At 41.1% G+C, this 512,856-nt stretch overlaps 15 protein-coding genes and 2 long non-coding RNA genes across 22 annotated transcripts; 7 read left to right on the top strand and 10 right to left on the bottom strand.

The window, feature by feature from the left end:
• Nucleotides 1-2,172: 2,172 nt before the first annotated feature.
• LOC105692199 (protein Wnt-10a-like) lies at nt 2,173-14,200 on the bottom strand. The gene is made up of 4 exons (XM_048652138.1): nt 12,671-14,200; nt 8,695-8,948; nt 3,433-3,716; nt 2,173-2,773 (listed from the first exon to the last, which is right to left on the bottom strand). The coding sequence occupies exons 1-4, from the start codon at nt 12,778-12,780 to the stop codon at nt 2,240-2,242; spliced, it is 1,182 nt and encodes a 393-aa protein (XP_048508095.1). The 5' UTR covers nt 12,781-14,200; the 3' UTR covers nt 2,173-2,239.
• Nucleotides 14,201-34,915: 20,715 nt separating this feature from the next.
• On the top strand, nt 34,916-54,732 carry LOC105683337 (protein Wnt-6). The gene is made up of 5 exons (XM_048651854.1): nt 34,916-36,246; nt 42,904-43,124; nt 53,586-53,711; nt 53,824-54,086; nt 54,201-54,732. The coding sequence occupies exons 1-5, from the start codon at nt 36,179-36,181 to the stop codon at nt 54,660-54,662; spliced, it is 1,140 nt and encodes a 379-aa protein (XP_048507811.1). The 5' UTR covers nt 34,916-36,178; the 3' UTR covers nt 54,663-54,732.
• Nucleotides 54,733-73,546: 18,814 nt separating this feature from the next.
• LOC105683335 (protein Wnt-1) lies at nt 73,547-88,402 on the bottom strand. Its single transcript, XM_012395869.4, has 4 exons — nt 86,879-88,402; nt 84,482-84,744; nt 76,439-76,713; nt 73,547-76,125 (listed from the first exon to the last, which is right to left on the bottom strand). The coding sequence occupies exons 1-4, from the start codon at nt 86,977-86,979 to the stop codon at nt 75,568-75,570; spliced, it is 1,197 nt and encodes a 398-aa protein (XP_012251292.1). The 5' UTR covers nt 86,980-88,402; the 3' UTR covers nt 73,547-75,567.
• A 13,605-nt stretch (nt 88,403-102,007) lies between these two features.
• On the bottom strand, nt 102,008-106,880 carry LOC112694822 (protein Wnt-4-like). The gene is made up of 5 exons (XM_048651949.1): nt 106,039-106,880; nt 105,031-105,257; nt 104,593-104,927; nt 103,179-103,297; nt 102,008-103,097 (listed from the first exon to the last, which is right to left on the bottom strand). The coding sequence occupies exons 1-5, from the start codon at nt 106,113-106,115 to the stop codon at nt 102,770-102,772; spliced, it is 1,086 nt and encodes a 361-aa protein (XP_048507906.1). The 5' UTR covers nt 106,116-106,880; the 3' UTR covers nt 102,008-102,769.
• An 802-nt stretch (nt 106,881-107,682) lies between these two features.
• On the bottom strand, nt 107,683-110,285 carry LOC105683332. Of its 3 annotated transcripts, none has more exons than XM_012395868.3 (3): nt 110,038-110,285; nt 108,358-109,760; nt 107,683-107,960 (listed from the first exon to the last, which is right to left on the bottom strand). In XM_012395868.3, the coding sequence occupies exons 2-3, from the start codon at nt 109,462-109,464 to the stop codon at nt 107,769-107,771; spliced, it is 1,299 nt and encodes a 432-aa protein (XP_012251291.2). In that variant the 5' UTR covers nt 109,465-109,760; nt 110,038-110,285; the 3' UTR covers nt 107,683-107,768. The 3 variants fall into 3 exon arrangements, with proteins under 3 accessions (XP_012251291.2, XP_048507905.1, XP_048507904.1); XM_048651948.1 differs by having other exon boundaries at nt 108,358-109,718; XM_048651947.1 differs by having other exon boundaries at nt 108,358-110,285.
• Nucleotides 110,286-112,682: 2,397 nt separating this feature from the next.
• Nucleotides 112,683-160,305, top strand: LOC105683342. 2 transcript variants are annotated; one of them, XM_012395877.3, is made up of 8 exons: nt 112,683-113,565; nt 141,414-141,637; nt 145,767-145,911; nt 146,629-146,751; nt 146,889-147,077; nt 153,593-153,805; nt 154,102-154,141; nt 154,257-160,305. In XM_012395877.3, exons 1-6 carry the CDS (start codon nt 113,415-113,417, stop codon nt 153,784-153,786), a joined length of 1,026 nt encoding a protein of 341 aa, XP_012251300.1. In that variant the 5' UTR covers nt 112,683-113,414; the 3' UTR covers nt 153,787-153,805; nt 154,102-154,141; nt 154,257-160,305. The 2 variants fall into 2 exon arrangements, with proteins under 2 accessions (XP_012251300.1, XP_012251301.2); XM_012395878.3 differs by lacking the exon at nt 112,683-113,565 and adding an exon at nt 139,389-139,979.
• LOC105683340 (integrin beta-PS-like) lies at nt 122,693-126,660 on the bottom strand. Its single transcript, XM_012395875.3, has 15 exons — nt 126,439-126,660; nt 126,168-126,348; nt 125,842-126,070; nt 125,714-125,780; nt 125,476-125,646; nt 125,305-125,403; nt 125,075-125,239; nt 124,832-124,993; nt 124,610-124,741; nt 124,195-124,500; nt 123,913-124,125; nt 123,719-123,841; nt 123,479-123,659; nt 123,267-123,406; nt 122,693-123,194 (listed from the first exon to the last, which is right to left on the bottom strand). The coding sequence occupies exons 1-15, from the start codon at nt 126,613-126,615 to the stop codon at nt 123,108-123,110; spliced, it is 2,433 nt and encodes an 810-aa protein (XP_012251298.2). The 5' UTR covers nt 126,616-126,660; the 3' UTR covers nt 122,693-123,107.
• LOC105683341 (lipase member H) lies at nt 148,927-151,334 on the top strand. The gene has a single exon (XM_012395876.3). It carries the CDS (start codon nt 150,112-150,114, stop codon nt 151,174-151,176), a length of 1,065 nt encoding a protein of 354 aa, XP_012251299.2. The 5' UTR covers nt 148,927-150,111; the 3' UTR covers nt 151,177-151,334.
• A 1,215-nt stretch (nt 160,306-161,520) lies between the features above and the next one.
• LOC105683338 (laminin subunit alpha-1) lies at nt 161,521-225,023 on the top strand. The gene is made up of 43 exons (XM_048653018.1): nt 161,521-166,076; nt 176,098-176,405; nt 184,665-184,907; nt 186,656-186,886; nt 188,332-188,568; nt 188,661-188,822; nt 188,911-189,207; nt 189,300-189,560; nt 189,670-189,914; nt 190,000-190,255; nt 190,568-190,794; nt 190,912-191,099; nt 191,172-191,453; nt 215,020-215,126; nt 215,240-215,423; nt 215,519-215,874; nt 215,964-216,161; nt 216,233-216,403; nt 216,493-216,656; nt 216,753-216,887; nt 216,973-217,228; nt 217,306-217,477; nt 217,572-217,793; nt 217,878-218,131; nt 218,209-218,320; nt 218,382-218,526; nt 218,612-218,924; nt 218,997-219,157; nt 219,246-219,384; nt 219,467-219,707; nt 219,776-219,949; nt 220,042-220,208; nt 220,296-220,454; nt 220,655-220,803; nt 220,898-221,185; nt 221,280-221,448; nt 221,528-221,950; nt 222,016-222,201; nt 222,271-222,602; nt 222,674-222,980; nt 223,051-223,489; nt 223,571-223,942; nt 224,023-225,023. Exons 1-43 carry the CDS (start codon nt 165,929-165,931, stop codon nt 224,166-224,168), a joined length of 9,726 nt encoding a protein of 3,241 aa, XP_048508975.1. The 5' UTR covers nt 161,521-165,928; the 3' UTR covers nt 224,169-225,023.
• LOC105683339 (alpha-glucosidase-like) lies at nt 209,730-212,158 on the bottom strand. Its single transcript, XM_012395872.3, has 6 exons — nt 211,968-212,158; nt 211,421-211,884; nt 210,888-211,334; nt 210,556-210,811; nt 210,115-210,454; nt 209,730-209,939 (listed from the first exon to the last, which is right to left on the bottom strand). Exons 1-6 carry the CDS (start codon nt 212,137-212,139, stop codon nt 209,768-209,770), a joined length of 1,851 nt encoding a protein of 616 aa, XP_012251295.2. The 5' UTR covers nt 212,140-212,158; the 3' UTR covers nt 209,730-209,767.
• On the bottom strand, nt 224,805-227,435 carry LOC105683343 (maltase 2-like). Its single transcript, XM_012395879.3, has 6 exons — nt 227,171-227,435; nt 226,496-226,959; nt 225,962-226,408; nt 225,606-225,861; nt 225,178-225,517; nt 224,805-225,099 (listed from the first exon to the last, which is right to left on the bottom strand). Exons 1-6 carry the CDS (start codon nt 227,427-227,429, stop codon nt 224,904-224,906), a joined length of 1,962 nt encoding a protein of 653 aa, XP_012251302.2. The 5' UTR covers nt 227,430-227,435; the 3' UTR covers nt 224,805-224,903.
• A 171-nt stretch (nt 227,436-227,606) lies between these two features.
• Nucleotides 227,607-236,838, top strand: LOC105683333. The gene is made up of 5 exons (XR_007277694.1): nt 227,607-227,747; nt 230,144-230,410; nt 230,888-231,049; nt 233,645-233,741; nt 236,320-236,838. It is a non-coding gene; the product is annotated as an uncharacterized LOC105683333 (long non-coding RNA).
• Nucleotides 229,657-232,268, bottom strand: LOC105683344 (venom allergen 3-like). The gene is made up of 5 exons (XM_012395881.3): nt 231,201-232,268; nt 230,922-231,092; nt 230,741-230,825; nt 230,461-230,593; nt 229,657-230,368 (listed from the first exon to the last, which is right to left on the bottom strand). The coding sequence occupies exons 1-5, from the start codon at nt 231,345-231,347 to the stop codon at nt 230,134-230,136; spliced, it is 771 nt and encodes a 256-aa protein (XP_012251304.2). The 5' UTR covers nt 231,348-232,268; the 3' UTR covers nt 229,657-230,133.
• A 2,088-nt stretch (nt 236,839-238,926) lies between the features above and the next one.
• LOC125500137 lies at nt 238,927-239,777 on the bottom strand. The gene is made up of 2 exons (XR_007277342.1): nt 239,563-239,777; nt 238,927-239,018 (listed from the first exon to the last, which is right to left on the bottom strand). It is a non-coding gene; the product is annotated as an uncharacterized LOC125500137 (long non-coding RNA).
• A 1,172-nt stretch (nt 239,778-240,949) lies between these two features.
• LOC105683331 (lysosomal acid phosphatase) lies at nt 240,950-244,761 on the top strand. Of its 2 annotated transcripts, none has more exons than XM_012395867.3 (8): nt 240,950-241,153; nt 242,304-242,478; nt 242,555-242,650; nt 242,771-243,010; nt 243,091-243,273; nt 243,796-243,919; nt 243,983-244,194; nt 244,335-244,761. In XM_012395867.3, exons 2-8 carry the CDS (start codon nt 242,311-242,313, stop codon nt 244,476-244,478), a joined length of 1,167 nt encoding a protein of 388 aa, XP_012251290.2. In that variant the 5' UTR covers nt 240,950-241,153; nt 242,304-242,310; the 3' UTR covers nt 244,479-244,761. The 2 variants fall into 2 exon arrangements, with proteins under 2 accessions (XP_012251290.2, XP_048507505.1); XM_048651548.1 differs by lacking the exon at nt 240,950-241,153 and adding an exon at nt 241,784-241,857.
• A 3,254-nt stretch (nt 244,762-248,015) lies between these two features.
• On the bottom strand, nt 248,016-459,860 carry LOC105683330 (neuroligin-4, Y-linked-like). The gene is made up of 11 exons (XM_048651547.1): nt 456,686-459,860; nt 286,290-286,448; nt 278,576-278,773; nt 275,849-275,964; nt 273,677-273,909; nt 270,231-270,443; nt 269,540-269,678; nt 253,864-254,015; nt 251,840-251,958; nt 251,611-251,741; nt 248,016-250,996 (listed from the first exon to the last, which is right to left on the bottom strand). Exons 1-11 carry the CDS (start codon nt 457,122-457,124, stop codon nt 250,430-250,432), a joined length of 2,466 nt encoding a protein of 821 aa, XP_048507504.1. The 5' UTR covers nt 457,125-459,860; the 3' UTR covers nt 248,016-250,429.
• A 10,456-nt stretch (nt 459,861-470,316) lies between these two features.
• On the top strand, nt 470,317-511,883 carry LOC105694000. Of its 2 annotated transcripts, none has more exons than XM_012414293.2 (12): nt 470,317-471,795; nt 474,092-474,334; nt 497,575-497,724; nt 500,614-500,805; nt 501,922-502,013; nt 502,475-502,671; nt 502,963-503,080; nt 503,243-503,482; nt 504,048-504,205; nt 506,983-507,098; nt 507,198-507,948; nt 509,138-511,883. In XM_012414293.2, exons 1-12 carry the CDS (start codon nt 471,555-471,557, stop codon nt 511,575-511,577), a joined length of 4,938 nt encoding a protein of 1,645 aa, XP_012269716.2. In that variant the 5' UTR covers nt 470,317-471,554; the 3' UTR covers nt 511,578-511,883. The 2 variants fall into 2 exon arrangements, with proteins under 2 accessions (XP_012269716.2, XP_048507637.1); XM_048651680.1 differs by having other exon boundaries at nt 504,045-504,205.
• Nucleotides 511,884-512,856: the final 973 nt, after the last annotated feature.

Raw genomic sequence — 512,856 nt, 5'->3', positions numbered from 1 at the left:
AAAAAAAAAAAAAAACTTCAGTAGGTATATATGGCTTATATTTTATACTGTTGCGTTGTAACCGCTAGGAATCGGATAATATTAGTCTCAATAAATTAACGTGTTTTACTGTGGAAAAGTTGCGTCTCGGATAGCTATGCGCATTAACCGAGAGCAAGTAAGGAGGCGACTCTTTTGCGACTCGAGCTGAGTCTTGCGGTCAAAGGTACCGACAATATAGGGACTTCGCTATGACCGACTATAAGAGCTACTTGCGATTGGATAACGCGCGAGGATCGCAAGATTTTTCCTTTTCTTATTCTTTCCCGCGGCGGTCGCCATTTTATCTTTTTTTTTCATTCATTTATTTTTTTATTCGTTCCCAGCTTTCCTTCTTTTTCACGTATCGTCTCTGCGACGCGCTCGCTCAAGTCACACAAAATCTGCAGTTTTCGGTTTTGAAATAGGAACGGAGTAAAATTTGCAGAAAAGGTAAAATAAAGGGAAAGAATTTGTGATATTTTGCCGGTGTCTGGATACCCGTGGACCGCGGGTTTGAGGTATGCATTACGCTTATATTCGCTGGTTTATTTCCAACTTCCGCATCAGTTATGTTCCGCGTCAGGATGGAATTTAATCCGCTATTTATTGGCTCATACAAAATCAATAAGGAGGAACAACTCGCCCTTGCAGGGTTTACTTTTACGAAGATACCTCATGCGGCAGCTCCTACTCAAGAAACAGAAACAGAAACACGAGAGATTCGCTTGAGTTGTGCGCCGAGTATAGAGCTTCTGTATATCGAGTACAAGACGGATCACTGATCGTACGATAAGACTTGTACCGGTCACACTTCGATTATAAGCGGTGCGAATCAAAGGCATTCGAAAGATAAAACAGAACCTAATGAATAAACATCATGGGAGCTCATCTCTCTTTATACATTATAAATTTACATGGAGATAAATCTTTCATCTATTCAATCTCCGGTGCGATGCCCAATGTGATCTGATTATATTGAAAAACGACGTGATATTCGTAAAATCGCCATCCAAAAAATTTGCTGAAATTATCACTTCGGGTCCGAGCATTTCTTTTTTTTTTTTTTTTCCCCTCTTCGCAGGAAATGGGCCCACGTACCGAACAAGAACATTCTGTTTGAGAATCGTATTCGCTCGAAGTAACTTTTAAAATTCATACGAAGCGTGTTTAACGAGACGATTCTCGTGGCGTTATATGTATGTAGCTTTGTAGCAGAAAAATCTGGTACAAGGGCGGGGGGGAGAAACGGAGAAATTAACTGCATGAATACGTGAAAAACTGTTTTCTGGAGAAAAAAAAATTCCGCAGATCAATGAGAGGCTTAAATACGTTACAGTATAGGAAGATCCTTGAAAAACAGGATAATGGTACATAGATACTTACAGGAAAGTATTATCCCCGTTCACCGAGCTTATGCAGGGATTCTTCTTTTGGATTGTCATTTTGGTTATTTTTTTTTTTTTTTCAAAAGCTCCGCGCGATTTGTGGTTCGAGTGAAAAAGTTCCCAACCGTGTAACGGAGTTTTTCGTCTTCTTTTTCTTTCTTATAAAGGAACTCTTTTTATTGTACGTTTCAGTATACAGTCGTCAGTGCCTTATTCGCGTTTTACTTAAATACAATATACTTAATAGTTAAATATAGCGTAAAGGTAAACAATTCATTCGTTCAATATTTTCATATACATATGTATAGGGGCTAATAATACTGCACGGAGTGTATAATATAGTATATAATATATAATATTCGGTTACTACGCAATTAGTCATTATAATTGTTATTATTTTTTCGTTTTTATATACGTGTATACATCGCCAGTTTTATATATAATTTAAATATTAAATAGTCGTCTAATAAATAAATTAGAAAATGATGAATAAAATATAATAATACTACCTAAATACAAGCATCTATATATATATGGGTATACTTCTATTGCATATACCGGAAATTATTATGTACTATCTTACAGAAATGATTTTATTCAATATATCAAATTTTTATTTATTTTCTTAATTAATTATTCTATATGATTTCATTCAGTTTACAGTCATTTCAATATTCACCGTACAGGAAACTGATTGTTTTTTTTTTCTTTACGCTTCTTTTCTAATACGTTAAAAAATATCGTTACCGCAGTCTCTCTATTTTTCCGATGATGATACCGACAGAATGATCTTTTTTTTTTCATCTTCTCGTCTTATCGTTAGTTTTCAAATCTCACTTGCACACGGTTACCCATTCTTCGACGGTGCAATTCTGACATTGGACGAAACAACACCAATGGAATTTGCAGTTACATCTTTCAGTTCTACGTTGTCTGACGATATTGTAACCCCTTCCGCAACACAAGGAAGCGCATCCGTCTCCACCGGCGCTCGTTCTGTTACAACGTCTGCCCGTTGTCCCGGGAATATCGGCAGCTTGATCCCTTTCGCAGAAATTTGGTGATTTTTGGTAGAAGAATAGTTGCTTGGCTAGGTCCTTTGGCTTTCGTTTTCTACCGCCACCTCTGTGATGCTTTTTCTGCCTCTGTCTGTGTTCCGGTCTCCGTCTACGAGAACCTCTTACTCTATTCAGGGGCGTTACGTTTCCCAAATTACTTTGGGCTACCAATATCGCGCTTCGGAAACGATCTTTCAACGTTTTACCGATTATTCGAAAATCCGGTACGGCCTTCCAACAGGTTTTCAACTCGCAGGAACCAGACATACCGTGGCACTTGCAGCGAACCTGCATGTTGCTCGCTAACGCCTGGAAAAAATGGGTGAGAAAACCGTGACTTTAGAATTTCGATCGGGAACAAATTGGAAAAATTTTCATTCACAGTCGTTCGGTGGGATCTGTTTTCCTCGCAAGGGTGTACTCGCGGGACGGGATACGAAGGGAACGGGGATGGCGCGATGGGGGATGAGGTTTTTAGACAAAGAGGTGTCGCGTACAAAACAGTTAATGAGTCTACGGCTGGGTGGTCCAGCCTCGGGGCCCGCGTCTTAATAACGTGAAGCGCGAGGCGCAGGGCTGAAAAGCATGGAGGAAGAGACGCATGGACCCGAAGAGACGCGGTGGGCAGGTACGAAGGCCGCGAGCGGGCCGTTAAAAAGTAAAAAGTTAGGGAACAGAACACAAACAAAGAAAGTACGAGGGAAAAAAAAAAGAGACCGAGAACACTCGGTTAAAAAATTATTCAACGCTGAATAAGAAAGTGCGTGGACGTGACGCGTGAACGTGCAGTGTTTGAAAATTGAGGGGTTAATTCCGGCCTTTTTGCGAATACAATTTGCCCTCCGTTTCCGGACACTTTGAGAATCGAGGGAAATAAAAAACGAAGTGTTGTACACGTGTAGTTTTCTTTGCGCCTCCTTTCTTTTACAATTTTTTTATTTATTTATTTTTTTTATTCACAGACTTACCAAACGTCCAGCTTGGTTGTTGTGCAAGTTCACGGTCGACTGGATATCGCCGGCCTTTTCGCGCGAGTCTAAAAATTGTTTAGAAAATTCTATCCCGTAGTCAAGATTGTGGGAGCAACCACCCCACTTCCATTGAGCGCCGCGAGCTTTCGCCGGAGGTCGACCTTTGTAACTCGAAGGATCACATCCGCAAGATACCAGACGACCCATGCTGCAAGCTCTGGCCACGCTGTGAGCAACACCTGCCGCCGATATTGCGTAGGCAAAAGCTGTTTCTCTGTAACCTGGAAAAAGAAAACGAAACAACGGAGCGTCAAGAGATTGCGCGCGTAGAGGAGATTGACTGGGGGGTTGTTCGATATCCAGTTTTTGTTTGTTCGTGATAAAAGCGACGGTAGCGGCGAAGAGATATCGGTGTATCGTTAGCAGTATACTTTGAACGGGTTTTAAGGAGTTTCCCAAGAGCGAACGGCTGCCGCAGAAATCAGCAAGCTTGTGGCTCTTGAGTTACGAATGAGAGTTTCTGTCCGTAACAGTTCTCTGACTCGCGAGGTCCAAACAAAGTGACGGCGTAGCAAATTGCAACTAAATTGCACCACGCGGCTTCAAGAGTTCTGTAGACAGTCACAAGTTACGAGACGTAGTCCTTAGAAGGAAATCTGCCCGACTGTCCCTCGTCGCTCGGTTTCCGAACGACGACAGTCCTTCGTACTATGGAGCTCGGATGGACAGCCATCAGCGGACCAGACCGTCCGCAGAAGTATTACTTAAGTCGGATATGTCAAAAGATGACCGTTTCCTCGCGGGGTGGGCCAGCTATCTCTTCTCTGTTTCGTTTCGTTTTTTTTTTTTTTTTTGTTTTTATTGAATTTTTTTCATCCGTTTTCGTGTTTTTTTACTCGCATAATATTCACCGATGCAACCGGGCATCCGGACAACATTTGGAAACGTGACTGCGGGAGACTTTGTAAATAACGTAACTACGTCAGACGTTAAAGTTTTTCTCTTGGCAAAGGAGAATATGTCCTGAAGGAGAAGAAGAAGAAGAAGACGAAGAAGAGGAAGGGAATTAAGAAGAAAGAGAAGGAGGGACCGATCGAATGGCAGAGGGCTACGAGACGCGACGACGTTTCGACGTGAATTGACGGACAACCCGGGATCGAATGGCAGCAGTGGTGGCTGTCAACTTACAAACGATACGACACAAGCCCCAACCTTCTGTATCCCTGAACGCGGTGGAATACACAATGCGGTCGTAGAGGAGAATCAGAAGCAGAAGCAGAGGCAGAAGCAGAAGCAGAAGCAGAAGCAGAAACAGAAACAGAAACAACAGCAGCAGCGGGAGCTCGCTGCGGTGGCACTTCACCATCGGAGTTTTGCACTATTCATGAGATCCCGGCAAAAGCGCCAAGAAGCTGACTTCTCCAGTCGCTTCTTCCCGTCCATTCGGTGCAGAGTACACGTCGCCTGTAGCTTTCATGCTGAGGAGTGAACCACCGAGGATTTGTTACCTCCGTTACACGTCCCGAGGTAATCGCGGCGTCGTCTTTAACAGTGGAATTAATACCTGAAGTGTGACACAAATCACCGAGTATCTTATCCTCATTTAAAAGAAAGTTGTTTTGATAATTCATCGGCGTTAATTATTTGCCAATAATATGACGCGGTTCGATGAATTTTCCATCACCCTATACGATCCTTGTCATAGTTCTGTCCGGGGAGAAAACTCGCCCAACTATAATACTTCAATGCCCACGCGTTGTACAGTCTCCAGGAATTTGATCGATAAAAAACTGAAACAGGAATTATCATCTCCCGCCTTATGGTAGCTGGTTACGGGTGGTGGTATCATCTTTTTCGCGGTAGTGCGTTGCCGTCGTATACTCTTCGGAGATATCTTCGTTCTTCTTTTCTCGAGTCTTTTACTGTTGATACGTTCAACGGAGTTTCAACTCTTGCCGATCGAGCTACTCATCCAGCAACAGAAACAGAAACAGAAACAGAAACCACCACCAGTAGAGGCAAAAGCAGAAGCAGAAAGCAACGTTCGTTCGTTCGTTCGCTCGTTCGTTCGTTCGTTCGTTCGTTCGTTCGTCCGGTCTGCGTATAAGGATCTCCATGGGTGGGAGGGGTTTCGTACGTCTTCTCCTATATACGGGTATTGGCAGCAACTGTTTTTTAATGCAGATAGCTACCAGGGCTGGTGGACAGCAGCGGTACCCGTCGACGTAGCAATAAATCCTCCCCAGGGAGTTGTACGTCTCTCCGGGACCCTCTCCAGCACCACCACCAACATCACCACCACCACCACCACCACCACCACCACCACCGGCAACATCAGCATCGGTATCAGCATCAGCTCTCTTCTTCTCAACGATTCAACGCTTCGAAACCTCTACAACTATACCTATGTGCCATTATTACATCCTCTCGGCGATCGTTCCGATCGGGTATTTTAGCGCGCATCACGTTAGAAGACAGCGTTGGGGATATTAATTAATCAATTTCTGATTATATCGGCGCATTAATTGATGTAATACTCTGGAATCTCTGCAGGGTGACTAAATTCGAGCGATAAAAAACGATTATTAGGCTTCTCGTTCATCATTATTTTATTTGATTTAATAGTTTTTTTCTTTTTCTTTCAGGGATGGTCCGCATCGGTTGATGGGCTATGAGACTCTATCTTGATTTTCATCTTGATCCGAATCTTCATCTTATACATCCACTACTTCAGGAGCAGCGCGCGCTTCGTAAAAATTTTTTCTTCTTTCTTGTTGTTGTTTTTTTTTTTCCATTTTTTTTTTTTTTTCTTTCAATTCTTCTTTCTTACTCTTTATCGTCGATGATCAACTGTCACCGGATTTTCCACCGCTTTAGACACACCGAGAATCTTCGTTTTTTTTTTTTTCTCTCACTCTTCCGCTCCCCTTTTTATTTTCGTCTCGTTTCAAACCCTATCCATTATAAACGCGCTAACCGAGTGACACGCTTCGAATCTTTTTTTGGTCGTAGTCCGTTTCTACGGGCGCGTGCTTTATGGTCGTAAATGTAGAATGTGGTGGAAAATAAGTTTGAAACCGAATTCGCAAAAAGATGGAAGTAGGGAAGTGATCTGGAGTCTATCAAAAAACCTGTTTATTTGTATAATGTTTCAATGAATGCTGAAACCGGTCGTTTAGTTTGGTCGGTTCGATTTTAGGTTTTCGTCCAAGTTATACGGTACTAGAAGTAACTTCAAGACGGCATAGTGCACGTGTGTGGCCCTGACGTAAGTGAGGTGAGGTGCCCGTGTATTTTCGTAATATATTAAGTTGTTTACCGACTCTTCGTGCTTGAGTTATGAAAGCACCGGGGATTTAACGACTCACGGGAGCCGACGCGGTGATGCCGCGACGTTCGTGGCTCACCGTCACTACGCACGACGGTGAACGCCTTTTCTGAGTCCTCGAAAACCTATGTAAAATAAGGTCTTCCCTCTTTTTTAGAGTCAGTCTTAGTGTCTTTGTGCAGCTCCTCCTCCTCCTCCTCCAACTCCTACTCTACTTGTTCTTCGGCGTCTTCTTCTTCTTCTTCTTCTTCTTCTTCTCCTCGGTTCAGAGGGGAACAAGATGGACCCTGTCGAATTTGACACGGTGGATTTGTGGACGTGGGGAACGTGGAACGTTAAGCAGTAAAGCTGAATTCGAATTTTCTTGGCTGGCTAAAACGCGTTTAGATGGTAGTATAACAAAATCTATACGACCGTTTCTCGCGCGGTGGTTATTGAGAGATTTTTATATAAAGGAACTGTACTGACAATGAAAAGGAAGAGGCGTTGCTTCCTGGAAAGCCAAGTAGAGCTCCACTCCGCAGTCCCTTAGATCCCCGATTCACTATAACGACTCAATAATCGGCAAATCGGTCGATCCTTTCTACACTACAATCAGCTCTACTCCTATGCCTTAGGATCCACTGCGTCGCGAACGGTTAAATCTTATTGTCAGAAATAGGAACGATTAGCCACACTTTTTCATGAACCGTTACGGAAAAATCATCCCCTGCGGCAGATATACAGCCGGTATACCTAAAAACCTAAAAACCGAACCGTCCACACCTAATTCTCTCTCACTCGGTTTTTATTTTCTCCTTTTTCTCTCCCGTACCTTCTCGCACCTTTACAACTCTGTATAGTACATCGAGCCGCACACTGAGGCACCTTTTGGTCGTCGGGTGCCCCGCAACTAGGTGCGCGACATCGGTGGAACAATCGCTTGGCTTTGTCACTTCTTCGAACACTTTCTCTGCAATATATCCCCATTTCCAGACTCCCGGCCTTTCATTTTTCGAATACTCATGATACGACCGAAACTGTCGACCAACCTGCGACGTGTCAATTAGAACTCGAGAGAAGTGTGTCACTTTTTTCTTCCAAATTCAAACTTGTTCATTATCTCTTCGTTCGGTAACAACGTCATCGTTTTTGAAGAGAATTTTTTCCACATGACTTTTTACGCGTCCAGGATACGGAGCCAAGGGTCAGGAAGTAAGGGACTCACGTAGGGTAGTAAAAACCTCGCGATAGAGACAATCAACACCTCCGTATAAAACAACCGAGCGACGAAGTAAAAGAGAATAGAAAAAACCAGATGATAAAGTAGGAGTAGAATATAAGAAGGAGGAGAATCAGGATCACGAGTGCGATCATTCTCGGGATAAGGATACGTGGCCCCCGCTTTTCTTTTCCTTTTCTTTACGTTGATGTCTTTTATTCCCGGCAATTCTGTCCCCGTTCTAGAAGTTTCTTATACATATTATTAAGCTTTCAGGTCATGTGCGCTCGTTGTCCGGCGTGTCGGAGCGTTCAGTTTTAAATCTGGAGGACTTTGCAGCAGCAGCAACACAGGATTCGTGGACATTCAAAAATATCTGGTGTGTGTTTTGTTTTTTTTTTTGTTTTTTTTTTTTGTTATTTATTTAGGTTTTTTTTGTTATTTTTTTTTTTTTGTTATTTTTTTTACTTCAAGACGTCCCAGACTACCACAGTTTTAGAGAGCATAACGAAATATATGTTTCCTTCAACGCGTCACGTACAACGAGGACAAATTTATCTGTCACACCGTAACGCGTTCTTCTATCTCATTATGGAATTGGGTCAGGTTTTCGACGTCGGATATGGTTGTGCGATGACAAACTCATAACGGAGCCACTAAATCAACCCCGAAATAAAATGTGAATACAAAGGGAACGGTGGTTACACCGTGTACATATATGTGCGCTCACCTCTTTGCAGAAGTATGCTGCTCTGTTGATTCCTGCTGTTCGTCGTAAGGGATGAACAATTCCATCTGTGCCAAGCGAACTGGTGTTGACATTCCGAAACTGCTATTTGAAGTCCTTTAAGGGCCGCTACCGTTACGTCACTGTTTCTGTTACATAATTCACGTTGTTCTTTTGTCAGTCCAGGAATACCATTGCAGACAATTGCGTTTCCACCTGCCCAATCGTCGACTGAATTGCTCATGAGGCAGGCCGCTCTGTAATTATAAAAAGTGGCACAGGTATTTAGTTATTTGTATGTATAAATTTTTTGCAACAGAAATGATAACCCGTAAGCTCCGGAGTAACGATACCAGCGCGCATTCTTTATAAGGCAACCCTTTAGCGACACCAGGAGCTAATTTTCCCACGCGAAGGCGCGCACGATCCGTTTGAGTGATTTTAGGGTTCGGGAATTCGACTGGGGGACATTCCTCCTCTGTATGGTATGCGATGATCTCCCCCCAAAATCTCGGACTATCGGATTCCTGATCGGGAACACGAACACAGCTTCTCCGGGGTGTCCGTTCCACTGTATTCGATTATTCAGAGCCCCGCAAATGGGCTAAAATAATACCATACCATTTAAAAATGTGTTATACCATCATAAAAAAAACGTGAAAAAAAAAAAACAAACTCTCCGATACAAGACTTTATTTTCGTCGTCGTCGTCGTCGTCGTTTTGTTTGTTTTTTTTTTCTTTTTTGTTTTCAACGAATTTTCATTTTCAAAGACGATTCATCTCCTTTTTTTTTTCTTCTCCTCTCCGATCGGCATTGCTTTCCCCCTCATATCCCCCTCCCTTGCACTCGAGGTATTCCTCGTTAGAGAAGCGAAATTCCGTGTTTCTCGCATCTCTATAGCAGCACGGTATAAAGAGGTGGAGAACCAAACCGAACAGAAACTCGAGTGAATAAAATATCTCCGCCATATTGGATTCTTGGTGTACGTTTCTCCTTCGGCAGGACACTGCACTGAACTGTTAACTGGACGGAACCCGAAGGACGTCAGTCCGGTGTGTGCAAGTTGCGCGCAGGTCGTTCCAAAAACATATAACAACGAAGAAGACGAATACGAGGACGTATTTCTATACAACGTGGACCGACGTCGCTAACCCGATCTTCGTCTCTCCTCCCGCCGGACGAGTTTCCAGGCCTTTGAATGACGCAAAAAAACTTATAGGGAAACACGTCTATATGCTCATGCCCGGTCATGCCTCGAAGTTGCAGAAGTGAAGTGAGGCGAGGTGGTAGTTATCGTTTAAGTTATCGTTCACCAAATCGGTAACCGTCGCGCCTCGGGTGTTACGAAAAACATTTCTCTCGCTCAATAAACATTAAATTCTATCGCCGCTATAACTAGTAGCACTCCCCCCTGTTACCGATCGCGGCCTCGCGACGATCATCGGTATTCGATTACCGTCCGCGTCGGGGTTTCGAAAGAGGAAAAGAAAAGAAAAAGTGCGATGAAAAATGAATCCAGCGAAGATTAAAAAAAATCTCAATTTTCGTGTAATTATACGTTATTTTATTTTTTTTTTTGTCCGCAGAGCTTCTTCCTTTTCATTCGGCTGATATTGAAACTAGAAATCACGAGGATAAAGAGCCGAAGTTATTTCATGGTTATGGTGTGGAATTATGTATAATGGTGTCGGGCAATTTGTTGGACGAGTTAAAATCATTAATCTACTTTACCCGGATCATTAATAGCTGCGAAAGATAGCGGGGACTTAGCGGTGTAGCCGTAATGGGGTCCTCAATAACTCGAAGACGTTCGACCGTTCGAACGTCTTCGAAATATTCGAATGCTCCGCGTTATATTCTCCTCATTCCCGCGATTTTCGTTTCATTTCCTTCTCTCTCTTTCTCTCGCGAATGGAAAATCAAATTGCGATTCGACGAGTCTATCGGATCATAGAGATGTATAATCGAACGTTGGATGTGGTAAGGAAAATTCGAAAAATCGTCTTCGTTTCTCGGAGCACATTTTATAACTTTCTTATACCCACGACTACCGACGGATGGACGAAGACTGTCTGTTTTTCCTCCGAATGTTTTATGAGGCGAAGGTCGAAAGGTGCGAATATTCAAAGAGACGATAAGTTGGGTACGGTCCAAGAGGCTCTTAAGGTTTATCTTAAGCGTTGCCAGGAGCAGCAGCAGCGGCACACGCTGTTTTTCGACTCTAATGCTTGGTAGCTGCACAGCGCACGCACCGATTATTAATAATAATTTATTAAAACAACGCAAAGATTAGGCGACGAAAATAAAATGAGAATCCACACCGTTGGAGAAAGTGGATAATATTCTATTCGGCATCATCTGTATAACGCGCGATCGCAATCTTGACCATAATTATTCTTCCGTCTAATTATTAATTAGTCGTTTTAATTTACCCGTAAATCTGTCAGAAAATAAACCACTTTCCTCATCTGATATGCAACATTTTAACGACACATAATTAGGAGCAGCCGGTCGGTCTCCAAGTTAGGTTGGTTAACGTGCTATCCACCTCGCGAGTCCAAACCCGATACACATAGGTATACATATACCTGTGAGTGTAAAGATTCTAACCGAGCGAAGCGGAATTATTAGAGTTCGAACCAGTTATCGCATTATCCGCGTAATGATGATGATGATGATGCACGCGTGCGGGGTAAAACGATTTCCAATTAGGCTAATTTACAAGCTACGTACGATACAAATATATCGTCGGTTAGAAAAAGTTCGAACAACATCCGCGTAAGTACGGAACGATCGTAAGTACGGATGTTACGGTTCCGTTTTCATGCGGTTTTCGTATATTTAGCGGTCCTCGAGATCTCCGAGGTACGTGAAAAATCCCTCGCTCTTTGAAAAATAATTGAGAGTAGCGTCGGTACGTGATACGTCATAAGAATGATCTCACGTCGGTGGTACAGCACTGTACGTGACGTTCGATTCGTCGTTAGTCGGGGGATATGGAGAACCGCGCGCGGTGCATCACGGTTCGTAAAAGAGTCGGTGGTGATCGTGTGGCTCGTGAACTATACTTTATTGAGTGTTATATCGCCCCCTACCCCTTTGCCCCCCTCCTCCTTCCTCCTTCCCCCCTCGCACACGTCGGTAATTCAATGCCGCGTCGTCTTGTCAACTTGTCGTGGTGAAGGATTATTTATTATCGAAGTAGAAGCTGTTTGTCACTACCGTGTACAGTTTGTATGTATACGTACGTCGGACAGTATTTATACATCCATAAACATTTTACGGTGTGTATAGTCGTGTTTTCTATACCCTGATGTATACGGATTTTTTTACCGGTACACTTCGACATCGCAATGGTAATACTTTGAACCCTTAATTTTTCCATTTTCAATTCCAAGTCACATGGAGATACTGCGATTTTTTCCGGATCGAGACTTGGAGTTGAAAATTTCACCCGCACCCCGATCAACGCGCAGCGGTGTTGTTCGGCGATCGCCGTGGATACGAATTATTTCGTGAATTGCGTTAATTTTTCGCGTTATTCCGTTGTTCGGATTCTTGGGTGAAAAGAGCTATCGCTGTTTACGGGGTGACGGAAGGACGGACCGATGGCTTTAGGCATAACGGAAGTTAAAGGAATCAGAAACGCCTCTATTGACAAATTCTTTCCGCAAGGCGCTACCAGGTCGTCAATTTCTTCACCTAAGGAAAATTAGTCACACGTCAAGGCAGTCCAACCCTCCGTTTCATTCTGCAGTCAGTGGTATAATGATGTCTTTGCCCGGTACACCTATTCTTGTGTAAACGTTACAAGAATCTTTGGCTCAGGTAAAGTTTTCTTTTTTCTCTTTTCTTTTCATTTTCATTTTTTTTTTTTTTTTTTCATATACTTTCAAAGATTTTCTTGAGATTTTTTTCGTACGAAATATAACACGGGAAAAAAGATGAATCCGTATATATTGATTCTGTGCGCTCACCTATAATTCGATAAAAATATCGCCAGGTTGACGAACACCAGCTTATAAAATCTGGCAAATATATAGGTATTTGATCCTTTCGGTAGACATCGTCGTGGAGGCGTAGGCATCCTGTCATCTCCTCAGTATGTCATCAAAAATTTTGCAATACTTCTTGCGGCCACCTTCTGTTCCTGCCGCTGCTGGTTGCACTCGATACGTTCCGCACTTTAACGAGATGACGTATATAACCGCCTCTCTTTTCTTTTTTTGTCTTCGGCTTCGCTGCTCTCTTTCTATTTAGCTTCTCACCTCTCGCTCTCTTCTCTCTTTTCTCTTTCTCTATCTCTCCTCTCCTGTCTCTTCGCCGGGAATCAACCCTTCCGGGTCGCGGAGCGGCTTCTCTGATCAGCACGTGGCACGCGTCAAGGACTAGCCTCGGGGACCGGCGTAGCTTTGACAGCCCTCAAGAGCTCGTCACTGATTCACTGGATGCTGGGCGATGCAATCTCGGTGCATCCGAAGGGACTTGAAAGACCCCGCGAGAGGAGTAGCGGTAGCCTCTATACCGAGTTTTATTATTATCCGCGCCACGGCACGGATATAAAACGAAAAAAACAACAACAAAAATGAGGTAATATATATTATTGTTCGTTACTTGTTTTTTCGCCACTCAATTACGCACAATCCACCCACGTTTTTATTGCCGTCATTGTATCGAAGCTTCAACTGATTCGAGATTCACTGATTACGTTTCGTCCTTCGATGGATTCTTCTTAGTTTTACATCTCCTCGGGGTATTTGAAATTGTCAAATATTCGGTTTTATGTTCACTTGTTTCAATCACTTCGACGGGTTTCACAATTTGCCATAATCGGTGCAAAACACGAACCGTGGACATTCATTTCCTTTTCGCTAAGAAAACAAATGAGACAAACTACGATGTACCGATTGACGAATTGCGATGAATAATCTCACCGGTTTAACATTCGAGATAAAGGGGGTAAAAAAATTTTCCACCCTCGTAAGATTATTTTTCTTTTTTCGTTCGCTTTTTACTTATAGTTCCTTTTTCATCGGAGTTGTTTTCGCGTTACGTTTACGGCTAGGCGGTTCGTTCTCGAATAAGGTATGAAAATTGTAAAATTTCGGTCCACGCACGACGGTGGACGGTTGAGCGCAAATAGTCTGTTCGTGAGTATATTGGATAGTGGCTAAGGACAAACTTCCCGTCTGGGTCATAGATAGAGAGTGAATGAATGGTTTGTTGGTTGACTGGGTTGTCGGTTGGTTGGCTTCACGAACGGATGGCTGGATGGATGGATGGATGGATGGATGGCTGGATGGATGGATGGATGGTTTGGTCGGTCGGGTTGGTGGGATGGAAATTTGAATGGATGAGACGACGACGACGACGACAAGTAGGACGAACGAGGAGGAAAACGTGGCGGCTGCTAGGTTTGGCAAATGCGTATTGAGGGAAGCTGATTTTCTGTTATAACACGGAGCTGTCAAGTCTCTGTCGGTGTGTCTATGATGGACTCGCGCAGTGCGCGGGGACCTTCCTTCCTAACCTTCTGCCTTCGGGGGAGAGTCGTGCAGGCGGAGGCTGCGAAGAACCAACCCCCACCACGGTCATCATCTTCTCTCCACCACCATCCGCATCCGACATCACCACCATCGCTTGCACACATACCCAGCAGGTACTTGTACACGTATATATACACACGTATTTACACAACAAAAACACCGATACAAATACCGAGGGATATGTACACATAGATATGTGTACAATCACAATGTATATAACGTAACCGAGACCACATTTCCATCGCCATCTCCTCCGCCTTCTCATCCTACTTTTTCTCCTCCACCTTCTTCTTTTCCACCTCCACATTCCCACCCCGTTTCAAGATATCTAACATCCTCAACGGAGATCTCGGGACCTCCGTGTTGTTGTGCATTCTATCTTCTCTGTTCGCTATTCTCTCTCCTTTAACCAGTATTATATACATACGCGCGTCCGTTAGATGTATATATACAGCCGATGATCTTCTCGCGTGTAGTGGTCTCTTCGAGATTCCCCGCCACTGACGCCAATTATCATGATCGCGACTGCGCGAAAGCTTGTGCATTTCACGATGCTAAATTTTGAAAGGACAACGCTATCTAGTGCGACTCATACTTTACCTCTTCGGGTACTCTGAAATTCCCTAACTTTGATGATTTTTCATCTTACCCCGCGGTAGATCCGAATCTCTTTCTTCAGATCTCATCGCAAGGGGTTGCGAGTAAAGTTTCTCCATCCGGACGACGAGCTTCTTCTTAACGTCGAACGGTCGGGACGAGACGACGTTCTCTGGGTCACGGTATTTTTGCCGTTTAGACGTGTCCGGCTACAAGACTGGAAGCAATTCCATCGATCAATCATTCGAGCGAGCAACCAATCAATCAATCAATCAATCAATCAATCGGTTCCGGAGTGTTTCCTGCGTACACACTGCAAAGCGTGGCGGAGCGTTTCTTCCCGCGTATCCGAGGAACTCGGTAGGGAAGTTGCGAGGTTCGGTAAGTCGGTCCTTAGGGTACGAGGGAAGTCTGGTTAGTGCACCCTTCTTCGGTGGTGGCCCTTTCTTCGGTGGCTCGAAGCAAAACGGCGAGAGAGGAGGCCGGACTCTATAGGGTCACGTGACGGGGCGGTGGGCGGGATTTAATCTCCCCTACTTCTCTCGTTCCCCTCAGGGGTCTCGATATCCCTCCACCACTTCCGTCCCTCTGCACCCTTCGCGAAGAGTCAATCAAAGTAATTGAAGCTTATCTCTTTTTCTCCCTCCCTTACGTACCGAGAAACCGACCCCCCTGGTACACTCACCTTTATTATCGCAACGGCGGAAAAGAATCCACGCGTCACACGTACAAATAAAATTTGACGTTAGCCGAGAAGAGGAACTTAATTTTCGACGGGGTTGAAAGAACTCTTCCCTAACACTCTCGCAACACCTTTTCATCCCCTAAGAGTTTCGTGTGTTCGATTTTCTAACGAAATTCGAACAAACCACGTAACTACTTTCTTCGATTCGGAGTTCTGGTAAATATCCAATTAATTCAAGGGCGGTTTCACCAGATCGAGAACTTACGCTCCGTATTTTACAATACATCAATCACGTTACATCTCCGACGAAAAAATACCAAATAAACCGTGCGGTTTCGTTGAGAATAAAATCATTCGTCAAACCGATTTCAAGTTTCATCATATTGAATTCTTCTCGTACGGATGACAACCCTGGCGACGTCACGTGACTGTTTTTCGACAAGTTCAAAAAAGAAATAAAAAAACGTTGCAATTACACATCTATCGATAAAACACCCCCGAACTCTCCTAAGCTTTTTATATGCCTATTTTTTTATCTCTTTCTTTTTGTTCTTTTTGTTTTCGGCTGGTTTCCAGCAGTCGCCTGTACCGTATGGTCCGAGTTCATGGGGAGCCTTTTTCAAAGCGTCGCGTCAGGTATCTCGATGATATTATCGGTCGACTCGTCCCCTCGCGGACAGGATTTCTTATACTTTCTGGATCTCGCATCGTCAGAGTTTTCGGCCGTTGAAACCTTCATATATATATATGTGTGTGTGTGTGTATGCATTGCGGTGTATTATATTATACAAGCTATACGTATACCACCGACCAGTTAGCTACCTATCGGAAGACATTACTTATCAAACTCAGGGCGACACTGGCACGCGAGCTACGATACAATCTCATCGTTCGATCATCCTATCACCGAGCAATGCAGCAGCAGCAGCCGCATCAGCAGCAGAAGCGGAGAAAGAAAATATACCCCGACGATTCAACGATGTACACGATTCGTCGCTAAGAATCGTTCCCTAATTCCTACCGTAGGACCTCATACCGATATTTTTTATACTCGACAATGCTAATTGGCATCCACTCGTTATAAATACTGTCCAACTGTACGCACACGTGTCGGAAACATTATACGTGGTGGTATTTTATTTATTCTTCACTTTTTTTTTTCCGTGCAATCCGAAAAAGAAATCGAATGTTTGAAAATCCCCGAGGATTCAGAGGACCACCGACCTGCATACGGAAATAATTAAAGATCTGTATTACAACAATAAAAAAAAAAAACAACTAAGAAAAGGACAGCGATGAAAGAAAGGAAAAATAGAGCATCGTATTACAACGCATCGCGTACGTCTTGCGTGGGCTGCATAACGAGCGATGAATATTTATGTCCTTCGGGGTCCCTATCTCCTTGCTCTTTAAAGATCTCGGCCCGAGGGCAGCCACAGCTCTACCCTGCGTATCCCTTATATCGTATACTTAAGTCAGGATTTGATTAACAATCGATTTGTAAACTGTATAGTTTCATTGTTAGACGCTCGTCGGCGTAGTTGTACCGGTGATGATCTTGTGGACGAAGAAGAAAAAAAAAAACAAAAGGAGACCAACGCGTAGAGCAGAATACTCTTCATTCTTCGATCGTGACCTTGCGGAAGATCGCGACGACACGTCGAACGTGTGAACGAACATAAATTATTAATCGCGATGTAAGACGCGGCGCGAGATCGCGATTAGATCATTTTTAAACGCGCGTTGATCGATCGTAGACATAATACGTTATATACGTGTACGACGCATATTCCAAGCGATGTATACCGTGGTAATTTATCCGCGAGACGTGATATTTGTTGGGGTTGTTTTGTTTTGTTTTGTTCTGTTTTTTTTCTTTTCTTTTTTTTCTTCCTCTCATTTGACGATGGTTTTTTTTTTTGTATACGATGTCCCGAATACGCGGCGTCCTGATCGCGTACCCTTTTATACCAGGAATTTGAGCATCGCGGGGCCGCTCTTCCGATCCATCGAGGATTATCTACACGTTTCAGGTTCTTAGGGCGTAAAAACGTAGCGCGAACGGAGTGTGATAATCGATTGCACTCGGACAGGCTCCCGATATATTTTGCTGGTCGATCATCACGGAGCTACCGAAGACTTTCTATATATATTTATTTTATGTATACCGACCAATACCCGACGCCGCGCCGACGATCCGTTTCCGCGAAATACTACCAGTTTATAACCGCACGATTTTTATACCGTAAAGAAACTGCTGTGAAAATCGTTAATTGTTAAATGAACTTCTATATATATATTATATATACACACTACGCTATGCAGCTGCTGCTCCGAGTCCCGATCCCGCAGGTCCTTTGGGAGTTTTAATTGAGACGTGACTTTGACTCGGAACAGGGATCATTTAATACACCGCACTGACTCGATCGGATACAGTTTTTTTTCTGACAATTTCACGCCCTGGTATTCTCCATGAGGTATTCACCGTTGAAGTTGGATGAAATTATTTCTAGTCTATACGTTATGCGAGTAATGGATTGCTTTTTAATTCAATATCCGCGCGATAGAATGTACGTAGAAAATGGGGAAATCGATTTCAAGGTTGTTCAATTCTAATGGAAAGATAAAAAAAAAAATTTGAAAAAAATCTTTCAAAGAATATTACGTGAAATAACGTTGTAGCCGTTCAACGTTCGAGCTTGCTCCGGGGGAAAACCTCGAACTCCGCTGGAAAAGTTTTGTGGGAAAAATTTCAATATTAAAGCGAAACAATTTCAAGGATTTTCGTATATGAAAAATTTTTCGCGTTACTCTCGAATGAGTTGGTACAACCTGGAATGCTTGTAATACACGTATATCGTAATATCGTGAATTTTTATATGAAAAATTATACGTTATCTCCAGGTATATCAGGGGCTATGCAAATTTAGCTTATCTTAAAATCTCTCCGTGCGTTTAAAACTTCTTTCATTTTTCGACAGCGACATTTGTGCGTTTTAAAATTCGATAATTAATATGAAATATCGATCACTAATTATTACCAGTAGTTAGTGATATTATAAAATTTTTTTTCTGTCTCTTCAGAACATCAGTTTTATTTTTTTTTTTGCATCCGGATTTTAGATCCTTCTTTGATCACCATTTATGAAAAGAATTAATGAATTTTCAGCCCTACGAAAGGGCATGTTTCAATACTTTCAATTTCCGACTAGAATTAATTACTCCTTTATGGGTTTTGTACTGGATATATTTCCCTGTAGATTATACGCAATGAAAGAAAAAAAAAAAGAATCAAATGAAGATGAAAATACTTGATCAAGGGCCGAACAGAAAATGGGCTAAGAGAAAAACCCTTTCAATTTCATTTCATCCACACCAAAGCTGCACCGGCGACGTTGCAGAGTAGGAGGAATACATAGCTAGCTGGTACCGTCAGATAATCGGTTCGCTTACGTACACACATGCGTATAAAGTTCATTTCACCTATATAGATATATAATACATATAAAAAGGTATGCATTTCCCATATCGAAACGATGGTGTTCAGGTCCCTTGAATAGACTGGGCGTGCCTGCGACATCTGGGTATTTTTTACTAAGTTTTTTCTTTTTTTCTTTTCCATTTTTTTTTTGAGGCACCCATTCGGACTTCGCATGGGACAACATAATGGCTAATGATGGGGTGTTCTCATCGCATTAGCGATCTTTTATACCGTACGGCAGTACCGAATTTATATATATACATATATATGTATTATGTGTAACCCATTCATTCGTTCTCCACCCACCGCATGTTGCACCAAAATTCGATACCCCCGTATACGTGGGTACGTAGGTATATATCTGCTGCACTCTGCATATGATATGCAGCGGGTTTGGTAAATACTAATATAGAATAACGAATTACATTCATCTCCTAATTCTATATAAAACATTCGTTTATAACAATACAACGGTTTCTTCCACCCACTTCCTTTCTTTGACGGCGAACGCCGGAAATGATCGTTTCTCATTTTTTCCGAAATTCATTCTCGATCGTTTCGAGTTCCAGAAGGATTTCAGTGAAAGATGGCATTTTGCTTTCATTCCTTTTCTTTCCTCTTTTTTTTTTTTTTTTTTTTTTTTTCAATACGATCACGGAGCACGTTCTCCGTATATCTCGAGAGATCGCACCGTAATTGATCCGAAAATGTTGTAAATCTCACCGTAGAGGTCAAAAGGCCGATCTTTCAGAACAAGACGTCCCTATATTATGGAAATCGTTCAAAACGTTTAAAGCGGTCCCTGAAAACATACGACACTTGAACGCCGCGGTACACGGTACGTACTATTATCCCGATACGCCCCCCAGATTTACTCCACACATAACTACAACCCTTGTACGCGTACATGGTAAACGTATCTGTAATATCCAACGGGAAATGACAGCCCGCCTTCTGTTCGCCACCCTAAAACTTTCAGCGGCGGGATGTTTCCACTCTTCAAAGCCATGTAATTCCATAATACCCCCAATGTTGTTTGGGACTCCCAGTTATCGAACTTCACTTGTAAAGACGGGTAGGTACACGCGTGCGTGTACCGCGTGTACGTGTAGGCACCGATACAAATACTGCGGAGAAAAGTAGGAAAAAAAACATAAAAAATATTCACTCCGTGCGCAGGTATCCGTTTTGTTACCGATACATTAAACATCGCGCAGGCATTGAAATTGAGCCGATCGCGCGCGGGCCCGCGTAGGCTGGTTGTTTGCAACCGATCGTCTCTCTGCTTTTATTACTGTTGCAGGTGAAAAGAGAGAGAGAGGGGGGCGCGGGGGGGGGGGGGAGGGAGAGAAAGATGGATTCAGTTTCTGCTCTCAGCTCTCATAGTTCAGTCTCTAAAAGGCAAGCCTTGTTCGGTTTCGGTGAGGCGTGATCAATTTGTTGAGCAAAGTACCCGGTACCCACGTATACGTGTATATATATACATAAGGGAGAGGGATGAGGATGATCTGCTTCCGAAGATCAGAGCGGCTTCTTTTTTTTTTTTCTTCTTTTTTTTTTCGTTGTTATTTCTTTGCAACACGCACAAAACTACGTTTGTACCTCGCTTAAGTAGAAAATCTGTTAGAGATAAAGGGAGATCAATAACCGTATCCATATCCGGATCATAGCAGCTCGTTATTGTTGTTTCTCTCGTTGTTATTATTATTGCCATTTTTCATTGTATCGAACATCGCTATTACCAGCTTACAGCTCCGGGGATAAAGAAACTGTAGAATCGGTAAAATCAAGCTGAAAATTATCATCCCTTACATGCACGGGCGGATACTTCTTTTTTTTATCCTCTACGATTTTTCGAGTTTCACACCGTAAATCAATGCTGACTGCCGAAAGTAACTTGGAGAATTCTTTTTTTCCCCCTGCAGATTCGTAGATTGTACTCAAAATTTGACGACGGTTCCGCAGGATGTTTGAAATGTTCGTTTGTTCGGGAAAAATCGTCGGCAGCTTGTCTTCATTTTATCGGTCTCCGAATTATTCGAAGAAAAGTTATTCAAGATTATTGGGACGAGGGACAACTTGGGCTAGATTTCTAACTTTTTCTCTTCGCTTTCGTCGCGATCGGGTATCGATTTTTGGGGGTGTAGACTCGACACCGTTGACCAAAAGTCGAGAACATATCGCAACCCTCGTGTAAATATACGTAAAATATTTGTCGGACGAAATTCTTTCCCACAATCTATCCTAGATATTAGGCGTGTACGAGAGTTGCCTTTCTACAAATGGAAGGGATGAGTGGAATAACGAAAGGAAGAGAAGTTGCGTGGACCACCATAACCACCGTCCATCGGGCATCGTCGTGTGGAGTCGCGTCCTCCATGAGCGGGTATTACGACAAAAGGTTTCCTCCAACGGGATTTGGAATAAATAAAATGAGAAAATAAGATAAATGTTCATGGGTGGAGCGGAGTGGCGAGCCAAGGCGGTTCCCTGCTCATTGCCACCTCCTGACGTCTTCGGTCGACCAACACCATCATCGCGTGGGCGCCCGGGCCTCTTCGGCTCTCCGTCAACTATATTCTTTTTTCTCTATTCCTACGCTATGAAATAGTTTCATCTCTCTCCTCGCTCCTCTTCTATTTGTATTCTTATTTTTATTTTCACTCTTCTTTTTCTCGTTCCTCTTCTTCGGGGGTGGAGGGCGACGTATTATACAGCGCGTACCTCAGACTCCGTCCGAGGTTCTTTCAACTCTATCTCACTCTCGAAGGCCCGAGGGTCCTGAACCGATTAAAATCTTGCCACCTACGAACACGACGCCCTTCTTCGGGGTGGGGATGTGGACCCCAGTATGGCTAATCGGCGATGTTTTACACGCTCCGTACACACATGATTAGGATCTTAACACCCACGCAATTCGGTGTATAGCGTCCAATTTAAATCCACTCAGCCTTTGATTTTTTTTGTTTTCTATTTTTTTTTTTTTTTTTTACCTTTCTCGGTAAAAACGCATCGCCGATTATTTGCTAAATCGAACGCTATAGCGAGTCCAATCGGTGTGACGAGTTAATATTTGACGAAACCATCGAGTGAAAGTTAACCTTAGAGAAAAGAAAAAAGAAAAAAAAAAAACAAAACAGTCGCAAAGAATTATCAAAACTCGCCAGCCTTTTCTCACACCTTCTTTTATAATTGCGAGAGTCTCTTATAATTACGGACGTACATTCGCATACCGTTAATACGCACCCAATTGATCTTCGCATCCGTACGTTTTTTTTTTCTTTTTTAGTTTTCTTGTTTTCGTTTCTATCATTCTCTTTGCTCCCAGCTGCACGGTGGTCTCTTTATTCGACTATATCTTCGATGTAACGTACATACCTACGCCTCCAGGATAAGAACTTTATCTTATAATCGATCAGAGATCGGTGATCGGGAACAAGGATCTCCGAAGCTCGGGATCGAGCATCGGGCATCGGATTGGTTGTTCGATCACCGACGTCTTCTCTTCTCCGTGTCCTCCTCTTCGTCCTCCCGCTCGCCACCCCCGTGACGCTTTTATATGTACATATAAATATACGTATATCTATATCCATTATATATAACCGTCTAAGAATTACGTCTGCAGCGTGCGTTTAAAGATTGACTTTACGATCAACGATCAACGATCAACAGATCGACGTCTCAATACAGCCGCATCATTGCATATAATAATCCGACAATACATTTTATACATACACGTACACGTCTGTACATTTTTTTATCTACATCTCCGCATTGTAATGCCCGTATAATAACGCAATTAACACTTCTTTGACGATTCGAAATTTTGTTTGGACTAGGCGAAACGTGGGCAGGTAATATTCAAATCGCCTTTCAAACTCGGCTCAAGTTTTTCTTTCGATTTGATTATTTTCAATTTTTATCTCTGATTCGCGTTACGCTCTGTACACAATTTTTACGAAGCACCCGATATTTCGCCGTTTCGTTATCGCACGTACGAAATATTCCGACGATAAATTTTTCGACCAATAAATTTCAACTGTGCTACAGAAAATTGATATTTAGCTAATCACCTGGATCAAGGAGCGGTTGAAATAGAGCCAAGCATTGTCATAAACATTCATTATACCGAAACCGCTTCGTTATTCACATTACGCGCTTTTATAATCATTAATTAATTTTATTTTATTTCCTTTTCGATTCGTTTGCTTTTATTTCTAACCCTAAAGCGTTCTAGAATTTATTACCTCAGGTTTCCACGTAAAATATCCGTCCCGCACGCGGTCCTTTCAAAGCTGTATATCTCGTGCTTTGACGATCTACTTTTTTTTTTTTTTATATCTCTCGTTTCGTATTTTGGTTTTGCGAATCGCACGTGAACATCGTTTTTTGGTGAAAAATAGAAATATGGTAGATAAAAATCGAGTGTTGGCAGGTATATTACCCATACGCAGCAGTGAGACATTATAGATATATCGTATGTTATTGTTTCGCCCTGTGGGAACCAATTTTAGGAGATTTCCGGGAGATAAAGGATTTCATGAATGAAGCCGATCCTCTCTACGGGATCCTTTCTGCGGCCTTCACTTCGATGTATAAATTTTCCGTCTTTCTCTCCCTTTTTCTTTCTTTCTCATATTTTCATTTAGGTAGTTTTATTTCGCCACAAATGAAAGAAAAAAAAAAAGAAAAAAAAGCTAAGAGGAAAAAAACGCCCACCTCATGATCCTGTAATATAGTGTATCTAGGACGCTACAATTTTAACAACTTTACCGCTTTCGATCTTTCATAATCGAGGTGAATAGAGACGTTCAGAATTTTTTTTTTTTTTCTTTCTCTTCTTCCTCCTCTTTCCTTTCTCCTTTTTTTGCCCTTGTACCCTCTAAACCCAATACACTCTTCGAATTAACCAATCACTCAAGTCACTTTGCAGAACAACTGTTCGATTATAAAAGTTAAAGGAGATTTTCCGCCCTCCTGCCATTCTTGTAACCTGTATAATCAATTTATTTCTTACTTTTTTTCCACTCGTTTTATTTCTCTACCGAATTTGTTTCCCCCACTATTCTTTTTCACTTCTCGGTTTCGTGTACATATAAATTGGCGATATATTCTCGTGATTTTACAGTGGGCTTTTTCGTGCTTTTGGCTACAGCCAATTTGCGTAGACGGAATAATTTTCGAAGGGTAGGTCGGTAGGTATAGGTACGAACTATAAACCGCCTTTTTCGTCTCCCGTTGGGCATCTAACCGTAATTAACAATCTGTTTTGTATTCGGCTCACCTTGGGCGCGACGTGTGCGGTCTACGTGACGTCATAATTTGGGTCTCTTCTTCGACCGGCGAAGACCCGCCCCCTTAATACAGAGACCGACACCTCGAAGAATCGCCTCAGCTAGCGCCTTCGCATACTTTGAACTCGAAGAAAGAAAGAAGAAAAAAAAAAAATGACGACGAAATCAATTGAAATTCCGCTTTTACCGGAGTCGCACGAAAAATACGCAGTCATAATTCAATTGTCTTCGATCGTCGTCGTTCTGGAAACAGGATTCGAATTGTTTCATCGTCTAGAAATAATATTTGAATGGAGGTAAGGGCGATTTATTTAGCGTGTTAGGAAGGCATTACACGTATTATTACATGAACCTGAAGTCGGTGGTCGGTATACCCACCACTTCTGACCAGTTTCCGTTACCATACACCGCGTAGGGTGAAGAAGTAAAAGGTGTGCTGCACTGCACTGCACTGGTCGGGTAGATCAGCGGGGATAATAGCTTTGCTCGGACTTCACACGAAGCCGCTTGAAACCGCGGAGGTCCAGAATTGATGCTGCTGCTGCTGCTGCTGCTGCTGCTTTTACTGTTCCAAACAACGTCAAAGATGACACATATAATTCGATGAAAAAAGGGTTTCGAAAATATATCTGATTTGAAATCAGTCTGATGATTTTATTCGAGCTAAAAAGTTTCCTCAAAATCGACAAAAATGGAATAGAAATTCATGAAAAATTTTGAGCTCATCGTTCGCTAATTTTTTTTTTTTCAAACAGTCCACCACTCCGTCCAACGACTGATCTCGAAAACGCGGAATATTGGAATTTCTGCGGGTGAGGAATAAGAAAAATCAGTGGAACAGGAGAAGAGATGAGGATATCGGACTTATGTGTGCGCAGGAGTTAGCCGGGTATAGTTTGAGTTGGATATATAGGAGGTTAGGGAAAGGGGGGAGAATGGGGGGAGAATGGGGGGGGGGGGGGGGTCGGTGGGCCCGTTCCGGCTTTGTATGGTCCGCTGTCAGGCCGCAGGGGCCTTATTTCAGAACCGTGTCGAATCAGGCACGACAATTGCCCTAATATCCACACGAATGGTGGGGCCCCAGTGCCGCTCAAAGGCACGAGATGAGTTACAGAGATCAGTTCTTATGGCGTATAATATAACCAACTCAGATATACCTATATACTTATATCTACATCCTAATACCACCACCACTACTACCAACTACTACCAACTACTACCAATACCGACGTGAGGACCAACGGCAGGAGCAGCATTATCGCAGGAATAGCTTCTATGAAGGATCAAGAGCAAACGCGGCATGTGGCTTCGACAATTGCGACTTGTGTCTGTGTTTCCGGATTTTTCAATTCTCCAGCTGCTCCTCCAGCAGTCTCGAATTCACGTATACCCACACACAAAGCACCTATATTATAGTCCCGTGTCTCGGAAATATAAATGAAACTGTAAGAAGTGAGCACCATTAATTTCAAAATGTTTTAACGCTAGTCAGGGGTACAAAAATCCGGTAATAAAAAATACGAGAAAAAAAAGAAGGTATACATGTGTATCACTCGGGGGGAAATAATAGAGGATTTTTTTTTTATACTACAACTTGTTCGTAATTTTTTATTATCTCACTCGAAGATTGTACGCCATAATTCAAAACTGTCGTTATTCTCATCATCGCCGTGATGATCGTCGTCGTGCAATTGATGAAAAATTATTACCGTTCGTGAAAAATTCCCTCCTTATTTTTTTTTTTTGTATCTTATTTTATTTTTTTTTTTTCAAGTTACTCATTACATTCACCTGTAGAGAAGTATTGTACGTAGGAAGAAGATTTTAGGGGTTGTATAATAAAAATAGCTTCTGGATGATAATAAAGTAATACCTTGCGGGACGTTAAATAGAATGGGAATTTCGAGATTTTTTTCTATTCAACGTTGTATCTATCCCGCGCTGCAGGTTTTATTGCGAAGTAAAGAGAATTAAGAAAAATAGAGAGGGTATTTTTAATCCCGAGGGAAAAAAAAAGGATTTTCACGAAAAAGAAAGACGGCTATAAGGTAAGAGCGAGAGGTTGAGGAGGGAAAAGGTCTTTCGATTTTTTGTGTATTTTTATTTTTTTGATCTTTCGGTATTTTGAGTACGGCTCCCACGCGCCGCATCGCTATAGCTTGTACGCACAGTAAAATCGTCGATTCCTTTGGGATTTCCTTTGAGATTTCGTTTCCTGGGAAGCTGATAAACGGATTAAGAACTTTTAGCCTCTTTCGTCGTAAAAATAATATCCTGGTTTTTATTGCGGTGATTCAAACGTGCGGGGACTGTCAGTGTTCTGTAGGAAACATACACGTTTGCCTGTACGTATTACATAGGTACGCGTGTGTATACTATATCGTTGGCTGACGACGAGGATAAGAGGAATATAACTATAGTTCGACTAAAAACCTTCGGAGTTTGCGTTCGGCTTCGACTGGGCAAATATTTGCATACATATTTTCAGGGTCTCTCGTTTTCCGGACTGATCACTTCGTTTCACCTGACAAACAGAGATTAACAAACCCACCTCGTCGTCCACGCGGCAAGGTGCACGTCAAACATCGCACGTTTTCACCTCACTCCGTCCGTATGTTGTACCTACGTAGGTGAGCGTATCGCTGCGCCATGCGTCGCGTATCCTGCAAATGGGATTATTCCGGAAGGAGGACAGCCGATGTTCCTTCGGTTTTTCTAATACGAATTGTGCCGCCATCGAGGATATTTATCGTACGTCAGAATTAGAAGTTCGGTTTCGTTATAAAGCGGTTCGAAAACTGAAAATTTTGCATACGTAATGAGACGAAGAGTCCGCGAAACGTTTATGGGTTTTAAACGTTTTCTGAATACCCGCCCGTTCCCGAAAATTGCAATATATCCCGTCTCTGACATCCCGCGGGTCTCGCTGCACGCGGTTTCGTTGTATTTTCGCCTCGTCTCTTCGGCTCTCTTCCCCTACTTCTCTTTTCTATCTTATTCTTCTTCTGCACGGGTCCAGATTTCGTCGGTGTTATAATTTGAGGCTCTTTCAGGGAGGTCCAGCCCGAGGGCCGGGCGCCAAGAAGTTCAAATGAAGTCATCAGCTAGGTTGGGGAGGCTCTCCTGTTATTACGACCTGGTACCGCGTCACCGTCGCTCATTCGAACGTGTACCGGCTATAGTACAATCGGGGGGGAAAAAAAAAGAAAGAAAAATGAAAAGAAGAAAGAAAGAGAGAAAAAAAATAAAGGAAGGATCAGGTGAGAGAGGATGAGGACCGGAGGATCACCCGGCCGTGCACCATCTTCTCACCAAAATTCGGTCCAGCCTCTTCCTCGCCTCCTATTTAAACCTCCCATCAGTTTCCCCACCACGTGAAAAACCGTCGGATGAATTCCCACTCTCTACCTCTTCATGTTTAATACGAGTTTGTCAATTTAATTATTACATGTACCCAGCCTCCTCACTCGCCTGCCATCTCGATCTCTGAAGAATCAAAACTGGAAGCATTCGCTTCGGGGAGGTGAGCAATCACTAAAACATGTCGAGGTGTAGATTGCAAAACTGGAAAGGAGCGATCCGCGAAAAAGTCAAAAAAAAAAAAATCGAACGAAAGTAAAAAATCGAATCTGGTTTTTCAGAACATCGCCTTTCCAGTAGCGAGGAAGACTCGAAGGTTCCAGTAAAATCCGGAGGGATGTATTTCTGGAAAATCGAAACACTCGACAAGACCGATGTGCGATCGGACCACATGCGAGACTCGACCGCGAGCCACTTTTCAAATTTTTCAATAAATCCGTTCACTTTTGAGGGGTATAGGTCCTAATTATGTCAGGACAAAAATTGAATAGCGCGTTAAGCCCTTGTGGTTTTTTTTTTTTTTCTTTCTTTTTTTCTTAGCCCTCGATATAAATCTTATATGTCCTGACGAATTCAGACCTGGGTTATGCACCTCCCATCCTTGTGGTCCAAAGTAGTACTTCTCGGGCGCCAACAATTTAGAACAATACCAGGTTAGAGATAGAAGCTTAAAGTTAACCGTCATTTTGACATTAGCCTAACCCGTAATTTACTCCCGGATAGACACTGGGCGAAGAAAACCTTTAGCTCGCTACCCTTCTCTAAATGCCATCTCGTCGCTGGACGATTCATTTTCGGAATACAGAGTCACTGTACCGTGAATTGTAAATTCCTGAGAACCTGTATCTCAGCAACTCAGGCCCGTTCCTCTTTCAGTTTTATTTTTTCAGTCTTCGCTATTCGGTATTCGTCCTTTACTCGTTCCATTTTCTTTTTTCTCCCTCCTTCGTTCTGTGTCCGATCTTTTTTCTTTATTGCCTCGGTTTGTTCTACCGCCGATCATCTCCGCGGAATTATTTGGTATACGGTGTAGAAAATTTGCGCGGGCGGATATCATCTTCGCTCGTGTTATCCTTGTTGCTGCCGATCCCGCTGCAGGTTTAGCTCGCTATTCAACGTCTCCGACTATACACGTGACCTTGCACAGATCGATGCAAAAACTATAAGATCCGAAAGTTCCCGTCTCTTATTTTCTCTTTATTGTCTGCCGGACATCTCATGCGAGATCCGAGTTTGTCAGGTCAAGGTTACGGGCAAGCGTGTTTCAGTCTTCGCCGCGATTCTCGAACGTCGTTATAAATCAATCCCACCTCGGATCCACTCTGCATCGCTACCGAAATTCAAATGCCTCTTTTTTTTTGTTTGTTTGTTTGTTTTTTTTTTTTCTTCTAAGCAGGAATAGAGAATAGCGGATCCGCGCATCGTCTGTGAATAATTTATACGTCGAGTCGAAAAACTAAAGGATTCGAGCGTTGTACCAGAAATTTCACAATATCGCTCAGATGTCACCGGAAGCAATTCCGCAGAACGGACGGTGTTTAATTTAATCTATAGTCCTCGTTAGCGGAGAAATTGCGCAGGTACTCCGGCTTCAAAGGGCTGGTGTACACGGAGAACCGGGTAATTTGAAAAGTGTTATACGCTATTATATATTGTCATTATTATTTTTTATTATATTCGTTATTATTATTATTATTATAAGCCCGTAGGATCGGGGCGGGCTTATTGTGCTCGGATTTTGCTTCAGTTTCACGGTGATCGTTGCTCGGGATTAACTTGGGGTGTGTTTTTAAAATAAATATATCGCGCTTTAGTAGCAATTACACGGTTAGTTGGTCCCCATATCACGGTGTTCGCCAACTTTTAACAATGGTAAGTACGCATTTGACTCCAGAAGCTCGTAAATTTTCATTTTACTTATATGGCACTGCTGCTGCTGCTGCGGCTGCTGCTGCTGTTGCATGCACAATAACGTGGTCGTTCCATGCACAGCTTACCCTGGACCAACGAAGAGTATCGGTAATAGAATATAGCCCTAAAGCTATGATGTTGTTCCATCGTCTTTATTTTCTCGTTTTTCGATTCCAAATTTTATTTTTCTTCGTTTGCTTATTTACCCCGCTGGTACGACACGATCTCGATCTTTTTGCTTACTCTACTCCTATTCGAGGCTAGACGACGTCGAGGTGGATCCAGATCGTCGTTCGCTATAGGAGGGAAACGACGCGGGGTGAAAGAGGACGGGAAACTGATCGCGAGGATCGCCGCTATGACCTCGGGGTCATTTGGCCGTGTCACACAAGCCACGGGGACATGTTGCGGCCGATTTTATTACCGGGGAACCCCGCGCCTCCCTGCAAAATCTATGGAGATCGCCGATCTCAGAGGAAAAGAATACTGCCCACCGCGGGTAACGAACGATTGAGATAAATCGATATCGCAGAAGGGTTTCCGTCTGGTAAACGTGAGAATACGGAACACTGGAGATTATAAATTCATGTATCCATAGGGCTGTATGATGTGATGGATGAAAAAATTCGTACGGATTTATAGAATCTATCTTCGACTGTCATGCGATTTAACGTTTGCTTTATTTTTCATTTCGCGTACAAAAGTCGATCGTTTTTCAAAGTTTTAGATTCCCAACAAATATAGTTGCGTTTTTAGATACCCAAAATATTTTTCTCCCATTTCCCCAAAATCGATCCATTTTTTTCATCCACCCGAGCATCGATTTCCGGTACGATACTTCAGATGAAGAAGAAGAAAAAAAACAAAAAAGAGAGAAGAAAAACTCCACGCTCTAAAGTACGGCCGTCGTAATAAAAACTTTGGTGAAAAAAAAAAAAAAAAAAAAAACTTTGGTGAAAAAAAAACAACACGTGTATAATCTATCTCCCCATACTATTTCTATTAAAAGGGGTTGCGCGGGCGGCGTGTTCCGGGAGGGATATTCAATTAGGTATTGGCGTGTATAGGGGGATGGGGGTGGGAGCTGAACAGTTCCCCGGCGCACTTCAGGGTTATTAAATTCTCAGGTGGATAAGCCGTGGCGAGGTTCCCCGCTGCAGAGTGCGCGGTAGAGAGATCGAAAGGGTGCAAGGGAGAGAGAATTAAGAGAGAGGGGAAAAAATGGTGAAAAAACAAAAAAATAAATATAAAAATAAAGCAAAGCAACAAAAACGAATGTAGCTGAAGGTCCGGCAGAGGGGGAGTGGGGGGCGGGAGGGGGGGGGGGAGGAGGAGAATCTCGCTAGACGCTGCGGGTGGAGTGGAGGCTGCATTCTCTGGTAATTAGTCTCACCCATAAATTACCCTGCACCATTCCTCCTCTGTGTTGGTTGAGTTGGTAACACTGGTGCACTTATGCCCGGGCGTATAAAGCTACCCAACATCTCCTTGTGTATAATCTAAATGTATAAGAGCGAGGGGGATGAGGAACCGGAGAAGAAGACGAAAAAGAAGAGGACGGAGCGGGAGGAGGAGGAGGAGGAGGAGGAGGAGGAGGAGGAGGACCATTGTGCTCACCACGGACGAAGCGCGACTCGGATCGCGGCTCGGAAACAGCTCACCTGTACAGAGGCAGAGAACCCGGCGACCTGCACCTGGTGCAGCGAGTATCTCATATTATACATACATACATACACCCGTGTACAATATCTATATGGGTATGTAATAGAAACATGTATATTATTATACATATAATGCGTCGAGCTTGCGTCAGGATTCAACATCTCTGCACTGCGAAGGGGCCCTTATAATAATAGTCGCGCACGACCTTTATTTTTGTCACGCGCATCATCACCGCATCTCACCCAGAGTTCGGTATACCTGTATACAGATAAAATGTACAATGTACAATGTATTTATATATATATGTACACACGAATGTACACATGTAACTACATGAGACGAAAGATTACCCCGGCGAACCGTGAGAGAAGTTGAAACTGTACCTACCTGTAACGTATCGCGCCTGTCGCCCCTCACATGCGAAATTCTCTAATCGCGGACAATTTTGGAATTTCTTCATTTTTCATCACCGTGAATCACGAAATCGATCATTCTTTCCATCGTTCGATCGTAGTCGGATACGAGATTTCGAGAAATTTATTCGTCAGGTCCGACGAGAATCGCCATTTTTTTAGTATTCCAGGCGAAAATTTTCGAAAGAAGAAACAAAAGTCCACAGAACCTGATCGAGTTGAGATGGAATGCCCCGTGTTATATATATATACCCAATTTTTCGAAGGTGCGCTAGGTATACTGTATTCGAATCTGTGGGAACGTCCCCCGTTCCATATATAATATTTTTTTCATCCTCCCCCTCCCTTTTTTCTTCTTACTTTTCTGCTTTTTACTTCTTCTTCTTCTTCTTCTTCTCCTTCTTCTTCTTCTCTTCCTTCTAAAAATCTTCACTCGCCTCTCCTCGCTGTAGGTCCAGAAAAGCACATGGGAGACCTGTTCGATCCCCCCCACTAGGTCCAGGTCCAGGTCCAGGTTCGGATGTTCGGAACGCCGAAGAAAGAGCATCTCTCGCATTTCTTCGCGTTCGTTCTTTCGTACGTACAATTCTCGAGTTCGTATGGGTGTATATGTTACGGGGAGGGGGGGGGGGAAGGACCCCGCTGCTAAATGAGCTGTAATAGGGACCCCCGCTGACCCCTCGGGCTGAAGGTCCCGCCGCCACTCATTCTGGGCCCTACGGGCATGATAGGGGTATTCAAAATCTCCTCGCATCTTTTTTTTTTCTCTCCTTTTTTTTCTCCCTTTCTCTTTCTCTTTTTCTTTCTTTCACTTCTCTTCCTTATATCGAGCCAGCGCGCTCATACTTATTATACGCTAAGCTTAACTATCGGAACATGCGGTCAGATCGAGATCCTCTCCCTATGTATAACATACACGTGTGTCTATATACCGTGTATCGTATATTATATACAACGTCCTAGTGCTACACGAAAGACAATTTAGTCAATTAAATAATTAATATATCAATTAACTCCACGGAATACCGTCTCTCTTTCACCGATTTATTTTTCTTTTTTTTTCTCTCTCTCTCTCTCTCTCTCTTTATCCATTCCTCCGGACGATGGTCAGTCAGACTTCACATACACGCGTACACGTTCGTACGATAGAGACACGCATGTATAGTGCTATTAACGAGCTGCGATGATAAGTTGGATTCCTCGATCCTTTTTATATACGATAATAAATTCCTTCTTCTCCTTGAATTATTTCTTCACAATACCGTTACGATCTTATTCATTCAAAATTAATTACTCCCATAATTTATTGAACATTATATTGTTTCAGACGCTCATCCGACTGTGTCATTCCAATGAAAATCAACCCTCGAACGATTCGAAAGCACTTCGATAAGAAGAAGAAGGTGATTTTGAATAATGTAAGAGACATCGACAGCGGGGGCAGGCCCCCCCCCCCCCCTGAAACCTTCCACGACTTCATTGAATTTTATCAGGGGATCCTGTAGCGTGTAATGGAAAACCTTATTTCATTGAAATTTGGAATTTCGGGCGTACGAAACCCGAGGTGTCCGAAATTCCCCCATATAATTATATACGGCCGTGCGCGGGTCGCGTGGATCCGTGGGGTAGTTTGATGATTTTTGGCGTGTGTAGTAGATATATATATATATATATATATATATATATATATATATCGAACACGCGGATACATCGGCGGGTACACGTATCTCGTGGATGTGTGGCACAGTTCTATGTATTTTTATATACCTGCCCGGGTGCCCCGCGTGCATCTCGTGGACGCGGTGCCGCGCAGCGTTCCGGGTGAGTCGTGGCGATGCGGTATTCACGGCTTTGTCGTGTCGGCATAGATGAAAGAACGTACGGTTCAAGCCACACGCCGCACGGCGAGCTTTTTCAATAGCCCACTACGCCGTGGACCGGAGAAAAAGAGAGAGAGGGAGAGAGAGAGAGACGCGGGTACCACAAGTTCGACGGAAGAGAAGCTGCAAAGCTCTACGGAAATCGTGGCGATGCGGAGAGCGAAGAGCACAGAAAGTAGAGAGAGAAGGTTAGATAGAAAGAAATAAAGAGAGACGGAAAAGAGACCGAGAGAACCTCCAGCGGGATGCTGTGAGCGCGCGAGTGGGCTACTGAGTGGCTCTCCAACAAAGGCTGACAATGGGACTTACTCGCCCATTATTGAGCCCTTACTTACAGATCCAGGGGCGCATCACCTCTTGGCGTTTCGGATAATGATAAAAACAGGGGGAAAAAAGTATAGAAAAAGACCGAGAAAACAGGTCTCCCTATATCCTCCTTCTTCTTCTCCGCTCTCTTTCTGCCTCACCATATACTATATACCTATCTACGCGTATATATAATCTACCTTTTTGTAATGTATACCCAAGGATTTTATTCGTATTTCAACAGCTCCTTTTACTCTGTATTTCTGTATTTCTCGTGTCTTCTTTTATTTACATTTCGTTTACCGATCGGTATCGGCGAGGTGTTTTGATTTTAATCTCGTTATTATGTACACAGACATCCGTTTGTGATTGACTCGCTCTCCCATTGTGAGAGAATGTCAAAATTTCACTCGGCCATTAGTTTTCACCATTTTTCAAAACCGAAAAAACCGAATTCCAACTTCACGCGTCAGATGAGTCGGGATCCTTTTTGTCTCCCTTATTTCTGGTATCGACTGAAAGGAATACCTGAACTCTTCCTATTTTTCTTCGCCTTCGTTATCGACAGATAAAATGACGCTCCGGAATGACAGCTTAGATAATATACGAATCTCAGCTGCTCATAGGTGTACGTGACCGTCTGAATATTTTTTGGGGCAATAAACCCGAAAATGATCTATAGATCTTCATAATCTGTCGGGGAGTACGAAGTAACGGAAAATTTTTCCGATTTTCTTTACAAAGCAAAAAAAATTGAGGAACGAAACCACCCATCGGTAGCGTGATCACTTTTCGACGGTCTTCGTCCAATAGAAGTTCCGTTGATTCAATTGGAAGGGAGGGGAGGGAATATTTTCAGTGATCGATTATATTTTCGGAAATATATATTCTCTCGGGGTTTACATTTCCGTACGTTTCTTCGTACGTGTATCGAGCATATATCGGCGTTTGTAGCAGATGTAACGCCTCTTCGCAGCATCTCATAGCCCGATCATCGAGAAATCCGGCGTCCGCAGCATCCCGCCGCTTCTCGTGGACCATAAGAGGGGTCTGGTGCCGTATTTTGCCGCGCCGTGGCGCTTACCTGCTTCACGGCAGTCTTAAGGTGGACGGTTGCTCAGCAAGAATCAGCCGCTTACTTCTGCCGGTCCTTTCCATATAGTCTTCCCTTTCGATACAATAATCAAAGCTCCGTTTAATTCGGCCCATAATATCCGATAAAAAAACATCGTCATATTTCACAAGCGCAATTTTACACCGAAACCGGGTGAAAAAAAGATATCGAAATAGCCGATTTTTCTTCCAATACACTCGATCTCGTACGTCCACCATCCCCCGTTCGCGATCATCCCTTCGAACGTGGGTACCAAAGATCGGACGATCGCCGAACAGTTTATCGTTCCAAGTTGATTGATTGAAAAACAATCGAAATCGTCACGCGGAAGCGGAGAAGAGGGTAATAAATCGGTGATTGTGTGCGCGCGGGGGTTGAAAGAAGTTTTAGTAGTGATCGCCGGTAACCGGCTGCTTCTGCTGTTGCTGCTGTTGCTGTTTCTGTTGCTGCAGCCCCAGACGATTTCATCGAAGTGGTGGGGATCGTCTTACCGATTTTTCGTGGTGGGGGTAAACTAAGACTCAAAGATCCGGGTGACACAGTTTTGCGGGCAGCTGATCTGTGCGACAAGTTTGGCAATTTTTTTTCCCCACCGGTACCTATTTCTTCGCCTTTTTTGCCAACGATTTTTCCGGCGATACCGATCCATCGATAGCGGCGCATCATTTCGAACGAACGATGTTTCCTATTTTGTAACGAGAGGGACGAAATAAGAGCTCATACAGTGCGGCGTTGCTTGTAACTTCGTCGTCATCTACGACACGTTTCGCCGTCGTAAGACTGTAAATAAAAAATCGCCATCGCAATCGCATTCGATTCGGGTGATCGGTCCGTTAAAATGAGGAAAAAGTAATCGCCTCAAAGCCCTGCAGAATTGAAGTAAGAACTCGGATATCGTGAGCATCAAAATAATTCGAATAAAAATATCCCCGTAAAACCGATCTCCCACCGATCGAAGATGACATCGAATGATGAACTTTTTTGCGCATTGCTGTCGCTGCAGTTGCGAGAGATTGAAAATTAAATTTTTCCAATAACAATAATCCCACGAACAACCAGTGACATTCATGAAGTAAAAATAATAAAGAATCATCGTTAATTCCAATAATAAGATTACAAAAAATTAACGAATCAAGACACGTGTAATAAATATCGTTGACGAAAATTTTGAGCCTCGGAGAAGATCAACGGGACTAAGAGAAAAAAAGAAAAGAGAAGAACAAATCTCATTCGGGAATGGAGATGCGTACTTTTCTCGTGGCGATTTGCCTTTTACTGGTCACTCCGATCACCGGATCACTTTGGTAAGTTTTTTGAATTAATTGATAAACCGATTGGATGATTAATATTTTCTCAGCTCTCCTTCGTATGTTTTTCTTACCCGCAGCCGGTTATCGGGCGGAAGTAAATCAGTGTCACCTGCTCGTTAATGATTAAGTAATATAGAGCAACTTGATAACCGAATTTGAAAAATGAAAACAAAAAAATAAAAAAAAACAAAACAAAATGGGTGAAAAGAGAAAGAGTTTGTAAATGTAAAAAGATTAGTCAAGTGGCGTTGCATGGGCCTGGTAACACATGATAGCCATAAAGAGAGGGTGAAAACAAACAGAAAGTCATCTGTACGTAATGTATAGCTTTAAGTTTCAACTCAACTCAACTTCTCGCCAGTTCAACAGCAGCTATAGGGCTATCTATTCGTAAACAGGCCTAGGTGCGAGGAAATGACTGACTCAAATTACGTTTAGGTAGAACGGAATCACTATCCCCGTTTAATTACGAAGCATTAACCCCGTAACGATTTGCTGTAAGATACTGAGCTGCTTCCGTTCGGAGAGCTCATTTGCAGCCTTTATTTTTAAACGCACACTTTCATGCCAACGGTCGATCCTATTCCTTTCCGTTCTCTCTTCCCTTCTCGATTCTACAGGTAGTTCATTTGTCGAGGATTTTTCCATTGTAAAAGTGCCCCTCGAAGGACGGAATGAAGCCGAATACTGTAAAACAGAGGGAGAAAAATGTATGAAAATAAGAGAAGAATCTCAGCTTGTAGAAAATTGTATAATATAGGCTTCGTTATTATCTTCCTGTCATAAATAATAGAGTGTTCTTGAGAGCTCCCTGCTCTGGTTAGGTTGTTAAATATTTGCAGAATGAGATATACCTGTGTCCTTCTTTTTCTTTCCTTTCCTTTTTTTTTTTTTTGTTTTTTTTTTCTCTCTTTCGACGCACGAAAACGCGTTTCTTATCACTACGTGTGCGGATAATGTCACGAGATTCGAGTTCCGTCGGACGGGAAAAAAATATCCGACTCGAAGATTCGTTGATAAAAAAAAAAAAAAAAGACGCACGCCGGCGAAGAAGTTTCCGAGCAGAATAATCCATGGAATCGAAGCCCTGATTGCCCACGGCGCTGTCCGTACGGTTGGAAAACGATGGGGACGTTAGAGCGGTCACAGATGAAATCGTACATAATATGATAAATGGAAGAATGCGTTTTATTGAAATTTATACGGGTAAGCGGTGGACGGACGGGATTTCGGATGAGTATATATCGGACAGCTCGCGATTACCTCTGGAGAAGCGACCGGATTCTTTTCTCTCCGCGGTTGGCATTCTCCGCAGTTTTTTCTCGAAAATCGCTTCGCCTCGCGTCTGTCCTCCGAAGATTCAACGTTTACCGGTGGTGCGGCTCCACCGATTCAGCACTCGAGGGCTGCCGATGTATACCCGCTCGTACGTATGCGTACGAAATACACGAGATGTGCGTATATACATATAGGTTGAAAAGCCCGAACCACCGGGAGCAGCTCGCGGTTGCAGCATTTCACGGTAAGGAATCGGGGGAATAAAGAGAGAGAGACACGCGGAAAAAGAAGGGGAAGGAAGACGGGGCGGACAATGGTCTCTCCGTCGCGTCACCAAGTGTCCCGTAAATCTCTGGCATCGCGTATAATTTGTTCCACCGACACACGCCGGCCGCTGGATTCGAAGGCATCGGAGCAAAGGTATATCTCGCAGAGCGGCGAATTGCAACCGTTCGAAACGCGGAGATTATGGATCGAAGACGCGTACGGTGTACATCGGCGGGCTGGAGAGTTCCCCGGCATCTCCTGAAATCGTCGAGAAATTGAAATTGGCTTTGTTTCTTCTCCGGATCGATGTGATCCGTTTTAACAGCCGGTGAGATATGTCGCGGTTTCGATATCGCGAGGTGACCGATATAGGTAAGATTTCTCGGTGGGGCCCGAAGAGAGTGAAGTTAACCAATGAGCCGCACGGTGGGCAGTCCACAGGGTCCCGGACGATCGGAGTTTTCTCTCTGTGAGCCACCGTTGGTTGGTATAGTCCGCGAGGAGTGGAGGTCCTCTCTACTCCCACCTCCCACGGGAATCGACGCAGCTTGTTTGCTCACCTGAATACCTTATTTCCCCCCTGAGACTAGTCGTCCGATCCTCGTCGTTATCATCGTCATCGTCGATGCATCATCATCGTCGTCGTCGTCGTCGTCGTCGTTTCGTCGGAGAAACCTCGTGAGCCAGAATGTCACCGGACTCATCCCGACACGCATTCCCTGATCCTCATTTCCAACGTCGTAATCGCAGGGTGGTAAAATTTAGGGTGTCGTTTAACAATTTTCAAGATCACGATTAGCGAAATAACGACACGTACAGAGGTATGAGTCGGTAAACAAGATTGTCGCTGATATTTCACATGTCTGCTTCAAGTATAATTGATTCATATGTGCTCGAATTTTTTAAGAGTAACGCGCCAAAAATATGTAATCCCGAGATATCTTCATTCGCGAACCAGATGCAGCACGATAATTTTCGAATGCGAACTGTAAAATTTGAACGGTTGGTCAGCTTCCCGAATGAAGAGTCCACACCAGCAGCTCAACCGAGCGCACCACTCCGCAGTTTGGCTTGAGTCGCGATGCGACGTTTTTTTGGTTTTCTTTAATTTTTTGTTAACTTTTTTTCCTCATCCTTAACGTGTGGTATTAAATATAGGCGCGGGCGTCGCGATGCACTCGATCATTGTCGCTCGTTTACGCGACGGATTTAAACCCTTGCGAGACTGCACTTTACACTCGAGAGGTAAACGACGACGACGTCGACCTCAGAATTCGCGATATACTTTTAAATTCATAGGTCCATTTATAATTCGCATGCTCCTCCGCGACCAGTCTGCAGATTTCGAATAATCGGCACCAATAAAATCATCCGTGAAAAGTAGCTGCTGATTGTCTTCGGAGGATTTTCGTTTCTTCAGCTCGACCTTGTTTGCATAATTTCGCGAACGATCCGCGCTATGCGGATAAAGAGAAAAGAAAAAAAAAAGAAAAAACAATTCTCGGATCGTGTAAAACGCGGTTTCACTTGTGCCGCAGTTTAGCTGTAGGTTAGATGATTACCCTGCATAACGTTATAATGTTTTCGGGAAAATATTCGCCTTTAAATTCTACCGTATACCAGAAAGACTCGCGACAGCATTCTACCGACTTGTTAGCAACCGTAAGGAACAACCTCCTTACACAACATAATACCCACCGCGAATTTAGCAATTTCGTCGCCGAAAATTCCCCTCTCGTGTTAACGCTTAGCATATCAAGTTCACCACGTTGCAATCGTATTTTGTTCGTGTACTTTTTTTCACTTCTTTCTTCTCCTGAGAATCGTCTATACGACTTTGTAATTTTCTCATTCATTCTTTCCCCCCCCCCCTCCCATCATACTCCGTCGCGTTGTCATATTTACGGGCTTCTGAGTGAAATTTTGTTGTTTCGCATCGAGACGAAGACAAAAGAGAAAATAAAAGTAAAATCTCTCCGATATCCGCGGCTGAGTGAGAATAGAGTTGCTGAAGAGTATAGAGAGAGCGTCGAGATCGTTCCAGACAGCGTGGGGCTCCGTGCACCTCGAGAAAAGAATGCCGTGTGCTTCTAATGACGTAATAAATCTAAACCACCTTGAGACCGCGAAAGATAGAGGAAGAGAGTCCCTGATCCTGATCCTGATCCAAAGGGTTCTCATCGTTGGGACCCCAGTCATCTTTTCCTTTCCCTTTTTCGTCACTTTTTTCCTCAAGTTATAACATCGTGACTCCTGCGGGATCGACGCGATGTGGAAATAGAAAGAGCAAAAAAAAGTAAATCAAGTCTGATGGGGTGTGAAATTTTTTTATTTTTCGTTTCCCCCCGGCTTTATGTTTGCGAATTTCGTGGTGCTAATAGCCGGGTTATATAGATACACAACAAGTTCAATAAGTTGTTGTTTCGGATCTGTTGAATGGGATTAGTGGGATTTTTAGTTTATAGTTGGAGCGTGCAGTATATTCGTTGTTTGTACGAGGACGGTCATAATTTCGTAACTTTATTATCTCTCGCCATTGTATCGGTGGCTTCTCGAGTTTATTTGATCTTAGAGGGTTGCCTATGTAAGTGGAAAAGCTAGGGGCGTCGAGGTGGAGGGAAAAAACTGAACTGTGAGCTTTGCGGGGCAAACACAGTCGTGAAATATACGCGCACCGCGGCAGCGCCTCAACGAAACCAACTTCACTTCGATTCTTGTTTTCTTTCTTTCTTTCATTTTTTTCTTCTTTTTCCTTTTCATTTTTTTTTTTGTTTTTTTCTTTCTCATTTTTTTCACTTCTTTCTTCCCCACATCTCTCTCTGCGCACCCTCCTGCTCGCGCTCCGCCAACAGCTTAACATAATATACACTGGTGCCCGTAACTTTAACGCAAACGTGACTGTTATGTCAGTCGTGTTACATGTTCTTGGAACCTGTGAGTGGCGCTGATGCATTCCTAAATACTAATCTGCCAAAGAGGAGTAAAAACCGAAAGAAAATCGACAAAAAAAAAAAACAAACAGTTTTTTTTTTACATTACAGATAGAAAACAACAACGAAGCATGTATGTTTGAATCGACGGATCGAGACAATTTTATTTATCTAATTTTTTCAAAATTCATTCTCCTTTGGCTCTTTCTGCTCAAAATTAGTCGAAGCTTTTATACGAACGCGCACAGGGGGGTATGAGTATCCGTGTGCGGTCACGGAGTGTAAATAACTGTTTCGATTTCATAACAAACTATCAAACTGTATTTTGGGTTACGGTTATGATCGCGTATTCCGACTTTTACTCCATTTTATTTTATTTTTTCTTTCATTTTTTACTTTTTCTTCCCTTTCTTCCTCCTCTTCATATCGCAGATGCAGTGAAAAAGAGGGGCTGACGACGTCAGTCAGCATCTCAAACACTGTGGTAACCGCAGTAACACCTACCCTACTATCCTTAGTACATACAAACAAATTTTATGACGTCTAATTTTGATCGCTAGAAAAACCACGCACAGTTTTCTGTGTTTATTATACTCTATCCAGTTTCTCGAAGAAAAATTTCTCTCGCTATCAGATATGTTGTACTTATACCTTTTCTTTTTTTTTTTCTTATTTTTTATTTTTCTCACAAAGAGACGAAGGGACAAGAGGGATGAGATTTTTAATTTTATTTCGATCCGGCAACATGTCCAACTATACTTGTGACAAAAAATTTTGTCCGGCATACGAGATTTGATGCATTCGATTATACGTCTGAATTATTTCCGGTTGTACGGCAGCATCTAAGTTTTAAAGAAGTTTTCGTTTTTACAAGCGTTCGCGCGTATATAGGTATACGTATAAATATATAGTGTATATAATGTACTTATATAAGAAAAACGTTACGGTGAATGAAGATAAATCACATTGCTGGGGATCAGACAGTTTCCCCCTTGGGAGTACAGAGACACAACATCTTGCGAATCCTTGGCGACCGCTTAATCTTTCTCTTTTTAGTTTCTTCTCTCCATCTTTTTGTTTTACTATCTTTCTCTCTTCTCCGCAGGTCGAGGAAGGGTTTTGTTTCCACTTATTTTTCTCTCATTTCATTCATTTTCTTCAGTTTTCATTTACCCTGACGTTGCGACATACTGGGAGGAAAAATAGAAACATGAAAAAATTATGACTTCAAATTAAAATAGAAGAAAAAAAAAAAAAAATAGAAGTTGAATAATGTCAGAGGTGAGAAGCATCGCGTTATAACAGTACATCGTAGTGTATAGCGTCACACTTTGCAGATTTGTGGCTTCCCTAAATTATATTTTAAGACTACTCATGTGCCAGAGGTTTCATTCGGTTTATTATTTATAATGTGTGTTGGGTATTTAATTTTTTTGTTCTATGCCAGTCTATGGCCAAAAATTGAAATATCTCTGCTCGGTGTTTCGCACGTACTTTGAACTCTGCTAACCAAATTGAGCCGTCTATCGATGAGATGGAGCTCCAGCGCCAGTTTTTCACTTTTACAAACAGAAAAATTGAGATATCTTGATAAAAAAAAAAAACCGTACCCTTTGGGGTTAACTGCGATCGATATTTTTTTTTTTCCAAGTTTTCCTCTAGTATTATGATGGATTTTGATCTTAGGAATCCGAATCTGGAAGCCAAATTGATCTATAAAATAAAATTGATTCGCGTTATCGACAATTTTTTGCTCAACTCGACGAATTCGCATGTTTTACTACCCTCGGTCTCAGAAAATGTATTCGCGCAATCTATCATTTCGTGATTTTGCTGGCGCGGCTAATGGAAACGCACGAAACGGTAGGCACAATTGAAATGTTAAAAAAAAAGGCGACGTCGCTAAGTCGGCAAGCGAATGGTCCCAGAAGTACGTGAAATTGCAGAAATGAGTGGAAAATCTTGTCGGAATAGGATTACATCGATAGATGTATCTTGCCCTAACCGCAAGTACATGACGCGAGGACAAAAACAAAATTCATTCTGGCTACCGCTGCACCTGCAGCTCCGATTTATCATTTCTGCGTTCGAGAGAGCTGCTCGAATAATTTATGTTATCCCAGTTGAGTTGGACATCATTCTTTCAAATTTACGATTCATTTCATCTGTTTTCCAGGGTCGCCGGAAGCCAGGTTGTGATGGATCCTATGTTGGTCTGTAAAAAAACTCGACGATTGAAGGGAAAACTTGCGGATATCTGCCGTAAGGAACCGGCGTTGCTGAAGGAAATCGTAAAGGGTGTTCAAGTCGGCACAAAGGAGTGTCAACATCAGTTCAGAAATCGTCGTTGGAATTGTACAACCGTCAGAAGATCGCTGAGAAAAATTTTACTGAGAGGTATTTTCCATTTTCTTATTCTCCTCTTCTTCTGATTCTACGTCATTTTTCTTTTTTCCTTCTCTTCTCCTAACAAATATAGAAAGAAGAAATCGGATCTCCGATCGGTTATATGTTAGGTATTCCTAATTTCAAAAAGAAAGTCGGACGTCGCGACGCGGAATTCACGGTTCCCCGAATTTTTGAGGGCCCGATATTTGAGACTGCCCGCTATCTATCTATATCAACCAAATAAAAACTAAAAAGAAAAAAAAAAAAAAAAATGAAAAAAAAAAGAAAAACAAAAAGAAGAACTACTGAGGTCTGGTATCGCAAGAATCGTTCAGATAACGGTCGTGTCCTACTGTCGAGCTGGTAGGTAATCCGTAGCGATCAGCCATAAAATCCCTGGGGACTGATTTTTTTTTTTTTTCTGTCGTTTTTCCTTTTTCTTGGACTTCAGCGTAGGTAGCACTTCGGGGTTTAACGCCCGTGTTCACCTTATCGATACATGAAGCCCCTCAATTAGGGGATGCTGCAACAGCGTGCCGAAACCTTCTGAAATATTTTATTTATTTATTCTTTTTTCTCTCAACTATATTATGTAGAAAACGAAGCTAGGCTACGCACGATTTCGATATATCTATAGCCGATCCTGAAACGGATGCGAATGTAGAAAGATAAAACAAGGAAAAAAGAAAAAAAAAGAACAAGAAAAAATGTATAGATATATATGAGTATAGAATTGTCGAGTAGTTTTTAGTTTAGACCTTCTTTAAGGACCACACAGCGGGAGGCTACCTGACCCTATCGGTAGATCGGCTCCATAAAAATTAAATGCCGCCAGATAAATAAACGTCAATTGGGAATTGAGATAGGCGTCAAGAACCGAACTTGCTTAAGAGAAAAAGAGAGGAAAGGAGGAAGAGAAACTGAAAAAAGATGGAAAAAGAGAAAGGGGCCTGCGCCTAAATTTTTTTGGTAGGAATTTCTACTTCAGCTTTATGCGTACGTATTTATTATTGGGTATACACTGCGGTATAATACTACACGCGAGATAGATTTGACGTACATTCGAACCGAATGGTCGTAAATTTATTTTTCGTATCTTCGGGTACACGAAAGACGTTCACTTGAAATTAGTCGAATTAATTTTCATCGGACCGTTCGCTGTATTTTATAGCTGCTAGATTTTCTTCCATCAACTTGCGAGCGAAAAAATGAAAAAAAAAAAATAGACCACGATTTGAGGTACAGGACGTCTGCAATATTTTGGAAGACCTTTACGACGTGACAGCGTTGACAGCGCGCTGTTGGAAGTCGATGCCCCCAAAAAAGAAAATATATCATCCTCGGTGAAAATTAGTCGCAGAATATCACGAAGGGCGTCATTGACGAGTCGACTCGTCGTTAAGAAATAGAAAGAGAAATATCAGTCCGAACGACACATAATTTGACAAATTTCTTTCCTTCCTTCATCTTCTGCGTGGTCATATAATTCAACTTGCCAGTAGTGAAACTGAAAGATTCTTTCAATAATGTCTCTCCCTTTTTTTCCTCCTCTTGCAATGGAGATTAGGGGAGGATGACGCGTGACAAATTTCTAATTATTTCGTCTCCTAGTTTTATGGCGTCGCGGGCGACGCGCGTCAAGGTCGTTCGAATAAAGAGCGCGCGAGCTGCAGGTGGATTTGGTTATGGTACAAGAATTGACCCTGGCAAGCTCCTGTCTGGGTCGTCTATATAATATACATATAAGTTTCAAAGCCGCCCCACTGAGGGTCGTATTTTAACGCTAACGTTTCAAGGGTGCCTTAAAATTGGTCATAATGTTGACAGCTACCCGTGGAGCGTCTCCGGAAACCCCCACATTAAACTACGGCTACCGTTCAACGAAAAAAAAAAAAAAAAAAAGAAGAAAAAACTTCAAGAAAACACCCCATCCTAAATGCGGAAGGAATTAGTCGATACAATTTTTATACATTTTTTTTTCTATTATGGATAGTCCGTAGCTGTCGTGGAGATATTTTTTGTTCTTTTTTTGTTTTCTACCTCTGGCGAAGGAGAACGATGATTGTGATCCGAATTTAGGGGTTGGATCAGGAATCCCTGTAATTTTATTTTACTTTTTTCTCGAGCGTCCTATTATCAGGACATCTTTAGGACTTTAATTAGGAGAACACATGGCCACTAATATCTGACGGACAATGTCAATCTGTCAGCAGCTGTAACTAAAAGAGATAAAGAAATGAAACTAAAGGAAGACGAATAAAAGAAGATAAAATAAAGTAAGACCAAAAAAAACAAAACAAAAAAACAAAAAAAAAAAAAAAAAGGATCCGATAGGGACACGCGATCAGAGATTTAGATGTTGAGTTTGATGAGCCGGAATAAAGCCCGCTTATAGAGAAGAACCGAGTAAGGCAGCTAAAGTTATTCAAGGAATTGGTAGGAATTCCAAGTCTCTAAATTAAAATTTATTCTTCTTCCCTCTTAATCCTTAGATAAGGACTAATAGAGCCTCGGACTGCACACTCTTGAGCTGGTAACGATCTTTTCAACCTTCCATTCCCCCCTTCGGAGCTCTGAAATAATAAAGAGAAAAATTGTAATAATTCCAAACTCTACCTTGGATTGAGAAAAAAATAAATTCGTAATCGATTATCATCGGAATCAGCGAATGAAATCTCGATGATTCCGTAATTCGAATGTATTAGAATGACACGGATGACCGTTGTAATATTATCTTGCGTTTCGCCGCAACGTTCACCGTATATATATATATATATATATATATATATATATATATATATATATATAAACATACCTATAAGCATCATGCGTTGAATGCATACAAACGTATTAGTTAACACCCGTCGAGGGAAAACACTTAGCACTAGTTCGCTAACGGTTGGATGGAGTTCGCGTCCGGCCATAAGTTCTTATTACCACACGTCACCTGGCCCGCGTTTCACGTGTAACACATGCAACATATATCTATGTGTGTGTAATATATATATGTATATATATATGTTTGTAAATATAAAACTACTTTTTATATTATATCCTATGGACATGTATGTTATGCTGCAGATGCGCGCATATAAGGAGGGAATATTATAGCCAGCGCGATACAGCGAGTAATTTGTATTTCTGCCGCTTATTTAAATTCCCGCGAAGTATATCGTCGGAAATTAATTGTCCTTTTATTTTTATTCTTTCAACGGCCTAGAAAAATGAAAAAAAAGGTTACAATGCCCGAGTAACCTAAATTTTTTAAGTTGGAACTAGTTTTCACGACGATATTTTCTGCCGTCTGTTTTTCCCCTGCCCTGATGGTCTTTCGAGTGCTTTCGAGAAATTCACGCACATAAAATTGTGAGAGAAAAAAAAACAAAATTATATTATCACTCGTTTTAACATCGGGCTTCGAGTTTTTAACCGCAGATTAATATCAAACTCTCCCCGGCCAGATGGAATTGAAGCAGTTTTTATACGATCTGCATCTTCAAAACTCGACGAAGTTGACTTAATTCGTCCCCCCGAACTCCGTCTTATTTTCATTAGAGATATTATAAAGAAGGAGTGCTGCTTCTGCAGGTTATTTTACTTTAAACTAATTTGCAAGGACCACCGGGATTCGCCACCGGCATTTATTACGCTTAAACTTCAATTTTTATGTACACTGATACCACAAAACTGCACCATCTACCCGTTTACATAAAAACTCCACTAATTTTATTCAACGCTCCCTTCCGCCTACCGCTCCGCCGATGAGCGAAAAGAAATTATGCGAAACGACAAGAATTGGGGGAATCAACCTTGAACTGTGCGTAAAAATTTTCCTTCCTTGACAGTGACCTCAAATCGTTACTTTTTTCTCCATTTCGAGAAACTTGGTTGAGAATTTCATTTGAGGCAGTTATTCGAGGTGCTTTGGAACCGAGGAACACATATTCGCGCATACAGAGTGGCCTGAGAACAGCGGCCAATCTGAAAAAAAAAAAACATATAAAAGCTCAACTACGTGTGGACGAAATTTCCGTTACTCGGTATTTACTCGGACCAGAGGAACGAAGATTTCGTTTCGTTTTTAAAATTTTCTCCATTTTGACAGATCTTTTTCAAATTTTCGAAACCGGAGCGAAAGCTCGGAACTTGCGGTTCGTGGCGAACGTAAATCCTACCTATAATCCCGTTTTAGCGTTCATCTCCGAATGACGTTTAAAAATCGTGGATTTTTTTCGTTGTTATTTTTTGAACATTTTTCGGGCCACCTTGTATATTACGCGAGAGGTTGCCGGTCCTGTAAAGTTGCGGGGGTGGGAAAGGGAAATGGAAAGGGAAAAAGGAGAGGAAAGGGGGGGCGCCTCTTCGGATCTGTCGGGGCGATGCATTCAAATGTCAAGAAGCCCAGACCGGACTCGACGCCGAAGAGTAACAGATCTGTCCACCGCCTCCGCTGTAGAAGTTAAGTTAAAGTACGGTAGCCCCGATACAATAAACGTAAGGGACACTAAACTGTTTGCTGTTGTCAATCCTTTGTGGTTGGGGAACGCGCGGCGATGTACCGGCAATGTATCTCCAATGTTACCTTATTCCCCCCGTACTTCTTCTTCTTCTTCTTCTCTTACCATTTACCAAAGGCAAAACTTTATTCCCTTTATTTTATAACGTACAATCCTATTCAAAATGAGAAGATTCGTCGCTATCTCTCTCTCTCTCTCTCTCTCTCTCTCTCTCTCTCTCTCTCTCTCTCTCTCTCTCTCTCTCTCTTCTTTTTCTCCATCATTCACGTTACTCTCAGTTATTTTTTTTTTTTTTTTTTTTTTCTACTTATTCTTTTTTACTTTCCGACCACGAATTCTGACAACCCCAAAGGTCGCGTTCCACGTCGACGCGGTGACAGGCGTTTGCGTATTTGAGGAGATAATGACGGAGAAAAATCAAGTAAATAAATAAAATTTGCGGAGGAATTTAACGCCAGAAATTGTTTGTTGCCGTGCTTGAAAGATTATTACAGTGGAAGTTGGATTTCAAATATGTCGGATAGAATGCTTAGAATTGCGAACATTTACAATATTCTATCTGAGTAGTAATTACTGAGGTATTTCCGTAGCGTAGAAACAACGTTTTATCTTTTCTTATTGCTCTACGCATTAAAGCGTAAATTCTGTGTATCTACACGGAGAGTATATAGCCTTATGTACTGTATTATATACCCGGATGAGAAATTCCATCGCAATCCGCGAATCATTGCAGGTATTATAGCGAAACGTACTTTGCGATGCGTTTTATAGTTTAGCGAAAAAATATATCGGTATTTTAGCGTTAAAACGGAGGCGAGGGTAGGCGGAAAAGAGAAAAGAAAAATAAATTTTACAAACCAAAAAATAAAATGAAGCAATGCAGAAAATGATAAAAAAAATTCAGAACAAGCTACACTTGGTCAGTTGGGTGATTTTTAGTATCGTTCTATACTATAGGTTTTCAGCAGAACTCGCACCAAACAACTACGTTATAAGCGGGCACCGAGCTCTTATATAGGTATTCATACGTCCAGATAGTATTTATTGGAAATGTTCAGAGAGACCGACTTATAACCAATGGACGGAAATAGCCACAAGTTCTCTTCGCGCACGTACATCGAACGTTATTCTCTTTTAACTTTACCTACTTCATTGAATATTCTACCACAAACTTATACCCCTCCCCACCCCCCCGTCATCCCGAAGAATCTCGAAATCATATTGTATATCTCGCGGAAACGTACGTTAATATCTCCAATAGATAAGCTCGGATGGAAGACGACCACGTTCGAAAAGTGGAGAGTCGTTGGTTTCGCACCTCGAAAAAAAAGAGAGAGAAAGAGAGAGAAAAAAAAATGGAGCAGAGCGCACGAAGAACGCAATTTTCGGTAGAAATTCCACCTTATTGCGACGTAAAAATGAAACAAGTTTTATCGGGTAATACTCTCAATACCATTTACGACGTGAGTTGTAACTCTGGGGATTGAAAGCAGCTACTTTACCTTCGCTGACGTTTAAAGTAGCCTTCTACTTTGCTACATCGCAAGTCCAGTTTAGCTGCGGTGCGGTTAAACTACAAGCCGCAATAAAACCGTACATTACGTTGCGTAATACTACAAACTATCCGCAGTTTATATACCTATATATATAGTTATACTTGATCGATTAATTGCTGATAGATTAACGAATACGAGATGAGAAGGACGAGATCTCTGATGATGATTATTATTCAATTCAATAAATCAGGAATACCGATACGGCGTACAGCTATAACAGTCCAGTCCGACGCGATACGTTGTGGGAAAATTTACGCAATATCTCATAGCTGAAATGATCATGTATACGGACCAATTTCGTTATCCTTGAGATCATTCCTTATTCGATTTCATATCTCTCCTTCGAAAAAACTAATGGATTTTCAGGAATGGTTACGGACAATTAACGCGAACGCACCGATGACATTTCCCAACTCTCAATTATTATCTGAACAAAAAAAAATTTATAAACGATTCCCAAAGCCTGCTCGAGTCAAATCTTTCACGTGAGACATTCTCAACTTTATACCGTAAAAATCTCGTTTTCCGGCAACGAGATTGAAAATTTTCCGACATTTTCTAACTTACGGTCAAACGAATAACATGGCAAAGCTCGAGACATCTCGAGATACCAAAGTTCTTAGGGAGTTGAGAGAGAGAGAGAGAGAGAGAGAGAGAGAGATATAAAGTGAAAAAAAAGGAAAGGGATAAGTTGTTTTACGTATGCCTTTCGTGGGTAGGTATATATATATATATATATAGCTGACATACGCGAATCTGGTAGAATGTTGATAATTGGCTGAAAGTATCAGAAACGCTGCACCTGGCAACCAATGTTGAGATAACGATCCTCGCCTGTCTAATTGATCCGAAGTGATTCGAAGCCGGTGATAATGTTCTTGTAATAGATATAGTGTACATGGTGTACACACATGAACGGTAAATATGTATACGGTGATCGTACGAATTTTTGAATGTTATCATTTATTCGTGTAGATAACGAGGTGGAATAATTTCGTCGATCGCTTCCGTTTGCGGATGAATTGTGAAGCTAAGGGTTGGTTATGCGATGTTCGGCGGTGATATCCTGGCGCGGTGTTGCCTCGAGTTCGCTGCTTTTGGTTTTCTTATATCTGCTTTCTGATGTTGCCTTCCTTTGGACCTTTCGCTTTCCATATCAGATCAACTCGAATATAAGAGTATCGTATCGTATCGTATCGCTTAAATACACACTGAAAGGTGAGTTGATGCATCAGAAGATACGCGGGCGGTGGCAGGCAGCAGCCCAAGGTCCAGTCGCTACGTCGCTCCGTCGATTCGTGGTGAAGATACCCGCTTGGAATCCATGGGAACCACGTTGAACCATGCTTTAACGTGTATAACCCCTTCCACCTTTTTCACCCCCTTTCCCCCTTTTTACAGCCTTTTTAACCCCCCTCCCCCCTCCCCCCTCCTCCTCCTCCTTCACAACTATTCCACAACTTACACACATCACTTTGCTATCGAGGATTATAAGTTTGTCCGGCGTGGTGTTCGGTGCTCGCTGACGTTTGCCGATTATTTTTTACTAGGTACTTAAGCAGTAGTTTCTACCCTAAAATCAATTTCGGGAGTGACAAGGATCTGATCGTTTAAATTGGCCGGTACGGGGGAGCATTGAGAGTGACGTAAAACCGTGATCAGTAGCCATACTACTCGTTCCTGTTGTAAGGGAATACTGTAGTTGGGATGGATCTTCCTGTGAGATTTATGCCCTGCGGAGTAGAAGACGTTGCTGCAGGTTGCGAGTCGATTCCAATGGAACGGAGTGGAGTGGTGGAGATGCACAGTCTCCTCGTCGTCGTTTCAGACACAAGGTGGATCCCGTAATTGGAGAAACATTCCACCTTGTATGAGTTAATTCCATCGATCGCACTGAGATATCCTATAGAAGCGAGCATCAGTTCTCTTAGTTCCAGAACTCCTTCGCTGCTGATGCTGCAGGTTCTCTTTGGTAAGGCGAGGAGGAACTGCCGCTGGATCGGGATCGGGATCAGCGCTTCTGGATGAATAAAGAAGGGGAAGAAGGATCTCCTCTTTACTTTAACATGCCAACATCTCTTCGCCTCCTTCTCCACCTCCTCCTCCTCCTCCTCCTTCTCTCTCTCCTCTCTCCTTTACCTCAACCGAATGAGAAAAGCAACAAAAATTTTTTGGGTGCCGCAAGATTTGCAAAGCCCGGATGTACGCGGGTTTTATGTGTACACCGAAAGGTACCTCGCGGTGGTAACCGAACTACCGATGCGTTGATGGGTCGGTAATTTAAGTGTGTAATCTGGTGAACTAGCTGAAAGGGTAGAGAACTTAACTCATTGTTCGCTAATGATGGAGTGGAAACGTGACAGGTGAAATCCAATACGTACCGTAGATTTCGTTCGGTCCCACCCTACGGTGCAACCATTTGGGCACGCTGACTGTATGGGTAGTGAGACGCCCGAGGAACGACCCGAGGCAGGTTTTCGTTTGGGTTTGGGTTCCGCGCGTCTCGTCCTCATTGCCGTTGCTGCTGCTGCCGTTGCTGCTGCCGCTGCTGCTGCTGCTGCTTTTGCTTCTGATGTTGCCCAGGCCATCAAGTTCGCCACTGCACTGTGAGACCCGCGGTCGTTCCACAGCTCCCAAGACCTTCCGTTTGAATTGTTTCGGATTGGTCGTTTATTTTCGAACGACTGCAGGACGTCGCTTACCGCCCATCATTCTCTCTCCTTCCGTCGCGTTGCAAACTTCTCATCTCACAAATACTCAACCACCACCACTACTGTTATATTATAGCCGAGTGTCGGTATTTCGAAGCAACAAAAGTACTCATATCTTACCCACGTTGGTTAGCGCAATTAAATACACCATAGCTTTATCCGACGTCGTCCTACCGCTAGAGTTATGGTACCAATGGTTGGAAAAAGACTCGCGAGTCCACCGAAAGACCGTCTCTCCCGGCATTCCGCGCAAATGACGCCCACGGTTCGGTTTCGGGGACTCGGGGACAAATTCTGCTTCGCCAAACTTCTTCGAGATGAATTTCATTAACAATTTCTTTTTTGCCGCGTCGAGCTCCGCGGTTCGGTGAAACGGCAGCGCTGGTCGAGCGGTCGTAAGCACTTTACGGTGGTCGGGATACTCGTTAATCGAGGCTTTATTACGCATGCGGTTTATCGCGAAGCGTCAAATACCTTGTTGCGCGTAAAGATATTAGAGTACAAGATAGACATTAAATTACCCCTCGATGTTCCGCTACAGCTGAGCCCCAATAAAATTACCTTTACAAACTGCTGGCTGCGCTTTTGCCCCCGATGCTGCCTACTGCCCGCGAGACTCGACGTATAGCGGGACATAAAACGCCGTACCGTTGTACATAGTAATTCACGACAAACTATACCATTTCCGTAATTAGTATTATTCAGAGATACCGCGCCACATCTCATCGAAGCACGTGCCCATTGTGCGAGACGACGAGCCAAAAAAAAAAAAAAAAAAAGGAAAACTTCAACATCCATCGAACACTGCATGCGGCAACATTCTGTTTTTTCGATATTCCTTCCAAATTTCTTTTTCATCAAGCGATATCCCAAGCTTTGTGAATCGATCGATAAGTGGAACCGTGTTCCACGGTACTCCGTAAATAGAATCCGCCGGACCCCCGTGAATCGGTTAACGTGCAGCTAATTCTTCTTGTTGCGTTCACAATATACGAATTGAATCGATCGGCTGGTAATTATGTCTGTAAGTTATTATTATGATCACAGATTTATCATATCGTACATGTTTGTACTTTCTCAAGCTCCGAGCTTGAGGGCATCAATTAATTAATATCCCCTTCATCGGTTCTCACAAGCTCTAATTGTCTTATCCGGTCTAACGATGTGTAATCCGATTTGTTCTCGATCTACTCAATCTGATCATTTAATCTCGCCACATTTATTTGTTTAATTCCATCGACGTACACATACCTGGTATACACGGCCGATGTACCGATCGATTTAACGCACCAATATACACGAGATAACGGAAAGGAACAAATAAAGTACTACCGTTATATACCCATCAAGGGTATACGAGGAACCAAAACCCACCAACAAATCCGGTTCCCACTGTCAGATCGCCCAATAATATACCTATATACGTGCATATATATACAAAACTTCAACCGCAAGATCTCATGATCAAAATCTCAGAGACTCATCTAACCGCATTTAATTAATCATTTACCGGCCCCAAGCTTTGGGTCTCGCTACGTATATAAATACACACATGCGTGTACGCGCACGTCGATTCATTACAACTCGCTTAACTCTTCACTAAAAATTTTCTATGTTCTTTACTCATGTATTGTAATATATCACACTGTTTCGAAGATATTTTTTTTATCGATCAATTTCTTTCAGACACGAGAGAGACGGGTTTTATAAACGCCATAACAGCAGCCGGGATAACTCACGCGGTTACTAGAGCATGTACCATGGGTAATTTGGTCGAATGTTCCTGCGACAAAACCGTTAACAAAGGTGGTAGTAAGTATACGATCGATATGCATGTTATTCTTTCGTCCGTGGATTCTGTTGTCCCGATGAATCCGGTGGTTCGAATTGAGAGAGAGCCAAAAAAAAAAAAATCTGCGCGCAGGAAATCGTGCGAGAAAATCGAACGCAGCTGGAAGATCGTCGTCGTCGTCGTCGTCGTCGTCGTCGTCGTCTTCGTCGGCGGTAGCGGGAGCGGACAGAAGTATGAAAGGTCCTTTGGCGGAGGGCGAATGGGAGTGGGGAGGATGCGGAGACAACGTTAATTTCGGTTTTAAAAAATCGCGAGATTTTATGGACGCTCCTTACCGAAAACGTAGCGATATTAAAACTTTAGTGAAACTCCACAACAACGACGCCGGGCGTTTGGTGAGTAACTTTACGATATTTCCGTTTTCCTCGTATCTCTCTCTCCTTTGCTCCGTCCGGTGGTAACGTTCCTCCGTCTCATTTTCATTTTTATCTCCGTATTCGATTGTTCAGGCGGTGAAGAACTACATGCGTACGGAATGCAAGTGTCACGGTTTGTCCGGCTCTTGTACGGTTCGTACGTGTTGGCGTAAAATGCCTCCGTTTAGAGAGGTCGGTAACCGTCTTAAGGATTCGTTCGACGGCGCTGCCAAAGTGATACCAAGTAACGACGGACACAGTTTCATAACGGAGGGTCCGACGATCAAACCTCCCGGTCGTTTCGACCTAGTTTACAGCGAGGATTCTCCCGACTTTTGTAAATTGAATCGGAAAACCGGATCTCTGGGCACTCAGGGCAGACAATGCAACGCCACGAGTCCCGGAGTCGAGGGTTGCGAACTTCTCTGTTGCGGTCGTGGCTACGACACTAAAGTTGTCAAGGAAAAGGTCAACTGTCACTGTAGGTTCAAATGGTGCTGCGAAGTCACTTGTAGCACCTGCGTCGTCAAAATGTCCGTGAACACCTGTCGTTGAATAATAAGAAATTTTTAGTCGTCGCCACCTACAGATAAAGCACCGTCGTTTTTTTTTTTTTTTTTTTTTTTAAATACATATGACTCATATTTGCTCCCTAATCGTCAATGCTATTCCGAATATTCTCAGGAAACCATTTCAGTTCTTTTTCTCATTTTTTTTTTTTTCTTAATCTTTGTCAGCTACTAAAATTCACCCCTCAATCAATTTAACTCCTGTATCGACTGTGTTTTTGTATCCTACACTTTTTAGGTAACGTTATTATTATAATTATTGTTATTTTTATTATTAACGTATATCCCGTGCAGATACGTACGACATTAGACGGAATGTGATTAATCATTGATCTATTTTAATGACATTTTTATACACTTTTTTCCCTATTGTATTCTGTGTAAAATGTATATCAATTATATTTTTAATTAGTTCGATATGTCCGTCAGTTTATCGTCTCGATCGTTATATATATGTGATGTACTATGTTAAATGTTGTCTATTTACTTACATACGTTATAATAATTTTTTTTACCTCCTATCGTTTCGTTTATAAAACGAGCTTTTCCTCTGCTATACATATATTTACAAAATATCATCAAGCTTGCGGATAATTTTTTCAATAACGTATTTAATTTATGTATAACGTCACACTTCGCAGCTTTATTTTATTTTTTATTGTTTTTTATTTTTTCCTCTTTTCTTTCAAACCGATAGAAATAACAATTATACTGTTATACCAACCGTCAGCTGTGCCTTGTAATGAGAAGAGAAAAAATCAATTATCTTGATAAATGCATGTATACATATGTTTTGTACATATATAAGACTGATAACGTGTTACTCTGAGAAATCAAAAAAAAAAAAAAAAAATTAATAAATAAATTTACTGAATACTAATTGTTCGTATCGTAATGAAAAAATGAAGAAATACATGCGGAAAAACCGAGAATAAAATATTCATCTACCCCCTTCCTAAGTTTACATGAATACCAATTATCGTACTCATTTTTATCATATGTGGAGTTATTATTCGGGGTGGAAAAGGCAAAGATTTTATACCTCGAGCCGCAGAGTCCAGCTGTAATATTGCGCCGTGTTGGAAGCTGATAATTGGTATGATTTTTGACGTTCAATAAAATGTGAAAGAAAAAAAGAAGAGGATATAAAGATCGAAAGTGAAGGGATGGAGAATTGAAGAGAGAAAAAGTAAACGGAGGATCGTTGATTGGCGTTGAGGCGTAGTGGTGATGTTCGAAGAAAAATATGTGTATAGATATATATATATGTTTTTTATGACACCTATCTCGTCCAAAGGTTGGTACAAGTATACAATTATATCCCGCACCGGGATCGACACTACCGGCTTTATACGAGGATGCGAAATTCCTTTGTTGTAAAACTATTTTACCGGACGATATATGTATTACATGGATAGAGCGACGAGATGAGGTGGTAGGTATAGATCCCTCCGATTTTATCATCGTTATTATACTTGTTATTTTCTCTCAATTTTTCATGCGTAGAGTCGTTGATTCGGACTGTTAAAAAGGAAAGAGAAAAAAAAAAAAAAAAAAAAAAAAACGAAAAACCTGGCCCGAGGTATAACTTACTCTTTTATATAAAAGTTAAATTACAGCTAAAAGCTGTGTTTTACACGGGCTATAAAATAAAAATTATAACCCTAACCCCCCCCCCCCCCCCCCCCCCCCCCCCCCCCCCCCCCTCCGCACTCCTCCCATCCCATCCCCTAATTTGAAAAGGAATTTTACAACGAGATGCAACAAAAAAAAGTAACACTATCATCCTCATATTTCCTTCTTTTTACATACCAATTTACACGTATGTATAACGTACGTCGCATCGCTCAATGGAACTTAGTTTTCCTTCACCTACATCGCGCGGGCACGTTGTTTACGAAATTCCCCGCAAATCCTGTCGGTGTTTACAATTCGATCGGAGATCGTTCTAGGCACGGATGTAAACATGGGGTCAAATTGTATCGCTCTCTGTCGTCTTTCTCGGTGATTTTTGTTAGTTGTCCCTCGGCTTTCCAGTATTACGGACATCGCTACGAATAATCTTATCGGTTCATGAGATTCGGAACGTGACGATGGCCACATCGCGCGGTACTACATCATAGTGCAGGTGTATTCCGCGCAGCGATGAAATTAAATTAATCAGTTATTAGCGATTCGCTAAATTAAGTGAAGCGCTAATTATTATAACCGTGGGGCAGGTAAAAGTCCCTCTCGGAGTGCAACAATTTTACAATCATTGGCTGCAAATTCCACCGATATTCCTGCATCGTCGTGGGCGGCAGACCGACCGGGGGATACGACGCGTATTCACGAGAAAATGGAGGTAATTATCATCCGAATTTACATATCGAACTTCGATATATTAAATTAAAAAATTCTTGCGCACCGTCAATTTTTCCGCTTACACACATGATCGTCTCGATTCGACGATCATGTGTGAAGGTAATCCGTGATTATATTCCACCGAATTCTCGTCTCTCGAGGGACAAAATAATAGAGAGAGAAAGAGAAAAAAAAACGAACTTCACGAAAAGCGAGGGAGGGGGTTGGGATTTTTCGGGATAGGAAGACGTGGACGGAGATAACTGGAGTTTTTGGGTTCTCCGTGGAGTTGGCTCGATTACGGGACATGCGATGCAATTAACCCCACTGCTTTTAGGATTGTACATATATATATAATATATACGTACGTACATACGGATACTATATCTATATACATACAGCATCTCCTTTCGCCCGGCACCCCGACACGATTAGCCTCCGAGGCAAGAGATTGGCCGGTTCTTTGGCAGCTGGGTGGTCCTCTCGTAATTTGGGGCTGCTGCATTTTGACGGGGCAAAATGGCCCCTGCGATCATCACCTGGGCGCGTGACTTCATCACGCTAAGAAAAATTCCTTTCAACTCGTACGTACGATACACGGCTATCGCATAGCTGTACGGATGCGTCTGATCACGGGTCAATATCTTTCATATTTCGATACTCACCCCGAAAATGGGCATCGATTCTTTCGTCTCTTCAATTCGGGTATGAAAGAAAAGTAGCCACCTAACTGAAACTCCACATCATATCATTGCGTACAGGCACGTCATTGAAATAATTTATTTCTTTCGTTCTAAAAAATTTTCACCCGCTCAAATAATATGCAAAAAATAGGCAAAACTCAGGACAGGTTGTAGTTTTTCCTTTTTCTCATTCCTTCATTTTCATGAGTGCCAGTTTTGCATGACTATACCAATCGCGTTTACGATGACTCCCACATGCGGTAAGCTCTCTTGGCTATGATAACGACGGTAATCTTGATGACGATGATGATGATAATAATATTAATAATAAGAAGGAAGATTTGAATAATCAGTAATTCACATTCTTTATACGTTCGCGGTGAAAGTGGGGCTCGTTCGGTAAGCTCTGGTTTACCGATATACCCGTACGCGTATACGTGTGTAAGGTTGAGTATTGTATCGTCATCAGAGGTGGTCGCGCATCTCTACCTGTGTATGAAAATATACATATATATATATATACGTGTATACCTGTAATACACATGTATACGGCCGCGGAGTGCCCGCTGCTGCTGACGGTGCTTCTGCGGCGGACAGTAATATTAATTAAACAATCTCATAAGCTTAACAAACGACCCATACTTTAGAGAGTTTATTGGCCCTCTGAGAATGTTAAAATGTTCCAATCTTAATTAGCTAGGTGTTTACAGGAAGATAATTTTCTAAATTTAATACCCTCTGAAGCAGCAGCAGAAGCACAGCAACAGCAGCAACAACGACTCGCAGCACGATCGCTATATAACCTATACTCTTCTATTACCATTACCATTATTATTATTATATTCCATATAAACGTTTGTACATTATTATTTCATTATCCACATCCGCTGTTGAAAAATCAACTTCACTCCACGTTTATAAATGTACGTCGAATACGAACCTTATTTATCGATATTTTTTTTCTAACAAGTAATTTTATTCATTCGATTCTTAATTTGCGATACCTCTGATGTGATCGCTTGCCTAATTCTGTCTGCGTAATTTCATTAGCACCGCAATAATCAATGTACTTTGCTCGTTGATTATTTTCAATTAATTCTTTCTGCTCGCCATTGGCACATCTATTTGAATCTTCTTTCGGGTAAATTATTTCTTTCTTTTTTTTTTCCAATTCGTCTCCTCGAATTAAGGGAGGAAAATCACGTGTTCTCACAGCCGAGTAACAAATGCGTCGTATGTCGAAGGAGAACAAAAAAAACGAAACAAAAATAAGCCGAAAAAATTTTCCCTCTTTTTTTTTTTGAAAATTGTGAAAGTAAGCGGTTCACAAATCGATGACGACACGGATGTTTTAGTACGGGCTATATATTCTGTGGATATAGAAGTACGATTTTTGACTGTTTAAATATATCCTCATTACCACCTAGTTGATCTCTCGGTAAACACGTGCAATTTAGAATGGTTAGAACCGTATTAGGTACGTTTAACACTTTGCGCGTACTTGTTTTCTTCCTTAAACGGATGTATAGGTACCATAAACATAGAATAATACTGCACCTACCTGCCTACGCGCAACCAACTATATATGGAGTTTAAATTGAGCAAGATATATATTCTTTGTTACGCGGCGTACACGTATTTATACAACCCGTGCACTCCGCACCCCGGAGACCTCAATTTTTTATTTCCAAAGTAAGCGCGGAGCTGCGCTCCTATGCTTCTTTTAAAAAAAATTTTTTCACTTCATTTATTCATCAGTTTCAATTCGTCTTTGCTCATATTCTGCATTTTTAGATGTTGCTCGAAGTTGCCCACCATTTGAAAGATCGAAATATTTTTCTTCTTTGTTTCTACTATAGTCCGATCTAATCATTTTTCGACGGTTACTCCCTTCTGTTTTTCAATACGTACATACGAAGTTACGATTAGGTGAGATGAGACGAGATGATGGTTGGTTATTATACATTCCGACAACTAGATGATATATTATTCTCGCATCTTCGTATCATCCCCGATGTATTCCATTTTTTTTTTCATTTTTTTCCGGTTTAAGAAAATGCTTTTTCTGTCCCTTCCCTTTTATTCCCGCATGTCGGACTTTACGCTCCATTCCGAAATCGTTGATTAGAGCTTACGTCGTTTCTGTGGAGTGCAGTGCGCAAGAACACGTTGTAGGGATTCCGGGTGATGATCACCACCTAGACCGGAGATTATTCCTCACTACCTTCACTTTTCTCTTCACTCTTGAAAAATTTTTCTTACTTTCCACCGCACCTGCGCGCTATAATATATAATAAAATGCAACGTAACAAATGCAAACGGCTACGTTTGTCGTGCGGTGCAGTAGGTATAATATAAAATACCTCCGCACAAACCGCTTCTCGATTTGTTACGGAATTCCATAAGTTACACTTTACGACGATCCTACGCTCCCGATGCTTCTGCACCTTTGTACCCATCCAGGCTACTCCCGCTGCTGCCGTTGCCGCTGCCGCTGCCGCCGCTGCTGCACTTCACGATGTTCGAATCGAGATAATATACATACATAATTTTCTCTACTGTTTTACTCGCGTGCACGACGACCGAGGCACGAGAAAAGAAAAGAATACAATTCTCCGTAACATCCTACTTACCTCGCTATACTTTACGCTCATTTATTCATTCCCGAGCGAGAAATTCTCCCCCGTGAACGGAATAAAATCTCCCGTACACTCGTGTCGTAGTTTTCAGGCCCCCCCTTCCCCCTCCCCCTGCCCCCCGAGGATTAATCGAGTGTTCGGTTTGGCGAAATCGTCGTTAATTTTGACGAGCGAGGACGTTTCTAGGTTCGGTCGCGGTGCGATTCGGGCCACGTTTGCAAGTAGCGTCGCAAAATTGTTAATCACGACGCGGATCCGAGGTAACGTGGAGAGAAAAACGCATCCCCTGAAAATAAAAGTATAAAAAAAAAAAAAAAAAAAAAGGGAAACATAAAAACGGAGATAGTGGGGATGGTATAAGGCGTCGTAAAGCGAGCCCGTTTATTCCTCCGGTATATTAAGTTGTGCAGCCCGTTGCACCGTTGAGCAACTGCAACTTGAAACAACTTGAAACAACTTGAAACAACTTAATCGGCAGGGTGCCAACCGTGGTACGTGCAGTTGCTGCCGCCGCTGCCGCTGATGCCCGCGCTGCCGCTGCCGTTGGTTCATTCGGGTTGCAGTTCGGAGTGTTGTACTGAAAAGAACATATAATACACTAGCGGTTGAAAACCGACGTGTCCGCGGACTCGTTTGATTTATCCTTATTAATAAAACTTTAAAGTCGTGTTAACATGCGGCGGGATCATCTACTTTTTTCTTCTCTTTTTCCTCCTCCTTTTATTTTTCCCACACAACATTTCTTTTTCTCTTTTCGCGCGTCGGCTGAATTTAAAACCCCCGCGGATCATATCGTTCATCGGGAACATGTAACGTATACGATTGTCCCCCGTTAATACTGTATACGTCGCCACGCAATTTTTCTTACCGATGTGGTTGAATTTCTCGGTAAATATCCGCGCGCACACGCGTTACGAAGGAGGTGCGGATTTTGGTCAAAACTCAAACGACGTAATTTATGCCCGTCTCTAGGTATTTTATGTATAAGTGTGATACATGTGTACGTGTAAAACTGACCGCAACTCGATTACCTACTTTTATCATGTTTTATATGGGAACTAAACGTGGTTTAGTGCAACGGTGATCTCCGTCGTGTGCTGTTTCAGGACTCGTTTCATTCCGTTTCGTTTCGTTGGATCTTTTTTTTTTTTTAAATCTTTTTTTAGTTTTTTCTCTTGTCTTCTGATACAAAATCCTGCAGCATCATCATGCGGCGGCAGTCGCACAGCGGGAGGGCAGAGTTTGTTCACGGGATCGCTATACGAGATATCAAGGATTATTAAGACTACATAAACACCGTAGTAAAATCAGAGTTATGACTTAGGGGAGTTGTGAGTTAAGGGCGAGTTACAGGATAACTCAGATAAAGAGAATACGTATTATACGCGTGTGTATACATATAATACGTATGAATTATAAAGCGGAGCTGATCCGCAGGACACCGTAATATGCAAAGGACTCTCTCTTGTTGTACCTGCTGAGATATAACACGCACGCAATTTTGTTTCGAATAGTTTCTCTCTCGTCTTCGGGGGGTTGATTTCTTCGACCGCAATGTCTTGGGTTGTGTTGGGGGAATCCCCTCTCGTTCGAAGGATTGAAAAATTTAGAAATAGCAAAATTGGAAATATACCAAATTCAGGTGTCTTGGGACGACGTGTAAAGTTGACGCCAATATAATTAGCGATTTCAAACAAATTCCTCCCCCACCCCCCCTTTTTTTTTTTTAAATTTTTTCTGAAATTCCTCAATAACCGATGGATTTTCTCGTACGTACAATTTTGTCGTAAATTAGTATGTGTTTATTTTCGTTCGGTCGATCCACGCGCGATACATTAAAGTGCAAAGCGAGCGTCGGAGGTAACAGAGCTACGAATTGTCCGAAGGTGTTAACGGAGGAATCGAATATTGATTCAACACAGTCATCAGCTGTGGTGATCTTTTCAATATTTTCCTTCCTTTCCTTTTTTCATCTCCTTCGTTTATTTGGCTTCTTATATTACGCGCAATGCCTCGATGAAGGAGGAAGAGACCTCCGCGACACGGAGGAGTTTCGTATGTAATATCCGTTTTTAACCGAAATTAGAGAAAACTGACGATTCAAAGACCAAAGTATTAATTCTAAAATTTTCCTTTTCGTTATCTCCTTTTTGATTGCATTGTTTTCGGGTCTGTAGAAAAAAAATTCAAGTGCAACTACGAACGATACAGATTACGACGTAGAAATGATTTTTGGATCGATTGATCGTTGACGCAAAGTTTTCATTTTTGGAATCGTATTTAGCCGAATTACCGGAGTCGTAGGATTTCGAGCTTGCAGGAAACACGTTCATAAAATTTATTTCTCCGTTGACGGCAGCTGCCGCAGCGGTTACCGATATGCTAATTGTTGTAGCTAACTAACGCCTTGGTTAGCGCCCGTTCATTCATTCATTCCACGCTCTTTCTTTTATTTCCTTGAATTTTTTTTTTTCTATATCATTCATTCGTTCGCCTGTACGCTGCGATAGCGAGTCATAAAACCGACCGGAGATCGCCGAACTCCGTATTCCTTTGAATTTATGGGCCCCAGAAAAATTTCCGCGATTAAAATCGAGGGAATCGATTAGTGGATATCGCCGGTTCCCGTCACGTGTTAATCACAACGGATTCAATATTCTCAGGATCATTAGACGGAGCGTCGGTATTACTCACGTGTTACAGTTGAATAAATCGCGTGGCAGCCGTGAATTTTCAATTAGCCGCTACTCGTGATTGAGTCAGCCTTATGGCAAATTTTACTCGTGTTACAGCAGTATTCGCGGGTATACGTATACGAGCGTGTAGCTGCGCATAATATAGGTCGTTGGCTACGTATTGTCGGGATGGTAAAAGTCAATTCATTGATCAAGACCTTGTACTCACTCCGTGAAGACAGGCGACTCTCTATCGACCACCACATTACGGGCGTCCCGCAACGGTGTAATTAGATGCAACGTAATGAAGCCATCAAGCAAAACAGATGGAAACATGATCTGCCTACAGATCATCGGACCTGGAGGAATTCATTGAACCTCAAGGAATTACCTAGCCACAGTGGATACGATTGAGTTTTTCACTCGAAATCACGTGCGACAGATTTTTATTCGTCGCATCTGGGATCAATTTTATAGGTAGTTAAATTCATTTTTCAGATTCGGATTTCTGAAGTCAGATTATATGAAAAAAAAACTCTAGGAACCCCGATGAAAAAGAATCGTAGTTTTTCAATTTTGGGGGGAAAAATGAAAAAAAATTTTTTCACTCGTACAGATATGATAAAAGGCAGACGGAGTTGAGCGATTATCGTGGCAATAAAATCCCCGAAGGCGAGATCGTGTCCCGCACTTGTCTCCCTTATTTCCTCGAGTACCTTCTTACCATGTCGCATGTCCGCCCACAAGCTCCGTTAAATAAATGCTATCGTTTAAACGGTATGGACGCTCTCCACCGACGGCTATATTCTCTCCTCGGAAACAACTCATATATGTTCCTCTTAACACAACCGGCTACAGCTATTATGCTCTCTACACCATAAATATAATAATGTAACGTAATCCAACAACCGCATGCCTTTCTGCACCCACAACATCTGCTAAGCGTGATCCGCAATCATTTATCAAACACTCGGAAGAAATACGAAAAAGGATTGAAAAGATTTCTCTTTCAATGCTATCTTTTTCTTTTTACCCACCTATGTATATCGCAATTGCCGGATGATTTTCGAAAACTTCAAATAATCGAAATTTAGAGGAAGTGAAAAAGAAAAGAAGGATCGCTGGAATAAACGGAGTGAAAGTGACATAAATTCTCCGAGTTTATCGATCTCCGGTGTTGATTAGATAATCATCATCCGAATTCGTATACCCGTACATGTGACTCGATGTGATTACGTCATGACGTACGTAGGAATTCTGAAAGCCCTCGCGTTGTGTTCTGGGTGGTTAAAAGAATCATGAATTACGCTTCGTTTGATCCTTCGAACCGGCCGAAGATCGAAGCTTTCGATAAGGGCGCGAAGGAGGAGGATCTCCCACCCATGAAAACAATGCCCCATGGGACCCCCTGACTCGATGCGATACACGAAACCGAATCGAACCAAACTAAATGAAACTGAACGGCTGCTTCGTCAACTACGCGCGCGTTTTATCCAACATTTCACTTTCGCTTCAAATATGAAATTTTCGCTTTGTAATTTCTTACTTAATTTTTTTTTCTCTACAATTTTTCTTCCCTCGGTGGAACGTAGTCGTCATAAGTGACTCGACTCCGACCTGTAAGGTTCGAGTCGTTCCACGCACGTGAGAATAAGAAAAGAAAAGAAAAAGTTAAAGAGATAAAAAGCAGGAAAGTATATATATATCGGTATATTTTGAGGTGGCATAATGCACGTATACAATATATATATACACTTGTTGAATTATTGTTATTGATTCGTAATTATATCCGCAAATAACTCAATATACAGAAGATTATGGTGTTGCAGGGTTCTGGGAGCGATGATACAGGTGTACCCACACAGAGAAAGACTCGATAAAATATCAACTTCGATAATGGCTTTTACCAATACTTGTTCAACGAAACACTGTGTGCGGAGAATATGAAATAAAGAGAAGTAAAATGAAAAAAAAAGAAGGAGAGGACGAGAAGAAGATACGTATAACGTGTGCAGCAGATCGGACCGCATTTTATGCTATAGTGTGTACGGTATGGCCGATGATGACCGTATGCCGTACCACGAGATGAGAAGGAGGAAAAGAAGATAAAGATAAAGGTGGAAAAGAAAAAGAAATAGAAAAAGAGAAAAAGAAAGAAAAAAAGAAAAAAAGAAAAAGATCTATAGAAAATCCGGAGGGTTCGGAGGGGTAGAGGAAGAAGGTGAGTGCCGGGGGCAATTTTGACGCCTCCCAGCGACCTTGGGGTGTAATTACCTCGGTCGCGGAACACGGCGGTGGGTCTGAAGGGATCGACCGGACTTCGTAACTTCTCCGACTTTGCACCACGCTCGTATAATATAAATATATATATATATATATACAGATATGCGGCGAATACGTATGTATGTAACATGGATGGATATTCCGCACGGTCGAAATACCAGAAAAAAGCCCCGGATGTTAAGTACGTCGATGTCGACCTTCTGCTCATCCTCGATTTTCAATTAATGCGGCGACGAAGCGCGGTATACGAAAAATGCGGAATGCGGCTCGTTACCGCGGTGAAAAAAATAACTCATCGATCCGAAATCGGAATTCTCTTTTTCTTTTATCCTCGAATATCGCTCGCTATTCGGCGTATTACCCCGGTGTATATATATGTGAATCGAAAAAAAGGTGGCACGCCTCTAATTATCGTATAGGAAAAATAATCGATTGAAATATTCGAAAAATCAGAATTAAAAATTTCAATTCGAATGGAAGAGATGTAGTGTATTTTATACCGATATATTACAATCGAATTTTTTACCTCGGTTCTCACACTACGCGGGATATTATAACTGCAGGATACCCAACTCACGCATTGGTTGGTTTTATTGTACCTGCGTTTATATATACGCTATATACGTATATATGTATATATATATATACGGATATAGTGTATGTGCTCGCGTGTTGTATAACGCGATATTAAAAATATATGAGAGAGTGAGATGAAATAAAAGTGCGGGGTGAAGGGGGACCACCGTAGCAGAGATACAAATTAATGTTGTCTGATCCTACCGGACCACCCAACCAAGTTATCATTTTGACCCCCTGCGAGAAGAATCTCTTTAGTATTTCCCCTCCATTTTATACACGGATATGTATAAACGGATGTGTATGTGTACGGTGTACGTTATATCGTTCATTTGTAAAGATTAGAAATAAGGCTATCTCACAAAAAGAAAGACGAGCTTTTTCCAAAAACACGTCTTTGGGGTAGTCTTAATTTTCAAAGGACAAAATGAAACGAAAAATCGGGCAACTTTTTCAACCGGTCTCGAAACAGATGCACTGCACGAATCAGCATATTTCGTTGTAATAATCGTTGCAAATGAGAGGAAAATTTTTTGCAAAGCTTAGAACAACTCGGGATGATGTTCATTGAGCGAGTAACGATAGGGGGGAGAATAAGGAAGAACAAAAAAAAAACCAGAAACGGTGGTAACAAGAGACGATAATCAAATAGACGGTCGATATTATTCACAGCCATCCAGTCCGAGCGACTTCATTAAGAAATAGGACGATGATCACTTGCTTTTGCCGGATCGGTTGAGGGCTATGTTCAAAAAACTACGACACCCCGTCCTCCTGTCTGCCACCGAGGGCGTTGATCACCGTGTTAATTATCAACACAATCTCCACTTCGGTACCGCGCGATATGGGTGTTCCGACTAACGTATAATACGTGTGTGTGTGTATGTGCTTACTCGCACATCGCACGAGTAAGCACCTATGTATAAATAACGAATATATACACCCTGTATATAATCGGAATCCGCTGGTTCATGCGGTGTAATTCGGTTGAGTGATGTAATCACAGTTGCTGTACGGGGTTGTATTTATTATAAAGCCGCTCGATCATATTTAGCTTAACCCTTTACACGTATACGGGGTGGCCTGGAAAGAGAAATGTCCGTCGATTCGCGAAAACCGTCAAATAAAAACCGAAGGAAATCCGTCAAATTTTCGGAGGGTGAATCGTTCGCAGGAATTATCACGAGTTTCACGTTTCTAGGTTTCGATTACGGGAGTTTTTTTCGATTTTTCAAAAAACTCAACAGAAGTTTCCTTCTTTCAATCCTCGCGCGGGTGAGACGAACAATAATTGCTCGCGTGTTAATACATCCGGGTCTCGATATTGGCCGCATTCATTTATTTTTCCGGTCACCCTGTACGTCTGAAATAAGTTGAGGTGTGTAACTTACACCTGTAAAAGTTGAACGTATACAGGTATATGTATCTATCGTGTACATCGCGATCATCTTCACCCACCACATAGAGAGGAGATGAGAGAGAGAGAGAGAGAGAGAGAGAGAGAGAGAGAGAGAGAGAGAGAGAGAGAAAGATGACCGGAGATTCATCTCTGGGAATTAATGTTGCGTGTACGTAACATTTTAAGTGTGCGTAATTCTTACGGACAAATTTATAATGTACACTCCGATGGGTTTGATCGATTTCAACATTTTAAACAGGCTTTAAAATATTCAAATAAGTCGCTTTTAATTTTCACCAAACGATTATCGGCGCTGATAATGATTGATTTTTTTTTTTTTTTTTTTTGGTTTTTTGTGCTTTTTAATTTTTATTTGGGTGAGATTATTGAGAGAGGGGAAGGGGGTTCGCGTTGACACGCGATTCGCGGGAGGGAGTAAAAATCGACGTGTCGCGATGAGTTCTTTAGCTTCATTCGCGGTGTACGCGTTCTAGTTATTTATTTATTTATTTATTTATTTATTTGTATTATTTTCCGTATCCGTTTTTTCTCATTCTTCATTCTGGGTGGTCAATTTGTATATTATGCGATGCTTGGCTGATCGGAGCTAAGGTATTTCTAATATCATAAAATCATTAATTATCCGACAAAGTTACGACGCCGTCGTCAGCTACCCGTTGCTACCTAGGTGGCCGCTCTGATCCTCCGTGGCTACCTCGATGACCATCAGCTTCTGTAAATCTTCTATCTCACGTTCTTTTGTTCACGGTTTAATCAGTTTTGTGGTTTTCAAACTGGCGCGATGAACTGATTATTATTCTTAATATTCAGTTCATACAACGTCGAATATTTCCTTACTGCAACAAAAAATACCGACAAAATTCCTTTCAATATTATTTGAGTTGGTCCGACCGGAATTGTTCTTCTTTAAAATCTCATCGAGTTCTTATCTTATTTCATTCGATGGGAATGAGAAGAAAAAGATGAGAGAAATTCGGATGCAGAATCTGGAGTAAATTTTTCTCCTGTGTATAATGTACGTAAACGTGTTCGAATAGGTATATAAATGCCTTGTAAATACGTGCGCAGCGTATGCATTCGAAAGAACTTATATTTTAGACCACCAACGGAAAGATTTTCAATTTCTTTTTTTTAAATTTTTTTGTTCCTATTTTTTCACTCACGTATGTAGAGTTGATTTTACTTATACGGATTATCCCTAACGTTTTCGTATACAAATATCCTGTTTGCTACGCCCAGTTCTATTGGTATAGTTTGGTTTACGTTGTAGCGCGCGCCATGTTAATGTTACTTGAGTTACAACACAGGTATGCATCGCCTAGAAAACTGACTTACTGGTTTAGTTTTGAACACATATTTTATAACCATACAAGCAATCATTCTACATACTTACTTCGTTATTCAATTTTCTTATTTATTTTCGTTTTTTTTTTTTTTCTTCTAACTTCACCTCACATTAGCTGAACTTAATGACTCAATTCCAAATGACTGGACGACTTGGCACGCCGCGCGCGATGTGGTTTATATTACCTATATACGTATACAGAGTTTTGTATTTTTGAGTTCGGAGAGAGGAAAAAAGGAAGCGGAGAAACGAAAAAGGTAAAAAATGAGAGTGAGAAGATAGTCGACTTTCTCAAATCCCTTTTCTCTTCTTCCTATTTTTTAGTCCTTTTTTTTTCCTCTTTTTTTCTCAGCGATGTGTGTGTGTGTGTGACTTGTGGGATTTGGTTGTTTTTTTTTTTTTTTTATATATACGTGTCTCGTGGTTCTTGAGTGGCGTAGCGAATCACTGACGAACCGCGCTCTGGAAAGTAACAATTGGATTCCACTTAATTCGAAAAACATACAACGGACGCGACTATAACGGAGGAGGAGATTTTCGGCTGCAGCATTGCGTTATAGGTATACATGTATAAGAGTATAAGACTCGAAGCGAGCGACGGAATAAGGAGGAACCGCTTATTCAATTATCTTACAAACAGTCCGTGAACCGCGCCGGCCGCCACCGTCTTTTCTGATACCTTTAACTCAGCATCGAAACAACCGCGACAGACCGTCACGAATTTCAATCCATCCCGATACCCCGAGACCCCCACGTTTTTCCTTACCTATTTTTATTCATTCTGAACTTGGCTTCGTAGAAAAAATCGGATATTTCCAAGAAAAGGGTCAACAGATAGGCTAATCGAATTAGGCTTCTCGCGCGGGGGTGGTTATAAAGAAACGGGGAAAAAACGAAAATGGTTGAACGGTTGGAGGGAAAAAAATTAAAATTGTAGATTTTTCACGTTCCGGTTTAATTGAAACATTTTTTTTTTTGTGGGCAATAACGCGATGCAGGATGTACAGATGAAGAGGAATTAGTCGAGTTTACACGTACGTAGCGCAGAGGGAGGATATAATTTTCTTATTTTCCTCTTTTTCTGTTTTTCATTTCTTTCGGTGGGGGTGATGTGGAGTAGGATATACATATACGAGAAGCATAATAATATGGGTTTTTGAGATGGGGATATTTTGTAAATCTTTTGTCTCTTTGGTCATAGTCTGTTCCCACAGTCCTGGTATGGGATTCCTGGCGATCCTTTGCAATGCGAATTCGCGGGAATCTTATAACACATGCCAAAACACCGTAATTCGAAGGTCCTGGACACGGTGGTCTTATAGATCGTAGGTAGCTTACTTATTTTGAAGACGCGACGCGATTCTTATTATTCTCGTTTTTTTTTTTTTTTCTTCCTCTACCTCTTCTTTTCTCATCTCTTCTTTTATCTTATAAAACGTTGACGACGACGACGACGACGACGATGGACTATATGCCGTATACGTATATATATACATATCACAATATAAAGTGCATGAGGCGAGGCTACCGTCGTTCCCACGCCCTGCAGGACGTTCCGTCCTTCCAAAGATTCCTACCATTCCGTTTATATACACGAAGCTCTCCTCTTCTTTAACCCCTTGCTGCACCAGAAGCTGATGCTGAAGCTGAAGCTGAAGCTGAAGCAGAAACAGCAGCTGAAGAAGAGCCCATATACCGTGTATATTACATATACATATACCTATAACCACCTCTATACAATTCTTTCAATTCTTCTTGTACCGCTGAAAATTTCATCCTGGCACGCGGCACGCCGAAACTTTCGTCCTTCGAACGTCGCAAAAAACGGAAATTGTTTGATTCATATATCAAACCATATGTATATACAATACACCGCGCTCTGATATGCCGCCTTTTATCATTCCCTTTCTTTCTTACTCTAATTTTTTTTTTTTTTTTTTCTGTTCGTTTTGTCTTTATATCCGCGCGAGCCAACCAATTACCAAAACTTTCTTTCCATAATCTCACACAAGAGCCTGACGACAAATTTTTTAATTTTACCACTCTTTTTTCCAACACATGTGGCTCTCCGATTTGCTTCTGATTTGAAGAAAAAATAAAAAATTTCGTCCAATTTTCCCTCGTTTGTAAAAAGGGATGATTACAACGAAGCGGACTTCGTAACAAAAATCGTCGGAATTGTTGAATTTTTATCCGCAACCTTTGATTTCATTTTCTTCATCGAAATCATGAAAATTTTCAGTATCAGGTGATAACGGTGTATGTAAGAAAATACGCGCGTAAAAAAACGAAGAAAAAAAAAGAAGATGAAAAAGAAAAGAAAAGAAAAATTTGTCTCCAGTTTTGAATGTAAAAGCGTATACGTAGCGTGTATCACGACGCATAATATGATGATATGAATAACTTGGTTGGCCATAAAAAGGGCCAGGGCTAGCCAACGGTCACATCATCTGATAGAGGCGATGAAAACATTTAGAGGTTACGAGGGTCCTTGCTCGATAAGATCTGAACACAGCGGGCCGCGACACGCCACGTGTTGTGGGCGATCGTACCGCAGGTCCCATGCACTGCATCCCTGATGTGTTGCGTTGTGTTGCTCGCTGCTCCTCCTGCTACGCGCCCCACCTGATGATACCGGTGCAACTTTATAAAGTACAACTTTATAAATTGTATGTAGCTACACGTGCTTTATTCGACCGGTTCGAAAAAATTAATCGAAACGAAGGAGAAAAAAAAAAGGTTGGAAAGGCTGAAAAGTTTTGGATTTTCTACACGCTCGTATCGAAACTCTTGTTACATTTTTGTAAAGTTTAGAGAGCAAGAGAAGAAAAAATCACACCGGATTTTGGCAGGAGGCACCGCGTGTTGCGGTGAAATGAGAAAATTTAGAAAAGATCCGTTCGAATCTCATGGGAATTTTACGAAAGCTATTTTAAATTTTTCGAAAAATTTTCAACCCCATGCGCGGTTTCTCTAAAACTACATTTCGTACATTCTCAACATGTATATCTGTATTGCGTCTCGTTGAAAAGCTCGCGAGATAAGTTGTGCCAAAAATAGGGAACGAAAAAGTAGAGCAAAAAAAAAGAAGTGAAAACTTTAAGGAAAAAAAAAACACCAAGTACGATGGCATAATACCCCATCGATTTCGAATGGGGTTGTATCCGTGTACCCATATACCGTACCGACAAAAGATTATCGTTCGCGAGGTATTATAAGCATAATATACTTACCATAGCGCGTGGGGTGTAGTCATCGAACAACTTCATAACTCGCGCGAAGCACGGGACCATCCGTACAGGTATACGTGTACGTTAGAAACGTATGTAACGTGTGTACATAATCGTACATATATCTGTATACATATACACGTGTACATGTTCGCCGGTTGGAGGAATATATCGTGGGAGGGCCCCTCCGCAGGCGGGATTTTATGTAGTTCATAATAATCCTGCAGATTTCAAACCCGGAGGACCCCGCGGCTCGAAGTTGCAATATTGTGGTTCCGTCTTCTTCTTCTTCTTCTTCTTTCTCTTCGTTTTTCTCGTTCTTTTTTCTTTCCCCCGCTCTCCTCCTGCCATGCATGGTTTACTGTAGCAGGTGAAGATTACTTCTGTTTATGCGACGATAAGCTCCGCGAAAGAATCCCGAAGGAATCCAACGTTGAAAAAAAATTATAGATATCATCGGAGTCCTAATGGTTTGTTTTTTTTTTTTTCTCTTTTTTCATTTAATACACTTCCGTTCGGGAACATCCTTCATTGTTCGGTATAATTCCATGATCTGGTCACGTTGAACGATGCGTGAAAAATCTATTAGTCGACTGTCACCGATCAATCAATTCTCACTCTAATTCAATCGAGCTTTTTATAAATTCATTTGCCATTTCGCAATAATATGTATTTTCCCTAACCATCGAGACCGCCCAAAGAAAATAAAATAGGAGAAGAATGCAAATAAACAAATTTAATATAATAAGAATGTACGAAAGTTTTGGAAAGCTTTTATCTTTTATTTTTCAAAGAGGGGGTTGGGAATTGTGGGATGCGGGAGGGGGGGGGGAGGGACTGAAAGCGTCGTGACGGTATGCGTAATAATAGTAAAACTGAATGAACCTGCAAGACGGACAGACCGAGCAACGTCCGGGGGTTGAAACGGCGGTCAAAAACTTGGGCGGTGAAGAAGAGGCGGGGGGCGGGGGCGGGGGGGGGGAGAAAGATAGGGGCACGATGCTCCACACAGAGGATGCAAGAATGAGATGAAGAGTAAGAAGAAGAAGAACAAGACGACGAAAGGAGAGGAGAGGACGACGAAGATGAAGAAGAAGGAGGAGGCGGAGGAGGAGGAGATCAAAGGGACCGCCGTGAGAAGTGCCCGGCTGCCGGAGATTCTTGTCTTAGGAGGATGCTGGGAGCCTCCCGAACGAAGAATTTCTTTTACGATCATAGGCGGGCGGAGAGTAGGTATATACTATACATATAGCACGTAGAAATATATATATATATATATACGTATACATACGGTGTATATACACGTGTGCGTATGTGATACGTTACATACTCTGCACCTTCGTGGTTCGATACTTCAGGTAAATTGAATAAGAAAAAATTAAAAAAATAATCGACCTCTTCAAAACACCCCGTAAAAATCGAGCTCTTACCCGAAAAAAGCGACTGAAATTTTACCTGTTTGAAAATAATTGATCATGTGTCTATTTTATTACGATTACATTTTTTTCTGATCTGCACTTACCTTTTTTTTACGTCGTGTTTCTTTCTTCTCTCAGCTTCAAGTTTGTTTGTTTTTTTTCGTGTTTTTTTTCCAAATCAGTGCAGAGAAATTTCTTTCTTTACGTTTTTATAACAATAATAATAATGATCATTATGTATAGGTAGTACACGTGAAATATTTTATTTATAAATAATGATTAATATTATCAATAATATACTAATTATGTCATATACGATCAATATTAAAACCGATATTACATATATGTATAAATAATTGTATATTATATACTCGCTCGTCAAAGTCTTATGTAATGATACATACATATAGCACCTATATGTGCGTATGGAAAAATAATTTAATAATACGTTGGCGATTCTTTTTTTTTTTTAGTTCATTTATTTGTTTAATTGTTTCTCTTTATTTCTCTCTCGCATTATGTGCGTATGCTATTTAATGTAAGTACGTGATACTGGGAGTGAAGTTACGAAGGAAAAAAAATAAAATAAAATAAGATTAATGATAATTATCGTAATAACGATCCTAACTAAAATGGCCGCTGCAGCTTTACGTATATCATACACATATATTCGATCGTTTCATATAACGTGCTGAGCATGTGTAAAAGAAATTTTATAATGATGAGAAAATTATATCACCACCAACTGTTTGATATTTTATACAACGTCGAATGATGATGTCTAGAGTTGTATGATAGAGGAAAAAAGAAATTTCTCAATTTAATTATATATTTACAGAGAATTCATTTCTTATGTCCAAGCATCGCTTCGCACGTTATGTATTAACGATAGTGATTAATTACAATTGATAACTTTACATACCTCTACAATCAATTAGATACTTTTCGAGTATCGCGTAGTTTTATGTGGAATATAAAAAAATTCGTAAGTATCTTGCACCGTCGTCGAGCACCGTCGAAATATTTCATTAATTACATTTAATCTTGATATATAGTATTTATAGTATGTGTCTATAAAATTAGAAAATTTTAGATATGTATTTAGATATCCAAGATTATTATACTCGTATCGATAAAATTAATTATCTCATCGCGCTAATTAAATATATATTATCATTATGTCATTATATTTACAATTATTAAATTACAAATATACGATAATTTCATATCGTTTACATCATAGAGTACCTACTTAGATTCTGTAACACCTGATTCGTTATTTCTTTTTCAACTGCACTGCTGCTTCTCAGATTTTTTTCCTTATTATTTATTATCAATGTTACAATAAATTAGATTCGAATACGGAGATAAAGTGGGATTAAAAATATGCGGGAATTTTTTATCAAAATTTATATCTTCGACTTTTTCTATTTATAAAAGTTAAATATTTCAATACGTCGCCTTTTTTTCTCGTTATTCACTATTTACATTATTGTCTCATTTCTGAATACGAATGATAACATTATTATTAATAATATACATTAAATTATGATCGAGAATAATTAAATAACCTACCTAAATTTTTATATCGACATTCAAATAAACACGTACATTTCACTGCAGCAGTTCAGTCTTTAAAATAATCGTGTAGTAATAGCAATAATGATAATGACGATAGTTATCGCTGTCGTCATCAAAAAATCATTATCGTCGTAATAATAAATTAATGTGCTTAAATTAGGTTATTCAAATCGATTAAAATATTTATAATACTGGGCATTGAAAAATAACTGTCGTTACTTAGAATACGTATATATATTTTTCTTCTTTTTTTTCTTTCGGTGGATCGACGAAATAATAGAAAATAGTGAAAGAATTTTTTTCAGTTAATTAAGAACGATAAGAATAGTCCGCATTACTCGATTTTCCGTTAAAGAATTAACTTCACGAGTACGTATAAAGAATTCTTCCTTCAAATTGTTTCAACAATATTCGTCAAAAAGTATCGTAAATTTGTCGCGCGTAGGTAAATAAAAACGATATAGAGAAGAAGAGAAAAGAAAAGGAGGAAATCAGTCCTTCGCCAGGAAGGTTATTTGTCAGCGTAATATATATAGTTCGTCTTTTTTTTTTGTTCTGTTTTTTTTTTTTTTTTTTCATTTTGTATTTCGATACTAGTCTATCTTGATTTTTGTTTCAATTAAATATTTTATTTTATCACTATTATTACTATTAGGTATTATTATTTTATTTCTCTTTTTGTTTTTAATTTGTTCGGCCTAGAGGCAAGTGTGTATAGTTTTTTTAGTCTTGCATAATTTACATTTGACTTTGCAACACCAGTGAAAAGTGCAAGCGCACCTTTCGACGACGACGACTTCCTGAGTTTTGTAACCGCGTCCGCAGCACATCAAATCGCAACCGTCAACCCCTATGCTAGTGTCGTTGCACTGTCTACCGTGTGTCCCTAAGATACCGAGTTTGGGATTTTTCTCGCAAAACGCAGGCGAGGGCTCCAGATAAACCAAGTCTTTCGCCCCGGGCGATTTATGGTCGGGGTTGTAGGGTTTCAATTGAAAATTGTAACGGTGCTTTCTCCCGGGACCCTCGCGGTGACCGTGAACCGAGTTACTCGCTGAATTACTCGTTATCATGTTACTGTTCCCTCGGATTCGGTCGGAATTGCTCACCATCACCCTAGACGCACCGTCGAAACGATCCTTCAAGTTATCACCGACTACTCGGAAATTTGGCAAACGCATCCAACAGGTTTTTACTGTACACGAACCCGACATACCGTGACATTTACACTCTTTTCTCATCTCGGACGATACGTGCTGAAAATAAAAAATTGAAAATAAAACCAAATTTTTCAATATAGTACATGTATTCTTTTTTGTTTCATCCTTCTCGCGTTACTTGTTCGCCATTCTTCGAGAAGACTAAGATTTTTATTCTATTATTTTTCAATTGCAATCCTTCAGTTTTACGATTTCTTTGAAATTACCACCCTTGGTGGAAAACTGATTTGGGGTTTCTCATTTTGTTTTGTTTTGTTTTTTTTTTTTTTTTTTTTTCCAGATCGATTTCTCTTTCGCCTCTTCACATAATTATGGGGGATGATAATTTTCGTGACAAATATTTGCTTACCGCTCTTCCGGCCTCGTTGTTGTGTAGATTCATTTTTTCACGTAAATTTCTTCCCCGCTCTCCAGTGTCGACGAATTCTCTGGAGAATTTGAAACCGTAACCGATATTATCGGAACATCCGCCCCATTCCCAGTCGCGAACGTCCGAAGGTGCTCGAGATTGATGCGTGTAATCGCACGAACACGATTGTATGCTACCTTCGCTGCAAGCTCGCGCTATACTGTGGGTCACCGCTGCACTCGTTATCGCGTAAATGAAAGCAGTCTCTCTGCAGCCTGAAACAAACGGAAATCCGGGAATGACGATTAAAATTTGATACGCCGTGTGTCGGAAAATATTTTAATAGAAAAAAAAAAAAACGAATCGCTTCGATATGCCTTCTGGGATTCGGATTCATTCGAACAAGGCGAAACTCTCTGGAAAGGTACGAGAGAAAAAAAATGTTGAACGGTGTGATGAACCGACTTTCTCTCCTTCTATTTTTTCCTTTCCGAATTCTTTCCGTTTTTTTTGTGGGTAAAACTATTAAAAATCCGTTAATTACGGAAGATTATATAGTTCGAGATTTCCGGAGCGGTTAGATCCTTTGTGTATATCCAAACCGCGTTGACTCAAATCCTATTGACTTATGTGGTTCTGCGATTTTTCAAACCCCGAATTATCGGATGGAGAAAGAAGAAAAAAGATTTGGAGAATGCTCGTGAAACGGGAAAGTCAAATTGAATCAAAGAGCAAGACTCAAATTATGAAATTAGAACAGGGAAGGAAAAATTAAAATGAAAGGGGATGACTGGTGTTCAAAAATAAATAAATCAATGAATGAACGAACGAACGAACGAACGAATGAATGAATGACCGTGAAGAGGATGAGTTTTTTGACAAAACTTAACCTGTCCGCTTTCTCTACCGAGTGCGGGCGGGCGCAGGACACGTGGGGGGTGACGTCAGAACGTCTCAATTCCTTTGACTACCTGAACGAATATGCTGTATATGTATGTATAGAGAGGGAGACCGATGTAAAACGGTACAAGAGAGAAGTTTCAAGAGCACATAGGGAAATTACCTATCAGGGGGTGGAAATTATACATCATGAGGACGCGGCAACTCATGAGATAGAATCGGGAAACTGAAAAATGTTTTTCAGAGTGAGAATAGAAAAGAGAAATGAAAAAAAGAATAACCGTAAAAATTTAATAAAAAAAAAATCAATTCGTAGTTATTATTTGGTCAGTTATAACAGCTAAGCTAGTTCCAACTGTGGGTATACGCCAGCTCAGAGTCGTTCGAATATTTAAACATCGATAAGACAAGCTATTTATTGTCCCGAGAACGAGATGAAAGAATTTCAACTGCAAACACGCGACCAGAATTGTATAAACTCGCATGTGTCTTTACTGTATGTACGTAAGAAATATAATGGGTAGGTTTTATCTGGAGTGGATTCATGCAACGTGACGCGTGAAGCGGGGTAATCGGTGAAGAAATTGGAAAAAAAACAATTTGAAAAACTCCAATTCTTCCAGGGGACGAACGATCGGTATCGGTTTCGCCCCTTCGCGGAGGGAAATGAAAATTGAAATGCAACAAGGAATTAAGTAAAATGAAATTCCCACGAAAATGAAGAATAAAAAAAGATGAAACATAAATTCTGCGTCATCGACGATAGGATGGCGGGGTTAGTAACTCTGTATATATATCTTATGTTTGAAAATCATAAAACGGTTCCGCTTTAACACCATATTTTTTATATATACAGGTTACTATTTTACCACGACTCGCGTTCGCTTATCGATGTAATAATATTTGCCGATCGACGGGTTTAGTTGGCTCTGGTGTATGAGATATTCCCATGTACAACATGTATACCTACCTGTACCTGCGGTGTAATATCGGGTACAAATTCCGGGCACGAAATTTCCCCATGTACACAGTTGCGTTTCGAGAATTGAAAGAAAAAAAAAAAAAACAAAAAAACTAGAGGTAAACATAAAATATCGAAAAATCTGAGTCGCCCAGGATACGCCCCGACCGCATGACTGATTGTCCTGATTATCGTTATTGTTATGATGATATTATTTTCTTTGTGATATCCTGATTAGTCACGAAGCTTCTCGAAATTTTAAGGGTTGAAGAGACGTCCGCTCTGCTGCATTAGGATTTTCCTAATCCCATCCCGACTCGTGATGGCTGTTTCAGCTATTGAATTCAGTTATATGTAAGGGACAAACCTAAGCCAACAGAAGCTGAAGCTGAAGCTGAAGCTAAAGGAGCAATAACGGTCAAAATTTGAAGGCCTTATAACTTGGGGGTAACGAAATCCCTCCGTCGATCTTTTTTCTCTTTTACTTGTTCTTCTTCTCGATCGTCCTTTTCTTCTTCTTCTTCTGCTTCTTCTTCTTCTTCTTCGTCGTCGTCGTCGTCGTCTACTCCGCAAGAAATGGCTGTACAAAGATTTATACCGTTCCACTGTGTTATAAGCGAAAGACACCAGGAGACTTTCGGTAAATCTCACGGGGGGCCTCTTTCTTTCAGCGGACGAAGACGAAGACGAAGAGTAAGAAGACCGCGTGCCTTAAAACCAGTCAACTTGTAACCTGCACTCTTGCGATAGTCGTCTTCTAAATTTCATTTGTTCCAGTTATTATTATCGACATCATCGACCCCCCCTATTTTGCAAAAGTGTCGAGTTGGGTCAGCTGTGTTCCTCTCTTCGACCCCCAAAGTTTCAACCGGCATCGACCGAACGTCGAACTTTCTTCGTTGACGAAGAAAAGGAAAGATGATTTTTTCCCCACTCTATGTCGTTTAAAAGCTGCTTCTGCCGATGTACTTTTCGAAGTAGAGAATAAGAAATCGTCCTGAGCTACGTGAGGGCACCGTCGACCAGTTCAGGAGTCGCGTTTTCGTCGGCATGAAATTCCAGAAAGATAAAAATCACTGGAAATCATTACCCTATAGAAATAGACGTCGGCGTAACAACCGAAACGTAGACATCGGTTCGGTAGTACGTTTTTCAATTTTCAAAAAAGCATTCGAGACTAGAGAAAAAAAACAAATGGACTGACAATGAGCCACGATTTTTTAAAGCTCCGTGTTGTTCTATAAGCTTCAAGAACAATTGGTTCAACCTTTTTTAAATTTTTGAGAAAAATCAGCAGAAATAAGCGTCAGAAAATCGATGAAAATTTTGATTTTCCAAAAATTTGATCCTTTATAGATTCGTGAAAAAAAAAAAATCAGAAGAAAAATAAAATCGTCCGATCAGACGATATGCTTCAATAGGATGAGTTACGTATTAGTAGTTTTTTTTTTCATCGACGAACTGTTGAAATTTCCTATAGTAAGAAAATGTAGAATTCGATCACTGGTTTGATTTATTTATTTATTTATTTTTTTGAACCGGTCCAATAAATAATCCTCTCTATGAGTTATCGCGTTGAGTTTTCTACGGTGGATGATTTTAATGATCTCGTTCCCACTTCTAATCACGTCTTCATTAGAGGTTGTGTGTGTATATCGTATGGCGTGCAGTGTGTGCGGCGTAGGTACGTACGGTATACGGTATACCTAACGCAAAGGCTGGCGCTCCGGATATTTTCGAAGCGCTTTAGCTCATAGCGAGCAGCGGATCGAGTGTATCGCGTTCCAGACATAATCATCCGTTTATAGGATAAATTGAATCAATACTGGTCTTGCCGCAGTCGTCGTACCCCATCGAGTTGAAACGACGAGTTAAAAGTAAGAGATGGGCCCTATAAGGGGGGTTCCTGTTTTTGCAATGGCGTTGCGCCGCGATAAATCCCAGCCTATGATCGGCTACATGTGTCGACTGCACGCCACGATTTCTTGCAAAACGTGCACCGCAATCCAACTATATTATACTCGACGTATTTCCTTCATTTTTACATCTTATTTGGTTTCCGACTCGACGAGTTTCAGAATACACACGTACTATTACTTATGGGTAGATACGTACGGACGATCCCCGTATACTTGTGTCTCTCCCCATCACCCGTATCGTATAATTTAACGTGTATACGTATATGTATAAACGCATACACGCTCTACGTGGTTCTATGTACTAGGCGCGGTGCGTTTTTCACACCCACCCACCCCCCCCCACCCAGTGATACCTATATATTTATTTATCCCTTTCTCCCCGACGTATTTTAGAAATACGCGAAAATTAGAGCGAAAATGATATTTTTTCCAAATTTTTTACCCCGACTGTACAAAATATTATAGCGTGGTACGTATACCGAGTGGGTTGGTAGTCTATAATCATTTTGCCGCCAACCGCGCTGCCGACCGTACCTGTTACCACACACATTGCACTATAACACGAGATACAGGAGTGCGCGGTGGTGCATCATGAGCATCATATGTCTGTAAAGGTCCTTCGGGTGTATATCGTGGAGTCCCGCAGGACCGACCCGCGGGGCATCCTCCTGAAACATTGCAGGAATAAAACCGCAAACTATACCAACACTCCATCTCGCAATTTCGTTATAGGTGTTTTATAATACGGTATTCGTCCTTTATAGGGTGCGTTTTGCTCTGTTTTTTTTTTTTTTTTCCTTTGCTTCTCTTTTCTTTTTTTATCCACTGACATACGTGTCGAGATCTCATCATTGGATCAAAATCTCGCGAATAGAAAAGAGAGAAGGATTAGAAAAAAAAAAAAAAAAAAGGAAACTACCGCTAATCCATATCTGATTACGATCTTCGTATATGGCGAATGAAGATTTTTATCGATCGTAAATATGATACCGCCTATTTTTTTTCTCCCCTCTAATGCACTTTTTTCTAAGGTGCTCATTTTTCCCACCATCCATTATCTGCGGTAACGATTGAAATTTTTGGTATCGTTGTACCGATATATGTAGATACCGATTTGGTCAAGGTTTTTTTTACTTTTTTTTTTTAGGCTTGCGAGCACGATCAAGTCATCGGGTTGCGCCTATTTACTTATAATATTAAAACGTGGCAAAGAAAAATCTATCGGAGCTATGTTGAGTGTACCTACCGAGTGAGCTGTTTAGGGAAGAACAAATGAATGACAACCCTTAAAACCTGTAGAGCATTAGGAGGGGGTTGGTACGAGCTAACAACGAGTTTAGTAGGGATTATTTTGTCGCGCTTGCTTTCATTGTCCGCATTTGTACAATCTCCATTATCATTGAAATGAGGATTAAACGAGGGTTGTTGCTCCACGAGGAAAACGCAAGCACGTACCTCCTATGATATAAAAACAACTCAACTTTTCTCTCCGAACACAGATTACTTATACCTGCTTCGCAGATCACCAGGTTTATACGCAGTAAACGTGTTTATGAGTTATTAAGTTTTAGATGAAATTCATAGGGAATAATTTTCATGGAGAAAAAAGTGGGACGAAAAATACATCGTGTTGTGATATTTCGAAATTTCGGAAGAGAGATTTCTTTCGAATAATTCAAAGGGTATGGAAATTTTTCCTTTTCATCCACGACGTGCCAAATCACAAGAACAATTTTTTTCACGCGGTTTTCAGAGGATGTCGTAAGGAAAATTTTCTCTGACAGATGTCGAGTGTAGAATTTATAGTTCATACCGCACCCTTCACATCCACGAGGGAAGTTTTGAGATGGATATCTCATTTTATCGATTCCGCGTTCCACGTCCATCCACAATAGAATTTATACACCTATACATATGTCTTCCGACGTAATTGAATATTTCAATTTGTATTTCGATTCACTTTGATAGCAGCGGTGGATCCCCCTAACGAAGTTCATTTTGACCCATTACGTATTTATGCGAATGTTTAAAAAATGATCATCATCATCATCATCGTCATCATCTTCGTCATTATTGCGTACGATATGCACCAGACCCCACGTCTACGTACCGTCTACTACCCCCTTGAAAATGGCCCGCTACCATTTTCACCCCTATTAATTCACCCTCGGGCACCCCATATGGCCATTTAGTGAACGAATGAAAAAAAGAAGAGAAAAAGTTCTCGGTGATCCTTGTATACATGTATACGTATACATTACATAATATACTTCGCATTACACGATCCTCTCTCGTGCCCTGTTGCATGTACCTATTATTACATCGACGCACGAAAAGTAAAAAAAGAATGACAAAAATTGGTTTTTTATAACCTGCGCAGCAGCTTGCGTTAGGACCGTACTGGATCAAATTCTATACTCGGTGCCGTTCGCATTGTACGTTGACGAGTTGACAAATCACTTCAGGTATATGTCATATAGTAAATACATATACACGTATATATATATGTGCGCGTATCTATGTATAATAATGACAACTATACACAGTCATTAACAAAATTGGATTCCCCTGTTATTTTGTCAGTTGCCCAACCAATTAGCGGTCCATTCATCCATTAATAATTTGTCCGGCTGTATCGATTTGTCAAACTCACATCCCCGTGCCTCCTCCCCCCGTACCCTACCGCTTTCCATCCCCTTTCGTCGCCACTCGAATATATATATATTTTTTTTTTCTTTCGACTACTCTTTATATTGTATTCCCCTAGCACGGTATGTGTGTAGCGGGCACATAATATATCATGCGCTATACCCGTCGCAGATATTGAGAAGGAAAAAAGGGCAATGGGAAAAAACAAAAAAAGAAAAGAAAATGAACGAAAAAACAGAAAGTCGAGCAATTTCGTCGAAACGATCGTATAAGATGTGATGGGAAATAAATTTTTTCGTCTCAACTCGACTGATCGTATTAATAATTCGACTCGGCATTTAGGTACCGTACAACATAATGTATAAAAATCTCTCCTTTTCTCTCTTTTTCAGCCGGTAAGTAAGAGAGGGAGAGAGGAAGGGGGATATTTGTAGTGTACATATAGCTGTAGGCAGGTATACGTATGTGAGTGCGTGCGTACGATATACTATATGTATACATATACATATATATTTATATAAACGGACGAATGGACGACGGGACGATCCTTTCCCAGCTTACGTATACGTAACCTGGGTCCGGTCCCGCACTTCTTACTCGAGTTGCCTTTAAAGAGTCCCGGGAGCAACAGCAGCAGCTACTGCAGCCCCGATGCCTTCGTTACCGCTGCTGTTGCTGTTGTGGCTTTGCCTCCCCGGTTGAAATAAGATAAAATAAATTGAGATAAAATGAAACAAAAAAAAAAGCAAGATAAATGAAAATAAAACAATTCGAACAGCGAGAATCGCTTCTCGACAAATTGTCGATTGAAACGCTTCCTCTCCTGAGAGAAGAGAAAGAAAGAGAGAGAGAGAGAGAGCGAGGGAGAGAGAGAGAGAGAGAGAGAGAAAAGTGAGTAAAGAGAATACAAATCCGTTCGTTTGAGATGCGACGCATATAATTCTATGTATGTATGTATAAGCTTTCGCGAGCTTTCTCCGTTTTTTTCGTTTTTTTTTTTTTTTTTTTTTTCACTCGTTTCTCGACTTTTTCTTCTCTTTCTTTTACCTTTCATCCTCCGGGATTACTTTGCTGTACGATTGGTATGGATATGTACAGTGGAAGTATATAAAATCGAATCGCATCGCATCGTATTGGACCTCTCTTAGGTATATAATAACATCTTATCCCGTACACAAGTATACATACGTACATATGTACACACACTTATGTACTTACAGTGCAAGAGGATATTAAAAGGTCGTAAATATAATCGCGAAGACTGTAATAAAAATGAAAAATAAAGAATAAGAGAATATAACCCGTCATCGTACCCTATACGTATATATATTCACCATATGTACCCGACCCTATATTACATACCCTACCCTATAACAAATGTATAAACTTTGATTTATTTACTCGTTTTAAAGTTCTCTCGGTTGTTGTTTTTTTGCTCTCTCTTTTTATTCGTCTCTTATTTACAGGATTTCTTCTTTTTTTTTTATCTTCAGTTACATGTAAACGAAAAAATTATGAGCACCTATATATACGTACCTACATGTATATTTATAGATACATTACCCTGGCAATGAAAAGAGCGTATTGTATAATGCATGTAACGCATGTACTCACCCTTGTCGACTATTTTTCCGAATAGATTTTTTCCCCTGAGAAAATTTTTCGTCGAGCAATTCCATCTTCTGTTTCTGAACTGATGCTGGCACTCGACTATAGCTTGATTCGCACCCCTTGCAACCGCATTTAACACACCTGGATTTTCTCTGGCTAATCTTCTCTGTTTTCTTCTTAAAGTTGCGTGAACCGCTGGGTCCATATGTGGTGCCGCCGGAGATACTGGCGGAAGATTATTTGGCTCTCCAGCTTTTGCGATTCCCCTGTTGAGGCAAAAAAAAAAAAAAAATAAAGAGGAGATGAAAGGACGACTGAGAAAAAAAAAAGTCGGTGAGCGTTGAATTTCTGGTGGAATGGATATTTTCGGATTATTATTACAGTATTTCTCACGTGGTACTTTCGTACATTTGAAAATGAGCTTTTGACGGGGCGGGCGGGGGGGGGGGGCGTTTTTGAAAAAATCTAAATTTATACTAATACGTATAAATATATACATTGAAATTGTACGGTGTTAAATGACTCCTTCGTCTTTGACTTCTAAATTCTTGGGTGCGCGACCTCGACCGCCACGATGCGAAGTTTATATACCATGTACTTCGTATACGTATACATATATGTATGGAAGGTTGTGACGAGAGATGAGAGCTTGACACACTAATAAACAGTCGAGGATCGCACATCGGTGTCACGTCTCCGTCATCATAACTCAAAAAAGAGGTAGAAAAAAAAAAAAAAGGAATAAGATATAGAAATGAAAAACGAGTGAAGTAGAGAGAAAAGAGAGAAAAAAAAGAAAATTCCTCGCGCTAGATCATTGCAGCTTACCTACCACGAGCGTTTCGAGTAAAAAAAAAAGAAAAAGAAATCAACTTCATGTATCCGTACGTGTACACAATATTTGATTGATCTTGATTAATGATCTCGACGACGACGCGATCGGTTTATTTCCGAAGGTATTTCAAATCGGTCGTACCGTTTGAGTTTCGGCCTTCGTTGCGTTCGTTAATTTTGTTTTTTTTTTTTCTATTTTCTTTTTCTTCAATTTTAATTTTCCATTTTACGTATACGTACACATAATTATCTATCGATTCGAAATAACCGTTGTTCACGGAGATTCTGAATATACACACGCGCGTATAATTTATTTCTCTTCAAGATATAAATGTATTTAAGTATAGTAATATTGGTTATATACGGGTGACACGAATAATTTGCCATTGTGGAATGAATTATTCATTAGTTTTGCTGCTGCTGCTGCTGCTGCAGCTATGCGCCATGCGGTTATAGAGTCCTGAAGTAAAGAGCGTGCGTTGCGTAGTGTTGGATATTTATTATACATAGGTACGTCCGATGAATGTATGCGTTGTATTATATCACGGTTGAATTGCATTAGAATGAAAGAAGTGCATAGAAATAAATAACTAACCCCGTGCGCGTGCACATGGTAATACAATACCGCTGCGATTATACCTATTCCTAATAGGGAGTTAGAATGATCTATTAGTATATAAACGATAAACTCACAACCGTGATATAACGTAACCATGAAATATCGCTATAGACCCGTAGTGCAAAAAACGGTAGCCAACTATTACAAACTTTCAATCACTAAATCGATCGCTTGATTAATTATCCTCCCTTCCGTCTGATTATATGTATGGTCATGCGGTGATTGAAAATCAATTTTTATTGTACGAGAAAAACGAGTTATTCACACGCGAGTGAATTGTGAATAGTTTTCTGTACGATCGATAAGATCGAGGCGATCGGTGGATTTTCGAAATCGTTCTCGATAGTTTTTGATGTTTCTTTTTTTTTTTTTTTTCTACCGTACGCACGGTTTCCAAAATCATGAAATTCCGCGGTTGAGCGTCGCTGAGGCGTACGCGCACGCGGTTTAAGAGGATTATTGCTGCAGTTCGACGTAAATTACAAGCAATATCGTAACCGGTCTCGGACACATTTATTTATGGACATCACTTATTGAATGTTGTGTGCACTCGCGAGGTTTATGTATACCGATATATAACGTATATTTATATAACTATCGGCGAATCGTCTGCATCGGTTCGATAAAACGTCACCGTAAACCACCAGATCCAAATTTACGAATATATATACTTTTCTTTATTCGAATGAATTATTATCGTTCATTGGTTTCTCTAGATTCATTTTCCAACGTTGCAGATCGTGTTCTACCGATTCCCCTGCTCGCAACGCGTCAGATATAAAACACTTGTTGCTTCGACGTGATGAATTATGTCACGTTTTTGCCGCCAGATCGAACCGTCGAGTTAAAAACGGTGAAACAAACGAACCAAAAAATGCAAAACCAAAATTATGGGCACTCGAAGAGCTTGTGAGATGTTTTTGAAAAAAATTTGTTCTCTGACTTACCACCACATCGACCCTCGTCCTCTGTTTTTATTTCTGTTGATTTCCGCTGGTAGTGTGGGGAAAGCTACCGCTAAAGCTCCGAATAACATCCAAAGTTTCATTTTGACGTTTGTTAATGAGGGTTGAAATTTTTCCACCCTTAATTTTCCGTTCCCTCTCCCGTCTATTTGTTCAATTGCATAAATATATCGCGCGTAATTACGTGCTGCTGACAATGGTTGTACTGTCGTATAAGTGTGATAATTTATTTAAAAAAAATTAGATATATATTCATTCATTTATTTATTTACACTATAAAAATATCAATCACTCGCGCACCTCGGATTATATTTATAATATATTTCACAGACGATCGTGTTGATTTAATATACAACTGTCAAACTAACATCACAGCTGTCAACTGTCAGTTTCTTTAAAATCTTGTTTTCCGATTCGTTTGGTTTAAGTTCACTGATTTCGATGATTCACCGATTTTATTTTTTCAAAAATATCTTCGAAATAAAATCAATAAAAAACGTCGTCAATTATTTGCAAACAGTTTACCAAATCGTGCGCCGCAGCAGTTCATTTTCACATCGATTCAAGCAGAGGGGTAGTTTTGTTTTATTTCGATCGTCCCCGTCGAGGTATTCGTGCCCTTCTCTTTTTGACTAATTATGAAGACAAAGAAACAAAACAACTGGGATGACGTTTATTGAAAAATTTACTCTCGGTTCAACCCTGAATTCCCTTGGGCACTAAATAATGATACGGAAGGAGCTGAGCTTGGCTGCAGTTCAACTCTCGGTGTGAACGGTTGTAGTTTGACTGTGACGGGTTCGGGCTTTGCGGCGTTTCAACGCGCCCCTGATGTTCACCACCCGGTCAGCTAGAGCTATAGCTGCCTACCTCAGAAATATTTTAAGGGGTGGTAACGGTAGTAGCTTTACTCAACGCCCTGTCTTTGTAACCGCCACAGAAGAGGGAGGGCGACTCCCCCTTCCCAAAAATCTCTCCCGCGTATTAAACACAGCGTAGAACCCCCTCTCGAAAAAAAGGAAAAATCGAAAAAAAAAATATATATATTTATATATGTGTGTGTGTGTGTGTGTGTGTGTATATTTATGTATAGTCTCCGTGTGTACGTGAGTGTAAAATGTGTTACTCAGGTAAAATCCCGAAGAGGCGGGGCGGATCGAATTTTTTTTTCCCCCCTTCGGAAAGATGAATGAACGAATCCAGGAATGAATGAATGAATTCAGTTTCCCGAAATCCCACTTTTTTCACCCCTTTGTTCCCGATTTAGGCGGGGGCCGTGCAGATTATATACAGTTGTGATTTTGTGTTTTTTTTGTTTTGCTCGTTATCGGGCTTGACTCTATTTTTATTTTTCTCTCTTTTCTGATTTGTTTTTTTTTTTTTTTTTTTTAAGCGTTTAAATCGATCTTTGTTTAATTATATGCGACCTCTGCACCACCAGATTATATATTTATGTTATATCGTCCTCCGTTAGTAGGATATCACTCTGGGTTGCAACTGCACGCGGTCGTCTGTGGAAACCAAGAGTAGATCTCTGAGGTCGGAGAGGTTCTCTCTGCCGGCAGGACCCCCCCAAGACCGATTAAATCTTGCCCCGCCTCCGGTCCAGCCCTCCCATATAACCTACCGGGGGCTACCAACACAAACTTGATCTTTAACGCTCTCATTGTCAGTTTTACCTCAATGATTTCATCAACCTCATGGAAAAGTAGCTATACCTGTGCTAAAAAATTTTTTTTTTCAGTTGTCAATAATGTTATCCGTTCAGACGAAATCGTTTTTTCTCTTTTATTGTAGACAATATTTTTTGAAAGCCAACGGAACCGAATGATTTTTCTTCCTCTTCTTTTGACCGTCTCATCGGGAGATTTTGGGAACTTTGACAGGGTGGTTTTTTCTTCGATTTCGTTGATTTTTCGCGTCGGGGAAAAGTTGAAAAAAAAAATCAGGGAGGGAGTAGTTTTTTTCAGGGGTGAGATTTCTTTTTTATTCCAAGGGGATTTCGCCGGGGGTTGCATTCGCTGCAGTCGTAGGAGATACTGACGTTTGGAGCACGTGGTCCTCAGAGGTACTTGGAGGGCGTCACCTCAGATGACTCCACCTCCAACTCAACTCTCCTCCGCCTCTCGTTGTCCCCGATGTTGTCTGGTTGGTTAATACATAGTTTTTGATACGAGGTTACACCAACCGATTACCAGCTTTCTAAACTATTAACTATACGAAGCATTTGATACTGGATTGTTATTTTATTAGCTAAAACATATTTTTTACTCAGGTAATGGGGCGAATATTGGACAATGAGACTCTCTTCGATCTCGGCGAAGGGTTGATAATCAAAAAGATTTAATCCATGAATTTTTGCTCTGTAGGTAGGACTGTGATAGAATTACGGAATGACAATTTCACTTTGAACTCTCTTTAGAGTTATTTATATTTTTTCCACGCGCGCATTCTGGCTGAACTGTTCGTATTTTGAAAAATGAATTTAGAGCCATTCGTCCGGGGAACATATTCCAAAAATTTGCAAACGGTCTGCGAGAGCTTGAACTTTCACGGCAAAGTTCAATCCACTTTACAAAATATACTTTCCTCCGATTCTTATCCGTGTGTGAAAGTGATGTCCGTGTTTGTTGTTCTTCTTTTAATCGATCGGAATCGGAGATGTTGACTATTTTAATATGAATTGCAAACTGTTTGCGGAACCGATTCACGACAATACGACGAGTAATTGAATTGCCTTTCTTATTATATCTTTTATTGTTTTATGTGGCTTACCAATTATTCGAGAACACTTTGCACGATTTCACGAAGCGTCAGGTGGTGTGGCATGAGTAGACTGTAGATTGCTGAGACGTGTAATCTACCTTGAACATCTGATCCTCATATAGCATATATTTGTCGCGTGTTAACTGTATGCTGTTTTGTTGTCCGATTTATGATCAGCAAATAACATTTTAAATGCAATTACTTGTGGTATGCGAACAACCCTAACGCGTATACATATATGTTTGTATACCGTTCGATCACCTGTATCATCGACACATACACGAATATGAGCGTATCGCGGTAAATTGGAATTGAAGAGTTGTGTTTGTTTTTTTTTTTTTCTCTTTTTCTAACTGTGATTTAAATTTTCAGCTGCTTTTCTAAATGGGATAAGAAATATTCGGACACATCGTGCGGAAGAGGGAAAATTAGGGACAAGATTAGAAGAGGATTTTTCTCCCCGTTTTTCAAGTGCCCAAAAGTGGCCGTGCCTTTCTGTTTTGACTGAAATCGTCCAAATCTTGAGTATCCATACCGCGTGAAGTTGCAGCTGCCGATTCAAGTGGACTATAACTATAAGTTGCGCACACTTTTCATCCATGGAAACAAACGAAGTTGATTTTATTGTCCTATTCGCCGGATGCTAATCTGACCGAGCGTGCATGAATTGCTCGCGAGCAGCTACCTGCGAGGTCGGCTGAACTTGGAAAATCGGAAAAAAGTGCCGTCAGATTGAATACTTAATAAAAATTGCCAGGTGGTGGTGTTCTCCGGAGGAAGTTACGGGTAAAAATAGCGGAACAGATGTTACAGCGACTGCATGTAGCGGCAGCAGAAGCAGCAGATTTCAGGGTGCGGGAGAAGGGCACGTGGCTTTTAGCGGCGATGCCCAGAAAGATGACCCTCGCAAACGTTAATTCACTGGCTGTCAAAATTCTTACTTCTCTCTTATACGTTTATCCAGACCGTGCATACGATGCTGCCGTTGATATTCCGAAGTGAGAAAGAAACACTCGTACGAGAAAGAAAAGGAAGAGGAAGTATGGAAGCGCCGATAGGAACATCATCGCAGACTAAAATATACATGTATAATGCTCAAGTTAGTTATACCGGCTTACTTATAAGACCGCACTTTATGTGCATGAAGATATTTTTACATGATTTAATGACTCGGACAAATTCCTGTCGGAGCTCCTTCGTGGAGTTTTTGAACTCCTTTTTTGAACAGCGTGCGCCTTTTCATTTTGTTTTCTTCTTCTCTTCTCTTTTCTTTTCTTTTCTTTTCTTTTCTTTTCTTTTTTTTCTTACCGAAGGATCGCGACCGCATTTCATCGTCAGTCGGTTAATTTGAGCTACTTGATGGTTAGTTTTTCTTCGTTTGTGGTCCACTAGGTACCTAAGACTCGATAGCAAATAGCTCGTCGAGAAGTATAGAACAAGATGAAAGAAGAACCACCACCCCCAGCAACTACTCGGCTCATAAATTGACCGGCAGCTCCACCCGTTGAATAGGTGCAAACGAACGTATACCCATCACCTTGAAAGAAGCAGAAAAAAAAAGTAGGCGGAGGAACGAACCGCCAAAGAACGGACCACCATCGTGACGTTCTTCTGCACCATCGGCAACACTATAATAGAGTACATATAACGTACCTACAAAAAAAAATGGAGACGGAAAATATGTACCCTCCACTACCGGGCAGAGCTTTGAAAACAATCTCCCCGCAAGCACCGTATCGCCAATGCCAGCTGACGGTGAGCTTTGTGTTCAGTTTTTTCTTTTCTTTTCTAATTTTTTTTTTTTTTTTGCAAACAGTTAAATCGCGTACTTTGCACTCGATAACGATGAAATCCCCGAGGATAATCTCTGTCTCGAAATAGACAGTAGCTGAAAGCAGTAGCAGCAGGTGTTTGCAAAATCTGGGTCCCTCCTTTGGTATAAGAACATTATGATCCCGATGTGACAGGATATAGCCGATTACATTTCCCCGCAGGAGATAAGTTTAATGTAGGTTAATATTTATCCTCATTAGTCAAGGGTATAAAAATCCACCCTTTGAACATCCGAACGAAGAATGCCTCGCGGGTCGAGGTGGTTGAAACGAACAATTGAAAAATTTTTCATTTTCAAATGTCGGAAGAGCGCACCCCCGGTGTAAGAGTATGTACCGTGTCGTACATGGTGTGCGTGCGTATATATATATACATATATATATATATATATATATATATATATATAATAAAAATATTTTCTGAGAATATAATATCACGTTAGGTGAAGCGCGCATGATTCGGCGCGACGTCCTTGGAATTCCTGAGTGGCGTGTGACCAATCCTTCGTCCTTGTCTTCGACCTGCAGTCGTCGTGAGAGGATCTTCGCAACGCCGTTCCAAATATCCTGTGGTCCCGACCGGGTTCCTGATGGGACCTGCACAGCCGTGGTACCGAACGCCTGCTTCTTTCTCTTCTTTTCTTCTTCTTTCTTCCTTTCTTTCTTTCTTTCTTTCTTTCCTTACCTTTTATTTTTATTTTTTTCCTTCCTTCTGCCTCTTCTATCCTCTTTCTCTTTCACGGGGAGCGCAAGATCTTTAGGGCGGGGTGCGAACAAGGCGGAGACATCAAAGCTGAGAGGTAATTATTGCTCGACGGTGCCACTCGGGACGATTCAACCGTACAGGCGCCAGGACGCCTCCGACTCACAGGGTCTTCCTTCAGCTCGTGATCCCGATGTTTCCGATGCTCCCGATGCTGCTGCTGCCGAAGAATCTTCGGTGACGACTTTCACCCTCGGATACTCCCTCCCGCCCCTGTGTATCTCGTCGGGAGACGTCGTTCTCTACCCCAGATTCCCCTCATCCTTTTTGTTTTTATCCTCTCCCTTAATCAAAAAGAGAAAGACGAAAGAGAAGGAGGCGTTCATCCGTTATACCTTTTGGACATTCCTATATATATATATATATACTCAATTAACTGACCGCAATATCACCCGATCATCACCGTTTCGTTTCACCTGCTCTCATAAATTATGCTCACATCGACTCTCGCCTTCTATGACCGCCTACCATGTGCGGCGTGAAAATTTGCCATCCGCCAAATTCGGGGGAACGATCGCAACCTTTTTTCTCTCTGGTGCCAATGATTTTACCCTGATGTCATTTCGCACATTCGAACTTGTACGTGTTACAGCAACGGATGTCGAAGAAGAGGGCCTGATTTTACAACGCGTTCAATTCCAAAGATCCACAATGAGAAGATAAGGAGGCAATCGCGAATGAATGGAAGAGGAAAAAAAGGATGACCCGCAGCGGCAATGAGTACCTGTTGCTGTCGTTTCGAGCGGAGCTGTTCAAGGCATCGTAAACTTGACAATCTGTTGCTGTATAACACGTAAAAGTTTAGTGCAACGGATGATGTCCTTATGAAAAAATCCTGTTCTATACCTGCAATGATTCGACGATGACGATGATGGACATGCGACGTACGACCTGTACACGCTTCACGACATATATTCGCGTAGCCACCTTTTTCCCGCAGGTAATTTTTGGGATAACAAAAACGGCGTATTTGGTTCCGGTATCTGCTTTCGCACGGTAAAATAGATTAACACCGTAGTTTCGAAGGGTACAAACGCGGTTTTCAACGTTATATGCTAACGCCGTAGAGTCCAGTTGGAAATTAGAAGCAAGAAGGGATAATAACTGGTTAGTTTCAGCCGATAGACTTTGGGGCTGAAATAACGCTCTACGTACCGTCACCATTTTCCTCATTTACTATGCGCTACCATCACCTTCTCTCTTTTGACCATAATGCATATTGATCACGGTTCAATGCCATTGTGTTAGACATTTGTACAGTAATAAATACATAAATGTTTAGCCATAACAGAGAGGATAATTTGGCGTGCAGCCCCGTGGGTGGTGGTTGTCGGGTTCTTTCAGGTATGCGTCCGCGGACCTGCAGCGAAAAGGTGCTTCAGGCCCTCCAGCGGAACGTTCTTTTTTTCCCAATCTTTTTTCCATTCTTTTTCATTCTTTTTTATTTTTTTTTTTTTCTCTCTCTCAATTTTGTTCTTTTTTTTCCATAATGTTTCGCTGCCGTTGTTCCCTCATACGCGCTTTTACGTATCACGTCCCACGCGAATCGACCGAAGACAGTGTGTAAAAATTCAAATTAAGATCCGTAACAGTTTTCTCTTACGTTCGGCAGCGATTTTGAAACGCGTTCGTCAAACTTTAGAGCGACTCCGCTGTGCACCGGTGAGAACGGAGCAAAAATCTGTTGGCGAAAATTTAACGGCCTAAAAATATCGCTAAATGATATTCGCGTTTCCGTATCTAATCGCGCCCGCGCCCTCCCAGGAGGTAAATGAGAAAGGAAACTACATGGGCGTTCGGTTCTGAAAAATTCTGCGGTTTTCTCGATTAAAATCTCTCACCGTATACATGGCAGCAAAAATCCTGATGATTTCTTTTGGTTTTTTTTTTGAATGAATGAATTGTCCCGAAAAACTCTCGGTCTCCCAGTTTCTGGTAGGGAATATTAATACACGCTTCACATTCTGGACTCTCTTCTTTTTTTTTTTTTTTTATATGCGGTTTCAGGTATGGGTAACGCCTCATTTTTTCACCGCCTTTGTCGAATGCGAAGCAGATCCGGGCCAATGATTCTTATAATACGATGATCCCTAGAAGTCGGGGCAGACAGCGGTAATAATAATTAAAGAAACACCTCGAGCGGCGAAATAGACAGGTTTTTTTTTTCTTTTCCTTCCAACTTTTGCCTACTTTGTGCTGTTAGAGTCTGTACGAATGCTAGCTTAATACAGTGACGTGAAGTTGGACCGAATTATGATTAATGTTGTTGGCTAACCGCAAATTTAAAATCATTTGGAATATACTCGTGTATATATGTATGTATATCTTATTCCTCGCCACCCACTTGGTTCAGAATTATTTCACTCGTGATCCAAATTTTTTAACGTGTGAAAAATTCTACGCTGCACGCGTTGCGAACAATGTAGAATTGCAAAAAAATGAATACAGCATAAAAGCAAAAAAAAAAAAAAAAAAAACCTCAATGTTTCAATTATGTTTGTTCAGGCGCGTTTAGTTTTGACGACCAAGTGTGTTATGCATGTAACATATATACATACGTATAAGTATGTAATTCAATCTACGTACATATACGTGTATTTATCTATGTACAACGTGTACGAAACGCGCTCTGCCGTGTGTGGTAGGTATGAGTAGCGGGTTAAGATGAATGACTTTATACCGAGGTAATTAATTACATCTCCAGTGTTACAAATATTAATTAATAGTCCTCGCGTAGCTCAAGTCCACCTCTTTCATCTTCGTTCAAACCGTAGAGCTTACGTTCGAACTGTATCTGTCTCGTTCTTTCTCACGATGCACATTTGATGCTGCCGTGATAGGATCGACTTTGTGTGAACACCTGTTATATAATATCATACACACGTGTGTATGTATACGGATGTGAAACGATTTCTACAGGGCAGATTTATTCTCACACAGCCGCGAAGCGTATTATGAATTTAGTCGAGAATCATGATGAATGTACATACTTAAGATTTACAAATATCATTTTTATACCTAGATATGTGTAGCGTCGATCGCGATCGATCTATCAATCCGCAGCGACCGATGCTAAAAATAAATCTCGCACGGTCGCGCGTGCTTCATTTATACACATATATACACACAACGTAAAGTCATGATGCACGAATTGTACAACCATCGAACCGCGACTAATTAGCGATAAAAAAACAAAAAATAAAAAAATAAAAAAAAAACTCTTAATCAGCCATCGCGTTAATTGATTTGATTATAAAATATGTTCGAATTGGGCACGAGCTATATCTTATATTTCTCCTCTCTTATTTTTTCGATTCATTCCAATTCATCGCTAATTATCATACAACTTCACGACACGATCGATTCCGAAGAATTTTTTTCTTTTCTCCTCTTTTTTTGTTTTTTTTTTTGTTTTTTGGATTGATATATCTTTTATTTATTCGATTCTTTTATTTCCAGCCGCGACGCCACCAACGACGTTTCATAAGAATAATCAATATGGATACGATTCCTTCGCATAGAAGTTTTGACGCAAACTTTTCTCCAATGTGTAAGGCGTACCCTATAATCGTATGTGTAACGCACTACGTATATATACTTAATATATATTTTACACGTAGCCTACGTACGTACGTACCTCCTATTAATAAATTGTGGCTAAGCTTCGCGTAGATCATCGTGTCGCTCGGGCACCAGATACGCCCGGGCCTTGGGGCCCCCCTTAATTGCTCCGATTCATTAACCACTTTCGACTACCAAAGCTAATGGGCTACATGTTTCTTTCGCCCTGAGACGTTCCGTGCACAGCAGTCCAAGATCATCGTCTACTTTCGTCCGTTTCCACTCGTACTTTTTCATATCTACTCCTTTTTTTTTTTTTTTTGATTTTGATTTTTCTTCAGATCGCTTTCGTACTTTTACTTCTTGCGTAACTGAAATTTCATAATTTCGCTATCGGAGACAATGGAATCGTGGAGGGGGTACCAATCAATTTGTACGCATACATATATATGCATCGGGAAAAGTCGGTTTTTTGATTGCCTCTATTTTTCATGTGAAGAAAAAAAATTTTGGAGAGACAAAAAACCAAAAGAGCGAAACTCATCGCGCGAGCGTACATCCCTCGATACGCGGATATATCGGTGGAATTTATTATCTCGATGTTGATTTTATCGCAGGTAATAAGTTTCCGTGCAGGTAATAAGAAAACGAAGAGAAAGAAATGAAGCACAAGAAGCGTACAACGTAATGCGGTACAGTGTCTCGTTAATTACTAAATTGTACGTCATGATCAGGGTGATTGTTGATGATGCCGATTGTCGTTTGAATCGAACAAGTCGATCAAACGTTCGGTATGTGGTTTAATGAAATCAATTGCGCGTCGTCTCGTCTCTTGTCTAGAAAAAGGATCTAAAGGAAGAAGAACACGTGAAATAAAAGTGATAAATAATGGATAGGAAATAAGAAAAAATACCCCGCCAATTTGGTATGTCCGTTCCGTTGTTGTAGCACAATGCCCGGTATACATGTATAGCTTTGAAAAAGAAGAAAAATGAAAAGGTTGAGGGGAAAAAAAATGGAAAAACATCAATTAGTGACATTGCTCGAGGAGGTATTCGATATGTGGTACATGTATATAACGTGCAGTTGGTACATACGCTACTGCAGACCGACATTCTTCTTCGACTATAACCTTACTTGAAATTACCCGCAGCATCATAAGGTCGCGGTAAGAAAGACGCGACTGAAGACTTCAAACTCGATAATGATCATTATGCTTCATATATATGTGTATACATACGATATTGTTATGTGCGCAACTCTCTGGATACATTACAAACCCTCCGGGTACATCGTGTAGACATTGTAAACCGTTCGCATAACTTTATTATTTTCATCTCCCTCCGCGAGGACGTCGTGCAATTATTCACTTACATAATATGCACCTCAGAATTTCGCCATTTTAAAAGGAACGAAGAAATTCTTCGATGATTTTTCTTTTTTTTTTTTTTTTTTTTTGCACGGAAGGAATATCACCGAACTGTCAGCTGCAGAATTTTTCGAACTTTCTATAGCGGCAAGATTTGTTAGAGTCAAAGATGAAAATTGTCGATAACTCGATTCCTGCATGAGATCAAAATCACTTTTGTACTATTCACGTTGAGTTTATTGTTGGATTTTCTGGTTTGTACAACACTGTGTACCCGATCTGATCGAATCGGATTTTTGTAAGTTATGCAACCCAGAGTATGCCGGGGATTCATTGTATAAAGAAAGAATGAAAGAATGAGGAGAGAAGAAGGAGGAAAAGGGTAAGGAAAAGATTAGCTACCAACGAAGCAGAACCGGATTTTTAAGTAATTAGTAGCGGTGATATCCAGCGATGAATCAAACGGCGTAACCCTTGAGATCCCAACCATTTCGTTCCTCGACCTCTCCGTCTTGATTCTTTTTTATTTCTTCTTCTTGTACCGCAGTATGTATATCGAGCCAACACTGATGATGAAGAAATAGGTATTAAATCGTCTACGAGAATATAGGAAGTTCATTGGCCGATATACATTATTTCTTCATAATTACGAATTTAGATTAGTGAGATTTCCAAGTGATATCAAGTAGTAATACGTGGTGAACTTTACGCGAATTCTGTGGTGTTAAAATCGAAAAAACGTTCGCTAATATCAATACGGTAGCTTACCGTTGACTCCGACTTTTTCTCCGTACAAACTATTTCTAATGAAAAGTTACAAAAATTTCCCAGCCTTCTGTCCCGGAATATCCGAGGTCGAGGACGTTGAACTGACGCGTTTTCAAATTCCAATTCAGTACCTACATCGATATCCGTGCCTGATCATCAATTAAAGAAAATTTATTTCATCTATCTGCGGTTTGTACATTTTTTATACGACATCGTACCGGGGTGAATTTTAATCGTGTCGTCCTTGCGAGCTTCGATATCGTGTACGTTACATTACCAAGATGAAGGGAACAAACCACGAAAAAAGTAAGAATAAAAAATAAAAACAAAAACACGACGAATAAAAAAAAAGAGGGCCCACCAAACGCCCCGCTGAGCGCTAATGGACCGATCGTGGGTGGTTCGATCGAACGATTCACCCGCGATCGCGATCGGGCATCGATTTTATTATCGGAAACGCGATTAAATATATGTACAATACACCGAGCATGCGAGCGTTACATTATTACATTTATCAACCGCGACGAAATATCTGACTCAAAAAATTAGTGTAGGTATCTGCTAAACCGATTGCGAAGTTGAAAAGTCACGGTATAAAGCGAATACATAGGTGAACGCTAATACTTTGTATATATACATACACGTGTACCATGTATGTATCTGTGTGGTTTTTCTGTGTAACATACCCACGGATTTTCGCGAGACTGGGTGCAGCATTCCTGAGAACGCGAGAGGGATTTCACTGACTTGACACAAAGAATTAGGTTCGGTTCCGCAAATTATTTGACCGTTGCCCACCCGCACGGTTGTGTAGTTGCCGCGGTACACGGTATAGAGATGTATAGGTGAACGTGTACACATTTATATATCCATGGAAATAACTACCCCCGCGCGCAAATGAAATCCGTGAAAAATTAGAAATTCTTAAACCCAACTCACGGATTGGTTTTCAGAAGCGGGAGAGGGACGAACAGGGTGAGCAAACTAGGTGTGTGGGTATTATTCGAAATGCGTGTAAGGTATAGGCGAACAGCTGAAGGTGAGAGAAGGTAGTTACATACATAATAGGTAGATTGCAAATACATACACACGGCTGTGGGACGACTTCTTTCGACCACCCTGCAACTGACAGCTCTTTTCTTCTCTCCTTCGTTCTTTTTTTTTTTTTTCCCTCACCATTTTTTCTTACTTTCAACACGCGAAACTAAACGCGAAATATTGTGTGTAAATCACTAACGTCATTCTGACACGATTCGAACGGTTTCGCGAGCGAAAAAACGAAATCTATTCATCGATTCCCACGTATTATTCCATCGAGTTTACTTTATTTTAACGTCATATACATAATTTCGCACTGTTCATAAATCGTTTCTTCATATTTCTAAAGTATATCCGTCGACCTATCCGAACGAGTCACGATGACTCTTTCTCGTGTTCGATTCTTGAACAAAAAAAAAAAAAAAAAAGAATCTTCCGAATATCGACGAATTTGTCATAGCCAGGTGACGGAAAAAGTTTAAACCGATCCCACCTTGCATAAAAAGGCAAAAAAAAACAAAATCAAGAGGGAGGGGATAAGAAAAACGTCGGAAAGATATATAAATATATATAAAAGCCGGATATATGCTCGTTGGCACCGGGGCCAGCTGTGACATTGTCGAAGACTATATGGGACATTATGGGACACCGTAGAATGGGACCCCCCGTGATCGCTACCTGAATCATCAATGGGAAGATGGTGGTAGAATGAAGACATCTTGTTTTCTTATAAAGTGACACGTTTCATTCATCCCTTCTAGATGCGTCTCAATATAATAACCGCTGCTCGAACTCCTCCGACATTTATCCTCAAGCGATTTCTCGTCTTCGTTTTTTGTTATTTATTTATTTTTTTTCTTTTTCTCAACTATCGGGGAGATGCCGCAAAAAGCGAAAAGAAAAAAAAAAAAAAAAAGATCGTCGTTCGATCGGTGGGTACATTATGTACACATATATATTTTCATATAATTAGCCACAGAATGCGGACTGCAGGCTATATTTGATGTAACCAATTTGTTGGTGTAAGTACGGTGACAAATACACAATATTGCCATAACATATAGCAGGGATTTTAGAACTATCGATCGAATTAATAGTCACCGGTTCTGACTAATAGCCTCATTAATTAACGATCTTTCGGACTGATTAGACTAATCCGGCTTAATTTAGTGATCGGAAACCCCGGAGATCGAGAAATAGGTATATAGGTATAGCTACCAACGTGTATAGATATACATGCACGTGTATAGTGGGCGTGTGTATAGGTATACCTTGTGTATATTACACAGGTATAGCTATACGGGCGAGGAACTCTCGCCAGTCGGTCAGAAAGGATAGATTTTAAGATCCGAGATAGGAAACTGGTGAGAGCAAACTATATGGTAGCTTAGTCAACTAAAATGATTCGACATCCCCAAATTGACTATATATTATATGACGTCATCGGACTCTGGGAGATCGCATTTAATAGATGTAATTCGTCGTTATATATGTATACCTCCGAAACGACTCGCGCGAGGTCGGCCGAATTCGGAACGAGGAAAATTGAAAAAATCAGACGTCCGGCCAAAGATGATTGAGAATTTTCCGATTGATCGAACAATTGTAAATGTCCTTCGCAACTGGAAGCGAAGGCGAAAAATGTGTGAGAAATTTCTGTGGATCGCGAGATGAAACGAACCCGAATACCTGTGGGACATAGGATAATGCGGGAACCGGTGGAGACTGACGGAAAGTTCGAAAATCGAAGCATTGCAGTTTCGGATGTTTATATATATATATATATATATATATATATATATCGAGAAACATTGGAGTCGTATTGGTGATGTGGACGGGTGGTCAAGAATGGTCCAGGAGTGGCATCCTTGACGTGACTCGAGCTTATATTATATTTCCTCTCGAGTGTTTAAGCGGTTGTATAAACAGAATACAACGCCGCTCAAACAGTCAGCTAAAAGGTTTGAGTTGTAACGCGTTCTCGAACGGTCTACGTACTGTATACATCTATATTATATACGTAGATATATACACGTAAAACAAAATATACATATATCTACCGTATATATCTATTTACGTACCCGCAAAACATATCAAGACAATCACGCAGCAGATGATGCTTGACAGCTCCTCCGGATCATCGTCTTTCTTCGTCGTAATATGGATATTATAATAACAATTATTATTCTTACCGCAGCCATTTTGATTTGTCACGCACGTGTCGTTATTATCTATTTTATTCACGTGCGCTGCGTGAAATAGAAAAAAAAAAAAAAGGAAACGCTGCAACGATAACATTTCGATTCACGGATAACATTATCAAATTTCCAATATCATAGATACGTACGTGTAGAAGTTTTTTCGCATATGAAATATATTTTCATTGTACGGAAGGCAAAAGATTTTAGCTGCATTTGGATCGCTATGAATCGATCCGTCGCCGAGTGCGAGCTGGGAAAGAATGCAACTTTTGAAATGGTGGGGGAGAAAAGAACTTGAAAAAGAAAAAACAAAGGAACGAGTTGTACGACAGTTGAGGACTCATGATTCTCCCAAGTAGTGATTAGTTCTTTACTAATATATTGAAAGATACGTTTCTCAGCTCCTCCCCGTATGCTCTTTATGCGTTGCTCGTGGTATTCGTATAACGCTTGTCCGTGGTGCACTCACAATCAGTTTCAAAAGCTGATGAGCCAATCTTCTCTACAACAATGGCCATGGCAGCCACTCTCCAAACTTATATACACATTATACCGCCAATCAAATAGCACAGCTTTCAAAAAGTTACTAATTATATACATATACCCCATATACATCGCTTGGAAAAAAAAGAGAAAAAAGGAAGAAAAAAAAATTTATTAGACGAGATACAGCACACAATACAATCTTTTGAAGCGAGGAACTTTTTGTTGATTTTTTCCATGGTTTTTTTATTCTTAAAATTTTTCATTATAAAATTATTGAATTCATTATCATTATGTAGCTGAATTTCATCAAATATAAATTTCACCTACTATACCTATACGCGTACGCACCATTTTCGAAGTGGAACGCATTAATATATTTCGGGATGCAACTGGGTATAAAATTCGAACTGATGTACGCGGTCATTTCTGACTAATCGTTAATGAAAAAAAATAGAAAAAAAAAAAAATCTGAAAACAAAAAAAAAAAAAGAACGAGTGATCATCCGAAAGTTTTTTTCATTTTTCTTTTTCTTCTTTTCTCAGACCTTGATCGGTTGCTGCTGATGATGCAGGTTTCTGATCTCACGCTCTCAACTCGTATATATATATATATATGTATACATAGCTTATGTACGTACGTATACATATATATGTATTCATCAGCTTCTAAGACTATTTCTTATAGGTAGAGTATAATATACAGGTATATATAATATGCATATAAGTATTTATATATGAACTATATAATATTATATAAATTCCTTTTATATTGATTACAAAACGTTGTCATAACACGGGAGACCGTCCTAACTAAATTCGACAGGGTGCCACCAGATTCATCTCTTCATATACGCGGAGGACGTATACTATATTATATGTGTAGAAAAAAGGATGAAGAAAAAAAAAAAAATCCATAGGAAAGTCGCAACGGGCTAAACTTAATAAATTGATTCGTTATGACAGGGATTTTGAGCCTCGGATTTCATCCTTCAATATTAAAATCAAAAATTTCTACACCAAGAAATATCGAGGGTATAAAAATTCCTCCTCTTCGTTCTTTCACTCTTTATTATTTTTTCATATTACGTTTTATTTACAGGTGTGAATTTTCATCAATGTGGAACAAGTTTTACATTTATTTTTTTTGCCACAATTGCATTTCGACGGCGTTTGAATTTCATTAGTTTTAAATCCTCTGCCGCAGCAAAGTGTCGAGCAATTGATTTCGTTAAAACATTTTCTGTCGTGGGTATCTTTGCAGAAATTTGGGGAAGGTTTTATGTAATACAATTGCAGTTGGTTAATCTTCTCTCCGTGATAATTCAACGGCAGACGACGTCGATGTTTTTTGGAGATCCTAAACTTCAAATATTTCGCTTCGTCGGATTCGTCTCTGATCAGCAACGCTTTCGGGTACCTGATTTGGGAGAATGAATGTATAAATTTTTTTCATTCTACTGAAAAAAGTTTCAAATTAACACAAATATGATTTCCTTACCTATCGCGTATATTCTTAGCAGATTCCTTGAAATCGTTTAAAAGTCTTCTGCAAATTTTAATCGTGCAACTCGATGAGAATCCTTGACACTGACAATCGTCTTTCGATTTACCTACAGTCTGTAATGAGATTGTTCAAAATTCATTTCTGACGTGAATTCTAATTCCATAATACACATCGAGGAAAAATAAAACCATTTCTAATCGTAAATTTTATCTAACCTTCCTCTAGAATCTCCGAAGGACTTAATTACTCTAATTATAGGTACATCTATACCGAACGTGCCTGAGTGAATTCGTTTTCTCCCGTTTTTCCCTTCTACATATAGGAACAAACAAAAGGGTTATAAAGTTACACTCGTATGGGTATTATATACCGTACGCGTCATCCTCACATATCTCTATACATAATACACGTATATGTACCTGTGTAATAGATATATACCTGTGTATATAATATAAAAGGTCCGAGAAGGATTTCGTGAGTGGGCCGCAGCCACCCCGCATTAGCATCGCTATCAAAAGGCATCGTAAGCGCGTGATTGCTTAATCTTGTAACTTTTAAGAGTGCACAGCTCACCGTGGGAACGTATAACATAACCAGCACCTTAATTCTTATAGGTTGAACGGCTTCCGATATCCGAAAAATTTATTCCCACTCTTTTTCTTTATTACTCATTCGAGCATTCGTTTGGGTTTTCGGAAAGGCGTTATCGCGCGGCCGCGGAACACCCCGTCCCTCACTATACGATATTGCCGGACAGAGGAAAGAAAAAAAAAAAGACAATTTGCACCGCGCTGAGATTTTTGGCGAATACAATTTTTGAAGAAACTGTAACGGAGATAGTTTTTCTTTTTCCACTATCGTCGCTACTTCTGCGGTATTTTATGGGATGATAATTTTAAACAGGGGGATGGAAGGGGTCCTGGTAAATATTTGGGTCGAACGGTCGTTTATTTTGGTTATGGGGTATTTGCGGTTTGCGCGAACGGTTTTTTTTTTTATTTTTTTTTTTTGCTTTCTTTTCCCCCTTACACAGCTGTCAACTTTGAGAGAAACAAGTGGACCGCAAATAGATGTGAACGTGTTGTCGAACTATGTGTGGCTCTATGGGGTGTTTAATTGGGAAAAGAAAAACTATGGGATATTCCACGGAAAGGAAAAGTGGTCAGGTCGAGGCATACGTGAAAATATATAACCGCGTCAGGCTGGAAAATAAGGTCGCACCCCCTCCCTTCTCTCTCCTTTTCAAAGAATATGTACGTAAATAGAACCTCAAATCTTCGCCCTTACTTAAATAATAACCCAATAAAACAAAGAAATACTGCATTGCGAGTTAATATTCTTCGACAGCGAAAAGGGTCTCTCATTTTTAGGAAAGATATAATATCTCTGTTGATCGAATATTACTTACCATTAAACCGATTTCGATGTTGTGCCATGAAACTATGTCCTTGAAATTATTCATCATTCCCCGTTTTTTCGAACTGCGTTGATTGCCGCCGATCAAAATTTTACGCGCCATTTGTCGTCCGAACTTCACGTTATCACTGGGGCCTCTGAGCTTCAATTTTTTATCCGTCCAAGCCGAACTATGATTTTTGTAGAGATAGGATGCCCTCGATATCTCGTTGGTCTTAGTCCTCCCGCTGTCGCATTTGCTTAATTTATTTTCGCCGCAACTCCGAGCGAATGCGTGGGTCAGAGACGCGGCGAAAATCGAAGTCACGATCGACGTTTCCCTCGTTACTTGAGAAAGAAAAAGAAACAAAAAAAAAAAAATAATCCAATTCTGCTTGATTTCTCCGTCATTTTATCAGAAATAATTCACGGCGACGTCGTTTCGACTTACCGTCGTTGAAGAGCCTTTTATTCAACGTACAATTCCATCTCGTGTACTTGAACTGTTCGTGACAATTTTCAACAGTTAGGATCAAAGCTTCTTGCAAAACGTCCGTGAAATTTTTCTCCCTTCTGCAAAGTCTCATCAATTTTTTCGGACAGTTCGTTTTCGTACCGTTCAATGAAATCAGAAGATTTCGCATCGTCCTCATGACCTTCGAGCCACCACCGATCGTCCTGAGAAACAATTCGTCATGAGCGGTTTTGCTTTATTTCTTCAGTTTTCTACTTTCCTTCTTTGAGAAAAAAAGAGAAAAAGGTCGTAGGTAACAAATCTCATGCAAGTAATATACGTGTTATCAATTGTATCTCTGTGGTTTTTAGCTTCCTCCGACCGTTTTATTTAAACAACGCGATTTTATATTTGACTTCACATCCTGTGCAGTACGACAGGGTGCGTCGGGTTTGTTCCTGAGTTTTAGTCGACCTGCACAACTCAAACAAAACTTATTGTCAGTACTATGAATTCAAAGCTTGTCTTCTTAACTGGAATTTTTATTCTTTCGTTTTTAAACAAAAGGGTTTTTTTTTATCTGCGATCGCGTATCCCCTGGATTTTGGGGCTCTTCGTCGTCAGATTTTCGAAAAAGGATAGATCTATCGTACATTTTTTTCTTCCGCAATGTTTTCTTAACGTTCAACATTACGGGGTCTATAATAAGTGTCAAAAAATTTTGAAGGGCTCCGGTTAGATGATTTTGTAGAAAAAAAATGTGAACAAAAAAAATTGAGGACTTAGTACCGATTTTCCTATTCTTCTTATATCCTCCCTTCTTTCGGAATGAGATAAAGATCGAAGAAGTATGAGAAGATGTGGTTGTCGGATAGCGAACGGGATATATTCCGGACGATTTTTATCTGGATAATTGACTTGCTGGTGTGACGATTTAATCTTCGGTAAAAGTATTGGAATGAAAACAGATAGAAATAGTTTAAGAAAAAGGTTCACCTGACTTACCCGACCGGTAAACCGATGGTCCACGTTGTCCAGAATATTGAGATCGCGATCAAGGAGATCCACGAGACTTTTAACATCGTTACACCGCGCGCACCGGATATCCCAGAGGTTTCAAATATGTTCGGTCACCTATTTACAATCACGGAAAACGCCGGCTTTTCGTTGGAATTCGACGGTCTTATGTTCGTTAATCGCACGTCGATTATCCGTTCTTGAGGTGTGGATGAAGTTTCGGACTGTGAGGAGGTTTACTAGCGACTGATGAGGAGGCGAGCTGTTGTAAGAACTTTTGCGACAATTCGGTCATCAACGGTTCTGCACTCATCCGCAATCTTTATTACGTACATACATTTGTACATACATTGTATATACCCACCTATGTACTATAAACTAGTCACCGTCTAACCGTCCTACCTACAGGAAAAACGGTGCGTCCCGTCCGTTTGTTTTACAGATGAAATTAATTCGCGTATCAACGCCTCGCGATTGAAATATTCATTCGCACTCGCCTTTTTTTTCTTCTTCTTTTTCTAGTCCTTTCTCTGAACTGACTTATAAATTCGTCCATCATCATCGCGATATATCGAACTGCGTGGTGTGAGTGCTAATTTTCATCGTGCGTGCGGTTAGTTTCATTCGCGAAATTTATGTCACGTGTATATTATAACATGCACCTACTCATTCGATTTTTACATTTATAGATCGTGTGCCCCAGTGCCCTCCAGAGATCTTGTGTCTTTCGTTTGACCATTTTTAATTTTTTTTTTTATTTTCAATTTTAGAACGTCGTCTGTCGATCTTTATGCGAAAGAAGTAAATATTTATCGAACGAATGAATCAAATGTCATGTATGTGTATATCCGTGATACGAACTCACTCGATGTAATATATATTTTATATATACATACATCAATACATGGATCAGTTAATCGTTCGTGAATAAACTTAAAGAACTACCAGGGAGGTCCTCAAGAATAATAATGTCAAATTATCATGTTGATTATTATTGTATCTGATCGAGTCTGAAGAACGCATTCGCTGATCATTTATTTTCAATTTTTTTTCTCTCTAAATGTAATTGGTAACCTGATACAATTTGCAAAATTATAATTATATACCCTATGCGAATAAAGAACAACCGAGGATTTTAAACCAGGTCGATATACATGAGTATACATGCTGCATCGGCAAACCAGTCTTTTATTTTTCATGTCATTTCGACGGAGGTCTTCGTGTCATTCATTAAAAAAAAAAATAATTTTTTTTTTTTCTCAATTTTTGTAATCCCCTCCTCCAAATTTGGAAAATATCGAAAGCGCCTGTTGGCAGATTACTTGACACGCTCCGGCATCCTCCTACTCGACAGATAATTCTTCGAGAGATGAAATCTTGTACCTTCGCAAAAGAGACCGCCACCTTCCGATGCCGAAGGTGCGGAAGGTGATTGTGATTTGGGTTGCCTGACGTAAGGGAATCCATATTACAACGCTCTGCTGCAGTGGGAGTAATTCAAACTCTTGCTTCGGAAGGTGACGAAAAATTGGAAATCAGTACCTTACGCAACGTACGGTAATTTTTAGATCGATGAATTTCGTATTCTTAAAATATTGGATGATAATTAAGAATAACGCGTTAAACGAGTAATTGACAATGTAATTGCTATCTTTTTATTTCCAGTCTGTTGCGATGGGAAATTTTCTTTTCGGAAGACACTGAAATTTTTATTCGGTTTAGACCACCAAGTTAACTTCTTCGGCACGATGGTCTACGTGGCCGAGATTGAACGGCCAATTTCTTTGAGAAATATTTTCCAATTCACCTCGCAGTAGATTTACTAGGTCATCCAAGTATCGCAAATCGCGAATTTCACTCCTCAGTCTAGTCGTTGCCGTTGTCAGGTTTCCAGTCTTCTTCTCCGCCCACTGCGTAAGACAGAAAAAAACAAAAAGAAAGTATAGTAGCATCTTTCTTTCATCGGACCGTCGGCTTTTTCGAATAAAATATAGCGTTCTTTTTCGTCCCATCGGATTTTGAAAGAGGAGATGCAGTATTTGCTTTTTTTTCCCCCCTAAAGAAATAAGAGGGGAAACAAAATGACTGCGATATTATCAGCCGTCGCCGACAAATACCCTTAATAGGTCAACGACGCCTCAGCATCTCGTTGAGGTCAAGTGGCGATCGATCGGTAACTCCACGTTCTATACATCGAACACACTACGAATTCATTTGTCGCGCTTAATATCCGTTGACGGTATTAAAATTAGTGACCAAATTGAGATCGACTTCGTTAAACATAAAACCAAAAATTTCATAGTTCACCTGAAAGTTTTTTCTCAACGAAGAAATGTCCCCGAATATATCTTTATTGGTGTTTCTAAGGTGTTCGATTCTTCCTCTCAAATGGCGTACCACAGTCTCCGGGTCCTCGTCCACAATTTCGTAACCAAAATCCTGCTCCCAGGATTCTTCTTCCCTGAGGATATTTTCCCCGCATCCGGAACCGTCCCATAAATCCATATTGGAATTCTTCTCGTTTTTTAATACCTCTTCGACGACTTCATCGAAGAAATTAAGTCTCTCGCAGCTCGATCCACTGCTCATTAAATCGGGGGTCAAAAGTCTTTTGGGGCTTTCGAAATTAGCGATCGCCAAAAGGTCTCTGTACGAGGACTCTAAAGAATTGTTCGACAATTTTTCCGCCGTTCGCCTCTCTCTGTACGTCGTCTCTTTGAAATTTCTCGTCTCTTGCATCGGAAGTTTTATATCCAAAGCGTCTGGGTCAAGAATAGCCTCGAGTTGAGAAGCGCCGACCAGTTGCCGGTCGATTAGACGTTTGAGTTGTCTGTGACGTTTGTCGGTTCGTTTCTTCGTAGGAGTGCTCGTCGGCGTCGATGGTTCGGTTTTCGGCGTGATTGAAAACGTCGGGGACGGCGAAAGAATCACGTAATTTTGCGTCCTCACTATTCTTTCGGGCGTGTAAGAACGGGACGACGTCTCGCACGGCGGTTCCTCCGCGTAGCAAATTTCCTCCTCGTCGGCGTCTTGATTTTTTACAGATCCGTTTCGATATCTCATCGGAAAATCATCCAGCTTTGACGAATGGTTTCCATTCGTATTCTCGGTGGAAAATTTCACCCCCGTTAGCTCCTCCGGATTTATCGATGAATTCAATTCGGCCGGGGGGTTTTCGGCAAGGGCGCGGTTGTCAGTTCCAATTGTCTCGTCGTTTTCCACGATAGTTTCTTCGTCGGAAGACGATATCGTCGATCGATCGGTCGAACCCGTTGAAACATCGTTTGCGGCGTTCGTTAACGCGCTTGTTGAATTGGGTTTCGATCCCGTCAACCACCAGCCAAATTCGTCGCAGTCGACGAGGGCACCGCTCAGACTTCCGTTGTTACCGGGGTGATTTTTCAACAGAAACATCGTCGCGTATATTCCTACCGTTTTATAAATTCACCTCATAATCGTACCCGATGTACCGAAGATAGAAATTTCTGCAGCTATGTTTCCGAGTATACGGATCCAAATATAATCTGAAATACGAAGGAACTTGCAGCCGGGATTTTGTGCTTTCATAGAAAAGCTTTTCACTTCGGTGTCGGTGTTAATCCTTCCTGGCAAGAACGGCTTGACACATTTGATACCCGCGGAAACGGGACTGTGCAGTTACCAGGCTTCTGTTCCGATATAAACTCCGTTACATATTACTGTCATTTATTCTGCGAACGATATTGAATATGGAAAAATTAAGTATTGGGTATATCTACACCGAAACGCGTATCTGTGAATAACCGATACGTAAATGATAAAAAAATCAAGTTGAAAAAAAACAAATAAATGAAACCGATACAGAAAAAACTCTTGGAAAAAATTGAGATTATCCAAAAATATTTAATCGGTATACAATCGTCGAGGTGGTTGCGAGCGGATAAATTTTAATCACGACCGATTTTTATGTTCGATTTTTGCGCGGTTGAAGAATCGGTCATTAGTTACCTTCGCACGTTGACGGAAATGCTTACATAAAATATAACATATTACAGTTAAGACTACACTGTTCCGAAGAACGAACCGTCACTGAGCTCCTACCGCTCGTAGAACTTTGGTTATTGTCATTTCCGCTGATATACATATAGCGGAATACGTTGCCACGACAACGCTAATTAAATAAATAGACGCCTGCTGTGTCGGGTCACGTTCAACGGTCGCATAAATTGTCGCGATGATGATGATGATGATGATGATGATGAAAAAAAGAGATGTGTAAAAATGAACATCAATGAACAGACACCGATTGAAGAAAAAATGATCGAGAAAACGCCGCGCGCGTTTCGCCGCTTGCGTTCATTCTTATACTCCGATCATCGACCCGCCGCGCCGCTTCGCGCGATTATACTTCTGCACCTTGCGGACTTAATTCAATACACGAAGAGGAAGGGGAATGAAAAAATAGATAGGTCGCGTACATGTGAGCTCTCGCCTCGCGAAGTTCATCGTCATCGAAATAAAAAGAAGGGTACGATATCGCCTGAGTATACGGAGGCTGCGGATGATAAGAACGAGGCAGATGTACGTAAAACGATAAGAAAATGAAAAGTTCGCACTCGATATGGATTGGCATTACAATGTGAGTGCATAATAAGCGAGATGTATGTTTGCGCTCGCAACGAGTATCGTTTATTGAATTTTAAAAAAACTTGAGAGAGTTCAACGATACTCGGTGGGTTCAGAGGTCAAGATGACGTTCGTGTGACGGTCTTGTAATATTAGCACAGTGGCGCTACATCGCGGATAGTTATCCCTCAAATAATGATATACTGTATACATAATGTATCTGTACGCATAGCGTGTGAAGTTACATCAATTTATTTGCGACCGACTATAGGTAGAATATCGGTGAAATAATTAGGTACTATACAGACAGGAAATCTAGTTGTAAGACGCATGGAAATGACGTTATTTATCAGCCGAAATTATTCATATCGTCCCATGGATTCTAATGTTTTACACTATAGTAAATACCGATATCTCATTGTCTGTTTTCAACAGTTCTCATCATCATCATCATCATCATCATCATCATCATCATCATCATCATCATCGTCGTCGTCGTTGTTGACGTCGTCGATTCAAATTGCTAATACATGCTAATAGACTGTGACCTAGATAACACCGCATTTACAGATATGCAAGAATAGATTATAATCCTCTAGAGATAAAAAGTAATGAACAAAAACAAAAGTAAAAAAAAAAAACAAAAAAAAAACGTTGAGTAGCTTCTTTGAAAATCTGCAAAGAAAAACGCCAAAAATTTGCCACGGAGCTTGTGACCCTGATTTGTCGAAAATGAATGATACAATTTTTCGATAATCTTTTAATCTTTCTAAAATTAGAGCAGCACCCTCTTCAGCGGTTCCAGACGAGAACGATCTACTTACTCCGCCTGATTTCTGGATCGGCTAGAATTCAACGTACGAAGTTTCGATAACTGCAGCGAGTACGAGGTGTGTGATACTTGTTCGGTTCGATCGCGATATCGATAAGTGCAGAATTAAATTGCTCAGCTTCGTTATTTAACTGATTGTAAGAAGCCAGCGCGTAGTCTATGGGTACGACATCTTGAAAATGATCGTATGATGGCTAATCTTCTAGTATTCGAGACTACTCGCTGACTTTCGAATTTTTCGATAATATTTTTTTACGACAACGAATCGAAAATGCTCGCAAACATTTCACGGGTGATGAATTTTTTTTACACCAAAAAATTCCACCAGATTACAATTCAATTGACAAAATTCATCGATGACGATCGTGCAATTCGATATCGCACGAATCTAGTGACGTGTGTCTTCCGAGAGTTCATCTTATCTGTAATGTTATCAATTGAAAATGCAACTCTATCATATACGATTACGCATCACACGTGACTTATACTCTTCATTTGTAGACTCCAAACGATCTTTTTTTACATCGGAATGAATTCACGCAAACCGTATAGTCTTGAGGTAAGAAACGTTCTTCTTTTCAGTTCGCATATTGATTTCATAACGATCATTAATGAGATTTTTATGCAACTAGATTTTTAGGAACGAAAAAGCAAACGATATTCGAAACACTCTTCAGTTTTGATCGGGATTTTTGGAATGCAAAAGAATGACGGAATAGCTAGCGGTAAGGTGAACACATGCCCCCATTTTGACGGTCTTGCCGTAGATTTGTAAAATCTATTCACGATAGGACCGAATATTTTGTGTTTCGTGAACTTTAATCCAGTGAATTTTAATCATCTGCAAAACGTGGGGCGAGAAATGAATTTTTTTTCCAAAATTTCGCCGACCAATAAAGTGTAACTTTGAAGTTATGAAAAAATTGAACGAAAGCGTACTTTTTGCACGGACAATCCGTTGGCCACAAAATCCCGGCGCTATAGCCTGTAGGTTTTTTTTGTCAAAAACCTCGTGAATTTGATTGAAAATTCGGCGGGGAACGCCTGCGCTTTATCGCCAACGGTTTTACCCCGGAGCACAGTGACAGTGGCGCCTTCTTCGTTGGTTCACCACCCTCGAAGAATTATCCTGTGGGGTAGTTGCAGTATAGATGAGAAGGGAAGTGGGGTCGGTCGGGGTAGAACGATGCAGGGGATGGTGCGGAGATTGTAAAACTGTGTGCGTTTGTACGTGCGGATGGATCGATAGTACACGCGGCCTCTTTACTGAAAACGGTGTAAACTCTACTCGCCGATGCCAATAGCGTACGCACGTCGTACACGAAAACACCTTCCGGTACACATTCAACACCGTACTGCAACAGTGGCATGTTTTAAAATGTTAATTGAAAATGTTTTTAAAAACGAGACATTGCTTGTATTCCGCTCCTTGGTTTCAACCCTTGATTTACCGCGCGTGAATGAATAGTTCGTGAAGAGATAGCATGAATTAAAAAGGAAACTAAATTGGGCGGTTCTCGAGTTTCTTCATCTTCATCTTATTCTTGTTCACCTCGTTCTTCGTTTTCTCGATCGTCTGACTCTGCGGTTCGGTTGAGGTAATAAGAAGAAGAAAAAAAAATTTACGTCAAGAGAAAAAAAAACAATTTCCGTTGAATCTGATGATTTTAATAAACCGAGGAATAAAGTACGTGTCTGAAGGGGGTGAGAAAAATATCATTTGTTGAGAAGGTTATGGAGCGACTCGGTGCCGACGACTTATCGAGCGTTTTTGAGGGGCGACGGCGTCTACCGGAGTCGCTGTTACTTCGGTCATCGGAACTGCGGGAGGCTTTTAAATTTGATATTATTTTCGTCGTGTCCGTGAAAGAATGCGAATATTCACGTAAATGTTGAGAAAAAGAAAAAAAGATAAATTTAATACAAAATGGCTGCTACATCGTGGGGGATGATGACCCCGAAGAGTGGAGGACGATGCTCTTCGAATATGGGTGCCATCATTTTTATCATCCTACATATATTATGCACAATACTTTTTCTACTACCATCCCACGCCGTCGCAGAAAAGAGCAAAGAATGTGAGTAAAACGAGAAAAACAAAAAAAAAAAAAAGAAACAACCAATTACCACCTTTTTTTTTCTTTTTATTCATTCTACTTTTTTCCATTCATACTCTACATGTATATATGTATATACGTCTGATTGTAAAGGTCATTTAAAGCTGCGTATCTGCGCACAATTATATTGTATAATTATTGTGTACAGTCACGAAGGACAAGATTACAGAATTCATCTTTTTACGGTATTTTCTTTGTAATATTTTATGCAGGACACTAAATTAAAGAAAGTGGTGTACACAGGTAAATGTTAACCTGTCCATCAATTACTCGCTACCATTTGCTTTTTTATCTTTCTCCAACTGCTCGAAATGTACACGCGACATTGGGTCGTAGATGTGTATACCTGTCACGTGATTCTATTCCAGGTAAATTTATTATGTCCAGTGTACAATAAAATGCGATAAAAACGATAACTGGGGTTGAAAATCATCGCTCGGGTTTGCTTCATTTCTCTTCTCAAACTAATCACTATTTGTATGAAAATTTTCAACCCTCTGAATTCAAGCCGATACCTGTGATACGCCAGAACCAAGTACGAATTCGTTTTATTTTAGCTTTCTCGTCACGACTAAACGATTTCTCGAGTCTCGTTCGTTTCTGTGAAACATCTGCGCGTTCTCAGCACGATTACACGCGTATAGGTATACGTATAGGTCTTTCACTAATTGTAAGTTGACGTTTGAGGCCGGGAATCGGTTCTAAGTACTCGGTTTCTTCTTCGTTTCATTTCTCTTTTCACCCTTCGCTATTTCTGTGACAGTAACATAGTCATGGGATCATCGAATTAGACGGAATTGAGAAACGTGGAATTTTTTATTGTTCCCCATCGTCTGATTACTGATGAAAAAAAAAACAAATTACAAAAAATAAAAGTACAGAGCCTTTTTGTTGTACAAAGAAAAAAGCAAAAACGCATGCGGTTACGGTGTATAATACCTGGGCGGTTATCAAAGCAGTAGAATTCTTTTGTTTGTTATCATATAATTATTATCTCGTCCAACATCAGGAGCAGACATTCTTTGGTTGAACTCTCGAAGAAAAAGGAAATAATCGTACAAAGAAAAAGAGAAATCCTCCTAGATCTAGATCGTTTCTCTGACTTTGACTATTATTATACTTATAATTATGGTATGGTGTATGAATGCGATGCACTCTAGATTGTTTCATATCAAAGTTACGATCGCATCTGCAGAGTTTTCAGTATAATATTCAACTCCTTCGTTGCAGAATAGCGCGAACCACGTAGCAAGATATTGCAGAAGCTTTTGAGTCCGTCCAAATGACGATATACATGTACGCGTTCCTTTTCATTTTCTTTATTTTCGATTCGTTCTCTTCTCTTCGCGTTCACGAAATAATGACGATGTTAATAATAATACTGAAAAAAATCCCTAGCAATTTTCTGAAATCATCTGCTCGTGAACCGCAACACAGATTGTACATAGGAAGTATTAAAATTTTTAATTAAAAAAACAAAACAAAACAAAACAAACTAAGGAATGACGTTGATCGATGAAACCTTTTTTTCCTACTTTTTCGGGTCTTCTTTTTCGCGAATTTGGAATGTATGATTTTAATTTTTTAGCGGGCGCAATCAGGATATTCGAAAAATCGTTTTATTTGGAGCGGTTAAATTCCGCGGACCGATAAGCTTCTCGTGTATATGTGTACCTACGTAAGCTCGAAAGCCGTGTACGTAGGGTATATATACGGAATAACATAGACACCGATATTCGAAGTATTTCGGTATAAAGCTCTCTCGGCCCTTTTGAGCGGCAAAAGTGGACTCGCCAACTCTAACTGTTTAAGCGTACTAATATCAACTCGTTGAAACAGTAATAACTGTAATATCTCTCATTAATTCCCGCACGTATAACATACATTATTTTTGAGGGGTCCGAAAACGCCCGCACCGCTTCTGTCGGACAAACGAAACAGAAAACGCCAACGGCCGGCCCCTTTACGAATTTTACTCTCGCAGTCGAGTCGAGTGAACAGCAAAATTAGCCCGAAGCCCGAAGGTACGAAAATGAGTAAAGGGAGAATATAAGAGAGAATAATTTTTTAACGAGTTGAATTTCGACGATGTGTACGACAAACGCCCGATTCGACGAATCCTGCGGCGTTACACTTGTAACTTCACTTGTAGAGATTCTTTTTCGGTGTTTTTCAAAATTAAATTCTAGGACGATGAAAAAGTTCGGGAATTCTTTTTTGCCCTATGCCGATATTTTCCAACGTTATATGTGTTCGGAACTATAATAATCTGTGCGACGTGCGGGTGCGATCCCCGGCTACTAATTGAGACGAAGGAGTCGGACGTTTGCGGTGTTTTTTGATCCTTAAAGTTTAAACTTGTTAATCCGGGTCTCACGAACTCATAACAGTTACTTCAGATTATAACTTTTCTCTGCGATACATAAAGCCTGCCTGAGGTTTTAGTCCCCTGATGGCCCTGATGTTATACTCTAATATTCCTATACACATTGCACTGTACGCATACTGCGATAATAATTCATTTTCATTCAAAATTTCACAAATTTTTTGGATTATATACGACACAGTTATCATATCACGACTATTTTCGATCTGCTCTGTCTGGGGGGACTCCAAAAATAAAGTCAGACACGATTCTCAGAACCAAAAATTATACGAGGAATTCTCATCTTACTTCTGTCGGATAATTGATCATCTCCTCGAATTATTGATCAATCAATCAATTCATTGGATTAATTGAGAAAATCGAATGGCATCACTCGAGTGAATTCGTATAATGTAATTTTTTTTCCGCTTTATACCAACACGCCCAGACGAACGAAATTGCGAGGTGCAATTAGTATATTCTGTTATCCATTCGTATAAAAAAAAAAGATAGGTATACGAAAGATCGCATCCGTTAGAGTTCTTGCTGCAAATTCTCTTTAAAAACCCTCGTCAGGCGCCATTTGACAGGTTCGTGCGCGATCACTTCTTGCGAGGAAACTCTACCCAAGATTATACATATAATATAGAAGAAATACACCCGAACATCTGGGGCGCGAAAAACGCCATCCAGTTCGTCTTCCATCTTCTTTACCACCTTTTTTACCCCACTCTCTTTCGTTTTTTGTTTTTTTGTTTTTTTATTTTTTTTGTGCTGTGGGGCAGTTTTCGCCACTGCACTCCTAACTTCGTTTCACACATCCATACCTACGTTAAATAATGCAGCTGTTGAATTATTTCACCTTTACCAAATATTCCGAGGCATATAAGTCACGAAAAACTTTCGTGCATTTCTTCGGGGAAAAGAAATGAAGAAAAAAAAAAAAAAAAACAAGAAGAGAAAGTTTTTTTTCATCCCCGGATTGTAAGATCCACGGGCTATAACATTCGCCCGATGATATTACTCCCCGTGGGATGATAAAATAATCTTTATAATCAGCAATTAATTAACGAACTTTCTTATAATATACGTACGAATTAATATTGTGTTTGCGTAGTTACCGTGGTACAGAGAAACGGCTCGTTATGTGCGCAATTGAAACTATATCTCTATTGTGAAATTAAACATGGCAGCTGCACCGTAAGACATCATACCTACACGGCCGTATCTGTCTACGTTACTATGTACGTGTATACTATGTGTACTACACAACCTGGAACGCACCCCCCGGCGTCCATTTTCCCTTGAAGACCTCAGGGATTTTGCGGCTAAAGTTTCTCTAGCGAGCAGCGTCCGCGCGATGATGCTGGGGGCATTAAAAATCATGCGCATGTACTATACACGTACATACATATATCATACACGTACTACATCCCACGTTTATATGCAAAGGTATATAACAGGTGGACGTGTATGTATGTACCGTAACGTGGTATATGTTTACACCTAAATCGTTGAAATCGGGTTAAGCCGGTCGAAGGACCAAAGCAGCTTTTTTGACCGGCGTTTGTCGGACGGACGGTCTTTTATTTCTCGCTGGCCGCGGCGAAAGTTCGCGTAGATCGGTCGCGAGAAAAAAATAAAAAAAAAATCTTTTGCGAATGGAGAAGAAAAAATGAACGAGGATGAAAAAAAGATTACCGCGACAGTTTTGCGACGTATATGGTGAATCACTTGGCAATATTAATTGGATTGAAGGAAAAAAAATAAATGGAAGGACGTGATATTATTCGTTTAAAACGGTCCTTAAATGCGTTGACGGATGGTCAGAAACTACCGGTTACTTAACAACTCGACAAACTAATTGCTGTCCAAGAATTTGCATAACTACCTCGCTGCTATATACGTATACGGTATAGAGACACATGTGTGCGTAGGTAGGTATATATATATGTGCGCAATATGTATAGTAACTCTGGCCGAGCAATGCGGCGCTTCATGACTCGGCAGCTGTTAATTACCCCCCCCCCCCCCCCCCCCGCAATCCCTTTTCCCTGCAGCGCAGCCCCAACTTTTTATACCCTTCTCTTTTCTTGGCTAAACTCGACGTCCACGCGCAATGCTTCTTATTGCCGCCGCGCGTTAAATATGATGTGTAGGTATACGACGTAAGGGATGCTGCTTCTGTTCTTACCGCTGCTACAGATGCCGAGCCGCGCGTTTGTGAGGAGAAGAAAATTTTGTGCACGGAAAAAATCGAATAAAAAATTAGATAAGAATTCATTTACAGTCAGAGATGACACCACGAAATCCCTTTTATTCTCTCTTCTATTTTTTTTTCATCGTTCCGATGTACTCTGTCGAGAAACGAGGAAAGAATGATTTTTATTACAGAGAGAATTTACTTCTTTTTCCTTTTTTTTCGTTCGGTATTATATTATTCATTCATTCGTATTATTTATTTATTTTTTATTTGAAAAAAATTTTTCGGAAGAATTTATGATAGTTCCATAACGTGAAGGCTGAAAAGTCGAATAACACGTGTCATTATACGCATATAATGCCCTGGGGATATTCGCGCAACGCGATGAACGTTCGTACAAATGTTTGTTCTGTATTTTTCGGTTCTCTGGCCATTTATTTTCACCTTTTTTTATTCGTTTTCATTCTTTTATCTATATTTTGATTGTCTTTTTCCCCATTTGTTTCTTGTTTTTTACTTTTCCGAAATTCAGGTCAGCCGTCCCATCGCGAATATAATATTTTCATCAACGATATATCGTGTGTTCATCTTCTTTTTTTTTTTCACCTTTTTATTTTCATTTTTCACATTTTTATTCACATTTTTTCTTTATTTTCATATCATTTCGGGCACTGCACATTCGCGTGATTTCACACACTGCGGTGCATGGTATTATTTATTTTTACCTGTCCAAAAAAATACACAACGCGTATTATGATCGATAACTATCACGATTCACCGGGCAAAGGATAACGAACGAAAAAATGAGAGAGAGAAAAAACGAAGCTTTTTTATGCTTTTTACGGATACCCGGGCGCAATCCGTTTGTCCGTGTTCTTTGTGCGCAGTCAAATAAAATGAATCGTCTCTAAAAATTTGCCCATTTTTCAACGCTGATTGAAAATTGTATAATTATCGTTATACGTATATCCAGTTGGACAAATGAGGGGTGCGGGTGAAATTCATCGCGATTAATTTCCTTTTTTATTATTTCTTCATCCTCTCGCGCTCTCATGCTTCAACTGTGCGAATATATTTTTACACGTGTGATGCCGAGAATTTCCGCAATAAGTCATGTACGGCTAAGCTAGTTTAGAATTTTCAAAGGGGAGCTATATATATATATATATATATACATGTATACGTGGAGAAAACTTTGGCGTGCAGTAACAACGTGAAAATATTTCAAGCTTTATCTTACATAAACTGTTGTTACAACTTGTCAGACGCAATTTGGTAAACTTTGCCTGTTTATCACATGCATGCACTGCTGCTGATGCTAAATGATAACACGTAATAAAAATGTTAATAACGACGCTGTAGACGGACGTGTTTTTATGAAATTTTGAAAACTGTAAGACGAAAAAAATTTATTCAACAAATCGGAAAAATTAAGCATTTGTGGCGTTACGACGTGTTACGAAAGGCCATCATCTGGCGACCATCGAACATAGCGAGCAAGGCCATTACTTAATATCCCACATTTAATTTAGAACGCCTCCGTGTACGATGAATAACATATCACGAGGAGCTGGGTCTGTGGTTAAAGACTCATATTTGAAGAAATCGTAGCATGCGTAACTGCGTTGGATCTTACTAACATTTAAAAACCGTACCGGGCATGGGATTCGAACCGTCGAACGTCAGGACGCTGGGCGCCGCGACCAGACGCTTAGAACCGCGCGGCAAGCAATACCACCAGTTCAAAAGCTCCTAAAATAATTTTTGTCAATGGCTAGGAACAGCAGACGCGACTTCGAGCGCTATTTAAATATGACCTCGTGTTTTTTTCTTAGTTTTTCTGTATTTAGTTGCAATTTTCCTCGGAAACTTCATGTTTCATTTGTATTTCAGTTTTAGAATTCTTACTCTGTTATTCTAGAAGATGATAAATTGAAGATACCAGACGCCGCGCGCGGTATTGCACAAAGGTGGGCGTTGAGCTGTTTGTGGTATACATAAATTTCCTTCCTCATTATTGTTATACCATATCCTACCTCTTACGTATAATACGGTAGATCTGGTATACGTATGGGGCACAATACGTAAGACTATAGAGTCTTTGCGATCGAACAAGCTTCGAGCTTCGGCACCTTTTGTCTAAAGAGTTTCCGCATTGAACGGTATGCGTAGAACTTTACTGCGCTGCACATTCGGTGTGATAAAGGGCGCGAGCTAATTGAGAACGAGGGTTTTTTTTTTCGACAAATATCGTTTGTCGTATTTCAGGCGAATTACACGTGAATTGCATTTTCGGAAAAATCAAAAAATTTCAAACTACTTTTACTCTGTACTCGTTTGATAAAATTATTATTTATGTGTTCCATTTTCATTCTATTCTGACCTCCTTTTTCACAGTTGTTTGTGGGATTTGGAAAGGAATATTTTTGCAGAAACATATTCCAGCGTACATTTTTCTTATAAATTCTGCAGCGGTTTGTTCTCCCTTCTCCTTCTATTTTTATTCCAGAGCTGTAGCTGCTGCCGCACCGTTACGTATCGTGAAAAGCTTTAGCTTTACATTTAGTCAGTTTCCAATGCAAGGGATACGCTCGCTGCATTACAAACCCGATGTCTTCACTCCGTGTATATACTTTATGGATATACTTACATATCCCCGAGGTGTAGGGTGAAGAAACAAAACGCCAAGTTTCCCGCAGGCGAATATATTATACATGTATACCTATATACTCTAGACGATAGACACATACATAAATAGCTATGTACATGTATTTATGTGTGTGTACGTAAAACGGGGATTCTAAGGATTTGAAGGACTTAAAGAGAAGCTCTGGATGCACCTGCGTTGTTTGCCAAATCGCGGGTCATCCTGAGATTGCTACTTGTATATATACATATTTGAATTTCGGCAAAATATGATATGCCTATATGGAGTACGTACGAATTTTAGCTGTCGATATTCGCTGCGACGTATATGATTCGAAAAATTTTTCACCCCCACAAAAGTCACAATATATCGCTTATCGGCTCGACGCGACAGTCGCATCGCAACTTTGTGCATATGTGATATGAGGAAAATCTGCAGCGCGGTCTGAGATGGAAACGTGAAAAAGAAATCGAAGGAACTCGCCGAAAATCAAATCACGCCGTACAGGTTCCGATACGATCCCCGACAAATCTACCAAACCGAGAGAAACTAGCTGGTCCAATTTTTCCAAGCTGATGATTTTCGAAGCAGACAAATAAATGCGAAAATTTCGAATATTGTCCTATCTCATGGAAAACGCTTGGCAAAAAAAAAAAAACGATTTGAAATACGCGTGAGCTTTCAATAAATCTGCAGGAAAAACGGAATCTTACGACTCGATTAACTAACTGTACAAATTACCGTGTTTCCTCCGTAATTTTTTTCATACTTTCTTCCGCAATTACGTTATCCAACTGCAATTTAACCTGCAGTTGATACAATTGAACGCCGGATAAATTGTTGAAATTTTTTCCGAGTGATTTCTCTTTCCTTTTCTCACAGCTCGCAGAATCGCCACGAGAGAATGAGGAAAAAAAAAAAAATAAAGAAAATAAAGAAAATAATAAAGAAAACGCGAAACATTAGCTTCGACATAAAAGAAAAGTAATTCTGTACATAATAGTTTTGTGTCAGTTTATATCCGAAGAAGAAACTTTTTCCGGTAACCGTTAATTGCCAATTAACACACCAATCGATTCGAATATATATACCGTTCTCCAATAACTAATACACACACACACGCTTATACATAAGCACACGGTTTGCTGATAGTATCCTTTTTTTGAAAATCGTTTTGCTTTTCCTGTATCGATAGCAATAAGAAAAAAAAAAAATAATTTTTTCGTCGTCCGGGTAGTTATAGATAAATGTTTTTATTGCTCGATGTGAACAATTAATTCGGATCAATCGGGAGATATTTCGCGCAGTTGTAATTTTACTTTTGTCTACTAATTGATTGGAATAATTATACATACTATATGGGGGTAGAGAATTTTCCGTAAAGGAGTACCTACCTACTTTTCTCGTGTATTTTTTCTTTTATTATAAAATTCAGCGAATTGTGCAGCAGTTTTGATAAACGAATATAATTAGCTTCTGGTGCATTGCACTGCGAGAAGAAAACCGGTGGTAATATAAGCTCACCTTCTACCTGCGGTACCGGCAGTAACGGCTATAAGCTTCTCTGCACGCGCTATGAAAGTACTCGACTCGCCTCGTACCCCTGGATCTGCATAATTAAGATACTACTACGTGAATTACTCGGCGTATACCATACCTATAGAGTATATACTGCGTGCACCACTTTTCTACGTAACGTATCTAAATAGCTGCGTTGAAATGTTTTTTCATTTTTTTTATTTATTATTATTATTATTTCTTTTTACTTGTTCAAAGGAAACTAATTAAAATAAACGTTCCTAATTCCGCCCGTCTGTCGTAACGCGGTAGAGAAATAAAACGAAGAAAAAAAAAAGAAATTGTAGTCACTGTGACGAGTGTCGAAAATATTTATTTCCATATCTTGATACACTATTTTGTTATCACAATGGTTATGACTAACAACGGATTTAACAAAATTATAATAATTGACAGAAAGTGAAAGAAAAAAAAAATAACGAACCTGCTAAAAGCCACACGGCTGCTCGGAGCAGCGTGGTTTTTATTAATTCATTTCGTTAAATTGTGGCGTGTTATTTCGTTAAGAGATGGAAAGGAAAAAAAAGAAATAATAAAAAATTCGGAGTGAAAATTTCACTCCTTTTGGCGAGAGTGACGCAGTTTTTGGAATCAAAAGAGTTAGTAGGACTCTTCGGGAGTAAGAGGTGCGTCACTTGTACAGTAAAAAGTAAAAGCTTCAATTCGAAAGGTCTGAAACTTTAGCGCGACGCGTTTTTTTTTTTAGGAGGCTAAAGGTCGTCGTTGCTACTCCCGGCCGAACTGAATGTGGGGTTTGCGAAGGTCGTTACTGCGTCGACGTAGAGTGGATTTTGACCCTGTAAATTTATGGGAATTAATCAAGGATCGATTTTATCCGAGTTAACGATATCGACGAATCGACGAATTACCTGTCCCCATTTCGAAATCGATGTTTCTTTCATGAATTTCTGGTATTCTTGTTTGTCGTGGAAGAAGGTGACGAGCTTCCATATCAGGAGGGTCAGGAGCCCCAGCAAAAGAGTGAGCAGCATAACGCCGATTGATACCGCTGCGGGAAAATCAATCATTCAATTATTGTGATCGTCAACTGCAGGAGACTGCGTAAAAGCATAAATCTCACCGAGGAAGTCACTGATTACAGGAAAGTCTTTTTGCTTCTTCGCTATGATCTTGGGAACATGATCGCCGTTGCCTTCCTCGTACGCGTAAATAAAGACGAAAGTCGAACCGTCGTCACCCGGAACGCGACAAACGTGAGTCCCGGAGTCCGTTTTGGCCTGGTCTCCGTCGATATCGTCCACCTGAGAAACGTGAAAAGAAAACAGGTCGCCAGAATTCACCAATTCCGGAAAACACTTACCAACTGAACGTCGCCGATGTTGCATTGAAGACAATTGCGATCCCCTTCGTAAATCTTTCCCGAATGATGAACGTGACATTCGACGCAGTCCTTGAACTCGTCGCACCGTTGGCTCGGGCACGACTAAAAGCAATCGAACTTTAAGGGACTCCGGGTGATGACGGGCGCGTTATTTAATAAGAAATTCTCCTAACCGGACAGTCCTCGCAAAATCGACCGTTTCGCTTCTTATCCTTGTCACATTCGCACATTCCGCAGATGCATTTTCCCGCATTGCTGCAAACCTGGGCGTTGTCACCCGGTGGAAGACAGAGTGAAATGTCGTTCCGGCAATCGCAGGCCGTCCCTCCCCATCCGGGATTGCACTTGCATTCTCCGCATTCACAGCGCCCGTTACCGCCGCACAGCTGTAATGGAATTCCAAAATTTTTCAACTATACCCAGGTAATCGGGATCGGGCGAGGTTTGATCCGAACCTTTCGATCCCTCGAGTAACTGCAGTGGATATCGTCGCACTGGCAATATTTTCCGTAGTAATTTTCACCGGGCATCGATCCCGAGCCGCAATTGCACACGCCGCACACGCAGCTTCCGCGACCGCTGCACAATTCCATGGTCGAGTTGTCCTTCATGCAGAACGCCAACAGCTCGTCGCTGTTCTCGAGACTTTTGTCACCGTGACATTGACACCACTTTCCGAATGACCCGTGATCGCAGGAACACACGCCGCACTCGAGAACACCCCGTTCGTGACACTCCGGTGCCCGGGGGCTAGTTTCTCTCTGCGATTGAGAGAGAAAAAAAAAAAGAGAAATAATTACCAAAAATTAGTCTACAACAAGCGTATTTTGAATTGGAGAATACAGAGTCGGCATCGCGAGAGTCAGATACCTCGTCCTGTGTCTTCGCGCAATCGCATTCGCAGATCACATCGACGTCGACGATTACTTTTTCGTTTATTCCCTGCGGTTTGATCTCGACGGTCTGACGCCAGTCCTTTTTTTGATTCGGGCAATCTGTGGCCTGTACGACAATAAAGTTCACACCGGGTTGCGTGTTCGCTGTTTGATTTTTTATATGTATTTAACGTAGATCGGTCCGATCATATCCTACCTTGATGACGACCTCGAATTCGACTTTCAATCCAACGCGCAATCCGTCGCAAACGTTCCTCTGCAGTAAGCCCCCGTTCTTGTTGAGACATTTTGAAAAAAATTTGACGTCCAAAAAATCCGTCGTTGAGTTGCTGGTCATTGTGACGGACCTTACAAGTTTCTAAAGACAGTCAAACCACGTTATCACCCTTCGATTCGTATCGGAGAAATATCGCATGTTAAAAAAAATATTTTTTCCAACCGCGTACTCCGCGCTGATTAACTTGATCACGCCATCCGACGTACTGTCGAAAACTCCGGTCGACGAACCCTGTACGACCGTCCCTATCCCTTGGTGAACTGTTCTGAGGTAGTCACGTACGGCGAAGATGATGTTCACGTTGTTTTTTTCCGCTTGCCTGTTTATCTATTTCGAGCAACAATTCAATAATTAGGAGAACCGTCTTCGAGTGGAATTTACGTTGACCTCACCTGGCCAAGTGACGGGTAATCCTGAAGTTCCGCGTGAGTGTAATAACCCGTAGAATTCAGGTGGCACTTCTCGTCGTTCGGTTCGGGCAGCCCTGCAAGCTGAGGGAAGATATTCGGAATTTAGATATTCAGAAATGACGGGTCGTTCGTTGATTCGAAAAATTCACTCACCCTTCCATCCCCTGCTATATGGGGCATCGCGTCACTAGCGTAGACGAGAAGATGGCGGGCAGCCGATCGCCAACCAATTTCTTCTTGGCATACCATAGCTTGCATAACTCCGTCAAAACCTCCTTCCGGCGAATCATAATTCCCGGTCAGCGGAGAGCCTCTTACCTTACTCTGCAGAAAATGAAAATGTGACAATCGTATGGGTTTTATTTGAACGACTTTTTGCTTCGCGACTCACCTTAAAAAGTTCGTAGTTATCCGTTAACGGCATTGCGTTGTGAAACGAATAGTGATGATCTCCGTCCCTGAAAAACGATGTAATTAAACGTTTAAAAAATCAAAACGGGTCTCCGATTAAAAATTTACCAGTATTCGGTGGGTATAACCATGGGGGCTAAGTTCTTGTCGACAAAACTACCGAATCCCAAACGAAAATTTTTCGTAAGTTTTGTCATCTCTTCGCCCAGCCGGATTCCCAGCTGTGAAAGGTTATCGCGGAATTGTCGCATCGAATTCGAGAGGTCAACGATGAAATACATATCAACGGGGTAATCTACCGTCTGCTTGAATACGATTTTCAAGCGATGTTCCTCGCCTGGAAACAAATGAACCATTTCGAAACTGACGGGGAACACCGTTTCCGAGACACCAACTTCGGGGGGTTAAACTTTTGAACAGAAAGTCAAACTTACCGATACGAAGTCGCAACTTAACTCGGTTCTTGACCGATTCCGACGAAAGCGTGATACTGTTGGGTAAACTCTTCGTACTTCTTGGATCGACGATGCTCCCTTTCCGGCACCACGAATTTTTCGAATCACTGTACCGCCGATCGACGCAACGCAATGGGTTCTCGGTAGAATTTTCAGAGGTCTGGGCGAAACGAAAAATTTTTGAAAAGAATCGATTGCGCTCGAAAACGTGAGAAAATCGATCGGTATTTTCATCGGGGAAATGTCTCACCACAACGTTACACCAGCGGCAATTCGGGGTTGTGATGCAAGCGGTGCAGGTCTGCTGTAGGGAGCAATCGTTACCCATAGTATCCACCCGTTGTCCATCGATGACGCTCAAGGTAAAAAAAAGTAGGATCGAAGAAAAGATGAAACAAAAAGAACGATCTCTCGAGCAAACCCGCATTTTCACGACGACGTTCCAACGCTTAGTGTCTGATGAAAAATGATGCAGTGCGATCGGAAATGTATTGCGGTTCAGGAGTGAATCGCTGGTTGTGTAATACGGAAGACCAGCCACAATATAAGATAAGGTCGACCGCACGCTCACATTTCTTTCTTACGAATCTCATTTTGATCACTCCTTTTGCCTGTTCACGATCTGCAGCTGGGTCATTTGACGGTTATTTTTTTTTATCGAACGTTAAAAGGAAAAAACAAGTGAGGAATCTACTCTTTCGAAGAGAGCGACAAGCAATCGAAACGACGGTGGTTATCAATTTGATGTGCGAAAGACGGATTTTCGTATAAAATTTCTTTTGAAATTTTCCTTCAAGACGGTCCAATTCTGAGGCAGAGCTTCGGGCGTCCTTTAGATTTTCGGTTTTGGCGGTCGGACGAAATCGTCGAACAATGGTCTACCCGGGTTTCTCCGGGTGCTCGAACCTCTCAAATCGTGAATAATATACCATTCTCATTTCGTATTCCGTACATATCAATAGATATTGGTAAGGAACACGATTTCTCCATCTTGTTTACATAATCTGTAATACAACTATCACTCGCCAACCGCAATCTCCGTCACGTTCAACGTGATTTTTTATCAATAGTTCTTAAAAAAGGAACGTTCGCCCTCCTTTTTTCTTCATTCGTAGATAAAAGATAATCCAGCTTATTATTCGTCGAAAGGAAAGGTGTCTTTTTTCAAGGTTATTTCCTTCGCAATTTAGCAAAGACTTGAACGCACTTCATGTATATTGGTTATCGCTGGTTCGGAATTAATTCAGCCGTTTCTGACGATCCTGTGTAGTTGGGGTTGAAATTCGCAGCTGTGAATACAAACTAGACTTAGAAAATCTTAGCTGTATTACTTATCTATATTATACAATCTATGTACATACGGCATGTATTTCCTTCGCCGCTCCGTACATATATATATATATATCGTTTAATAATGTAAATTGCGGAACCTCCTTGAACACGAACTTCCTGATTGCTTTAGACAATAATTGATCCTCCATTCGAAGATCGAAAGGATCGAGTCATTTGGTCTTCTTACGCCGTACGTATTTCCAATGGAAAGAAGATTTCAAAGCGAGTAAGGGTGCGCAAAATTGACGTCGCGCGAATTCGCGGCAATACCTTGTACATATATATATATATATATATATATATATATATATATATATATATATATATATATATATATATATATATATATATATATACCGAGCGTATATATATATGTACACAACTTAAAGACGAAAGAGCGGAAACCTGAAAGACGGAATCAATAGTTTCCAAAGATACTGCTGCTGCACCAGCCTTTACATACGTATAGGTACGGCTTCTTCTTCCTCTACAAGAATTTCCCCCTATAAAACCGAGAATTTCTATGTGCATTTGCCTCGCGGCTTCGGACGAATATTTGCCATTACTTTTTTTTTTTTTTTATCGCGACGATGAATTCTGGCGAAAGAAATAATAATAATAATAATAATAATAATAATAATAATAATTCCCCCCACAGCTAATTGAATAATTTAATGTCCATGCAGATTTCGGTCCTTCAGATTCAATCCGCCAAAAAATTGTGCTTCTTCGCTCGTGACGACGCTCAAAGCTCGCGAGATAAAACAGATTGTGTCGCGCGGGTTATCATTGTTCAGGATGACAGCGAATGTAAGACAAGTGGCATCGTTATGTTCCTTCCCCAAAGTAATGCAACGTCGCGTCACTACAAAGTAGCTTTTTCACAAGCAAATAGCTGCCGCGACAGCTGTCGCGATCTGCGTGAGAAAAAAATAAAATAGCATCGGTTGTTCGCTGTTATTTCAAGCGCCTGATTTTTGAACAAGTGAAAGGAAAAAATTCAGCAGCGAAAGATTTTGAATCGCATTTCGAGGATCCGGAGTCGTTTCGTTCCACTCGTCGAGACGATACGATTTTTCCTCGATTGTTTCGTCGCAGTTGCTCAGAATAAAAAATACAATAATTTATAGAGCGCCAATCTTTCGACTTATAGGGTTACATTTTACGGGGAAAACTCATAATACCTATAACAATACTCATTCCGCGCTATAAGCGCGACGTTTATTACACCCGGGGTTCACGTTGGTCGCGACGCGTAGATCATTTGCAGAATTTCGTTTGCAGCAGCTTATTGAATTCTTGCGTGTCAAATTAAATTTTACCCACCTATTTCACCCTCTTTTTTCTCGTTATTCTTACTCTCTCGATTTTTCTTACCACCTTTTTTCCTTCCCATTTTTTATTCGTTTTCAAACTTTTCTTCATTCCTCTGTTTTACGGCTTTGGAGTAACAGGCGGATGGCGTGTCTGAAGGATATTTGCAGGATAACGTCAGCGGCGTATTGGCTAGTTCGAACGACCGTATCTAACTGACAAGCTCTAAACGGGAGCTTTTTCCTTGTAACGGTAGGGAAAAAGGGGTGATTCTTGTTCCTGAGTAATTTCAGGTCTTTCTTCATTTCGGAATCAGGTGTCGATGTTCCGCAGGAACTCGCCCCTCGCTTTGTAAAATCGATACGCACTGTTGCAATTCAATCGGGACGGGACTGGGGATCTCGCGTTTCAAAAAACTGATTGAAAAAACAAACGATTTTTTTTTCTTCTTCTCCTCCTCTTTCACCTCCGAGGTTCGCGGGAAAATCGTCGATGGTAGGATAAAAAGTGAGAGAAAAATAGATAGAAGATGATGGGGAGGGATTACGTTAGCCTCGTACTACTATAATCCTCTCCAGTATGAGGATCCTGAGTTTCGCAAAGGATATGGTATACCTATATTACTGTACGGATCCTTCGGGATAGGCTCGCTTAGACTCTTGAGTCAGGTTAGGGTAGGTATCAACCAAACGTAAGAGAGAAGGAGAGACGGAGGAAGAAGACTCGACTTTACGAGCTCAACTACGAGTTTTATGGGATCAGACAGGCGCGGGCTGCGTTACCAACATCGCCTTATTTCCTTCAACCTTTTCCGCTTACAATCAACCACAAATGATGCTCGGAAAGAATCACCCTCGAAAAAAAAATACCCTCCGCACCGCTCTGGAAAATGTCTCGACAACTTATTCGAAATGTAACGATGTTTTTTATTTTATTTTTGTTTTTTTTTCCCTCTCCTCGTCATCGATCGTTTTTGCGCGTGAATTTTCTCAAGTACTCGGGAATTGACCGGTTGTCCAGGATAACGTACTCGTCACCCCTGCGACGCGCGGTGTTCCAACGAATTCGACTGCTCGGCAACTTTTCGAGTACCAGCTGCCACGAAAGCAAAGGTTATACAATATTACTATACGTTGTAAGACTACATTGGCAATGAGTTCCGTGTACCGAGTTATATATCTCGGCAAAGTATTGCAGTATAAGCGTCACGGTCGAAGCTAACTCCGGACTTACACCCTGCAGTCTGAAGTACACCCCGCATATCAAATAGCTCCCATACAGGTATATGAACTTCGATATCATAGGAGGCTGCTAACGTATAGAATTGAGAATTTTCAAGGGATATTACAATTTTTTCTTCTTCTTCTTCTTCTTCTTTCTCTTCTTCTGTTCTCAAGTTTTATAGACTTTTTTCACCTCCCGTCCCGATGTACTCCCTCCCCCCTCCTCCCCTCCGACGGTAGGGTAATATTTTTTCAAAATGCGAACGGTAGAAATTCAAAACGATTTCGAGGATCCGTTGTTCGTTTCTTTTTCGAGGTATACCACCGAATCGGCGATGAAAAATATCCTCGCCATTACCGGCGGAGTGGTTAGAAGCGTACAGTATTAGGGAAAAGAAATAGGGAAAATGGTGGGGATGAGGTGATGAAGAAAAAAAGGGAATAAGAGGGAAAAAGCATTGGGCGGTCCTCGCGCGTTGTACTATCCCGTGCAGTTCTCCTGCTACGAGTAAGCCTTCGTGATTGCCTCCCGATGAAAGAGATCAAGATGGTTTTTCTTTACTTTTGCTTTTCCCGCATGCGGCTATACATGCTGATGCTGAAATTGACGGAGCTGTTACGTTACATATGTACACGTATGTACACATACATACCCGGTCACATAGGTACTATAAATATTAAGAGAACGATCGATGGAATACCAATATCTTATGATGCATAACAATTAAAATTGGAACGGACAAAACGAAATAATATCGAATAACTCAAACGTGGCAGTGCAAGAATGGCGATTTCTTTCCGTTAAATAATCCGTACAATTTTCTTCGTCTCGAGGGGGTGGACGGAATAAATTAAAATCGAATACCGCGGGTAAGGGGAAATATTTTTCAAATATATAACCGAGTTAGTTTTATTCTCGAATTACTGTAAACGACTCGTAAAAACTCTGTACCGATACGGTGAAAGAATGACGGTATTCTCCGCGTACGGTATTTAATTGAAACTATGAACTGCGGCGTTGCAGCATCGCGGCAGCCGGGATATACGACGGATAATAATGATAACAATTGTGATACGCAGGTGGTGCAGTTTATTGGTCGGTAATGCATTGTGTGCAAATATTAGCGCCGCATTCAACGATGCAGCTAGCTACAATGCTTCATTTCATGTATTAATCATTGTCCGACGTTGTACAGGATGTCAAGCGCCTACTGGCGTCGTCCTTGTCCTCGACGTCGTTGTCACCCTCACTCACTTTGTCAATTGTTTGTTATGTAACTCCCTTGACAAATACCTCTTTACTATCTCAATATCCCCATTTCCATTTTACCCCCCTCCGTACCCCCCTCGCAGAATTCTACCGTCCGCCTTTCTACTTCTTAATAAACTTATTTTTCACCCAATTAAACAAAGCAAACGGGCGCTCTTCTTTTTTCTTTTATTTCATTCTTCATTTTCAATTAGGCGAGGTTCTCGTTACACGAGACAATTTATTCTCGGTATAACTATATGTCACGTAAGTTTATCGATTGGGAAAAATCGAAGTATGATTTCTTTTCTGTTTTTTTTTTTTTTTTCATCTCGTTCTCGTATCACCGCCTATGTACATGTATAAATAATGATTTATTCATTGCAGGGATCATCACCTCGTTGGGTTTTTACGAGTGTATGAAATTTCTCGAACGAATAAAAGCGACCGTTTTCTTTTTCCTCTTTTTCGGTTTTTTTTTTTTCTTCGCTCACATTTCCTGAAGGAACGATCAAATCCCGATACGAGTGGGTACTCGAATAAAAAATAATATCGTATCCATACGATTGCCTCATTTCAGGGAAACGATTATTTGTATCACCCCTACATATTTATATATGTTTTACATACCTACCTCCGTACTTACTCTGCCAAATTCGATAACAAAAATCGAAGTAAAGCTGGAGTTCTGAGACCCTTCGCGACAGAAGTATTATGGGCTTGAAATCTAATTTGTGAAAATAATTAATTGACTTGTATGAATTTGATTGAAAAATTTGTTTGAAAAATCCCACGAGAAGAATGAATATTGAATAAAGTTTATTGTTGAAACGAAAGTGATTCGATGTTTCGAATTTTCGTTATTGGCTGTAGCTATATAATAGCGTTCGTATACGAACAAAAATTCACTAATAAACGATGAAAATTTTATTGGTACATCATTTGACGAGATTAATTCAAGTTACGGCGTTACAATCACAATGTCGTTACGACCAAGAGGAGCGCGTGTTAGAGTAAAACTACGTTAAACTTATCTCTCCTTCTCTCTCTAACTTTGTCGTATATAATGAAAGTTCGCAGATTGATGCTTTCGCAAAGCTTTTCTATGTAATCCACCCCGTATTCGGCACAGCACCGCACGGAACTTTCTTTTCTCTTTTTTTCTTTTTTTTTTCATTCCCTCTTCGTTTATTTTTTGGTTTTCTTTCACTCTACCTTTTTTAGTTGGAACACTAACTCGAAATTAAGTTTTTTTAACGTCATGGCGCATCGATCAACGTTTGAAAAATGAACGAACAAATGAAATGTAAAAAAAAAAAAGAAAATTTCAAAAACAAGGAACAAGTGCGAAAAATATATCATTACCTGGAGCGTACGTCGCGATTATTGAACACGCATGATGATACATATATGTATATGTGTACACTATACTTCACACGTATGCGCATATGTCCCGTGTGTACGTACCTATACTCGTACACGCAATATTCTATGGTTGGTGAACTTTATCAGAATTTCTGCACTCCTGCAGCAATGATGATGTATTTTCCGGAAACGCTGACATGCTTCCTGCAGACCGGAAGTTAACGTAGGTGGTCGTTATCTACCCGCATTTCACCCGGATGCAAACTGCACCAACAACAACTACCCTCATTTCAATAAATCTGTATCTAGGTGTATATTATATGTTCGGTATTTAGAATCGTATTTTCTCACCCTACACAGATGTATAATAAATACCGAAAAATTCCGCTCGAGAATCCGAGAAATAGTTCGTAGACGAAGGAGGAAGTTTTGTCTTTCGCGACCTGAATCTTGTAACAGGTTTACTTCTTCGGGAAACATTCGGGACTACGTAAGCCTCGGGGTGTTTCATATGGTGTTAACAACTCACGTCGTGTTCGTCTAACGTCCCATCGGAACGATCTCGACGACTTTCCCCGTAGAAGAAAAAAAAAAGGAAGGAAAAGTAGAAGGGATACGGAATAAAAAAATCGCACGAAACACGTCGATGCAAAGTATGTACATCGTTATTCATTTTTCATCATTTCGTTCGTCAGTTTTCGCGTTGCGTGATTTTTCTCGTGGATGTAAAATTAAATGAAATAAAGTAAAGTAAAATAATACGAAGGGGGATTAATTTTCAAGGGGGTTGAGTTCAACGGCAGCGCGGAAACATTTTTTTTTTTCTTTTTTTTTTCAACTTTTTTTCCACACATGCTACAGAGACGAACGAACACATGTATAAAAATAGGTATACGTATAGATATCATATACGCACCATATATGGCGGGGAATATTGCAGCGAGAGATACGTGGAGAAGCGCCTGAGCTGTGAAATAGTGCCGACATAACAATGGCCGTGATTTATTTTTGTAATTTAACTATAAAGCAGCCACCGCCCATTTCCCCCTATAACCCCCCCTCACTCTTACCCATGGATATCCCATGCCATGCGGGAAAACCTGTGAATATTAAAACGAGGTTGGCGCGAATTAAAACTGTATTTCACGACCACTCTGTATATATATATATATATATATATTTTGCATATAAAACTCACGAGTCCCCCTGCACGACGACCTGCCATAAAGCATATTATAACTAGACGCGTTTAGTTTTATCCGAGGAGAAAAAAATTCATACATTTCAGCAATTATAAAGAACGTCGGAGAAAAAAAATCACGAAGCATCGAGAGATGGAAGAGGAAGTAAGAAAAGCTCTTCGATATTTGCGATGAGTAAGTTTCCGAAACTAGCCTGGTTATTTCGTTTTCACTGGAAAATAAGATTTGTAAATAACTCGCTAAACTCCAGTCGTAAAAGTTATTGGATTATTCGAACAAAAAAGGACATGACCACCCGGGCGCGAAAACTAACTCGCGATCAAATTCTCACGGGTCACCGCTTCGATTTTTCAGATCGGCAATTGATATTTGAACGGATAATACCTGCAGACAGCCCTTTGGAAGTTGGTCGGTAACAGAAATTTCTTTTGCGGCATCTGAACCGGTGACCTATGCGGATGAGACCGCGACATATACCCTCTCCTTATGATGATTGAAAGGATAATTAAAGATTCACGTCTTTCGCTTCGCAGAACTTCTCGGGAGAATGATTTTTTTAATAAAAGAAAAGCACAAATACAACAGCCTGTGTATATGCTATTTATACGTAACGTTCGGGAAGCGGGGTTATTGCCTGCAGGGGTTTAAAAAAGTTTGAAAATTAAATAGCTCGGAGGGGTAAGGAATGAAAAAATTGAAATTAGAAAAAAACAAAATTTCAAAGTTTTAGGTTTGATCTGCGTTACGTGTACGTGTATAACATGTACACCGATACATCCACACAACTGTATACCTCGTTTGAATATTTTTTTTTTCCTTACTTCCATGCAAAGTCTTTTGGGTAAATTCTACTCCCGCGTAAAATGCTAAGCGCGCATGGCCCCGCGAAACTCGTTCTCTCTCTCTTATTCCCAGTCCTCGTTTGTTGGGAGGGTGATTTTTCCTCTCTTTTAGTTCTGAATTTTTCTTCTCTTTTTCCTCGGGCATCTAGTTTCTTCTACGTCGTTGATCTCTTCACCAGACAACCCGCCTGAAAAATATGCGATGCGGTGAAAGGAACCTCTTCCAGAAATTTTTCATACATTACACCCTGCAGAATTACTTTTGCAATATAAGTGTTACGTGTGAATATTTTCTGCGATAATATGTAAATGTTACAATAGGTAATTCGCGCGTCGCGTATAACGATTTCATATAAATCTTCTCCCTTATTTTTCTCTTCTTTTTTTTCTTCTCCTCATCCACGTTTGGAAGGAAGTTTTCTCAATTCCGTGCAGAGTGTCCGTACAAACGTGTACACCGAGCAAATTTCTTTTAATGAAAAAAAGTCATTGAAATGTACAACGAAGCTGTTACCTTCGTTTTGATCTTATGTTACATGTACATGAAATGTGTAAAACTGCACAAAAGTATACGTTTAAATTGGATGTAATATACACGTGACGTAATAAAGTTTGACAGTTTTATTTTATAATAAAACGCCCCGTTCGCGTTACGATATGTACACAGGTATTCACTCAACTTTATAGTATATAGGCAACTTAAATTGCTGCGGATTTCTTTATCTTCAATTGACAGACACGCCCCACCCTCTGCCCCCGTATGCTGATTATTTTTCCCACTCTCATCCCCCCAATTCAACCCCATTTGAATATTGCTCGTTCAATCTTATAAATTCGATAGGGATTCAAACGGGGGCGGGAAATGAGTAAAAGTATAAAGATAATAATAACGAACGTAATAATAATAATAATAATAATAATAATAACATGTTCAAAATAATAATGATCATAGCAAAGGTATCTGGAATCACACTTCATAAATTCAAAGTCCGCGTTGAAAGAAAAAAAAAAGCAGATAATTATCAGTTCAATTAATCAAGTCGAGTTGAATTTTGCGTTGACACGACGGAAAGTCTATCTGAGGTGGCATGGAAATAAGAAAAGTAAGAAAAAATTAAAGGAAACCATATTAGCTTCAATGCGTAGGCGAGATAACCGCGCTCGTTACGAAAATCGGAGAGGAGATAATTAAATGAATGGCGTCGACGATCAAGATCGGAAAAAACGCGTGAAGCTTTTCTTGCTATATTCACTCGATCGATCGATTCTTTTTTCATCCGACGGTTTTTCTTTCCATTTTTTCTCCCTCCCTTTCGGCTCGTCGTGATATCTAGGCAACGAGTTAATTTTATTCCACATAATATCATGTACAATTTAGAAGGTGGGAGAGAATGAGAGGGAGTAAAAAATGCAAATAGTACTATTCAACTCGTGAAGTTGAGAAAATGAAAAAATAAAAGAACGAACACAAAAAGAGGGAAAATGTGAGACGCAATGAAGATTCTAACGAAAAGGTGATGCGGGGCGAGAATAAAAAAAAAAAGAAACTAAAACGAACCTGCGAGAATTGGTTGATAAAAATTGTCTGAAAGTACATAGGCACAAAAAATAAGAATAATCAGTTCAAAGTGAAAACTCTGCTGCAGGAGTTTGAAAAGCGAAAAACATAACATGAAAAACAAAGAAAAAAAGAAAAAAAAAGTAAGCAACAAAGTTTTGTTCTTCATGTTTTATGCATGTACCTATGTATAAATATATTTTGTACATACCCATATCCCTACGGACGATAATTATGTCTCTGAAACTCTGACCACCCGTTGTTATGTAAATTTTAATGTAAAACTTAGCCGATTCCATAATGTATATGATACGTATTGTACCTGTAGCATGCTTGCGCGGGGTTGAAATATTATCATTAATTACAGGGAAGAGAAAAAATAATCTCAGGAGATGTATCGGGCCTAAATAAATTAACAAATTAGTAAAATAAGAGAAGTAAATCGAAGTAATCTCAGTTTCGCGATAATGATTTGACAAAAAATTATTTTTATTTCACGATTTTCACTGAGTTTTACATTTTAGTCTGACCAAAATGGCGTCGCGTCGTGTAAACTATAAACCTCTGAAATCGAACGAGAGAGCCGTAATTCAGTTGGCCCTAGGAAGTTAATCATCTTCACGATGATACCAATTTTGGATGGAAAAGCGAAAGAGAAGTAATAACTTTATATATATGATACAGTATATGTACGATGTTTTATATACCTACCCTTATTCATACATACGTATACGTATAACGCAAGTATATCACGGGGCACAATCAAATTACCGACTCACTTTCAGAGACATTATCGAACCGCCTGTCCTCGTTGGTTTCCCTTAACTCCCTTAACTCCCATATGCTATTATACATATATACGTACGTATATATATATAGATATATGTTTATACGCACGGGGTGGTACCTGTAACTCCAGTTTTCCCGATCTCGCTCCTTTATAGTATATATATATATATATATACATATGTACATGTGTATTCTACTTCAACGTTTGCCTTTCGCAAGGATTTAGCCCGCGGGAAGTTCCTTCCTCGGAAAATCCAAAAGCAAAGATTTTCAACGCTGCATATTTGCCGTAACAATATTATTCTCGATATTTTTCTACCGGCCTTCCTTTCCTCCACTGGTTAGCCTCCTGAGCCCGGATTTTCCCGCTTGGTAAGAACGTGGGTGGGGAAAATGATGGGGAAAAAATTAATTTCGCGATCTTAACTAAAAGATCTTCCCGACAAACGATAAGATCTAATAAAATTTGGAGTCCTCGAGAATCCTTGTATAATGTATCCAAAGGTACGCACACGTAAGGATATTTAGAGAAAATTACTTGTGGCACTCGATGAAAAAAAAATAATAACAAAATAGGAGAAAATGAGATCGAGGAATACAGAATAGTGGGACGAATGGTGGGGGTAGATTTCATCTTTCAATGTCCATTCCGAATTACACATTACATGGGCGTGATTAAAAAATTAAAAATTCAAATTCCTTCCACTTTCAATAAATCATCGGGATTATTTTCTCTTTTCCTCCTTATATATTTTTTGGATCCTCCGAGCTGAAAACCAGAGTAGAAAAAAGGCATCGAAAAACAGAAAAAAAAAAAACCAACGCTTTGAAGACAGAATAAGCCAATGTCATTGTCGATTATTCGGACCGCTACCTCTCCACCTTTTGATGCCTTTAGGGCTGCGGAGGACATGTATAAGGTATTTTCGAGGCAGCTCCTTTGATGGGCTTTGATTACAGTTTTCTACATGGTTCTACGCGTGCATCCAGAAAGGATAGATAAAAAAAAAAAAAAAAAAAAGTATTCAATGAAAAAATAACAAAGAAACGCGAAACGCGAAATTTCGAACGATCTTCGCTCACCCCTATATCTACGTGATCGGCGAGTATTTTCTTTTTGGATTTTATTTTACGTTCTTTAGATGTACGAAAATCGCAGGGGTTTTTACAAACTCCGCAGCTCAATGATACGATATTATCGGTTCTGTAGGGACGAGACGACTCTATTGGAATTATCGAATTGACCCTATAGATGCTCACATGTATTACATAATTAATATCCGTTTATAAAATCGCACCGAGACCGCACGTCGTTCGAAATGAAAAAGTTTTGAATTCATACAACATGCATGAAAATATAAGATGAAGATTCGAAAAAGTAATATACATATAGTCGTGTCATTCTTACAGTAATTATTAATGCGTAATTTCTTACCACCGTCTTCACTTATACACGCGCTGCAGAAATGATAGCCGTTCGCGCCCTTCATATAATTATACAACCACACTCCGTAATATACGTGTACAATGTATACACGAATAGGTATTGTGCGTGCATACGTGTGCGACGTACACCCATATATTGTACAGTGTACAATAGAATCGCGCACGCTTAATTGTAGTGAAAAAGGGAGTGTGAAATGGCGACCTAATTACGCGTCACGAATACAATATCAACGCCGATAAGTTTGTTGCCTTCATATTTCCTGCAAGCGTACGCGTACAGGGGTAATATACGTTCGCGTACATGCATACCTGTACGTATGTACAGTGTGTGCGAGCAGCGAGTCAAAAGCTTTATTATAATACGTAGAGAAAAAAAGAAGAGGAAAAAAATCGAATAGGGTGGCCGCAACCCTAACTAGAATATGCATCGATTTTCTCACATTGTCAATATCGTTTTTTTTTTCTGCTTCTACGTAGAAAAGTATAGCATCGCGCCCGATGTAATTGCAAATCTTTCCTCCGCAAGCACAAAAATCCAAAATCAAGGCAAACCAATGACAGTCATTTTGGAATTACGGAAATTAATCTTCGCCCGTAGGGTGGGATGACGTTACGTTTTTTTTACTACTTCTAGCCCCACACCGCGAATAAGAGTTTGCGTCAAGTTTTCGCGCGCAGTTTTTTATTCCAAGAGTGGAATTTTCTTGTTGTATAAAGTGCGTTTGAAACCGGGCAATGTTCCTTAGCGTTTAGAGGGTTGGCAATGCTATGGTATACCTCGGTTTTCGATGGGGTTTTGCGCTTGCGTATATCGCGTGTAATTCAAGTCCGCGTCTTTTCCACCCTCCGAAATCGGTTAGTTAGTCGCGCGTAGATACGCCAGACTTTAGTGATACACGAGACTCGACGGTGTGCGTGGGAGATCTGAAGAGTAAAATTTCAAACGCTACTCTTTATACGCAGAAATAGTATAAATTACTCAATTAACGCTCCGCTCCGAAATTGTTATCTTCTCATCTCCCGAATTAGATCGTGACCGGCATAGTTTAATGAATTGGTTCTCTGGTGTTTGTTGTGAATCGTCGATCGTTCGTATTTCTTCCATTTCGATTTCATTAACGCCGAATTTTTAATCATTGAATTAGCAGACGGTAACTCTGCGGTGAAACGAAAAATATCAGACGTGATGCGATGAAAATTTTTATTCCAATAAACGATCCAACCACCCTACCTACCGGGTGGGGTTTATTAAATCGTACTCGACTTAATTTGGCGCGAATTTAAATAATTAAGAAAATTTACATCGTTTCGAACAAAAATTTTCACGGTGGAGGTCAATAGCCGATTAGCACCTCTCTGGCGATGAGATCGGTGACACCGAGGGGAACCACCGCGTGGGTTCTTCTCGGTCAGCTAATAATCTGGATGCAAATTTTTCACATCACGAGCGTCGAAGGGAAAGGAGAGAGCTGTGAGTAGCTGAGCCAATTCTCATTCCCTCGATGTTTTTTTTTCCCTTCTTATCCCCGATTTTTTAGCGAAATTATGATTTAGTTTTTTTCCTTTTTTTTTCCAATAATTTGTGTCCCTTCTTCGCTAGCGAAACGAAATTGAATCTAACCACATTTTATCAGCATCCGCAACACAAATGGGAGAAGAGAAATTTGGATGTTATTCTTGGGTTTGCAAAAAATTATATCGTCGGATCGTTTCAATATATAATTTATATAACATCGGTATAGTTTTATCGTTGTTCGTGAGAAAACAAAAAAAAAATAAATAATAATAATTATTACAAATAATCGAAATAATGCGAAAAAATATTACCGAGAAAATTATGCACATATATAGAGAGGGGGGGGGGAGGGGAAAGACAGAGAGAGAGAGAGGGAGATGGAGAGAGGGAGAGAGAAGAGTTAAAGAGAACGTGGCTAGCGGGTTGTGAAGGCACTGTTTGAAGAGAGTAATATTGATCGTGGGGGGGCTTACAACGGCCCGCGTAGGAGAGACAGAACGACCAAGAGACGAAGAGGAGAAGAGAAGAGAAGAGAAGCGAAGAGAAGAGAAGAGACGAGAAGAGGAGGGATGGGAATAGGAACGGGAATGGGAATGGAATGGGAATGGGAATGGGGGTTGAACAGAAGGGGAAGCACACGGGGTTGTGAACCTCCCCGCGAACGACCCCTATTTTCTATGAAGGGTGAACGCAACGTATGTACGTACGTACGTTCAACTATTTCCTAGCGCACGAGGCCACGCGTTTTATGTACACATCCGTATCGTACATTATACATACATATGTATACAGTATGCATAAACTCACCGTGAAAATACTAATCGTAGAATGGATCAAACAGAAATGCGTGACCATTTCTAATTGTTCAATTGATCTACAAATGTATCTAGTCCTAATTAAACCCAAGATGGAACAAATCAGTCACTTGTGTCTTGTTAAAGAAAAAAAAGTATTCAATTTGAGCACTGATTCATTTATTTTTGGATGTTTTAACAATAAGTCGATCGTCAATTTTTCCCTAGACTCTGCGCTACTAGGAACCGATTCCATCGAGATTTAATGATATTTATAATTTTTCATTCATGTAGCGTAAAGATTTTTTTTTCATCGAGGGGTAGCTTTTAGGTCGATTCACTACTTATGTTTATTATGTGTGATTTCTTTTTCTCATGATTCACCGCGTCTCCCACGTGGAATTCCGACGTTGGAATGATCTATTCGGCGAGAAACGAAATTTCTAACAGCCCTGATTAACGAGGTGCTTTGCGAAACTTTTTTCGAAACAAATATACGCTATATATCGTTGAGAAAAAAAATGTACGGAGCACACATTCTCTTCTAACCAGCATCAAATTTCTAATCCTACTTTTTTTTTTCTCTGTATTTCAGACAAGATGATCCACGTGTGCAAAAATCATTTCCTGCAACAGTTGTACCGTAAAATAGACGGGGCGGTGTTAACGTCGCAGAATGAGAGGAATTTAGACTGTGCTATAACATTTCAAACCCACAGTATATTACAACGTTTTATGCTAAGATTCGATAGACTTCAATTGGACTGCAACGATCATCTCTACATTTACGACGGCGCACACGCGGTCGGTAATTACAAGGTAATTGTCACCTTCATATTTCTAAAAATCGTCATCGGATATCCAGTGATTTAGTTTCACGATTAATTCTTATCTAGCAAAAAGTACATCGTCAGGGGCGTTGTTTTGTTATTGTTATTGATACTGAATGCATCTGAAAAAAAAACGTGAAACAAGAAAAAGAAGAAATTGGGATTTCGATGTGTCTCAAGCTTCCAAGTTGAAAGCTTGAGAATATGATAAAACGAGTCGGAGGGTGGGGTGAATAAAAAATAATTTTCAAATCGGATTATCGACGTGTTTGAAATAGATAAAAGCCTCGCAGCTATAGATGGCTCGCTTCAGGCTTTACTCGATAGCAATTTGCGCTCCTGAATGTACTGACAAATTCTATTCCATTCTGTTCCATTCCATTCTATTCTCTCTAGCATCCCTTATACCTTTTCCTTTCCCTTTTTTTGTTCTCTTCCACACTGCAGCAGCAGCAGCAACAGCAACAGCAGCAGTAGTATCAACTGTAACAGTCAGACTGCAATTTCTCGTTCCTTAGCTGCGCCGAGTCGTTTCCTCATATTATTTCTCATTCGAATTTTCGACGGCCTTTGGATTTCATATATTTCCATTGCTTTTCGCTTGGCACACGCCCGAATATCTTCGATCTCATTCCTCCTTTGAATAAAAACCGATTAAGAAAGGAGAGGAAAAATTTTCTTACAATTAGTTGAATTCTTTTTTCTTACGTATATATCTCTTGCATACGCGGGAATTTTTCGAGCGCAGCACGCGCTGATGTTATATACACGTGTATACCGGACCTGAGGAAGAGAAAAAAAAAAAAAAAAAACGAAAGGGAAAAGTGGAAGAAAAAAAAAACTGTGTAGGAAAAGAAAAAAAAAGGATCGAAGAACCGAATCCTGATTAATGATGCAAGTTTTCAAACCAAACTCTCTCGAATTCCTCGCGCCTTGTACACACGATATGGCACCGCGCGCGCCCTCTCCCCTCCCCCGTTTTCTTCCCTTGGACTACTCCGGCTGTTCAGAATTTTTAATGGAGGAATACATTAAAACTCAACCATCCTCCCTTCGTCTCTTTTAATCACCCCCCTTCATCGTCGTCTCAATGTTACGTATAGCGTGGGTGCTGTATAAGCTCTGTTTGCAGCATCACTGCAGGTGTGGGTACGGGTAGTGCGTTCGATCAAACTCAGAATAAAAAATGAGAAAAAACATTACAGTGAGAGAAAAAATTCAGGGGGGGGGGGGGTGGAGGTGGGGGGCAAAGAACTGTGTACTATGACACTTCTAATTAACGATTTACTCTTGATTAACGACCCAGTAAGACAGAATTTAGTATGGTAATCCGATGTCGACGTCGACGTCGTCTACTAGGATCCTTATTAGATTTCAGTTTATACAAAGGTAAAAACAATTATCCAATTCGATTCGACCGACAGGAATTGATTTATAAATCCTCGTTTTAATCCGAGGAAAATTATTTTCCCCAATTCCTTTGACGCTGATGGATCTGTAACAAGTGGTAAGAAAATGAGGGAGGAAAGAATTTTTTTCAAGGATATGGATCTTCTAGCAATCCGATTCCCGACGTTTTCGTTCTCCGCCTCTACGATTCATTTCAGATCAATCGTGACAAAAACTCAGAAGCGTATGTCATAAACTATCAATTTTTCATCCGTAAATCTTTGTAACTTCGAATGAGATTTTCTTCTTTTTTTTTCTTCTGATTTCGCTCTGCGACGACAACGAGTTTTGTCGCTCGAATTGTTCACGGGATTCTTTCGCGAGATCCGTGTTTTTTTTTTTTTTTTTTTTTTCTCCGTCGATTCGAAAGCGTTGGGTGTACTAATAAATTATAACTGCTCGACAGCTGTTTTGGAATTGGCGGCATTTTGTATCCCATTTTGTTTTCGGGGTTGTTCAAGCGACGTTACCGAAGACGTTCGAAGGGGGATGAGAAAGAGGGTCGGTGGAACGGGGTAGGGGGTAGGGGTTAAGGGTTGGTTGTTGGCATCGCGAAATGACAGATAAAAGAGAAAGGTAAAAGAAAAGAACAGAGCGACGGATTTGAAGGAGAGAGACGAAGGGCTTGTGTATGTATGTGTACATATACAGCTGTACATACGCGTATACAATGGGGGCGGGAGTTTATCGAAGGAGAAAAAGTGGCGGGTGTCGCGTCGCCCCCAATCGAGGGTGGCATCGGTCCTGAGGAGAAGGGAAGATTGATGCGGTGAAACCAGTGACACTTTCAGTCGTTGTGCACCCCTAAATAGAGATGAAACGGTCAGGGAACAGAAGGATCGGAAGAAGAAGAAAACAAAATTCGAAACAATCCTTAGCCAGAATGAATAAGCTCCGTATACTATAATACTATAGTGGGCCACAAACAAACTATTTTTTTTTTTTTTCTGCGATACCGTGAAAATATCGTTCAAGATGGCGAAAGACATATTTATAGAGAAACACTTATTTTAATACCCATCCAAACCCCTTTGAATTTTTTTAGATTTTTGGCATAAAAATTGAGTATCGTCGAAATCGATTGTACGACACTTTATCAACGTATTTTGACCTCGGGAACACGAATTCGTTGAGTATGAATCTCGAATTATCTCAACTTTTCCGCTCCAAAAAGCGAAAAATTGGCGACAACACGATCAATTTTGTAGATAGTTTAATTTCACTCGAAGATACGAATTCCTGCGCTCAAATGACTTTAGAATACGGCGTAAAAAGATTTGATTTCGGATCGAAGAACTAACCATAAGTACGTTTAAAATTGTTCGAACAACTTTGGAATTCTTTCTTATAAACATCGTTGGACGGTGTACCTACATAGGTACACGTAAACGTAAATATATATTTCGTTTCTTGCTACCCCCTCGGAGTCTGCAAATTGCATGGGATATAAAACTACCGAAGTTCTTTCCTCTAAGTTCGTGAGGCAATCCAAGAACTAGCTTTTACCTCTGCTTTCTGCTCCATCTTCTGCTTCTGCTTCTAGTTTTATCGTAATTGCATCGGCTGCATCAACGAACTTTCACTCCCCCCCATCATTTCTCTATACATATATGTATATCGTACTCGCGTACGATATTACGTACCCCGTGACGGTGGTGGTGCAGCGGTGGTCGTAAAGACTACAGCTTCAAACTTGGCGGTTGGTTTTTTTTTCGATTTTTTTTTACCCCCGGTTTATAATTTTGTAGTTACGCAATCCAAAGAAAATACTACCGATGTAATCAACCCTTGTCGTATTTATCTGATGTCCGAAACCATCGGTTTCGAGTTATTGTTAATTGCAAAGAAAATGAATTATCTCTTCTCCATTCGGTTTTCTTTCGATCATTCGGTGAAAAGACCATTTCATAACCCGTCAATTCACGTATTCCTCAGAATAGGGGCGCTAAGAAGTAATTAACATAAATTCAATTATGTAACTAATGATGATGACGGACAGGGAAATCAAGATGGCCGATACTCATTCCTGATTAATAAATCTCACGGTGTTAGTAAATGTGAAACGGCAGTTATTAGATCGGAGTAAGAAACAAAAAAAAAAGATGAGAAAATGAAAATTACATATTTCAAATATATTCTTGAGGAATTCCGAAACGAGCAATCACGTGGCTACAGATGTATATCTGTGTTATAATTAAGTACGAGTGGTAGTGAGCGTGCAGATGGTGATCATTACACGTAATTTGACAATGTTATTACCCGCAATTTACGTCGTCGTCAAGCAGAATATGCAAAGTAATATAAGAAATTAAGGCTTATCTTAACTACCCTTTACACATACTTGTACATGTTTCATCAATCTCCACCAGCAGCGTACACAGCCCCACCTATTCGACCATGAAATTCTTTAACCAACCTCACCAACCCGCTCGTTAACTTTTCCAAATATCCAAATATTCCGTTGTTGATAACTACGAGAAAAGAAAACCAAGAGAAAGAGGATTCCATTTTAAATCTTTCGATAATCTTTTCGAAAGTGATCGTACATCACCCGCTGAGGTGAGAAAAAATCGCGTTTGTTGGATTGCCTCCTGACAGGCGTAAATTTATTTCACTCTCACCAACGCAAATTAATTTCCTTTTCTTCCCTTCTAATTCCTTGCTTTCAGGCTGATCTCTCATGTAGAAATACGAAGCAAAGTGTGGGTGCTATTTTTACGAGGACGAATTTTGTAACTCTCAAATACGTTACCGACGGTTGGGGAACGGATTCCAACGGTTTCCGTCTCGTCATCACGGCAGTAAAGGATCCCAGTAAGTATTAACGAAGATTTTTTCAATCCCTTTAGGACGACACAAAAAAGAATACAATAAAAAAAACACCCTTCGGGACTTCTTTCGCTGTTTTGAAATAATACAGGAACTCGTGGAAAAAGTCTCTGCATTCACCTTTCTTCTGTTGTTTTTTTTTTTCCAATTTTTTTTTTCAATTTTTTTTTTCCCCCGCTTTCTTCAATTTTTCTTTTCTCCTCGTCGCTAATTACCCCCGGTGAATTATTAATCGCCCCAACCTATATATATGTACATAGGTATAAAATAGCATATATGTATAACTCGATGGAACGAAGGTCTTTGGCAGTCTGCGGGATACTTATACGTGTATATACTATACATAGGTAATGCTATAGATGTAATACCTACCCAGCTATCAAGAAAACAATACTAAGTCACGCCCAAGCGGAGACGGGCGCGTGTAAGTCGACCAAAATTCCACCAAACCAACGCGATGAATTATACGAGCACTTAATCTGATCACCGGGTAAAGTGAGACGACCATTGTCTCGAGAATCTTAATGTATAATCGAATTTCGCCGAACCTTCGCAACGGGGGGAAAAACAAAAAAAAAACAAAAACATAAGACGTAATCGACCGCGGGCCGTCTCAAAATTCGGATCCACGGAAACTGGTTTCTCGTCATCGTCATCTTATGTTTGGGTTTTGAAAACGATCCTTTGTTCTTCTCCTTACAGAGCATACCTGCAAGGATTTCAAGTGCAATTCGAGAGAGTTTTGCATAGACACCGATTTGGTTTGCGACGGTGTCAACCACTGCGGAGATGGGTCCGACGAAGCAACGTCCACGCTTTGCACCAGTGAGTTCGATCAGAATTTTTCTTTTCTTCTTATACTTCAAAGCGCAGGCGAGATTTTCGCGAAGAAAACGAGTGCTCGCATTCCTCAATAACGGCGTTGGAACTTTATCGTGACGATTTTCCACTTCCTCATTCAGATACGGAGGCGTCGACCATCTTTGGTATGGAAAGAACATGGTTCGCGGTCGCGATTGTTTCTACTCTGATAAGCCTAGCGGGTATAGTGGCGGGAATGTTCATGTGTCTTTGTAAAAGGAGAACATTAACACCGGGACACGTGCACAGTACTAACAACGCTCAAAATCATCCACCTGTCAGCTTTCAATGTGAGTATACACAACGGATAAATCGCCATGATTTTTTCTCTTTATTTTATCGTACTCAAATAGATGTATACCTATGTATATTATATACATAACACAATTACCTATACCAATAACTGACGATAATTACATATACATTACATTACATATACATAAAAAATCCCATATCAATTTCACACGCAACTCACTACCAATTTCGCAGTCAGATTCCTTTTTTTTTTTTTTCCTCTTTTCTTTCGATCGTTCGCAGTGCTATCTGGATCGTCGAAAATACGTACCGATTCGCAGACGTCTCGTGGCTATAATGTTAGGTGCGGGATGATTATTTTTCATTATCGCAGATCGCGTTTCCAAAATTACCCATTCTATCAGCTGCGGGGTTCGCATTCGTTTAACGCGTTACGCACACATATTTTTTCTATTAAAAAATTTTCATGTCCTCAAGGAGTGTACGCGTATTGTACTTATATATATACGAACATCATCAAGCGCCGTATACTATACACGCTTATCGTTTGTATCTTTCTTTTTAATATTATTTTTTTCCTCTCTTCTTTTTCTTCGTATTAAACACGAACGCTTACCCTACTTATAAAAACCGCGAGCAGCTCGTGTTGCACGAAATTATGTTATAACGGGTGTGTAATTACGTGGAAAACTTTTAGTACACCCTATACGTACGTGCGTACATAATTTTTCCCCCAAACTTGCGTGCTGTAATCAAATATCAAAACAGAGCTGCCGCACGATTCGAAGAGCTTTCTTTATTCGGTTAACAATTTTTGATTTTCTTACAACATCTCACGCTTTTGTGCGTACGTACGTACGTACCTCGAAACTGAAGCTACAAGCGGAGGAAACGTCGTCGATGTTTTCTATATACGATGGAGTATAGGTATATAGGTGTATACGCTATAAATACCGATGCGAAAATCAGAATAAAAAGCGATCGTTATGTGCTGCACAATATCGACTTATCTCCACATACCTCATATACACGTGAAATACATAAATATATGATATATGTATACGTACATATAATCGCGGCGGTGGAGTACGTGATTCGCATTTATATTATATCGTCGATCTATAATCTGCGACGTACTTCTCTACACATGTATGTAACATATTACAATGGGTCCACGTATATCGTACATATTATACGTATAACGATACGTTTGTAGTGTTTTACACACACTGGTGACATTTCTTCTGTAGTTACTTTTGATTTATTTCCGAGGCAAATTCAAAAACGAGATATATTTTAACCATCGCGAGTTACGCGCCGCGCCGCGCCGCGCGACACATTCTCGCCGTGTACTTGTACGAATAATAATCGCTACTTTTGCTGACTTTCTTTTGCATTAATTAACAACATGCCCTGAAACACCTTCTTTTGGGTAGCGAAGATAATTAGTAATCATTCTTGTCCCAGCTACCGGCAATCACGTCCCATACTTTCACAGAACGAATATATATACTATAGATACGTATACCTGTTGTGTGTCATTATGCCGCAGTTATAGAGGTACGAGGATTTTTTTATGCTCTCTTTTAACGATTAGTTTTTATTTCGGTTTGATAACGATGTAGGGGAATCAATTGTTTTGGCGACACTGCGCATTACTTTGTTAAAGTCTCGTGATCTTTACGGTTCCACTTCACGAAACCACATTTTCTTGTTTACGGATGTACGGACGACAAGAGTATTTATTTTTATTATTGTTACTTTACTTATCAAACGCAATGATAAACGAATCGCATGAGATTATGATATTGTGAAGCGTTGTCTAAAACCACGAGTTTTACAGATAAGGATAAAATCAAAAGCTAAACAACAAAAATTAAGTAAAGAATAATGGAAATCAAATCGAACGGCGATACTTCAATAGCGAATCGTATCGTTTATGGGATTCCCGATAACTGGGAGATCGGAATCGAAAAATTTCAAAAAAAATGAATCATTCGAATTCCTTCGGTATTAGTGAAATGGTACAATTCATCGGAATCCGTGATTTTTGTTTGGAATGTTTTCAATTCTTTTTATACTCGTCTACGGACGATTGAAATCTTTACTGCATTCGGCGAGTTGTTTTTTTCAGACAGAAATTTCTTATCGCAATAAACAAAAAAGAAAGGCAATAAAAATCGGACTTCATGAAAAATTCAGTTATCAAAACGAACGAATTGGCAAGCCAATCAGGCGCCGAAAATTCAACTTCGTACATCACGTACGATTCGCACGTCTTATTTTTTTGCGTACGCTTGAAATGAGAAATAGAGTCCGCAGCGGGTATACAGCGTAGGTATTCAATAGGCCGACACTTATCAAATTAAACGTGTAACGTGCGACTACTTTTTTTCAAGTCTTCCACTTGACTGGCCTACTGACCCCACCAGCCGCCATTGACTGACTCTATGGACTCTCAAACGTTGACTCACGTATGCACGAATAAAGCTGAGAAAGTGACGTGCGTCCCCCGCCAGAATTTTTTTTTACTATTTGTTTTTTTTTGTTTTTTTCTTCTCTCGTTTTCATATATTTTTCTTTTTCCTTCCTTTATTGGCATTTCCGATTCATAACTCATTCGGACTCGCGACGTTCAAGAGCTCGGTACTTTTTATTATGTTTTAAACAAATATTACCACACCGAGTGCTGAAGTTAACGTGGTGCAGTGACATCCGGAAACTTATCAGAAGTTATTACGTGTGCTTCGAGTGAAAATTAAATAAATATAACTCGGTGAAGTTTTCTCCCGATCGTAATTCATTCGTTTCTTGAAAAAAAAAAGAAAAAGAGAACGCACACAATTTTCAGGTATAAATACTTGGATCTATGACAAAAAAAAGGAAATTTAAAACACGTCGCGAAACGCTATGAGGAGGACAGCGTGCAGGTGACGCGCGGATAAAAAAAATCAACGTGAAAAGGTGGAAAAAAAAAAAACAAATATTTTCTCCGACAGAGTGAAAGTGCAGTTTTGAAATATTTTCGATAACATCGGGGGGTCGATCACCCTCGTCGTCGCTGACAGGATGGGCGTTAATTTTTTCGCGTTATTCGTAACTCTGACAATATCGTTTTCGAACGGGGCACGTGTGATAAACTTCGTTCCCACGACAACTTCCTCCGCTCGTTCATCTCAGGTAGCCGTCGACCTCCCGCTGACAACTCGAGACTTTTTTATCGGTCCGTGTCTAGTGAAAACAAACAACACCTGCCCGGATGACGAAGTGACATTCTTCCTTTACACGCGTAAAAACATGAACGACAGCCAACAGATCAATATATCAAAATTTGGATCGTCGAACATCCGGCAGACCGATTTCAACGCTAATAATCCGACGAAAATCATCATCCACGGTTACAATTCGGACATGTTTCTCGACACGCTGGTCAGTATAAGGACGGAATATCTGACCAGAGGGGAGTATAACGCCATAGCGGTCGATTGGCACAGATTAGCCGTTGCTCCTTGTTATCCCGTTGCCGTTCACAACGTACCTCACGTGGGTAATTGCGTTGCTCAGTTGATTGATATCATAAAAAAGGAAACCGGTGCCAAGGACATTCACGTGATCGGTTTTTCACTGGGCGCACACGTACCGGCGTTCTCGGCTAGGGCTCTCAGACCCTATAAAATACCGAGGATAACAGGACTCGATCCCGCGATGCCGTTGTTCATAACAGTGAGTAAAGATGAGAAACTCGATTCGGAAGACGCCGATTTCGTCGACGTGTTTCACACGAACGCATTCATACAAGGGAAGGTCGAGGCCAGTGGACACATTGATTTTTATATGAACGGCGGGATTAATCAACCGGGATGCTGGGAGAAAAGGAATCCTTTCGGGTGTAATCATCATCGTGCCGCGGTTTATTTCGCCGAATCGATAAACTCAGATATCGGTTTTTGGGGCTGGCCGTGCCCCGGACTTCTTTCATATTTACTGGGGTTATGTCCACCTAGATTTCCAGCCGTTTTGGCAGGAGATCGATGCAATTTTCAATACAGAGGTTTTCATCTCGTCAAAACCAGAGCCGAGGAACCCTTCGCCCAAGGACCGTTCACGGAAAATCCTCGAGACACTCACAAATAATTTCTCCACTCATTTCTGTCCGTAGAAAAAAAGTTAACATTATTGAAATTAGTTAAATTAAGATTTTTAGACGTACGAAAAAAATGATGCAACTATACGTGTATATAAATTGTTTGTTATTTATATAATCTAAGAATATAATACTAAGTGTTATTGTTTTTTTTTGTTTATCAGAAATCTATTTATCTCTCTCTCTCTCTCTCTCTCGTGAGTTGTTTACTCCGTATCAGAGTGAAAAAGTACCGTTTGTAGATTAAGATTTGAAAAAAAAAAAAAAAATACGCCAATCGAAAACATGTTGGTCAACTTTCTCCAATCACTGTATAATATTTCTAATCGTTTCAGCTGGGACGAGTTTTAAATGAATGTTTGATACTGTACAGTTATCACTGATTATTATTCAACGACGAGGAAACGGAAATTTCTGTTACGGGAAGAGAAAAAAACAAGTAGCGTTACGCATCGAGAAAAGCAAATGGAAAAAACTGGCTAACTAACTAGAAAATAGCGTTCGAACGGTGCCTAAAATCTTCCGATCAAATTCATTTCGTTCGTTGAACCTTCTGCATAATAGTTATATTTTATCGTCTGGTTAGGTTACATATCGCTGCGGTATATAGGAATAGAAAGAGGAATAGGAATAGGAAGAGGAATAGGAAGAGGAAGAGGATCATGAGGAAAGATGGGCGTTAAGTGCCCGTTAATTCTTATCAAGTAAATCGCTTCGCCGCTTATCATCTACCTGCGAAAATGTTACCCGGCACGCAGCAGCTGCTGCAGAAGCGTCGCGTCGCTTTTGATATACTATATATAGATATGTAACGCTGCAATATTGAAGCTGCTTCAGGAACGAGGACGATCGAGGAACGCTCAATTTAACACCTCACCTCGCACCTCACTCGAATTATAATTTTCGGTCTGCCGTATTATCGGGGGTTGACGTAACTCGCTGCAAGATTCGTATGATGGATGAATTTTATAAAACATCAAAATAAAAAAAAAAAAAGAAGCAATCGTACTTTAGTGCATACAAAATGAGGGAACAACTCAGCGGATCGATTCATATCGTTTCGATGTTGTACATGGTCGGTGAAATAATTGTCTTCGTAACTCGAGGAAGAAAGTGTACCACGAACCCTGCGGTCGATTTACTTTATTTTGTTATGCATGCATAAATATAAAAAAAAAGAAAAAAAAAAAAAATGAACAAATTGCATTTCGTCTGCTCCGGTTTCCATTCCGTATGTCGATGTATTATGTACCTTGTGATACATTTCTTCTGCATATAAATGAGTTTTATTTGTAGTTGTAGGGATATATATATTTATGCTGTACCACGCGTACCCGCCAAGATGCGCATATCCCGTTCCTCGCATTACGGCATATGACATAGAAATGGAAGAAAATATCTCATAAATAGCAGACTGGAACCCGATAAGAAATACGGAAAAGAAAATAGCGAAATAGCAAAATAAATAATAAAAAAATAAAATCACCGTGCACTTCGGCGTGCATTGTGCAGTACGTATAGGTAGAGACGTACGTTTCATGCTTTGTATAGAAATTCATCGATCGGATTTCAAATAAGATTTCCATTCTGTTCCCTTTATTCATATTTCTTCCTCTTTTTTTTTTGAATACTTTTTATTTTTACACGAGTACAAGGTGCACGGTTTAATAATGTATAACATTCCCGTGTACGTTATAATCCGTCTCATCGCGAACACCCGATTGGTTATCGATTTCTCGAAGACATATCTATACAGAATCGCTGCCCGGTTAAGTATTACGCATAATTTTATTTTCAACCCTTCAATTATTTTCTCTCATTAATTATGCCGATGAGAATCCGAAGGACCGCCGACAGACGGGTTTTAACGCACGTAATCTGCGTACGATTTCTCAGTTATATAAAATCGTCAAATTCTTGAGCGGTAAATAGATTTCCCGTACACGGATATCACCAGCGACGAAAATCCGTATAAATCAGACCCACGGCGAACATCGCGGATATTATAAACGTCACGTGAAATTTATTTGTCGTATAAAAAAAAGAGACTAAAAAGCAACCGAAACGAAATTAATTCTTGAGCTTCGCCGCGCGAGGATCGGATCGAGACATAAATTTGTACCGTAATATCCTACACAGGGGAAATCGAGCATATGGTCATTCCCCGTATAGCGGTCTTCAAAAATCAATAATTGAATTCCATTTCCCGTGTAGGTATTCCCATTATCATCCGATTTCTCTCCCCATACCCACGATATAATAATCGCGACACCACGTTTAACACGAAATATCTGCATACCATGAAATTTTCATCTCTCATCCATTTTTCTCCATCGTCTCCGCAGCAGGGGAGGTTTCGAGTCGTCGACGACGACCTTTTAGTTTTTACCTCCTAAATTGTTTCAGTGCAACAAATGTACGGATCGAACGGTGCAAGTGTGGGAATGCCCCTCGGTATGACGACCTTAAAGGGACATCCGCTACAGGGTGGAATGCTGGGCGCAACTACCCTTCCGCGGCCGGGAAACTGGCTGCGCCCTGCGGGCCTCAGGCTCGGGCACAGCGCGGCCCGGGTCCGCCTCTACTGCCAGGCAAAGTGAGGAGCCACGGTTCGGACAGGTACGAATCTCGAGGGGGAAAAAAAAAAAGAAAATTCAAAAAACCGTCGTCACGTTTTAGTGAACGACGCGTGCAATTCTACGAGCATAGGCCCCTTCTAACTTCGAGCGCGACTAATCTGCACTCCGAGTCGATTAGATCCGAAAACCAGTTCTTGCGTTCAGCTTCCATTCATTCTGCTCGCTGTTAATAAAGTTGGAAAATCGAACCATCGAGAATTGGATTAGATTGCGGTGTCTGTGACGGACGGACGGAGTCTGTTCATTACGATTAAATTATTCACTTTTCATTTACAGTGACATCTCCTCCAGCCAAAAAGACGAGTGGTTCGTGTAGGTGAGTCGTTTATGCGTTTATCGTTCTGCGATTATAAGATCTTTTTTTGTTCTTTGAAATTTCGATCGAATATCGATGATTGATCGAAGACGTGCGTCGTCGTTTCTGTTTTCAGAGGCGGGCCTGGACCAGAGCCCGCAGGGTGATCGGACGGTGGTGCCCACACCGTTCGAGACGGGAATTTTAGATCCCGTCGATCTTCCCCATCAATGTATCGTGATCATCATCGTTATCATCAACATCGTCACCGCATATATTCGTGGAGATCGAGTAAACGATTTTCGTATTATAGATAGCAATCGCATCATGATATCATCATCATCATCATCATCATTATCATCATCATCGTTATTGTCATTCATACAAAATAATTATCGAAAGCATCGAGAATTTCTGATGTTCAATTTCGAATTTTCAAATTTCGACAACAGCTCTTTTGGGACAAAATTGATATAGAACAATAATTGAAATATCTAAAAGGAGCTTATACAATAAAATATCAATACGACATCTGCATATCCTAAAATAATAATAATAATAATAATAATAATAGTAATGATAATCAAACCAAAGAAAAAAGATAATAAACATAAAAAAAAGGAAAAGATCATTAATAATAAATAAGCAATCGCGTTTTCAACTCCCGACGACATTATAATAAAAGCGACCAACTTTTACAACCGTTATAAAAAAAGAATAAAATAAAAACTAAATAAATAAATAAGAATGAAAGGGAGAAAAAAAACGACAAAGATTCGCACTATTCCGACAATATTCAAACAAACTGCAGCGGTTCGTTTATTCGTTAAACGAACTTTATACACGTAAATGATATATGGTCATTCTTATATAAAATGAAGAAACAAACAATATAATTGTCCCTCTATACATACGTACATATTATTATACAAATAATTATTATACCTAATCTATATTATACTTCAACGAATATCGCAGACTGGAGCAGAAGATGTTTTTATTATAAAACTTACTAAAGCTATACACCACATATCTATATACCTAATCTATATACATATACCTACTTCTACATAAATAGATGTATCGAGAAATGCGCAATTAACATATCGATGACAGGATTAAGAACATCATCAGCAGCCGATTATTATACATATATATATAAGTATGTATGTATACCACATACGCATATCCTATAGTATACACACGTCACGAATACGCAGATGAATTCACGTTCATGAATTTGAAAAAAAAAAATAAAGATGGATGAATGCAGCGATGAATGTTCACAAATCACGATCATGCGGTAGAATTGCGGTAGAAGTATGTCATTTTCGACTCTGTTGCTTGCGAGGTAATGATAAAAGAAACATAAAATTGAAGAAACCGAAATGGCGATAAAAGTCGCCATTTTATTCTGTGTATACTACGAAAGTATACCATGCGAAGAACTCTTGGAACAAATATCGATGGCCGCTTGCGTTGCGTTAAGAAAAATGATACACGTACACCTAACTGTGCAAACCTATCACATTTCCATACGGTTCTTCTATTCGTAATTTTTCCCTCATCATAGTTGAACATGAAATCAGAGTGACGATTATCTAATAACCATACGCATTCCATTAATCCTGTTAATCATTGATTCGTTTTTTTTTTTTTAGGTGATATGTATAGTACAATAACTGACGATGATGACGATAATAATCGGTATGTATGAAATACCTAAATGATAACAATAATAATAGTAATAATATCAATGATAATATCGACAATTACGTTAATAATTATTGTTGAAATTTCCGAATGAATGATCACGTGAAACCTTTGGATGCGATTGAGAATAATAATAAGATAATAAATGAGGAAAAAAAAAAAACAGAAGTAAAATAAAAATAATTACAAGTTTGAAGAGTGCAAAGGCAGCAGCAGCTGATTAAGCTAAGATAAAATTTGGAAAATAAAGAAAAATGTCGTCTGATTCGATGGTATGTGTCGCGCTAATTAGCGATCATAATAACGATAACAATAATAATAATAACAATATTAATTCTAATGATAATAGTAATAATAGTAATAATAGTTATAATTATAACAATTATACAACAACAATAATGTTAGTGATAATAATAGTAATAATAATAATACTATCTAATAATAGCCGGAAGTAAATGACAACGTGAATTTGAATAGTATAATTAAGGTAAAAAGAGAAGGGAAAAAACACAAATTAGACGGGGATAACGACGCCATAGTGGTGTATTGTGCCTAAGTGGCCGGCATGGTTGGAATAATAAAAATGGCGCATGATAAGTATAATAATAATCTTACGGTGTAATAGAAATGTTTAATTATAGGAATCAACGAGTAGGAAGAGAAGATTGATTGTTCGTTTTTCTCGGTTTTGGAATCACATACACGGTTGAAAGGGAAAAAAAGCAAATCATGAAATCATAATTAGGTGAAACAGATATTACCGTATCGAACTGTTATATATTTGTGTCACGGTCGAAGAAAACAGAAATTTTTCAAAATGATTTCGTTCGCTTTTTCTACTCATCTCCCACAATATCAATTATTAAGTTTATTCGTACATTCATTTCTTGCCTTTTTCCATCATGTAATTATTCACATGTGGTGTGACAATTGATATATCGATTATTACATGTAGAAATTATCTGTGCATGAGTATCATATCATCGTTATTGTTATTATTACTACTATTATTATCATTATCATTACCATATCTTATTAGAAAGAAAAGGACAAAAAACATATCTAGAATATTTATATCATTCTTATAATATGAATAAATACACTACAATATATACGATGTAAAAAATTGGTAAAAGAAACCAAGAAATCTTGTTTTGAAAGACATGCAATAAAGAATTCATCGTTATAGTTGAAAAGTAAAACTTACGTATTACATTCATTTTTTTCACATTATACATATCATGAAGTTAATTTACAAATAAAATCAATGGAAATAGAAATAGTAATTGCAAAATACTCATGGCATATAGACGTGAACAGAGGAAGAGAAGGAATTCACGAGAACACGTTGATTATTCATGCGAAGAAAAAAAAATGAAGAATTATTAATCGTCATGGCGCAAAGCATATAACATTATGACAAAACACTACTAATAATAATATGTATTTAATAACTACGGTACGTGATCAAATAACGATAAGAATAAAAATATAATATTTAATAAAATCAATAAATGATTGCATAAAAATGATAAGCTAACAATAATTCTAATTCTAATTATCTGATAATAATAATAATAATTATTATTATAATAAGGTACATAATTATGATTCTGATTATTAAATCTATTGCAGAGTAAGGCTTCGAGTTGGAACTTGGACTTATATGATTAATACTATATCCAGATTAATCCGATTATTGTTAGTCGGTCACGAAATCTAGCTGTTGTACTGCCATAATAATTTTGATGAAGAAAAAGGAAGAAAAATACATTGTGAAAATAAGGATACCCGAAAAGAGGATCACATAGTGTAGAATTTGCAAGTGAAAAAAAAAAAAAGAAAATGAAAAAAAAAAAGAAGAAGTAAGAGTAATATTTTGACTCGTTGATGAGGAAAGATTTATGAACTATTTAAGAATTAGACGTAGGAATAGGAGACAGACGTGTTAAGGGTTGTTTCAACATACATGGGGTCTGATCATATATGGGTAGTTCATAGGTAATGACGACGAGGTCGGGGCAGAGATCGATATACGCATTATCTATATCGCACTGTATTTATTAGGGTGGTCTTTGATTGGCTTGCGAAATTTGGAATCTCATGTAATATTCAGAGTTTGAACGAGGCGAGCGAGAAAAAATTCTGGGTAGACGTCACTCGTGAAAACCTTCAGCTTGTTAATCGTATATACTGCATGGGTTTTGAGGTGAAGATGAATCGGAAGAGAAAAGAAAATCAAAAACTCATCCACCCCGTTGTTCGAGAAGCTGAAAGTTTGGGTCTGAAGCTCCTGTGCGAATACGATCGAATGAAAATTTCGTCTTTCGCTAAATCATTGAAATTCTGCCCAATAAACGCATCGCATATCATTGGGATATATTTAATGTGTACATATCACGTATTATTAGAAATAATTTGCCACTCAGCGCGTGCAGAGGAATAAAAAATATTGTTGAGGAAAAAAATGAACAAATAAATAATAGAAAACAGAAAAAAAAAGAAATAGCATGTGCATACCAGGTTCAACAAAACGAAAAAAAAAAAAAAACAATGACAAAGAAACGCGTGCAATTAATTTATGGCAGTATCAGATTATTTCACTTTTCACACCGTGCGATAAATGTATAAGTATACATAAACATAATTCATCATCGTGTACATAATGAGCTACACGCAGTCTGTGTATAGGTGTATATTACATTACCGTTTCATTATTCAATGTGCAGTAGACTAAAATTAATTTAATGTCCATACACGCTGATGAATAATTGTCTATGTATGTTCTATGATGTTTGTATGATACAGAAAAAAAAAAACTTAAAAAAAAATCATATTCACGCATCATTTACAATTCACAGTAAACACATACGGTGCACACGTATACATGCTAAACACATATGTACTTATAATACACATACTATACCCTTCCCTGTATGTTAAATGTACAAAGGATTTTACACGTGACTATGTATATTAATAATAATAATAAAAATAATAGTAGTAACGATAATAACGTTATCGCTAAAACCGTCTGACGATAAAGAAAATCCCTTCACAAATCTGTTCAACCGAGTAAAACTCACTCGTATTACAGAATATACCTGTATCGGTGCATCGGGCCCCTCACGATTATTATGCGACTACGTGAAAATCACTAAATACGTAACATGAAAAAAGTAAAAAGAAAAGGATCAAAGAGAAAACAAAAAACTCATAATTGACAAACTAATTTCACAAGTATCGAGCACTTGCTGTTAGTTGTTTTTTATTCTCTTCCCATAGCCGACATTTTCAGGTTTTTTTTTTCATCTATCCGAGAGAGTAACGAGATAGGTAGATCGTTATTGAAAAAGTTATGATGAATAATGATAATGATGATAATTCCAACCTCTCTTAAGATTTGCCTGGTGTATGATTGAGAAATTTTCTTGTATTTGCAAACTCATAGTATCGAGGAATTCAAAAGGTATGAATGCTCGACAAATATGTAGAATCTGGTACAATTTCTTTCTTTTTTCTCTGACGCACGATAAATGTGAAAAATGTAATTATCATTATCCTCGTTATTACTTCATGGAAAAAAGGTCGTTATAATTTAATCATAACTCACGTTTAATGTAATAGAATTTCATCTCGGACATTATGTATAGTTGTGCATACCTAATAATATTAAAATATATCTGTAAATAATTAGGAAAATCTATAAATTTGCCTTTGCAAATAATATACAACATATGTATATATTATATTATATATAACGCGTATATATAATATAATGGCAAAAAACAATATATCTATACCACATAGAAATGAAGATGAAATATATCCACGTCGTAATAATAATGCGAATGAAGATAATAATAAGATGATTAATAATAACAATACTAATAATACTAATAATACTAGTAATAATAATGATAATAATAACAATATGAGATGAAAAAGATAATATTAACGCATATGTGTATCGTTATGTCGCATCATTATACCATATAATTAAAGCAGAGCGGTGAGAAAAGTTGTGGAGAAAAAAAATAACGTGGTAGAATTTGAAAACAAAATATAACATATTAGCTGAATAATCGTGTATGATGTATTATACACTAGAGTGCCGTCTATCGATTAGTATAATACGTTCACTAGAGCTAGAAACAAATTATCATCGATTTATAATACACAAATATAATATAAAAATTGCACCATCGAACGATGATCGTGTACGATATTAATGTGTTGTAAAAAAAATAAAAAGATTAAATAAATAAAATGATAATCTGTGTCAAAAGTTCCATTGTTATAATTATATGTATACATAATACATGTACACATACAGTATGCATATACATTATACGTAAAAAATGAATTCATTAAATTATCGTCTGAGAAATTTAATGGGCACATAAATGGCGACTCTTAAGACCAAGAAAAAAACCGGAATTAAGGAAATCAAATAAATAATTCCCACAATATATTCATCTTGTTGTTTCGTTCAATTCTCAATCTTTTTTTTCCAATTTCCATTCAATCTGAACGCAATCGTCGTAATAAGAGAAGCGAGCGAAAAAAAAACGTAGCTAAATATCATCTAATTGAAATGTATAATCACGATTTAGGTATTAGTATGTTGTTGCCGTTATTGAGGGAAATATTTCCGATGTAATAGACAAGAATTGAAAATGAAAGAGAAAACAGAATACAACAACCTAATTCAAAGAACGAATTAAAACTCATCACACTGTTGAATTAAATTACATAAATGGTCCAAGAGATACACTGATTGTGAGCTATAAATTATGATAATGTAATTTTTTATAATTACGTGAGGATATCACTGATATATTATATAAACCTTGAAACAAAAAAATGAATAAAAAAATAATTGAATAATCAATAAATTCAAAAAAAGTACCAAACAAATAACGAATTCAAACAAATTATTCATCCAAATAGTGAATGAATAAATATATGATCGTTTCAATTGTCTAATAATATTATAACGCAGCCCATTACGAATGGCTTGTAAAAATTTCAATCCATCCCTAAAACAATAGGTATCATGTAAAAGAAATGAATTCAGCATTCTAATTCGCGACACAGAAACCATCTTATTCAATGTGAGATAGTAAATTTTTATTTTTCAAACGATCATTTTATACGGATTTTTACAAGCTATTCGTTTGTCGGGTGGACGTCCCGTGTGTAACAATAACTAATGGGAAACAAAACAATAATTTTCATACCGTTTTTACTTTTACTATATATTTAATATCAAATATTATATATCATGATAATATCTACGGTGTCATCTACTTTTCATTATTATCGTTAGCACACTACTATTATCATTATCATTATTATTATTACCATCATTGCATTCACGCGATAATTATAGTATGTTATATATACAATGATCTAGACGTGTGTTTGTAATATCTGTGCGCAACGAAGAGCAAAAAAAAAAAAAACCCAAAAATTTTTGGCGTTTAATTGAAACCGTTAAAATCCCCTCCGTGTTGAGCGAAGTATATCCATTATCAAGGGAAAGGGAAAGAATGAATCAATAACTTAGAAAAAATGTTCATGTATGTATACAACACACACATACTTATGCATACATATATACTTTTAAGTGCGTACTTAACGAACAAGTGAATAAATAAATGAATACATAGAGAGATAATATATATGAAAAAAAATTATATGTATAATATAGCGACACGTGATCTGTTGAAGAAAAAGATAAAATTAAAAAAAAATTGACATTAAGTGAACAAATGGATGAAAAAGAAAATAAAAAATGATGAATAATAAAGATAACAGAGTCAATTATAATAACGTTGTTGTAATTATCTCTTGTATTTCGTTTACGTGAATATTATTAATTGGGACGAAAGAGATAAGGTGAAAATTCTGTTAAAATCGATGGATTGATCAACAAAAAGACTCGTATGTATACATATGTAATAATATGTATAATACACGTGTATGGAATATTGTTCTGTCTTACTCGTAGTAAGTCAACAGATTGCAATATTATTTGCAAAGAAAAAGAAAGAGAACATGATATATGATAACGAAAATAATTAGAACGATGAAGATTCCTAACCATACATGCATTGAAATCTCTTATTTCTCAGGAGGCAGGAAGCAATTGTCGTATGCTGGCAAAAAGGGAAAAAATGAAAATGAAAACCAAAGCAAACTGATAGGGAAAGAAAAAAATACTTTTCTTCTTATGTAATACATATAATAACTATATAAATTGTAGATGCATGTATGCAAATTTTGTTGTTTGTATAGGTAAAATAAAAATTAAAAAGTATGAAAAAACATGAAAATTGGAATATGTACTTGCGAAATTCAAATAACAAGTTTCTTAATATACGATTGGTTACGTGCTTTCGATGTATTTCATTTTTTTTTTTTTTCATATACATCTGTGTAGGTACTTGGCATATAACTACATCGAGTACATAACTAATACGCTTCATCAATATCATTAGATTATACATCATTGGATAATTAGTGATTGTTATTTTTTTAGGCTACCAAAGCTCATCATCCTTATCGTATTACCACCCATTACGCATATCACACGATCGAATAACGATAAATAACTTGGCGTATCGAATGATAATAAAGACTATGAATTGATGAATGAAGAAAAAATATTGGATTTTGTCGACTCCGAAATCTTATCGACTTCCATTATCCATAGTTTTCACGAACAGATTGTTCTGATTCCTTCTGATATGCGAAATGATCATTTTCTGAATTACGTATAATTTTGTCCCAATCGAAAAGCCTCGCTCTCGTTTCTTTCTCTTCTTTCTTCTATTCATTAATGCGTCGCCTGCCACCAAGCAACCTGCAATGAGTCAACGCATCGGAGTTTACCATTGCTCAGGCAACGTGAGCGTTTCTCTTTCAAAATTTTTTATATCAATAACGATCAATGAGGCAAACTAACTACGCAACGCAGTTCAGCGCCTGATTCGCAAATAACTCGAATACATAATCATTGCTCATTCTCGTCTAGTATACATTACTTATACTAGTAAAATGAACGCTTTTAAATTCGGTTACTCATTATTTATGTCAATCTGCCTAATGATCACTTGTTCGCAAACCTGTTGAAAAAAATCCTATTATTCAGTGGATTTTATTCGTCAGCTGGGCGTTCGGTGCCTCCGTTGCCTGCCTCGTGATGTTAATCCAACTTCGATCCGCTGATGAAGAAAATGCAAAAAGTAATGGTGTTGAATGAAAACTGGCATAGCAGCTTGCTTGCGAATCGATCAATCCTAATCTTTCAATCCCATTCAAAGGTGTCGCGTTACAAAACGTGATAAGATTTATAGTTGATTTGCATGATATACGCTGCAGTTTTTATTATTTAATTCATGTACTTCATCACACAGATTGTCACGATTTTTTTTTGCGTCATGGTGAACTTCCAGGTCAAAAGATAACGAGAGCGAGAATAACGGCTCCTCCTCATTTTTTGCAACTCAAATAAATGGGAGATTCGATCCACAATGTAATTCATGGAGGTGCTTGAAATTCCGAAGTGGTTTTTCTGCCATTAAGTCTCAACCCCCCATTGACTGAAATAATGTATACTACTCGGAACAGAATAAGCGGACTATTTGAAGGGTGTAAAGTAGGTAAAACCCCCTGAAATTTTCTTTTATTATATCGCAGTCCTTGTTCCCTAGCTTTAGATTTTGGAAATACAACTTTGCAGGTATAGAAAATAGTATAGGGTGGGTACGTCAGGTATAGAGAAAATAACCCCGAAAGATGTATAGCTAACAAGACTATAGAAACCATTGAAAATCAACACTTGAACATTAGCTCATTTGCTCTATTGTGGGCAAAGACTTGCGTTTTGACTTGACCAAAATTTCTTTTTTTTTCCTCAATTATTCGTTCAATGAAGATCGCTTGTTCATAGAAGATCGTCTAATTGGCAGGTCGATCGGCTTCCGCTTCCTCGGATGCTTTGACGCGAACTGTTACCTCCGCTTCTTTCAGGGGTTCGTTGAACGGCCATTTGCAATTTAACCTGGGTGATGCTAGATACATTCGATTTACTGGAATTTCTATTGGTTTAGGGAAACAGTAAAATGTCTGACCACTTTTTGCCAAAGTACTGAGTCAATTTTGAGAATTTCTTAGAAATTCACCGAGTAATTGGCCAAAATTAAGGATTCTAGTTTTCGAGGTGGCTTCCATTTCTTTCAGACATGGACTGCAGTGGCATGGTGGCATCAATTCAAAAAAATTTAGGTGTTCGTCGTGTTGATGCGAATCATTCGATACGGCGATTTGTAGTTGTTTCTATCCTCTAGTCAACTGTATACTGGAACAACAACTCTTGACATGGTCTAGTAGGTATACCAGTACATCTTGAGTCTGCGGTCTGAACACCGCGAGACCCGCGTGGATTTGATTCGTATAGGGACAGGGACGTTGGAGGAGGATGAAGCTTAGCAGTGTTAAGTCTGAACTGAACTCGACTGAACTGCCGTAACTATAGAGGGAGTGTGCAGAGTGAGTTTCAAATTCAGAGTTCACCAGACTTCAGTCTGCTCCAGGCTTTACACCGGTGTTGTCGACGTTCGGATAAACGCTAAGCTCGATCCTTTGGTCTTGGGATTTAAATTTCCTTCTTTCGAATATCGATGACTAATTTATCGCACAGCTTAGGACATTTTCTGTTGTCTTATTTATTCACATTCTCCCTACCTTTATTTATCCATCGTTGCACCAGTTCGATTTATTTATTTGTTAATTCGTTCTTCATGCAGGTGTAATAAAATGAATGTCTCAAAAATGTGCTGATTTTATCTTAAATGAATCAAAGTGCGGGAAAAATTTTTACCTAATATTGTTTAAATACCCTGTACGTGGATAGTGTAGTGTAACAATGAGAAAGCTAAATTAAATTGAATCGATATCAACGAGAAAAAAAATTAAAGCGAATATGGTAATTGGTATAGTTTGATTACTCCGAAAGATGAAATAAGAGATAATTTTCGAGATGACGGATAATCGATCTAGTTGATTATGGTATAGTTTTGAATATAGTATTGCCATATAGATTTTATTTTGACAGAACTCGGGTAACGGATTTCTAGTAAATTTATGTTATTTTCATTTTGTGTATCATAAGGCGGTTTGAGAATTTATTAAAATCAATAATTAACGGCGCGCAACAAGTTTTTACTATATCCTGAGTATTATATAGTTTAGTTTATTCGACCACGTGGGGATCTCCGCCATATTGTTTCGCGTATATTCGACAATTTTCAAATAGATACAATAACTAGAATTCTTAACGCTAATTCTCCTGAATTATTACGTATATATATTATAATTCTTTCATAAATATCTTTATCTAGTAACATATGAAACTCGTTTTCAAAAAATCTAATTAATAAACATAGATCGTTGATTTATCGATCATTCGATATGATCGGATATTAAATTTAAGGGTCCGAACTATCCGTGTTATTATACAGTAGGTATAAATTAGCTTATAAATAGTTGAGCGTAATTACCGGTTGCTGCTTACGATTAAAATCAGATTTTCTGATCACCTCATAGCTCTTCCCTCGTATCGAGTTAATTAACAATATGTTTAGATAGTTAAGTGAAGAAAAAAGAAATCAGAAATCCTTCCCAAACTCCAGGGTTTCAATCGTCGACACAACGGACGTTTAAATTAAAAAAAATCTCACGCGCCCATTTGAAAATGAAACAGTTCGGGAAAATGGTCGATCCTCCTTCAAATGATTTATAAATGATATTTGATGAAAAAAAAAACGCCAAACAATGAAAAAATAAACGAATAGATAAATAATCTAAAAGAAATTTTTCAAAAAATCGACGACGAATCAAAATGACCGGTGTTTGTTTTCAACTCCGCGTCGAGTGCATAAATTGAATAGTGTGGGTGAGAATAATATACATGTGTATGTATAAGTGAAGCGAGAATTAAAACGAGTATTTTTGTGAACGAGGTGCAGTGTGAGAAAGAGAGAATTATTGAGGAGAGATTCTAAGAGGGACGGGGACGGGTTGGCCATGGCCAACCAAAAGTGCTTCGGTGATCTCCCACGGGCAACGATCCTCGCCCTCCACGCCGCACTGTTCGTGGTCGTTTTGATCCTCTTTTCGGAATTAAGTACCGTTCACGCTGCGAGGAACTCCTTGAAGCACAATCTCAAAAATGGTCAGTATTTAGAACCCATTCTTTACATGAACACTGCATCGCGTATCCCCTCGCCATCGTAAGTAGAAAATCACCGCTACTTATCGAACACGTTTACGCCGCTTATGCCTCTGCACCACGAAGAATTATGACGTTACAACATTCTGAAGCGAATGAGAAAAAATCAAACGGCGTATCGCAGTCACAATGGCAAACTGGAAATTAAAGAAAATACAAAACCGCATAATGCGGGGATAAAATAAAACTATCGAAGAAAGAAAAACACACAGGTGATTTCAATGCGTGGGCGTTGGTTCATATTCCTTCTACGCGTATCACGAAACGCGTGGGCCCCGAACAGTATGAGAAAAAAAAAAAGGAAAGAAAGAAGAAAGAAAAAATTAATAAAAATCAACCGTTTCATTCAGTTGTTTATTATTTTTATTAGTCGTTTTCTTCCTTTCATACACCGAGAGCAGGATCCTTTTTTCTTTTTTTTCTTCCCTTGGCTCTGATAATTCATTTTATTCTACGTTCTTCCTCGTTTTCTCTCTTATATCACAGACATATATGCGGGGATAATATGTGGAAACTGGCCACCCCCGTACGCCTGACTAGCGGCAATTCAACGTTCGCTCACCAATACGCGAAATTCTACGTGCGCGGACCTCTGCATTCAGGATCAACGAAGGTTCACGCACGTGTAATTTCGCGTATTGGTGAGCGAACGTTGAGTTGCCGCTAGTCAGGCGTACGGGGTGGCCAGTTTCCACATATCCCTGTAGAGACATATGAGCACACAATACGACCGATAAATACCAATGCCCGGTTGTTCGGCTTATTTGTACTCGTTTTACTTTGAACCTTTGCTTGTACGCAGAGAGAGACTTCGTTTATGCACGTAAATACGATTTACTCCAATGCATATGGTAGTTAATATACGTATGTATTTATACGCGCAGTGTACCGCACTCGGCACTGACTGTACAGCGGAGATACACACGTGTTTCAAACTTTCTTTCTCTCTGTTTACGTTTACGTTTCGTTTACGTTCACGTTCACGTTCACGTTTACGATTACGTTCGCATTCCCCAGTAAATCCTAATGCGATGCATTAAAAAATAGGATATGTACGTTAGCACGTATGCGGGTATTTACACGCTGCAGTCCCTACATCCTTACCGCGGCTTATGAGGCAGACCCACGATTCACAAGATCCTTCGGATCCCTTTTCGATGGAATTGGTGTTCCTGTACATTTGCGGCATCAGAATTCAGAATGATCCTCGACGATTTTGTTGATTGTAAAAAAGTTGCTCCCGAATTCTCACACTCCGCAAATTAAAATTCGTGATCGCGCCCCTGTACCTTGTTAAAAAAAAAATTTAAAAAAAAAAAAAAAAAGAATTACAGATTTCGTGAAGATTTTTCAGTTCACTGATCGAACAATTTTGGTAACGATATTTGTTCGTCGACTTTCATTTCAACGTCGTATTAAAATTTCACATCGTTTTTTTGAGAAATTCGCAATGCTCCGAAAACACAACGGCACAACGAAAGTTACGGTCTTTCATCTGGAATTATTATTGCTTCCGAGTTTCTCCGACCTTCGGTGCGCGAGCAGATCGTTGACGTTCATTTTGTGTGTATGCAACGTACGTATGAAAATATATATACATATCGCGACGGTGCAGCGGAAGGAGCACTTTGCGATGCAGTCTCTGCGCCGTTGCAGCAGCAGCAGCAGCAGCAGCAGCAGCAGCAGCAGCTTTCTGGCGCGAGTTGTATTGAAATAATCTTGCAATCAGTGTCGTTTTGCACTCCTCCAGTTCTCCTGGCTGTCATCTTGTTCTTGTTTAAATGCCATACCGGCTACGCGAAGTCTCCCGATCCTCCTTCTCTCCTTTTACTTTTCCTTTTTCTTCTCAAAAACCCATATTTTTTTTTTCCCCCACCCCGCTTTTTCTTTTTCCTTTTCCCGCAACTGCTGCACTCATAAATTCTCCACAGTCGACCGTTCATGCTCGATCTCGTTGCATCGGATCCGTCCCGTCATGCGGTCATTTTTATTATCCATTTATTTTTTCTTATTCTTATATTTCTTTATTCCAACTCGATTTACATTCGTAGAGTATTGCAACTGAACTAATTTTACATACGAGCATAATTTTAAGTCCGCTATCGATTATTTCTGTGTTTGATCTAGGGGACATCGGGGAGAGCGAGGGGGGTATAATTGATGAAATTTATAATGCATAGTTACCAAAATGAATGGTAATTTAACAGGAAATTTTTCTTCCATTTGTACACATGGTAAAAAAATGAACCACACAAGACTGTTTTTCATTTTTATTTTTCCCCGCGACTCGAACGTGTTAGTTAACAGGTTACTACGTACAAAAATTGGTTGTTCATTCACACATGGCTGTTTCACCTTTTTCTTTTTGGGTTTTGCTTGGTTGTTTATTTTTTTCTCTCTTACAGAACGTAAGGTACACGTATATATATAATATAGGCTACGGTTCGACGATGATCATCGGTCGTCTGATTCATTACAATCTTTTTCTTCAATCTATATACTGTGTCTGGTTACACCGTGAATCTCAAACGCCTTATTATTGCGATGCACACGGGCAGCGATAGCGCCCAATTAAAATTACAAGTTACGAAACCCTATATACACTTATAATATTATGTACAGCGTGTATAACCATCCCCAGTAATACATGATATGTATTTACATATTCCCCAATACACCGAGTGCAACGTTCGGTGGAAATCCGTCTTCCTTTTTTATTTCAATAAAATTCTAATCACACGTACGAATTATCTTATGAAAGAAAATTTCGAACGAACGAAGGTTGATTTATGTTGCGATGCAAGGGGTAACTGGGCATTTTCATACGCCGTGTCATCCGCAACGAGGAATAAATTCTGCGATATACTTTGCCAGCTGTGGGTATGGGTATTTTGCCTATTACGCGTTGAGAAATCGACGTTGTAATATACGTTCGCTGTACCTAGGCGTACGTTATTTGTTTTGTTATATGTAATTCCTTACGGGTATCTTCTATACACGTGTAGAATGTTGTATATAACCTTATAAGGGTGGTCAGTCAGTCGGGGTAAACGTATAACGACGTCGTGTGGGGCCCCGAGAAAAAGAAGAAGAATAAGTAGAAGTAGAAGTAAAGGAAGAAGCTGCGAGTGGACGACCGCGCGAAGCCCTTGGAAAAATGTATAATACGCATATATAGGATTTTGAATGTAGATAGTCCCCCCCCCTTTCCCTGATAAATAAACTTGGAAGAAAAAGCATAATAAATAACGCATGAAAAAAGAATGGAGAATCAGAGGAATTTAATAACGGCGCACGTAAAATTCAGAGGTAAAAAATGAAACGAAAATTTTCTCTCTTCATTTTTACATTCGTTCTCCTTCCAACTAACTATATCGATACTCCCGATCGCGTAATTTATCGATTGTGTAAAGAAATATATATCATAGGCATATTGTACTACACGAGAAATCGATCGATGTTATACGTGTATATATAGGTATACCTTCGGGTACGCGGATAAGCGCACGTGTATGTGCGTACATAGATTTGTACGTATGTATGTAGAATAGGGTGTAATAACTTGTCCGAAACACGATCCGAAAGTCGTTTACAAGTTATATACAAGGCATAATATGGACCCTTAAGTCATATTATATGCACGTACATACAGCCATGCGAATACACATATATATATATATGTATAGGTATATACACAGTCCGATAAATAAATGCTTTATCGAGCCGGGCAACGTACATGCAGTTATTATGCATGTACGTATATATGTATATAAAATCGTTGCACCGATAGCTGCACCGAGGAGATCGACGCGTACGTGGAGAAATATGATATATGATCTTACGTAAAATGTACGTACGTAACCGTCAGTCCGAAAGAAAGAGGCTAAGGGATTCGTTATACGATCTCAAGTTCAAGTGATCTCGAAAATATCATATGTACGTACATATACCTGTGATACACGCATCTACGCACGTCGTATGCGCGGCGAATGACCTATATATTTACTCATCTGACACTTTATGTATTACATAGATACCTACGCGACGTAATGTGGATAGGTATAATGACCGTGGACATTATTCGCATCGTTGATTATTACGGGTATTTTTATTCTTTTAAATTAATTATTATTATACCCGCGTGTATGGGCAATGTAATAATACGTTACATGTCGGAAGTGATACGTAACATATAATATTCACGTGTTGCTCGATGCCCGCGTATCGGTGTAACGTACAATATGCACGGCATTTATTTATTCACATATATATATATGTTACATACGAGACTAACGTAATTTATATATGGGCCTACGTTATCGATCATCTCTTCACCGAAGATTAATCGAGTTATTTATTCTGCTAACAGATCGATGATTATTTATGTATACACTCATTGCTCGTTGGGAAGATCAATTATAGATTCGAAGAACATACGTAATGTAATATGCGTAGGGTTACTTGGTACGTGTTTGGTAAATAGCTTCCGAACTTTTAATTATTCATTGTAGGTTGTACGTACGATGCGTGCAACATTTTTCAAACACGTTTTCCGTCGTTAACAAAAAATCGAATCAGAGTATCTTTGACACCGCGTGTTCAGCGTCACCTGCGGCTTTTTTTTTTTTTTTTTTCATCTACTCGTGAAAGCCCACAATCGAGGCATCTGATTTACGCGAATTATACTTCCTCTGCTCCGAAGGTATGTAAATCCAGACATACGGAATTTCACACATGACCGTAAATTAAACATTTGCAACGCAAACTGCGGCACGTGCGAGTTGCTTTTATTTGCAACTGCCGCAGCTTTCTCTGACGATTTCGAAAAAAGATCGATGAGTCGAATTTTCGAAAGATTGATTTTCAGCTTTATTTCATCGCCCTCTCGATATGCTCCATATTTGATCGGTACGACGACGTGATCTTTGAAAATTTCTTTTCCACGTAAATTGAAACTAATGTAAATGAATTGGACGGGAGAGTAAAATCGCGGCGAGGAGAAGAGAAAACGAAAAACAAAAAACGAAAATGGAAAATCGAAAGGACCGCTGGGTCCGAATTCTTCCAACCGTTTCGGTATAGGTCTTCTCTTCCGATATTTTATGGTACAGGGACCACCTGCGGCCAGCTATAGTGCCGCAGCGCAGGTAAAAATCTTTGAGGATATATAGCGCGAGTAGAAATTACGAGAAAAAGGGCAGAAGAGTGAAAAACAGGAAAAAAAAAAGAAAACTGAGAAAAAAAAGAAGAAGAAGGAGGAGGAGGAAGAAAGCCCTGTCGGCAATGCGTGGGGTTGATTGCATTCTTTAGATAAGACTACGAAGTTCACCACCGCCGGTATATATGCCTATAAGTATATGGGTACATGTATATAATCCGTTGCACGTACATACGCGGTGTCGAACTGGTACGTACATTTACCATGTACAATGCACGTATACATAGCGGAAAATGTTACTGCGCAACTAGCATAAACGTATAATATGCGTAACGTGTAACGAGTAACGAGCGGTTCTCATGCCGATAAGAGGACGGAGGGAAAGAAGAGGAACGAAACTGAACGCAGTTAAAATTCATTTTTTACTCTTTTTGTTTTTTTGATTCCATCCCCTTACTTATTTATTTTATTTGTTTTTTTTTTTTTTCTGCAACTCGGTCGTCTCCTTCTATTTAAGTCTTTGACGCCGCGGCGTAACGATCCGATCGGCTTAATGTAAACTGAAACGCGAAGAATTCTAGAGCAATTGAGACTGGAAATAATTAATTAGTGGCGGAAATTATCCATGTCCAGATACTTTTTGCTTCCAAAGGACACCAAAGGAGCTAGAGAACCTTCCTATCTGCATGAGGTTGTAATAGACGGCACTTAAACATAATTTAAGGTCTTTGGGACTTCCTATCCCCAATGGGTATCGTTTATCATTTTTTTTTTTTTGTGTGAATGTCCTTTTTTTTTCTTACTTCTTAGGCACGACTTTACGATCATTTTTGTCGTATATAGTTGCAGCGGAACACTGGAATTTTTTACCGGTTATCTTTTTTCTCTTCTTCGTCTGTATGACCGCATTTTAACGTCATTATGAGGGCATATTTTTTTTTTTTGATTCTTTGGACCGCTTTTTTTTCGAACTTTCATTTCCTTGTTCTACAGCAGCTATATATGTGGATCGTTGAAACGATTTTGAAAAATCGAGATGGCTACCAAAATTTATACAAATAATCCGAACGAAAAAATCCGTAAGTTTTGTGGACAAATAAATCCCGAGTGGATCATAAATGTTTGAAAAATTAGTGTTTCTAGATGCGATTATAATTTCACGAAGGGTCGACTCGAGCCGTTAATATACCGCAGCGTAATAATTCTCGGAGGTACATTTTAGCTATTTTTAAATAGGTTTAGCTCGACTTTTAGACTAAGCAAAGCAGGACGACGCTGATAATCGCTTTGTAACGACTCTCGGAGTTTCTTCCATATATACATGTGTGTAATGGGGCCTTTTTTTCGTTCGAAGAGCGTGAGGATCTTTCTCTTTCAAGAACGATGTTCCGCGGAGTGAAAAGTTTTCCAACCGAAATAAATTTCCGTTCCCCGAAGTCGACCGGAAAACCAAAGATTAGATTAAATGAAGAAAAAAAAAAAAAAAAACAAAAAAAAAAAAAAATGAAAACCATTTCCAAATCTGTAGCGGTCACGAAAAAATACAAAGAAGAGGGGTCGAGGTGGTATCTACATTTTTCTAAAACGAAAGAATTTCGGTGAACAAACTACGGGATAATTTGCAGATATTGTTTGATCACGTTGCACGAATGCAGGGGCGACCCCTGTACCGCGCGAATACGTCGCTCCTCGATCATTGCATTTATACCGCATCTCGTTTAGATCCTTGATTCGATGTGGGATAACTAGTCCGTGTATATATACATGTATAGTTATCGGGGTCGGGTCGTCTCAGGGAAAATTTAACCCCCCCCCACCCCCCTGATGCGGAACGGGAACCTTGTAATCAGCTGACCGCCGATAATCACCGGTCACATGCTGCAGGACGACGTACTACGTATACCTATACGCTCGATCGCGCTTCTCCTTTTCCACCTGATCCTCCTCGATCCTTATCCCCTTTTTTTTTTTATTCCCTTCTTCATTTTTTTCTTTTCTCCTCTCCAGTTTCTCTTCTTTCTCCTTTTGCTTCTCTTGTTCTTCTTCGCCCCGAGATGCGAAGAGAGTTCCACAAGAGAGGCGCGATAACCTGTTAAATGATGATTGACGATTACGTGCAGCCCGCAGCTCACATGCTGCTGCTGCTGCGAAATGAAAGAATAAAAAACAAAAAAAAAAAAACCTCAAATCCTGGCGAACGTGAAAAAAAAACGAACGCTCGGAGGAATTGAATTAGGATTTTCGCTTCCCCTTCGCAATTTAGTGCTCGAATTATGAATTTCGGTCGCTCATCAAGATCTTATAGTTGTGAGGTAATTTTTGTTGCCACTATTTTTTTTTTGTTGTTGTTGTTTTTTTTTTTTTTCTTTTTTTGAACCGGTCTAATAATCGTTAAAAGCGTGTATTGCGACGGGTGCGTGCAGCATGAAATTGTCGGTGCAGCATCATCAGCAGCAACATCAACATCGACACTGGCATCTGTACGATTTTAACGAGAAGTTTCGATCGCCCATCGCAGCACGCGAGAGGAGGTATCGTGCGACGGTGAACTTCGGGATCGAAACGGAGGGGAAAAAAAAGGACGAAAGAAAAATCGATAGAAATGAGTTAACACGTAACGAAGTGGGGAAGACGTTACGAAGTGAAACGAGAACGGAAGCAAAATCTACATAATATTTCATGCGTAATGTCTACACGCTCGCTGGCATATCGGGGTGCAGCGAAAATCAAATAAACCGATCGGAACAAATTTCGGTAATGAGGATAGAACGAAAAAATTTAAACGGCTATATCATAATACCCGAGTCGGTTGTAATATAGAGTCGTATTCCTCGCGTACGGATCATTAATTTTCATACCCTGGGGGCCCGTGTGTGGAGAGGAATAAAAAAAAAAAAAAAAAATTGAAAAAAGTAAAGGAAGCAAAGCGAAGAAAAAATCAACCGCAGCTACACTCGGGCGTCTGCGTGTCCCGTGTATTAATATTTCATTTTTTCAATTCATCGATGTCGTAGCGTATTTCGTGTACCTATTGTATAAATTACGTTGCACGAGCAAGAGCGCGCTGATTAATTATCTACTTCGAAATGTTTTAATTTCGAAATTTATTTTCTTTCCACTTGACTTTAATTTTTTCCAACGTCAACTCGTTGTCACGATTCTGGTGGGCGTGACATTTCGGGTTGACAACGGAAGTTTTGTACGACGACGGGTGCGAGAAAATCGTAAATTCCTTGTACCTTGAAATTTTTACATAAAAACCAACACTTTATAGACAGCTCGCACGTATACATATACAACCGCTGATGATTCACGCGACGCGAGCTTTTTCGGCGTCGCGACGCCTCGAGCGATGCGTCGCGCAGTCGGAGGGCCGCGCTCTCGCACTTTGCAAAGTTTTTGCTATATTTATACCGGAATACTTAAATACTTCTCACTCTCAACTTCTCGCATGCACAGTCTGTATCATAAGATTCAATCCTCGTATCGTACTCGTAAATATTTTTCCGAACATCGCGACGACGAATTTTTTTATTTTATCTCGCCCTGGCCGAGTCGCCCAAAAAAAAACTACGCGATTTCCGCCGATTCCACTTCGATAATGGCGGGGGGGAGGAAAAGAATAAAACAAAATTCAATCACGATCAAACGAGGGGATGTCGAATGGGAGAAGGGTACGAGAGAGAAAAGAAAAAAAAAAAAATCAATAAATCTGGCCGTACTGATCGGAAGAACTTCCCGTATAGCATTTTATTCCGAACGTTCGGACTGTATAGTGCCGTATAAGGCTGTGGTGGCGGGTATTACGAATCGGACGATATATTCTATTCACCAGCTAGAGCTGCGGCTAGAACTCGAAAATGGATGTGATAAAAAAGGCCACAAATCTGTTTAAAAAACATTTGTCATCGTTTACGTGTTCAGTTTCCTTTACAAATGAGCTGCACCGTTCGTTTTATCCAATTTCTGATTTCGTTGCCGTATAATATAGTTGGTACCTCGAATTCGAAATTCATTAAAATTAGGTAACACATAATTATTCAAATTTGAGGAATCCACATAGAATTTTAATCGGTCTTATTAGGTACGCTGCGGTACACTCCGTATACGCTTTCGTTTTCGTTTTTTCTTCATTCGCTTTTTTTTTTTTTATGACACATACCGCTGTAGTTCATTTTTGAAAAATATGTTAACGCGTACGTGCCCGCCCGATTCAAGCTGATAAATCTTCAGTCACGATATCTATTTCTATCCGTCGACGCGTAATGTATCTTTGAAAGACGACCGGTTGTACACCTATTTCACGATTGAAATGATAATTATTTTTTTGTGTTTTCTTTTTTTTTTTTTTATTTTTGTTCGATAACGACGTAGCAAATGTGTAGTTATTTCGCTTCAGGTTTCATGACCCCGTGCCTCCGGTTATTTTTAACCGTGAAAAAAAGAAAGCTCCCAGAGAGGAGAAATAGCCGATACCTACTTGGCGCGTGCCTAATTTGCCAAACTTTGAACTAAGCCGCCCCCAAGTCGGTTACTTCCGGCTTATACTTAAACTGCGTTCGCATCTGCATAGGAGCTGGGGAGTCTGAAACGATGAATTTGACTGATGGCTGTTGAAATAACAAAACGGTTTCACTGAAAATATGAGTTACGGATATTTCGAGAGACATTAATTATACGAAATTCCACGTGTACTAGGCGCACACGTACTCGGGAGGCGTAGAGGGTTGAAAAAAAGGAATTCTTTTTTTTTTTCTTGTTTACTTCCCACTCGACGTTTCTCATGTTTTCCTTTACTTGTTTCAGGTCATATGGGTCAGTACGGCATGAGTAGAAGTTTGAAAAACGGTGGTTTGTTCCCATCGGTTTTCAACGTAGCTACCAAGGCTGAAATCTACGTGAACGCGACCTGTGGCGAGGAGGGTCCCGAGACGTTCTGCAAACCTTCGGAATCAACGAGGTGCGCCGTTTGTGATCCGAACAGTCCGGATCCGGGGAAGAGACACAACATTTCTCACGCCCTCGACTCGAACCCCGCAAGATGGTGGCAAAGTCCTACGCTCGCCAGGGGAGATCGATACGAATACGTCACCGTCACCCTCGACCTAAAACAGGTGAGTGGTGGCAAACGAATTGATAAAAAACTCCCGACAATCGGCGATGAAATCGATCGATTCAGAGCAAGAGAAACTGACAACGAGTCAGACGGATCCTCCGCATATTCCAGCCACTTCGTGTCATCCGCATGGATAATTGAAAATTGTTTCACACCCCGTTAATGATTTCCGACGCACATTGTACGATTTTCCTCTTTTTGCCGTCATAAAAGAGTTTACATTTTTTTTATCTTATTCTGTTTCTAAATTTTATATACGCCCATGTAATTCCTACATCGAAATTGTACGGTATGAAGTGGGAACAATGGGGTCCGTCCGATTTCCCCACGTGCCCAAAGAGCCACCGTAAAGGCTTAGCGTGATTCTATAATCTGAGATTCCATGTGAAGAAAGGGGAACGAAAGAACGAACAAATATGCGGGGGTGAAGAATATACGTAGTATATACACGTATAAGCGCTTACATGTAGTGTATACATATATACACCACATGGTTATACGTCCATTGTTGAATGAAATATCCCGTCAAAAGAGAGGGCGGAAGGGACGAGGGGTGGCTGGCAAACCCAGACTTATGGTCCCGGTTTTCCGCCCCTCCCTTTTTCCACCCTTTTTTTTATTTTACCAGTTTAATACCGCTTGACAGCTAGCTGCCAAGTGAATCTTCCATTGTTAGGTGCCCGCCAGATTAAGAAGTCAAGAACACCTACTTCTGACCCTAAAGGCCCCCTTCTTTCCTCCCATTGATGCGCGCGACTCACGAGATGTTGAGAAGGAATCTCCAAATGGTGTGAAGTCGGGAGACCGATTGTTCTCTTTTTTAGTTTTTGTTTCATCGTTTTTGTGGGGATAATTAATTTTTTTCCCAAATTATCTAATTTATTTGATGTTGAAAGATTTTCTAGTCGTGCCCAACTTCACGAAGATGAGAGCGGATGAAATAATGCACAAATGAAGAAACAAGCAAAGAAAGATCTGCAGAAAAGTACAGGGAAAAGAAAATTAGAAGTGAAGAAAAGGGTGGGATTCGGGGGAACTGTGCAATTTTTAGTGATAGATGTAAAAACAACCCTCGTGGTGAGAGGGAAATGAAAAAATAAAGTAAAGTAGGTAGAAATAAAAAATGTTTCGGAGGTACGAGAGGAACTTGGAACTCGGATCCCCCGCGGCGTGGTCGAGAGCTCGCTCAGACCTTCGCGGTATAACAACCAACTCCACTAATTGCGTCTCCTAAAACCCGCAGTCTACTTCAAGAATGTAGTCATTACCGTATTTTATTACCTTCATTATTATAGTCATGAACATCATTATTTTATTTATTATATAAAGCACGGTTTTTGTTTTATCTGATTAATTATTTATTTTTTTTTTTCTACATTACGTAGGATTATTATAGTTGTTTTTTTTTTTTTTTCATTCAATTCAATTTTTTTCCCGCACACGATTATTTCTTAAATTGTGAAGGAAAGAAGAAATTACATGGAATATCGTAGTTTCACAGTCATGAATCTTTTACTCGAAATTGTTGAATCCTCTTTTCGACAATTCTTACTATTTTTTCAACTTACTACCACTACGCGCTTACGCTACACAGCAATGTGACGTTATTATACTTACGGAGATTTCAAAGGCCATTTATTGACTCATTGTCAGATTTTATTTCGATTTCAAGATCAAAAATCGGATAATATTTTTTGGTGTTAAATTGATCTATCTGTAAAATTGATCGAACTATCGCCTATTTTTCACTTTTCGGAGCAGAAATATCGACTCGTTCGTTTCTCAATCCTCCTTGACTGCGTAAGATCGCATTTTTTATCAACCTCGATGCGTGGATCAGAAATTTGATTGTCCTAAAATTCGAACAGAATAAATTCAGGGTGATATACGGACCAGACAAATTTTACCCCGCGGGAATTCACGGATTTAATGGTTTTCCCGGCGTTTTTCTCTCATCCGATGTCAGCGATCGGTATGGTATGAAAATATTTACGTACCTGCGCGTAAAAAGATGACAGAAGCACAGCGATAGATTTGATGTCACAATCGTTTACGGACAATCTTGTGCACGGAATTCTTCTACCCGGCAGAAAGTTAACTCGTTTAAATTCTTCACTTCTCGAATTACCTACTTATATACTCCGATGTTCGTTATTATCCAGAAGGTATTACCTTTTATGGAATATTAGAACGCCGCATCTCGCGGCCGTACGTTTTACTGCAAATAAGCAAGGATTCTCGACTTCATGCACACGTATGTATGTATGTATAATATCTTTCGCGTTCATCTGCAGCTGCAGGTGATTTGTATAAAAGTCTTATTCCAATCCGATTTCACGATCGTATAAAGATCGTTCACCTTTCCTTGGGTAATATTAACAGAAAAACCGTTAAAGTTCACTCATTTTTCATCGATGTATCATTGATCACCGATCGTCGATCGACGTGCGCGATCTGGTTATCCGTTATCTCCATCGTACGTTTTATCTTCGCATGAAGATCCGAGCCAGCTTTCCAGAGAATAATAAGAACGAATGTGAGAAAAAAGTGAAAACGAAGGAAACAAAAAAAAACACGTAATGATTACGACGATGATAATGATGATAAACTGTCATGGTTTAATGCAACGCGTTTTATTATTCACGCGTACTCATATTCAACGTATTATAAAGTATGGTATAACCCATAAGGGTAATCATCCATTTACACGCATGTGAACGCGCAAGACTTTCATCCTCTTCATCCTCCTTTTTTTTATTCTCATTCTCTTTTTCTTATTCTCCGTCTTCGGATTCAGCCTCTGAAGACGCGCGCTGATACCCGACCACACCATACAGAGTCACCGTATTTTCTTCTAGGTATGAAAGTACCTACTTTTATACTTATATGCACCTCGCACGTACATACCTTTACACTTGAGAGATAACTTGACGAGTGGAGTCTAGAGTCGCGTCCTTTGGAATAGATGAAGAAAAGAGAGAGAGAGAGAAAAAAAAGAAAAAAGAAAGGAAAAATTTTTTTTCTACACCGAAGAGCCTTCTGCCGCTGACGCTGCCCTGCTCAGATGTAATTATTATTACCAGTTACCGTGGGAATTCTACCGCCGTATCCCTTATCAAGGTTTCAATTTTTTTTACCCCTAGTTCTCTTCGTCCTTCTTTGTACAGGCGCGTGTAATTGACGTTGGAAAGAATCGAAGACGAATGGCGAGATGATATTGAATTAAGGAGAACGAATTTTCGAGAGTGCATTTGTTTTTCGGTTATGGCGGTCACGAAAGAAAGAAGAACTGAAAACCTCGACGAGCGATATTATGAGAGGATGAAAAAAATTTTTGTACCGCTTTTTCTTCAACCGGTCTATACAACGTAATCTAGACTAATAAAATCCTCTTGAATTTCACCGCGGCTGTGCAACCCAGCTACGAAGGAGATGCTTCCGTACGTACATTATTTGAGAGCGTCGGCGTAGATTTTTATGGTCCATATCGCGTCCGTATAGATATATATATACATATATATATCTACGTACACGTATGTAACCTACGTCTTCCCGCGAGAGACCTGGAACAATGGAACTTTGAGCGCGACTCAGGGAGGTCAACAAAAAATCGTATTACAAAGTGCCCACGCCATACTCTCCGCGGTCTCTATCTCTCTCTCTCTCTCTCTTTCTTATTCGATGCACATAGACACTCGCGAATCCATGTACGAATATATATATATACCTGTATATATACTTTTATTTTACGAACCATTTCCTCTTTTTCCCTGACAGCACGAGCACTGCAGTCAGGCAATTACTTTACCGCAATGATATGTTCACCTGAACACACACACGAATGCAAGGCGCGTTTAATGTAAGAGGTGCAGATTTTGCGGGTCCTCAAATACCGCAAGAATGATAGCCTCGTTAAATTTCTCTTTCGTAATAATTTTTCGTTGTACGTGTCGCGTGCAAAAAGGCGGGCAATTTTTTTCCTCGGCCACAACGTGCAAGTTCAGATTATGTATTTTGGGTGGTCGAATTATTATTCGCCGCGAGAGACTCCGAGACTTTGCTTTTTTTTGCATAGAAAACTAATCTCATCCAATGAGGTTTTCATTCATGTAGTAAGTTTGATCTCGTATTGCTTTTGTTTTTTGTTTTTGTTTTTTTTTTTTACTTCACGCTCGCAAAGAGTGCACAGTATCCGCTTTCGGGGAATACGCGCGGTGGAACACCAACGGGTTATCCGGTTCTATCTATTATAACGTTGGCCGGAGTTCAAAACGCTCAGTCAGTCACAGTCTTTAAAACTTTCAGTTTCATGGCACCGTGCAAAGCAGACTTCGCGGCGGTTCTAAATCCAACTCCAGTTTAGACGGTTCGTGTCCACATCGCATACAGTCGCACGAATCTCCTGTCCTTACGTTTGTCTGTCTGGAAACGCAGCCTCGGTTAAACTGCCTCTGTAATTCACGATTTTCGATCTCTGCTACGAAAAAGGACGAGAAAAAGAAATGAAGGAAAAAGTCTAAAAATTTCACCCAACTAGTTGAAATCGTTTCTACAAATTTTTTCGACGACCTTCAAAAATTGCGGGATCATTCCCTGGGGTCGTCGAGATGAAATACTTGGTGACGAAATATTTTTGAAAAAGAAACAAAACTGGGTGGTGATTAAAAAGTTGACGCGGTCCAACGTCGACTTCTGTAATTATGGAATCGTCTGTTTGGGACCTCCGCAACGTAATATACCGCGTTGCAGTTTTTGGAGGAAAAGATGAGACACGAAATGAATAAAAAGAAACGAGTTAATCCATCCGACGTTGCTGAAGAAGAAGCATTTGCTTGTCTTTCTTTACACTCCCCGTTGTGCAGCGGCTATAGCCATGTTACACTGTACCGTACATATAACCGGCAGTTATACGTATATAAACGTACACTATATACAACGTGTACTATAGTGACTTGAGAAAGTCTATAAATACGAGGTAGTCATGTACACCGCGCTATACCTAGCAGATGCAGCATCATCATCATCTCCGATGCTACCTACTCGAAGTATCCGGTCATCCAGACTTAGGTGGTATACCGCTAATTCATTCAGGATTTTACTCTACACGACTATCTGCGATTATACGTATAATCGTTCGCTGACATTTTTTGGCGTCCGGTGGGGAGAAGTAAAAAATATCCCCCTCACCGCCGAGTGAAATTCCGCGTGATTCTTTGGGAAACTTCGATATTCACGCGTACGAAAAATGTCGGGGGATTGAGAGAAAAAAAAAACAACGAAAATTGAAATTCGTACGAAACGAAAATCAAAGTGATGCGTCGTGTGTATATGCGTGTACTTTCAGATTATGTTACAAGAGAGTGTACACGCACGTGTTCGACATATATGTATATATATATTTACGTGTAGGTGTAATACGTAAAATGTTAATCCGATTATCGAGCTCCGATAAACTCCGGTTATTTTCATCGTCGCGTGACTCGTCGTCCGTCGTTACACAGATACAAACGATGATACGAAGTCTTGATGTGATCATGCGGCGTGTCAAACATTCGGTATTAAGATTAAAACGACGCGATATTGTAGATTGGTTTATTCCTGCACCGAAAAGTTGAAGAATAACGAGAAGAGCCTATCGCGCACTCACCTTCTCCCTTCGGATACCGAAATGTATTCCCAAATATATCTGGTCAACGAATTATTTTTTCCAGTTTCACTCCACCTTGCTCTATATGTATATTATCAAAGTTCTCACGAGCGATATCTCCCGTTAAGGTAATACCTGCTTTAGTTCACCTACGTACGTACGTACGTACGGTACGTACCGCGTGTTCCAGTGAACACTCGAGAACGAGCAAAATCACGAACGTGTGTATATATATATGTGTGTGTAAAAGCTTCTGCATGAGGATTTTACTACACATGGAAACCGCAACGAGAGTATGTATAAAAGCGGTGCGATCTCCACCAAGGTAGACCGCCGCTAAGGGTGGCTACTAATAAATTACCATCGTCGTATACATCGCTATCTTTTGATACCGTAAAAGGAAACGCGCCGATCCACCGCACTGAAACCAGAAAGAAGCAGCGAACTATAAAGGTCTTTTTTTGTCAACTTCGCTTTTCCTTCTTTTTTTTTTTTTTTTTATTTTTTTTTTTCAATTTCTTTTTGGTTCACCCTGTTCGAGCATCGAGTATAGTATGTACCTACATACACCATTCGCTGTACAGTTGAACGGAATGAAGAGCAACAACAACAACAACAAACATGAAATACATATTTGACGTTTCGATTCAGCCGCAGTTATGAAACTTCGATTCGTAGGGGCGGTTGAATTTGTACGATCAATATTCGCGTCTCATGTACGTCACCGTGACTATCATTTGTCCGTCAAAACGACATGGATCCGATGCTTCTTCCGATCCTTTTAGGGTAGAGACGGTGGTCAGCTATTAAATGCTACGGAGAGAAATATATCTTGTCTCGATGGTATATATGTATATATATATATATGTACACATCGTACTCGTGAAGTTATGCGATGAACAGCACATGATCGGAATGCCACAAGGGATATAATATATGAAACTTACTTATAGTTATGGTGTTTCAGAGGAATCAATTCTCGGGTTACTCGTGTATCCCGAGAACTCGATGGGGAAAAGATCGATTTCGGGACAGAAGAACCGTCGCGATAAGTCGCTCGTTTCTGCGGACGAATTATTACCAGCTGAAAACGATGCTCTGTTTTTCATTTTAATTACTTTTGTTTTGTTTTTTTTTCTCTTTTTCTTCTTCTTCACTCGGTTTCGGAACGGAAGGGTTACTCGGCGACTCGAATTATCCTTGATTTTTGGTGTCGGATACGTTCCAGTTGGAGGACCTTCTCAAATCGTGTGACAGGCCATGTAAGATCGGCTCGATCCAGAGTAAAGGAAACACTCCGTATTTAGAATGGAATGATGATTGCCACGGTCCCATGGAACTCGCTAAAGTAACCGCTCGCTCGCTCGCTCGCTCACGATCCGATGCGAAACGAAACGCGAACGAATCCTAACCGGAGAAATGAAATAAAGATAAAAAAAAAACGAAAAAAAAACAAAACAAACAAAAAAAAATAACAATGGAAGAAGAAGAACGATGGGCGAGAGAATACATAAAAGATTTTTTGTTTTTCTTCCTTCTTTTTTTTTTCTTATATCCCCGACGAAACCGCAAATAATCCATTCTCAACGGGGAAAAATGTCCCGTGGGATTTTATTAGACCTCAATTGTTTATGCGTTCGTTAAAAATGGCGGCTGTACCTGTAAAAGATCACCCCGTCGTTTTCTGTACGTTGTACACTGTAATTTTATTTCTGTAGTACGATGAACGAAAAGAGGAAAAAAAAAAAAAAAAAACAAAGAGAAGAGGATGTAGAAAAAAATGAGATGAAATCACAAGGGTGTTTTCAAAATCCACGTGCTTCCTACCAGTTTAAATATTTACACAGGACGCACGTGCTAGCCGACTGTGACTTTTTTTTTTTTTTTTTTGGTCAGGCAAAACGTTTGAACGTTCTGCACCCCCTGCAGTACATCCGAGAGCGATATTGTTTTGGCTCGTTTTATTCTTAGTCCAACTACCCCGCGAAGTGTATTTTATTTTATTTTCATTTTTATTTCTCTTATTTCGGAGTAGGGGAACGGCAGACTTCGGATCGAGTCGACTCCGAGACTGCATGACAACTCGCATTAAACATTGTCGGAGGTTAGTGCAGCGAAAGCGACGAAATCTCACGATGCACGCACACGTACATACATGTATAGTATAGTATAGTACATACGAGGGACTGCCGTTCTCAAATCTCTCGAATATCACAGTCGGTCTTAAGAGTCGGGAGAACTATTTTTCACCGCATTCAATGTCGAGGGGGGTTCACTCGACCGACTCACCGTGGCACATAATCGCCGTGAACAACGCGCGTCATCCGAACCATGTAAGGATCGAGCCACCAAAAGTCATTTTATATACCGCATCCCATATCTCGATTAGGAACCGCTCGGATGTAGCTCCAATTATTTACCGATTCTTCCTCCTTCTTACGTATTCAGTTTTTTTTTTCTTTCCTTCACGTACTCTCCTTCCTCATTACAATATACTTCGTATATATACCTATACCTATCGTTAGATTTTGTCGGGGTCTCTCTCCCCCCCGCATTTCAACGAACAACCCCCTTCATCTTCCGTTCATTGTTTTTTTTTTTTCCCACCAGGTCTACCAAATCGCCTACGTTATCATAAAGTCGGCGAATTCGCCGCGACCGGCCGCCTGGATACTGGAGCGATCATTGGATGGCAACAATTTTTCACCCTGGCAATATTACGCGCCTACGGACGAGGAGTGTTGGACCCGATACTCCGTACCTCCGGTACGAGGAAAACCGACGTACATTAGCGACGACGAAGTCGTCTGCACCAGCATGTACTCTCGAGCTACACCGATGGAAAATGGCGAGGTAATTGATAAAAATAGATAAATTACATTCATTCGGTGGAGAGAAAAAATAATAAATATATTTTTGAAGTACAACTTGTTTTTTTTTTCTGTTTGTTTTTTTTTGTTTGTTTTCCGCTCGACCGGGTTGACTGACCGCGTGTAAATTGCATCCAGCAGGTCGAGCGCCGAGCGAGTGACAAGTCCAGCGATTATGTAGCCTATTTACGTCGGGATTTTCTATGTACTTTTATTATACCTGGATCCTAATCGCTCGGTTCTTTTGGTGCTGGAAACTGACCATACTTGGTCAGTCCTCTCTAAGTTCTTGATAATTGCCTTTGCTATACGCACCGCGTGAGTCGCTCGTATGAAATAAACTTACAACGTCGTCGTCGTAGTAATTTCAATTACCTAAATTACCCTTCCGCACGCTCTATCCGTATAACTATCCGCGATACGAGTTATTATTAAAACTGTAGGAAACTTTTCTCAACCGAAATACGCTAATTGGATCTGTAATAATAACGGCGAAAACGAACACAACGCGGGGTGTGGCGAGATCTAATGGAATTAGATCCGCGATGAAGGAGCAGCTAATTGCCAACTTGCATTTTCTCCTGCATTTCGATCAAAGGACAAAGACGGGAACAAATTGCGACTGAAACTTGGCGGAAAGTTGAGAAACAGTCTGAAGCCGATTGTGCAGAGGTCTGCAGAAATCGGAGGTAGAGGTGCCCTTAGAAGGGAATCTCCGTAAATGGTTGCAAAACTTGCGGATCGAGCGTTTGTTTTGCCGTATAAATTTCTTCGTGTTGGTTTACCTCGTGAACGTTCACCTACACCTACGCGCACCGCAGCGGCTACGCTTCGATCTCGCGGTTCGGTGGAGTGTTCGTTTTATTATTTTATTTATCAAAAAATAAAGTACATTATACATAAATACGTACATGTAAGAGAGACTAGAGCAATAGGAGCGGCGCGGCGCGGCGATATAATTTCAGTGCCTCGTACACACGTACGTACATGTATCCAGTTGGCGAACTCGGTTATTTTTTTATTTTTATAATCGCGAACAAATTGAGCGAACGGTTTCCGATGTAGTCGGATGAGTCGGAGGATTTCTCGGGACGTTCGCGGGTATTACACGGGAACACGGACGCAACACATTTTCATTATTTAATTACCGGGGTGTTGGTGAAGTTGAGATCACGGTTCTTAAGAGAGGCTATGGGAAAACGAACAATTATTGTCGGGGAGTTTCTTATTCGGTATCTTCTGCACTGCTGGATTCCTGATGCTCTCTTGCTCCTGCTCCTCCTCCCGTTGCTGCTGCCGCTGCCGCTGCAGCCGCCGCGGCCGCTGGATCCCGCGCCACCACCACTACACGAGCGTTTGGTAAAATGTTACGGGGCAATTCTCGAATACAAATACGATTTAAACCTGCCGCACACTTTGACATATATTTCCAGAGGTACATCACGAGATACTTGGATTCTCTTACGGCGCACATGGGGCGCGGTAAACGATCCGAAAAACAAGACATTCGCGGTCGCTTCGCTACTGTTACTGACTTCAACTTCCGTAAATGGTTCTTCTTCGCGATTCCTATACCCCATTGGTTCTCTTTACCATCGGCTAACCTTATTCACTCGAGATATACACGTGCATTCGCAACGCGCATACCTTCGAAATTGAATTTCTTTTTAATTCGTTTTACTTTTTATTTTTCTCCTTTACTTTTTTTTTTACTTTCAATTCATTTTTCAGATCCATACTTATCTGACGAACGGGAGACCAGGTGCTTTGAACCACACGCACGAACTGGAGGAATTCACTCAGGCAAGATTTGTGAGATTTAGATTTCAAGGTTTGAGATCTATGGGGGAAACGATCGTAGATAAAAGGAGAGCTTTTTATTCCATTAAAGAAATAAACATCGGCGGACATTGTCTTTGCTCCGGACACGCGTCCCACTGTCGTCACAGTGTCCAGCATGGAGTAAGTATCGTTATATTATCATTGTTATTTTTCTTTCCGCAGAGAAAAAAAAATTTACGAACGACGCTCAGCTACTGTTTCTCCCGAGAGGAGGAGATGATTCCCGTCCGCAGGTTGCGGTATAATAAAGCAATTAGTTAGTCGCGCATTTTTCGATGACACCGTAGAACCTTTTATGCAGGTACGCGGCCGGAATAAGACACTAAAGTTCCATCGATAGGATGTTCGGACACCACGAATCGCTTCTAATTCCGACCAGTTCTTTCGGCAATTTTTATTTCATTCTTTTATCATACCCGCGAATTTGTTCTCGTGTTAAACTTTCGTACGAATTTAAGAAATACATACAAAACGTTGCTTGGAAGAAAAACAAGAAAAAAAATAAAATAAATAAATAAATAAATAAAAGGTTCAACCGCATCTGCCACTTCACAGATCTGCCATATAAGATCCGAACCGGAGCAACGAATGCAAGGAATGTGAGAAAACTAAAAAGCTACTCGCGTTCTTTCTTAATTCCTAAGACTCGCCGGTCGAAACGTTGCAAAGTCTCGACGGTATAATATTTCGAGATGAATCGTACTCGAAACTGCACCGCGGTGATACGGATTGTAAAATAATATTATCAAACAAATTGAATAAATCGGAGAACGAAACGACGCGTACGGAAACTCGGCAGAGTTATTTCCCGGCTATTTGTTTGTACAGTTTGCGCCGATTGAGTCGTAATACCGAAATGTTCGAAATACCTCGTCGACACGCTCTAAAGATTCACGTCTCATAGCGTCACAGTTGGGATCGCGATGCGACGAGCTATGCACATCAAAGAGACGATAAAAGGGGAGATTCCGCTCGGAAGATACGCTCGACTCCCCTCCGACCCTCCGCCAAAAACTAATTCGATTCACTTTTGTTCACCATTCGTTCGACTCCGATTATCAGACTCGAGATTACGAAAGTAGAAAAATGAAATCGACCGTTTCCGAATCTGAAATCGAAGAGACGCTAAAAATCTTTTCGCTACCGGAACTCGCACATCGCGCTATGATCCGCGGTACACCTTGTCCGGTAACAAGGATTTCTCCAGGCTCAGCGTTCTCTCTTGGAATGAATATTTTCAGGGGTTTTTTTTTGTTTTTTTTTTCATCTCTAACGTGCGGCATCTCGAACTTCATCCCCGAACGAACTTTGAAACCGCAAACGTAACCGCGAACGCAAATGTAAATGTAAATTTCAACCACAGACGAGACGCTTCGAAGACTGTGCATGGTGAACAGAGGAATTCTAAGCTTTTCTGATACTCGCTATCTTCGTGTTTACTCTAACAGATAAAGTAAACTCGTAAGCGAGTACAGCGCTTCCAAATTTTTTTCCAACACATTCAATTCGAAATCTAAGTGAAACTTTTCGTGGCGTAGCTTCAACCTAATTTCCATATCTCATAGCATCAGGAATGCGAATGCGAACGTCACACCTGCGGAGAACGGTGCAACAAGTGTTGTCCGATGTTCAATCAAGTCCCTTGGCGACCTGGAACGAGTGGAAGAGGCTTTCATTGCGAAAAATGTAACTGCCACGGTCACGCAACGGCGTGCCGGTATGACCCCGAAATCGCCGTTCGCGGTGCCTCTCTGGACATACGTGACAAATACCGAGGCGGTGGTGTGTGCCTAAATTGCACGGTGAATACAGACGACAATTATCAATTATCATGAATCATTTTCTCGATATCACGTCGGCATTGAAATCGTTTCCCAATTTTTCCAAACCGCAGGAAAACACTACGGGTATAAACTGCGAGAGGTGTCAGGTTGGTTTCTTCCGACCGAACGGAGTTTTGCCGAACGCGTCCGAACCGTGTCTTCCGTGTGTTTGCAATCCCCATGGAAGCACGGGATCTTGTATCCCCGACGATTCGTCGACTCATTTGGGAAAGGTGAGAATCGAGGCTTGCCGCCCGTTTTTCCATTATCTCCGAAATCGGGGAGCGATTTTTTTCACGATCCTTGTTTCTCGTTCATCAGGTAGCAGGTGCGTGCAAATGCAAACCCGGATATTCTGGTTACAAATGCGATCAGTGCGCAGCCGGTTACAGACAATTTCCGGACTGCTTGCCCTGCCCCTGCGATTCCCGGGGGATTCTTCCCTCCCACGATTGCGAGGGGGACTGTCTATGCAAGGCCAACGTAGGCGGTGAACTTTGCGACGAATGTAAACCCGGATATTTCGCGCTCACCAGAGAAAATCAGGACGGTTGTATCCCTTGCGTTTGCTCCGGAATCACCAAGGAATGTCACGGCGCCAGACTGACCTTCGGAATGGTGAGGAGACGAATCGGTTTCTTTTCGAATTTCGCCGGATACTCGAAACGCTGAGAACCCGAGAGCCTATTCCATGACATTTATTCTTTCAGTTATCGACTTGCGAAGGTTGGTTGGTAAGCGACATGAACGCATCTAGGGCAGTCGTACCGGAAGTCGACGCCGAAACCGGGTCGTTATCCATAGAATTATCGAGTCTCGAATACGAAAGTCCTTATTGGCTTGCCCCAAAAGTTTACGGAGGTAACAGGCTTACTTCCTACGATAGTAATTTAACTTTTTTCGTCGTCTGGGACGTCATGCGAGGCGATAGCAGCGGAAGACCCACCACCGATCCCGACGTCATCATAGTTGTGAGTAAAAAAAAAAAAAGAAAAAAAAGAAATCCGACAAACGGCGGAGTACCGTGTACTTCAAAGAATTTTTCATTTACCAGATTTAATTAATTTTCATATCTCGCAGGGGAGCGGCATGCGAATCGCTTACGGTGAAGAGCGATACTCCGGTCCAGATGCCGTAATATCTGTACCACTCAGCGAGAGAGGCTGGTACCATTTGACGGACTACGTAAAAGATATTCCCACGAGATTCAGGCGAACAGAACTCCGCGGCGATCCTGTTACCAGATTTCAAATGCTTCGCATTCTTGCCGATGTAAAATATCTCATGATCCGGGCTCAGTATCACTCGGAACAAATCGAAGGGAAGTGAGTAAAAAGTGAATGGTTTTTATCACCCGCTTTCGTTCGATCCGTCGGATTATTTCATTTGACAAACTCTTTCGATTCGCAGATTTTTGGAAGCTACTCTTCCGGCCGGCGAATTGAGCGATTTGAACGACGACCAATCGGAAACTTTGGTGGAGCGTTGTAACTGTCCTCCGGGTTACGCTGGTCTGTCGTGTGAAAAATGCGCATGGGGCTACGTCCGAATGACCACGAATGTCACGGATCATCGACATATTTATCGCGATAAAAGTTCCGTATGCGTTAAATGCGACTGTAACATGCATTCTGCCTCCTGTGATCTAGTTATGGGCGAATGCCAGGTGATTGACTTGTTCATAAATAAAATTTTTCGTTATCACTGGGTGCAGGAAGTCAGCAGGTTTCTTTTTATAACGATACAGGGTACACCGTAGAAAAGCGAAAAAAATGAATCGTTAGGGAACTGTTTTACCGCCAGTCGGGCTCACCGCTCGACCGACTGACGGTCAAGCATCCCTCGCGGTACATGATCCCAAGATCGCTCCGATATTTTCGAGTCAAGGAATCTGTTCGATCTTCTAATCTCGATTTCTTCGGCCCCTAAACTTTGATTTTTCTATTTTTGTCTAATTATGATTTTTCAATTTCTCTAGGTATGCGAGCACAACACCATAGGTCCGAAATGCGACCGTTGCATATTGGGTCACTACGGTGACCCATCTCAAGGTACTCCGTACGATTGCAAGAGATGTGCTTGTCCTTTGAGTATAGAATCGAACAATTTTAGTCCAAGTTGCCAGTTGGAGGATCCCAACAAATGGGACGGTGGCTACGTCTGTACTCAATGTCCGAAGGGTTACATCGGCGATCATTGCGAAAGGTATGAGATTTTCACTCGTTTTTCCCTTCCACTTCGTCGCGTGGCGCCGATCGTTTCGATTTCATGTAAGTTCGTTTTGTTTTTTTTTTTTTTTTTTTTTTGTTTTCATTCGCCCAGTTGCGACGTTGGTTTTTTCGGTGACCCTAAAACACCGGGTAAAACCTGCGAACCTTGTTCCTGTAACGGAGGTTCTTGCGATCAAGAGTCCGGAAGGTGTCTGGAATGTCGCGGTAACACCGAAGGCTGGAAATGCGACCGTTGCAAAGAATTTCACTTCGGGAATCCTCTCGAACTCGACTGCACGCGTGAGTGTTTTCTTCCATTTTCCATTGAAAAACGTTCGAAACGATTATCGAATAAATCCGTATCTTCTTCAGCCTGTGACTGTGATCCGATCGGGAGTTCGTCGTCGTTGTGCGACTCCGAGAGCGGTCAGTGCGACTGCAAACCGATGTTCGGAGGCAGGAGATGTGCGAGTTGCGTAAAAGGATTTGGAAATGTGACCGCCGGTTGTTTGAAATGCAATTGCGGCGAGGGTGCAGCCAACTTCGATTGCGACGTCGTTACCGGAACATGCGAATGCCTGCCGGGTGTCACTGGAAGTAATTGCGACCGATGCGACGATCATCACTACGGACTATCCAACCAAGGATGCCTCGGTGAGCGATGTTTTCCTCTTTTCTTATTCTCTGTCTACAATTTGTTTGTTCCTAATTTTGACGACCTTCGTGATATCGATAATTGGTTTTTAGCGAAACTCTGTTATTCTCGTTTCCTTGACTTCTTATCGCAATGTGCAAGCGCACAGGTACCTTATACAGAGCAATATTTCTAGAAGCGGGTGCGCCCGCCTTCGTTAACCCGACATCCTCACTATTTATCGCGTGTGTTTTTAAAGGTTTATTGCTTTCGATTGTCACGAGAAGTTCCTATCGGATTATCGTCATCGACAATCCCCTATGTACTCCGTACAGAGTAACGTAATATACGAACACCTTTAGCGATGTGTTACCCTGCCGTAAACTCGGCGCACGTTGCAATTCAAACGATCCGCAATGTTACCGCTAACGACTGTCTTATATATCACGAAGACAAGTTCGAAGGTAAAAAGATACCGGGCGTTACGTACGGGAATTCAATTTCGAAGAATGTTATTAACAATTCATCGCTGTGATCTTTAATCGGTTATTTGAAACGATTGAAATTCCGTTATAACATCGATAGCGCGTACACGAGGTAGTAATAAGACATTAAACGTCGGCGATGATTACTTTGATGGCGTTATTCCATTAGCTGAAACTCTATTAACTTTTCATCCTAACGTATTTCAATTAATTCATAAAACTCGTAATTTAGCATCTTCGCAACACGCCGTAGCCGCTAAGCGAGTAGGAAGTAGTTTGTTTCGGTATTTTATGCCCACCCACGCCACATCTCAACTTCAAATACCTGGGGTATAACTTTACAAGGAGATTAAATCTCGATGGCCGCCAACACTCGTTGCGCGTACCGCGCGTTTTTTCGGTGTATCTCCTATGATTATTACCGTTCGTCGACATCGAACAAAGAAAATTAAATTCTTAAATTGACGAGTTCAGGCTAAATCAATTTATCGGAGAGAATATGAGTCAAAGAATGTCAAAGACGCGTCGGTTGTGCAACGGGCGTTTTCGGTTCTTTTTTTTTTTTCGAATCTTTCTTGGGATACGTTGAACGTAATCTTTAGGGGCGTAGCGTTGTGTCCGAAGTATCGATCATTCCGGTGATGCGTTCATCCGACTTGACAAGGACCGAACTCGCGTTGAAGGATGTGATATTCTATTTAAAGATTAAACCCTACTATGTATTGTCGGGGCAATGAATTATGCGGATGTAATACAAAACTGACGTGACCAGGCCACGCGTTATTTTATTAGTTTTGACAGCCCGACGTTCTCGATATAGCGTCATAACGCGCTCCGTGATATTCGACTTCCATAGCTTTTTCCGTCAATAAAATTACCACGATGTCCCTCGCGGAGTCCAACCTCCCGCTGAATACGTTCCGATGATCCAAGTATTTCGTTTTACTTCGTCTCGTCACAACTCCAGAAAAAAAGCAATTTATTCCTCGATTATTTGATTATTTATCGTTTCTCGTATCGCGTCCGCTATCAAACGCTAATGGGGCATATCTTACGACGGAAAATCATATCGTCGAAATTTATAACACCGTTTGCTCTAGTTTAATAATTTTTCGCCGAACTTTGACCGTGATAACCGTGTTAACCGTTCCCCATGTGTAACGAAACCAAGTCCACATTTTTTCTTCGGTATTTCGAAATTTGTATGCAACGGTATTCGTCGATCGTCCGAATTACGTTGGAGAAGAAACAGCCATCATTCTGTTTTCATAAAAAATGAGAAAACGATGTATTTTTTTTTCTTTTTTCTTTTTCTTTTTAACGTCGGTCGGCATCGACGCGCGTAACTTCGCACCCTCGTGACCAGAGAGGCACGTACTCGAGCGTTTTACTCGTCAAGTGTTGGTGGTGGATGGATGTATTTGCATTGTAAAATCGGTTTTGAGCACGATCGAACACCTTGCTTTCTTAGAATGAATTAATGCAGTTCACGGCGCACACATTGCACTGTTACAGTGCGACGATAGTTGCACGTCCGATGTGCTCACGTGTGCGCGGTATTTTGTATCATATATAGTATATATAAATATCTATACGCGGATCGCGGTTAGTATTTACCTTGCTAAACAGGAAGTGACTGCAGGCAGCGACGAACCTTTCATATACGCCTATTTACGATCACGTAGGTCAGCACCGGGAAATTTATCATCCGATTTATCTAATTATAGACCTACTTTATCGTCTACTTACTCATGGCATATATAGGATCATATATATATACGTATAAGATCGTTAATAACGACATCGCACTCAATTAATTTTCTATGGATGACAATTACGGAAAAGAAAAAAAAAAAAATTCTCCCGACTTGGGACATGGGACCTCCCGACGATAAAAAAGGCGCGGGGTCACGTTATTCCAGCTGTTTCATCGCCCGTATGCTTGCCGATTTGTATAGTATAGGTAATTACGCGGTCGCAGTTTCATCTGCCAAAGTAGCAAAAACGTGAAGTCACAAAAATTATGAAAATTATTGAAAAAACTATCAAATTATCGCACGTGTTACCGGAATCCGTATATATGTATAAGGATATTATCTCGTTGAAAGATCGATTTTCAAGATATATTATATCCTCGGTAATCGGGATAAGTAACGTACGATTTTATTTACTTCCGCGATGTACGTATATATACACACACATGGGTTTGTATGCGTACTTAGTTATACGTACGTGAATACATACCTCCAGATAATACACGGTTCCGTGCCAATCGAGCGATATGATTTACCGATCGATCGATGATAATCTGATATGCAAATCGCCTTATAGCATCGTAAAAATAATTCGTTACCTTGTTTGATCGCCGGCGGTAAAACTCGCGACCTACCGATGATCGCGGTAATCGGTCGATCGCTTTGCACAAACAAACTGCACACAATACGCTTATAAGCGTGTTACGTTCAGACGAAAAGAAAAAAAAGAGGAAAAAGTTCAAAGTTTCAGTCAGCATCCACATGTAGTACGCGTATGTACGACGTACATACGTATTATTGCGCGTTCCATTTCATTTGAAAATATATCATTGAGCGATGATCTGGTTCACGAGCATCCACATCGCAGCTCACGTATTCAGCTACGCAAGCTTCATTAAATAACAACTTCCATCTTACTTGACGTGCACTAATTAATTAGCGGCTATTTAATTTCTCTAATATACAACAGCTGTGCGTAGATTTTCATTAAACTGCATCACACACACACACGTCGTATACATTAAATTTACGCATCGTATGATTTGAAAAATCCCAGAGCCAAAATTTCAAACAAAAATTGAAGAAAATAGAAAAAAGTATCGTCGAATTTTCGAGTTCCGCAGGTAATAATATTACGGCACGTAAACTTGCACCAGGTCGCGGTTTTCTTCGCGGTATATAACGCGATCACGTACCACCTATGTACCTACATAGGTATGTAGAGTTTTATGTACAGCTAACTGTATAGGTTATACATATATATACGTCACGTACCATCTCCACGGCAATCACATCCTGGGTGGTCCACACAGAACGCCACCGGGCATCTTCAGCGGACGCCGCAAGCTCTTTCGGTATCATGAACGTTCCGCGACGTAGGTATATACATACCGTATGCGCGTTGCAGTACTCGATTCCTCGAGTATTAAGCAATTTTACCTTTTTTTTTTTTTTTTCATTCTTTCTTTTCACGATACCTTTTCTTCCTCAACCTTTTCCATTCTTCTTCTTCGTCTTCTCTATATATACGTAAAGTAGGAAAAAATACTCACCCAAAGTGCACAAAGAAATCGATGTGTACGAAATCGCGTGGAGCGATCGGAAATTCCTGGTGTTTAGAATAGGCGGATTCGAATCGATGATGGGCCCAAAGTACAGGGCGGCAAAATATCTCGCGGGATAGTAACGTGTATACGTACACGTGTAACGCATCTCACTCCGATATACATATATATGCACGTACTAGCTGTGAGCGTATGTACGCAATCGTGTCTCACGTACACTAAAGAAAAGAAAATCGGTATTATATGTTTACGTATATTTGTAGGCAGCGTTTTTTATAGATCTGTCTTCACACTTCTCGCGACTCGCGGTTGTGCAAATTTAAAATATCGGAGATGCGATTTTTTTTTTTTCTCACACCGCCATTCGACTTTTTTCTTATTTCTTAAAAGCTTTTTTATATACAACATGTATATATATATACGTACACGACGATCTGCAGATGGCGAACTTGTACCCCACAAGCGTCGTCTCGCTCTCGTATCAAACGACGAATTCTTAATCGCACCCTCGTAAAACGCGCCGTATGCAAAACATTTCCGATCGTTTAACGAAACACATCGTACGGAAAATAATTCAATTAATTTATGACACTGCGGTGTACGGCGACGCGATTTTTCTCGTGCACTTTTAAACTTCGTACCCATACCATATGCCGAAGTCATTTTTCTGCCCCGTTTTTATACACCACGTTATATACATATACCTACATATATCGGGCTCAAAAGTTTGGACACAAACAAGAGATTCTTTGATCGTATCTTTCGCTCTGTGAGCTGCACTCGCGTCCCCGCGTCTTCAAACATATTATATGGTCGCAGTCGATCGAATATCGAAGACACATCTTTCAATGCGTGCAGCTTTTTCACCACGTGCCTGATGTATACCGAAACTGTAATTTGATCTGCAAAAATTTGACGAAAAACATTTTCTCAGCAGGTGCGTACAGCTGAGATGAATTTTTCAACGCTATCTCCGAGTCGCACATATCAACACAGATTTTTATTTTACTTTATGAATTTTCACCGCGCAGACTGAGAAGAATGCGACTCTCTGTGCAGTCTTCACATATTGTGCACTATGTAGATTGTGCAGAGAAAGGTGAAATTGTTTTCGTCTTATCAGCTGCTGAGCTGCATATGCCGGAAATACTGACCCTAATTCGAATCTGTTTTTTCTTTTTTGTTTCATTTTATTCTCACTTTGTACATAGAAAAATATCGCAAGTTCCGATAATATAATCTTGATGGAAATTTGATTCTGTGAAAATAAAAAAAAAAAAAAGAAGAAGCATCGATCGATGTACGTCCGATCGATAAAGATGAAAAATCTCTGAAACTTTGGAACTTTGGTTTGTCAATGGTCAGTTTTTCTAAATAATTCATACACACGAATACTCTCCGCATTGATCAGCGGCAGAAGAAAAAAAAGAAGAGGGATAGTAAGAAGAATTAAGTCGGACGTCGGTTATAATGTTTGCGTAAGACGGTAAAGCGTTGGATAAAATTTCTTCTGATGATACCGACCTTAATAATTTAATCTAGCCCATAGTGTTTGAAAAATAAAAGAGAAGAATAAAAACAAAATGAATAATGAAACGAGGTAATAAGAAGAAAAAGAAAATCTCTCTCTAGCAGCAGCCTCGTGCCAGGGGGTTACGTAATTTTTCTTCGCTATCCCCGTGCACAGATTTATTCGAGTCCTCTTCTCTTACAATTTTTGATACCCTGCACAGCTATGACTCCGTGACGCATTTCTTCGTTGAAATATTTTCACTACGTCATCCTCCGAGTATAATATTCCGTATGTATTAGATATAGTTGTATGCGCACGTTGTAAACTTATATAATGTATAAGAAGTCGGAGCAGGCGTTAAAAAATTTAATCCTTCTTAACACCTGTAATAACGTCTCGTATTATTGTGTCCACGATAAAGGTATACAAAATGATTTTCAAATGGCGGTAAAACAAAAAGATAAATCAAGCTTTCGCGATCACGTTCGTTCGAAGTAGGTGCACGAATCGATGAAAGAAAGGGCGATGAATTTTACCCCAAAATTATTTGACTGCCTATTCGTAGTAATGAAGATTGATAGTGACGAAAAAGGCAAAAAGATAGGAGGAGAAGATTGAAAAAAGCTGAGGAGTTTTCTAATTAAGAGCGAGGACGGTATTAACAGTTTCTCGCTTCCGGATTTCCTGTTAAATATATATATATATATGTTGTGTAGGAACTCACATGCCACTGACTTTATAGGGTCTATGGTATTTAGTATTCCAAATGGTACAAACACGAAGTCGTAAAACTAAACTTAATAGCCAGCTGCTGCTGCTGCACACTTTGACCATTTGTATCGCGGATGATGGATAAATAAATCTCATAAAGGCGATCTAGCGGAATTATATATCCTACCAGCGGTATTTTACCAACGTTAATTCACGTATCATGCTCATTTCGTATTCCATACGCAGATGGAAGAAAAACGGTAAATTGAAAAAATAAAATAGAGCAGTTACAGCGGGAGGAAGGCGAGAAAAAATGTGCGCTCATTACGTGTACGTATGTATTCTTCATTTTTCATGAAAATTGTTGTTTTTTTTTTATCTCATTTAAATTGGCGCACGAATCGGAGTAAAAATTATTCTCGTATCATTCGTATCGAGGACGATCGTTTTCAATCTCTAACTGTAATTTTTACACAAATTGTGTTGAATTTTTTGTTTTTTTTCTCTTATTCACAGAAATAGGGAATTAATTTTCGTTGCATACCTACGTTGAACGTGATCGTTGGTTAATAACCATGGTTTTAATACGTTGTTGTACGATGAAAAAAAAAAAAAAAAAAAAAGAAAGTTCTAAACGTACTTTAAAAGTCTCTAAGAATCGTGCCTTAGCTTAATCTCCCGATGAATTAGCAATTAAAACCTTTTCACAAGCGAACTGCGTTGCCTCGCTCGGCCATTTTGTTCTCCACTACGGAAACTTGGCGATTTCATTCCATTGCAGGGTTTAGTTTATCAAAATCTCTTGCAATTCAATTATTTTTCACAGTAATGTTATCGATTTCGTTGAAGTCTCCGTGATCTAATTCTTTCCATAGTTACTCCTCCAGGCGTATGTATAAAATACGGAAATATTTCCAAGAGTATGCACGTTAGAAATTGCAACTACACCAGGAGCGGCTAGTTTATTCACAAATTATTTATCCCTGGTTGACATTTTATGGGGTTTTTAGCCCCGCTCGACGTTCGATACATAACTTTGATGTTATATCACTGTACATAATATCGCAATGTATTTCCTCGTGAAAGACGACTAAAACGCCTCAATTTATATTCTTAATACGAGCTCGAGTATAAACTTCTTATCCTTCGAAATCAGACAACCAAAACACAAGAGAATGACAGCTTGACGTTTTAATCGACCGTACTTAATTTTATATGCACATTGTGCGTATAATATATATATTTATACATATGTGTAGGAGATTAAGTGACGTGTGGACGTTGTATTAAGTTATATTAAGTTATACTTCAAAGCTACGTTACCTGACATGATGAGAAAGTCATATTTTCACAAATACACGCATACCATACATATTCTCGCTTAAGTTGTGTGAGTTAAATGAAACGTTATCATATCGTTCGTTCGTGATGTGTACCTCATCTCGGTGGAGTAAAAGATTACATGGATGCAGCTGCAACAGCGAGAGAACGTATACATATATATACATATATTTATTCTCTCTTTTTTTTTTTTCTTTCCTCCACGGTGCGAAACACGACCGGATGTCCTCCACCTTCCTCTTTCTCTTCTTTATTTTCTCCCCTTCCCTTCCAGCGAATATATGAATATGTATTTATCGGTTCTTATTCTTTCGTCTGGACTTTAGAACCAGAGTCCGAAATTGAGGTGACTTGAAACAGCACCAACCCTTATGACACCGTGCATCCCATTTTTGGGGGTGAGAAAAATTCATCCGTCACCCCGCGTTACACGTTCTCGTAGAAGTTGAGTTTCCTCGAAACCAACCGCACTTCGTATATATATATATATCAGCGCGAAACCGCCGAGATCGACATTTTTCACCGATTATACGTTATTTTAGTTTATTTTTCATCTTGTATCGGCAGACGTCGTTCGGCCTTAAAAACAGTATTAAAAGTGAGAGGAGTGTGCGTTCGGAGATCTTGAATGAAACTCGATTTTACACAGCACACATGTACTCGTAGTAGCACCTGTGGCGCGTGGGCGTTGTATGTTTAAGGAATAAAAGTGATGCTATCGATTCACGACCACGTTTCTCATTTCACCTTTTTCTTTCTTTTTTTTTCATTATATTTGAAAAATATATCCAACTTCCGGCGTATTTTATCGTTGATGTATAGCCAGGCAAATTAAATACCGCGACGGGTGCTCAACTCCGTCATGTTCGATCGATGGGTGATCTGAAAACTGTATCCGATAAAGGAGACTTCGGTTTTTGGAAACATCGTTCTGCGGATCAATATTCTTTGCGAATATTCATCGATTGAGAATTGAATTTTTTGCAAAAATTTTCACACCGTAAGATATGAGCGATAAAAAGCGAGTGATTATTTCGTTTCGTCCGCGAGAGAAACGCCCCTGTGACTCTGTTACGAATGCAGGTTTCAATCCGGGGTAGGAGGACGATGTCAGCGGCGGTTCTCGCTCTCTTTTCGAAGACCGACGACGACGACGACGACAAACGAGAAAATGGCAAACGGCAAACGGCAACGGGCAGTACTTCTCTTTACGTATACACGTATACGTATGTATAAAAGAAGAGAAGTCTTCTTCTCCGATTCTCGCGTAGCTTCGTGCAACTTGACTCCGTGAACGTCGACGAGACTCCCCGGCGATATCTTCGCCCGGTGCACCCACGTGCACGGCATAGTAAACACCGAGGAGAACTCTGATGCCGATCCCGATCCCGATCCCGATTCCGATCCCGATTCCGATCCCGATGCCGATGCCGATGCCGATGCCGCTGCCGCTGCGGATGCTGGAGACGACGCGATGCAGCGAGAGATGAAAAGAGAATGAGATGAAGATGAAGTTGGAGAAGAATAAGAAGAGGAAGAATCTTGAGAAAAAAGAGAGAGAAAAAGAGCTGATGATACTCCTCGAATTGGGCGAGAGTATTCGGAGTATATATACGAAGAGGGGGGTATAACGTTATACAGGAATCACGGGACGTGAAGAAGAAGGAAGGAAAGATAAAAGATGGAAGGAGAGAGAAGGAGAAAGGGAGATGCTGATAAAAAGAAGAGAGGCTAATGGTACCGCTCTCTGCAAGAAGTAAGAACAGTGTTACGCGGGCTACGCGACTCGAAGCACCACGAGAGGAACGACGCGATCTCTAATTTAAAATAAAAAAAAAAAAAATTTCAAATAAAAATCCGATACGATAGAAATTTCATAAATCTACGAATTCGTCCTCAAAACGTGAATATTTCATCATTCTTCGATACGATTACCGCTTAGTCTCGTCAAATCGAAGGTGCCATTAATCAAAAAAAAAAAGAAGAAATCTTTTTTTTTTTCTGCGAATGTAAAATCAAAATACGTATTACCAAAATAGAAGAAAAAAAATTCGGGTCAATCAAAGGAACATGTAAAATAAAATGAAAAATTCATCATTCAATCTCAGATTTGTGAATACCTCAATATGATCTTTATCTTTTCACACGTACCTGATCGGAATAAAAGTTTTCTGTAAATTAAGAAATAAAATAAAATAAAAAACCAAAAAAAGAATTATTATGGGGTAGTTCTGCGCGATGATTGGATACAATTATTTATCACGTTATCAGGGCAACGGATCGTTCCTAGCCCTGATATCATTATTATTATTTATAACTTTAATATCTCAAATGTGTGACGAAACTCTAGCCGAAGATGATGATATAAAGGATTTAAGTATAATTCATGAAAGTCATCGTCATCGGGAGAGGAGAGAAGATAAAAAACCATACGGTTACCGTGACAAAATTTTCTGGACCAATAACGCCAAAGACGACATTAAATTAAGACGAGAAATCCCCCATGGGAATTTCAGGGTGAGAAATAATCCTGTCGAAAGAAAAAGGAGATTAAACACCGCGGGATATAAATACTTATCTCATCCTGCCGCCACTTCTTATTATTCTGCACGCCGGAAACCCGTGGCCTACGTACACATTCAACCCTCTAATTCAAGGGTTCAAGTTTCGAAACCACATCGTGGCAACGCCATCCGTATCACCGCTACGAAATGCACTTCCAGATGTACCGTGTATTACAAACCGTGCCCACCGATCAAAAAACAACCCGTCAAGATCTGGCCGACGTACAAGTACAAGGGTCCTGCGACCAATTGGCAAGGATTAAAATATGGTGAGAAATTTGCCGTTAATTTTCTTATTCGCACAGGTGCGTTGAAATATATATATATATATATATATATATATATATATATGGGCAGGAAAGAGAGATATGACGTATGGACAATTTATTGCGAATACCTGCGGGAAAAAAAAAGAAAGAAAACGAATGAAGAAACGAAATGAAAAATTGAAGCACGTGATACGATTGGTCGTCGTATCCGGTTCGTTCCTCGCGCGCACGCGGTTTTTTTTCTTTTTCTTCTCGTTTTTAGTTTCACTTTTTTTTTTTCTCTCTCTTTTTTCATAATACTACTTGTCAATGAAATAGAAGAGGCGCGGGTTAATCCTCGGCGCGTTTTCCGTCTCTCGATTCATTGCTAATCCGACAGCGGATCGTATCAGTCAATGAAAATCTTGGATTTGTGATCATCTTAGATTCCATTCGACACGCGTTGTCTACGTAGGGGAGACCGGGGCAAGTTGGAGACGTTAAGCTTCAAGTGCGGTTTTTTAATCGATTGTAAGCGAATTTCAAAATCTTTTGGTATTTTTCAAAAGTATGAGATGTTAGCTATTAAAAAAAAAATTGACATTGAATTCGATCATTCACAAACTACGTAATTTCCATTTTTCCGAAATTCTGCAAATTCGTCAACTTGCCCCGACCACGGGGCAAGATGGCGAATATTAGATTTTGGTTTAATGGGCCTAAAAAAATACTTTTTTCGTCAAAATATACTTCAGTTTATTCAAATCCATAAAAGATATGAAAATACAAATACGCATAGTTTATGTAGTTTAGCTTAGATATACAATTAACACTGGTCGCAAACGAACTGAGCTGCTCCTTCGACATTAGAACATGCCAACATTGAATCGTGAATAAATTTATTCATTTATTTATTTATCAATTTATTCAATGAGCTGCACAATCGTATGTAGCCTAAATATCAATTAACTAAACAACATGCAAAGATCTCGATAAGGACGATCCGTCAACTTGCCCCCACCATCTTGCCCCATTTGCCACTATTTGCAAAAAAAGAACCCCACAAAAAGTACATTGGTGAAAATTCGGAGATTCTATGATCTCTAGGATCTATATGCGTATAGATATAAAGTATTAATTCACAAGTCCGATCTTGCTTATCTGTAGTTGTGTACAACTATTTTCTTGAGCTCCAGATATTACTTCGCACACGTCTGAAACCACAATGCCTCCGTAAAAAAGCCGGATGACCTTGCCACGCTAGCTATATCGCAAATATTATTGCGTAGAAGAGTGTTTAACACTTTTTGATAACTTACCCGGCGCTATCTGTCAAAATATTCTAAAAACAATCAATTCGTCATCTTGCCCCAGCCTCCAACTTGCCCCGGTCTCCCCTACATTATATACCTACACGCGCATAAAATATAATAATGAGACTTGTTCGTACCCCGTGTACGTACGATTATCTTGATTTCATAGATTGCACCGTAATCCCGAGTGGGATGCGATAATCGTTCCAATTAGTTTTGCCAATTATCGGGTTGTTTGTGTAATTTATATCGCAGCCACGAAAATCAGTATCGCATGCGCATTCGATTCTTTCATTTCTCTCAAATTTCCTTTCATGCGTACGTTTGATTTAATTTCTATATTCCTCCTGACGTCGGGAATTATACAGCGACGCGCGTGTATAGGTGATTGAAATTTACCGATGCGACGGATATCGAACGTCCGACAGATACATAATGTATGGATACGTGTGATTGCGAATAAAAAAAAGAAAAAAAAAATATAGTAAAAAAGGAGAAAGAAATTTACTTCATATCTCCGTGGTCAGCAGCGGTATGATATTCAGTCGACATCTGGATCATTTTAAATCGCATTAATTGAATACAAGATCTCCGTACCCAAATGAAATTATTTTATTTTACCGTACACTGCAGAAGTATACCGCGCGGCTCACACCCGCTGCACAGCTCTCGTTCAATTACATCTTCGATCTCGAATACCTCCTTGAACAATTATTAAGTGGACGCTTCAATTAAATACAGATAAAATGAAAAAAAGTATCGAGACTTTTTACGCACTTGTGCGTCGTTACTTCGCGCTATGTACTCGCCGTTGCACACTCCTGTGAATGATGAGAGCGTATAACAACGTAAAATTTATTCGGATCTGCGAGAAAAAATTTAAAAACAACGAGATTCGTTTGGAAGAAAGACATTTCGAACGGTATGTACTTCGTATTTGACAAAGAGGTAATCTCCGAGGTTGATTGAGTGGCTAAATCACTTTTTCGTGCGTGCATGTTTCCTCTCTTCTTTTTCAGTTTGTTAACTTCACACACTGCAGCAGCGACTATTATCCTTGATCTGGTGCAGCACGTGATGTATGTAAAATTACAAGCCAACCGTGCAAGTGTGTGGTACATATAGCGTACCTATATTCCGTATATAGTGATTATCAGGTGATTTTTGGAGTACGTTTTGGAATGCGGTTTTTTTCAAATTGCTTTCTCATCGTCAGCGTTACAGTGCGACGCGAGACGCGGAGTATAATAAACGTATAATGCGTTACGCTGTACGAAACTTTTGCGAAATTATGTTGGAAAATTTATTATAATCATATTTTTTACAAGCATGTTCACAATGTCGTTCGTTTATCTTGTAGGTAATTGTTAAAAAATTATGATAATCATTTTCACGTTATTATCGGAACGATTGTCGTTAAATAAAATACCTTAATTAGTACATCGGACTTACGAGCTCATATTAAAACGTCAATACGTATTAATTTGAATTTCATAATGATTTTATCTTGAAACTTTGTTGCCGTCGTTTCGATTGTAACGTGTAATTTTAATTCAATATAAAATTGATGATGTTTTTTTTCTTCTGCAATTAGTCAATGATGGACTCGATTTTTTTATGAGCTGAGTTCTTCGTTCTCTTTCTTGAGGAATGCAAAAAACGTTTCGATCGATAATTGTTATGGATTACCCTCTAGAATATAATAGCGAAAATTTCGCCATGACAATTACTAGGAGAAATAGTGGCGGCGTGCTTTTGTACTTTCTTCGTATCTCGCAATATCTCGTCCGTTCCACGCCAACTTCCTTCCTCTCCCATTCATTCATCATCATCATCATCATCGGCGACATCGTCATCGTCGTCATCATCGCGAAGAGTAGTACCGCTTCTGCCGAACTCCCACGCGTTTATTTCAGATAAAATGTTCAGGAATAAAGAATAACAAATAATAAAAATGTATAATAACGTTAATAATATATAATATAAAACACTCATCGCTTATGCGATTAATATTCGTATATTATAAAAGTATATCGTACCGCATATGCGGGCATATTTTTAGAACATTATCTCCAAAGCAAGCAAAAATTTATCTTTTTACAATTAGTCAGACGTTAATTTTTCGTATAAATGTATCCGGCGTGTACGTGGGTAACAGCTATGTACCTACGTGTATGTAATATATAGAATAGGGTACATATTTTCCCGCAAAAGTGGAACGCGGTAGTTACAACTCGGGAGAGACATGCAGTGGACTCGCGGTTGCGGCGAATGCCACATTTTACTTTCTTTTCTTTTTTTTTTTATAATCATTCGTTTTTTATTTCTTTTTATTATTGTTACTTTAACTTCGCTTCTTTTTTTTTTCTTTTCTTTTTTTGTTTCATTTTTCACTGTATAATACAAGTAGTCTCAGGTAACGATCGCGTATATTCACCGTTCTTGATTGATTCGTATTGATCTATATTATGTACAAACGGATTATATAACACGTTATCGATTATATCGCGCTGTAGAATCGAAAGGCGGACGATTTCTCTTTGATTTTTCTTATTTTTCCTTTATTCCCATCAGATCATCGCTACACTTACGTGTCTTACGTCGGTACAGATTTGATTTTTCCTCTCCAAAGCAAGATGAAAAAATATGGAAGAATACAGATCGCGTTTCTTTAATTATTATTAATGGCTTGTACGATGAGCGTCGCTGTGAGGACGATTGAAAAATATAATGACCGAGGAACAATGAAATACATAAGTATCCGTACAGTTATCCAGAGGAGTAATTGATCGTCGGTTAATCCTGATGTGTTACACCTACACGCAACACTTTTTTTCTCGGCTTATTCTCTGTTTTTTTTGTTGTTTTTTTTTTATCTAGATTCATTAATTGAAAAAAATTCTCACTCAATTACGCATATGTTGTAATGTCCGGTGACGATGTGAAAGAAAGAAAAAAAACAAAAAAATAAAATAGAAAAATAAAACAACAAAAAGGAATGGAAGAAAAAAGACGGATGAATGACCTTACGTACTATAATAACGACGAATTATAGTTCAACACTTTGAAAATTGATAAATAATTATAAACGAGTCATCCACGATTATGATTATTATTTTTAAGCAAACATTTCAACTCACGAATATTAAATCTTCCTTCTCTTCGTGTCCGTATGTATTGTGGTATAATTACCGATGACTTGCGGAAGACAAAAAAACTAAGAGAAAAAAATTTACAGGTATTTTTTCTACCTCTGTCGATCATTCATTCGAATTCGAACTCAAAAACCGACTGATAAGCATTTTTATTTCTTGTTTTTTTCCGTCACGTACACGTAGGTGCGTAATCGTGAAAAGATCGTCTTTCGATTCTCCAATTATTTCTACGATAAAAATTATTCGAAGCAATCGATTCACGATTGTCATCGAGCTAGGAATTTTCCGAGTGTGACGAGCGGCTCGATAAAAGAACTTGAAGTGATCGGCGCGGTCATCGGTATATTATATGCACCTTGACCAGCTCGAATCGCTATAAGAATCAACCCTCGTTTTCATCTATCATATAACACATGTTACATGCACATTCGACTTCTCATTTTTCTCGTTAATAATTACAAAAGTTCCGTCGTCTATTTTACGATTTTCACACTGCGATCCGGAAATGTCTTTTTTTTTTTTTCTTTTTATAAACTGACATTTGGATACATCTCGTACTTACCGCCGAAAGGGTGTAACTCCGAAAAATGAGAAGAAGGATTCAAGTATATCAGTTCTCCTCGAGCCAACCTGACCATCTCCGATATTACGTCACACCTTTCCTCGTCTCCATTTCATATACGTATAATAAATCCGATAAAAAAGTTCGGAAAAAAAGTAGAAAAAACGCCGCGATGATGCGCTAGATTTCCTGGAAGTAAATAGAAACCTGATGATGTGCGGTCATTATAATGTAGTGTATATATACTATGTGTGACGTATGATAACAGCAGCTACTGTACAATTTAATATCACATCTATAGATATAGTTTTATGATGCATAAACTGAGTTTGTAAGGTGCCAACGCTCGAGGCAAATGTATGATGATTCTCTGAAACTACAACACGATTCACATACTTTACGTATATGTACGTACGGATATAAGCGAGCAAATCCGCAGATAAATTGGAGTAAGGTATATTTGAAATTATTAAAATAATCATGATCGCGTGTAGCGATTGCAGATAATCGTGATAAACCTGCAACGAGCAAATCGCGTGTATGAGGTGCGAGTGTGCGACACAGTAAGACCAATGAAAGGGTGAATGAATGTAACATCTAGAATCCCCTGGTATTTTTTTATTTTTTTCTGAAGTGAGTTATCGATAGAAACGTATAGAAATGATTGTCTACCCAGGGCGCGGCGTAAAAAACTTAAAATTCACGCAGGTATACCTAGTAACAGCTATTTTTTCACCTGCCACTTCGCCGGCTGTATAACGGTTCACGTTTGTACGTAATATAGATCCGAAATTCGAGTTCGATGTTTAGTTTTTTTTTTATTTTTTTTTCGTTTTTTTTAACTCTTCACACCTCGTACGGATGTACAATGATCGGGATCGTTATACCTAATAACATGAACACCGCACGCTCTTACACAGGGGTAATAAATATAGATCGTTATAAAGGGCGTCCGGTAACGTGTAGATTTCTTAGAGATTACACAGTTTTCAATCACCCAACACTTGACTCTGTAGTATTTATGAAACTGTATGTATCAATGATTTATTATAGAGGCACGTTGTATAATATCGTTTAACTATCTCGATACCATTTGAAAACATTTCGAGTAGTGGAGAATTTTACATTTCAAACGATCTGTAATCGCACAGATTTCTTACGCGTATGTGATTATAAAATCTCCGCGATCGTTTATAGAATTGAAAAATTATAATTTCAAAGTTTTTTCTCTTTCCACGTTGAACGTATAATTGATTCGAAGAAACTATATGTATAATGCCATGAGGTCAGGCACACTTCGTAGGTCAAATATAAGACTCTAGTCAATATAAATTTGATCTATGAGCCCTTCTCCACATCTATGACAGCATTTACACTTGATCTATGGATGCCCAGAATTTTAGGATACGGTCTACCGTGAATACGAGTACGGTGAGAGAAAAAAAATACACGCTTTTTATTTCGGAGGATTTTAAATTAAAAATAAAAAAAATAAAAAAAGATGTATGGGCAAAAATTAAAAAAACAACGAGCATCTGAGCTTGAGAATAGAAAAAAACGATTCCATCTGTTTTTTTTTTTTTTTTTTTTACACATTCTCAATTGTTACTCACGGCCCTGATCTTTCTCATCTCGTTTCACACGTTGTGTCATATATTTTGAACGAGTAAAAAAAAGATTAAAGAAAAAATTCTAGTACTACTTATTAGTTTTCATCGATCATTTTTTCTTTCTTCTTTCTTTTCTCTGTCTAGTTGACATTACTGAACATATCATTACAGATATAGTATAAAGTACATACTTATGCATATGACGTGTACTAAAAAAACGGCTCGTATATAAACTGAAAATTGAGACTATCGGTGGGCCGTATTTGACATGACCGTTGTATAATTTTTATACAGGAATATGTAGATCATCGCAAAGCAGAATTCTTTCGAAATTATTTTTGATATCATTAGATATTTCGATAACTATTGATCAACGATTGATTTGGAGAGTGGAAAAGAATTTGACGTTGAAAAGTTTTTTTCTTCTTGAATAATTTTGAAGTTTTTCTTTCGGCATATTGTTATTGTATGCCAAGGCTTTTTTTTCTATCCTCTTCCTTCCTGTCTTTCGTTTATCAAGATCCATTTATATTCTTTAAAACCAAACGGCTACGATGCTACGGCGGCTGGTGCGCTGCTCACGTCATCTTGCTCTTAAAAACTCTCGAGATTCAATTTGCGCTGAGGAATTACTTATCTTCTTCGTCGTCGTTTATAAGGAGCTTATAATTCTCCCTCCTTCTCCTTCTTCTAACTCTCCTCCGTCTTCTTCTTCCTCGTTAGATCATCGCGCATATTTCTTCGGCATGATTCTCGATCCTGTTCGTATACACTGATATATGCTTATGCTTTTTTAATTCTTCCTTTTTTTCATCTGTATTTCTATATACCTACGTATCGAACGCGTTTTATTATACACACAGTTATTACCAGTAATGGTGTAAAGTGTTACAGACAGCACGTCCTGTAATACCTACTTGAACTTTAATAGAATTATTTATTTATTCAATGCAAATCTTCCACCATTTCGTTTTATACATTAAGCCAATTTGGTTTACTTGAGTGGATCAATTGAAGCGCTTTTTACGGTCAAATAGGCCTGTTTGGGAATTCATCGTCATCGCCGTCGCCGTATTTACAATTAGATTTATTGATCAATTAGATATTAATTTTCATCAAATTTCGTTCCCAATTAATTAAAACATCCGGAAACCGCACGTACCTCCAAACCGCGCGTGTACCTAATCGGGGAAAAACTTTTTTCTTCGATATCTTTCTGTTGCGTAAAAACTCGCCGCTGATCGTGTTTTGATATAAAATATAATTTTATGAACAATCACTTTATTGCCAAATAGAATCATACATCCATATCTTGATATAGTGCGGCAAATATGAAGATATCAGGCGTCAAGAATTTCGTAGATAAAGTAAACTTATTTCCTCTGATATTTTTCTCCATCTTCTTTCTTTTCTAAAACTTCAAAACCTCGGACGTAAGTGCATGACATTTAGGTGTATAAATCTGATCCAACGCATTATTAATTAAAAAATTTATTTAATAAGTTATTCAACATTAATGACAATTGAAAAATCGATTTACAATAAGGGTTATGAATAATATGGAGAGCAATGGAAGCAAATGATGATCGCTAGATCCGATGGCACCAGATCCGGAAGTTTGATCACGTCTGAGAACGATCGCAGCGTTAGGTGGGAGTGAAATTTCGTTCTTCACGTATTTTGTTCTGTGAAAAAAGTGAGGATAAAAAAACTAAAGAAATCAATTGAAACAAGTGAAATAACAACGAGTGGTGATGTCAGAGCGATAGGTGTCAACGATTACAGATTAGATACAATATGTGCGTATCTCTTCGTAAACTTACAACATTCGATTATAGTGTTATTGTTCTCATTGCTTACCCCACATCGATTCCGGAATGTATATCAGCTATCAAAACTTCCAAGTTATCGGGAACGTTCTCGAATACTTCAAGGTTGACGGTCGATGAAGTTTCGTTGTCCCAATTAATCAACACTATTATTGGTTCCTCGTTTTTCAGTTCTCTCGAAAAAGATATAATGCTATCGTTCAGCACTTTGACGTCCAAACTTCCCTCTCTAATTACGTTCGTCCTTCTCAATTTAATCAAAGCTTCTACATTTTTATAATGACTCACATCGGACGATTGTTGGGCAGCGAGATTCACTTCAAGATAATTCGAATTAACTGGCAACATGGTGACGTTATTTGTGGAAAATCCTAGAAAATAGACGAAGCAAAATAACGTCAGTTGGAGAGGAGATGAAATTGGTCATTTTTTTTTTTTTTTTTTTTTTCTCGTTATCCAATGGGATACCAACCCGCGGACGTTGTATTGTCCCATTGATACGGCGTTCTTTCTGGATCTCTCGAAAAATATTCGTAACGAGAAGGATCCGTGTTACAAGCTTGAGGATCTTCCGTTTGTTGCCAAGTGAGATAAGTGTCGGTCATACCGAGTTCGTCGCCGTTGTAAATCGTCGCTACTCCGGGCAGTAAAAATAATAAAATATTCACAGCGTCTACGCGACCCTCGCCGAGTTTGGTAGCTATCCGACTGTTGTCGTGATTTCCAAACTGCGAATAAGAAATTCTCGATAACAGTCCCGTCGTCATCCGTCCGATATATTCTTGCCGACGTTCGATTACTCACCACCCAATTCGCCGTTCCTCCTTCGGGCATGTTGGTCATCCATTGAGTTATGATCTGGACAACGTCGTCAGCGGTGTCTAGAATCGCGTTGTTCACACCCTCGCTGTCTTTGATGAAAAAGAAATTGAAGGGTACGTGGGATCCGTACTCGTAGTATTTCATGATGTTCGTTAAGTTGGCGTAAGCTTCGGTGAACGTAACTCTGGTACTCGTGACGTTCGATGATTTCGAGTAGTCGTCGACGTGATTTCTCCACGTTCTCACGATTTCATAATTTTCCGGTTGATCTTTCACGTAGATGTGATCCAGGTAGTAAAAATCGGTTTCCGTGTACCCTTCCAATCCGGATTCGGGCTCGTCCAGCAAATCTATATTTTCCACCATGTAGGGAAGCGAGTCTATGCGGAAACCATCGATACCACGGTCCAACCAAAATGTTAAAATATTCTGAAAATTGTTCTCGTTATCAAAAATATGGACGATGAGGATAAAAAGATTCGTCAAATGAATCCACTTCATTCATTTCACCGTACCTTGGTTTCGTTGATAACTTTTTCATTTCTAAAATTCAGATCCGGCTGTTTCACGTGAAACTGATGAAGGTAATACTGTTGCCTAGTTTCGTCCCATTGCCAAGCACTACCGCTGTTAAAAACACTCAACCAATTATTCGGCGGTTGTCGAGTTCCGTTTACCGAAATACCGTCATTCCAAACGTAATAATCCGTGTAAGGATCCACGCTATGTCTGGATAAATTGAACCATGCATGTTCGTCGCTTGTATGATTCGGTACGTAATCGAGGACCACTTTTAGCCCGAGTTTTTTCGCTCTGGCAACCAACGCGTCGAAATCATCCAACGTACCGTAAGCAGGGTTTACACTCAGGTAGTCGGAAACGTCGTAACCGCTGTCGATCAATGGACTAGCGAAAAATGGCGAAAGCCAGACTACTTCGATCCCCAATTCCGCCAGGTAATCCAGCTTGCTGGTGATACCTGCGAAATCAAAAAAAAAAAACAAGGTTCGAATCGAAAATTTTTGAATCCAATTTCCATTATTCACTATTCCAATAACTCACCGTTCAAATCGCCGACTCCATCGCCGTCGCTGTCCTTGAAAGATCTCGGCCATATTTGGTAAAGGGTTGCGGTCTGCCACCATTCCGTTGGTCTACGAACACTGATGGTTTCGGTATTACTTGGAATAGCGGCCAAAGCCACCGTAAGAAGGAGCACCCTCAGAGTGCACATGATTGTATCCACTGAAATTCTGTGTGCGATCCGCCGCTTTAAGTACACCTATATATATACACAGTGGAAGTCGATATTACATTTTCTAATCTAAAGCGCCTCGTATACAAAGATAAAACAAACGTGAATCATATATTGATCGCGTCAGTAAGTTGTTCTTGAAATTATTACATATGGATTAAAAATTGCGGTCGATTGAGTTTACTTTGAAAATATGAATTATTATTTTTTTTCTTCATCGAAAGAATACACTTTTTTCACTCTGAAAATTCTCGGGATGAAAATCGAGTTCGCATTTTTTTTGGTAAAAACCTGAAATCTACAATTCGAACCGCAGGCTGAGCATGATAAAATTCATGCAGGCGCGTATGAACTCGAACTTCGTCGACGTTTTTTCTAGACATGAAAAAGAATCATCTATTCAACTCTACTATTTCGTACACGCTAATCTTGACGATTGCCACATTGTCTCTCTTCTACTGTGAACACGTTTTTTTTTTTTTTCTTTCTTGTTATCTAGAAAAATCGTCGATAGGATTAGAAACTAAGTAGTCATCTATAGATCAAGACATGATTTTTTGCAATCTCTTCATTTTTATCAAGGATCGCTCGAAATATCTTCCAAGTCGGCATCTGTGTCCATATGAAACACAGAAGAAATCTCACAAGTTAAAAAACACACGTGACGATACGCATATTAAATTGTACATAGCGACTGCGATAATATCGTTATAAAATTTATATCTTCGAAGTCAAACATGTATATAAACCTTATCGCCGGATCAATGATTGTTTTTTTTTTTTTTTTTTCCATGACACGCGTCAATGATACGCGGCAAATCTTTACTATGGAATAAAGCAGTTCTCGTATGCATATATTCGAAATGATGAATATCCGTCGTGCGCTCAAAATTGGAGAAATTTCGAGAGAAATCATTTACCTCGTACAGAGTTGCGGGTGATAAATTACGCGATGATTATACGGAAGTAGAAAGAGAGAGAGGCGATGAAAACGAACAATGTAAATGAGTCAAAATTACACCGCACTTATCTAAGTTAATGGCCCCTCCTCTGCATAGTCTGAGGTCTTGATTCGCGCGTTTTTGTTACACTCTTGTTGGCGGTATAAACTACAATGAGGAATGACGATCTGCGACCGAAAGCCCCCAGCATTGTTTGTAAAGCTAATCATAAAACTACGACCTTCGTTAAAAATTATTTCCCGCAATGTCATTACCGTACATAAAATCATATATGCGAGTATTATTTTCTTTTTTTTTTGTCACACGCATCATTTTATTCTTCAATGTATAATTGTAATTCATACATAACGCTCGAGAGTATTCACAATTACGATGATATAATTGAATGCATTTGCACGAAGCCATGTGAATACAAAATCGGTTTTATATTCCTGACGATTTTATTCATTTTTTATCGAATTTTTTTTTCTCGCTTTAACCGCTAGAATTTATGATAGACATAATTTGACGCATAGTTTTTCGTTACGCTTCATTACGGGTCAAAACATTTTCATATCAATGAAACGATTCATATTTAATTCAGCTCATGACCATCCGCACTATCCGCGAGTATTTCTTATCTCGCGAAATCGCGTACATTCCATAGTTTCTGCGAGAAACGATTTCAAAGAAATTGAAAAATTATAACCATCAACTGATCTGATTCTTTACCGCGTTCGGTCAAAAATTCCTTCTGATTCGACTCAGACTTTTTTTCGTGAACGAATAACGTGCTCCAACATGAATAGATGGAATGCAGTTATAAAAATAGACAAATTGCATTTATACTACGAACGTCTAGTTTACTGTAATCAAATTGACTCTGTAATTTTCATCCCCGATTCTGTTTAATACAGTTCACAGTTGGGGAGAAAAAAGAAAGAAAAAAAAACGCGTTTGACAGAATAATAAACGAAGTTCTGTAAACGAATCAAAAAGTGTGAATATTTCTCAGATCACTCTCGATCAGTTACATAGGTAACGCGTATAAACTTTCGAATATTTAGCCGAAAGATCTACGAGTGAAGTTGGTTAAGAAAATGAAATGAAAAAATAAAAACTGAAAACTGAAGAAGAACAAAAAATATGTTCCCTCCTCGATACGCGGGTAGTAAAACTGAAAGGTTTGTTATCGCGGGAGAAGTAGGTCCAAAAAACCAAAACACAGGTTTCTCACTAAATACTCTCCGCTCTGAAGTGCCCCAGAAATCCTTGGCGGGCGAGCATATATTTATCCAAGGCATTTCCATATACGCTGCATAATCCAGAACTACTTCTTTTTTTCCAACACACATTCTACTCTGAGGCTTTATTTTTATTCACGAGATAATTATATCGTACGATATAAACTGAAGAAGATTTTTAACGACCTGGTGTGAAAAGTGAAAATACCTTTAATCTCAAATTGCCAGACTTTTCTTTTATTTTCGTATGGGAATACATTGGGTATACATCTATATAACGTACACCTTGATATGGCTATACTTGTTACAGTATTAACATAATTGTAAGATGTTCGAGAAACAGAACAGAGTTCGTCATACCCAAAAGATTATTACTTCACACGTGGGTGTATAAAATGAGTTGGAAAAAGTTGAAAGAAATTACCTGTGCCCCGCGAATCTACGAAGCTTATCTCAGAAGGGAAAAAAAGAAAAAGTAGAAGGGGGAGAAGGAGTAAAAAAATATCTTCAGGGCCTAAACAAACTTACTCATATTTATGAATGAAATTCCTCAGTTATAAACTCACAATTTGAAAATTTCCACTTAGACTTTCTGCAGTTATAGTTTCTCCAAAAATTTAAGTTTTTTTTTTTTGTTCCTCTGGTATTTAATTATTTTTTTTTCCATGGAACAGGGTGTCGTTGTAACGCCATCGGCTCAACATCTCAGACCTGCGATATCGTTACCGGTCAATGTCAATGTAAATCTCGAGTGACCGGAAGAGAGTGCGATCGATGTCAGGTATTGATTAATTATTATTAACGTCACAATCACATAATCATTTCGATCGTTACGACATAAATGTAATGAATAATTGTCTTACGTAATAAATATTGAGAACGGAATATTTCTAGAACGGATTTTGGGGTATGGCAAGCGGGGCTGGTTGTACATCCTGTGAATGCGATAGAATGGGCGCTGTGAATTCTTCCTGCGATGAAATCACTGGAAATTGTTTCTGCCATCCGGGAATCGGGGGTTCGAAATGCGATTCATGTTTACAGGGATACTTTGGATTCTCCGACAAGGGATGCCAGCGTAAGAAAACCACTGTATTCAAACTTCTAAGACTACGAAATCCATTTTTCGATTCGACAGCAACGTCATTTTCGTGATAAAAATCAATTTTTCAGCCTGTGAACCTTGTCACAAACCTGGTCACGTTTGCGACCCTGACACCGGACGATGCGTATGTCCAATATTAACACTTGGGGAAAATTGCGATCGATGTAGATCCGGAGCCTACGGATTCGTTCCTGGAATCGGGTGTAAGTCTTGCGCTTGTACTCCAGGTGCAACCAGAGCTCAGTGTGATGCCGACGGCCAATGCTCCTGCAGAGATGGTTTCGTAGGTTTGAGGTGCGACAGATGCGCCATAGGATATTATGGATATCCTAGATGTAGACCTTGCGGATGTCACACTTCCGGCACGATTTTATGCGCCGATAAAGTATGCCCGTGCAACGAAACCGGACAATGTCCTTGCAAGGTAATCACCGCTGGCTACAGCTACGATGTGAAAAAAAATAATTCGCAATTCCAACTGTATTCCACACATCCCTTTTACTTTCCATCCAGGAAAACGTTATTGGAAGACAATGCAATGAATGCAAAGCGGGCACTTTCGGCCTTACTTTTGACAATCCAAAGGGATGCACGGAATGTTTTTGTTTCGGTCGATCAACCTCGTGTCATGAAGCAGGTTTGAGTTGGGGACAGAGAAGACTTCCTCGCCCAAGGACTTTGTACATAAACGATACGGTCAACGATATAACGGTGGGTTTCGAGAAACTGGGAGAATATGATTTGATTGTTAATTTTTTTTTTTTTATGTTAATTTTGATCAGATAACTAATTTCGGTGTATCGAATACCTACCCGTCAATAAACGGAGGTTTGAATATCACGAATGGTCATTCGATCATACCCGGAGTGGAAGGAGACGTGACCTTGCCATCGATACTCTATTATAATTATCCTCTTTACTGGATGCTGCCGAAATCATTTTTGGGAGACAAAGTAAGCGCGATGAATTTTTGTGGGTGATTTACTGTTTTCTTTCTTTCATCCCAAATTGGAATAACCGCTGACGAGTGTTCCGATTACAGGTTGTATCTTACGGTGGTTTCATTCAATTCAAAATCGAAACGGAATCTGGAGAACCGCTGCCTTCGAACGTCAGATATCCGGTAGTGCTCATACAAGGCAATGATAAAATCGTTTTGGAACATTATCCACATTCACCAGTTGAAAATAATCATTACAAGATCAGGTATCAGCACTCGATGAAATCGATTTCAATTTTTTTATTCTGTATCCACATCTCCGACTTTACAAAATTAAAATTGAACGCTCCAATTTTTTTCAGACTTCATGAATCTCTCTGGCAGTTACAGTACAAACCGAACATCGAAGTATCAAGGGAGACTTTGATGATCGCTCTGCAAAATTTACAACACATTTTGATCAAAGCTTCCGATCATTCGCTTTTTACAAAAGTAGTGTAAGCACTGAGAGTTTTCTATTTTTCGATCTAAATGGGATTCAAATATTTCACAGCTTTTGTGTTTGATTTTTAATATTTTTAGACTATTGGATGCAACACTTGATGCTGCGGTTTTGACACCCACCCGTTCACCACCGTTCGCAAGTGACGTCGAAATTTGTGAATGTCCACCAGAGTACAATGGCACTTCTTGTCAAGATCCCAGCATAGGATATTATCGTTGGTACAACAACAAAAAAGCCATTTCAACTATCGTCATTGATCTCATCGGTCAGGCTCGACCTTGCCAGTGTAACGGAAGATCGGAGATCTGTGAAATCGAAACCGGATATTGTCTGGTTGGTTGTTAATTTAATCATCGAAATTATTGGAATGTTAAAATTTAATTGGTAATCGTCATCCGTTCCTAAAATAGAATTGCACCGAAAACACCAACGGGGAACGATGTGAGTTATGCACAGACAGTTTTTACGGTCATCCCGACATCGGAGGTTGCAAATCCTGCCCTTGTCCTCATGCGGACAAACGGTTTTCGAGTACCTGTGAAATTCATTCCGATACCGACGTTGTCTGTCATTGTAAACCAGGTTGGAATTAGAATTCTTTCGAATATCTCGCATCAAGTTTTACGCTTGATCAAAAAAGCGGAGAGTATCTAAATTTTATTTCTCATCCTGACAGGATATACTGGCAACAAATGCGAAAAATGTTCGTACGGTTATTTCGGAGCACCTGCAGTTCCCGGTGGAAGTTGCGTGCCTTGCAATTGCAATGAAGCTGGTAGTTCAGGTGACGAATGTGATGAAGTAACTGGACAATGTAACTGCAGACCTGGATCAACTGGAAGAGATTGTTCTCAGTGTACTAGACCACGACATGTGTTCATCGATCACGTTTGTACATGTGAGTGATTTCTTTTTCACGAACTAAACATGGATAGACGTAAAGTGGCGATGGGAGCATTATATGAATTGAGTTTTCTTTCAGCTTGTAACGACAATTGCACCGGGATATTGTTGGATTATTTGGACGATATGTCGGAGAAATTGATCGAGGAAACGGTCCATATATCAAATGGATATATTCCACCCCCATGGGAGGACCTGTCGTATGTGAATGATAACGTCACGCGATTATCCGAAGAACTTAAGCTCGAGAAACAGTTGATGCACAGAATAAAAAATTTACCATGGCGAGAATATAAAAAATTCAAGAAACAAACTCATGGGCTGCTTGAAAGGGTGATTTGATATTTATAATTCAGCGTTCGGGGACTGGAAATATTAATTCTCAAGACATGTACTCCTTCTCATTCTAGGCATTGAAATCTTTGAATCAAGCCGGCATTCAAAAATCGAAAAGTGACGATATCAGAAACAACGTTTACACTGCGCAGCTAGAGATCGGAAATATCGAGAAACAGTTGAAAGGTGATAAAATTTTTCATACGTTTTTCCATAAATCACAAGCTTCGAATTTTCGAAATTTCAGGTATAACTATCGAGTTGTCCGGATACGGTGACGCGGACAGGAAGATTGAAGTTGAGAATGCTTTGAGACAGGCTATCGAGCTTCTCGAAAAAATCAAACTCGTCAATTTATCTGGACGAACGAAAGAAATCGAATCAATCGTTAAGTTAGTGTACAGTTTTCACGTTTTAAGAAGTAACTCACCTGTCGCATAATGTCATATTAATCACGAGACTCAATTATTTCGACAGTAATGCGACTGACTACATCAATTGGCTGAGCTCCATTGACAACGGGGAGAACAACGTTGCCGAAATGAAAAAATACACGAATCGTTACAACGAAAAGGTCACAGACGCGAAATTGATAATAGAAAATTTGATGGAAACTTTGTTCACCTACGATGGACTGTACGGAGAAAATGAAATTGGATTCAACGAAGCTAAAAATCAATATCTTCATATAAACGCCATGCATAGAGAAACCGCACAGTCTATCGACGAAAGTAAAACACTCGTTGACGAAGGAAAAGGATTTTTGATCGATAGTCAAAACAATTTTCAGGTAAATTCAATGAATCATCGAAGTTTCATCAGTTTAGAAAATTATTTCACCCGCCGTCTACTGAAATTTCAGGATCTGCCGGACTTGAAATCCAAATTAGTAAATTATACGGATTTGTTAACAAACAAAGAAGGAATTTTATACAGATTGAACTATGAGTACGAAGACTTGTACGTTTTACCCGCGAAACGACACGCTCAAAATTTGTCGGACTATGCAGATCATTGCGTGAGGTTTGTACACCCCATTATCTTCTGTTAACAGAAGCGACCGATCATTCAAAATTTTATGATAATTTTTTTTTTTTTTCTCGTGTCGCAGTTTATTCGCCCAGACGCGAAACGAGGCGGTGAATCCATTGAAGGCTAGCCAAGCGTATAAAAATATAGCCGATGCTTTAAACGCGGCGAAAATGAGTGGGCTGGAGGCAAAAGTTATCGCCGATGAAACTAATGGAAAAGTAAAAATGACGATTGCTACGATTCTTGCACGTATTTAATCGGTATTTATTATTTATAATACGGTGGCAATTATTTTCGAAGGTTTTTTCCGGAGGAGTCAAACTAGATTCTTTACTGGGCTTGACCGAGGTGATGGTGGAAAAATCATCGGATTTATGGAACCAGGCCAAGAAATCAGAGAAACCAGCGATATCATTGAGAAACCAGTTGGAAGCTCAGAAGCAGGGAATCGCCGATCTCAAAGACACTTTGAACAGTACCGGGATTAAGGATAATAAAATAAACGTTAAGTTGCGAGAGTTGAAGAGCAGTAGTATCGAATGTAAGTAAATCTACGTCTATAGCAGATAATGGAGCGTTTGGAAATCCCAACTTGAGTTTAATCCACAGCTCAAGATCGGCTTCGTTCGCTACTAGAAGATAATGATTTTATGATGAGATCTTTTGAAAAATCCATCAAAGATATCGACGAGTACAACGAACTCATTACAAATCAACTTAGGCCCAAGTTACACGAGTTGAAACGTGAGGGGGATTCAAAAATCAGTCTTGCCAGCGAAAAACGTAAATATTTCAACCGATCATCCGATGTTCATTGATTGTTACGGATTCTTTTTCGTATCAGAAATTGTAGTATATATCACGATAATTTTCAGTTACCGAAGCGCAGAGTAATATCAAGAGAGCGGATGCCAAGCTGATAAGTCTGACGAATGCTTCGGTGAAGCGAAAAAATGAATTTGATAAATGGAACGATACCTTGGCCGCGAAACTTCGATATTTAAAAGACAAAATTGCGGAAGCCAGGAATACGGCGGATGGGGTGAGTCTGATATTTTCTTTTTCGATCGAAGATAAATATTCTCCCTACACACGGAGGATCGTTATGTATGAAAATGAAAAATTCCAGATACGGATTTCTTTGAAAAGTGTGGATACCAAGAAATGTGTGCGGTCGTACAGACCGTCTACTTTGCAGCCTGGAACTACCACCACGATCGTAATCACGATAGCAATTGAAAACAAGCACAAGCAAGGATCGTTATTCTATTTACCGAGTAGTGTTAGCGTGAGTAACAATGCACATCATCGTCTCGAGTACTTTGTTTGTTATGTCAGTGAATAATTTATTGAAATCATAAGCGCACTGATAAAATCTGAATCAGTGCCGTGATTCAGCTCCGCAATGTTTCTCACTCAAGAGAATTGGAAGATTTTCTGTGCGCATAGAATCCCGGGTAGTTTAACAGAAGTCGTGAATTTTTTCAGGACGATTTCGTTGCGTTGGAAATGGTTAACAGGAGAATAAGATTTGTTTGGAATGTCGGAGGCGGTACGGGTGTAGTAATACATCCGGAAGTTATTGAACCCGGCGATATTCAATCTGACAATTATTGGTACAGAATTGAGGCTGAAAGGTAGGTGCGGCTTGTCTCAATAGCCCACAAGTTTTTATTTCTATGAAAATCCGTCCGGTAGAGTTACGTAAAAATAATGAATTTATAATTGTAGAATAAGGAATGTTGGTAAGCTGAGTGTGAGAAAACAAACATCGACGTCGGGTAGATATCTTCCTGTACTCAATGCAACAAATCCGGAATACGGACGTTTTTATGTAACATCCAGTGACAGAGTATGGCTCGGTGGTATTCCTGAATCACAAACACGTCCGTCGGAACTCATTGCTTCCAACGGTCTACCGGGTTGCATTCACCAAGTTATTTTAGATGGAAAACCGATTGGCTTGTGGAATTTTATTACCACCGCTCCAGACATGGCCTGTGAAGCCTGCGTTGAAGGGTAAAGAATAGAACAATTCATTTCACAATGAAAATTAACTTGTGATATGATTCAAGAGTTCCTACCGGAGATTTATGAATATTTTAATTTTCAGAGTTGAAGACGCTCGTGACGATATAGCGTATAGTTTCAATGGCGAAGGTTACGCAATGAGGAACAGAGTTCCTTCCGGCCCCTACAGCAAATACACCTTTGGAGTTTCTATTACTTTCAGAACGTTCGATGAAAATGCATTATTGTTCCTAGCTATCAATCCAAAAAATGTAAGACAATTATCTTCATTGCACAATTTTCACGCCATGCAATGATAATTATAGCTGATTAATTATCTTGATCGAACAGAGCCAACACATAATGATTTACCTCCGTGATGGAAGGGTGGTGCTGCATATCGGATACGGTGGTAATAACAGTATGGACATGTTGTCAACGCACAAATACAATACAGGGAATTGGACGAAAATTGATGCCTTCCGACAGTATCACCTTCGAAATGGCATCGAACAGTGTAGCTTGAGCGTAGGAGGTAATACCGATAAAAAAATTGTCGCTCCAACACCTCAGCCGAAAAAAGAAGATATCCCGGATTTACTGCAAGCTAAATACTACATCGGAGGAGTTCCGCCAAGTTTTAAAACTGAAGCGAATATTATGCTTCCGAATCCAGTGTCGTTTCTTGGATGCATGTCCGATATATTTATTCAAGAAGGATACGATCCCATGGCGGAACAATATTATGGCGTAGAGCCAAGCTGCGGTAATAAGGTAGGTGTTATAATAAACCAGGAACTGAAAACAGGGAAACTTCATCGATTACTTTTTTACCGTAGCATATTAAAATTGTTGGCTTTTACGGAAATGGGTATCTGGAACACCACGCACACACGTTGAAAAAGAAATTATCGTCGTTCAGCTTCTCGTTTAGAAGTCTGCAAGAAACGGCTATTCTGTTGTTGTCGACATTCCATAGACCGGATCAAGAACGTCAAACAGACATCATTGATCCAGAAAATAGCGTAAGTTTTAATTGTTGACTTTTTCACGCTGAATCAAACCAAAAAAATCTGTAAATTTCGTTATTTTAGGATAGCTACTATTCAGTGGCCATTATCAACGGACAAATTCAGGTCCGTATGAATGCCGGAAAAGGAGAAGTCGTCTTACAGTCCAACGATACCTTTAATGATGGAAAATATCATTCAGTCTGTGTAACGAAAAATAGAAAGGACGTTGAACTCAGAGTGGATGATGCTTATCAGAGCAGCGCTCGTTTGCCAACAGGCGCAGCAGTTAGAGCACCAGAATTGGGCGGAGGACTTTATTTCGGAGGATTACCTGGTGCCATCAACGATACAAGTTTAGTGACCACGAACATCCCATTGATCGGAGCGATAAAGGACATCATCTTCGATGAGGAGTGAGTCGTGAATAAGTCAGTGACTCATAAAGTGCAAGTGTTTCATATATTTTTGCTTTTTTCCTTATCAGAGTTCTACGCCTTGACGAACCTGTTTCGTTCGAACGAGCGGCGATCGGGAGAGCAGGTCCCAGTATGGGAAAAGATCAATTGACACACACACCTTCTGCTTCGTTATCACGTGGCATGTCAACGCAGCCAGAAGGATGCCAAAAGGTTCCGTACTACTCATTGGAACCAGGAGCTTTAAAATTTGGAGACAAGCCGCACAGTCACACGCAGCTCTATTTGAATTTTAAAAAATTTTGGGAAAAGAAATACGCGATAGAGTTTGATTTTCGTACCTACTATCCGAACGGATTGCTGTTCATCACTCCGGTGAGTTGTTGGCTGTTGAACGTAATCACGCGATTTGCCCAAGATATCGAATCAATAATCGTATTTTCAGGGCATAAGATTCAAGCATTATTTAATGATGGTGGTAAGAAATGGGCAGCTTCTCCTGCTCATAAAAACTCGACAGAAAAAAGAGATACTGTTTAAAAGCACATTCAACGACGGTAACTGGCATCACGTGGTAGTCAGACACGATGAGAGAAGATTAACACTGTCTGTGGATGGTCAAACACCTGAAACGGTGAAGATTCAGAAAAAAATCGGTCTAGTTCCTATGATGTATATCGGGGGGTTACCAGAGAGTGGTACTCCTATACCAGAACAAGTGGTAGTTAAATTAGAGACTCTGAAAGGTTGCATCAGGGGCTTGATGGTAAATGGGAAAATTCAAGACATGGTCGGATCTACCAGTACAGCCTACAATGTAGGACAATGTTTTCCAAGTGTGGAAAGCGGCGCATATTTCCAAGACGACGCCTACGCAATTTACAGTCAGTACTTGATTCGTTAATTTTCTAATTGTCCGATCAAATGCAAGGATTTGTGTGTAATGAGCCGAAATTGAATTGCAGAGAAAAATTTCGAACTGGGTGCGGTACTCGAACTTCAACTCGAATTCAGAACATCGGAATACTCAGGTGTATTGCTCTCCATAACGGCGGCTGGTGGATCTCCGTCGCTTTCTTTAGAATTGTTTAACGGCAAAGTGATAATGTCGGGCGATCTTGGGGATAATAATTCACTGTATGTCGAGCAACGTTTCCCCAGTCAGTATACTGTTTGCGATAACAGGTGGCACAGAATACAAGCACTTTATAACGACGAACAGCTTGCGCTTAAGGTCGATGAATTGGACCAAAAATATGGTCTTCCCAACAATGGGAATTACCATTTTATGAGAGAAGGAGTCGTATCGAGTCCCCTGTATATCGGAGGTTTACCAGGTGACAGTTGCTTTGTGTAAAAATCAGCCGTCGGTTTCATTTTATGATTATCATGTTGATGTTATTCCATTATTTCTCAGAATCTGCATCTAAGGGTACGCTGACGACTCGAGAGAATTTCAACGGATGTATACGAAATGTGATGATCGGTGGTGAAAGAAGGGATTGGACGGACATGACGGAGCTTCACAACATCCATTTGAGCTCTTGTCCGATTCAGCAATGAGTGGGGTATGAAAAAAAAACTTAAAAACTGACGATCGCGAATGTGATTTAATAGAAATGAATGAAAAAGACAAAAAAAAAACAAAAAAACAAAAAAGAATAAACAGTTCCAAAGACAGCCTAGTGCCGCAAGTAGATTGATAATAAATTAAACACTCTCGCGACTATAGTGTCGTATTAATTGTATACATTCATATCGCGTGAGAGTGCGCATAACGTGCCATAGAAAATGATGGAGAATAATAATCTTGTAATTCATCTATGTGTTAAGTTAGGTAATATCTTAATCGACGTATCAATTGAACATAAAAGAATTGCCAAATTTGAAGTGTTTGTATAAAGTATAAATTCTACACGCTATGATAATTAACAAATGAAAATAATAAATATAGTAGGTATATACTGCATCACATCATACTACCGATAAAATTGTACAAGTTCACTGCCATTTAGATTATTTATTACTGCAAATTAGCAAAAACGGACAAAACAGATGATAAAAAAAATATATTGTACATCAGTATTTAATGATAATATTTATTTTTAAACATAAATAAATGTGCGTTTATAGAATTTAAGTAATTCATATTAAGTTGTAAATGATGCTAGAATGTAGGAATCTCAATCACTGGAAACATCAGTTGGATAATATTTTTTATTCATGTAAATGTCACAGTTACACGTGAAAGATTTACAATTTTTTCCATAAAGTGCCACCAGATTTGTAGTATTCGATTTACGCCCACTTCCATTTGGACGATCTGTTACCTAATTTCTTCAAAATTTTCAAAATTGGTTTCTCGAACCAAAGATTTAAAGGAGACCACGTAGATTTTTCGTCAGCAGGAACAGTTTTTTCACAAGCAGCTACTCCTTGCAGAACCACAGCAGCCTCACTTGGGAGTTCTATGTTGTTCTTATCGAACTTGTCCCTAGAAAATTAATTTTGATGAGCTGTTCGAATATTATTCGAATTGTCGTGATTATTATACAAGTGAACTGCAGCTTACCCAACGGATATACCGGAGTTTACATCCGCTAATAAAACGACTAAGTTATCGGGCATATCTTCGAAAACATCGAGACTAATGCCAGAGACGGCCGCGTCACTCCAGTTAATCAGAACCACGATTGGCTGTTGACCATCTAGTTGCCTGGTGAAAGCAATTATACTATTGCTAATAACTTTGATAGTTAAACTTCCTTCGCGGATTACTGGTTCGTTTCGTAGTTTAATTAATGCTTGCACATTTTTGTAGTAACTTTTATCAGCTTTTTTTTGTGCTGCTAAGTTTAGAGTGCGGTAATTTTCATTGACTGGAAGCATTGTCATTGAATTTGTTGAAAAACCTGAAGAAGAAGGACAAGATGATGTGAAAATCAACAAATTATTCGTCGAAACTAAAAATCTTAAATTTTGAATAAAGTTTAATCATACCGGCAGACGTCGAGTCATCCCATTGATAAGGAGTTCGTTCAGGATCTCTTGAAAAGGTCGCGAAGCGAGTCGGATCCGTGCTACAAGCTTGTGGGTCCTCGGTTTGTTGCCACGTCAGACTGGTATCTGTCATTCCTATTTCATCACCATTGAAAGTAATTGCGACGCCAGGAAGCAAGTACAGGCAAAAATTGATAGAGTCCGTACGCCCCTCTCCAAATCTAGTTGCCACGCGGCTGTTGTCGTGATTTCCAAACTGAAAATATCATGATAAGCTCATAAAATTCGAAGCATATTTAAAAAATCTTTGGTTGTCATTTTTGTTCTTTTGCCATCTCGTTGTCATAAACGGTTACCACCCAATTAGCTGTTCCATCAACTGGCATATTGCTCATCCAGAGATTTATAATGTCAGCGAAATCTTGGGCCGTTTCCAACTTTGCCAGATCGATTCCTTCTCCATCTTTGATGAAGAAGAAGTTGAAAGGTACTTGGGATCCGAAATCATAGTACTTTACGACGCTTGAGATATTTGCGTAAGCTTCGGTGAACATTATTCTCGTAAGTCCATCCGCGGCATTTCGACTGTACTCATCGATATGATCTCTCCAGATTTGGACGATGCCGTAATTTTCGGGTTGATCTTTGACGTAGATATGATCGAGGTAGTAAAAATCAGTTTCTTCGTACCCCGCTAAACCAGATTTTGGTTCATCTCTGAGCAATGCGTCTTCTATCAGATAAGGAAGCGAATCGATTCTATAACCAGCGATGCCGCGGTTTAGCCAAAAGCTTAAAATATCCTGAAAATAATCAATTCATTCTTAGAATCGATGGATAATTTTTACTACGGGTTTCAAACAAATGATCCCTGTTACTGTGAAACGCACCTTCGTTTCCTGGATTACATCAGGATTGGTGAAGTTAAGATCTGGTTGTTTGACGTGAAATTGATGGAGATAAAATTGTTGCCTTTCCTCAACCCATTCCCAGGCGCTGCCGCTGTTGAAAACGCTCAACCAATTATTTGGCGGTTGTCGAGTTCCGTTTACCAAAATACCGTCATTCCACACGTAATAATTTTTGTATGGTTCGATGCCGGCTTTGGATTTGATAAACCACTCGTGTTCGTCACTAGTGTGATTCGGAACGTAATCGAGAATTACTCTCAGGCCTAGTTCGGCCGCTCTAGCAACGAGCCGGTCTAAATCGTCCACAGTACCATAAACTGGATTCACATCACGGTAATCGGAAATATCGTAACCACTGTCCACTAATGGACTCTTGAAAAAGGGCGACAGCCAGACGACGTCTACTCCCATATCTGCGAGGTGTTCTAATCGGCTGGTGACGCCTACAAATCAATTTTATATTTTGTAAACCAAATCACGAAGAAATTCAAAAATCAATGGTATCGGATATCGAACGTTGCGATTCGTCATATTTTCTCCTAAAACTATTTTCGATTTTATACCGCGAATTACGATATTACTGCAAATAGCAATGGTCCGTTATCCATTCTTTACTGATGATAATAATAAAATGTGTTCTGTCATATTTTTCACCATTCAAATCTCCGATTCCATCGCCGTTGCTGTCCTGGAACGATCTCGGCCATACTTGATAAAGGGTTGCTGTCTGCCACCATACAGTCGGGGTGTTAACCGCATAGGAATTAGCGTTGATCTGTCGCAGCCCCGTTGACAGAAAGAGAAAAAAAATTATTTTCGAGGCACACATGGTGTGCCTTGTAAATTCAACGATCTCAATATGACTATTGCTTCCGAAAAATTCCGGTGGTTTATATATACTCATATCTGGCATAGAATTATTAAGGTCGATAAGCTAATAAGTACATGAACATGTGGGGGAAGTAAATATTAAAACGTTATTACGTCTGTCATGCGAAGACTTCACCAAGCGATACACGACTTGCTGTATATCTGAAGAACGGAGCTTAATTATGCTTAATTCGAACGCTCTATCGTCCGAACCGTGATTTAAAAACGAGGTGTTATTACAGACAAAAAAAGGATGCTGCTTCTTCTTTCTACAAATGGAGACTCGACCAGCAAAAACGAGCAAGATTCATCCAACGCTAAGAAAAGTCCCGGCAGTTCCCACAATCACGATGAAACGAAGGTAATTATGGCCCTGTATGTAGAGGTGGTGAATGTTCATGAATTCTCATGAGCGTAAACATATTTCTGTCAATGCCTAAAATTTAGTTTTGTTTTGATCGACATTATTATTTCATTATCCGAACCATCTTTCGCTAGTTCGAAGTAAGACAGGTTCTGATCGATTCGCATAAAGCAGCTTCTGATTTGTGATAACTACCAGCACCAGCTCTACCGTAATTTGAGGTAAATCAAAACGAGCGGTCCGGAGTTTTTGTCAATAAGAAATTTTGAGCGCAAAAAAATATTATAAAAGAAAATTACGCGAAAAGAATCGGGCTGCAATTATTCCTCTGTGGGAATTTCCTCATTGTCAGGTGAATTATATTCGGTTTTTATATCAATCTTGATTCAATGCCACGCGTGAACGTAATAGGTTGGAAAAAAATTTGTATTTGCAGATAAATTACCAGCAGTTGTACACACTGTATGTTTCTTTACTTTGTTCTCATTAAACTGCTCTTTTTTTCTAATAAATTGACAGCAGTTAACACATGCATCGAAATTAATAACGTCGTTATAAAATTAAACTGGATAAAAAGTATCACTCAATTATTACGTCACTAGTATTTCGTCAAATTATTAGATTATAATACAGAGGCGTCACAGCTACGATCAATAATAACCAAGGAGATACTAGCTCCCTTTATCATCCGTGTGTATGTCATTGAAAATCCAAATAAAAATAAATAGATACTAATAAATTTATGGAACCATTTCATTTTCATTTTCATTTCTCGATTATTTTCCGTTTCATTTAATCATAGTTTGATATATCTATCATTAAATCTTTCATCATACTCATCGGATGTTTATTGTATTATTTATTCCAACTCGTTCAACTGTGTAAATTACTTATCAATATCATTCGACTAACACTCAGAGTAAATATGATTGATGAATTTCGAAAATCATCTTTATGAAAATATCTTCGACGCTAGTCTCGAATCAATATTCGCTCAGAATTCATCAGCTACTTATACATACCTATTTTATGCTCGGATATTACGGGTGTATAATTACTGAGCCGATGATGCACGATTATAAACCACAGTGTAAAGTATTCCAAAATATGACTACGGATGATACTCTTTACGAGAGAGAAGTGATCTCTCAATTTAACACGGTATTCATTCATCGTTGAGCGTCTGTATTTATTACTGATACGAGTACACTTTCTTATCACAAAATCAATGATTCAGTGGTCATTTCGTTATTGTATTTTCTCAAAACTGCGTCATTTTGGGCCACCGCTATAAATCTATCTCGGGATCAGGACCGAATGCGATGAAATATTCGTAAAAATTAGAGTAGAAGTCGCTGATTTGAGTTTGTCTTCCTGCATGAAGTCGAGACTAAATTTAGACCATGGATATGCATGTGATGTGAATGATTGAACGAGCCTAGAGGAAATATATGCGACATTCTAACGATATTCGGGTTACCTACCATCAGGCGCTATAACAATTTGTAATGAATCAAATAACTAGATTTTTTTCCTCAGTTTTCAATTTATTTGGAAAACTTTTGATGGCAGCAAAAATTTCATCGTTCAGGGCTCACGGGTGCTAGTATTTTCTGCTTCTATATCATTGAATTACATTGTACTCATGAAAACAAATTTCGACGTAAATTTCGCTTGAAGTTTTTCGTGTAATTGATCACATCACTGTGCATATAACTGTATAGTTTACAATTCAATTTTTTTATTTGATCGATTGTTCCTGTATTCGTTCAAATTTCAAATCCATACCTCACGAAACCATACATTATTCGGTTCATTTAACTCAGCATCTGGTAACCATATGTGAAATTGAATATACATGTATACGCATAGTATACAATATCTAATTATAATTCATATTTTGCAGTTTTTGTTCTGCGTGACATTAAAATTATAATTAATAATCCATTATTTCTCCAGCTTCACCAGAATTATAAGTTATCACACAGATTTCGATATATTTATGGTTATATTATATTAGTATAGATATGTGATATCGGCTAACATTATGCATGTAAATTACTAATCAAAAACTCTCTTCAGGGATAAATCAAGAAAAATATACACATTTTAATATGAACATTGAATGGTCGTCATTCAAAAATTTCAACTGTACACCTTTACATCCCTTTCGTCAATAGAAATTCTGCATAACTACTCTATAGATATTCCAATTCATCAAAACTTATCATACAATGAGTTTCTGCGATTGAAATAAGTCAATTATGCGATTATATTTTTTATCCTAATCACTACGAAAATTAATTTCGATTTTACATCACACGTGTGTCCCAAACACTTTTATCCTGAATATTGACCGAATGTGATTATTTTCGATTGGGCATTAATTGCAGAATCTAAACCACGCCTTGACGCGGATGCTTCTGCTGCAGCGGAAGCTGGGTGTTCTGACATTATAAATAGGAAGACCAATGACGTTACCCGCGGGTCCATAATTACAGATTAATCTCAAGGTGTTCATCTGACGTCCAGTGTCCCAAAATCTAACTCTTCCGCATCCGATCAAGGACGTGTTCGCCCAAACTAATTGAGTGTAGTGACCCGTCTCGTGCGCAAACCTGCAAAAACGTAATTCAGATTTAGGAGAAAAAATTTATCAGGTGAGTAAAAGTGATACAAAAACTTTTATTCATTCAATATACTCATTTACCGAAACCGCGATATTTCCTGATTGTTGAACATCGCCACCTCGTCATACCAACCATTTATTAGATTTACAACCGGCTCAGTTATTTCCTCGCTATTCCAAAGCGTCGCTACGTTTTGACCAACGGGAAAACGATCTGTGACAGTTTAGGAAATATTGCTTTAATTTTTATTTTTGATCATACAGAAGCTGATCGTTGTAACGTCGAATCAAAATCTAATTGAAAAAAAAAACGTTATCTCCGTCCTTTTGATTGTGAAATACAAGAAAGTCAAAATCCTACCTATGTCTCGACAATCATCGTGTGGATTCGCGGCACACTGATCAGCCCATCTTTGAGCAACGGTCGCAAGTTCATTGTCCCAACTCTGCGGAATTGAATGTGATGATCAGAACGATTTAATATGCACTCTATTTTTTGCTTTTACAGATTTTGAGAAAGCAAAAAATACTGCGAGACTTTCCAGTGTCTTCATGTCGGTAGCCGCAGGCTGAGGTCCAGGATTTCCTCGGGTTTCTCTGCCCTCCGCGACATTCGTCCTCAACTCATTATGTTTGTCGACGAGGGACTGGATTTCGCTGCTCGTCAAAGGTGCGTTGATGTATTTATCGCAATTCGCGGACGGAGTATCGCTCTGAAATTACGGTTGAATAGGAATTATGATTTTCAACATTTCGAGATTACTTCACGCGATGAAATTCGGATCTTTTTGCGTTTCTAGCTAGATATTTCAATCACTCACGGGAAATCGGCAAATCGTTTGCGCACCGTTGCAAATCGAACAATAATCCATCGCTTGTGTTGATGAAAATTTATCGGCGATGCAAATGAATATGCAGCTCAGAACCACAAGATCTGAATTTGAGGAAATTCTCGACGCGTCAAACATTTTGCTTTCACGATGAATTACGTGACTATCTATCGCTTTACGAATTTTAGACTGGTATTCTTATGCTATTATCCGAGTCGTGCTGCTGAATCAAAACGTTCTCTTCAACTATCACGACACATTTCAATGACAACTGCGGTAAATTTTGGATTCTTGACTAATGGGATGACCGGCCATCAAACATCCAATCACCTGATACTCGAATTTTCATAACACAAATTCAAACGAAGGAAAAAAATCAACCGTTGAAGAGATAAGCGTGAGCAAGATGTGAAAAGTATAATACGTATAACGATAATCGCTTTATTCTTATGAATATTGACTATGCGAAGTAGTGATCGATGTGTGTACGTACGTTCAATATTATAAATGAGAATCGGCAAAACCAAATGGAAAGAGATGACGCAATGTGTTCACCCCTGCGGAAGTTAAAGTCAAGCAATGGGTCGAATATTTCGATGAATGCGTGAATTTAATTATCAGATACAGATTGCTGGACTTGAAACGTATGAAGAAACCCTATGAATCTTCAGAAAATAAAGGTTGACATCTGGCCTCCTAAATTCTGGAGACATTCATTCATGGAGACTTGACATTCTTTTATAACAGAACGTAAAGTATTTTTGGAATTAATTACGAAACACTTTTCTGAGGATGAATTACAATTCAAGGAACACGATCTAATCGATGTCGTCCAAGGATTTGGTCGTAAACGATCAAAAACATTTCTTTTTATGAATAAATTCAAGATATACCACGTAAACTGGAAATATTTATTGCATATCGTTTAATTACATCATATGAGTAATTCATTCAATCCCATGTATTCGATCCCACTAATTTGCCGTATGATCCAGAAACCACCTAGTTGCTTGCGAGCCTCAGCATATGCCTGCATTTACGTTCGATTATGCAATCATCCTTATGCAGGAACCCGAGATGATGGGGTAGAACTCTGGAATAGCGGCCCTGAAAATGCAAAATTTGCCCGAAAGTGGAAATTTTTATCAGGACATGAAACCCGAGGAGGTGGTCCGAGAGCCCATGTATCATCATGTGCATGCCTTCGATCCGGTATATTCATTCATAGTATGATAAAGAAAGCGACTAATACCTTCCATGACTAACTGTATGCCTGTCTGTGCATGCAATCATTCGATCATGTTTCGATACAATGTAGAATGTGCAAAGTCTATAGTCTCTGGTGTTTCTCACCACGAAATCCCGAAGAATAGCCCCGAAAATTAGCAGAGACTTTGAAAAATGCAGCTCTCACACCGACGTTTACTTTTTCATGAAGAAAGTTCACGGCAAATTCCGAGTAATCTCAAAACAGTCAATTGCGAACGTGCAATTCGGTGTTCGATCATTGCAGCGTCTCGTACGTAGATCCTCCTTTTCCAAAACAACGGCAGTATGGCCGCAGCAGCCGAAGCGACGTCGTCATCAGGAGCGACATTGATGGTAGCGCGTACATCCTTTGAAAAGAGATAGAAGATGCTAGCGAGGAGAAAGAGACGTATTTTGGGGTAAGGATTAGCAATGGATTAGTACACGGTCACTACAGCGCCATATACTTGGTTGACAATGAATCCAGTGCCCAGTTTTGATTGAGCAGTGACTCGGGAAGTAGTGTTCCGTTTGTTCTACATATTTTGAAAAAGTGCTTGACAATCGGTAGCTACTGAAAGACCTATATCATTGGAAATTTCGTGAATTCCGTAACTCGCAGATTTTTCCATCAGCACTGGTGAGCATAATGTTTTTACGGTGACCATCGTAGGTATGTCCGGGCTCCCGATCGGTCAGCAATTCGTTTCAAAAAATTTGAGCTGGAGGTAATGCGACACGAACGTGGAATTTTGATGGATTTTGAGTAACGATTGAACTCGATGGTGGGAGGGATTGAGATCTTCGCGCAATAACGGAATACTTTGATTATTCACAATTATATTCCCTGTATTTTATGTTGGGGGAGTATGAGGGTCACGATTTTGCGCTGCAGAAATATCTTTTATCGTTCGAATTCTGAATAACTATACCTAGTTCTTCACACAGTATTATATTCCTATATTCATGAACTTAACTAACAATAATCTGATTGATTTCGGAATAGTATTGACGAAAGTTTAAAAAATTTGAATTTTTTTTTTTAACATTACGGAAGGTACTAATCATCGGGATTTTGGTTTAAAATTATGCTTCGTTGCCATTTCATGAACGAATTCATTGGTATACTTGAGGTTTGCGATGTTACGATTTCACTTGGTTTCTGACATAATATTTTCGCATTTCAGATTCGTACTTGACAGAGGTCGAAGATGCCTAGTTCTCCGCAATACGGTTCGACTTTCAACTACTTTACCTACGTTGTGCTGAAGAATTCGTAAACAAGTAAGATATGATTGTAGTGTGTATTATAAAAGAGTGAATGAGCGTAATAGAATTGACATTCTACAAAACTTTACCTTTTGCCTAAAAAAAATGCCCAGCCTTAGATATTCCTCGGAATTCGATATCAAAATTAGGATTTTTTTTCAAACAGTTTTCCATACTATTCCCACGTATTTTGATCTCAGGAATCCGAATCCGCAAACTCAATAATTCTATATAGAAAATTGAACGCCTGCATAATTGATAATATTCTTATTCATCGCGAATTTATGGATTGCAATTGTGAAAAATCAAGGATATTCCAGTAGGCCGCGCTTGAGCGCTCTCGATCTCGTTCGTACTCCTACCGCTGTGCGGCGTAACGCCTCACGCCCTGTGCTCGCGCGACGCTTAGCTTTCTCGCACCAAACGAAGTATCAGTAAAATATTAGGCAAATGCGCTCTGATCTTAGGTCGGCAGCCAGCTCTGGCTCGCCCATCAATGGGAAATCTACGACACGTTTTCCACTACCCAATTTTTACACGTGCGTCAGCCATTGTGACGGCCGGCACGTGCAGGAATTTAAACATAATTTATAGCTTTTCAATTGATGAGTAGGTGCGAAATCACCGTCCCTGTTCTTTTCTTGCTTCTATTGTTAACAGGTGTTAGACGAGCTGTCAACACCTGATAAAGATCTTGATCGCACGTCGTAAATCACTCTTTTGTCCACCTAGTTAGCGGCATCCCTTTGCGGTAATTCTGCGAATTCTACGTAACCGCAAACCGTTTAAGATAGTAAATATGTAAAAATTCAGTACATTCAGAGTACACTTGGAAAGTTCAATTCTGTCGCGTTGTGCCGTACTGAAGCATAGGTCTGTAGTGCAGAATCAGAGTCACCAAGTGTACAAAATACAAAAAAAAAAATCAGATTTTTTTTGTTCATACATTGCGATATGATACATTATAAGAGGGGGTGACAGGCATTATTAGTTAATTTTCGAGCTCGAGATACTTCCTAACCCAACTATTATGCTTTAAAATTGTTGATATTTGAATTACATCTTTGTCTTGAAACGGCAGGTCACAAGCAACAGTTTTTCTTTCACAACGAAAAAATTGAGATATCCTGATTGGTTCTGATCTCAGCTCGATTCAGTCAATTGCTTCGAGTTTCTGAGATCAAAATACCTGAGATTTGCCGGTATACCCCTATAACAAAAAAAGTCGAATTTCGACCCCTAAATTAGGAAAAAATCCAAGGGTGACCCCTATGGATTCTTTCAATTTTGGGGCCCAAAATGAAGTACATATTCTCGAAATCGTTTGCAGGAAACTTTTCCAATGTATTTTCACTCCAAGAATACGAATTTGTTGAGTAAGTTCAGCTCAGAATAAAAATAATCGTGAAAAATCAAGGATATCTCGTCTGTAGCCTAATTTGAACGATATCTTCGTGTTTGTTGTACACTCCAACGTATAAAAAGCGTTCCGAAACAATTAGATCGATTACTTTACCTTTTGGCCCGAAGAAACGGCAAGCCTATGGCCTTATTGTTAGATATATTACACGATGCCGGGGGAAAAATCTTCGACTGATGAGAGTTTTCATAGAATGCTTCATTTGCTCATAACATGACACAGAGATTAGTAAACTGATCGGAGTTCTCTCTTTTTCGTTTTTCTGTTGTTGTCGTCATTTCAATTGATATCACTCAAATCTTATACAAGCTAATCGGACAACAATTATGCGATTGATGATAATTAATCGACGAGTACAATAATTCAGACACAAAGCGGTATACATATGTACATTATATAGTAATCGAATGAATTGCAGCCAATCACGAAACATGCGATTGGAGGCGTGTAATTTGGTGTATGGTTAACAGAGTACATTCATGTCGCAGGTTTTCAGTCTTGGATGAAACGGCAGTTCAGCTCCGGCGACATCAGGAGCGACATCAGTAGTAACGTAGGTTCCTCAGAGCGACGATGGAGAGAGAGAACGGTAAGCAGAACTTGCATAAAATATAGTTGAATATTGCTTAAATCGGTTGCGCAAACGTTTCTATATGTATGTTGATCACTCGCTCTCGACTATTCATACTAAAAACAGTTGTAAGAAATACACTAGTGCGGGTTCTGAACAATCTTTTAAAATTCTGAGAGATGACTTTTCAATTGAATTACGCGTCTCATTCTGTTTTCCAGAATTCGGAGATAATCAATTGATCTATCTAACTAATACAAATTAGATATAGCCATTATTCTTAATCAACTTTTGTATACAAAATTATTCTGTTTTTTTGGTCCGTCCATGAAATAGTTTTCAAATTACTCGAGCGTCTGTTTTCCATTGTAGTTTGATTACGTTATTATGAGCTTCGCTGAAGGATGTATTGAAAATGCACTGAATGCAGCTCCAGAAAAATTTGTAGGGATGAATTTACAATGATTCGCTCAATTTATTTTCGCAATGAGATACGGGATAATTTATTGAAATTTTTCGTGGATACAAATAGAGTATAAATATAAGCGATTGTTGTATCGGGATTTGAATTGTACAAGTGATATTTTTTTTCTTTCGGGTAGATGACCATTATTGCGTGACGGAACCAAATCAGTACATCAACGAGTCTTTCTAAAGATCGACTCCTCTCCATCCTGTTCCGGTAGAGATGGATCTGCAACACATGAGACGTACTATTCCTTTTTTTGCGGAGGTATGTTTCGTTTAATGTATCCCTTTCTAGAGTCCCTAGCATATTTCAACATTCAGAGTCCGCGTATATAAATTGCACCCCCTTGGAAAAAATTATCAAAATCCTCCTCATAAAATCAGATCACCCAGCATTGCCCAATAGACTGGGTAAATTCATACTCCCTCATAATAAAATTCATCAGACACGCCAATAAGGCAAGACAATAATTTATTATCATATAACTTAGTACAATTTATTATAATTCGAACGTCTTATACTTATATACTGACCATAAAATAAGTCATACATTAGGTAAGTTTTGTAATCAGTTGACTAATTGTTTATTTGTTATTTATGTTACAGGTCGCAGTTTCTCCAACGTCGTTGCCCGGACTCCCCCTGTTCATCGGGGGGAGTCCAGGGACCCGTCCCCTGGGACAGCGCGGCCTCCCACCGCCCCCGGGGTCCCAGGGGACCCAGTCCCCGAGGACTTGTCTCCGGGGATTCGGTATCCCCGCTGGAGGGGATGCCATATCCCGAGGGACATGTCCTCGGGACTGGTCTTCGGGGACGCAAGTTCCCCCAGGGACACGTCCTCGGAGATGCGGTATCCCCGCTGGAGGGGATGCCGTGCCTTTGGGGGCGTGGCCTTGGGGGAATACGCGTCCTCGAAAATCCCGGGAAAAGGAGGCCTCAAGCGGACACTTTGTTTTTCGTTTCTCTAGAGAAATCAAGAAAACGAGTGACCGCTTGGGACCTCCTTTTCCCGGGATTTTCGAGGACGCGTATTCCCCCAAGGCCACGCCCCAAAAGACACGGCATCCCCTCCAGCGGGGATACCGCATCTCCGGGGACGTGTCCCTGGGGGAACTTGCGTCCCCGAAGACCAGTCCCGAGGACATGTCCCTCGGGATATGGCATCCCCTCCAGCGGGGATACCGAATCCCCGGAGACAAGTCCTCGGTGACTGGGTCCCCTGGGACCCCGGGGGCGGTGGGAGGCCGCGCTGTCCCAGGGGACGGGTCCCTGGACTCCCCCCGATGAACAGGGGAAGTCCAGGGGGTCAAAACTGCGGCGACAGCATCTCGGAGTACCTGAAATATACGAAAAGTGCATTAATAATGACGTAATATAAAAATATATTATTACCAATATGATATTCTATGTCTATGTATTAGCTAAATGTTATATTACTGCCAATATGATGTTATAATATATTACATTGGATATATTTTCATAATATACTCTAACTTATATCATACTGATACATATTTCATACCTGTAAACGAATTGTGCGATGCCACGTAACTAACTCATGCCCTTCGTGGTTGGAAGTTGAATACGGACTGCGATGAACTAGGCACCGTGATGATTGATTGAAAGTCTGAAAAAAAAAATCATATGTATAAGAAATAAAGTGAAATTGTAAACCTGAACCTAAGATACGTGAATAAATTTGTTGACGATATAACGGCGAAGATTATTTCTAAACCTTTGATAAATTCCCAAATCCTATGGATAGACCTATTAAAGTGTTTGAACGCGAGGACCACTATCCCGCACTTGAGAGCATTATGATGGAATAAGTACTAATATAAGAGTTCATTAACGTGTAATTAATTATACCTGATTGTTCGAAATTTCAACGACAAAGAATATTCTTAGCATAAAGTTACAGCGCCAACTTTCTTTATTCTGTATACGAGTGAATTTGGACACCAGATCCAGATTCCCAAGATTGCAAAATATGAATAATCTTTCTCACCTCAAAAAAACGGTAAGCCTATAGCCTTAGGATTTTCTCAAAATTTGAGACGATTTTCGATAATTTTTTCCATGAAGTTTCCTATGCTTTTTTCATGTAGTTTTATCTCAGGAATCCAAATTTGCAAGTTGAAGTGATCTATCTTCAAAATTCACCATACCATGAAATTGTACAGTGACAAAAGCTTCCGGAATACTAATTGTTTAAGTAACTGGTAGTAATACTATTGTTATTAATTAATTGTTTGATTACGAAAGCAGTTTGCAATCATAGACGCGACGATTGCTTTACATCGAGAGTAGATAGGCATCACGTATGAATTTATAATTCAATAAATAAATAAACATTTAACTACCTAAATGAAGGAATAAATAAATAAATGAACACATTATTATTATTAATAATTATTAATTGTCATGTCGTGATCTCCGCGATTCGTCGAGTGAAGCTAGTAATAAATCTCATAGAGATATCCTTGATTCTGAACTCTTCAGATCCATGAACTTTTCGACTCTATGAAAAACTCTTTGAAAAAAATCCAAATTCTGATCTCATATTTTGAGAAATATCTAAGGTTTGACGTTTTATTGAGGCAAAAGGCAGAGTTTTATAGAATGTCAATTCTAGTACGCTCATTGAATGTATTCTGACTCCAGAAATGCAAATCAGACAAACTACTTCTCATCTCATTACAAGTCAACAAATACTCGATAACAATCATTTCTTACCTTATACGAATTCTTCAGCACAACGTAGGTATAGTAGTTGAAAGTCGAACCGTATTGCGGAGAACTAGGCATCTTCGACCTCTGTCAAGTACGAATCTGAAATGCGAAAATATTATGTCAGAAACCAAGTGAAATCGTAACATCGCAAACCTCAAGTATATCAATGAATTCGTTCATGAAACGGCAATGAAGCATAATTTTAAACCAAAATCCCGATGATAGGTACTTTCCGTAATGTTAGACAAAAAAATTCAAACTTTTTAAACTTTTGTCAATACTATTCCGAAATCAATCAGATTATTGTTAGTTAAGTTTATGAATACAGGAATATAATAATGTGCAACGAACTAGGCGTTATTCAGGATTCGAACGATAAAAGATATTTCTGCAGCGCAAAATCGTGACCCTCATACTCCCCCAACATAAAATACAGGGAATATAATTGTGAATAATTAAAGTATTCCGTTTTTGCGCAACGATCTCAATCCCTCCCACCATCGAGTTCAATCGCTACTCAAAATCTATCAAAATTCCACGTTCGTGTCGCATTACCACCAGCTCGAATTTTTTAAAACGAATTGCTGACCGATCGGGAGCCCAGACATACCTACGATGGTCACCGTAAAAACATTATGCTCACCAGTGCTGATGGAAAAATCTCCGAGTTACGGAATCCACGAAATTTCCAATGATATAGGTCTTTCAGTAGCTACCGTTTGTCAAGCACTTTTTCAAAATATGTAGATCAAACGGAACACTACTTCCCGAGTCACTGCTCAATCAAAACTGGGCACTGGATTCATTGTCAACCAAGTATATGGCGCTGTAGTGACCGCGTACTAATCCATTGCTATTCCTTACCCCAAAATACGTCTCTCTCTCTCCTCGCTAGCATCTTCTATCTCTTCTCAAAGGATGTACGCGCTACCATCGATGTCGCTCCTGATGACGACGTCGCTTCGGCTGCTGCGGCCGTACTGCCATTGTTTTGGTAAAGGAGGATCTACGTACGAGACGCTGCAATGATCGAACACCGAATTGCACGTTCGCAATTGACTGTTTCGAGATTACTCGGAATTTTCCGTGAACTTTTTTCATGATTTCGGGGTGACAAACACCAAAGACTATAGTGAATTTGAAAACTGATAATGTACAGCTCTAGAATACCGGCCCTGAAAATGCAAAGTTTGCCCAGAAGTGGAAATTTTCATCAGAAGAACATGAAACCTTAAGGGGTGGTCCGAGAGCCCATGTGCCTCATCATATGCATGCCTTTAATCCTGTATATTTATTCTTATTGTTAGTAAGACAGAGAGCGACTGATTCCTTGCTGGACTAACTATATGCCTGCCTGTATATTCTTTTATTCAATAAATTTGCAAATTTTCGATTCAAATAGAGAGGAATAATTTTCAGCTCTGAAAGAGTTGTCCTCAAGTTTGTTGATTTGCCGTATCTCCCAGATAAATGTGAATTGTTCCATCATTTTTGTCTGACATGGGCCGCCTCGGTGAAACAGGTTCTGCGGAGAAAAAGTTTCGCGTTTTTTCATCAATATACTTCAACAGAGTTTTCGGGATTCCTGATACAGTTATCGTTTCTCATTCTGCAATGCATTATCTGAAAGTTGAAGCTAAAGGATTACTTATAATTTCAAATATTCATGCTTTAGCTCTACGTGGGAAAAGAAAATCAATCGTGTTAAACGAGTCTCCTGCCGTCAGGCGCTCGGTGCTATTACGTAGCATGTTTTTGTATAATTTGTCCAACGGAGTGATGAAAAAGTAAAAAAACAGAGTGAACAAAATGAAAGAATTCACAGAAAAAGGAACAAACGAAAGTTGCCATCTTCAAGTATAACCATGTACATCTACATTTCGCTATTTTTATATCAGAGGAAGATATAAAAAAGAAGTCGAACAGTCGATTGCATTCGCCCTGCCTCGAACTGTTGAAACGCAGTTTTATCTCTCCCACTGCGTCATAGTAATCGTCTGTGTACGTTCAGGCCTTTCACGCTCTCTCTACTATGCTAGAACCGCAGTCTGGTCGTGAAGACGCCACGCCATCATGTCCGTTACCGTGGCGGTGATAGGCGTGCGTTCGACCAGCGATTATTGATGTTAGCGATGCGCACAAGTGTCTCAGATAAGTGTGATTGACGAGTCGCAGATCCTTCGTTGATATTGGAATAAACGAAAAATTGAATTCGAACCCTGGAATAAATACACGTGAGTAGTAGAAATAATCGTAGCGTGCATCGGTAGAGAAGTTATAACGATCACCATTTTTTCATCGTTTCATCGTTCAATGACGATTACATCACGAGTTTTGATTGTCCGCTACAACGGTTGCCATTCAAAATACAGCAACGTTCGAGGCGGTTGAATTCAAAAAATAATTCGTCTCGGGAACGTTATTCACGTACAGCTGCTCTTTTTTTCCGATAAATCACCGGTTGGATCAATGTTTTATTCGCTGTTGGCGATGTCATTTTAAAAACCATTCGTTTGTCGAATAAAAAATATGTGTACATCACGACTGTTCATCGGGTGCTTATATTCTGAATGGAAAAGATTTCGGAATAATTTCCAAGAATCTCAGATAACTCTCAACGTAATAATATAAGATATTCGTTTCGATATCGACCTTACGCCGATGTTTCAAATTTGCAACCCTCGCCATCGAGCACGCTTCGTTCAAAATATGAAATGGGTGCGCGCGGTTGCATAGGTTGCGCGCGTTGAATTGCGACGCACGTGAATAAGTGGTGAAATTGGGGGTGAAATATTCTGCGGAGAAGCGATGCTATTTATTCTGCTATGAAACTGAATCCTAACGTGCTGCACTGTGCATGAAAAAAAAAAAACAACAACATGCAGGATAATGAGAAAAAAGTCGAAGAGTATTTGGCTATTCCAATTGAAGTAGAAAGGTCGTAAGATAACTAAATCAATTAACAAGTTTGTGTTACAGAAATAAACTATCCATCTTATAAATAAAGTCCCGCTCTAATTATGAGAAGAATAGTCTCGTTCAAATTTTTTGTTTCATATCAAACATATCTTTTTTTTTCTTCTATTCGATTTTTCTAACGGAATAAGGTATATCAGTTAGTGAAATTTGTACTGGAAAAGTTCGGATTTAATCCAAGTCAATTGCAGCAGAGAGAAAATAAGGAAACCCCAGTGAAACGTGCGACGTGTATATTCGTAGACTATAGGCTTATCTTCTTCTAATTGGCGTCAAACAAACAAACGAAGATTCAGATCTGATTTCAAATTATACGAACCTTAGACTTATTTTCTCTGCCATATAAGTACACGACTTCTTTTGTTTCTTCTGGTTTCAAAGTGATTACACGAAGTTCGTTGTTTCCAGCGAAGAGATGGAGAGCCGCGGAGGATTTTTGAGGAACAGTTGCAGATCGGGACGTCGAGGGATCTGCGTATCGGTTGCCATTACCGCGGCAATTATAGGATGCGTTTTATTGGCTTACACCGCATTCGCTAATTCTGCAGCCGAAACAGTGAACAATTTACAGCAAGTAGCGATTGTGAGTAAAGTTTTGAATGAGCTTGACTCCTTGATTATTTTATATCCCTGGCAGTACACGGTGAATCATTTTTCAGATTTTTCGACACGGCGATAAAAATCCCACGGAAACTTACCCAAATGATCCATGGGCAGATTATGATTGGCCGGATGGTTGGGGTGCTTTGACTAAGGTTCGATTTTGGTAATTTATCATATCATACGTACGAACGCGAATATAAACCTTAATTTTTTTTAACATTTTTTGAAAGAAAATTTATGCGACTCAAAACTGTGTTTTTATCTTGTGCCAGAAAGGAATGCTCCAGATGTACACCTTGGGTGAAAGATTACGCGCGATGTATGGACCGTTTTTAGGAAATAAGTATAAAAGTACAGATCTTTTGGTGCGCAGCAGTTACGCAGACAGATGTATCATGTCGGCCCAAGTACTTTTGGCAGCACTTTATCAACCTACGGAAGAAGATCTTTTCATACCTGGTCTACCTTGGCGTCCGATTCCCGTTCACAGTATACCAAGAAACATCGACAAGGTGAACGATGTATTGTAATTTTTTCGAAAAAAGTTTCCCTCGAAATCGGTCAGATTACCTTATTTTTTATTTTCGCGTAGCTGATCGTTTCCAAGGCACCATGTCCAAAACTTGACAAAGAGCTCGCGCAGGCCTACCTGAATTTTTCAAAAACTGTCGACGATTCGTTTGTTTCTATGTGCAAGGAATTGACTACTTACACCGGACATAAGATTGAGACGATATTGGACGTCGAGCTTCTTTTTAATACTTTGGAAATTGAGGTGAGAGAGTTTTACATTTTTAATAATCGATAAAATACCCATCAGAGTTTAAAGATTCGCTTTTGTTTTACGGTGCGCATAATTTAGAGCATCAAACTAAACGGAATAAAGTGTTAATTACGTAGATTACTTGCGAGGGTAATTAGACAGGAACAGTTAAATTAGAACGATATCGTGAAGCTATGAATTTCCGTGGGGGGTATGCAGGTTATTTAAGCCCTATAGAAAATGATAAATTAGTCTATAAAACGGACCGTTTAATCCCAGTTTCCCTGATCATTAAATACACAATGTAAAATAATTATTCGACTCGACAACATAAATGTATATAAATAATAAATTATTTCTCATTTATCAAACGAACTGTGTCAATTAATCCAATGGGCGAATTAATCAATTATTCGACGATATCAACAGGTGATTTAGGAAGGCTCACTCTAATTAAACCCCAATTAAGTGTGAATTGAAATTTTTTATTCATGCATCGATCATTTATTCACGCGATGAAATTTGATCTTTCAGTCCGAACATGGCCTAGAGCTGCCTAAATGGGCATTGAAGTATTACGACGAAAAAATGAGAGGACTAGCAGCAAAAAGTTTGGCGTTATTCACCAGCAATTTGACGCAAAGACGTCTCAGAGGAGGTAAGAGTATTTCATATTTGAATTGCCATATTTTTATCGTTCATTATTTCATTATTTTCACAGGAAACTTACTAAAAGAGATTTTGGAAAAGATGGTGATGCGTCGCAACGGAACGGACACGCACAAAATGTATCTTTACTCCGCCCATGATACAACGCTGGTCAATACTTTGAGGGCGATGGGTTTTACCGAGGAATTATTAAAGCCAGAACACGGCGCATCTCTCATATTTGAATTGCACGTGGCCGAAGGTGGACAAAATCACGAGATCAAGGTATTGCGGTCTCAAGTTTAAAAATCTCGTACAAATATTCAATTTTTTTACAGAATCAATCGGACACTCGATTGTATCTGCATACTTTTACGACTGGTTCCGAAAATTCGTTTTTGCAAATTTGGCCTCTCAAATTTCAGATACTGTATTTGAACAACACGGAGATAACTGAGCCCCACAGTATGAATGTACCCGGTTGTCCAGGACCATGCATGATAGACACGTTGTTCAAAATTTGGGAACCAGTACTGCCACGGAATTGGGAACGCGAGTGTTCGGTTTAGAAGATAAAAAATGAAACAAGAAATAACAATAAGTGGAGAACCTCATATTCGAATAGTATAAATCTCTAGGATTACAATTAGTTCTTATTGTTAGTTTTACACGGTGATTGACGAAGCAATTCAATATCTAGACATAGGGACAGATTTATATACCATATTGTATTATGTGAAAAATATTTTTGAGATACCTTTATCTTTGATAACAGTGAGATCGTATCAGGTCAAACTGTGGTATGTAAAAACCTGATGATCATGATGTGACCAATAAATTATTGTGATAGAATGTCGACGTCACTTCATGCTCCCAATATTTGCTTTCGAACGAGAAAAAAAATTTCGATTTGGACTCATCGCCTGAGACATCGTTTCCGTTTGAAGAGTTTTTAAGTTTTTTTCTCAAATGCATAGTCCGATATTTCGCATGCCAGACTCAAAAATTGAAAGATTTTAAAATGAAGAACGTTACTTGCGGCGTTGTAGATTCGCCGAACGTTATATTCATCAGTTTCATAAAAATGATGTACGTACAAATCTGGAGGATTCTCTCTCTTTCTTTTTTATTCATTCATTTCGTTCTTTTATCTCGTGGTTACGTTCCCGCAAAAAAATAATTGTATTTTTCTTTGAAATTGGATTTTCTTACCTCCCTCTTATAACGTCTTTGCTCAATCTAGTCGCCATCTCTCGCTGCTAACTTTTCCAATTGACAGGGTGGAATACATTTATGAACTAGATGGAGAATCTGGAAAAGCTTCTGTCTCTTGTAGCTGCTGTCCTCAGATATTCCGTCTACAAATGGTTGCAATGGAAGAGTATTATAATACAGGTATACTTACGTATGCATGACGTGTAAGCAGATTTTTTGAATAAATATTTATCATTTTTCAAAATCACGAATTATTTTTTTTTGAAATTTATGAACTATTATGAGGTGAACATGTAGAAGAGGGTTCATAAGAGTTTTATAAATTTTCTTGTGGTCGGAGTAGTTTATAGTTCAAATTAGATCGTACGAACGAGTAATGGGAGCTTGAAGACTATTCCATTTATACGGTTTTTCATTTGACTTACAAAGACGTGACGATCCCGAGATTCAAAGAAAGGAGGAGAAAAAATGAAACAATAAAACAATAAAAGCAAATAAAAAGAAACCAAACAGAATCCTGTTTGACGAAGCTGGTAACGTTAACAAAGCAAAAAAAAAATAAAATAAAATAAAATAAAATAAACGAATGAATAAATCAAATAAAAGGAAAATAAAAAGGAAAACCTTGCGATACTCAAATCAAACAATCCGGCAGGAGGTTATTTACAAAGGCTTAGAGCTCGCGGGAGAGCCGCAGGGACGAATTTGTAATCCCCGAAGGCGAGAATCAATCTTACTTAACGAAACTTAAAATTCTTCTCCTTCCCCGAGACCGCTTCGCCAGTTGGCAACGAGGATGACTTTGAAAAGTTTCTAAAGAGAAATGATTTTACACGATTAACCGTACCCATGGGTGCCCTCCGCCCTACACTACTTTATTCCGTGGCTATCTACCTCTCGTACATTTCACCTCGAAAACAGCTTTGGCTCAAGAAAATTGCTAATCGTCGTTCAAGTTATTTCTTCAGCTGAAAACTTTGAGCTCGCTGCCGAAAGCGACTTTGAGCCAAGTAGAGCTCATCAATCGTTCACCTCCATATCGACCGAAAGATTATTTATTCATTTTTTCCAATGTATCATACCGAATGAAATACTTGATTGCGCAACCCTCTGGAACTGTGTAACATGTAACGTCGACGATATTCCGGTTCACTGTGGAAAACGAAGGGTTTCTAAAGTAAATCGAACGGAGATCGTCGATAAAATTCTCTGACCGCTGCCGATTGTAATCATCCAGGAAATTTGAAAACGGGAAAAAGATTGCGGTATCCTTTTTTTTTTCTAACAACTGATTTTGACAGAGAATTTATTCTATATGGGAAATCGGTATACGTTTTCGATACGCGATGTGAAACAATCGGTGAAACGTGGGCGCTATCCCGTGCGACAGTTTTACCTAACGTATACAAGCATACGTATATACTATATTCGCAGTGTTTAGACTAGAAAATGAAGAAAGGATCTACTTGAATCTAGTTTCAAATTCGCAAGCGATGCTATTCAGAGTTACATGAGCATGCCTAAGAAAAATAACCCCTTGCTGACGCGCGAGTGCAACCCTCTCAATTGCATTCGCAGTGCTTGCACCTTTTGCGATGCAAAATCTATTTTATTCAACTCTCGTCGCCTAGACGTAATTTCCCTATATTTTATACAGGGTATACATATACCTATATAGACATACCGAACAATTGAAAACCGCCTCGCAGGCTGACGATTAGCATCTCTTCAAAATACGGTGTGCAGACGTCTTCCGAGCTCTCTATGGAAAATCAATTCTCGCGCTGGACGAAAAAATAAAATTGGGGCAGAAACGAAAAAAAGAATTACGAAGAAGAATTGAATGGGGCTTCGTGATATTCGAAATTAGACGCACGTCACTTTTAGCGATCGAGATGAAAGAGATGAAGAAACGAAAGCAGAATTGCGCGTACGGTGGCGGACGATATTATACGAAAAAAAAAAATAAAAAAAATCTCTTTTACATCCTTCTAAAAGCGGTTGCTGACATTCATATGAATCAAGTGCCGCGACAATTATATGTATGCATACGAGTGTTACAAAAGTATACAGGTGGCGTGTACATGGAAAGGTTCGCGTGAAAATTTACATTTTCAAAACCTCGCCCTTCCGAATCAGCCTGAATTCATTTTCACATAATGTTTTTTTGTGGAAAAATAAATCGACAGATATTTCTGGGTTCTCCAGTTTTTATATGGGAATAATAAAAACCTCGTCCCGCTCGAGATGATATTTTCACATCGGATCCGCAGCTTAAATTTCGAATAGATGTTTCGTTTCACGATTAATCTTTTGTTCTGGATGGTTTGAAACCGGAAACATGAATTTAATATTCAGTTTTCTTTTCATTCGCAGAAACGTCATCATCCGCCGGCGGTTATGATGTGTTGTGTATATCGAGATATAGTAGGCGTAGGCTTACCGGAAATGCGCGGCAGTCCGGATGTTCTAGACACCGGAAATGACCCCCTAGCTGGCAAACAAACGATGAGCTAGTTAATCTCGTTTATTCCAAACCCTCTGCAGTAATATAGAAAAGCTACGGCAAATAAAAAATAGATATACGTAAATACATGCATAACTTGAACAAATAAAAATCATGCTGGCACTCAATTTGTTCGATTTGAACAAAATATTTACATACCTTTCACGGGTAAACGGACAATTTTTTGTCCATTTTTTATGCAGCTCATTGATTTCTTCATAGGTTTTTCTTTTCCATTCCTACGCACTCTCCACGATGTACGTATAATTTTCATGATGAATTATAATCAACTGAAAAGCAGAGTAGTCGATTTTGAGTTGGTCAGTTGGTTTCGAATTTCGAATCGGCTCACTGTGCGGAAAATACTTTCATGCATCTATAAATATATATAATAATCGGATATATTTTATTATTATTATATTCTCCCATACAGATGAGCTGTTTGATTTCTGCAGGTGATTCATAATATAATATACATAATTAATATTCCAAAATTAACATTTCAAATTTCTTATTTAATTTATTTCAGATCATTTATTTATTTATTTATTTATCATTATTATTATTATTATTTTGCTTGTTTCATTTCACCATTGATAATAATAATAATATAATATACTTTTATTACGATATCAGTTATTTACAATGTTTTTTTTTCTTGTTTTTTTTTTTTTCTCTCAAGTTCATACTCATTAAATATATATGTATTACAATATTTACGCCTATCGTTTATTCAATTTTTGGTTTTCAAATAACAATCCATCGAATGCGTAGTTCTCGAAGTAGAGCACAACACATGAAAGGGACTGCCAATAATGGCGGACCCCGTTGCTCTTCGAAACACTCCCATTCTCTGTTTTTCTTATCCCTACTGATTTTACTACCCGAGAATACAGATCGACAACATCGATCTATACATCATATCTGTCAATTTCTACATCTCTCTCACATATTTCACAAATCTCGTTACATATAATTTTTATCTTTTTCCAGTGGCAATTATATTTACATAACTTTTTTCTTCTTCGATTTTATTTCATCTCCCTTTTTCATTATTAAAAATTTTTTTCATCGTCAATCTACAATGTCACTATATCAACAGTTCTGATTAAAATCATGTTGGTAACAATTATAACTTTTAATTTTTCACTTATTTTTTTTTTTTGTTTCTCGCATCGCGCAATATGTTATTATTATTTTTTTACTATTAATATTATTTTACGTACGTAATAGAACTATACATGTATATATGTATATGTTAATTCACTAGGCGCTCATTAAAACCGATTCGGTATCTCGTACTTGATTAATGTTCGTCATTGCAATTTACACTCGGATATCTTTTTTCTTCATTTTGCGTCCACTCAGGAAGTTTCGTTTTTGGTTTTAGTCTTTTTTCATCGCAACGTTCCAAGATTTTTAGTTCGTTTATTCATTTCGAATAACGACTAATAAGTATGTTGAATTTATATTATACATAGTATTTTATTATGCCCACAACTATTTTTAATGAAAATAGTTAGTACAGCGATTTATAATTATACAAATAATCCATGTTAATTAATAATATAGAATGATTATTTTTTCTTTTTTTTTTTCTCCTCTCATTCATATACATTCAATTGATATTATAAAAATGTTGGTGAATCGACCGTCTAGCTAATGAACTTTTATTCTTCTCATAATTATTTGTATAATAATAGAAATAGACGTAATTGAAGTCACACGCCATGTGGACAGTATAATATACATATACATTTGTTTATAATCGAATTTATATATTTGGCAGTAGTTGGAAAGATATTTATCGATTTTTTTTTTTTTCGAAAGAAAGAAGAAAAAAATGCTATTTCATTGTCTGTAAAATTTTTGAAACACAGAATATGATCGCGGAAAAATGTTCAGAACCAATTTGTTTTTCTTTTCCTATAAAAAAGAGTAAAACAGAATGAAATACGTGAACATTTTCACTAATCAAGTCAGTCCTCGTTTTAGTTATTTTATCTTCATTTTATTTTATCCTTTTATTTTATTTTATTTTATTTTATGTATTATCACAGATCAATACGAAAAATCCGACTGCCATAAATTGTGTCGATATCAAATTAGTAACGATCAACGTCGTGTCCTTGACGTATCGATGATTAATCAATCAGTGATCATTAGAATTGCGATATATATTGCACTCGTTTTATGTGATTATTTGAAAAATTGTGAAAAACAAACTCACTATACTCTAAAAATCCGGTAATCATTATTGCAATATGATAAAATACTCAGTTCGGGACACGACGAAAATGACCACGTACCACGCATTGCGAGTCCTTACTTCAAAGTGAATTTTGGCAGAGGGCGAGCAAAACGTATCAACTGCAATCGTAAAGTTGCGATTAATTTTATTCATATCAATCAAAATTATATGTATAGTTCTTCATTATTTTCAATTTTTCGAAAAGAGTTTTTTTTTTTGTTGGTTTTCATCGTTTTATATCGTCGAGGAAAAATACGTATTTTTATTAGATTTGGAAGGACGTTTTGTGGACAGAATGGAGTTAGGCGTCGTTATTTTATTTCATCTTTTCTTTCACTGCTCAGAAACAAGGAAGGACATTGAAGAAAAAGCAAATCTCACAGCGGACGGGATAAACTCCTTTCCTATCCTGGTTAATGTCCCGTTCCCTGAAAAACGGACTCAAAAATCTCACAAGTGTTCTCACATAAATTTCATTTTGGATCAAAAAAATAATTCTCTTTTCGTCGCCTAACCCTGGCCGCCTCGCACTCTCCCTCCTCCTAAAGTCAGACCCTCAATTCTTCCATGATCTGTTGGTGATTGTGACCTTTTTTGAGCGTTCCGCCACTCCCTACCATGGCCATACTTTCTTGTTGCAATTGATTCGGACTAATTATTAAATTTGGTCCTTGTTTACCGGGTTTTGTGTTTTTAGGCGGCGGTGGCGGCATCGGTACGTGACACGAGTTATTTTGAAGGTCGGCGAACTCCGGGGGAGGTATGTGCTGAATGTGATGTCGTTCGGTTTTAGTTTCGAGCTCACCGCAAATATTATTCGGCATTTGACCGTTCTCCTGACGTTTCTTTGGACAATTGTGCTGATTTTTATCACGTTTGTAGTAAACACCGGCGAAGATTAAAACGTTCAGAATTAGGAGACTACAACCGATCGCTATCGTCACACTCAATGCTGTCGAATACGCAGCGAAACCGTCTTCGGGCTGGGATGTGGTTTCTTCGAAAGCTAGCTCGCTGGGACTAGTGGTCGATGAATTGTGCGGCTTCTCCGTCGTCACTTCCTGCGTTGTCGGTCTAACCGTTGTTGGTAATCGCTGGATTATCCGAGGGGGCACCTGAAAGAGAAAACATTAGAATAAATCGATTTCAATAGCCACATGACGATGACTTTCCATTTTTCCGAACTAATGATCCTCGAGCGCGCTTTTCGTTATCACGTGCGAAAATTCATCTAAAAAAAAGTCTGTAGCAATTCCTATCTCGTTGACAAGAGAAATGAATAAATGACGGTAGATTCGGGGTGCGAAGAGCCCCTGACTCTCATCGTAACGGAGATAAAGCGAAGGAGCGGCGGCTATTTGGTTTCGTGTGCGAGGTAATTGGAGCTTAGGGTGTCTCGATCAATGCGGATGTACATTGCCCGTGTGCACGTGGTAGATGGCAGGGTCAATTCGTGTACAGAGAGAACAATTGGCTCTAATCAAGTGACAGTTATATTGCATTAACTAGCTTCTGGACGACCAATTTCACGCGAGTTAAATTGTACCGTTGTATCAACAACCATAAATTAACCCAGGATCCAAACGATGCGGGATAAGGAAATAAGTTCCATATCACTCCTTTGTTTTTCCACCCGTTTCGCTGTACAAAAATTTGCAGTTCCTATTTACCCCGGATCATTGCAATCCGTAATTTCACGAGTATAATTATTTCCAGGCGATATCCTCACCTGTTCCGCATCGAGTAGATGATGAGAACGAGGCACGTCGTCCGATCCCGGTTTGTGCAGATCAGGAACCAGGTTCAACCAAAAAGACAGTCTGTGAGCTCTGTAGTGGTTTTTCAGCTTTGATTTTATCTCTGCAATGTGAAACAATGGCGAGATAATCGACCGATCCAACTTGAGATAATCCGTAGTAATCTTTGATTAGCTCAATCGGACGGGATTCGCGACTCACCGATACTGAGGTATTTTTTATGGACAGCTTCGTAGGCGGTCCATTCGATATTTTTCAATTTCGTGCGCTCCGGTCTCGACCCAGAGGATCCAGGTTCCGGTGTCCCTTCGTTGGGGTTTCTGACACACGAAATGAATAAATCAGATTGCTATAATAAAATCCAGAAAAAAGTTCGCGGTATAGGATTACAATTCGGTGTAGAATAAGCCGATGATCTTCGGCTTATCGACCACTCGTCGACTCCTATCGGTCTGTACATCTCATATTTTTCGACCCTAAACTCCGCTGTGCGTTGATTTTTCATTTTTTCTCATCTTCATTTTTTACTAGATCTCCCAGCAATACTCAACTTTCAAAAAATCTACTCGAGAAAATTTCTCCTCTAGTCCGTTCTCATCTACATAGAAAGTACCTGATCCCAGCACACGGGGCCCCAGAGATAAAAAGATTAGTATATACCTATTCCGTTGTGCATGGATAAGGAGGGTCATACAATAAATCGCGTGATGAGAAAAGTTGCAAAAAAAAATTAAAAAAAAAAAAAAGAAAAGAGGCGGAAAAAAATTAAATGAAAAACTATGTAGAAACTCGTAAGTGGAAAGTCAATCGTATAAACGAGCGTTTACATCGACGAAGAAAAACCCTGGTATGGTATATGCTGTAAGTTGTGTTTGTCGCATTCGGAAAAGTGGAAGTTTCGAACCGAAAGAGAAAAAAAATTTTCGACTCCGTTGATTGAGAAATTTCTTTTTTCCGCTAATTGTAAGTAGAGTGGAGTATAAAATTTGAGAATCACATGTATGTAGTTACCTGATAAATACGGAAAGGTGCAGTACAGTAATGGGTATAAATCGGAAGCTTCGGGCCATGACTCTCTAAGTTGCGAATTGTAATTAAAGTAAACTGGGAATTGGCGAGCACTTCTGACGCCGCAATGCAGCTTTTACGTTGTGCATATAATCTGTATACATGTAACGTATCTGTCCATGTGTTCGTTTATGCAAAACTACACGTATAATATGTTCGTACCGTTCACGTAGCATTGCATTATTGTTTGGACTTTAAGTACACGGGGACATTTCGATTACGAAACATTGAACGTAAGCTAATTTTATGGGCTGCCGTACGGCCGGAATCAAAGTATCAGGGCGCATACCCGCCTTTCTCTCCTATTACTGCATATTCAAGTTCCCGACGAGTCGGAAGAACGTACGGAAAAACGAATCAACGACTCCATTAATTCATGAATATCGAAAAGAGGCGGAAAAATAATTACCCGCCTCTTCGTTTTCTTGTATAAATTAATGCGGTCGATGTACAATCGTAGCGGATCGAACGACTGAGGAAGCTATATACATATGTGTATAGGTATTGTTGAGCGAGTGAAATATTGACTTGAAAATTGCGAGTTTAAAATAGTTCGTGAAATAAGTTCCCCGGTAGTGATAAGAATCATCGGAGAACGAAGATCTCCATCAACAATCGAAAGGTTTCAGAGTCGTATACATATTTATAATGTACATTATATCGATATATATATGTATGTTACATTCACCTCGCATAAAATATACCCGAATAGATTGAAAGGGTTTGCTTTTGCCGCAGGTGAATTTAGTCCCGTGGGACGCTGTGTTCGCTCTACGTTTTACATTTTGCATTTGCATTTCAGGAGGATCGACGTCGCGCTCACTGATTTCTCGATATCAATATGCATGTGATACGGTATAAAATATTACGGTAGGCGCTTCACGGTTATAAGCGAAGCACAATAATGCGCTGGTTTTCACGAGGAATCGAAGAAAGTCAAATCGTTCACGAATTCGTAAACTAATCGGGTTCAGCGAAATTCACGCTCAATTTCCAACTACCGTTGTAGAGAGTTTGACATTATATCGCTGCAATGATGTGCTGAAAATTTCAACTCCTAGAAAAACCGAAAACAGAATGGGAGAAGTGAAAATGGAATGGGACAGAGAAAAAACAAGACGAAGGGTTTTTTTTTTTTTTGTGGATATTCAGCTTACCCGGTTCGTGCGAAATTCGTGAAATATAGAATGACGCTTTCTGAAAGTGTCAGTTCCCCCCTTGTCCAATTTCTCGGCCAGTGAGCGAGACCTCCGACGAGCGGAGCGCCGAAGACGTAGGGTAGTTCTTCTCCGTGGATGCAGCCTTGTCTCTGCGAAAAAAAAAAAAAACGATGGATATCAAAAATATAATCTATGTGTAAAATACGCTGAAACGGAAATACAGTCTGCTCCAATCAAAAAGTTATACACCTATACTTATACAAAATCGCGAGCACGTAAGATGAAATTCGACTTTGTAAGCGGGTTTCGCAATTTAAGAAAAAAAAGGGACCAATTTTTTTCACGTTAAAATAAAAATAAACCAAAATATTTAGTAATACCGAACAAGAGAATACAGAAAAAAAGGGAAACGGGACGTGAAAAATAAATAATTCGATCGTATTTTATTTCAAAATAACAGGGGTGACTTGAATTTGACGTAACGCGGGTTCATTACCACATGTATCTTTGCAGAGCATAAAATTTTTCCTGTTGGGTAACACACACCCACACGTAATAAAAAAATACTCCCTATAATTCCAGTCTGATACGACAAAATTTTGGGTGAAAAAACTGGTGATTTGAAATATCTGTGATACACCGACGAGTTTTGTGGGGATGAAAAAAAAATATTCAGCAACTTATTTGAGTGACCTCCGAGTATTTTTCATCCGGAGGAAAGTTTTAACGTACAAGTCTACGATTATCGATTTCCGGGGTGAGCCTTCAGGCTGAATAAGGATTATAAAAATAAAAAATCTAGAATAAAAATAAAATTGCTTTGATCTATCGTCCTATTGATATCAACAATGACGATATATTCATATTCATGCGCTAGATTCAATTTTTATTCTTCCCATTTCGATTGTTCGTGGATTTCTTTTTGCACCGTTTTTTTTTTTCCTCTCTAGACGAGATACGGTATAGGGAAATATACGCGTAATCATATCCTCACATATTACGGCGTATTAAACGGCGGGCTTGCTCAGAAGTAACTACAGATAGATAGGTATGGAATGGCGATCGATGATTACAGTTAGGAGGTGTATTCGCGGTATATTAATATCGAGGTCTTTTACCGCTGCGCCGTACAGTCTGCATGAGCTATTGTTTCCATCTATTCAGAGTTTTCAATTACAAGTCAATGGAATCGCTCAAATGGTTCCGATCCACCGGCAACTCTAGTAGGAGCAGCCGTAACAGAAGCGGACGGTGGCAGCAGCTGGTTAATAAGCATTTGCATGGAGATTGTGTCTCGCGACAAGTGATATACGTACCATACGTGTCTCTACGTACACTGTACAAATATATATTTACTCCGTGTGTTTACAATATTTATACGCATACATTCGCGTAACCGAGGGTTAATATACCAGCGTATATCGGACACACCGTGCATACGCCAAACTTTCTCGTTACAAATTGCAATCCGTGCAAGAAATTGGCAAACGTTTAGCGCAAAGTTCAAAAGTTTTTTTCCGCGAGCAACGGAAACGGACGAAATTGTATCCCTCGATATTCGTCGCCGTATAATACGGTATGGACATATCGTTGCGCTCTTATTGGATGCAATTGATAGGTAGACAGAGCGTATCCCGCGGGGTGAATAACCGATTCAATATAACCGGGGTTTACTGCTAATTACCAATTCACCACTGCTAATAACGGGTGACCGAGATACGGTTCGTAGAAGTTACTGGTGCGAATACCGCGCATATATCGTCGGGAATATCTCAATTGTTTCAGGATACACCGACTCGCGTCCATCCGAGTGTGTGATACTGGAATCGACGAACGCGAGAGAATGAAAAATTGATTTTTCAAAATGCGATTCCCCTGTCCAACGGTAGCTAAGACACATCCAGAGGCTGCCCGGGACTCCTCTCTCTATAAAAAGTCGAAAAAAAAATTCACGCGGGGTGAATTGTGGAAGCTCGAAACGCAAAGTCAGCTGGATCGAAATAATACGATATGAAAAATGACGCGCGACAACAGCGACAACCTCAGCAGACGCGCGTGTACGGGCGAGGATACTTCCCTCGGTATCATGTTGATTGTAGATTGTATAGATTGTACATTCGGTAACTACGCTAAATATACTTATACAGCGTTTCGCCGGTGGTCTTGTCGACGTACACCAGAGCGGCCGGCCATAGATATACAGAGAAACTATCCGTATAGTTTCCCTCTCGTATAGGCTGTAGACTGCAGAGTTTGCGGTGGTGCTAGTTGCAGTCACTTGCAGTTACGTCTACCCTGGATCTATCCAGTGCCTCGAGGCGAGCCGCCCCTATCCGGTGTGTCGGATGTAGCTCACCCTTGTCCCTTCCCATTCCTTCCATTCCATTCCGTTCAACCACCCGTTTTACCTCTATACCAGCAGCCGGCAGCCGGCAGCTACCCTGCCCTCCCAGTAATCACTGCAGACGTTTGGCCCCAAGGCAGACAGAAGCTGTGGAAGCTGAATCTAAGAGCTACCGGCTGCTGCTCTTTACACGCGGTTGCATACCCTCTACCCTCGGCTTCGACGTGTACGTACCGCGGGGTACGTAAAGGGTGTACCGTTCGAAATTCTGCTGTATTGAATATTCGCAGACGACAACCGATTCACATTTTTTCCACGAGGATCGTCCGTATAGCGCGGAAACGAGAGAATCGAGAAATGAAGAACATCGCGAAGTCGCGAATATTGTCTTTCTACGTCGATAAAATTCATTGAGTAATTTTTTAATCGACACACGATTCTCGTCGTTCGACAATTTCGCTTACTTCGTTCGATCAGAAGAAAAAAAATCACGGATTTGAAATTGATGAAATTGAACAGTGTAAAAAAATCGTCGATCTGCACGGAACGGAAGTAATATACCAGCGTGCAGCAGAATATAGACAGACGCCAAAAAAGAAGAAAAAATGATTCTCATAATTTTCAAATTCTCTGTTCCGACAAATGGTGGATGAAAATGTTGTCGAGTAAGTGATTGAATCCGATTTTATTGGAGTGAAAAAAAAAAAAAAAAAAGAAGAGACGAGCGTTCACGCTCCGGCGATTTCGGATTTAAAATTCAATCGCTGTCGGAATAACGGCGAAATTTCATCATCTTTTCACTCTTAGCAAATCTTGTATGAAAATAATTTCCATATCGTTCCCATTGTACAAACATTAATTCTCGATTCACTCGATGTTACATTTCAAAACGGTTCACCGTGTATTATGCATACACTATCTATGTCTATATGAATGGATTTACATACATACCTGGGGGGCAATGTTAATTTACTGTAATACTATGTATCACGTTGATCTATTTAATAACGTTTTGATGACACCAGAGCTAGGTGAGGTTTACACCTCTTTCTCAGAGGTATTACGTCAGGCGTATTTGCGATATAAGAGAAATGTACAAATAATAAATAAATGCAAATAAATTTCATCTACCAGATAGAAATTCGTATATTATGTATAATGTACAATATACATATAGGCATGTGGATGTTAAACTGATTAGGTCGTATTTGCCGGTGAAAAAATGTCAGTGCAGGTATAGAGGCATAGCACAGTCGGTAGAAGTGACCTGGCAAAAGCAATTGGTCGAATTGGTTCAGAAGTACGCGCCGAGCTTGCAAATGGTCTTTGAAAGACGCGCTCTATTCAAGGCAGAGGAAAGAAGGATAAAGGGCGCGGGGTATATTGAGGAAAAAGAAAATGGAAGACGGGGCGCGTTCAACGTTAACGCGGTTGGTATGTGATAACGTAATAGAAGAATTACCTTATATTGCGGTCTGCGGAGAAGAGAAAAAAAAAAAATTAATCATAGGTCTAGATTTTGTTGTTTCAAGAGAGCTTTTTAGGTTCGACCGATTATAACGAGTTGAGGAGAATTCGTTAATTTCACCAATGTACAATACCGAATTGCCCTCAAATCGAGAGGGCTAGTTTGTTATTCGATGTGATTTACCGTTTCGGGAATTTGAAAAAAAAAAAAAGAAAATTTTCTCTTCTAAGCAGAAGAGAAGCAAGTGGATAATTGTTTCTTTTTTTCTCTTTTTTCTTTCCGCTCGTTTTTTTGTTCAACGCCAAATTTTAATGAACAGTCGTTGCGGGACGAAAATGAAACCAAAAGCGGGGCGTAGCGAGAGAGTTTCGAAAGGGGGTGGGGTGGGGGTGGAGAAGTGGCGGTGCGACCCTGGGAAAATGACACCTGGAATAAAAAGTGATATTTGAAATTCAACGAAGCTCTAAAACCCGGCCCGACCACCGAGGTGGGAGGGGAATATAACTGTATAAAATTAAAAATTCTCGACAAGTACAGGTATAGGAAAGTTTTGACGTTCCGCGTCATTCATATATCGGTATTATACGTATCCTTATTTCGTATTTACGTATTTATAGAATCTTCGAATCTCAACTCGCACTCTGAGAATTGAAACTAACAATACGGCGAACAAAAATTTTTTTGGCCAAAATTCTATCGTGCAGCCGCAATGAAAAATATTTGAAAATTGTTCAAGCGAATGCTCAAAGATTTTCTTTTTTTTTGTTGCACGCGATGTCGTGGGGATTTGATTTTTCCATTAAGCTGGATCCAGCAATATTTCTGAGTGCTTTTTCGATGGGGAAATTATATTTCACACCGCAAGCAATCCCTGCATTACATCCTCAGCGTATTTTTCAATAGTAGATATTCCGATGACCGTGGATATCAGGGTTTTTTTTCTTCGCTTCGTGAAGAACGTAGAATTTTATGCGGGAAGAAATTCTATGTCGGTATTAAACCATACGGAGTTGAAAAATGGAGGAACGTGGTGGGTATGTAACAGAGGACAATACTTGTACCATCAGCAAATCAAGATTAAGCATATTTTTAACGAAGTAAAAAATGAAATATTCATGGCCCCCATCTGCATTCTGATACAGTCTTTCCAGCACTTTCTGTATATGCCACTTCGCTCCCACCACTTTCAGAAATTTCACCCTTAGGCTGTAACCACCATACCGTCGCCTCGTCGCGAACGAAAAACGCGGCAGCTGAATACCGGGTGAGATTTATTTTCGTCAGACCCGAAAATCACGAAGATCAAAAACAACTAAGTTCATGGTTTTCTTTTTAAATATTCAAAAATTCAAAAAGCGGCTGGACGAATAATCGACATGAAAGGTCCTATGCATGCAGATGATGAAAAAACAAAAATGAAAAGCCAAGTCCATTAAATCCCAGGTAGGCAAAGAGTCTTTGTGAGACTTTTAGACAATCCTATACGTACAGGTGTCGAACGATGGGAACGATTGCTGATGTGATGAAAAAGTGGTGCAAAGTTCACGCGGAAGGGAATTGTTCGTAATATTCGCGTTCTATACTCGCGTAACACACCATACGCGAAACGAGCGTTCCAAGCAAAATGAAACCAATTTCATTTTCACACTCTGAATTGTAAGTATCATGTAACTGCGAGGCCATGGTATTGGAAGACAAATAGAATCACGTGACGTCGTTAACGGCTGCTGAAACGGTAGTAACGGCCTGGCCCAGATCTTAAAGCGTCTAATAAAGCAGTCAATGAAATTTTTAGGATTTCTCCACTGCATGCTCGGATTTCAACTCGCAGCCCGCACATCGCGTCGGGAAACCATCAACTGCGATAATACACCGAACGGGAAGGAAAAAGGACAATGAGATCGCTGCTCTCTGCTTCTTTTCTCGCTACCGTTATAACCGGACCGCGGAGAGATTATTCTATAGTGGAAACGAGAATTTGTCGCAACGTGGTAGTCTCAATTTAAAAAAAACGTTTCATCAGAAAATGTTACGGTGGCGAGTGCTTTGTTACCGAGGTATATAAAGAGACGCTTGTTGTGTCATTGAGCGAAATGACTTTTTTTCATTGTCCTGTTTTATACCAACCGATCTCAACTTCTCTCATCGGTTTCCATTTTCACGCGGAGTCGGATCTCCGCTATGCTGTTTCGAATGTAAAAACACTCCAGGTTTTTGAGCTTGGAACACGTTCAGAATTTTTCAGAATCGGCAGATCTGATGAATATTTCACGGTGTTTTTTCGTCCCTCTATTCGGTATGCCTCGAAAGTGGGTTCAATTAGGCCAGTCGTCTCTTTTGAATTGCCAAGAGTTCTTACTTTCGCCCCCTCACTTCGTTACATCGCTAGTTTTCCTTCACCCTACGTACAAACAAGCTCCCGGAGCTGTTGGATTCCATCAGGGCGAAGACATTAAAGCTAACTTTACCAAAACTTGGTCAAAAACTGCCCCATAAATATACAATCTCTGGTGATACTGCTGCAGAGGAGCTCTTCCGGTTCCTGTAGAAACTCGAGTTCAAAGGCAACTTTCTTGGAGAATGATAAAAAGCGAATGGGGGAAGGGCAAAAAAAAAAAAACAAAAATAACAAAATAAGAAATTTCGCAAGAAAAAGTGTCAAAGTATTCGAAAGGGGCAGAGATAATACCCTTTTAATCGCGAGTATGGGTAACCGAGGAACCATGGAAAAGTTCAAAGTGAGTCGATCTAGCCCGTTAAAAAGTTATCACGAGAAAGAAGAATTTCCTACTTTTTTTTTTTTTATCATTCCTCATGAACCGTGCCTTACTTTGCGGGGGCCAATAATTGGCTTTATTTTTTTAAGATAGTCTTCAAAATTTGGGAAAAGGTTTACAAAATCGTTTGCAACATCTCGAACTCATTGCTCGATAAAAACTGAATCGAATACATTTTTTATAAAAATCCGTGTGGTTTTGAAAAAAGAGGATTCTCTACACCCGCGTATAGACGTTCTTCTTCGCGGGAATCGCAAGAGTTGGCTACATTTTGAAGATAATCTTAAGAATATTGGTTCGTAAAATTGCTTGCAATATCTGCGACATATTGCGTAATATAAGAACCGCTTCGAATATATTTTTCAAAAGTATGCGTTCGATTCACTGAAAAAGAGAGGAAAAATCTGTTTCTCGAATTACAGTCGCACGCTCCTCTGCGGACCTTGTGATGCTGAGCTCAGTTTTTGAACGATACTAGAAAAAAAAATTTTCAATCGATTCTCAAAAATTTCTCACGCGATGTAATCTACACAGAGCATTGCTGGACAAAAAAAAAATGAAAATTTTCATATACTTATTTTGCAAACTACTCTCGAGATTTGAATAAGATAAGGATAATTGTTAGAGAAAAAAGTTTTGTGCATGAAATTTTACGTGAGATTCGAAGATAAAAATACAAAATTATCCCAAAACTCACGCCGACGAGGACAAAAATATTTCTCCTTTCAATAAAACGTTGTTATTCGAACGTTACGATTATCGAAAAAATAAATACTCGTCAAAATCCGTATGGAATCAGGTTCGAACGTGGATGACAGAGATCTTGCTGCGGGATTTTTCGGTATTTGAGGTACAGGATTACCTCTCAAATGACTTATGGGATTTGCTCTGAATCGGCGGGATATTCGCGGCGGACTCGGTGTATCCATTCAGATGAAAAAATATCTAAGAATCCCTGAAAATAGGACGATCAAGGGTTATCCTCGCGAAAAAACCGGAAAAAGAGTACGACAAAAAAATCGATCAATTTTTTCTCATACGTTTAGGTATCGAACACTCGTAAACGATATACGTTTGTGTGCCGACGTAATCGATGAATTCTGTCATCAGCGACTCGTTCGATTTCTTTTCTCTCTTATTTTCCGCTGTTACAAATATACATATATAGAGCTTGGATTCAAGCGCTGCCATCGATAATCCTGAGCCGATGATTCTCAAAAAGTATATTTTTACAAAGTTCAAATCTACGGTACAAAAGGGAACGCGGATTGCGCTGTCAGATATTGTGACTGTCGGTGAGATTGCGGTAGATATTTCCATATGCCTGTCGTGCACGAAGGGATGAAAATGGGAGAGGTAAAAATACACGCGTCACGTACCTATACATAAAAGCATTTCTGATCATTTCGATGGATTTTGCACGTATATATATATATATATATATATATATATATATATATATATATACAATATACGAACTGGGTGCATTCGTGTGGTTTTCAGACGCAGAAGCAATCGATGAAGTGCAGCAACAGCTACACCGCTGTATAATAATTTACGAAACCGTGGCGCGCGTATTTCTTGGAATAATAATTACGAGAATGCATTTTGGGGTTGTACAGAAATTCCTGTACGTCGGTATAAATAGTGCCGAGTTTCAGGGTTGAAAAGAAATACGAAAACGTCGCGGCGTCGCACCCTCTACCCTTCTTTCTTATTTCCATTCTTTCTCTTTTTCATCTTCGTCTCGCATACACGCATTCTTTTTCTCCATCCCGTCTTTCCCTTCCCTTCTTTCTTCTCCCTCCCCCTCCGCTGCGCCGAGCCCTTGGGCGGGTATTTATTATTCCGTGTTCCATCACACGGAGGGGTTTCGGACAAAGTATATCTCTTCGACTGTTATACCCAACCCTTTCAATACATCATTTCTACACACATCTAGCAACAGCGCGTATATCGTACGTCAATCCGGTAATCAAAAAGCTTTTAAAAAAATATTACCATCTCGCTATGATCTTTGCCCCTCTTTATTCTTATTAAACAGATTACACGTTTGATAGGATTTTTATTTGTCAAATAAATTTGTTCCCTCGAACCGGAAGATTCGTAGAAAGGGAGACTGGCGGCCGGCAGTTATAACGGGAAATAGTTACTCAAAAATCTATGCCATGGAGTAAAAAATTGGCCTCATATGCTCGTACGTTGGATGAAAAAAAATTTTTTTTTGCGAATGGGACAAAGGTGTTATAAATTGAAAATAACGCCGTCAATTATTTTTCGTAAATACTAGCCGCTCTTGCCCGGGTGGGTGATTGCGAATAATGAAAAAAAAATATATATGTATACGTACATATATCTATGTACAATGCTCACGTGATTCGGTCTCCGATGCCATAAGAGTATCGAGTGTACATTGTATACCGCGTAATAAAAGGAATAAAAAAATGTACGTATAAAAGAGGGTCCGGAATACATCCCGTCACTCTTTTACGCTGGGTACCGAGCGAATGAGGTACGCTACGTGCGATACACGTATATATGTCGTATGGTACATTGCACATACACGGACGAGGAAAAACGAAATCGAAAAATCCTCGCCCCTTTGATCACACGTCCGTCAGGATTTAATACCATCTTCTTCGCATCTGGGGTATATTATTAGCCGAAAACCTCTGCACGAAATCATGCTAAAAATTCACACAGGCGTCACACCGTCCGCACGCGAACTACATTGTATATATGTATACGTAACTTTTCCACATGAGTGACACTTGTTTCAATTTTTTTTTTATTCTTCCCCGTCCAAAATCTATGTCACCCACACCCGAATAACGACCGAGCGTACACGCACGCCGCACGATACGCTACTCTTTGCGAACCGGCGCGGCGGTGAAAAAAAAAAAAAATTGAAAAAATTATACATACCATGGTACGAATGACCACGTCTGGTCCCTTACTCATACACCATGTGTACGGGGTAGGTATATACGTGCATTTATTTTTCACGAACGATTGACAGGTTGCAGGCGTATGAGGAGGGCGGTAGCGTTTCGCATGCGGGTTTGATCATTGTGCGGAGTAGGTTTAATATACCTTCGCGGTAATACGTGATACCAAATGAAAGAGCGAAGGTGAACCGTAATATTGGGGTACTTTGATTGTCCGAGTAGAAACGGACGGAGCGAGCGATTCTTCAAAGATTCCCCGCTCAACTTAATATCAAACGGATCAACGTGTGTGCACGGTAGAGGTCCGTACACGTCTGTACCAACGTACATGCGATACGTATGAACACTTTGCTCATATTTCTTGTAAAGTTTCGGCCGATTCCGGGATATGCGACGAGGGGAAAAAAGATCACGTCTTGGGTCAAAGGAGAGGAGAAACGCGCGCTGAGTGAAGTAGACGAAGCGCGTCGTCTTTCGCGATCAGGACGCTACACGGTCAACGCGAGGGGATGCTGAAAAACGAAAATAACGACCGCGCGACGTCCAGTCAAACGCTACGCTCAACCGTTTTCCACGGTCCCGAGATAGAACTGGGAAACGAAAGATTGGTTGGCCGAGGTATGGGAGCGGAAAAGCGCTGGCAAAGAACTGAAATAAGAATAAAAAGGGAATGGTATAGGGAGACACATATCACGCCTGCAGTCTCAATATCTACGGTAAGGAATGAAAGAGGGAGAAAAAAAAAAAAAAACATACGTAAAATACGAGGGGAATCAGGCCTCAAATCGTTTAGCCAAAGTGTCGAAATCTACGCGACGACGCAAACGTCGAACATACCTGGAAATTCTAATTCTTTTTGGTCATTCTTTTTCTTTTTCTTTTTCTTTTTTTTTTTTTTTCCCCCCACCAACTTGTGAAAAATTAAAACGACGAGATGAAAATTTGTAACGGGCGTCGACAAATGCGACTTTTTTACTTTGTCACCCGGTAACGTCGATATCGAACGTCCGGATTATACAAATACCAAAGTTTATTTTTTTGTCATCATAGTTTCGCACGTGAAACATCGCATTTTGGTATTGTGAATAGGGTCGATAGGAATTGTATGTATATCCGTTAATTTTGATCGAAATATGTTGACAATTTATATGTGAATAATTAATCATATTTAATCTATAATTCTGTGTTGATCATGTTCGTGTAAATGCAGTAGTGAGTTAGTTAACATCGTGTATATAGGTAATAAAATTATGACGATAAATATAATTGAAACAGACAACATATGTACGTACGTACAATGTGCGTATGTACATACGATATTTATTCATTTTCACGTGTGTCCATTTGATATGAATTAATTGACAGTTTTGTGAATAAACTTCATCAATTGCGCAATATATTTTTTGTCAATTTCAAATCTATTTTCAAATTCACTCCACGTCTGAAACGTGATTCGTGATTATAGTTTTCGCCGGATAAAATTTCCCGGACACGTGGGTCAAAAAATTAGAAACGGAGCTTTTTTTAATCTTTCAAATTAACGTCGAATATCCATCATTCGGTAGTAGATCCGTAAAAATTATCCAGAAGTTCACGTGTTGTAAAATTTAGAACCTCAATTGAATCACTTCGTTAGTTTGTGTCCTCTCTGAACACGTCGATCGAAAAACGGCAAATATCAAAAATATTTCATATTCAATACGAACGTTTATTCGAATCGAATATAACAAAGCTAAAAAATTGAAGAGACGTAGAATAAAAAGGAAAGAAAAAATATATTCAAACGAAAATAAAAAATAATAATAGAAAAGAGATGCGCGGCGAGGGTTCGTCAAATTAAATCAAGCCCCTCGGGTGACGTGCGTTGGATTTCTCTGTGCGCGGATGTGAATTCTAAAAGTTTGTAAAACCTCGCTATAAAAACGCCCACAAACCGGTTGCAAATTGGTAGCATATCAACTCTTGCATTATTTATCGGAGCGAACGTTTACGTTCGAATTTTTAGATCATGTACTGAAATTTTTAAACACTTTTTTATCACTAACCCCGCGCAAGCTGGAATCCAACGGATCTTTTGCAGGAGTTTTATATGTACTTTCCATACACATCTCGTCCGGTGGAAAATAGGTTGAAATTTGATTTATTTATTCAATGGAATTTATTTTCAATAAAATTATGTTGGTCATGCTTATTGTTAGTTTCTCTTTTCGTTAAAAAGTGACTCAGATTTCGTCGAGAAATTAGTAAAATTCTCACCAAAAGACAGACTTTAGATTTTCCGTGTGTATGGAATGTTCCCTTCCCCGTACTTCTCTGTCTCGGAAAGCTTTGGGTTATTAAGAAAAAAAGTAACGAGAAGATCACCTTCGATCACAACCTCGAGTCTCGTGATTAAAGTTCTTTTTTTTTTTTATTTCGTTCCCTACAGTTCAGATTCGGTAGCAGTTTCGCCTCTCTTTTCTCTGTAATTGAGAGCAAAAACTAATGTGACCGTGTACAACGCGTACCGTGTACGCCGTAAAATCGTCGCGTCTATTTATTTGAAAATAGCAAACACTTGAGTAAAGCGAAGGGGTCACATACTATACGTGGAAGTATCCGAGATACGCGTTCGGAGAATATATGACGTCTTTTATGACAGTAGAATCGTTTCCATCCGCTATATTGCACCTACTTCTGATGCGAAAGAGCTGCTTCTGCTGGAAACTCCACTATGTACCGTGAAAAGCAGGGCAGAAGCTGAAGCAATGGTGTTTATCTGTACTACAAGCTAGTGTAGTAAAGACGACCTGCACTTTAGCTTTTCAAAATAAATTGGCTATGTTCCGTTCCGAGCGAAAAATCAGTCGCACATTTTTCATATGATAAAATTTCAGTCAGTTCGTTCGCGCGACCACTACGAGTGATGCCTGGATACAGTAACGTGATCATATCCGATAAAGAACATCGGATATACACGAGAACTAAAAAAAAGGTACGTGGATCGAATTGGTGGATGGAAAAAATAAAAAGAGGGAGATTAATCGAACTGGGTCATAAACGAATAGCCGACGAAGTTCGAAAAACTGGAACAGTTGTTGGGAAATTTTCAAAATTTACTATTCCACCGGGATTTAATTTTTATCCAACGATTTCAATAACGCGATATTTGATCGTTCGGGGGGTTTAATATCTTCATTCGAGACACTAAAATCTTAGTTCGGAGGGTGCGAAGGACGTGGAGGCCATGCAGGGAAGAAAATTTACATTCGATTTCCGTCACGAGCAGAATGGCCGGAGTATAGGTATGATGACGAAAAGCGAAAATGGATGGTTGAATGAAACACATCGCGATCTCCATCTAAACTGGAGCCGCTGTACGTGTTTACGGTGGCTCGTGAATCCGATTTTTTGGGTATTTCGAAAAATTTACAACTTTACTTTTCTTCATACGCGTAATGCGACTTGGGGAAAAAGGCTTCGAAACGGACTAAAATATACGGGGGTGTAAAGTCAGTTTCGACTGCCTAACGTTTCTTGAGTCGTTTAACGTTTTTCCGACTTTATTATCCGACACCCACTTAAATTCTCTCCTCAGAGTCAGTTTTATATACACAGGGGGAGGGTGCAGCGTGTACACATCTATATGTAAAACCTATAAATACGCTGTTTGATATACACATAGCAAGTTTCCAGATCGCGTGTGAAATTTTACAACCAATTTCGAACGACCGACTTCATTTATTGATGGCGCGGAGGGTGTTTCGTTTTGAAGTTTGAAAGAGAGAACCGTTATACCTTCGATTCGAAATGATTTCTTGAAATTGAAAAGATTTGGAAATTAAACTGACACCAGAATCCTACGAAAAATGGCGGGGAAAAAAAAAATGAATGAATTTACGGAACAGACCGCGTTATAGCCGATAATGTAAATCGATTAAAACTGAGTGCCGTGGGGCGCAAAAACCAATTTTTAGCACCAATTCATATAAGTGACATCTCAGCATTACATCGCTGCGCACGTATAGACAAAAATTTGAAATTTGATTCATTCTATTAGGCACGAAATGTCGCATTTGTCTAGGTGACTAGAAATTAAATCAAAAGCGACTGTTATCGGTAGACTTCACCGCACCTGTAACAGTCCTATATGGTTATCATACCATGAGCGATTAGCGTCAGGTTGGAGCAGTGAAATAACTAGGATGACGTAAAATCGATTATCATGGCTGAAACTCGAAGGTGTTTAACGATCCTCTGAGGTCTATAAGGCACTCTAGCTATTCGCACGCGGTACATGTATAGTAGTACGTTAACGATAAAAAGAAAACTGAAATAAGAAAAACCGAAGAGAAAATCTGACGCGACAACGGAAGGACGCAAGCTGGTTATAACTTTGAGCGAGGAAAACGAGGGAGCGGGTATGAGGTGTAAAAAAAGAGGGAAAAAGAAATTGGAAGCAGTAACGAAGGGAAGAAAGGAAGGAAGGAAGGAAGGAAAGAAAGAAAAAACGAAGGAACGAGCGAACGAGTCTTCGTAATTGGGGGTTGACACACTACCGGTGCAAGACCTTCCCCTTGTTTCGGTGATTCAGCTTTTTAAGGTAGCTGTTTTCGAGCCCTCTTAAAATTCTCGAGTATCTTCTCTCTTATTTCCTCGCGTTATACCTAACGTGGGCGGCAGAGAAAAGCGAAAGCGAAAAAGAGGAGAAAACAAAATTTAAGATCTTTATAAAAGCATGTCGTCACGAGTAAATTCATTTGCTCCCACGATGCCGCTGCTGCTGCTGCTGCTGCAGCTTTTGGCGCCTGATTTATTACGAAATTCCGCCAGATCCCTCGCGGTATAGGAGAGTGGAAAAAAAAAGAGGCAAGAAATGGTAAAATAACGTTAACTCAGGGGATAAGAAGAATAGGATGAGAGACAAAATTTCCAGAATCCCATCTCAATTCGTTGCTCGAGAATTAAAATAACGTATTACATTCAATTGCTTTCGAGTTACGCGCGTATAACTTATTACGTCAGTTGAAAAATGAAAATCACTCGCAATTATAATCCTCCGAAGATTTACGGGGTGGCTGAGAAAAAAAAATATTCCGTCTGCTCGTCTCTCACACAGAAAAAAAAAGGAGAAAGACAAATGGTCGATTTGAAAAAAATGAATAACTTGTGATCTGTAAAGCTTTTCCTTCGAAAACTGGAATAATAAAATTCAGGCTTGGAGAGAAAAAAAATCTAAGATGTCGAAATTATTGAATTTCAGATGAGAGAAATATTTCTCACCCTAAAAATCCCAGCTATCTTCCATCAATTTACCCCATTGATTTTTTTCTCTTCAATTCTACCGCTCCCATCTGGTATTACACCTTTGAATTTTCTGAGAAAAGTTTATTCGTGCAAAAAGCTCAGTTTAGATGGCGTGTATATCATCAGCAGGGCATTTTTGCTTCCGCCATGCTGCATCTCCCGCTACCTTCTTTTGCACCCCCGGATCCCGCAACCCTCCGAAACCACCCCGAGCCTTGGGGATCCCTCATTCCGGATGCTCGGAAATTAGGCGGGAAATAGCCGTGGCGTCGGATATGCGCGCATGGGAAGGAAAAAAAAATGAAACCCCGGGAACTCCCGTCCCCTCCGCCCCTCCGCCCCCTCGCCCTTATTCCTCCGCCTCCCCACCGCCCCCGGAAACAGAGAAATTCCAACTAGCTTGAATTTATGATATTAGTTTTACGCGACGTGGTAATTATCATATTGGGTTTCCTGAGAGATACTGTGCAGGTTCCGGAAAAGCTCTTATATAGCTATACATGTATCAGGTAAAATATATAAGGCATAACGTTCTATAAATAACGCACGATACATAACATAACAATGTACATATAGAGGCCATGTATATATATATATATATATGTACACCTATAACGCGGTTTTTGTCGTCATCTCCCCCTTATCTTCCTTCACCGCCGAGCGCGCACGGCGGACATTAATTGCCTTGTATATGGTTTATTCCGCCTATCGCTGTATCGCGAAAATATAAAAATAAAAATAAAAAAAACAAACAAACAACGAAAAAACCTGTTCGGAAGATAAAACATACGGAACAAGGGAAGATATACCGGTGCGGAAGTGAATATGAATGAATAAAATTTGTACTCACTTGAGGGTAGTCGCCGAATTTTGTTTGGTAGTCAAATACGTAGAGATACGAATTACGGTGCGATTGGCTGTGAAGATCTGCCGTTCTCGTTGCCGGCGCTACCGTGTTCGCATCCCCCAAAGCTTCTACGGTCTCGTCTCTGTGAATTCGAGAAAAAAAAAAAAAAAACCGAGAAAATTATTGAAATATTATTGGCGAAAAATGCAGCTATCGTTTGACGAAGATCGGGTTCGTCGATAGTTTGAAATTTTTCAACTTCTCCCATCGTAAATGGGAGAATCAATCGACAGTCATGATTTCGATTGTATCGATTTTTCGATCTGGTTGTAGAAAAAGGTAGATGAAAAAAATGTGGGGCAAAATTTTTGTGTCTCATGAATATCCGAAGCGTGTTATAATCTTGGTTTTTCATTAGGAGGATTATAAATTTTCAAAATGAATATCTGGTCGACTAAATTTTTCTTAATTGCCAAATTTTATCATCGTTACTTTCAGCGGAGCGGAAGTGAAATTAAAAGCCCAAAAAATAATTGCCCATTAATGAACTCTAATTTCAATTTAGTGTATAGGAGATGTCGCATAAATCAGTTTAATGAATCCACGTCGCGTGTACAACAGATTCGTTTTTTTTTTTTTTCTGTCCACAATTACATATTTGTACCTGTATGAAAAAAATGCTCCTCGCAAATACCTTATATTCACAGGATGTTGAACCGGTCGCTCCCAATCGGTGTACTCGTTTATAATGGTCGCCAAAATTTCTGGCTGATGATAAGTGTAAGTATTCCGTACGAATTCCCTCAATATTTCTGTTCTTCTGTCCGCTTCGATACCGTACTGTGCGTTTTCAGCGGTCAGGGAAAAATAAGCTTCCGATCTGACGACTCCAACCATCAAATCGTACCTGCGGTTAAACAAATGAAATTCTTTCTATTGAGCTATGTATTCGACAATTTCAGCATTATAACTAGAAGCCGATCAGGATCTCTCGTTTATCCTGGTTCAAAAATTGGAAAAATGAACGGCAACAGTTTTCGAAAAATGTCAAAGTGACGTAGCGATGCATTCTCATGGGTTACATGTTTCATTATATTTTTATCATTCTTCAAACAGAAAAGTGAAATAGAAAATAATCAAGTAAACAGAATAAAAAGAAGGGGGTGTAGGTGAAGTTTGAAGAGAAGGTTGAGCCGTTATAACCGTTGTACGTATGGGAGTAGAAGTGGGAAGGCAAGTGCAATACTTTCTGTACTCGTCGATATGCACGAACGAGTAAATATAACGAACTTTGTGAAGAACTACTAGCTTTTAACTCGAGTATATCGGCGTAGTTCCAGCTGCACAGCTGTATATTCATGTAGATATATATATACATATATTTCGTGGAGTATATGTCTACGTACAGAGCACACAGTAGCACCGGCTTGCGAGGGACGTCAAATGAAAAATCTATGCGAAGTTTTACGCCCTTTTCGACAAGGTAGGTATATATACCCGATATTCGATCCATACGTATATTGCAGTTCGGTTCAATGAAATCTTGGCTCAAAAAAAAAAAAAAAAAAAATTATTAGTGATTGAAGAGCCATTTTTCTGAATCGTCTTTTTGAAACATCCTAATTTGACAGGAAAAAATAATCCTGGAATAAGTGAAAATGGAAGATTAAATTAATCGAACCTCTCAGGGTGTGACTTTTCTTCAATTTCGTTTGATTTCCGTTCGATTTTTTCTCCTCACCTTTTCTTCTACCCCTAGCAAATATACGTAACCATGACAACCTACTCGGGGGTGATTTAACAACGTGAATCGAATGTGGCTCAGGTATAAGTATTTTCACGTAGGTATATACGAGACATTTTACACACACACGCATACAGCGTACGCCTTAATACATACACAGGTATGTCGCACGGTTTACTTCGATTGCCCGTAGAATTTCGCGAGTAATGTGAATTTCCTACTCATACACGTCGGGTATGAAGAAAAACCAGGTGAGTTTCGGTAGCCGACGAACGGGTGAAATTTCTAAGTAGAATTTTACTACGTCGAATCGATTCGATCTTTCGTCCCGGTCGCGTTATAATACGTTGAAAATCTAGGAAAAAGTTTCAGAGATTTCCAAGTGAAGGCATCTCCAAAGCTCGAGCGAGGTCAGTTACGAGCTTTTTAGTTTGGAAAATTTATATTCACGCCACGAGTTCCCGCGCCACCAAAGCGAATAAAAAAAATTACAAAGTACAAAAAAAAAAGGGGGGCTGGGGGGGGGGGGGGGAGAAGAACACACAGGATGACCTGAGCGCGCTTTTCTACTGCTATGCACGCTATGACAAAGTTGGTGTTTTTTGTTCTACGTGACGAAGGCTACAAGTACCAGCTAGGGTGATGCAGAAAAAATTTTCACCGTACATATTTATTTTTCTTATTAATTTTTCTCGTTTCAGAGAGAAAGTTCAACGGCGTGACTGACGGGTGCTGATTAAGAATGTTAACACATTTAACGATCGCTTGACACGTTTTTATTCCTTCACTCTCTCTTTTCTTTTTCATAATTTTTTTCCACCCTTCTTGGAAAATTCACTGTCTCTGGATTCCAATTTTTCCTTTTTCCGATCAATCATTCCGGTAATCGGACGGCGAATCGCCGTATCAAAGTGAACAAGAAATAAGGGTCGTGAAGTTGAAGATTTTGACTTGAAGATTCGTTTGTCTTTGATTTTTTTGTGCAATTTTTCAGAGAAAATAACGTACCCGTAGTGCAGTTAATTTTTAAAGGTACTCCTTATCTTTCTTCAACGATATCTCTCTAGTGTAATCACGCCTCTTTAAATTTAACGAGATAGTCACTTTTCTAGGGTTATTGTCATGGTCGAAATGCTCTTCTGACCTGTACTTGGATGTATAGTCATGGGGTGAATCGCTTTTCTTTTTTTTTTTCATCACCGTGTGTCCCACCTCAGATAGGTGTGCTTTCGTTGCGTCAATGTTAAAAAAATGGCAAACTTTTTTTCATTCTTCATACACACATATATATTCGCTGTCAATGTGGCATGTAACGTGACAAATATCGCGAACTGCGTCGTTTCGTAAAACCGCGTCGAACTTCTCGTTACTCCGTTTTGATCCGATACATGAAATTACATTTTGCCAATAATAACGCGCACCAACTGTCCTAAATATTTCTCTCTCGTTTTAAACGACAGTTATTCGCGTGCACGCTTTTTGCACTAGCACCATTGATCTTTTGATTATATGTATGTAACAGTCGCGTGATATTCGGTACGGATATCATGCCCGTGACCCAGATCATCAAAGTTTTCTTATGCAGGTGACACACAAAAAATTCAACGGGTATTTGGTACGTTGCAACGAGAATCCGTCCATGTCGAGGTAATTCTTTTTTTTCTGTTATTTTTTTTTTTTTTTTTTTTTTTTTCGCGTACCGTTATCGGACAGGTACGAGTTTTCGTGGAAAAAAAAGTAGGCATACGCGTACGTACTAATTTATACATGTAACACAGAGCTTTCGGCTCGTACCGTTCAAAGAAAAATTGATTGCAATTTTCGCTGAGCCGTAACATTGTTAATTAATTATTTAATTATTTCCGTCATTTTCTTCTTGACTCTTATTGTGTTTTGCAATCAAACGCCACATACACCTGGGGAATCGGCGATTGGGGTAGGTGGTGGGATTTTACTGCGCTGTATGTGGCTATATATTCAAAAGTATCGAGTTTGATTGCCAATTTCACGTTAATAGAAATTCTCTTTTGTGTACTTTGAAATGATATTTTTTAGTTGAAAACGTTTGTACGAATAGTAATAATTGCAAAGAGTGCCTATACATAGGACCAAAATTTAATGACACGCGTTTCTGCACGCAAGGAATTCGATATTCAAATTTTTGAAACTTTTTCATTCTCTTTATTTCAATCTGTCGCTAGGTATTTCCAATCAAATCGTTATTTCGGCCGCATCACATTTTCGCTACAAATTGCATTTTTTCGTGAAAACCGATTCTTCTCGTTTGTTTGTTCTTTCTTCCTATTTTTATCACATGTGGGTTGAAAAGGGAATAAAAATGTGCCGGCTAACTATTGCACTAATTTATTGTTCTCTTTTCGGAATATAATTCTTACCTGGACAATTTTGCCACGACGTCTTTCCGCAGTAGAATATTGTTCAGGGTGTTTATTGTGTCGACTTGTAGGGTGAAATCCTGGTCATCGGGATCACCAGGATCGATCACGACGCCGTCAATAGTTGGGCCGAAGGCAGGAGCGAACGCGAGTCCTTGAACCGGTGCCGATAGGAGGGCGTTCAGCGGAACGTATCGCAGACATTTCAATAAATCTTGGGGTTCGCCAGCCGCCTAAAAGAATCGCAAAACAATTATTAATAAGCATCGTGATATAATAATTGACATTTGAATTTTAATAGCCCAGGGAAGTGATGATTTTTTCGGATGTCGAATAATTGCGATCAATGATTATCTTTTTTATTTCTCTAGAATAGTGATATGGTTGTCATTTGATTGGCCATGACATTTCGACGTCGCATGAAAAAATTGAAATTCTTTCCACGAGTTAGGTAGAATAATTACCCATTCAATAAAGTTCAAAAAACTCTCAAATCAAAAGTACAAATAAAGCTCTCTCCCAGTTCAAGGGATTTAGATGCATTTCCATTCATTTCTTTAGAAATTCCTTTCCTTTAATTTTTCAGTAGGTTTTTCTTTTCATCTTTCATAATCTTGCAAAGAATGAGAAAAATTTAAGAAAGAAATTCGCTCGAGACGATTCTTGTTGATACTATTTTGTTTTTTTTTTTTTCTTCTGTTTTCATAATAAAAAAAGCACCTCTTCGATGAAGGAAAAAATTTCAGAAAGATAAATGAAGAAAATCTACCAATCGAATGATTCATAATGAGAATAGTATTTGGACGAAGTAACGTAAAAATCATCACCATTTCAAATCATATTTTCTACCGAACATCGGAATTTAGGTTTTTCCAAATTGGAAAAATTCCTCGATCTCGTAATTTTCGAACCGCATCAAATAACTGATTAGCTGATGAAGCAATCGGCTAATCTATTTATAACGCGATTCACCACCATGCAGTTATATTCAATGATCAAAACATAAAGGATCGAGAATAATAGCCGGAAACCAAACTAAACGGAACTGAATCATTTACACAATCTCTATGATTGATCTCTAATCGATCGATTGTTCGGGATCTCTATGCATTGTTCGAATCGATCGCGAACCGCAAGGTTAAATTATTTGATGGCGTGATTATCCGGGCGTGATTTCCAGATCGGGTACTTGTCAAGTTGGCAGAGTACCAATAGGCGAAATTAAGTCCGAGGACGCGTAGCCCAGTTTTTTCTATCCGATTTTTTTCCCACGTCAAATTTAATGCGTCGATAAATCCTGGACGGGTCCGTACCGCGGCACCTCCACCGGTAGGAGCGTCGTAAAAATTTTGATATCATGCCAATGAAAATGGTACTTATACCGGGTATCTTATTTTAAATGAATTAGGGTTTGGTTACCTCGAAAGCGCTTCGCCGCGTACGGAAAATTACACTTCGGGCCAAGGTTGTTCGGTGTACTTTTCGGAATCCATCGACCTTCAATTTTGATCCGAACTATTTTTCCAGATAATGATCGAACGTTTCATTTGAAATGCGTCATCCCGTGTATTAATATAACCCGTTTGTATAAAATACAGCTTCAGCTTAATAATTCGCGGATCATTCCCAGATTTTTAATATTGTTTTTTTTTTTCTCTTATTTCTCAACCCGAGTCGGTCCCGCGTATAAAAATGTGAAGAGTTTTAATTATCGTCGTCGAGAGGACTTCCAGACGATTTCTTTCGTAATTAGAACTCGCCTCAAGTCTCTCCGAGAGCCAGAGGCTTCGGATCACGGACAAATAACGTGGAGAGAAAATAAACGAGATTGAATTAATACATACCTATATATATACCTATATATATATACATATAATATATATTCTCACTTCTCATTTCGGCGAAAAGTAAAATGTCGCTTTTCAAATGAATTGTACGCGACGAAAAAACAGAAAGAGAAAAGAAAAAACATCGATTCAGCTTTATGTCTCATACCCGCGGTAGTAGATGCAATTAATTCAGATTTCCAGAATATCATTTGATAATTTTTCTCTTTCAATTTCTGGTTTCTGAAAAAAGACCGAGCACCCCGAGGTCCGGTGTAGAATTTATATCGTATGTTGCACGGAGGCGGATGTGGGCGATAAATCGATACGTTTGAAAAGAACTTACCGCCGAACAGTTGAGATGTCTGGCGACTTGCATCGCGTACCCTGCGGCCCCTCTGATTAGAGCCCACGGGGACAAAGCACTTCCGGACATGAGAATACCTCGATGAAACAGTTGCCCTGAAACGATAAATTACAGAATTTCGGTTCATCTTTTTTCGTTCATTCTTATTCGGAACAATCGGCATTTCGCGTCGCGGATAAAACAGGGCGTCGTGCGATGATATATACATATATGTATAACAAATTCAAATTCACACTTTTCAACTAAATTCTCACAGCGAGTACGAACGATACTTCGAACGTTTACGGAAGTTTCAGGAGGATATTAAGCGCGTCGAAAGGGGTTTTCTATCAATGTACCACGTATATATAGTTCCGTTACAGTTGGATACTGATTGTGTTTGGTTTGCCACTTGATCGAGAGCCCTTGGTTTGGCCGAGAGCGTTGAATGTTGCATTGCAGCACCGGTTTCTACCTATCCATCCATCTACTCTGCAACGTTCGACCAGTTCAAATAGCCCTTCGCTTCGAATGCACCACCACACGCGTGGGATTCTCGATCAAAGGACTTTTTCTATACGCTCGAGATTATTGCCGACCAACTAAACGCCATAGTTTCGCACATCTTCGTTCTACGTCGGAAAATTGTTTTTTTTTGTTTTTGTCATTTTTTCTCAAATAAAACAAATAAAACTCACGCTTCGAAAATTGGGCGTCGAGATTGTCTCGATCGTTGGAAACGAAAATTCGATCGATATTATTTACGTTATCGCGACGAGCTTTTCATCGAGCGATCTCTTTTGTCCGCGTATCAACTATACCTATATACACCTACATGCCTGTATATACATATATCGTGTGTATGCTTACGAATACACGTCGTTGTAGACAAACTTCTATACGTACATCAGGGATACAGGTATGTTGCATTAGCCTTGCAACGGTATAGAATGAGAAACTGTGGATAACAATGAGCCATTATCCGCCCTGTAGGTTGAATTATGGGGTGAGTGAACTGCCCTAAGCCGTATTGACAACCTGTATCCCTTCCTGGGTCCCGAATCCCGGTTCCCAAAATCGGAGAATGGGTAGATCCGCGCGTCGTGTTTCCATCGCGATCGTCGTCTCCTTCCCTCGAACGTATGTATTCAGAAATCTCCTTTAGGTTGAAATACCACGCCCCGATTCGCTCCACATTACACGCGCGTTATACGTGTACGTATATATATAGATATATATATTGACAACATCCCCGTATCATTCACGCTGGATGTATGGGGTTCCGAGGGAAGGAGGAAAATTGAAATATATAAATCTCCGAAAAAATATCGCCAACACACCCCGAAAATTCGTCGTCAAATACAACCTCGAACGTGGAATTACATGTACGAAGGAGAGAAAAAGGACGAGACGCAAGTATAACAAAAAACTGAGATCACTAACATTTGTCAACTATTATACTCACGTATACTTGGAAAATTGGAAGAATTATTAGCCGTACATGCGGACGGCGTAAAAGTTTCGCTATTGAAGAAGTAAATTTTTCTCATCGTTTTTCTTCATATATGTATATATATCCACGCGATGACGATACATAGTATAACGTGATACGCGGTGTTCCTACAAAGCTGAGTCATTTCCGTAACGCGGGGGAAACCAAAAAAAAGAGAATAAGCAGTCGGGGAACGAAACAAAAAAAAAAAGAAATTGACAAAAGCCTTTCACTAAACGATATTGGCGTAACGGCGAAATTTTTCTCTTCTGCAAAAAGATAGACGCAATAGAGAAAAAATTAGAAAAAAAAAACAGCGGAGAGCGAAAACAGACAATGAAAAAAACAACGACGCGAGATGTCGAAAAATGTCGGGAGGGTAGCTTGCGGGGAAAAAGCGATACCGAGAGGTGGTACAGCGATGTATACATACATATATATACGTAGTAGAGGTATAATACAATAGTGTGGAGATAAGACGAGCGAAAAGAAATCTTAGCGCTTCAAAATGGTGGCGATGAAAAACTTGACGTTGATAATTTTTACTTTTTTTTTTGTTTCTTTTTCTTTCCCCTCAAGCTTACGTGTCATTACAATATACTCGGCGTTGTTCTTCCGAGTTGTCTATCTCTCGTCGATTCATCACATTTTTCATCCCTAACATGAATGAGCACAATTTGCAGCAGGAACAAAAATGACTATCCCGACACCACCGAGAGTTATATTTTGTGCGTGGAATGATTTTTCCTCTAGTTTTTTTTAGATGAAATCAAGTAATTGAAAGAGTCAAAAGTACGTTCTTTCTCGGCTCCAAAAAGAATCACCGGCAAGAAATAATTACGGAGCGTCGTAATGTTATAAATTCTTCGGAGAATCGGGTTACGAAAATATTAGCCGGATTTCGGAGAGAATTTGATTTTTTCTCATTCGATACACATCCGATATTCAGCGACTCCTCGACAAATCGGAAAATTATGTAAGCATGTGTAACTCAGACGTACGTTGACGGTTTCCAATTTTTCGATTACATAAAAATAGTAAATCTTGTTTTCTCGTCATCTGGTAGAGCGGACAGGTCGAGGGATCGTTTTTATACCCTCAGGAAACGAGTTCCAAAAAGGGAACAAAAAAATAAAAAAAGAAGAAGAAGAAAAATAAGGTAAAATGGAAAGGAGGGAAAAAAGAGAGAATCGAATAAAAAAAAAAAATATATGCTGCGATCTTAGGCGACTCACCATCGGGGACCGCGGGACTCGTCATCAAAAAGTTGACGCAGGCAGCTCCCGTCCCGTGACCAACAAGAGTTACGTTTTCAGGATCACCGCCGAAATATGCGATATTTTCCTGGATCCAATGAAGCGCTGCGATTTGGTCCATAAGTCCATAATTCGCCGGCGATCTAAGGTGGGCATCTGTGTTGGCGTTGAGAAATCCTGTAATAAGTAATTCAAAATTTTCAACGAGAATTCGATCAGTAATCCGCGAGCGATAAATAAATTCGGTCATCTGAAAAAAAGCAGTATACAAAATCCGATGAATAGATCATTTCTCATCCAAATTCTTTTCTAATCGTCGATAAAACATCTCTCGTAAGCATATCTATACATATCTATGTTTCACAAATTATTCGTTCGTGATTATTATTGATTTTTTTTTTTCCACAAAGCACAACGACAGACGTGATTAAATGTTTCGTTGAATCTCAAACGTGCGCTCAAGCTGAATTCGAAACAAACAAAACAAATTCAATTTAGAAGCTGCCCCCGTGCCGTGGCTACTGATGAAAAGGGTTTGTTTTAAGGGAAACAGCTGCTGCTGCTGCTATACCGCCCGACACGTGCCACTTAAAAAAAATCCACGCTTGCCGTTTGTTTCGTTGGTTTTATTTTTTTTTTGCAGTTCAATTCGTTTCGGTTTTTTTTTTTTTTTTTTCGTTTTTTTCGGTCGTTTCACTCTTTTCTGTACGACGGCAAGACGAGCGAAATTTTTTATAGTTACCGTTCTACGTGTCACGGAATATAAAGCACTGGAACTTGGATGTAGTTAAAAAAAAAAAAAAACGACAGAAAAAACGAGACTCGAAATGGCCGAAATTGAAGACCGAATTCGGAAGTTGACTTATAGAAATCTAGTCGTAAGTTTGAGCTTTCTAACAATAAGATCATCCGAAAGCGTGTGAAAAGCTCAGGCCCGTTTTTTTGCTGCGGGTCAAGCGTGGGAATTTTATTTGAATTTGACGAAATTTGATAAGCACATCGTGTAGGGTCGAGGGGTAGGAAAACTGAGGATCGATCGACCGAATAAAAATAAAAAGGAAAACGATACAGTAATCGTATCAGGTTAGATATAAAATGGAATCGTTGGTGAGGCGCAGAGAAAATTCTGGTGTATGAGAAAAAAGTATAGATAAAAAACGAAAGACGAAGACGAGGGAAGACGAAGAAGAGGAAAAAAGAAAGGAGGAGGAGGAAAAAATGCTACACAATGGCCGCAAGGCAAAATGTAATTTCTGTAAAAGCTTATAGGGTTTCAAATACGTCTCACGCAAAGTGTACGCGTATGATAATAGAATTATTAGCGACATCTTGCATGCCTGAAGGTCGTTTTACAATCTCGAATTATAATATAACAAGCTACACCTGCTTCCTTATTTTGTCCCAAAAAAACTCTGCCGCATATATGTACATTTTTTGAACGCGTTAAAAAATCTTCAAGCGATAGAAAAAATTCGGATCGCAGTATAAAAAGTTCGGCCGCAGGGTCTGGTGAATTTCCGCAACGATATAACGGTAAACTGTCCGCATCGGTTGTTCTTCTTGTTTTTCCTCATCTCATCCAACTGAAATCCCGGAACAATTTTTCAAACGATTCCGAAATCTCGAACGTTCCGGAATAGAAAAGAAGAAAAGAAATGAAAAAAAAAGCAAATCGTTTCTCAAGCCGAAAATCAATGATCTGATGGAAACGAGGGATTGAAAACGTCGAGCACCGTGAGATTCCGACGCAGGATTTGGTGACGTATGAATTTTCGTACCGTCATAATCTATATAGTGAATTTCTTTCAGCCTACTTTCCATACCCCCGTTAATATTTATCGAGGGTCGTACGCATATGAGGGATTCGACGTGTTGCGAGGGATGGGTGCAGATCGGGGAAAGGGAAAAGCAAAAGGGAAAAAATGCAAAAAAAAAAATGCAAAAAAAAAAACAAAAAGAACAAAACGCTGGACCTTTCCCATGATGCTGTACGAGCGGCGTACGTTCTTCGTGGCGCGAAGCGAAGCATTGGCAACAAAAGCCGCCCGCTGGCAGCTCACGGGTGTAGCATGAGAACGAGCTTGTAATATATCGTTTGTAATATTGACGACAGGGGGATCTGAATTCCGCCAAGAGAAACAGCCCAACGGCTTAACTAGGATCTTGGATATTTATTATCTTCCTTCCGTCTTTCCTCATGCTCTCTTTTTCCGCTTCTTTTCGTATTTTCTTTAGTTTCCTATGCGGAAAGCGAATGTATATAATGGGTAACGTACGGGTACGTGTTCTAATGTTGTACGTCCCTCGAAATAAAGAGAGCAGAAAAAGTTTATAATTTACAGGGATTCCCCGCATGCCAACTGGATGACCGTCGGCCGACGGAGTTGAGCGTACACATAACTGCAACGCGCCCAACGTAAATTATAGAGCGTTGCGTTTCGCATCGGTTCAGTTTCAGGATATGATGTGGCGACGAGAGGCGGAATTCGCGGTGTTTTGGAAAGTCGTTTATTAATTCAAACGAAGCTTTTACCGGAACCTAATTACGCGAGGTGCAGAGGTCTTCGATCGTTCGTTACTCGCGAGCGCCGCGGTCTTCCGCGCCACTTACGTCGTTGAGTGCAAAACACTTGGTAACGCTCGAGCGGCACTCCGCACGCACTATGTCTGATCTCCTCGTCCTCGCGCCGTTGTTTTTTTTTTTTTTCCCCCTTCACGTTCTCTTTTACGAAAGCAAAATTATACGACGAAAACTGAATTTCGCTAAATACGCGTAGGCCGGAAGTCGTAGGAAAAGGATCATGCAAATTTTTACGATACGTCGTCTTTGTTTCCATTTAATACCCCGGTTTTCATTTTTTTTTTTTTTTTTTCTTTGATTCGCAAAGAAATTTCATCATATCGATGTCGAAAAATGCTGAAGAAGAAAACGAGTGTGGCACGAACGAATATAAGCAAAGGTGGCGGATAGGAGAATGTGAAAAAAAAAAAACAAAAAAAAAAAGAGAAAAAAATATCTCAAAAAGAGAGAAAGAAAAAAGAAGCATCAATATGGCGCGAGGAAATGGAACGAATAAGAGAAGGTGGGAATCGGGAGAAGCTGGCATGCCCGTAGGGAATCAAGCGAGCGAATTACACTTGCACTCCCGTCTTCTTTTCGTTTTAAATTATTTCCCGGATTGAATTCCCCGCGCAAACCACGTTCTTTCCCTCTATATACTTATATTCATGTATTTTCTATGTATATATAGATGCCTTGGAATTTTCTTTTATTTATTCATTCATTTTTTTCACCTTTTTTTCCGCACGCGAGTCACTTCGGAGTGTTACCATATTATTATCACTTTGTATACATGCGGAAAATTTATAGGGACGGAGAGTTCGGAAACAATATAATTGTATACGACCAGCTATTCCACGTGAAAATATCATCTATCGCCTAAAGTTCACAACTTTTATACAATTTTCGAAATTCTTTTTCAAACAACAATCCCGAAATCTCAGAAATTGCGGGAAACTGGTGCGTGTAGGGGTAACCTTATCTTTCCCCGTTCGAAAGAAACTCCCCAAAATTTCTCCAATAAAAAATTACGATTTCGATGTACCAAAATGTGCGGGATGAGATTTTGTAATTGTGTATTACCTAAATGTGCATATGTTTCGAAGGAATTGACACTATTTTAACACATGGGGGAAAAATCAACGTTTTTTGAAATATCTCGAGCGATTTGTAATAAAAATCAGGTGATCAGGTAGAATATTTTTGATAATATTTGGTCAACGTGTGTAAAAATCATCGTTCGCGTGTCACGTACATTTGTTCAATTGTAAATTTCTAGGGTTGGAATTCTCTTATTCACATGCAGACGGTAAAAATAAAAGTAGCTACAGTGAGTTGTTTCAGAAATGAATAAAAGGAGGTCGTGGTATTTCAATTCCGCTACTTATACTCCGTGGGGTATTGTATAAGAGGAGTACAGTAAGGGGTGAGGGGATGACGGCGAGGGTAGGTGAAGAGAGGAGGGAAAAAGAGTGGGAAGTGGTAACCATTTGTCAAAATGTTGTAGAAAGAAAACAAAAGATATATAAAAACCCTGCGCTATACCTTTCGGGGGTAACCCCACTTGGAAAGAAGTGGAAATTCTAATAGTGAAAAATCAGCACCTACCAGTTGCCCATCAATATCGCTGAAGTACCACGGTCGCTGAACGGCGCGCTATGTGTATAGCGTCGTACCTTCGCAACGACCTCGTACCGCTGCAACAACCTCCGGAAAAATGGAAAGAGGAAGAAAAATTTCAACGCCCGGAACGAGAACCGTGAAAATTCTTCCGAGCGGAAACAGAAACAAACAAGGCTCCGTTCGGTGTGAGGGTGATCTTAACTACATACCCTCACGGTTCTACGGGTATACAGGGTGTCGCGGTAGGAAAGGTCGGATTTTTATTTTGCGTAGCGATAACTCGTCGGGGGGTGAACGATGTGTCCTAATTCTGTCACGTGGGGTGAAATTTGTCTCGTGGTAGCGTAGTACCTCTTCGCCCGCAGCGAAGAAAAAAATAAAAATGGTTACCGTTTACGATCGTCGTGATCTTCCCGGTTCGTCTTCAGAATTTCGAAAATATATTCCTTCGTTTCAGCGATCTTTGTTTCATGCTTTTGTTTTTCAATTTTTTTAGAAAAAATGAATCTTGGGCAAAAAATAAAAACTCGAAAACGTTTGAGAGAATTCGAAACACCTGATCTGAAATTCTGAGATCTGCTCGGTACGCGATTATTTTTCACTTACCAGGGCCAAGCGAATTTCGCAATTTGCGAATTCTCGTGATCCGAAGTTCGTCCGTATATTATGTATATATCTATCTCAGGGGTTGATCACGTTTAAATTATTCACAAACATCCAAAGATCCTATGATCGAGCTAGTTATAACTTTCAAGTTACTCGAAGATACGTAACAAACTTTTGCAGTCCATATACGGTGTCCAACTCGAACATACGCCATACCGTACCATCAGACATATCGTATTCGAAAACTACGGACACCTCGTACGGCTGGAATCCCATATGGATAAGGAATACAGTCGGGAATGTACAAGTTGTATGAACGGAATCGAAGATGAGTAAGTATCAGTTTGGGTTACATATAATCGTAACTTAGATATATATATATATCTGGATCATACCAATTAACGTTAGATTTTAGTCGACCTTACCAAGGTAACACCGGCCGAGTTAATTCGATTTACAAACTTTACGAGAATTGATTAGAACTTTTGCCCGCACCAGCGTAGAGTTAACGTATACCCAGATGTACATGGATAAATTATATAATTACTGCTGGCTGTGAGTTATCAGTTGAAATCCTAGTAACCGACACAATAGACCTGGTTGCCCCGATGAATTTATACCGCAGAGTATAACGCACCTACATCCTTATACCATAGATGTATCGAACGATATGTCCTATGCTAATGCTTTCGAATACGTTTAACGAATTCCGCAGGTTGAAAAAGTAAGTTTGAATTCACTTCGGAACTTCGAACTACTTGAATTTTACTCCACGTAATGCGTCACCGTCACTTGGTCGAATATAATTATTACATTAGTGGAGGGAAAAAATGATCTCTTTTGATTACTTGCAAACGCGGACTTCGGCGGAAAGGGAAGGAAAAGAATAGAATTCAAATATGGTTTCCGGATGAAAATTCCAATGAACCATAAATTACGAACTTGGTACAGCTGGTATATACGTATATATATACATACGTACGTACGTGTACGTATATAAAGATATTACGATAGAAATGTGTAGCGATGGAGTGTTAAATTGAATCGAATTGAATAGAGCTGTAGGTGCCATATACCGTACGTCCGTCCGTCCCGTTCGTTGTAATATTGAGATTAATTTCTAGAATTTCAATTACAGCTTACAAAGAGATTTGCGAGGGGGGGTAAAGGCGAATGAACACGCGATGTGGACATATCCTGAAATCCAAAATTCATCAGAGATGTAAATTGCGTTGCATGCCACGTAAATGGATACAGATTGAGCAAGAAACGGGAGGAAAAAAAAAAAAAAATTACGGCCAATTTCAGAGCACGAATTGAAGCCGAACGCATGCCGGATTTTCGCTTTTTATCAAATCCGATCGGATCTGATTAGAGATCTATATTTTGAGAATTTAAGACCCGATTGGATCCGACCGGGTCAGAATTTTTTTTTTTGCTACACTACCATTTGAAATATCCGGCATGAAAAAAAGATTCCGGCTTCCTATTTTTCGTTCCGAATAAACACTGTACGGTATCTGTCGATGACTTTATAACGGTATAGAACACGAGAGACAGAAATTTCCATTGTAATCGCGTTCGATTTTCGGCTTACACACGTGTACGTACATTTTTTACATCAAAGATTACGAAACTAATTAATCGCTAATTAAAAATCCGTTTCATTATCCCTGTCTTACCGGTGGTCGTGCATGTAGGCAGCGAAAGACTTGAAACGAAAAGGTAAAATGGCGAGGCACGTGGAGCTAGGCGGAATTCGTCGAAGGAGAAAAAAGGGTTGGCGAATAAAAGCGCAGGTGACATCGTGACTCGACAGGGATGAAAAGAAAGAGGGAAAAAAATAAATAGAATAAAGTAATCTTCTTACCGGCAAATCCGCGGCTTTTCTAAATTTACAGATAAATCCAAAGCCCGAATAACTTTCAATAGCGCCCTATAAATTCTTATTATTATTGTTATTATTCCTAGTTTTTTTCCCTTTTTTTTTCTCACGGAAATTGACACAGATCGATGACACTCAAGCCCAGCTTTTCAACGCCAACGAAAGCTCGTTTTTTATCTTTTTTTTTTTTTCCTCGTACGGAGTTAGGCAATGTACACATACACGAGCCTAGTCTCTGTAATTTTCTTTCGTTGAACCGTTTTTTTTTCGGAAATTTACAAAAAATGAAAAAAGATAACGACAGTAATTATTCATTCGAACGAATAATTAACGATTGGTTACGCGATTTCGAAATTTCAAATGTGCCCCGGAACCGCGTCATTTACAGCAGGACTCTATTAACTTCCGATGACAGGAGCCATATGATTAACAAGATTACCTGGGGCTCAACTGGATCGTGTGGTTAATACTCACATGTTATTCCATTGAGTGACACATTAAACTCGGGACAATACTCGCCTATATTCCAATCACAATTGATACCTCAATACACTCGTTGTAGAGAATGGAAACTTCGTTATATATATATATATCGAACTATACGGGTACCTCAAATAGTGGTAATTCAATGATCACGTGAAACGTGCATTATAATACAATCGAGAATGATGGAATAGAATTCTGCAATTTCGAATGAAGCAGGTACTCGTATGACACGTCCGTGTAAAGCTTACGTGAAATGCCCTCATCGAATAACACTATCGCGAGCAAAAAAGTCTCGTTTCGACGAGGATTTTCGTTCGCGAAGCGACTCGCGAAACCTGCAAGAAAGAAACAACGTCGGCAATGCTTTCCGGAATGCCCGCTATTCGTTATCGAATGCCTCGCCAATTTTTTCTTACATTTCGTTTTATCGGTCGGTGGCACGTGCGCGGCGTTGCGCCTCCAACTCGAATATCCATCCCGTAATAACATGTGACTCGGGTTTGCTATAGAATAAGGGTATGCATGATGTTCACCTAAAATCCCAAGCCTGTAGTTTATGGTGACGACGACGACCCCGCCGTAACTGGCCAGTACGCTACCGTCGTATGGGTTCCCGCTGCTCCATTCGTAGCTTTCCCCGTGGACGAATACAATCACCGGATATCTCCTACCTCCGGCGTCCCTCGAACCCGCTGAAACGAAGAGAAAAAATTTGACAAATTATTCTCCTGTTCTCATTTCTTCTTCTTCTTTTTTGTCGTCACATACGATACATACATTCGATAAAATAAAATAATCAGCGTTCGGATAACATTTTTTTCTTTGTTTCATCGATCGTCCCCAATTTCTGTATTCTTTTTTTCCTTTTCGTTCGTCAAATTTCCATACTCTTTTTTCCACCGATGGAATATTTACGTTTTCTTTTCTCTTCGCTGTTTCATGAGCACACGTGACACAAGTAATAAATGAACAAGTCCAGCTGCGTCTCTCTATATAAACACGTACATCGGAGTCAGAGAAACGTTTAAGAAAGTTTAATGGAAAAATAAAATATTATAACGCTTTTCAACGAAACGGTTTAAAATCGCCGGGTCGTTTCACCTCGTTCTCACCGCGTGCACCGTAGTTGCGCAGGTATAGGTGTAGGTATAAAACTCCCGATCCCATAAACGAGTGAACGAACCCAAATGACGCTCAACTAGAACACCCTTGGGTGTCGTGGGGGTTGAAACTTACTGCATAAATTTCTGGTGCAGTAAACATGCGGAGCCGGCGATATAGTTATAGGTACATATACAACGGTGGCGGAATTGTACGCGCAGTACGTATATAATACGAGGTATGCATGTACCTGACTGGAAACTGCGGTACAGTTAAGATTCGACCGAGATTTATCACGTGATGTCGAACTACGAGAAACGATAGACCCGATATACCAGCGGTGTGTAGAGGGAAAACTTTAACACGCGACGTGTGAAATGTGACGTTCGACGAGAAAAAAAAAAATGATCTTTCTTCGCACCTGAAGGAATTCGATATGGAGACGTCGCAGCGGTACCCCGTCACCTCGTCGTGTACGTACAGCCGTACACACGTGCATTTATTTTACGTGCAAGTCCGACGAATTTTCTAGTCGAACTTTGGTGGAAAACGAATGAATATTTGCCCGCATCGCATCGTGCGACATGCGCGACGCGATGCAGCATTTCGCACAGAAATTTTCGTATACATGTATATATGTTTTTACATATATACGTGTTACGAATATTTTGCGGCTGCAAATAAAACGGAGGTCAATCGCAAATTGGATTTTCGTATTTTACCGCGCTATCTGCCGTACGCAAGTACGTGTGTGTAGAGGTATCTTGCCTATTCATCGATTTTGTAATGACGTATGGAAATAATTTGCTTGATGTCAATGAATATCATCGTTCGTTGCTGATTCACGCGTGAAACGCTTAGCATTTTAATATCAATCAACGTGTACCTGCGATATTCATCCGTCTGTGAATGATGATGTTCCATAAATTTGTATCAAATAAAATTAATTTACATCGTTAGTGATTTTCTTCTGATAAAATTTGTATACAGTGATCGCCATTTTTTTTCGCTGCAGAGTAGGCAGAGGACGAATGAAGAGGACGAGTTGAAAAATCCTGCGTTAAATATTGAAATCGTTCGACTTGCGGCTTGGAGTCGATATTCATCGTGTCTCTACGTCGATTTTAGATTATTTTTCAACGTATTGATTGAAAAAAATGTAAATCAAGAGATGAAAACTTATTTCCGTAAGCCAGATTCTTCGAAAGACGATTTTTTTTTCATTTTTTCATTCTCAAACAGCGTTTCAACCCACTTTCGCAACAGTTGGAAGAGAAAATTTTCTCGAGTGACAAAAATCTGTCAAATTTGAACAATGAATTCGCCACGATCGAAGCCCCGTAAACATGTAGATAAACGCGCAATGTTGGAAAATAAAAAAGCTACGCAGTCGTCCTTTTAGAATCTGATCGTTTTTTTTTTTTTTTCCTCGTTTTCTATGGATTTCAGTGATTGGTTCCGATTGAATTTGTCGGAAACTAATGGGATGTGGCCCCGGGGGCATTTTTACCCTCTTTTGACGACCTGTCTCGCCCAGGAACTCGTCGGGGATACTCGAAAATTAACCGAGCCTCCTTCCCCTCCCCGACGTCCTTGCCGCCCTTAATCCTACGCCGGTCGCTCAAATTTTCCCCTCGTTATTATAACGAAACCAAAAAATCTCGAGTCTCTTTTTTTTCATCGGAACCTCACGAAATTTCGAATCATTCTGAAAACGTCACTTTTTCATGAAATTCCCATGCTGGCGCGGTGGAAGAATCGAGTGAAAATTGGAGCTAAAGAAAAAAAATTAAGACTGCAGACTACGGATATTACCTTTTTTCTTCTATTCAAGAATAGAACAATCTAGAAATGCTCGAGATTTTTTTTTTGTCCCTTTTTTCTTTCAGACTTTGCATGTATTACGGGGGGGGGGGGGGGGGGGGGGGTGAAATTGAGGCGTTTTTTTGCTCAGCTTCCCTCATTTCTTAGCGAGCCTGATCGTCTTAGCTCGAAACGTTTCAGGAGTTGCAATGCAGGAGAAGTGTTAACGCTTCGTGTATACGCATACATATATACATCGTCGCATTATGTGAAAGTAAAGTGGGAATTAAGAAGACTGCGAAGGATTTTCACGGCTGTCTTTCGTGACGGGTGAAGCGAGGAATAAAAGAAAGGAAGCTTTTGTAGCCAGAGGGGGAAGAAACCAGGGAACGGAGGATCAGTCGGCGAAGTCTTCGATATCGGCTCCAGGACGGGGAAAATGTTAAAGCTCAGGAATATCAACGTGGCGTATACGTTTTGCACGAGAATTCACCGACTTTCATTGTGAATTTTGTTCAAAATTTGTTCATTCTTTTCGTAGTTGAATACACGATTTTCAGTCACCGGCCATCACGAAGATTCCCCAATTTACTCAACCGTACGTATGTCTATAATTTGGTAGAAACTACATCGATATCGGAATCGGGGAATACCGTGGCAAAATCGAAGTGCTGCGGGGATGGCTGCGGTCGGTAATATACAACGCCGATAATATGCGATATCCACGTATACTGACAGGTAACAAGTTGCGAACATCGCGAGATCAGCATACGCGGGTGTGAGATTGACGTGTACCGTCAAGAACCGAAAAACATTTGAGTGAAGGTAACCGATCAAAAAGAGCCATAGACACCGTAACTCACGAGCGCGTCGCGACATCGACAAGTGTTTGTTGAGACGAGAGGGGCGGTTAAGGCCTCGCCACGACACGATAGGAAAAGAAGGAAGAGGAAAAAAAAAAAAAAGAATAGAAAAGGAAGGAAAATGGAAACAAAAAAAAAGTTGCCCATGTCCGCGGACGGCACGAGTTCGAGGTAGTATACCTGAGGGTGAACGCGAGGAGTCCGGGATGACGATACATTATTTTTCCTCGTTGAATAAATTTTCGACATCGCGCGCATCCGAGGCGATAAACGCCGTTATGGTTCTTCGAAAGTATGCCGGAGGTGTAGCGTTGCAGGTTGTCAATATCTGAAGCGATGCGCAAACAATTTTACCTAAGGCGTGCGGAGAGGCTTAACGGATTTTCCGTATTCATGACGCCCGCTCTCAAGTTTACCCACAGATCGTCGCACCTCGCGGTACCGATACGATCATCTGCACATTCTATGCTTCACTTTTTTCGATCAAACAGGGTGAGATGCCTGCAAATCCCCTGCAATCAGCGCGCCGAGATTGATAAAAAAAATAAGGAAAAATTGACGGGGAAACGTAGCGAACGAATTGGGAAAAACAAAGATTTTGCCGAATCGGGGTGAACCCCGTTCGGGAAATCATACGTACGAAGACCGTCCTGTTTAAATACCCTTTGAAACGGGACGTACGATAGGAATAGTTGGAAGTTTTATCGTGGATGGACGAATATCTTCGCCATGCGATGTGTACAGAGAACGAAAATTCCTGGAATCACTTCAAAACGAACCCCGTCGATTTGACGGTAAATTTGGACGAAGGAGAACCAATTAATATACTTACGTACAAATTTACATTTCAACGCAAATTCAAACTCACGAACGATTAATCGACCGTCACGGGGACTCTAATCGACCGGAATGACGCCCCGAGCGTAAATTGATGCTCTTCGTATATGTTTCCGATGGGTATACCTACGGTCTCATCCACACGCATACGGTTCGAGAGGTGTGAATGAATACTGTACACTTTGCCGAATCGAAAATTTGGATTTTCGATTTGACGCGGTGTTTCGGGAGGACTGGAAGATCGATTGACACAAAAATACGATCGGTAGAACATGGAAGAGATCCGAAAATACGCATTTTAAATTCTTAGGCAAGTTACCGTAAATGTTTTTATCTAGCGTTGGTGTATTACAAGCTGGAAAAATTCTTCTAGAATATGTTTATCCTCAGGTACGGTACCGAATGAAAAAAATTTCGTCTAACGTTGGCAAAAAAATTGCGTTTACATTTACATGAATCACCATACAAAGTAGCTACCTTACATTTCAGGTGAGGTGTTAAGCTCGCTAAGATTCTCTGGATGCATACGACATTTTGCGTAAAAAACCCATAGACGTAGGTACCTAGTGAAGCAGAATTTACGAAATAAAAAGGCACTCACAGACCTATATATACGTATATTCTTTACTTCCGTCTTTTCTTTGTCGCGTCGAGCTAAGCCCTTTCAGAATAAATGCAAGGTGAAAGTCAACGCGAGTATTTTTCCAGATGGAAGGAATATTGCAAGAAGTAAAACCGTAAGAAATGAGTATTCAGAACGAAAGCCAATTTCAAAAAACTTCCTTCTCTTTAATTGTACGATTTACTTCTTGGAATTTGGAAAAATTGTCACCTCCTGCCAAGAAATTGAAGAGAATTGTTCGGAGGAGAGAAACAAAAAAAATAAATAAATAAATAAAATCCGAACGGGCGTTTAAAATGGAATTGCATTATTTTCAGAAATATCGCCAAGAAAATTTGTTTTTTGGAGATACGCTGTAGATACAGTTGATGAAAAAAAAAAAAAAGAAAAAAGAAAACCTTTCAGAAGCAATATGTTCCTTATGGTGGATATGTAATAACCATCGCGAGAGCAAAAATGTCGTTCGCAAAAGTACCGGCGTACACATATACGAAGGGATGACTTTTTCAAGGGTTGCGTTATAGACTCTTCCCTATATTCAGGTAGGTACGTCAATTCGTCGAAAAGAAAATCACTTTAGTTTATACAACGTCAGAGAGGGTACGGCGTCTCCTTCCGGCTACTGCGGGATTCTTTGATTTTATAAACATATTGTCACTGAAAACTTTGGGAAATCTTTGCCGATGGATGCCGTTTTAGAAAATTTTCTCGAATTTCGTCCGGCGAGAAAAGACAACAAGCCAGATAAACTTCGTAACGAGGGAAATGCCGCAAACTTTTATAACTTTCGAATTGAATTTCATAAATTCTCAGATTCCTATGCATCCCGTACCCCAAAATTTTTATGCGCTGTTCTCGTGTATTACGTATATATACACTCAATTCTGTATTTTCTTTCGTTCTTTTTTTTCCAACCATACAAATTTAATCATATTTCGAAAATTTACCCAATCAAAATTTTATGCTCAAAGAATTCAGAGAAGGAAAGGATCGGAAGTAATGGAAAATCGTCACTCTTCGCGTCCGATATTTGAGAAGTCAATAAATTTTGCCAATCTAGAACTCGATTTCCGAATTTTCCTGAAATCTTTATTTACCCTGCTTTGTAGGAGCCTCCCGAAAAGGCTCTTGTATTCACGTCGCTCTTCGCAGTGTAGGCGTTGATAATTATTTGTAAAATCGGCATCGTCGTACGCCCGAAAAGTGGGGTGGTACCTGACGAGGAGATAGTGCGGGATTTAAACTCAAATAACACCGCTTAATCCTGCTTACCATGCTAACTACGTGTTTGGTTGTAAGTCCGTCTGGCGTAGGAGCGGAGGAGAGAAAGGCTTTCCAGCTTGTTATCTTGGCAAGAATCTGAAACTGCTGTATAACCATCCTAAAATGCTCCCCCCCCCACTATTTCTAACGAGCAACTTACTCAAAATTCTAACCGAAACCTAAGCTGAAACCGTAGTCGTCGGATACAATTCGTACCGACGAACCCTCGAGCGTGGTAAGGATGAATTGGGTTGGGAAAAAAGGTGGGCACGAGGACGAGGACGAGGAGCCAGCGAACAGCGAGGCGCGAGTTGCAGGGAAACTGTGTAAGAGCGATGAGTAATTCGAAACTTTTATACCCAGTCAGATGCAAATTCGAGTGAAACGTTAATCACAGATGAAAATCCGGCGCGAAATGTTATTATAATACCCAAAGGAAGAGGAAAAGGTACGAACTAAAAGTCAAAGGTTTTATTAAGGGTTTTGAATATGTAAAAGCCAACTCCACATCTCGGGGTTTTGTTGTTCTCAAACAATGACGCGAATATCATAACATTTCGTCGGGGGTTAACGTGGCAAGTTTGTAAGAAGAAGATTTTAGTCAAGACGCTCGTTGTTCGGCCGAACGTCGCTTGGCCCCGGAGATCATCGTGTCTTCTCAACCGTACACGTTATAATTTCATCGACGCCATTCCCTCGATTCGACGAACTGACGGAGCTCGCAGGTATTTTGGCGATATATTCGGTATATTCGCACTAACCGTACCTACGTACTCGACGATCATTTTTTTTCATCCGTTAATTGCACTTCGCAAAGCGTCATAAATACGTCGTTGGAAGTGCCAAAATCGTTTCGCTAAGTCGTGTGAGCTTTTTAGACAGCCATGTCGGCGCGGCGCGGCGCGGGCGGTACACCGATTATAACCGCAACAACGGGGCGAGGAGCCAACATGGCTCCACTATCTAAAGTACCACATTGAAAGCACGAGGTGTATATATATATATATCCCGTATAATACCTCCTCGTGCCAAATCACCGAACCTTTGACCCTGACGGTGTAATACGCATGCATTTTTTGTGGTTTAGTTCCCTTTTTCCCAAATCGTTGATTACGCGATCACGAGACAGGGGCGTACCCGGACCCTCGAGATCCTCCATTGAATATATACGAATCCCTCTGGGGTGAATACAGCGAAATCGGAAGAAATCAACTCCCGTTTAAGTCCCGAAAGTAATCGTTTTTTGCTCCTCGTAAAATATGTAAGAATTCATCCGAAATCAAACGCTCCTAAGCGTTTTCCTTTCGTAGGGGAAAAAAAAACCCTGGGCGTTTACCCTCGAACTCACATCCGAGACAACTTTGATATCTTCAAGGGATGCATTGTAGCCGCTGATTGGAGATTTGCTTCTCAACGAAAGAAGGCTTATGCACTACAACGTTATTCCTTGTGAGAAAAAATAAAGAAAGTGTGAAAATTTTTGAGTCGTACTTTTCTTTTTCAGAGCACCCCTTCAGCGTGCGAAATCATGTTCCAAGCCACGTTTGAGCCCTCTATCGATTTTCACATCGCAGATCCCTCAGCTGTGGGTAAACCTTCGTTAATTTGGACCATTTCGATGATTCACGCACCGTATGCTTGGGATCGAAATACCCAATCGTCCGCCAATTTCATTGATCTGGTCTAGAAATGGAGGGACGGAAAAGGTCGCTTCATGGGTCCTAAGGGGCTGAATTCTCTGTCATCTAGTCCCCATGATTAGCACGTACCGTACTACATATCTTCGACTGTTACATTATACCGACTATGATATTCATCCTCTTTTTTGTCTTCTTTGGCTAGGTAATTGCTAAAATTACGTATTCGATAGGATTTCTTCTCTACTTTCACGTGAAGTCATCCATTTTGTTGTAACGTTTTGAATTTTTCAATTAAATTTTTCTCAAAACTCTGCATATCTGAAAAATTTAACATTATTTTTAAGGGTTCATATGATATTCTCATATCCTTGATCTCAGGAATCTAAATTCCCAAGCTATCGATCAAATTGATCGAGTTATTATCGATTTATTGCTCCGAAGTATGAAAAATCAGGGATAGCCGGATGTGATTCATACTCAACCAACTGAAATGATTTTGCGAAAATACACATTTTACCCCTAAAAAACGCTGAGCTTACGGTCTTAGATTTTTCTGAATTCAATAATTTTTTTTCCTGTCAATCGAGGAGAAAAGTTCATCCGAAGTGACAATCCCACGTTATAAAATTTGTAAAATATCCACCACAATATGGCTGACATTTATAACTAGATTTCAAACAATGCATCCTGTACAATTATTCCGATTTCCTTTTTGACATGTCCCATAGGTAATACCTATAACCGTACCACGTAATTCAGTTGTTTGGAGCGGACGTAACCATTATTCTTGAATACGAACGTCAATTTCACTTTGTTCCTTTGTTTAGTTAATTTTCTTTTACGCACAGAAGCGTGTAATTTTGTTAGAATTAGTTGTACGCTTTTGTTGTCTCTTTCAGATGTACTCGTTACGAAACGAGAAATAAACAAATTGTTGAACAAATATACGATCAAACAACATGAACGGTACAGGCATATGGCGGGGATGAAATGAGCGCGAGAGGATGAGGGAGAGATTTATTAACTTTTTTTTTGTCCATCGAATATTCAAGCGCCGCGCACTCGGTATTCCGACATAACGAAACCATGTTTTTCACCGCATAAACAAACTCGTAAACACGAAACTCGGTAATTTTCCGTCAGGATTCGATGTGGAAAACCAGTTTCGGGACTCTACACACACGTTGACGCAAAACCAACAAGTTTTCAACCTTCGATAATTCTTGAATTCCGATTAAAATTTCTTTTCATCGCAAAAACCTACACTGTGGTCGTACGTTGTTCCATTCGGCATAATATTGTTTCGCCTGATTTTATTTTATCCTTTTTTTGGGGGGAGGGGGAACGGGAAGGTGGGGTTTGGGAACGAACTAAAATTAGGAACGGGAGTATCGCGGGGTAGGGATAAGAAAAAAAAAAAAAAAAAAAACAACGATGATACGAAGCAATACGTAGAGATGGAAAAAAAAAGAAATTCAGATATCGTTTCGATTCGTTTGGTTTTCGTTTCGGTTTCTGCGATCTGTTCATCCAATCATAAAGGCTTTCCCCCGGATTTTCTCGTCTGCTTATTATATACATGTATAGAGCACAGGCGACATAAGCGCGCAGTTTTCGGTTCCCCGTGGGTACATATTTTCGACACAGCTCTACCATATACCATGTGTCCCGGGGTTTTACGCTACAGTACGCCTAGTTGTTCGCCGTCAGGCGTCAGGTTTACGCTGTGTCGGTAAGTCAAACTTGTAAGGTCCGCGAATGAACGTGGCGTTATAGGTGAGGTAGCCGCCTGACGCCAGTCAACCAGACATATTATAGTGTAAACTCTGGAACACATGGTATACACACATATATTTAGGTATCCAACAATCTTTCCTTCTCTCTCTCTCCTCAACTTTTGGCAGTCTTTTTTCTCCTTTCCCTCTGTAACTCGTACACCTACCTACAAACCCTTATAGGTACAAGGTTTCCCGCTGTTCACACTCGTGGTATTTACTTTTCATTCGCGAGTAAAACGTTCGCAGAATCGTCGAGACAAAATACGTGGGCTCCGTACCCCTCAGCTTCTACTGCCGCTGTTACGAGTACACCGAGTCCGTTTCGTTTTAGCCTCGACGTCGTTAATCCGCTCGACGAAGCGGAAACGGGCTAAAGGCGAGTGAAAATGAAAGTGAGAATGTTTGTAGTGGCCGTTGGCGGTTATTTGAGGTTTCGAAAGAACACCCGATCTAGGTATTATGGCTTGTGGAAAAGAATTGACTTGGTCGTTTTTTTTTTTTTGTTCCCTTGATATCCTTCTTTTTTTTTGTTTTTTGATCCGACACCCTCGTAGTCCGTACTCCGTAGAAAAAGAACCCCCGAAAGGTGAATTCGAACGATTTTTACGTTCGCCACGTTTGATGCGATCATCGCGTGAGTCAGTTGAGCTTAAAAAGTAATGTGAATTTGTTGATGAATCGAAAATTCATGTCAACTAATATAAATTGAGATCGAATTTGCTTCGAGGTGTACGCGGAGGAAGAGAAAAGCTAGATTCTCAACGCACTACACTCTACACTCGTACTCGCTGCCACGGGTTACAACAGAGTCAAAGGCAAGGGGTAGACTTAATCCAGTTCCCGGTTCAAGTTCGAGAAGGATGAAAAAGGGCGGGAAATAAGTAAGTAAAAGGCTGGGAGAACTCGGGGCTGTCGCCCGATATGCGATATATTATTTAATTTAATACTCCCGCTGCAGGGCGCACAGGAGGCAAACGCGGACGGTCTTCGGATCTTCTATTCCCAGCTTCGGGATACCGGAGGCTTAAGGGGGTCGGATGCTCGGATCCTCCCTTGGCGTGTACCACAAAATTTATGCCACTCATGCCTCGCTGCCCCCGTTCGGCGTGGCCCACTTCTAGCTGCTTCGTTCGTTCTTGCATCCGCGCCTAATTCCAACCTTATCATACTTTTACCTCGTTTGTTACGTCCTTCGGATATTTTCGAGGATTTCGTTCCTCGTTTTCCGCGAGCTCGATTCTCGAATCGACGACAATTGGGGTCGATTTTTTTTTTTCCACCTTCCGAATATCTCTCTACACGCGGAACGAAATTCTTCGGCAGCAATCAATCCGTCCATCGCGCGATTACTTTTTTTTTCATTCCTCACGTCCCGAATACGCGCGGGTTCGGATCGTCGGTGATTTTTATATTTCAGTAAAATCCGTTCCTTTGTTTTTGGCTTAGCTAGGCACCGGGTTCGGCTAAGCCCGTTTCCCCCGCTATTTTCCGAATCTAGAGAAGCGACGGTTTAATTAGCATAAGTTTCCACCCTTACCCCTCCCTTTTTCATCCTCTCCGGAGGGGAACATCGTGTAGTTGTACCGAAAGCGGCACCGCCGGCAGCCTATCCTGAGGGAAATTATCAAGATGGCTGTAAAAGTTTTGTCCTCGCTCGCCTCTCACCCCGAGTCTCGGCGTCAAGTTGCCGTCTGTACGTTATAGGTGTACATGCACCCCCCCGATGATGATGATAATGATGATGATGACGACGACGACGATGATGGCGCATGGATTATTATTCGTACAGTCCATTTGGTGAGCCTCTTCTTCTCATTACCACCACCGTCACATTGCCTTACCCCGACAACACCGAAATTCATTCAGCTTCGCAATGCTCGCTCTCTTTACGCTTTTATCGTCACCGCAGGTGACCGAACATATATGTATAATTCGTTACACCGAAAAGAATTGACGAGTTTTCTACCGACCGTCAGAACCGCGTTCTGTTCTACTTTCGTGTTTCTGTCGGTGAACTAGTTGGCGAAGAACTCGACTATTGCGGTACTTTTTGGTAGGTTCAAATAAAAATAAATGACAGCTTAAGATCGTCGAAGAATGGAATTGTATCGGGAGAAGGAGGTAGAGGAAGAGGATTTTTTTGGGTTCCGGAGATGTTTTAGGGGTGCGGAAAATTCCTGACATTTCCTTGCCGGGGAAGGTTGGCTTTTGAAAATGTTTCGGTCGCGTGTTTGTAAGAGAAAAGCGAGGAGTTTCCGAATAATATCCTATCGCAGGCAAACGGAACTGGTGCGAATATTGCTGCCTTCGTTTTTCCCCTTTTCGGTATCAGATACTGCAGACATTTTCTTTGCCCCGGAGAACGGTGAACGGCGGCTCCGGAGTAACGAGGATCCAGGTGAAAGAGAAGAAAGTAAAACGAGAAAAAAAAAAAAAAACAGGTGCCCTCCGCGTTGCCCTACTCGACGTTACCCGAACCAACGCTGATAAAACTGGCGCGCGGGCGGTCGGAAGACAAAAGAAAGAAAACGCTGCGGAAAGGCAAAGGGAGGACTGAGATAAAGAGTAAACTGTTTTTCCAAAAAGAGAAATCGCGTCACGCTTGATTCGCTGGTCGCCAACCACCCGGACTCCGCGTCTCTTTCAAACATCAAAGGAACTTCGTTCTTTCGACCTGCATAATCTTCCGGTCGCTACCAATATTGGTGTGCGAAGTTCTTAACGCTTCTCCGGGTTTCCACGTTCGCGTACACCTGTATGCACGTCGATAATAAAATCCAACGAATATCGCAAAAATTACGGATCGGAAGAAAAAAAAACAAAAAAAACAACCAATTCAAACAACAATTCCGGCACACCCGCGCATAACTTCCGGTGAGCGGGGAAAATTTCTGTGATGCCGATAGACGCGTTTTCGGTCGGACGACCGAAGATGCCGAGAATTTCTCCAATTTCATTGTCCTACTGGTTTTATTTTATTTTGTATTTTTTATTCCATTTCATCTCCTCGAGGATATCCCCGGTGGTGGGACAAATTCTCCGAGGCGAGAGATTTTCGTCGGGGTATTATTTCCCGACGCCAGCGTATTATATCTTAAAGATATGTAAATTGGGGCAACGACGTCATAAATCGTAGCGGGGTACGAGAGAATAAGAATGGAAGGATCGATCGATGCCCGGCAGAAGCCCACGGGCTATGGGAGTGACGTCATATCCGGCATCGTTAATTCTACGTCTTATCCGGCCATACAGGGCGACCTGCGAGGACTCAAAAACTGCACCTCATCTTCTCACTTTATACCAGCGATTACGACATTCTCAGGAAGTCACTTAAAATAAGACGCTGGGCGTTTGTCAAAAAATTTTTCACCAAAATTCAGGAAGATCGAGTCACCGTTCCAATCTCATTGTCAACCGAATCTCGTCGCTGGATATTCAAAGCTTCGAATTATGGTAAGCAGAAAATTATGGAGAGCAGATTTTTTCCTCAGCGCAGCTTGCGCTTCAATTTTCATTTCATGCGTTTTATTTCATCTTCTGACACCATCGGCCTGCACATTCAAACTCGACGTTTTTATAACCCCGATGTGCTTAATTATGGGAAATATTCGCCTAGGAAATTTTCGTTGCTCTCTGAGAAGGGTGAATTGTTATAGTTCACCCTTATATGCCGTTAATAACCGTTATTCTCCGGTTCGTTGTATATTTTCATTTTGATCGTTCCTGCTTCTCTATTTACTTCCGTTTCCTTTGTAACGGTGCACGCGTAACACGTAGCGTTCTCAACACAAACAAAAGCTAAAGTGCATTTAAATACGTATATTAAAACTGTAACGAGTAATTGCAAGCGAACGTACGAGCCGTACCAAGGCGAAAATTCTCGACTCTCCGTGACTCACGTTTAATCAGAAACATCCGGTCAAATTGGTAAAATAGAGGATAGAACTTTTTCAAGCGTCTGGATTGGGAAGAGAAGTGAAAATATATCGAAGATAAACAGATGAGTAGAACGGGCAGGGTCGCTCGATCAATTTCGGTCTTCTCTCGGAGGCTTCGATTTTTTTTTCCATCGTTAGATTTCATCCCTTAATGTCCGAGGTCGAAAAGACGAGAAAAAGAGAAGGAGAGTTCTGGAGTTCGGGATTAGTGTAGGGTACTGTATATACATGTATACCGGTCATCCCCGAGTTTCTTTCCGAGCGGGACTAGTTTCCGAAGGCTGTCAGAGCGTCCGGGGTAATTTGTTGCATTTTTTATCTCTCTCCGCAAACAGTCGAACTGTATAAATAATCAGCCTTTAATTTATCCGATTCATGTAACATTTATGCCACGTCAATTTCACTTCCAACGAACGAACGCGGTGGTCAGCTGACCGCGGCATTTTTATTTTATAGAAAAATCTTACCGCCGCTTCCGGTGACCCTCTCACCCAGCGCGCGTCGCCATCGAGATACCTCGATCGATTTCACTCCGAGTCAGATTTTGCACCACGGATTTGTGTTCCGCGAAGTCAAAGTACAGTGGGTAGAGAATTTGATTTTTTTGCGATTCGGGGGCTGAATTCCTAAGATCTTCGTTCCAAACACCTTGATAATTTCATTCTTGACTTTTTATAATCCGAGGAATTTACGGAGAAGAAGACGACGCGCAGGATCATGAATAAAGTTGACAACGGAATGAAGCATAAAATGATAAAATAAATAAATGGGCTCGCGCCGTATGTAATCCCGCATACGGTGTAGAGACCGGGTATATGTATATAAATCGCTAGTGATTTTCTTCGAGCTATAGATTTCTACAACTACCGTAGATCGTACGAAATATTTTCTCACGAAAGAGGATTACCGTAACTCCAGAAGATGCAGACAGGAGCGGACGGAGATTTGTCATTTGAATTTTATCATTAAATATAAGTAAGTACGCGGACTCGTTTCAACGTGAATAAGTGATCAGTGCGATGATCGTCTTATACAAATCGGAAAATCAATCCCCGGCTGAAGTTGAACGGCTTTTGTGTATAACGTAATACATGGATCGATTTGGCGTGAAATACCCTCATTCGCGTACATATATATGTGCACACGTAACGTTCGGCGACTAGCGACTGCAGCTGCATCAGAATCCGTCGCGTTATGAATTTGTCCTGTCACGTGTGGAACGCGCATCTTCCGTTCTGGGTGGATTGATATAATATACTGCTACATCAATCTGTAATAATTCAAAGCTGATTGGAATTCTAGAAGATAGCCGAGCGCGTTCTGCGTTTCTCTGCAACTATACTGCAAAATTTGCACCAACTATGCGGGCGCCGTAGTTACGTTATCTAATGATATAGCGTCTATCTATTCCGATGCAAATTTTGAAGCTCGTGATTCACGGCTATTAATACAACGTGACAATAGATGTACCAGAGTCTCGCGATAAATTGGCTGGACAAAAACCCCGAGCTTTCCCTCTGTTTTTTCCTTCACAGAGAACTTCGGAGGACTCATTTTTGGTCTCAACGTACGCGAGAAATTACTATGCGAAGTAACAACGGGCGAGATAATTTGTACTTTGTACGGTTAGTTTATTTTTCTCAGTGGAATAAAAAACGAAATCTCGCCGGTGTTCAACGTGGCCGGTATAACAGTGTAGAAACGAAATGTTAAGGGGTAATTTTACGGAAAGGCTGGCTAGGCATCGGGCCTGGATAAACAAGATGATTAAAAGATAATTAACAGATAACGCCTCGTACGTGACTCGGAGACTGCGGGGCAGATGATCTCAAAGCTTTACAGGGAGATAAAGCAGATGATATCGCCATGGGGACGGGAATAAGGGGACGGTATAAAATAGAAAAAGAAATGAATAAACAGAAAAAAGTAGAGGAAGAACAAGACTATGCATCCGAGGGGTGAAAAAAGAGCTCGAGTATATATTTTTATAATGCACCTCAGAACTGAGTTATCGAATAAAGAACCTCTCCGTAGAATGTTCTCCGTATTAATAGGGAATTATGCACCGAAGCACCCCCCTCTAAAAATCTAGCGAAACTCGTTTAAATTATCTACTAATCGCGAGGTTCGCATCCCAGGAGAAGAAACACCGTGAGACTACCCACTCATCTACCTCCGCGCAGCTTATGCTCTGTAACTTATCAACTTAGGTCAAAAATCCTGGAGAATTCTCGGAGCGAGGTTAATTGGATTACCCAATTACAGCTCTGGTATTTACACGAGACACGCTACTCCCCCCTCCCTTGCCCCCCCCCCCTGGCCCCGACCTCCGCACCCCTTTTCCGTTCACCTTTCCATTCCACCCATTTCTACTCTTGTATATATATATCCTCCCATTCCATTCGTCCCTTACCTTTCTCGAAGCCCGCTTCTCCTTTTGCTTCGCCTCTCGCCTTCGTTTTCATTACTTCCTTACACTTGAGCGTGCGCGGTCTGAGATTCGCGTACAATCTTTACTTTATCCTCGAAGGGTGTGCGTTTCTGCAGCACGAGCTATATGCACGTATGCGGGTGTAGCTGATCACCTCTTGACTCTTTATCTTTTCTTTTTCTTTCTCTGTTCTTCTTCTTATTCTTTTTATACGGTTGTCCCTCTTGTTTCCTCTTACGCGAGAAGAGACAATCATCTTCGAATACTTCCTCGAGGGTGAATTCGACGACCTTAAGAAAGCACCTGAGTGAATTTTCGCGGCTCCTTATACCGTTATAATCTCATCGGTATAACCGTATACACGAGCTTTATCTCTGAACGTTCTTTGATTCGTTTAAGTGGTAAATTATAAACAACGAGTATGAATACCAACGAGTTCGGCCGAGAATATATTACGTAATACCTCGGATTCGTGCAACCTTTGATACATCGTAACGTCGATAAGCCTAAGTTTTTTTTCCTCCAATTTTTCGCGCATTTCTGAAAATTTTTCAATAACGCAAAATCCTCTACGATGTATAATATATTCATAGGCAATTCATTCGCGCGTCGTCGTCACACTTTGAATATACCGTACGTACGTACATACGTATTACCAATCGATGAGTTCTTCCTGCGATTAATGAACAGTTGCCAGTCAAGCCTCTTTCCCTCTTCTGTTTTTTCTTCCTCCACCTCTCCCTCCCGTGATCTCAAAGGTCGCGGTCCATTTCCGGAAGAACAATGTTACAGTCTTGACCTAGCGAGAACCAAAGCCGTCCCTCAGACGCCCACCGAGCCAAGTATCACGAGGACAGGTATATATCCCTTAGCTTTCGCGGTGACAGCTTTCCGCCAGCTGCCTCCTAGCCCTTGCAAGACCAAATCTGAACTCTTGGCGGCGCCATTTGCTCCGCGAGAGAGAGAGAGAGTGGAATGACGAAAAGGAAGAAATAGAGTAGAAAATATAGGAAGAGAAAAGGAAAAATTCTGCCGGAGATTTCTTAGGGATAACTGACAGCCCGAAAGATTTCCCTGAGCGTTTCGTATACGTCTTCGAGCTTAGAAACGTCGCCGCTGCTGCATTTCTTCCGCAAATCGAATAAAAAAAAAACAAGAAAAAAAAAAGAAGAGAAGAGAAAAAAAAGAAGTAAAATGGAAAAAACACGAAATGACCCGAAACGGGGATTACTTCCGGTTAAGAGAAAAACGAACCGCCTTGCAAACAACGCGAATCAGTTGGTTGCGAAAAAATGAAAAAAATGGATTCAAGCAGAGGTGATGAGAAGAAAAAATTCCAACATCGCAGAACCGATTTTGAAATGATTTTGAGAACTCTAGATGAGCTTGGTTTGTGGAACGCAACTTTTCCCAGCAAATCTTCAGCGGGGCAAATATCCATTTTGTTATCAGTCTTATAACATTACACCTTCGTCGAACGGCGTATTAGATTATTTCTGACGTTGTCTCCCACGTGTAAAATAGAAGAAACATAAGAAACCACGCAGTCAAGGGTTTCACGGTAGCTGGGGTGTAACGGCTACACCACAATCCTATACATATCCATGTTGCATATAGTAGGCAACTGTAGCAGCTAGAGGTACCAAGAAAAGAGATAACGAAAAGGGGGTGAAAAACTAACTATCTTTCTCATCCTATCCAGCTATGGGTGTATACCTGTATAACCGTATCCAGCGGAAAACTAGAGATAAAGGTTATACAGCCGCTTTTCAACCTTCTACTTCATCCGTTTCTTCTCCCCTATCCTCTCTATCCTTTTGTACACATTCCTTCGTCTGCATCTTCTTCTATTTCGCCGTAGTTTTCATCCCCTTGTTTTTCGTCGCGCGGCGTGGAAAGAGCAGAATAAAGAATTTGGTAGGACGAGGTGGAAGAGGAGAGGAAGAGGTCGTCCTGGGCGTTCCGTTCCCATTCAAGTTCCCGTTCTCGTTCCCAGCCATACCGACCGTCGACGGAAACGCCGATATTATTCAATTGAATAATCTTTCTTGGTTGATGGAAATACGTATGTACCTATAGATTGCCGCGGGGGGCCGGGGGGGTGTGACAAGAAGGGGGGGGGGGGGGCGGGGGGAGGAAGTGGAACCGAGGAAACGATCAATTTTACTACCGAGGTGTGGAACAACGCTTGAAATGGTCTTTCCATTCTGAAATTGTTACATTTCATATTTGCCGCAGAGATGGATGAGATTAAGAGGATACGCACACCTCGAAATTGGCCGGAATTCGAAGAAATGGAATAACTTTTCTTTTTTTGTTTTTTTTTCGTTTTTTGGAAATTAGCATTTTGGCGATTATTTCTTTACTCCCGAAATAACAAGTGATACGTAATATGAAATGTGGAGGTTCAACCCTCTGAAAATCTCCTTGAATTTAAGATGAATTGACGAGACAATTTATATATATATATATATATATCATATTGAAAGGGATACTGTATTTGATTGCGTTAGGCATGATATTACGCGAGGGTAAAACTGATTTCGTTATGTACCTGTACCCTTTGAAATATGGTCGTATTTGGTATGCAGAAACGACGAGGCAATTATATTTGGTCGGATACGATGGGCATAACATCGAGGAACCTGACACTCATTGTCAACCTTATACTACCCATACTTCATCAAAGGGTTTCGAACAATCGATTACACGTTTAATGACGTATAGTTACACTCGCTGTACCTAATTGAATTGACGTGAAAATTTCCGCGCCAAAGACTGCAGCGTGAAATCCGTAACGTTCCAACGAAAATTGTCCGAAAAACACGAGAATATCTTGAGAATTTTTTCAATATTTCCGACCAGAATCAGCGCGACAATGTTTTTTTCTTTCTAATTTTTGAAAATACAGTGGAAATATTCGTCCACGCGACGACGCGTAGTTTTCGCTTGCTTGTCGTCAATTTTAAATTTGCACGTGAAAGAATAGAGAAATCGCATGTATTCCGACTCGGTCGTTGGTAAGTTGGCCAGTGTTGAAAACTCCACCCTCACTTTAACCGGATATAATGATTGTGGAGAGTCGCTGCTTCGGTATAGGAGGTGAGGAATTCCGACCACCATCTTTATACCTATATCGACCCCCATAGCTCTTGACTGCATTAAGCACGGCGTTACCTTATACCTCGCAGCCTCTGTACGAGCTCCTTGTTGGTCCTTTGGCGAATTAGGGATTTGTAACACGCCCTCTCCTTGAATTATGGTTAACTTTAGCTGTCCCGGAGAAGTATATAGCCACGTAACCAAATTGCTCCTAGACCACCGATCTCCAAATCCACTGGGAGAACTACTTTACACGGCTTATTTTCGAAAAACAATCGCGACTCGAAGAAAATCATCGTTATGTCGCTCTGTTATTCTTTATTTTCGGTTTCGGCGAGGCCGTTCTCGTTCCAACTTCATCATCTCACGTATTTTTGCTTTCCGGTAGGTATATTTTCGACGCCGAATTTCGCGCATCTTCTCGGCGAAAATCTCACGCGAAGTTTAAGTGAAGTGATCCCCGATGGAGGATGAAAATCTCGAGTCGTTCGCCTCGGAATTCCTCGACCCTTTTGTTGCGCGAAAAAGGTGATGAAGAAAGAAGAGGGGTGACTGGGAAGGGGGGAAAGAAGGAAGGAACAGAGATAGGCAATAATTTCATTTCGGTGTACCGTTAATTTCCGCTTGGAGGGCATTCGGCCAATTCGGTTGATTGAATCGAGCGATTGTAATCGGTTTAATTCAGAAAACGTCTGCCTACGGAACAACGTCTTTGTGCGGAGAGCTGGATAGAAGGACGTTGAAGATGGGGGGAGAAGAAAAAAAACACCTCAAGCTATAATAATTCCGAAAGCCTCGCCGCTTGCGGTTGTCGCTTGTATGTATATATACATATATATACCTATGTACCTAAGTTATGTAATAGATATGTACGTGTATATAACGTATCAAAGGAGGAGAAAAAAATGGGCATTATATAAGTATAAGAATCCGGAGCACCGGCTCAGAGGTTTTCTGGAATATGAAGCTAGCCATTCAGAGATATCGTCAAACAAAACGAGCGGCGAAGATAAAACCTATACACGTATACGTATATACCCATTCGAAACGGTAATCTGACACAACGCCGAAATTAATTTAGCAGGAGTAGGTAATGCGAGAGAAATGAAGTAAAAAAAAAAAAAAAAAAAAAAAAAAAAAAAGGAGACGACGATAAGGTTGCGACGAAGAAGGGAAAGCGGGAGAAATGAGCATTGTTGAAAATATCCCGTAATAATGAGTCGTTGCGACAGCATCTGTTTTGTCGATGAAAAACTCCGAGGATGACGATAATTATCGTCGCACACAATACACACCGAATCTGATGATCGCAGAAATTCTTGGCGAACGATAAATTATTCGACAAGGAAATTGACCCCTTCAAGAATTTCAGGAACTAAAATAATGATGACGTACAAGGCGTAGGGTAATTGCGTTACACGGTGTATGATGTCGTCGTGCGAGTAATGTCACCTGAATTCCTCCGAAATAGGGGTGAATGAAATTTGGTAATCGATCATGTTTGAAATCCGGAAATATAATAACGCGATGTACGTATGATGTTTTCGGATATATGTCGTCGCCAATTTTTCTCCCATCGTTTCTTTATTCGCCTACCGAATCAATCCAGATTCGAGAATTTCGATTTTGCAATGAAACTTTTTTTTCTCAACGCCGTACGTGCGCATCTATCGTAAGTCGGAACAGTTTTCGTGCATGACGCCTATCGCACTCTCTGAATAGACAAGAAATAGAAATAGATTACTACCAAAAAAAGAAAATCGCGAAAAAACCGTTTCGAAAAATAAAGAAGTGTACGGTCGAATCGCAAGCTCCGAGAGCTTTTCGATGATTGCATATTATACACCTACACGTGATTTTCTATAACATACATGAATGGCAAGTTGATTTGACGGATTTATTTTACCTCATCGACGACGTCACGTGAGCTTTTCCGATAAAAAAAAAAGACGAAAAAAAAAAAGAAACACACGTGGACTTGGCTTACTATGCACACACGTATAGGTATATATTCTTGCTCACATACGCACTGGCATACATGCACGTGTTTATTGCACTCAGTTATATTCTCTTCGATCCGATGACCACCGGCGCACTTTCTCTGCGTTATTCACGTACCCGCCATTTCGCCGATTCTATCATTTTTCTACTCTAATGATTTTTTTTCAGTCTCTTTCTGATTTGTCTTTGGAGGGGGCGATGACGATGACTTTTCAAATCCGTACCATGTTTCAATTTTGAACCCTAACAATCGAATTTTTGAAAATTCGTCAATGGAATCAGGTATGACATTATCGATTCACCGACGACAAATATTCTTGAATCAAAATCGATCGAGCCAGAAAATATTCAGAGGTCATTTTTCATTTCCAAATTTCGTTGTTTTTATTTTTGCATTTCTTCTCGTTATTTCTGACGCAGAACTCATTTCTCGTGTGGTAATGAAATATTGTTCTTGATTCAATCATTAAGTTGTTTTTTTTTTCTCGTTCCTCTTAATTCTCTTTCTCGGGATGAACTTTTAGCGGACGAGAATATCGCTTAAATTTTAATTTATGGGCTGATTACATTATGTCGGTAATAAAGTGGAAGCTGCCCCGGAGAAGTTCCGTGTAAGCGGCTTAATTTACTCGCTTGAAGCTCCTTATTCTTTTAAAACTAGGTCACGAATGACCAAGTTTGTGCAGGACAATGTTACCAACCCGTTTTCGCATCGCTTACATCAGTCGTTTGTTTACTCATCCCGATAACAAGAAATAAAGAAACCGGAAATCAACGACCGGAAGAAATATCAAAACTATTTCAAACATTCCACTGTACACGATACAGAAGCTTACTTTCGTCATTAATTATCGACTACCGCCGTTCGTACGTCCAACGAAAAGTTTTTCGACAACGCGACGTTGAAATTCGTGAAATTTTTCGGTACAAACAATCGTGATTATTAATTGAGTTGGAGTGAAAAAAATTCGGGTACCTATGAAAAATTTGTTTTCGTTCATTCGAGAAGATGGAAAGTTTTGTAAAATTTTCTCGGAATCAGAATCAGTCACGTGATACGAAGAAAAAATACCAAAGACTCCCGATTTTTTTCATTCCTTCGTATTTGAATTTTTTTTTCAAAGTATCTTTTTGATCCCTCCCTAATAAGGGATGAAAATAAGTTGACCGGTAGGTATGTACGTACGTACGTAGATAACCTTCGGAAAGATTTTCTTGGTTCTGAGCTTGTTTTATAACCTTTACCAAGCATCCCGGATTCCATAGGATTCTACCGGGGTACGTCCGTCGTGTATATCTTCAAGGCGATTACTAAAATTCGTAGTTCACCCTGTGCATTTCGGAGAAAGAATACGGGGTGGACGTAGACCGCAGATTATGGAAGTTCGAAAAAGGAAATGAGGGGAAGAAGGAGGTCGATAGTTTCGATTGAGGTTCGACTATACGTTGGGTAAATATCGAGAGTTCTTCAGAAACATCCTCCGGCGTATCTAGACCTCCTCTTTTTCTCGGAAACTGTACTTGCCACATGCACGGGGATATATACATAAATAGGTACACGTACGTACTCATACGTGTCTGTGCATCACTTCATGCACACATAGCTACACGTACGCGGTGGCGAATCCGAAGAGTCGGATATCAGATCTGACTGAGAAACCGTTTTCAAATTTATAAGAAGTAGCTGAGTCGGCTGCGGTAGGTTTCCGTTCGAAAGAAACCCCGCTGCACTTGCTACTGTGAAGAACAACCCCGGTAAATCGCGAGCGTCCAAGCCAGGTGAATAACAGTTGAGGAAACCTCGAACGACACTTATCAACTTCGCGCGAGATTCAACACCCATACCCACGGCAATTTTATTCCGAATTTTCCGCAGATTCCAGGGTCGCTCAGTTCCATACAGGTAGGTGACGGGGTAAAAATTTCAAGCTCCGCGGTGGAACTCGACACAATTAGGATAGCTTCGTTTTTCGACGTCGATCTCATCGACGACAAAAATCAACGTTTGCTTTCAATCTTACGATAATAACCAATGAATATCGTCGGTCGCCGTCGTTTGTGACTCTAAAATAGGCGAAGTTTCAGTTCGAAAGGTTATTTTTACTTCAACTCTAACTTTAATTGCAAATTTTTATATCAGTTTCGCGTGACCGAGAATGAGCCAGCGGACGTACGTATACCTACGAATGTATTTACGATATCGTTCCGGCATCGGTAACCGTTCCATAGCCTATAAAATCCAAATCACGTATCGCGAGATTCGCCCTTTAGGCTCCCTGAGGGTTCATCATAGCCTTTGCTAATCCGTTTTCGAGATACTTTTTCTCCGATCCTTCTTTCTCCTATCGATAAACCAGAGTTGTTTCGGAACTTGCCGTTACATAATTTTTCTACTTTTTCATTTCAATCATTTTTTTTTCATTCATGTTCGAGTGTGAAATCCCAACGGTGATCAACTGATACAAGAATTTGAAAATTCCATCATTCGAAATTCAAAAAGGAAAAAACCAATATCGGCTGATTGAAAATGGCGCCCTAAGATCATTTCATCCGCTCGAAATCGTATACGTTATTACGCTTGTACGTACCGTGAACACATTTCCTCTGAAGACATATTACAGTTGACACATGAACTATACTCGGTCTTCACCGGCCGAGCCTCTCATAGGACGCCTCTAGAAACGGGCACAATAAACCATTGTAATCCCTTCGCGGTACTTCGGATAAAGATCTCTCAGCCTGGACATAACTCAAATTTCTCCTCTCAACGTTGGATAGAAAACAAAAACAAAAGGAAAGAGTAAAAAGAATAATGAAAGAAGGAGAAATGCAAGCAAAAAAACAAAAAGGAAAAAAAAAAAAAGAAAAAATCCGAAGGGGGATGAAAAAAGAATGTAGAAAACCAACCCTGTCGCCCGTGGAATATCCGGACAATGGAAATTCCTGGGGGTGCAGCAGCCAGCGTCGTATAGTCCTGTGCGGCGGAGGTGCGAGAAGAGGGGAAAGGGGGGAAAGAGAATGAAAAAACGTCGGCGAGGGGACGTGGGGCGGATGAGGCGGTGGCTGGGTTGGGTCGGGGGATGAAGAGGTGGCAGTCGAGGAGTACCTACGTGCCCGGATTTTGAATAGCCGGGAGGGATAAACGCCTTGACATATTAGCCAGTAGTTCAGCCCAGAGTGTGGTCGGCCATGTCAAGTAGTCCGTGGGCAAGCTCTGCGCTTACTCTATCGCCACGATTTCTCCTACCTGCCGCTCCTGCAGGACTCTCGAGTGGAGTATAGAGTATATAAGGCGTACCGACCAAGAAGCCTCCTGGATATATATACAGTTACACGTAGCATTACCAACACCAGCAATGGATTACCCCTTACGTTCTCGAGCTGATGGTACGCGATGGGAAATACAAACTTCCCGTACTTCTCGCCGCCAGAAATTGGTTGTTTTTTTTTTTCTTTTCTTCTCATTTACCTCCAAATTTCATCGATTGTTCTTCCGTATTATCCCGATAAATCGAAATCGTGAAAACCAATATCGACAATTTTCCACGTTTCATCCAAACGGACGTCTCTCGGCGTTTAATCGAGACATTTTCAATTTCAACAATCGAAACGGAAGCTCCATTTTCCTAGTTTCCATTGAATAGCAAGTCTATACGCGTGTAGCTCTTCTGACGTCTCAAGAGAAGCAAATTTTTGCTGCGAGTCGCAGAGTAACGCTGAGAGAAAATATTTTTTTCCCGCAGGCGTCTCGGCAATAGTATCTACAAACGGCAATTCTGCACCGCAAAGTATAAGCCGGGCGCGTACCTAGCGGCCATAACGACGCGTATAGATTTTGGGGAGAAATTCCGGCGAAATTGGTTAAAAGGCGGATATTACTTCGGAAAAGAGAGCGAGAGCGAGAGGTGTACAAGGGACGAACGGGGGTGGGAGAAAGGGAAACCCAACGCGTATTGGAACTGCTCAATTTAGAGAGACCTATCCGCGTGTTTTTGGGTTTCGATATTTTCCGTATATAGACACGTGTACATAGGCGTATGTGCGGGTACCTATGTGGTACGTAGAATCCGAGGCAAGAGGACCTAAGTTTCTCCGTCTCGTCTGACGTCCTCAGTTTTCTCTTTCTCTTCGTACTTTTCCATCCTTCTCGTTCGCCTCGGATGATCCATGGTTGCGTTCCTTCTTCGTCCTCGGCGATCCTCCGCGCAGCTCGCTCGTCTTCGAATCATCCCGCAGGACCCTAGGCCTAGGGGCGTTGGTTTTCGCGTGACATTTTACGGGGATTGGTCGAACCGTGCCGTTTGAATATAAGGGTGCAAATATTGTGCCCCTCACCTATTACAACGTAGGCTGTGGAATGTCACGAAATTTTCCCTCCAGATGGCGCGGAAATATTTTGAAAATATAAATATTTTGATTTGTTTCGGCTGAGAGACGCCTTGTTTTGGGAAAACGACCGGTTGAAAGTATAAGAATGAATTTTGCAATTGCCACGAAATCAGAAATTTCGCGCGAGTGGCGATCGATCGAATCCGGGCATCGGTGAGGTTTTGCACGGGTAAATTGTTGGTCAAGCAGTTACGCTTATTCGAGGATCTTGAGTGTACGCGAGACAATGGAAGGACACAAACTCCATCGGGTGAGGAGAAATTAATGAATACGACGTCGTAGTGACCTCAGGATTCTCCGGTTAACGAGGGGCCTGGTTATCCCGAGTATCGTTCTCCCCCCCCCCCCCCCCCCCCCCCCCCTTCATCCTGAAGGTATTATACAATAATACACGGAGGCCGCGACGACGGTGGGTACGTTATACGTGTGTATATATATACGTATATCCATTTCCGGGACAAATAATTCCGCGAACTCGGAAGAGAGACAAACGGATAAATTAATCCTCGTTAAATCACGGAATACCTTCGTGTATACATCCGTGTGTATAAAGGTATATAAGCGTACGTCCCCCGCGGGGCGAAAAAACCAGAAAAATAATACGCGGCAGAATCTACGCACGCGGTATTCGCCGCGTGTACTCGAGAGAGAGACGCGCGGAGGAGAGGGAATCGGATAAATTCATGAGAATATGGTTGGTTTGTATTTGCAACAGGAGATAACATCTTTCTCGTTTATGTATTTCAAATGAAATTTTCCGCTCATTATATTACAACGGCTAACTGGATGTACAAATAATCCCGAGTCGGGTGTGGCGAGGTAATTTTTTTCACCAAAATTTCGTTCTCGGATAAAAGAATTTGCAGGGAAAAAAAAAAATCAGAAAAAGAAAGAGCTCGCGCGCTTAAATATACCCGCAGGATTCGAAGGAAGTGAAAATTAATTATTGCTTCGACGCGATACCACGTTATCGTACATTTCTAATATCTTATTTTTCACGGCGAATCTCCCAGGATGATCACTCAGCGGATACGACATTTCGGACCATTGGAAAACGCGGGTCTTACTACGTTCAATTAATTATCAAATTCCGACTCGTTTGAAAATATTTTCATGTTATTCGGGTTCCTCGTATACAATAGAATTAAAAAAAAAAAACAAACATCCATCAAATCGCGCATCTTTTTACCAGCAGAATCGTATTTTCGTCATCCATCTTGACGAGAGACGCGACGTGTAATTTTCGGAAATTTTCAAATAACCAATCGTCCCGCGAACCGAGAAGTATTCCGCCTTTCGAATTTTCATCCCTTTAATGAGGTGATAACGTTCATCCGAGTGGCTTACAGGTATAACAGTTGACGATTCGAAAATTCAAAGTTTGCTTCAATCACGGACCGGGGGATAAAAGGGCGAGTGGGGGCGGGGGGGGGGGGGGGGGGGGGGAAGAGGGTGGTTAATTACTGCCGCTCCGAAGACATTGAGCGAGTGAGTGATGTGAGCGAGCGAGCGAGCGAGAGACTCGAAACTGGTGGGAAGTCGATGGTGATTTTGCCTGGGTAGTTTCGGCAGAAGCCATCAAACTCTGAAGACAAGTCTCCCGGGATATTCAAAGGAGCTTGCCGCGCGCAGTAGAGAAACCGCGAGTCGATACTCTGACATATATACCTCTCACACACACACACACATATATGTATATACGCTCTATATGTACAGGCATTCCATGTATATAATACATGGCTTACGAACAAGAAATTGGCACAGTATTAGGCTGAAGTGAAATTTCCACGGATCGGGGATAATCTCGGAAGCTAAATTGGAAATGCATATTATATACCTGTAACTAGCGAACGTGCGGCCACGTGTATCGATACTCATCAAAAGTACACCTTGCATCGTATAGATATGTATACTCGATGCCGAGCTGCAAGTTCGAATTCCCCGAGTAGCGTATCCGTCGGAATGTGAACTTTGTCGAACGAAAAGGTAACCGGCGACCGAATGCATTTTCAGAACATCGTTCAAACGAATGCAGACCTTAAAAATCCCTTCGAAATTCGAACGTCCACCATTTTCGAAACGGAATCAGTTTTGAAGATCGCATGAATTCGATCGAAATTCAAAAATACATTTCCAATAAAATCCTACGCCATGGCGCGAGGTCGCGATCGAACGGAACGTACAGTCGGTTCATTTTATTTCTCGTACACGCGATGCGGTGATCTAATCTGAAAATTCATCGGGTACACGTGAAGAAAGATCAGCACAAAATTGTCGGATAACCTCGATACGAGTATTTCCCCGGAAGTCAATCAGCCGACGAGATACAGCTGTATCAACGTCGCACTTTATTTACGACGGCGTTACACAAGTAGGCGTGATCTAGAATGGGGCGAGAGGATGAAAGATAAAGAGTGAAGTATGCACCCGTAATACCATGAACGCATCTATGTATGTATACATATATGTATATTTGTAGGGTACCGGGGAGGTCGAACGATGGAGAGTAGAGGAGAAGTAATGGTTGAGGGGTCGGTTTCGTATTATATAAGGGACGAGACGGGGTTGATTGCTCATCTGACCGTAGCTGGCGCGTTGAATGTTCGCCACTTATTTTATTGTCGCGAGTAACGAAAAGGCCCGTCGGATTTTCGGGAGGGTGGCAGAAGAGGGGGGGGGGGGGGGCGGGGGAGAGGAAGGGAAGAAAAAGGGACAGCAAGGGCAAGATGAACCGATCCCGCCAGACTCCCTCTCGAAGCTAGATAGATTGAATGAAAAGATATACCCGACGACTCATCCGGTTATATCCATATTTTCCGAGAGCCGGTAATCCTTGCTTTTCTATAATCGTAAGGATATATAGCTCGGCTATATCGCGAGACACGGAACTTATAGCGTCTTTTGCCTCGGCAAAGCTACCGATCACTCGCCACTGCACTCAACGAGAACAAATTACTGGCCGAGATATAAATTTCTGACACGGCGTATAGAGCTGGTAGAAGAGTATCGAACGAACTTCAAATTTATTCTACTATATTCCCAAGAAGGAAGAACGCGCGCCAGGTTCTGAACCGATCGTAAGATTACCCTCACAAACGTGCTTAATGAGAAAAAAAAAATCCAAGGAAAAATGCCGTATAATTCATCTACAAATAATCAGCGATTCGCGTTTCCATAATTATACGATACTCGAGAGGTGTGGCGTAATCGAATAATCCCGGCGCACTTGGAGGACGATAGTTGAATATTCGTTGGGAGATGGTAGAGCGGGACGTAGCGACGGAATTACGAAAGTCTTTGACACAGGGCTCTTCGTCGGAAGTCGAATCGTCAGCGGTTCGACGTTGTTAGCTACAAACGTCGTAGCTGACAACGTCGTACACCGAGTAAAATAATGAATCGAGTTCATACGAAAGATAATCCAAAGAGAGAGAGAGAGAGTCGCGCAACTCGTCGCCCCACGATCGTAACGGATAATAATTTACAAACACCGCGAAATTTCTACATCAACGCGGTAAAACGTAGACCGCCAACGGTGTACAGGTATATAGGTATACTACGTGTATCCGGTGCGAAGCGAGCGCAGGGTGAGCGCGAATGAGGGAATTATAAATTATATTTCTATGAATTTCTGACACCGAATGGCAAAAGCTCCGCAACGCGATGTGCAACGTGCGACGTCGCGACCCGACGCGTCGCGACGCGACGCTAGAAACAGACGGATACGTAACGTTATGTTTTGCAGTATTCAGACGCAAATAGAGTATAATGCACGTAGCACGCGTCGTACACGTACGTAGGTAGGTAGGTATGTACGAGTACCTACTGCCAAGTGCTACGTACTACGTTAGATGTATATTCGTTGGAATGTCCTTCCGAAGCCCTTCCGTGCCTCGGCAAGGGTGGATGTATGTACGCGCCGCACGTATATATATATATATATATATATATATATATATATACCTATTTACATCTATGTAAGTGCCTCCGCAGCGCAAACTCGCTCACACTACATAATATGGCTAAGGTATACCTTTATACGTGCGAATTTCTCAAGGCTGGCAGCTCTGCGTTTGACTGAAGTGTTGAGGGATTTCCTACGCTGAACTAATAAGATATGCGCGTCTACCGCGCGCCTGCAACGATTATTCATTCAGGAATTTCTCGTCCGCCGAGCTACCGTTTCAAACTCTCGGGCCCGACGAAACCTCTATATTTATAATGGCGTATGAGAAATCCAAAGACGCAGCCAATGTTCGCCCAAACCAGTCGTGTATCCAACGTATTATAGAGGGTGTTCCATTTTAAACGAAGGGTTTAGTTATCGCGAGAACGATTTGGGATTGTAAAATCATTTTCAAACTGTGCGGGCGCAGGTGTCGCGCAATTGAAAAATTTATATCACATTCCATTTTGTGGGAATAGATTCTCACTTTTTTTCACCGAACGAAAACGACAGGAAGAAAAAAAAAAAAATGAGGAACTGTCTCCAGTTATCTGGTTTGGGTCGTTTCGAAATGATCGACGTTTATTATTTCGCAGGATACGAAAAATCAAAGTTCATCGGAAAACGACCTCGAAATTCTGATTGTTTGAAAATGGCGTTACTGGCCAGTTGTGAATTAATTTCAATATTCGTACCCATGAAACTTTTGAATAGAACCACTTTTCGATACGAAACCAATTCAGCCATATTCAGAAATGAACCGAACCCTCATTTGAAATTAGACACCCGGTACATATCTACACCTCCTTTCCCTACATCTCCCTTAGAACAGACTAATTGTGAGTAACTATCCTGGAAGTCAGGTTACGCGGATTTCTCCCATACAGCTCGTTCATTAGGTAATGAATTATATGAGATAAAAGCCAATCGTGAAATCCTTAGATCTCATTTCAGAAGAATCGTATCTATTCCGAGTAAATTATCATCAAAGTGAAAATATCCATTTTTTTTCTTCCCTTTTTCATCAAAACAGACCCAAAGAACTTTCTTCGTTTGGTTATCCTCCGATTTTTCTGACAATCGGTTTGATTTGTGCGAGCGTCGCACGATTTTCGGTATAAATTGTTGGCCAGAGTGAAAAACGTCACGAATTTTTGAAGTCACGGAATAATGGATAATGGCCGAAGTGCGCGATATCCGTAATGCCGGAAAAGTTCCTCTACCTCTGGAAATTGCAGTGTGTATAAGTACGAGGAAAGTTTTCCGTCATCGCCAGACAGGCCGTTCGGAATCGTAGTACCGGTAACCCTACAGTAGAAAACACACTAATCACGAGCTAGTTTACTGCAGTAGCCGACAGGTTTAAATAACGGCTAGATGATAATACTTGTTATTCGCGTTTATTTCGAGAAAACTTTTCAGCCGGCTGAAACTCCTTGATTCAGTTACGAACTGACAACCTGCAGTTCACAATGAGAACACCTGAGTTAAAGAACCGATCAATCTTCGGAGTGGAATTGACATTATTTTTCAGCCGGGATGAATTTTTTTCTCTCCGTAAAAAATCGAAAGGACTCGTTCGCGTTAACGAATGAAAAAAAAAAAAAAAAAAATGGGGAGAGACGAATATTCGGGTGAGATAATCTGCGAAAGTGTAATTGGTGGAAACTTTGAGCATCATGCAAATTTGCCCACTAGAAACGCAACAATTTTCAAACTAATTGCATAGATTCCCGCTCGCAGACGTGACCCGTCGTCTTTCGGTATCTGGTCACGTGCAATGAGAATTTGCTACTATTACGCAACAAAACCATACAGCGGTTTTCGGTGTACTACGGAAACCTCGAATTTCCGGAAAATCTGTCAAGCTCTCACACGATTACTTGGGAAATGCCGGAATCAAATTGATTATACCGATATACATATATGTACCATTCGTGAGGAAATTCGCAGTGACCGCCGTGAGTTTTCTCGTTCAATTCGCAATTCTTATGGAATGAGATTTTCACCGTTGTAGGTCCTAGCGAGTAATCGCTCAATTTTCACCTTGACAATGACGACGGCGATACCTTTTTGTTTTTCAATCTGTTCACCCGATGCATCGATCTCGCGGGAACTTGATGCGGCCGAAGAGAATACCGAATAATCCATGGAAAATTAACAGCTGCGAGTGCAACGAATTGTATAGCTGCATAACAGTTACGCTTTGGCGAAGGATTGACTTCGGTTGTAGGTTTTCCGGGCAATTAACTTAATCCAGGAAATCCGTTACTGCAATTTAAGGGATGGGAGTAAATCTATCTATATATATGTACGTATGTATTCGAGTAACATATTTGGTTGCGTGCAGAATTATGGGAAACCCTGCGCGAATCATTAACGTTCTCGTGGGAATAGGACGGTTCGATTCGTGCGTGTTATTCACAGGTCGCATGTGAGAGGCTTCGTTAAATTGTTCTGTTAAATCGACTCCGAATTGCAGTATCGAATCAAGATTATAATTCCATTCGGAAAATAGAGAGAAGAAAAAAAAGTCAAAAGTTAAAGTACGTTGTAAATTTGATACAGATTTGTATGGTCAACGTGTCAGCAAATACGATAATCAGATCAAAATTAGGACAAACGTGCAATAATTAGTAGCGAAAATCATAATTCGGGTTGGATGTGCATACACCATTTATATGTATATACATATATATATATATAATTTCAAGTTATTCTTATTGGCAAACAAACGACGTGTGTGGGCATAAGGTACTATTTGTTTTTCCCCGCTATGTCCACGTGCACATGCAATTTAAATCAGATTAATAGAACGTCGAATGAATGCGAAACGTACGGATGTGGACCGGGTGGTACACATACAATCTCTCGAACAAACGAACTTCGTCAACAATATAAGTATGATAATTGCAGTTTGCGCAAATATTTTTCATTTCCACATTTTTTCACCGTTCATATTTTTGTTTCGAGCATATCAAAGTGAAGTACACGCATCACGGAGGATTCTATTTCGAACGAAGGGTTCGTTTACTGAAAAAGAAGATTCATCGTATCAAAAAATTACCATTTTAATAGCTTCCTAATCGAATTCAAACTTTCGTAATGTATACCGTCTACCAAAGTCAGTAGCAAAAAATGGTTTCCGCGAATTCGAAACCGCGATTTTCAGGAATCACGTTTCACGAAAATAATTAATACGTGATAGAATAGTTTCAACTGGCAGGTGATTTGAAAAGAAAAAGGAGAAATTCTCCATTTTTCATCGTTTGCTGGACAGGTACTGCTCGGAGGAAAGTTGGGCATAAATGACAAACCGTATAGGAAAAGTAGAAAAAACTGAACGAGGGTTGGGACAGAGAATCCTGTTTGCACTAAAATGATGATATAATAATAAAAATATTAACAATGTTGCCGATACACAAGTCGGACGGTCAGTGAGTTTCTGAACAAACCTACTAGGAAAATGGCCACACGAAAGCACTTCAGAAAACTCGGTATACCGACCGAACCTGAAGGGATTTTTCCGGTTACGATGCCAAATAATAACCCTAAAAACAACAATGATAATAATGTTAAGAAATAACCACTGAAAGAGAAGATTTTTATTCTTATTGTCATCCATTATTAGATTTTTTTTTCTCCCCTCCTCCAAAAAATGATTGGTCAGCTTATAAAATGGTAACACCTGGATCAAACGTATCGTTATAACCGAGAAAGTTCGTTGTTAACTCGAAAGATATCGGAGTAAATTTCAAATAAATATCGTACAAGTGAAGTTTATCATAGGTAGAATATTTATAATTGTGAAAGTTGCTACAACATTTTGCAATCAATTCCAGGGAAACGAGCAATTATATTACCGTACGCATATAATAATTAATTATTATCTTGCGGCTCTGTAGATTCGGACGCAGTAAATTGCATTTCGATTAAATCGAATCGACGAGGTAAAAACGTGAAACGTCATCAAAAACAAAAAAAAAAAAGAAAGAAAACGGAGAGATTGGGAAAAACGATCAAATAAAATCAGATGAACAAACAATGAAGATGAAAGAAGAACGGGGATAAAGAGTTTGCATATATCTTTTACGTCATTGCCAATAACTCAAGCGATCGTTATCTGTTTATCGATATAAAAAAAATTCTCGTACTACATTTTACGCAGTAAAGAGAAGCCGGAATATCATCCAGGTTCTTTTGCGGTGCAGGGAGCTCATGTGGATATTTTCCAAGCGGACCGCATGCTACTACGAATACGCGTAATGTATAATGTATGTGGGTATGAATTTTAATTGAAAAAAATGTCGGCTGTAACTTCCGAAAATACTGCGCATGCTATTCGAATATACCTATATACATCGTATGTGCTTTCGTAATTCGAAGGAAATGTACATATAATACAAGTATCGATTCTGTGGAATAAGGTATATGTATACGTGGAAGGATTATTCGGATATACGTTCGAGGGAATATAACATACGTAAATAGATTTCGAGTGCTTACAAAACACCTACGTCCCTTATATTTTTCAGAGAAATTTATTCAAAACCGGCGGACCGATTTTCAAGAAGGGATGATGCCTTTCATGGCGCGGAAAAGGTTCAAGATCGGGAGCCGGTTCTTTTGAAAATATTTTCGGGAATTCGGAAGAAAAAGAATTGAAAATTAGACGAAAAAGCGTGTAAGAAGATGGGGCTAACAAAGTGTAAGAAATTCATGGTTCGCGATGATATTCTCATCAATGGAATCTGGGACCCAGTGATCACGAAGACTCAAAGAAATTTCGGATGATTTTTCGGAACAGCAATTTACTCAAAAGATCACAGATTATACACAGGACCAAAAAATTGGTATTCAAACATTCCTCGGCAAGAATTTTTTTTCAAAATTCAAATGAAAAATCTCACGGCCGTCTGCACGGAGCCGATAAACTTTACAGTTTATTCCCTCTATTTTCTAGGAGAAGAAATTTATTATTTTCAATTTTACAGTTTCCAGAAAGTATTCGTATCTATAGCGAACGCATATATTCAAGAGCGTTACGACTTCCATACGCATTACGCCAGTCGTACGGCGAGTCTGCTTTATCGCAGGGTAGTTTTTTACTGATCCGACTTTTTTTTTTTTTTCTTTTTTATTTCAATTTTATTTTATGTTTTTTTCAATTTCTCTTCCTACGCTTCGGTCGTAATTCACCGTTTCCGTCTACACCGCAGGTGGCATCCGCTTACAACGCAGCAGCCGAGTGTATATCCCGATGTCTCGTTGGACGTGATCAACTAAATAAAAAAAACATCGGAGTCCTAATCCTGAGATCATGATCGAAACCCCCCCGTGATCATCCTCGTGTAATATGCGCGTTCCGCATCCGTTGCCTGAGACGGAAGACCGGATGCCCTCCGCGAGTGGCTGTCCTCCTTTTTTTTTCGTTTCTGTTTTCGGTTTCTTTTTTTTTTTTTCTTTGTGCTACCTATCCGCTTCCGATTCCCTGGACGGAACCGACGAGAGACCTTAATCTCTTCAAACTTGTTATCCTACTCTTTTTCATTTTCGTTCTTTTTCTGTCGATATAAAGTCAGCGTCGCATTAAGTCGTAGGAAGATTGTCTTTAATTCTTCCTGCGTCGAATGCAAAATTGATGTTCGGAGTGTTGTTTCACCCTTTTTTTTGTTTCGTTTTAATTTTTCCACCGGATGATATTTCCGCGGTCTCGATTTTCGGAAGAGCTTGAAATATTTCATTGAATTTTCGGCCTCTCGTAATGATTTTTTCAAATTTAACCAAATTCTGAGAAATAATTTCATGGAATAGACGTATCACCGAAGGATTAATAGTTTTGTTATTTCACGTATTTTTGCGTAGAAGGTTCTTGAAATGATCGAGCGTAGGGCGCGTGATTGACTATGATTTATACGCTGCGCGGAACGAATAAAAGTTCCTCTCTACCGCACCCACTTTCACAAATCTTACGGTAGGATCTCGGTCTTGGTCTTATTCCGTGACCCGTTATCCTCGGCCAGACAAATTAATAATGCATTTGGTACTTTAAATCCCCATCCCTCTCTCACGATACGCTCTCGTGGCTCCCGACCCCGCGATACATCATCGCGGACGATCAGCAAAATACTACAACCTATGAAATTATGAATTGAATTCTGAAAATGTGGATGAGTACAAAATGCAGCTAGGGTTTCAAAAATTTCGAAAAAATTAATAACCGGTCAAAACTTCTGAAAACTATTTCAAAATGTTAGCAATCCCAAAAATTCCCCGAAATTCTTCGCAAAATTTAGAAATCTCATGAAATCTTTTTTATCGTGGATTCTTTGTTTAAGAACTTTGGCAGATTATTCACCTTCATTGGAAAACTTTTTCGAGTTGGAAATTCCGAATAGGAAAATCCTTCTTAATGATGAAAACTTATACTAGGGGGTTCTTGGAATCCTAGAAAACCCCATGAATTTTCTAAGTCATTGAAATCTTTCTCAATTCGTAGACATTGAGAAGAGCTCTAAACATTGCGATGATCGAGATGTCGATCACACCTCGCGTCAAAGTGACGCGTGAAATGGCTCGGTTGCTTCATTTCAAGAGTAGACGACGCGTTGACAATAACTCAACGAAACCCCGACGTACGTTACACGTTGTTCAGTGCACCGAAACGTGTCACTGTAAAAGTGCAGAACGTTGACTCACCGGTTTACGTGAACGTAACTATGAGGTATGCAGAGAGAAATTGTACGGTACCGCAGTGTTGTCTCGCTCTATAAACAGAACCGGATGTTGAAGCAACCGAGTCAATTTCGGTACGTTACAGCGTACGTACGTACGTACGTACGTAGAGCAGCCCTCGAGTTTGTCATGTTGAAAAGAAAGAACCGACAGAAAGTGCAATATCATAGAAACAAATGTGTGGGGAGCTACACTTCGCAATTGTTTGCCATCCCGCAACCTGACGTAACAGAAACGCCTTGAATAACGAAACTGAAACAACAATTTCGGCGCTAAATGTTTCCACGCAAAGGAAACTGAGGACACTCGCAGCTTTGCGGATACGTATAGCCTCCTCCGATTTTTCTCTTCACGATCGAGACGATCGCGTAGAGGCTGAAAATCCCGGCGATCTCGGATATAGATAAAACATAAAACCTACATGGTTCTGAAAATGTTGGTCGGATCACCTGTCACTCGAAATAAAGGCGGCAATTCCTTTCAGCGATTTTTTTTACTCCCCTCCTTTTTTCGCCATTTTCTTAGCTCTTCTCTTTCCATCCCTGTCTCCGACTTCCCCAAGTTTCACGTTCCAGAACTCGAGTCTCGGTATCACGGGTTTCCCGAACCTTCAAATTTCAAAGGTTTTGAACCCCCGTGTCCTTTTCGTCGCTCATCCACCGCAACCGTTCGGGAGGGGCTCGGCCTAGCCGGCGAGAATTCGCGTCCCGAATCACAAAAACTTGGAGCATTAATCATTTTCGTTAACGAAGGAGCTCCGTGGCAAGCGCGAGGCTAACGGAAAATCCCACGGACAGACGAAACGAGAGTTTTCAAGAGGTTGAGCCACTGTCTGATCCATTCAGGTTAAATTGAGTTGGAGACCAAGCCCCCCCCCCCCCCCCCCCCGACCTCCTCTGCACTAAACCGAACGAACTCAACTCTTTCTTTCGTATAATACCGCGATAACTTGCTTCCTTGGAAAAATTTTTCACAATGAAGATTGAAAAAAGAAAAACGAAATTTTTCAATTCCTTTTTCCTTCGTCGTAATGAGGAAAAATTGTTTCGAAACCAGGGACGGAAAATGGATTATTTTTAAGGGTTTGTACACGGTTATTAATTACACCACCTCAAATTTACAGGGTATACTTTACTCTTTCGCTGTTCAACTTTCTAGATGGTTTTTTTTTTTTTTTTTTGGATTTTTATTTTTTAATTTTACAAGAATCCTACTAAATCTACGAACTTGAAATTTGATAACTCCGCGAAGCCGTTCAATATTCTGATTAAAGGTAAAAAGGGGAGAAAAAAGAACGTAAATGAATAAAAAATGATGAAAAATAATTAAAAATAACATTAAAGAACCTAATTTGAGTGTAAAGCTCGTAATTAACTTGGGAGTGAAAAAAAGTACTTTGTACTCGCGGCCGCATATCGTTTGTTGTGTTAAAAACAAAACACATCGAGCCGGCAAAGTATTTACTTGAAGTTCTTTCTTTTTTTTTCGTATTTTTTATACGGTACCTCAAAGGGTGAATTTTCACCTTTCTTGTTCGGTACTTTGCCCATCACCTTCTCGTAATGGACTAGGGAATGCGAGAGAAAGCTCTTAACTCCGCGAGACTAAATATTTTCGGTAAGTCTTGAATACGCGATTTTTTTTTTAAGATTTTTTGTTTTCAATTTTTCTCCTTTAATTAATGCGTTCAGTTTTTGTTACTTTTGGCACATTTTTGTTTTCCGATGCCCCCAGCTTCCTCATATTTATCTAACATGCAACTTGACCTTCTTGAGCTTTCGGTTAGCTAGTGTGTATGTAATGTACGAGTAATCTTCTTCGAAGTGTGATGCATTTTCCAATTTTTCGAATATCCGTATAAGTTGGTACAAATTGTTGTCGAGTCAAATACGCGTTTGGTATAAAATATAGTGGTAACAAAACGGTGGAATTACATTTAAACGTGATAACAGTTTAGTACTCTTCCACGAAAGACATCTGCTACGACCCCCTATTACAGGGTCAATAAATCCCCTCTTCGTACAGAGCAGCTAGATTTTCCGACCCTTACCTCCCTTTTTTTCTCCCTACCACCGAACCACCGCTGATTCAACCTCCGCTTGTAATATTATCACGAATGTCCTCCTTTTCTTCTTGTCGTTCTTATTTTTCTTAGGGATCCTTGAGACCGTCTTCAATGGCGCAACGCCGCGGAGATTGTACAAGGGGTGTTAAATGTTCGAACAGAACGGAACTTCTGCACTATATCTACGTACCCGATAAAATTTTCTTACCTCTCCGCAGTCGCGGATAGAACCACTATTTTATTATTATCATTGGTTTCTTTTTTTTTTCTTTTTTCTCCTGAACTACGCAATTTCAGATCTTCGCCACAAACTCTTTATGGAAATCGAACTTATCGAACAGCCTTTTTTTTTCACCACTTTTTTCGATCTCCGAGTGATTAAAATCAAGTGAAAATCAAAACTGGTCAGTGTCCAAGTCACTAGTCATCCGTAGGAATTTGAGAAATAGTTTTTTTCGATCCCCATTCCGTAATCCTTGCGGTCTTGTTAGCCTAATACGGACGAAGAGAAAAAGAGAAAAAGAGAAAAAAAAAAGAAAGGAGAAGAGAATGGAAACTGATCTCTCGATAGGGACGTGTGCTAGGCATATACCTATGGTGAAAGAGAGAAAAAAAAAAAAATGGAGAGAATAAAGAGGAAGTTTGTAGGGATCGAGTGAAAAGTTCCCTCATTGTCTGTGAGAGGATCCATCACCGCGGTTGGCGTTCGCCTGACTGACCACATATATCGATTTCAGTATGAGCACAATGCCCCTATCTGTTATCTGTTATCTATAAGGAATTCGGGTTCCCGAGTCCGCCTTCGAATAGCGTCGAAGGATACAGAGTAACGTTGTTTTGTGGCTTCCTTACAGATAAGGTGAGATACTCGCGAAGTTCCGATGAACCCGTGCCTCGTCTCTGATATTATTTTACTGTATCGTCTGCCGAACACCGGGAGAGTGAAATAGAAGAAAATAAACGCTATCGCCAATTACGAATCCGCAATTCATAAATAAATAAACTTCACCAAAAAATCGGAATGCGAAATTGCTTATTTTCAATTACTTGGCGAAAAAAAATGGGATCACGATTCAGTTTATGGTTGGTTCTACCCTATTTCTCCTTCTCTAACTGGTTAAGATGGCTTCCTCACTAATCGGGGATAGACCCTCGGTTTGGTGGGTTAATTGAAACTTGTAAACTTCTGATTCGAACTCGATCTTAACTTGTGTTCCGTAATGAGTTATCTGGTATAGAGTAGTTTACGGGAACGGAGACAAAAAAAAAAAATTATATTTTACACAAGGATCGGAGCTGGTGCATTTTATCCACCGGTTCGGGTCGTCCGTATCAATCTCCAACAATCGTACCCGATACACCCCGAATTCACCATTCTCTGCACGAAAACTGTAATTTAATTATTTCCGAAAAGGAAGCGACTACAGCTTGTGCAATATTATAAAATAATCTTTTCGGATGATCAAAAATCTAAATGTAGGATTTAATTATCTCCCGCGGCACGGAAAAACGATGTAGAGGCGCGGCGGTGGTAGGAGGGCGGAAAACTCCGAGGGAATCCTACCGGAGTTGAAAAAGGAAGAAAAAGGTAGGGCGAAGAAGGGAGGACGCTAAGAGAGAAATGGGGCATCTAATGAAAAACTCGACCGCAGGAGCGTTTCTGTCTGGCTGTGACTCGGCCCGTCAGTATTCCTTTCTCTTTCTCTTCTCCTCTTTCTCTTTGATTCCTTCCCTCTACGGGTTGGTTTTATTCTATCCGGAGCAGCAGCAATGGCAGCGGGAACCGTACCTTTTTACTCTTGATTCGGGACGTAAATTGTCTCAAAAACGGCGCAAGCGCGATGTTACGAGGACCTAGATAACCGGCGATATTCGCGGTACGGATACGATGTAACTGTACGCCGTTGAATTATTCATTTTTCATTCGTAGGCCTAACGTGGAAAAGCTACGCGGCGATTTAATCGCGTTGAAAAATCAGGAGTTTGGGAATATTAATCGCAATCCGTTTTCCTCGATCCTCAACAGTGGGTTATAGGTGGGCATATTATAACGAGTCTGATATCTCCATCGCTCTACCCCTAACCCCCATTACCATTTTCTGCAGCAGTGATTAAACCGAATCAAGTAAGCTGAAAATTCCATTGAACGCGACGCAATTCCCCGAATGTTGGTGAGCACCCTGGAATTTAATCCTTCGCTTATAAACGGTTAAATCCTCACGAGCAACTTCATTCAACCCCACTTCATCTTCTTCATCTATTTCTCCTCCTTTTTCCTCCACCTCTTCTTCTCCCGCTTCGCTCGCCAGCATCCCTGTTGCAATTCCATGTAGTTGCGCTGAACTCACCGTTTCACGTTCATCGGCTTTTATTTATTATACCAACGTATACTCTGGATACCCGGATACCGTACCGATTCACTGTATCCAGAAATGCGCGCTTCAAAAGCTTTCAACTGCAGGATCTTTGCCGGTTACTTTTTCCCTTAGATTGAAAGGAGATTACGAAATTGACGTTGAATAAAAAATTTGATGAATAAATTCATAGGTATGAATGAAATACGCGCAGGTGAAAAATTAAGACGTCCGTCCGGTTTCGATCTCGGATTCTCGATTTCCGGTCTGACCTCACGAAAAGCAAATTATCGAGAAAACAATTGAACGAGTACTTAATTCGAACCTCGAGCTCGCACGAGTTGGGTTACATTTTCAAAAACATCCAAAACTAGCCAAGTTCGTGTTGGGGGACAATTAATATTCATTATATCTCGTTATCCAAATATACCCGTAGCGTAAAATACGAATAAAGTTTCGTCTCAATCGCTCATCGCTTCGTGCGCCGGAGGTAAGAGGGGTGTGTGTTAGAAGGGGTGGATTTTCCTTTAGTTCGAATATTCTCGCGGCTCTAGGCATTACTCTTGCTCTCCCGGAGATGGAAGTCAGTTTCTACTTTGTGCCTTGTACTTTGTGCAAACTCCCGCGAATCCGGGATATCTCTTATACTTTGCCTCACTATACATTCAACGTCCGTTGCTTTACCCGCGGCCATAAAGATCAACTTGTTCAGAAGAAACGACTCGTGGAAGGGAAAAAAAAAAAAAAAAAAAGAATCTTAAGAAAAATAAATAAATAAATTAAGTCGAACGGAACGAACAAAAAAAAAAAACACACAAGTATAACGATGCGATGTAGTTCAGCGGTTGGATACCGATTATCAATTTGATTATCCGATGGTAAAGTTGGTGGGCACGCGAAATGATTGGTTATTCGAAATACGTGATACACACCTATTTCAAATTTCGAGAAATTTGTTTAGCGGATTTTTCTAAATCTGACTTCCACGGAAATCCTTGTGACACGAGAATCCCGCGTGATCGCGATAAAAATTTTCCCGAGTCGGATATTTCGTGATCCTGAAAATCCACGATTGATTTTATGAAAAATTCCCATGAACCTCTATCCGCGGGTATGATATCAAGCGAAACCCATAAAGCCAGCGTTTGTTCAGCGAAGAGGTATAAGACGTTGGCGACTGGTCATACCGTACGGCCATGGCTGTACGGCGTGGCCAAATATTGACCTAAGCTTCGAGCTAAAAACTTTTTGAGCGAATGGCCGTTGTGGCGGAGAGTACCGGAGTACCCGCGCGCTCCTTGTTTGTCCGAATTACTAGGGTAAATAAGAAATCGATCGAGGTGGAGGTCCGCCGACGGTAACTGCACCACGGAGATCCTTGCAGCTAAGGAGAAATTGTTTAACTCGCAACCCGCTTCTCTACACTCGATTCTCTTATTTTCTCCGTCTATTTCTTCACTCGAATCGAAATCTCTTCCTAATTTCTTTCATTTGATTTTTCTTTTATTTTTCTCAATTCGTCGAGTTCTTAACCCAGCGTCGAAACGTCGTCGGCGAAAAGTACGAGCGTACGGCTGTACGCCCTCAATTTTCGCGTTTTTTTCACCCCGAGTAGGCGATGCGCCCGCGGATATACGTACACGTATACACGTGTACGTATAACTATACGGGTGGGTAGAGACGTCTGCAGAGAAGAATATTTCTTCAACGAATTTCTCGGCCTCGGCAGGGATCGTTGCTTATTTACAAAGCAATCTGCAGTTTTATCTCAGTGACAGACCGGAATTATCCCAACCAAGACGCCCCCGTGACCCACCCCGTCCGCCTCGCACTCTACACACCCCCTTACCGTGTGCGCGTTGAAACGGTAGAGAGTAGGTTGAATATATTCCCGCGGCCTGGGATAACCTAACGACATCGGGGGGTTGAAATATCCGCCTACATGACGAGACGGGGGAGAACAACCACCATGGCCCGACGTCGCCACCGTCAACCGCCACTCTACCTGAACTACGTCGCGGGTGGGTCGACGCGCCCCTCCTTCCACTCGCTCCGTTATTAATACATGTCTAATTAACACGCGCAAGGATCCGAAATGGCAGTGGTTCTCAACCGCAAGGATCACTTTTCCCCCGCCACCTTGAGTCACTCCGAATTCGGAGGAATTTTCGGTACAAGCTCCGAAAATGAAGAAAATTTTCAAAACGTGGAAAAAAGGAAAGAATTCGAGATATTTGATTTTACAAATTATTCAGGATCACGTCATGCCGTACAGTTCGATCTCGAAGTTTTTGGGTTACGACGTTCTTGTGCCATCCCTATCATAGATCAATTACATTGCGAAGAATCGTATCATATTGATGTAATATGAAAATTCCCTCGCACGACCTCCCCTCGGAAAGAAGGATCGTTGTAATAATTTTATTTTTATGTCCATTTTTACGTTGCTTCGAATGGAAAGCGTTATATCTTTTCATTACGTTAGTCGCCTATTTTTTCCCGGTCTCCTATCCCATATATTCGCGTGACCTCGATGAGAGGTCATAAAAAACTCGTTCGTAGGGGTGGACGGTTCTTGAGTAGAGCATTTATTCTGACAGTGGTTTTGGACGTATGCACGATTATGAAATGCAAAGTTCCATTAATACAAATTAGAATTGTAAATAGGAACGCTTATACAAACCCTGACAACTTTAGTGTTACCATTACACGTGTGTAGGTATGTATAACGTGACGTCATACCGCGGTAACCGTACCTATTATTTATAAGCCATGCGTCATTTTTATTTAAAAAATGTAAAACCTCTCCTTGCAAGTTTCGGTACAAAACACTCCGAGCTGTATCTCGAGAATTAATCATCGAGGAAAAGTTATTAAGCTTCCGTAAAAAGCGATTAAAATTATATAATATCGTCGAGAGTTTACGCAACGTTTCGAAGGACGCCTCTCTCTCTTTTTATTCTCCTTCGTTTTTTTTTTTTTTTTTTCTTTTTTCGTCCCGGATAACTGCAGAGCACGCGACATCGATTCGACGTGAAATAATCACGAAAGCTCCGGATCTTCGACAGTTACGTAGCCGAGGGTTTGGAAAAAATTTTTTTTCCAGAATTTCGCGATCGTCGCGCGGCCTAATTGATTCCGCTCGATCGCGCGCCGCCTTACTTGAAATAAATGAGCGAGCGGAAAAGCGGAAAAGCGGTCAAGGATCGATCGGGAAAAATCCAGCTCTCGTTAGTTCCTGGAGAATTCGAGAGCCACCAAGTTACGAAATAAACCCACCGAGTGTTTCTATACGTGGCGCGGCGAGGTAAAGCAATTTGGTTCTTAGCATTAATATTTTATTCCCTAAATATTTAAGGGGAAAGCTTCACTACCCCGTGGCCTTATATACGCTCCGTACAAAGGTGCGTGTGTGTGTGTAGGCATGCGAGATGGACTCCTCTCTCACTGCTGCTGATAGTGGCTGAGGTAAGGTTGGGTGAGAAAGTACATATGTATATTATATACATGTTTTTCCTATTACACAACACACGCACATGTGTACAAAACGTACCTCACGCGTGCAACGTATATAGCTGTAGTAGAAAAGCTTCGGCGGCGTTGCCGTACGCTCAGAGTGCTAAGGTATCCGAATTACGTTCGCTTCTAAACGCACCCTACAAATTTTTCAATTTTCAAAATTAGTCAGGCATAAATTGATCCTCTCGAATCCGACGTTGGCCCAGTTTTCATCGGTTCGGATCCGTCGAGACCAAACGATGACCGAATCGATTTTTCAATTTCATTTACGAATCGGCGAATAATCGAATCCGAGTGGAACCAAAAAATTATTCATTTTTCACGAGACATTCGTCCCTGAATTCGGTCGTGTACGCATACATATCTTCGTTTGAGAGGTTGTATTTTTATAATGAGCGAAATAAAACGAGAAAAGAAAAACAAAAGCAGAGAATTTATGGGGTTCCATATTACGAGCCTCCGTCTCCCTGTCAACTGAACGCGTTATATTGTTCTGCATTAATTTACATATAGGGTATAAAATACCATACATATATTTGGACCAGGCCGAGCAGCGTGTGTACCGATGAGGTGTTTCTGCTTTGACAGTGGAAACATGCAGCTGGCAAGAAAATTTATTACACTAACTCCCCGCCTACCGGGTCGTACCTGACGACTGACGCGACTCTGAGCTTTTCGAGAGCGTTGACAGCTGGGGTTTGTTAACTCGGTTGAATTTCGTCAACGAAAATTTCACGGGCATTGACGTACGTTGTCGATTTTTGACAACCGAATTATACGCGTCCAACAACATCAAAAGTTCGTAACAATCGAACAGTTCGAATTTGAAAATTATATCGATATTATTTTCAGGTTCACGATCGTTCGAAAATAATAATTTTCCATCAGAAATTCCCGCTCACATCAGCCGATATTTTTCCCTTTTTCAAAAAACGATCGAGCGAACGGGATGTCCAAAAAAAAAAAAAAAAGTCAATTCTTCAAAACTGGATTAATTTCAACCCTCGATGTAATTCTTCTATTTGAAAAATTTGATCCGAATGAAGATAAAAATTAGGAGGGAAAAAATTGAGTAAAAACTACATAAGTACCCTGTTGTGCGTCTGGCTAACTTAAGCCTTGTTAAGGTGAGAGTGAATAGAGAATTCTGTAGTATGTGATCACCCCGTGGCGGTTCAGATAACCTGGAGTTTTAAGTTTGCCTACCTGTACGTGTTTTATACACATATTTATATACCTGATGCTCACATACTCGTGTACTAGTCTCACGCTGCCGTTTCTCTGTTTTTGTACACGTGTATAAAAGACGAAGTAAGTAACATAGGGATGTTCATTAATTTTAATTAGACTCTTAAAAACCGACGTAAACTTTCTTCAAACTTTCACCATCCTCCTTTACCTTTTTTACCTCACTTGCTATACGTGTATATACGTGTGTATATTTTTTTAATATATTTTCATACGTACGCGATGCCCTTTAGTGGGCTATACATCCGGTATACACGTATATAACCGGAAGGTACATGTTTTTGCGACGCAATTTTTTTCAAATATTACCCTCCCCCCTCGCCGCACGCTCATCTTATACGTTTCCGTTATACTTCATCTTTTTTTCTTTCTCCCTGCACTCGCTGTATGTACATGTTAACTATCCTTTTTTTTTATTTCAATTTGTTTTTCGCTAAATTTTTCCCTCCTCTTCTCATTTTCTCAGATGCGGAAGATCGCCCCGAGGGCTTTCCTCAAAGATTGCAGTAATTTTATCAGGCCAGTCACGAAGCCAGAGAGGGTATGTAAAATATGTGCAATATTATGCGAGCTATACCTATGTATTATATTCAAACCCGTCTATTCAAACATTCAGCAATCTTCAGCTATACAACGTTCAACTTTCTCAAAAGTTTGTATATTAGTAATCGTCGAGAAACTTCAACCATGGAACAAAAGAAATATGACAGAAAACGGTGCTTGACTAGGAGAAAAAAATCGTGCCATCTCGCTCGTGCACCGGAGTGCAGATATGAAAAAATTCCGAGTAACCGCAGAACGGTTCATTTTTAATAGTGGAGAAAAAAAAAAAAAAAATTGGAACCGATTATTAGATAGCTGTATCGAGACTGTTTGGAATTTATGTTGAAAAATTTACAATGTAGATTCATGTAAGAATGTAATAACGAAACTATGAAGGGTTTGTCTGCCATTTTTCAAAAAATTATTGAAATTCTTTTCCATCAAACGAAGAATATGGCGAAACGGTAGGGTAGGTGTTAACAGATTATTGAGAAAATGTCTGCAGACACGATGCATCGACGCAAACCTTCACCTCGATGATATTATGCGAGCGGTTTCGAAGCAGATATGATGACAATAATAATAGGTAGATAATAATAATCGCATTATCGCGATGATGACGATGATGACGGTGATAATGATAATAATAATTTCTCCATTATCCCAGATCCGTGAGGCTATAATATAATTGCAGGACAGACAAAGCTTCGGCTGCCCGCGGTTCCGCCGTCAAACGAACCATTCTTATTCAACGTGTACATGTGTGTATATCACTCGCATAACTGGTGAACCGGAAATATTCCATACCGTTTGTGTTTCAGATCCTTGAGGGGGGGCGTTAGCCATGAACCGTAGATTACACACGCGGGATAAGGGCATTTCATCGAATGATTCTAACCAATGATAATAATAATTATCGGAACTCCCTATCCCGTTCCGAATAGGATGTATCGGGCAAAGGTTGCGGAAAAACTTTCTTCGGCCGTTCGATCATCATCGTTGATCAGTGACGGCAAAAAGTCCGGGGAATCAAAATGTTATTATCAGCTTGCAAATTATCAAAGATATGTACACATCACACCGCACGTATACCTATCATACATAAAGTACACAAATTATACTCTGGGTATACTATATACATACACTAAGCACAACAATTAGCGGGCCACCCTGTTTTTGCTCCGAAAAACGTCCGATTTCGGAAACTCATAACCGCTCGAAAAATTGAGGTAGAGAGTTGTAAAAAATAGTATTTTGAAGCGTGAAGCTTCACCTTTCAGATGCTACAAGTCGATTTGAATTGCGTTTTTGCGTTCACCGGTTGTACTCTCCTGATTCAATTCATGTCGAAAACGTCAAGTGAACTTTTGACTTTGAGAAGGTGCACCGAGTGTCTCAGTCGGTAGATTTCAATTTTTTTGATGTCATTTCGAAGGTTGAAATGTTCCCTTGAAAACACGTCCCTTAAATTTTTCGTACGATTTTTTTTGCATGAGTTATGCGACTCTAAAGCAGTTATTGTCCATAAATCTTTGATCGAATACCCTGACCGACACAGTTATCGTATCGAAGTTTTTCAAAAACGAATTTGCAGCTCAAAACTTCGACTTTACGAAACTCTATCGCAGTATTTCCTTATCTGAATTTTCGAAGCTCTGTCACCTTCCGTATGCACCCCTGCGCATCTCCGTGTGAAAGCTTGAAGTTTGACCCCTTGTAGGTCGCGTAAAAATAGCGGGATGGGTGGCCCGTGATACCAAGTTCAAGCTTGAACTGTCCCCTACAAAATGCGCACTTTCGTTTTTTTTTATCTTTTTTTTCCATCGCGTTATTCAACTCAGAACGCAAACAGAAGATTTAACCATTACCTCCGGCATCAGCATTACCCAAGGTGTACCGTGTAGAGGTTGCTCGGTAGGATTTACACCTCGTACCTTACCTCGTGTGTGAGTATGCATGCATTTTGTGCGTACCAGAGATCAGGACCCCATAGTTCGTCAATTCTACGGTATTTTTTGGCTCCAAACCTTCTCTGGTACGTGTATTTGCGATTTGCAATCGCGTGTTACCGCCTCTTTGCCTCTTTATTTCGCGGCATCTCTCGTGCATGTTGATGCAATTTCGAATTTGATATTGCGGTATATCCCCCCAAATTTCGTGCAGCGCTCAACCTAACGTCGCGAGATTTTACAACAATGCGATTTTTGTGCTGACGATCTGTATGACCCCACCTACATGTTCTAAACATGAACACGAAAAATTCTGCTCTGAGGCGGTAACACGCGATTTTAGTCATACACTGACATAAACACACACAAAAACAAACACAGACACGACCACGAGCAAATCGCACTTACACGTACCAAAGAAGGTTTGGAGCCAAAAAATACCGTAGAATTGACGAACTATGGGGTCCTGATCTCTGGTACGCACAAAATGCATGCATACTCACACACGAGGTAAGGTACGAGGTGTAAATCCTACCGAGCAACCTCTACACGGTACACCTTGGGTAATGCTGATGCCGGAGGTAATGGTTAAATCTTCTGTTTGCGTTCTGAGTTGAATAACGCGATGGAAAAAAAAGATAAAAAAAAACGAAAGTGCGCATTTTATAGGGGACAGTTCAAGCTTGAACTTGGTATCACGGGCCACCCATCCCGCTATTTTTACGCGACCTACAAGGGGTCAAACTTCAAGCTTTCACACGGAGATGCGCAGGGGTGCATACGGAAGGTGACAGAGCTTCGAAAATTCAGATAAGGAAATACTGCGATAGAGTTTCGTAAAGTCGAAGTTTTGAGCTGCAAATTCGTTTTTGAAAAACTTCGATACGATAACTGTGTCGGTCAGGGTATTCGATCAAAGATTTATGGACAATAACTGCTTTAGAGTCGCATAACTCATGCAAAAAAAATCGTACGAAAAATTTAAGGGACGTGTTTTCAAGGGAACATTTCAACCTTCGAAATGACATCAAAAAAATTGAAATCTACCGACTGAGACACTCGGTGCACCTTCTCAAAGTCAAAAGTTCACTTGACGTTTTCGACATGAATTGAATCAGGAGAGTACAACTAGTGAACGCAAAAACGCAATTCAAATCGACTTGTAGCATCTGAAAGGTGAAGCTTCACGCTTTAAAATACTATTTTTTACAACTCTCTACCTCAATTTTTCGAGCGGTTATGATTTTCCGAAATCGGACGTTTTTCGGAGCAAAAACAGGGTGGCCCGCTAATTGTTGTGCTTAGTGTATATTAAACGTGGAAGTTGACGGTGCCTCGGGGAAGAGAGGGATAGAGAACGAGGAGAAGACACTCACTTCTTTGGTACGCGCTACAAGTACCGAGTACAAGATATACCTGCGAATGATGGTTAGAATTATCATTCCAATATGCATATTGCCCCTGTATCGCAGAAATAGTGCCTCGAGGCACACACACACACACACTCACAAAACCTTCAACTTCGGAGTATTATACATATACCATCTACTCTATAACACGTTACTATAATCTTATAGGTACATACATAGGTATATTCTCCGCAGTGGTTATAAACGGTAAGATTTATCAGGTAGTAAATTGTCGTGACCGATTAAGCTCGTTCGTCTTTGAATGTTGAATCGTTAATTTATGCGAACCACTGTCGCTGCCACAGTCCGTGAATTTTCTTACCTTTTCCATTTTCTTTTTGAGTTTGTTTGTTTGTTTGTTTTTTTTTGTTTCTTTTCTTTTCACCGTCCACCGTCGCCACGTACCTACCGACTTTTATTTCCGCCCGTAGATAAACTAATTTCAAAGACGAATCCTTCATTTCGTGCATCTACGCGGCGAGAAGAAGCCTTATCGCATTATATTGACGATAAATAGTTTATTCATTAATTTTTATATCTCTCAACTTTATGGGAGGCGCAGTGAATGAAATTTAAAATTTTTATCATCAACGTGGCTCCTACGAGCGCACCCCCGCATACCAACTCGCAGCTACGATGACTAAGGAAAACTTAATTAAAAGTAAACTATTTAACGGTAATCACAGCCGTGAGCGTCGAGTAAAAGAGTTTGGCTTGGGGTAGGTTTATAACTTTTAAAAGCGGACTAACCTCAGCTTCACCTTCAAGCTCTACCTACACTTATAGTAGTCGCGAAGAAGTATCATCTCAGATTATCTCAGCACTCTCAGACGGAGGGTGCAACGCGCTCTCGCTACATAGGGCACTTTGTGCCAAATCGTGTAGCCTTTGTTTCCTACCTTGTTCGTGATTGATTTGTTGTTTTTCATGTTTCTTCCGTTTCTCTTATCCGATACGATAGTCTCCATCCCAAAAATAGCCAGATCGAGTTGCGAATTATTCAATTTTTTCGTCACAGATTCATTCTAATCGCGGGTTGATTTGTCGTGTAATATCCTAGACAAGGATAACATACCTGGACTGATTACGCCAAAGATTTTCCGTCATGCTATAGATTCGACAACCCGTTGTTTGATTCGCTGGCGAAACATACATATGATACATATTAAAACGCGACGATGATAGAATGGTTGTGGGACAAGAGGGAAGTTATTGAAGATAAGAACGTAATTGAGAAGAAAGTAAAAGTTGGAGAATTGCAGTCGTAAAAAATGCAAGCTTTTTTTCACAAACACTTCACAATAGACTCAACGCATCAAAAGCACGAGTTAAAAGCCGAGGGATTTGAATGAGCGTGGCGCAGTGAAAATGGAGAGCAATTATTAAAATGTACTCGAATTAAACGGGGATTACATTTTATAACCGTTGTGTACGAAAAACAACAACATAGAAATAAAAGAAAAAGAAAAAGAAAAATAATTAATTTAATCACCACTACTTAATGTCACGTACAATATCTGCAACTACGTTATACACAATTACGATGAGGATATTTTCAGTAACAAGCTAGTTACTGATATTAGAAAAGTTAAAATTTTTTACCACAAAATGCTGCGAGCTCGAAGGAATCGTTATTAATTCTACGTAATTATTTTCAGTTTCATAGAAATAAAAGGGAAAAAAAATATATATATGAATAAATAAATGAATGAACTACAGTAGAAAAAAGGTAAAGAAAAAAAACAGGCTGGGAAAAAGTTAAGGGAAAATATCATATCGTGCGACTGTTTGAGGACATCCACTGTACATAGGTATAAAACTGCAACTTTCCTACGTGCAATGCGCTGCATCATTCATTCACCCACATACGTAATCTATACAAATTTCAGACCACTGCCTTACTACTACTTTTTTTTTTTTTTCTTTTTCTCCTCCATTTACAACACAATGTACAGTTATTTTCCCCTCACAATCAGCATCGTTCCTCCTTCCGTTTTTCTGGATCGCGGCGATCGCCGCAACAGCGCAGCAAACACACACCGCTGTACACGGTACGCGCGCAGAGATACACGTACAAAGAATGTCCGTACAACGGATTTAGTCGTACGAGTAAATAATAATACGCGTACGTACCTACGTATGTACATTCGTGTACGCGCGGTTTTGTATTTCTATACGTTATACCTACCTATACGTCTGAAACTGCGGTGGAACGGATAATTTTAAAGCATAGCGAGTTTTTGTTATTGTTAAAAATAAAATTTATATACATTACACAACAATCGTCGTGTCGTCTGACAATTTTTATTCCTTTACATAGGTACTTGTTCATTATTAAACACGTATACATAGATATATATATATATAGATATATACAGATATATACGTGCACATTCATCTTACGGACCGATGTGCACTGTATATAGTACACTTTTGCCCCGGGTTTACGACTTTTTGAATAATGAGCTTTTTTACATGTACCTCTATGTGTATACGGGACGAAAAATCGTTTTTGTTTTATACTTCATCGCATGGAGGGTGGTGGTTTCTGCGGTTCTTGCGATAGATATATGTACGTTTCAGAGGACCGAAACAATGCGCGTATACAGCCGTCAGTTTTCATCAAGTATTGCGGAAAAAATAAATGAAATATGAATGTAAATAATAATAATAATAATAATAATATCAACAATTCAACGAATAGAAAGAGATATGCATGCCAAGATTTCTCCCTCGTTCTCGTTTTTTTTTTTTTTTTTTTTTAATCAAATTCACTCAATTTCCACACCTAATTATGAATTCCGTTATTGTATCCCCGTCCGTAAGAATCCAGCACTTTGTATTCGAAAGAAATTAAAAAATTTCCCCTTCTTTCGGATAAACCAATTACAATATCCGAAGTTCGTTTGAGACGGATCGTCAAAGAATGAATTTGAAGCGGAGATGTCACGACCGAAATTTTGAGAAACAACATTATAGACATAGCTATTCATGCAGGGCGAAATTTGGCAAAGGCAAATACCCGATCATCCGAAAGTTGCGTTAACTGTTCTCTGTAGAGCGGTAGATAAAGCGGTTACAGATTGTACGTGAACTGTATAACGGGCCTTAGGGTTTAATTTCGCCTATGAAGCCAGCAGCTGTAGGGCGCGCGAACGTTGACGAAGGGGAAATCTGCGGGCACCGGTTATGCGTGTTTCCAAAATTTCACGTGTGTACACACGCGTACCCTGCGCCCACACACAATTCACACTTCACGCGAGGGACATCGTAGGTCGTAAAAATGTGTAAGTGAATACAATATGAGGACCGTTGCCTGGACTTCCGAAGTACGAACACAGAACTGACGATAATCATCTGGTTTTCGTATGAAATGAAAAACTCGTTAGAATTGAACGTGACGAAAAAATGAATGAAATGAGTCTTCGAAATCATGATGCAAAAATTTCGCTGCGAATAGCAAAAATAAAAAGACCGTCGGTATCGCGGGGAAAAAAGAATTTCCTCATTTCTTCGTTCCGCGAATTTCAACTTTCTTTTTCTTACGTGCGGTTTTTCTATCGTATAACGTGGTGTGCGTGTGTGTGTGTGCGTGGTCTTCGCACACCACGATATCACTTCGATTCGCGCCACCCGTGCAATCGATGAACTTTATACGTGTACATACGGAAGACCTAGTTGCACCCACCTCTCCCCGTCGAACCGTGCCGATGTGATTAGAATCGAGTCAGGAACCGGAGGGTACCAATGGTAATAATAATAATAATAATGATAATAAGGACACTAGTGTGACGCGTATCATGGATGAGAAATTCATTTTTCAATTCTGACGGTTGCGACGCGCGTGATGCAGAGCCAAAGACGCGTGGGACGAAACTGAATAACACGTATTTTGAAATTGTTCGATTCAGCGTCATTCGAAAAACGTACAACGTCGAGCTAACGGCGAGAGAAGATTGGGGACCTTCGATTAGACCAACCTAAGAATTTGGTGGGTTGATGAGAAGAACGAACGAAACAATTTTCCCGTCGTTTTAATTGCATCGGTAAACGAAGTTAGCGGAGTGTGACGAATTAGGTGGTTAATTATTCGGCGACATACCCATATGTACGCACATAATTATATATTTAATGCAGTTAAGTTGGGGGGTCTGTGTAGATTGAACGCCGTCGAGTTTTCGGTTTATTTGTTCAACGATGAATGCCGTTTCCGCGGTTCAGGAGTTATCGCATTAGCTTATGCGCTATAGGTACGTTGAAATTGTAAGAAAAACTTACCAACCCCGCGTTAGCGGACTGACTGCTGCAAATTGTCTTTTTGTGGTTTAGCTTTTTTTCTGTCTTTTTTTTGATTGTTTTTCTTGTTTTTTTGTTGTTGTTGTTTTATTTATTTTTTTTTTTTACGTATAATCTTAAACCTCTAAATGGAGAGCCAGGAGTTGAGGGTAGCGAATAAATTAGGAAAATTAATGCAAACAAAGGGCACTCGAAGTTCACTCTCGGCTAAACCGGTAAATAAAATTAAAGCTCGCGTTTACTTTATATTCCACAAAACTTACTACATATATACGTGTATACACACTTGGTAAATTGAGTCGGTGCGACGAAAATTCCTTAAATCCTTATCATTTCATATTTTTTTCTTCTTCTTTTCCTTTTTTTTACGTTCTTTTTCGCTTCTCGGAGCTTTTCTATTACTTCCTCCTTTCCTCCCCCCGACCCTTCCGCTCTCTCTCTCTCTCCCTCTCTCTCTGTGTACTCGTCACGTGATTTCCACCTTTTACCTCAACATTCCCTACTGATTGTGTCGAGCTCCGTCTCCTCATCATCCTCGTTCTCGTCACCAACGAACCCCGCAATATTTCACTCTTCAGTTTTCAATGAGAATTACCGATGCGTGAATATGAAAAAAATGTGAGTTTCAATTCGCAACCACCGCCATATTCGATAGCCAACGGAGACGGATCCTACCCCGCAGAATTTATCAATTTCATTCTGTAGATAAATGAGGATTAGTATAGCGCACACGTCTGTCTTCACTTTCGCGTGTTCCGGTATGTTTGGCTGAAAACGTAGGTATGTGTTGTGAATTGAACAGGGGGATTTTTTTCTCTCCGATTCTTCTCTCGTCTCAGCGGATCGAAGATCAAAATATGAGAATAATTCAACCGAGGAAAAGTATGATTGATCTTTCGAAACTGATTTGAGAATTCTTTGGACATGTGAAAATTTAGAATTCTCTTCGAAATATTATCTACCTCGGGAAAGCCTCGCGTTTATTGTTTTTTTTTTTCTTGTTTTTTGTTTTTGCCGAACTGTGCAATACCTAATACAATACACAAGCAAAACTGCACGAAAGAAGTTTTCGACTTGTAATTTGAAAATTTCTAAATTAGTGAGCCGTAAAAAAAGCGTATATATATACATAGGAGCCGGAATGTGCCCGATTGCAATTTGGCATTATTATAGCTGGTAATATTTCGAAACTCCGCGGAAGAATCGCTGTCCGTCGTGGACCGTTATCTCTTTCATTAGTTTCTTTATTTCTCTCCGTGTTTTCCTTCGAGATTGTAATATCCGTTGAGCAATAACCAGAACACGCGACAGGGTCGAAAGATACGAGTTTTCCTAGTCGGAAGTTCCTTTCTTCCTTTTTTTCTTTCCCTATCTCTTCGCCTTACAAATTTAGCTTCACGTTCCTTTCGAGTACCGGTCAAAACTTGCATTTTTTTCCCCAAATTCAAAACTACACCTCACAAACTCCTTTTCGTACGTACGAGAAAAAAGAAAAAAGCAGCAAAAAATAATTGGCGAGTATCTATTTTTTTCATCAAGAAATACCGCAGGCGTCTCTCTGCGCGTATAGTTCGTTAACGGCGTGTCTGACCACGGACAGGCTAACACTACTGCGGTGGATTGAATCACTCGCTTAACTTCACATGCCATAAGCACGCGCGTACGAAATTTAATGCTGGCCAACGTCGTCGCGGCATCATCGATCGTTCGAAATCGAGCCAGACAGAATTATCGTCCACTCTACCGATGAATAGGAAAAAACAATTTCACATCTAATCATCATCGCAATAGATTCGAGATCCGTATCTTCGAGACTTTTGTTTTACACGCATAAACAGCGAGACCTAATCAATTCCAGATTTGAACAGATCCGAGATTCAGGTCTGCAAAAGAAGATGCAACTTTTCGAAAATCTAGAATATCGAGTGAGGTTTGGAATTTTTTCTCCAAAAGAAAAAAAAGAAGCAGGTGTTCTTTAGAATACGGCGGACGTTTACGTTTCGCGTCAGCGGTGAAGATAAGCTGCACATGTAGTCGTTAGATGCGCATCGCGTCGATTCGTGAGAAACAAAGGAATAGGAAAAAGGACGAAATATATGTACGGGGTGTAAATTCTGCAGGCTATGGGGGATTTCGTAGGTACGGATACGCTCGGGGAGGTCGGATCGTATTATATATATATATATATATATATGTATAAGTATGAAATTTTACGAGGAGCTTTACGCGATGTTAGATCGACGAGATTTTGCAATATCGAAATTGCCGCTTGGTTTTACAGCTCTACAGATTTACCACCCACCGCCACGGACTCTCTCGTTCGATTCGCCGATGCCTTCGGTCCCATCACCGGAATGATTAAACCGGGAAAGAATACGTCAGATTTTTTTCACAATCCAATTCCAGAGAAAGTTTTCTTCTCAACTCGTCGCAGGCGTATGTCGCATTGTGATAAAGTTTCTTTTTAATTCATCCCTCCCGGTCCGAACGACCAGATCAGGTATATCGGTCATTTAATTTCCTAGATGGCGAGAACTCTACAAACAGTCCACACAAACGATGATAAAAAGTGAGACGTAAAATGAAATAAAAATCGGACGAATGCATCCGACGAGACCTTTGGCCACCTGCTCTTGCGATTACGTCATAATTGTACCGGATGTACGTGAAAACTTGTTAATTACACTGGAATTTTTCGAATAGTAATCGCCATTCTAATCTATTCGCAGAGAGGTGAAATGTTGTTATTATGGGTAGAATAATGTAGAATTTACTGGGCTATTCGGATGGCCATAGCTAAAATTCCTTCATTTCGAACATCCCGTTCCATTTCTAACTCGTCTTCAGCTTCTATTTCGCGGAGGAAAACTCGCCAGGTTTCCCACCAATGTGGGGGATGAGAAATAGGGCGGTGTGAGGGGAGGTGGGGGAGGTGGGGGCGGTGGGGGGCGGTGGGGTTGATGGTTAAAGGGTGTATGTGGCAACGACACGGTTGAAAAGACGTGGGGAATTTCTTAGAAAGATAAGGTATGTATATAATACGTGTATATTGCAATGTAGGAGTTGAAGAATTTCCAGCGCGGCTAGAAGGAGTCGGAACGCAACGCGAGTATTTCGAGTTCAAAGAAGCCGCACTTAATCAAGCCTTTCATCCCTTATTCTGGACGAAGTCATTTGAATGAGGTCTAATTCTTATTTAGGGTTGAGCGATGAAAATTCTTCGCTCACTCTTTCCTTCTCACACTTTCAAACCATCCGATATAAACTCCAACTTTCCTCCTTTCATTCTTCACTAGCCCCATCGCTTTATCTCACTTTCTCGCCATACTCTCCTCTCTTTCCATCTGATACCTCATCCCCCCCCTCTCTCTCTCTCTCTCTCTCTCTCCGTCTCTCCCTCTCTTTGCCACACTCCCTATCGACGTAGACTCGACCCAAGAGAGAAAAGTTAGCGACCCTTGTCAGCCGGAGGCCCCTTAACTAAGTTCGATTCGTACCGCGGGTGGTCAACTCATTGTATCAGATCTCAGAGGCCATTTATCATCGTCATACGGCGATCGTTTCTGCCTTAATAGTCCCTTGTAATGACGTCAACAGATTTTTCTCGGCTTATTTTGCCTTCGTTTCCCCCCCCCCCCCCCTTCCCCCCCGCCCCCTTCGGAACGACGTGAATCCGAGATTTAGGCTCGACGGGGTTGAGAAGCGAACGGATATTTTTGAGCAAATTGAGCACCCTTGTGATTTCTCTCGTTCACCCTTAACACGGGGCTATATACCGCGCACTGCACAGGCTGGTTACAGAGTTGAAGCGAAAGCGGAGAAGAGGAACATCAGCAACGTGGCTATTCGAACCGTGGCGAAGAGTGATCGTTCCGGAATTGAACAAAAACCAAAAACCGCAAGTTTCTCTGACGATATTAATTATTTACCCTGATCTCCTTTTATACCTCAACCGTGGCGGCTACACGGAGACTCGGGGGAGAGTGATCGGCGATGAGAAGGCACGGTTGAAGAGCTGTTCTCAGATAATAATTCGTAACCTCGTGAAAATGATAAACAACCCCTATATATATACTACGTTATATACCTGAGTATTCCTTGTGGATACTTGAAACTTTACCGCAATCAATCCTTCAATTTACGGACTATGAAAATCACCATTGATGAGGTTATCATTTCATCTTTCCTTCGACCACAACTCTAACCGACTCACGATCTCGGCATTTTTACGAAACCAATTGTTTGACCGTCTTTCTCGAAACCGTTGATTTTTCCCCATTTTTGGACTGAACATTGATGTATCGCGTCATTACTGTCTAAGAAATTTATAGCGATGAAATTCATCGTAGTAAAAACGTACGATGATCGATTTCGAAAATACTTTATTTTTGGCCCGAACAAAACAAAATTTTTTTTTTTTGTTGGGGTTTTCTACAGTATTTTCTGAAAACCAAATTGATCTGTCTATAAATTCGATAGAGTTATTCGCCAGTTTTTCGCTTTTCAGAGCAAAAAAAATTAAGCTATCTCGCTTTTATCCCCTCCCTATTCGTTCGTCGTCGAGCGTACCGACAATGAGAGCTGTACAATAACGTAATTTCGCGTTATCTTGTTTCTCTATCCGTTACTCGGAGGGACGTGTGCATCGTCGTCAAATCTTTACGCGTTTCGTTATTATTACCGCCAGCTAAACGAGGCTTTTACGCTTCGCCTCATCTGCCATCGTGCTTTTTTACAAGAAAAGAAGAGACCGAAAAAAAAACGAAAGAAAAAACCCAAAGGAGGGATGAGAAGAAGGAACGGTAGCGAAATGAGGAAGAGAAAAAATGAACCAATGGAAAAAAAAAAAAAAAAAGAAAAGGAAAATGACTGGAAGTAACAGCTTTTCAGTCGAATCTTCGAAAAGTTCTCTCGGTGTATATAGCGAAGCGCGTCTCCAATTTGCCTTACTCGTTTCTATATAGGTATATGAAATGCATATACCTATTTAGTTCGTCTATACTTCGCGAACGAACTTTAAAAGTCTTTTCACGACAAATCTGCTTTTGTTTGTCTACAATTTTCTTATGCTCCTCAACTCTGCGTTTCCCTCCCCCCCCCCCCCCCTCGCCGTTTCTCTTGCCTTCTCTTTTTCTCTAACAATAAATAGAGGCGAAACTTTTCACGCAAACTTCACGCCGCGCTGACAGCGTCTAATGAATATCGTGGCGCAAAATGAAGTACAATAGTCGTATCGAATTCCACCTGCCGCAAGATCAGCTTCCAGTCGTTCGCTCGATACGCCGAACGAGAGAAATATGCATCGCACGTCCAGGTGCGCGAAACTTTTTGCATTGAAAAAAATATACGTCGAGTTACTTTCAAAGCGACGATACAATTTGCGAAAAGTACAAACTCGCACACGGCGCAATTAGACTCGCGTTAAAAAGTGCGAAAGAGAACTTGATATTTTCCAACGAAGGTACAAAGCGCATTCGCCGAACGATCGAAATACCGTTCGAAACGTCACGGAATCGTAGAAAAAAGAACCGAACATCCCGAGATTCTCTTTTACAACGAACGCAGATTTAGCGTCGCGTTCCCCTTTCGATTGCGGTCAGACCAAACCGTTACCGTTACCACTTGCCGCCTGCCGTTCGTTTTCTTCCATATACATACATAGGTACATATATGAACAGCGTGCATGTGGTAGGGTTTCTAAAGAGTAGTAGACATAGGAGTACTTATAAGCGGAGGGTGGGTGCTTCGTTAGTCGGGTTCTCTCGCGTTAAGTCGAGTGTCATTATGTTTGTCTGACTAAACAAATGACCGTTTGCCGTTTACATTTTGTGCAATACACGTACGTACGTACGCACGTACCTACGCACCCTCCCTATATCGTATACGGAGTGTGTAACAAATGAGAAAGGAGGTCTTTTACGCAAAACTGTGCGAATTCCTTAGATAGTTCACGTGCGTGGTATGCCCGTACGTATCTACGCATACATATATATGTATACTTATACGTATGTATACCTCTAAGTTATACGCATTAAAGCTGTGAGCCCGCGCACGGGTTCATCGGAAAACGCGTTGTACGCCGATACAAGTTAACCGCGAAACAACTGGGTATAGGTACGTGGTTTATACGGTTAGTATAATTAAACAAGGAGATCGGAGAATTAATTCAGGACGATGAGTCGAGTGGGTAGAATTAATTGATAACTTTTCACCCTATGTTTACGTGCAATATGTACCTGTATCGTATCCATACATATGTATGATGTAATATGAATATACACGTGGGTAGTGGTAACGTCGTGCGCGCAGTCTTTATCGCATAGACACGTACACTGACCGGCATAAATGGCTTCACAATGTTTACGTCGCGCGGCGATGTGTGGGTCACAGGTAGGCGGAGTTTTCTATCTACGGGGGCCCATAAGCCCGATCGAGAGAGCATCATAGTGCGACAGAGTTAGCGACATATCGCTCGTTGCATCCCTTTCGCACAGCACTGGTGCGAGCGAGTCGGCAGAGTCAGGTAGACCAGCTTGGTGGGGGAGATATTCTTCTCCTCGCGCGGAAGGCATTTCTGTCCACCGATACTAATTCGTTTCTTGTCTTACTAACGCTGTGCGACGACGATGGGTGATCGAAAACCCCATTCCTCTCGAACTCACGAAACTCGCCGTAGCGTCTTCTCACTCCCAACTCATGCGCTGTGGCTGTCTCTCACAATCAGGATACCCAACGTGCGGTAGAAAGTGAGAAGGCGCCAATGGGATGTATAAGGGTGCCGAAAGATAGATTCTGATGACTTTTTTGACATTTTCCCAAAATTAAAAAAAAAAATTATAAATGTAATTTCCGATCGATTTCCCCATTTGTAGATGTTTTTTACCGATTTCCGCTCGTTCCCGAACTCATTAAGAACGTATACGGGGACAGGCTGAGTAAGTCGCGATGTTATGAAATTATTTTCATTTCAGTTTGCAACAATTCAATTATGAAGTACGGGCAATATTCATGCCGTTAATTGAAGTAAACGGAAAAATTCGATACTTGATTGAACTTATAGACAGATTCAGTTTTCCCATTAAGATTACCAGGGCCTTACGGGTTAGGGGTGATCGAAGTTCTTTTTCTCAAATAAACAGAATGGCGGTCTCTGATAGTTTACTGGCGGTTTTTCGATTGAAAAAGCACTAGTTTATTATTGTTTGTAAAAAATGTAAATTTTAATAAAAAAAATAATACTACGATCAGCCTCTACTTTTTTATGCTTTTAACAAGCTGTGGATATTTCATTTGATTCCATCGAGTAGACGTTGGATTACATTGGTTATCGACTTCAAAAACGTAGTTTCTAAAAAAACTTTTTTAATTTTGGGAAAATGTCAAAAAAGTCATCAGAATCTATCTTTCGGCACCCTTATACATCCCATTGGCGCCTTCTCACTTTCTACCGCACGTTGGGTATCCTGATTGTGAGAGACAGCCACAGCGCATGAGTTGGGAGTGAGAAGACGCTACGGCGAGTTTCGTGAGTTCGAGAGGAATGGTGTTTTCGATCACCCATCGTCGTCGCACAGCGTTAGTAAGACAAGAAACGAATTAGTATCGGTGGACAGAAATGCCTTCCGCGCGAGGAGAAGAATATCTCCCCCACCAAGCTGGTCTACCTGACTCTGCCGACTCGCTCGCACCAGTGCTGTGCGAAAGGGATGCAACGAGCGATATGTCGCTAACTCTGTCGCACTATGATGCTCTCTCGATCGCGCTTATGGGCCCCCGTAGATAGAAAACTCCGCCTACCTGTGACCCACACATCGCCGCGCGACGTAAACATTGTGAAGCCATTTATGCCGGTCAGTGTACATACCTACTACTACTACATGTGCGCAACTTGTTTTTCGGTGATTAAAACGCCCGAGAAGAGCTAGCTTTACGGAAAAAAAAAAAAAAAAAAAAAGGTTTTAATTTATCGACGAGTATTGCGGTTTTATTTTCGTCCCGTCCTCGTGTAATGACGTTATTCTCCGCCGCGGCGACGTACAGAATTTCATTATAATTACGGTCTAACGCAACCATCGCCGTCACCGAATTCAATAATTATTTTCAAACTATGTCGCGTTCAACACCTACGAAATTTTTGTCGTCTGACGTTTTCTTTTTTTTTTTTTTCTTTCTAACCGTGAACTTTCCACTTCCTTCAAATTAAAAACTTCTCGTTGAAATTTTGCAAAAATTTAATTACACCTTCTCCTATGAAACGCTATAGCGGTCGACAGGTATTCAACAATTTCGTGAAAAATTGCAGTTGAAATATCGGATGGAAAAAGCACTACGTTATTCCAGAGAATACCGATCGAAAAATTTCAATCGATAAACGAAAAATATCAAATTGAGGAACAATGTACAGTGTTGATTATATTTCTTCGTATATTTTTTTTTTACACCGTCTCTTCTTCCTCCGATGGTGATGAAATACGTGAGAGACAGGGCGACGGGAGGGGCGCGTATCGAAGTGGATAAATATATATCTATAGATATATAAGAAATGGCAGATGTATAAGTCACGTTAGAGAATTTATTTCGGTTCGATAACTGCGTTCGACTGAAATATCGGGGCTGATTCGACCAAACGAAGCAAATACAGGTAGGTGGGTAGGTATACGGACCCCATACTCCATTCCTCTACGTAATATGATCTTTGAACGTGTACATTGCAGAGAGAAGTCGGATAGAGGAGAGCGTAAAAGCTGAACTCGCTGGAGTTTATATACGGCTATAACATATACGGATAAATATTCTTAGGAATTCCCTTTTCGATTTTGCCGGGAGATTTCATCGTCGCGGAATCACCTTATGAAGTTTATACAACTCGTATTACGTAAATTTCCGAAGAATTTCTCACACCCCTGAATACTGCAGTTTGCATATCTGGTGTGTTGTAATGAATGTGCCGTGTTTGCACAGAGTGCAGTTCTGAGAATACATTTATCAAATCGTCCGACTACTTACGTTTTGTGTTCATTTTATTTTTTCGAGTGAAAATCTCTCGACATTCCTTCCTCGCCTCGAATTTAACGCCAGATTATTTTTCCAAATCTGCGTTGTGTAACAATTTTTCACCGAGCTACTGAAAATTCGAAAATTTCTGGTACGCTGAATCGAAAATTGTGGAATCGAGGTAGGAAGAGTGCAGCGCTCGCTCTGATATAAATCCGAGAATTTCGGGCCACGGGTTCAACACGGGAATCTATTCGTTTTCGTTTTCAGTTTCGCATGGATGTAATAAATGTGTAACTACGGTAACGTTGCCACTTTGATCGGTACCGGGCGATAAATTTCACAGCTTTTTATCCCGTTCTCGAATCGACCAGGTACGACCACCTATACCCACGAATACGCGTATATATTCAAATCTATAGTCGGACGTTACACCATGCAGTTGGATTTGCGAAATTATGAGGGTGGCTGAGAGCAGGTTGTTTGCAGCCCCCGAAAGAGGAATAGGGTTGTAAACAGGATTTAAATTTTCCCACGCACGTTCAACCTCCGATTTTTTTTTCCATCCTCCATACCCTATAGTTCGGATTTATATTCGTATTTATTAATCTGGATTTTCATTTTCCGGAATATAAAAATCAACGACTGTCTATTGGCTGGCAATGAGTATGAATGGGACTACCGGTAGTTTTTCCCACATCATCATCCAGCCCAGAGACAATGAATTGTTTCTGCATACCGAAGCGGTTTTATTCGAGTTTCTTTTTTTTTCTTTTCTTTTTTTTTTTTCGCGACAAATCAATATTGAACAGGTGATCGAATCGTGTATGAATGTACAGCGGGAGTAATATTTTCCAGAAGAGTCGACGAACGAATATTCGCAAGTACTCATTCGAAACCCATGAAAATTGATTCTGATATTTTTTCATTCGCTCTTATCAGAAATTCGACCTCTCCCTCCCACGTTCATATATATATGAAACCATATTGTTTACACAAGAGTCCTCGGGGATACATTTTTCCGAAGCAATTGCTACTCCAATCATTGTTCCCCCTTCACCCCCGACCTCCCACCCCCCACCCCCTACCCCCCCGTCACACGTACACCCTCTTCCAGACATCTCGAATGTCATCGGCGAAAATAATAAAAAGCATCGGTCGCACGTAAGACGCGAATGTAAAATTGTTCCTACGCAATTAAATAGTTAAATAATTTATAACGCGTGGAGGTTCTATTAATTCCATTTAACACATAACAGGTGTACATTATACGGATAGTTTTGTATACGAGGTGGTGGTTTGTGCTAATTAGTTCGGCAAAGGCGCACCTCCTTTACTTCCGTATTCTATATGTACGTACCTCGCTCCGTTTCGTTATAGGTATGGAATATATTTGTACGTACATAATATAGGTACACACGTATACACATACATAGGTATACTCGGTGCAGCGGGTTTCTTCCGAGGTTAATTCAGCGTAGCTTTAGGGCATATATATATAGCGGTGGGGGGGACGGAGGGGGAACCCGAGTGTGTACACTTATAACCATTACACGTGTATGTGTAGTTTTTAATCAGGAAAAGCTGGGCAACGTCGTTCCCGTGTACCAGTTCCAGTTTCAGTTCCCGTTTCTGTTCAAGTTTTCCCGCGGACGAAACACGTTATGCATCCACATACGTGTACGTGTACGTGTACGTCTGTACGTACGTACGTACGGAATATGCAGCATGCCGAAACTGTATTTCATTCAAATTATATTACACCGTGTTAACGTACGCTGCAGAGACGTATCTATACAGACGTACATGTATAAATCCATGAAGTTTGCGGTTGACCGTCGAGCGTAAGTTAGAACTTCAGAGCATCGCGAACCTCAATGATCCTCTACAGGATTACACTAACGTTCTCTACGTCCGGTGCACCAGCTGCTTACGTACGTACAACCAACTATTATTCCGTTTGACTGCAACCGGCCGCTCTCCGGAGGGATAACAATTTTTTTTCGAAAATTAATAAAAGCTCGATGATTTTCATTTTTCTAATTTTACTATAAAAATTCTACCGTCCAAAATCATTATCATTACTTCACCACTCTGAAACTTCAACGATTCCTAGGGAAATCGAGGTGAGAAAAAAAAAAAGGAGAAAATAATTTCACATCGTCGATTGGTCTTGATCTCGGTCTCCCTGTATAATGGGTTGAAAAAATATGAGAATAGTGGGTATATTTGGTAGGCGATTAGATTACGCAATATGAAAAGACTACACATGCGTCGTGTGAAATTTTTTTTTTTTGTTTTTCTGATAGAACGAACGCAGAATAGAATGATAATAACCGCGCGCGCCAGCGTTACAATAGTTACCATCAAGCGTGATTTAGCACCATAATTTGTCGAGAGCTTCTATGTGTATTATCTTCATTTGTTTTCAGTTCACCTTCTGTTCCACTGTGTACGTGGCTATAGAAATATCACAGAAGGTATAATTAACGGACAGAAACGTACGTCGCGACATTTAATCACATAGAAAATAATTGCGTCGAATGTAGCCGCCTATAAGAGGCGAAGAATCGGTGTGAAGTTAACGCGTTTCATACACGTCGTGTACAGGGTGATTTTTTCGAAATTTCACCCGCACGAAGCTTCGCACAACTCTGCGGCAGCTCTCAACTCCCATGGAAGAGAATTGGGATACTTTTCGTGAGAAAAAAAGTAACGGCATTTACATCATCAAATTTCACGACGAAATTCACGAGCATTCGACATTTTGCGACCATCGAAGTCGGAGAATGATCGTCACACGTTAGCTAACATTCGTAGCGACGATCGTATAATACCGGACGTTTGTTCGCTTCCGTCTGTGTATATGTATAGCCACGGATAGTTGAGGGAACTACAGCAGGGTTTGCCGGTAACAAGGACCTGTCGCGGTCATACGGGCGAACATTAACGTCACGAACCGCGTGGTAATTGATGACGTCATAATTATTATGCACGATTATGTAGCTCCCGCGCCACACTGTACATCAAGTCGTATTTTATATACCCAACGTAGTCGGGATAACACACGAGCTTGACCGCTCTCTCGCCGTCACGAGGAGTCGCCGGTTCGAGGAAAATATACACGTTTCTGCTTTTCGAAGCTTTTGAAATGTTGCGAATGCGATACACCGTTCGGTCGGTCGTTGAATTTTTCAAGTTTTTCGAAGGTAGGAAGGAAAATTAATTTGTCTTCGGTAAAAAAAGAGACAGCGTAACACGGAGCGGCGGAAGGCAGCTACGTAATATCTCGTCTGCCCTAAATGTTTGCGGAGCTAAGGACTGGTTTTAGCAAAGTTTATATACGCTCATAGAGCGCTTTTAACTTCTTACGCTGGATGCGTGTTCCCAAAGTTTAGTGGACAAGAAACTCAACCAGCTAGCTACTCTCCGTCGTACTTCTCTCTTACCGGGCAAGTTTGAAGATAAATTCTTCAGGTAACCACGACTCCGGCGCTACGTGTACGAAAGCTCTGCAGGGGTATAACTGCAACATATTCCCTACCATTTTGCATACACATATTTGCGTTCTCCACCTATCCAACGGCTCCGGTGTTCCCGCGAGCATCGCCGAAACCACACACGGTAGAACGTACAAATTAATCCAAAGCCAAATCACTTGAGCAATACGTTACGCTTACGAGTTACGTATTGTACAATTTGCGACGTATAGTTTCGTGTTCTCCACACGTCGGTATATCTTTTCGCGCGTTCGATACGATGAATTTTACATTCCGCGAACGGAAAAACTCACCGTCGCGTGTAACGACCTTCCGAAGTTCGCTCACAATGGATCACAATTCTGGAATTTTCAAAAGGAACCTCATACGTCTGAGATTTAATCTTGTATAAGTTTCGAATTACCCTCTATATCGCCGCCCTTGATGGTTGTTCTGACTATGTAATGTCATTAATCATCAAAAGGAGGACGATTTAGTTCTCGACGGTACAGTAGCAGCGGCGGCAGCAACACCAGAGAACCATCTAAGCTCATTCTCTGGGAATAATTCAAGTTTGTTCCACGCTGGTAGAATATGAACTGAACTCGCTGCATGTCTGACAAACGTACTTCGGTCTCCGTTGAAATTCGCTTTGAATATGTCTTACAAGTATGTTTGTATGTAAGCGCAAACGATTAATCGTTCGCGAGCGCAAAAAATTGCGATGTGTAATTCGATGGAAATTCGCGTCACCCCTTTCGATATCCGCGAAACATTGTGATGTAAATTTATCGGAAAAGAGTTTTTGTCGAGAAAAAAGGACCAGGGAAAAGAAATAATTGCAGTTATTACAGAACCGAGCTGGAAATAATTGATTTCGATAAGTTTTTCATATTACACAAGAGGTCGATATTCAGTTTAATTGATATCGAAGCAACGAAATGGAAGATTCGCGTGTTCAATCGGAATCTGAGAAAACCTCTTTCCCGAAGTACATCAACAAACTTCCTTATTGAACTCATATGATGAAAAAGGATTGAATTTATATTTGCTACAGATTGACTATTTCTATCCTGTTCTATATTTTGTGAGAGAAAGAGCTTTTTGGGTTGCGTTGTACGTTACGTAACGTTGAGATGGTGATGCTGATGTCGGCGTGACGAGTATTCTATTTTTTGTGGTAATTGGTGATACGGTATGTGTGATGGATTTGGTGTTTCGTGATTTCCTGGTGCAGTGATGAGTCTCGTGTGTATGCGTGAAGGCCAGCGTACACTTGGTGCGTGTGATTCCTCCCTTGTCGCTCTGTCGTATTGCTGTTGACTGGTTCGTGTATATGATATGTGGCGGAGGTTTGATAAAACGCCTTGTTGAATGGTATGCCTTGATTATTAACTACGGAGACTTTTATGACCGGTTTCACTCGATTACACTACTTGGTCACCCTTCCACCTCGACCACTGGGCGCCGACTAACTTTCTTCTTCTCTTAATCTCTGGCCTTTATTCTTCTAATTCTCTCTTAATCTCTCTCTTTCTCTTTCTCCCTCTTCCTCATTCCATCTCTGCAAGGAGGAAGAGAGAAAGAGAGAGAGGGAGAGAGAGAAAAATGAAAAAAAAAAAAAAAAAAAAAAGTTACAGATCAATGTGCAAAGATTCGCTTTGGTCGGTATCTGCAGAAGCTGGTTTTCCGAGGGTATAAATTCCGTTTAAAAAGAGGCATGAAAGAAGGGGTTAAACAGAGAAAGAGGAATAGCTAACTCAAAATTGGTTGAAACTCGTGCCAAGAACGCCCCCAGCCGATCCGGTATAGCTTTCAGTGGCAAATACATGCCACCGGGCTAAAGAGCTTTATTTGGTTCCCGAGGGCGGAGAGTAGCAGCTGAGACGTTCTGAATACTGCGAAGTAAGGTAAGAATGCGCTTCAAAGTTTTGGCGGAGTAGCAACTCCGGTAAGATTGCGGAAAAACGCGAAAACTTTCTCGGTATCTCTTCCGACTATGTACTACTATGCGAAATTCTGATATACCTATATACATAAGTGTACATGTGTACCGCAGATTCGTCTCGACCTCAACTACTCGCTGAAAACGTCGCAGTCTACGTCGGCGGTAGCCGAAGGGCAATTTACAGGGGCTCCCGCAGGCGTATGATGGAAAAAAAAAACACAACTACTTATCCGGTCGTCCCACGGGGGTCACGAAACTCCGAATGTAACGGGCATTTCCCGCGAACTCGACCGGCGTCTGATCCTGACAAACTTTATTTTTCCTTCAAACTTTTTCCAGCAGCTCCTCGAAAAAAAAAAAAAAAAAAAAAAAAAAAGAAAAAACGATCGATTCTCTCCTGTCCACAGTTTTCAGAGAATTTTTTCAAAATTCGTGATGAATTTTGACGAGGTGAAGAAAATTTCCGAGGTTAAAATCGTAGTTTTCATTATTTTACGCAAACACATTTTCAACCAGCAGAAAAAAGAGCGGAAATTCAACAGAATTCTTCAAAGATTCATATGCCATCGTGCGGTACAACCATTTGTTTCTGAGTGCTGAAAGAATAAGGGGAAAAAAAAAAAGAAGAAAAATACAAAAAGAAGACGAAAAAAGCTCGTGAAGCATTGCTTGTAGGTTTTCGCATTATTTCCGGAGAAAAAAGAATCGGAGGTACAAAAATGAAAGGAGAAAAGAGAAGAGAAAAGGGAAGGAAAAAAAAAGAAGAAGATAGCAGAGCGATATCTAACAATATACAAGCTGTTGACTTCCACTTGTGCTTGCACAAGGAACAGAGAAAAGTAGAAACATAAACAATTATAACCGATGAAATCACAGGAAATTTGCCATCTGTGTTCCGTCAACACCGTAACAAACTTATTCTGCAAATAGAAACTTGCAACATTACGTGCACTGCTGTACGAACGCATTGCTGGAATCATTTTCACGTAACGTTTGCAATACTGTTCGTGTAACCGTAACTAACGTCGTTCAACTTCGTTAGACGTGAGATTTTTGTTACTCTTTTTTCTCCACCCATCATCTCGTGTATTTCACGACAAATGCACGAAAATTCTTTTCCTCTCTCTCAAAAAAAAAAAAAAAAAAAAAAGTACCCAAAGTCCAATTTCCGGAGTTCAAAGACGATCGCCTAAATTTGTCAAAAAAAAATTTTTGGGTCATTGGAAACAAATGAGAATGGATCTTCGAAATCCGAACGAACGAGAATGGGACGCACGAGCATTTTTTCGTGTATGGGGAAAATGAATTCATACATTATACATGGCATATGTGGGTGCATAGGTCGAGGAGGAGGGTGAAGAGGGTCTGTTGGGAAAACAAAGGTTCCGAGTAAAGAGAAACAAAGCAATACGGGTATAAAAGTAAAGCAAAGCATCGTATGTACAAAGTAAAAAAGAAAATAAAGTAAAAAGAATTATATGTAATACCTATATATCCGAAAACAATAGATTTTATTCAGACTGCACAAGTATAGCTCCGAAAACCCACGATGCGGTGGTATACATAAATATCTCCCGGGTTTGCTGGACCGTCCGACATGATATACCGCGCTTACCGTCAGACCTAGCTAGCTTTTCAAGCTTTCCTGCTTTTCGCTTTACTCGATCCGGTCGCGTATATACCCCCGCTATACGTGTGTATCGCTGTATCGCCCGCTTCAGTTTACTAGCTAGTGCAACAGGAAATGTTACTAGTTCCGTATAGAAACGGAAATAGTACGACTAGTTACGCAGAGGATGTACGAGGATTTGCTACGTACGGGGTGACCCGAGAAAAAAAGAGAAAACGAAAAACCAAGATCGACCAATTTTAGAATCAGGATAAAAAGCTCAACGTCCCAACGAACCTGCTCACTTTTTCCCCCCTTTTTATTTCCCGAACACACATACCGAGTGAACGAAGCTTTTTCGTCGTTGGTGAATTTAAAGAATTAAACTTTAAAGAATGACATGTAAGCTCCAGTTTTTCGGAATTTCGATGAAAATGTTACATCTGACGGATGCGTTTTCCGCGTTTACGACTTATTCGGATCATATTAAATTTGCGAGTTTCTTCAGGCCACTCTGTATACGATATTTCTGGATTGTTAGCCACAACTGTAGGCACATAATATATTGTGTATTGTACAGCGAATTGATGCTGTTTACCCACAGGATGTGGTATACACGCGTGCGTTGATCACTCAATAAACCGTGACCCATAGAATTGATCGATTAAATTATTCGTTCGCGGCGTGAATTTTAATTCGTTTATCGCGCAAAACAAAATATGTTCATTTATTTATTTTCCTTGATGAGAGTAGGGTATATACATATACACCGAAATATCGAGAGTTGCAAGAGTCAAAAATTTGGAAATTTTTCTCTCCTTTTTTTGTTTTTGTTCCGCGCGTGTACCCCTTAAACAATTTTAATATAGTATATTTATACGCGTTAGGTATGCGCTGTACACACGCATGTATACGGATAATTCATAACTTCACCGTTTGCGACATCATTCGTTATTCGAAATTGAAATTTAATTCAGTTTAACGACATCAAAGTGATTCTCGTACAGCAGCCCCGTAGGTATAACGCGACGGTGATACTAAAAACGGCGACAACTGTAACGGGGCTAAAAAATGCCGTCCGTTTGTCTTACGACGTTGAAATATAAATGGGTGAATATAATGTTTCACGTCGATACCCACGTGAATTACTCCAGGTATCCCTGAAACACTATAAATTTGCAACACCACCGTTCACCGATGACGGCTAAGGACCTATATGGTAACGCATACCGCGTGCTACCGGAAATTCGATCAAATTTTATCGGCATTAAACGGACCCTATCGGTACTCATGTAGATCTACATATGATAGTCTACGTCACGAGTTCTTCGTAAGATATCTAAAACATATATATGTGTACATAATTCCTTTGAACAAAAGGACCTATCCCTCAAAAAAGGTAGTAATTTCGTCGATTGAGGTTGAGTACAGCGTGCCTGAAACTGTCTACGATATGACGTATGAGGGGAACGAGTCTCCGAGTTATTCGGACGTTCAAAATTGCCCACCTTGTAGAGGGTACCTTCGCGTCTATATCGTGCACGTGTTGTTTGACAGCCGTAAGATAGCGGTTTCAGGGTATAATTAATGTGAAAATTATACCCATCCCGGAAACAGCACACGTCCCATGATCCGAAGGATATCGAGATACGAAAACCACAACTCGTGACGTTACATGTGCGCACGTATACATATTTATACATATCCGCACATCAAAACTGGCACATAAGTTGACTCGGGCGAACCCCTCTCGTGTCGCAATCATTAACCGCGTTGACAATGGAGTGAAAAAAAAAAAAAAAAAAATTAGAAAAAAAATATATATATATATATGACCGCGCATTAATTAAGCGTTGGCAAAATTTTGTACGCTCAAGTTGTACAAATGTAATATCAGCGATAAAACTTCTGCTTGTAATGCCTGAAAGTTCGTGATAATCTTACATTTTCCCCTTTTTCGTTAAAATTTTCCAGTTTTATTATCATTCAAACTACTTGAAAAAAATTAGGTACCCTTGATAAAGTACACTACCAGAGGTAATCCTCAGAGCACATATTCTGACCCGCCAGACGCAATGCGAATTTCACAATTTTCTCAAGTAAATGCAAACAGAAAATAAAACCTATTGGCTATGTTCGAGGGAAAAACGCGATGGTTCTAGTTATCTGGTTCAATTTTTTATCACACATGCCTCTCGCGATATTTGGTCGAATATTCGCGAGATATTTTCACCCTCCGTTGCATTGCGCATTGAAAGAAATGAAGGAAAAAAAGAAGAAAAAAAAACAGAAGGAAAACGAAAATTTCAGTGGAGGACAAACGATATTTGAAATATAACGAATGGGGATCGGGTTACAATAAATTCCATCGATCGAAATCGAGAGTCAAGATGAAAGATATGAACCGGTGCGAAGACGAGGAAATAATATATTCAGTTTTCGGTAGCGTATTTCTGTACGTGCGATAATCGCTGCAGCAGCAGGTAAACGTGTATACGTACAGAGATAGATATATATATATATAGGTCGTAACAAGGGTCGAATATCGAGTTCCGATTTAAACGATTAGAAGGGTCTCCGGTGTTCGCGGTTCAGGTAAATCACAATTCGTTTGTAATTAAGATAATTAATTACTATAACGTCCGATAATAACAATGTTCCAGATTGTAAACTTATACCCCATTAGTATTCAGGGTTGGTTTTATATCGCGACGATCTAAATAGCCGTTCGGGAGTAGCGGCGAGATATAGATATGCTATACGTATATACCCGCATATTCCTACACCACACGTAAAATTCATACGTACGTACGGTCGAACATTCACGTTTATATACCGCGCGCTCGGTGCGTGTTTTCAAATCAGTGACAAATTATACATACATTCATACATCACATCCCGGAAATATAATAAACGGGGTGGAAAAGGTATAGAATTTAATGGTCAAAGGTCAAAGGTCAAATGTCAAATTTCTAAAGGGTCACGTACGAGTGATTATGCGGAGCGGCACGTTAGGCCGGGGGGGGGGGGGGGGGGGGGGGCACGGGTTCTGGTGTTTTACCTTTGTTTTTCAATATCCTAAGACCGCTTCTCGGGTGGATGGGACGCGAAAGCCAATTATGTAACAATTCGAAAAGCGAAAGCACAAGAATTAATCAGTCAGCTATCCCGTAATCGTTGTCTTCCTCGCCGATCCTTTCGTCCGTTTCTCTTTGTTCGCCGTTTTCTCCTCGCGATTTTCCAGATCCCCACGACCCCCCAAAATCCGTAACTCGCTAACCGGTATACCGACCCACTGACCAGGCGTGTTGAAGTCGTAAATTATTCTTACCGAATCGTAATTCACGTCCACTCCTGCGCTTTTCACGGATAGATAATTCTTTTGTTACATATACGTATACCTAACCGCCGCGACGCGACGCCATAAAGCGTGCTACTATAAATATATATGTATGTGTAATACGTTGCGCTGTTCGGGTATTAATTTCATTAAACTCTAACTAATTTATTCGAGCGAGCTTCGCGGGCGTGCACTGGTAATCGCATAGAGGAATGTGGAAAAACAAAAAAAAAAAAAAACAAAAAAAAAAAAGAAGGAAAATAAACTGTACATGTAACTTCGGCAAATGAGAGTCACGCGAATCAATGCCGTCGGGAAAATGAACCGCACATATTTCCACCATCCGGCTCGGTGAAATTATTATTTAATTAAAATCGACGGAACGTTGAACATAACGAATGAATTTCTTCTTGTATTCGAGTAACCCCGTGGGTTACATCAAACATAAAGGATAATTTTAAACGAGCTCTAGACGATTATCTCCCGTAACGAAATATCGAAAATTCAGAATCTCGATACGCAACTATGCTACACATCTCAAAAATCGTGTCCTCAGGATTTCCTCGGACAAGTTTCTGTCCATACCGTGTATACGCGATAAAAAAGTATCGAGGGTACATCAGAAAAGCAAGGTACGGTGCAGCCATAGGTAAAGTGCGGAGAGCTCGAACCGAGTTTTGCACCAGGGGTGGCTAGGGTATAGAGAATTACACAGATACATATATATATATATATGACGGAAGTGTAGTGTAGAAAAGCGAATCGAAAGTAGACCGAGTGTTTGATGGTGCAGAAAATCGTTTCGTTCGTGCAGTTGATTTATTCGGTACCTGGTGGTCGATCGTTGGTTTTTTTTTTATTTATTTCATTTTATTTTTTTGCGTTTCCCCTCTTTCCGTTCGATTTTTCGTTTTTTTTTTTTGTTTTTTTTTTCAACGGTCATCCCCCACGGGGTAGCGGACGGAATCGAGTCGCCGAGTCGCGGGGGGTCCGGACGCGAATCGCCCTCGAGCCTAGCGCTCGTAGCTTTTTCTCATTGCATCGCGGCGGTTGGCGTTTATACGGTCAGCCGTAAACCCCGAAATAAAGCCGACCGATTTGTTAATTTGCGAAAGCCTCGTAAAACGAGCGAGCGCGGGGCCGCGGGGGCCGCGGGGACCGGGAGGAGGGGGAGGGGGACACGCTGCGCAAGTAGTTTCACACGCGTACATTTCGCGAATGGGAAACGCCGCACCGAAGTCGCCGAAGTACCGACCGTCCGCACACGCCAGCCACCTCGGAGCTTTTTTCCGCGCCGTTCCCGAAGTCCCGTACGTGGGATATTTATACGTACGTTACGTTACGTTACGTTACGTTACGTTACGTGTATGAACGTAACTATACGTAACTGAAACCGATCCGGTCTCTCCGCAACGCGCGCGCGTTCCAACCGCCGGTTTGCTTTTCGTTCACCGATATATTTTAGTTACAGCTTTCCACGGCATGCAGCGGTTCAAGCTTTATGGTTTACAAATAATGGAGGTTAAGTGCTTTCCCACCCGCATCTCTCCGTCCTGCAGCAGGATGTGCAACTATATATCTTTCCGTTTTGAACCAACTGCGTTCTACGTCTACCTACCCACCTACCTACCTACCTACCTACCTACCTATATACCTACATTTTCGCGCACGGCAGTCGCCCCTCCATCTTTTTCCTTTCCCTATTCCATTTTCCATTTTCTCTTCTTCATAATCCCCGAGCCGTGCTTCCCCCCCCCCCCCCCCCCCGCCCATTCCACCCCTCGCCGAACTACCCCGTTCTCTTCCGCCCCGCGCCGATTCTCCAGAAGATATACCGATGTATAAATTATACGTATTGTACGAATGTACACGGACGAGCGTTTGTGCTTCGTAGGAATTCCCAAACGATTTGGTCGGCGTTAGTACACCGACGATTTAACAGTAAGCGCACGTGCGATCGTCGTTTACGCTGGATTGTATAATTTGTTCCCCGATGATCTCGTTCGGTGCCGAGCGATGCTTTTAAAGTTGCAATTTTCAACGCGTTTCGAGCGACGTAAGTACGGCGATATATGTATGTTCGATAAAAAAAATTAGCGCGAATTCGAGCAAGTGTCGGTATAACGTGGAGCTCTTTGAGAGCTATGAGCTTTCCGCAGCCGAACCGTTGTTTACGTTCGCTTTTTTTTCTCACGGAATTGCCTGACGTTTGTTTGCGATGAAATCGGATCGTGCGTATCAATGGATGAAATTGAATCATGAATATTGAATTACACCTGATCTCCATACACGTTGTAAGTACACGCATGTGGATCTAAGTTGAAATCTATGTAGGTATAGCAGAAGGCAGGATAAGGTATAGCTAGCGAATACCTCGAATACGACGGGGCTGAGCTTTAATTACCTAGACCTCTACATCTACCCTTTACCCCCCAACGGATAATCTATCTCGTGTGCATTGTGTATGGTCTGGCGAAATCTTATCAATAGTTGATCACGACGTAATTAGGGGCTGATCGTAGAGTTAAGGGTGATCTAGTGTATTTTTAATCAACATAATGGTTGGCTCGAGGCCACGCAGGAAGCGAACGACGCGTTATCGTTGTTATTATTTTATCATCATTATTAGTATTGTTTCTACATCTTTTTTTTTTTTTTCTATCCTCACGTTGGTTGCATACGAGAGAAGCATAGCGTTGTACAAGTGAAATAAAACAACAACAATAGCGGAAAACTGAGCCACCCTTCCAACTGTTGTTGTTGAAGTCCCCAAGTCCCGGGAAAGCTACCCTAATACCTGTATAATATATATATATATGTATATATATATGTATATATGTATGGATTGTACGTCACCCCGTGATGGGGGACTTCGCACGAGTCCGACATTTTTATTTTTTTCTTTATTGTTTCCTCGTTTTGTTTTATTTGTCGTTACTTTTTTAATACACACCATTCTTTTTTCGTTTTTTGCGCGTTTCTTGTTTTTTTGTTACAGGATCAAGGAAACAAGAGAGAAAAAAAAAAAGGAAAAGGATTTCATACTATTTTGCTCGGCGTTAGCAATTTTTATTTTTGCACCACCATTAATCACTCCCTTCAATTATATACACACGCACTTGTTACCCTCCAGCGTTCAGGCGTCGTGAAAAAAGAAAAAAAAAAAACATAACAGCGGTGAAATAAAAAAATAAAAATACCTCGAAGTAGATGGCTATGTGTTGCGATATCCAGTCCAGCTGATAACCGGGTCGCAGATGCCCGTCGACTCTTTAGTTTTTTACTTTTGGTTTTTTATTTCAGTTTTTCTACACAATTTTGTTTTTAGTTCTGCAACGCACGAAATAAAAGAACAAGGATCCGATACTCTGAAGAGTACGTGAAAAATCAAATTCTAAAATCGATTACCGACACAACGATAAAAGAGCTGAGCGAACGAATACACGGTGTACGAGTATTTTTCCTTTTTTTCTTCTTTCGATTTTGATTCAACGTGCTCTCTCGCAGCCATACGACTTTTGTATTTACATATAGATTTGGGACTGTACTATCATAGACACATACCACGGTTGTTGAGTTTGATAAGCCCAACTTGAGGGATGCGAATTTAGAATTCAAGAATTTGTCTGGGAATCCCATCACGTGGATAGGGTGAACGAGAAGTGTAGAAAAAAAGGAAACTGCAGGGGCTGACGAGGTTTGGGGTAAAACGGAGACGAGACGAAAATGAAAAAATGTGCAGTCCATCCACCTCGTCGATATCGATGGATGATTCAACTTCTCTACGCTATGGTATAATCAATTCGCGCTATGGATATTTTTCGCACCGTTTACGTAAATTTCGCACTCTGAAATCGGAAGAGAATTTTCGCGACCGTATAGAATCGAATTTCTCGCTCCGAGTATTTGGCGGAATAAAAAGTCTTGAAAAAAGTAGTATATAATGGGAGCGTTTTGGCGGGTCGCGATGAGACTGGAATTAGAAGGAAAATAATTTTCCGTCAAAGCGGTGAGTAAGAATTTTTCGAATGACACCGAGCTGGCTGAGTGGTTTTGGTAATTGGAAAGGTCTGCAACGCGTACTCGCACACAACTGTCAAGACAAACCCCCTTTTCACTCAAATCTTTGTGAAAAAAGAGAAAAAACAGAAAAAAAAATGAAATAAAACAAAAAGGAGAAGGAAAAGGGAAAAAAAAGCTTCAACCCTAATATATCAAGCACAAAACCGTCGCGCCACCAGACCTACTGCCGAGTCCTTCTTACTCTGCGTTTTTTGTCGACAAAAGTATCCTCCGAAGCCAAAGCATTGTAAAAAGCTCAACGCGTATAACGTTAACGTACGTTCCAAAGCTTCGGGTATTTAGAGCGCTCGCCGAATCGCCTGACCCCCCACCCTTCGAACTGAACGTGGAAACGGCGAACACGGGGTGTCTGGGGGACGAAACGGCGTCACGACGCTCATTCGGAAATTGAATGGAAAATTAATTTTCGCGTCATCAGACGTCTGCCGGGTTGCAAAAATCAATCGATGGATTCGAACGATTCGAAAACAACTTTGACGAACCCTTCCGTGGTCCTACATAAATTTCTGAAAATTTTAATTTCCGTTGGCGTCCTAAGTGGAATAAGTTTGTCAACGATTTCTAAAATTCCCTTACACTGAAACTATCGAGTTTATACTAAACAACCAGAAACAACTCATCATTCGGAGGTTACGAATATTCGTTCGGACGTATAATGTGCACGGCGTACGATATCGAATAGTTTTGCTTCCGATCCCGCCGTTCTCGCGGTTATTAAATTCACTCGCGTATAATATAATACGCATGTACGGAGGATATACATGAAAAACTCTACACGATCTGTTTTCCATAACTGTAATTCGCCCGCATGCGCTCATTATTATTATCATAGGATAGAAGTTTTCATGAAAATAATAAGTCTAGTTTGCGAGACAGTTATATTTATAGAAATTTTCACGCAGCAGTCCAGCGGTAGATACGATGGAGGGTAGGGTACGGCTCGCACCACCGGGATACCAACATCAGAAGCAGTAGCGGTAGCAAAAGCGGTGTACATTTTGTCTGGCTGCCAGCTAGTAACAAAAACCGTTTGTAGCACCCTCGCGTAGACAGATAAAACCGAATAACGTACACCGGTATACGATACGCACGTATAGAGTGTATCTCGACGTTGGCACGAACGTATAACATATAGCGTGTAGATACCTATGTATTTATATATTATACGAGTAGCGTATATATATATATATATATATATATATATATTTTATGTACATATTGTGTACAGGTATACAACGACGCTCTACAAAACTCCGTACCTATGAATATACGGCCGTCTACCCGTATCTACCTTCCTACTAAAATTGCATACGTACACGGGGAGAATTACGCGCGTGACCATTTCACGTCTTCGTTTTTCCGCACTACGCTAAGAAACTACCCCAATAAATTGATATATGTTACACGAATATCCATAGATGGAAAACAGAATGCGAGCTCGCGAATATCGAGGGCGGCTGGACTACATTGAACGGAGAGTCTTAACCCGCGGAAGAAACTTTTTGCGAGCAAAAATCGAAATACAAGTTTTAAAAAAAAAAAAATTCAATCCGATCTATCCTATTTCGAGATATCGAGGAAAGCTTCAACGATGATCGGGCTACGCGTTACTCGAAAAGTAACGTCGTCGAACCGCGCGAAGAGATTTTTGTTTTTTTTCTCCTCTTTTTGAAAGCAGATTTTCCAATCGCTCGTTACTCACCGAGTACCGGTGCAACATACGAAAATTCGAGATATTTTGCATTACTTTCCGAACACAACGCAACGCGTTCGTCTATTTTCCGCATCACAACTATTGTGTAACCCTGTGCACCGGAGCAGCGATATTAATCTGAATCGTAATTGGCTACCTCACGGCTCGAGCACCTTGCCCAAGTGCATATCATCGCAGTCCTTCGTATCGTGGATTCCTCGATTAATTCAAACGTTTCCAGAACAAGTGATAATCGCTCCTTCTCCATTCAACGTAGCTGGTATATGTATACCCAACGAGAAAATAGAGAAGTCCTACGTGCGGTGCGCGAGAACGGAAGGCGCGGATGATGCAGTTATACGTATAAAAGGAAATGAGCGTAGACAGCGGTTTGTGCGAACTGGAGTTTATAGCTGTAACTCTACCGGAAGATTTTCAGCAATTGAAGTCACTAAATAGACTCCAGCACTGTATGTATACCTAACTTCGAAACGTTAACTGGCCGTGTATCTCTCAGAGCCAAATCGCGAATTTTGATGGTTCCAACGAAACTCCCACCCCCCCCCCCCCCCCCAAATAATTCTCCAGAGAAACGATAAGAGCGGTTCGCCGTACACCACGTGCGATTCTCCGACGGGATATTGTTATCCTTTCGGTAAGAAAATACGAGTTGCACGAGCGAACACGTGCATATCAACCAGATTTTTCGAGCGAGCTATACGCGTGTTTCCCATACGGCATATGCATAACAAATCGGATATCTTTTTCACCGTATTTCAATTTTCCAGACAGGGGTCGTAAGCTCGGGATTAAAATTCAGGGAGATGCACACGTTGCGCTGCACGATAATGGAAACAAAAAAAATCAGAAGTAAAATAAGAAAACAAGAGGAAAAAAATTGAAAAAAAGAGAAAAAAAAGAAACACGCGTGCGGTGAATTATCTTTCGGAATCACAAACAACGCCGGTATACATAGTTCCCCCATTTACATACCATTATAGAGGAGAAAACTGCGGAATTAGTACAAAGCTATGTATACCTGTATATTATGTATACACACATACATGTAACATGTATGTAGATGTATAACAGCCGGCTGCAACTTGGCCAGGAATCCGGTAATTTTTTTCACTGCCTAATTGCGCCGTTTAACGTTGCAGGAGTCGCGGTCGGACGTTTAGGGGATGGAAAGAGGGTGGTATTCGAGCGCTAGGAAAACCGCAGGCAGAGACAAGAAATTTCCATTCCCAGTTTTCCGACCAATGTATATATGTACATGTGTATATACATATATATATATAGTTGTGTATGTGCAGCACACGCTGCTCCGTAGAAGGGCAATTAGTGAGCTTTTCCTTTCTCCTTATTTCTTTTTTTTTTTTTTTTCTTTATTTTATCATAATTATATACATCTACGTACGTTCTTTTGTGACTCGCTGGCGAGTACACCGCTTCTTTTCGAAAAGAATAGCGGAGGGAAAAATTAGAAGGAACGCCCGAATGATAAGTCGAACGGCAAACTCTAGACGTACCTACTGGATCATTAACGAACCTCGTTGTGCGGAAACTATGGCCAAAACTGTCTTTGAATCTTTCCTCTTCCGATACAAGCGGCTTTCATCGACCACAGCCACGCGATTCGGCGGGAATCGCCGGGCCGCGATCGCCTCGCACGTTAAAAAAAAAACGCATCGATAAAAATTTCTCGCCGACTCACCGGTGAAGAGGAACGCCGAAGATTCCGCACCTGCGTCACAGCGACTGGCCGCGGCTCGATTCGGAGGAAATTCAATCGACGAAAAATAATAAAAAAAAACGCGGCACGCGATCGTTGCACACGTTAATCTCACTTCGCACGGTCAACTCACTGGGCTGCACTTTGTCCACGAGGCGAAAATTCATCGAATCGAACGGATCGACGATTAACAACGCGTAGCTACGACGCGAAAAGAAAAGAACGCTCCCCAAGCGTCTATCCCGACCGATAGCCAAATAATACTGATCCTAAACAGTTCGCCGAAGGTTCATCTTTGTTTACATTCACAGGTCGATGTGCTTCGAGTTCGTAACTTCGCCTCGGCCGACAATGTTTACGTCGTGTAGTGTTCCGGTACCTTCGCGCACCCATTCGAAACGCGTGGCAACTTGTGGAATAATTTTCACGTTCAACGACGCATCGAGAATTCTTTCTTCGAATGCATATGCGGTTGATGAAAAAAAGAAGTCTCGATAAAAGAAGTACGAACAACCGAGTGGTGAGAAATTTAGTGAAACGATTCCAGATCCGGGTCCGCAGTCTCACCGCGTACATACGGGGTGTCCCCCCGTGTTATCTCTTGGGAACCGCGTGAAACGTGGGGTTTCCTTCCTTTCGACCTAGGAAATGGCGTTGGGTCCACATCGGAAGTGTCGCGCTCGTTAATATTAATCTCCGCCACTTAATTAATTATTGAGTTATCGCAGCGGCTGTACTCCAGGGTGAATTATCCCTGGGAGAATCGTTCGGCCGGCTGTACCGTTGTACGGTACATTTCAGGGGTAGGCATCACGACCGAGTACAGCTCGGCTCTGCGGTCCATGTCGTTCCCCCGGGCGACAAGAGTCCTTCCTCCCTTATACATACGTCCACCTTGTACAGCGGAGTTCGGGACTCCGGGACTCCGACGGACGAACGAGGGGGAACCGAATGTCTGTCGGCGATTTCAACGCCGCGTTAATTTATGTACCGCGAATTCGGGCTGCCCGACAACGCGAATCGCGTTATTAATGAAATTGAAAAAAAAAAAAAAATAAAACAATCGAGCGGACGTGAAGATGGGAAGAAACGTCGTACGTCACACAGAATTCCGAAATCAAAAACGCGAGATTACGAGTCTCAGAACCGAATGGAGATCGTACCGATAAACTCGACAGTCGAATCGAGTTACACGTGAAAGGAGTCCTGTTCGGAACGCCTCGGCGGCACGTGTTGCAGGACATAATGTAACGTTCGCTGCGTAAACATCGATAGTATTGTCAGCTTTGGGGAGAGCTTACCGAATACCAATTTGCATAACACGAGCCGGTCTTCGAGAGGTGAACCAGAAGTAGCGAGCACCGTTTCGAACCCCACCTCCGCAGTTCTTCGTTTTCGATTTGTCGACGAATCGTGTTTGACTACGATTTCCTGGGTTTTTTTTTTTCCTTTTCTTTTCTTTTTCGGAGCCGAGGAATTATTCATATGGAGAATTAATTATCGGCGAGTGGTCGGATCGGAGCTAAGGTGTAACGCCGTACGGACGTCGGATGCTGTTCGCGCCGAGTATTCCGTTCGCGGTTTGTCACACGTCCTGAATTATTCAGTAGAATATCTCGACGTGTGCCGAGCTGACTCCGAATCTTCAATCGCGTGATAAACACCCTCGCTAAAAGAGCGTCGGTGGAACGCTCGTTATCCGCGAAAATCTCTCCCTTTTTTTTTTCAAATTTCCATTATTTCTGGTTTTTCGAATTTCCCTTCGAATCTCGAAAAAAACTGCGTGGTTTTTTGATAAATTTGAAAATTTCGACGGCGCCGTTTTCAAGTCGCAAATGAGACTTGTGAGGTGGGAAGTTGCCGACGGTGGAGCGCGATGGATTTGCTCGGAATCATCGGGCATTAAGTGTAGTGCAGGAGCGAAGAGGCGTTATATACGTTCACGTCAAACCAGTCTAGACGAAGGGAGGAGCAAGAACTAACCTATCCACGTTCCGATAACATTGCAACTGACCTAATTACACGTCTGACAGCTCTCACCCTACTTGTCTGACGGGAGCACTGGAACAACTCGACTAAGTCTTGTCTCTCATTGCCTCTCGGCAGCAACCAACAACCGACAACCGGCATCCAGCGAGCATCTCTTGTCTCTACCGCCCCTCCGATGGAATTGTGCATCGGGATCTCCCTCTCCCTCCCTCTCTCTCTCTCTCTTCCTCGGTCGCGCTTTCTCCCATCTCTTGTTCTTGGCTTCGAGAATCGCTGCACAATCACCCCGAATGTATTTACTGTGAGAGCATACAGCTGCGCGAGCGTTATTGCCCTGATCATAAAGCCGACAATAAAAAGTCACGAGCTACCATAACGCGCTGAATATCACCCAGACCGGAATTAAAATCCGTGCCGCATACCGCGAAATGAGAGGAATATTCGTCTAGAACAAATGTCATTCCTCTAATAGAAATCGAGATCGGTATCTTTGACGATTTTTGTTCGGGATCGAGGCTCGTTTCGATCTCCCACTTTTTCTCTCTCTCCTCCGTCCTCCTTGCATCTATCGAGTCACGGCGAACGTCTGCCGTAAAAATTGACGATTCCTACGAGATTGTCTATTCCGTTCGCGGACGTACGTCGCCGCGGTGCACGAATATTTGGCCGATATGGTTCGGCGAACAATTATCGAGAATAATTTTGGACGAAAACGGGGTACGAAATTTTCTCGCGTTTCTTGCGCCCCGTCTCGGAGAACCGCCAATCGATCGGCAATATTTCGACGTAAACTATACTACGTCGATGCCATTCAGATTAGTTTAGCCGGCTCGAGAAATTTGGTACGTAACAGAAAAACTACCCGGTTTCTACGGTAACTAGAGCGTGTTGGGAATAAAAGCGGAGGAGCATACGAGGTGAGGGACGGTGGGGTCTGTCCGACCCGCGTCACCGACCACTCGATGTCCAGTTCCAAGAGAAGAACGTGCGAGACGTGAAGTTCCACGAAAGACCCACGTTAGGAATTGGAGGGAAGTTCGCCGTGTTGAAAACAGGAGTCGCTACACCGCGGTAAAGTCGACGTGATTGACGTTAAGTGCGACAGTTTTTTTCTTTATTTTCTTATGATCCGGGGGGACTCCCGGCGACAGTCGATCGAGACGAATCACTGCGTAACGCTCCTCGGACCGACCTGTGACCCTCGATCAGACTTTTCGGACACTTCGAACCGAAGCTATAAAAATTTGAAAACTCGACAGCTGCGACTCTCCATGAAATGGGAGTCATGTTACACCGATGGAGATTCGCTTCGATTTCGAACGGGTATTTTTTTTTTTTAATTTTTTTTTTTCTGCCATCGCCGCGACGCGACTTTTGTTTTTCACGAGGCCATCGTCATCCCGACCGACTTTTTGTCGAGTAGCGCATAGTTGCCGCGGTGTGTTTAATTCGACGATGAAACTCATTTGGGAAGTACAATTAATAGCGCTACTAATCTTCGGCGAGTTGAGGTCGCGGTTCCCACATTTCACGCAAACAACTGCAATCAATATAATTGAATGAAACAATTCTAATCAAAAGTTACAAATTTCACGTTTACATCGCTACAATTTGCCGTAAAATTGTTCCAAGTTCTTTTTATCCTTGTCTCGAACATTTTCAGGTTTTTTTCTCTCTCTTTTTTCCGACGTGTAACTCGCGAGAGTAGTCCCGTCTCGATGTTCTCGAATTCTTCGTGAATAATTCAGGAATTATTGCAAGGCACGCGCGGCTATATACAACCGACGCGTTGCGCGTCCTCTCTGATCTTTTTGCCCGGAACCAATTCGTCCGTGCAGATCGGTCGAGGTACGGTCGAGATATCCGGGGGCCGAGAAATCACTCGCCAATTTAAATCGAATCGTTCGAGGAACGCGGCGGCTATCGTCGAGTTGAACCGCGTAGGGGGAATAAAAGGTCGAATGAAGTACGGAAGCGACTAATAAGATTTCCATGGAAAAACGAAACGGACGGAGACTTATCACGTGGCGAACGTATGAAAATTGCCGAGTAGCTCGTCGTTTGGTGGTAATTTTTTTCGGAGCGGTTGTTTCGATATCTCGTCGGACGCAGCCGTCCCCGACTCGCGTCGGGGTATAGGCGTCGCGCGGCGGGGTCGGTGGGTATGATAAATAATATGGGGTGGAATCGATACTTTGCAACTTCGGTTAGGTACGGTTATAGATATAGTATCGCTACGCGGTAAATACAAAAAGGTGTATAGATAGATCGGTGTATAGATGGCCTGCGGACCGGTTATACGTATGAAAGCCACATACCGCGCCTGCTATTCCAGTTTTCTATTTTCTATACGCTCCGGTGTATAACGATGTACGTGTGTGCTTTCATCCGTTAGGCGGTAAAAGCCTGGAAATATATATTTCAAAATGTTTATCTGGCAGAAAACATTGCCACCGGTCGAACCGAGCCAGGTAGCGAAGGATTAGAACCGAACTGCGGGCGAACCGCCGATCCCGATGCCGCTGCGATGTCTGACGCGTGACGCGCTCCTCCCTTTTTTTCTATCCCTTTTATGTTGTTTTTTTTTTTTTTTTTTCCAACTTTTGCCGATACCCCGTCCGATATACCCACGAACGGATAATGTCCGCGCAGCTAGAGACGAAGTGATCAAGGAGAAACACGAAAAAATAAAAAAAAAAAACCGGAAGTAAAATCATAGTAGGGAATTTTTACTGCGTACGTAGAGGTAGCAAGCGCGTCATAACAACTGCGAGATCACCGTCGCAATCAATCACGGCCCTGCGGAATTCTATGGTCTCGCAAAACCGTCGTTTCTCAACGTATCCGTTACCTATATCAACCCATAACTGTACTAGCAGTTCGCATCGACGACGCCGCATATCCCGGCTATCTGTAGTTTCATTTTTCCCTTGGGGCATTTCCGCGTCCCGAGAACGAGGCCTCTCCTCCCCTCACAAAAGCCCACCGCCGCGCTGATGAAACGCCGCCATTTCGATGTTATACATGTAAATGTTTTTTTTTTCTTTTTCTGTTTTTTTTTTTTTCTTCATTTTTTTTCACCCGTCGATATACGTACGGTAACGCATCGCCGGTTGATTTCTCATTTTTTTCCTCTCTTTTCTACGACATTTCCGAGTCCCAACTTCGATCACCGTTCGTACCTGAAAGGCGTTCAGGGATTATTAAAACTAAAGAAAAAAATCGTTTTTGTTGGACGGCTTTTGATTTTCGCTCGTCGTTCGAAGCCTTCGCTACCCGAAAGGGAGACGTTACGGGTTCGATGTTCAGTCGACGGTAGGACGACCATTACAAAATATAGTCGATGTATGATTGGTCTCGGAATTTCAAACGCATGAGTGATATAATACCAGGTGCGCCGAAAAAGATAGAAGGGAAAAAAAAAAAAAACGAAAAATTAGTGTACGGAAACTTTTAATAGCAAAAGTAGATGCACAATCGGAACAATGAACGGTGTTGGATTTCAACGTGAACAAATTCGACGTATATACCATTGAATGTATGAACAAAGAAATTTCACATGAACGAGTAGGAATGAAATTTGAAATTTCCACTACCCGCCGCCGCCGCCGCGACCCCTATTTTTATACGAACCGTGCGAAGCGTGCGAATGGTTATTAATTTTGTGTATAAAACTGGAATTGAGCAGTTATCGGCTTGTTACCGGAAATTTATTATTCATAGCGTTTCAGGTTGTACGCGTATGACTATCGTACGTACGTTATGTTATTTCAGAGTCAATCCGTCTTACCGTTACTCGACAGAATAGAACCGCGATCCGTTTCATCATTTACCGGGCGAACTACAGACGCAGGACGAAACCGAAGGATCATCGCTGTCTCGATTAAAAATCATATCTCTACTTCGTATCGACGATCATTTTTTCGTAGCTTTCCCAAATCCCAATTTCGTGATATCGATAATCACCTTTCGTATTTCCCCTTTGATTTCGATCCTGTCAATTGCGAGACCGTAGACGAGAAAAATAAACGAAGTTCAACTATTCGCGGAATTTCAAGTGGAATTCCATGTTGTGCACTGTTTGGTGATTAAGCCTGCAGCGGTTCCGATGTTTGAATAGAACTGAGAACCCGATTGTTAAGTCATACCCCCCTTCCCCTCCCCCACATTTAATTCTCCTCGATTCCATCTACTGCACTTCATCTATAATCCTAGCTACTGACTTATACATAGGTATATAGAGTACCAGAGTTAATCGATTAAGTTCAAAGTTTGAAGAGCGATTCGGTTCTGCAAATGATAACGAAATCGTTCGGTCGGCGATATCGGCTGTACAGCATTGTGACAATAATTACACGTCTCGCACGAAGGGACGATATCTCGTTAGTTACGATTTGAAGTACATTTTTAGAATCGAGGTTTTTGCAATATCGATGGCACGTAGAGCGCGATTCGTTGCAGCGGACCGTTATCGAGGGCGGGTATTGAAGAGAGGAGAGAAAACAAAAAAAGAAAATAATAAATAAAATAAAACACTCGAAAAACGAACGGTTGAAAAAGGGGCAAAAGAGGGGTAGTTTGAAACAGCGATAACAGTCGAACTGCGACCGTAATGATGCCACGTTCCTCGTAATTAGTTTGACTCTCCGGTAGCTACTGTACAGAAAGAGCGAGTGGCGCTTGGATTCCGAGTTCCGCGAGGCTTGTCAGCTCGACGATGCATTCCTTAGCGAGTCGCACCGCGGTACCCGCGGCTTTGCGCTGTCCTTTCGTTTTTTTCAACCTTCGCTTTATTTCCCTAGTTTTTTTTTGTTTTTATTTTCTTTTAGTTTTTATTTTTTTTAATTCTCCTCCTCCGACTCTTCGGTATCCGACAACCTAGTTATCTGTGTAGTATATCCAGGAGAGCGACGGTAAAGGCGGTCGTCTCTCGACCTCTGCGCCCGGGGACAGCCGGCGCCTTCCAAGTCAATAAATTATCTCGCATCACCGAGTTTATTGCTATTATCACCATCGGAATTCTCTCTGAATAAAACCGACCGATAGTTTTGCACGGTTGCCGTGTGTACCCCCGTTGCGGTTGGTGTGTCGGGTTACTTTTTTTCCCCCGGAATTTCGCCTTTCCTTTCACGAATCAAGATCATCATCCCCTACGCCGTTTAGAAGAATTACTCTTCGAGTACCTCCGTCGAGAGCACTTTTCACCCGATGATGTTAACGAGCCGTTGGAATTAGTACGAAATAAGTGCGAACGGTAGGTCGAACGTCAAGGTCGTTCGATTATGCATTGGATTATGCAAGGTCGGACAAGGTTTAGTGTTACAGGATTGGGATTAGCTGGCAAGTGTGTTTCAGGTATCGGGTACTCCGGGGATTGGGGTCTCAACTAAAGCATAATGGCCTGATTCCCAACCTACCGGTTTCACCCCCCGCCACGGGCTAAAACAGCTCAACCGTACATAGAATAAGCTCTGTTATTATCTACAGCGGAATAGTTTTTGACGATATTCGAATATGGTAATTCTGTAATCGAAGGTTGAAACGGCTGACTACTTTTGTTGGTAAATAAATTTAGCAAATTACCATATCAAAAAGTCCACGTATTGCGAGGTTGGGAATCTTCGAATTTGAATTCAGAGTAGCTCCATGTAAATTGTACACAAAAGTCTCGTCGTAAAATATGTAAGAAAAAATTATATTTGTAGTGCAAAGAGTTTGGCAGAGATGTCACGTGAAACTTGAATGCACCGCGGTCGCGTTTCCAAATTGAAAAGTGACGGGCATTTGGACGTTACGTTTAGAAGAAGAGAAAAAAAAAAAAAACTAGATCGCAATCTCACACGTATCATGCATCATCGCTCGTTCAAATTCGATCGCAGCTGGTATTGAACTACCAATTATTCATTCATTGAATTCGCGATAATTAGCCGGTATAATTGATCAAACCACGCGTGTTGCAGAGCTGCACACCTTGCGCACGTTACGGAATACCACCGAAATTCTCATGGTAACCGCACAGCGTATTTCGCAACGTCGGCCGTGTTAGCTTGTAACATAGGTATACATACATTATATATACGCACCGATGCACCTAGGCCGAGAAATATTCCGGAATTCTACTTTTAATTCCTCGTTTATACCTCGTTCTCTTTTTCCTTTTTTTTTCCATCCCTTAAATTCCGCCGGAGTTTGGCAATCCAGAATCGGCCGCGTGTGGTACGGGCGCGCGTTTGATTTAAATACCGTACGAGTCGGTCGTTATCGCTCCTACACTGGCTCACTTTACACAATTTCACGGTGCGCCTACGCATACATCCAAGCGGCGCAGCTGAAAACCGCTCTTTTTCTTTTCTCTCTTCCCCCCCCCCTCCCCGTTTTTTTTTTTTTTTATTCATTTTGTTTTTGATTTCTCTCATTTCGGGTGTGAAAAAAGTACCCCGGGAGGCCGGAACCTCGATTTGCGGTACATTTAACCGAGAGCCTAATTTTTATTGGAACCACAGGGCTCGCCCCACACCTATATACCGTGGAAACGCGGTGGCAACTCGTATTCCAACCCCAGAGAATTTCAATGGAATTACACGTAAAAAGGCGCATCGGGATGAAATAGCAAAAAAAAAAAAGAAAAAAAAAGATTCAAAATCACGTAGCCGTACGTGCGCGTATTTCATTCGCGTGTACATGCGTTTTCACATTCACGTGTGTACGTACGAGAGGAAAAAAGATTCCGTGTATAAGACGTTGCGCGTTAACAATGAAGACATTATTATAATAAAATTGGCAACCGTCCCGTTTCTTCTGCTGGGTATATTTTATTTCCAGCAGATCGTGCGGCGGAAGGTTACGTGCAGATTTTACTTCGAATCCCCCTCGAATCCGTCTCGAACGAAGATCGCCGTAGAGAATCCCGGTGGTGATCGAACGCCCCTAATAGTTTGCAAGGGATGCGGTCGCGGCGGGGCGTTAAAAAAACCGTGGAACCTCGTTACGTTCACCTATCACTTCCGCTTCATCATATTTGTTTCCGGAAATACAGGGTATACCGCAGGGGTGTTACGGCAGAGGAATGTATTTTGCACCCCGTTATACAGCGATCTGATATTAATAATGGCATATTTATTTTCCGATGTCACGGCGACGCCGACACCACTTTCATCTTACCACATTTTCTATTTTCTTTGTTGTTTTTTTTTTATTTTTATTTATTTTTTTTTTTATTATTGCTCTTGTTACTCCCTTTACTCTCTTTGTTTTTGTGTTTTCACAGTTTTACAACTTTTTCAGCGTCCCGACGCCCGACTGCGCGTCGCCCTCACTTCTTCCATCCCTGTGCCCGTGCCCTCGACGAAACTTTCTCATCTGGAGCTTCGGTTATACGGCCTGTTGATACAATATTCACCTCCTCCTTTTCCTCAAGAGTTTCTTTTTCGGGCTGCCAAGAAGTGAGGATCCGCAACTTCTCTTTCTACTTCTTATACTTTCAAGTTTATCTTTCGCCTATCAGATGTCGGGCGGAACGTTGGAAAACGCGAACGAGATATCGCAAAAGGACAAATGTCCGCCGAATGATATCGTGTAACCGGTGATAAACGATCGCCACTTTATACTCGAAAAATGGATGAATTGCTTCGAAAAAAGTGAATCACGATCCTCGACAGCGGAAACGATTCGCCTACAACTTCCTACCTTAGGAAAAAAAAATGGTGGCAACCAGACAGGTGTAGGTAAAGTTTTTGAGGGATTGAGAGCCCGTTTCGTGACACAAGCGAATTATCTCCGTGTCGACGGTAAACGACTACACATCGGAATTGACCGATCAGTTTGGGGGGTACATCGATCGGTGTTTACGATCAAACTGTACAGATTCCGAGCGAACGATATTACGGTAAAAATGATTGGCCATCGGAGGGTGAATTTTCAACGCGTACACGCGTATGCGGCGCGGTGTGTTTTATTTCGTTTTATCGAAAGCGTGAACCGATCGCAAGAGGGCACCCTCCGCCACGATTACACGGTGGATTGATTCATTCGCCATTCATTGCGGATATTTCAAATGACAAATCTAACGAATTGATAACGCGAATCGCTCAAAAGCCACGCCATCATGTAACAGGCGATGCATACCGTCGCATAGCCCATTTGTACAACGAATTACTCGCTCCGAGTCATCGAAATAATCTCTATCGATTGTTTGGGTCTGACGCATCCAAGCTGCGATCCGCGAACAATGTGAATGTTGAACAAATTCACCGATTGTCATCGATAACTCAACGCCGTGAAAACTTGTAGTTTGTAATCAATCGACGAGCTGTTCTTTCATTCGTCAACGGATCGTCGGTTAGCTTGAGAATCGGGGAAATAGAAAAACTCGTATTCAAGATCTGGGGAAAAGAAATCAGATCGGTCGAATGCTATAAAATATCCGCATTGTGGTGAATTGTTCATCAGGGTGAAGATGTTTCAAACTTGAAACGGTTATAATTACCAATTTTCTCGAGTCCCAACAATGAATGACCCAACGTCATTGAGGATTCGACACTCACCTGAAACGTGAAAAAGCACACTATAAATATTTGGAAATCGAAGTGCACGTAAAAAAATTTGGTCTAGAGAAAATCACGCGAATTTTATTTATCGATGTATCAACAGCCGTCGAAAGACTTTTGGGTCCTCAGGTTAGGAGGATCTTCCATGCAGGATTATTGGGCATTTGCAATCATCCAATTAGCTGTAGTTGAAATATTTGAGATTCGATCGATGCGGACGGGTGAATCGCGAGGTGGGCCTCGAGCATTGTTTCATTCGGGAGTGTCAATTAATCATATCACGGCTGTACAGAGTCAATTACGCCAGGTCGAAGAAATTATCCGTCGGTATCAGCATGGAGTAATAAAAGAAAAAAATAAATAAATAAAAATAAAAATATGCTCAAATCGGAGAAAAAAACGGCTCCTCTCCCTCACATTTCATCGTCTTCCGGATACTTGTCGTCATTCAAGTGCTTAATAACGATGTAGATTCCACTCGCTTCGTCACGATCGCGCTAAAAATATTAATTGCAACCCTTCGAGTATCTCCCCCTGCCCCATTTCACGTCTACTTTGAAATTTCTCCGTCCATTACAACGCGTACCGCGCACGCATACCCCGTCGAAAAGTCATTTCGAGTCGGAAAATACCGCGTGTACTTCGCACCCTTCGATGTCTTAACCCTCGGCATATTGAGCAGAAACTGCGAGAGAGTCGGTGACGCGGTAGTAACGCGTTTTTCGTTGCTGTCTACCTCCCACACCCCTACCCCCGAAACTCGAAGTATAATAATATAACGATATCAGAGGTGGGTAGATAAAGATAAAAAGAGAGCGATATATGGCATAAAAGAATTGCTCCCCTTTAATCCCGTACGCATTTCGCTACCTCTTTTACCATAGGTGGTACTCGCGTACGTCTGTGTGTATACCTCTTCCTTTTACGTTTCGCTTCCGTTTCTCTCTCCTCTCCTCTCCCTCTCTCTCTCTCTCTTCTCCTCCAACTTATTCCGCAGGTAGATCTCCGGTAGATCTATCGCAATACGTGTTTAGGGTGATTGCTCCGTGCTTTCGATAATATATCGCAAAGGGGTCTTCCGTCTGTCATTCCGTGTCGCGGAGCCGAGGTGCTTTCGTGTTCCACGAATGGGTTTCCCGCAGCCCTTCGTTATTTATTTTCCTTTTACATCCCCCTCACCTCTTTTTATATTACGCGATACCCCGTGTCGCTCAGTCCCGTCGACGCGAAGCAGACCTCCCCCTCCCCTCTGCCCCTCCCTTTCTTTTTCTTCCTCCCTTAACGCCCCGTATTACAAATGGAGACTTTATTCCCCGCGAGCTGACGCAACAAATCTGTTTACGCACACACCTCTTCCCTCTCACCTCATCTCGCGCGTTACTCTTTTCTTTTTACCCCTCCAAGCCGACAACTACCACTCCACTCGCTCTATTCTATGTGTTATTTGTTTTCCTTACACTTGAGGAGAGCACCGGTAGCGGCAGCGGCAGCGGCAGCGGCACCGACGACTCATCCTCTTTGTTCATTTTTCCCCTCAGCTCCTTCCCTTTCTCTCTCACTTACAAGTTTTCGTTTGTATTTTTATATTTTCGTTCCGTCTTTCCATCTCCCTCTTTTTTCACCTACAGATATCCCACCTCCGTTTTATTCGTTCGCTTTATTTTTTATTACTTTTTTTTTTCTTCTCACCCGGGGAGAGGAATAACCGGTCATTCACTCGAGGACTCTTCTGTTCGGTCTTCCGGGTGGCTATAGATACGGGAGGGGGACTGGAATCATTTATTATGTACCCTGTCAACAGGGATGAACGAATTACTTTCCGGTAAGTAGAGACTACAGGCTTATCGACATTCTACCGCCCCTTGTCGAGCCTCCTCCACTTTACTCAAAATACCCCTCCCCCCCCCCCCCCCCCACCTCACCCCCCTCGTCTTAATTCGTTTGGTCCTCACTTCATCGGTGGAGGAAGAGCAGAAAAAAACACAAAAAATGATCAATGAGTGAATAAGCACCCCGCTAAATCGACCACGATATCGATACAGTCGACGACGTTTGGTAATCTTCGAACGGACGATTGAGAATTTAAATGAATAGAAAACATTCGAAACTCGCACTGGTAGCTGGAGAATAATCAACTTCTCGTCCGAGAGAAATCTCTTATTTCTTTTTTTTCGCGGAGGACTCACAAGGGTTGAAATGAACCTCGTTTGCCGGATTATTGCGTCAAACGTTGACGGTTCTGAAATATGGTTTTTGAAACAGATCCCAAGTCGATAAAAAGTCTTCGTTTTTCATTCGATTGAATCGCGTGCAGAGCGATTCTGAATTTTTTTAATCGTTCGTTCACCCCTCCCTCATTAATACTGTGTTCTCGCACGCACCTGCAGCACCGCGGGACAACAAAAAAAAAAAAAACAAAAAAAAAAAAAAACAAACAGAGTTAGAAAAACCGAATGGAAGTATTACCAAATGGCAAAGAGAAACGAATTTGAAAGCTGAATCCGCGCGCATCAATTCACGTTGAATCGTTTTTGTCGTCAAAGAGGGTGTTTTTTCCCTTCAGTTTGTCGTTTTGTCGGAAAAACTCGTCCCACGCACTCGCCGTAAATAGCCGTCAAAGGGATAGGTGGTCGAATAAAATGTCGGGTATTCGCGGATTATCTTTTTGACGTTTCGGCGCCCGGGCATCGTGATATAATATACTTCGAAAAAAAAAAAAAGAATCCACGCGTCATCCTTCGGATCGGAGGTGACTCACCCCGTGTTACGGTGGGGAAGACTAGCGAAGCTACGACCAGCGGGAGTAGCCGCGACTCGAGAATTCGCCGCCGTCTACGAGTATAAGACCCTGTGTCGCGCTAATACAACCCCTCTGTTCTACGTCCCAAAACAACTGGCGTAAAGCACCTAACCAACTAGAACAACACGCTACCTTATTCGCTACTACAACGTGGATATTCCTCTTTCTCCCCTCGCCCTCAGACGTCGCAACGGACCTGCAACGCTCCGGTCTGTCTTTGCCTCTCCCTCTCTCTCCCTCTCTCGCTCCGCAATGCCACAGAAATTATTATAGACAATCTACCACGGCTATTGCGATGCTGGGGGAGGAATAGAGAGAGAGAGAGAGAATGAGAGAGAGAGAAAGAGAGAGAAAGACATACCGGAGAAATGAAAGGGAGGAGACCCGGAGTCCCTCGCGTAGAGCGGAAAATCAATAATTATATCTTAATTAAAGCACTTGACCTCGTTACACGTTCCCAACTTCTGTCCTCGTCCGCCTGATATTCCTACTCTGGAGCCTCGAACAGCTTCTATGAGGGAAGGTACAACGTTCAACTTTTGAGTATTATACCCACCCTATCCCAGAGCGTTATACCTACAATCTAACGACTTATACCGCGCTAATTGATAAAACGGTGTCCGAACCGTTCGCAGTATCGATTGTTTCCGAAATTAATTGGGCTAGCGTAAAGGCTTAAGGCGTAAAATTAGGGAAAACGTGGAATTGATACCGACGCCGGTATAATAACGCTAAATCAAATTCTCTCTTTTTGAATAAAGATTATTCTAATCAGGAGGATTTAATTAATTGGGGCTTCGAAATCCGGCGTATATTAGTTCCCGAAGTTTATTTTAAATTATCGCTAATCCAATGATATTTCCGAATCTTCATTTTATTTCACATCAATATTTATAAACGAATATAAAATCGCATCGGCTACTATTCCTTCTCTCTACCGTCCGGTCGAACTAAAGTCCATCGAAGCCGAGTTTCTTTGAGAATCCACTATTAATTTTACCCGGTTAACAATGTTACGGAAAATTTTCCTGACGCGGCGACGTTATTAATCACCTTCTCACCCTGGTTCACATCGGAGTACGGAATTTCGATCCATAATTGGATCGAGTTAAAAATGAAAGAGCTTCGCTCTCGCTTCGTCGTTTTTTTTTCAGAATTTCGTTTGTCGATCGCGATTAAAACTAACTGAAAATCGCTCCCTACACATTGCCAGAGATTATGGTCCGTAAGTTGCGGCTATAGAAGCACGCGTGGTTACATACGTATACGTATACATTCGGTAGCTCGCTTTTAACAAGGTCTTAGTTCGCGAAATTGCTAAGCGAATTCAGCTGATCTCACTGCAACCCAGTCGAGCACCAACACACCGACTCGGTATAAGATCCACGTACGTACGAACCTAGGAACCCATCGGTAGAGATTGGAGTTGAAATTTACGCGCAGGTGAAAAGCTACAGGTAGGTATATAATAAGCGAGGGAGAGAGAAAGCGAAAGGGTATGTAGGTATAATTCGCTTCGTCGGGCGGCGGTGTATGTATGTAACTTACACCGACGAATTCAGCTACACCATTTTTCCCGAGTATTATACGTACGTCGCGCGCACACCCACCTGCGACTGTGACATCAAAGAGCGTGTGCCGAGGCTACGACGGACAATTTAATTCAACGCATATCGTACACGTACACGTACGTACGTACGTATGCGAGTGTACAAAGTCGGGTCGCTGCGAGCCAACGCTCTTCAAAGAGACGCCATTCAAACCTCTTTTCCGTCACCCTTCCTCCGTATGATGTGGATCATGTGTACTCTGCGTGAATTTTTTTCGAAAACTACATTTTCCTCCCACCTCGCAACGTATTTTCCACACTTATACACGTGAAAGTAATCCGTGTTTTTCACGCGGGGTGAAAAATTTTGATTTTTCTCGCTTCGGCAAAGAATGAAAAAAAAAAAAACAAGCTACGAGATTCAATTAAAAAACTCGGATGTACGAGCGCACCGTTCTTGTTTCCTGTAGTATAGGTATAAAGAATGGGAGAGAATCGAATTCATCAATGTTTTTTTTTTTTTATTCAAATTTATTTATTCGCTGATTTATCTTTCCATCACTTCCGGAGACCGTGGCACCACAAAGGATTCTGTTTGCGGGAAACGATATCACCGTGACGTCAGCTAGACTGATATATCGACCACGTTCTGCCGTACGTCGGATACGGTAAAACAAACTCAATCTTGGATCCGCAGATCCGTTTTAATCTTCTCAAGCTCAGACGAATTACCGTTCAAATTTATCATCTGCGAGGTACGATGAAGAGAAGTAAGAGAAGAAAAAAAAAAAGAAAAAAAACAAAAACAAACAAGAAAAAGAAGAATATATATATGCACACACCGCCATATCTTGTGTCTACCGTCGTGGAAAGTATTTCCGATTGACTTTGAAGAGACAGTTTTGGAATTAGTTTTTCAACACCGTGCGCTGGAAGGTAAGAAAAATAAAACAAATAAAAAAGGATTCCACGTCAATTTTTATGAATCTCATTTTTTTTTCTTCACCGTGTCTCATATTATACTTTTCCCATTTACGTTTCGGATTCGCACCCCCCGACTTGGCGAGAAGATAGACCGAAAAGAAGTAGAATTGTATCCACATAACCGAAATCGAAATCGGAACCCTTCTTAAAAATATTCATATGAAACCTTAATCCAAATCCTGCGGAATGTTGCCCGGAATTTTCGTACTTGGAAAACTGACGTACCTACCGCGGCTCATCGTTTTTTCTCTTTTTTTTCTTCTATCCTCGTTTATTTTAATCTACCTTTATTTCTCACCTTCGAAATCACAAAGCCGCATTTGTTTTGACGCCTAATAACGTTTGTCTTTCGGTCGATTAGTTCCGCGTACAAGCGATTATACTTTTCCCAGTAAATTTCACTCTCTATTTTACCGTACCTTTGTGCTTTTTTGGGGTTTTTTTTTTTTTTGTTTTTTTTCTTCGTCGTTTCGGAAATTCTTTTGACGGTTTTTCATTCAACATTCGTCGGTGGCGTTGTAATGTCGGACGACGCGATGAGCGGGCGGTGGCGAGTGTTAGGAGGGTTATGAAGTTGAGTTTATTGTAAAACCATGGCACGCGAGGTAGTAAACGTTAACAATCACTTTTCAACGATAAAATCTACCGCGTGAAGTAGCATCAAACAGCATGGAACTGCAATGCTTTGAACGTTCAACGCGAACGTTGCGACCGATCCAACACACTCTCTTTCTCTACATTTCTCTTTCCTTTTTTTTTTTTGCTCTCTCCACGAGGATCACGTACAAGCTGTTACGCAGTCAGCTTGCGAAATAACCACCCGTGTCAGCCTTTATAACGTCAAAAGTTACACCGCGTACTATACCGTGTAAAAGTACGCGAAACGAATTGTTGAATAGAAAAAAAATTAAAAAAGAATTAAATTAACAAAAATAACGGAATAAGATAAATAAAAAAAACTCTCGTTTTAGGTTCAAACAATTTGGCACAACGGTTGTGTGGATAAAATAATTTTCTCCTTTTGAAGCGAGCTTTTTTGAAATTCTTCCTTCTTTTTTTTTCGTTACCCCCAGCGATATTGTTAAGGGCAGAAAATTTTCACCCGATTCCAAAATCTCCGCGCGCATTGTATCACGCGATAAAGATAAATTCGCAATTAAAACTCCGTAACCGGTGAATTGCGTGATATATATACACACGTACTTAACTTCTGCAGGTGCCGGCTGAGCTTTTGCAGCTAATTTCTCCGTTTGTATAACGATATAAAGTAAGAATGTAATTCCAGCTGTCTACACGTTACTACTTTCCAGGTCATATCACTATACTGAATTGTTTACACTCAACAATTTCCAGGACTTTGTTTAAAGTTTGACATCGTTGCTTTTCAGCCTCAAGTAAAAAAGAGAGAGAGAGGCAGCAGCAGCGCGGGAAAGAAAGTTTAGTTCATTATTCCTAGACTGTATTATATTATCGAGGCTGTTATATAGCAATTTTCCTTATGTACAAATATAATACACATAGGTATAGTACTCGTTATTACCTTCATCAAATAATTTACATAGTTGACTACGAATTATGTAAGGCATAACGGAGTTGGTAGGTAGGTAGGTCGGTGGGTAGGTGGGTACGAGTGCGCTTTAAAGAGGTATAAAATCAGGGCAGGCAATTATAACTTGTAAATGAAAATTTCGTTTCAAAATTTATAACCGTACACACAACGGAAGTTCGGTAGAATTTTGGTTTCAACACTTTACACAAAGTCGACAATAAATATATCAATTCAATTTTTCACCAAAACCGCGATCAGATTTCTAAGTGACCATTCAACGCGATAATCAGAAATCCACGACGCGTGTAATTATAGCGGTGAGTAAAAAATGCGAACGCCCATTAATTCTCATCTAATCCCAGGGGAAGCAGTCGCGTTATCATCGGTTTCCGTCACGCACCAGATTTCGACGGATGAGGTTATCGACGTTGCAATTCCAGAATCTCCTCTAAATAAAGGAACATCAAGACCTTTTTTTTCCCCCTCTTTCTTTCACTCTTTCCTTTTTTTTTTCTTCCATCTCTTTCCTTTTTTACCCCGATGAAAACAGGCGCTCCGCTGGGTGTCCGATGTAATTCGAACACGAACCTGAAACCCGGAACAATCCACGCCACCTAACTTCAATCCGCGTTCGATCGAATTTCTTCGGCTTCTCTGATCCGACGACGAGTTGACCGAAAATTCATCCCGTTACGCTTGCCTGAGTAGGCGCCTGAAATCCGAACTGATTGTGAAATGAAATACGTTGACCTGACCAACGCCACTTCGAAAATATTTTTGAGGAACCCGCCAGAATCATGTTCGAGTTTCCGCGTGAAAATGGGAAAAAAAAAAAAAAGAACAGTTCCTGCCGATCCTAGTCCAGTTTAGCTACTGCAACATAACTTCTCGGAGTCGGGAGAGAACGTTTGCTTCTACGGTACATCAGAAATCCTGGAAACGTTTTCAACTTAACTTCATAACGGGCCAGTGAACGCATTGTGTAGGAAATCCTGCACAGGATTTTGAAGAGATCTTCTCCAAACGTACGATGCTGTGAACTCTGCGATGAGAAGCAGTTTCGTTCCATCGCATGAGCCTTTTTTTGGTTTTCGTGTAACCGGGCGATTTTTGAGTATAAAAATTTCGATCAATTCAACGCTCCGTCAATATTTTATTCCTCGATGTCCGAAGGACGAGATTCCAGTGAAAATTTACGAAATCTACATCGGAAGCTCGGGCGCTTACGATTTATCCGTCGAAATTTAGCGAGATTATATTCGCGAAAACGCTTCAATTCTTACGGTCGTGAGAAGCTGGTGGCTGTGCCTGTTCCGTAGCGAAAGCTCCTCCCTCCTTTTGATATCGTCGAGGGTTGAGCATCTCCTAATTGTAGTCTGTGAGATGAAGTGGCACCTTTTAACCTGTTAAACATCTCACTGCCAAGACAAGACTCGGCTTTACAGTCAACCAAACGGCAATGGAACCATTAGGGTTCTCTTTTCCCTCGAATTCTCGACAGGGTTCTCTTTTCTCTCACCCTTGCAGCTTCGCTTGCTCTTCTCACGGTTCTAGCGAAGTTAGCTTCATTTCGACCCCTCTTATCTTGATTTCGCTCTCATTACGCGCTGCCTCCAAAATTGAGTGATAAATACACGTAGAGGTATATATGTATATATATATTTCCGAAGAATTCGCGTACCCCGAAGCCCTATTCTCGACAAAAAGATAGCCGGTACAAAATATCCCGAGGGAAACCGGTGTGAACCTGGACCCAGATGAATTTTACTGTACGCGTGCATATTGTACGCCCGCGCGAATATTTTTTTGTAAGTTCAAAAAAACAAAAAAGAGAAAACTCTAGGAAAAGCCGGAGCTTCGACCGTGAGCTCGCTACAGCTTCTAGATCCCTATTTTCCTTATTCGGTGTACTTGCGCGCCTCGCCGGAGTTTCTGCGACTGGCGTGGCGATTTGCGGGGTAGTTTGCGTCTCGACAACAACCGATTCGAACCTCGATTGACTGGAGAATGCCTTCACGTTTTGCACAGAGGGCGAATAGCCAAGTATTCCTTCTTTTTTTTTTTTTTTTTTTTTTGTTTTCTTCCTTTGTTCCGGGTCTTCGGTATTGAAATCTTTGAACCGTGTGAATATTGGCGGAACGCGTTCGTCTTTGATGCGAACTGATATCATCTTTTTTCGCTAATTTTCATTCATTTGTTTATTTCGGTGTCTCGATTCTATTTTTATTTTCGGTAAGTAGATGCGCATCCGCGAAATGTGAAGGGGGTAGGTATACACGCTTAGGGGTAAACGGTTGGTTTATTCATGCATTGCAATAGTTTTTACCGTAGGGTAACGAATGGCAAAAGTAGGCGGTTGGTTATATCGTAGTCGTAAATATTCTGGAAACTTTAAGATCGCGTTCGAGAAACTACTTTCCGGGATAGCCAGCTGTACTCTATTGAATCGATTGAATTTTATACACACACACACACACACACACACACCTATATTCACCTACCTATCGCACAGGGTCCGCGTTCGCGAGTTCTCTACGCGTCGTGATCTGAAAAGCTTGAAATTTCCAAGCCTTTCTTACTTTCTCGTATTACGTATTACAGAAATCATTTACAGTTTTTTTTTTTTTTTTATCAATTCGTTACGCAGTCGCTCCCAGAAATAATTATCTGGGAAATTAATTGACGAGCGTAATGAACTGACGTTATTGAGAAGCGAACGGGATAAAACGAGGTGAAAAAAAATATATTGCGGCATTGCAAATACGATCGGCGGGAAAAAAAAAAAAATAAAATAAATGTAGAGGTAGCGATCATATTTTTGTGGGGGGCTTTGAAAGAACGGGTTCGAATTTATCTATGTGATGTTGCATTTCGGCTTCCTCGCCGCTTTTTGATATGATATACACCCGGCAGCTTTTATGTTACGTATAAGTTTTTCCCTATTCGTTTCGAATGAATACTCGGAAAAGATATGAATTCAAATATACATAATATTATGTACGTATGGCGAGGTATACGCGTGGCGAAAGAACGTGACATTCGTGAAACCGTTTCTCGTTCGATAAAAGTGGTGCTTTTCATATACATTACATACCTACATGTATACACGTGTAGCCCTTTAATTTCGAATTCAACACCTCCCGTTTTTTTTTTTTTTCTTATACCGTCTCGCAGACGTCTGTGCGCAGCTGTGGGAAAAACTATTCCGTGAAGTAGGTATTTTTTCTCTTCTTTTTTTCCGGCCTTTTTTTTTTTTTTTTGTCATTTTGCAAAAAGGAACGTACGAGACCCCTGTACAGTGGAACGCGGCAATTCCGCACCTCGATCACTCTCCCTTCCCTCCCCTCCCCCTAAAAATCTTCGAGGAGGAACTCCCGCTGCTGGAAGCTAGGTTCTTGAGAACACCGATAAATCCCCATTGATTCCGAACGCAGTTCGCCACCGTGGCTGCGGAAACTCGAGTTGCAAGGATCTTTTCCCAGTTTTCTTCGTTTTCTTCGTGTTTTTCTTTTTCTCTTCGAATTTTTTTATCATTATTTTCTCTTTCCTTCCACTCCCGCGAGACACAACTGTTTTACATCTGGATTAAGAGCTCCCACAATTCCCAAGCGGAGGATGTCCCTGTTGTTTTTTTCTTCGTTTTTTTTTCGCCCTTTTTTCTTCTTCACCCTGCCGGTTTTTTTCGTTTATTTCTCGAGGTTATACAATTTCTGCGTCGCGACGCGCGGTTAGCGGTTATAATTCCCGACCCTCTTCACCTAACACAGGAGCTAAAGCAGCAAGAAGGTTGACTTACTTGCTACACGCTGTCTCCGGGGCCGTTTCATTTCACATTACTTTCAACCCCGTACTTCGACCCTTAACCCTTGGTCGACTTGCAGGACTCTACGGTTGACTGTTTCGCACGAAAACTGGGTACGTTTTCGTCACGCGACGACGCTTAGACGGGATGTTTTTTATTTATGTTGTTGTTGTTTTTTTTTTTTTTCACAGTGAAGACGGTGAGGGTGCGAAGGGTGTGACAGAAGAAGGAAGAAAAGTGAGAGCGGGACAACTTTTGAGAACCCGTTTAAATAGATACATGCGTACAAACTGTGGACGAGGATATTTCATACAGAACCATCGCTGTTGGTTATCTACCTCGAGGAATGGAAATAGAGCAGGAACAAAAAATTGCAACAAGACAAGCGGAACAGGTGACATCTGAACTTGTGGGGACAAGATTTATATTATACTGTACGGAAATAACTCATTAGAATCTTGGGATTTTTGTGTCGAAAGTCAATATTTTTTGTTCGCGGTATTTTCGTGATTTCGTACGTATTTTTATTGTCAGCAAAATTAGTTGACTAAATTGAGCCGTGACTACCACCAATGGAGATATCTCAATTTCTACTCTGCAACAAAACGATAAATTGACGATAGCTCGATAATGCTATGGGATGTAGATTCGCATTCCTGAGCTCAAAATACACATGAATAGTTGAAAACCCGTAATAAAAAAGGATGTCGATTTTCAACCCTAAAATAGAAGAAGATCCCAGGCCATGGCCTTTGAAAAATCTCGAAGTGATGCCAATGATGGTGCAATACCGGTCGAACAATAGATATTCATATTCTTTTGATTTTATTCATTCTCATTCTCGGTCTAATTGTTGCAGCTTGTTTTGCCTTCATTTCTCCTATGTGTCAATTAGTCGGGTTGACACAGCGTACAGTGGAAACTAATAACGATAAAATGACGAGTGTTTCGCTCTTCAATAAAAAAGACAAATGAAAAAGAAAAAAATGGGTGAGATAGAATCTCTTGCACGAACATAATTGAGATAATTATTGCGCGATAATTTGCCGCATTGTATTTCCTCCTTCTCTGCCTTTTTTTTTTCAATTTTTTTTCTTCCCATCTTATTGAATTTCTTTCCAGTAGAGTGATCTAAATGTCCGCTGCATCGTGAGGCTGTGTATAGCGTCGTTATATCTCAACACACCTGGCGTACACGTGTGTATAGTGGAAGATATTGTTTTCGCCGCAGCTCAACGGGGGTGACCACAAATTTATTTCGAGCACCCCGTCGTGTTTGTGATAAAAAATGTTTTTAATTTCAAGTTGGTATAGAGCAAGAAAAAAAAAAAACGAAAAACAAAAAAAACAACCCCTATTTCATACATTATATCTCACACAGGGGCTATAAATCAGTTTCTGATAAAAATCACGATACATCGCTAAAAAAATCTCCGGTCTACGCGGAGATGCCCCGTGCCGTTCGATTTTTAAACTTCAATTTCGCAAAACTTCCGGTGTACGGGGTTCTTAACTGGAAAATCTATTTGCGGACTGAATGGTTTACTAGAATAGAAAAATTGATTGGTTCCTTTCTACGGCAGAAGTTATATAATTCACGAGTTATTACTTGCTCAAGTGAGCGCACTTGATTCGAAAAGAGAATCGTCGAAAAAGGTTGGAATAAGTGGAAAGGAAGAAGAAGGAGAAGAAAGAAAAAAAAAAACAGAAAAACAGAAAAACCAGAGGGACGAAGTATAGTAAACGATACCGAGCCATTGATAAGCGCGTGGGTGGTTCGAGATTTTCTGTTTATTGTCTTTGCGGATAATGAGATCTCGTTGCGGATAAGGGTGCGATTCTATTTTCCAGAGAAATAGAGGAATAGGGGATATACGTATGGGTGGGTGGGGTACGGTTACTCGCTCGGTTGGACGGATGGCTGGCTGGCTGGCTGGTATAGGACATTTCCTGCATCTTTGTGGATGGCTAGGATTTCGTTGTCTCGGTTCGTTGCGTTTTCACTTGGCGCCCTTTCAGCTTGACTCCGTCCTTCCAATACCCCGTTGATCGGCATTTGTTTACAAGAGTGCTGCAGGTGTTTTCGTACCAAGCGAGAGTGAGTATACGGTGTGAAATTTATGCCCCCAAGAAACCGAGGATTTTTCAACTCAACCGATAGGCCAATAGATTTTCTGCCTCGGCGTACCCCGTAAAAACGTGAGAGACAAGGACATCAAGGACGTACAGGGGCAGGAGGGGGAGGGTTCGAAGATCGGAAAATGGAAAACGGGTTCAATGTAAATCATGTTTGTTTATGGGCCGAGGTTGGAGTGAAAGAATAAAAAAAAAATAAAGAAAATAAAATAGACGGAGAATATATATATATATATATATATAAGAAGAAAAAGAAAATCACTACAAACACACGCGCACACGCGCTCCCGCATAAACGCGATGTGTACACACGGAGGTTCTGGCGTATAATGCGGAGCTTTTCGCGGAGTGAAATACCATCGAGGCACGTGTGTGCCCCCCTTTCGTTTCTTACTTCGTGGGATATGATCGTTACAAGAATACGGTACGGATATTTATTTCATTCAACGGAGCTCCCCAAAATTTAGTTCGCTTCCGGGTAGGGAGCGGGCACCTACTTTCATCCATTTATGAAACGATTTGCGTTTCGTCCGATTGTCGTTGGAGTATTTTATTCGTCTTTTGTGCAGTGTGCGGTATCCATTCGAAAACTCGTAACAATTTCTTGAATGAGTTTTATGTCAGCGATGACGTACCTCCCACCATTGCACGGTGCAGAAAACTTGAATCAGGATTGCCACCATTCGACGAATACCAAGAGGGGAAACGCGAAAGAAGGAGAAACGATTCACAATCGTTTGTTGCTCTTTTGTTCATCGCTCGTACACTTCCGCCCTGCTAACGCGCAGTCAGTGTCGGGGAAAAATAATGATAAAATAATTGGAAAAGTTGGACGCGACGATGCGACGTTAATTGAATAATATTTTCGCGAAACGCGGCACCAACTCGGGTCATACGTGCGATATTATTTTCACCGGTAAAATTATTATTTGGAGCTATCATTTTCACTCGTACACGTACGCCTTCGCCCACGTATACAGGTATGTATAATATTTGACGTTGCATCGACGGATGCATTTTTAACGAACTAATAACAGACTTCAAACGTTACCGGATTCAAATATTCCGTTTCACTTCACCGTCAAAATTTTAGGTGGCATAACAAATATGAACGTGTTCGATAAAAGCCCGAGAGAGAAAAAAAGAAAAAAAAGAAAAAAAAAACCACCCACCAACGACCAACGTCGTTACAGAGGCGGGAGGAAAGAATTGAAATAAAATAAATTCTTTCGAATTTTCTGCCCCGAACGAACACCTCGAATATGGAAATGGGCGTAGCTACCGGTTGGCGTGTTGGCGTTGATTAAACGAGTCAGTTGTTTTAGGGGATATCCCGGAGCTATGGGGTACCCCCTTGTTTCACAGTTTTAGACGGGTGAGAAGCTGCCTTTCGTGTTTGTTGAGGAATAGCGTTTAATTTGGCTTTATTTCAAACACCGTTGCACACAGTGATTGTTACGCGAAACGTGTCTTCTGGCGGAATCCTTCCTCTCCCCCCCCCCCCCCCCCCCCTCCCCTCGCCCCGTTGGCGTCTTTCAGTTTCGCAGGCCGTTTCTCCCTGCCAGATAATTTTCTCAACGCTACCGTCCGAACGCCACCGTGGGTACGTACACGTCTATATATATATATATATATATATATATATATATATATATATATATATTATCTACCTATACGTACACCGGCAGCAATTCAGTCCCATTTTCCTCGCTACTTTATTGCGAGAAGCAACGGCGCGCACGTGAACGAACTACAGAGGCATTATTATCATCGTTATCATTGTTATCGTCCGCTACAAAAGGGAACGACAACGGACCCGCTTACCACTACAACCCAATTTATACCCTTTACCCGACACCACCACTACCGTAACACCGCTACGGAAAACCATATTTTTTGGACTAACTGATTACCATTTTACATCCAATAGCGTAATTTTCCGGGTCGGTCGTTACGTTGAAATTTCAGCGGAGAAAAATCAAGTTATTTGGTTAACGAAAATTTGAGACCGGCCCAAAATCCTCTCGAATTTGGTTACCCGCTCGCCGAGATCACCATACCACACAGGAGAAGGAATCTGGATTTCGAACACGTCGGTACGTTGAAATTACGCACGCTTACAGTTGTTTCTTTTGCGAAACATCCGTATACATATGTATGTACGCACGCATTCCTGTCGTGGGATGTGGGTACGACTAATACCCTCCCTTATTGTACCGCTTTGACAATTATTTTGGTGGAGCGCGATTGCGGGGGTTTGTGCGGGGTCCCCGAGTTTCCGGACGTAGAGGGTTGGTTTACGCGTGTCCGCTTGCCCCGGGGGTTTAAAATTTCTAAGCTCCGCTTTGCCGTGCGCGAGTCCGACCACGGGACCGCGACCCTCGGAACTTAACGATATCGCCACGCGGGCTTTTGCTACGATTTTCTCCCCCCCCCCCCCCCCCCCCCCCCCGTCCCGTCCCGTCTCAGTCGGCCCCAGACGGCACCTGCCGCGGCTAAAAGACCCTCGCAACTCGGAAAGCTCGCAAAAGCCACCGAAGTACACCGCGGCACTCGGTGTCCCACCGACCAAGTTGTAAGTCAGACTACGTCATTGCGAACTCAAAACCGAGGCGGTCACCCGTTTATTTGGATCTCAAGTTAATTAGATCCGGGATCAGTTGCGATTTACTTGTTCCTTAATTACCCTCGTCAGCTCTTATACGCCAGAGAGGATCACGTGACGCTTGTCTTGGATAACTTTCCACCGACTGCACGGAAGACGCCACCGCCGCCGGTTGCGGTCGTTTGAAACATTTCAGCGAGAGGTCTTCGGCGGCCGGGTAAGGTTCGCAGGGTGGAGAAGGTCCGCGATTTGTTGCTGCGGCGGTAAGACAATGCCGCAGGGCAACCTTCGAGGTTCAAAGGTGAGATGAACGTCGTTCCGCTAGCGAGGATCGTGGGCCGGTCCCTCGGCGTTCGCAAACCAGCTACTGTTTGCCGTGAGGGGGAACGAGGGGGTGGGGGTGGGGGCCGGGGGCTGGGGGCTGGAAATGGAAGCGAGTGGTCAGTTAGCGTCGAAATACAACGTAAAACGTGCCAGGACTGAGGGTGCGGATGTGGATGGGAGCGGGTATGGGGCGGCAACGGAGGTTAAACGGGGTGAAAAGGATATTATACCCCTCGACATGGAAGGTTCTACCCTTAACGTGTTTCAGTTTTTTCTTCCTTTGGTCGGTGGCTCTTTCTTTTGCACTTTTGCTTCTACTCGACTCTCCCCATTAGGTCCCATGAGTCGCTCTGTAAGCGTGAGATTAGGCCCGACGTTTTTCCGCTAAATACCCAGAAGAGCAATCGTGCGAAACAAACTGCACGCCGATGTCCTTCAAGCAATGTGAGAATAACCCCGTAACATTCACGCTAAAGAGTACCCGCGAAAATCAGCATTTTCATCCTCTGCGGAATGTGGATGAAAAGACGAGGTAGAACGCACGCGAGTCTTCAAAAATTCTGCATGGAGTACAGCGCGAATTACTTTTCATTTGTCAACACTTTATTGAATTCCACGCGTGACAAAGAAATTAAACACCATCTTGCGGAAGTGGGCGATCCAGAAAATCTCCAACCACTTTTGCAACGCTTGTCATTCGGTCAGTTTAAAACCCCCCCAAGTTACAACGAATCCAGTCGGTGTACGATTGAAATCGAACCGCGATTCTCAAGAGCAGTCGCATTAACCGACGAAAATTATGATCCCCGGCTAATTCAACGCTTAATCAGCGCCATACCTGATTGAAATTAAGTCACACCCTTTCGGCAAGGGTTCCGCCCAACGGAGCGCATTGTTCGGCCGGTGTGTCGTTGTTTCGCATTGTTAATCCGTTGGAAAGGTTCGGTAGGTTGTAGGGGTCCGGAGGTTGTTGGATCTCTGTAGAAAGAGGTGCGCGGAGCGAGGCGAGTTTCGCACCGCAGGGTTCAAAAGGCTGCGGAGCTTGTCCGAGCATAAGCTGACGGGGAAACAATACCGTCTTCGCGTTCATTGTCTCGATGAAACCTAATTCCAACAAAACTGGACCCCCTGCGCTGCCTGGCCGCCGTCGCGGGACCCCAGAGAAGCGGCGACGGGGGTGGGGAGGGGCGCGCCAGTATTTTCCAGATTAGTGAGACGCGGAAGGTTCGGGTATACCAGAACTACCGGTGGTACCCCACCAGCTATAGTATACACCTTCGGTAGAAAGACGCGTGTTTCAAGGGACAGAATAGCGAAGCCATTAGTTATGTCAGCTAACACAATGGACCCCTCGCCTATCCACCTTCTAGTCTGCACGGACCATCATCCGATGGCGACGGAGATGGAGATGGAGATGGAGATGGAGATGGAGATGGAGATGGAGATGCTGATGGTGATGGTGAAGGCGGAGTAGTACTCTGTTGCGTCTGCGTATGTACCCAATGTACCGCTGTAACCGTGTACATAACTCTCCCTTTATACATACGATACGTGGATCATATAGGTACAGGTACACGTTTAAATTATAGTTGTGTGTATGTGCTTATCGTTGGGTACATATGTACTTAACGTAATATAGATGCGGTGCATTAGCGGCCGACAATATATCGTTCCGTACAGCGTGTACACAGTGCGGACAAGATTAGTATACACGTACCCCTCGATTGCACGACGGAGTCACTGAATTAGTCTAATTAATTCATCGCTGACGACGATTCAATCGGTTATGATCAATGCTGAGACTCCGTTACACCCCGTCTGACTTCGGAAGTCCCAACTTCTGAAACCGAACGGACCACCGACTCGAATTTCTCCGAAAATCCGCGTATTCTTGCTTGTAAGCGACACGCGCATAGAGACCTATCATCCATATAGCAATGCGAAACTTACGTGAATAGGAAAGTCGCCTACGCTACTACGGAATTGAACAAGAGCATGAGTTCTGTCTGGACATTCGAGACCTTCCATTTTTCAAGACCGCGAGTATCCCGCTTACTGTATTGCTCTGATTTCAACTAGGACAACGGCGGTTCTCCCAACATCGCCAAAATCTGTTACAGTCGGCGGTTGGTTCCATTATGTAAAAATATGATAATACCTACGAAAAGTATGGCGAGAGGGAGGGGGGGTGTAACTACTGTGCGGAGGAAACTCGAGGGATGAATGTCCTGCCAACCCCCGTTGATCAATCCCAGGTTTTCTTTATCCTCTCCTCTCATTCTACTCTACGAAAAGTGTCGACGAGTAACAATATATATTTATTCTCTCCGGGTGACCGTCTCAGGGAATCGCCATCGCGCTAAGTCGCCCACCGCTACCGCTAGTCCTGATATATCCGAATGAAGGTTCGAAGACCCTGTCGACTGATCTGGGCAACGCCTGTACCGGATGGCGTTTTTCCGTCCCTTATATTTTTTCCTTATACCGTCGGGTCTCGGCCGATATTACTCGTTCCCCAAGAAGTGCGGGGCGGTGAGCTTTGGGCCGAAATGATGACTCGACGGTAAAGGTCTATGCGGCGTGAATCGCGCGGCGAACTTTCGCGAATCATTTCTCGGCGATTCGCACGTTTTCAACCGTTTCGCGACTGCCACGAAATATATCGAATGTTACGAAAATCTCCCCGTTCACAGACGAAAAGTTTCCACGATTCCTCAATTATCACAGAATCGAGATTAAGATGAAGAACGGAGTCTCGAGTTTGAAAATTTTTATAGCGCCTTTATGGAAAGACCAAGTTTTTAGTGAAGTAATTGTAAGTCTTGAGCAGCGGAAAATGTAAGGAAAAAAAAAAAAAAAAGAAAAAAAAAAAAAAACTAGCAAGCCGGTGGTAGCGGTAGCGGTGAGGTTAGTTCCCAACTGACTTATGGAGTTTGAATAAAAAGTGGTAGGGCGTAGAATTTTTCCCTTTAAAACGAATCCCGTCAAGCGAGTAAACTTTCTTCACTCTTTTCGAGTCACGTCCTCTCTTTTCCGTTACTATACAAATTCAAGCTGCAGCATCAACAGCAGTATAAGGTATAAATGGTAGACTGCTCGCCTCCAGTATTTTAACTTTCTAAACTTACTTCTGGTTAACTTAGGTCAGGTTAGTCGGCTTTCGGATCACTCGGATCGATCGGGTTCGTTGCGAGACGCGTACAAATACATCTTCGAAATGTAAAAATGAATCTGATGCCGAAAGCAATATGGAAAAAAAAAATAAAATAAAAAAAAAAAAAATGCACTTTGTTATCATCGCGATGATACCGCCGTGTTACGTCACATTTCCAGATGTAAAGTTTACAAGAAAATCCAACCGAGCCACCTTACGGCATAAAACGCGGGGCGTAGTAGGTAGCTCGGTGTGTGGAAACAGGGAGAGTTTACCCCCCCTCGGTTCAGCTCAGACACCCTTTCACTCAGCATATTAAATTTATGGTATGCACGCCACATAACTCAACGTAGGGGTAGGTATGACTGTAGGGACAGGGTAGGTGGATGGGTACATAGACGACGGTGCCGCGATACCGTTGCTCACTGTTACCGGGAAACTACGAGCATTTATTGGCGCTCAAAACCGGGCAACTTCTCATCGCCTCCGCTATAGTCGCGGTTACATTTTCCATGCTCATCATATCCCGTAACGGTTATCGGTGTGTTTCTCTTTACAAAATTTACCGCAGTGTGGACCTTTGCGGAAACTTCAACAGCAGGTTATAATGTACCGAACTCCCTGTGCGGATGAAACTCGGTAACGCCGGAAATGTCACGTAGTTGCATAGGTTCGCGCGTACCTTCTAATTCAACATGCGCGCATAGAAATTAGACGCGAAGTTGAGGGAAAGGTGGTTGCAAATCGATGATCGGAAGAGAATCGGGTTCCGCGCTTCGCCTGTTATCGGAACTTTGATATTTACTCGCGATCGTCGATCGTCGGCTGAATCAATCGAAATGCGAAAGAAAATCAGAAAATCAAATTCCAGACAATGTGAATCGACGATCTGTTCGCCCGAGGACGTGTGACGTGGTTCGCAGGACACGAAAATAACATCGGAGCGATGTCGACTGCGGAGTGGAACGCGTTTGTGAGAAATAAGAAGAGGAAAAAAAAAAAAAAAAAACAACAATTTTTTGAAAAATAAATGTATGACCCTGTGTAACGAACCCTCAGAAAAAATGACTGGCTCCACAGTCTTTTGTCCCGTTCGCGCGTTTGATAAAAAGGTGGCCTCAACGTTCTACACATTTGCGACAGCAGTAAAAGCAAAAGCACAAGTAGAAGAGCAGAAGCTCGTCGAGTATCTGGAAAAACGGCGTCAAAGGGGAAACCGTACATAGTATTATAAATCCACCGAGTCAGGAACGAGTTCTGTCGCAACTATTTCCCCTCTCGCTCCGACAACTAACAACTCCGCACCAGTCAGCGGTTTTTATAATTGGCAGGAAGTAGTTCAATTACGGCGACTCGGTGTTCCCTCCTCCTTTTTACCCTCCTCGCCGCTTTTCGTTTCACCGATTTTCCCACCTCCTATACACGCGCTCTCCTTTCCTACCCCGAACACACCGCTCTTCCATACTTCGCTCCAGTTTTGCGGCTGCCCCACGGCCAAGAACGCCTCATCTCTGCGGCTTCCATTACGAAAACGGTCGACTGATGTTGCGTTTCGATTAGGTAATCAGCCCGGGTCCCGTATTCATCCTTTTCCTTCTGCCGCTTCTGCCCACTTCCGGACAAAACCTAGGCGATGTGACCTTTGTTTTTTTTTTTTTTATTTTTTTTTTTTTTTATAACAACAAACAACATCGTAACAGCAGCACCGCCGAACAGGAGATGGGGGAAAAAACGAATTCGACTTTTCATACAAATACTCTCAAAAGTTAACCCTTCGTTTTTTCGTCCTTCGCTGATGGCTAATTCTGTAGAGAAAGAATGAGGATAAAAAGAAGGGAAAGAACACAGCCGAGAGAGTTGAGTGTGTCTTACTTCCTCCGCTCGGTCGTCATGCTGCAGACTCGGTTTGATTAGATTTTCTCAAAGAAGTCCGTAGATTCAATCGCTCGTCTTTCGGGGCAGAATTTCGATGCTGGAAGGAAACGAAGGGACGAAACTTTGAGCCATCTATACCCCGTAGTTAGCGAGCCCGGAAAAAGGAAACAGAAAGATCGGACCGTATCTTGATTTCGCTTATACACGTACCGTGTACGTACTACATATTTCATGGGATGTCAAACTGCCGCGCGCTTTTTTATTTCTCAACGAAACTCCGCGAACTTTCGTAAATCCGATCATCGCTACAATTATTATCGACGTCCTCTGCACCGACGATTTCGGGTCGATTTCATCACCGTCGAGCGATATCGATCAGATCGGTATAAATCAATCGCTGTTCCAGATTATATCGCCGTTTGTGGCGGGCAGAATTGTTTTTTTTTCTCCTCATTTCCACCGAAGAACTTTCGTACCTTTTGACGGGGGACGGGCACCGCGCGTCCTCGTGCCAAGTCAAGGGTTGCAGGCATTAGAAAGTCTAAACGTGATCTAAATAATGCATAGGGTATCGTCGGAAAGTTAATAAATAAATAGCTGGTAGGGATCCGCTGCTACTTTTGGAGGAGATGCGAGAGTACCGCGCTCCTTCTCTCCCTACCCCCCCCCCCCCCCCCCCCCCCCAATTTCGCTCGGCCTTCCATCTTTCTCCAACACCGCCGGGCGGCTGCTGAAAGCTGAATCTCTAAAGGGCTATCCACTATTCATTCGCAAAATTTACAAGGGATTGGATTCCGCAGGGTGAACTGGTTACCGAGTCCGGTGGCCGTTGCGTTGCCCCATTCCCATTCCCCGTTCCCCCCGTTCCCCGTTCCCCTCCCCCGCCCCCCTCACAGTTACCGTTACTCCCGATTCCAGTTCTTCGACGCAGTTACGCTGCGGAGTAACCGACCTACAAAGGAAAGGGATAAGAAGGGAGGATTTTTTGGCGGACGGCGCTTTTCATAGCGAGGGTCTTTAGCTATTTTGAAAATTCGTACGGAATCCTACGTGTACGCGTATATGTATATAGGCTACCTGCAGAAGCCCTCGAGAGAAGTCCCGCGTAGGAAAAAAGGGCGGGTCGTCGGTCGTCAAATTTTCATCACCGCCGGGCATCGCTTATTCGTCTCCAGCTAGCAGTCGTTGCATTTTACATGCGCAAAGAGTTGAACTCGATTTGAAAGAGAAAATGGACAAAAAAGAGCTTTTCATTCTCCAACGTTATACGTAAGCTCCGAACCCTTTTCAACGAATCGCGTATTATATATATACGTAGTTTAATCGACGCGTCAAGAACACTCGTGGAAATCGCAGCGGTCACTTTTTTTGAGATAACGCGAAACGGGTCGTGTTGTGACCAGAAAAAGTCAACAAAAAAAAAAAAAAAAAATTGTACCAGATTACGTACGCGCATGAATTTCTCGGTTTAATTGATCTACTTGGGAGGAAAAGTTCTACTCGAACTACCTTGAAGATCAAAGAACGAAATTGAGCTTTCTCTGATTTCCACGTGGATGTAAATAGGGGTAAAAATGTACAGTAATAACATCAAAGATGAATCCTTTAGCTTGAGAGTATATTTATACAGGTATATCAACGACGGGTTAGAAGGATCAAGAGAAAATAACATTTTATACGAGACCGGACTCTGCAGCGAGCGATGGCGGCTCGGTTGTACCGAGGATCGAGTGTCAAACTACAAAATATTCTCCGTTTCTCCGTGGTATAATTACTCGCGAATATTTATTTATTTATTTATTTATTTATTTCATGTACAAAACAGTCGAAGATCAAAAAACATTCGGAAGGGTATATACTAATACGCATAAATCTGAATGGAAGAATCGCGAGCAAAAAAAGAAATATCAATTCCTTTTTTTTTTCCAGTTTTTTTTTTTTCGTCGTTGTTGTTTTATTTTCTTTTTCATACCACGTTTCGCGAAGCTGCTGCAGGTTTCCTCGCCCATCCATTTCACGCGGACCTTAACGAGTGTGTAATTGGTTTTTAAAATTGATTGAAAAGCGATCATTCTTGCGTCGGTGGTTCGAATGACAGGCAACACAACCCCCTAACTGCATCATCACCCCCTAGACCGTTGGTACCTACTAACGCGTGCAGCTTTTCCCCTACATTCAAAAACTTCGCCCGAGTGCTTTTTTGCGGAAATGAAAGGTGCTTTTTTTTTTCAGACTTCTTTTTTCATTTACGTTTTTGTTCTCCCTCATTCAGCACCGACGGAATGCCTGCAGACGGGAGTATCTTTCTTTTTTCTGGCTACGCTCGGCGCATTCCTTGAGATGAAATTTTCGTCGATGAATACATATTGACATTCGTTACGAAAAACGACTAGGTGTACAGGTGAAAAAAAAAGAAGAAGAAGAAGAAATTTTTATATGATAAATGCGAAGGATTCTCAATTCTCGTAGTATATGCCGTTGAAAAGTAGAGTTTCGGTAGATTCGGTTGAATTTCTTCTTTTTTTTTTTTTTATCCGTTTTTATTTCGAAGGAATTTTCATGCCACAAGAGAGTGTTGGGAAACGGCTGGAGGAGATTGAATAGGGAGACGAACGTACGCACCTGTATGTAATAATGTGAAGGTAAAAGTATTTAATAAGAAATACTTTGTGCAAAATTTTCAAAAGACTAAATAAAAGAGAATGAAAAAGAAAAAATTCAGAGCAAAAAAAGAAAGTTACGAAACGTGTTTTTGATTATATGAAATATTACTATACACATCCCCGGTTCCAGGTATACAGTACCCACGATACGTGTACATATGTAATCAACCGGTACTCTAACGTACGAGTAGTAGGTATTGTACCGAAATTCCAAAGAAATGTCAAATTACGTCGCTCGAAAAAAAAAAATTCACATGCGTACATCGCGGATAGGTGGTTGTGTCGTGTCGTCGTATGTTACATCGCGATATTCTACGCAAGATACAAAAAACCCGACACCACAACGTTTCGTGAGTAAACACAGGATGTTTCGGGATGCGCAGATTTTTCCTCGGAGGTTTGAAATTCTGACGAGAGGGGAGGGAAAACTGTTGAGGATTGAAGTTAAATATTGCGCGAAGGACGTAATCAGGCACGGGGAATCCCCAGGCGTCGTACAGCGGCTGCCCGGAAAAGTGGTAAAAAACAGAAGAACCCGGTCGGCTCCGAAGCTACCGGCTGGCTGAAACAGGGATTAAAACGTAGCGTGTGGTGTATCGTACTCGTGAAGAGGGTTCCGCGGCTCCTGGATTTTCTTTAAATCCTTAAACACAAATATTTACACAGACGTATACTATATTTGCCTGGGTATACGTAGTAGTCGGGGATACCATTACGTGCGCTATATACAACGCAGCCTCCGGGATCACGTTTTCAACTTCTTTTTATACCTCGAGTTTGTCTTTTTCTGGGCAGGCGTCCAGGAATCGAAATATCGAGATGCTCGCCCATCCCGACCGCCCCTTTCATTCCGCGGTTTCCGGGAGCGAGATTCCGTTATCCGATTATCCCTCGGTGATTTCGGCGAGAGTTGAAACAAAATAATATCAGAAGAAACCCCAACCGCTTATAGACGGCCGAGAGATTCTTCGGGGAGGGAGGAAGGAAGGGCTCTTCGAGGGCGGCAGATTGCAGTAGCCAAGCGATATTCAATGCGGTGGCTTTGCGAAATATTAAAGTCACGGCTAAGCCCCGCTTAAATCTCTACCCTGCCTTCATTTTTTATTTTTCGCAAGTTTTTTTTTTTTTTTCGTTCTACGCCCTTCTCTTCTTGTTGTTTTTTTTCTTTTCTCATTTCGCCTCATTCACAACCCTTTCCGCGCTCCGCTCACGTCGAGACGGACGTAAAAGGGGCGCTGGTAGATCGCCTTCGACAACGCCACTCAAACTGCCCGGTTGCAGCAGCCCGACGTGCCACGCTTATAGTCCGCTCAAATATTGGAAACTCTGGTTGACGGAGCTGCAAAAGATGACCAAAGAAAACGATCCAAGACGTGCGCGGGCAACTCGAGGCAATTCCGGATCCCCAGCAGGTCTCAATATCGCCTCCTTTTTTATCGTTCTACTTTTTCAGGTTTTTTTTTTTTTCTTGTTTTTTGTTTTCGGCGGGCCGAGCTTCGCAAAGTTTCCTATCTACAGATATCGTGATCGTGTATTTCCGTTTTATGCAATCCGCATGTAGCATTTGATCCACGGTAGAAACGACTCGTGTACAAGAAAATTCTGCAGTGGAAGTGATAGGTGATCGATAAAATCTTATTTGAAAAATAGTTAATAAGGATACACAGTTGTTTTCAGCGGACGATGTGTCCTGCACCGTTTTACATGGAGGCGGATGTGCGGAAGCGGGATATACCAAGTGGTACGAATTCCTGGCCAAGCGATTCATTTGAAACTTAGTCGATCTCCTCCGCAGGAAGCGAAGTTGTAAAGTTGTAACTGACCTCAAAATACTTTGGGGCACATCTCGTTTCACCCCATTCCACTTCCAGATTGTGGTATCTTTGAGACACCGAGTTGCAAAGGGGTATAATAATGTAAGTTTCTACGTACCTATATGTATATAGTATGTGTATGTATATATACCTAGTTCTCTATAGGTACCCCGTACGACATGGGAAACTAGCGGCTCTATCCCCCGATGTACCCTGGAACGCCGAGAAGAGGAAGAAAGAGGAAGAGGGATGGAGGGAGGGAGGGAGGGGGATGACCCGTGCCGGGGTGTAGAGAGGAAGTTTTCAAATAAATCGAGCCGGACATCCCTCCCGTTGTAATATTGCTTCGAAAAGTTGAAGTTCGTTTTTTCCCAACGTTACCGGGCGATGTCCACCTCTTGTTGTGCGGACGCTCCTATACGTTATACCCGTAACCTACGCCCTCGTAGATCGTATATGGGCCATTCCACGTGAACCGGATCAGTCACCTCTCAGATATTTTTTTAATTTGGCATGTCGATTGTCCATGGGGAGTTAGATTTTTGTGCCAAAGGATTTTTGAATTAGTGCAAATTTCGATTTATTATGAACAATCGAAAAATTGAGAGGCGGTTTCTTTAAAAAATCATAACTTCGTCAAAAATGATGTTAGATTTAATTTTTTTTTTTAAATTTACGCGGATGAGGCTATAGATTTATGAAAAAAATGAATCGTGCCGAAAAAGTTTATTTATCATTTGTTTATTTGACAATGAATTTTTAAATGATTTTTAAAACACTGATGGATAGCACCGAAAAATTTAAAAAAAATGCTGACATATACTTTGAACTATACTACAGCCTGTGAATTAATTTCAGAGATGCGTTCGGCTTTGTTTTCGAGTAAAAAATCATCGAAGTTGGCGGCGCGCATAAATTCGAGCTCGTCGACGCCTATGCGCGTGATGACGCGCGTCGAGCGACAGAGACCCTATCTACTCTCTACGGACGCTACTTGGTGTACGCTCGACCGCGGTATTCACGAGTCATTTTCGCGATGATAGACACCGTTAAAAAATCTGGAAAAAATTCCATAGCTTCCCCATAACACGGCAAAGCCATAGAGTAAGTTTCAGAGATGTGTTATTTCTCGTTTTCGAGATATAGGGACGCATATGGCACTCCGCGCTTGCTACTTGGACATATTAAGCCACAATAATATCTCAAAAACGAGAAATAACACATCTCTGGAAATTACTCTATGGCTTTGCCGTGTTATGGGGAAGCTATGGAATTTTTTTCAGATTTTTAAACGGTGTCGATCATCGCGAAAATGACTCGTGAATTCCGCCGCCGAGTGTCTACCAAGTAGCGAGCATGGAAAGTCCCAATGCGTCCGGATATCTCGAAAACGAGGAATAACACATCTCTGGAAATTACTCTATGGCTTTGCCGTGTTATGGGGAAGCTATGGAATTTTTTTCAGATTTTTAAACGGTGTCGATCATCGCGAAAATGACTCGTGAATTCCGCCGCCGAGTGTCTACCAAGTAGCGAGCGCTGAGTCCCAATGCGTCCGGATATCTCGAAAACGAGGAATAACACATCTCTGGAAATTACTCTATGGCTTTGCCGTGTTATGGGGAAGCTATGGAATTTTTTTCAGATTTTTAAACGGTGTCGATCATCGCGAAAATGACTCGTGAATTCCGCCGCCGAGTGTCTACCAAGTAGCGAGCGCTGAGTCCCAATGCGTCCGGATATCTCGAAAACGAGGAATAACACATCTCTGGAAATTACTCTATGGCTTTGCCGTGTTATGGGGAAGCTATGGAATTTTTTTCAGATTTTTAAACGGTGTCGATCATCGCGAAAATGACTCGTGAATTCCGCCGCCGAGTGTCTACCAAGTAGCGAGCGCTGAGTCCCAATGCGTCCGGATATCTCGAAAACGAGGAATAACACATCTCTGGAAATTACTCTATGGCTTTGCCGTGTTATGGGGAAGCTATGGAATTTTTTTCAGATTTTTAAACGGTGTCGATCATCGCGAAAATGACTCGTGAATTCCGCCGCCGAGTGTCTACCAAGTAGCGAGCATGGAAAGTCCCAATGCGTCCGGATATCTCGAAAACGAGGAATAACACATCTCTGGAAATTACTCTATGGCTTTGCCGTGTTATGGGGAAGCTATGGAATTTTTTTCAGATTTTTAAACGGTGTCGATCATCGCGAAAATGACTCGTGAATTCCGCCGCCGAGTGTCTACCAAGTAGCGAGCATGGAAAGTCCCAATGCGTCCGGATATCTCGAAAACGAGAAATAACACATCTCTGGAAATTACTCTATGGCTTTGCCGTGTTATGGGGAAGCTATGGAATTTTTTTCAGATTTTTAAACGGTGTCGATCATCGCGAAAATGACTCGTGAATTCCGCCGCCGAGTGTCTACCAAGTAGCGAGCATGGAAAGTCCCAATGCGTCCGGATATCTCGAAAACGAGAAATAACACATCTCTGGAAATTACTCTATGGCTTTGCCGTGTTATGGGGAAGCTATGGAATTTTTTTCAGATTTTTAAACGGTGTCGATCATCGCGAAAATGACTCGTGAATTCCGCCGCCGAGTGTCTACCAAGTAGCGAGCGCTGAGTCCCAATGCGTCCGGATATCTCGAAAACGAGGAATAACACATCTCTGGAAATTACTCTATGGCTTTGCCGTGTTATGGGGAAGCTATGGAATTTTTTTCAGATTTTTAAACGGTGTCGATCATCGCGAAAATGACTCGTGAATTCCGCCGCTGAGTGTCTACCAAGTAGCGAGCGCTGAGTCCCAATGCGTCCGGATATCTCGAAAACGAGGAATAACACATCTCTGGAAATTACTCTATGGCTTTGCCGTGTTATGGGGAAGCTATGGAATTTTTTTCAGATTTTTAAACGGTGTCGATCATCGCGAAAATGACTCGTGAATTCCGCCGCTGAGTGTCTACCAAGTAGCGAGCGCTGAGTCCCAATGCGTCCGGATATCTCGAAAACGAGGAATAACACATCTCTGGAAATTACTCTATGGCTTTGCCGTGTTATGGGGAAGCTATGGAATTTTTTTCAGATTTTTAAACGGTGTCGATCATCGCGAAAATGACTCGTGAATTCCGCCGCTGAGTGTCTACCAAGTAGCGAGCGCTGAGTCCCAATGCGTCCGGATATCTCGAAAACGAGGAATAACACATCTCTGGAAATTACTCTATGGCTTTGCCGTGTTATGGGGAAGCTATGGAATTTTTTTCAGATTTTTAAACGGTGTCGATCATCGCGAAAATGACTCGTGAATTCCGCCGCCGAGTGTCTACCAAGTAGCGAGCGCTGAGTCCCAATGCGTCCGGATATCTCGAAAACGAGGAATAACACATCTCTGGAAATTACTCTATGGCTTTGCCGTGTTATGGGGAAGCTATGGAATTTTTTTCAGATTTTTAAACGGTGTCGATCATCGCGAAAATGACTCGTGAATTCCGCCGCCGAGTGTCTACCAAGTAGCGAGCATGGAAAGTCCCAATGCGTCCGGATATCTCGAAAACGAGGAATAACACATCTCTGGAAATTACTCTATGGCTTTGCCGTGTTATGGGGAAGCTATGGAATTTTTTTCAGATTTTTAAACGGTGTCGATCATCGCGAAAATGACTCGTGAATTCCGCCGCCGAGTGTCTACCAAGTAGCGAGCATGGAAAGTCCCAATGCGTCCGGATATCTCGAAAACGAGAAATAACACATCTCTGGAAATTACTCTATGGCTTTGCCGTGTTATGGGGAAGCTATGGAATTTTTTTCAGATTTTTAAACGGTGTCGATCATCGCGAAAATGACTCGTGAATTCCGCCGCCGAGTGTCTACCAAGTAGCGAGCATGGAAAGTCCCAATGCGTCCGGATATCTCGAAAACGAGAAATAACACATCTCTGGAAATTACTCTATGGCTTTGCCGTGTTATGGGGAAGCTATGGAATTTTTTTCAGATTTTTAAACGGTGTCGATCATCGCGAAAATGACTCGTGAATTCCGCCGCCGAGTGTCTACCAAGTAGCGAGCGCTGAGTGCCATATGCGTCCGGATATCTCGAAAACGAGAAATAACACATCTCTGAAACTTACTCTATGGCTTTGCCGTGTTATGGGGAAGCTATGGAATTTTTTCCAGATTTTTTAACGGTGTCTATCATCGCGAAAATGACTCGTGAATTCCGCCGCCGAGCGTACACCAAGTAGCGTCCGTAGAGAGTAGATAGGGTCTCTGTCGCTCGACGCGCGTCATCACGCGCATAGGCGTCGACGAGCTCGAATTTATGCGCGCCGCCAACTTCGATGATTTTTTACTCGAAAACAAAGCCGAACGCATCTCTGAAATTAATTCACAGGCTGTAGTATAGTTCAAAGTATATGTCAGCATTTTTTTTAAATTTTTCGGTGCTATCCATCAGTGTTTTAAAAATCATTTAAAAATTCATTGTCAAATAAACAAATGATAAATAAACTTTTTCGGCACGATTCATTTTTTTCATAAATCTATAGCCTCATCCGCGTAAATTTAAAAAAAAAAATTAAATCTAACATCATTTTTGACGAAGTTATGATTTTTTAAAGGAACCGCCTCTCAATTTTTCGATTGTTCATAATAAATCGAAATTTGCACTAATTCAAAAATCCTTTGGCACAAAAATCTAACTCCCCATGGACAATCGACATGCCAAATTAAAAAAATATCTGAGAGGTGACTGATCCGGTTCACGTGGAATGGCCCATATATATATAAAACAAAAAAGCGGAAAACAATCGACGAGCGGCAACAACTTAGTTAGTTAATGGCATACGCCTTCCACCTATTCACGGCGTTCTCCTCTCATTCTTTTTCTTTTTCGCACTTTCGACAACATTGTCTTGGAGGAAATTTTTCTCTCTTTACACAAACTCTTTCCCATACTCTGTACAGCTTCTTTGAAAAGATTTTCATTCGTTTACTTTGGAAAGAAAAAAAAAATAAATAAAATAATGACAAAATCATCAACCCGTTCGACCGTGGTAACCCGACCTCGATCGAGATTATTTGAGTGTGAGGTGTGAAGTTGGGAATCGTAGCGTTCGCTGTATCGGGTGAATTCTTCGTTCTATTCAATTAATCATGTTGAATTCCATCTTTCGTCAGTTTTTCCGGAATTTAATATCCGCAAAAATTGCAATAACCAGAAGCTATCGCGACGTGATTGATTTTATTATTATACAGTGAAAAGTTTTGTATCGCTGAGCATCGTGTACCTTATTTATTATAATTCGGATAATAATAATTGTTGGTATTCGTGAGCAACTTTATATTACAAGCGGTATTTTCATAAAGTCCGACAAAAACGACCCGCGCACACGTACGCGCTCGGTTCTCTATGTGAATTCCCATTAAAATAACAAATAAAATGGCAGCAAAAAAATACGACGTGCGGGTTCATTGAGATGCAGCACGTTACTCGGTAACTGTTGGAAAAAGTTGACATGTTGCCGAGCTATGTGCAGATTCTGCAGTTATAATAGTATAATATAAAACAATTTTAAAAACCACAACGTTGTTCCAGAAATAAGAGAGAGAGTTGGAAATTAAACTCGCAGGACGTTAGGTCGCGTCGCAAAAGTCATAAGCTTCGGAATACCGAGAGTCGAAATAACGGTGATAAAAAATTGCGATGATGAAAGAACGGAGAAAATCGTTCTTCGTGCGAAACCGTTGAAATGAAATTTCAATTTTCTCTTTGACGAACCGTCGATTAATCTTCAAGCATTCGTCCTTCAAATTGTAAGGATCGGAGCATCCGGAGAAATTATATACCAACGCGAATTATTTGGAACAACGATAGTGGAAAGCTCAACTCTTCCTGGTTTTCACGAGAGCAAAGTTTGCCAGTACCCCAGGAAAAGGTTTCCCGAATTTATTTCCGCGTTGAATTTTTATCCACGTACCGAATGCGGGTGTTTCTTTTTATTTTTTCAACGTTGTTCATCCACCCCGTACAATGTGCTACCTTATATACCGTCGTCACGTCGCGCGTCGGACCGAAATGGTAGCGAACTCCCCGCGGAAAGTTGAGCCGAGTGAATATTGTTGGTGACAGTTCGCTAATGTACCCAGCTAACTATCTACCTGTCACTCTGTAGGAATAATTAAAAAAATATATATAAACAAGATTTAATAGGTGTGATGAATATAAGTTAAGAAATTGCGAGTTTTAATAGAAACGTAGACGCAAGACTTTGCCCCACGTCAGAGTCGCGGATAAGAATTGTAGTGTAATAAGAATATACTTATATACCTACGTCGGCGTCGCGTCGTATACTGACGTTTCACTTAACCTACACGTAAGTGCGAGCAACTAGACGGAGAAGAAAAAAGAAAACTAACGAAGGAAGGGAAAAAAAAGAGAAAGAGATTCAGGGAGGAGATAAATGGAAATGGAATTAACAAGAGCCTGCAGTCTGCAGGGGTCTGTTGTGCGGCGCAAAGAACTTCGCGAGATGCAGATATCTACTTTTCAAAGTCTCGTCTGAAGTTGAGAGAGGTGAAGAACGGGAAGAGGAGATAAAAATCTCACCACGTAGCTACCGCGCTCCTCTCCGTTATCTTCGAAATTCGCGAATCGATCGGCTCCGCCTTGCAAATCATATTCGTCGACGAATCGGCGGTACCGCTCGATTCGTTCGTTCGAATTCATCAGCCCTGAAATTACGCACTCGCAATTTCCGATGCGTTGCTAAGTGAAGTCGCAAGTGAATTGGAAATATTTCAATTTTCGAACATGCGAACGGAAATTCGAGCATCGAGGAATCGTCCGGAAGCCGGACATTGCGAAGATACCAGATGAAATAAAAGATTTTCGACATTTTCTCAGAATTATTACATGATTTCGCAATTTTAGACGGCTAAACTGCAGATATTTGCAGACTGGTATACGAGGCTATATCATGTTGGGGGATAATAGTTGGAATTTATGTCAGGAGGCACTTGGGGTTCGTTGTTTCTTCGTGTCGTCGTCGTTGTCGTTGTCGTTGTTTTGTTTGTTGTCTAGGAAGGGTAGTTTTAGCCGCCACGGAATAAAATAGCTGGAGGTCGAGTGAAAGATAGAGACAGTATAATATCCGCGAGTAAAGGAGAACGAGGGCGAGATAAAAATTGAGAAAAAAAAAAAGGATGAAAGGAAAAAATTGGTAAAAAGATAGAAAGAGAGAGATAAAAACGCGAGCTCGGTGACTCGCGGAAAGAAAGAGAAAAGCGATTCTTGAAACACCGGTAAAAGCAGCCCGGGCGAAAGATACATTGCAGGAAAGGAAAATAAAAGCCTTGGCAATTGCCTGCGTAAATATCTACCCGCTGTCTTCGTATGTATGCAGCTTTACATATGTACAACAATACCACGTGGAACGTACACATTTCACATGTATATGTACAAATTATACATGTATATATACATATGTGCACGTATACACGTATATATGCGAGAGGCCTCGCTTCGCGAACAGCTGTTCCGGTCGTTGTCGAAATAATACCACGAATGTTACGTAGCGAGTATACCAAAATACATATGGGAATACGTTGTACCTACGCACGAGTCCATACATACGTATCCGCGTGTATGTGCGTGTATTATGTATGTTTTTATATGCGTAAGATATGAGGTTCGAGAAGGTATGATATTCTATAGAATATCCGAGGAACAAGCGAAAGCGGAAAGAAGGAGGATGGAAAAACCAACAGATATAATGTATGAATTTATACACGTGGATACGAAACTGGATTGAAGAGAAAAAAAATCAAAAAATAAAGTTCATAAATATCCGGCCGTGCGTTGAAATCAAAGAAATATCTTATTAAAAATCCACAAAAGAAATGTCCGCGACAGATGAGAGACGGGATTTTTTATTTTATTTTTAGTTTTATTTTTTTTTTTTGCTCTTCCCCCGCGGGCGCTAGCTGGGGTGAATTTTCCGAAATGAAAAATCCCGCGGTATTTCATCTTTGCACTTTTACACCAGCAGCGGAGGGGTGAGGGAAAGGAAAATTTCTGGATTCGTATGCACGTATATATAACGGTATAAAACGTAGCTGGGGTTTTACTTCTGTGAAAATCCCTGTGTCTGGTGTACAACCTATACCGTATTACTCGCCATTCCCTTTTTTTTTTTTTTGTCTCCTTTTAAATCGCGTGTTCCCTCATCCGACTGCGAATTATCCTCGCTATTTGCACTCGTCGCGAATCCACCCGCTATACGTAAGCGTACGAACGTGTAAAATCCTGTAGTATTTAATAATTTCAGCCTAAAAATCCGGTGTGAAGTTTATTTCATTTCGCAAGTGTATTTAAATAGCCTGCTATTTTCACGCTACAGATACGCGCTCGAGATGAGAGACGAAAATTCATTCGAACGACGCTTGAGCTTTCGCACGAATTTCTTTTCCACTTTCGATGTAGCGAAAATCCGGTAGGAAAATTATCAACCTCGACTCGATTTTTCCCCGGACAGTTAGTAGGAGAATTTCATATACATGTAAATTTGATTTTTCTTTGGCAGATATAACTGCCGTTTTTTGGTCAGCTCGTTCCGGTGAAATCCACGTTTGTGCGAGTCGCTCGGACAAAAACAAATTTCACCTGGAATACGTCGTCCGGCTCATCTTTGTTCTTCGAATTTCGAAGCAACGGTAGATATTGTATTAAAAAAATTTATAGATCATCCACGGTACGCTTCGGGCTTTCATTTCGTTCGTGTCAGCCTGTCAAATTTTCCTTTGTCCGAAAAACAGAAACCAGCAAGTCACTCGTTTTCTTTTTGTATTAGCAATTCTTCGCACCGTCCGCATCAATTAATCATATGAAATATGTTTTTTCTTTCAATGATCTTAAAACCCAGCTAGGACATTGAAAACGTTCGAATATGGCTCAAAAATACAAGGTCCATGGGAATTTGGATGTAAGGTCATTTCGACTTCAAAAATAGGGTGAAACGGGGTACTTAAGGAAAGCCCGAGCTTTGTGAAACTCAAATACGATAAAACTTGTTTGTATTTAAAGTAAAAGATTTTTAGTAACCGTGAGAGAAAAAGAAAGTTCAAAAAATGCAGAATGATGTTTGAAGTCTTCGATCGTTTTTAGAAAAAATTTGAACACAATTTTTGTGGTACCCCATTTTACCCCGCCTTTTCCTAAATCGACACGCATATGTATTGAGCCTTTATTTCTTGAGAAAAAAGAAAAAAAAAAAACTAATGGGCATAGAGGAGACGCGTGCATTAGCAAAGACAGGTTTGGGGCATGAGTTGTTGCTGTGGGTTGCGTTCAGTCAACGTCTGTCATTTTGGTAAGGGTGGAGGGTTATGTGTTGCACAAACATACGTGTATACGCATATGGATAGGGTGTACGGTCCGATACATTATACCTTGCAAAGATCCGTACGGTGATTTCTCATTGGCAACGGGACCACCCCGGGTTTCGTCGGACAGGCGATATGTTTTTGCAAAAAGCGACGAGAGAAAGAGTGAAAAATAGAAAACCAAAGAGGGGCGGAGGGAACGGGGTAAGAATGCCACTTCTTGGTAACTCTCTATATCGTACCGCGGCTACATGACGTTGGAAGAGAGCAGGCCTTGTACGGTTGTACTTTTTACGTTTTCCCTTTCTTTTCTCTATATACTTTTCATTCAATACGCGTTTCCCTTACACATCGTATATTTAACGTACATATATTAATATTATCTCCACAGCAGCTATCTGTATCCGATGTTTCTTTATTTTTCATCGTCTTCTCGGTTTCATTTGTGACTTCTTTTTTTCCCTTGTCGACTTTTCTTTTTTCAATGCTCCTTATCTTTTTCCTTTTTTATTATCTCGTTTTTCCTTTCTCCCGTACACGGCTTACGACTCGGCAAGGTGCTCTTTTCCACACGTTTTTCATACACCTCATCTCGCGTCTTTTGTTTACCAACGCGGTACACAGCCACGCGTATTTTGTTTCTCTTTATTTTTGTAAAAAAAAAAAATTCTTCCACCGACTTTAGCCATGCAGATACAGTAGGTACAACGTATAGAAGAAATGTTCACCGATTTGTGTGGCGAATTCGAGGGTGCCTCTTACCGCCCCTGTTTCAGAGAGATAACGCTTTCGACTCTAACCCCTTTTTCCAGTTTTTCACTTTTTTTGTCAACTGGACGAAATGAAACCTATTCGGAGGTCTGGAGGGCACAGTTTTTACACCAGTAACGTGCTAAGACTCTTTTATAACCGTGATTTTTGCGTGCACGGTTATAAATCCAAATTATTCTCCATTCGTTCTGTGTTAGAAATTTTTTTCTTTTTTTTTTCTTTCTACCATTGCTGCTCCGTCTCGAGAACGAGGCGCGAACGACAATCGAGCACGCTGTATGTCTAGGGTTTTTTTCTTGGCAGACTGATCTTGGCCACGTTATTAAAGGTCGTGTGAAAGATGTATATTTTATCACTTGACAGTTCTCGGATTATTCCCGTATCGCGTGATATTTTAAAACTTGCAGACGACGAAGGTGTCCCGAATTATCCTCGCGAAGACGATTTTTCAATTTTTTGCTACACCCACTCTCTTTCCCATCTCCATATTGTATTATTATTATTATTATTAGTCTATAAGTTTATCGTCTATCTCACGTTGGATATCTCATCACTTATGTATTATCTGCTTGTAAATTTTAAGAATCAATCGTAATCGTTGTATACATACGTATGTATGTAAATTATATACCAAATACGGGTTGTACAAAAATTCATTCCGCGAATCTACGCGACTGAGTGTAATCTCTATATTTCGGATCTGTGTGTTAATTGTATGAAAGAAAAAAAAAAAAAAACAGATTTCCATAACATTTAAATCCACGGAAAATGAAAGGACTGAAATAATGAACGAAAATATGTATGAATAAGAAGTAAAATACGGGTCAAACTACCCTCGCCATCAGCTTGATCAAAGATCTCCAAATACATACTCGACGTCGCCTTACAACCTGACTTTCTATTCCTCCACTTTTCCACCATATATATATATATCTATATATATATACTTATATTTCCGTCTTTGATATCAACGCCAAGAAACGCGGACGTTTCATTTCAAGAAGTTACGATATTGCCATAATTATAAAGTTAAATGTCAAAAGAAAATTTTCTCTCGCCGCTCGCGAACGGGATGCGAGTGCGGAATCAATAACACCTTGGAATATAATAATGATCATGGAAATGAAAAAATAATCATAACAGTAATTAAAATAAAATGTCCGCCTTGTGGATTATCCGCCCCTTAGGAAAATCCAACGAAATGGTCGAAGTTACATGTATAGCGGTCGCGTCGGTGCGTCAAAGACGTTGCGAAAATCGATCTGCTGCTTCGACACTTTGACGCCGCAGATTATCCCGTGCCGGCCGTAAACGCGATGCATTTGGAACCGAACCCGGGACGGTTACTGCCAGATTTCGGGCGGGTACCTCGCAGCTGGACCTTTTCAGTTTTCTTCCAATTTAAAATTCATCCGGCGAAGAGATTCGAAGATGTGAGAACAGGGCTTATCGCACGTGTATCGGATGCGTGGCACATGTATAAGGTATACATATTTTATGTAAGTACGCAATCCGGGTGTATACACATATAGGTATGTATCGGTATACGCAAGTTTCAACGTTTAGAAACACGAGAAAATTTTCTTGATTAAACGAATGCGAGAAAATTGATCATATATCTTTTCTTTTTCCGAGAGTGTACTTGATTTTTTTATACGGTAGAGGTACGTACGTTCGATAAGCACCAAAATAATAATAATAATAACAACATCGCGTATTCGCTCAATATTCAAGGAGTGGCCAACCCGCAATACTTCAATCTCTACATTCTGCATTTTTCATTCAACATTTTACGTTCTACACTTGTCAGTGGTACTCGAGTTTCTCTTAAAAAGTTTCTTTGTCCAGATCGCGTAGGACTGCAGACTGCTACGCGAGGTTTCTTACACTGGTTATGGGCAGTACTCGTCAAGAAGAGAAGAAAAAAAAGGAAAAAAAAAAAAGAAGGAAAAAAAAATGAAAAGGAAGAGAATTTCAGAAAACCTGCACAGGCGAACTCCTCCGTTTCACGAATGTCCTACAAATTTTATGGCAATTTTATTCCTTTGTCGCGGCACGGCCGGGGCGTATAGGGTTAGAAAAGTAGCATAGTTGCTGCAGTAGCAGTAGCAAAGAATGAGAATAAGGGAAGGGGGTGACAGCTATACAGAGAAAAAGGAACCACGGAATATACCTACTAGAAACATAGAAAGACGTGGAGGTACTTCCGAGTTCCTTTATGGCAACCGCGAAAGCTCGGGCCAGTTTCCCTCTCTCTCGAGAGAAGAGAAAAAAAAAAAAAAAATTACTTCCTATTAGGTACTCCATGTGTACCTACCAGCTGTACCTATTCTGATTTTTTACAATTGCGTACTTCGCACGAGTGAAATTTTTCATGTCAAACTTTCCGAAGACCGAAAAACTTGGCTCACTTGACTCACTTGAAATGACGCGTAGTTTTTCAAAAGTGTTTCACGTGAATCGAGAGCGTGTAGTTTCACGTGAAAAGCGACGAGAATTCATTTACAATTAGTTTGGATCATCCACTCGTATAAAATTAATCCCTCCGGCGGAGGGAGCGGGGGGAGGGGGGGAAAAATAATTGAATGCCACCCCCTTACGGAGATCGGGAAAGCGAAATTCTACCGCGAGAAAAGTATTGCGGAATCTTCTAATTTACAACAAGTATAATCATCGGACAGAGCATAAAAAGTATAAAAAGAAATTGCGAACAAAGCTTAACCCGGTGGCAACGCGACGTTTGCCGTATTATTGCATGCATTTAGAAAATATAAGTTTTCTGGAAAAGTGAGCTGAAAAGTTTTCTCGTCGAGTCATGACGATAAAAAGGTAACAAAAGATGAAATTTATTCACAAAACGGATTGGCAACCTTTTTCCACATACAGCCTACTTCATTGATATTGAAATAATATTACCACGGATTTTCCGCAATTCTAATTATAAATTGTGCGCTCGCAATTAATCCGCTGTTAAAATGACGTATATACTTGATAAGCTACTTTTTCATCGCGGTAAGTGAAACCGGTGAATTTAGCTGACGTACGATTGCGCGATTTTCTTAGGCTTAGGTAGCGAATGAATTTTTTTGGTTCCGAGTTCCATTACCCGGTTTTATTGAGGAGAGAGAGAGAGAGAGAGAGAGAAAAAAAACTGTCGGGAAGAAACTATCTCGGTCGTTAATTCTGCTGACAACCTGGGACTGATTCGCTCGAGAAGTTTGAAACGGGAGAGTAGCGCAATGCTCCAAAGTTCATTGTTCGAATTTCTGACGGAAGTTACAAACACCACCTCGGCTGCCGGGTGACAATTGCTTTGGCACTACTCCGGGTACGACACAAAGGCGAATCGCTACCGGAGCCACAATTGCGATTGCAATCATCGATACCTTCTCCAACCCTGTATATCCGTCTGCACAACAGCTACCGATGTCGTCGCCGGTAATACGCTCAGGATGTTTACGTATCACTTGATTTACAAACTACATCCCACACACGCACACACACACAGTTATTCGCGGGGGCTTCGAATTGCTTCAAAACTGAAATCTGACGAAGAAAGAGTCGGTTAGAAACCCGAAAAGACTCGCGGTGGTGTACCGAAGAAATTTCACCAGGCCTCGGGAACGATCGCGAAACGGGCGAAGCTCCGCGTTTGACGAAATGAGAAATTACCTCAAATTGTTCCGTTGTATTATTTCCGAAAGCTTTTCGAACGGTTTGCCTTTAAAACTTTGGGAAATACACCGTCCCCTTCGCTTCCATTTTGAATCCCTGTTGATTTCGTTGCGGTGGGATGTAAACCGAATTAAATTCCCATCAAACGACATTACGTCACTCTGTGGCTTGACACGATCGCGTCCCTAATTGCCGTGAAATTGTTTCAAAAGGATGAGCAACGGGCGTTGCGGGTGTATCGAGTAAAGAGGAGTGGTAAAGCTATCGCGCATTCGTCTTTGCGAGATGACGATTTCGCAAAATGTGAGAAAATTATATCCGCGAATTGTCGAGCCTTTTTCACGGGCCATTGCCGGCGAAACGGAGAAAACAATTCGGTGATAAATTATTGAAATTTTTACGGGGGAACGGGAGAGTGCCGCTGTGGCGAGTGGCGCACGCTCGGTTGTTCGAAGGACTACACTTGGCGAGAACTTTTGAAGGAATTTTCTCACCTCAATTTTACCGGGCGTACCGCGTAGCGTATTCGAAGTTGTAATTATAATACAGTTCAACAATCAGACTCTCTTGTCAGCTATTATCAGTTCTGATCTCGATTAAACTTCCGAATGTCGCATCTCTTCGTCTACGCTGCAGGAAGCGGAAAATCGCAACCCGGAGATCGACTCTAATGTACCTATATAGTCAGTCATTATTACTTTTTGCAAAATATACCTATAGAAGTACGTTGTATTATTTCATCCTTCTCTTCAATTTCTCGATGGAAAATAATGATGGAATTACAACCCTAACAGAATTTCTCCTCAGATTTTCAAAAATCGACTTTTGTCGACTCGAGTTTTTTTTTTTTTTTTTTTCTTTCTTTTTTTTTCTCTTACATCTAAACGAGCGTTTTCCTTGTCGCTTTCACCCTCGATTTTATTCCAGGCGTTCGGTCCGCCGGAAGACCCCCATAACGCAACCCTGGCTTTTTTTTTCATAGAGAAGTTTTGGTCCGCGTTGCGAAATAGCCGCGATTCCCGCGGTCCAATTTTTCATTTTTATTCATAGAATTTTTTATATACCTCGTAGTCCGTGTCCCGCACATTTACCCGGGAAAAAAAGTAAATATAAAAAAAACGAAAAAAAAAAAACACCGTAATACGTAGGTAAGCCACAGAACGCCGGACGTAACCGAGTTTGAACTTCGCGAGTCGCTTCCTGCGCCAAATCCTCCCCTAATTTCGTGTCCGGAATGTCCCGCCGTGGTCAGAAATGGAGGTCCGCGGGGTCGATAATGGGGTGAAACTCTTCGTCTGCGCTCGATCGGTACATCCAAACAACCGACCCCTATTTATATCCATGCATCCGTTGCTGAATAATGTATTCTCGTTAACTCGAAAATTACGCTACGACGTACAACTATGGTGGATGCCGAGACATCCCTTAGCTTCGACAGCGCGCCCGGTGAAATATGGATGAAAAATCGCTTTTTCTTTCTTTTTTTATTGCGTTTTTTTCTCTTCATGGAAATCGTCTCGAGGACGTTCGTTAGCCGAATTATTTCTGGATTCCATGAGATCGAGAAGGGATAAAAAAAAAGTAGTTGTTAATGTATCTTTTATCATGCGACTGGTTTCATTTTGTTACGACAGTCGATTCCTTGGGAGGTTTATCGTAAGACAATACGGTACATTTGCCGTAGGAAGGAAGCAGTCGTACAACGAAAGTGAAAAGGCAAAAACGGAGCGGAGGCATATGGAGGAGATAAGGAGAAAAGAAAAAAAATGAAGAGAGACGCGGTTTTCTGATACGTGTACTTTAATGTGGAATAGAGCGAGGACTAGCCTTTGTTGGATGCGAACAGTTTTCTGCATTGTCCGTCGAATGTATCGCAGGGCATAAAAACCCTGTTTCTTTCTCGCTTCTGAGATCTTTCGCGAGGTCCGAGGGGGCTTCCGATATCTTGAGAAATTGGACGAAATCGTTTCACTTTTTGTAGGGTACGTGACCACCGAGGGCTGTTAAAATGGATTCAGAACTCGAGTTACTCCCACTTTTCGGAATATAATAATACGATATTCCTGCGGCACGGGGTTCTTAACTTTTTGGTGAAACGGGGATTCGGTACGAGAGAAAAAAAAAAAAAAAAAAAAAAGGAGATAAATCGTGGGGTATCATCGACACATTTCGGGGGTAGCGGTACACACGCGTGTGTATCGCGTAAATGATATATTAGATATCGTGTAGATGATGGTATTCGGTCAAAAGGAGGCGTGGCTTGTAGCCTGCTGACGTAATTATTGATTTTAGAGACACCTGTGCGGTTGGTACAGTTCCGAACTCACGGACCATTGAAAGAATACCCATCACTCTTTACCGTAATCTCTTTAGTTTTCTTATTTTCTTTCTTTTCTTTCGGTCGCGGGCTGATGAGATATTTAATAGAATGGTGCAACCTCGCTGCATTTACTCATTACTCTCATTTCTAAATCCCGCAGATTGGAGCTTAGCGATATAATTGTTTATCACAAAGTCCGTACAGCTTATATAGTTAGTGGCCTTCACGCGGCCACTAAGCTTTATATCACACTTTTTTCACTGCCATTTTTATTTTCCGTACCTCTCTACCTTTACCTTTTGTTTCTCTACGGGATTTGTCGGTTGTACTTTTTCTTCTATTTTCCTCCGCAAGCTCCGTCTCACCCTCAACTCTGTTCGAAAAATTGTCAGCGGCTGATTAAGTACCGCGGCATAAAATCCATCGGCAATTTACGGTCGATTTTCGTTACACCTTCCGAAACCCACGCGTTTCCGACTAATCCGAAGATCATCGCGACGCGCGACCGAACTCTACGATGAAGAACGCTTCTGCAGGTAAAAATTGAGCACCGCTTATTCAATGTGTAATTTTTCAGTCGATTCCCAGTTGGTATAATTCAATGGGGTGGGGTGAAGTACATTTTTTATTCGCGGCACGCGCGCCCGATGTGCTGGTTATACCGTTTTGCCTATTTTAGTCTATTTGTAGTCTGTGTCGTGAGCGAAAAGTAGAGAGGGGCGAAAATAAGAAAAAAAACAAAAAAAAAAAAAACGTACATAAAATGAAAAATAAAAGGTTGAAACGTAGGATGGAAGATCACCGAAAAAACCCCTCAGGCACGGCCGTCTACGTCATATAATTTTACGTGCCCCGAGCACAAATTAAACTTGCGTTTTCCCACGATGACAAGGCAAGGGAAGAAGAGCAAAAAAAAAAACACAAAATAGGGAGACGGTAAATTTGGAAAGGATGGAAGCTCGGTGAAAAAAAAATAAAAAAAAAAAAGTCGAACCAAAAGAGAAGGAAAAAAATACTCACAAAAAAAAGGGTGAAGAAACGAACATAATTCAAAGTATAAAAAGAACGGAATGGAACGGGATAGAAACGTTCGCTCGCGTAATTAGTTTTCGTGGATCGCGAAGAGAGCTGCTGCTACAGTCACACAGTCGGGACGTAGAAACTTTTTTTCAATTGCGGGGACTCTACGCCGACGTGAAGTAGTTTTCCCATTCAAACAAATGAGGAGTATCGTTTACCGGGCGGGGTATAATTTTTTGTCGAATTTCATCTGTTTCCTTTTCTACAGATTTCTCATAATGTCAAAAAATGTATCTATTTCATCATTTGTTAGTCATTTTAAAGGTTGAGCGACGATTCACCAGACTTATCAATGAAAGACGCGGGTAAGGAGAGGTTTTCAAATGACGATTAACGTTGAAAAATCTCGAAACTTTTCGTGCGTAAATTGATGTGGAAAAGTGCAAAAGATCAAGGAGTAAAAGTGTCGTCCTCGTCTTTAGCTCTGAATTGAATGAAAATGAAACGAAATGTACACTTTATATAACGTGGGCGGTCTCGAGTCCGTAAGACATAACGAATCCCGCGGGATACCGAGTAGACATACCGGAGGGAGGCATGTAATTGGATAAACTTGGAGCAAAACTGAGCGACGAGCCCTTTAAATCTTCAAACTAAATTACAACTCCGGTATTGAAAAAAAAAAGAAAAAAATCTCACAGACTTCACGGTCGAAGCCTACAACGCAACTTCGGATGCAGGCTTCAATAGAATTGAAAAACTTTGCGTTTCATATTTCAGTTATCCATCGAACGCGGCGTGTACGCTAAAGGCATGATTAACACACGGTGCGATAGCCCAGTTGAATAAAAAAAAAAAAAACTTCCATTTCCACTCATACGAACGATGGAGGTATCGCTCAATTATGGATGGCTCTGAAACCGAAAAATGTAGATATTTCGATTGGTTTCGGTCGTAGCTGAATTTATTTGACGGATTCGTGTTTCCGACATCGGATTACATGGGGAATCATGATAATACTGAGAAGAAAAAAAATGTTCGTATTCTGCTTAAAAATTCGAAAAATCCAAAGGGTAAAATCCCTTGGTTTTTTTGTTTTTGGTTTTGGGATCAAAAATCAACTTTTTTTGATTTGGGTTTTTATAAAATCTTCATGTATTTTGAGCTCAGAAATCCGCATCTGCAAGCCAGATTGATTTATCTATGGAATTGATCGAGTTATTGCTAATTTTTCGCTTTGCGGAACAAAAAAATCGAGATATCTCGATTGGTAGCAGTTGTAGCCTAATTTGATCGATGGATTCGCACTTGAAAAAAGTAAGGGGACTGTTACATTCAAAAAAACGAAAAAAAGCGATGGTCTATAATAGATTTGCGGTCCTGCATGATATACCAAAAAAGTTCGTTTTTTTTTTTCAAATATACTTTTCGCGAATGTATCGGGAACTTCTGAGGATATACGTATCTAGGTGTAGTTAGCCAGCAAGAAATTCATGGTTCAATAAGCCGGGAATAATGGGGTAGAAATTATTTAATCAAATGCCGGTTATTATCGACAAAGTTACACCATCTTCTCCCCATTTCTCACCCCTCTATGGTACAGCTGGGCGCCTGGCCTGGCCAAGAGGGTTTGTTCCGCCGCCCACCTTACCGGGCGACTACAACTTCGTACATATTGGTGTACATATGTAGCGAATGGTATAGATATAAATATGGTTATGTACCAAGTACATGGGACTACATTTATACATACTTTGAGAGCTTGCACCTCGTTTCCTACAAATCTATTATAATATATTATAACTTTGTATCAACGTTGGTCGGGCGCAAACGTTATTCGCGTTGTAGAAACAGTTCGCGATTAGACTCGAGAGAGAATCTACACAAAAAGCTCCTTCCGATACTGCGCAGGAAGTTACGACGCTGTTCTCGTTCCTCGTTTTTATTTTACCAGCAAAATCAAGATCAGACTTCGGACTCCGCCGGTTTTCGGTGTAAACTTCACCGTTACGCGATATTTTTGAACGATGAATATTTCGCATCTCATCGTCGCAAATTTTTACTTTTTCGAAATGCATTTTTCGCCAGTCACGGAATTGAAATCACGCCAAACACACGTTGCTACTAGCAACAAAATCCACCCCAATGGAAATCCGACTCACAAAAGGCAAAAAGAGGTTATTCATTTCCCGGCGATGAAAAGTGCGAGAATTATTCAAATTACTCGATCCATGAATCGAGCCAATATTTCATCAGACCCCGGAGAGGGATGTGGAATTTTTTTTCAGAATTTCCTAATGGCCTCGAAATGTTTTCGAAGCTTTATTATTTTACTTGATAATTTTCCAACAAAGTTAAATTATTTTCAGATAACATACGGTGTGTAATTAATTAAACCGAATTCTTCACGGAGCAGACAAATGCGAGATTCCAATTCTGGAGGGTGAAACGTGAAACGAAAACGGTCGGAGCATATTTCACTTTTATTTTCTCCTCTATCCCGACCCCATTTCCTATCACTGCTTCACTATCTGTTCTACGTCAAACCACCCTCCTCGAATACGGCCGTTTCTTTATCAACTCATTTTTTGCTGCAGCTGGCTGCACCGAAAGTATTATTACAACGAACATTTTATCGGTCAGCCCCTCTCATCCGTCAGCGACGATAATTTTTACCTTCTCTCCGAAAATCGGTGGGAGGAAATTTTTCAAAGACGCACATCCGTAAGACACGCATAGATCCGAATATCGATCCGCATGATGCGTGAAATTTTTCTCCGTCGAAGACGATTTTAATTTCTCCGTCATCGAAGCGCCTATCTCGATCATTTAATTCCAGCGAAAAATAGAAGGGACAAAACTTCATTCGCGAAGATGAATAATTATTAATCCTCGAAGTTGTGAAACTTTGTATATCAAGTGCTCAACGAAATACGTGATAAACCAGTCGAAATACAAGCTCATCGACGAGTCTTCGCGCTAATCCGCCTACTTTATACTTCTCCGGATCCCGAAAACTCGCTTCACTCCCACCCCCCACCCCCCCTCGAAATTCCGTAGGAAAGTTCAACGTATGTGTTGTGTAAACCAGGTGCTCAATTGCTCAAGTATACAGCGGTTTTATGAAGCAAAGCTTATTTGTTTGTTTGCCTTTCGCTCTTCCGGGTAATTTACGTTACTCTACCTACATAAAAGCTCGTCCACGCCTTCGCTCGAGAAAGTATACGTGTAGAGTGTATACCATCGAGCGATGAACTCTGCAAATATTCTAATATTCCAACAAGGGGGTATGAAGCCGATGCGTAAAATGCGTCTATCAAAATGACGAAAAAAAAGTTTTCGGGGGAAAAGAATGCGCCGAAGCTCCGAGTCCCGAGGTCGAAATAGAAATCGGGGAATCAAATTGGGAGAGCCGTACGCCGAGTACATTGTTGATTATGAACTGTGATGAACGCGGCGATCGTTCGAGTTGGCAAAGTTTTTTTAATTTTCCCTTTTTTTAAGAGCTGGCCAGAATAAGGTGGATAACCGCGAATGCGAAAAAGTAACAATTCCAGACGGTAAGAAACACGGCCTAAAAGTCGCTCCACCAGCGCCATGGGATTCGCAATTTCTGAATAAAAGTACAATTAAGGGAAACGCGAAAACACCGCGCGGCACCACGGTGTTATACGATAACACCGTTAACCGTTAGATATATATGTATACTATACACGCACCGCCAGAGACGACGTTGGGCGTCGGGCGTCGGCGTTGCTCGATATAATATTTTCAGCGAACCGACAACGAACCTCCATCTTCGCTGCGTGGGACGCACGTACTCGGTACGCAGTACAAGATTTTTTCGATGATTTCGACAAGCGCGAGGACTCCGATCCGCGCGTCGACATTCGAAACGATTTGAAAACGAGGCGAAAAAAAAAAAAAAAACAACCGACGATTTTCAATAACGCGAAGTAATTTTCTAACCGCCGTAGAGCCGCAGAGCACGAAACTTCGTACGTAATTACTTTCGGCGACCACCGGCAGTCGTGCTAGTTTTCGAAGCGTTTTGTACCACCGCGAAATATTCGTCCTCCCCCCCCCCCCCCCCCCTTTCTGGTGTGCATACGTATGTACGTACGTACATACCACGGTACAGGTTGCAATTTTGCAATTCCCTCGTAATTATGGGTAGAAAATCCGTGCCGAAGAGAGTTTCGGAAAATGACCAACTAACCGTATACTATACGTACCGTAGACACGGTCTCCGCTAAGTTTTCAGAGGCCATTAGGTAATAGCCCGTCCTAGTTTTTCATCTCGCATATATATATATATATATATACGTACCGCAAGTTCATTCACCACCGCGGCTGGTGTGTATGTATGTACCCGAACGGAACGGCACGTGATGCAACTGCAGCGCAGGGATCATCTCCCGTTGTTACGGTACGGGAGGGGCTTGTTATAAGCCAATTAACGATATTAACGTTACACGTAAACGTAATATCTGGAATCGATGGCCGGCGCTGTGCGGGAAAATTTGTTCGCTTTGTACTCGTATTCGTACAGACGTAAAACTGGGCATTATACATATACGTATACATATATACATATGATACGAGCAAAATGCTCGTGGGACGTAAATATTTTTAAAAATATGCGTACATGCATACCTGTACGCGCGTTACTTCAAATTCGATGGAAAACGGTGATAATTTATACCATCGCGTAATATACAGGTTGCCAATTTTGCCTCGTGACATCTACGCGCGGCGAATAAAGATAACGTCTGACATCGGTGTACCGTCACTGTACGTAACGCGTGCCGTCGGACGCGCATTTCACTTCGATTTATATTTAATAGGTCGTAAAGTGCATCGCCTAGATTCGACAACATCGCGTTGGTTTATCGTCTCGAATATTCCGCGAGGTCGGGCGTCGATGTTTTTTTCGCAATTTTTTGCGCAATTATTATTTTTTTTTGTTTTGTTTTTTTTTGTTTTTTTTTTGTCCAGCGTCGCGATGTTTGACGGAAATGAAAATTCATGAACGGACTAATTATTCAGTGTTAAATATATTCCACGGTCAAACGTGACGGCGTAACGCGTGAATGTACAGCGGGAGGTTGTGTGTACGTATATGTACATGTGCATACTTGAGACCGAATCGCAAGCCTACCGAATAGACGCTCGGAATTTTCACTCCCCGAGGTTGCTACTGGAGAAAGAATTGAGCCAACGCAAACCAGTTCGAAAAAGTCTCGAACAAGAACTTAACGGACGGTCTGATCGTCAGTTGGGGGGGATAAAAAATATGAGAAAAGTCGACTGTTACTTTAACCGAAGATTTGAATTCGTTCTGAAAATGATTTGAAATTAATTTTGGTCCTACAGTTGCGCCAACTGTCAACTTTTTACTCTAACATATGTTCGGAGCTTTCGCTACCTGTGAAGTGGCGATTTTATTCATCCGCAAGTTTCACGCTTTAGTATTTGCGGCATGGAGAATTTAATTGCTCCGTGGAGAGGCTCGTCAGATCTCTTTGGACATTCGCGAATCAAATTCAGCGTTTCAGAAAGAAGAGTAAATGATTGCGGAGGAAACGGCCATCGGGACTTCAGGTGGACATGATAAATTTATCAAAAAATTATTATTTTTCACTAACGAGACTGTATTCCTCCTGGTGGATTATTTTCTTTTTCTCTTGCTACCAATCATTAGGGTAGGAAGATGAAAAATTACAACATCAGGATTGCGAGCTCATGTCGTATACATATTTCAATTATCATCGAACGACATTACGGAGAGAAATCAATTGGCAATTTGAAAATCATGAGCCCAAAATTAACGGTCCAAGGGTGCACATACACCGTCACCGCACCCGCGTACTGCAAGAGAATTTTCAATAAGAACACAAGTCGTCGCCATATCTCCATATTGCAATGAAATACGTTCGAAGATGAGAGGAATATACTCCGAATGCAATGAAATTTTTAAATCAATAATAATGATAATGATGATAATAATAATGATAATAATAATAATAATCGCTCCGGAGTCGCGGAGAAGTGTATTCCGTATGTAAGGGCGTTGAAAGCTGCAGGGTGCCGCGGGGTCCTAAAGTCGGAACATTTGTAATGCAAATATAAAGCTCCGAGTCTGACTAATACTCGGGGTCTTTCTCCCTGTAATACTACCCACTAGCTGAGTTATCAGCTCGGCACTTCGTTTGCGGTGCGCTCTTCTTTAACTGCCTCTATTTGATGGCGTCATAAAGGTATGTAATTCGTAGAATTAATGACAGGGGGGGGGGATTAACCGCAAGACGTTCAACGGTTCATCGATATAATTTGAAGAAATTTTACGGGTAAATTGATCGCTACGGTAGAATAGGTTTCCGTACGGTAATTCCATCGACGATATTCGAGGACTATTAGTTAGCGGGTTTCGATCACCGCTTCGAATCGACGCTAATATCGCAATTAGTTTTTTTTTCGAACGTACGGAAAAGTTGTTTATTTTATCAGCCGATGATTTTTACACCGACGAAAATGAGGCTGGAATAACTACGAGCGAAGATTTAAAATCTGGAGAGAAGATTATTTCGACGGCAGCTTCAGAGGCTACAGGCGAGAGGATATTGCGAAATCGGGAACTTCAGAAGTGCTCCGCGGAACGCAGTAGAATCTCGGGAGTGAAAATTCACCATGGAAAAGTCTACGGAATTCCAATATGGAGATGAGTCGAAGCGTTGCGACCTTATCGAAGGGTTTTTTTTTTTTTTTTTTTTGTTTTTCGTTTTTTTTTTTCTCTCCTTTTTCAAGCTATGCGCTTCTCTTGCTTTATCAATATCTGGCACTGCGGATCCACGCGAAGAACGAACAGACAACGCAGCTGGCTGCTCCGGGTCTAAAGGAGCCGCGGAGCTCTTGCACCGGTCGAGGCGGAGCTCCGCTCTTTTCAATTTTTCGAACATTTCAACGACGACAAGTGAGAAAACGCGAGAGCTCCCGGAGCTTCAGCGGATTTGAATAACAACGTCTTTGTCAAAGCAAAGTCTCATACAATTATATCCTTGTTTCACATTATTTATCCTCCATCAAATTAGAAGGGCTTACATGCAACGAGAGCTATAAGTAATATGGATTCGAATTCGCGACTCCAATGTCAAGTTTTTGCTCATCTTAAGACAATGAGAATGTTACTCGGAACCGGCAGACCTGACATAATTAACAACTGCACTCTCACATAATGATCTTGCCGAGTTGAATATGAGAAATTCTTTGTTGTTGTTTTTTTTTTTGTTTATAACAACAACCGTCGCCTTTGTTCCACCTTCAGCTATTCGCTCGGGTTTTCGCGTCCTTTTTGTCTCGAGATAAAACAATGTAATTCGAAACCTTTTCGATTAATAAAATTTTATAAAGTTTAACTTCGCAATCGTGGCACAATATACAAACAACGCGGCCGTTATCCCGCACGCCGGGATTTCACGCTATTCTTAATTCCGAGGCGGTCGCTATACTTACTATACCGGGATACACAGATCGCGGGGATATAAGAGGCATCGGCTAAGGGTTGCCGGAGAGACGGGTGAGGTTAAGCCCGAAGGCTTAACCAAGCTCCGGGGGCACCAGACCCCTCCGGTCCTTTTTACTCCACCGCGTCTCGTCCCCAACCGGTGACCCGCCAAGGGCGTCGATACTACGAACGCTTAAGTGATTCCTCGACGCCTCAAGTTTTACCGGCGAAAGTATTGGCATCGAATACACCTTGAGCGGGGCTGGTCATTATCCGAAACTTCTAAGCTGCCTTTGTCTCCGACAGGATCATAGCCCGAGGTACGATACACCGGACTCCTTGGGACTCCCCGACGATTAATTCCATGTCCTTCGTACAATGCTTTGCCGAGGTCGTGTTCTCGGGATCGAACGAGAATTCAGTGTCCAATGATGCTGGTGTTTCTTTGTGGGTGAAGATTTTTGATCCAAGTCTATTCTGTTCGTTCTGAGCCAATCGTAGACGTCTCAATCGAATACTCAAGATCGCGAATGAGGCGAGCGCAAAAAAGGTAGGGTGGTCAGGATATGAATTTTTTAAAAATCGATTATCCTACGCTACCGCGATGTGGATAAACAGAAGCGTCGAGTGTGTGGTGTGGGAGTATGAGCTTTTGCCCGGTTGCGCCGGGTCGAGGGTCAGGTGTCAGGATGGCCCTAGAGATATAATTTTATCAATCTTTCTCCATCTCTCCATCTCTCTCTCTCTCTCTCTCCCCGCTACGCTACGCGTCACGGGGACGAGGTACGTACCCTCGAACCCTTTGCTCGTCGCTCCACCGCCGATTTCACGTAGCGATGCCGCCGGGTCTCGCGTGATGCACGGTTAATATCTGAAATCGCTGGGTCAGGCGACCGTCCGACAGCAATAAATTATCCACGATATATCAAGAGCCTCTCGCGCCTCTCGCGCGATTGCTCATTTCGATCGTTAATCCCGCCGCTATGATATTTTGTCAATGCGTTGGCGCAACGTTGCACCTCGCAAAGAGTCCAACGAGGGCTGCTGTTATGATGAAAACGGTTGAAATCAACCGATGAAAATGACAAACTTTTTCACTCCGTACGTCTAGTTGTTTTTTGATCATCGTCGTGAAAAATAGCAAAGAACCAAAAAAAAAAAAAAATGAAAAAGAAACCACACCATGACAACGAGATGAAATAAAGAGACGGAAAACGAATGACCTGTAGTTTCCATCGCGCGTCACCGGGGTCTGCGTTGATACACGTATACCTGTATCGCGGGTGTATCAGCGAACGAAACGTAGGTCACAGAAATAATTTCCCAACGGTATTTTCGGTGTGGGTGGTATCGTAACGGCGGTAAAATAATTGTCCTTGAATTATGGGGTTGACGAGGGGTGAGGGATGAACCGCGGGTCGTCATATCCCGAAAAGTCAGATAACCGATTTTGACGGTTACCGAACGCGTTTCTCGATACACGGACAAATCGTTGACGATCGCTCAACCCGATGCAGTTTCAGTCAAGTGAGACGCGTTGCAGAACTATTTTGTCAATGAAATCGCGCGACGTCATTTCTGGACAAAGAGCAATTGCACGCCAACCCGGGTTTCGGTATCTTTTTTTTTTTTTGGTTCGGCAGTTACGCGCCGCCACCGATCCGCCACCGTTTGATCGAGTCGCGATTTATCGATGAAAAAATTCACTCGAACCAACAGCTTAAACACGCCTGACCGTTCGGAATAATTCAATTCGAGGGCGGCCCGTAAGGTGCCGCATTATTCAGAGTGAATGGAAACTCATCCGGCGCTATTAACGGACACATTTTCCAGGGCTCTACATCATGGATACGGTGAATGGCGAAAGAGAAAAATGAAGCGAAAGAAGGACTGCGTGTAGAAAAGACAAAAAAAAAACACAGAAAAAAAAAAAAACAAAGAGGACAAAAAACACAAATAAAAAAAGAAGAAGAAGACGAAGAAATTCCCAGATGGTAGACCTCTCAATCGACGTAGCTGTCAAGTTACGTGGAAATTTCAAGTACTATTTCAAGGACACCCTCTCGGTGATTACTCACGAAGGCTTTCGGAGTGCGAGGTGACGCGGTGCGGAGCGGCGGCGGTGGTATCATTGGAAAGCTCACGCTCGGCTGCCCTTTGTAACGTATACTTGGCGGCTCCACGCGCGCGATTTGCGAAGGCGTAGACGACGACCAATACCGATATTTCAGCGGAAGGACTCCCTCCCTCCCTCCCTCTCGCCTCCTCTTTTTCTCCCCGTATATATCTCTCTCTTTTTCTATCTCGCTCGCTATTGATCAGCGGGACGATAACCGGCCGCCTCCTTTATTGGGCGAACCCAACGTGGCTTGATATCTCGGTTGATATACATACACGTATTATATACATTTCATAATACATAGATATATATATATATATGCTATGTACCTGCACCCCAATTGTCCGGACAGAAGTTTTTCCAGTTATCATTACATCGAACCGATCGTCCTCGTCCTCCGGCATATACTTCGTTTGGAATAATCAAGTTACTGTAAATAACCGGGATACGCGGTCATGCCGTTGCGCGGCAGTTTACCGGCATACTGCACGGTGCGGAGAGAACCCCAGCCGAGATTAAACCGCTGGAGAATTCGAACCGGCGAATCAGCAACGTGACACATTATGGATTCGATCGTAAACATTTGTCGAAGCGATCGTCGCGTAGTTGATAATAATTGATGGAACTCGTTCACCGTGTGCACACGGTTAGTTCTATACTTTCACACCGAAATTTCCTTCAACTTGTAATTATCGCGGCGATCGACTGTAACGATTCGATTCGAAGGGGGCATTCGAAATTTTTGAAAATCGACAACTACCTAAGTACAGACGAAGCAGAGTTAGGAAATTCCTACCACTCGTACCGGCGTATAACAGCGGTTCCAACTTTGCTTCATTTCTCTGTAAGGTATAAAGGACACAGAAATTCTTCGCCGAATTACTCGATACCGGTGAAGTTACCGGGGTTAACTTCCTCGCGAGATAAGCGAGAGTGCAAGTAAATTGGAAACGATAAATTTTCTTCGCGATGCGAAACTACATATAACGTATCCGGGATGTTGTAACGACGCTGCGTACGTACCACACGTCCTGATGCGTATAATCATCGTCGAAACGGATTATAACTACGGCGTATGGAACGACACCCGTTTGTTACGTCAAACGTCACGTACACCCCAGCCAGTTCGGTTGATCCGACGTTTTTTCAAGTTTAATCAACGGATTCAGCGACTGAATTTTTCATCGCCCGATGCTAACGTCGACCCTGATATTTTCCGACACCTTTGTTCGGTCACCACCCGTAGTTCGTAGAAAACTGCACCGCGTTCAATCGATCAATTTTTCTTCAGAATTCCCAATCAACCCCTCGTTCTTCGGTCCGCAGCGGCGTTTTATTATTTTTCAAAAAAAAAAAAAGAAAATGGACGAAAAAAAAAAAAGAAAAAAAGAGACAAAAGAATTTCCTCCCCTCGCTTCTCCGCTCCGTTCACGGTTACATCCTCTTCCGATCGGATTGCGGGTCGTTTCCACGGGCGCGGGTCGAAGTAGCGCAACATTTTAGCTTGTTATATGCAGTTTGAAAGGTTGCCAAAAATATGAGAAATTTTCTGGCCCCCGTCCAGCTGGGAGGCAGCGAAAATTTCGGCGTAGCGTACACCGCCGACTCGGAAAGGGGTGATCGAATAACGTTAGTTTATTGTTCGGACTACCCGGTATACACGAACGGGGGATGAATGAATGTGGAGAGAAAAAAGAAAGAAAGTCCGCTCTGCGTACACGCTACTTTTGTACACTCCGGAATATGGATCGCGAGAGGTAACGTTCTGTGTTATACGCGAAAGATCGATGAGCTTGTTGTGAAATTAAATCGCGAAATGACGTTTGCGTTTCCAATTTACTTCCAAATGAGAGTTGTTTAAAAGTTCGTTAGCGTACCACACCTCCAAGTTTTCGAGCGAGTTTAGCGAGGCGAAACTCGTGCGAGTCGATAAATAACGACCGCGCAACTTAAAGGGTTGAATAGTCAATAATGGATTCTCCTCGTCGCCGTCAGACACCGACGATACAAATCCGATACAGCGAACACTTGCTGCATCGCCGACCTCCGAACTCGCGGCCATTCATACCTCACGATGAAATTTATTCCGAACCGGAATTCTCGATGCTCGCGTTCCCCGTCGCCCGTAACGTATGTATACACCAGAGATCCCTCGCTATTTCGCCATCCTTTCACCGCCACGTGCAAACCTCGGTCAGAATAAACTTCAATCCGGACAACGCGAAACGGATTCTTGCAAAGCTTCGATTTTCGATCTCGTTCGAAATTCTAACGGGCTCAATTTGTCCCGAGAAGATTCGCGCGCACCCACCTTTGAATATTTCGGCTTAATTCCGCCCGCGTGGGCCAAGTTTTCGTACGAGTCCGATCGCCGCGTGATTTCGGAGGGGGGGGTCGCACGTCAGCGAATTCGAGTCCCCGGACCGTACAGCAGCCGCCCCGCGGGTATAAAATTTTGCGCGTAACACGCTCAGATGAACCGCGCGGTGTAACGTCGACGGGGTTTTTTTTTTTTTTTTTTTTTTTTTTTTTTCTCGCGTTGCGTGCAGGCTATACAAAACGAGGTTAGCTATGGATATGGGGCATCTATGAATCCGGGATAGCTGTGGGATAAAAGCGATCCCTTTTACGCCCGCGTCCATGAGGAGGAACGAAACCCCGGCAAGGAATAAAAGACAATTTTACGAGAGTTTTTTATTCTCCCCTCCGCTTTGCGTAAAGATCTTTTGCGATACCCCGTCGTATATTTTCTACCAGAACTCTATGCCACGCGTTCCCCGTGTATATATATACGAGATCCCGTTATCCCCTTATCCAGTTATCCTGTTATCCCCACAGCCGGACTTCCAAACTTCGTGTACTCACCTGAGTACCTTCGCAAACATCGTATATCCTATACGTGTGCACGTGTGCGGCTTACGTTACAGCAGCAGAGACCTATGCGTATAAGTCTCGAGTTACGAATCAATGGTGAGTTAACTCGCTTCGTGACCGAACGATTGACTCGGAAGTTGACCGCCCGAGGAGGTTCGGTGTGTACGGTAAGAACTGGAAAGTCGATGGGCGGCTACCGAAGTCGTCTTTTACAAACTCGTGATCCGCCTTAATTCTTGTTGTTTTTACTCCGAACCCGATTCGCTACGGTTTAGTAAGAGGAGAAATCGCGATACGATCTTCGCTCTCTTCCGAACGAAAAATTTCAATATCATTCACCCTCGCTTCGACCGATCCGAATCGTCACCGACGATGACCCCTGTGACCGAAAAATTGCTACTTTCACCGGTTATGGCGTCTCACACGTCTCAGTCTCGAGATCGTCGCTGAAAATTGCGTTACAATTTTCTTCTGCTTATTTTTTATGCCATTTGTTAATTCTGCAGGGTGAAAAAAAAAAAACAAGAAAAAAGAAAAACAATTTCGAGGCGAACGATAAATTTGAGAACAAACAGCAGCCACCGGGTGGGGGTTGGCCGGCGGTGGTGTTAGATATTCATAGCAGACGTAAAAAGTGTGTATATTTATAAATTAAATGCTTTGCAACGGTGGAGAACAAGCCGAGTTATATATACTATATAATAACGCTACGGTTGGGTTTCGCGTTTGCCATCCCTGCGAAATAAGCTGCGAAATAAAGAGCGAGAGAATTATATAAGCGCGTGGCAGTTTCTGCATGTGGTGAATTTTTCAACCAGAAAATACCAAACTCCCTTCCCCCTCTCTCATCGTCACACCGTATTCCAACTATAAATGCAAATGAAACGGTTTTCCCGCCGCTTGTCCAACCCCTTTTATTTGTTCGTGTTCCCATCTTTTTTCTCCAACATGTTCACACGTACGGGTATGCGTATATTCTATATTCTACGCGGGACTCTTTTCGACTTGGCGATTCGCTTTCAGGCATGTTCCGATCAAACTTTCGGAGGTCGTTCGATTACTACATTCGGCGGGCGCTGAAACGAACGGAGGAGAAAAAAAAAGCCAAGCGAACGGTGAAAACAAAAATCAAAAAGCTTTCGCCGAGAATTGATCATTCGAGAGGACCGAGTTTCAAATAATATTCACCCTCTCGCTAGCCCCAGAGGTATTTGTTTTCACATAAAAAATACTGCTCTGACCGTAACGCCGGGGCCGGTTAAAATTTCATCTGCATTTTCAATTTCGTATTTCTCGGCTCGGCGAGTGACGCGCCAAAGGATTAGGCGCGGATGGATAAATATTTCTGTTTCATTCAGAATTACAATTTTCAAATTATATACCGTTGATATTTAAAAGTGTATTTTACCTAAGGCTCCTTTTTTCCTTCCCCCGACTGCGCGGGTGATCGCTGTTCACCGGATTAGCGAACTCGAAAATCAAAAGGCAGCGTTCATTGTGAAATAATAATGACAGAAGGAATAATTACCGCCCCTACCCTCGTCGGAGGCTTCGCGTATTTTCATAGCCTTGGGATTTGCATCGGCCCCACTAAAGCGTAACGCGGAGAGTTTATTCCATTTTTTTTTTTTCTGCTAAAAACGCGTATCAATGACGTAAAAAGATCGTCTCATCAAACATTTACATCGGTTGTATACGTGCGCCGATGATTTAGCGGCTATAAAATTTCATCGGTTTTCTCGAAATTTTCTATTCCGCACGTTCATTTTTTTTTTTTTGTTCTCACTTCTGTTTACGTGGGTCACATTTTTCGCCTCCGCATCCGCTCACCTTTCGATACCGTACGTTATATGGATGCGCATGAACGTTTCGGTTTCGATATTTACTCGTAAAATCATCGCAGCTCGATGTGACTGAAAATAAAATATGAAATATGTATAAAAGAAAGAAGAACGAAATGAGAAGAAGAAATACGAGGGGGGAAGGGGGGGGGGGAGATCAGACGAAAAGCAAAGGCCGTAAAATAAGCCACTTGGGTATGCTTCGAGAATCTTCCCGAAATATATTTTACGCCTAAAGGTATTACATCGAACATAAAAACCGGAAGAACCGACCCCAAAAATTTGGAAGATATCGAACCAGGGGTGACCAATGCGTGTGTCGAAGTAAAGTTGAAAAAAAAGTGTTATCAATTAATTTGACCAGTACGAGAATAAAAAAGTATGTACATGGAATTAGAATTGCGTGAAAATATCATTTTGGTTTTCACCCGGTACTATCATCCCTTGTTTTATTTTTCATCTTGTTTGGTGCCGTGAGCCGTTAACGAGGCGCAGCTTTAAGGAGGAAAAAGGGGTTGGCGTGAAATATGCTTTTACGAACATAATAATTTCCAAGTTTTCCTTCGTTTTTATGACCGCATTTGAGCCGCTGCTGCGCCGTTGCTATAGCCGATACTCGAAAGTTTCTCGAGTTTAATTACCGTCCCGCCGGCTTCATCGCAGGCAGGAATATCCACGATATATATATATGTATATATACCCACCGTAATTTTAGGGAGAAAAATATTTTGGGAAAGTGCTTAGGGCGAAGAAAGAAACCCATGAAAATTTCGCTGCCCAAAATCGACACCCGATATCGAAGAAAATTCTTCAGCTGCGGTATTCTACCTATAAGTATATTATATAAATTTAAGGCAACGCGGCCACACCGAGAATCTTTCGGGTATTCAACAATCTACAAAAAAAAAAGGTTATACGCACCCACCTACAAACCTAGTCTACTTAGGCAATTACTTCGCACTGATTTATATCATAATAAGAATATCTCGAAATTTCGAAAATTCTTGACAAAATTGAAATAAAACCCGTTCCCCGATTCTCACCATATTTGCGGATTGATCTGTCGCTTCATCCGCCTATCTACCGACAGATGAGTTACCTACCAAAGAAACCAATCACTCGATCTGAGGCGAAGGGGTGAAACAAAAAAGTCCACCAGAAATCTACAATTTCGAATAATTTTGTAATCTCGTTTGATTGGCCAGTTCAATCTGATTGAAATAGAATTTTTTTCAACAGCTGCACTATCTGCGATCAGGATGAAATACATGATCGTGAAAAAAAAATTCATCGACGTTGTTCGGTAGAATGACGCGACGTCATGCAGATCATATATTATCCAGTGATTAATTCGACGAAATTTTTCGATTCAGCGAAATTGAGATGGAATTCCGTGGTGGGCTCACGGAGCGTAAATTTTGACAGCAGAAAGTCAAGTGGCGTTGATTCCAGTAGTGAACGTCGGCGCGTGGTCGGCCAGTAGAAACGGCTCTTGTTGGATCGTTTCCGTCGGAGAATTAAACTCGCGGAGTTTACCGGGCGACGGTGTAGGTATAATGTATAGAAAACCCCCTTGAGCTTGAGCCAGGAAGTTGGCATGTCCGTTTCAGAAATCTCATTGTTTACGAACGACCTTAACCACCGCTTAACAAACTCTCCTCAATAATCCAATTGCATGCGGTTGTCCGTTACAAACGACTCAGCGGCGCGCCGCGAAAATGAGATCACTCTGAATATCTACACGGGTCTCTGGGTCACGAGAATATTTTACGCGTGGTTCGAAATGCGTTATTTCCTTCACTCTTTTTTTTTACTTTCCCCGAACAATGTCCGATGATTTCGGTGGTTCGAATCGTAATCGAATTTTGGTCGAACGGCGATTGCGATCAACTCCGTATACGGGGCGAGTTTATTTTCGGGCCTGATTGGGACGTGACCTGAATTCAGGGCGGACTGCCTCTCCGGAAAAAATTCTCTGGCGAAATAATTTTTTTTCTCCGTAAAATCTCCCGCGATCTCAATCAATTAGAAGTTATCGCGACGATCGTGATGAATTGCGAGAATCGACGAACGGAACAGCTGCTATCATAGCCTGTAACGGAGTAATGATGAAAGATTTGTTTTCGCGAAAGTTGATCTCACAACCAATAAGTGTGGTAATGAGTTTGAATTTCCACGGGGTATACGATTAGCGAGAGAAACGTTGGAAGGTCGTTAATAATTTCATCATTTACGTCGCTAAGTAGAACAAACATTTGTTTATTAAGCAGCTGAGAAGGTATCGAATGCCTTGAAGAATCTTATGTATATCCCCTACCTATACTGTAGGTGTGTAGTATATAATACGCTTGTGTACATAGGTACTTTTCGAAGCATGATAGCTTGATGAAATGTATACGTACGCACATATAGATGTGTGTGTGTGTATTTGTTTGTACGTGTATCTATTGCGTCTGCTGATTTGCATAGTTATTTACCGTGAGAAGTGAAAATTTGCTAGAATTAACGAGGTACTAACGGTTATACGCGAGGAAGTAAAATACATTTCGTTGGGTATACTAATCAATTCGGAGAGATGGAAAATCTCAAATTGAATTACCTGTAAATGTAATTACCTCTCTCGGTTTTAGTCCCACCAGAAACGAATTCGGTTGGTTATACCTGCACCGTCGTGGTATACGTGTGCAAAATCCCAAGTAAAAATCAAACAGAGCCAAGAAGGAAGACTCCCGGAGTTGGGAAGGACTTAAATTTTATAATTATACAAGTGCTTTAATTTTCATTTTCATTTTCAGAAAATTTCTCATCCGAGTGTATCTTATATACCCGTTAATTGATATTAACGCAAACGACATTATTCTCGCGACTTTGTTAATTTATTATTACGGAAGAGTAGAGAAAAATTAAAACAAGAAAAAAAAAAAAATACAAACAAAAAAAAACAAATCAAACGGGAACAAATAATTGTAAACGAACGAAAATATTCAACCACCCTTTCGTTGAACGAAGTGGAACAAAATTCCGAAGAGATCAGTCAGGAGATGAAATTATTTCGCAAAATACGGAAAGTGTATAATAAGCACGAATATTATTACACCGAATATGTATTATATACCGAGTTATACACGTTGCTAAATTAATTTACATAAATTGACAGATTCGCAATTAAATGGATTACGGAAGCAAAGACGAAGATGATAGGACATCAGGTAGAGGGGCACACCCGGAATAGGGGGGAGGTGGAAGCGAGTGGAAATTATTCAACGAATCGATATACGTGTTGTACCCATAAGCTTCCGTTCTTTGACCTATGAGGATACACTTTGAGAGAATGTTTCCGCAGTCCGAGTATACCGGATTATCGAAGATTAATGTCCTCAACGTCTAGTGAAAATAAATGAATGAATAATTATAATAAAATCGGCAAACGCCTGCACCATCGCGGGTAATTTCGTCTGATTGTTAATAAACTTATCCGGGAACCCTTGAGAATAGAGGTGCGGGATGTAGGCAGACACCGATATAAGATAGTATCAAATACACGTCTACTGATATATTCGGTCAGTTTATTTCTTGGTCGTAAAGCTTTAGGGCGGAGCCACGTTGGGCATATCCCGTATTTGAGATCCTCGTAAAATTCCCTACCACCTCACCCTTCCCTCTTTCCTTTCTACCCGACAACTCTTCTCAGCTATTTCTTTGTGCACCTACATATCCTGCCCCTGTCTACCACTTCTCGCGCGGCATGTATTTTTATCTCCCTCTGTTCCGTTCGAACTAGAAAACTGGAATATTTCTATTCCGGGGATACGTCGATTGTTCGCTGAAAAAATAGCATACGAGGAGAAAATAAAATTCTAAAAAAGAATCGAAGATGCTCACCTAGATTCCAACCAACGGTAGTTCTTCTACTTGCACACTCGGGAGGATTTCTTTTACCATTTTCACCGTGAAAATTCCAAATTTTTAAGAAATACGAGCTCTCGAAAGAAAAAAGAAATTGGATCGGCTGAAAGGAAACTCCGATAACTCGTCCATTAAATTTCTTTTTCTCAATTAATTGTAAATACTGCGTGAGATGAATGAGTTTTTCCTTCTCGAACCAATCATCGCGGTTGCATCGCATCGTATGAAAAAAATCACGATTGGTTTTGCACGTACAGCTTCACCACCACCACCCCGATGCCGCGCCATTCAATTATCTACGTCCCACTTCATGATACACCGAATAATGGAAACTTTAACGATCCGCTCCGCGGTCTGAATTATCACTGAGGCTTGAAACGGATATCAGGGGTCCGGCTGTTTACTTGGATTCAGATGTCACTCTCGTTCCTTTCGAATTATATTCGAAACAGTTCGAGTTGATGAAAATAGAGTGTGCTCTGGATAACATGATTTTTTTTCCTAAGTCCACAATACGACCTGCACCCTCGAGTCATCGTTGCTACGCTGGTCAACGCGTCGCGCATAGTAAAAAAATTGCTGATTGAACAGAAAAAATTGGATTTTTGATCCTAATTCATTGCAAGCTTTTTTCGCGTTCTTGGAAAGCTCTCTTATCTCAAATCTTGAAACAAAATTCACCATATCGCAATGTAATTTCGAGAACATGAAGTAAGGGAGGTTCAAAAAAATTCAAGAACAGAAAAAAAAAACCAAACGAATAACAAAGAAGGGAAAATAATTGAATAAATTACACTGTGAATAGCCCACTGTGTAAAAATACCATCGAAACGGCGTAGGATGTTTGTCGGAAAAAAGTGGAGTTGGGCTCGCGATAAAAACACTCGAACCCGAAGGCCTCCAACGCAACGGTGCGGTTTTGGGCTTAGCGGAATCCTTTGTCTGCGAAAACAAGTTGGAAAAATTTGGCTACCGAGTTTTTTTGGTAATTAGTTTCACCGAGGAATGTATAGCCATTAGCCGGTATTACACCAAGGTTGGTTCGTCGGGCGTTTCGGATGGGTACGTCGTGGGCGCTGGTGAAAAACGTGACGTATACGATTCAAACTCGTCGAGGGCCCCCCAGCATCGGTTTGGACAACGCGCGAAGGGTCGTCGTTTTTTTTTTTTTTCAACCTATTGCAGCGGCAGGTGAGTAGGTGATCGGTCGGTATTGGTTCACATATTAGGTTCCCTTTTATTTCCGTGTTACCTTCACCAACGGAAGTTTCTCGCCGTGCGACACGTCGTTGTGTGTGGAGAAAAACTTGAGAAAACTGAAAAAGAAAATGAAAAAAAGGACAACTCTTTGTATCCGAGTAGGTATCCAGTTCAGGTTGATATTACCGTTGCCCCCTAGAAGAGCAAACAATTCTACGGAGTAAATAAAGAAAATCCACGTTTCCGTTGTTCGCGTGTTACAGCCGTACCAACTACACTTTTTATTTTTGCTGACATTATTTTTCCTTGCTTCACGATCCTTGTGCGAAGGAAAAAATGTACGTTCAAGTTTTCACATTTTCATCGAATATTCGATGATGTACCGTGTAACGTCGAATAACCCTCCGGATGAATCAGCGGAAACAAAACGTGAATCCATTTCAAGAATAATATCAAATATTGATTGGCGAAAATTTCTTTCAACCATTTGTAAAGTAAAGTTTCCGGTTGCTACTCCGTTATACTTGTAGATACATCCCCGTTTCCCCGTTCCCCTCTTTTCGTTACGACGGTTTACGTGTTTCTTCTAAAACGGCGCATGGTCCTCGGCCACGGAGTTAAGTTTTGCAATTTTTCAGAAAACTTTCTTATCGTAACCAAAGATAACTCTTACTACGTTGCGACGGACAAGATAGTACGTATAGCTAGAAAATCTCCAAAGCTGGAACCGGGAGGGCCAGAGGTTAAGCGCCGATAAAATTTCCACGTCGTTTACAGCTGTCTTTGTATTTTTGCCCAACAGAAATAAAGAACCCTACAAAATCCTGGACGATTATAAAAAAAATAAAAACCGGAACAACCTTGCGCGAATATTTATTTTTTCTTCGATTCAACCCGGATGATATCACCTTGTTCGCGGTACAAAGTCGACAGAGATTCGCTGCGACTCAAAAGGACGCTAAATCGTCAAGGACAATTTTCCACGACGCACGTCGCTCGACGATGTTATATCCGGTCGAGATTGATCGAGGCATTTTCACTTATTTTCATCAACCGATAGGGTACCACCCGACTCCGTAACGATTGAAATTGGAATACGATCTGTTCGGTAACTTTCGACGCATCGCTAGACTCGTGCAGTTGAAAAAATACCAGAAGCCGGGAATAAAAACATCCAGAGAGCGGATTCAACGGATTTCAATCGGTTTTTTTTTTTTTTAGTAGACGATAGAATTTCACCCAACTATCCGACTAAAATTGTTTGAAAAATAAGAACACGACCGAATCTCTCGATCGGAAAATCAATCGGATAAAACGTAGCAACAAAAATCTCAATCACTTTTCCCCTTTCGCTTTGAGGTTCTACGTAGCAGTGACGTCCGGATTCACCGAGACAGTCGCGAGTTCGCGTATGACAAAAAATACAGATTTTTACGCAAAGATATCGCGCCCCGCACTTCATCCCTGTACACCCTTAGGGTTAGACCAAAGTCCCTCTAACGGCCAGCCGCACGGGACTTTGTCGGGTCAGAGAAATGGGAGGGTCAAGGAACGCGGTAGCCGGTTCCTTGCGCGGATCGCGGTAAGCAAATCGAGAGGGAGAATCGGGGACGTACCTCTGGTTAGGTATAGCGGCCGTAGCCAACAAATCTCGATTAGGTCTCTGGTAATCCCAAAGATAAAGGGTAAACAGGAAGCGGAGAGGTGGGTCGGCTGTAACTCGAAACGCGCGCCGCGAGGATGGGGCGAAGGGAGTTTATCTCGAGGACCTTATACGGCGCGGTCCTCCGTTCGCTTTTCCGTGTCCCGCGCCCGTCCTCTTCCGAGTTACTCGGACACCGTTGCCACCGCACTCGCAGATCGCCCGAGTGGTTTCGAATTCAGCCAAGACAGCGGTTCTGGGATCGCGCCTATACCGCATCCCGAATTCAGCGAATTGACCCCACGTTAACTCTTAAGTAAACCTATAAATTTGGAACTCGACCGGCAAAGTTCGATATCCTGTACAACCGGCGTGTACATTGTTGGTTCGCGGTGCTCGGGTGCTCTCAAAATCGAGCATAAACATTATCGCTCACGTAGACATCGCGAGGGATGAAGAGAAACAAAAAAAGAAAAAAAAGAAAAACGATCGAACGGATGAGAGCGAAAAATCAGGGGTGTGTGTGTGCACGAGCCTGTAGGAGAGATGAATCTCGAATATTGACCGTTCGAGAGCGAGGACGAGAGCTCCTCCATACGTTATATCTCGAAGAGATTTAATTCTCGCTACAGATCAAATTCTATTGACCTTATAAATCGGCTGCGAGAATCCGCCAGCCGGTGCACACGCGCTCGTTCAATATCCAAGGGTGTCAAGTATTATTCGCCTCCCCCTCCCCCTCCCCCTTCCACCCTCCCGCCCTCCGCCACCCTTTCGACCCTCGACTCTCACCCACCCCTTTAGCTCGGCTCTTTCGAAACACACACGTACACGTGATACGAACGAACGCGCCACCCGCGCCCAGCAGCGGCCCACAACTCGATGCAGCTAGCCGTCAAGTGCCAACGAGAAAATCCATGGATATGCTTTTCGTCCTGCAAGCTCTCCAAACGCTTTGGCGTCGTTTAAGTGCGTGAAACAGGAAAAATTAATTAAAAATCAAACGACGTAGATCCCACGTATGCATACGAGGCGACCGTTTGATTTTTTTAAAAGTTTTTTTTCTACCTGATATTTTTTCGCCACGTTTTTTCCTCCGTTTCATCTCACTCTTCAACGGATGTTACGGAGTTAAATTGAACGGTGGTTCTGCCGCGAGGGGTTGACGGAGTAAATTACACGCTCAACTAAACATTGCGAATGTAATGTTCATCTCTCACTGTCAACATAACGCGTACAGGCCGTTTGAAAAATGGTCAAAATTGTTCGCGTCCGACGTAGAATTTGTAATGCGGGCGTTAGAGAGGAGTAGCGAAGAAAAAAAAGTTTCGCGCGAGCTTACGTCGTGAATTAATTATTAAAACCTTCGTTCTCTCACCTTCCGACTCGCCGGTTTTCCACTAAGGACGAAACGTAGTTGTGATTCGAATTGTCTTCATCGACAAGAAATTTAACCACGGAGTAATTTCGCGCGACGCGAGTTCGATTTTTGAAACACCCTGTACGCGACGCAGTCGACGTCGTTTTATTCGCGGTTTTGGTTGCAGAGAACTTGCCGCCGTCGTTCTCGATGCGAACAAACAACGGGCATTAGTCGGAGGAGCCCGAGGTGGTTGCAGAGTACCGAACTGTGAGTTAGCTAGCGAGCTACCAACCGACGTTTCTCAGCAACGATCTCACCTCGAAAAGCATGCGTTTGCACGAGCTCGCCGCTATTTAAATGGGATCAGCAATTGTTCGCGCGAATAACCGTTATTGAACTACCGTTGTAGATATGCGTCGACGCGAAAGCTGTATCGGAGAGAGAGGCAACGGGTTGGCAAACGCCGACGGCTAATTGGCGCAAGAATAATTGCCAATGTACGTACGTACGTACGTACGTTTGTGCGACCACATACGATTTCACGGGTAAGCGGACCCACCGAAAAACAAACGTCTGTCCGTTCGCACGGTGCGAAGCTTGACCTCGACAAAGGTCGAGCATCTTCAAAGAGGACGCGAAATTACGTTGTTTTTCACGACCTTCGCGAGTCGCCGTATTTTTATTTCGCGTCGAATCGAGCGATCGCTCTTCAACGATACACGGACGTTCGAAAATTCGCTCGGAATTCGGTCCGCGCGAAGTGACCGTCGCGATACGCGCGAGCTTTTGACGACGTCGAGGCGATGATCATTCCACCGCGAGTCGCGGTGTTTGTTTTATAATATAGAAGCGAAAGCCGACGGGTTTGACGTCGCGATGGGTGCGAGGCGGGAGGCTGTATAACGAAAACCGATAATTATTCATTCGAGTCGAATCGTTGCTACACCGAAATACCATACGTCACCCGTTTCCCGTGCATGTACGTGTGTACGAACCAACGCGCCGAGATGAGTATATTCCGACTTGTGTGTACCGCGGGTTTCGTCGCACGGTACGGGATGTATAACGTTGCGAAATTCGGATGAAAACGTTGAACGAAAAGTACACGCGACCAGGGGGGGAAAAAAATGTATTAAAACTAAAAACAAAAAAAACTCAAAAAAAGAAAAATTTTGCGGAATACAACAAAATTCAAACGGCTCAATTAATGTCGTAGCCGCGTTTTGAATTTTATTTATTTGATTTTATTTTTTTTGAACATACTCGGAGAGTTCATATTGTTTCACGGATACCGGGAACGAATTCTAGTTTACATCGTTGAAGGGTATATCGTTTTCGAACAGCGAATCGTTTGTTTTCAGGTAAACATAATTATACGCCGTTAAACAGCGAACAATCGCGGTCCGAAATATTCCGGAATCATATTTCGATATCAAATTAACGGAGCACAAAACATGCGGGAAACGGTGAATATCCGGCGTTACGGGAATAACTTGAAATTATTTGATTCTTTTTTTTTTTCCTCTCATATCGCGTGAGCGTAGCGTGCGCGGTAACGTTTTCATCTCGTTTTCCCCGGAACGGGGCGAGAGAGTTTCCCCGATGTCGGTATCATTTGTGTTTGTTTCAATTAGCGCAAAGCCGTTGTACGGGGATTATCCCGCGTTATTCTCGTACATCCAAATACTCCAACCTGACAACTTGACCTGTGGTCGATAAAAGTTCTAAGCTCTACTTCCCAATCCGGTGAAATTATTACTTGCAAATTTCCACCGCGGAATCTTTTCTCTTTCGTTTTTTTTTCTCTCTCTCTCTCTCTTTTTCCGTTTTTTTCTACCCGACGGTACAAACGATTAATATTCGTTGCCCCGATTCGATCCAATTACCGCTTCGAAACATGGGAAGCTGAAATCGTCCGGCGGTCGAAAACAGGGCCGAATTGGTTTGATCCGGACTTCGCTCGCTAGGACGGTTCAAGTTCGAATGTCCTCGGGGTGTACGGAAATGGAACGGCGATGACAACGATAACGATAACGATGACGGTAATAATGATAACTGGAAATAGGCCGGTAGTTTCTCGAGTTTGGCCGTCACGTGCAGACGTTGCTAGGAGTAAGTATGGCGAATGTTAGGGTACGGCGTATGAGGGAGATCGCGACGTCGTCCCACCCGACCGTCCCCGGATCCATAGTGCGGCGCTAAGGTACTCGAGGGTTCTGACGCGGGGGAGGGTTTCGCTCTCGCTTTGCCAACGTAACGCACGTGACGGAGCGAAAACCCCCGCTAAACAAGCGATACGCAATCAGCCCTCGTATCATCCGAGAGACCGCGTCGACCCGAACGAGGTTTCACCTTACACATCTAAACTCCGTCAACAAAATATTAAACCCACTCTAAGATTCGGATTTCTTGGACGACGATCGTTTCGTCCCGTACGGAAGGAAGCGTCTAGAGTTTCTCGACGAGCAGCGTCACACGTTTCGAAACGTACGCCGGACAATCGAACTCGAATCGACCGCGCCAAGCTGAATACGAAACGGGATGATATCGACGTTACGAAACGGTAAACGAAAAACAGTCGTACGTGGAAAAGTCATGGAACGTTTAGAAAAAATAAAGCGCCGTTGACGAACATCGTCGACGGGGCTATCGGGTACCGATGCCACCAAAAGCCACTTCCCCCGTTCGATTCCGCGATGATTCATCTTACGTTGGAATATCGTAATTTCTTATCCTCCGACGTATTCCCTCCGGTCTTTCTATCCGATTGTTTCTGGTCGCTAACGTACGCGGAGTACTGCGTCTTCGCGTGGAACAAACAAACTTTCAAAGAAAATACACTGCGTCGAGTTGAAACAAGAGCTGCACGAAGGGAAAGAAAACTTGGTGCTGGTTGCCGGCTGCTGCAACGGTGCGTTACAGGAAATGTATGTACCATGTCGGTACACATTGTACTCGGACAAAGTGCTTTTGAGAAACATTTTCTACCGCAATTTTTTCAGTTTTTTCAGTTTTTTTCCATTTTTTTTTTCTCCCAGCTATGCATATTTGCGAGACGGAGTACGCATTATTCTCGTAATTTTTTGGCTCGTGACGGTGCGATAGATGACGAAAAATATGTGCGAATAAAAAAAGGTCGTGCGCGTAACTCGTTCGGGGTGTAACGCAGATTCAATTCACATTTGAGGGCATGTTTCGACCTACCGGCATGAAAAATTTTCAAACTACAACGGTGACTCGACCGATCTAGTTTTGCGTCACGTCCTTGTTGGCATTTTGCAACGTCGTCGCACGAATCGACGTATAATTTGAACTTTGTTGGCGCGAACCACGCCACGGTGCGTGATCAACGGTAATCCAGCAGATCCGGCTGTACCACGTAACAAGGCTAATCAGGTCTTCGTACATCGAACTTGAGCAATCTGAAAATCTTCCCACTTCGTACGGAAACACGCTAAGCATGATCTCGTCGAACGAGAACGTGAACGAAGCGGAAAAATGCACCCGACCCTCGGAAAAGTGGCGAGTAGTATTTTTAAAAATATATTTTTGCCATCCGAAATGACCGATACACCATCTTCGACGTTCGGTAGATCGAGTGAAATTTCTGGGTATATTATCGGGCGGAGCGATGATCATCGGCGACTTCAAAGAATCGAAGCCAGCTGAGAAGGTAAATCGAAAACCTTCGGACGATTTCGCCCGGAAAACAAGAACCGGGTGCTCCGGCTTTTGAGTAGCGGCAAAAAAAAAAACCGCGACATCGAAGATGGAAAAATAGGAAGAAAGGAGAAAAGTTAAAGACGTAAAAAACCGATGAAGAAAAAGTCCATGTACCCAAATCTACAGCCAAGACGGAGGAGGACGACTCGAAGGGCAAAAGGAGGGAACAGAGAGCACAAAAGGTTTCCGATTTGCTTCGGCAAGCCAATGCGCCTTTGTTCGTTGGGTTTTTTACGATTACCTCCCGGCCCGTGAAGTACCTCAATTTTCGAGGGATTAATATTTCACGGTCGCGCGGAGGCCGCACGGAATTTTCTTCACGGGCGCCACACCGCTCGACGATTACCGGTAAAACTCGCGCGGCTACGCGTACCGCGGTTGACCGAGACTCCTCGGACTGCTCGAGTGGCTCCCGAACAACGAGGGGTCCGCGTCGGGTCGTTACGCGGACGAGCGGCGCGTTACGGGAACAAGGTTTTTTTTACAGCTGCACCTTTTAGCGGCGTCCGCGAGACCCGGGCGCGACCCCCGGAGCCCGGCGAACTCGAAAAAAAGTATCCGCAGAAAATAGGAGTAATAACCGCGTTAGGTCGTGGGCGGGCGGTAACGAAAATCTCGCAATATTCGTTCCCTATCGCTACAACCTGACGCGTCCCGTCAGTCCATATCCCGAGGGATAAGTCCGCGTGTCCATCATCTCCAACCGGTTAGCCTTTTCCCCCCGCGCGCTTACGAAATTGGTATACCCGGCCGTACGTATACGTATATATGTATGTGGCCACCGCCGGTTTTCGCTTTGACGCCGTTCCGTTCGGCTTTTCGCTCCCCCTCGCATTGTCGTCGTTTGAGGAGGAACCGGCGAGAATGATTCAAAGACGGTACGCGACTCTAAAGGGATCTAGGAACGCCCCGAGCCATCCCTGGAGTACGTGTCTTGACGAGAATGCGTAATTCGTCGTATTCTCGTAGGAAACGGCACGAAGGGGGAGAGGGGGGGGGGGGGGGGGGGTTTAGTCGCAGAAAGGGTGAGTCCGGGGCGTGAGTAGTCTGCGTTTTATTAGCGCGAATTCAACGGTTATACCGTCACGTTTCTGTCTTCCAACCCAACTTTCCATCGCTACTCAAGTATTCGAGTTCCAAAACTGGTTTCAAACTGGGTCCCGCGCCCATACGTAGTATAGCGGACGGCGGAATTACCCCGCGCCACCGTTCGGATTACCGGGAAAACGGAACGATCGTTTCTATAGCTTTTCAAATGTGAATCTCGAACGAACAGCTGTCATTTATCCGTACGTACCAGCTACTCTATTATAGATCACGCGCCCTGCGAACTTCATAACGGAATCACGATTACCGAGCAAATCAGGGGGAGAGAAAATTTCACCGGGGAACTACGATCCGTCGATAGAATTCACATCGAGTCGGAGCTTTTTTTTCCCACGTTATTTCGAGGCGCGAGAACTTTCGCCGTGTGACATTGTTTATATTTATCGGGATCGGCGGTTGAAGTCCTTCAGTCGACCCTTTCAAGCCAGTCGACGGGACGAGGGCCCGAGATTTTTTCGAAGCTCTTATCCATCGGGAGCCCCTAGTCGATTTTCAACGCTCGGGGACGCTATGGAAATCAATGAATCGCGAGAGCTTTCGCGCTGGTCTAGAAGCGAGACCAACTAGCGGGATATCGCGTCGGGCGCAAAAGTTGGTCGCTTTTAATTGCCGAATTTTCTTATCTTCATAATTCTGCGTTTATCGCATCAGGAGCAAGGTTGGCGCGAGTCGAGGAGACGCGGTACAGCGGGTGGTTGGGGGGTTGGGGGGTGTAAAATTTTCAGAGTAAAGTAAAGTAACGGCCAGCGTGAGAGTGTAATTCAGAGTAGTTAGGTATAATTTAAAAAGTTTGTTGGATTAAAAATACGACTATATATAATCCGAACTACGGCTATGCCCGGTTCCTTCCTACGCTACGCGGGCGCGCGGTTGACTTCCCGGGACGCTCCGGACGTCGGTCGGCGTTGAGAGCCCCACTCATCTTTTTGCAACTCGTACCCCCCCCCCCACTCCTCTTCGTTTCTCGTTCTCCTTTTCTTCCCAGCGTGTTTCATTTTATTTCATTTTTTATTTCGTTTTTCTTTTTTTTTTTCTCCTCCTCATTCTTTCTTTTTCCACGCGACACTTCCCAGCGTCTAACTCACAGCGGGGGGAACTTTTCCTTATTTTAATTCATTTATTTAATTTTTCCTCCTTCCTCCGCTTCGTGTTTCATTTTTGCCTCGTCTTCTGCGCTTCTCACTCTCACCCGCGGCGCACGAGAGACCGCCGACAAAGGCGATTTAATAACACAGTTGAATACCGTAGTTGGATCGCAATACTTGCGAAGAAGGGCGAAACGAAGGGCGAACCAAGTTGGGGGCAAAAGGCGAAGGATCCCGCGAGGATTTCGAATCTCTCCGCTGGCGTACGGAGTCCCGCTCTCGTAACGTTGCGTCGGATGAAAAGAAAAGCGGAGTTTCGAGGTTCGGGAATTGTAGTCGTCGCTAACTCGGTTCACCCGCGTATCTCGCGGCTGGTTCGAGTGTCACGCACCGGAAAAGGTAACCGCCGTTTCAAGTTTCGTCAACTTTCGAGAGTCCCGGATTCATTTCCCGAACGGCGAACCCTCCCCCCGTCGCGTCGTCCTCGCCACGTCCTACGCGCTCCCACTTTTGCCTAGAATTTACGTCGGACTCGCGGAACTTTTCAATATCTTCGTTCGTTCCGTACCGCAAAAAGCTCGAAAGTTTGGAGCCCGGAATTTCAACCATTGTCAACGTTTCTCATCGGACTGCACGAAGACGTTACATCCCCGAGGTTTTCTAAAAAATCAAAGAACCGCCTACCGCTCATTTTCGATCACGGGCGGCAACATCGCCCTGGACACCAATCTCCCGACGGTTTTCTTTCTCGGCGGATCCGCTGTCGAGGGTCAGCTGATCAGAGGGATCCCGTCGGACGAGTGCACTCCGTCCGGTCAACGGAATCCGAGCTGTGGAATAATTTCAAAGACTCTCCAACCTCCGATTGAAAGGAGAAAGAAATCGTACAATGGTACGGTATGTTATGTCGTTACCTCATGCGACGTTCGAGCGACGATCTAAAATAAACGAACGGAGTAGATGAAATTCGGCAAACCGAGTCGATTCTTCACGGCGGAATCCACGTATCAATAAAACTATCGCGATGAAATTCTAACGTCTTGGTGGGGGAGAAACCTCTACCGGTCATGTACCTCCGATATTGAGTCGTTCGAGGGTTTGGAAATACGATTCGGAATATCAACAACTGCGAGGGTCGCCGAACACCGCAGAGTATACCACGCAGCGATAACAAAGACGTTGTATAGATAGGTATACATACGATATCCGATGGAAAGGGGCTCGGTGAGATGCGTCCCGACTACCGCGGTAGTTTCGGCCGTGTGTATAAGAAAACGGTATCGAGTAACTCGGCTAATTTACGTAGTTTGCAAATTGATAGTTGCCGAAGGCCACGACGTTACGCAGCGGCGTCTCTTGTTCCTCATCGCTACCAATCTCAAGGGTCGACCCGAGCGTAGCGTTGTATCACGTAACCAGATTTCGGAGGCCGCGATGATTGATACTCACGTTCGAGAGGGTTGGCCCGCCCAGCGGTATTTCGGCTCTCGATACGACTCGAGTCGCCTCTGATTTTTCGCATATTTTTATTTGTTTCATTTCGGAATTGGGTCCGACCGCCACTCTTGACCGACATACGGAGTATCATCGATTTCTTCCCTAACGCCGTACACGTCAGCCGGCGATGATACTACGTCGAACGAGATTTGGCATTTTTTCGCCAAGAGTCGGAGCGAATAGTCGAAATTTTCGATTCTCAATTTTGCGCGAAATTTTCGTTCGAGTCGTTAGAAATTTTCGGCTTTCGGTAATTTCCAGCGAAATCAGCGATAACGATTATCAACGTCGTAAGTCGAGCGCGAACGACGGAAAAGTAACGGCTGTTCGATCGTTCTTTTGTTTCGCGGTGTTCAAAAGAATCGTCGAGTGCTGACCCCCGCGTCACCGCCTCGGTGCCGGTCCGCCTCATCGAAGGTTTCGTCTTCTCTGGCTTGTCTCCAATTAAGGAGGTCAGGAGCGCAACCGACTCCGTTTACCGTACGGTAGCGGTCAGTTCGAAACTTGACCCTGGTCGTCTCTCTCTCGCGCTTGTCTCTTCCCGGTATGCGCGGGGGATCCTCTTTAACGTTGGTTTCGCTAAACTTGTACCGATACCGAGCAATTTGCTATACGTTCGTTGAAGAGCCGCAGAATGTAATTCGAGAAGGAAGGCGAACGACAAATTGCAAACTGTTAATTCCGCCGAGAATTTCCCATTAATTAACGTTCGACAATGAGGAGTGTGTCGGGGAGAGAGAGAAAAAAAACAAAAAAAAACAAAGAAATCGAAGCGATTGTTAGTTGTGGATAGCCCGGTGCGCGGCGCATGTATATAGTCGGAAGGAAGTGGATTTTGTGGGATATCGTTGAATCGTAGAAACCAGGAGACAATTTAGAGATAAAACGAGGTTCGGGGCTTTCACGAAATCCCGTTAATGCTGCGACGTGCCAAACATTTTGCGGCTCCCCCTAAAATTCATCACGTTTCTACTGCAGGCTACCGCCGGCATACCTATATACACACAGTAGCCCCGCAAAATTCGCGATTAAAATTTTTTTCTATATTTCACCCAACGTTATAAAAACTCGAGTTCAACGAAACCATTTTAATTGCTCCTACGGGTATAACACTATCCAGCGAAAATAACTCTGCGAGGAAAATAATTATAGTTTTTTTGGTTTTTTTTTTTTCTTTTTTACGGAAGAATAAAAGAAGAGAGGTGTCACCTAGTCCTTGAAAAATGTGGGAGTGGATTGAAAATTTGCACCCTTATTCTGCTAGCCCGAGTGTTGATTCGGGGCAGGGTAGGGTGGTTGACTTTGCCAAAGATGTCCTTTTGGTCCATTCGGAGCGATCGGACTCTCCGCGTTCGTGCGATTCTCGAGTGACCGGAAGTACTCCGGACGATCGAAAAAAATAATTAGGTGAAAAAGACGAAAACGTTGAAAAAGGGAGAAGAAAAAAAATGGCTACGGAGAGAGGTCAGTGCGGACGCTGGTTCGAGTTGAAGTGGTCGATTGTTGGTAAGAACCAGGAGTGCCGGAGCTACATATATGTATACGGGTAACTACGAGAAGGGGGCGAGGGGGGAGTACTTGTCGAAAAGTTAAATAGTTCTGACGTGTGCGTAGGCTGAACTAACTTTCGAGTGTCTAGCTGTGTAAGGAGAAGTTGAAGTTAGATTAGCCCGAGCGCTCGCTCGCTCGCTCGCTCTTGCCCGCGAATTATATGCCGCGCGGGGTACCTACCTCAACCAGATTGTTCCGTTCCTCTCTTCCGCCCTCGCAGGGCCTCTTTACGCTCCATTCTTTCTTCCTCCCTCTCCACGGATACCTCCACCCCTTCGTCTCCATCTCACGGTCTCGAGCCTCGCTCATTGTGTTTCAACTCGAGAGTACGTGCGACGGTAACTACACTCCCCTCCCTCCTCCCCTCGAGAAGATAATAATTCAATTGAATGGCTCGTCATTGTTGAAATGAATATACACGCGATGTGAAAATGACGGGTATAATTCGGTACCTTGCACCCCGTATAATTCTCTTACACTGTACCCGTATATGCTTGACGGTGTACTTCATAGAATAACTACGTTCTAAAAGGTGTAGTAGAATTTATACAGTAGATAGTCGGAAATAATTTTCCGCACACCTGTGGCTGTCAGTTTAGGGAGTGAGGCAAGGGATGGAGGGAGGGGGGAGGGGGGGGGAGAGAAAAGCACACGAGCAATATTTTTCACCGAGCTTAACTAATTCGGTATAAATAAAATGCTTTACTCCTTTGCGTTTGTGCCGTACGCGGTGTACGAGTTGAGAAAAATTTCTTTCCGTTAAAACTGAAATAAGAGCGATCATTCTCGAGGGATGAACGAGGTTCGTCGTTTGTTCGTTTGTCAGATAAATGGAAACAATTTTTTCGCACATCCCTAAGCAGGATCATTTCACATCGCGGTGTTTTGCTTGCAACGTTCGCGTCTAGAGTTCTCAACTTTCACGGCGTATCGACAAAATTCGATTATTCGATGAAAAATACGCTCCACTTTCAAATTGGAAATTATATTGAATAATGCTAAGCTTCGCCGATAATTGCTTCATCCACGCAGTCCGATACTCGTACACTCCGTACGCAGTGACGATCAATTTTACGCGTTCTCGGAGGACAATAAAAAATCTGGTACATCACCGCCGATGTTTCGCGGGTTCGAATTTTTCCATATTTTATTCTCAGGTCGTAAAAAAAGGGGGTAGGGGAGGGGGGGGGGGAGGGGGAATTGAAAGAATTCATCGTTCGCCATGTAATATTTAAAAACGCATTTACGCCCGATCCCCCCCGCATTCATGTATATTGTATATACATATACACGCGGAACTCGATTTCTCCCCGCTTCGGCTGTGCCCCCTTTTCTACCGAGAGTTGGCTATCGTGTTCTTCGATCGTTATAACACGCAGTACCTGCTCCGCACCCCGGCCCATCATCTCCCGAAGAAAGACGTCGATCGCGTAATCGTACCGCGGTGCCAAATTCTCGGGAACTCGAATTCAGGGGTGGCAGTTCTGAACGAGAATCGAGGAAAGGCTTCGACCGTTCGTTCTCACACCTATCTACATACGTCGTATACCCTGAATACACGCGCGCGAACAAAGACGTATGTACAAACGCGAAGCGAAAATCGAAGCGAAACTCTTCGAACTCTGTATTCGAATTACTCGAGGTGCGCGTCTCCCGTATCTCCGATGAGTCAGCCACAGGTAGGACGACGGGCGATAATAAGCGGTGGACCGACGGTGTCCCTGTTCGAAAGTATCGAAGATCATTCGGATGTCGGCTGCCAGTGATGCCCGGCAAGCAAATTGTCGGGGTTACGTGGGCCGGGCTTTTCAGGATCGCTCGGGTCACGCGTGCACGTCCGAGAGCGAAATATAGACGAGGGTGACGAGGAGAGAGAGAGAGAGAGATAGAGAGCGAGAGAGAGAGAGCGAGAGGCGTAAAAATCTGGCGATGAAATTCGGGAACGGGCACGGCGATTTTTGCGTCGAATCCAAGTTTCGACGAGATCACCGACGGGTGACCGTGACAGAGGCGACGAGGCGTCGCTCCGTCCGGTCCGGTCGTAGCGTGTGTAAGAAAATGAGAATCCAAACCGCGGCCCCCCCCATTACGACGCCGCGTCACGAAACACGGTGAGAAGATCACCCCCGAAGGTATCGACGTCCCATTCGACCCCCTTCTCCGCGCGGGACACGCGTTTATGCGTACCCGAGGAATTCAGCGTCGCATCGTTCGTGATTCGGCGGGTCCGCGAGTAACGAAGAAAGCGAGAAAAATACGCGAAGCGAAAGCACAAAGGTAGGAGGGATCGAAGGGTGAGGACGGGCGACGTGGATCTTAATTAATGACTAGAGCGGAGTGAAAAGGGGGAGGAAGACGATGAATGAGTGAGACGATCTGTAGCGGAGAGTGAGTATAAATTACACGCATATACATTGATACGTGTATACTCATTTATACAATATCTGACGCGCGGATGAATATCGAGTGCGAAGAGCCGAATGGTGTAACGCCATCCTCACGGCGAGCAGGTGCGAGTTTCACCAGACGTAGTCCCGAACTCGGGCTTCGGAGGGACAATTTTATTAATTAGTCGCAAGGGTTGGTTCGCCCCTTAATTTACACGTGCGCCGTTGCTCCGGCGAACCCCCATAAGGCGAAGGGAACTAGCCAACTGACGAGATGCCGAGCAATGCCGAGTAAAATAGGGTAGCCGTATTACGACTGGTACTACCGGCTTACTTGTACTTCGACGTTTTTCGGTAGTGAACGGGAATTTCGAGTATATTTATATTTATGTATATGTACTTCACACGGGATTGCATTATATTTGTACATGCGGAGTAGTCACAGTGTACAGTCCGTGACTCGCAACTACTCATATTATCGAACGTTCGCGCGACAGGCCCTTCGAATTACATGTGTATAATGGGCGCTATAAACTTGGACCCTTGTTGAAATTTTATACAGTGCTTCTTGATAACAATGTTTCAGGATTTTGGCTCATTCGATCCGCAGGATCCGACGAATGATCTTAATTGAATAAAAAAATTTGTCAAAGCTTTCATATTCTCCGCAATGCACGTACGGTGGATAAATTGGAACGACGGCGATCGATTGAAAATGATCGTTCCGACGTAAAGTCGCTAGATTTTTTTCGTCTCGTCAGTTACCGATATTTCTGATCTTTTTTTTTTTTTTTTTTTTCTCTATTTATTTATTTTCATTGTACATTTTCGTTCAGAGTTACCAACACCGGTTCGTACCACGTAGTTACCTCGCGCATGTGTACAAATTGAAAGCCGTAGAGAATCGGATGTAATCGTTACATGCCAACCGGTCGTTATGCAGATTTTCGGAGCACTCGCATGAAATCGTGGCTACTGAAACGATCGTGGAACGGCAATGATTTCCTGGTGGTAATGCTAGGCTGACACGTTTACTACCTCAGTAAGGAGGCGGGGGGAGGGAGAAAAAAATTGGAGAAATTACAGCCGAACCAGAAAAGGGAGGAAGTATCAGAGATAATCCATGACACGAAAATTGCTGACGTCCTTCGCTCGGCGTACATCTGGCTCGGAAGACAACTCGATATTCGTTCAATGGCGTATAAATGACCGGTAACGCGTTGATGATAACAAATCGAATGAATAACGTCGGCACGAACGAATATTTCGGATTGACGATCAATTAAGGGTTGTTCATTGATCGCTGTACGGCTGACGCGATCATTTTTCACAGTGTCCTTTTCAGCGTGTTAATTTTAACATCAATTTCTCACCCATCTCGCGAATCCGATGCACAGGGGTACTTACGCATATATGTGTACGCGTGTACGGTATAGATACACGTACGTACACGTAGGTAAAAGTGAGCGTCGGAGTTACGTCGTTGCAGAGACATGACGTCGGGAGAGCGATAGGTATAACCGTAGGGTCTGTATATACCTATATACGTCGTAACGCAATTATATTGAATTATTAATAATAGCCCATGATACGTCGTTAATAACGACCTAATTAAATCAGTTCGAGCACGTGGTAACCGATTTGCGGAAGCGTGACAAAACTTTAAAATCGATAACCATCGTCGCTGTACACGTATTATATATACATATGTCTGTCCCGCGCGATTTTAGCTCTCCGCCCCACGTTCGTCATTTCTCATCGCGTCTGCGTTACCGTGCGAATATTCGCGAAAAAAAAGTAAAAAAAAAATTCTGTGTACCAACAAATAAACGCAACCGAAATTGATTAAAACGTATATTATAATAACGCGCCCATCACACAACGTCTATCGTACCTCCGGTGTAATTTGATAACGTCACACTTTGTTGATATCGAGGTCGTTAGCTGTACTCTCTCTCTCCACTTCTCTCAGTCACACACACACAGGTGTGCCCGTGGATGCAAATACGTTTGGCGAGATCGCAAGTGGCGGAGTTGGACGGAACGCGATGAGAAATAGGTTGGTATCGATGGAAAATTTTCAGCAACGACACGGCAAAGGTGGTGATCGTATACACGTGAATTTCCACCAGGGATATTTGACGTCAACCTATTTCCCATCGCGTTCCGTCCAACTCCGCCACTTCTGATCTCGCCGTGTGTACATACCGCACGTGAGATGATGTACACATACATATACGCAGATAATAAGCGTACACATACGCGACGCAACTTGACATCGAAAAAGTTGATAGCGAAGAGGTTTCTCGACCTCAAAAAATTCATTTCTACACTACGTGGCGCTTGACGAAAGCATCGGAAAATCCAGCTGTGTGATCTATGTGCAGTATAAAGTGCAACTGTCTATTACATTACGGTGAAATGGAAGAGTTTGGAGAAGCTTTATGCGGAGTATGGGTACAAAAGGTTGCATTCCATAAACGCATTCCACTTGGAATTTATGGCAGTTGGAGAGACCCGGCGATAAAATAACACTTCCTATTCAAATCGGCGAATTAACGGTGGTAGCTCGCGCGACGATTTTTTATCCCATTTTATTTCACCTATTTTTTGTTCTGTCACAGTTTCCGGGTGAAACTCTGAATTATCGTCGATACGAATTCGAGTATCCCGTCGCTGTCCTCCGCTGAGCGTCCAATCGGAAAGCGTGATTTGAGCGTTCATATACATCCGCTAAACGATCGCCACTCTATCAATTTTATAATATACGCACACATATACATTCATTGAACGAGTTTCGCTGAATATTCTTCAGCGCAGACGATATTGTTCATTTCACGAGAAACGTAATTAAAGTTTAGCGATGAAATATCATTTTCTAATTGTGAGTCTATAAGGTACGGCGTGTTTTAATGCCAAAAACTGTGGAATTTCTGGAAAATTTCCTTTGAAATTTTCACCGAATAATTTTCAAAGAGAGTAGAAAACTTTGAGAGAATTAAGTTGATTCCAAAGAGAAAATCTGCCCGTGGATTCTACGAAAATTCCAACGTGGTTCACACAATTAATGAGTTGTTGGATACTTATTCTACTTTATGAAATATTGTTGTCAAAAGGGTTTCGAGCGGTGTACCGTAATGATAAAAATAATTCAAACAGAAAAAAAAACAAATAAAAAAAAAACAAAAAAACATGGATAAATAGTTAGCAGTAATTCGTTCAGCTGTATAAAAGCTCGGAGTGTCGAGGGGGCGGCAATTTCCCGAGTGACCACATCGCGCGCCGGTTAATTATCCTCTCTTCAACCGGGTGAGTGGTAGAAAAAAAAAAAAAAAAAAAAAGGAAGAGGAAAGAAAAAAAAAAACACGGGAAAAAAGAAAGTCGACTAGACAGACGTGAGAAATGGCGAGTGGGGGGGTAAAGAAAGAAGAGAATGACGAGTGTGAAACGGTACTGACCTTGAACCGGAGCGTAAATATTGAGGTAGAGGCAGTCCTCGCTCTGATTTTGAAGGTAGGGCAGTAGCCTTCTGAGGTACTCTAAACGTCCCTTGGGTATTTTTTCACTTAGTTCGGGTAGTTTTTGCGGACAAACGGGTCCGAATTTGTCGGCAACTTTGACCCCGTGCCAAAGGGCGCCGCTAACCGGCGGCATGAAGCGCAGCGAACCGATCGGTGGCGAGGCGTACGGCACCCCCCTGAAAACCTCAACGCTTTCGAGATAACGTTCCAAGGTCACAATCACTCCCGAAAGCTCGCCGTACTTTGTCCTTACTATGCGCGAGCTCAATTCGCCACTCGATATTAAAAACAGAGTGAAAAATATTAGCAAATAAAACATCCAGACCAGGCAGGAATTGCACCTCCTCATTAACACGTTCATGTTTTCTATTATCATTATCGATTATCGATTAACTGCTGGACAACATGCGCCACGGGAGCGCCCGGAATACCGACATTTTATTTGTTTCAGGTTCTTTATTTCCCCTACACGTGTCACGTCGGCTTCCAAACCTGAATTTATATCCTCGGAAGCTCATGCGCTAGTTCCTGGCTGATAATCCATTTACACTGTATTTTTTTTTTTTTATGCACGTTTTTGTTTTTTTCTCTTTCTTTCTTCTCCTTCGGGGCGGGACCGTCAAAAACAGGCGGCGGATAGTTTGTAGCTAAAAGTTAGGCGGGTGGTGCGGTACATTATCAAGTCAGCGTTTTGAAAGGCAAATAGCCAAAGTTTAGTCGGTCGCGAGATGCCCATGCCGGTGAGGGACGGTAAAGAGGGTGGCACAGTTTGCTTGGCGAAATCCCAGATAGCGGTTTAAGCGAAAATTAGGTTCGCCCACCGACCAAGAACGGGCAAACGTCGCGACGCCGACGTACATCTGCATGCCCACTTTATATTAACGTCTACAGTTTCCTCAGGATCTCTAATTCCTCAACCGAGATACTAATTCGGACAAATTTATCACGGCAGCCGGATATCACCGAGGATCTTCTCTTTCACCCCTTGATATGAAACTTGATGAATTTTACGCTCGTTATCTTTATTCATCGACCATCCGATCGATCCCGTACGTAAATCGGCTTTTTCACAGCGATATATGTTTTTTTTTTTTTTAGATTTTTCTTTCACTGATTTTTATTTTCCAACAATCGATTCACCTGTTTTCATTCACACGCGGTTTATCACGAGTTTCTATTCGTGAAGTTTTAATCAATTTCTTTTTTTCAAGTAACCTATTTTTTTCGTTTTTTTTTTGTTTTATTCAATTTTATTTCATTTCAGTTTTGTCACAGAAACACAATCTCGTTTTTTATCGCGTGTTTAAAGTTGCGATAAACGTAGAAAGCGCCGGCCTTTAGTATCTTGAAGAATAATCCGACCTTGGGATACTTGCTTTGTTTTTTCATTTTCACCAATTTTGGCATAACGACAGCCGGTCCCCGACACTATTATCATGTCAATTTTTTTTCACCCGATGGATGTTACATCGCACACGATTCAAATGTGAAAATAAACGATTGCCGGTGCTCGAAGAGCGCGCGTTTCACGAATGTGACGAAAAAAACATCTGCACTCACTTGAGAGAGGAAAAAAGAATTTTTTCAACAATAAAAAAGAAAAAGAAAAAGAAACGAAGACACAACGGCCGAATAAAGCCACCGATCCTTCTCGTGCGAAAAAACTTTTAAAAAGTTACCGAGTTATCGAGTTCCACGGACCTCGGCGATACCCTCAAAGCAAAGAAATACAGAAACAAAATTCAACGAAGAAAGTGGACACGCGTGACGTGTGTCGAAAGCGCGATAAGATTTCACTCGATCATCGAGGCCTCCTTTATTTTACACATCATCTCTCGTTCCCGGATAATTTTTTGCTCACGTTGATAATTGACGAGGGTGAAAAAGATTACGATGTCCTGCGGTATCTTCTGCTGTGCGACCTTGAAAACGTAGCGGAGTACACCTTCGTAATTAAATTTAAGTTCGGCAGATGGTAGGAAGAAAATTTTATTATCCTTTCAAAGTTATCCCTCGCTCATCGACGCTGTTGTGGGTGAAAGCTGGTTTCGGGGGTGTGTTGGCGGGGCACACCTTTCGCACAACGGCGAAGAATATTTTTGGAACACCGAACGCGCCGAATGTTTACGATCTTCCGATCCGGCGGTGATAATCTCATACATTCACTGTAACGAGATGATAACGAAGAAGATACGCGAAAAGGGATTGATGCTTATTTATTTTACGTCAGCAATTTATTCACTCGGTAAAACGGATCCTCCGCTCGCTCATAAGGGGAAAAAAAACATATCGCATTATTCACCTGGGTTTTTTCATCGATAAAAATCGTTCGTCGTATTTTCTGTCTTAATCCTTATTCGTCGCACATCTTTCAATCGCATGTACTTTATTCGACTAACGTGCGGCAATGTAAAACGTCAGCGTTGATGCACTTGCACTATTATTTACGAGCGATGAACGTGGTCACGTGACGAGAGTAATCGTGGTCCTCGCGACGCATCGTCCGACGAAATTCGTCACGTTGCAATTTTTGATTTCGTGATTTTCTTCGATGGAGAAAAACGGAAAGAAAAACTTATCACTTGCGACGAAACGTCATCCCTGTTGTATATTCTTGCGTGCGGCTGTGAACGAAAATTTAGATTTTCAAACAACTGTCGACGAAGAACTCATGCACTTCTAACGTCAGCGCGCGAAATTCAACGCGCTTCAACTTCGATCACGGTTGATTCCTGCGGGGGACAACTTCGAGGAAGATGATTCAACGCTCGTGTCAACGACGCGGGACCATCGCCACGTTGAGAGTGAAAATAACTGGTCGCATCGGCGTCAAAAAACTTCTTTATGCTCGTTGGAGAGAAGAGAACGAATTAGTGGAAAGAATATAAAAAATGGAAAAAAAAACAAAAATCAAATTAAGTGTAAGAAAATTGCAATCGAGAGCGTGACCGTCGTTGGAAGAACGAGGGGAACGTGACGATCTATAATCCAGGTAACGATGATATCGTGTTGCGGAGTTTCATACACGGTGAATTTTATCCGAAATCGCGAGATGCTGATATTACGAGAGTCCTGGACCACCACTCCGGGTTCGACGTGGCTGTTGGTTCGACCCCCGACAAACTGGCGTCAGGCGAAAGCTTTACCGTCAGCTGCGCCGGCGCCGAGCAAGCCTCGCCGAAGGGTGGAAGTTGAGAACGGTCGATACGTCAGGGGCAGAGGGTGAGATGGGGGCTGAAATTACAGGGTGGAACTTGGTTCGAGTCTGGGATTGGAAACTCGAAACGTAGACGCGGACTTTTCTTTAACATTTTTTTTTCATTTTTCGTTTTCAGTTTTCATGTGGTTTTTATTTATTTTTTTTTTTTTTTCCACCCCCATTGTGATTCGGAAATATACCCGGAATCTCGAAAAGCTCGTACACTTACTCCGAGAATAAAAGCCTCGAACCTCACGCACGCGAAACGCGAGGAAAGGCTCATCTGCTAACTCTATATTTGGATACGATTATCTCGTGGAACCGATTCCCGACCTTGGAACGCTTGAAATTTGAGATTTAGTTGCACGGATGGAGCTTTGAAAAACGTTTTACGCTTCTGAATAGCTCCTCATGCCAAAGAATAATCACACACCTTATCGTCCGATGCGTGATTATAATAACAATTAGAACTTTGCAATATTTCGCTCCGAACAGAAAGCCCATCATTCCTTGAGGATTGCAGTATGAAATTGACATGTTTTCAAAAAAATTTGCGATTTCGAAAACTCGTCACTCGAGATCCTTCGTTATCCACACGGAGCTTTCCAGAACCCTCGAAAACAGTAAAAAGCTCCAGCAGACGATGAACAAGTAATCACACGCCGTAGCGTCTTATATATGATAAAACTAAAAATTAGAGTTTGACACTTTTTGCTTTTATATTGCGAAGAAACTCATCAACTGTTTCGCGATCTGAAAGTCTTTGAGGTCTGGACTGCGAAGCATTCGATAGCTTACTCAAATTTCAAAAAGTTTGCGCTTCTAAACAAAAAAAAAAAAAAAAAAAAATTATAATTTTATACTCGAGCGTTGAATTAGGAGATGCTTGATGTCCAGTCATGCATTTTTCGTGCTGACTGAATCTAAGAAGCTACTTTGTCATCTACGATCTGATTACATTTATGATGAATATTATTTATAGGATCAATGTTGGTATATACGTATACTTCAGGTATCCACTTCACGTATGCCTTGATAAAGGCGTTTTTCGCTAGAGATGCAGATTTCATGCCAGAATATGACAGTGTATAGGTGTGTATTGGAATATATGCAAAAAACATAAAAATTGTGATTAAAAAATAAAAAAAAAAGAAAGAAAAAAAAAAAAATCGCCACGTCGTAGCCATGCATTTTGAATTCACCATTATAGCGAGGAAAATATGCAGAAAAGGTGTCTGAGCTCTCTCTCTCAGGAAATTTTTCACCGTAGGAATAGTTTTCCATAGAGAAATAGCAGGAGGTATTCGCTTTTCTCAAGCAAGATGCCCTCGGAAGGTGCTTATACGGCTAGAAGCCGCAGGTTTACGACCTCGCTGGTATAACTATTACGAGCATCGCGTGATTAGAGAACGAGAGGATAAGGGCTCCGCAACTGTATAGTGTTGATCGTTTATTTTTCGTCGTTGCACTTGACGCGTTGTACATATTCTTGAGAAGCCCGCTATATACCTACACGGTGTGTACAACTCGAAGTCCATGACCGTGCGACACGAGGATTTTTCATCGCGATATTTTCAAAAAGGTTTGTATCAAATTGAATCGAAGCTTTATGCATTTGAAATCGCGATTCCTTATTTTGGTCTAACACGTCTAACTTCGAGCCCTAAGAATTTATACGGTGTATTTTGTAAAATCTTGGCGTAAAATAATTTTTCATTCGGCCGTTACAATGGCGTGAACCCATCGAACGTGAGAGACCCACTACGATACGAAGACGTATAAATTCTGTACGTGGAAAATACATATTCTTAAGGTACAGTTTACTGTAATATATTCGCTTACGTCGCTGTACAGCGACGGTGGTAGCGTACCGAACACGAATATATTGTATATCTTGTGGTAACTATCAAACAACATGAGAGCGAATGAATTTAATAGTTAAAGCTGCTGCGACTGCAGGCTGCATTTGTTGTTTTTACTCAACGATACGGAAGGAAATTCACATTATTCATGCCTCAAGAATTAACTATATAATGTACAGCAGTCAAAGATGGTTCTTGAATCAAGTTTACGATCTTTCGGAGACGTTGTTAAAGTTTCAAACAATTGAAACACGGCACACATTACGTTCAACGACTTCCAACCTTTCCCCCCCCCCCCCCCCCCCCCATCTTGTTAATTTTTCCACATTCCGATTGAAACATTATACGGGATGACCTCCGATATTTTACCACCAGCATCGCGATTTTTTTGGTAACCACATTTCACGTGGAATCGAGGAAATAAATGGACGAGATAAAAAAAAATCAATTCACGCCGGTGAGGCTTATTACGTCGGCGTCAATTCGGCATTTTCACATACGGTGTGTACGGGCACTACGCGACGACCACATCGCAGGTCGAATTCTCGGGGAGTTGAAGAGTCCCGTGTTATAATAAAATGCCGGAGATTCGGTAAACAACTGCCAATAATTCGTTTATTCTCGGGAAATGGGAATTTGCAGTTGCAAATTTACGACACAAATCACAGGCAAATAAAAGTTAATTGGCGATGAAAAATGAGCCGTTTCCCCCGTACCTCGTACCCCCCCGAACCGTTGACAAAGGATTTCATTGTCACCGCTTGTTCACCGAGCGAGAGGTTACGAAGACAAGAATTTTTGTTTACCCCGATGATACCGCGGGTCGGCAATTATTTCGCCGATTTTTCCCCATATCTGCAGCGCCGCAGCTATATATATGTATGTATATATATATATATATATACCGGCTGGATACTGCACAAAATGGATACATGGCGAATGATAATGAATTATCCGGTGAAAGAGCGAGGAGAATTTCATATTCCGTTCTCTTTTGTTTTGGATTTGTAAAGGTTCGTAATTATGATTTACCGCACATACGCCAACGGCAAGGATAAGAGTTGATTCAAATCGTTGAAACAAATTCATCTTTGTTAAACGACTTACGAATTCCCATTAACGCCCTTTGAAAACATGAAGGGAAATGAATTTATTACCTCTGCACAATTAACGCTGCAGACTGCAGATGTGATAGAGAGAAAAAAAAAAAAGAAAAAAAGAAAGGAAGAAGGAAAAGAGGGAAAGGAAAATGTATTGACCCGATAAAATGCACGGAAGAATTAGCTACGAAAAATAGTCCTTCACCACCAACGTCGACGCAACCGTACGTGTATAGTCGTACTATACACCGGCTAGAGAATGTATGTGCCTAGCCCTGAAAGAAAATAGTTGCAATTTCGCCGGTAATGCCTAGTGCATTTTTCACGGAGTCTGTAGTAATTACTTGTCTCCTCCTCGCCTACTTTCGACTCCAGCTTACTTGCCCCGATCCACACTCCCCACCCTATAGCCGGGAAATTAAAAACTTTGCCTTGGCCAACTTTTTTTTAATGACTCGCTGATCGATATATCTACGAGAAGCTCTCCTATGCCGCGCGTGCATGATCCCTATCAACGATTAAACTCGCAGGTAGTTTAAAGAGGAGAGCTCAGGTATATCAGATTCGCGATAACTGCAGATTTTCGAATTCGACTCTTTTTTTTTTTGCAATTTTGTTTCCGACGCTCCATGGAAAATTCGTAACCGCTGAATTTGTTTCTACCGAAAGTTAAAATGTCGACCGAGACAAAACGAGACTCGAAAAAAGTCTGAAATTTTTTTTTCAGAAAGTTTGGAAAAATTTTAAATTGGAGCGACATCCGCGCTATTTTGTCTCCTCTCAACAGCCTCGCGTTTCATTCGTTCGACAGTTTTCACTGAAACGTTAATGCGGTATCCGGGTATAATTTTTTAGAATGGGTACTGCGAGTTCTATAGTCGGGAGTTTTTTGAACTCGTTCTAAGACAATTAAAAAAATCGTTCGATAATTTCCGATAATAGAATTAATCAACTTTTGAACTACACGGGCATGAAGTGATAATAGGTTAGTAGTCCGATGGTGAAATATAATGACTCATCGTAATCGCTTATTGAATCATTAATGCACTCATAATTCACTCTATTTTTAATTACGCGTTTCCCGACGTCTCTTAATTATCAAAGTAGTGGATCAATTGTTATACCTCTACATCGCGGTATGATTATTACGATAATTGGAATAGTCGGTGCAGGTTGAGTCATGGATTTTAATTAAATGAACAATGATGTTGATTGTTTTCATCAAAACCCCAGGGCTTATCGATTCACGTGATCCTCGCCCTGGATACACTCTCGTGAAACCCAAAAAAATTTGCAACAAATTCCTTTGTTTTCAACAATTCGGAATACGCTGCGCACGTAATTTATACATCGCCATAAATAATGGCAGTTAAAGTTGACGATGTTGACAAATAGTTATATACCAATGAAAATACTACTCACATCTGTTTTGGCGATGTCCCATGCCAAGTTTTATTGAAATCGTTCCATCGGCTGATCACCCACCCTATAACAAACAACTGTCTTGAAATATGCGTACGTATCTACACGTGATACGTATAGTTCGTACGAGAACGTGAACCATGGTGGAATAATAACGCATCGCGATGATAAAAACGAACAGTGAACGTCAAAATATCGTCCAACTACGTCGCACGTCGTTCTCAAATTTGAATTTTGCGTTCCTCACTTTTCCCAAATTGCAAAAAAAGGAGGTGAGGAGGTCATTACGCTGTCATTTTTGTTTGAGTTATTCGTCAATCATAAATTTAGTCTAGATACTCGAAGATATCGCGAACGATTTCTGTTTTTTAGATAATAAATCCGAGAAAAATATGGACAAATGTAAAAAGATTTAGAGTCACTTCCGCAGGACGACGATGAGATGCTTTTTCCTCTCTTTGTTTTTTTAATTGCGGCATAAGAGGGTGGGTGAAAATATTTTCAAATGCGTCACACATACATATTTATAGAGGTGTATGTACGTAACCCGCGTGATGGGCCTCAGCGAGAGACTTGAAATGGTCTTATATCGATTTTTCGGATATAAATATTCTCGAGTCTAAGCACGTAGTCGGCACGTCGCACTCCACCGACTTTCTTCAGTCTTGATTCTATTTTTTTCGCCGACCCCTATTTCTCGCTCTTATATTCCATTTCGAGAAATCGGCGTCGTGTGTCGGTGCGTGACGTCATGTATTTCAAGATTTACCCAGCCGCACTCCCTTCTCGGCTTCCCTTTCTAACCAGATTTATTCGTTATATTTATACCTATTTCCAATACCACAACATTCTGTCCAGTGCACGCCACTATTTTCCTATTTCGAAAACGATTTTGTCTTCCCTCCTTTTTGCATCCGGCAAGTCCCGGCAAAAAAAAAATAAAGAACTAAAAAAACTGAATAATTTACTCCGACTCGTGAAATTCTAATCCGCATCGGGTGTAACGAGTGAAGTACTTTGAGACTATTCGAAGTTCAACCGTTTGACTAATCGAATAAACAGAATGAATTGAATAAATGGAAACACCCTGCACCACCTCGCGCTTAAACCGGAAACCCGGGTTACAGCAGGCAGTCTCGATTTCAATCCACGCAATTTCTCCCCACTTTTTTTTATTTTTATTTTATTTTATTTTTTTTCTTTTCTCCTTTAACTTTTTCCCTCTTTCAAAGACCGCGTCTTTTAGCACGAAGATGGATGAATCTAATTGAAGCCTTTGACTTTTATGCCCCTTTTTGGTTCTCGGCTTAAGGGTTGAGCTATTTTTTATTCCGGCACACAAATCGTGATTTCAGGGGCAAAGGCAAAAGCAAAGTGGGGGAAGGAGGGGCAAGCGGGGGAGAGAAAAGGGAGAGTTGAGGTCGAGCTGGAAAGCTCGAAAGCTGGCTTAACGTTGAGCCGTTGTCTAGGCATCCCCAAAGTGTCGCTCCGACATTCACACCCGGAATAGTAGTTTACATTTCGTTGGCTAAGAGCTATCCGGACTCTGGATACCGGAACTTGAATTCTCGTGTGCACGCCAAACCTCAGATTTGACTCGTAAAACACCCGTGTGCTAAAAAAATTTGACCATCTCGCCTCGGTTTGATCGAGAATAATTGGAGAACATTTAAGAAGAATCTATTTGACGCGTCACTATGTAACTCGATGTGATTTTACGCGACTTCGCATTAGAAATTTGACCCATGTGATTTCAATTGAGAGCTCAATTTCTATCCGTAGATATTCGGTATTAGCGTAACGCCGGTAACTCCTTACCTTGTTCATGAGCGGCGTATCGAGGGTGCGTTCGTTACCTCGTATTTGTCTAGACAATCAGTTACGGAAATATCCCAATTGTATTTATTTCACAGTCCACTAAACGCCCTGCTGCCGCTAGGCTCAATAAGGAGGCCGAACGCCGTTCTACTTTATTCTTAAATTCAATCGAGCCACTCGAGTCGAAATATATATTTTCCCCCCTATTCGCGATAGGAACGATGTCTTCAGTTTGATTACATGGAAAGTGAGTGAAAAAATCGTCTCCACCTCTCTCTCGTCTCATTCGGGAATACGAATACCTAGTCAGCGACGAATTTTCAAAAATCTACGCAACCTTCTCGGATCCATTCGAAATTTTTGTTTTCCGCTGCACCGGTATACTAGGTATAACATCCCTGCAGTCGAGTCACCGAAGAAATGAGGCAACCGAATAAAGTCATCGATAAATAACAGTGCAGCGAACTGTGGCTATAAAATCTGGAATCCCCCGGTGCTGTGAACCGTAACGATTATAGCTTCCACTACCCCATACCATCTACCTTATATATATACCTATAGAGGAAACAGGGAAATATCTTCCCTCTCCGCTGTTTTAGAAACACAAGGTATAGTTTCGGTAGACTAGCTGCTTTACTCCGGAATGAGAGAAGGCTGGAAAGGTTGCAGCTTTCAGTTTTGCGTATAGGCTCTTTACAGCAGCTACCATCCATACCAGCTACCTACTTCGATAACCATTCAACTTTAGAACTGTTGTTCCAAAAGCTTCGGTTGTTACGCGTAATCCTGGCTACGCGATTGAAAACTAAAAGCATCAGAGAGGCTGGAGGGTTTTCGCGTCTTAAAACTCCCAACTACCGGTAGTCGGTATCTACGTACAAGTGAATTATATATTCCTTCAACTAAATTTCACATTTCAAAGCATAGCGAAAAAAAAAAACAAAAAAAACAACTAATTATTCTTGGTAATTAGTTTTGCTTCGAGAGTAGTTTCGCTAATCGCGTCAACGAATCAACCGTTAATGAAATACGGGGGGGGGGGGGGGGGTTTTGATAAAATTTGAAAACTGCAATTTTCAGGTAACTCGTCGAGGAAGACTTCGCTAAAAGTTCACTGTATCTATTGAGAGAGTTAGAAAAAATTAGAGATCAGCGTTGGAAATTTGGCAGTTTCGGTCAATCCAACGTATTGCAAATTTTCCGATTCAACATCGAGAATGACCGAATTATACGACGCTGTACAGTGTACACAGAGTTCCGCAAATGTATTCGCAGAAAAATTCAATTGGGCACAACCACCCTCATTTATAAGCGATCAATAAAGCAAATTTAGGAACACGAGTCGGATTCGGAAGGCGAGGAGGCTCTCTCGATATTACCCCGTAATTCCCTCTTTTATTAACGCGAATTATCTACTATGCCTTTGTGACGCGGCGAGTGTAGATTTTCAAATTTTTGCCGTCCGCAGGAGGCGGGTCGCCGTGGGATTTTACGTTGAAAACGAAACCGTATAATTCGACGCGAGATTTTTGTTACATTAATTCCCTTCTTCTTTCTCGCGCATCGTTATCCGGTTCGACGTAACAATTCGTACGGTATTAATCAGTGTATCACGTTTAGCTTTGGTAATTAACGTATATATACGGTCATTTCTACGGTGTACCGCAGAACGTACCCTACGTAGCGTTGCCGCGCCGTAGACCGCTAATTGGGTCGTCTTTTTCACGAGTCACAGACCGTGTCCTACGCGCAGTGTTGAGAATTCGCGATATCGAAACTGGGAAATTCGATCCCGCGCATAGTTTCGCGTGTACACGTTACCCGTACATACGGTATGTGCGCGGGTAAATTCAGCTTGATTATCACGATCCGCTAATTCACGCGAGTCATTTAGGAGAACAAACGACGAATGAATTCCTATAGGATAACGCGTAATCGGATGGGTGTAATGCGAAGAATTCGTTTCGTTTCCTTCTTCGTCAAAATCGATACCACTCGACGAGACGTCGTGCAACGTGAAATTCAATTTTTTACTTCCGCTGTTGCTTTTACATTCTTATATTTTAAACGATACTTTTAATAACCATGTTTAAGCCCGATCGCCCTCCCACTCGCTTGGATAAAATTTTACTAACAATGAGTATATACAATGCATATAATCGTGCTTTGAAGTCTTTGTAAAGTGAAACGCGAGAGACGTCGTGATTTTTTTTCATTCGATTATAATTTTTGTGGACTTTGATTTGAACATTATTATTATCAACCCAATCACGTGATCATTCATTATACATTACTATTCATCTAATTTTTTTTTTCCTTATCCACTTTGTACGGGAAACTTGGCTAATTTGTTTTTATGGACGTCAGAAATTGACCGCAGTGGGCAATGGGTCAGCGAAATGTTTTTTAGTTAAGAAATAGAACACAGCGTGGGTTGAATAAATTGCCGCCATTTTTTTTTGCGAACAATTGTTGCGTAAACTTTGAAATAAAAGAAGAAGAAATTTTCCAAGTATCGGTTACAATTTTTTTTTTTTTTTTTTTCTCCGTTCACTCGAGATTTGTCAAACGTTCGCCCGGAGTTAGTCATCGGCATTGAGCTAATATGGAAATATTTTAATTCCCCGTATAATTATTTCCCTTCGCTTCGGTTGAACGTCACCGGGAAACTAAGAAGACGTTCGAAAAGAGAAAGCTGCGTACTTAGGCAGGTAAGTACGATGTTAAACAGGCTTAGAGTTTCAATTCGATTAAAACTTTACGGAGAAATTTCGCGTGCGACGGGCTTAATAGGATGCCTTGCATTGAGCACCTTACCGTTCACGTGCACGTTCGCGTTCCCTATTCCCGGTCTCGGTCCCGCTCCCGGGATGGGACTTTCCGTTTAAATTTCATCTCGGACGGCGATGCTTTCGCGTAATTTAGCCCGACTATCGTTATATCTTACCGGCTACGTCAACAGTTTAATTACTCTGACCAATCGATGCCCAAGAGAGGAGGCATTTACAACCGGGCATGGACTGCGAATGCAACAGTGAGCCGCCTTTCAACGTTTCAAATCTTAACGGCACCGGCGCTAAATTAAGTATAAAGTTGCTAGGAAAAGCTTTCAGCTTTAATTGCCGTCTACCTTCGTACAATTTATCTATCTTTTTTTTTTTTTTTTCTCAACCCTCGCTCAATCTACTTCTCTTTCCGAAACTATCTCGTTAGTAATCTTCGATTGAAATAACACGGTACAAGCTTTTAACTTAACTCTTTCGAGCAGCCGCGTAGCGTGGAGGAATTTCCATTACGGTTCAACCTGAGAAATTATCAGTGCCGAGGAGCGTCCCGTCGGGATACCAAGGACGACGCTCCAAAAATAGTCTAAAAAAAAAAAAAAAAAACAACAAAGAAAAATTTTCGCACGGAGCTATATGTACGCATATGAATATATTGTTGCTTCGACAAAGCCTGTTTGCAAGCTTGATATTGCGTAAACATTTCCATTTGACGGGAGTGAGGGAAGATCCTGTAAGGAGCATCGAGAGCAGATCTTTAAGGGCATCTTTGATACCCTCGAGAGCTGCGAAGTCGCATCATCTTCACGTCCGTCGACGTTACGTATTTCCATATACTTTCCCATAGCCGCCACCTCTAACGATATAATATATGATTGATCGACGAATATTTTTATTGATTCGATTTATCAGCGGTGTAGAGAACCGGCGATCATCCGTGTGCACGTACGTACGTCGGACCGGTGAAAACAGGCGAAGGAGCTCCCGGCGTCGCGACGCGGTCGAGTTTTACAATACGCGTCTACCGAGGTAGACGGTGAACACGGTATCGCGCGACATTTTGTCGGATTAAATATTCCGCAAGCGGGTGAAGACAGCGACCTTAAATCTTTTTCGCGTTATTTTATGCATTCCGTATAGACCGAAGTTTCCGCGCACGATGTACGCTCGCCGGAATGACCGATACTCGCATCGTCGCGTTACGAACGTACACCGAGTTTTACGTGTACCGGCAAAATGTTGAATCCGAAGACGCGGAGGATGCAGCTGATGTGTACCGCGGTTGTTATTCCAAAAATAAAAGACTCTCGCTTTCACAGGCTCCCGCGTAGCGTCGCACAGTTCCGTCGTGAGTTCGATGTTTAAATTTAGAAATAGAATTTTCACTCCACTCCGCAGTTTGGAAGACGTTCTCCGATACGCCGAAAGTTCGTTTCGGTAGATCTGAAAAAGGACTTAATATTCGTCCGAGGTGTTTGATAAATTAAAAAATCGCTATAACGGATTATAACTGCTTGTCAACGATGATCGTCTCGCGTGTGAAAATGTGGCCGGTGTACAAATCGTACGACGAACGTAAAAACCCGGTAACTTCGTCCGAGTCGCATCGAGTTTACTGACAGTGGCGGCGTCTGTTTCTTTTCTTCCTTTTTTCGCTCGTTATCGAGAGTTTTTATTTGTTTGTTTGTTTTTTTTTTTTTCTTCTTCTCTTCAATTTTTCCGCGGGCTGTCAACGCTTGTCGGTCGGGTGCAAAATTTGAACTTAGCGCGAGTTTGAATTTGCGTAATGATCGCTATCAAAAGTCTAACTCGAGTTGGCTGGAGGGGCAGGATCAGTGATTGAAATCTTCCGTCTACTGTTCGCGACAGATGTGCTTGCGATATGACGACCATCAACTATCGTTGAATAAAGTCGACGTTGAGAGAGATATATAAAATGAGATAAGAAGACAACGGAACTACGACGACACGTGCGATTATCGCCGATTGTTTCAAACCCACGGTACGATGATGGAGAAAAAAAATTCTTCAAACAGATCATCGTCGAAGATCTCAACATTTGTTTGATGAAAAAGCGAAATAGTGAGATCCACCGGGTTACACGGTAGACCCAAGCCTTTGGTGCGTTCACCCTTGTTTGTGCGTCTAAGAATATCTAACCATCACGGGACCGTCTTAAAAGCGTTCGTTTCTTTTTATTGTCAGTTTTTTCTTTTTTCTATTTTTTGTTCTTCACGTTAATCTTATTATATTTTTTACTCACCGAACTGTGAGCGGCGATCTAAAAACATGGTAACCGATAGCGGGTTCGTTAACCAAGAATCTTGAGGATGCGGATTAGAGGATTTCGGTTTAAAAAAATTCACGAGAGAATGTGTGAAATTCTAACGAAAATGTGACTTGTTCAAGTGCCAATTGTGTCAAAACATAAAATTAATATGGTGGTTTCAGTTTGACAGTGATATTTTCGGGCCTAAGAATAAATCGCAATCAAGCCCCGCTGTGAGAAAAAAAACAACAAAAAAAAACAAAAAAAATAAAAGAATCCGCCGCTGACGAGGAACGGAATATAGAGGGAAAAAAGAACACGGAGAGAATCTGTGAATTTTCAGTTTGAAACAAATGTCCAAGATGTTGAGGCTCGAGTTAGTAGGTCTTGTCCTTTTGGCATGTACCCAAATACTAACGGAGCATCGAGACTTTCATAACTTTCAAAATCAATACGGCCACCAAAGCCGGCACTATGATTCTTACGAGGATCAAAAAATGACGCGAGAAGTGCGCGTTACTCAGGGGAGACTTCGCGGCTTCGTCGTGCAGTCGAGAAGACACCAAAATTTACAGCCGGTCGACGTTTTTTTAGGTAAAAATCACCGAACCTTTGCACTTTACGGAGCGAACTTGGCTCGAAAGAAAAAAAAAAAAAAAAAAATTGAAAAGAAAAGTAAGAAAAAAAATGTAGGTGATTGAAACGAGAATAGAGCGTCGTCGTTCGGAATTAGCCGTAGTCGTTATTTTTCATGTTGTTAGATCGGGGAAATTGGATTCAGTATCTCTTTTCGCCGACTAAGACAGTTTGATAAGGTCCGTTCATACATACGCGACTCGGTTATAATAAAATATACCTGCAACGGAAATAAATAATTTCTGCGAATTTATACAGCATCCAGAACCCTCACGTACTTTCCTTCTGCAATTTATTGGCCTCAACGTTTCACCACTGTATTTATTGCGCGCCGTGCTGCAGGACGGCCGTATACTTAAAGCTAAAAAGCTCAAATCGAGCGTCAAAAATTCGCTATTATTATATGGCAAACCTTAAATCATAGCGAATCGACGTTAACGCCGAGTTGAATATCAATAATCTAATCGCACCCGTTTCATCCGACGATCGACGCGACAATTTTCGATACCTCGCCGGGGAAAAAAAAATTGGGAAAAAGTGAAAAGAAAAAAAAAAAAAGAAAAAAAAAGAGAAACATACGAGGTCCGGGAGGGGAAACGAATTCCCCGATTCCGCAAACAACTGATTTTGTATCGTGAATTTCATTTGAAATTTCACGGCGACCTGAATTGCCACTGATTGAACTCAAAATATTCATTCGAAAAACAGCCACATTTGGGGGATGAATTTTTCTCCATTTTTTCCTCTCTCTTTTTATTTTTATTGTTTGAATGGAGTTGAAAACCGTGTAAAAATCGGGGGGGAGAGAGGGGAGGGGGAGGGTGAGGGTCGCAGCTACCCTTAAATTTTACCCGGTAGCCTTGGCACGGAGTGGTTGTGTTAAGTCTCAAGTTGGATTTGTCGCCCCGCGGGAACGTGCCTGTGTGCATTGAAGCGTGTTCCTCCAATCTCGGAATTTCTGCTTTCATTTAATTCACACTCAACCACATTTACAGGTGAGCGAGCGTGATTACATTTGCCCGTTCATTCGTTCACTCGAACTTCCGATGTTCATTTCTCGCTGCAGTGATATAAATAAATATACACCGGGTGCGAGTTTTCATTGGGACGAAAACCGTGAAAAGGTGAAACAAGACCACGCGGAGCGATCCGAGAAGGAGGACGAAATTATTTTGTGAAAATTTTCAAGTCCGATCCGCAGCCGATCGTTTATCCGGGTGAAGATCGCATACATACATGAAACGAATGCGATACGGTTACACTACTGCTGCTGCTTCAATCATAAAATTCTGAGAACGATTCAGCTTTTTCCCATAGGAAAGTACAGTCGAGTCAATCACCCCGCACGGATCTCGCGTCTCGCGGTTATAACTAAATAAATCTGAAGGTTTCCGAAATTTCGATTCGTGAAATGCTCGCCGTTTCGATGACACGATCCGCCGAATTCTTGGGAATATTTCAAGGATATATAGAGAAGGGAAGCAATGTCGGAAAGGTCGTTGCGCAGTTGAGCTTAATAGAGTGATTATTTTGATAGGTCAAAATTTTTTTTCGAAAATAATGAATGATTCATTCCTTGTACGAATTCAATTCCTCCGTTCGAGGTTCGGTCGTTCACCCAGTCGTTTGACAAATTGACCGAAAAAGCAGCACGGACGCGCGATATCAAAGCCACGTAGTAGACAGGGTATAAGTTTATTGGTCGGAAAGCTCGAAGCTCACCGCGTCTTCGGAACCGAGAAACTCCGCTATTCTATATATATACCCACGTATGAATGTTCTCGGAATTTGTAAATCGACACCGAACCTTTGTGCCATCCGGTCTCGTTTTTGTCCTCCCGGCCGCCCTGCGTTTGAATTTTCTCTCGGTGTTCGTAAAAGAACTCAAATTCCCGCCGATCATTAGAGAAAAACGCCACCAAAGTCCGAAAATGCGCGGCTCAACTTGCGACCATCTTACGGCTGATTCGTCGTTCTCTTTTCACCCGAAGACGGTAATTTTTCCAATTCCAAATCAGGTGCCACGAAAAAGTGAATTTTCCAACCGGATTACTCTCGAACTAACGCAGATGCGTTCGCGTTCCGTTCACATTCGAAGACTTCGCGCTTTAATGCTGCGAAAGAGCGAGGGTCACGCCCTAGCGACGTTCAACCCTCGGCATGTATTCGGCGTATCGGAGATCTCTGATATATCGAAATATCGTTCGATCGCCAATATAAACGTATAATATAGTAAGAACCGACTGGTTTTCAGGGATTCCTTACGCGGCGCCGCCCTTGGCTAGCCTGAGATTCACCCCCCCACAGTCCCCGAGACCTTGGAGCGGGGTTCGTCATTCGAATTCATTCGCTCCCGTCTGTCCTCAAGTACTTCCGGATCTCCACATGGAAGTAACACCGGGTCGTTACGAGTATCTCAAGAGGCTGCTTCCGTACCTGAGAAACCAGAGCGAGGACTGCCTCTATCTCAACATATACGCACCCCATCAATCGGAAGGTGAGTAAAGCCGAACTTATGACCGATCTCAAATCTTTTCGAATGAAAAACCGATGTGTCCCAGAACTTTGGACAAGTTACGCATTCGTACGAGGGCTACGTTATGTCGTGACCCTCTCAGATTATAATCCGCGTACGTGGTGATCCCCGTTATTTTATCGACTTTGCAAGTTAGCATCGCAGAGAAGAGAAAAAAAAAAAAAAGAAGAAGAAGAGAGAAGGGAGGTATAAAAAGACAGTCGAAAGATTGACCGTAAAGATCAATTTTTAACAGTTCTTTGGAGAAAAAGTTTTTCCCCCGTACAAGTTGGCGTCGTTCGTTTATCCGTGCGGTTCTTCCCTTCGTCCGCGATCGGATCCCGAAGGTTCGTGTCCTGCAGGACGACGTGACGCGCATGGACGCGGAGGAGACCAGCGTCTATTTGGTTGGTAAAACGTGACGCGTCGCTCGAATGAATTATTCCGAGTGCGAACTACCTTAACTGTAATTAGTTTCACATAACCCTGATGAAAACAGCGTGTCTCCGGTATCCGTCTGCCCTTTCAACGCCCACCGACGTTGTGGGATGTATTTCCCCTCGACCCCTCGAACCCCCGCTTTTCTTAACGCGGTGTAACACAAACGGGCGGTAATTTTCAACAACGTCTCACATCGACCAGAATAGCCAATCTACCGATGAATGGAGACGTTTTAGGAAAATATTCACCACGTCAGATCGGTCGACGACCGCCCCCCCCCCCCGATGTAGTCTCCGGGAAAGCGACGTTAGGCGCGAGAAAAATGAAGCGCGTCGTGCGGATTTCGTAAGTTTTCGGAAAACTCGGAGCGTTTAGTCGCCCGTTGAAGTTATTTTACGGAGCAGTTTCGATGATACGGTATAACGTGTATGCCGATCCACCGGATACACATGCGAAGGTTGCTCGCTTGTTTTTGAGGGTGTTCCGGCGGGATGGGAGGCGCGTAACGTAATATGCGTTGTTTCGTTTAGTATACCAACATAGTTCGACGTTCGGTAGAACTTTCCCTGTTCCATAATCCAAACGAGCGAAGTGGAACTTGAGTGAGTCTCCGAACATGTTCCCCCCCCCCCCCCCCCCCCCCTCCCTAAGGAACTATGAGAAAACAGACCATTCTTCGGACGTGATATCTCGGAGATAAGGAAACAATCAAAACTTCGAAATACCTCGACCGCATGTTCACTTCATTTTAGCCGGATAAATATACGATATAGGGTAGAAAATCAGGTTTGAGAAAAACATCTGCTTCGTTGACGGCTCGAACCCACAGATCGAACGACGATATCGGCGAGTCAACGCGGGTCGTGCGCGCGTTAGGGATATTTGCAAAAAATTCAAATTCGGATTCGAAAAGCCGGATGCCAGGGAACCGCGATAAAAAGTTTCTCGGTGTTTCGCGGTACCTTGACGTCGAGTGCCTCGTTTTGATCCCCCGCCGCAAAACACCCGGATGAGATGCAGGCGAAACAATAGTGAAAGTACTGCAAAAGAAAAAGAATGCCGAAAAACAGGATACGCGGAAAATACGATTCCGCGTTTTAATTAATAGAAATCTTCGATGATCGATCATACAAAGTGAAGTCCTTGGTCCAAAGTACTAAGAATAAAAAATTCCGGAATTATGACCGCAACTCGACAGCGATTGTTCAAAAAATACCGAAGCTCGACGAAATCATAGGATATCGAACTCGAGAGTAGCCCCCACATAATTAATCAAGTCGTAACGGAATGGTACCCAATGAGTTGAAATCAAAGTGACACCTGCTCGCACGGGGGTGGTATTTCGTGCGCTCTCGGTACTCGCGCACGTACTCGCAAAAAGGGGAACGGCGTTCACGCTTTTATTAATGAAACCTTGAGGGCGTTTAATTATTTCTCACAATTGGTAGTAATTGTCCGTGGCGTACCTTGGTTACGTTTACACGAGTTCGAAAACAAAATAATAATTACTGAACTCGAAGTGCGAGCGGAGACTTCTCTCGGAGAATCGGACCTTTTCCACTTTTATTCCGCCCTCGACCGCGTGTACGTGTGTACCGCGCATTCCGCGCTACACCTATTACGCAAACGTATACGTACGACGCATACATAAATAAATAAGTACATTCAAATGCGACGGAGGGAAGCTTTATATTATTAGCTACGCCGAGACTCGTGTGGCCGCGGCGCTCGCTACAGCAGATTGCACCCTGTCAGGTGCAGTTTACCTCGGAAAATTTTCAACGCGGGTTAGAACGAAACGGAGAGAGGCGGGTGTACGCGAAATATTATACGGTAGTGTACGCGAAAGAGAGGTGAAAAATAATACAAAATTTCACCGGAATTCAATCGTCGCTCGTCATTTTGGTAGCTAAAAACTGTAATTGAACGACGGTCGGCGGATTGGCCGAGTGTTATCGCAACGTATCTACCGCGGCGACGAGTACGGTAGATTAAATTTAAAGTGCAATATTAGATCCGAAGGATTATATAACGGGGGTGGATATATCGGTTCGTCATTGACGATCGGCGCGTATAGTACGGCGAACACCTTTTAGCGGGATTTCATATTTTCAATGGACTGTACGCAGCTTATATATTTACGTGGCTTCCGTAGCTAATTACGTGAAGCGTTAGTAGTGGCGAAAGATCAGTTCCGCCCCCCCCAAGAAATTAATACGTACTCTCCCAGCGGGAATATATATATATATATATATATATATATATAATATAATATCGCCGGAGGAGCGCCGCCTTTCAAAGTTAATTCGGTATTTAATTAATTTGAAATTTTACGATCAATGCCAATGATCGCGCGATTCCGTCGGAAAAATATAAATAAACGTCCGAGCACTCGCGCAATATCTCGCTCCCGCGGATACGATACAAACTATAACTTTTTTTTTCGCTCACTCAGCAGGGTGGATTCAATCATCGACGCTTCGGTCGACGGTTGACGTCCGATACATCGGCGCCTTAATCGATTGATTTATTGCCTCGTGCCTGAAACGAATTAGAAATAAGTATTTCAGCGCCATCGCCCCCGGAGAATCGAACCTCGCGCACCCGCATCAATCATGAACACTGAACCTGCATCACGCGTACGTATATGTATAATATACGTGTACACGTCCTTACGTGCATGGAGTGGAGAGAGAGAGAGAAAAAAATAGGGAAATAAAAAGGTTACCTTTCCGAAGAAAGCTGAAAGAATTCCGGACGCTTATTCCGAGTAGTTCGAGCGTCGCCGGCGTTTCAGCAAAATCATTCCGACGTCTGAATTCGATCGATGAGGATATAATGAGGCTTAACCGAGGTGATCGTCGCTATTCGGGATTATAAAAGTGCAGGGAATTCATTAACCGTGTTATCGATCCAAAGCTGGGACGCTCCGTCCCAACCGATAAATTCTTTTTTCGGGTGAATAAAATTTACGAGGAGAGTTAGCGGCTCGAAGGGTAGTTTAGATGTGCACCTTTACGGTTCGATAAAAATTCGTATAACGTGCACCGGCCGGATGATAATTTTTCTACCCCCCATTCCTTATCCTTCTCGCCCCAACTTTTCTTTCTTCCATTTCTTTTTTTTTTTCAATAATTCTCCAAATAATGCAAAGTGCCATCGAGGTTTATAGCACTCTTCAACGTCGTAAAATAATATATACCTTTTTTTCTTTTTTTATCTCCTTTTGCCCGACCCAGGTTCAGTTTTGCAATGATCCTGATCGGGATTCTCGTCACGCGAAGGGCTTAGGTACGTTGAAAATGGAGAACGAGGGGACTACCTTGTACCCAAATATATATATTATACGTACAAACCGTAGGCGAACGTCACGAGTAAAACCCGAACCCGGGTTAACTACCTCTGTAGGTCGATAATATCTAGCAATTCTCGCATCTTCGATAATTCCGCGATTCGGTTTACGGGTTTTACGGTCGTACTTGCAAGTAGGTACGTATTGAAACGGGCAGCCCTCAAGCTCGTTGCGATTTCTCGCAGAAACGGAGAATCGCGGCCGAAGTCGTACGCGCCTGTACACTAATACGTGTAACACCACCCTTGTTCGTACCACGCTCTCATTCGACGCAGAGGCGCAACTGTTTTCAATATCAACAGGAATTCCCCGGCGAATGCAAGTGGGGTGCCCCTTTTCAAGAGGATAAAATACTTGCCCGGAGTCTTGTGGAAACAGATTAAATCCCTCTTTTCTCACCCGCCCGTACAGTTTCTGTATGTTTTAAGTTGAGTAAACAAAAGCACCTTCAAGGACCGTTACAGGAGTGGAAAGTTGCACGAGTCTAGATGGCATGAAAGTATCGAGGGCGGAGGACTGGCAGGGCGGGATGTGAGCGAGGGGAAAACAAAAAAAAGGAAAAATTCGTCGACGGATTTTTCCCAAAAAAATTTTAGACATTTTTAAAGACGATTGAAAAAATTGTTGACCGTGACGATAATTTACGTACACGATTTGAAATTATTCGTTCGTTGTAGATCGGAAGAAAATCATTTCGTCATTTTTTTTTCCCCTTGTTTCGATACGTTTGTTGCTTCACGTTCGACGTCAACCGTGAATTTGTTGAATAGTGATAGAATGACAAATAATCTTTGTCACGTGATCTCGTTCATCCGATAAAGAACAAGTGATACGGGAGGACGGTAAAATATTATTTGATATTAAATTTACCGGAGATGGAAATAGAAGATATGATATTCCACGACGTCAATATATATTTCAATCAAATCACATCGTCTGCTACACCTCGATCGATCGACAATATCGTGCGTTCCCAATTTCGCCGTTCCACGAGTACCTATACCTCCATACATTGGGGTAGTCCTAATGGGGATGTCTTAGATATTTCATGCTCCCGGGAACCCGAACGTTCTCGAATCGATGCGAACGAATTCTCGGAAAATTTCGAGCTTCTTGTCTCTTTGTGGCCAAAGTTTCTTGGAGAAGTAACGCGATGAAAACTTTTTTTCCGCTTCGTAATTTTATAGGTCGCTAATGAATTTAGGTACTTATACAGTAACCGCCGGTACACAGAGGTAGATACATATCGAATGGAATGGAATAACCAAAATCACATAAATAAAGAAAGAATACTTTAATCTGACAAAATTTTTTTTCGATGGAATGCCACGCCGGTGACAATTCTTCCATTTCTATATATAAATGCCGACTTCAAAGTGGTTGGAAACGGTTACGAGTAAGGCTATATAATTGATGTTCGTCAAGGCGAACGTATAAATGAAGTTTAGAATATCGCTAAGCAGAGTCGAAGCACTCAGCCGTTATTTTTGTGTCGCTTATGGAAGTCCAAAAATATAAAATTGTAACGCGCTAGTAGGTGGTTAGGGATCGGGACCCTTTTTCGAACACACATAAAGCTGAAGGATCGCATGAGAGAACCTATGAAAAATATAAGCAGCTGGGATAAGAAAGGACGTGCCGCGGTACACGCGTATAGGTATAGCGTGACCAGCTATCGATGTCGCGCGGCTATGGTATACATACATATATCGTAGCTGCTAGGATTTCAGATCGTCAAAAGTTGTTGCCGTTAGCACTTGAAGAGTTGCCGAGAAAATTGGCTTTGTTTTGCCCGGAAGAAAGTATTATTATACCCAGCTTCCCTCTCCCCTCGCGTGCGTCCCTTCATCCCCCCCGGCCTCCGTTAACTCGGCCTCCAATTTTTACGAGATATTATTTCTCTCCTAATGTCGTATATTCGCCGTATATACCCCGGCGACCTTCCCCATTAAATACATATATATGTATACATATGTATGGGATACTTTCGGAACTTCCCTTTCGGGATCCCCGCTCCATACGCCTGGTTCTTTTTCATTCTCGCTTTCCATTTATTTATTTATTTATTCATTTATTTATTTATATTTTTTCGTCTCTAATCTCGCGATACCTACGACGTCAAGATTCCAAAAAATACATCAATCGATGTTCGATCCGACAGTTTCGTGTGTGAGAATGCAAATCTTGCGCTGCATGCGAGAAAAATGGGGGAGGTTTTCGAATCGGGTCGGACGAACCAGAGAAACGCTCGCAAAATCGACTACCGACCATTTTAATAATACAATTTCAATTTCAATCTGAGAGTAGAAATTAAAAAGTAATTATCAGTTATAATACGTACGTATAGATACGTACAGTATATAGAGGGTGAAAAATTCAGTGACGTGGAAGTGCAGCAGAAATCGGGCAGTTAAATTCGCGGTCGGTTGAAGAGAGAAGACGAAGAACGAAGTTACCGTGTGCCATTATAATGGAGTAAAAATTTTGTCCGTCGAATGTAGCCGCGTGCAGTAGAGTTCCGGACGGGAGCTATAACGCTAGGACGAATTTTTAAGTAGCTTTAACGTCTGGAAGAGCAGACAGGCAGCCACTAGCTATATATAAAATTTGTCTAATGGTTTGAACGGTGAGTTATTTTTTTGTCCTCTTTATTATTTGATCTTTTTTCCTCTTTCTTTCTTTCTCTCTATTTTTTTGCCACGGCCTTTTTATTTCCGCTACCATCTCTTCGCGGGGTCTTCGCCTGCAGCTCGGCATATCCCGAGCAGTTGCCGCCGCCGCCGCCGTCGTTTCGAGACGTCCCACAATTCTTCGGTGCTTTATGCTTTTCGCTCTTTCTCCTTCCATGACCCCTACCACCACACGTCGCACCGCTAACTGCGCAGACCATAGCGGCAAACTCTATGCCGCGATGGGGTTCGAAAGAAAGTTCTTAAAATAGATGTCGAGGTCGCGAGCTTGCAGCGGTCGCGCCGATGCTCCCAAATTACGATCGTACAAAATTCTCTACGACTGTACGGGTCTCTGCGATGCGTACATACGTCGCTGGTATACGTATACGTATACGCGGTATATATGCACAATCAGCTCTCTGATCAAGACGAATTTCGGGCGGATATTCGCGCCGATTCACAGGGTACATTTCCAGAATTTTAACGAGCTGACAGGCCGATATTTCGCCCCTGTATCTCTTTGCAGTTTTATTCCAATGCATTTTTTTCAATCGCCTCGAACTCGATGTTTCGGAACATTTAACACCGGTTCGAAGAACAATTTCAACGAACAAGACGAAGATGAATACGCTCAACGATTCGACGTACGGTTATGATTCTCGAAACAGAACGATCGAACGAAAGAAAAAAAAAAACAAGCTTTCAAATTCACGACGATCCGTAGAGTTGGAGAGTTTGGAGCACCTGCTGCTGTATTGGAAGTTTCATGTCAAATTATCACATAAGATTGATGACGTTATTGCACTTTGTGTTATTTGTCGAAAGTATATCACCACCTACGTCGATAAACTAACATTTTCGCCAAGCGGCGCACACTTTTGTTGAAAAATAATCGACGTTCGATTCCTCGTGCATTGTATTATCGGCGAAAACAACGATTTCTTCAATCCCAAAAAGTTTCAGCCTTTACCGACGTAGTTTCCGGTGAAAAGACTCATTCCTCTGATGTAGTTAGAATTGCTTTTTTCTTTTTATTCTTTTTTTTTTTTTTTTGTGAAGCAAATGAAAAATACTTTCATGGCCAGATATGATCGTACTTGCAATATACATGATACAGTAGCGTATATTCCACGGTCACGAGTTCATCGAATCGGCTTCACCAGCGTTTTTCGCACTGGACCGATCGAGGGTGGTCTGATTGGTGAGCCGACCGATACGCGGTTTTACGATTTCTGCCGCTGTGTTTCCTAGATCGAGACATTTATCGGTCAAAATTCATCCAAAACTGAAGCCGAGCATCGAATCCATGTAACTTTGGTTCGCCGACGATCGATCGCCTGCTCTGAAAATAGCTGTACCGTATCAATAATCCGATATTGTCTTCAAAAGGTCTCGTTTCATAATGGAAATACTCTTAGAAATAATGTGTCGTATAATTTTTCTCGAGCGAATATAACGAAGCGAAAGCTGTGCTCGACGTAAAACCCCGGGGAGAGTATAAAAGCGGGACGTGAAGCGGGGGTGAAAATCCCTATTTCACATTTCGAATATGAATCTGTTTGTAATTCCATACGTACGTACGAGGGTAGGTTATACGATATTACCGATTTTAATGAGTACACGGGGATCCTTGAAATGTGGACCTTCGGATAATGAGGACATTCTACAAACAGAAATGGATTCGATGCTTTAAAAACCCTATGCGACCTATTGTCAATATCAATTACGAGAACGTTAGGTACACGGACACGCCGCATCCGTTTGATACGCGCGAGCGTATCATTTTTACTGTAGAAAGAAAAAAAAAAAACGAAAAAAACAAACGAACGGAATCGGGGAAAAAAAAAAATAATCACAGATTGCGAGGGATATCACGTGATTGCGATTGATAAATATATTATACGTTTAGCGGATCAAATAACCAAGATTCTCTCCATTAAATTATAACGTCGACGTAATAATCTGTAAGGTAAACGTATCGATGAGTAAAATATTGGGTGACGTTCGCCTTTGTGTGCATAGCGAAGGATATATTCACGGCTGACTGCAATTCATTTTCATCCTACGTAATCAATTGAATTACATGTACAAAAGTTTGCACAGGTTACACGGAATCGGTGAAAATCGAGCAACGAAATTATTCCATCGTTTAAAAGGTTGCTCGGAGGGGTTCGATGAATTGGAATTAGGCCGGGTCCTTCTCGTCGACGCGAGAAACACCACGTTGCAAGAATATGAGAGAGAAAAGAAAAAAAAAAAAGAAAAGAAACAAAGAATTTGTCGGATCAACTCCCGTAGGCGGGTATTATAAGATAACGTCGTATCGAGGCGTGTGCAGAGCGCGGTATACTAGTTTGCGTAACACGTTCTGGAAATCGAGGCAGCCTTCGTCACTTAACCGTAATTATTTCCAGCGTGCTTGGAATATATTTATTAGTAACGACGAAAGCTGCAAGGGGTTCCAGCGATCAGTAAATTGCGCAAAAGATCACACAGGATCATCCTGGATCATCCGTCGAAGCACGGACCGAATTTTAAACGATCGATTCACCGGGATTCCTGGTTATATCACGCCTGAAAATTCAACCTCTGCATATATACAGGAGTTAGGAATGGTTTTTGGATATATTCGATATAATTTGAAACTCGAATCATTTTTCATCCAGACTCGCGTGAAAATACGACCCCGGAAAAGAGGTATTTTTTTTTTGCTTTTCAAACAACGTCACCCGGCGAATTGTTTTCTACTTTTTTTTGTTTTAAATTTTTTAGACCAGCTTCGATATTCCAGATATTGTTTATCGGTAAATATATGCGTTTCGGATACTGAGACATGTGATATAAGTAGATTCCGCGATTATCGTGGTTTGGGGGGGTATAAAAGCGGTTCCGGTAAGCTTCCTTGGGAGTTACAGCTGGCGCGTGGAAACTGCAGGAAATGGTATCCGAGCTATTTGGATAGAATTTGGTATAACGTAATCGTGGGCGGACAAAACCGCTTTGAGCCAAAGCTGTCGGATGACGGTGCCTACGTCTTCACTCGGTGTGTTCAACCCCTCCGCATAATTCCATCGATTTATAATCATGGAGGTACGGCTACCGCAACCGTACCACCGCAATCGATCGACGGAAACGCACTGTCGGAGAACGAAATCGTTACGATTGCGTCCACATCGGTGGAAATATCGGCCGAGTCTCAATCTCAACGTTTGCTTCCCCTTCCGAACTCATTGACGGCCGACGATTATTTTCATCGTACGTTTTCTCGGCTTCGAAATGCTCTGATCGCTATCGCTTCGTGAATTAAAATATTGAAAAACTCTTGCGCTGTGTTTCCAGATATTTGCCAATTAAGAGGACTGTCTCGAATTATAGTTCCGCGAGTTATTCGACTCCGAAACCAGCAGTTCACAGAGTTCTTAGTTTCTAATGAATATAAATATATTTTCCCACAACTCTCTACCTCTCTCTCTCTCTATCTCTCTCTGGTATAATTGTTTTCAAGAGAACTAACGCGCGCTTCGAGATATAAACTTGCTATTATTTTACTAACAATGGTTCGCAACTTGATTCGTTTATCGTTTCTCAGTTACTCGAGGAGTCCCCGCATTTTAAGGGGATGCCGTAACGATTGAACGTCGACAAAAATTATCCCGTCGCTGCGGAAAGTACCGAAACAATCGAGATTCTGGAAAAATGGGATGTGCGGGTTGAACGTTCGGAATTTCACAAAGTCAAGGGAAAGTTACTATTTTAATTCGTTTTCTTTGTTTTTGTTCATTTCATCGTTCGTGATTATCTGAATCTAACGACGAGATAAAATTGTCCGTCAATACGAGATTGAATATGAAGGAGAAACTGTGTTCGGTTTCGGTATTCGGCGTCTCGAAATATTGCGAAATGTGGCGTAGATTTTTGGTGGAATGTTTTGAACATTGATTCAGGCCAGATAGCTTCAGATTTTGCGTGAAAAAATTGCGGATTTGATTGCCAATATTCAAGAAAATTGATTCGAATGAATATCGCTAGTTATAATTTACTAATTTCGTCTAACAATAAGTAGCATTCCAAATACCTACTCCATCGAGTTTTCTTGATGCGCTGTTACGGGTGTTGTGAATTGAACAAAAGGAGAGCCGGTTCAATCGTTCTGACTTCCATTAATATAATAATCGTGCTATTTAATAACCTCAACACGGTGGAGTAGAATTGAAACTCAGAACTTATTTAGAACGAAGCTTTTCGGCGGAGGGCTTTTCGGTATTGTCAAGTACTCTGAATACATTTGTGGCTTAAACGTTGCACGTACTACCCCTAACGAGTCATTTGATAACGTCGGAAAATTTCTACGGCGCGTTACGGGTATCAGATTTTGCAGAGTAAGTCCTTCAGAGGTTCGCGAGAATTCATTGAAACTGATCGATAATGAGTCGGAACGAACGAAGAACAAAGGTCGAAAAATGTTTGAACTTGTTTTGCGCAAAATTTAACCGATCGAAACGACGAAAAGAGGATCAAATGTTACGTAGAATTCGAACCTATGGAACTTTCATCTTGGTTTCCTCGACGAGCCAATGATCGGTAAGTAATTAGATAATTTCTGAGGGCACTATATATATGTATATCTAGACACGGAGAGAATGAGAACCCTCTCAAGCCAGCTTGAATTGGATGAGCTTACCAAGTACGCGGCAGACGGCTGTTTGCTCCGAGTGGAACGCCGTTTCAATCAGATGATGGGGTAATACTTAATTAACGTAATTATCAAAAAAGAAAACGTTGAGCCGCTGAAAATCGGAGATTTCCACGAGATTTCTTTCTTTGAATTAAGCGCTGCCAATATCTCGTTTCGCGTACATATATTTGCATACGTTTTTAAACTTTCTATGTTACGAAACCGAAAGATATGATAGATCAAGTCCAATGTTTGAGAGATACCCCCAACGTCTGCGATTGTAATTTAATATCGAAATAACGGTTTCTCCATTCGTTCGGAGTCGCGAATCTTTTCTTGCGGTCGACGATTACATTACAAGCGGATAAATTAAGATAATTCCCGCCTAGACTGGACCGCGAAAACATAGCGCGGGGGATCAATTTGCGATAAGTGAATTCCGATGCCCGCGATAACTGTGAATTTGCATTGCAAAGATACATATTTCAACGGCCGGCGGGGTTTTTGAGAAATTCAAACTATGCATCACACGGTGGAAGCGGTACGAGGTCGTGTGTTTCAGAAGAAATACCGACAAAAAATACGATTCTAAAAATGATCGTAAGAAGAAGATAAAGTATCGCTCGAATGATTGGGGGCAGTACAGCTTTTGTGGCGCACCAGTAATTGAATTTTCATATTCAATGACCCACCCATCCATCCGCCCGAACTTTTCACCGCAGAATCTGTTTTCGATTCATCGGATCGCGATATATAGGAAAATAATTGGAAAATATGCATTTGCAGATTGAAATTCAAAAGGAGATCTGCAGAGGAGCAATCTTTCCGCTCGAAAGACCCGCGAATGTCCGTGTTTAGCGGGAGGCATAAATTCCCGTATAATTATATCTATAGCTCACGTTGTGAACTTTTTTTTATTCCATATCGTGGCGCCTAAACTTTGCGATTAATTTACGCGAACCTTTGGATATTCGGATAGCTAATCCCGCTAAATGCGTAACCCAAGATTTTCATAGAGTGCAAACTGTAACGGAAACCCTCGCTCTCGTTTGCGTTGAAACCGAAACCGCCGGCAGACCCATACCACATGAAATTTTCATGGAAGAGCAACCAAAAGCGGAATCGAAATTCTCTACTCTCTCTCTCTCTCTCTCTCTTTCTGTTCGCTCTCGACCCTGCAATTCACATCGATAAACATTCCCCCCCACCCCCCACCCCCACCCACCCCCACCCACCCCTCCGCGTGCGAGGGCGGAGGATGATATGAAATTCCGGCACTCGACTTTGCATTCGTGATAATTTTCATTCGTGTATTCAGGCCAATCCGTTTGTTACGAGTTTGTTTGATCCGTGTATTTTGAATAGTTCAAACAGGTCGAGTATGTATACCATGGTGTGCGCGTTTAAAATGAAACGAGTACGCGGAGATGTGCACGAAATAATTAGGATTAATTCGTACGCGAGCTTTTGCCTTGAAAAGCGAAATCAATCCAGGAGGCAGAGTATCGTCGAATTAGGTTTCCCAATTACTTCTGTCATTGTATCAAATTTTCTTTCGCAACAATTCAAATTCAAAACATCAACTTCGACTCGAGTAACCGACGGATGGATTCTCGGATTTCAGGGAATACTACGTATATCTGATAGTCTAATTAGCTCCATCTTACAACTACTCCTCCCACTCTTTGATTAAGAGGATGTAGAATTCGCCGGGGAACTGAAGATCGTCGTAACGAAATCGCAGATGTTCGAAATTTCCCGAATACCGAATGAATTTTCATTTAATTTTCATTTCGTTTTGTTATAATCTTTTTTTTTTAACACATCCGACGAATTGAGGAAAGCTAACGAAATTTTCAATACGAGGCGAATAATTAATTGAAAGCAAACCGAAATTCAATAAGCGGTCAAAGTGACGTAGATCTTCGATATTGATAAAAATATGCTTGTCACTGTCTACCTTTCTTTCCTTCGAACGCAACTTGTTTCAAATTTTCCGAGACAACGAGAGTCTCCCGATTATATTTCTAAGCGAATCTGCCGCAAAAAATTTTCACCGTTTTCAATCGAGTCGCGAAAAATGACTCGACGGAAAATTCTGAATATATATAGGCTTTCCCGTTATCAAATCTTCTCGGATTCGAATCTGAGAGTCGCGTTTCCAGTAGGTAAAAGAAGCGGAGAACGTTATGGGGGGGAGGGGGGCATATCTGGTGACCTACGTGACCATTGAATGAATCTTGTATGTGTCCGCCACTCAGCAGATTGCTACACTAAAGTCCACTGAAATATGCTACGGCGCCTTATTCGCTCGCCCTCCTTCTTCTTCCTCCCCCTAAAGTTACACCCTGTGCGCGAACCGGGGTGGCAAAGGGCAGGATCGAGGGATGCCTTATAGCCATCTGTACACCGACTATCCCCAACGAGGCTATCGCCTTTGCTCGTAAAAAATGCCACGCCGTAAGATATATGGTCCGCGCCGCTGAAAATAGCCAAGTGGTAAAACAGATACGGCTGCACTGAAATCGTGATGGGATGAAATCAAATCCGACTTTTCCCGTTCACGGTGTGCGTGGAACGACGAATATTCCCGTGTATCCGTGTGGGATCCGACACACCGCGCGCCAGTCGGAACGACGAAAGTGTCGAGTCCGGATGAGCGCACAGGTCGAATGCAGTCCGTTTCTCGTTTCTCTTTTTCCCCACCTGACTTGTTATCTCGTATCATTCGTAAAGGAAACCAACCAATTCTTACAGATAACGGGAAACTGACCGACGCATTTTTGTACAAATTTTTTTTTTTTTTTTGGCGAGTTTTGCGAAAGCGTTTCACATTCGATTCCAGAGTTTCGAGGTCGGAAGACGTTACGATACGTCTGAAAATCTGAAATGATCAGAGTCGTTCGTTGGAGCTTCGATGGCTGGACATCCGAGAGAACGAAGGTACGATACGTACTATAGGTAAAATACACCACATTCTAGGTATATATGTGTATATGCGATTAACGAGGCTCGCAAGAAGCCCGTGGGCTTGACCATTGTTATCCGAAAATCGCGCGCCGCTGGTGTCCTGCGTTTTTAGTCGAGCCGGTGCGCGCGACCGCAACCGCGAAGCGTTTCAAAGCGATGGTATCATTTTTCATGACGTCAGTCGTTTTCCACTTGGCCAAGCCGAATTTTGTGCGGTAGCAAAATATGTGCGGGGCACCCTTCTACGCCTCATCATCCCGAATCGCCACCCTCGACACCGATTTTCCCCCAGCCTACTCTTTTCACCAGCCATTTTCGCCATTTTTCTCAATTTGGATTTTTTCCCTTTTTGTTTGTTTTTTTTTTTTTTTCTCACCTCTTCACCCACTTTACCACCGTAACGCGTATGCATTATTTCTCGTTCTTGAAAAGAAGACAGATGTGGGAATACCATTCTTGTTAGCGATAAGGATACGTTGCCCCTATCAATTTTCAAAATTTTTACAAAAATCGCGATACATCGTGATGTACGTGTTGAAAAAAAAAAAGCATACCGACGCCGGCCCAAACAACCGTCATTTCTTTCCGCCACCACAGAATCTCGGAGAACAGTCCACGTTATCTGTCTGCACTCGAATCTCCCATCTTACGGAAAAGTAGATCCCGTCCCAACGTTCGCTTTCCCATGTTTTCAGCGACAATTTTTCGTATCCTCAATTATCGAACGAGTATTCGACGGAGGCCCAAAAGTGGGCGATTATGAGCCGCAGAGCTATAGCGGAATCGGTCCGTTCGCCGTGGACTCCGTGTACTCGGGGCGTATACCTGTACCGGTGCTACCCAACAGAAATTGGCTCGCGTCGCTAATTTGCACACACAAATCGCAGAGCAAATACGCACGCGTTAGACGTAACCCATCCCCCATCCCTGGTACGGCATATCTATATGCTGGATTACTACCTGTATACGTAACGCGTTTATAGGGTTTCCTAGCTGTTTGTTGCCAACGATTCTACTGTTCGATGTTAAACCTAAAGCCCGAGTAGCTGCATTCTGCACAGGTATGTTAGGCCGCGGCCGATATGTGGGTATGAGGGGGTAGGTAGGGGGGTAACTGCTGCGTTCTGCACCGGTCACGTGATACATAGATTGTCTCTCGTTAGAGAGAGAGAGAGAGAGAGCTGGACGTGCGTGTGCATGTGCTGCTGCTGCTGCTGCTGCTACTGCTGCTATTTGCCGCTTATGACTGTTGTAATGATCATTCGATCCGCTTGATTAATTGCTATGTTAATTCGCAACGGTTTCCACACATGCAATAAACGCGGACGCGGGGACCGCCGTTGGCTACGGAGAAGAACGAACGACCGAACTGTGAGCGATCATTGCTCCACGTTATCGGGAAAGTAACGTGATGCCGGAGCGACTTCGGCAGCGATCATTTCGACGTCAAAAGTTGCATCGGAATCCGAAAGAAAATGACCCGAATCAGAAGGAATTCGGTCATTCCTTTTCCATCAATGGAGAATCACACGGGGATATCCTTTTCCATTCTTTACTTTTGTTTCACGACTTTTTTTCGCAGCTACTAAGCCTTTGAGCCGCGTGTTTAAAAAGGAAAATCCAGTTATCACAAAAAAGACGGGGGTGAACGCGGGGAGGGACGGGAAAGCGTAGTAAAAGGAAGAGAATATAAATACACGTTGAGTCCGCAGGAAGGAAAAGACCCTTCCCGCGGACCAGTTATTACAATACCAGAGCTACCGCCCGGTTAAACGCGGTCACGGACATCGCCATGCATTTAAACGACCTGGCTAAAATGGTGTAAGACTTTAATAACTCTTATCAGGCTCCGATGTGAAGATTCTTTCGAAACTGGTCCAGCCCAAGCTTTCGTTATACCGCACACGCAATTGTGAAAATAAAAAATAATTAGGAAAATTGGTTGAAACAAAAAATGGTCTAGTAGAGGTGGAGTAAAGTTGATTACAAAAACGCGGAATCTAAACTGATCGTGTTGTTCGCATTTTGTATTTCAAACATACCCACCTACTGTCACTGAGCAAAAACAGGTAAAAAAAAAAATTGCGAATACCGTTTCAAATTAAAAACTTCTTTCAAGTGAATTAATTAATCGGTTGTTATTTTTCACTCCACTCTTTCATATAACATTATACTGTCATATTGAAATGATGATTCTCCATTGCGATTGGGTGAGAGAAGAAAAAAAAAGAACAGAGGGAAGAGAAAAAGATCAGCTTGTTGTTGTATAATGAGAGAACTTTCACCGTAAATTAATTTCCCAGTCCTTTCTTTCTTTTTTTTTTTACCTTTCACCGATCGTGAGACTCAAATAAAGGGGGGTGAATGGAGAAAAAAGAGAGAAGAGAGAAAAAAAAAAAAAAAACTTTCACTTTGACGTACGCGTTGTGTTTGAACATGCAGACAGTAATAATCACAGACTAACAAAGGGATGCCTGCTGTTTGCGGAGATACATGATGCATAAGTCGGGTGTGAAATTGATATTTTAACGGGACGTGGGGGAGAAAAAAAATCAAAGCGAGTGGTAGAGAAAGATCGACTAAAAGGCTGAAATATAAAGAAAAGGAAAGAAAGAAAAAAAAAAAAAGGGGGATGAGATTGAGAATTGAATCTCAACTTCCTTACCAAAATAATTTGCCGAAAGCGGATTAGAGCAGGTTTGCTGAGAAGGGACTGGCTGGATTTGTTTCGAACCGATACTATACCACGATTTGTTGAGCTTAGTAATTGAGCCCCGCAAGTCCCCATGGGATATTTGAGATAGCTGCTATAAGAATATCGGAGAATCACCCACGTTTCTTTAACCCAATGGCCGCTCGACATAAATCTTTCAGAAAAATACCCCAAAGACAATCAAAGTAAATATGCTCGCACAACGGGAATTGATTTTCACTCTAACGACGTCGAAAAACTTGAAAATTTCATATTCGTTTCGAATATGAAATCATGGAATTCACAGGGCGAATAATTCGGCATGAAATTTTCCGTATCCAGCCATAATTTATATCGGTACGTCATCAAGGCGGGTGTATAAATATAATAATCAACCCGTCGATTCTGCAAAGCTGTTTCTCTGCAGCGACGCCAAGAGAACTGCCCAGAATTGTTGGCTGTTGTTTTCGTTGGTGTCCTTTACCCTTTTCCAAGTACCTTCAGCTGTTACACCTATACTATATACCGTATACGTATATATATATATTACACAGCTTCTAATTTCCAATTTCTTTCTCGGTACAGCGCATAAGCCGCTGCTGAAGCATTTGGCACGGACCTTATTAAAGCAACACTTCTATATAGCTACTCGGTTTACCAGCTGATGAAATTTTCGACTGCGCAAGGGTCGCCCAAACCATAATGAAGAGGAGAGAAAAAATAGACGGAAAAAAAAATATACTACCGACATCATTTTTCGAAATTATACCCAACCGGCGATACACTGCGCTTATAATCGTTTGATCGTTCGATATAAAATTCGAGGTGAATTCTACATCGACTCATAGGGCGATTTGATTCTCGAATAAAAGTGAATTTTTCTCACAGCCTGTTGAAACAAGAGTCGGTGTGCAGAGCCCCGTAGGATGAATTCTTGAGGGAGTAGAACACAGGTACCCGCAGGTTTAATCGAAATAAAATAGAGAGCTGTTGCTGTTTCCGTTCGACGGTTGTTTTGAAAGTAAAGCAATATAGTCGGTGGGTTTGGTGCTTTGGTCACTGGTTTCCACGACTCTCGGTTGGATAACTTGAGTTACTTTGCAGCATCGATAGGCAATAAAGAACGCCATAAATTTTCGCGGTATCGTTTTCCAAACTGTTACGAAATAGCGCGGGCGTGGTTGCCCTAGGTGTACCGTATACTCCGTATACGTATACATACACGAACGATATGTACGCACAGCTATAATAATCGCTCGATTCAAATTACTTCGAAAATTCACCGACGAAACAATGAAATATCACAATGTTCGAATCATGGCTAGGGGATTGGAATATTGACGTTCAGAATTTTCGAAACCACCGTTCTTCAATGATTACCCCGTGGTTAAAATTTTCAATTGTTGAATCAGTACGGAAATGCGAACATAATATTTCCGATATTCAAGGTGTTCGCCGGAGGCTGAATCATTGAAAATTCACGAGCGCGGCGAGTCAACCGGATCGAAAAGAGCGGAGATAAAAAAAAAACGAAAAAAAAAAAAAACAAACACGAATAAAGGGATGGAAAATAAAACTAAAATTGGTCACCCCTCGCGTCGCTTTCGGCGGAGTCCACGTGCCTTCGGGGAACGTTCCCTTATTGTGGGAGGCCCTGCGGGGGTAAAATGGGCGGCGGCTGACGAGCGTCATTTATCAAGCGAACAAAAACCTTGGAAATAATTACTGGGGGTGTTTTCTGGAGTGTAGTAGCGTAGGCCGTTTCTCCGCTTCTAACTCTAGGAGCAGCTTACCCTACGCCGTGTAAAAGCGAAGAGAACTTCATTCATTATTACACTTTTATTTTGTTCTAACAATCGTTGAAAAATATGTACCACGTATGCACCGCTGCAGCGGGATAAAAGCGATTCGGATCTTCCGCACCTCAATACCTGCGTAAAATCGCAATTATTTCAATCGCTAATACCCTAGTCAACTGCAATGATCAATATCCAGCGCGCAATCGATTCCGAACATACGTTTGTATATGGTACGTCACGTTCCGGTTGCGCCATCGCAAGCTCGGCTATAAAAAAAACTTTTTCATCTCATTAGAGAATTGAACGAGGTAACAAAACTCGGAATAATACGGAGTCAAGATTATCCATCTTTTGGTCGATTTTTTTATATTACCGCATAAGTTTTCTCAGCGTTGACAAAGAGATTTCTTAGCAGGTTGCACGCCGAGGTGAATTGCGTCGTTATTTCGCCGGCGCCGATGATGGGTGGGAGTTAATAACGCGCGGTAGCATATTGCGGAATGAGAATGGACGGCGGTGCATTTATTGGCGTGTGTGTCGCGTTCCGACCCGGTTATGTTTGCAACAATGTTATGCAGGCGGAATACTGCGAGCGGGAAACCCCGGATATCCTTGGTATATATGAGAATGCGAAATGTGAAATGTTTTCCAGCATTTTTCATCCTATTTTCAAACCATTCGCCTAAACCGACCCGACCCTACCTGTCGTCTCGATTTTCCAGCCAGTCGTAAAGAACTTATGTGACACAGGTTCGCACTTTACCGAAAACTCCGAAAACTGCGTAGGTTTGACCTTAAAAAAAAAAAAAAAAAAAACAACAGAAAAAACAACAGAAAATGGATTTGTCGAGGATCAACGTTATCTGGCGGACGAAGTTCGGAAGCGAAAAACTTAGGGGTGAATTTTTCTTTTTTCTTTTCTCTCCAAAGAGAAAAATAATCAACAAAAATCACCGGAGAATAATAACGGTGATTTGAATCGTAGCGCGGTTCTTTTCTCGCCGGCCATTAAAAACTCGACGGAAAGCTCCGGAGCTTTCGTAAAGTATAGAATTCACCCCATTTTGGTATCCCCTATCGCCATCTGCTCGGAGCTTCAAGAACGAGCTTGCGGGCCGAACTTTTCACTCAGAGGTTCAGATCGCAGCACCTTGCAGCTTTCGTACCTATACCGAAATTACAACCCCCTGGGAAAAAGCCCGCGCTCCGAGTTTGAGACGGATCGATTGATTTCTGTGTCAAAATTTTCGAACACGTCGACGAAACGAAAGTTTCGATTTTCAAAAGCCATTAGCAACCCGAGCGGATGAAAGTTCGCGTATTTCAATTTTCAAAATTACAGGAGTCTGAAATTACCGTCACAAATCCAGAGCGGCGGCGTACGCGTTTCATTTTCCACCCCTCCCCCCCAAAAGTTCAATGGCATGAACAATGGGAATAACTGATTTACAGTATCGGTGATTTCCGGCCGTGAAGATTGAAAAAAAAAGAAACAAAGAAAAATAAATGACAAATGAAAACTACTGTACGATACAGTTATCAACCGCAACCCACAAGTTGATCTGTGTGCGATAAATTTGGGTTTCAATTTTTATGTAAATTTCGAGGGGAGCTTGCGCGTTCGGGATGACCTGTGGCCCGTGTCCGTTTGCTGTGTGTTTTCTATTCATTTTCAACCGTCAGACGATATGTAAAAGAACCGAAAAAAAAAAGAAAAAAAGACGAGGGAAAAAATGCTCGACGGTTCGCGAGCAAGCTGCACACACAGTTGAGTTCGTGCCGGGAATTTATACATTGCATTAACGTAATAAATTTGTATTTACCTACGCTCGGCTCGGTATTTTAAAAGGGGTGATTCTTCTCCCGCCATACCGTGAAAAATAGCGGAAGTCAGATATTCGAAGCAGGTTATAAACAGAACTGTACGGCATCATTCCTGATCTATACGTTTTTTTAGCCCTCTGCTTGTACTCATTTTTAGTATCGCGACTAAAACTGTATATCAATAATTACGATACCGACATCCATATTCACTTGACTAGCCAAGCAAAACGCGACGCACATCTATACCTATACTACATCACGTTAGAAACGTTGAAAAATTTCTTTCCCTTACAATAAAAAAAGAAATACGACGATGTGACTGGAACAGTATGTGCTCAACCATTCTGGCTTTCTAAGTATGGAGAGGATTTCTTAGTCCTTCCAGTCCCAAAAAAAAATTAATAAAACCAAGTAAATGTTATGCGTGAGCAATATCCAATTTGGGTATTTTGAGATCGCTGTTTTAAAATATTTCGGTGAAAGTTGTTCGTTTCAAATTACGAGGAGCATAATTCTATTGGATTCAATTACACGAAAGACAAGTACCTGATATCGTTGAAAATTTCCAACTGTCCTTCGTTGTGGTTCTTTATGAGTGATAAACTCACCTAAACGATGCTGCGTAGTATGAACATTCAGAAGATATCGTCCATTTTTTTAAGCTTCGTGATCCTCAATGGAGCATCAGAATTTCCGTCACTCCACTATCACCACATAATCCAGCACATCGCACACGCACGGATCCGCGTCTCACGGAATACTGAAGAATAAACCGAAAATTCTGTTTGGATCTACGCGCCGAACAAAGAAAGAGATTATAATAGACTCACTGCGTAAATACCAAGGTACACGCAAAATCAATCGTGTATTTGTATACCGTAAGAATCTCAGGAAAGTGAACAACATAGGGAACTCATGAGCGCGAGAGAGAGCTTATGGAAGTTCCGTGAGTGCGAGACAGACAGACTGCCTGCCCCTCCGTTGCCTTTGAGTCCCCACTCCGCCAAATTGTAAACAGACTATCGCTAGAGCTGTGATAGCCTGTTTAAAGAAAATCAATAAAAAAAAGTCTGTGATATCAAGAATAATAAGTATTAATAATTGTAATTAGAATCATTAAAGATTTAAATACATTTACATTAACAAAAAAAAATTATATTTTCATGAGAAAACCTTCATTTTGAATTGGGAACTTTTTTGAAAATTTTTTAATATTTAAAGGAACAAAGTCAATCCTATTTATGCTAATGGTTTTTGTTTTATCAATTGTGAGAGAAAAACACTCAACCCGAACGCGCTTACTTATTGTTAGATCACAGCTCTAGCGATGGTCTGTTTACAATTTGGCGGAGTGGGGACTCGAAGGCAACGGAGGGGCAGGCAGTCTGTCTGTCTCGCACTCACGGAACTTCCATAAGCTCTCTCTCGCGCTCATGCGTTCCCTATGTTGTTCACTTTCCTGAGATTCTTACGGTATAGTTCGCGTTGTATGTGGATGCCGGACGCGCGAATGACATGAAAGGTGCACGAATTCTTGAAATATGCTCCGTCCTCCGGATGAAAGTTAAAAATCAGCTCAAACATTCGAATGATTATTCTGTTTTCACGGAGAACGTTAGATTCAAAGAAAATACGTTGATTATGTGACGTTAATGAATCGATGAAACGTATTGTTGACGGTAGTTTAGATACTCTTTGCTGAATAAATTACCGAGCCCACGAACATTATTCAAATTCTTTTTGGTCTACGTCGCATATCAGTTCTTACCCTCTAAACTATGGAAAAGTTTGTATTTTTTATTTTCGAACCAAATCAATTTTCAAATTCGAATGAAGAATCAAATTTCGGGCATTTGGACGAAAAAAACGATCCTTGACATCCTTTTTGTGGATGCTGGAGATTGAGCTCTGGGAAATAATCCATATGTACAGCATACGTTTTGTCGAGTGGTGAAAGTGATCGTAGGCTTTTAATTTATCAAAAGTAATCACTTTTTTTTTCAGAAAATTTCATCTCTTTGTCTTTTTCAGTCGTACTCCAAAAGTCGAATAACATATATTGTACGGAAAAAAAATAATCCCGGTCGGAAAAAAGATGAAATTATTTCGATCGTTTTCAGGGTAAGGATTACCGTACAAAAAGATTATTCAAAAAGTTTAGAACGTCCGAGGTCAGAGGTGAAATGGTTCGCCGTGAAATGCCCTTTGTGCCGTATACCCACTTACATATACATACAGAGTGCGGAAAGAAAAAATTTGACCATACAGTAGGAAAATCGAAAGTGATATCGCGCTACGGTTTGGCAAACGAGGGGGTGTCGCACAGCGTATTCAGCCATTCCCCCCCTTCTTTTTTGAACCACGTATCTACATCCCTTTCCCCAAAAAACACACCGGGGGTATAATGGGAACTTGGAGCAAAAAACTTGCGTTATAGTCGTAATATATTACGACCAACGTCGCTGGTTTGTTCGAGCTTTTTCCTACGGCTGTGTGCACTGCACAAGTTATGTACGCGGACGTAGTAGATGCGGTGCCACGTTATTCCGGTTCAACGTATAATTGCGTTCGATCGCGCGCATTGTAAGTCTCGAACACGGTAAATATCGTCGATTGTACGATAATTATACGCAAAATCAATTCATCTGGAAAAAAAAGAGTTGAACAAAAAAAAAAAAAACACCGGGGGGGGAATAATTTCGGCTAAATTCGTCCGTCGAAGAGGTCTTTATCCCAGGCATATAGAGCCGAAACTGCGTGAAAACTGATCGCATTTGTTCCTCTTTGTATTTTTCAGGTCAGCGTGGACTGCGGAGATTTCCGGTGATGGTGTTCATCCACGGTGAGAGTTTTGAGTGGAACAGTGGAAACCCGTACGACGGAAGTATGCTGGCCAGCTACGGAGACGTCGTTTTTGTCACGATAAATTTCCGGTTGGGTATCTTAGGTGAGGTTTGGCGGACTTTTTATTCGCATCGAAGTTTGTTACTCCGACCTCGTCATACGCCGATAGCGATTCTCCACCAGTTACGGTTCCGCGTCGAGTACAGCCTGCATCGTTATCCCAACACTATATAGATATACACATAGCCGCGTCGCAGTGTTCGTTACTACCGAATATAATATAATAATGTTTGTCAGCAAACCTGCAGTGTAACCTCGCTTGTATTCATCTGCATGCCGAATGGATTAATTCGACCGGTATACGCAAAGAGATGGATATAGAATTTACATAACGTTGAACAACGCTGTTAATTTTACTCAGTCAGTCGAAGCTTAGATGTGTGAATTTTCAATACCATGAAATATATCCGGATAGATGCGACGACTCGTCGGGCCGATCCGTCAGAAATTCACTAGCGAACGCCGATTCGTTGACGTGTAGAAATGACGGATCGGCGAAGCTCGAGTATCGAAGAAAACGATACGATCGATGTTGCGTGAAGTCCAATTAAATTGATGAGTTTCGCGAGGATAAACAGATTTCAATTTTCGAGTCGGAAAAACATTGAAAACGGACGGATCAATCTAGTTAGCGAATTTCGATGAAGAGAATTAAAAAATCCACGTCGTGGGGAATATCGCGAATCGCCCTCGTCATCTGGGTCGATAATTCCCAAAGACAGGATTAGAAAATTTCAAGTAAACCGATAACGTAAACGAATTTTCCCTGTACCGAATCCGATCAGACCGGGTGATAATTTTGGTTTTTTTTTTTTTGTTTTGTTTTTCTCTTTTTTCTACCGAGAATCAAGACTCGGCAACATGAGCTCGCGCTATACCTGTAAATATGGCGTTGCGATATAGATGTATATATCGCAACGAGAGCGGGATGAAAAATGTTGTCGGGTAAAAGTGTGTTGCTCGTCGTCATAAGTCACTCCTACAGAGTAAAGTGAATTTATAAATTTCCTACAACTCTGCACACAGAGGCAGCTGCGAAAGCATCGCGGTACGATACAACGGGTGGTTAAAATCGAAACTGTCATAAGAATTTATCGAGTATATATATATATATATATATATATATATATATATATATATTTATATATTTACATATGCATATAGTATATGTATCGTACATAATACGGATCCGCAGTTTGTTACATACCCTCGCAACTGTTCGGGCATCGCGACGCCATAGTATTTACCTAGGCACGGATAATCCTTGGATAATCCATTGCGATATATCCGTGCACAAGAATTGCAGTTGCGCGCCGATAATTTAATCCCGATTATATCCCATCGCCGTTCACTTCTCTCGAATGTATATATGCAAGTTAAACGTGTATACGGTACGTGTCACATTTTACCATGAGTATTAATATTCCAGATAGTATATTCAAATTCACCGGTAGCGGTAGCTTCCGCGTTGGTATTGAGCGTGAATCGTCTTTAAAAATCAAGGCGACGTACACATTCGCCATTTGGGGATTATTTACCCCGCGCGAAAATCCTCGAATCTTACGAGAATGAAGCTTTCGCAGCGTAGTGTATATGTACATATATATGCGTGTGAGGGGTTCGGAAAGAAAGGCTTTGGGTAATATCGTCGGTGCTCGAGATAAAACAGAGTTTGATGACGGCCATCGCAATTTCGGAGGTGATTCGATTATCTCAGAACCATGTGAAATAACCGGTCTGGACAGTTTGGCTGCTTCCGCACGGCGTCCGGGAGTATACACGTGGATAAGGAGGAGACCCGCCTAGTTCTGGTTCAATTTTCTATAGGACAATTTCGGAAATAGCTCGTTGCCTGAAAATAAGGTACATCAAGGGTGAGCCACCCTATAGATCGGATGCAGCGGCAAATAAACCGGGAAAAAGTAAACAATGAAAAAAAAAAAAAAAAAAAAAAAAACGGAAGGAAGAACGAGAAAAAAAAAATCACCGACCAAGAAAAATAGGATAAAAAACGAACGAAAAAGGACAGAGCGCGGAACCATAATCATAAATTAGTTTCAAGTGCCGGGGAAGTGCTTAGCGCCGTACCGAGGCGCATAGATACAGCTAGCTAAAGGGGTGAAAAAGGCAAATACCAGGGGGCGGGACAAGGGGCGGGAGTATCTCATCTTGGCAGCGGGACATGTGCTGAGAAATGTATAGACCCCTGCAGAGTGCTCGACGTTGCGTAAGGATCGAAATCGCATCGATCATTCGGAGGTCATAATTGGGTCAATGCAGCCATCGGCGGCAGCGAGTGCCAGAAAATTTAGTGGGGAATTATCGGGATCTGGGATTTCTTCGCATCGGCTATTCATCGGAGCGTGAGTCGCGAGGTACGAGTGGAAGAGATAACGATGTTTTTAACTCGCTGATTGGATTTTTATATTCTAATTAAACTCGTCAAACTAATTGCCGTTATAGAAGTCAAACGGCGAACGTACGTACCTAAGGTAGTTCGACGACAGGGAGTAAAAGAAAAAAATTGTCAGCGAATGTTTTTTTTGCTGAATTACTGTTCACTTTCATCGCCCGGTCCCGATGACGTCGAATACGTAGTTTTATTTTTTTTATTTTATTTTCTTTCTTTTTTTCGTTCTCTTTATACGTCCATCGCGAGCATTGGTTTTTTCTCACAAGCAGAAATTCTCTCAGAACCGTGACCCGCCCAGCTGCGTGGGGGAATCCCAATAACCTTCTGAACCTAAACCCAAACGACGCATGAAAGCTCAAAGCTTAGTCTTCCGGATCTAAGGCTGACCCTGCAGTAAAATTACTTCTTCTATGTAGTCCCGAAATTTCTTTAAAACCCCCTATTTTTTCATCATTCGTTCTGATTTTGAGTGAATTTCAGTGGATATTCGAAGATTCTATTTATGAGAGAACTTTACAGGTTTTCTCAGGCCTGGAACGAGCGACAACACATCCAGCAATTTCGGACTTCTCGATCAAGTGGCGGCTCTTTTATGGCTGAAAGAAAATATCGCCGTTTTTGGTGGCGATCCGAACAGTGTGACGTTGGTCGGCCACGGTACCGGCGCGATATTCGCCAACCTATTGCTCATAAGTCCCGTGGCTAGCAGAGGTGAGTCGAGTGTTGCAGAGAGAGAGAAATGAAAAAAGGAAATAAATGAATTTAAAAAACGGAACAAAGACTGAAATATATTGTCACCGGCGATTCATCAGGGCGCAGCGTCCGCGGTTGACCTATATCCCGTGTAGAGAACTCCGTGTAGTTACCGGGGGGGGGGGGGGGGGGGGGGGGCAGTTTTTCCATACACGTATATTATTACAGTTCAACAAACTAGATCCCGTTGGTGGGTAATAAAAATGCAGGCGCAGGTCGCGCGGCTTGAGCATCGGGATTTAATTTTCGTCGAGATTTAATATGCTTCTAATAATAATTAGATTCAATTAAAATTCTCAAGTTTAACCGCAGACAGTTCTGCCCACGTACCTAAAAACTTTTAGTTACATTCCTTTCGTATAATATCCGATGAGCGTAATGAGGTTGAAATTTATATTGAATTCTGAGAACTATTTTAATTTTAACTGACGAGATCAGTTTACTAGTTTTTAATACCACCTGATGCTCCCTTCAAACTCGGAAACAAAAATTGGAAAATAAAAAAAATCTAAAAAATCGAAACGAATCCACCGTACGCGGGGTCGTGGATCTTAGTTTCTCACGTCAACCGGTGAATTCCGATGCTCTTCAATCCTCAAAACCGTTCAAAATTTATTCGAAATTCCACTCCAGTCGCTTTCACGACAGTCGTATAATGGAACTTATACCGAGCGTCGTGCATATTGTACACCGCGATAAATTATTGAGAGCAATTCGGTTTCGTTTCCGGTGCACAGGTTCTCGCGTTTTCAAGCGCGTGCACACAGCCCGCGTCGTACGTATTGCACACGTGCACAGGTACAGCCCCACTGTCTTCGTGAAAATAACTCGGCACCGAGCGCACAGAGAACCGTAATCAAGAAAACGTCACGAACACCACAGGGGCCAGTGACGAGGTGTTAATACTTTTACGAAAGCACATTTCCACCCGACCCCCGCGTTGATACACGAGTCGTTCCGCATATTTTTCCGCTCATATCCGGCGAAGCGGAGACTTTAATTGACGGAAAAAGGAGAGGGACAACAAAAAACACATTCTCGTTCGCAGCTCACTGTAATGGGCGGTAATTTCAGGTGCTGGATTATTCAAACGCGGTATTCTGATGTCTGGATCGGCACTGAGCGCAAACGCCATTGGAAAAGCACCTCTACAGGTCACAAAACAGGCAAGAATTTTTTCATTCGAAATTTTTTCAAAACATCCTCGCAATAATTTATTCAAACGGCGTGCAAAATACTTATTATTCGGCCGAGATTCCGGCTGAGAAATATTGTAAATTTTTATTTACGGACTCGGAATTCTCGCGAAATTCAGACGAACCCACTTCGTCGATCGGGCTTGGAATGTTTCGATTCCAGTAGCATGACGGTTTTCTGCGAGATATATTTATCCTACGACCGAAAATTTGGATCTTGAAGTAACTCCGGCAGAGACGTGGGAATCTCTTTCGAAAATTCTCGATCGGATAACGAGGTGAAAGAAAAAAGAAGTCGACCGTTTCCCAGACGCGTCGCTTGATTCGTAGGCGCACGAATACCCCTCCCTCAATTATTTCATACGCTCAAATAATATATCGGTAATGGGGATTAATTCCGGTGGGAATTTAATATTCTCTTGTTTCGGCAGGTCGCGCACGCTCTGAATTGCCCGACAGGTAGCGACAAAGACTTGGCAAATTGCTTGCAGAATCGACCCCTCGATTCCCTCTTGGACGTACGGATTGATAAGCCTCCACACGTTCCGGCTTACGCCCCGCTGACAGACGGCGCGGTCGTACCGAAGAACCCCTGGGACTTGATGAAAAGCACCGAGATATTTGGCAGGTATAAGACAGAACACCCCTTGACCCTTCATAGGAATGGAAACTTTGATTCACAAGGGATACTCGAACCAAAGATTCCGTTCGCTTGGAAACCGTTCGTCTCCACATTATTCGATGTTCGAGTGCTTCCGAAAAAAAAAACAAAAAAAAAAAAAAAACGGTGTACATTTACTTTTGTTAAAAAAGAAAAGGGTTGCTTGTCCCTCGCTCTCGGGAATTTGAAAATAATTCTCGCATCGATTGCCGAAGATTTTTTCTCTATCTCTTTCGATTGACACCTCGATTTTTTCAGGTACGATTTGATGTACGGTGTTACGGAATCGGAAAAATTTCACGAATTACCACCAGTTGCCTTGTTGCACGGCTTACTGGACCACGAGAGGGACAAGTTTCTGCGAGATCACGTGAAGGTCGGTACGAGAAGCGAAGTCGTACGGCTTCTATTGTTTCTTCGCCGGCTCGATTTCGAGACCGGATGGATTGTTTGCAGAGAAAATATAGCTCGAGTGTTTTATATTTGAAAAAAAAACAAAAAAAACGACGATAATTTGCATCGTATTTTCATTTTACAGGCGACACACGAACTTGAACCGGAAATGGTATTGTCGAAACTCCTCGAGCACTACGGTGGTTATTCGAGTACATTTACGAACGAGTTCGCGTTGAAAAATCGCGAAATCGTGCTCCAGGCGTTGTCCGACAGCGGAACAGTCGCACCCCTCTTGTTGACTGGAAAAATGCACGCCAGAGTGAACCCGAAGAGCTACATGTACGTTTTCTCTCACCCGAGGGCGATGCAGGACTATTACGGAGTGAGTAAAACTGCGCCAATTTCAACAGCTATCCCCCGCACGTACCTGCACAAATGTCTGGCTATTTTGGCGAACGATTTATTTGAATAAATATATATATATATATATATTTATACATGTACGTATACCGGACAAATACCGCGATCGGTGGAGGTTGTTGCGCTCATGTTTTACTTTGTATTCTATTACGTTACAGTTACAGAATTCGAACAGTTCGCGAAACTCGAATAATATCCCATAGAATTATTCGTGTTGTTAATTTTATGAAATGAAAATAACGGGATAACGGTTGAAATTATGTAATTAATTTGTTTTCGCTTTTTGCCCGCAAACCGGATCGTGTATCGTGGATTATTCGGATCCGCATATAACGAGAATTAATTTGTACGGCAGATCAGTCGGGAAATGGTTGCCCAATGGCTTCCAGCGATAATTAGACCGCAGAAACGGCTCCTACTGATCGATCAAACTCGCGAAATCTACTCCCCGAATTTTTCGGATATTCACCGCGAGTGAATACCCCGTACCTCTGCTTTTCAAATATTCAATTTTTCCTTTTTAGCAGCAGCAGCACCAGCACACGGTCCACGGGGAGGAGTTGGCCTATATCCTCGGAATTCCGGTGGGCGGAGGAAAGTACCATTTACAAGACAGATATAACATCGGTGAGGCATTGTTCTCAGAGGCGATGATGACCTGGTGGTGTAACTTTGCACATACAGGGTGAGTCGTTTCTATGTATATACATATAACGCATGAATCCCATCACGGATCTTTATCACAGCTGCTCCGACGGCGGCTACAGAGGCAGCTAATTAACTACGGTTTCAATTACCGCATCTGCTCAGATAATTAGCGGCGTTATATTCTCGAGGGAGGACCCTCTGCAACTCGATGTAAAGGGTCCGCTGATAAACTTGAAAGTATATCCATCTTATTCAGCATTTATTTATATTTATATTTTTTTCCTCAAGTGATTTACGTTTCGGCGATTCTTTTTTTACTTTCCATTCTGTTTTCGAATTTACAAGCAATTATCAACTGTGATCGGATTACATGTTACGTATATAGGTATACACGTTAGCAATCCCGTCGTTCGTATTATGACCACCGTTTATTTTCCGCGACGGATACGCGTGTAATAAACGTATTGAAAATTCGTGCGAAACGGTAAACTTAAGCTGTCAGAACGTGGAATATAATTCAAACTAGTTGACGAGTGAAACCTAATAGGTGGAATAACCATCATTCCCGTCAAATGTACCTATCATAAACGGTGGTTTGCGGTTCGGCAGTGTAGTAGCAGCAGGCAGCCTCTGCAACCTAGGTAGGTATAATGGCATCAACTGAAATTTTGAAAACTGTAACGCTCCAAACGCACAGCGCTCCGAAATTCACCGGTAATTGGAATTCGTCGGAATGAAACCCGGGGCAAGAGAAAAATAAACGGAGCTGCCGCCGGTAGCCAGACATACGACAGACGAGTGAAACGCATGAACGTATAATCAACGGCACATGTCTAATGTATACATTTGCATAAGCGATGATAACCACGCGCGTATAGAGATTTGTATGCTCTGGAATATAACGTGGTATCATTGGACGACCCGCTGAATTGGGTAATCGGGTTTTCTCATCTTTTCTCCCCTGCAGATCAAAAATTTACAGGTTCGCGGTATGATAAAAATAGACCTCTTTCCTTTATCTTCGTGTTTATCTCCGGTAATCCAAAAACAGTTGATGAGAATACGCACCTGCTGCCGAACTCGTGTCTTTTGATCTCAGGAATCCAAGTCCAACAGCCAATTAATCTACGTGAAAAATTGATCGAGTTATCGCCGCTTTTTCACCTTTCGGAGCAGAAAAATTTAGATTTGTAACTTTTTGGAAATTGTCGGTAATTGTTTTTGCAAATTTTCGTAATGTTAAGACACGGCGTTTTGTCAGTTAAAAATGTTCGAAGGTTCGGAAAGCAAAAAAAAAAAAATCGACAGATCATGGGACGGGTTGGAATAAGAAGTAAGATTTTTCAGAATTTTTTGAAGTTTTTAAAAAAATCCAATTTTCAGATGGGTTTGATGAATCATCGAAAATAAACGGTCAAAGAAAAGAAATCTGAAAAAAAAATTCACGATTGCTTTTTTGACATCGGAGAATCGTACGAAAAATCACAAAGCAAATCAAAAATGATGAGGGAAACCCCATCGGTCGAGTTGACATGGAATGCCCCGTATAGGTATACCTACATTTTTGATTTGTGAAGTAGGTCTGAGTCACGATTCTGCGCAGGGTGAATCGCGTACTGAATTATGGGCGATCTAATTAGTTAAATTTTTGATTACAAAAACTCTTAATCAACTAAATTAGGGTATTCGAAGATCTTAATCCTTCGCAAACTCGCAGTTCGAGTCTTTTGTTACATTATAAGTAGCGTAATAGAGTCGACGAGTTGGAATATATCTAAAGACGGGAAAAAAACATCGGACTCGAAATGTTTTGAGGAGCAGGTTCAGAACAAAGCCACGTAATTCAAACACGTCAGAGATACCAACCAAAATCTCAAACGATCATATTCAGCACAGCATCCGAATGCCATTTGATTAAAGCTGAAGTTCGATATTTTTGTCTAGTTAATTCTGCTCACGGATATCAGACCATAAATCGTATTATTCCTTGGCGATGAGATGGTCGCGATACGCATGAAAAATACATCCATATTCTGATCAGAATCCACGAAATTTCGCAAAATTATAACCTGTACGGATGATAAAATGCCGCTGTCTTGTTATACCGGATTCATCTTGTTTAATTGGATAATTCATTCAGAAAACCGTAATTAAAAATTGCTGAAGGAGTCATTTTTTCCTCTCTCTCGGTTTCGAACCAGACTCACCGTCGGAATCAGCAAGTTTCGAAAAATACGAAATAAACATATACAACATGCGCGAATTATCGATCTTGGGGGTACAAGCTGGCGAGAATGATTTCGTTTTGATAGCCTTCGAAAACCAGAATCAAACGAGTCGAGGTAGAAAAAAGCGTTTCGATACCTCGGAGCTTCTAATTATTTATTTATTTCTTTGCGGCAAATTTCTCTCGAATGTTTGTTTGGGATCGGTTGACAACAGTTCCATATTGCCGAACAAACACCCTAAGCAAACTGCGCGACGAAGCGGCAGCAATGGTATCAGCTCGAAGGAAAAAAAACAAAAAAAAAAAGAAAAAAAAGCTCACCGAATACTCTGCAGACGATCGCCAATCGTCATTATATTCGCTGCGCGCGATGCTTTCGATCAAACTTACGCTTTTCAAACTATTCGGTACAATGTTCGCGCCAATGATCTCAACGAGGATTTAACAGGGTGAATGATATTTATAGCTCCTACAGTCATTAATTAGAAAGGTTTGTCTTGTTATGCCGTTGTTTGTTAATCCTCTGCGCGTGTTATTTTAACAGCCTTTTGTGCGTATCTTGACTTGGCTAAATTACGTTTGTTCAGGAATCCCAACGCCCCAAGAAGATCAACATTCCTGACCGATGGACCAAAGGAGTGGTTGCAGTACGAGCTCGACTGGCCGGAATACGACCCTGAAAACCAGACGTACTTCAACCTCAGTAAGCACGAACACACGCGCGAATAGAGCTCAAATTTGCAGGAATAAATATCCATACATTTGAATATCAAAATGACGGAGCTCCCCGCTATGATTTCAGCAATTCCACCGGAAGTTGGCTCGCGGTACAGAGAAGCGGAGATGAAATTCTGGAATGAAGATTTACCAGAGCTCATCAGACGTCCGATCGTTGAACCTACTCTGGTGCAAGCGACGCATAAACCATTGCGGAATAGGCCTGCAATTTTGGACATTGCGGACGGCATAACGGAATACCCTGGCCAAAGCAGACCGGGTATGGAGTACGGGTTTGCCGAGACGCACCGAGAGGGTGAAATGATGATAGGATCAACGGGAACAATGACCAAAGATGGGTCGAAATTACACCACGGAGTGGTACTGCCCGACGGAGTGGCGTTGGACAGTACCGTGGACGTTGGAGATGTTTCAACGACGCCGGAATCCAGTACGATTAAAAATTCATCCGCGTTATCGTTGGTCATCGGTTTCGGCGTTGTATTTCTGCTGATCAATCTGATGGCGTTTTTCTATCTGTATCACAAACGTCACAATTTGAAGACCAAAGAGAAGAGCCTCAAGAGACGTCTCAGTCAAAAGGACGACGGATCGAAACGTTCTAAAATGGACAAACAGACAGCGGAGAAGAATCTAGAACTGGGTAATAAACACGACAGTAGACCCGACCTTAACGAGGTACTCAAAAACGACAAAGCCTACGACAACAATTCGAATTTCGGACGGCGTTCGAAACTATCGAGGCAAAATTCAACCTCCACCATCGACACTCACATCAAAGTCAGAGAGTGGATTCAGCAGGAAATTGTCCACAGGTTGGTAACTCCGTTAATTCGAAATTACTATGCTAATAGCCGGAGCGTATTCTTGTTCTAACTTTTACCTCCGCGTCTTCGTACGTTTTCGGACTCCCTCACCACGGTGATCGCCGGCGGTTAGAGGGTCATCGAAAACGGTATACCAACCGCAATATAGTTTGTATATAGATATAGTATGGAGTGTATAGAGTCAGGGCGGTGTCGTTGATCGATAAGCCAAAAGATTTTATGCTGCAGCACTTTACGATAATGCGTCCTGCCCGATGTTTAACAGGTGCTTTTACGCGCCATTAACAGTTTCCAAAGTGTTTTCAGTGCGCTAGCTCTACCATAGATCGGTGGTCTTTCGTTGTTTTAATTACAAGAATTTGTTAATTCGGACGGTGCAATTTTTGCGGGGCAATTCACCCCGCGTACCTCGTACGTTTTTTTCTCGCCACGCTTTGTTGTTTCCCTTCTTTTTTTTGTTTTTTCTTTTCATGTTTCAAAGCCGCAGTGAGTGATAATATCGAGATTGAGTAACATCGCGCTCACTCTTTATATCCACTGCGCTGCCGAGTTCAATTAACCACGAACACGGCGAAAAGCCAGGTTTGTACGAGTTGCCTGCAAAAGTGTTACCCTCCAAGTTGCCACAGATTCGAGATCAAGTTTCAGCGAGCGGTAGCGTTAGCGGTGGGGGTGGTGGTTTAGCGGCGATGGTAGTAGTAGTAGTAGTAGCATCTGGCAGGATGTTGGGTACTAGATTCTGGATGGTACAACGTGCTCGAATAGCTTCAAGGTTTTTCTCCGCGAATTACTGAGTAATGATATACCGCGGAAACGTGAAATCCGAGGGATACATATCACGTTCACGTATTATACAAACAACTTGACACTCACATTATTCAATTTCTACGAGTATAGAGTAAGGCAGTAGTGGCATAGCAGCAGCTGTTGGCTGCTGCGGGGTTGAAACCGAAACAACACAATACAGCGGTATAGTTTCATCCGATATACATTCCGAAACAATATTTTCTTCTGGACTGCAATAACCAATATTAGTTTTCAATGCTTTCCGGTTCGAATAACGTTCCATTTCAGACAAAGCGGTTTGTTGTAGGTATCGTTGAATAGCTTTTATAGTCTCGCGGAGAATCGACGTTCGTTTAATTCGTTTTGAAATTATTATTTATTCTCTTGACAGATGTTCACCGAGGTTTCTCCGTAAGACGCGAGAAACCTTGCAAAAGGAGCATCAAGATAAGTTGAGTAAACAGCAGGAGGAAGAAAGGAGAAAATTGCAGCTTGAGAAATTGATGAGTAGAAAAGAGGAACCGATCTACGAAGAAAATCCGACCATCGTCGTTCGTCCTGGTAAAAAGTTGAAGACGTCCAGAGTTCCGAAGGTATCGGTGGCCATAGATGCGACTCCAGCTACCAGAACTGAGTCGGTATTAAATCAAATACCAATCGAATTGGCCCAAGGCGAAAAGGAACCGTTCGCGAATCGATCCGACGGAGTTCAATCGGAGACGCCAGATTCGAGCTCGATACTGACCACTCCACAGGTTGTCATAATCGAACATCATCACTCGAAAAGCGACCCCATTCCCATGATCAGCGCGATTTACAAGCATCCGAAGATCAGCGAATCCGAATCCGGCAGTGTGAACAGTTTGTACGCGAGAGCGAACCCGAAATTGAAATCCAGGTTGCCGAGAATAGGATCGCCCCAAAGTTCCGAGGAACTGACCACCGCGACGTCGAGTTCTAAAAATACCGGAAGTGACAACCTGTACGATCAGGTATCTCCTGAGGACATATACGGACAAACAACGGCTCCGAAATTCACGACATTTGGGAGCCAGACGAAAGGTGACGACATAAACGTCACTTGTCGCGAACCCACGGAAGAAAGAGATTCCATCAGTCCCGAGGAAGCTCTGAAAACTATAAAACGTCGGAAATATCCGAAGGTCCTACCGGACATTGAGAAGAGAAGGTCACTTCCGGTGCCGAATAGCCTATTCATCCCGAAACAGCACGGGAACTCGCTGAAAGACCACAAGAATAATTCACAGCCGAATTCACCCGTCGGTCAAATTCTGCCGCCGCTTCCTCCGCCCCGAGTTTTCGGTACTTCGAAAAGCTTGGATCTCGCGGAAGAGGAATCATCGTCTCAGCAAGAAGCCGAGCCGATAACGACCAATCTTCACGTGGGTCCGCTTCTCAAACGTCAGGATTCAACAGCCAGAAACAACTCGGATCCAAATTTACTCGAGACGTTGAAACGCAAGGAGAGTCACGGAACGGACAATGCGAAGATGAATCAATCTCAAAGTTCCGGAAATATCAGCGCCAATATTTTGGGGAGCGCGAAAGGGGATTCTTCGCAATTATCAGCACCGAGTTTGAACGAGGCGGCGAGTTCAGCGGCTGGAAGCGTAAGGGGGCCGGTCAGGATCGTGGGTAATCCGAACTGGTACAGATCAAAGGATTCTTTGAGTGCATCTCGACCACACAAGATTCCCGCAGGATCAAATGTTGCGGGACCGGACGTTAGCATAGGTAATCCAAATTGGTACAAGCCGCTGGTAACGGCCGCGTGCAGCCGCAGCGATGGCGATATTTCACCAACGGTTATCACGATTCCACCTGTCAGCGAGACACAAACGGCGATAACAACAAGGGAAACTAACGCCGGTAAACCTTTCACGTTCCTGGGGGATGGTAATTTGAAGCAAAACTCCGCCAACTCGGTTAACAGCGGTGAAACTTTAACAAACCCCTACCAGCAACAACAAAATTGGGAACCGAAAGGACCCGCGGAGCCGAAGATCGTTATCACACCTAGGGTGGGCAACCTCCTGGGACAATCGGGGCAAAGCTTGAGCCACAATTTGTCAAATATCGCGGGGGGTTCCGGTCGAAAGCTCATAGACGAAGGTCACAAGGCGTCGGTATCGCCTATGGCGAATTTTCAGTCACTCGCCGCGCAAGATTTTAATCCGTCGGCGGCATTTCCGGTATCGGAACAAAGGACGATAGCGGTGGTTCCGAAGGACGAAGTAAGGGAACCGAAGATAATCATAACACCAAATAATTCGGGTAACGTAGTCGCGAATTTGAAGCAACCAAAGATAATAATAAAGCCGTCGACGAACCCTCAGAAGTCGATCAGAGAGAACAAAAATATTCCGAAAGTATCGGCGATACCGTCGCCCGAGTGTCAGAACCTTCGAAATACGGAACAGCAGCAAACGTCGCATCAGGACAAAAAGATAATCGATCTCGTCAAAGATCAGACGGCGGCAGCGGCCGTACCAACGACGGAAAAACCGCTGTTGAAAGAGAAGCCAAACGTCACGAGAATACCTTCGTTTTCGAAGAGGAATAAAAACGATCAGCCGTTCAAACTTGAGAAATCGTGGAGCCCGGCTTATCCCGAAAAAGCGGAAATCGTACAAAAGGTGGACGCTGTTCCAATTAACAAAGTCACCGAAGTACCTCTCACACCCACTATGGACCGAAAGACCGGGATCCCGATGTTCGCTAAAAAAAATAGCGAGAAATCATCGAGTACCGATTCGTCGAATAGCACAACGAATTCCAATACCGGCACTATAAAAAAACAACCCAAGTAAAAACGATGGTGGAAAAATAGTGAAAAAAAAAAGCATCGCGTAAAAACTGTCCGACGTGCGTTATTTTTTTCATAATTACCACTGTCTAAAAGTCGTTAGGATCAATATTTCCATTGATGAACCTACAACGATCGATATCGCACGACCCAAAAGTTAGGGTTGCTTCAGAAAATATTTTAAGTGCAGTCACGTTATTACGTACGTTAGTATTTAGTTATAACTGGTCTACATATTTATTTGTCAACGTTTTTTCTACGCGTTTTAACTTGTAATACGATTAGAGAAATGAATAAAACTTTTTCCAGACTTTTATCGTATACACATACCTGCGTATTTTACAGAAGGTTGGGACACACAACGGGGACGCTGAGGGAATAAAAGAGGCTCTGGAATTTCACCACCGATTTTTTGCTGATTTCAGTAAATAATTAAAGTCCATAACAATTTTGTAGTCTATCGAATGAAGAGGAATTGTGGGGAAGGAGGCACAATGAGGAAGCTGAAAAACAATTCTGAAATGAAGGAAATGTGGATTTCAGGGGAGTATTGCTCATTTCGTAATCGGAATTCGCGGTACTCCACCCTGCCCCAATTTTCCTCATTTTTTCTTCTCCTTTTTTGTGAAAGCCGAGAGACATAGCCGAGAGTTTGCTGGCAGCAAAAGCGGCAACCAGAAGCTGGAGAATGATGAAATTAGTTTTCCTCCAGTCGATGAATTTCTATTGTCAAGATAAACAAAGTCCATTTATCGTTAGAAAGTCAAGGAAAAGTATATGAAGTATATTATAAATAAATTCTCGGTGGTTCACTCGGTGTATGTACGGATATACATATATACGTTCCACGAGGCATTTCTTGTAATCAAAACGATCTTCGAACTTTTCGAAACGAGAATAATAAAATTTCTTGACCCATATTCGTCAAACTGCGGCACTCAAAATGCCACGGTATGTATACCTATATACGTTATTACCTTCAAAGTACAGCGAGAACTCGCGGAGCAATAAGCAGGACTGCGTAATTCAACTTCCAACTTTTCTCCACTATGGCTTCTCCTGCAGCCTCCGTTGCAATCTTCATTTTTTTTTTATTCTCCTTTTCATCTACCCTTATCATTATTATTATTATCATCTTCCCTTGTTATCATTATTATCGTCATAGCTATTATTATCATTGTTGTTGTTGTTGTCGTCATTATTATTATTATATTCATTTTGTTCGTTTGTGCAGTGGTGAGATTTGAAGTCAAAACAAGTTTTGTGGGAAATGGGGTGAGCTA

The sequence above is a fragment of the Athalia rosae genome, chromosome 3, assembly GCF_917208135.1.
Source record: "Athalia rosae chromosome 3, iyAthRosa1.1, whole genome shotgun sequence".
Taxonomy (NCBI): Eukaryota; Metazoa; Arthropoda; class Insecta; order Hymenoptera; family Athaliidae; genus Athalia; species Athalia rosae.
Note: the sequence above shows the minus strand (reverse complement) of the source record. Positions and strands in the feature narration are given on the sequence as shown.

Bases quoted from the DNA above. Each gene is read 5' to 3' on its own strand.
- LOC105692199 (XM_048652138.1), bottom strand. From the start codon at position 12,780: ATGCCTACGCCTCCACGACGATGTCTACCGAAAGGATCAAATACCTAT. The intron at 8,949-12,670 runs GTGAGCGCACAG...TTATAATTACAG, and splicing joins ATATTTTTATCGAATTATAG to AGCGGCCTGCCTCATGAGCA. The intron at 2,774-3,432 runs GTAAGTCTGTGA...CATTTTTTCCAG, and splicing joins ACAACCAAGCTGGACGTTTG to GCGTTAGCGAGCAACATGCA.
- LOC105683337 (XM_048651854.1), top strand. From the start codon at position 36,179: ATGGAGATGCGTACTTTTCTCGTGGCGATTTGCCTTTTACTGGTCACT. The intron at 53,712-53,823 runs GTAAGTATACGA...ATCTGCGCGCAG, and splicing joins AACCGTTAACAAAGGTGGTA to GAAATCGTGCGAGAAAATCG. The intron at 54,087-54,200 runs GTGAGTAACTTT...TCGATTGTTCAG, and splicing joins ACAACGACGCCGGGCGTTTG to GCGGTGAAGAACTACATGCG.
- LOC105683335 (XM_012395869.4), bottom strand. From the start codon at position 86,979: ATGAAACTTTGGATGTTATTCGGAGCTTTAGCGGTAGCTTTCCCCACA. The intron at 84,745-86,878 runs GTAAGTCAGAGA...TTGCCTCAACAG, and splicing joins GGACGAGGGTCGATGTGGTG to GGGAATCGCAAAAGCTGGAG. The intron at 76,126-76,438 runs GTAAGCAAATAT...TTTTATTTTCAG, and splicing joins ACAACGAGGCCGGAAGAGCG to CACGTATCGTCCGAGATGAG.
- LOC112694822 (XM_048651949.1), bottom strand. From the start codon at position 106,115: ATGTTAAAAGTCTCGTGGATCTCCTTGATCGCGATCTCAATATTCTGG. The intron at 104,928-105,030 runs GTAAGTCGAAAC...TTCTTTCTCAAG, and splicing joins TAAAAGGCTCTTCAACGACG to TAACGAGGGAAACGTCGATC. The intron at 103,298-104,592 runs GTAAGTAATATT...ATCTCATTACAG, and splicing joins ACATCGAAATCGGTTTAATG to ACTGTAGGTAAATCGAAAGA.
- LOC105683332 (XM_048651947.1), bottom strand. From the start codon at position 109,464: ATGTTTCTGTTGAAAAATCACCCCGGTAACAACGGAAGTCTGAGCGGT. The intron at 107,961-108,357 runs GTGAACTATGAA...TGTCTTACGCAG, and splicing joins CGTTGAGAAAAAACTTTCAG to TGGGCGGAGAAGAAGACTGG.
- LOC105683342 (XM_012395877.3), top strand. From the start codon at position 113,415: ATGGCTGCTACATCGTGGGGGATGATGACCCCGAAGAGTGGAGGACGA. The intron at 141,638-145,766 runs GTAATTGTCACC...CCTTGCTTTCAG, and splicing joins ACGCGGTCGGTAATTACAAG to GCTGATCTCTCATGTAGAAA. The intron at 146,752-146,888 runs GTGAGTTCGATC...TTCCTCATTCAG, and splicing joins AACGTCCACGCTTTGCACCA to ATACGGAGGCGTCGACCATC.
- LOC105683340 (XM_012395875.3), bottom strand. From the start codon at position 126,615: ATGCGGGTTTGCTCGAGAGATCGTTCTTTTTGTTTCATCTTTTCTTCG. The intron at 124,501-124,609 runs GTATCTGACTCT...TCTCAATCGCAG, and splicing joins GCGCGAAGACACAGGACGAG to AGAGAAACTAGCCCCCGGGC. The intron at 123,660-123,718 runs GTAAGTGTTTTC...CACGTTTCTCAG, and splicing joins ACATCGGCGACGTTCAGTTG to GTGGACGATATCGACGGAGA.
- LOC105683341 (XM_012395876.3), top strand. From the start codon at position 150,112: ATGGGCGTTAATTTTTTCGCGTTATTCGTAACTCTGACAATATCGTTT.
- LOC105683338 (XM_048653018.1), top strand. From the start codon at position 165,929: ATGGCCAACCAAAAGTGCTTCGGTGATCTCCCACGGGCAACGATCCTC. The intron at 186,887-188,331 runs GTAAGTATCGTT...CATATCTCATAG, and splicing joins GTCACAGTGTCCAGCATGGA to CATCAGGAATGCGAATGCGA. The intron at 219,385-219,466 runs GTAAAAATGACG...TTATTTTCGAAG, and splicing joins CCGATGAAACTAATGGAAAA to GTTTTTTCCGGAGGAGTCAA.
- LOC105683339 (XM_012395872.3), bottom strand. From the start codon at position 212,139: ATGTGCACTCTGAGGGTGCTCCTTCTTACGGTGGCTTTGGCCGCTATT. The intron at 211,885-211,967 runs GTGAGTTATTGG...TTGATTTCGCAG, and splicing joins TGGAGTCGGCGATTTGAACG to GTATCACCAGCAAGCTGGAT. The intron at 211,335-211,420 runs GTACGGTGAAAT...AACAATTTTCAG, and splicing joins AAGTTATCAACGAAACCAAG to AATATTTTAACATTTTGGTT.
- LOC105683343 (XM_012395879.3), bottom strand. From the start codon at position 227,429: ATGCCAGATATGAGTATATATAAACCACCGGAATTTTTCGGAAGCAAT. The intron at 226,960-227,170 runs GTGAAAAATATG...ATTGATTTGTAG, and splicing joins TGGAATCGGAGATTTGAATG to GCGTCACCAGCCGATTAGAA. The intron at 225,100-225,177 runs GTAAGCTGCAGT...TTAATTTTCTAG, and splicing joins AACTCCGGTATATCCGTTGG to GGACAAGTTCGATAAGAACA.
- LOC105683344 (XM_012395881.3), bottom strand. From the start codon at position 231,347: ATGTTTGACGCGTCGAGAATTTCCTCAAATTCAGATCTTGTGGTTCTG. The intron at 230,826-230,921 runs GAAAGTCTCGCA...TCAATTCCGCAG, and splicing joins CTACCGACATGAAGACACTG to AGTTGGGACAATGAACTTGC. The intron at 230,369-230,460 runs GTAAATGAGTAT...ACGTTTTTGCAG, and splicing joins CAGGAAATATCGCGGTTTCG to GTTTGCGCACGAGACGGGTC.
- LOC105683331 (XM_048651548.1), top strand. From the start codon at position 241,799: ATGCAGGATAATGAGAAAAAAGTCGAAGAGTATTTGGCTATTCCAATT. The intron at 243,274-243,795 runs GTGAGAGAGTTT...TTGATCTTTCAG, and splicing joins TTAATACTTTGGAAATTGAG to TCCGAACATGGCCTAGAGCT. The intron at 244,195-244,334 runs GTATTGCGGTCT...CTCAAATTTCAG, and splicing joins GACAAAATCACGAGATCAAG to ATACTGTATTTGAACAACAC.
- LOC105683330 (XM_048651547.1), bottom strand. From the start codon at position 457,124: ATGATAATAGAAAACATGAACGTGTTAATGAGGAGGTGCAATTCCTGC. The intron at 254,016-269,539 runs GTGAGTACAAAT...TTTTTTTCGCAG, and splicing joins AATTCGGCGACTACCCTCAA to AGACAAGGCTGCATCCACGG. The intron at 250,997-251,610 runs GTGAGGATATCG...TTTCTCTTTCAG, and splicing joins ATCTACTCGATGCGGAACAG to GTGCCCCCTCGGATAATCCA.
- LOC105694000 (XM_048651680.1), top strand. From the start codon at position 471,555: ATGTCCAAGATGTTGAGGCTCGAGTTAGTAGGTCTTGTCCTTTTGGCA. The intron at 503,081-503,242 runs GTCGGTACGAGA...TTCATTTTACAG, and splicing joins TTCTGCGAGATCACGTGAAG to GCGACACACGAACTTGAACC. The intron at 507,949-509,137 runs GTTGGTAACTCC...TTCTCTTGACAG, and splicing joins CAGCAGGAAATTGTCCACAG to ATGTTCACCGAGGTTTCTCC.